Source organism: Anguilla rostrata, chromosome 15 (genome assembly GCF_018555375.3).
Source record: "Anguilla rostrata isolate EN2019 chromosome 15, ASM1855537v3, whole genome shotgun sequence".
Taxonomy (NCBI): domain Eukaryota; kingdom Metazoa; phylum Chordata; class Actinopteri; order Anguilliformes; family Anguillidae; genus Anguilla; species Anguilla rostrata.
Window position 1 is genome coordinate 13,077,659 of NC_057947.1, and position 572,886 is coordinate 13,650,544.

At 43.3% G+C, this 572,886-nt stretch overlaps 26 protein-coding genes, 1 long non-coding RNA gene and 2 other non-coding genes across 73 annotated transcripts in view; 20 read left to right on the plus strand and 9 right to left on the minus strand.

The window, feature by feature from the left end:
• The window catches only part of LOC135241435 (interleukin-10 receptor subunit beta-like), an 11,139-nt gene extending 1,238 nt beyond the window's left edge, over positions 1-9,901 (plus strand). Inside the window, exons 2-8 of one of the 4 annotated variants that reach the window (XM_064311875.1) lie at positions 364-438; positions 1,311-1,431; positions 5,152-5,327; positions 5,697-5,884; positions 6,328-6,487; positions 6,851-6,942; positions 8,388-9,901. In XM_064311875.1, the coding sequence (XP_064167945.1) occupies positions 390-438; positions 1,311-1,431; positions 5,152-5,327; positions 5,697-5,884; positions 6,328-6,487; positions 6,851-6,942; positions 8,388-9,194 (1,593 nt within the window). In that variant the 5' untranslated portion in view covers positions 364-389 and the 3' untranslated portion in view covers positions 9,195-9,901. Of the gene's footprint in view, positions 1-363; positions 439-1,310; positions 1,432-5,151; positions 5,328-5,696; positions 5,885-6,327; positions 6,488-6,823; positions 6,943-8,387 lie in introns of all 4 variants that reach the window. The other 3 variants (XM_064311874.1, XM_064311876.1, XM_064311877.1) reach the window with 3 other exon arrangements.
• Positions 9,902-20,647: 10,746 nt separating this feature from the next.
• Positions 20,648-26,523, plus strand: LOC135241284 (interferon alpha/beta receptor 1a-like). Its single transcript, XM_064311540.1, has 7 exons — positions 20,648-20,824; positions 23,117-23,246; positions 23,598-23,770; positions 24,739-24,890; positions 25,236-25,395; positions 25,632-25,762; positions 26,275-26,523. The coding sequence occupies exons 1-7, from the start codon at positions 20,764-20,766 to the stop codon at positions 26,521-26,523; spliced, it is 1,056 nt and encodes a 351-aa protein (XP_064167610.1). The 5' UTR covers positions 20,648-20,763.
• Positions 26,524-33,867: 7,344 nt separating this feature from the next.
• On the plus strand, positions 33,868-40,623 carry LOC135240680 (interleukin-20 receptor subunit beta-like). The gene is made up of 7 exons (XM_064310506.1): positions 33,868-34,035; positions 34,608-34,731; positions 35,378-35,553; positions 36,187-36,335; positions 36,560-36,701; positions 37,568-37,722; positions 38,793-40,623. The coding sequence occupies exons 1-7, from the start codon at positions 33,981-33,983 to the stop codon at positions 39,018-39,020; spliced, it is 1,029 nt and encodes a 342-aa protein (XP_064166576.1). The 5' UTR covers positions 33,868-33,980; the 3' UTR covers positions 39,021-40,623.
• A 7,269-nt stretch (positions 40,624-47,892) lies between these two features.
• Positions 47,893-61,726, plus strand: LOC135241049 (high affinity cGMP-specific 3',5'-cyclic phosphodiesterase 9A-like). The gene is made up of 19 exons (XM_064311158.1): positions 47,893-48,500; positions 51,653-51,723; positions 52,499-52,576; positions 53,055-53,098; positions 54,398-54,452; positions 54,570-54,640; positions 54,904-54,988; positions 55,379-55,439; positions 55,710-55,784; positions 56,117-56,203; positions 56,331-56,435; positions 58,409-58,491; positions 58,850-59,006; positions 59,284-59,397; positions 59,747-59,851; positions 60,241-60,369; positions 60,939-61,034; positions 61,122-61,182; positions 61,505-61,726. The coding sequence occupies exons 1-18, from the start codon at positions 48,438-48,440 to the stop codon at positions 61,170-61,172; spliced, it is 1,530 nt and encodes a 509-aa protein (XP_064167228.1). The 5' UTR covers positions 47,893-48,437; the 3' UTR covers positions 61,173-61,182; positions 61,505-61,726.
• A 2,395-nt stretch (positions 61,727-64,121) lies between these two features.
• LOC135240980 (nematocyst expressed protein 3-like) lies at positions 64,122-71,341 on the plus strand. 3 transcript variants are annotated; one of them, XR_010325839.1, is made up of 7 exons: positions 64,122-64,260; positions 64,994-65,060; positions 65,795-65,897; positions 67,438-68,478; positions 69,237-69,365; positions 69,932-69,995; positions 70,306-70,380. XR_010325839.1 is itself a non-coding variant. In XM_064311065.1 (7 exons), the coding sequence occupies exons 2-7, from the start codon at positions 65,016-65,018 to the stop codon at positions 70,586-70,588; spliced, it is 1,410 nt and encodes a 469-aa protein (XP_064167135.1). In that variant the 5' UTR covers positions 64,122-64,260; positions 64,994-65,015; the 3' UTR covers positions 70,589-71,341. The 3 variants fall into 3 exon arrangements, 2 of the variants coding, with proteins under 2 accessions (XP_064167135.1, XP_064167137.1); XM_064311065.1 differs by lacking the exon at positions 69,237-69,365 and adding an exon at positions 70,557-71,341 and having other exon boundaries at positions 70,306-70,430; XM_064311067.1 differs by lacking the exon at positions 69,237-69,365 and adding an exon at positions 70,557-71,341 and having other exon boundaries at positions 64,142-64,260; positions 64,931-65,060; positions 70,306-70,430.
• Positions 71,342-73,797: 2,456 nt separating this feature from the next.
• LOC135240723 (homeobox protein PKNOX1-like) lies at positions 73,798-83,498 on the plus strand. 3 transcript variants are annotated; one of them, XM_064310608.1, is made up of 12 exons: positions 73,798-73,927; positions 76,159-76,261; positions 77,061-77,191; positions 77,516-77,687; positions 78,266-78,436; positions 79,633-79,777; positions 79,967-80,064; positions 80,283-80,411; positions 80,856-80,932; positions 81,125-81,288; positions 81,566-81,801; positions 81,838-83,498. In XM_064310608.1, exons 2-11 carry the CDS (start codon positions 76,214-76,216, stop codon positions 81,763-81,765), a joined length of 1,335 nt encoding a protein of 444 aa, XP_064166678.1. In that variant the 5' UTR covers positions 73,798-73,927; positions 76,159-76,213; the 3' UTR covers positions 81,766-81,801; positions 81,838-83,498. The 3 variants fall into 3 exon arrangements, with proteins under 3 accessions (XP_064166678.1, XP_064166677.1, XP_064166679.1); XM_064310607.1 differs by having other exon boundaries at positions 81,566-83,498; XM_064310609.1 differs by having other exon boundaries at positions 79,633-79,747; positions 81,566-83,498.
• Positions 83,499-85,696: 2,198 nt separating this feature from the next.
• Positions 85,697-91,827, minus strand: fgf9 (fibroblast growth factor 9). 2 transcript variants are annotated; one of them, XM_064311276.1, is made up of 4 exons: positions 91,397-91,827; positions 90,307-90,438; positions 88,752-88,855; positions 85,697-87,623 (listed from the first exon to the last, which is right to left on the minus strand). In XM_064311276.1, the coding sequence occupies exons 1-4, from the start codon at positions 91,563-91,565 to the stop codon at positions 87,441-87,443; spliced, it is 588 nt and encodes a 195-aa protein (XP_064167346.1). In that variant the 5' UTR covers positions 91,566-91,827; the 3' UTR covers positions 85,697-87,440. The 2 variants fall into 2 exon arrangements, with proteins under 2 accessions (XP_064167346.1, XP_064167347.1); XM_064311277.1 differs by lacking the exon at positions 90,307-90,438 and having other exon boundaries at positions 91,397-91,825.
• A 2,141-nt stretch (positions 91,828-93,968) lies between these two features.
• LOC135241129 (pyridoxal kinase-like) lies at positions 93,969-109,434 on the plus strand. Its single transcript, XM_064311275.1, has 11 exons — positions 93,969-94,300; positions 95,324-95,378; positions 99,544-99,648; positions 102,015-102,098; positions 103,343-103,377; positions 103,570-103,655; positions 104,121-104,166; positions 106,089-106,200; positions 107,432-107,568; positions 107,942-108,008; positions 108,177-109,434. The coding sequence occupies exons 1-11, from the start codon at positions 94,220-94,222 to the stop codon at positions 108,287-108,289; spliced, it is 921 nt and encodes a 306-aa protein (XP_064167345.1). The 5' UTR covers positions 93,969-94,219; the 3' UTR covers positions 108,290-109,434.
• Positions 109,435-110,628: 1,194 nt separating this feature from the next.
• On the plus strand, positions 110,629-130,937 carry agpat3 (1-acylglycerol-3-phosphate O-acyltransferase 3). Of its 4 annotated transcripts, none has more exons than XM_064311270.1 (10): positions 110,629-110,861; positions 121,613-121,670; positions 122,527-122,729; positions 123,152-123,321; positions 123,818-123,979; positions 125,483-125,636; positions 125,932-126,034; positions 126,547-126,622; positions 127,248-127,446; positions 127,543-130,937. In XM_064311270.1, exons 3-10 carry the CDS (start codon positions 122,552-122,554, stop codon positions 127,632-127,634), a joined length of 1,134 nt encoding a protein of 377 aa, XP_064167340.1. In that variant the 5' UTR covers positions 110,629-110,861; positions 121,613-121,670; positions 122,527-122,551; the 3' UTR covers positions 127,635-130,937. The 4 variants fall into 4 exon arrangements, with proteins under 4 accessions (XP_064167340.1, XP_064167341.1, XP_064167344.1 ...); XM_064311271.1 differs by lacking the exon at positions 110,629-110,861 and adding an exon at positions 114,844-115,351; XM_064311274.1 differs by lacking the exon at positions 110,629-110,861 and adding an exon at positions 116,998-117,084.
• A 566-nt stretch (positions 130,938-131,503) lies between these two features.
• On the plus strand, positions 131,504-149,241 carry LOC135240799 (trafficking protein particle complex subunit 10-like). Of its 6 annotated transcripts, none has more exons than XR_010325792.1 (24): positions 131,505-131,692; positions 133,779-133,860; positions 134,312-134,447; positions 135,882-136,078; positions 136,603-136,798; positions 137,235-137,346; positions 137,661-137,908; positions 138,021-138,167; positions 138,258-138,372; positions 138,763-138,839; positions 139,710-139,801; positions 139,902-140,042; positions 140,287-140,399; positions 141,057-141,631; positions 141,798-141,936; positions 142,261-142,422; positions 142,919-143,148; positions 143,366-143,466; positions 143,873-143,999; positions 145,012-145,176; positions 145,287-145,467; positions 145,714-145,908; positions 146,367-148,311; positions 148,342-149,241. XR_010325792.1 is itself a non-coding variant. In XM_064310730.1 (23 exons), the coding sequence occupies exons 1-23, from the start codon at positions 131,623-131,625 to the stop codon at positions 146,597-146,599; spliced, it is 3,834 nt and encodes a 1,277-aa protein (XP_064166800.1). In that variant the 5' UTR covers positions 131,505-131,622; the 3' UTR covers positions 146,600-149,241. The 6 variants fall into 6 exon arrangements, 4 of the variants coding, with proteins under 4 accessions (XP_064166803.1, XP_064166802.1, XP_064166800.1 ...); XR_010325793.1 differs by having other exon boundaries at positions 146,367-148,301; XM_064310730.1 differs by having other exon boundaries at positions 146,367-149,241.
• A 242-nt stretch (positions 149,242-149,483) lies between these two features.
• Positions 149,484-166,206, minus strand: LOC135240801 (glycerol kinase-like). Of its 4 annotated transcripts, none has more exons than XM_064310736.1 (21): positions 165,977-166,206; positions 163,535-163,608; positions 163,276-163,382; positions 162,911-162,988; positions 162,482-162,561; positions 160,822-160,959; positions 160,590-160,699; positions 159,882-159,948; positions 158,759-158,776; positions 157,086-157,121; positions 156,789-156,856; positions 156,490-156,532; positions 156,070-156,150; positions 155,735-155,813; positions 155,455-155,551; positions 155,177-155,261; positions 154,699-154,819; positions 154,251-154,394; positions 153,822-153,908; positions 153,006-153,074; positions 149,484-151,096 (listed from the first exon to the last, which is right to left on the minus strand). In XM_064310736.1, exons 1-20 carry the CDS (start codon positions 166,067-166,069, stop codon positions 153,007-153,009), a joined length of 1,674 nt encoding a protein of 557 aa, XP_064166806.1. In that variant the 5' UTR covers positions 166,070-166,206; the 3' UTR covers positions 149,484-151,096; position 153,006. The 4 variants fall into 4 exon arrangements, with proteins under 4 accessions (XP_064166806.1, XP_064166804.1, XP_064166805.1 ...); XM_064310734.1 differs by lacking the exon at positions 153,006-153,074 and adding an exon at positions 152,111-152,197 and having other exon boundaries at positions 165,977-166,205; XM_064310735.1 differs by lacking the exons at positions 153,006-153,074; positions 158,759-158,776 and adding an exon at positions 152,111-152,197 and having other exon boundaries at positions 165,977-166,205.
• A 1,363-nt stretch (positions 166,207-167,569) lies between these two features.
• LOC135240802 (protein FAM124A) lies at positions 167,570-186,962 on the plus strand. 2 transcript variants are annotated; one of them, XM_064310739.1, is made up of 4 exons: positions 167,573-167,898; positions 177,272-177,303; positions 183,235-183,989; positions 185,309-186,962. In XM_064310739.1, exons 1-4 carry the CDS (start codon positions 167,825-167,827, stop codon positions 186,077-186,079), a joined length of 1,632 nt encoding a protein of 543 aa, XP_064166809.1. In that variant the 5' UTR covers positions 167,573-167,824; the 3' UTR covers positions 186,080-186,962. The 2 variants fall into 2 exon arrangements, with proteins under 2 accessions (XP_064166810.1, XP_064166809.1); XM_064310740.1 differs by lacking the exon at positions 177,272-177,303 and having other exon boundaries at positions 167,570-167,898.
• Positions 186,963-187,207: 245 nt separating this feature from the next.
• Positions 187,208-197,912, plus strand: serpine3 (serpin peptidase inhibitor, clade E (nexin, plasminogen activator inhibitor type 1), member 3). 3 transcript variants are annotated; one of them, XM_064310742.1, is made up of 10 exons: positions 187,208-189,342; positions 191,227-191,488; positions 192,547-192,881; positions 194,508-194,741; positions 194,924-195,154; positions 195,864-196,062; positions 196,285-196,385; positions 196,735-196,821; positions 196,985-197,068; positions 197,677-197,912. In XM_064310742.1, exons 3-10 carry the CDS (start codon positions 192,623-192,625, stop codon positions 197,724-197,726), a joined length of 1,245 nt encoding a protein of 414 aa, XP_064166812.1. In that variant the 5' UTR covers positions 187,208-189,342; positions 191,227-191,488; positions 192,547-192,622; the 3' UTR covers positions 197,727-197,912. The 3 variants fall into 3 exon arrangements, with proteins under 3 accessions (XP_064166812.1, XP_064166811.1, XP_064166813.1); XM_064310741.1 differs by having other exon boundaries at positions 187,208-191,488; XM_064310743.1 differs by having other exon boundaries at positions 187,208-191,488; positions 196,738-196,821.
• Positions 191,930-192,042, plus strand: trnal-caa (transfer RNA leucine (anticodon CAA)). Its single transcript has 2 exons — positions 191,930-191,967; positions 191,997-192,042. It is a non-coding gene; the product is annotated as a tRNA-Leu (tRNA).
• A 1,657-nt stretch (positions 197,913-199,569) lies between the features above and the next one.
• ints6 (integrator complex subunit 6) lies at positions 199,570-212,755 on the minus strand. 2 transcript variants are annotated; one of them, XM_064310449.1, is made up of 18 exons: positions 212,321-212,755; positions 212,104-212,181; positions 211,426-211,575; positions 207,390-207,479; positions 206,833-207,016; positions 206,579-206,704; positions 206,097-206,245; positions 205,538-205,690; positions 205,165-205,297; positions 204,960-205,054; positions 204,558-204,668; positions 204,224-204,442; positions 204,004-204,130; positions 203,574-203,716; positions 202,867-203,122; positions 201,951-202,325; positions 201,167-201,260; positions 199,570-200,738 (listed from the first exon to the last, which is right to left on the minus strand). In XM_064310449.1, exons 1-18 carry the CDS (start codon positions 212,429-212,431, stop codon positions 200,651-200,653), a joined length of 2,682 nt encoding a protein of 893 aa, XP_064166519.1. In that variant the 5' UTR covers positions 212,432-212,755; the 3' UTR covers positions 199,570-200,650. The 2 variants fall into 2 exon arrangements, with proteins under 2 accessions (XP_064166519.1, XP_064166521.1); XM_064310451.1 differs by lacking the exons at positions 199,570-200,738; positions 201,167-201,260; positions 201,951-202,325; positions 202,867-203,122 and adding an exon at positions 203,414-203,439 and having other exon boundaries at positions 203,522-203,716.
• Positions 212,756-216,375: 3,620 nt separating this feature from the next.
• Positions 216,376-230,843, plus strand: wdfy2 (WD repeat and FYVE domain containing 2). The gene is made up of 12 exons (XM_064310078.1): positions 216,376-216,679; positions 218,585-218,652; positions 219,716-219,789; positions 221,011-221,065; positions 221,710-221,860; positions 222,964-223,076; positions 223,815-223,941; positions 224,893-224,998; positions 225,359-225,460; positions 226,114-226,244; positions 227,609-227,717; positions 228,005-230,843. The coding sequence occupies exons 1-12, from the start codon at positions 216,543-216,545 to the stop codon at positions 228,032-228,034; spliced, it is 1,203 nt and encodes a 400-aa protein (XP_064166148.1). The 5' UTR covers positions 216,376-216,542; the 3' UTR covers positions 228,035-230,843.
• LOC135240524 (uncharacterized) lies at positions 230,346-232,189 on the minus strand. The gene is made up of 3 exons (XR_010325710.1): positions 232,061-232,189; positions 231,354-231,490; positions 230,346-231,261 (listed from the first exon to the last, which is right to left on the minus strand). It is a non-coding gene; the product is annotated as an uncharacterized LOC135240524 (long non-coding RNA).
• trnal-caa (transfer RNA leucine (anticodon CAA)) lies at positions 232,073-232,183 on the plus strand. Its single transcript has 2 exons — positions 232,073-232,110; positions 232,138-232,183. It is a non-coding gene; the product is annotated as a tRNA-Leu (tRNA).
• A 1,205-nt stretch (positions 232,190-233,394) lies between the features above and the next one.
• Positions 233,395-293,010, plus strand: LOC135240400 (leucine-rich repeat and calponin homology domain-containing protein 1-like). Of its 6 annotated transcripts, none has more exons than XM_064309815.1 (22): positions 233,395-233,795; positions 259,272-259,416; positions 263,674-263,800; positions 264,381-264,486; positions 266,780-266,916; positions 267,293-267,423; positions 267,975-268,062; positions 269,076-269,181; positions 270,895-271,010; positions 272,084-272,148; positions 273,036-273,122; positions 273,792-273,869; positions 274,116-274,152; positions 275,051-275,167; positions 276,495-276,542; positions 277,001-277,070; positions 278,939-279,052; positions 280,822-280,881; positions 282,258-282,367; positions 282,548-282,685; positions 282,795-282,872; positions 286,470-289,395. In XM_064309815.1, exons 1-22 carry the CDS (start codon positions 233,567-233,569, stop codon positions 286,797-286,799), a joined length of 2,517 nt encoding a protein of 838 aa, XP_064165885.1. In that variant the 5' UTR covers positions 233,395-233,566; the 3' UTR covers positions 286,800-289,395. The 6 variants fall into 6 exon arrangements, with proteins under 6 accessions (XP_064165885.1, XP_064165887.1, XP_064165886.1 ...); XM_064309819.1 differs by lacking the exon at positions 286,470-289,395 and adding an exon at positions 290,072-293,010 and having other exon boundaries at positions 233,401-233,795; XM_064309817.1 differs by lacking the exon at positions 278,939-279,052.
• A 1,708-nt stretch (positions 293,011-294,718) lies between these two features.
• On the minus strand, positions 294,719-306,475 carry LOC135241062 (5-hydroxytryptamine receptor 2A-like). The gene is made up of 3 exons (XM_064311168.1): positions 305,053-306,475; positions 300,592-300,792; positions 294,719-298,873 (listed from the first exon to the last, which is right to left on the minus strand). The coding sequence occupies exons 1-3, from the start codon at positions 305,519-305,521 to the stop codon at positions 298,059-298,061; spliced, it is 1,485 nt and encodes a 494-aa protein (XP_064167238.1). The 5' UTR covers positions 305,522-306,475; the 3' UTR covers positions 294,719-298,058.
• Positions 306,476-319,600: 13,125 nt separating this feature from the next.
• LOC135240627 (succinate--CoA ligase [ADP-forming] subunit beta, mitochondrial) lies at positions 319,601-329,543 on the minus strand. The gene is made up of 11 exons (XM_064310350.1): positions 329,403-329,543; positions 327,271-327,460; positions 325,372-325,471; positions 324,553-324,715; positions 323,902-324,030; positions 323,616-323,754; positions 323,149-323,310; positions 322,669-322,811; positions 322,274-322,394; positions 321,612-321,700; positions 319,601-321,326 (listed from the first exon to the last, which is right to left on the minus strand). The coding sequence occupies exons 1-11, from the start codon at positions 329,517-329,519 to the stop codon at positions 321,252-321,254; spliced, it is 1,428 nt and encodes a 475-aa protein (XP_064166420.1). The 5' UTR covers positions 329,520-329,543; the 3' UTR covers positions 319,601-321,251.
• An 845-nt stretch (positions 329,544-330,388) lies between these two features.
• Positions 330,389-334,165, minus strand: med4 (mediator complex subunit 4). The gene is made up of 7 exons (XM_064310795.1): positions 334,011-334,165; positions 333,677-333,743; positions 333,356-333,526; positions 332,935-332,992; positions 332,738-332,824; positions 332,068-332,199; positions 330,389-331,650 (listed from the first exon to the last, which is right to left on the minus strand). Exons 1-7 carry the CDS (start codon positions 334,118-334,120, stop codon positions 331,478-331,480), a joined length of 798 nt encoding a protein of 265 aa, XP_064166865.1. The 5' UTR covers positions 334,121-334,165; the 3' UTR covers positions 330,389-331,477.
• A 2,079-nt stretch (positions 334,166-336,244) lies between these two features.
• Positions 336,245-348,514, plus strand: LOC135240349 (integral membrane protein 2B-like). 2 transcript variants are annotated; one of them, XM_064309716.1, is made up of 6 exons: positions 336,245-336,503; positions 344,935-345,066; positions 345,283-345,492; positions 345,795-345,905; positions 346,821-346,971; positions 347,390-348,514. In XM_064309716.1, the coding sequence occupies exons 1-6, from the start codon at positions 336,417-336,419 to the stop codon at positions 347,476-347,478; spliced, it is 780 nt and encodes a 259-aa protein (XP_064165786.1). In that variant the 5' UTR covers positions 336,245-336,416; the 3' UTR covers positions 347,479-348,514. The 2 variants fall into 2 exon arrangements, with proteins under 2 accessions (XP_064165786.1, XP_064165787.1); XM_064309717.1 differs by having other exon boundaries at positions 345,286-345,492.
• A 1,780-nt stretch (positions 348,515-350,294) lies between these two features.
• Positions 350,295-368,247, plus strand: LOC135240938 (serine/threonine-protein kinase Nek5-like). Of its 4 annotated transcripts, none has more exons than XM_064310997.1 (22): positions 350,296-350,544; positions 351,204-351,336; positions 351,598-351,694; positions 351,942-352,039; positions 352,201-352,284; positions 353,298-353,368; positions 353,998-354,084; positions 356,495-356,549; positions 357,136-357,336; positions 358,349-358,418; positions 359,564-359,691; positions 360,110-360,414; positions 360,607-360,685; positions 361,152-361,253; positions 361,345-361,425; positions 361,684-361,794; positions 362,819-362,899; positions 363,006-363,119; positions 363,469-363,673; positions 364,053-364,178; positions 364,903-365,020; positions 365,239-368,247. In XM_064310997.1, the coding sequence occupies exons 2-22, from the start codon at positions 351,217-351,219 to the stop codon at positions 365,603-365,605; spliced, it is 2,700 nt and encodes an 899-aa protein (XP_064167067.1). In that variant the 5' UTR covers positions 350,296-350,544; positions 351,204-351,216; the 3' UTR covers positions 365,606-368,247. The 4 variants fall into 4 exon arrangements, with proteins under 4 accessions (XP_064167068.1, XP_064167067.1, XP_064167065.1 ...); XM_064310995.1 differs by having other exon boundaries at positions 350,297-350,544; positions 359,561-359,691; XM_064310998.1 differs by lacking the exon at positions 353,998-354,084 and having other exon boundaries at positions 350,295-350,544; positions 359,561-359,691.
• Positions 368,248-368,388: 141 nt separating this feature from the next.
• Positions 368,389-386,232, plus strand: LOC135240939 (ETS-related transcription factor Elf-1-like). Of its 9 annotated transcripts, none has more exons than XM_064310999.1 (9): positions 368,389-368,688; positions 374,513-374,852; positions 377,692-377,860; positions 380,397-380,495; positions 382,090-382,239; positions 382,588-382,665; positions 383,242-383,434; positions 383,687-384,199; positions 384,875-386,232. In XM_064310999.1, the coding sequence occupies exons 2-9, from the start codon at positions 374,781-374,783 to the stop codon at positions 385,380-385,382; spliced, it is 1,782 nt and encodes a 593-aa protein (XP_064167069.1). In that variant the 5' UTR covers positions 368,389-368,688; positions 374,513-374,780; the 3' UTR covers positions 385,383-386,232. The 9 variants fall into 9 exon arrangements, with proteins under 9 accessions (XP_064167069.1, XP_064167071.1, XP_064167072.1 ...); XM_064311001.1 differs by having other exon boundaries at positions 382,594-382,665; XM_064311002.1 differs by having other exon boundaries at positions 382,111-382,239.
• Positions 386,233-387,988: 1,756 nt separating this feature from the next.
• On the plus strand, positions 387,989-413,860 carry sugt1 (SGT1 homolog, MIS12 kinetochore complex assembly cochaperone). 2 transcript variants are annotated; one of them, XM_064311012.1, is made up of 13 exons: positions 387,989-388,157; positions 388,273-388,321; positions 389,201-389,291; positions 390,361-390,430; positions 392,709-392,779; positions 392,865-392,918; positions 399,639-399,667; positions 402,406-402,428; positions 402,739-402,835; positions 404,859-404,966; positions 410,105-410,195; positions 411,503-411,675; positions 413,309-413,860. In XM_064311012.1, the coding sequence occupies exons 1-13, from the start codon at positions 388,144-388,146 to the stop codon at positions 413,408-413,410; spliced, it is 972 nt and encodes a 323-aa protein (XP_064167082.1). In that variant the 5' UTR covers positions 387,989-388,143; the 3' UTR covers positions 413,411-413,860. The 2 variants fall into 2 exon arrangements, with proteins under 2 accessions (XP_064167082.1, XP_064167083.1); XM_064311013.1 differs by having other exon boundaries at positions 402,409-402,428.
• Positions 413,861-414,502: 642 nt separating this feature from the next.
• Positions 414,503-425,414, minus strand: LOC135240940 (leukocyte cell-derived chemotaxin 1-like). 3 transcript variants are annotated; one of them, XM_064311009.1, is made up of 7 exons: positions 425,257-425,414; positions 424,708-424,848; positions 421,480-421,620; positions 420,828-420,941; positions 419,526-419,679; positions 418,315-419,027; positions 414,503-415,435 (listed from the first exon to the last, which is right to left on the minus strand). In XM_064311009.1, the coding sequence occupies exons 1-7, from the start codon at positions 425,368-425,370 to the stop codon at positions 415,208-415,210; spliced, it is 1,605 nt and encodes a 534-aa protein (XP_064167079.1). In that variant the 5' UTR covers positions 425,371-425,414; the 3' UTR covers positions 414,503-415,207. The 3 variants fall into 3 exon arrangements, with proteins under 3 accessions (XP_064167079.1, XP_064167080.1, XP_064167081.1); XM_064311010.1 differs by lacking the exons at positions 424,708-424,848; positions 425,257-425,414 and adding an exon at positions 422,409-422,564; XM_064311011.1 differs by lacking the exons at positions 424,708-424,848; positions 425,257-425,414 and adding an exon at positions 422,409-422,564 and having other exon boundaries at positions 421,480-421,623.
• Positions 423,338-472,229, plus strand: LOC135240937 (protocadherin-8-like). 2 transcript variants are annotated; one of them, XM_064310993.1, is made up of 6 exons: positions 423,338-423,429; positions 441,269-441,414; positions 467,841-470,140; positions 470,257-470,333; positions 470,878-471,005; positions 471,441-472,229. In XM_064310993.1, the coding sequence occupies exons 3-6, from the start codon at positions 467,963-467,965 to the stop codon at positions 471,806-471,808; spliced, it is 2,751 nt and encodes a 916-aa protein (XP_064167063.1). In that variant the 5' UTR covers positions 423,338-423,429; positions 441,269-441,414; positions 467,841-467,962; the 3' UTR covers positions 471,809-472,229. The 2 variants fall into 2 exon arrangements, with proteins under 2 accessions (XP_064167063.1, XP_064167062.1); XM_064310992.1 differs by lacking the exon at positions 423,338-423,429 and adding an exon at positions 441,614-441,694 and having other exon boundaries at positions 441,373-441,486.
• Positions 430,350-434,380, minus strand: LOC135241069 (protocadherin-8-like). Its single transcript, XM_064311175.1, has 3 exons — positions 431,753-434,380; positions 431,422-431,629; positions 430,350-431,162 (listed from the first exon to the last, which is right to left on the minus strand). The coding sequence occupies exons 1-3, from the start codon at positions 434,192-434,194 to the stop codon at positions 430,822-430,824; spliced, it is 2,991 nt and encodes a 996-aa protein (XP_064167245.1). The 5' UTR covers positions 434,195-434,380; the 3' UTR covers positions 430,350-430,821.
• Positions 472,230-572,886: the final 100,657 nt, after the last annotated feature.

Here is a 572,886-nt window from a genome sequence, read left to right on the forward strand (position 1 = left end):
CTGAATAAGAAATGCCTGTAATGTAGTATTATTATTATTATTATTATTATGTAGAGTCATGACATGTTGCTCAAGTATTTTTCATATCACAGGTAGAATTTTGCCATTTATGAATCCCACCATTTTCCTATATTTGTATTATTATTTTTTTATTAATATGAATAAATATTATGGCAGCAAATTAATTACTTCAGATGGACAACGTTTTGCTCCTATTCATCATTTTCCCATTAACATTAATGAAATGGGGAGAATGTAAACTGTCATTGAAACAAACTCAGTATTTGATCTTTTCTGTGGCATTCCCGTGTCTTTTTGAAATAGATCAGCCATAAAGAGTAACAGATTCTTTTTTTATTCCAGGACATTGGGAGAGAACAATTTAAGTTATGAAATATATTTTATTTACTATAAATTTCATACATCACTGTTATCTTGGTAAGTGTCTTTTGGCTTTTCGCTTATTTAACTAAGCCAACAACAACATTACTTTTCAAAGTACTGTTTTTGTCAATGATTTACAAAACAAGTCAGACCTCTTTCAAGACTTTTGAAATTGGCTCCCAGTATTTATCACGCACACACACACACACACACACATACCCATGCACGCATGCACACACCCACACCCACACACACACACCCACACTTATTAGTAAATAAATGCCACCTGCACTGAGCTCATGACACTTAGGAAAAGGTCAGCTTGACCAGAAAAATGATGTGTTGTTGTGCAATTAAACAATGGAAAGATGGTAGTAAATTGTGGGTGATTCTGAGAAATGGGTGATTCTACAAGTGGTAGTTGTGTATTTGTGGTCCTTTGTGAGTTATTTCTTCCTTCCCTCAAGCTCAAATCTTCTCAGTATTCCTGTTCACTGTGTTTTGGAACTTTACACATGCACAGATGGCATGCTGTTTCCTGTGTTAATTTGGCCTTTCACTTGGGTATACACTTGGGTATACATGAGTGGGGTTTTTTCTCTGAAATTCAGTATGGGCAGTTCATCAAGATTCACCAAAATTCAATTCAATTCAATTTTATTTGTATAGCGCTTTTTACAGAGAACTAACCGAAATGAACTCAAACTGTCTTCATGAAGAAAAAGCAAATGCTTTTACAAATCAAATAAACATGTTCAATCATAAGATAAAGTTAGAGATGAATCACAACTGAATCCAGGTCAAATTAAGAACAAATTTTGATTAACTGCTGCCCTGTGCTTTGGATGATCGTTAATTGAACAGTATGTGTTTAGCTGTTTGTGTTTGTCTAGTTCATATCACTGTGTCTCTCTGCGTTCCCACAGCTCTGGGTGCTCTTCCTGCTCCGGTCAACGTGACAGTCGAGTCTGTGAACTTTGAGCACATCCTGCGATGGACACCGGGCCAGGGGACACCCCCTGGGACAGCTTACCGAGTCAAGTACACGTGAGTGGCTGTGTAGTGTTCTTCTCTAGGAGAGCTAGCATCAGTCGAGCTGTAGAATATTAACAGACATGAGGAAATTTTTTGTGCAAGCAATTCAAGAAAATGTCCCAAATCATGGGGTTCTCAGGTGATGTATTTAAAGCGCTGGTTTTCAGTTCAGCGATGCCCCCTATGACCTGTGGCCAGGAGTCCCATTGGTGACACAATTGGTCAACACATCTGCCAGTGAGGCAGTGTTGGCAGGGTGTTCCCCGGTTTGTTGCCTCCTCTGTTCAATTGGTCTTCGGCTGCAGTGTGCACAGTCATGGCGCAATGGCTGTGCAGCTCCGCTGGTAGGCCTGCAAAGTGGAGGAGGAGATGTGTCTGCCTGCTAATGCTTTAAGTGGAAACAATGTGACACCTACTACCTCCTGAACTTACCCAGGAAGTTGGAATAGGGGGAATCCCAACTGGGAAAAAAAGAAGAACTAGTGCTCATGGGAAACAAAGTATTATAAACATTAATAATTATAGATTGTAATGTTCTGTGCAAGGACCCAAACGCAGACGAGGGAAATCCAAAAAAACGTTGTCTAAAGTTCAAAGCCAGGTAATCAGAGATAGGACGGTACAAAAATCGAGTTTCCAAAAGAATAGTGGTAAAAAAATCAAAAACCAGGAGATCAGATAGGCAAAGGTACAAAGGAACAGGCAAAAGAAGTCAAAACAAAGCGAAGGTCAAACCAGAAAGCAATCAAACAAAATGGGCAGGCAAACTCGAAGTCGTACGGAAAAGGAGTCTCAGAAATCTCGATAAACAAAGGCTTACAAAACATCGGCACAGTGAATACGATCAACGTTCTGACAGGGAGCTGGTGGAAAAGATGGACATTTATACACTGGGGAAGGTAACAATCAAGGAGGGGTTACGTGAGTGAGGGCGGAGTAACAAACAACATCCAGGTGAAGAACATTAGGATAACTAATTAAATGACAGGGGACTGACAAAACGCGGACTGGAATCACATAGACAACAATGATAACAGACGGCCTGGGTTTAGCAGGTAAAACACGTGCAGAGAGGGAGAGGTGCAGTTAGAGCAAGAGACAGGTGCAGGCAATTGCAGAACTCGTTAGCGTTAGGGCAGACTAGAAAGAAAAGGGGCGGAGCTACAGCTAATGTACAGTTAATGTATTAGTATAGTGATTTAAACTATCAAAAACCCAAAACTAGTGTTTGTTAATCCATTAGTAATATTAACATGTTAGTATATTAATGAGGTTAGTACTTTACAATCTATAAGTTAGTAAGGATTAGTAGAAATTAGTAAAACTAGATATAAGCAGGAAGTAAGTAAAACGAGAACCACCCGAATAGTGAAATCACGCAAATACAGGGGAGTGAAGCAGCTCAGGGAACACAGACGCAGAGACGGCACTGGGGAGACAAGTGACCGGGAGAATGAAAATACTGGGACGGAGGATGTGAAAAATAATAAACTTACAGAAACATAAAATAAACACTAACAGCAAACAGATACTAATACAGACTACAACAATTATAGATTGTTGAGTTAACCTAATTACATTCCCAAATCTAGTTCCATAAAACACAGAATAAATTTTGTGCTTAAAGCCTAATGTAAAGGTCGACGTGAGTTTTAGAAAAGCGCATGAGTAGTTGAGAGATGTTCCACAGGAACGCAAGTGAAACTGGCATTTAACTGCCATTGGTTAAAGTGAGTACACTGGGTTTGTGTGTATGAAAGGGTTAAATGACATTTATATGTGGTCTGACAGTTTCAGGGTTTTGTGACACTGAGATGTGGTTGAAAGAAGGTGAGGCATATTCAGATGAGCAGCTTGATTCATGCTTTCTTATTGGTTCTGGGTTGAGATATAGGAGTATATGTGTAAAGGTTGGGGGACGGAGACCAAGCGCAACCGAACAGGGATCTTAATAAAGCGTCTCACTAAAAGCTGAGCACGCCACAAAATCTCTTCCGAGACCGAGGAAGGGTAAAGAAAAACGAACAGGAACGACTACTACACCACGGGAATATCCCAACTAAGTAAGGGAACCTCAAAAGGAGGACTCCGAACCAAGGGGGAGGAGTAGATAGGTTCTCAAACTCAGAACTAAAATAAAATAAACAATAGCCCAACGGAGCGAGCTGATGCATACCCAACGTCTGGGCACTGCACTCAAAAACCTCCGTAGCTCAGAGAGAGAGAGGACTAACTGCACAACTCGCAGAACTGGTCTCCTCCTAACTCTACCCCGTGACAGTCCTGACTAAAGGAGTCACGGATGTGCTAAACCAGATACCTCCCTTATATAAGTTCACGCAAGAGATTATTAACGCCTATGGGCATAATTCTTGGACGTGAGCTTATATAAAGTACGAAGCACTGAAAATCACTGTTTGGTTACCAGTACCGGCTCTCATGTGTAGATGACACTAAAGCGTCGTCTTTCTGTGAACCAACACCTTAAGTAACATTAGACAGGCGTCCAGCGAACGCAATCAACGCGTCTGCCGAGCTCTGAACCAATAAGCGCAGAAGGGGTCTGTAGGCAGAGTGAATTCTGCACGCGTACGGACCATTAAACCAAAAGACGTAACAAACTCTAATTAGAGAAGCAGGGGTGGAAAGGAATAGAGCAGAATGCTCAAGCCACCCACAACCATGACAGTATGTAAATCAAGAATACACTGTTCTTATTTTCAGAATTCATTACCCCTGTTCCACAGATTCAGTACAGAGAGTGATCCATTCCTTGGAGTGATCCATTGCTATATCACCATAAAAGAGGATTTTCTGGGAACATAAACACCATTATTATCATAATCTGTATGTTCAGTGCTACACTGCCAACAGCAAATAAACCAGCCCAATGCAATTGAATTGCATTTAATTCTGGTTTCACAAAGAAAGATTTTCTCATTTTTGTCCTCTTTGTCAGTCATAAAACAGGGAACGTATCAGTCACCCTGCTCAACTGGTCTGTTGAAGTTATGTCTTTTTTATGCTTGTTTTTCTAGATTCTCACATTGAGTCTGTGGGTTTTCTGTGGGTGGTTCTCTGAATGGCAGTCAAATGCTTATTTTCCGAGAGCTAACCACATCCTGTCAGGGCCAGCTATATGAGACGAAGGCCTATTTCAGAATTCACATTTCACAGAATCTTATTATGGTGTACAGATTTATTCATAGAAACATAAAGCAGTAATCTTTCCAATTAGAAGGACACCACTGACATAAATCGTTTACAGGATCTCTTTGTTTTAGCATTCATAGAAACTCTGAGCCAGCTGTAAAGGTTGAATGCTTTATGAAAGTCATTTTGATCTCTACCAAAGTGATTACTATACCTCTCGTGAGCCCCAAGCCTGTAGAAATCAAAGGTGTTCTAACATTTTCTGGAGAAGAGTTAATATATTCAGATAAAATTTTGAAATGGTCCTCTTTCAAAGTGATAGTGAAGTTAATTGAGTAACTTTTCAGCTGATTGCAATTGCATTATGGGTTGTCACACTGCAATTTTTCTTTGAGAATATATGAGGAATTTCAAAATGTATCTCATAGCTGCATCCCCCCCCCCCCCCCCCCCACAATCACATCACCACTAAGGTATAAGCTTTCAGCTTTCTTTTAGAATTTTGGTTGTTTTATTTGACTTGATTGCATGTCATTAAATGGCAGTCATCTGCTCTGGTGTTTGTGTTTTATGTTTCAGTTGCCATGGGAAACAATTGGGGCTGCAGCCTAGCTTTTTGAATTCCTCTGTCACCATGCTAAACCTGACGGGCACCTTCAAGAACCTGAAATATCCTTACGGCGTCCACGTGCAGGCCCTGAACGGCGGTGTGGAGTCCAACTGGAGCGGCCAAGTCTTCTGCCCCTACACAGACAGTGAGTCCACCTGCCACGTTTCATGCTTGCCTTATGGGACAGAACTGGTTTTGTTGTAGCAAGCTGGAAAGAACTTTAGGGCTACGCAGGAGTCTGTGTGCAGTCCATTTTTAGGAAATTTACATTTTAGTGCACTTCTCAACTTCAAATGTTCTAGTTCACATGTTTACTAGCATAACGCTATATTTAAATGTGTGTGTCTGTGTGTGTGTGTGTGCGGTTGTGTAAATATATGGCCCTATGCATTATTATTATTATTATTATTATTATTACTAATACTATTATGGAATGTGTTGTTTCATAATGTCTGACTCCATGCAATGTCTCTGTGCATGTGGTATGCATGTGTGTGTTTGTACATGTGTCTAGATGAGCATAAATTGATCATATTCCAATATCTAGCTAAGCTGGGCCCTCCTCAGGTGTCTGTGACAGGCCATGGAGACCGTCTGCTGCTCAACATTACGCTTCCCAGGGGCAAAGCAAAGAAATCCATAGAAAAAATCTATCGTGAATTTCACTTTTCCATCTTTTGGAAGAAAGCTGGTGAGAGCCGGGTAAGAACAAAGGCCAGGGTTTTTTTGTTTGGTACAAACTGGGGCACTATCATAACATCATCTTTACATAGGTCTATTGTGTTTTATTGTAAAATCTATTTTGGGGGGATGGGGGGTTCTATAATTCAAAACTCCCCACTCTAGGATTCTGCACAGTACATTGCTAGTTTCGGATTTCTAAGTGAGGGATATTCAGGTGATAGGAGTCCAGGTTCATAAGAGCAACATCACTGAAGTAATTGGTTAAAGCCAGGGTTAGGCAGGTAGAATTAAAACCGGTTGCTACTGGGACAAACTTGGTCTGACAGTGCCTGTGGGTTACCTGTTCTGTTACAGGATTAATGGCAGCTTATGCTCTTAATTATTTAGTTAGCCCAAACTGGAGTTCAATCTGACTTTTTAATCACATCCTTCTACTACATTCATGTTCTAATCTTTCACAGGTGCAAAAGGACACCACAGCACTGAAAGAGCCTGCCATCAAACATCTCCACCAAGGGGTACAGTACTGTGTGCGGGTGCAGCCTGAAATAATTGAAAATCAGAATTTACTGTCCTCTGACTGGACCTGCCATTTCACCAGCCCTTTGCCACTGAACCCAGGTGAGTCCCTTTCCACTGCGCCCCACCCCCAAAACGCCCCCCCCCCCCCCCCAGATCAGCACCCCAGCAGGGGCTGGATGGAGGAAGTTGTATCTAGTAATGCTCCTGCACCAATTTCACATTTCTCAAATAGATTTGTGTCTGTGGTTTCACAGTGAATCCCTTACAGACAGCCATCCGATATCTCTGGGGCAGGCCCAAAGTTGTACTGAATGGTATTTTTTATTTACTCTCTGTCCATGGCACACGGGCAGTGTTGAATTGTGGGTTGTGTAGTCCCGGTCTTTCTGGCCAGTTTTTGCTGAATGCCTGGTTGTGTGTGGTTTCTCTGACTAGTCCCCACTGTCCTGGCATGTGTGTCAGTCATTCTGTTCCTGGGATCCTGTGCAGTTCTGCTAGGCCTCATCTACACTGGTTTCCTCTACAACTGGAACCCCAAGCCACCAAATGCCCTGGTAAGAGCCTGTGTCAACTGTGAATTCCGTGCTACTGAAGTATGTTGGGCCAACAGTTTTTCATTTATTGACAATTAAGATTAGGCATTTACTGTATATTGTACAACAAATCAAAGCTTAAGTCAATCTTAAAACAACACACTCTCTGAACGTACTGACGCATTGTGTAGGCAACACGTAAAGCTGTATGTGGACTAAAGAAGGGCCTTTTGCCTTTGCAGATGGGACAGAGGGATTTTAAATGTTAAAAATGATATGAAAGCAGAAATGGCCAATGTCCAGAAGAGCCATAAAAAAGATTATGAGACAATCCTGTTGTTGATTCTCTCTCTGGAGTATTGTTGCACCTTGATCAGATGTATCACACTGACTCATGTGGAGGAGGGCCAGAGCCAATTTAATACGCAACTATTAAACCTACATTTTCATTCAAGCAAGCGAGCGCCTCCTTTTTAGCTTTCACTTTTGTTTTCAACATAATGAGTTCCTGGCTGTTCACTGTTCACATTACATCACTGTTTCTCACAATGGGGTGCGAAATTGTGTTGTAATGCAGTCTGCACTATGGCTAGGACATGTTATTTTATCTACTCCCGCATTGTACCAAGCATTTGGGCATGGAGCGTTCACTTTGTGTAAGCCATACATGCACTCATACACTTGTTGAGAATATGGTCAAGGATGACTCATCTGAGCATATCACTTTTTTCCACATCTCTGTAGTGCCTATGTTTTTTGCGCCACTGGACTTTCAAATGTGCATTCATCTTTCTAACGAGGGGTTTGTGCACGGCAACCCTACTGTAATATCCCTTTCTGTGTAGTTGTCGACGGACTGTTCTTGCTGACACAGTCTGCATTGATCACGTCCTGCACTGACATTCTCAGTCACCTGAGGAAGAGTTGTTCTTCTGTCTTTCTTTACATATCACATTAATGCACGAGCATCACAGACATCAATTCTATGCTTTCAACCACAATTTCCAACCCTTTTTACCCTCTTTCCCATAAATCTAAATGCAGATGTCTTTGTGAATGAAGCTCCTGCAGTCTGTGCCCCAATAATGAACCCTCTTTCAAGATCACTTAGATCTTTTCCTCTTGCCATCTTGATCCAAAATCGAGGTCAACTGGGCCTGCTCAACATTTTTATACATTCCACATAGCATGATAGGATGTTAATGGCTTAATTGTATTATGTAGTACATCTGTATGGAAGCATCTGCATTTGTTATGAGTCTCTACTCATTTATAGAGGTTTTTCCTATAGTTTGTCACTCATCTGTATGTTTTATGAAGGCTATTGATGTGCTGAGTGGCTAAAATAAAGGAGTATCAAATGTCAGTGTCTGTCTCTCTCTCTCTCTCTCTCTCTCTCTCTCTCGCTCACACACAAACTATTGCTCTCTCTCTCTCTCTCTCTCTCTCCCTTCCTGTCTGTGCAGATGTCTCTGGTGCAGTCATACTTCCTAAATGTGGCCGTCATTGTGCCAGACCAAGTCTCGGTGATCTCTGAGCCCAAAGGCATAGGGGGTGCCACTGGGGGTGGAGCCCAGGACAACAATGAGGAGGAAGAAGAGGACGGGGGGAATGGTGGTTACGAGAACCGAGCAGCAGGATCCTCGGGGGCCACAAGCTCCAGCAGCGGTGGCACAGTCACGACCCTCACCACTGACACCTCTGTCTCCGAGGATTCTGGGAATTCCAGGACACTCTGCACTATGAGAGTGGAATGCGGGGTCCCTTGTGCCGTGGGGGTGCTGTGTCTGAGCGAGAGAGCAGCAATAACAGGACCCAGCCTCTCCAAGCAGAAACAGAAGGAGGAGGAGGAGGAGAAGGGGGGTGATGCAGAGGGAGAAGAGGGGCACTGTGCAGACATTAACCTGTTCTCTGTGGCCCTGGGAGAGCAGGAACAGGAGGAAGAGGAAGTAGGGGATGAGGAGGGGTGGGCAGCAGAGCTGCAGCCAATGGACAGCGAAGGTGAGCACCAGCCCCTGATCTCCGTGGAAACGGATGCAGGGAGTAGGCTCATTGAGCTTGGCAGCTCACAGACAGACGACACAGTACTGTCATACTTGCCCCACTCATCTAACCAATCAGAACAAGGGAAAACTCACTCTTCCTATTTACAGATGCACTTTGAAGGCTCCATACAGATAGATACTCAGAGTGCACTGAAGGAGAGGCAAGAGGAGGAAGATGAGGATGAGGAAGGGGGCGATGAGGAGTATTCAGGCTACATGAGACGTTAGCCATTGCACAACTCCACATCTTCACATTGTCTCTCTCTATGGGCCCACATGCTTCAGTTTCCCCATGTGTGTCTATGTACAGATGCTGATGAACAGACCAGTGCAGAGGATAAGCAGAGGGGAGAAGGGTGTGTCATTATTTGTGTGTGTGTGCGCGCTCGCAGGCATGAGTGTGTGTGTGTGTGTGTGTACATTGCACATTGCTGTAGAAGAATGAAGAAAGAGCACCAGGAAGCAGATCTACAGTGACAGGCTGAAACCTCTTATTCACGATTATATAAAATCCTGTCAGCAACCATGCACTTTAAACCCGTGCAATAATCTGGCTTCAGTTTTTCATTTGCTCTGCTTTATTTAAACAACGCTGTGGTAATGAGACAAGATACAAATATTCTACTGTTCTGTCACGGCTCTGGCTCCAGACCGCTGATTCCGTTTTGCATTCACTCTGTGTTTTGTGTCTCCTGTCTGCATTGTACTGTTCATTTGGTTATTGGTTTCCCGCATTCCGCACTTGTCTGCTTGTTTCCTGTGATTGTGTTCCCCTGTTCCACTGTATTTTAGTTCCTGGTTTTCCTCAGTTCATTGCTTGGTCTTTGTGTTTCATGCATGTTGTTCCTAGCTGCTATTCTTTAATGTCTAGTCTATACTTTTATATGTTTTGTACTGCAGAATTGAAGTCTCAGTAAAGGCTTATTTTTTATCTATCTCTGCCTCCTTGTTGATCTCTGTGCCTGGGTCTAAATTCATCTTGTGAACCATGACACTGAAGGTCTTTAAATTGTATTTTGTCTCATGAAGGTTGATGCAGGTCTGTTTTCCACAAGGAAAAAAACATGTTATTCATACAGGGGAAAGTCCACATGCTCCTGTTTTATTAAGATAAAATTGGTTTATTTTCAGTAAGTTGTGTAAAACATTGCTGTAAGCTTTTCATTTAATTCTGTCACTTCCTTTAAAATATAGGCTAATTTCTGCTCCAAATGTACACTAGATTTGTAAGCGACACATTTTTTAAAGTGCTAGTACTGGTTCGCCCACAACTGGTTCAGTGGTCTGTGGGTTCTATCACCACTCTTTTGTATCAGAAAAAAAGTGGTGATAGTTTTCCTGCCGATACACAGGTGTTGATATTTTCTGCACACTGAGAAGTACGGTGATGGATAAGGCAGCAACGCCCTGTGCCTACCTTACCTATCCTGACTACAAGATGGGCTCACTCCCTTCACTTTGGAAAGCTGGAATCAGCTGTCAGTCTACTTCTGAAAGACAGTATAGGGAGGACAGAGGTTAAAATCATGGACAGGTTCACAGGAACCTGGATCAGTGAAATGGACTGTCTGTTGAGTTCTGTGATGTGAATGTCCTCCACCCTGACTCCAGCCTCGATTGAAGAATAGGCAGTTCAAGTTTAGTGTTAGCTAATGTGTTCAATTATTCAATTATGTGGCCAATAAGAATCAAACATACTCTAAACGAGTTGATTGAAACTGAACATTTTACTGCGTAGCATGGCCCTGTGTGATGGGTGTAATTTCCTCAGTATTATTCTGTTTTAGTGTTCATAAGTAATATAATGAGAGTATTCTCCTTTTCACATTTTTAACGTAATACTAACCAATTAAATATGAAATTATCAATATAATACATTACATAATTATTGCGTTAAAAATATGTTTCCTAATAGTCTTATAATCTGACCTTCGTCAGTACCTTGATTCCCTGGAAATGGGACCGCGGGAGGGAGCGCATTAGTACAAGTTTACTCGGGGAAACGGCTTGACAAGCGCTTATGTTTTGTTTGGTGCCTTATTTAGTTTCGTTTTCCAGAATTGGTGAAGGAGGAACCCTCTCTCAACACCGCCTACTGAGAATGTAGTCGTCGAGACGTCTGTTGTTTAGTTCGCTGTTACGGCGTGGTGAGCTGCAACGGTCCGTACACGTTATGCAGTTTCTACCTCCTGGATGGCGTATACATTTCTTCCAGAAACCTGTTTTCTCGTCATCCTTTCTGTTTCAGGTTGGTATTGCTTATAATTTATTGTCTGTAGGACGTGAATTCCGTTTGTCCGCTTAGTTGAGTTAATCATATAGCTACTCTATTGCTTAGTGAATTGTTACTGGGGGGGCAGGATAAGTACGTGAGAAAATGCTCTCGGAATTGAATATTGATTGTAACACAAGTTCAATATTTTCAACAATTTACAGTGCGTCTGCTGTTTTTTTTCTTTCTTTTTCTTTTTTTTTGAGCAGCTGAAAAAAGAAACGGCTCTATTAGCTCGTTCAAGACGCTCGAGGCATGTTTGGAAACTGCTTCTGTTCATTTATTGCCAAGCATAAACATAATACTTGAAGACCGTTGCATGTTACAATGCATTTTGAAACCCAGTCTAATGATATTAACTGCTGATGAAGGACACACAGTAATAACTTATGTAGGCTAATAACAGAAGATGTGTATGCATGAACTTATTAGGCATAGCGGTACGAACAGGGAATCTCAATGGGACCAGTGTTTCACATCTAATACACCGCGCTGTAAAGTCACCTGAAAAGAAAACAGGAACCAAGAAGTTCTCTATTTCTTTGTTCGTTGATAGATTGCTTGGTCTGTAACAATACTTCTCTTATCAACTGGCCATTTTATGTGAACTGAAAGATATTAAGTGGTTAGCCCTTTAGACACCTGTAAAATTCTGGCAGATTACCAACATTAGGGCTGTCAAAAAAATATTCGAAGTTCGAAAACTATTCGAAAATCTTTTTTTTTTTTAAGTTCTAAATTTGAGCATTCGAATATTAGTTTTGTATCCCGCGTCACACGGTTTATCTAAAATACGTTTTATAAATGAGGCCCCAGATGTATTAAACGAGTATGAAAGTTCACCGATGTCCTCTATTCTACTGCCCGCTGTAAAATAACGTGGCAATTTAGAAGGAGATGATATTGCGCGGTCAACTGTCGACAATCAGCTTAAAATAGGAATGTATCAAATATTCGAACTAAATATTACAAGTATATGAACTCAAGTTCATGGCACTTTTGACAGCCTTAACCAACACCGGTATAAAACAATTGCTATATCTATTTTGACCAGTATATGGAACAGAATACTTATTTCATGCGATTGTATGTTTAGGTCAGAGATGGAAAGTCCAGGGGTCAGAAAGTAAAAGTTCTGCCATGTATTTCTTCCGCCCATTAATTCAGTCAGCTGATTCTACTAACTAGCTTTAACTCTTGGCTGAATAATTGCGCTAATTAGCGAATCCAGGTGGAACCATAGACCGTATAAAAATAGGTTGGAACAAAATACTGGGGAGGACTTTTACTTTCTGAACCTGGATTTTCCACCTCTGGTTTAGGTTAGTAAAATGTTCCATTGAAAAGTCTCGGGGATGTTGGAAGTCTTTTCAAAATTTTGCCAACATCTAAATAGTTGTAGAATGTGTATTTGAACCAGGTTAGAATGTTGTTGCTTTGATCTCAATGTCTCAGTACTTTGGTTTTGCAATGGTGCTGGCCAACTTGCCTGTCCCCAAAAATGTGAGGGTGATATCCATCAACATGGGAGTGATCTTGGAGTGGGACAGGCCAAACACTTCCCTAGGTAACCTCACCTATACTGCAGAATACAGGTGAGTGGAGTGCCTCATGCAAACACACCACAGAATTGACAAATGCATATGCTAACAAAACATTTTCACCACATTTTCATAATTTTGCCCAGACGTTAACATGTCAATTTAATGATGTTAAATATATGTTAAGTTATCGTTGTTATTTGGAGCTCATAAGGTTATTTTTTGCAGCCTATATGGACTGGATTATACCAAAACTTTGACCTATATGCCTGTCAAAAAACTAAAAGAAAAACACAGGCCGCATGAAAAAAAAACACAGGACACAGTATGACAGACATTGTGTGGCATATGTTTATATTTAAATTGTATCAGGCTTGAGATTACTGGCACTTTCAGTTTTGAACTTTGGAGTTTAAATTGTTTTTATGTGTCACAACTTGAGTCATATTGTGGATTTCTTTATTATTTCTGTTTCTCGCCAGTCCTGAGTCAAATACATATGCTCAGGGGCCACTTTATTAGGTTCACCTATCTAGTACCAGGTTGGACCCCTTTTGCCTCCAGAACAGACTGAATTCTTTGGCATGGATTCAACAAGGTGCTGGAAACATTGCTTTATGATTTTGGTCCATGCTGACTTGAGAGCATGACTCAGTTCCTGTAGATTTTTCAACTGCACCTTCATGTTGCAACACTCCTGTTCCACCTCATCCCTAAGGTGCTCTGTTGGATTGAGATCTGGGGACTGTGCAGGTTATTGGAGTAAACTGAAGTCACTGATATTTGTGGAACCATCTTGAGATGATGCATGCTTTGTTCCATGGCACATTATCCTGCTGGAAGTATCCATTTCAAAAAGGCTACATTGTAGCTGTAAAGGAATGCACATAGTCTGAAACAAATAGTTAGGTACGCTGAGGTGTTCACATGTTCAGTTGGTATTAAGGGGCCTAAGGTGTGTCAAGAAGACATTCCCCAGACCATAACACTACCACCTGTCTGCACAATTAACACAAGGCAGGATGGATCCATGGATTCATTCTGTTTATCCCAAATTCTGACCTATCATCTTTATGTTGATTGTAAAAAGATGTGAAAATTCTTTAGATTCTGTAAAAAATTTCTCCTGCAGAATCCCTGAAAATCTACAGCAATATTAGTTACTAAGGAAATGTGCCATCATTCAAAATCCTAATTTTGTTCTCGATATGTGTGAAAGCACATTTTTTTGAATGGTTGATAACGTGCAGGGACTTGTGTGTGAAGGCTATTTAAAAAATACATAATCCAGCCCAAGGGGGAGTGGAAGAGTGAGGAGAGGAGATTAGCCATGAATAACATTGCCAGAGACAGGAGAAGTTCACAGAATACTTCCTCTTCTGGGCTCTACAGTGTCCTATTCCACTGTTCCACATTCAGCCATTGCACTGCTGCTCCAACACTGCTGTTCCCATAAATGACCAGAACTGGTGAAGTTTGTGTCTATGGCACTATTTTCAATCTAATAAACAGAATGAAATTCTCCTTCATTTACAAAACGAGGTACTGAACTCAGTTTTGTTGTTGTTGCTATTCAGAGGTTGCAAGGTTCTGAGGGAGAGAATCTGGTGTGGCAGATAGTCAGACATTAAAATGGGCCATTTTGTGCTCACCTCTGGTTGGGGCAGGCAGGGGAGGTGTCCTGTCTGTGTGTGTAGTGCTCTCTCCGGAGGGTGCTGAATAGTCCCGTCTCTGGTTTCTAGAGGGGGCTGTTACTCTTGGATTCTCTGGTTTCCAGAGGGTGCTGTTACTCTTGGATTCTCTGGTTTCCAGAGGGGGCTGTTACTCTTGGAATCTCTGTTCAGGGTGTTACTCTGGATTCTCTGGTTTCCAGAGGGTGCTGTTACTCTTGGATTCTCTGGTTTCCAGAGGGGGCTGTTACTCTTGGAATCTCTGGTTTCCAGCGGGGGCTGTTACTCTTGGATTCTCTGGTTTCCAGAGGGTGCTGTTACTCTTGGATTCTCTGGTTTCCAGAGGGTGCTGTTACTCTTGGATTCTCTAGTTCCAGAGGGGGCTGTTACTCTTGGATTCTCTGGTTTTCCAGAGGGGGCTGTTACTCTTGGATTCTCTGGTTTCCAGAGGGGGCTGTTACTCTTGGAATCTCTGGTTTCCAGCGGGGGCTGTTACTCTTGGATTCTCTGGTTTCCAGAGGGGGCTGTTACTCTTGGATTCTCTCCCACGCAGGTCCTCCGATGACGCCGGTTTCAGTACTGTCTGCCGTAATCAAACAGAGCGCAGGTGTGACTTCACCCAGGGGATCCATCCTTTCGGCATTTACGTGTTCCAAGTGAGGGCGGAGCGGCGGGGAGAGACGTCCAGGTGGGCAAAGACTAAAGAATTCCTCCCGGACCAAGAGAGTAAGCCCACAGCTTTATAATCCTACGTATTTTGCTTTCAAATTAACTCAGAATAAACATTATAGAAGACTTGAATTTAACTAGCTGAGCTTGACTTCAAGAAAGTAATCCTGTCACGTACGGGAGGGGAGGACCCAGACGTGGAGTGGAAAAAACACAGGAACTCAAAAGGAAAGTTTAAACAAAGACATTTACTTCACAAAAAATCAAAAACAGAAGAAAATCCAAAAACATGTAGAACAGAACAGGCAGGGCAGACACAGACAGGCAGAAAAGCACGGGCAGCAAGACAGGCAGAAACAAAGTTAGAAACACAAGCAGATCAAACCGCAGGCAGAAACACACATGAAACGCAAGGAACCAGCACCTGAGTCAGGAAACAAAGAACTTAAATTACATTACAGGCATTTAGCAAATGCTCTTATCCAGAGCGACTTACACAACTTTTACATAGCATTTTACATTGTATCCATTTATACAGCTGGATATATACTGAAGCAATTTCGGTTAAGTACCTTGCTCAAGGGTACAACGGCAGTGTCCTACCCGGGAATCGAACCTGCGACCTTTCGGTTACAAGCCCAGTTTCTTACCCACTGTGCTACACTCCGTCCATAAATGGACAAGGGTAACAAGACACAGGTGAACTCAAAGAACAATCAAACCAGAAAAAGGAGGGGATAACAAGACACAGGTGGGAACAATGATAGAATAATTATAACCAATAATACAATTAACACAGGGAGGGAGAACGAACTGAAAAACAAAACAAACAAACAAAACTGAAGTGCCGCCATCTGGCGGCCCAACAAGGAAAAACAGAGACAGAAACACAGAACCATGACAAATCCTGAAGGGGGGAGAAAACCCACAAGCAATGTCCAATCAGCTTATTATTCAGATTTTTCAGTTGTGTGTATTCTCCACTCCTTAGTTTGTTAGTTTGTTATTTTGTTTGTGAGCTCTTGGGTTTAACTGCTTCCCTCCTTTTGTCTGCTCTAATTCTTATGATTCTATGCACTTATTGTACATGGCTTTGGATAAAACCATCTGCCAAAGAAATGTAATGTAATGTTGTTAATTTTTTTGTGTTTATGATTAATTCAATTAAAAAAGAAATGTTCATGAAAATAAAACAAAAGGCAATGGTCAGGTTTTGATGATTTTTTAGTTTCGAAGCCTTTTAACCGATAACAGGACATGCCTGTACACAGGAGGTTGCGTACCAAAATTACTTACTTCCATTCTACCAAGGTTGTAAAAAAGCACAAGCATGAAATTTTGAGGTTGACTTATCAAAAACTGTGCCTAAAATCAAGTATGAGTGAAAAAATATGCACAGACATTCCACTCATGTATTTTGGCATTAATCATGCATTGAAGCTTGCTTTAGCCATATTTGTTATTCCCAGAGGTTGTTGCTATGTGGCTCCTCTTAGACACATTTCAATAAAAACATTAGAAGAGATTGGGAAATGTAGTAAGATTCTTATTAATTCTATTACAAAATTTTATTAAAATTTTGTTTTATAGTGCAGTATGGTGGCAATGGATATTCTATATTGTACTGTAACGCTGGAAACTGCTGTTACCAGCCAGAGCCTTGTGACGGTAAGAAGCAAATACTGTAGAAGTATCTTGTAAGCATAGAGTATCTGTAGTGGTAGGCAAGCATACATTCTAGAACACAGTGTTGGGGTGCATCACAGAACTGTACACCTCCTCTTCTCGGCGTCCATCTGATCATTTCCTGTGGATCTCACTGCAGCTGTCATTGGAGGTCCAGCTGAAACCTGGAGATGGATATTCAAGACCCTGTTATGAAGGTTAAAGATTTAAAAGAGATCTACAGCACAGTGGGGTACAACATCAGATACTGGAAAGAGGGGGAGGAGGATAAGGTAGGATTTCCTCTTGTTTGTGTGATTACAGATAAATTTGCCTGTAAATTTGGTGCTTTCTTAAGCTCATCTTCTGTGCTTGCCCCCTGCAGGCCACTGTAATGAATGACAGGCAGCAGAATAGCCTCGTGCTGAGCCAGCTGGAGGCCTTGAGCAGGTACTGTGTGCAGGTCCAGGTCTTCATTGGGGAGTTAGAGAAGACTGGAGAGTTCAGCCAGGCAACGTGCGAGACCACCACCACAGACGGTGTGCTTCTTCTTGATCCCCCTCTTCCTCTATCTCATTAAATTGTCCACTCTGTTTTGCATAGTTACTTCCCTTTTCATAGATGTGCTTGAATCTTTTTTTTCAGTTAAGGAAATGTTGTCATGTTGGCCAGGGTGGGATAGATTCAGGTAACCCTCCCCCCCACTTACCTAATCACTCAAAAGCAGCTCCCCTGGCCAATAAGGATCTACTTGCCCCCGGTGTGCAGTCTTCCCCAGTAACTGCAGCAGCTCAGCTGGGTAATTGAAGAGTTAACACAATGAACAATGGTGTCTCACTGCACATGCTTTGAATGATATTCATGCTACCCTTCAAAAATGACAGAGGGTATAGAAATGGGAAAGGAAAGCAGTTAGTTGGCCATTATGAATTGGGAGGAAAAAACAATGGCATCACACCTGTCCAGAGGTTGGAGCTCAGGTCTCAAATGCCCCGCCTCTGTCCTGCCCTGTCCTGTCAGGCCCGCCGTGTCCTGCCCCTCCCAGCCCTCCTCTTTAGTTGCCTTCTCGATCTGGGCATGGTGATGACTACCTTGTAATACCTGCACCCCTGATGTATGCCTGATGTATGTGTGTTCTCCAGGGAGGGTGCAGGCTTGGTTGATCGCTCTCATCTTGGTGGTCAGCTTTGTGGTTGTGTCTGTGACTTTGCCATTGCTGTTCCTGGTCGTCTGGTACTTCTACAAAGGCCTGAAAATCCTCTATCCCACTGCCACCCTGCCCAATCACTTAAAAAGGGTCAGTTTGTGTGTGAGTGTGTGTGTGTGTGTGTGTGCATGTTTACACATAAGTGGGTGTGAATCAATGTGTATGTCAATATTATTGAGTTAAATAATTGGCTGGTTGGTTGATTGAGCCCATAGACTGATTTTCCTTCCATCCCCCAGTACTTGATGGAGCCACCCCACCAATATATCTTCATGGCCATGCAGAACAGCTCCCAGCAGGAAGAACAGTACCAGGAGGTCAGCATAATATCAGAGAGCCCCCTTGTGGAGGAAGGACCACTCTGCAGCCACTCAGACAACGGCATGACAGAGGATGGGGAAGTACTTCCACAAAATGAAAAAGAGTAAAAGCAGCAATGGGCTCACATATTTATTGATTTTGAAGATCATGCAATCTTCCTCACTGGAAGAAAGAACATTTCAGGCTTTCAAAAAAACCTAATTATTCCAGTTTGTAGGTTTTCATCAGTTTACATGCAATGGCTTCCTTAAAACTTGTGTCAGTGAGAGACTTTTTGTCCAAAGCACTTTAATGATTTTTTTTTTTTTGTGACTTATTTCTGACATGTAATCAATAACATGTGACAACGTGCCATGCAAATAATCACTCCTTCCACCACCTTTGTGTTCCCCATTTTTTCAAAACTTCCTGTATTTATTTTAACCTCACATTCCCTTGACTAAAATTGTTACATTTTTGCCGGGTTTATGCTTCCTTATAACTTTGTGGCAACACACAGCAGAGCCATGGTTGATGGCAGTATTTGAAGGGTACTGTCAAAACCTATGAAACGTGAGGATGTATTCATGCTACAAACATAATATAGATAAAAATGTAAAGAATTGAATAAAATAACAAACATGAAGCACCCTATACTTTACTTTCATGGCTGTTTATTTACCAAATACACATTATCCAGTGGCAAAATTATGGTGCACATTTCATCTCCAACATGTTTGTCACTGCTGGCGGAAAAACATTGTGCATATATCTAAAAGCTGTCAAATTCAACAAGGGTTTCCAAGAAAGACTACTTTTCGCATTGAAAATGCCCTTTTGTCCATTTCTTCAATAACTTGGCTGCAGTGAAAAACAACAAGAAGAAAGAGCCCCACCTGCCCTTTTGAAAACAAAGTCCCTTTGTCATGCCAAATACGGTAACTAAAATGACAATAATGGCACATGTTCAATGAAAGTAGTTTTTAACTGCAGCCAAGTTACTGAAAAAGTGAATTTTCAATATGAAAATGAGTCTTTCCTTGGACACCCTTGTTGAATTTTCCAGCTTTTAAATACATTTAAAATTAAAATAAACATTTTTTCAGTGGTGTCAAACATGTTGGAGATAAACTGTGTACCATAATTTAACATTACACATCACTGAAGACAAGTGAGTCAGTACCTATGGTAGCCATACATGCCCAAACCATGTTTCACAGATGAGGGTGCTTTGGATCTTGGGCAGTTCATTTTGGCCTCCACACTTTGCTCATACCATCACTCTGTCCATCTCATCTGTCCACAAGACCTTTTTCCAGAACTCTGCAGGCTCTTTTAGGTACTTCTTAGTTAACTGTGAACCAGAGCTCTCATAAGAGAGCTCTGGAAGAGGAAAACAAAAAAACAAAAACAACACCTGAAATCGCATGTACTGTAAAACCCACTGATGCTGAGTGGGTGGAAAGTATCACAAAATGAGCCAGTGTTCAATAGTTCAAAGAACAGAAACAAAAAGAAATGTATGCAAATGAGCAGCATCTAATTTTATTTTTTTTAATTTGCTTTTAGTGAGGAGGACATGATGTCACTCACCCTCGTATCAATGCATTAAATACCTCTACCTCAGGGATTGGGAAAGGGACTCACCCTGTGCTGTGTGCTGATGCACCCCACTGGCTGCTGACTTTAAATTCTAGCTGCTGAAATGAGTAAGTCTTCCTGTCACATGACCTGTATGGGTAAATATTAGTGGCCCTGACTGAAAGCAGCATGAAATGTGTCATTGTTAATTTGCAGTTAGATGACTGAGTTATGGTATAATATGCCAAACTACTACAGCCAGTAGTAGTACAGTTTGATGGTGTTGGAGAGAGGCCTTTAAAATGAAGGCATATGTGCCTTCTTGCAAAGCTTGTTTTTGCAACCAACTAGTGGTCTGCATCTTGCGTTGCAGACTCTATAGTTATGTTCGTGAAGTATTGTGTGATCTGTCCTCAGTGAAGTACAGCATACAGGATTCAGGTGTTGGTACGATAATTCCACTGCAGCATGACGTACTGTAGGACCTGCCTACATTCATTGACACAGCAAGACCCAGCCAAAGACCACAATACAAAAAGCAATTGCCTACATAACCACAAACTGAAACCAGAGGGCAATAATTTGAAATGGTTTTGATAACCTTGTACTGATAAGATATAATGTATTGAATAACGCCAATAATTCAATTATATGTTATAGATATGAATTAGCCAAATAGTTTGCCATGATTCCAGAAATTTTGGTTCAGTTACGAATTCATCCACGTGATTTTTGAAAAAGAACCAATTCCGGCTTTTATTTTGAATCGTCCCACCCCTTTCTTCACTAGAAGTTGCCTGTGTGCGCACTTGCTTGTTTGATGTTGCTGTTTAGGGAGCTTTGCATCAAACAGAAATGGCGTGGTATGTAGTACTTACTGGATTTACAAAGTATGAACATGGTCGCCGAATTCGTTCTGGTCGTTCTTTCTTTTTTGCAAAGTGCGTCTGAAGGTAGGCTGTATTTGTGTAATAAATCGATAGTATTAGCAAGCTAAATTAACGCTTATTAGCTAATACTTAGACGCTGGCTTGGTAATTAACGTTACATAGCAACTAGGTCACTTAATTAGCTAGCTGGGAAGATTATAGCTACCTAAATGTGTAATGGCATGTAAGAACAGGACCTAGTATAAGATTTTAGGCGAACTGCATAAAATCCCAAAGACGTGTTAGCTTGCTACCATAGGTATGGCTATAATTAACAGATTCTGATTTGCCGAATAAGTTGTTGGTTCATTTTTAGTTTTTGTTTTCGACTTTATTTTTGTTTACTTTTTTACTTCTATTGCTGTGTACCATTTGTTCTCGCTAGTAGCTATTTTACAAGATGATTTGGGTGATGGTTAGCGTTAGCCATCTCAGTTCCGTGGTAGAAAGAAAGAACATCACTTCCGAAACGGTAACGTAGAGAGTGGTGGGCACGGTGAGAGTGAAGTGAATTGTATGCGTATGCAACACAACCCGTGTGTATGGTTACACAAAGACAGAAACTGTTTAACACGTCAAATCAGTGTAACACAAAGATAGCGTGCAATGCACAAAAATCACCGACTGAGAAACACTTACAAAACATTAAACCCGTCCAGATATTCAATGAGGCAGTGTACACAAACTGCACTAACACAGATACAAGACTAGACTCTAGATGTTAGCTCTTTGATAGTCTGTGAGCCTGTCACGACTGACAAGTCATATGTACAGCAGTGTGTGCTCAATCCTGGCCACTCACTCGCACAAAACACTGTTTGGGGAACTATTTCTGTCGGGAAAGTAAGCAATTTCTGCGGTTGAATTTCCTGTTATTGTACTGACCTCCTTTGACAAAGGCTGAACTGAAATACGGGGGTTGGGTTGGAATTTTTGAAGGACAAATTATAAAAATGATAATTTTATAATAAATAATGCTGATGTGTGCCTTGTCTTTGTTGCTTGTTACACTCCTCCTTTGATGGCTGATCGGATCAGTAGCACTGCGCCTTAAGTATCCCTGTTGATCTGTGCTTGCTGCAAGGGCATCTTGTTCTTATATTGTGCAGACAAAAGCATTTCTGTGCCTGGGAGACCAAGTAAAAGATCATCACTTTTATTTGTATAGAGTTTTCTTACATTTTTACTCCTCTTATTGATTCCAGTGTGATTACTCTTTATTTCAGTTTTACACATTGCTGGTGTTTGATGTCCCCGGTTACTGTTCGGACTGTTAACTCTTAGGGCATTTCACCCTAGAAACTATCCAAGTGCACAGTCACCAGTAAGACTGAGAACATACAGTTGTCGTGGAAATCTCACGAAGTCTCTCACAAAGAATCAGACTGTCCACGAGGCAGCTATGTAGTCAATCAGAGTTGCTTAATTCAGCTGAAGAGAGTACACCCATGAATCACTCAAAGTGGTGCTATAGGATGACTCTACCCTAACATGGGGAAAGTTGGGTCTTTATACACTAGCTCAGCAATCTTATCCTACATTTTACCTTATAAGGATGAGACAAACAACTTGTTCTTATGATATAGCAAAAGAGACACGGGGGGGGGGACAGGCGGGAAACCAACAGACAAAGAAGAGGGGTAATGTAATTAGCACAAACAACACATTTTGCAAAAAATCTTAAGCTTCTCTAAATCAGAAGTTTCACTCTGTTTTCTCGTGCCCTGGATATGGCAGGTTTCCCTTAAATTTTTGTTACTGCTCAAGCACATTCTGACACACAGCCTCTTTTTTAATTTATGTTTTCCTTTATCGCTCAAGCACATACAGAAATGGACCTTTTGTTCCACATACAGAAACTGCCCTTTTTGTTCCAAGCACTCATTATGAAACATTTTGGCACTAAGTATAAGCAAAATGTATATAAAACAGATTTTTAGTTAGGTAGTTTATCAAATTATGTATTTCATGTACATTGTATGCTTATGAGTCCATGTAGTTTGACTAATTTGCTAATAAACGTGTATTAAATAATTTTCCCACTTACAATGTATTTAACCATGTAGTGTTACTGAAGGAATTCTTTTGGCTAATGCTTGTTCTCTTTTAGTGATGTGTAGTTGGATAAAATCATTTATGTTAATAGTATCATTAATTAATATGCTTAATCTTGTTACTAATTTGGACAGTACCTGGTGTGTTCTTAATCAGTGTCATTAGCCCTGCTTATGCATTCTGTAAAGATGCTCTTAATCAGTGTCATTAGCCCTGCTTATGCATTCTGTAAAGATATTCTGTTCCCCTGCTATGCTTCAGTGTCTGCCATCTTGCCCAGCCCTCACAACCTGAGTCTACAGACCCTAAATACTCAATACATTCTGAAGTGGGAATGGGAACAGCAGACTCCAGCCAATCAGAGCGTCACCTTCACTGCCCAGTATCTACCGTAAGTAACCTCCAGTCAATCATTGTCTCTCTCATTGACAAGTACCTATAGTAAGATATCACTACTGCTGAATGACATGATCATCCACAAGTCAGTATGGTATTAAGACTGAAGATGATTTGATCATTTTTCTAACTGCTAGACAACAGGTCCCTGTAGCTGCAATTATGATACTCTTTGCCCCATGTCAGTCAAATGTGATGGTAGGTATTGTCGGAGAATAACAATTCTGTACACATTTATTTTACCTTTATTTAGCCTGATAGATCAGAGAACTTTGCTTCAGCTTGACATCATTTCTCACTGACCAGGATTGCTATTTTCTCCCTCCTGCTGTGCATTCAAAATCAGGAGGAATATACAGGACTGGACCCTGGTGTGCAACGCCACATTGGACATGCAGTGTGATTTCTCCCACTCCCAGATGCACTACAATGGGATCTATGTGCTCCGGGTCAGGGCTGACAGCGCAGGGGAGAGCTCAGAGTGGGTCCAGACTACTGAGTTCTGGCCTGACCGGGATGGTGAGAGATGCATCTCATGGCTTTCAGGCAAACTCCTCCCACTTCCCTCCCTCAGATTTAACTCTCAAAAGCTTAAGCTCCTCTTTCTTTCCTCTGCCACTGATGTCACAAAGCTTGAGCTCCTCTTCCTTTCTTATGTCACTTGATGCACAACTTGATTCTCAAAGCTTAGGCAAGCTTGAGATCCTCCTATCGTTTCCTTCTGCCACAATTGCCATCCCAAATTTAAAAGCGTTCATTCTAATGATGTTTTCCTTTCAAATTAGTGTTGCATGTTTAGAGATTATTTACCCTCTGAAGCCACATTATGCTATGCATCTCATGAAGAATAATGCCCTTTCATGTTTGCATTTAAACATTACTTAGTATGTTTTATCAAAAGATGTTAACTTAGGATTCTAATGGTGTTGAACATTATTTCTAAATAATTTTCCTATCTAGCACAGTGCAGGTGGTTTTACCATTTCTTATCTATTCTTCATTATCTTCCAGTTGGTTAGTTTTAGTGGCCAGGTGTCCACACTTTCACCTCGGTCTTTAATTTGATCAGTTAAAAATGATTTGCCTCTTTTTATGAAGTTGTTTGCAATGTAGCACAGTAAGCACAATATGAACATATGAATTGTATTCTTCATGGCATGCATGGATTTTTGTCTCATAATGTGGCTTTAGATGGTAAATAATCCTTCTAAAAATGAAAAGCACCTAATGAAGAATTAACAGCTTGTAAAGTTCTGGGATTGCGATTGTGGTCAGAATTAAAACCAGAACACACCAGGGGCCCCCAGGACCATGTTTGGGAACCCCTGCTATATTGCATCTTCTACAGTCCATGGACCAGCTTACCTGTGGGAAGCAAAGTACCTGGTGAACACACCCAAGTTTATTCTACAGCTCCAGTTTGTCCTTATTCAGGAGGTTTTTAGTCCTGCTGCTGACAGCTGGCGTTTACTGTCTGTTTACCCCAGGAGACCTGGGCCCACCCTCTAAAGTGGAGGTGGTCCCTGGCAACGGATTGCTAAGGGTATGGATTTCTGACCCCTTAACCAGTAACAACAAGTCCATGAGAGAGCTGTCGCCCAGCCTATATTTCTTCATCCAGTACTGGAAGCAGACCAAGGTGAGTTCTGCCTTCAGCAGTCCAGTAAAAATTCTCATGATTCCCCTGACCCAGCACAGTCACAGAAGATATTGGTCTCTGAGCTCTACTGTTCAGCCTCAGCTGTGTTTATCCTGTGAGCTCTGCTGGTCGACCTCAGCTGTGTTTAGCGTCTGAGCTCTACTGGTCGACCTCAGCTGTGTTTAGCGTCTGAGCTCTACTGGTCGACCTCAGCTGTGTTTAGCCTCTGAGCTCTGCTGGTCGGTCTCAACTGTGTTTAGCCTCTGAGCTTGGCCAACTGCATAGCAGGCTACAGGATGACAGTAGGTGTGTCTTTACCTTTCTGTGTTTCTGTGTTCCTGACAGAATGTGGTGGAAGGTAGCAGAGTTTTAAGAACAAGTAAAAATGAGGTGACGCTGTTGAACCTGCAGAGCTGGACCACTTACTGCGTGAGAGTGCGCTCTCATTTTGACTACTACAATAAGACCAGCCATTTCAGCCCTGCTCTTTGCATGAAAACCACAGGTAGAGACTTCATGCTCATGCACTTGTACATAGACATTCCCGTGTACACACACCCATACAAAGACACGCACTTCTTTATATACACATGAGTCTGTACTTCCACATGTATTTGCGCATAAACGCAACACCTGCACACACCTGTGCAACTGCACATAGGCACGCAGCCTTGCATTACGTTTGCTAAAAGCACATTCTTATAGACCGGACTGTTGATGCTGTGCGTGTGCGTGTATCAGGGCAGGTACCCGCCTGGCTGGTCATCCTGGCACTGTGCCTTGTGTTGGCAGCGCTGTTCTTCGGCCTCTACAGATCACTGCCCCTGATCAAATCCACCTTCTTCCCCTCTGCCCAGCTTCCAGTCAGCATGGTGCGTATTCCCTGTGGGGTCAGAGGTCACAGCTGCAGGTGTCAAAGGAGTGCTGATCCATGATGCTGACTGCCTGCTTTAGTCTTCGGACCTGCATATATGTATTTATTGTATATATATATATTGCTTAGAGCAGGGCTGCCCAGCTGCCCATCTTTCATCCTATAGGTTTTCATTTGAACCCTAATTTTGCACTCATTCTATAGCCTTCACGGACCTCTAGCTGTGACAGGTCCGCTTGTTTGTTGGGTGAATACCTCGGATCAGTCTCATGCAGTGACCCTGGTAGTCTGCAGACGATGCTCTTATAAGGGCTAGCACTTGGTTTGCTTCACTCCTCCCAGTCTCAAGATCTTCTGCCCGTCCTCTGCCTTTTCGTTCATTTTTATACCTCTCAGTTGCTTCCCCCTATCTCCATTCCTCTTATTCCTCAATTTCCTCCCTCCCGATCGCTCTCTGTCTCCTTCCCTCTCCTGTCTCCCATGCCTTTGCCTCCCTCGTGTCTCTTGCAGTACCCGTGCGACTCCTCTGGGCCAGACTGGGCTCACCTCCTGGCTGCAGAGACGCCGGTGGAGGTGTTCTGTGAGAAGCTGGAAGTGTGCCCCAAGGAGATGCCACCCGAAACGCAGGCCCTGCCTGACCCCCCCAGGCACAGCCACCAGGGCAGCCACGTCAGGGTATACCTCATCGAGGGTCAGCCAGCAGAGGGCATCTGGCAGATGGACAGGCACGGACAGATGGGCGTAAGCCACAGGCAGTGACAGCAGCGGGCGACTGGACGAGAACATGCCCGGGTGACAGTGCGTCTTGAGCTCTGAAGGAACAAAAACACTGAAATCGCATACAAACCAGTGTGAGGGTGGAATATCCAATGACAGTGTTCATAGTCAAGAACAGAAACAAAAAGAAATGTATGCAAATGAGCAGCATCTAATTTTATTTTTTTTAATTTGCTTTTAGTGAGGAGGACATGATGTCGTAAGAGTGACACTGCCACTCACCCTCGTATCAATGCATTAAATCCCTCTACCTCAGGGATTGGGAAAGGGACTCACCCTGTGCTGTGTGCTGATGCACCCCACTGGCTGCTGACTTTAAATTCTAGCTGCTGAAATGAGTAAAAGTCTTCCTGTCACATGACCTGTATGGGTGAATATTAGTGGCCCTGACTGAAAGCAGCATGAAATGTGTCATTGTTAATTTGCAGTTAGACGATTGAGTTATGGTATAATATGCCAAACTACTACAGCCAGTAGTAGTACAGTTTGATGGTGTTGGAGAGAGGCCTTTAAAATGAAGGCATATGTGCCTTCTTGCAAAGCTGTGGGGGTTTCCGTGGAGACGAGAAGGCCGAAAAGGTCCTAGCTCAGGGGTGGGGCGCGGGATCCCTGTTCTACCTGCTAAAAGCTACAGAGGGAAGGACATGCTGAATGTGCTTTCAGTGGGACCCTCCCAGCAGCCGTCCCACAGGCCTCGTGGTTCCAGCAGTCCCGTGAGGGGCGTGGCCAGCCCTGGTCCCAGAGGACTGCAGGGTCTGGCTCCCGCTTGTTATTACCGCCCAGGAACGCAGGCGAGGTGAGAATCGTGAGGTCAGCTCCATCAGCGATGGAGTCCGAGTGTCCAGGTGCTGACTGAAAGCCAGAGTGCTGTGGCTCTCCAGAACCCGGTTTGGGGATCCCGGCTCAAATCCAGGGGCAGCCCTGGTCCAGAGAAGCGATTCTGACCTCGCAGGAATAGGTGCGCGGTGTTGTCCCACCCATCAGAGCAGCTGGTGTGTTGTCTGCCAGTTGATTCTAGCAGAAACGCTCGCAGTCCTGATTCTGCTTTTGTTAGCGAGCCGACACCTGCCGTGCTGCTGCAGGTGTGCTTGTTAATGGAAGGAAATCTTGAGCCTTAAAGAAGTGAATCTTTTGTTTTTAACCCACTTCTTATTATAACCCTCCCACTTCCCCTTTTTAAAACGTCTTCCCCCGGTGGGATGTGAATGTGTGTCTGATTTACCAGTTCAACGGCTGAAGTTAAAACCCTCCACTGTCCACAACATGCGTTTGACCTTTGAATTGCAGGGTTTTCCTCAAACTGTCTGACAGTGATGCTGCACCACCTTGTGAACTTGTGGCACCACCTTGTAAAGTTTCCTTTTAGCCCAACTGATAACATCAGTTATGGTATTATCTGATATCATGACAAGACACCTCAATGCCATGCTGTCATAACCCTAACCCTGAACTCGGTAGCACAGGGAAGCGTGTGTAGGCTGAACTCGGTAGCACAGGGAAGCGTGTGTAGGCTGAACTCGGTAGCACAGGGAAGCGTGTGTAGGCTGAACTCGGTAGCACAGGGAAGCGTGTGTAGGCTGAACTCGGTAGCACAGGGAAGCGTGTGTAGGCTGAATCGTAGCACAGGGAAGCGTGTGTAGGCTGAACTCGTGCCGACGCTGTGGATGAGCGTGTAGCCCATTCTGTAGTGGTGCACAGTCGATGCTTGCTGAATTAAAACAGAAGTGTGTAAAATGTATTTCAAATTCCTTATGGTGACCTCCAGGTAACAAAGCAGTTTAAAGGAAACTGATTGTAAGTCAATGAATTTTTATGTATGTGGTGGTGGAATTCTGTTATATCTCCATCTCACATGAATGTTTTGTATATTTAACCTTATTCCAGGGAGGTTCGTGAGCAGTGAGCACGGATGTCTTTGCAGTCGAAGCCTCACACAGGGTTGGCTCTGCCCATGGTGTAGAAGTTTCATCTGGTTGGGAGGGGCAGAGATGTCTTTTCCCATCACTCATACACATTCATACCTGGGAGCTGCCCAGTACAACCACAATCCTCTATTTTTGGCCACTGAGCAGCTCCACTGGAGGGAGAGAACATTTTTAGCCAATTAAATCCGGGGATGATTAGGTGGCAAGTTTTTTGCGAGAGCCAGATCTGGGATTTTAGCCAGGACACCGGGGAACCCCCTACTCTTTGCGAATAGTGTCATGGGATCTTTAATGACCACAGTGAGTCAGGACCTCAGTTTAACATCTCATCCGAAAGACGGCATCTCCTATAGCACAGTATCCCCGTCACTGCACTTTGACTAGAGGGAAGATTGCCCCATGCTGGCCCACCAACACCACTACCAGCAGCAACTCTGGTGGTCTCCCGTCCGAGTACTAACCAAGCCCACACTTGCTTAGCTTCAGCCAGTCGGCAGGAGCAGAGTACGTGGTGATATGGCTGCTGGCATGTACATGATCCTCTATGATCAAGTACATTTTAACTGAGTATTCAGCATAAACTGCATGTGGAATATTCCATTCCCATGCTACATACCGCTACATTGCACTGCATCTTGTGTATTCATGAATAAACGGCACCTTTTGTACTATACGCTTGCAGTTTCATACCTGACCTGTGTAGACGGAAAACACACAGCTGTGGAGTCTTCTATAGTTCTTGCGGGTAACAATGGTGTAAGGCAGAGGCAATGGATGTTTCTGTGTCCGTGCGCAAGTGGGTGAGTGAGCAAGTGCGCCCCAGCACAGAGGAAGTGGAACTGAATGTTGTGGATTGTTTTTGCTTTTACAGTGTTCCATTGTTAATTCTCCATTTCTCAGCCCTGCATGTTTTTTTTTGTTGTTTTATTATTATTATTATTATTATTATTATTATTATTATTATTATTATTATGCTTCGGTGAACCAGAACAGGAAGGCAAAATGGAAAACAAGTGAACTTGTTTGAAATGTTAAATCTCTATGTATGCTTTGGCGATTTTTAAATAGTGTCTGTTTTACTTGCTTATACAATGCAGGGCCCTAACTTAAATGAAATGTGCTGTGTCCCTATAGACCTTCTAGCTGAACAAAAATTTATGAAATTAGCTGTGATTATGCAATCCAGCAAGTTCAGACAAGGGAAGAAGCATCAGCACCTACAGTAGTCCTTGGAAGAAACATATGAGGTAATGTCCAGTTTTTTTATTTAACCTTTATTTTACAAGGTTAGCCCAGGCTGCTGAGTATTGCATAATGATGAAAACAAATTGGTTTTGCAAGTTTTTGCAGAAATATAATAATGTTGCAAAATCCCTTACGATTTCAAAAATCCAAGAAATTCATTTATATTTTGCTGCCCTGTCTGATTCTAACTTCCCCTTCTTTCACAGATCCTTGAGAATGCTGCTCTACAGCTTTATTTTCAGCAGGCTACTAATGTGCATGAAATGTTTCATCCTGGGTTTAGGAAGTACCACAGTACTAGTGACCACTTCTACCACCCTCATCTTGGCAATAAATGATTTGGCTCTCCTTGGATCTCCGTGCTCGTTGTACCTGAATTAAGTGCTGATTTTGATACAATAGACACGCGTATTCTCCTTCACAGGCTAGAAAATGTGGTCTCACTGGGCAAGCTCGTGGTTTAGTGACATCACAAGACTGGCCTTTTTTCACCTTAGCAAAGTATCTAACTTGAGGAAGATGTTACACCTGCTGAAAAAATGGTTCATGTTTTTATAACCTCTTGGATGGGCTAATGAAATGCTTTACTGTCTGGTTTTCAAGTCAATCTTGAAAGTCTGTTGCTGGTACAGAAGAGTACCTGGCCAGTACCTGAGTTGCCTGGCCAGTTTCACAATCTCAAGACAAAATGATGTCAGCCAGAAAGTCTGACCCAGAAATCATATTGCCAAAAATGAGACGCTGCTGTAACACTTAATTCTCCAAAAGGCCAAAACTATCTCCTTAGAATACATACATCAGTAAAGAAACACAAATATGTCAGTGTCAACTCATGTCCATCTGGCTGTGACTAGAACTGTCTTTTTTTTAAATTATTTTTAGTATATATTTTAGTATTTCAGGGGGGAAAGCCAAAATGTCCCACATGTCAGTGTGAAATCTGTTTTTCTTCATCACTTGCACACATTTCCTGAAACTAAAACTATTCCTTTACTACTTCCAAATCATACATACAGTTCCAGTGTGTAAACAATTGAGAAAAATTATGGCAGCCAGTTCATCTGAAAAAGCCAAATTGGGCAACACTGCCCTCTCATGGTCATGCAGGAGCACTGCTGAACAGCAGAGCAGTGAGATCTGAGCACCACCCTGCAGGCCAACCCTTTCCCCTACAAGCAGATCCCTGCTCTAGTCTCACAGGACTTCAAAATGAACAACTCTGTCTCAGCTGACTGTAATAACAATCTATCATATTTATAAAGCAGGTGTTATTGCAGTTATTTAAAGAGAAGCTATTTACAGTGAAAAGGGGGAATCTCACCTCAACCACCTCCAATGTGTAGCCCCTACTAAGATGCACAGCAGCCATTTTACAGCAGAATGCATCCTTCAGCTAAGGTGGAGCATTTGGCTGTATTTAGCCAATTACATTAGGGCACATTTGGTTGCCTGGTTAGGAATTTTGCCGGGAAACAGAGGAACCCCGTGATCAACGCAATGAGTTCCACAAGATCTTTCATTTTGTTTTTTATTGTGAACAGTAACTGGCTAGTATCCAGTAAACACTTTTCCTAATTTTGACTTACAAGTAAAAACATTACACTTTATCTTCACACTCTATATTTATAAGTTTTAATGGTTGCTCTAATAAACTCTATGTGTTTGCTAAACACTATACATTTGCTTTAAATTACATTAATTTGAAATGCTGATTGAAACCCAGCCATTGTGTCTATTACTATCTACATCAAAATCTCACGGTTTTCGCGTTGTTGCACCTTCATCTCATAGTACAAACATAGCATAATAAGCATAAATGGCTTATTAATGTTTCAAATTCAGCCTGAAAAAGTATCCTTCTGTGTTAATACAGTATACAATGTAATAAATGATCAATGGGCAAAAATAAAATTTACAATATAAAATGTTCTAGATCATCTGTCCCATATCCCACTCTGATTGACGTGTTTTGCATTGCCAGGAATGTCACACCCACTCTTAATGTAACAGTGATGCATAGCTGAGTCAAAAATGTCATTTCACATGAAATGTCATTTCATTTCTTATGTCATTTCATCCTTCCAACAGCTGGGTCAATAACATTTAAGAAAAAGATGTAAGGTTCAACATCAAAATGACTGCAATATGAAGGAATGTGAGAAGAGCTTGTTGCTCTGGATGCTGTTCATTGTTCATACAAAAGAATGTGCATACTTTTAAGGATATCATATGAATGTTTCCTGTGTTAATTGTTCTGTCTGTCCTAGCTGTGAACATGTTAAATGTTAAATCATTTCAAAACTGCTTTCTGATTTATGTTGATTTTATCTCATGTTCACATTGCATGTTTTTCCATTTGCAGTAGGGCAGTGAGTAATCTTGTAGTTCTTCAGCTTTTATAGATAACTATTCTCATGAAAAAATCTAAAATATGCTATCAGTTGGAGTTTACCACATAGGAACAGGATGTGTGTGTGTGCACAAGTTTCCTGACAGCGAGAAGATTGGGTTTGTGTCTCAGCCTGGCCCTCTCTGTGTGTTCTCCCCATGTCCGCCCAGGTTTCCTCTGCGTACTCTGTGTGTGGAGAATATTTCAGTTTTTGTTCTCAGGCAATTGTTGATGTCATTGAACATATTTGCCGTGAATTTCAATTGCAATATGTGAATACTTGGCTAGTCAAACTATGCACCAACCTTGTAAATTTTTGTCCGGACCCCCTAAAGAAGAAAATTAAGATTTTTAATTACATGGAGTACACCTTTTACATTTTTGAGAGAAATAGATGGAGTGATAATATGATCAAGTATCATGCATTAGCCATTTCATATGAAACAAATTGTATTACATAGAATTTTAATTGATGAGGTCAGGAAGTTACAAGTTAAAGTCCTTTTGGCATATGTTACGTTCCCTTGTGTTGCAGAGTCTCTACCTGCTTGTGTGTGGGTCTGTGAAGCTGACTGAGGGCCTGATCGCTGATGATGTGCACCTGTGTTCACCAGATGGCCCAAGTGTCTAAAGTTTGAAGGCTCTGTAGTTTTGGAGAGTATGGAGCACCTGGGCTGTTTTATCACCGATCACATTTGAGTGTATTTTGAGAGTTAACATTCAGAAGATTTATTTCAAGACCAGGTATATGTGTTAGTACTGTCTATGAACTATATATTGAATTTCAACAAATACTTTTTCAAGGTAAAAAAATGGCAAGTTACTCATGCATACAAAGCACTGTATATAAGTCTACAAGAGGGAAATCAGTTGTGGATCTGGTGCTTTATAATGATCCTGACAAAATTTGTAGCATAGAGGTAATTGAGCCACTTGGGACTAGCAATCATTCTTGATGTTCAAATTAACAGGACCTCCTCTACAGCCAGAATTTTTATTTTAGACTAGTTAATTTTAACAAGATGTGAGAAAATGTCAATAATATTGGTTGGGTACAACTTAACTGTAAGTCTGTGAATGAAAAGTGGGATATTGGGTGCATCACGAATGAAGAAGGAGCATTGCTTTAGAATAAAGATATTTCTGATGGCTTAAATAGTTATTTTGTTGAGTTTTCTCTAGAGAAGAGGATACTAATATATGTTCAGTACTCAGAAAGTCTGCATTGATTATTTAAACTATAGACAAATAAGGCAGCAGGGCCTGTACTGATCCAGGAAACTATAGGCCTGTCAGTTTAGCTTGCATCACATGTAAAATACTGGAATCTATCATTAGAGACAATTTGGAAGTGTTTCTTAAAATAGTGACATCTAAGGGATCATGCCTGACAAACCTTCTGGTATTCTTTGAAGAAGCTACCACGTGTTTTGATTATAACAAGACTTACGATAGTATATAGCCTAGGCTACTCGGATTTCCAAAAAGCATTTGATGAGGTAGCCTACCACATAAGAGACTTGTTAGTAAAATGTACATAGTGTTAAATGTATCTAGTCGTCTCTATAAAAAATTTAAAAGTGCTGTCATGACATGACATGACATGCACTCAGTCACAGAATACCACGTTTGAATCATCACAGTGCAATATTCCATAAAACGTGCGTCTCGGTTTTCAGTGCGGTTTTCTATGGTTGTCTTCCGGAATGGACTGAACCAAGTTACGCCTCCGCTTGCCCAAAGAGTTAACCGGGCGCGTTCGAGATTGCGCCTGACTCCTGCTTGTGGGAATTGACGGAAAAGGAGGAGCAGCCATTGGCAAGCTACGGAAAGAACGTTGAGAATTTAGCAAACAGGAAGGACAATGGTCCGCAGAAAATATGTATTTTAAAGAAACTATAAACATTTTGATTGTTCTTCAAGTAATCTCTAAAGGTAAATCGATCTCGTTGATGTAAGCTACATATGAAAAATACAGTAGGCCAGGTGAAATGCGCTGTTTAGCTGATTGCGCTACAGAAGCTAGCTAACTGGCTAAATAAAATGCATTGCCTTTGACTTAACAGCTAACAATCCTCCCTCAATAGCCAATGTCAGATCGCTAAGATGTTTCGTCGTCGTGTTTTGGGCTATTGTTGTACGTTTCACGGAATTACGATAATTTGCTAAACATTTTAAACCGCATTTCTAGTTGCTAGTTAGGTATGTGTAGAGTTGGCTTCATCTATGCATTATATTTATATAAGAAAGAGCTGTATGGATCTTGTTGCCAGCAGTATTATCTCGGGTTGATCTATCTTATTTCAGTGTAGTTTCCTACAACGTTTCTCTCGTAACGTAGTTATTAGTAGTCACTAGTTAGCTGGATTTCGATGTGACATTTTGTTAAAACCAAGTTAAAACCAGTACAAAAGGTTCGAATAAAGTATCTATGTCTGTGAATGGAAAAGCTAAAAAAGTGTTTCGATTTTTCTACGACCCTATGTTATTTCTGTCACTGTGTCCAGTGGGACTGTCGCAATTGCCATCGCCCCAATATGTCCGAGTTGCGTCGGAGAACCTGCGCAATGTGCTCCTCTGGAGCTCCGTGCCAGAGAATTCAGCTGTGGAGTATGCAGTGCAGTATTGCTTGTGAGTACACCATTTCCATTCCACGTTGTGCAGTGGCCAGCAGCTAGGACCTGACTGTTGTGGGTTTAACATGGAACTTTATTCTTGAGCGGAAGGGTGCCTAATGGAAGACTTGCAGCCTGTAAATCGGTTTTATTATCAAGATAAATGTTACTGGAACCAGCAGCAGGATGAGCAAACATTGCAAACAGTATTATAAACTAAATCAGTCCTCATGTCTGGCTGCAGGGCTCTCTTACTCTGGCTGCTAATGCTGGCAGTATACTCAGTAAGAAGAAAGAATTTGCTAATTGTGAAGTTTGGGGCTATACAAGTGGTGACCTGTGTACCTAGTAGACATACATAAAATGTGATTATGTCCAGGTGTACATCTGCACAGTTTCAGGATTCCCCTGCACTAGTGACAGACTGATAAATAACAGCCATATTTTAATTGTTACCTTTTTTTTTACTGTGGACATGTATGAATATTTCCCATATGGAAATTGTGCATGACAGTTATTTTGTTATAGTTTTTTTCCTCCAGTTGTGCTTTATTTTGATTGTGGCACCGTTCATTTCTGATCTGTACGGTTGGCCTATTGTTACATGTGTTTGGTCTGTTGCGTGTGTGTTTGTGTTTAACTTTTACCTCTGTCACATTCAGCGATGCTTTGCTCGGCTGGAAGAATGTTTCGTCATGCACGCCGACCAATGTCACGCACTGTGACATCACCTCTGTCGCCGGACCCCCCGTACGGTTAACTCTGAGGGTCCGAGCAGAGAGTGCGAACCAGACCTCCGCTTGGAGCACGTCCAAACCATTCTGCGCCACAGAAGAGAGTAAGGATCCCTTTGGCTTTGATTTGTGCTCCTCCTTTGTGTTAGCTGCTGGAGTTCTGGAGATTATTTAGCAAGCCTTATTCAGTTTGTTCAGCCGTCGGTCTGAGGCAATCTGCTTTCCGATCTCTTTCCACTGTTTACAGAGCCTGTAAGCTGTGTGATTTATAAGTTGTGTACTTCCTCAGACTGTTGTAACTTTGTTGATTTCTCCCTTCTTCCGATTGATCTTTTATCTGTATGTAATTCCTCTGCCTTGGTTGTTCTTTCCTCTCATGGGGGCCATTTTGGAATGCTGGGGAGCTTCATAACGCAAACTGCAGAATGGCATTTAAAACCAAAGTTCTGTAGTTAAAAATGAATTCTGCTGCCTTGATGTTCAAATGCTCTGCGATTGTGAGACAGCACATGCAGTCTTCATTAGAGGGGTGTGTCTGAGGGAACTGCACAGTCACAAGCCCTTAGCACTGCCTGTAGCCACTGATTGGTGGTGGAGTGTGCTGAGTTTTGTACTTGTCAGCAGTTAATCTGCATCCCCCCCTCACTCCCACTTCCATAATTGCGCATTTAGTGGCAGAAGCTGAGGAGGCCGTTGCAGTAGAATTCAGGAATTTCTCCCTGTCTCCCCATGCACAGCTCGCTTGGGGCCCCCGGGGGTCACACTGTTTCCCATTTCCAGCGGCTTGCTGGTGCAGATCACAGACCCGTCTCCCCAGCTCAGGGCCGAATTTGAGGACGAACTCCAATACGTGGTGGTCTTCTGGGAGCAAGCTGCCGGCCGGAAGGTCAGTTACTCACAAGGTGGTTGTCTCGCAGCCAGTTCTGGAGTGTTCTGGGTTAGGTGTGTGTCTGTGTCTGTGTGTGTCTGTGTGTGTGTGCACTGCTGGAAAATAATTTTTAAAAATGTTAAAGCAAACCAGTGGCTCCTTGCAGACTGCACACTCGGAACCAAATAGTCTGATCTTATTGCGCAAATGTCTCAATTTAATGACGTCTGCATTATTCACAGGAGAGTCGCAAGGGGTTGAGCTCCAGTGTGCGACTGGAATCCCTGAAGGCTGGAGGAAACTACTGTGTGCAAGTGCAGTATGCCTTAATTCGAAGAAAGGGCAATCTGAGTGTGCCCGTTTGTATGGCTGTTCCAGAGTCCGGTAAGAGCCGCTACTGCTGCATGCTTTTGGTTACGGCTGTATCAGAGGAGCTGTGTTACATTCATACACAACTTCATCTTAAGACTCAAACTTTGAAACATATCAAGCCATTAGCCTATACCTGCATATCCTTGAACCCGTGGGGGAACCAGAGTAGCCGAAGTGAAACCACACGACACGGGGCACCACAGAACCAGGCCTCTTGGTGAAATTTAGCAGTGTCCATGAGCCTTACCTCTGTCCTCTACAAAACGTACCCAACAAACCTAACGAATAAGAAGCATATAAATACCCCGGTTTTGTAGTAGACTACAGTGCTTACCCATGTCTGTTACCATGCCTCTTCTCTAAATCTGTATAGACCAAAGTTAATAGATAAATAACCAGCTATTTTAGTATTCACATTAAGGCTGCTTATAACAAGCAGTTGCAGTTATTTCTTACTTGAGGACCAAAGTGTGTGTGATGCACCAGCATCAAGTATTTAACATATGTCCTTATGACAGTGCCAGTTAATTTTAATTACAGGACTCAAAGTCACGGAACCATTGCATTGTCAATCACTGTGTCTTGGTCATTGAAACTTTCTTGATTGCTAGCCCCCCCACTTCAAAACTGGTACCGGTGCCAACACATCCTATCCCGCACAGTTTTGTCTTCCACAATCCAAATAGGAAAACCACCTTTAACTGGAAGCTGGCTTACTTCATACCACATCTTTCAGTTTTGTGCCAAATGCAGTTTCTTTTTTTAAAATAAGTTTTTATTATTATCTTATTGTATTTTTGTACTTATTTAGTGTGGACTAAATTGGTTTCCCCTACACTTACTCTCTTCCTCCCTCTCTCTTTCCCTCCCTCCCGAAGAGGACAGTTATAGTAGGACCATGTGGATCGTGGTGGTGGTGATGGTCCTTCTGGCAGTGCTGATATGTGCGTGCCTGATTGGCATCTACAAAAACTACAACATTCTGAAGAAGGCCCTGCAGCCTACCATAGGGCTGCCTGACCACATTCTCAGGGTACGTCAGTGCTTACCACTGACTCTACACAAGAACCGCCATTGCATGCTCTTCTCCCAGATTATTTCTGTGTCGTCTCCATCCTAACAACAAGGGGTCCCAGTTGGTAATGGGGATTTTCTGGTGCTAGATTACAAGTTATGAGTATTCACAAAGAGGCATTCCCAAGGACAGAACATCATTTGCCATAATCTGGTACTGTCCTTGGTCAGGCCCCCTTAGTGATTGCTGATAAGATGGTTGGACAGTAGACAGACCTTTCTGTGTTAAGAATTCAGACTGGGTCTCTGGTTAGCCTTTCGAGTCACCACACAGTATCGCCACAGTGTGCATTAAAGGGTAGTCTAGATGTCTCTCCCTCCCTACAACAGCAGTTCTGTGTTAGTCTCAGTCCCTCTCACCAGATTTATACTATAATCTTCCATAGTCTCACACTGACCATCTCTCCTTTGTTGCTGCTGGTCTGTTAAAGCTATCACTTTTCAAACCAGATAAACTTTTAAATCTTTCCTCTACACCAGCTGTACAGTGCATAGTCTCAGTCACTCTCATGCAATAGCTGTACAGTGCATAGTCTCAGTCACTCTCATGCAATAGCTGTACAGTGCATAGTCTTAGTCACTCTCATGCAATAGCTGTACAGTGCATAGTCTCAGTCACCTCTCATGCAATAGCTGTACAGTGCATAGTCTCAGTCACTCTCTTGTGCATTAGCTGTACAGTGCATAGTCTCAGTCTCTCTCTCATCCATTAGCTGTACTGTGCATAGTCTCAGTCACTCTCTCATGCAATAGCTGTACAGTGCATAGTCTCAGTCACTCTCTTGTGCATTAGCTGTACAGTGCATAGTCTCAGTCTCTCTCTCATCCATTAGCTGTACTGTGCATAGTCTCAGTCACTCTCTCGTGCATTAGCTGTACTGTGCATAGTCTCAGTCACTCTCTTGTGCATTAGCTGTACAGTGCATAGTCTCAGTCTCTCTCTCATCCATTAGCTGTACAGTGCATAGTCTCACCCTCTCTCTCATCCATTAGCTGTACTGTGCATAGTCTCGGTCTGTCTTCCTGCAGTTCTTCGAGGGAGAGGAATTTGGTCAGCAGCTCCAGACGAACGCCAGCAGTCCTGATTCGGAGGAATCGATGGTCTGTGTCATTGAAGATGACATGGGTGAAGAGGAGTCCTCTCATCCTATTTATGACTCATCGTCTTTGAAGAGCGCGGCCGTGAACCACTTCCCAGCCTGCACTTCCCGTGACCTTGCAAACAGCCCATCAGCCCCTCGTGACCAGCGCTTCTGAGGTGGACGCGGCTGACTGGGCGCCGGCTGTAGGATTGCATGCGCCCTCAGAGGTCAGACTGGGGCCGTGATCACATGACCCAGCGTAACACGCTTTAGCCACGTCACGCATTTAAAATGAAATGTGGGCAACCGCTTCAGATGGCGCCTAAAACCATGAACGGGCAGTGGCAGGAGCCATCTCTGGAGAAAGAGGCCAAATTAACCTGAAAACAGAGCGCATGCCCACGCCCTCGTGCCACTCTAGAGACATGTACCTGTGCCACAACCCCACAGCCTGGCTAGCTTGTGTATTTCAAAATCCCATTTGTGTGGGTGCAGGTTAAGGGGAAAATGTGCAGGACTGATTTCCTACCGATTTAGGGTGCTTCCTGCAAGCTGAAAGGTGAAAAGATTGGCCCACCGGGGCCTGGCGGATGAGTAGCCTGCAGCGAGCAGAGCAGGGACACTCGCTGCTCATCTCCATTGTGGCCTGCTACCAGCTGTTCTCTGTGGACTCTCTCTGACTCCTGGTTTTTTTAACACTATGGTTAGATGGTCTGTTCTTCTTTTGCTGTTTTTTTTCCATGATCCTGAGCATTTCTACCCAGTTTAAGCACTTTTTTGCAGATGTGTTGAAATGTCAGAGTTTCTAATGGTTCCGTTGTATTTTGTAGACCTTATGAAAGTACTCTAACTGTATTCTTTCTGCCTCGAGCCAGGCTTGAGTATCCTTTTGAGACCTGGGTTTAGGGGCACCCCTACATTTCTTCTGTGACTCTGAACTACAGCATTAGAAACACTAATGGACGGAGTGTAGCACAGTGGGTAAGGAACTGGGCTTGTAACCGAAAGGTCGCAGGTTCGATTCCCGGGTAGGACACTGCCGTTGTACCCTTGAGCAAGGTACTTAACCGAAATTGCTTCAGTATATATCCAGCTGTATAAATGGATACAATGTAAAAATGATATGTAAAAGTTGTGTAAGTCGCTCTGGATAAGAGCGTCTGCTAAATGCCTGTAATGTAATACACTAGATTTATTGTAAGGTGTGAAGTATGTGGATGAGTATGTCTATTAGTGATTTTTATGATGTTATGATGAAAGACCTTGTGATTATGCTGAAAACCGATTTCCCCACGGGGACAAGTAAAAGTATCAATCTATCTATCTAGCATTGGTGAGGCACTACCCATCATATAATTCCCCAGGGTATGGAGGAGAGTTTGAGCAGCTCTAAAAATTAAGCTTTTAATATAACAGAGACCGCTATGGAATGTGGGAAAAACAACAATAATACTTGTAATAAAAATACATTGCTATAATGTAGCAGGTTCTCTTGCCTAGAAAGACTTACTGTCAGTAAAGGAGGAATTATAATTGTACATTATAATTTTCAAATATGACTACTTTAAAACAATTCCAGGGGATAAGAGGCTATGCACCATACATATTCATAAGGCTGTTGTCAATGTGTTCTGTCAAGTTTTTTGTGTTTGTTTTTAAAGAAACATTTGTTTTGTCCTGTTCAATTGTGTCTTACAGCACCGTGTGTGAACAGATGCATTTCAGCTTTTTTCAGACTCTTCTGGAAATTGTGAAATAAAGACTACACTTCATGGAAAGGTTGCCTAACTTCCTCATCTGGTGTCCTGGCAATGTTTCACTCGAAAGTAGTCATCTTGTCAGTCACAAGAACTCTTAGCGCCAGTGCAGCCATAATAATGACAAACAAGGGTGTGGGCTAACGTTTCTTCGCTGTATCAAAGAAAGGGAAGTTAAAACATTGCTGTCCTTTATTACCCGCTTCCCAAAGTTATGCATACCTTTTCTTGGCTGATTGTCAGCTGCAGAACTGGTATTTCTGTGGAAAATTATTGACGGAAGTACAGAGTCGGCCTGTGTGCAGCATGGCATAACTGTGATGTCACAATGAGTCTTTAGACTGCCCTCTGGCACGGAAACAAGACCCTCCTGCCGAAGCATTTGACCTGTGTTTGTTATATCTTACATCTGCTTTGGTTGTCTTCTACTATCATGGGAGCCATTTTGGGATGCTGGGAAGCTTCATAACTCAAACTGCGGAATACCATTTGAAACTGAAGTGCTGTCATTGAAACACTGATGCTGCCTGAAGCGCACTGAGATCATAAGATGAAAAGCACTACAGACATGCAGCCTTATTGCAGGGTTTCATTAGAGGGGTGTGTCTGAGGGAACTGCACAAATACTGTACTGCATTGTGATTTCACATTTAAATTCTCGCCACGGTTAAAAGGAAAACCACAATGCAGTACAGTTAGCATTTCTTTGTACCTGTAAATCTATAAAGCAAAATGCAATTGAATGAAGAGAGGCATTTCCTTTTGGAATTATTAATGTACATTTACTAGATGCATTTACTGGAGGATAATATGGTGATGATGTAGAATGATGGTTAGGGAACAAGATTTAAGTAAATATCAAGTGGAATAATTTTAGTGTATCTGAACTGGTCATTAAATGAAAATAAAATAACATAACGTAAGAGAACAGGCTCAGCCCAACACTGCTCGTCTATTCCTACCACTAAACTGTACTTAATGCTTAGTTTACCTAAAAGCTAAATAGTATCTAACACTGTATCAAGCCAGGCCTTGAATACCCCCAATGTTTCTGCCTCCACTACATGTCCAAGCAAGCTATTCCACACATTGACCACTCTCTGTATGAAAAAATATTTCCTAAAGTCTGTGTGAAATTTACCCTTTGCCAGTTTCCATTTATGCCCCCTCGTTTTGCTAACCGAACTCAATTTGAATAATTTCCTGTATTTCACTTTGAGGCTTTTAAATTTATTGAAGGGATTAACAATCAAATCTCCCCTAAGTCTCATTTTACTAAGCTTGAAAAGTCCAAGCATCTCAAGCCTTTCCTCATAACACTTATCTTTTATACCTGGAATCAATCTGGTTGCCTGTCTTTGGACCTTTTCCAGCGCCTCTATATCTTTCTTGTAGTACGTCCCCAGAACTGCACACAATACTCTAAGTGTGGTCTGACAAGGGTATTGTATAGGGTGAGCATGATCTCCTTCGATTTATACTCAACACTCCTGGCTATGTATCCCAGCATCCTGTTGGCTTCTTTTTTTTACTGCTACAGCACATTGACCAGACCCTGATGGGCTGTGATGAACTATTACTCCCAAGTCTTTTTCTACATGTGCACATTCTAATGTTGTACCACCCATAAAGTAATCCTGCCCTATGTTTTTATTCCCCACATGTAGAACTTTACATTTAGTCATATTGAATTTCATTTGCCAGGTTTCTGCCCACTTCTGGATTCTGTTTAAATCTTCTTGGACTACTTTAGTAGATTCCAAACTGTTGGCTAAACCTCCTGGTTTTGTATCTGCAAATGTAACTAGTGTACTTTCAATGTCAAGGTCATTTATGTAAATGAGGAAGAGCAGTGGACCCAGCACTGATCCCTGTGGAACTCTACTTCCAACAATACCCTGCTCAGATAAGATCCCTCCTACTACTACCCTTCGTGTTCTATCCCATAACCAGTTCCGAACCCACTCTGAAATGCCTCCTGTAATTCCTACTGTCCTCATTTTGATAATGAGTTTGTCATGTGGTACCTTATCAAATGCTTTTTGGAAATCTAAGTATATAATATAAGCCCTGCTCCCTGCAAGTTAAACTGACAGGCCTGTAGTTTCCTGGATCAGTACGGTCCCCTTTCTTATATATTGGTATTACAATACCCTCTTTCCAGTCATTCTGTATTTCTCCTGTTTCTAAAGACTGTCTGAAAATACTTGCTAGTGGTTTAAAAATTATCTCACTTAACTCCTTTGGTACCCTTGGGTATATGCCATCAGGGCCTGCTGCTTTATTTGTCTTTAGTTTATGTAATTTATCTAATACTTCTATATCCCCTATCTCAATATCTGCCAAGACATTCTGAGTATTGAATGTGCCTTCTGCCCTATTGGTAACCTCTTCTCTGGTAAAACTCTCAACAAAGTAGCCATTTAGGGCATCAGCAATATCCTTATTCTTACAAAGCAGTGCTCCGTCATTATTTTTAATGCCCTTAACCTCCTCTTTAACTTTCCTTTTCCTACTACAGTATTGAAAGAAACGCTTAGAATGACTTTCAGCATCTTCTGCAATTTGCCTTTCATAGAGCCTTTTGGCTACCCTTAGTTCTTTTTTAACCTTAGCATGCATACTACAATATTCAGACCAGCTGCTGTACGCTGCTTGGTCATCTGAATCCGTGGTTACCAGGCCTGTATGAGACCTGATCTAGGATCCCTTCTGTGTTTAGCTCATAATCGTTGAGGTTTGGATGGGAACTGAGAGAAAATCATGAGCATGCCTGTAACCTTTTGTAAGAGAAAAAAGGATATATATAAAAAGTATATACGTCCTATTCTGATCAGATGTTCAGACTCTAAACTGTGTACATACTGTACAGAGCGCGCTGCCTGCTCATGTGAAGTGGTAAACGGTGATGTGTTGAAGTGGCAAATGGAAGTGGGCGGCTAGCCGGTCATGGGTATTTGCCACGATGGTAATGTGCACTGTGAGTGGGGGAACCGCCTGCGGGTGCTGTTTTTACATACAAAGCTATCTAATGGGTGGGCATTGTTTCATTTGTGGGCTGATGAGAGCTGCATTTGTGGCAGAGTGGAGGGACTGAAGCAGGGACAGACCGCAAGCTGCTGGACTCCAGGACCGCAAGCTTTACTTCAGTAGTTTTAAATGTGGGTTTTAATGTATTGTATCAATGAATTGGCCAATATTACAATTTTGTTATTGTATATTAATACATTTAATACTGAAGCAATCAAAATGTTTTTTTTCATATTGTGGTTATGTTCTTAGAGGTGGAATGTCCACGGGTCACATGGTAAAAGTTCTGCCATGTGTTTCTTCCACCTATGAATGCCACCTGATTTCACTAATTAGTTCTCCCTCTGTCACTGTCTTTGGTAGTGCCTGAGGCTCTTCCTCATTTCACACAGCCATTGTTTGCATGTGAAAATTGGAGGAGCTATTTACAGCTGATTCCCCCTCCTTCCCCTTCTCCTGACAGTTGAGCACAAGTAGGTCAGAGGGCACAGGAAGGTAAAACCAGGTGGTTTGATTGTTTCTAAGTGAATTTTGTGTGCATGATAAGTGAACATTATGAATAGGTTATGTGTACAGAAGGACACCTTTTGACTGAAATACTGGGGCTTAGCCAAATAGAGACTGGGTAAATAAGGAATGTCATATGTAGGGTTTCAGTGGGTACCACACTTTATAAATCATTTCTGGAAGTGATATATGGTTGGGGGGGTGGGGGGGGGGGGAAGCACAACATTCCAGTTTGGAGAAATTTGTAGAGGTTTTGGGGACACGTGGATTCATCTTTGTGGAAATGCATATCAAATTGTATTGCTTTGTTCAATCCACTCCAATTATTTTTCCTGGTGTTATAGACATCCTGGGATACTGGAAAAAGAAATCAGATTTCATCCAATGTCAGAAGTACATGTAATCACTACTGTATAAAAAAATATTTTGAAATATGCCCTGTATGCTTACTGAGTGTGACTCCCATAGGATCAGGTTTTTTAGTCATTTTACAGGGGTGCTCTTTATTCCAAGCTTTCAACCATGTCTGTACTGTATGTAGATTTGAACATAGAACTATATATCAGACTATAGAAAAATTCTTACAAAAACCTTTTTCTGTCTCCTGTTGCATTACAGACTCTGTATGTGTACGTGCATGCATATGTGTGTGTGTGAGTGACACAGTGATTACTGTAAGTTCACACTCACTCACACATACTTCCCCTCTAAAATGTGGAAATGAAGTGCCAAACCGCAGGCTGACCTTGTGTGGGCAGATTAACCACCAGAGAAGAATCTGCTAACAGGATGAAGGCGGGGATTCTTGTGAAGGGAGCGGCACATACACCTGGACTTTGACAGAACAGAGTGAATATTAGAAAGCTAACAGAATGTTCTGCAATGACTCAAGTGTGGGACACTTCCTGCCTGCAACACCCTCAGTATGACACCCCTCCCCTTCACAGCATCTCCACTCTGATTGGACCACTAGGTTTTGGAGCACTTGCGAGATATTTCAGAGAGCGTGTCATGGGGCAGAAACACTGACTCCCCTAGGATTGTGGTTGGATGAGGTACTGCAATGAGTTCAGGGTACTTACATAGGCCACAGAATATAGGCTGTGAGCAGTTTCACTGTATGTTCAGTTCAAATGGACTGCATTTATATGGACTGCATTTATATAGCGCTTTTATCCAAAGCGCTTTACAATTGATGCCTCTCATTCACCAGAGCAGTTAGGGGTTAGGTGTCTTGCTCAGGGACACTTCGACATGCCCAGGGCGGGGATCGAACCGGCAACCCTCCGACTGCCAGACAACCGCTTTTACCTCCTGAGCTATGTCGCCCCTTAGTTCAGTCCCTAGTTCTATTTTAAAGCATTCAGTTAACATTCTGTGGTCTGTATCAAAGCAGGATTACTGAGTTAGCTGGATAACTACACTGAGTAAATCCTGGAACCCTCCAAAATCTGGAACATGGCCTGAAGTAAAATATAAAAATAAAAAAAGCTGTTCTAGGTCTTACTCCTTGCATTTATCCTGCTAACTCAGTAATCCTGTTTAGTGATACAGACCCCAGGACACCCCCCTGGGAACAAGTAGATGAAGAACATAGTGAGAGTGTTTGGTTTGAGTGATACCAATTTGGTGATTTTGTTTTCACCATCTTTTTGAACTTCTCTTTTCACCAGTGGGGTATTTAACAACGCAGGATTGCTGAGTTAGCTGGACATGATTCCGGATTACTTGGCAAAAGACATCAATGACCATAAAACCAAGAAAGTTATCTGTTGCAATATAATTTCTTTCAGGATCATGTCAGGGGGAGAAACCTCTCAAAAGATATCAGTTGGTGTGAAATATAGACATAAAGACCCTGGAGCTATTAGAGAATTCCATCATTTTTAGGTCTTGACCTCTGGGCTGGGATCAAGGGTTCCTTCTTGAAAAAACTCACCAGCCATCAGGTAATTTTACACACAGACAGTTACAGTTACAGTTGAACAAGTCTTGAATGGTAATGTGTTGTTCTGTTCACTGTTTGAGGTACATTGAACACATTTTTGGATTGTGGCTACTCTCTGCAGGGGTTTGTGGTCATGTGGTTACATGTCTAATCACTTCAGACTTCTTAATGAGAGAAGAAGAAAAAGCATTTGGCTTGTTCTTCTTAACAGGCACCAAGGATACATTTTCTAGAGCCAAGGCAGTGATGGCAGGGCAGGCCAGAGAGAGAATTATGGAAACATAGCTAACCAAAAAAAAAAACAATTCACTTTTCTTTTTCCATTTGCTCAGTACTGACATGAGGATTACAAATCATGTTCCCCTGCATTTATCTTGTTTATTTTAATTCTTTCTTTTTTTGTAAATTGGACTATTATGGCTATGGTGTTAACAGCTCATTTCATAATAAATGGAAGACTTGTGTATTAATTATGTATTTCCCTCTCTCGGGGAACTGGACAGATGCAGTACAATGAGGAGCTTCTGAACTTAATTACATGGAGAGACACAGCACAACACCGCTGTCATCCTTATTGCTTTAGTTCAGCAGGTCAGCAGATGTGGCAGATGTTTTTCTTTACTGTTGATCTCTTTCAGGCTTGATTTTGCTTAGGTAGAAATGAAGGGAATTGAGATGTCAGCAGCAGGACTTTAAGTCAACTAGCACTAATTTCCCCCTTGTGGACTTGTATGGACAGCCACCATCCTTGTGTAGAATTGAGAGGAGTGTGTGTGCATCTGGCACATGTGTGTCTGCACATAGTATATTTGCTTCCTCCAAAAAATGTAACATTTACCTTCTGCCCTATGCAATAATTTCTATCAAACAAAAAATTTAATGGCACAAAATAAAGCACAAAGAAAGCGTTAATATGTAAACAGAATATGTTCTAGTTCTTGCCTGGGTGACGGTGACACGGTGACGATCAAAAAGTCAGTAAAGAACTATTTCTCTTCTACTTCTCTTCTTTTCTTTCATCTGCTAATCACTTCAGCTTGCTCAGTTTTTAAAAAAACATTGAGAGTGTGTATTCGGAAACACAGCATTCATAATCACAACCTACAATATGTGTACATACATATTGTTTTTCCTCGTTTGGTATTTAGCTATTCTACGCCCTCTTTTGCGAAGCAACATTACTGAGTTAGCTGGGTAAGTACATAGAACATAGAACCCTCCCAATCTGAAACATGGACTGAAGTAAAACGAGCAGTTCTGCGTAGTTATCTAGCTAACTCAGAAATCCTGCTTCAGGAAATACCCCCCTGTACATTTAATTAGAATTGGAATGTAAACACGGAATCAGGAGTGGAATACAGTCCCGAATACATTTTAGAAGAAGAAATACAGGCTAGGAGTAAGGATTCGGAAAATATGCATATCTACAATACCACTGCATAATAGATATGACTGAACATGGTTATTTTACAATATTTTCAAGGTAAAAATACTGCATAGTATGCCCTGAGCTATACGATGGTAAAGCCTAGCTTATGCTGCTTTCTTTTGCGTTTTTTTTTTTTTTTTTTTTGAGGTCTAATATTACTACACTGGACAAATTGCCCTAACCTAGCGACTAGAAATGGTTTACATATGAGGTGTCTTACTGAAAAGAATATTAATAAGCGGAGGACACGCCCACCATGTCCTTATCTGCAGAACAGCCCACGATAATCCAACAATGTTTATTACAGTGTAATGCTTATAATTGGGTTAAAAGCTTGTCAATTGTTACTTCTGGGGAATATAACCACAATTTGAATCCAGTTTGCTGGGCCTTTAAACATTTGAGGAGCCCCTGCGTGTCTCCAATAGAGCTTTAGTTCCGACTACGCTGGAGTCTTACGGTCAGGTGCAGTTGACAGGAGAACCATGGACAGCTCCTGCCTACCAGCGAAAATAAACACGCGTTTAGTTTCAAGAGGATCAGTACAATCTAAATGTGTATAGAAAGGTATGAGACCTTGCTACAGCCACTCATAAGAGGGGTGAGACCGTGTATGCAACCATGGCTACGTCCGCTGTCCTGTCCTTGGAGAGCCAGGTAACTATGGCAATGAGTGCACTTAGGATTTCGGCTTTCTTTTCTCAGACTTGTGACAGTAGAGCAGGCTAATCTAGCTCTGTCCGATACAGATGGAGAGAGGGAGGGAGAGAGAGAGAGAGCGAGAGAGAGAGAGTGAGAGAGAGATTCTTGAATTGAGAGAAGAGTGATAGTGTAAAAAAAGATGCTAGCTAAACGCTAACTTAAACCCGGTGCCGAGTCAACGCTCAAACCGACACCGGAGGACAGAACGCCACAGGAGAGATGGGATCGGCTTCGTCGGCGTACAGAGTGATTTATCTTGACGTTGATGACAGAATTCAGAAGGTAAATCACAAAAATCAGTGTGTTTCTGTCAAGAGTTTTTTTTTTTTTTTTGGCTGCATGTAAATTATATGTGTTGATCAAACATATTCGGATAGGCTATAAAACACATATAAATAAAATGTTAATAAATTGTTAATATTTCAAATTGCTCGGCAAACATGCCAGGCTGAACAAAATCTAAACGCTTATGTAACACTAAATTCAGGTGTTGACTTAGAATTTATTCATCCATATTAATCGCCACTGAGTCAGTGCTTTTGAATGTGATGTCGAGTGCGCGCTCTCCTGCGTGTACGTATGTGTGCATTATACATAATTCATGAAATCTTAAAGTCACATACCAAAAAGTGCCGTACTAAAATTGCAATTACTGATCGCAGTTTAATTTAGTAAATACCTGCCTAATTACAACATGCGCGTGTCTGGAATCACTGCACAGGTTTGTTTTGTAAAAATATTGTGTCCCTCGTAAAATGCATAAATTGGTGTCCATTAAAGTAGATTTTTGGTAAATCATAAATTATCATAAAGTACACAATCCTTTAAACTGTAGAATGGCAGTTATTCCTGCCTGTAATTTGCACAATGAAAGCTAGTGGGAAGGAGTGATGTATATGCTCAGCCAGAGCTTCTCATCCCTGGTCTGCTTGTTTTCGATGTTACTCTGAGCTTAATTTATTAAATAAAGCAGTTTATTACACAGTTGACTTGCCCGACCTAATTTCTTGGGTCTGAACTGCTTTCTGATTATAAGATGAATACAAAAGACTGCACGATTTTCCAAGATCAGGATAGAGAAACCCAGTGTTGAACCATAATTAAATAACTGGAGAGGTGGTGGCAATGGTAATTGGCAATGGTTATTGAAAGCATTTGGTTTCTGGAGGACAAATGGTGGTCATTGATTACCTTCTCCCAAACTTGCCAATGTAGAGCACAGAATACTGTCGGCACAACATTGAACAGCAACAGTCTGGGGCCTATTTGGGCCATCTGTTTGTTCATTTTCTTTGTTGTCATAATTGCTGATGATTTGCATACTATGCACCATAGCATGAATCTATTGTGAGATGATGCTGTTCCAACCATGTTGATTTAGTCAGTCACAAGTACACCAACAAGACCAGTAGACAGAAGCGCACAAATAAGTCACATGCATGTGTGCATTGACTTACATGTGTACGCGTATATGCGCAAGCACTCACTCAAAAGACTAAACAGATTTTGAACAAATATTAATCCATGGACAAGCTGTTTGCAGGCTCTGGGGCGCTCTGAGGGTATACTGAATCCTGGTTTGGTCACAAGCTCAAACATGATTGGTTGTACATCTCAGAAAAGATGCTGACTCATCAGATATGTGTTGTACCTGAGTTGTGTGCTGCATTTTGAGATATAAAACTAGTTGTTGTATATGTCCTGGATGCTGATTGGCTGAGACTGCATTCTACAGTGATTGTAAATCCGATTAACAGTCATTCAAACAGCCTGTTTGTAAGCAGTATCACTCTATGCACATGACAAATGACAAAACAAATAATATTGTGTAATTGTGTTTCCGTATGTTGTAAGCATTTTATAAAAGCAATACAGCACTCAAAGCTGTGCTGTATTGTGAATATAGTCACAGCTACAGGTGATTGTCAGCACTCCATTACATGTTGTGCCTAACAACTCCCCTGTAACGATGACTGTATTCACAATTCAGCACTGCCTCTCATGTCCTATTGCTTAAATATGATTGAATATGTTAATATGAGGTATGTTGTGTAATATAAGTGCTTTTTTGTAATACACAGGGTGTGCTGTATTATAAAAAGCCCTCGCAAAGGTTCAACTGGTGAGGTTGACAGATGCCATTACCCAGGATATTTAGTTGGACTATAAAACCTGTGATACATAATAATAAATACATACATAGTAATAATAACGCAACGGTGTAAACGTGTTTATTCTTTACTTAAGTAGGTGTCACAGCTACTGAAATACATAATTGTAAATATGAAGCTTAAATAATGTATATGTATTTTATGTGTGTGCGCTCATATATATCAGTGGCCCTCAATCCTGGCACTGGAGAGCCACAGGGACTGCTGGCTTTTGTTGTTACTCAGCACTTCAGTAGTGTAATTGATCTTTTAAAGCAGTTGATTATAAGGTTAACTCGGGCTTCCTGGTTTCTCGGGTCTGAATTGGTTGCTGATCTTATGGTGAAAACAAAAACCAGCAGGCTGTGGCTCTCCAGGAGCAGGACTGAGGATCACTGATATATATCCTCATAGTCAGGACTGTCGTTTCTGTGTATCACGTTTGAAAGTTTGTTTTTCTTTTTCACAGATGAGTTGTTCCTTTTGTTCTCAATTCTTCTTTCTTCCCCCTCTGCATATTTAACTATTCCTTCATCTTCATTTTTTCTTCCTTTTGTCTCTCTCTCTCTCTCTCTCTCTCTCGTAGTGTTGAACCCTCATCTTGATTGATTCTATTTTCAACTGTCTTCATCCGATTTGCAGTTTCTCTACAGTCTGGAGTGGAGCTAAATAAATACCTGTCCCACACATATGTGTGGAGCCGTCACTTCCAGGCATTCGAGAGCTCTCAGTCCTTATCTCCCTCCCTCCCTCCCTCCCTCCCTCTCGTCCTCTCTCTTCTCATGCATCTCCATCACTCTCTCTTTGTTTTCACATCTTTTCATGGTTTTCTTCTGCTTGGTATTTTATTTTACCATGTGAATCCTGAGAAAAGATGTAAAACCTGAGAAAAAAATACTTGGCCTCTTTTTGGTTTGTTTGAAGAGTTTATTAGAAGAGTGCATTTGCTCTCTTTTCAGTCTCTGTCTGTGGGCACGTGCTGAACTTTGTACCTGCGGTCTGCATGATGATAGTTTGTAAAAGTTTACAATCAAAAAAGGATACAATTTAACTTACACATGCACTTCGGACTTCTGACATCCTGTTATTTCCTCGAAAGTTATTTTTGTGCATAGTGTAGTCATACTTTATATGTTTTTTGGACTGCTGAAAAAGCCACAGCTGCAGGGTGTTTGTCACGCATTCAGACCTGAATCTACAGACAAGGGCACAGATCTCTGCTAGGCTAAACAACGTCTCATACCTTTCTCGTCTTATTCTCGTCCTTCTCTTGGCTCTGTCCAGGTTGTGTTCAGTCGCTTCTGCAGCCCGTGTGACATAAAGGAATTGTTCTGTTTGGCTCTGGGACTTCCCAGGTAGGAGAGACAAGCTTCAATTCTCACATGTGGCAATGCTGAAATTGCTGGACATTTTGTTCTGTGTTGAAATTATTTAAAGCTTTGCGTTATTATGAAAGCTTACAATGTTCTGGCGTAAATCTGTGACCGGCAATAATGCTAATCTGTCAAGTCTCTAGTGGTGCTGATTATATGCGTTATAATATCAGAGCAATCTCAATTAGTGGTTCCAAAACTGTGTGGCAGGACCCACTGGTGGCTCATCAGAGAGTTTGAGGTGGATAATCGACGACACATGGAAAAAAACAAGACATTTGGATTTGGTATATTTTATCCTGCAGTGATATTTACACCAGTCAAATGAAATGCTGCAGCTGTTCCATATTGCTGTTGTTTTAGTATACATATACAATTTTATACTTATACAATTTTTTATATAAAATAATGTTAAAAAGAAATGATTCAGCATCTTAGCACGTGTCTGGCTACATTTTAACAAAGGCTGGGTCACAGAGTATATGTAACTGGGCAGAGAGTAGATGATGGGCTCAGAAAGTTTGTGAATCCCTGGTTCAGCAGATTGATTTGGTCCTGTGTGAAGACAGTGCAGTATAATGGTTAGGGAGAGAACTCAGAGGTTACAGGTTTGATTCCCATGTGGGGCACTGCTGTTGTACCCTTGAACGAGGTACCTAACCGGATTTGTGTCAGTAAATATATGCTGTGGACGTCTCTCTGAAATGGCGAAATGTAGATGAGATTGGAACGGGGCTCTGATGTCTGTGTGTGACAGGAACACCGCCATCTCCGTACTGGATGTTACAGGAGCCATGGTATCCATTGACCCCACCATGCCACACAACTCGGAGAGGTAACACCCATAACCACAAAAAAAAGAATCAATAAATGCCATTTATAGTCTGTGGCTCATTTAATGTATGTGCATTTCAGGTAAAAACAGATATATCTTTGTTATGATTTGTTTTATATTTTATTGATTTTTCAGTTTGTTCTTCCTTGTCTGTTATTGATTATTATGGCAGCATATGCTTAGACAGTGTTATGAAGCCAGTTGGAGTGGGCTGAATGTTTTCATTGTTCTCGTGCCGAGTTGGTGGCCCCCTGCGCTTGGCATTTCCATCTAAACACAGTTCCAAGATTTAAATTTAAATTTAACAAAAAAATACCCACATGCACGTACAGACACGTACATATGCATGCATATACGCACACACATGCAGGCATATACACACACACACTCACTGGAAATAGCTTGCTTGTGTGAGTCTGTCAGCGGTAACCTGTCTTCAGTAAGCTTGCGTGCATGTGCTCTCTTTCTCGCTTTGAAGGGCACCGTACCGAGTCATGCCACTGACAGGGGGACAACTGGCCGGTGAGTCTCCGTGAAGCGTGCCGACAGCTCTGCTACATTCCCACCAGCCATGTAGGAGGGGTTAGGGTCTCATTCACTGATCCCCTCCAATCATACCCTGTTCCCGGAGGGCCCTGTCTGCTTCTGGTTTTCCACCAATAACCCAGGGCTCCGCTAGCTAATTATCGCCAAATGCAACAGCAGCGTACCCGTAGATTAGACTCACACAATAAAATGTATTCATTTGGGACAAAAGAACAGTTTTTAAGTTCTCATTAGTGAGTGGATGGATAAATGTAGCTGATAAATCAGATCACACAAATGATTGGGCTAATTTAATAATTAAAAGTAGAACTTGAAATGAAATCAGGAAACAGAATGCAGCCTTCCAGAAATGGGGTTACCTATCCTTGCTGTAAAGCCAAAAAGTCTTGGTGTATCATGTCTTGATGTATATTCAGTTAGCCTGAATATAATTCAAGACAAGAGCCATTTTGTTGGATTTTTCATTTTTATTGCTTTGTTTTTTTATATGTTTTTTATGAGCCAAAACTGTAGTTCTTTATGGCTGAAGCCAAACAGGGTTGAGCTTGGTTTGTGCTGAAGCTAAGAAGACCGGGCTTGGTTATCACTGAAGCTAAGCAGGGCTGGATTTGGTTACTGCTGAAACTAAACTGGGCTGGGTTTGGTTACTGCTGAAGCTAAGCTGGGCTGGGTTTGGTTACTGCTGAAACTAAACTGAGCTGGGTTTGGTTACTGCTGAAACTAAACTGAGCTGGGTTTGGTTACTGCTGAAACTAAACTGAGCTGGGTTTGGTTACTGCTGAAGCTAAGCTGGGCTGGGTTTGGTTACTGCTGAAACTAAGCAGGGCTGGGTTTGGTTACTGCTGAAACTAAGCAGGGCTGGGTTTGGTTACTGCTGAAGCTAAGCTGGGCTGGGTTTGGTTACTGCTGAAACTAAGCACAGCTGGGTTTGGTTACTGCTGAAACTAAGCTGGGCTGGGTTTGGTTACTGCTGAAACTAAGCACAGCTGGGTTTGGTTACTGCTGAAACTAAGCAGGGCTGGGTTTGGTTACTGCTGAAACTAAGCGGGGCTGGGTTTGGCTACTGCTGAAGCTAAACTGAGCTGGGTTTGGTTACTGCTGAAACTAAGCAGGGCTGGGTTTGGTTACTGCTGAAGCTAAACTGAGCTGGGTTTGGTTACTGCTGAAACTAAGCAGGGCTTGGTTTCATTAGTACTGTTGCTGATCAGTGCCTCACAGGAATAGTGCACTTCTGCACTCATGTACCACTTTTAACTGTGTGGTCTTTCATTGCAGATAAAGAGGAGCTATTTCAGAACGTACTGTCTCAGGTGGCAGAGCAGTTCTCCAGGTATGCAGTGACTCTGGCCTCTGTGTCTGTCCACACCGCACACTAGGACCCCTTGTTGCCTGTGCTGGGATTTGTGTGTGATTAATCAATTGCCTCTTCCCCTTATGAATTTTGAAGGGCCTTCAAAATAAACGAGCTGAAAACTGAGGTGACAAACCGCCTGGCCATGCTGGAGAAGCGAGTGGAGCGTAAGTCAACCACCCTGTCTTTGTCTCTGCTTGTGAATTCGTGCTCACATTTATGTTTAACCGTAGCCATTTAGCAGATGTTCTTTTGCAGTGAGATTTCTCTGTCTGTTGATGATATGTGACTAGGTTCATTTAATTTTTCCTTCATGATGTTGTTTTTGATTTGATACCATGTGTAATGAATTGACTATGTTGTTCTAATAAAGGGGCATTAAAGTCAAGTCTCTCTCTCTTTCTCTCTCTCTCTCTCTTTCTGTCTCCAGTGGAGGGCCTAAAGGTTGTAGAGATTGAGAAATGTCGTAGTGATATTAAAAATCTCCACAAAGAAATGGCCTCCAGGAACAACAGGTCAGTGAGCTTTGATGCCTGAGCTTTGACCTGTTTCTGATCTTTTTGCCCTCTGTGACTCAAGGGCTGCTGGACCTGCTGATACGTCACACTGCTTTATACCTTATTGCTGAACTAACTTCTGTTTTTAAGTGTCTTTGGAATTGTAAAATCTTTGAGACTTTGAAAGCAGACAGAAACTGGTCCCGTTCTATGTGATATGCTCAGATATTCCCACCACTGGCTAAACTTTACTGAACAGGGAATAATGTACAGTTTGTAATTAGCTTCCCTTTAAGGGAAGAAAATTATAGACAATTGAATTCTTTAATGATGTAAAATGGGTGTCTTACTGTCATGAAAAGTTTGTGTGAACATTGGAAGAAACTTGTGACTTCTTGATCTCTGCAGCAGTTTCATGGACGAGGGCAGGAAATTAATCCCACGCAGAGATGTGCCTTCCTATCCCAAGGTGAGTCTGCAGACCCTCTCTCCTATAATGCATGATGTGCTATCTGGCAGAGGGGAGGTAGACCATGAGCTCTGCCCCCTGCATTGCATCCTCTCCCAGTTGGCTACAGATTCACTCTGAAAACCAGCCATTATTTTTCTATTTCGAGTTCTGAATACAATGTCACTGATTTTCACGCACTGTTTTTCCCCTCTTTCTCTGTCTCTCTCTGGTGTCTGCCTGCACTTTGTGCATGCTCTCCTGTGTGTGCGTATTTGTATGTGTATGTAGTACCACCTGTCCCAGGAAACAGTGGAGGCCCTGAGAAAGCCTGTCTTTGACGTTTGGCAGTGGGAGCACAATGAGGTGAGAACAGGAACCGGTGTAGTGCAGGGACCCCCAGGGGTCTGCAATGCAGCTTCACTTGATCGTTAGCCATTTTGCAGAAATATTTACATATTTCAAAAATGACATAGGACTATATTAAACTTTAAGAAAAAATAGAATATGAAATGAGTTTTGAAACAAAGAGGTCTGGTTTACAGGTCCTCCTTGGTGATATTGTGATCATTGTTACTTATTACATCACAGCTTTGAGACCTAAGACATGAGACTGTGTTAGCACTGAGGAAGGTGATAGAGACCCAGCCAATGGGTGCCATTACAGGAAGTGACCTCACAATGCCACGTTGTCTCAGATGCTGAGCTGCCTGGAGCACATGTACCATGACCTGGGACTGGTTAAAGACTTCAACATCAACCCCATCACCCTGAAGAGGTGGCTGGTGAGGGCTACCCAGATGTTTGAAAGATTCCTCCAGAGTCATTTGACTCCTCTGCCAGACAACGTCAGATGACCATCCTGTCTCTCTCTCTGTCTCTCTCTCTCTCTCTCTCTCTCTTTCAATGCAGCTCTGTATCCATGACAACTACAGGAACAACCCCTTCCACAACTTCCGTCATTGTTTCTGCGTTACACAGATGATGTACAGCATGATTTACCTCTGCAGCCTGCAGGTAACCTTAAACACAAATCTCTCTCCATCTCTGTCTACAGTATATGCTGGTAACATTTAACCCCATCTCCCATCTCATCCAACTTAGAGACATCCAGGACAAATTTAGCTATTGGGAAGATACAGTATCTTAAGGCAGTGTCTCATCTTTCTACATAAAACAAAGGTGAAGATATAAAAATTCAAAAATAACTGAATTTCACTGCTGGGATTTTGGGCTACAAATATTTCATTTTACACGTGGATGCCCTACTGCACTGCATAGGAGAGAGATGTGAAGTGAGATAGCAGGAGGGATGAAAGCTACGATAGGAGAACATTCTGTTGTCTTGGACACGCATGCAAATCAGATTTTTTAAGAGCCATCAGTGAGTCACTGAACCCAGGTGTGTGTGCTATTACTCCTGCCTGAGCACTTGCCAGCTGGAGATTTTCTATCTCACACAGACATATGCATACGCGTGCACACACACACACACACACACACACATACATGAGCGCACATACACATACACACACACACACACACATACATGAGCGCACATACACATACACACACAGAAGGAAATGGACATATATGGTCAACTGCACACAGAACATCAGATTCATAGCAGCAACCAGACCAGACACAAGCTGCCAACCAAACACACTTGGCAACCAGACACAAACTGGCAACCAGGCATACGCTGGCCACTTGATACATCAGCAATCAGAGGAATGCTGACAGCATGAAACTCTCCATAATTGCACTCTGTCACCATCGCCGGAAATCGAACACACTTCATCTGCCAAAGATGGGAAAAGAACGTATCACACTGCGCGGGAAATGTCCCATCTGCTCATGCTGAGGGGTCACCAAATTACAGGGCTGAATGAAACAGATTAGGAGCTGCAGCTGGAACAAGTGGCTTTCTATTCTCCGCCTCCAGATGATAAGAGAAACAGCATGTGCAGGCATTGTGCCCAAGCTGCTTTCCGTGTCCCAGGAGAGCTGCCGGTCTGAAATTCTCATTCTCTACAAGGCCAGATTTCCTCACCTGCCCTTGGACCATATTTAAGGCAGCTCTCGTTTCTCCTAAGTGTTTTTTACAAGGTTTACAAGGACAAGTAAACCTCATAAACCGTGGGCTGGGGCAATCAGGTGTTTGCTGTCTATTCTCAGTCATTAACCCCACACTCTTATGGCAGAAGGCTGAAAATGAGCCGTTCACAGTGATCACCAGATCAGAGTTTCATCTGCTGAAAAGATTTTTTAAGAAGAATTCTCCTTTACAGCACATACCAGGAAAACAACACCTGCATGTCCACACACTACAATCCCACCATGCCTACATTTACTACCTACACACATATAGGTGTAAAAAAAATAAATTAATGAATTATCATAAGTTAAATAAAGAAATTAAAAATAAGAAATCAACATGAGGGAAACTTTGTCACCCTTTAATTACCTCCCTGAGAATACTTACAGGGCCCAACGGACCCATGCCTTAAACCTTTCGGCGTTGAGTGGGCAAAATAGCTACCTTGGTCTTTTCTGACAAAAGGTTTAGCAATCCCGCTTCCTGCTATGACAAGGCACTGTATTTCTAGACCATCGATGGAATGTGTCTGAGGCTAACCACCACCCAAAACAGTATACCACTCCCTAACTGGCCGAACGGCTTCCTTCCAGACATATCCTACAAAAGGACCATTGCTCTCCTACTGCACAAGTTGCAGTGAAATTATCAGAGCTGTGACAGTTGATTAATGGTCAGAGGTTGAATTCATATCATGTTTTAGACGTCTCATTCCTGGTTCTGGTGAGCCACAAGGTCTATTAACCAATTTAGAGCCAAGAATCCTGCTGAGATTAGCTAACTGCGTAATCGACTTCTACAAATTAAGTGGTAAATAACAGTGAAAACCGGAGTTAAATCATGTTGTATGAGAGAGAGTGATCCTCCCTGTGCTCACCTGTTCCCCCTACAGGAGAAGTTCACCCAGGTGGACATCCTGATCCTGATGACAGCTGCTGTGTGCCATGACCTTGACCACCCCGGTTACAACAACACGTAAGAGACGTCACTGCAGCCCATGGGAAGTGCATGCTTACTGAACATGCGGACTGACACACTGAACTGAGAAGAGACAGCCTCCTACCGCCTTCTCTCCTCTTTCCTTTCCTGTTCTCACTCCCTTCCATTCTTCCATGTAACTTCTCCCCCCATTCCTGCTGTTTTCCTTCATCTCTCTGTCCATTCTTTTTCTTCTCCTCACTCCCCCTCACTCCCATTTCCTCCCTTTCTCTCTTACCCTCCTTCAGCCTCTTTTTCTCTTCTTCCCATCTCATCAACTTTCTCCTGCTCTCTTCTTTCTCTCTCATCCCTTCTCCTCACTCACCCTTTCTGCTCTCTCTCTCGTCATCCTCAGGTACCAGATAAACGCGCGGACGGAGTTGGCGGTGCGCTATAATGACATCTCTCCACTGGAGAATCACCACTGTGCCGTGGCCTTCCAGATCTTCTCTCAGCCTGACTGCAACATCTTCTCCAACACTGACACAGAGACCTTCAAGCAGATACGCCAGGTAGCTTTCAGCAGTGCTCTGAGCATGTATCTGTGTGGAAGAGAGACAGGGAAAGACAGGGCATACTGTATGTACCCAGTATCCATCATTTTTGGCCTGAGCTATTGTGTTGTCACAATGATTGCTGCAACAGTACATTACTATACTCAAGTTTGAACTGGTGTCCATTGTAGGTAAAGGTATTTCCATTCTATTTGCTGGATGACTCCAATCAGATGTGTTTACATGCAGTACTTGGTACCCTGGTGAACACATTTCCCCCTGTTTTTGGTCGCAGGGAACAATAACACTAATCTTAGCCACAGACATGGCCCGACACGGGGAAATCCTGGACTCCTTCAAGCTGAAAGCGGACAGCTTCGACTTTACCAACGAGGAGCACGTTGCCTGTGTGAGAACCCACTTCCCTTGATCACCTTTGTAGATTGGTGCTATCAGTACAGGTAGCAGTTGAACAGCATGACTGCGTTTTTCTGTGCGTTTCTGCCTTGTGTATGTAAGAGTGACTGTGTTAGTATATGTAAATTACCATGACTGTGTTGACATGTATATTACCCCTTCTGTGTTAGCCTGCATTATCTTATCCTGACTGTGCTAGCATGCACATCATGGTGACTGTGACACAGTGTGACTCTGTATGTGGCTCTGTCAGTGTTCGTCTGTGTATGTGTCTCTGTCAGGGTTAGCCTGTTGACGTGGTTGTGGCTGTGTTGGCCTGACTGTGTGTTTGGTTCTCTCAGCTGAAGATGGTGCTGATAAAGTGCTGTGACATCTCCAATGAGGTGCGGCCCATGGAAGTGGCTGAGCCCTGGGTGGACTGCCTGCTGGAGGAGTACTTTATGCAGGTAAACACAACCTTGGTTGGAGCTGTTAATTTTACAAAGGCATTTAACTAGGCCACCTTACAAGTAGGGTATATGTTAATGGGTTGTTACATGCAATCTTCAACCTGAATGTCCTTCAAAACTGTCCATGTGCGTGTATACAAATAAAAAATTATGACAAAAGAGCAAAGTTTATCATTCCTGTTTTTTGTTGTGGCACCTGCTGCTCAGGAGGCACATGTGACTGGGTTGTGTATTACATGCGAGCAGTTCAGAGGGAGGACCCCTAACACGTGCCTCTCTGGGACTGCAGTAGAGCTCAATCTCCTGATACCCCTCGCGGTACGCAGTAGCTCTGTGAGTATTTGTGTGGGTTTTGAGTGCTGACCGCCCCTGAACTGTGTGTCCAGAGCGACAGGGAGAAATCAGAGGGGCTCCCCGTTGCACCCTTCATGGACAGAGAGAAAGTGACCAAACCCACGGCCCAGATTGGCTTCATCAAGTTCGTCCTCATTCCCATGTTTGAGACCGTAATGAAGGTAAGAGCGCCATTGCACTGGGAGAGAGAATGATGAAGTGCTTATTTGATAGAGGGTGCGCAACAAAGATCAATCCAATTTCAGGCCAACATCTGCCCTCAATGAGTTAATAAACCCATTCTGAATGTCTTCTTAAAACCATACACTACAGCTACAGACTGCAAATTGGTTTATTCTGATACATGTTGTGCCTGCAGATTAAAGGAATGTTTTTTCTGGCTAATTTCTGACTTTGGAGCTCCCTGTAACTAACGCATGCAACTCCCTTAAACATTAGCAGCCCCCCCTCCAACCTCCCCTCCGTAATCCCTTTACTTCAGGGGTGTCAAACTCAGGTCTCGGTGCACCACAGTGTCACCTGTGTGGCCCTTTGTGGTTTCATTTCAATTAGTGGCCAATTAATGCCTTGATGACAGGGTGTGTGGATCCTTTAGCCAACCAGGCACTAAAAAATCACCCCCCCCCCCTCCACACACACAGCTTTCCCTTCCCTCAGTTGAGGACATGATGGTGCATGACGACACACGTTTTAGCTCTGACCTCTCTGTGCACCCCCTCCCCCCCAACAGCTGTTTCCCCAGATTGAGGAGGTGATGGTCATGCCCCTCAGAGAATCTCGGGATCGGTACGAGGAACTCAAGCAGATTGATGATGCCATGAATGAGGTGAGGGGACTCTGTGTACCTGTATGACAAGTTATAGGGTGTGAGCGGTGAGCCTGAATGTTCTTACTTTTCTGTTGCATATGTCAGGTGCAGAAAAAGAAAAGTGAAAATTTAACCATGGGCGGGAAGAAGAAATGAGAGATCAGAGGTTTGTGTCTGTTTTGGTATTTAGTACTAGCTCTCTGTTACTGTAGTTATTAATCATTCCTATGATGTAATGTATCATACAGTCAGCTCAGCCGTAATTACTCATCATGTGCAATTAACTGGCAGACGCAACACAATTACAGAGTCCAAGAGCTAGAACGAGACGAACACAAAACACGGTCCAGAAATCTTTGTCTCACTGCCAGTAGCAGTTAAACCAGTAATGTTTTTTTACCTTTTTGTAACATTGTAGCAAATGTTGTGTCCTGTATTGGAGCTCTATTTGGGTACAGTAGAGCTGATGGTGTATTTCTGTGGAACAGGACCATACATTGGACAGGAAGCCGCTCAGGGGGGTGGAGGCATCAGACAGATGGACAGACAAACTGTCATTCCAGAGCCTTCATCTGACAGCACAGAACCATCACCAAACAGCATTCAGCTTTTATTTTGTATTTTTTAAGAGATTGTTTAATGTGTACAGATTTATAGTATACTTGTTATTTTTCTTTCCTACAATAAAAGTTGTACTTTGTACTTTTGAATTGTGGTCAAAAATTGACATTTGTATCCTGTTCGCTCCTGTTGCTGACCGTGGCCAGAAGCTGTGTGGTGTGGCACATATTTGACCATGGAATTGGGTTTCAGAAAGAGGGTTTCAGTTTGCCCTGTCTGCCCGAGCTACATCTGGCACCGGTAGCCCTTCCACTGGATTAAATGTCTACAGTCTTCCTACAACAGCTGCACACAGAGCGTAGACCTCAGGTGCAATAACAGCACATCTCAGCTGGTGGACTACAGTGTAAAAAAATAATTATCAGCTGGAAGAACAAATAAAATTTTATTACAAATACCATTTTATATTCCAACCTAAGAAAAAAACATTAATATATATCTACAAAGGTGTAGGCTGGTATACAGCTTTAAAAAAAGACTACTGATTTCAAGTATTATTATAGAAAATACACTGATGCGTTTAGATGTCAGTGAGCCAGATGTCATCAGTGTATCTTTGAAAGCATCTTGTTAACAGCCCAGTGAATGACACGATTTAGCATTGTTCCCATACAACAAATCATATATCTGTGGCTGTGCATCACGATTGTATGGCATTTCCAATTATTCAAGTGATGGTAGAGTTGTGTTTCTGCAGGGAAATACATATTGTGCCACGACAGTGTTCTGAGCAACACTGGCACACATACTGTGGTTCTCCTCCATGCTGTCTGGAAACATCAATGATAGCAGGCACATTGCCCAGTATTCCTCTGACTGTTGCATTGATGCCTTGCAAAAGTGAATTCAGCTTCATCAGTGTATGTGGGTAATTATGTCCGTCGACACTTGCATCCAAGCATTCATGGAAAGACAAAATAGTTCTGTTCACTTTTAGCTTTTACATAACTATTATCACCCTAAATCAGTGAAGAACTCATTTCACAAGCTTACAGCAGGATGTTATTAAGTTCATACACTTGCAAAAATAGAATGATTAGCATGTAAATGAAATTGAATCTACACAAGTATGACATCTTTGCCTATTTCTCTCTGCACAGGCACCAAATAAAGTTTCTCCATTAATATTTGTTGCTTTAAGAGTGCTGTCTGAATCAGTGCTTCAGAACATGCTATTCATATTCCTCTGGACTACTTTCAAACAAATATTTCCTTGCTTTGCCCATTTAAAATAGAGCCACTTCTTGCTTTTAATTTAGTAAAGGACCACACAAACCACTGGCTTAATCTTCTTATTTTTTCTTTTTTTGAGCCGAGCAATGCACAGTACAGATAGTGACAAGTTTTGTTGTTTTAGCTCTGTACTCCAGTACATTGGATTTGAAACGAAATATTGGATATGAGTGCAGTCTCCCAACTTTAATTTGAGCATATTTGCATCCATATTGAGTGATGTGTGTAGGAAATACAGCCCTTTTTATACAGCCCCCCATTTTATAGGCTGCATTGTATATGGAGTATAGAGCTATCTAAAAGCTCCCAGGATATCCCACCGGAAGCATGTTATCCTGGCATTTAGTGTAAATTCTGTAATCTCTGGCAATGTGTATACTGTGTGATCCAATAATGAACGAAGAATTATCAGTACTCATTTTGAGACACACAAATTATTGAGGCTACAGCTAATCTACTGAGGTGAGGTAATTGACAGTGACCAGCTAGTCCATCTTTTGTCAGTGATGCTCTTCTCTTTAACATGTGGCTGAGCAGCTTCTCTCATTTCATCAGAGGCAATGGAACGTTTCAGACCTTCACATGCCCACACACCCACATGACCACGGCACATTGGTGACCAGGAAGCCTCAATCCTAGTTCTCTATGGGGTTATTATTGTCTCTTTAGATCATTAAATGAATAATGTGAACCTTACACAAATAAAATGAAATGTTTGTACATTTGTTTGTAAGATATGGAAAATATTTGTGAATCGCATTTGATATGTGTCAGGTTCATATGATTTATTTAATGATTTATGAGACATTTTCCCAATATTTCCTCGACTACTCATTCATATAACCATAGGTCATAAGCCTGACAATTACAGAAGCTCATAGCTGACAAGTTATTGTCCGAGAAAAGCAAATCTTCTTGCCTGTTCCACTTTACCACGAACTTTCTTTTTCATCGGGCTCTAGTTCAGTGCATGTTCTCCATTGCTTTTCTTTAAAGTCCCAGCACAATGACAAGTCAATTTGCAGCAGTTACTAAGTATTACTACTATAGATACGCATGATTTTTTTTTTTTTTTTTTTTTTTTTTTGATGTTTTAGGAACAACGTAGTAATGCTATAATGATTCACTGCAATAAATAAATAAACAAATAAATATGGCTGGTGCGTTTTCCCCATCGGTTATCTCACGGATTCGTAGGTGTACACCGGACGGTGCAGCCCTGCTCATGCGCACATAACATATGTGCTATATGGCTCTGTGCGTTATTTGCTTCCAATCACGAATGACTGCTGGTTGGGCGGGTCTTTGCTGCAGCCGCGTGTGCGCGTTATTATTATACAACCAACACAGTTTGGAATCGACTCCAAGGCAGCGTGTGCTTCCAACTTTGGTGACTTTCTACTATTTTAAACATACATTTTCTGTATTGCGAAGTAGCTGTATTTATTAACATTGTCATGCATTTCTGCGGATATGTTAAGAACTAACGCACGTTCTCTTTGTGAATATTTTATTTCACACTGAGCCACTGAGGGAGACATTCCCTTCGAGGTATTTTTGGCAATGTCAAATGGTAGTTCGAACTCTCTTCGAGTGCGAGATTGGAAAATGGACAATAAGTCTAGCTGCCATTGGATTGTTTCAGATATTTAGTCTAGTTATATTGAACCGATGGCCCGATGACATGAGCGTGCATTTACTAATTTAAGATAATTGCCCAATGGTGATATTGTTGAACCTGATGCATAAAGTACAATTTTACGTGAATCATGGAAACACTTTGGAAGGTCAACTAAATGGAACTACATTGGAATTACATTGCTTATGTTTGATAGCTCAGGAATTATTATTTAATCTGCCTCTATTACTATAACTGAATAAATGTTACATATTTAAAAAGCATAATGGGAGGAAATGCTGACATTTTTTATTGGTTTGTTCTTAGAGCACGCTAGATGAACTTTCTGTGTCATGTGTAGAATTTGTTACACTCAATCGTGTGTTTTTTCACAAGCGTGGACGTGCATTCATGTGTATTATTTAATTATTTATGAGCGCAGTGGGGAACCTTCGTAGAGAGGAATATAGCCCAGTTTAAGAATATGCTGTGACCCCTTCTGCAGTGATCATTCTTTGAGCGCAAAGATGGCCGCTTCCCTTCTACGGATTGGACGACTTGGCTCTCTCAAGGTAACAGAGAATGTCAAATTCACCCTGCTGTCAAATTCAGACAGTAGTCAATTAGTAGTTTGCTTTACATGAGTATCCAGTATATGCATTGACCATAACCGACTTCAAGCAACTTTACCTGAACGCATTCTAGCGACCTGACGTTTTAAGGCATTCATGGTACCAAAAGTATGAGAGGTGGGCTGGCTAGCTAGCTAGCCATGCTTCTAATTGCGTACTCATCTCAAATAATACCTTCAAGGTAGATAAATATTATGTTACCACATTTAAGAAAAAACACGTTTAGCTTTTAGGTATGCATTTAGGTATTTCAAGGTAACTCATGACTCATTCATGTATGTTTGAAATTAATGATGGATGGGGGTGGGGGGTGGTTGTCCACACTCTGTAGATTTATTGGGTCATTTTAGCCAGACAGCTGTCAGTGTGAAGGTGTAATTGCATTATAGGGCATGTACACTGTCTGTATGTTGTAAGGAAACAGAAGGTGTGCTGCCCATGTAACAGCAATATGGAACTGAGGTACTGCAGGAGGCCATGTTTATGGCTAGGTCATTGGTTCTTAACCTGCAGTATGTGGGGCATTGTTGTTTTTCTTAACCTGATTTGGGTTAGTACAAGACCAGGGGAGGAAACAGGAAAGATGTAAGCAATTGCAGTCACACCATTTTCAATACTATATAATCATTGATAAGACTTGGATTTTCAAATGCTTGAATTTTTTTGTGGTTAAGTGTCTGCAGCAGGAGAGCTGGAGTTCTTTGAGAGGGACATCTGCTGCTTCTCTCAGCACAAAATTGGGAGAGCTCAACCAACCAGACAAAAAGACACGATTCCGTAAGTTGCAGTATAAGCAACTTGTATAGTTTTTCATTTCAGTAAGTTTGTTGTGTATTACATCTCTTTTAATTTTTACCAATGAATCAACCAAGTAGTGATACCCCCAGTCCCAGTTCACCTCGTTATCACCAGTCCTGATTCATCTCCCAATCACTCCCCCTCTGTTCCAAGTTACACTTACAGTTAAGTGTATCTCGCTTACGTAAGGGCCACTCACAAGCAAGAGCAGGTATCACGGCGATGGGTAGCAATAAAAAGCATTTGTGTGGGACGCACTTTTGATCTGCTCCGACGAATCAGAATTTACAGATCGGAATTTACAAAGAAAGAATTATTATCAGTAATGAATCATCACCACTTAAAAGAATATCACTTAACAGTTGGGCACAGTGAGCTACTTTGAAACCGTCACATTTGCCATACAAATAATGATTCGCTCAAATTTAGATTGATGTTATCAGTACACTTCAACAAAATTTAGTTCATTTGACAAAATTTACTTCATTTGACGAGACACTTGTATGCAAACAAGACAATACTGTGATGACCATGAAAATGCATGGCATGGTTGTCAAATTGCATTTAAATATGGTTAGCTTTCCATGCTTTAATGACTCCGGCAAAAGTATTAAGCAAGTAAACTTTCTTTGAAGCCAGCACTTCAATTTCCTCATTATTGAGGGAGCATTGTTAGGCCACACAGCGACTGTCCCTCGCTGAAATTTGGCTCACTCTGTTCTGCGACAACCCTTGTACAAGATGATGACTCTCGTGAACATGCAAAATGAGTGTTAGTGTTAGTGCAGAGTGATTAGGAGGCAAATAGGGACCGGGTATAGGAGAAGCCTGGAGAAAAATGAACAGTGGTGTACAATGGTGACCCCTGGTGGCAAGGGGTAACAGTAAGAATGTACAGTATACTGGACCACAAAGATGAAGTGAAGTCTCCTCTGGTAGAACAGAAAACTGGCAAATTAGGTCACAATTGTCCAAAGGTCGGAACTGAACTCTTTAGTGTGGAAATATATTTTCCGTAGTATGTTATAGTACATAGTAAAATAGATTGTGATTGATAACTGCTGGTCTTTTTGTAAAATGGCAGCAGTTTGGAACTTTTAAATAGTTGTTTTTTCCAAAAATGGCTGTAACACAGTAATAACAGCATGTTGCATTTGCTAGATGCTGATTCACATGCTCATATTGCATTTCAATCAGTCTTAATTACTGTGATTTGTGGGTGGTATGCCTTATTTAGTTTTATGGGCATCATACATAACAAGTCTACAGTAAACAGTATTTTAGTGTTTCTAGGAGATTTTTACTTTATTGTGAAATGACTGTCTGAATATTTATTGTATTCCGGTTGCACTTAAAGAGCATAGATTTTTGTCCATTTCCAGAGGAGTCTGCTATCCTATGACTTAGGTGTTTGCCATGGAGAAAAACTGTATTTATATATAAATTGAGTGCAAGGTGACACCATGACTAAATTAATAAATCTTGTCTTTCTTCTTCCACCCCCCTCCTTCCAATATAGAAAAGGCCAAGGGCAAAACCTCCCTTGACACGGCACAGCTCCTGCAGTACCGATCATACACAGATTTACCCAAGAACGATGCCAAGCCCGCTGTGGCTGCCGTAGCAGAAGCTGGCACTGCCGCGCCCATCTCTGGGCCGGTCACCTCTGCCACAGCTGCCCCGGAAGTTTCCGCAGCCGCCCCGGAAGTAGCCATGGCTGTGCCAGAAGGTGCTCCAGAAGTTTCGGCTGCAGCCCCTGAAGTTGCAGCAGTGGCTCCAGAAGTTGCAGAAGCCATCCCAGAAGTTGTGGCTGCTGCCCCAGAGGTTGCTACAGCCCCTCCTGTAGCTGAAATTGCCCCTGAAACTGGGGCCAAAGATGCAGCTGCTGATGCGGCACCAGCTAAAGAAGCTGCTCCAGAAGCTATCGCCCCAGAAGCACCTGCCACAGACGTTGCTCCTGAAACCTTAGCGCCTGCTCCAGAGGCTGTGCCTGCAGCTGAAGCTACTGCAGAACCTGCACCTGAAGCTGCAGCTGCTGCTGCAGAACCTGCACCTGAAGCTGCTGCTGCTGCTGCAGAACCTGCACCTGAAGCCGTAGCTGCAAAACCTGTGCCTGACGCTGCAGCTGCAGAACCTGCACCTGAAGTTGCAACTGCTTCTGCAGAACCTGCGCCTGAAGCAGCAGAACCTGCACCTGAAGTTGTAGCTGCAGTTGCAGAACCTGCACCTGAAGTTGCAGCTGCAGCTGCAGAACCTGCGCCTGAAGTTGCAGCTGCAGCTGCAGAACCCGCGCCTGAAGTTGCAGCTGCAGCTGCAGAACCTGCGCCTGAAGTTGCAGCTACAGAACCTGTGCCTGAAGCTGCAGATGTAGAACCTGCACTTGAAGCTGCACTTGCAGAACCTGCACCTGAAGTTGCAGCTGCAGAACCTGTGCCTGAAGCTGCAGTTGTAGAACCTGCACTTGAAGCTGCACCTGCAGAACCTGTGCCTGAAGCTGCAGCAGAGCCTGCTGTTGTAGAACCTGCAACAGAGTCCGCAGCTGAAGCCATGGTGCCTGAGGGTATATGCCACACCCCTTTATATTCTCTCTCTGTTATGGACCCTGTAGCATGCAGATACACATTTTATCCCATGTGGATATATACATATCATTTATCACAGATCTCTTGATTAGCGTTAAGGCTAAAGTGAGACAAGCTACCTTCTTCTGTGTTTTAAAATCTTCCAAACTCATAGCTTAATGGATTAACGCATTTTCCAGAGAAAATACTCCTGCAGACGTGGATACTCAAGCTAAACAGAGATATCCCAGAATTCACTGGGAGCCTGCTGTCGCATGTGCAGTTTGACTCATGCTGCTGCATCACTTGCCTGCATGTAAGGCATGCTGTTGCTGCATTCTGTCACGTCGTCATTCTCCTTCCTGTGCTAATGCTACAGGCTACACTTGCCTATGTGTCTGTCTGCTTGCCGCCCATACAGTGACTCCACTCTGCAAAGATCTCACTTCTTCCACTCTGATCAGTATGGGGTTTAGGCTTCTTTCATTGCTTTTTCTTCCTTCCCCTCTCTCACTTCCTTCACCCTCACATGGCCAGCACACCTTATTTTTAAATGCTTTAAAATAAGGGCCTATTTAAATGAAATCCATGATCCCCAAAGGCCACAATAAATAGAGCATTCAAAAACGTTTACGTTCAAAACTCAGCACTATATTCCAAATCTCCGCCTACAGTAATAGGTTATTTGGCTTTTATGATCAAAATGAAATGAAATGTAAATGCTCCTTATGGTTATGATTCTTTATCTGTGTTAAAGCTAATGGTAATGTTGCTCAGAAGATAACGCTAAGGTTAACATGAAGACTGGAGCTCCAGAAGATAATGACAGAGCTGGAGTTTGAGGAGCCGATGCTGGGAGAGGCTGAAATCTTTTGAGGGTTTTTTGGTTTGTAACAAGTCTCTCTCTCTCTCTCTCTCTCTCTCTCTCTCTCTCTCTCTCGGTGTCCTCAGTGTGTAAAATAAAGGAGTATGAAAGGTCTCTCTCGCTTTCTCTCTCTCCTTCTTTCCCTCTCTCTATGTGTCTGTGTGTACATAGGTATGTATGTACGTATTTGTCTCTATAGTTGTAGGAGTTGGTTACTAACAGTTTAGTGTGTGAATGGAGTTGCCATGTGTAACTGGTGGTGTGATTTTTGAGAGCAGGACTGTACCCTTCAGACCTGGGTAACATACATTTTTGATATTTTAAAAACAAATGGTTAAACCTTGTTTGTAACATATGGATGCTCACCACTGTGTGATATTTTCCACCTTGTGTGTATTTGTACTTCCTGTGAAATGGCCTGCTGTGCCTGTCTTTTACTGCATGAGGATGTAGTTGTGACTGAAGTCATTTTCATTTTGTTTACTCTTTCATCCACATGGTGGGGGAAAGTCATATGCACTTTGTGGATGGGTGATGTTGAAACCCAGCAGGTGAATGAGGATTAATTTTTCTCCTCTGGCTCTCAGCTGATCTGGACCCGATACAGAAACTCTTTCTGGACAAGATCCGAGAGTACGCCACCAAGAGCAAGTGAGCTTACCTCATCCCCCTCTCTTCTCTCCCTCCCTCTTTCTCTCTGATTCTCCTCTGCTCATACACCACTGCCCCTTTGTTGAGAGTATTGTCCCGAGCTGTTATAATTTGCTGTTGCGCTACAGTATCTGAAGGTCATTAGTTCCCCTTGTTCTGTTGTTCACACATGCTGGTTCCTTTCCCAACCAGGGGTTCCCAAACTTTTTGGCTTTTGGATAGCACCCTCAATGAGCCATCCCTTCCTCCTGTAGAGCTTTCTCTTGTGGACATGTTCCTGTTCCCACCCTCCTCCTCCTCTTGTTCCCAGAACCACAGGTGGTCTGGTAGACGCAGGTCCGGAGTACCAGAAGAACCTGTCTGAGGAGATGACCAAACTGCAGAGGCTCTACGGTGGTGGTGACCTCACCAAATTTCCTGACTTCAAGTTCTCAGGTGAGTAGTATTGACTGTACAATTAAAATACACTGTTATTACATGTGAATGAAGTACTTAAAAGGGTTCAAGGGTAGGGTGAATTTACGTGATGGTAATGGAGCACACTTTGACTTCTCTTTGCAGAGCCCAAGTTAGATGAAGTGGCCCCAAAGTGAGCATCGTCAATCAGTCTCCGCCATCTATTATGCAGTCTGCACTGTTCAATTAAATCACATCTACTAAATTAAATGGCGTACAGTACCCCTAAAACCATATCATTAATGGGCACAATTATTTAAAAATCACAATTGCGATGAGAAATTCTGAACAGCAAAGTCCCACATACTTGGTCATGAACATTTTTAATGTAATGGTGTGAAGAGTCAACAGAAAATGCCCAATATCCAAAAATGGTAAGTTATGGCATTTAAATAAACTGGTGCTGGACTGGACCCATAAGTGCCTTCAGTTTAGCATTCTGTAGAAACCTGCCTACACACAGTGCAATACTTCCTGTTTCCCCTCAAGGATCACTCTACAAGTTTGGGTAATATAATAGTGCCAGGTTATTAATTTTATTTGCACTTTCATTGTAAAGGTGTTGCTTAGTGATACTAACGTAATGGAAAGACAACATTGAGTATGAGAGGGTTACTGTGGAGTCTGGAAGAGAATGTATCCTGATATGTTCCCTGCAATCAGTAATAAGTGGCTAAAGGCTTTCGCAGTATGCTCAAACCTCTTGAGAAGTGTCCAGAGATACCTTTCTTCCTTTATGGGATGGCTGTATTGTCCAGTCTGGAAATCTGAAGACACGTTTTAGCTCTGAGCTGTAACCAGATTCAAATGTGTTTTTTCTGTCCTAACATGTGGGAGTATGACTTTGCCTGAAATGCCCTGGAAAAATAAACTGGATATGAATCATTTGATACCCTGGTGCCTGCCTCATCTGCAATTACAATTTACATTTCAGTTACTTAACATGCACTCTTATCCAGAGCCACTTAATCGCCTTCAGCTAAAATGGGCGGACAACAACATATTATAATTCCAAGTGAAAACTTTCATGAAAATTTGCTGCTAGTAGTAACTAGAGTGCTAGTAAGATTCTAAATGATTTGAGATTTGAGTATAGTTTTCTTTCAGGGAGGGAGCAAGTGATCTATGTTGGGCAGTTTGAGGGTTAAGGATAGGAGTGGGGTCCAGCACGATACAGTCTGAAGTGGTGGGTTTTCACTCATCTCTGATACCAGCTCTGCTACACTACATGGTATAAAGTAGACCAGAACCTCCAGCACACAAATTAAGTACTTGTTTTCCTTTCATATAATTTCTAATTTTAAATTTAGGTTTTTGTTCTGCTGCAATTCCACTACAAAATCTGGTTTACCAAGGAGAAATGTACATTAGCCCACCAGTATGACTACTTCTTTCAATGGAGCCAGTAATTTTTATTTATTTTTTTAGTACGTGTCTTGCTGACTGTTTTGGTTATCTATTACAGTTTAAGGGAAAATAATTATTAGATTATTATGAGTAATATTATACTAAATGTATATGTTTTCTAAATTTAATTCTGTAAATGTGTATGCTATTGCTCTATTGTCTACAGTATTGGCACAAATTATGGAAAGATAACTTTCAAAATTTAGAAGCATTTATAAGCAGTGTTTAATGATTAATGTAATATTTTGCAACACTTTCTCTAGTTGGTATAGATGCAATATATAATAGATGTAATATCAACATAAAACAAAAAATAACATTAATTTTCATTTGAGTTAAACAATAATCATTATACCTTCCTGGACGGAGTGTAGAACAGTGGGTAAGGAATTGGGCTTGTAACCGAAAGGTCGCAGGTTCGATTCCCGGGTAAGGACACTGCCGTTGTACCCTTGAGCAAGGTACTTAACCGGAATTGCTTCAGTATATATCCAGCTGTATAAATGGATACAATGTAAAATGCTATGTAAAAAGTTGTGTAAGTCGCTCTGGATAAGAGCGTCTGCTAAATGCCTGTAATGTAATGCATGTATTAGTTCATACCTACATAACTGATCAGTCTAATGTATCTTACTGTTGGAAATTTTATAATCAGCTTGAACATGTATTTTTCTACAAAAATTTGCATTCATGCAAAGGATACTTTTTGGCCTGTATACTTTATTTCAGATTATTGATAGTCACATAATGTCATTAGCACTTGTGGTCAAGAAGATAAGTGCTTTGAATACATTTTTACAAATGAAAATGGCTCCAGGAAACAACAGAATAAAGGGTACAGATAAAATTTTAAGAGTACTACTTCTTTAAGAACAATGTTTCCAAACTTTGAGCAAGTACTGTATGAGCTGTTGAACAATAAGTTCCCTTTGCCTCTCGAGGCTGTTACACTGGAAATAGTACACATTCGCACACTGTACGTAAGTGGTAAGAATGACTATGAGCCTATGGGATGAATACAAACAGTTGTAAAGTGAAATAACTTCACTACAATGGTGTGCATGTGTTTAGTATTATTTCTAAAATGTAGGGATAAACCTGATGGCTACACCCAACACCAGATACGATCCTGCTTAGTAATGGAATTAAGATATATTGTCAATACTAATTTACTGCTATTTAGTCACATTCCTTTGTGGTGTAATGCCTTTTAGTACATTTATATGAATAGCTAAGGTCCATCATAACTGTGCTGAGAAAATAATCCGAAATGCTCTTGGAGGTGACTGTTGAAGATTACCTCCTCATTTTGAAAATTAGGAGGGGAAAGCAAACAAAAACTGAGAAACTCAAATGGGAAATTGCTCCTCCCTTGGGCATAGCTAATTAACTCAAATGTATCTCTTATATTGCCCATTTGTATTTTCTGAGTAGCATAAAACGCTCAGTAAAACAAATTGTCCATTAATCTTTTTGAAATTGACATTATTAATAATAATAATAATAATAATAATAATAATAATAATAATAACTGAAGGTGGGCAGTCCAGTGACTCAGTCTTTAAAAGCACTCACCATGAGTGCAGGCTGAGCCCTACAGCCTAGACATTATTAGCTGTATGTCATAAGCCAACTAATACCATGGGTCAGATAGATGAGTAGATCAGTCAGAATGCACCATTCTCCCCTGATCTCTGTAATAGGCAGTGTTTGACTTTACTACAGTTAAATCACTGTGTCCAGCTGGAGCCTCGTGAAACAGATGTAGCTTGAGCATATATTGCATTTCAAAAAAAGAACAGAGGCATTACAAAAACAGCTCGGGAAATAGCAGGTGGTGTGGGGCCAGCTGCAAGAGTTCAAGCTCCACCCTCAAGCAAGATGCGCTTCGCCACAATCTCCAGTCTCAGGGGGCGTCAGAACTAGGAATTCTAGACGTCATGTCACCTCCCACTTATGAATATTCAAGAGTCTGTCACACTGCGTGTTCTTACGCGATGACGCAACGCGACAACTGCGGGTCCCGATTGCTGCAGCCGCTTGTCAGTGTGACGAAGATTGGCACTCAGGTAAGCTGTCACTCAAAATCTTCTTTTTCCGTTCCCTATCAATCAAACAATCTGAGCAGTACAAAAATGCTGTGAGCCAAGCGAGGGAGTAGGTTGGGGCAGTAGTGTAGGTAATATCGAGGCAGTACGCTTAGCGGAGGTCCGAAACGTTGCTATCAATGAGGAAAAAATATGTCGGCTCGTTTGGGGGAGAGGAAATTTCTGGAAAACCAAGGACTAGAAGTGGAAGCAAGGCCCAGTTTCTCTTTTTTCAACCGTGTCTACAGCTGAAGCGCGAATGGCACTAGGGGAGGGATGGGCACCTGTCCCAAGCTTGATTGATAGATTCAAGTGGGCAGGTTTTTTCTATTACAATTAAAGGGACAGGGTGAAAAATAAACGGCGATTCTAACGCTAGCTAGCTAGCTGCTGAGAGGTTAGCATACTGGCGCATGACATTAGTTGAGTGGAGTTAGCGATTTAAGTGAAGTAGGTAGCTTACTGCTAACCAACCCACTGCTAGAAACGGGTAAACGCTAGCTAACTAGCTAAAGTCAAATGGCTAGCTAGCGAGTTCGACAATAATATAATTCATGATAAGGTGCACGTAGCTTGCGTGTTAACGCTAGCGTCACCGTTGGTTTTGTTTCTATCACTATCTTTTAAGAGAAAAAAACATGGCGACGAGCAAGCAGTCTGCTTGCCTGTGTGCTGTTAGCAAACGTTAGTTTAACGTTACAAGTAAAATGACGTAGCTAGCTAATAATACAACACGTTAGCTAGCTAAATTGATTCTCTGCATATGTAACATTGCTGCTGCTAACTTCCCCATCTAACGTTAGTTAGACTAATTTGCTTTCTATCGAGCCGACGACGTTAGGTTTGATATAAATTATTTCCTCTGACGGTTAAATCCAGTGAGCTGGAGAGGTATCGTTAAGCAGCATGGTTATCTAGCTTAGTCTACTTAGAATAGACTAGCTAATTTATAAGGTTAGTTCAATTTCTGTTGGGCCGACTAATACATTTTAAACAGCTTGTATAATTGAATTTTAAATAAATAAAATAATCTAGCTCGCCATAACTATTGTAAGTGCCATGCTTTTTTCTTATAGACCTAGACTAACTTAGCCACGACATGACCAAGCAGTAGTGTGTTTGAATGTGCAAACAAGACCAACGTTATCTTTCGTAACGTAACTATTAGCTTACATGGCAATATAGTTTACGTTCTGTAATTTAGACAGCTCACTAACGTTATCCATCTGTTCTCATGCAAACTCGAACTTCAATTTGTTTGCTAAATTAAACGCGATCTCCAACTGATCTATGTGGCTTCCCGTCTGTATGTGGCCCCTTAACATTATGTAATTTCATTTATTACTTAACTAACTTGCATACTGCAGCCAACGTTAGCTTAATGATTGTCTTTACTGTTTATTTCTTGCAAATTTAATGTTACTAGTTAACGCAATACTGCCTGTTCTGACTTCATTTTCCAAACGAATGCAATAAATATTAAAATGTGTTTTGGATCAAGGCAACATTGTCTTTTATTTGTAACTGAAAACCAACCGCCATACAGACTGAGTAAGCCAGTTGTACGAGTGTGTGTTGTTAAATATGTTATATAATCAATTGGCCTGGGATAATTTGAACGCTTGTCTGGTTCGTATGATGAATCTGTAGCTTTGGTTACATCTAATGACAATTCAGATTGTAATCCACATTTTAGTCTTTCACACTTCACTCACTTTCTGCCTCCATGAAATATTCTGGTAACACTTTGCTTGTTGCCATTCAACATAGTCTAAGGCTGACATAACACTGTCATACACATGCCATAACAGTTGTCACAAGATGGCATAACAGATGTTGTCAGTTTATGTCAAATGGTATAAAACTAAAAACGTATTTAGGAAATGTTATGGTTTTAACATCAATTTTTATACAGCCTTGTGTGTGTGTGTGAGAGAGAGAGAGAGAGGGGGGGGGGGGGGCTTTACTCTATCCAGAGGATCTATTCCATTTTAGGTCAGTATTGATTGGAATTCACTCTATTGATTGACCCCAACCCACATACATACATCCCTTATTGCTGTGACTATTCTGTGACTGTTCTGTACCAAATTAAGCACAAGTATCTCATGGCATGTACTCAGAATGTTTGAAATCTGAGATTGTGCATTGCAAGTTGATGTTTGGATTTGGATCAGCAGGCCGTGTGTGAATGCGCGTATGTTTCTTCACAGGTCCGCTGTTGTTACACGTGCCTATAATGTGTCAGCACTCACAGCAGTAACCACAATGGCAGCTCCGTCGGTGTCCGTAGATGAGTATCAGGAGGGGAACCAGGTGGGTGGTGTGGAAACTCCGTCTGAGGCTGCTGGCCAGTGTTTTCTGGCAGACTTCAGGAATCAAAATGACATCATCTGCCAAAATGACATCATCTGTTTGCCCAAGAAGCCAAAGCCATGACATTGCACGACCAAATAAAATATCAGCTAAGGTCTGCAACACTTTAGTTAAAAATTTCAATAAAAAGTTAGGGTGAAATGGGTAATGTCCCACAGCATTATGGAGCCATCAGAATCCTTCAGTGCTGGAACACTGATCACTACCTTTAGCTGTGCAGAAATAATAAAATAGGGATTGGATAGATGTCCCACCTCTAGAAACCAGAGAGGAGCTCCACCGATCCTGGAGTCCATGTTAAACAGTAATCCTGTCCTGGGGTTTAGCCCCTCTCTGTTCTCTATATGACAACACCTCTGTCCGATCCCTATTTCATTATCCCTGTAGCTGTACTCGTAGTGTAACATGCAGGGAGTTGCAGTTTGCATGCTGTGCAGTAGAACCTTCAGTGCCCATTGGCTGTACCCACAATCGAGCAAAGAGTCAAAACTGAGGCCCGCCTCCTTCCGCTGTTCTTTGATGGATTCATCCTCCTCTGTGCGGGCGGAAAGTGAAGGGGGTGGTGTTTCTCCTGCAGGCCAGGGCAGATAATAGCTGTTCTGGCCCGGTTCTGTGCATCACACAGACAGGGAGGAGGTTTCATTTTTTTCCTTCCCACCCTTACTCCCTGTCCCGCTCTTTCTCTTGCTGCCTCCCTGTCTCGTTCCCCCTCTCACTCACTCCTCCCTTGCTCGTGCAGATGGCAGTAGCTGCACAGTCGGACACAGACCCAGACCAGGGCTTCCCTGAGGGCAGTGTGGCGGTGGCCCCCAGCCCCCCTCCCACCGAGACACAGACGCCCATGGATGCAGACAAAGAGTCCATATACAGGTGCTCCCCTCCCTCTCTCTGCCTACCTCTCTTTTACCCTCCTGCTCTTGTCCTCTCCGTCTATCCTCCCCTCTCTCCCTGTTTCTACCTGTCTGTACCTCTCTCCCCTTCCTCACTCTCTCCCTCCGATCTTTCTCTTCCCTCCCACTCAACCCCCCCCCCCCCCGTTCCCAATGGAGTGAAGTTAAGTCTGATTAATATATAATCATTTACAAATTTGCAGTCCCGTGGAGTAATAATTACCTGCGTATGTGTGTGTGTGTGTGTGTGTGTGCACGCACGTGCTTGTGTCTGTGCTTGTATGCGCGTGTCTGTTGTCCCCAGGCACCCCCTGTTCCCTCTCCTGGCGCTGCTCTTTGAGAAGTGCGAGCAGTCCACGCAGGGCTCAGACTGTGTCACCTCCGCCAGCTTCGACGTCGATATTGAGAACTTTGTGCGTAGCCAGGAGAAAGAAGGCAAGGCCTTCTTCAGCGATGACCCCGACGTGGACAGCCTGGTGAGCTGTCTGTTTCAGCCTCATTCACCCTGCTGCTCCACAGCAGTAACCACCACTGCTGCGTCCACTTTTACTGCTTTACCATTACAACTGCCACTGCTGCGTCCACTTTTACTGCTTTACCATTGCAACTGCCACTGCTGCGTCCACTTTTACTGCTTTACCATTACAACTGCCACTGCTGCGTCCACTTTTACTGCTTTACCATTACAACTGCCACTGCTGCGTCCACTTTTACTGCTTTACCATTACAACTGCCACTGCTGTCGTTTGCACTGTGACTGAGATTACCGTTGATGGCGATGATAATGATGGGTTGCGTTTATATAGCGCCTTTCACAGTCTTTTACTGCTGCATGATGGTGGGGAGAAACTAGTTTCAGCCATCACAAATGCTGCCATTTTGCACCAGAACTCACCACACTTCAGCTGCGCTGGAGGAGGAGGGAATTATTGAGCCAATTACACTGGAGGATTACTTCCATCACTCTCTTACCACTGCTGACCTCACTAAGCTGCCTCACATAAGATCATCGTCTTCCTTTCCTCCTCTCCTGTTCCGCTCCCTCTGGTTCCAGATGGTGAAGGCCATCCAGGTGCTTCGGATCCACCTGCTGGAGCTGGAGAAGGTGAGCGACCTGTGCAAAGATTTCTGCAGCCGCTACATCGCCTGTCTGAAGACCAAGATGAACAGTGAGACCCTGCTTAGTGGAGAACCTGGCAGTCCCTACTCACCTACACAGACACAGGTATGCATCCAACACCTACTCACCTACACAAACACAGGTATGCATCCAACACCTACTCACCTACACAAACACAGGTATGCATCCAACACCTACTCACCTACACAGACACAGGTATGCATCCAACACCTACTCACCTACACAAACACAGGTATGCATCCAACACCTACTCACCTACACAAACACAGGTATGCATCCAACACCTACTCACCTACACAGACACAGGTATGCATCCAACACCTACTCACCTACACAAACACAGGTATGCATCCAACACCTACTCACCTACACAGACACAGGTATGCATCCAACACCTACTCACCTACACAAACACAGGTATGCATCCAACACCTACTCACCTACACAGACACAGGTATGCATCCAACACCTACTCACCTACACAAACACAGGTATGCATCCAACACCTACTCACCTACACAGACACAGGTATGCATCCAACACCTACTCACCTACACAGACACAGGTATGCATCCAACACCTACTCACCTACACAACACAGGTATGCATCCAACACCTACTCACCTACACAGACACAGGTATGCATTCAACACCTACTCACCTACACAAACACAGGTATGCATCCAACACCTACTCACCTACACAGACACAGGTATGCATCCAACACACTACTCACCTACACAAACACAGGTATGCATCCAACACCTACTCACCTACACAAACACAGGTATGCATCCAACACTACTCACCTACACAGACACAGGTATGCATCCAACACCTACTCACCTACACAAACACAGGTATGCATCCAACACCTACTCACCTACACAGACACAGGTATGCATCCAACACCTACTCACCTACACAGACACAGGTATGCATCCAACACCTACTCACCTACACAAACACAGGTATGCATCCAACACCTACTCACCTACACAGACACAGGTATGCATTCAACACCTACTCGTCTGCATGGACACAGACTGGTATGCAAAAACAGGTGCACAAATCTTTCTCACCTGTTCAGTTCAGACACAGGTACACATTGCCTGTTCATCTGAATAGAAACACATTCTTGGCTGTACTCACAGGTGTTTGACAGGTACTTGGCTCATTGCTTGTGTAGAAATGCTCATGTGTCACTCACCTGTGTACAGAAAGTAATGTGCTGCTCACCTGTATACAGGTACTCATGTGCTACTCACTTGTCCTCCCAGACTTCCAGCTCCTTTACAGGGACTCTGAGCCCCCAGGGCATCATGGTTCCTGCATCAGCCCTCCAGCAAGGCAACGTCACCGTGACAACCGTCAACCCCACACAGGTGGTGGCAGGTATGTCTCCATGGCATACGACTCACGCAGGTACCGTCTCCGCCCCCTTCTGCACTGCAATACTGTGTGCATGACTGACCTCACACTCAATGCACAGCCTGCTCTTCCATTGATGGTTCCTTCTATTTGTGTGCCAAACGCAAACCTTCTGAGGTTTTAAATGTATAGGCTTTTAATCCTGTGTGTGTGTGTGCGTGTGTGCGTGTGTGTGTGGTACAGGTGGTACAGTGTACCAGCCTGTCACAGTTGTGACACCACAAGGACAGGTAGTGACACAGGCCATCTCGCCTGGGACAATACGCATCCAGAACACACAGGTGAGTCATCTGGAAGAGCACACACAAACACACACTCACTCACACACACACACAGTCACACGTATGCACACAGGCACATATGATATGCACCCATGGCCAAACAGACATGCACACAAGCAAACTCATACAGGCCCACACGCATACGACTGCGCATGCGCGCACACACACTCATGCATACAATTGTGCACCGTTTGATGGACCACTGTGTTCCTCCACAGCTTCAGCTGCAGCTGAATCAGGATCTGAGCTTCTTTAACCATGATGACAGCTCGTCCAAGAACAAGCGGGGAGTCCTGCCCAAACAGGCCACCAACGTCATGCGCTCCTGGCTCTTCCAGCACATTGGGGTGAGGGGGCTCATACACTGACAGGTGAAAGGGTGTTATAAGGACTCACACATTGACAGGTGAAAGAGTGTTATAGGGACTTACACACTGACAGGTGAAAGGGTGTTTTAGGGACTTACACACTGACAGGTGAAAGGGTGTTATTGGAACTTACACACTGACAGGTGAAAGGGTGTTATAAGGACTCACACACTGACAGGTGAAAGGGTGTTATAGGGACTCACACACTGACAGGTGAAAGGATGTTATAGGGACTTACACACTGACAGGTGAAAGGGTGTTATTGGAACTTACACACTGACAGGTGAGTGTTATAAGGGCTTACACACTGACTGGTGAAAGGGTGTGATAAGGACTCACTCACTGACATGTGAGGGTGTTATAGGGACTTACACACAGGTGAGGGTGTTATAGGGGCTCACTGCTCACCTTCTGTTCCTGCAGCACCCGTACCCCACTGAAGATGAAAAGAAACAAATCGCTACCCAGACCAACCTGACTCTGCTGCAGGTCAACAACTGGTAAGTCTGTCCCTGTGATGTGCACACACACAGGCGCAGATGCATGCACACGCCTAAAACGTGTGCACACACACACACATATTTACATACAGATACGTACATATTTACACACATACAGACTTATGCACAAACACACATACAGGCACACATTTGCCTTTCTGTCTCTCAGTTGTGTGGCTCTCTCTCTCTCAGGTTCATTAATGCTCGGAGGCGGATCCTGCAGCCCATGCTGGACGCCAGCTCCTCGGAGACACCCAAAACCAAGAAGAAGACCCCCCAGAACCGGCCGCTGCAGCGCTTCTGGCCGGACTCCCTCGCGTCGGGCGTATCCCAGCAGCAGGTTGCCATGGCCGACGGTATGCTCCTGCCCCGGTGGCAGTGTGGGGCAGTCGTTAAGGGACTGGGCTCCTGTGTGAAAGCAGTGTAGTAACTCAGGGGTTGTGCAACAAATGTTTAACACAGTGCAATTTGGCAATGAGTTTAATGCAGTGTGTTTTAACAGTAAAGAGTAGTTTAGCACAGTGCATTTTGACTGGGAGTGGTAGTTGAACGCAGTCTGTTTTGTCTGGGAATGTTAGTCCAATACAGTGAATTTTGCCGGTGAATGGTAGTGTAACGTACGTGTTCCTGCAGGTACCATGGTAACGGTGGATGTGAGCGTTGACGGGCTGCAGACACTGACGTCGGATGGAGCGACACTGGCAGTGCAGCAGGTGATGATGGGGGGGCAGAGTGAGGACGAATCAGGTGACAGCATTGATGATGACGAGGCGGAGCTGTCCAACACAAACATGACCGGGCTGGGCCTGGACACCAGCGACTCACTGCAGTAGGACTGTATACTCAGTTACTCACACACACACACACATGTACAAGCACACACACACACACACATACACGCACAGGCACTCATACACACGCACGCACACACACACACAAACCATTCTACAGACACACAGCACACGCAGTCATACACAATGCCGAGAGCACAAAGGTAGGACAAACAGGAGAAACATGTTATTGGTGCACACACACGCAAGCATGCACGCGCACACACACACACACACCGAGCGCTTTGTGTGTCAGGAGTTTCATTTCAGAAACTGTTTTATATGTAGTTGTAGAAGAGTGCACTTTTTGTATTATATGTTAAGATACAAAAGATGAAAAAAAAACAAAATCAAGGTGTTAAAAAAAACCCTTAAATAAGTTTTTAAGGTGCGTAAATAATCGTTGGACAACCCTCCCTCCCCCCCCCCCCCTTTGGGATGCCAATACCTGTACTGATGTTCTACAGTTAGCATGCCTGTGTTCGACTAGCTGTGCTCACGTGAATGATGGACTTCAGGGCTTAAAACTTCCCAGCCCAGGAGACAAACACAAAAAAAGAAAGTTATTTTTATATATGAACATAAAAAAAATTGTCCCTTTTTTTTTGTTTCTGTTTGTTTTGTGATGTTTTTGTAAGGAATATTTATGTATAGATTCATTATTAAAGAGCTGCCCTTTTCAGGGTTTGGTGGCTTTTTCTAAAAATGGGGATAAAGAAAAGGAAGACTAAAAAACATATTAGCCCAGAAATCGGTTTTAGCACGAGCAAGCAACAAAAAAAGCCTTATAACTTTTATTTTGTTTTGTAAGTAAAACTTTAGGCAAGCACAGGAATCTTGAATTGTAACCAGATTAGATATTAGGATGTTTGAAAATGAACATTGTGATGGAAATGAAATGGCAGTCCTTAGCTACCTTCTGTATCTTAGCAATGCGTTGGTTCTTGCTTCCTGGTCATTGTCATGGAAACAGTTGTGGGCTCCATGAAGTTAAAACCTTTCCTGGATGCAGTTGGGAGAGGACTGCAGGGTGTGGTTTAATTGTAGGAGTGTGAACAGTAGCACACTTGTACTGATAATCCCTGTGTGCTCTACCTTCCCATGTTTCTGTAATTTACACAGTAAAAAATAGAAGCCAAAATTGTGTTGTGTGAACAGAGCATCTAGTAGGAAAAAGAAGGTCACATAACAGAGTACTGGTATATTTTGCACGTGGTATTCTTTATTTATATACATAGGTATTATTAAATTCATTTGTTTAAAAACTAGAATGAAATGAGGTTGTGCCACATTTTTTTAAACCGATGTTTCATAAAAATCACAAACTGGACTGTCTCTTGTGATTTTTAGAGCTTCATGATCTAGCCAAACCATAGTGCAGCTGGTCACTTTAAACCTCAGTTTTATGTGCTGTATAGATAAATTAAAAAACGTTCCATGTTATTAACTGTCCTAAAGAACTACTCGAATGAAGGCCATAGTTTTTTGTTTTTTTCCTTTGACTTGATGAAGTGTGCTTTTTTTCTGTCTGGGCTGCTGTTTGTTCTCCTGTTCTGGAGAGGAGTGCGGAGCGGCTGGGTGCTACGGGCGGGGATCCGCACGGCTTTTTCACAGCGTCCTTACCTCTCTACTTCTGCCTCTTCTCTTTCTTTTTCCTCTTTCTTTTCTCTCTCACCCATCACTTGCTTTTTGTTTGCCTTTGAACTTCCTATTTTGGAATAAAAGCCTAACCCTCATACGCTTTCAGTGCTTCTTTTGTTTCTGAGTGTAGACCAGGGCAGCGCTTTATTTTCTCTTTTTTTTTGAGCTCGTAACTGTAATGGCTCCGTTAGCTCGGCGGTCATTTCACTGAATCACCTTGGTGCGCAATTTTAAAGCCAAACAAATGGTTGCACTTCGGGTAGTAATGACGGTGGGAATGGGCTGTGCATGATAACTTTCTCTGTTGGTTTTATGGTGCTGTTGATTCAGCACGATGGCCTGGGGGGCTTGGCCAGTCTCTTGCCTCTCTTCAGAGGGTGATGAGACATTCTCTTTATTGAACCGCTAGCTACATAAATGTAAATGATTTAGGCAGCTACCATATCAGTTTTAGCTGTACGTTGGATGATTATGAGTGTCAGCAGCAATTTTAATGACCTCTAACCAGGTACATGGTGAACCTCAAGTGCAGTGTTAATCCCCGAACCCTCGTTAACTGCAGTGTTAATCCCAGAGGCCTCGTTACTGCAGCGTTAATCCCAGAGGTTAATTGCAGTATTAATCCCAGAGGTTAACTGCAGTGTTAATCCCAGAGGCCTCATTACTGCAGTGTTAATCCCAGAGGTTAATTGCAGCGTTAATCCCAGAGGTTAACTGCAGTGTTAATCCCAGAGGCCTCGTTACTGTAGTGTTAATCCCAGAGGTTAATTGCAGCATTAATCCCAGAGGCCTTGTTAATTGCAGTGTTAATCTCGGAGGCCTTGTTAACTGCAGTGTTAATCCCAGAGGTTAATTGCAGTGTTAATCCCAGAGGCCTCGTTACTGCAGTGTTAATCCCAGAGGTTAATTGCAGTGTTAATCCCAGAGGTTAACTGCAGTGTTAATCCCAGAGGTTAATTGCGGCGTTAATCCCAGAGGTTAATTGCAGCGTTAATCCCAGAGGCCTCATCACTGTAGTGTTAATCCCAGAGACCTTGTTAACTGCAGTGTTAATCCCAGAGATTAATTGCAGTATTAATCCCAGAGGTTAACTGCAGTGTTAATCCCAGACGCCTCGTTACTGTAGTGTTAATCCCAGAGGTTTATTGCAGTGTTAATTCCAGAGGTTAACTGCAGTGTTAATCCCAGAGGCCTCGTTAACTGCAGTGTTAATCCCAGAGGCCTTGTTACTGCAGTGTTAATCCTAGAGGTTAATTGCAGTATTAATCCCAGAGGTTACTCGTGTTACCAGGCCTCGTTACTGTAGTGTTAATCCCAGAGGTTAATTGCAGTGTTAATCCCAGAGGTACTGCAGTTATCAGGCCTGTTACGTGTGTTAATCCCAGAGGTTAATTGCAGCGTTAATCCCAGAGGCCTCGTTAACTGCAGTGTTAATCCCAGAGGTTAATTGCAGTATTAATCCCAGAGGTTAACTGCAGTGTTAATCCCAGAGGCCTCGTTACTGTAGTGTTAATCCCAGAGGTTAATTGCAGTGTTAATCCCAGAGGCCTCGTTACTGTAGTGTTAATCCCAGAGGTTAACTGCAGTGTTAATCCCAGAGGCCTTGTTACTGTAGTGTTAATCCCAGAGGTTAATTGCAGTGTTAATTCCAGAGGCCTCTGTAACTGTAGTGTTAATCCTCGAGGCCTCGTTACTGCAGTGTTGATTCCTGAGTCCTCGTTAAATTGCTTTAATCCCTGATGCCTCAATAACCGCAGTGTTAATTCCTAAGGCAGTATGAGCAAGCTTCATCTCAGGCTCAGGGCTACAGGTTAGAACTCGCTGTGAAAACTGACAATGCCCATGAGGGATTCACTTGTCCAGTGTCAGCCAGTTTAGCATTCAGAGAACACTATCACTGACCCGATACTGAGTGAGTACTCTGCGTATTCTACTCTTCTCAAGGCCGGTGTGAAAGGTTGAAGGGTGTGTGTAAGAACTGCTGTGCGTGCCGCTGCCTACAGACAACATGTATTACTAATGTTTCCTTTCTCTTCAACATCTAGTCTACCATCTACAGTGTGTTTCCGTGTGTGTGTGTGTGTGTGTGTGTGTATGCGTGTCCAGATATGTGAGTAAGTAAAAATGTCAAACATTACTGGATCCTCCAACCCTGTTGAGAGAGCTGCGCTGTAATGGTTCTGTTCAGGCAGTAGGTGGCAGGATCAGATTACTGTCATTTGTTAATGTGACTGGTAATTCTTGTTCATTATTAGAGCTTGGCTAGTTGCAGACGTCAAAAGACTTTATTCACCCTTAAACACTTTGACATTAATTGCAAATGAATTCATAAATGAATCATCTCACAGGCTAACAACCAGCGTACACCATTCTTACAGAAGTAGATGACCTCACTATAAATCTAGTACATATATATATATATAGTAGATGTGCATAAGAATGTTAAAATAATGTTAAATAGTTCACATTTCTTGAAGACATCTAAATCCAACCAGTGCAGGACTCCTCAAGGAGAGTTGATAGATAAGACCTTTGAGTAATACACATTTATGACATTTCCTAATGTTGATACATTGTTACATTTACACTTTGTGTTAAAGCCATACTATGCAGGATTTTTCATTGTGTTTTACAATAAAAGAAGTGTCCTCCTCCATCTTCAACCCTGCCCCTGCTGACTCACCCAGAGTACCTGACCGAATCACAGACATGCACATTCATTAGAAACTACAGGTAAATTCCTCCTCAATTACTCGGACCGAACATTAGGTTACATTGTCCGGTCAGGACCATGAACTGGACATGTACAAATAATTAAAAAACCGGATGTCTGCGAAACCTGCATAGCTAGAGGTTCTTGAACGGGCCCCATCTTTTTGCTGCACTGTATCTGGGCCATTACAGTGGGTGGCTAGCTATAGCAACAAACATTCTGATCCCAAACCACAGGCTCTGTAGCCAAACCCACTCCTCCCCACACAGAAAAGAGTGTCACGCCCAGAAGTGTCCCAAACACATTTTATATTACCAAATAGAGGTAAAGGTGCACAAATTCAGTGAACTTGCATAAAGATAGACATTGCCAGTGCATGATAGATATGTATTAGCATGGTAATTTTTATAATATTTTCTACTTAAAAATCAGAGAGGGGAGAGAATAGGGGTGGGACACAATCAGGGAGAATAAAATGTTTTACTCTCTGAAAATTTTGGTCTACACACCACCTGTAGTGTGTGTGTGTGTGTGTGTGTGTGTGTCCCATCTGAGCTGGGACAGGAGTGATACCAAAGATTCTACAGACCCACAACATATCCTGCTCCAGATTCCAAACATTGAACATTTAGGGCTGACTGCTAAAGGTGAAAAAATTCATTTCTGTATACCCTATAAATATTTATGAAGACGCATGGTAATGGACATCCTTTACTGTAATGTACTACCAGAAAATCCTGTTACCAACCAGAACCTCCTATCAGGACGTTGAAAGCACAGAAGGTGCTGTGAGCACAAGCTGATCATTTGGTTAGTCTGTGGATTCTGCTGCCACTGACATCACTGCTACAGTGTAGTGGAATGCCATAATACTGTTAGAACATGAAAAGCATGCTGGGAACATGATATGGCTGTGCAGCTAGGGCCTGCTGCTTATATCACTCGATGAGTATTTACCCCCCTCCCCCTGAAGTCCCACTCCCCCAAAATAGCACACAAGAGGCCATAGACACGGTAAGTGACTGACAAATCAGCAAAAATGTAAAATTTCATCCACATACAGTATAATCTGATGCCTAGTTTTACTTTATTAGTTTATTATGTCAGGCCTAAGGACCTGGGCAGGGTTATCAGAACAGTTTCTGTGGGAGAAGAGATCAGAAGAGTTTCTGCTGGAGTTGACAAGATTCCTCCACCCCTCTGTTAAGACAGGATGTTTTCAATGGAGGCACAGATATTACCCCGGAAGCAGGAGCTGGGATCCACTGTTAAGTTAGTGGGGGCTGTTCATTGTTTGTGGGTTGTGGTGGGGGGGGGGGGTTCTTCACTGGACCCTCCGGGGCAGGAAGTGGGTACCGGGCTGCTGTTTGCTCACACTGCCACCCCTCCTTGCCCCGCCTCGGGGGGAGAGAGCCAGGTAGAAGCCCGGGTATGAGATGGAGGAGTAGGTGCTGTAATGATTCTCCTCCAGACTCTCCCGGAAGAGACAGTCTGCTGTGAACCGACTCTGGGAGGGAGAGGAGGTAGCGAAGGGACAGTCAGAGAGAAGAATGTACTTTCACAGCCTGTCCTCTAGTTTAATACATTAGGCTATGATCTGCCCAGCCACTACTCAGATGGATCCCCCATTATCTCTTTCTCACCATTTAACTTTATTGACAACAGGCCAGGCAGGCTGTCTATGTTCAGGTTCCCACTGAGATTTTCAATGGAGTTTTTTGCATTGAGTGTTTTGTCTTCTCACTGTGGATTTTTTTCCTCACTTACTGAAATTTTGGAGGATTATAATCAGTCATGCCAAATTTTTTGTATTTACTTTTTTTTCTGCATAGCATCTTTATGACAGCGTATCTGTAGAAAGTGCTATAGAAATAAAATTAAATTGACTGCCCCCTGCCGTGTGATGGGTTGGTGACCTGTCCCGGGTGTATTACTGCCTCTCGCCCAATGCCTGCATGGATAGGCCCCCCCACCCCACGATCCTGACCAGGAATAAGCGAGTTAGAGGATAGATGGATGGGTAGATGGATGGATGGGTGACTACCCTCTCCCCCAGCTGGACTCTGGAGGGAGACAGCCCCCCCTCTCATCCACTCTTCTTTCCCTCTCTTCTCCTCCCCTCTCCCGCCTGTCTGCTCTGCTTTCACAGGTTCTGAATTCATGTACCAGAAAATGACTGAACTCAGTTCCTTTTTATGGGAGCTCTAAAACTGACAGTTTGGCATTTGAGACAGTGATGACCGATGAGGACTTGAGCACTAGAATGTTTCAGAGCACCTATGCTGGAAGTAAATTCATTTAAAAAGCCTGTTAAATATATTTATTTTTTTAGGGCGGACCTATCACATGGCTCTTTGATATATGGATATATGTTGCATGCACTGCCTGTGTTCTATGTTCAATGGTTTCTATCAACATTTGAATGAGTAGATTCTGACTATAGAGGGGCAATACCTGAATTCACAATAAAAACACATTTTTTCCCCATTACATTCTTGATTCACACAATTCCACTGGAATGATAAAGATTTTTACAAAGGGGCTGTGGTAATTTACCGACTGATTGGTTGCATCATAATCTTGTAATCATATGATCATGCATATCACATCACGGGACTGTATGGCACACACTTACCAATCCATGTGAGATCCCATCTTTGTTCATACACAGGTATAGCCCACTCTTCAGACCCTGCACTCCCACAACCCCCTGCTCCATCGCAAACATCTTCAGCCAGCCTGACAGACACACAGACAGATAAAATTATTCTGACAGACATGCATACAGTAACAGACTATAATATTATAATATAAACAGACAATGGGGTATTTACAGACATAGATGGCGAGACAGTAATATTCTAACTGATACACAGAAAGTCAGAATGTGACAGACACACAAAGGTGGAGGGGGTGCTGAGAAGGAATTCACGCACCGTTAATATTGACGACATCATAAACTTCCCATCTGTTCATATAATAGAATTTTCTGGTTTATTATGAAAGCAATAAAGTAACAGCAACGCCATTCTTAATTATATAAATTGAAAGTAAACTGAAAATGGCACCGATGTGATTAAAGGTGTGTGTGTGTTCACAGTTGATACTGTCACATGACTGCATCACATGACAGCTTTGCTGGTTTCCTTAGAGATCCTGATTTGTGCTTATGGTGCCTTTGGCTTGTTCTCATGAACCTGTAGGGTCATTTGCAGTGTTCTTAGCTGGAGTTTAAACCTGAGGTTTAAAACTCTAGACCACAGAACTACATAACAACTGGAGCAACGATCCAAAGCTGTGGAATAAGGTTTAACTGTTCCAGTTGAAATGCAGTTCTGTGGTCTAGAGGTTTAAAACCGAAGTTGTAACTCTAACTAAGCACACTACAATTCACCTGTGAAGTCATACATTTTTGTGTTTACCTCCATAAAGCTGCATTCAAATGGGTGACAAAGTGGCAAATACCAGTGGTAAACTCTGGCAAGTTCCAAAATACCCAAGTTAACCAGTTGTGACGTTTCACTGCTAACAGTTGCTGGACAATGGCAACAATGTACTGGGTTAATGGTAAATCTATCCATACAACTTTCATTAATCTATCATAATTAAGGCTGGGGGGTTGTCACGGAAGTCATCAGTCACGGATTCTGTGATTTTTGCAGTTTTGAATGATAACTGTCAACCTTAATGTAGCCTACCATGTTGTTTGTATAGGCATACACATGTTAACAATATTGGCAAATACTGGAGAAACGTGCAACAATGTATACAGATTCTGGAATGTGCTGGGATCAAGATTCCCATCCTTCTCTATATCCTTCTCCTATATTGTCTGTAAAAATACCCAGCCTTAATCATTATGTGTTTAAGCAGAGTTGCCAAGTATGGTGAGAGCATGAGGTTTATTCCATTTTCAGGTGGTGTGGGCAATTCAGATTGTGCACAGGGTCTGTTTGGCTGGTGTACTTGTAAGCTGCTAATGTCAGGACACTGTGCAGAATTCATGCCTGGTTCCCATTATTTACTTTACAAGTTGACAAGACCGACTGAATGCAAAATTTGGCTGGTGAATGCCAGTGCTGAAGTTTGATTGGTTGATTTATTTATTGTGAAACTCAGTTACTGACATCACTGTGCTGATGTGACTAGTGCTCTTATTATCAGTGAAATAAAAGGTCAGTTGAACATACTGTATTCAGTGTGTTCATGCACCCCTCCTACAGTCCCATTGGGCAGGATCTGTAAGTGGTAGCCAATCCCGATGCGGCAATAAAGCAGCTGCTTGGTGCTCCCAGCTGTAATTGGCCGAGGAGGTGAGACACCTGTTGTGGGGAAGGACAGTGATTGGGGGGCGGGTGAAAAAACTGTTCTTGTCTGTTTCACCTGTCCAGCAATTCAGGACTTATCAATCTCATAACAAACCAGTCTGCACATGACATAAATAGCACATTATTAAGAAGACCACCATTAGAACTCCAGTAAGTTTCCATGGGAAGATAAAAAGAAATTAAGAGCGAGAGACATTAAGACACTGTACTGTACTGTACTCCCTCCTCATGCACACACACTTGCTTCTGTGTGTGGGAGGTTGCTGACACACAGTATGTCCTTCCCCAAGCTCCTGACCCTCTCCTACCCACTGGCCTTGTACTGCTGATTAGTGACAGAGCTCTGCAGTAGCATTATGGGGCAAGCCATAAAGTGGCTGGTGAAGCAATCACACACTAAAATCCCCAAACCTGTAGCACCTGCTTTTTATCTCTCTACCGCCATCCTTCCACATCTCCTCACTCTAGAATCTCCTTAATCCCATGACGGAGCAATTATCTACCCTTCAAAGTACAAGGGGGAGTCAAGTAATTGATGACTTGTACATAGTTAGACTGCTATTGGTTTTAGGTTTGATTCTGTTGTTAAATGCATTTCACCCACTTTTTAACTTTAAACACATAAAAAGGAAAGGGAAATGCATCTTACATCTTGCCTTCAACTTTGAGTAATAATTTAATTGTCTTCAATTCTCGAGTTTAAATACAGCAGGAAAATAATCCTCAAAGAGGTCACCTCTCCTCCAACCAGAGATTTTCATTTAGACATTGAACAGATGCTCTCATCCAGAGTGACTTAAACAGCATACTATCTAGTTACACAGCTGGATATTTACTGAAGCAGTTCGAGTTACGTAGCTTACTCAGGCAAAGAATCCTTTCTGGGTTTGGAACCTGCATCCTCAGTTAAAACCTCAGTTCCCTAACAGTTATACCATCCTGCTGCCCTTACCTTTGTTGCTGTTGCTCAGCCCGGCCTCTCGTATAGAAGCCTGCCACTTTGTGCGCAGCTGGCTGCCCTGGTCCCCAGAGAATGCAGTACCTGCATCTGCGCAGAGGTGACTCGCCCAAGCAGCCAGAAACACCAGCCGTAGGAGCAGCATGAGACGGCAGGTGGCCATGGGGGGTCACCACCCTGCCATGATGCTCTTGACCCAAAACGTTCAGACCAACGCAGAGACCCCTCCTGGCGCGGAACAGAATGGAATGGCGTGGGACTGTCCTCCGCTCTGCTCCTTCTGTGGCCTGTGCCGTCGAACGCCGTGTTCTCCGCTCAGTGTAAACAGCTCTGTTCTGCAGGGTCAGCCTGCCATCGTTTCCCTCTTTATCCTACTTATATCTCTTCTTCCTCCTCCGCAACACCCCTTTCATCATCATTGTCATCTTTCTCTCACCTACAGTACGCCTCCAAGCCATGGCACACATCTGGACTTTGCAGTTATTGCTGTTTTCTTATTTATTCCACTCTCTCGATTCTATTTCAGTTTTAAATGATTTTTACACATGACAGGTTTTGCAACATGCAGCAAATTTTAATAATAAAACAATCAACCAGGAGAGTTATAAGAAAATGACAGCGTGACAATAATACAAAATAATTAAAAGCCGTAACATGCAATAGTGAGAAAAAACCATAAAAGAAAAATCTCTGTCTTTTTCCCCTTTCCATATAGACTCTGATCAGATCTCCTTGTACACCTGGTGAGATGTTGGTTTACTGTGTCTCCCTAGATTTGCACCTGGTGACCAGGAGTCAGAATCACAGTGGGAAATATTGTAGTGTTCAGGCATTTGGGGGCTGCCCACTGGACCAGCTCTGAAAGACTAGGATCTCAAGTCTTCATCATTCTTGGCCCAGGGGAAACCGGGCGGTACAATAATAATAATAATAATAATAATAATAATAATAATGGGTTGCCTTTATATAGGGCCTTTAATCATATGGCATACTCACCTTATGAACTGCTAATGTGTATCATCCAGTTGTATAGCCTTTAGCTGCTCAAATAATTACATTACAATTGTTGTGTGATGTTAGGGTGGGGATAGGGGTTTTGTTGTTATAAATTACTTCTAAAGTTTGCTTGTTCAGGGTATATATGTTAATATGGTTACTGATATGTTGTTCCCAAAAGGATGTATGGTTATAACCTAATCTTGTAATACCAACAACCCAGTTTGCGTTGGAAAAAAAACTTATCGGTAAGCACGGGGAACAATCACACAGATAGACGTAATGACGTTATTGTTTGGGTTGTGCGTGCGTTCAGTAACCTCTGCAATGGAACAGCAATATTCACATGGGATGCTAGGTTTGCTAGGTATGATAGGGTTCTCATCATCAAGCCTTTCATTTAATATTCTTGCAATGCTTCGGAACCATTGCAGTGATATAAGAATAACAACATGGAACAGCAACAATACACGTGCTAGCTCCTCGATCAATTAGGTGCCAGATGCCCTTAAAGCAATGTGCAGCACATACGGTACGATTACTCTACCGGTGTAGAAAATGCACAGCTAACAAAGCGGTTGACAGACATTAATTAAAAATTCAGCACGATATGCTTATTCTTACTCTAGGTAAAAGATTAGGCTTTAAAACCTTTGATTTGAAAAAAAAAAAAAAAACTGGTTCTGCGCGTGCGATCACGTGATGTCAGGTTTGACGTCCAAGCACAGATGTATGAAATACCGCCAGAGTTTGAATGCGTCAGTTTTCACATAAAGATAAGCAAACACACATTTGACCCATTTTTACTCATTTTGTCGTGGATCCCGTTAACTATGTTACATGTGTTGTTCCTCTTGTAACAGTTGTAACTTGTTTTGCCATAATCCTAATCCACCCATGACAGGAAATCCCGACCGGGTCAATGAGTAAAAAGAAAGCGTTAGAAGTCTTGTATAAGGGTCTGCTTACCCGGACAGACAATGAATACAATTATGATGTTTATAATCATTGTCGTCATCAAATGATAACCTTGCAGTAGAAGCAAGTTATTATAGAAACTGGATGGAGATTATAAACTTCGGCCATATGTTGCACAGGCACGTCCTCCCGGCTGGCTAACATCTGGCCATTGAGAAAACCGAGTAAAACGAGGGAATAGAGGTATTTCACAACGCGACAAGTCCACGGAAGGACCCCACTTACGCGCCTCCTCCCGTGTTGAATTTGAATAATTTAAGGAACTGAGAACTTTTAGACCGCATATGTTCATTTTAAAACGTAGTCCATCAGTGAAGTAATATAGAATGGGGAAATGCATACAGTTAAAATCAGTAACGATGGCCGAGAAGATTTTCGAGAAAACATTTCTGCGTTTTGCTATAACTTCTCTATAACTTCTTACTTACATCAAATTGACAGCTTATTTCATACAGACATAAATTATCTCTCCAAGAATACGTAATATTTTTGTTTTAAAAAATAGTGGACAATGCAAATCGATCTAAAAGAGTGATATAACATGCTGTCACATCCTAACCAGTCAAATACTTCGCCCACGTGATGTAACGGCACTTAGGTGTCCGTCTAAAATGCCTGTAGAATTTCAGTCAATTCCTCAATGTGTAGTATTTCTGTGTGTTCAATGTCCTTCAGGTCTGTCACTCGTGTTTGTCTTCATCGTTGTTGAACTGACCGATTGCAAGGTTCAGGTTTACTGATTGCTGTACAGCTAGCGAACTACTCTTTGCCAACGTAACGTTAGCCTACACTCTTCACTCGCGAACCTTGGTTTGGAGTTGATAAAAACTAGCTACGCACGAAATGGAATGCAGAGTGTTGTCAATACAAAGTCATGTTGTCAGAGGATACGTCGGGAATAAATCGGCAACATTCCCTTTGCAGGTAATATACGCAGTTATTTGATCAGCTGAATTAGAGGAAGCGTGTAGTTTCCTCAGACAAATGACTACGATTTATCGCGTTGTGAAGTGACCACTTCAAATGTCCCCTTTGACTTGCCGGTGCTATCTACATTACAAGAAAGTCATTAATTACAGTTGCTTTTACTCAGTAGACAACTGCTAAAGGTAACATGGTAAAATGTCCTCCATCGTGGTTATGAAGTGAATGTACGGATTTAAACAGTCTAACGTTCATTAAACGTCATTGCGACGATTATTGCCCGAATGTCAATTGGGATAATTTTTTTCTTAGCTTGCATTTAGTAGTGCACCTTCAAATATGCGGGTAGGTACAGTACGACTACTGTAAGTTGGCAGTCGGTGCGATTCCTGTGGATAGCTACTTCAGTTAAAATCGCCAGTAGGTATTGCTAGCTATACGTTAGTTAGCTAACTGCTTAAAAGTTACGCGTGTTATTGCCAGGACCATTTAGTGACGCTTATCCAACATATTATTTCTGTAGTCATGAAAGCTGCTGCACATACTTGTCACTTTGTTAGTTGCACACGGTAGCTACATATATGAGTTGGTTAAATTGCATGCTAACGCCCCCTAGTAACACCTCGAAGATGGGTCCTGTAGAAATCTAAATGGACGATTTTCATTCATATTGAGAAAAGTGGAGTTTAGTCAGCTTGACTCGCTTAAATCTAACATTTTACTATCTGCAGAAACAGATATAGAAACACTCTGTATTTAACTTCTATTTTCAATACGCGCGCGTGTGTTTGTGTTGAAGAGTGGCTTTTGTGTTGAGTACATATTATAAGGATCCATTTGGCCAGTCTGAAGCCACAATAAAGCTTCATACAGATAAACTGCAGGGCATGCTGGGTAAGAATCACCACTGCTCATGATTTTGTCATCATACCATGCACACGCATTAGCAACCAAGTCTGTAAATGATTAATTTCCTGGTGTCTAAGTATTACCTGTCTGTCTGATTTTCTGCCTGTTACACAGGTGCTGGGGTTTGAGGTGGACTCAATCAACTCAGTACAGTTCTCCAATCATACAGGTGAGCAGGTCAGATGTAATGACAAGGATCACCATTTTTCCATAGAAGGTTTCTTATCTGCATTTCAGTCTTCCAAACGTAGTGGAGCCTTCTTTGTTTGCATGTGTTACGCAATGATTACATTGCACCCCCCAGTCACTCAAGTTGATAAGTGAAACGCCATATATATTGTGGTTAATGGAACTACATACATAGAGTTGTAGAATATATTTTTTATTGTGTCACACACACACACACACACTCACACATACATATGTTTATATCTCTGCGGGAAGTAGCATACACTGTTGATGTGCAGTGCATGAAAATGTTAAATATAAGGGTATTCATAAAAATGCAATGGCTGCATCTGGGTTGGTCAATAAAATGTGAAATGGATTAAAATGGAAATTACATAAAAAATGTTAGGTTTTCATTTAGTGATTTAATTTAATCATGGTCCGTTTTTAACAGTAGCCTCTATCATTGCTTGACAACATCTGGTATAACATGATGGATCTGATGGTAATAGCAAACTTTCATTTTGCTGTGCAGTATTTGGAAAGCTTTTCTCACCTTTGTCCCTGAAGTCCCTCAGTGCTGCTTTCTTTTGCTAATAGTTTGTAATTGGTGAGTTTTGAAGAACAGTTCTTTTCAAATCCTGGAATCAAGTCCAGAGGGAGTTTTGTCAAGTCAAATGTGCAGATTTGCTGGGGATTACGTTCTTTGAATAATTTGATGCATTGGCTATTTATCTTTTTGACTGTGCTGTGCATCTGCTGAGCTCATGCTCGGTATTCATTTCTTCAATCTTATGTGTTCTAAATGGTAAATGGACTGCATTTATATAGCGCTTTTATCCAAAACGCTTTACAATTGATGCCTCTCATTCGCCAGAGCAGTTAGGGGTTAGGAGTTAGGTGTCTTGCTCAAGGACACTTCGACATGCCCAGGGCGGGGTTTGAACCGGTAACCCTCCGACTGCCAGACAATCGGTCTTACCTCCTGAGCTATGTCGCGTTCTGATTTCTGTACTCTCAAATCAGTGGTCATTTCAACAAGGCTTATGCCATGCTCTGCGAATAATGTCAGCTGCGCCTCTAAACTCTTGTCGTACAGCAACCCTTCGAACTGTGCCCACACAGCAGTATTTTGCGAGGTGCCCGTCTCCAGGTCCACAAATCTGGGGTAGAAATTGCAGTAGTGGGAATGGTACGACACAGCAGAATATAAACTGCCTCATCTCCTTTTTCATGGCTAATGTGGGAGTTTTATTGGTAGGTCTAAACCTTGCTCTGTTATTGCATTTCTTAAAAGCACTTTGTAGTGAAACTTTCTGCTTGGACAATGCTTAAAAACCTTTTTAACAGCTCCCACAAGGATGTCATACTTTGAGGGAAATTGCCTTGCCAAATTCTACTCGCTAGTGCCACAATGTGGGCACTGCAAGTTAAACAGACAGCATTTGGCATCGAGCCTTTGAGAGTTTGCTGGTATGGTTTCAGTGTGCAACTTGCATTATCCAAGACAAATGCGGCCACTTTGCTGAAATACCAGGCTCTTGGTGATGTCTCAGCTCACAGTGCTCTCTTTTTTTAATGATGTTCCAAACAGTTGATTTTGGTAAGCCTAAGGTTTCGCCTATGACTCTGACTGTTTGTGTCTCAGTCTCATTATGGCTTCCTTAACTTTCACTGACACACCTCTGGTCCTCATGTTGACAAATGGCAATAACAGACTCCAAAGGCAAAAGGCTAGAATAAAAATTAGATACTGAAAGTTCACTTAAACCTGCACTAAGGAAACAATTGAACACACCTCACTGATCAGAAACACCTGCGATGCCGTATGTCCCAAATGTTGTGAAATCCGTGAACTGGTTTAAACTGGTGAGGAAACTGGCCACAAATGCACTGATGATGGTTATGATTACCCTATTCAGTCTGCCTTGAAGACAGGATTTTAGGTCAACAGGAGAGCTTTGTGTGACAAAGGTTTAATGAGTAAAAATGAGTGAATTGTAAAAACTGGTTGGGTATGTTCAATAATTTGACAGGTTCAGACAGGGTGACACAGAAGGGCGGAAAATACAGTCTTATTGTTAATGTTTAATCCAAGAATTGCTTGTGGTTTATCTTGTTATCTTTTGATAGGTTACCCCGAGAGCTACAGGTTAATCTGTCATATTTGTGGGAGTGTTTCATAAGCATTGTAAAACTGAGCACTCATCCTGATACTCTGCAATTAAGGACAGCATTAAGGTAGCACTGCCCGAATAAAGACAGAGTACAGTGTGATGAAGTGAGAGCTACTGGTGCCTCTCTGTGTGTTTCTTAGTGAATGATGGAATGGAATGGTTCTGCACTGTTCGGTCCTCAGCACATTATCCGGCCCCCGGTTTCCCCAGGACACTCTTGTTCATTCCCATTGCTCTTCCACCCATAGGCTGTTCTCACTGGGTAGGGGACTGGGCAGTTGCTTTTATGTAATTTCCCAGCACAATGATGCTCTGTCTACCGTGGTTTCATTCATTCACTCCTCTCCTCTCCCTCACTCCTCTCTTCTCCCTCTCTGCTCTCCTCTCCCTCCTGTCCTCCTCTCTGTCTCTCAGGGCTTTCTCACACTTACCAGGAGGCGTTTGGGGAGTGTGGGGGGGAAGGGGGTGGGTCGGAGACGGAGATGCATTCCTCTTAGCCACGGCAACCCCGTTCCAGCTTCCCAGATTGTTCTCTCTCTCTCTCTCTCTCTCTCTCTCCCTCCCTCCCTTTCTCCCTCTCCCCCTCTCCCCCTCTCCCTCTTCTTCTCCATTCACCCATAGCCCACAGGGTTAATCAGTCTCTCTGCCAGAGTCTCAGGACATTGAGTTCTGTGCCTGCTATGCAGTGAAAAGGAAGGGAGATGAGGAGGAAGAATTTTAAATGAATGAAAAAAGAATGGGGGAAATGAAAGGAGGATGGAGTATTTGAGTATTCTGGAGCTGTTAAATGTTGATATTCACCACTGGTCTCATCTGTTTCTGTATGCTAGTTTAGCAGTAACTCTTCCTGGCATGTTCACCTAATGATTTATGCATTTCCCCTCTAAAATGCCTCCTTTTATTTCCCTAGATGAAAAAAACACATTCTGCAGATTCTTTTTTCTCCAAGCTAAACTGATTTTCTTGCTGCCCCTCATGGTATGAATGAAAAACCTATTAATTTGCAACAACAGTGATGTTGTAGTTCTGCCTGTATGGCATGAGCAATCTCTTTTGCTGTGTGAGAAAATCTGGGCTCATTTCCACCAACGATGCTAGGCTGTTTCCGCTAATAAATGCAGCACATTTTCCCGCTTATGTAATACTGATCTTTTACAGTTTGGACTGAAATGGCAGTGGTGGCTTTAACACCTGAAACGAGATTGCAGATGTGTGTGTGTGTGTGTGCGCGCATGCGCCATTGACTTACGTACACGCAGTCAAGTGCATGCACAAACAAACACAATGCACATACACATGCACGCACAAACTCTATGCACAGATCTCCAATGCAAAACTTCTGGTCCTCTTATGTCCCACTGGTCCCTTGGGTTATCTTCGGCCCCCTGCTGGTGGAAGGCAGAATTGTGCACTGCTGTGAAATTAAGGCTGGAGGGTTTTATAATCCTCTTGAAACACTCAGCTCCAGACATTCCATCCCTCCCAGCCAATCCTGGTACACCTCACAGCAAGAACACATTCCAGCTCTGTGGGATATTATAGTAACAACGGCCCTTTCCAGCCACAGATAAGCATGAGCTTAGGCGTAATATAAACCCAGTTTGAATTTTCAATAAAGTGTTGTGTGCTTGAGTTGAAAAGTGCTCACTACCACTATGACAAAAAACTTTCCACTATTTTTTACATTATTTCAAGTTCTTCTGTTGCTTCTGACTTTCAGGTACATCCCATCTTAGAACTATGATTTATGTGAAAACACTGAAGTTCTGCCAGTACTCTTTACTGTATGTCAAGTGTGAATCATGTATTTCAGTTTAAATGGGCTTGGTACATTGTCCCTGTATTATGTATTTGTAATGTCTGGAGGCTGCACTGGTTGAGAAAGAGCTGTTGGTAGGCCTCTAAAAGAAGTTTAACTTGTGTGTGTTTCATGTGTCTAGATAAAAGTTGGGTTTGGCTGACCTTTGACCTACCATATCTCATGTTCAGGCTACCCTCACTGGAAAGGCCAAGTTCTGACTGCCGATGAGCTACACGTTCTGTATGAGGGCATCAAACTCAACAACGTCAACCACTATGACTATGTGCTAACAGGTAAGACTGTTAGCTTGTGTCTCATGAAAATAATTCTATTTTTTTGACTGGTCTATGAAAAGCAGGGTATTGTATATTTTTGATATGTTGACGTACATGCGGAATACTGAAATTTTACCTATCTGTTAGGAGGACACAGCTGTAACTTGTTTGTTGATTGGAAAGAGCATTGCCTTAGCATGGTAGTTGGGTGCACAAAAGAAAGAGTGAACAAATGCTGATAGGTTTGATATACGTAGTGGAGGATGCTTTCCTGTAATTTTCTGTTAAATGTTTCCTGCATTATTGTCTGGCTCTGAAAAAAAGAATATTGCAATGAATGGCTGATTTGACTGGAAATGGAATCAATGACAGGGTGATCTCTGACACAGTGGAACATTCGTGTGTACCTATGAGCTGCAAGGTTAGAAATACAGAACCGTTTCTACCACAGGCCCACGTATGCCACAATCCACAGCCCCATTAACCTAGCAGAGTCTACACTTCTAACATATTCCATTAGATGGGACTTTGACAGGAGCCACGTGGAGCAGACTTCTTGTAAGGGGAGTGTGCAGACCTGAAGCAAAAGTGTCTCTTTCCTGTAGAATACTTCTCCATTACCTTTAAAACACAAAGAAAAAGAGGGCATCTGACTGCAGAGACAGACAGAGAGATGGAAAGATTGAGGAAAGATAATGAAACAGGCTGAACAAGATGTTTAGAGAAAAGGGGGAAGTAATGGGAAAGATGATATGGCGAGCGATGGAGCGATAGGGAAAGAGACAGAGAAGCTGGCTGAGTGAGTGGGTGAGAGTGTGAAGGATAGAGGATAGAATAATACTCCATTCACACTACGGGGCTGTGTAAACAGGGTTTGATTGGTGAAATCTGAGGCTTATAGCCTCAATGAGAAGGCTCAGCTGGATCTATGTATTAGAGCCAGAATGTGCACAGCCAGTTCTGCAAAATCAGTGTTTCCAAGGTTCACAAAATGGCACCCCAGCCCTCCTGGCCTCAGATTGACCCAGATTCATGGAGAGGATGGACAGGGAGTGTAAACCAAACACATCTACTGAACATGAAATTGGTCTCATATGTGCCATAGGGAGATGTGGTTAAAGAGTCAGATCAGCCCACGCAAAACCTGACTCTGCTTTTACCACTACTGCATTAGCTGCAGTAGGGCATTTATCATTATAATGTCTTCTTCAGTAATTAAGTCCAATTAAATTCTATTTCATTTTATTACCCTCAGGGGAAAAGGTAATTGGGTAATAATATCTCTGTGACCACTTTTACCTGCTAATAATGGTTTTGATACTCCTATATAACAGGCCTGTTGTTTAAGCGAATTTAACAAATCCATCAGTTACAACGTTCATTTCCTTCTAGCTGAAGGACAGGACAGGAGTGTGTGTTTAACCATATGTCATTGCAATGAGTTTCAATCATATCTGGGGTGTCCCTAAACCCCTCAAATTCTCATTTATTGCCCCCAGCCCACACAGAGGCAGACAGACAGACCTCTTGTAGAAGGATCAGAATTCTGGAGGCAGGAATTGCCCCTATGTGCAGGTTTAGGACCGGCTAACCCACACAAAACCCTAACCTTTACCGTGACAAAGAAAGACACAAAAACCGACTTCAGTTCCCCCATGTGGACAGGTTGTGAAAGCCGTCAGCCAGGAAAGAAACTGGAAAATATGCAGGAATCAGGAGTTTCCTTTGCACAGCATTCTTTACTAAACGGATTGGTAGCCTTGACAAGTAACAAGCTTATGCAAGTCATTAGCTACACGGGTTATTGAATTAGTCAGTATGTGGCATTTCAGCATCTGAATTACACAGTAACACTGATTTCTGTCATCAGTTCCACAGTAAAATACATGGTTATATTACATTATAGTATATTAACTTAAATTGAGCATCTGGTGAATGAGTTCACTATTTAAAAGCAGTGTAGACAGAATTAGATTTGCAAGCCTGTGTGGAATACCTAATTTGTTAAATCAACAGTTTATTGAAATGTCAAAATGTCAGTGTATCTTAAGATGTTCCTCTGTTGTGATAATCTTGTTAATGTGTTATTAAAGAGTCCTGAATTTCTGTTGAACGGTGGCAGCTCTATAGAAGGCAGTCCTTCACAGATGTATGCCAATGTCATCACCCGGGTGTGAAGTAATTTAGAGTTGTGTGACAGTTTCATGCTGTTCAATGGTTATGCTGAAGTTTTCCACATGTGCATGACTGCACGCACACACGCGCGCACGCACACACACACAAACACATGCACACGTGTTCCCAAAAACAAATGGCTAGCCATTGAGCATAACTTTGGGTGAGGTCCAGTTGCCTAACCCGGAATCCTCCTCCACCTCCGGCAGGGTACACCAGAGACAAGTCCTTCCTGGAGATGGTGGTGGACATTGTGCAGGAGCTGAAGAGGGCGAACCCAAACCTGGTGTACGGTGCGTCCCTGTCATTATGCAGTCCAGTTATTGTGCCATCAAGTAATTAAGCCATAAAGTTTATTTCAGACTGTTCTTTCTTTTTATCAGTGAAGTCATTGCACTTGCACCCGCAACATATTTATAAGACTGTGCTGGATTTAAAATATTTGAACCCTTTGACACCAGTAAAGCCCCCCCCCAATTCCTCTCCTAGGCTCCTCCCCCAGGCCTCTCAGCCCTACTATATCTGTCTTGTTGGAGCAGAAGCCCTTCTGCCCTGTCTCTTTCTCCTTCTCTCCCTCCAGTCTTTATTCATCTTTTTTCTCCTCTTTCTTGCTCCCTTGTTCCCTGCCTTTTTCAGCTTCATTTCGCTGTCACATTCATCCTCTCTGCTTCACTATATCTTTGTATCCACTCTCTCTCTCTCTCCCTCTCTCTCCCTTTCCCTCTCTCTCTCTCTCTCTCTCTCTCTCTCTCTCGCCTCCCGTGATGGTTTCTCAGCTGGGACCACTGCAGGGCATGCTGGGATATTCTGGGTTGCATAGAGACCTGGAAACAGAGCCCTCAGAGAGATGCGACTTTCTGTCTGTTGTCCCGGTGCACACGCCCCCACACTGCAGCTCCCAGCATTCCCAGCCTCCCCACTTTGGCTCAAGACACCGAGTCCTGCCAGCCAACCGTGAAACAGGGTTACAGAGCACTGCGTTATGAATAGATGGAGTGTTCCTTCCGCTGGCAGTGTAAAACCCTTTTAAATGGCATCCGAACAAATCATACAATCAGCCTCTTCAGGGTCTTTACTGACAGGGTTTTTAATGGGCTGGTCTGCGTCAAAGCATGAATGCTCAGTGTGTGTGTGTGTGTGTGTGTGTGTGTGTGTGTGCCTGTGCCTGCGTGTGTCTGTGCATGTGGGTGTGCACGCGTGCACGTCCGTGCATGCATTTGTGGGTGTTTGTGAATACATATGTGTATATATGTGTGTGTGTGTCTGGTGGGGGGGGTGTTTTTGTGGCAGTATATTTCTTGCATTGATCGATTAAGTTCAGCTATCTTGTATCTTTAGCTATCTTTTTGTCTGTTATGTGATTTGCACTCTTGTTACATGGTGTGTGAACAATTTTTTTTTATTTAAATAAAGTTTATTTTCTCTATATTTATATTTGTTTGAGAATATGTTAGTTCAGACTGTGGCTGCTTGTTTATGCTCTCTATATGCAGATTATATATGTGTGACTGACTCTACGAGTTCTTTGTTCATACAGTGTGTGACCCTGTACTGGGAGACCAAGGATCAATGGTGAGTGCCAGTGTTCATATGTCTAAAGGGTTGCTTCACACAAAAATCTATTGTTGAACATAAATTTATCTGCCTACTTGAACCTGAGTTAGAACATACCAAATGATAATTATTTGGCTGTCCCTCCTCTCTCTGCATCACTTTCATTTTCCGTATTCATTTCCCACTATCTTGCCACCCCTCTTTCTTTAGTATGTTCCAGAGAACCTGCTGCCTGTTTACAAGAACCAAGTGCTCCCCGTGGCCGAAATCCTGACACCCAACCAGTTTGAGGCGGAGTGAGTGTCAGCAGAGACATGGGTAGCTGTAGCTGACTATAAGTGCGCTTGAAACTGTAATCATGTGTGTGTCTGTGAATGAGTTTCATGTCTTACTGAATGTGCCTAATGTGAACAACCCATAAAACAAATTCTGCTCCCTGAAAATCATCAGTGAAACAATCCTCAACAAATGTTACAATCATATGAAAGAATCATTTTGTTTGAATGTTGGTGAAAATAGACGTTCTTTTAAAAAATCGGTATGCAGTATGAATTTTACTGGTGGCTAAAGGGTTAAAGTATTTGAAATGAAGTGTTTGAATCAGGTTTGGTGAGTGAAGATGCCTCTGGGGTATGTAGTTGTTCTAGTTCCGCAATGTCAGTGTGTAATGTCATGAGCCTGTTGGAGTGGTGATATGTGTAAGGTCATGCAGTAGCCTTTAATTGAGCGTGTAACATCCTGAGTGTGTGTGTGTGTTTCAGGCTGCTCACAGGGAAAACCATCAGCACGGAGAAGGATGCTGTAGAGGTGAGGCTGCACCTACACTACACTCGCAGCACAACACTACACCTGTAACACTACACTGCGCCTGTAACATTAACCTGTGATGCAACACTACACCTGTAAAACTAATCTTTAACACTGCATACTTCTGTAACACTAGCCTATAATGCTAGTAATGCTACACTACACCTGTACACTATACTGCCATTGTAACACTAACCTGTTACACTGCACCACTCTTGTGTAATGCCAGCAGGAACATTTGTATTCTGTGTAAAGGGTCTGAGTGTCTGAATCAGCATTCTGTTAACTGACTGATGCCTACGTGTAGCATTAATTCAGTGACTAAGGTGTGACCCTCACCTCTGACCTCTGACCTGCTCTCTGCTGCATGAGGCCGGATGCTCAGCTGACCTCAGCTGACCTCTGATCTCTCTGCTGTATGTGGCCGGATGCTAAGCTGACCTCAGCTGACCTCTGATCTCTCTGCTGTATGAGGCCGGATGTTCAGCTCTGAGCTCTGGCCTGCTCTCTGCTGTATGAGGCTGGATGCTCAGCTGACCTCAGCTGACCTCTGATCTCTCTGCTGTATGAGGCCGGATGCTCAGCTCTGACCTCTGGCCTGCTCTCTGCTGTATGAGGCTGGATGCTCAGCTGACCTCCCGACCTCTACTCTGCTGTATGAGGCCGGATGCTCAGCTCTGACCTGCCTCTCTGCTGTATGAGGCCGGATGCTCAGCTCTGCCTGCTCTCTGCTGTATGAGGCCGGATGCTCAGCTCTGGCCTGCTCTCTGCTGTATGAGGCCGGATGCTCAGCTCTGACCTCTGACCTGCTCTCTGCTGTATGAGGCCGGATGCTCAGCTCTGGCCTGCTCTCTGCTGTATGAGGCCGGATGCTCAGCTCTGACCCTGCTCTCTGCTGTATGAGGCCGGATGCTCAGCTCTGACACTGCTCTCTGCTGTATGAGGCCGGATGCTCAGCTCTGACCTGCTCTCTGCTGTATGAGGCCGGATGCTCAGCTCTGACCTGCTCTCTGCTGTATGAGGCCGGATGCTCAGCTCTGACCTGCTCTCTGCTGTATGAGGCTGGATGCTCAGCTCTGACCTCTGACCTGCTCTCTGCTGTATGAGGCCGGATGCTCAGCTCTGACCTCTGACCTGCTCTCTGCTGTATGAGGCCGGATGCTCAGCTCTGACCTGCTCTCTGCTGTATGAGGCCGGATGCTCAGCTCTGACCTCTGACCTGCTCTCTGCTGTATGAGGCCGGATGCTCAGCTCTGACCTCTGACCTGCTCTCTGCTGTATGAGGCCGGATGCTCAGCTCTGACCTGCTCTCTGCTGTATGAGGCCGGATGCTCAGCTCTGACCTGCTCTCTGCTGTATGAGGCGGATCGCTAGCTCTGACCTGCTCTCTGCTGTATGAGGCCGGATGCTCAGCTCTGACCTGCTCTCTGCTGTATGAGGCCGGATGCTCAGCTCTGACCTCTGACCTGCTCTCTGCTGTATGAGGCCGGATGCTCAGCTGACCTCTGACCTGCTCTCTGCTGTATGAGGCCGGATGCTCAGCTCTGACTCTGGCCTGCTCTCTGCTGTATGAGGCCGGATGCTCAGCTCTGACCTCTGACCTGCTCTCTGCTGTATGAGGCCGGATGCTCAGCTCTGACCTGCTCTCTGCTGTATGAGGCCGGATGCTCAGCTCTGACCTGCTCTCTGCTGTATGAGGCTGGATGCTCAGCTCTGACCTCTGACCTGCTCTCTGCTGTATGAGGCCGGATGCTCAGCTCTGACCTGCTCTCTGCTGTATGAGGCTGGATGCTCAGCTCTGACCTCTGACCTGCTCTCTGCTGTATGAGGCCGGATGCTCAGCTCTGACCTCTGACCTGCTCTCTGCTGCATGAGGCCGGATGCTCAGCTCTGACCTCTGACCTGCTCTCTGCTGTCTCCAGGTGATGGACCTGCTCCACAGCATGGGCCCTGATACTGTGGTCATCACCAGTTCTGACCTCCCATCCCAAATGGGGGAGCAGTTCCTGGTGGCCCTGGGGAGCCAGAGAACAGGTGCGTTACCTGGAATCTAGAGTACCTTTCTGGGACAAACTCCATTCCATTCACATTTTGGCAATTAGCAGATGTTCTTATCCAACGTGACTTTTAAAGATTCTATTTCTGCGTATATAGATTTATACTGCTGGATATTTCACAGACGCACTTCAGTTTATGTACCTTTGCTCTAGGGCTGTGTCCCGACTGGGAATCAAACATGCAGTCTTTCAGTTACAAGCACAGTTCCCTAACTAGTACACTACACTGCCACTCATACTCCAACATCCATTATAGTGTCTGCTTCCATTTATAAATGCAGTGTGCTGCAAGCCAATATATATATATATTTGTAGCACCAGGGGGCAGTGCTGACCCTACTGATTTGTTGTTTTGTTTTGCAACAAGCTAATTATCCTTTTTAGTCAATCTTTGTCTGTTCTCCGCGTGAAACACAGGCCATGCATCACTCTATATAAAAGATTTTATTTATATTGTGCTTTTTCCCAACACAGAGACCTTTATTGCTATATACATACTGTATATATAATATAATAAACAATATACAGACACATACATACACTTTGTTCACAGGTCCATACAATAGCAGTGCCCCACCTGACGATCAAGCCAGCAACTTCTGGAGATAAATGTCCAGTTCCCTACTACTGCAGTACACTACTGTGCCACTTTACCAGCACGTTGCTCCCAGGCCACACTGATGATCGCCGTGATAACTGAAGAGAGCTCTGTGGTGTCTGCTTTCCATCTTAAAGGGCTTTGCAGTGGTCCTCAATTTTCCCGGTCTGGCGATTCCTGTTTTCCTGGTCCTGTTGGGTTCTGATTATTTTTTGGCCCTGTACATGTGCATGTATGTGTATGTGTGTGTCTGTGCGTGCGTGCGTGCTTGTGTGTGTGTGTGTCTCGGTGTGTGTGTCTATGCGTGCGTGCGTGCGTGCTTGTGCGTGTGTGTGTCTGTGTGTGCGTGCGTGCGTGCGTGCTTGTGTGTGTGTGTGTGTGTGTCTGGGTGTGTGTGTCTATGCGTGCGTGCGTGCTTGTGTGTGTCTGTGTCTGTGTGTGCATGCGTGCTTGTGTGTGTGTGTGTATCTGGGTGTGTGTGTCTATGCGTGCGTGCGTGCTTGTGTGTGTCTGTGTGTCTGTGCGAGCGTGCTTGTGCGTGTGTGTGTCTGGGTGTGTGTGTCTATGCGTGCGTGCGTGCTTGTGCGTGTGTGTGTCTGTGTGTGTCCAGTGAAGCCGGATGGTACCATGGCCACCCAGCGGATCAGGATGGAGATCCCGAAGGTAGATGCAGTGTTTGTGGGGACGGGTGATCTGTTTGCTGCAATGCTACTAGCTTGGACTCACCATCACCCTAAAGACCTGAAGGTCAGCTACTACCCCCCTCCTGCACCTCCATGTACAGTCCAAACAACTCTCCTCACTCCCCCAGCCCCAACCCCACCTCCAACAGCTCCTGAGGGAGTGAGACAGTCTGCTCATAACCACCGGCATCACAAGCTGGAGTTTAAAATGGAAAAGCCTGCAGCTGATTTCCTGCCTTGGTTTAACAGCTAAATAGTCCCATAATAATTTATTAATAATGTGTTGGCAGTGCAGTGTCTTCTACTGCAAAAATAAATGCTGTGCTCAACCCTTTGGCGTGACTGATTAATGCGTTGTGTATGAAGGTTAACCATCTTACTTTTGCCTCTTTCTCACTTTTATTTCCACTCCCTCCCTCCCTCCTTCCATCCCTCAGACAGCTTGTGACAAGACGGTCTCTGTCATGCACCATGTGATTAAGAGGACCATAAAGTTTGCACACGGTAAGACGCTATGCTAAGCATATGAGTTATGCCTAAATTATGTAATACTGTCTACTGGAGAATGTGTGAGTGTGTACACGTGTGTGTACGTGTTGATTATATGATTTCTCTCTCTTGCTCTCTCTTTCTCCCTCTCTTCTCTCTTTTCCCTCTCTCCCTGTCCCCCAGAGATGGCAGGACCGGGTCGAAAGCCGAGCTCGGCGCAGTTGGAGCTGCGGATGGTGCAGAGCAAAGCAGACATAGAGGACCCAGACATTGTTATAGAGGCCACCGTGCTATAGAAGAACCATCTCCCTATCCGGCTGACACAACCGCACAATATTTAGATGCTGTACATGACCTGTAATGTAACATTGCCTTAGAATCTCTTCCAGAGCAGATTTCCATGAGCCAGGAGCTGAATAGGGTTGGTGGGGTGGGTGAGGCTCATGGAGACTGAACAGAGTCGAACCGTAGATATTTCACTTCCTGTCTCTCACTTACTGTTTGACTACTTGTCTCAGCTATTGTAGCATCTCTGTATGTCCTGCACACACAGTGCAGCAGGCCAGCCACACGGTTATACGGTGTCTGTGTTGACCGTAACTGGACAGTGCATGTGAGAGTACCCCCATACTCCCTCCTCCTCCTCTCCTGGGTTCACAGGGCCACAATTTTGTGGTTCATGTGCTTCTGGGTTCATTTTTGTGCCGTTAGTGAAACTAAACTGCAGGCTTTTAAACACATTCCTTGGCTGCTGATTGGACCTCATGAAGGTGGTCCGATTTTGGTCCTATTGCAGTCGTGAGGTAGAAATGTAATCTGTCACCAAGTGCTCCATTATCCTTGTGGAGATTAAAGCTGTAACTCTCAGAAGAGGATGAAAATGACACAATTAAACAGTATTTGCATTTTATTTAATCATTCAGGAGATAAACTTGATCTGAAGATCAAATCTTTATCATTAACAGTAGCTTTTATCCAAATGATTGAAGAACTGTAGCCTAAGTAACATGGGTGTCTTACACAATTTTAAACCTTGCACATTTCCACACACTTAATGTTGCTTTTTTGTTTCTTTTAAAAAATGAAATATCAAACATTTCAAAAATTCAAATGCATTGTTCATGTTTATGTATTTTAACATAGTTTTTGTTCAGTGATTTCAAGATCGTGACATGCAATGGGATTTACTCCCTTTTATCTGAAGGACTTGCAATGATAATCATACACTGTAAAATCACACTTAAAACGCGTGTTTCATAAAAGCGTCTCTGTAGTGTAGTCAGAAGCAATCGTGTAAAAGGGTTTCTTGAATTTGTACCAGCAAAAAGAACTGGAAGTTAGTAATTCTTTATTATGTTAGAAAGTACCAAATTTCCAGGTGCTGTGTTGTGGTAGACTGATAACTTTCAAATAAAACCATACATCTTCTTATTAAAATTGATTTGTGTCCATTATGGCTCCCATTATTTTTGGAGAAACGTCCTGTAGAATCTTCTCCCAGCCCCTATACTCTGTAAATTTCCAAGATTATTTTTTCTTTGCAGTAGATGGCAGCAAAGTATATAGTTGTTGCTTAAACACTTTAAATAAAAATGAGATTTCTTTAGCCATTTATTCCGTTTCACAGGAAGAAATCAAATGTGACAAAAGTTTGCTTATATAGGTATTATGTTCAACTAAAAGCAGAATTCAAGGACAAGTTTAAAAATGTAGGGTTCGATTCCCAGCTAATACGCAAACACAAAAAGGCCGTTGTGTTAGGACGGCATGTTGTACCACCTCTCGTATTTGGGCTATTTATCAAACAGGCAAGATAAATTCCTGAAAATATTTGATGAGTCGAAATTAGCGTTTATTCGGCGAATAATAATATTGTGTGTTGGAGTTTTAATTCTGAGTGCGAGTCTTCTGGGCGACGTAAATCACCATTTATTTATTTGTTTTTATACAAAGGTCATTCAAATGGATCATTGAAAATGTATCAGCCTACGAAATCGAAGACAATCTATATAGTAAATTCGATATAGGCTAATGCGGATTAACCATTAAAATACCATAGCCTATGCAACATGCTCACCACACGTTTATTGCAGCATGATGTATTATCTGTGATATAATTACATGTTGCCTCACTTCAATGTTGTATTCCTCAACCAGATGTGTCGGGCAATCTACATTTATATTGCATGCATTTTATCATTTCACCTCACTCCTATTCATATGAATATTCAATGTGAAACATTAGGTTGCATGAATTTCATCCAGCTTGTCTGTAGTTTGATATGCCACGCTGGCACGCATATTGCATTCGCACAAAAGTCTTGAACTTGTGAGCTTTGCAACTGCGGAATATTCAACCATGAATATGAGTCCTTTGGTCTGCTATACCAAAAGATCTAGGTCTAAACAGGCTCATAAAACTCCCTGGGGTCTCCCGAAGGTAACCTTCACTAAAATTAACATACAGAAGATCTGTAATTGCTTGTTGTCATATTGCATATGGGACGCATGCATTATTATTATTATTATTGTTGTTGTTATCAGCCCGAGTAATTGTAGTGGTTGTGGTAGTAAACGTAGAAATTCTCAACATGTACAAATAGGAACGGTTCAGTGTTGTTTCTGAAGAAAAGTGTGAGAAGTCGGACCGGACCGGAAGCATTTGTTCATCTATGATCTATCTAGGAGAGCTAGGATGGTCCCGTAACGGACCGCAATACCCACCATCCAGATAACAGTACTAGTCATATTGAACAGTCCTCTTCACATCAGCTCTTCTTCACTGAAAATTACGCGATTGAAATACCAAGTGTGCAACATCTAGTGTGGACCAATCCGTAGACTGCACAATCCAGCACCAGAGAACAGGTACCTAGCTGTTTTGTTAGCTTGCTAGTTCGATAGCAAGCTAGTTACACTATTTGTTAGCGTATTAGCATGATAGCTTGCTGGTTTTGTGAATGCTGGGTTTAGGTCGTTTTTTGATGTAGCTATAATGCAATTGTTATCTAGCGACATTGAGGCTGTCATAATTGTAGCAAGTGATTTCTTCTATTTGTGTGCCGTTGGGTAGCTACGTAGTTAAGTTTGTTAGTTTGCTTGGGCACAGTAACGTTACTTTGGGGGTAGCCAGTGTGGCATTGTACTTAGGGCTGCTGTTCATTGCATTAATAGTGTGCCTTTTTCATTGGAGCGTAGCCTGGCGTGTTCGTATGATGTGTTCGTCGTAACGTGATACCCGCTGATTTTATTTTGGGACAGAAAACATTTAGTATTCCTGCGCACTGGAAAGCCGCTGCATGCTCTGTCAAGCCGTCTTCTACATCATCCGGTTGCGGGGTTACTATAGTTCAACTTCTTTGTTGTAAGGTGCTTGTACCAATGTGTACGTGGTTTTGCGTTCACGATGCGAAAATCTTTTTATTTGCCGATCTGTGCACTTTAACGCGTGAGCAGCTAGGTGACATTTTGCTTGAAATGCTTCCTGTGTGCGGGTAACCCCACATGGACGGACACTAGCCTATCTCTTTCAGTTTCCCCCTGTGGTATTTCTTGTAACTCTGGTAATACTTGTTTTATAATCAATATGGACAGACTGACTGCAGACGTTATATATATATTTAATCTGTTGTATTCTGAGCGTTAATGAGTTTGGTTCTGACAACTAATTAGTTTTGGACTTCGGTTAAAAGTTCTCATTATTCTCCTGCCTCAGGGATGTTCACTGGATTTATAACATGATTAAACAAACCCTTTCTTAAATTGAAACATTATCTTTGATTTTGTATATTCTGTGACTTTTTTGTGCATTTTTGTAATGGTGGCACTCTGGTCTGCTGAACAGACATGGCAGTGTCAGAGTTAAATTTGACTAAATTGAGTTCATTTATATTCTACAGAAGACTACGGTTTGTTTTCTCTGTCTTACACACTTACATACACATGAATCGATCATCATCATCATCACACGCACACACAGACCTGCATGCAGATGTTTGATATGCACTTGCTGGTCTGGGAGTGCTGTTGGCCACTGTTCCTATTGTTAATCAGGTGGATGCACTTATGTCCTCTTGCTTCGTAAGTCACTCTGGATCAAAATATGGTGATGTAATTATTATCATCAGCAGTAGGGTGCAGCAGCAGCAGTCTGGTACAGCAGCAACAGTAGCAGTAGGCTACAGCAGCCGTAGCAGAACAGACCTCCTTTTTCTTCATCTTGCTGAACATGGCTGTAGTCTGGCCTGAGGTTTATGCGCTTCTGTTTTTGGTAGATTACTGCTTTAACAGATTCTTTGTAAAAATGTTTTTATTTCCTTAGTTTACATACATTACTATTATGCATTAGACAGTGATGTTTCTATGTTTCTAACCATGGCAAAATCCTAGCACTTAAACGTGACTGTCGTTGGTGAGAGGACGGGTCTTGTGAGCGCTGAAAGTATGGAATCCATGACAGTGCTGTCATAGATTATCTGAGGTGGAGCCAGGTTCAGTAAGCATGCAGCTCAATTGGAAACAGGAAGAGTGGGCTGACTGTGGATTCAATTTACACTAACTCTCACACACACACACACGCACGCACACTGATTACTTGCACATCTGTCATTCCTACACACGTCACACTCACACATGCATGCTTACACTCATGCACACACACACATACACACACACACACACACCTGCACATACCTACACACTCACCCAATCATTCTTGCAATACTTTCAAGGCTGGACTATGACATAAATTTTAAATAATTTGGCAGCACTTAAGGCACACGTGAGAGTAACTGGTAAGTGTTCCACGGCTTTTCAGGAAAGATTAGCAGGATCTTCCACTTGTGTATCCCTCAGCTTCCTGACTGTGAGCAGAGATCACAGGGGCTGTAAGCCCCACTGAAGCAAGTTCAGCAGTGCGGAGAAAGCACCACGTGGCTGCTCTCTTTGGTCAGCGGGTGCATTGTGGGCATGCTCAGTGCGGCTGCAGGGTCCTCGGGAAGTGAGGGAGAGGGCAGGCTGCCGGCTCGTTTCCTTCTGCTGAAGGATCATAAAACGCAAGTACAGTGGATGGATCAGCACTTAGGAGCACCTGATTCTTTCTGCAGTATGCAGGCTTGCGCACATGGAAACTCATACGCTCAAAGCAAAGACGCAGACACGCATGCACACATCTCACACAAGCACTAAACATTCATATACTAACAGACACACATACATTCACATATAAACAGACTAATGCTCACATAGGAGTACATGTATTCTCAAATGTGGATTGAAAAATGAAAACCTTCCAAATGACATTGCTCAGTTTTGAGAAGGAGAAATATTTGTATTCAACACATTTTCTTTGGATTTCTATATAAGGTATTTTGATTGATAACCGTCTGTAACACAACGCATATGCTTGCATGCATGTACGCACACATTAAACATGATAAGCACCTGGTGACAGAGACAAAGGTTGTGTCATGTGATTTCTAGTTTCTCTTTCTCTTTTCTCCTCACAGCCACATAAACACACACACACACTTCTTCTTTCAACTAAACACATACACAGAAAGACACATGCATACATATGTGTACACACATACACACACGTGCGCTCTTCTCTCAGCTAGCTGGGGTTAGATGAAGTGGGAGGCTTTTGGGTGGTATAATGAATGTCTCAAAGATGAGTGTCCTGCTGGAGGCCATAGGTGCAGTACTCAGGAGTAAGAGGGTTATCACTACCTTTAGACAGTATGGATTCAGGAGTTATTGACCTCGGTTCAGAAGGACATTTTAGAACGGTGTGTATTTAGAGTTTTCTGCAACATTCACAAGGCACTTAAGAATGTTGCACAAGGGTCCTTTGTTGTGAGTTGCCTGGGCTGGCAAAATGGCCTTGATCCAGTTTATGATTGGTTTACTAGACTGTGCTAATGAAGAGCTGTCCTAAAGTGTATGACGGAATTTGGACTGTTTTTGATCCCATTGATTGTTATTGTGATTGTTGGAGGAGACTTTGGAGCCTGTCTGTCATCACTGAATGTGTGCACAGGGAAAGCTACTTCTTCCCAAGGAGCCTTTTGATTGGCTGAAATAAGTCAGTGATTGACAACTACTTTTTGATACAGCTGTTTTTGTGTCATCGTACTTAATTCTTCCACCACTACAGGAAGGATGCTGAAAAGCGCTTAAGAGCTGATTGTGTATGTAGGCCTAAGTGTTGGTGTCCTGAACACCATTCTACAGCAGCAGGCCTGATCACTGTGATTATAACAGAGGTGAAGGGAGAGGATGGGGACAGTTATTACGCCAGTGGCACCGCTCCTGAATTTTGGGCCCTAGAGTTCCCTTCCCTGAAGGTCATGTGATGGTTTAGTAAACACAAATCTATGTTTTCAGTAGATGCTGTCACAAAAAAACGAGGACATAGCTGCGCGTAAATTTATTTTATTTCCTCACACTATATACTGCTCCCCTCTCTCTATCACACTTTAATCTCCTCCTCTAGACTTTCTTGGGCCTTTTGTTCAATTTCATTAAAAAATGAAATTTAAGAAATTGGGTCCAGCTGTAAAAAAATGACTATTCCAGAGGAATAAGAAAAAATAAAGACAATTCCTTGTGTGGCCTGATGTGAGAGTGGCCTACCTGTTGGTGATTGACACCAGTTTGAGCCAATGCAGAGTGGCGCTCCCACTCACCAGGGTGCTGGCCTTTAACCCCGCCCCCAACCCCCTCTCCTGCTGCTGATGGAAATTGGAGGTGACTTATCCAGGGTGCCAGAGGCTAGCTAATCAGCGCTAATCTGATTTGAGGGGATTACAGGGGAAGATGGTGAGGTGCCTCCTCCTCTTTCCTCTTCACCCGCGTCTGGTTCCGCTGTGCCGAGCTTCGCCCAGCGCTGTCTTGACCCACAGGGCCACGCTGAGGTGTGCGTTTCTCTGCGTTTGGCCTGTGCCCGCGCCCGTGCCCAGGGATCTCCTCCGGGCCACTTCGCCGCTCCTCCAGGAGCCGCCTTTCTCCGCCGGGCTCCCGCGTCTTACGGCCCACAATCCCCTCTTCTGCTGAGGAGACGGTTTTGGTGGTGCTGTCCTCCTCCTCCTCCTGCTCTCTCTGGGGTCTTTCTGCTCGTGCTGCTGTCCTCATAATCGCCGTGGAGATTTACACGGCTATACACGGACTCCGCTTTACCCCTTCCTCTTTCCGTCCGGCTGCTGGGGCACCCCCCCCCCCCCATTCTCTATTAATTTTTCTTGAGAGGAGGGGGGGACAGAGAAGTGGAGAAAGATGCTGAACCAGGGAGGAGTGATGATCTTCACTGGGATCTGTGGGGCCGTGCTGGTCATGGCCTTGGGGTACTATGTCTACTGGTGAGTCCCTGTCACAGGGCTGCCTCAGGGGAGAGGGTGTGGAGGCTTGGCTGGGTGTATGTTGAATACAGTTTGGGTGTGTGTGTGTGTGTGCGCGCATGTGTGTTGTGTGAACAATGCAGTCCTGTTGTGAACAGGTTTAGCTCCTCCTCTAATATCCATAAGATGCTGAGGTGCCATGGATCAGCTGTTCCACAAGTTCCTAGAGTGTGTTAGGAATGGTGTACCCAGTTTTATGTGTGTGCGTGTGTGTGTGTTGGTGTTGCTGTTCTGCTTCGCATGTGTTTGTTTTTGGTGTTTGGCTTCCCTCAGTTGGGCTAATATGGGCTATATTTACTGTGGCATAGTCTACTAGCACAGTGAATTCTGTTAGAGTACCACCTGCTCTTCCATTGGAAAAAGTCAGTCAGTTGATGCTTAGTTGATGGAAATGGAAGACACTGCTGGGGACCTCTGACTTAGTCTTACCATTTACAGGAAAACCTATATCTGGGGGGTTCTTGTGTGGAGTGTCTGGGTAAAATGGCATTTTGTGGTGCAGTAATGTTTGATTCAGTTCCTGACAATGATGGGAAACAGGTCTCTTGTTCACTGGTGAATAAAGGAAAATTGGCAGTTAAAAAGGTTTTCTGAAATTAAACTTGATAAATAAAAGCCCCAGAGGTTTTACTTTCTGTTTTAGTTTTTGTCACTGCTATTCTTTCTCTTTTCTGTGTTAGAAACTTCTAGAACCTTGTAGACTGAAATGGCAGCTTTGGCCTTGTTACAGGCATGGGTGGCAGTGTGCACCTAGGTGCTCACCAGAGTCTGGTGGTGTGTTCCCAGGATAGTCTCACTTGATCGAGCTCATAGACGTCAGGTTAATTGAGTCTGACCAGGGTGGGTGGCTCTCTGATGTGAGGTAAGACTGCCCAAATTCCGGAAATGGGTTTTGCTAGTAAACCAATGGTGAGTTACTTCAGATTAATCATGGTCTCAAGTAGGATGGAGCGCCAGCTGTGGGCAGGGATTCAAATCCAACTCAGCCATTGACCTATAACCTAGTGCTAGAATGAATCAGACTTCACATACTAATTTCTCATCATGGGGCTTCCCTTTGCTCCAGAGAGCATGTGGGGTGAATAATGTGGGCCGGAGGCTGATGAATAAGGAAACTGTGAGCTTCGTTCCTGTTCGCAGTCTTAGATGCTTACGTCAGTCAGTTAACCTCTTCCCTCTTCATCTGTTTTCCTCTCCTTGTTTCCTCATCGGTTCCAGAATTAAAATTAGGGCTTGCTCTCTATTCAGGGACCAGTATTTTGTGGAGCTTTAAAGCTTAACGGTGTGTGTGTGTTTCTCTTTCTCACTCTCTCACTGATATGCTCTCTCTCACTCTCTCTCTCTTATCCCAATATGCTTCTTCTTTACCTCTTTCCATATTGCTTTCTTTCTCAAATCAATTCAAATAGAGCTCTTTTGGCATGATAAACAAATGATTTTGCCAGCACATAGTAGCCTCTCTCCCCTACCCCTGTGGACCTTCTTTCGCAGTGAGATGCCACACAAGCTATGCAGAACAAAGTTCAGAGAGGAGCAGCTTACTGATGGCAGGCACTGTGCTGGGTGACTATTGGGCCAGATTTAAGGCTGTCTCCCCCTCTCCCCTCCCCCTTTCTCCTCTCTCTCTCTCTATTTGACTGTCTCTCAGAGCAGGGCAGGCACAACCACATTCAGGATCTTATTGGTGACACCAGGTGTGTAGGATTCGTGTTCTGTTCCTCTTGGGGTGAAGGGTCTGTGTGTATAGCATGTCCTCTCCTGCTCTCCTGTAGAAATGGTTCTCTCCCATTGATTGTGCTCAGATGGGTGAGTTTGGAACTGTGCTGCTCTGGTGGACCTAAAGTTATGTGCTGTGCAGGTGAACAGTGTGTGTTTTGTATACATTACATTGGCTGTACATGTTGATAGTGCTTTGTGGGTACAGTGTTCAATATGTTGACAGTGCATTATGGGTACAGGAGATGAACAGGTTGGCAGTTTGTTATTTGCACAGCAGTTATAGCTACAGGTAGTGTACACTGGTTTTAAAACTGGGTAGTGCATTGTGAGTATAGCAGTTAAACAGATGGGAAGTGCATTGTGTGTATACCTTTTTTTGTTGTTGTAAAATTTAACAGGACATTACCGGTGAATTGTAGGCAGTGTAGTTGTGTGTGACAGGAAGGAAATGCATTGATTGTGTGAACAGGCCTGCCTTAATACATCACTGTATAGTTTTTCTTGTGCTATTCTGGAAGGTTAAGGTTCAGGGTTTATCATAATATTATTTATTCCACAGCTATTGTAAAACAGTATGGGGTGATCAGACTGCCCTCCCACTCCTCTCCTCTGCTGATTGCAGCTTCATTCTTGATTTGTCACATTCAACCGTGTAGCAGATGACAGTGGAGATGGGTGGAGTTCACCCGGAGTCATTCTCACTGGAGTTTGTACAATGCAAAGTTGATCCGCTGGCCTTGGGGGGAGGAGTATCCGCTCGTGATTTCTCCTGTCTACACCTGCCGAGTCTGCATTCTCCTCTCTTTGCCTGCAGACAAGGGCTACATTTTCAGAATTTTCTCTGGAAAAAAAAAAGTTATCTTTGTAGGTCCTCACAAGGGATGTTTGTGTGTTCTTCACACGCCAACTGAATTCACCACTGATCTCGTTCTTATACAGCAAAGTTGAATCACAGGCACACGGGTATTGTGCTTTTTACAGTCAGCGAGACCAAAATAAAGTGATTATGGCTGTTTTTAATTGAAAGCTTTATGAGGCAGCACTCATAATTTCTCCACACATCATTGAAACTGTGTATGTAGGTAATCACATAAAAGTGCATAGCGTGGACAGATAATGAAATTGTTGTGTTTATTGCTATAGTTTTTTTAAATAAAGTGTTCGTATGAAATTATTGAGGGAATCAATGTTAAAGTTCATCCCTTCAGTGTGTTTTTGCAGGAAAACAAAGTTCTGGAATGCGGTCAAAGTCACACACAAATAGCTGGGTGAACTGCGTGCCAAGTACAAATAGTGAATGTGCATTTATCCATGTGCTAGTCTGTTCTTGTGAAATGTGTACCTGGGAATGAGAGGTGCAGAAATTAATCAATCAGAATACTCATGTGGCAGTTTTTAAAAAAATTTTCTTTAATTAAATGACTATTCAGTCAACTCATTCAGTCTTTTGATCTCAGGTTAATGGAATGATTTTGCCTGGTTATGTTTTGACATATGGTCTTTTTTTGCCTTTTGTCATATGTTTATGTCAATTTTTTTATTTATTCAAAACTGTTGATTTGCCCCATTTTTAGTGCTGATGTATGGCAGAGAGGAAGAGAGTCAGAAGAATGAGAGAATAAAGAGATTTACCTGCGCTCAGATATAATAGACAGGTGAGAGTCTAAACAGCCACGCCTCTGGAGGACATTTTGGGTCGGAGTGCTGAAGGTCACTCCAGGGTCCCAGTGGAGGATGGTGTAGAGTTTGGGTGGTGTCAGAGAGGGGGAGTGGGGTAGAGGTCACAGAATTGAGCCCCAGAGGCGGAGCCTAGCTCCCTGCTGCTATGGATGAGTGGGGAGCAGGGCCCTGTTCCAAACGGGGGAGGGGTGTGTGTGTGTGTGTGTGTGTGTGTGTGTGTGTGTGTGCGTGTGTGTGTGTGTGTGTGGTGTGTGTGGTGTGTGGTGTGTGGTGTGTGTGTGTGTGTGTGTGTGTGTGTGTGTGTGTGTGTGTGCGTGCGTGTGTGTGACTGGGTGATAGTGCTATTCTATTTATAAAGTGAATGGTAGCTGTCTAAAAGGTGAATGGTGTGGTTTATAGAGTGAATGGTGCTGTTTACGAGGTAAATAGTGTTTTTTATTGGGTGAATGGTGTTGTTTATAGGGTGAATGGCAGAGTTAAATAGTATCTGTTTATAAGGTGAACGTTGCTGGGCTCGTCTGCGCTGACATACTCTGGGCCTACATCCTGCTGACACTCTTATCTGTCACACTGAGGCACAGACAGTCTGGTATGTGAAGTCAGTAGTTTATTGTGTTGCGAAGGAACTAGACCATAGGGAGATTAAAGGAAAGTCAGCAATGTCTCTGCCCTGCTTCCCACCCTCTCTCACAGTCACTCCTCGCTCACAGTCAGTCTTCTGTGAACTCCTTTCCATCCTGACCTCAGCCAGTTCAATTCTGTCCAGTTCATTTCAGTTAAATTCAATTCAAGTGCTTTGTTGACGTGACATAAAAATACTACTAGAAATAAATGGCATAAAGACTGCGACATTTACCACAATAGCACTTGTAGTGATTTTAATTACAAGTAGCATTAGAAGGTGAGAGAAAAGTTTCCAGCTTAGTTACTTCCTGGAGGACCACAATTACTGTGAACAGACTAAAATGCAGTGGTGATAATGACAGGCACTGCCCTGTCTGTTAGTGATCTCTGTTCCACTCTCTCCATCACAGGCACAGTGAGCTTTCACAGCGATGCGTCGTAGAGCGCAGCATGTCGCATTGGCTGTGTGTGTCTGTCGTGCCCTTGAGGAACAGCACATAGATGTGTGTCCAGAACAGCTGCACTAAAAACGCGCTGCACCCGGGGACCTTGAGATAAGACCGTAAACAGAGGTCCTGACTCAGTGTGGTCATTAATGATCCCGCCGCACTTTCCCAAAGAGCAGGGGTGTTAACCACCATGTCCCGATCAAAGTCCCACCAAAGCCGGCTCTCTGCATTTGGCCTCCGAATTATCCCTTGCATCTGATTGGCTGCGCAATCCCTTGCATTCCAAACTCACATTTATCACTGTGAGAGAATTGCTTTGTCAGTTCCTCTCTGGGAGATGTGAAGATTTCCAGCCCTGTATCGGTTCGGTCCCATCTGCGGCCAGTGTGGGGGGTTGGGGTCGTTTCCCCTCTTTTTTTAACTGTAACACCACGGTACAGAATAACAGAAATATAGATCACACTCACACACATGCACATGCAGACATACGCCTCACTACCTGCTTCCTGTTTTTTTATGATCGTATATCTGCTGCAGGGTAGTGAAGGTTGGCTCAATGGAGCGTGTTTCCTGTGTTGCTGTCAGTGTTTTCTGCTTGTTTACTACCATATCAAGTATGATAAGAGAAATAAGAGAGGAAACCACCCCATGGCGGTGGTTATTCTAATTATGCTTAAAAACATGATTGGATATGGTGCAGCATTCTGCGCTAACTTACCTTCTGAGCACAAACTGCATTCAAGCATGACATGCTGAAGCACTGAATTGCATTGAGCATAACATTACTGCCTTCTCAATTACTGCTTCTGAGTCTGACTTCTGTTCTGAGCATATTCTGCCTTCTGACGCGCTTAACATTACTGCCTTCTGAAGTACTGAACATTACTGTCTTCTGAAGCACTAAACATTACTGCCTTCTGACACGCTTAACATTACTGCCTTCTGAAGTACTGAACATTACTGCATTCTGAAGCACTGAACATTACTGCATTCTGAAGCACTGAACATTACTGCATTCTGAAGCACTGAACATTACTGCATTCTGAAGCACTGAACATTACTGCATTCTGAAGCACTAAACATTACTGCATTCTGAAGCACTGAACATTACTGCATTCTGAAGCACTGAACATTACTGCATTCTGAAGCACTGAACATTACTGCCTTCTGAAGCACTGAACATTACTGCCTCCTGAAGCACTGAACATTACTGCCTTCTGAAGCACTGAACATTACTGCATTCTGATGCACTAAACATTACTGCCTTCTGAAGCACTAAACATTACTGCCTTCTGATGCACTAAACATTACTGCATTCTGAAGCACTGAATATTACTGCCTTCTGAAGCACTGAACATTACGGCCTCCTGAAGCACTGAACATTACTGCGTTCTGATGCACTGAACATTACTGCCTTCTGATGCACTAAACATTACTGCCTTCTTTCCCCTCCCTCTCAGACTGCTTTGATCTATGCTGTGGAGTATGTTCTCACACAGCAGATTCTCTCTCCTCAGTATGTGAGTTATACCTCTCTCTCCTCCCCCACCCCCTCATTCTCACAGGCACAGTCAAGCACTTCTGTACCAGGAGCAGTATTTCTCTCTCTTCCTTCCTCTCTTTTTCTTTTTCTCCTCCAGGTCATCAATAATCTCTGTCTCATCTATATTATTTCCATTGTGCTGGGTTAACAGGATACAACGGTTTTTTTCTTACTTATGCCTAAGACCTCTCTCCTCTCCAACTTCAGGTCCATCATACTGAGTGAAGGACCGTGTAAACGAGGCCTTTAAAGGGACAGCGCCGAGGTGAGACGCACACACAGGTGCGCGCGCACACACACATACACACAGACACTGCCAAACACACAGACACTGCTGAATACACAAAAACTGCCTTTTATATGGACACTGCCTAACACGTAGACACTGTGAGACACACAAGGTAAACAGGCCATTCAGCCCATAAAGGCTTATCATATTAGAACAGTCTGAAGCCTACACTGATTTTATATGTATTTAGTTTTTAAAAAGGATAGGAGACAGTCCGGCCTTTTCCCAATTTAATTAGACAGGGGAAGAACAGGGATGGTCACAGATAGAGATGGGATCACAGCACAGGAAGCGGCATGGCGGAAAGTTGAATCTACAGTACGCCCGCACGGGGTTTGTTCATGGCTTCAGAGTCGTCCTCCTTATGTACCGCACCACCTGGCGTCCATCTTAGAGTGTGTTTGACAGACGGGTGATCACTCGAGAGGGCCTCCCAACAAATTCCCATTTGCATCCTTTCCCTTGTTGTTCTTATCCTTTTTTTCTAAACTGAAGTATTTGTCGATTTCATAACTTCCAACTGCATAATGCTTGAGTCTCTAGTTACAGTTATCTCCAGCTAGGCCGTTACTGGATAGACCGCAGGCAGGGGAAGGCTCTGTGTTTCCCAGAGAACAGTATTATTAAGAAGTAGGCCTGAGGCTATGGGGTCACTGCATTGGGATTCCATGCACACGGATGAACACATTTACACGCCCATGGGAGATGTCATCACCATCACCGGTTCAGTGAAGAAACAGAGAGTCTGCCAGTGAGGAGTGAAGGGTCCGTTTGCCGACCGAGCCTCTCTGGGGTGGGCGGGGTCTTAACGGAGGTGCCTCCCTCTCGGCAGGTCGTACGGAGACAGGGGCTCTATCATGGGTCTCTTGACGTACCTCAAGTCCCTCTTCATACTGCAGCTGCTCGTCGGCTTCGTCTTCGTCGTCAGTGGCCTCATCATCAACTTCATCCAGCTGTGCACCTGCGTCATCTGGCCCTTCAACAAGCAGCTCTACCGCAGAATCAACTGCAGGCTGTCCTACTCCCTATGGAGCCGTGAGTGTGTGTGTGTGTGTGTGTGTGTGTGTGAGAGTGTGTGTGTGTGTGTGTGTGAGAGTGTGTGTGTGTGTGTGTGTGTGAGTGTGAGTGTGTGTGTGTGTGTGTGTGTGTGTGTGTGTGTGGAGAGGTGTGTGGTGTGTGTGTGAGTGTGTGTGTGTGTGTGTGTGTGTGAGAGAGAGTGTGTGTGTGTGTGGTGTGTGGTGTGAGAGAGTGTGTTGTGGTGGTTGTTGTGTGTGTTGTGAGTAGGATTTTATTGTGTGTGTGTGTGATGTGAAGTCAACTGTTCTGTGTTTGTTGTCAGTTTTCACAGTCTGTTGTGGTAGAGCGGATGTCATATTGTGACTGTGTGTACGCTGCATTGAAGTCATATCGTGACGGTGTGTGTGCAGCTCTCGTGTTGATGTCGTCCTCTCCTGCAGAGCTGGTGATGCTGTTAGAATGGTGGTCGTGTACAGACTGCACGCTCTACACTGACCAGGCCACAGTGGACAAGTTCGGCACGGAGCACGTCATCATCATCCTCAACCACAACTATGAGATCGACTTCCTCTGCGGCTGGACCATGTGTGAGCGCTACGGCGTGCTGGGGGTGAGTGCCTGCGGGCTGCATGTGTGTGGCATGCGTGTGTGACTGTGTGTGTGTGTGTGTGAATTTGTGAGTGGTAAGCGAACCAGCACTAGAGCTAGAATAATAATAATAAATAAATGGCATCGTCAAGATGCCTCAAGACCTATAAAATATTTATGTGATCCCCTGAATGCCATTTCCTCTACTTCTCAGTCTGTTCTCTTTGAGTGAGCATATTAAGCTACACTACAGAATGTGACAAAACAGGAGCGCTAAGAGAGTGATTAGTTCCCTTCGATGTGACCCTGGTCTTTAGCCCAGGGGGTCAGTCTTATCACAGGTTGTGGGTAGTAGCCAAGGAGAGCTGAGGTACCAAACCTGCAGCAGATGTACTACAACGTCCCACCCATCCCCAACTTGGCACAAACACACATCGCCTTCTGTATGTCCTCCTGTGAGCATCCATCTTCTCACCTGCCATGTGACCTGTGACCTGTGCTCTCTGCCCCACCCTCAGAGCTCCAAAGTCCTGGCGAAACATGAGTTGCTGAAGGTTCCTCTGATTGGCTGGACCTGGTATTTCCTGGAGATTGTTTTCTGTAAGAGGAAGTGGGAAGAGGACAGAGAAACCGTCTTCAAGGGGCTGGAGAGGCTCAAAGATTACCCAGAGTACATGTGGGTGAGTGTGCAGTCTATGTATAGTGGATGAGCAAAAGCAAGAGCCTTGCTTTTCCTGTTCAGAGAAGGTCTCTGTACGCACGATGGAGGTGTTTACTTACTGCCGTGCAGGGATCTCGGAAGTCTCCACCAATCATTGTCGGAGTTGTATTTGTTGTTATGAGCATACTTCATGATTGATGGGGCTGCTCTCTGGTTTCAGTGTCATAGGTAATGGCCGCAGTGTTCATTATGCAACAGAAACGTCCTAATCCTGCTGTATTATCCCTGGGTAACCCCCACACGGTTGGGCAACAGCGCCTCCTCAGGTTAATTTGGTAGCTGCTTTCTGTCTGCGCCAGCTCTCTGGCAGAGGGAATAGAAGCAGTCCACTGACTCATGCATTTCGGAGGCCATGCATTCCAGCGTGTCTTCCTGAATTTACAGAGGTTGTCACAGTAGCAGGACAGGCACGCCAGCTGCGATTGGGCGATGTAAATTTGGGGGTAACATGCAAGGATGCGTTGTTATTTCTGGTGACTGATTGAGCCTAGGGTGATTCATTTTATCTTTTTAATCAAGGTTACATTTTTCAGTCGCCTGTATATCAGTGCGAAATGGGGGAACTTGGCCGAGCGTGGTTGGCCTGTGTGTGTGTGCGTGCATGTGCGTGTGTATGTGTGTATGTGTGCGTGTGCGCGCGCGTGCGTGCGTGCGTGCGTGCGCATGTGCGTGTGTGTGTGTGCGTGTGTGTGTGCGTGCGTGCGTGTGCGTGTGTGTGCGTGCGTGTGTGTGTGTGTGTGTGTGTGTGTGTGTGTGCGTGCAGGGCAGGCATTCCGGTGTGTGGGCGCGCTGCAGATTCAGGATGGCATTCTTCTGGCCCGTCTCCAGATGGGTCACTCCCCCTGGCTCATGGCTGACCCCTCTGCAGCTGTGTGCTCTGACGGGTTCAGGCTTCTAGTGATGGCTGCCATCAATGAGATCACAAAGCTTTTTAAAAATATTTCAATAATTACTTACATTATTCTTACTTTTGTTCTTTAAAATGTTCCTATGAAAAACCAATATGGGATGCATGACACATGTGCAGCCCTTTGTTGTTGTGCATATCCCAGGTGTATGAGATGATGAATGCTGACTGTTTGTAAGTTTTATGCACAACCCTGTTCATGTGATTTGCATAAGGAAACAGCCATGAATAAGTACAGAAACAAATAATGAATGCCAAAACGTTCTTGGAAACATTCTTACATGCAGTTTACAGTCAAATGTGATCGTATGCATGTTTCGTGAAGGAGGACCAATGACTCTTATGAAGGGAGAGCGCTGGAACTTCTGAAATGCCCATTAAAACTGTGTAAAGACTACCATCCACACACTGTATGTGGCATATATATATATGTGTGTGTGCGTGTGCGTGTGCGTGTGCGTGTGCGTGTGCGTGCGCGTGCGTGTGTGTGTGTGCTGTATGCACGTGTGTGTGTGTGTGTGTGTGAATGTATAATACTGCCTCTCTGTGCTCCAGTTCCTGCTCTACTGTGAAGGCACGCGGTTCACAGAGAAGAAGCACCAGATCAGCATGCAGGTAGCAGAGAGCAAAGGCCTCCCCAAACTCAAATACCACCTACTGCCCCGAACCAAGGGCTTCACCACCACTCTGCAGTGCCTGAAGGGAACGGGTGAGACACATACAGCACACACACTCTGTCTTATACACTTCACACGCATGCACACACACACTCATTCTTATGCACGATGCACACACGCAAACACACACTCATACACACATACACGCGCACACTCATACACACACACACATGCACACACACTCTCATTCTTATGCACTACGCACACACACACACTCATACACACTTTCACACACGCAGACACACACACACGCACTCTCTCTGCTAATTTTCCCTTCTGGTTTGGTGTGAGCGTGGTTATATGGTCTGGTTTGCTGTTGAATTGCAGTAACGGCAGTGTATGACGTGACGCTGAATTTTAAAGATAAGAAGATCCCCACACTGCTGGGGATTGTCAGTGGGAAGAAGTACAAGGCGGACATGAGTGTCAGGTGGGGTGCCCTCCTCTCAGAGAAATACTCATTTCTCAGTGCTGAAACTTATTTAGAAAAGGAAAACACTCTCCAGTTTCCAATTTTGTGTCTTAAAATGTGTTGTTATTATATGTGGTTACATTAATAACCACATAAGCTCAAGGTTACCCCCTGTTCAACCTTCACAGTCTAAATTTGTTAGACTGCCCCCTGGTGGACTCACAGTGAAATTACTTGCTGTGGGCCGTTGGGAGGGGCGGTGGCTTTCCTGGAATAACACACATACATTCTTATGGCCAGAGCACATCTGCCCCACCTCACGCAATAGAAGAATGATAGAATAATATCACGTGACAGAATAATAAGGGAGGAACAGCTGATAACAATTAACTGTAGTAAGAAATGATTCATACTTTTTAAAATAAGAAAAGACTCAAGAGAGTCTCTGGCTGTTTCTTCTCCCCCCCCTCCCTCTCTCGCTCTATCTCCCCTTCTCTCCCTTCTCCTTTCCCTCCCTCTCTCTTTCACAGGAGGTTCTCTGTAGCGGATATTCCAGATGATGAGAAGGAGTGTGCTGCCTGGCTTCACAAGCTCTATCAGGAAAAAGTATGCGTCCTTGCTGTTGATTCTCATTTCTCTAATATAATTTGGCAAGTTCATTTTGAATGGCTGCCAAACTCACAAAAATGTATCTGAAGTAAAAAAAAAAAAAATTTTTAAAAACCAAGTATTTGCCTTTGATAGTGAGTCCAAGTTCAGTGAAATGTTTGTAATTCTGTGGTTTGTTCAGCGTTTCCCATCTTCCCTCAATCCCTCTGTACCTCTATCTCTCCCCCTCTCACACTTACTCTTCTTTTCCTTATCTTTCTGTTCCCTCTTTTCGCTCCATCCCTATTTATTTCTTATTCCCTTCCTTTCTATCTCCTTCCCTTTCTCTTCCTCCCTACCCCTCCTCTCTCTCTCTCCCTCTCCCCCTCCCCTCTCTTGCTCTCTCACTATCTCCACTCCCCTCTCTCTCTCACTCTCTCTCTCTTTCTCCCTCCCTCTCCCTTTCTCCACCTCTCTCTCTCTCCCTTCCCCTCCCCTGTCCCTCTCTCCTCCCCATTCCCTCGCTCCCCCCTCTCTCTCTCTCCCTCTCTCCCCCTCTCTCTCCCCCTCTCTCTCTCCCTCTCTCCCCCTCTCTCTCTCTCTCCCTCTCTCGCCCTCCCCCTCCCCCCCTCCCCCCTCTCAGGATGCTCTGCAGGAGCACTATGAGAAGGAGGGCTGTTACCCTGGGCCCACTATCATCCCTCCACGCCGGCCGTGGACGCTGCTCAACTTCCTGTTCTGGGCCACCCTGCTGCTCTCCCCCCTCGTCAGCTTCGCCTGGGGGGTCTTCATCAGCGGCTCCCCTCTCCTGATCATCGGCTTCCTCCTCTTCGCCATCGGAGGTCAGTGCCGCACGCAGCCGGTCGTGTTTCTTTGTGTGGATACGGTAGTCAAGCTGTCCGCCCTGAAGCATCGGTCTGTCTGCTCTGTCTCCTCAGCGTCCGTGGCGGTGCGCCGTCTGATCGGTGTTACGGAGGTGAAGAAGACAGGCTCCAGCTACGGCGACCCCGAGACCAAGAAGCAGAAATAGACGCCTCGCGGCGCTACCGTGCGCCGCGGTCGCCGTACGGTAACCGTACAGTAACCGTACAGTCACCACGTCCGGTCACGGCCCTGTTTTTATTCTTAGAACACAAGGAAGAACGCTGACATGGGGAGCTAACAATAATATTTAATGACCAGATTAATAATTAATTACAGTGATTGCGTCTGACTTCAAAATTGGAAAAAAAAGAAAAAAACAACAACTAATGAATGAGAAAAATAAAACAAAAGGGACTGTGAATCGTTTCTCCATCATGACGTCCAAACGGGAGGCTGCTCCTGGACCTACCGACCAACCGACCTACGCTGGGGGGGGGGCTGGCGTTCCCTTCGCCCCCAAGCTCAGGGTTACCTGCGGTCCCTGGACACCGACGCACAGTCCCCCCCCTTGAATTTCAGCACTGCACTTCCTGTTCATGTCCCATTCCCAGGCCCAGCCCAGTGAGAAACCCCGCTGTATCTCTCTCCTCTCTAGAGCGGACCCAACTCCAACTCTATCCCCCCTTTCTCTCTTTCTCTCTTGGGGAGTGTCTACATGAGGTATAGGAGGGTGTGGAGGTTTTTTAGGTACTGAATGAAACCAGTATCCAGGCCCCAATCTGGTTTACTTTAGTTCTTTGAACCCCAGTAGACCCAGTGTAATAAGACCCACTACTCTACATGCTAATCTTGCCCCGCTAAAGAGTTCCAGCGCTACACAGCTCCACGCTCATCAGTATTCATGAGCTGGCAGGCTCGTGATGCATTGGGACAGAGTGATTTCCAGTTATAGTGAGTCTAAACACACAATGATTTGGCTCACAGCTGAAAACAGAGTGGAGGAGTTGCTGCTGCGCTGTTATCCCACTGTACCTGCCTCTGCTAGACTTCTTTAAGGGGAAATGCACACACACACATTGAAGTTTAAATGTAGAGTGTCAGTTACATCTGTTACAAGTGAAGGGTCTCTGCTAAGGATCTGCTGGTGCTGTGTATCTTTATTGCACAGTTCTCGCAACTTCACTTCCTGTGTCCTGTTCTGCGCGTATGTTACTGTATTGTTCTTATTTTTAATTTTATTTTGTATTTTGTTTGTTTTTTTGTGGTGAGGGCGAATGAGTGTGTCTGTAATTGGATGTCCAGTAAGGGAAGAAAACAGCTGTGAGCCCACCCTCAGTACTACGGCCCTGTCAATCACGTGGCTGTCTGCTGCTTTCAGTTGATTTATTCAGTGGCAGCTTGATCTCTGATGATCACTTTAAGGCAGATCAGCTCAAACCCTGAAGCTCAGGCTGGCCAATTCCATTAATGCAAAGTACAAACGTGTGCTAAACCAATTTTTCCCCTGCCCATTGCACAGAGCGAGGCCCATCCCAATCCCCTCTATTTGCCCCATGAAATACGTGCTGTTGAGGAAGGCTGAGTGTGCTCTGTGCTGTTGGAGAGCGTCCAGAGGGAACAGAGGTCACGGTGGAGCAGCGTGGTCATTGTCCATGTGACTGTCCACTCGGCCAAGAAAGCAAGGCAAGAGAGAGGAAATCCACTCCTCTCTTATGTGCATGAGGACGCCACGGCCTGCCGCATCTGCCGGGGGGGCGGGGTTGGGGTTGGGGGGTTCATTAACATGTGGCACACACTCGTTTGTTCTCCTGGGTCAGATGTACATATACAGTTAGTGTGCTGAGGAGTAGATACATTTTAATGCATGGCTTATGCACTACTTGCCACAGTTAATGTTTTGCTGACTGGAGGCACATCACATGACAAACTGCTGATTTCTCTGCCATGGGTAGAGGGGGTGGGGCGATGAGATGATTGCCCCTCCCTCTACCTGTGTGTTTTTTTTGCTGCAAGCGTAGAAGACAGTGCCACCTAGCTGCAGGCACTGGGAGCCCACTCCTGCTTTCTCTTGTTTTTAATCATTTTTACTCTCATTGAATTAATATGAATTTCAATTCCCCAACAGCTGAGATGTGACTGGCGCTGTTTTTCTGGCCTTCTCAGTGTTAAGAACACCTGCAGTGTGCAGAAATTTATCACGTATAGAAAACTCTGCATCAGGAGGCAGAGTACTGTGTCAAGTCCTACATACCCCCTGCCCCAGTGCATGCTGGGTATGACACTCCACCCTCCTAATCCGATGCCACGCTACACTCTAGGGGGGGTGTGCCTCTTGGCTTGTGTTCTGTTTTCTGATTGTGTGCATCACCAGTCACGGGGAGGCTGGTAGATAATGGACTAATTTGGGCCACCCCTTGATAAATAAAAAGCTGCTGCAGAATGAACTGCAAGCAGAGCAGTTCATGTGCGATTTACACCCCTGCTCCCTTATCTCCCACCAACAACAATTTTATGACTGAGCAGTATGTGAATGATGTTTGTTTTAATCAAAATCCAGATGTGAAATTGGGTTCTCCCCTCTCTCTGTGTGCTGTGAATTCTCATGTGATTCTCTTGTAATGTTTCATAATGTTTAATTGTGTTCTCACCATAGCAGCAGTAAGAGAATGTTGTATGCTTGTTAGGGTGTGTGAAACAGGTGTTAAACTGTCACTCACGGATACTGTTGGGCATTATTGTTGTATGTTGGGACAACGGCATTCATATTATCCTGATATGATTAGGCACTGACTTTTGTTTTTGTTTGAAGTATAAATGTTTTTCAGGGGGTTGCAAGCCTGAAGGAGGAGTGCAGTTTTGGTGTTTTGTTAGCGAACGTGTGAACACTTCATTAGTGGTTGGCATGTGAGCAGGAATTAACATAATGTGCTGGGAACAAAGGCTTGCATCCTTCTGTTTACAAAGAAGTACTACAGAGAGGGAGTCCACTCACTCATTTTTTAAAAACGTTGCTATGTGAAGAATGAAGTTTAAAGGTTAACGGAAACTGTGGAAGAGTGGAGTGTCTTGAGTCAATCCCTAGACTTAAGTGACTCCCAGCACCTGCTGCATCTCGTGGCTGCTCTGATCCATTTTATGCATTTCAATTACCACTAGATTACAGATTACCAAATTCAGAGATGCAGTATTTTGTTAGAACAAAAAGGATTTAATTTTGGCTGATATTTTGTACATTTCCCATCAAGAACTTCAGCAGTCCACCACTCAAACTCCCTCAGGTGTCTGTACAGTCTTTAGTTAACAAAGTTACAGAACCAAGGCAGAGTAAAAGCAAAAGAATAGAGCTTGCATAACTTTAATCTTTCTTACACTGGAAGTTTTTATTGAAAGTTCACAATTATGTAGATTTTTTGTTCATATTTTCTTTTTGAATTAAAAAATAAATAAATGAAAGCTTTATTGAAATTAACACATGGTCACTTGTCTTCTCTTGTGTTTTGACACCCCCCCCCCCCCCCAAATCTGTATTAAAGGATTGTATCACCGTATGACAAGATTATTAATTATCTGGATTGATCGGCATGCTATTTTTTTGTGACAATCTGTGGTTTATACATTAATTTCAAAATGCTGCTTGCATAAAAATGTAACTCATTAATCGTACATAGTCCAAGCCAGCCACAGCATTTGAAGTTTTCTCTTTACAGTGATGCCTATTTGTAGTAGTTTGTTACCATTTTAGGACCTGCAAACACCCATTATTAATAAGAGGCAGAGTTTGACACATCTGACTCTATTTGTGTCACTATTGACAACGTCTAAGACGTCATTATGAATTGGTTTTCTGTCCAGGTGCTTTGATGGATCCCATTTATAAATTATATCGTGACTGAACAATGCAAATCATTCCCTAGGGAGAACGCAGATACTTACAGTCACAAAAACACCAACCAACAGTACTGTGCAGCTCTCATTAAGTTTTTATACATTCATGTGAACTATCCCTTTAAAGGGAAACCGGAAGTCGTCACTGTGAGGGACATACAGGAAGTGGAAAAGGAAAGGGCCCTGGCGATACATTACTGCATACATTAGGGCTCAGTAATAACAACAGTGATTTGGTTAACGTTTACATGGAGCGCTTTTGCTGACACATGGAGTCAATGGAGCCCCAGGAGGAGAAGCCAATAATCTACACAATGGAAAACAAGCCGATCGTGACATGTGAGTGTTTTATGGCAAGATTTGGCAATATGTTTCAGTTGTTTCAGCGCGTCAGCTAGCTAGCTTGATAGCTATCGTTTGCGCGACTGACACTTGGCTCTGCTACCAGCAATGCGGTGACCGCTGCACTACCTCAATTCCTGACACCAAAGGAATGCGTTAGAGTTTGGGGTTTACGGGGCACAGCGTAACCGCACCGGCGTTAATAGAACTAAACGTATGTTATGCTACAGATGTACGCAATAACATAACCTAAGTAATGTCCGGACTGGTGATCTGATGCTGCGAGGGTCCTCGGGTAGCAAATTTTCAAACCTGCTGTTAAGGCAGGAATGTCAATCGCCCGATGAACGAACGTTAGCAACACAGACGACTCCAGGCCCTGGTGTTGTTAACACCACAGCGAGTTTAACGTTTGTCTGTTTGTTACCTAAAAGGAAAACATTAGTACGTAGAAAACCCAATCAGTTTACAGAAGTCTGGGGGGCATCGAAAACCGATAGCTAGGTTTCGATTATCTTAACTATCCATTTTAGTTGTTACCTAGCAAGTCAGTATGCTTCATGCCGACTCGTTTTTCACACCTTACACTCTCGGTAGTGAGTTTTGAATAAAGTGAGCGCATATTTAATGGTACGCAAAGGACAGAATGTTGTGCTAACAGGTGCGTGTTGAATATCCACCGATGCTCCAGGTCGTGGTTTAATTTGATCGGTAAAAGGGTGTCCGACTAGCTAGGAGCGTTAGCAGCAAGCTAGGTGATTCCGTGAGATGATAACGTTAGTCACAGCAAGGAAACTGCATTTCCTTTTTTGCAATGAGCTCGCGTCACTTTTTACGTGTCGACGTTTGTCTGGCGTGGATAACAACATGATTCGGCGTTACATGGCTTTTCAATATTCGTGCTGTAACATCTTCTCGATATGGAATGAACTTTAGTTTTGTGCTGTAGCTTACATGTTAAAATTGTTATTGTTGTTTGTGAATGTTGTTGTGTAAGAAAAAAGGGACACTATAAAAATACTCAAGAAAATGAGCTGGTGATTTAGGAGTGCGTTTATTTTTGCACCATAACGTAAAGGTGTGTCACTGATCTAAGGAGCTTCTTAGTCGCGATAGCACTTTCTGCACCTCTCATGTGGTGTAACTATGCGTGTACGTCTGTTCTATGTCACAAATGAGTTCTCAATACTTCCAAATGTAATTCCAGTACCTTTTTTTAAACAGCCCGGACAGTCTCTTTTGTGCCATCCATACACTTCAACACAAAAGTTCGATCTGTCCTGTAGTTTATTTTCCCCATTTTGTTACACGTGATGCATTTTTTATTGACAGTAGTCCAGATGTGACCTAATTATCCAGCTGCAGGTTTTCTGCCCACACTCAGAAACCAAGCTTGTTAATGATTGGCTGTTTGTTTGATGAAGAAAGGCACCTGTGTCACAGTGAGAGAAGGTGTTTAGCGTTCCATCAGCTCCTGCATCTCCGGCCTTCCACCTCATACTCTTACACCAGTTTCCCCCGGTTGGGAGCTGGAGTTAGGCCTGCGAGCCGGTGCATGGCTGGAAGCATTGTCATTTTTTGGAGCAGGACTTGTTCTGTGCCTCTTGTGTGCCCTTGCTCTGACTTTGTGTTGTACTGGGGAGCTGTGGTTCCCAGGATATTTTTGTATGCATTCATTAGATAATACAAGCCTGATTGGATAAGAAACTTAAGGAGGTGAGCGTGTGAGAAACGGGTGGGGTGGAATGATTAATATATCCCCTCGCGGTGTGACACTTCTGCACAACAGTATGCCTGCTACTGGCTTGTTTTACAGCGAACCTCTGTTTACACTGTGTTTCTGTCCGTTTTAGTTTCTGTGCTTGTGCTCTTCTAACGTTACTGTATACACTGTGTGTGTTTCTGGTGGGATGGGGGTGATCATAGACAGCTAAATCCTGAAGCTCTCAGCCTTGCTATCACAAGGCTCATTGGGGCAGACTCACTATGTGTAGAGGGAGGTGACAGGAGGATGGCAGGTCACCATGAGTGCATTTAGAGTGAAAGAGGGTGGTTTTCCCCATAACTGTGTGCCTCTCCCCAGGTGCTGGGGACCAGACATTGTTCAGCTCCCTGTACAACTTACTGGCACAGCAGCTTCCCAGGGAGCCAATGGAGTGGAGGAGGTGAGTCACTGCCGCAGAGCATGCTGGGAAGTGAAACACACTTACACTCAGAAGTTTAGAATTAAGATGAAATAGCCTTGATTCCCAAGGCTGAACTACTACTTCGATGATACAGACAAGTAGTGCATTTTCTCCTTGAGCAATTTATATCAACAAAAAAGTTGATAGAAATTGTGTTTTTTCTGAACATGGTTTTTCCCTGAGAAATTCAGTTCAGCCTTTAGCACTCCTATGGGAAATTTGAGCAGACAGCTACATATAGAAACAGTTTAGATGCACAGAATAAGTTGCAATGACGTACAAACTTCCAAGCGCACATCTAGTCTTAGATTACTTTGATAAGTTAAAAACTCATTCCAGTCTTTGTCATTGAAACCATCAAAATGTTAACCTGCATAATACTATGACTGGTGCTAATGTCTCCTTCTGGTGCTGACGCCTGTTTTACAAGGTCTTATGGGCGTGCACCAAAGATGATTCACCTGGAGGCCAACTTTGTCCAGTTCAAAGAAGAACTGCTTCCCAAAGAGGGAAACAGAGCCCTCCTCACATTCCCGTTCCTGCACATGTACTGGACCGACTGCTGTGTGAGTACTGAATCAGTCTGCTCTATAAGCACTGAATCTCTGCTGTGTGAGTACTGAATCAGTCTGCTCTATAAGCACTGAATCTCTGCTGTGTGAGTACTGAATCAGTCTGCTCTATAAGCACTGAATCTCTGCTGTGTTACTACTGAATCAGTCTGCTAATTAGTGCTGAATCTCTCTGGTGTGAGTACTGAATCAGGTCTGCACTATTACTGGAGACTTTGTCAGTTGAGACTACTAGAACAGCCTCCTCTATTAGTGCTGAATCTCTGCTGTGTGAGTACTGAATCAGTCTGCTCTATAAGCACTGAATCTCTGCTGTGTGACTACTGAATCAGTCTGCTCTATAAGCACTGAATCTCTGCTGTGTGAGTACTGAATCAGTCTGCTCTATAAGCACTGAATCTCTGCTGTGTTACTACTGAATCAGTCTGCTCTATTAGTGCTGAATCTCTGCTGTGTGAGTACTGAATCAGTCTGCTCTATTAGTGCTGAATCTCTGCTGTGTGACTACTGAATCAGTCTGCTCTATTAGCGCTGAATCTCTGCTGTGTGACTACTGAATCAGTCTGCTCTATTAGCGCTGAATCTCTGCTGTGTGAATACTGAATCAGTCTGCTCTATAAGCACTGAATCTCTGCTGTGTGACTACTGAATCAGTCTGCTCTATAAGCACTGAATCTCTGCTGTGTGAGTACTGAATCAGTCTGCTCTATTAGCGCTGAATCCCTCTGTGGTGTGAATACTGAATCAGTCTGCTCTCTAATCATTGAATCCCTGTGCTGTTTGAGTACTGAATCAGTCTGCTGTGTAAGTACTGAATCAATCTGAATCCGTCTGCTGTTTGAACATTGACTGTATGCTGTATGGCCACTGAATTGCTCTGCTGCACTGTGAGTGTGGAAACAATCTGCTGTTGTGGCGGTGCATTATTCTGGCAGTCTGCTGCTTTCCTGTTCCAATGCACAGGCTGGACTGACTGTTGTCACTTACCTTTAATCAATGTTAGAAGGTGGAACTGAGTATCTGGTGATTGTGTAGACTCTGTAAGACGTGGTATCCTTGGCCTAGAAATAGACTGGACGGAGTACAGCATGTGTATGTGTGCTGTGGTTCGCTGTGGTTTGTGTGAGAGTGGGGAGAGTCCCCTATTTAAATGTTGTTGTGCAGATGGTGACTGACACAGTATGGAGGCAGTGCAGTCATTGACTTGTGACCAGTTTCAAGAAAATTTCATAAAATGTGCAAGTTTATTTTAGAATTAGTTGCCATTTTTGTAGTAGGAATTGTAAATAGTGTTGAGGGTGGTGCTGTGGCTGACCCAGATCAGTCATGTCTGACGTTGTGGCCTCTGTGTTATAGAGTGAGGATATTGTGTTGTGTAAGTGTTTAGCAGCAGTGCTATAGTGTGCCGGTTGTCTGGCCTGTTCCCAGGACACTGAAGTGTACAAGTCCTCGGTGAAGGAGGACATGGTGCGCTGGCAGGGCCTGCTGCGACTGCACGGCTCGGCCGACTGGCTCATCGTCGTGGTGGAGAACGACGGCAAGAAGAAGAACAAGACCAACATCCTGCCCCGCACCTCCATCATGGACAAGATCCGCAACGACTTCTGCAACAAACAGAGTGACAGGTACGCTAGCATTGAGACGGAGACGCTAGCGTAGCGACAGGGAAGCTCACGCAGCGATGGAGATGCTAGAACTGTGACTGAGACGCTAATGCAGCGACTGAGACGCTAGCTTGGCACCAGCGAGGGAGGCACTAGCACAGCAACGGAGACGCCAGCACGGGGACTGAGACGCTAGCACAGCAATGGAGACATTAGCCAGGCAACAGGTACTTTAGCGCAGCAACAGGGCAGGGACGCTAGCATAGCAGCAGGTATACTTACAGGGAGACAGGAAGGCCTACAGACCAGTATGCTAGCAGAGATACAGGTATGGAAGCAGTGAGACTGGTACACATTCAGATTGACAGTATGCTAGCAGAGAGGCTGATACGTTAGCAGAGGTATGCTGCAGGTGTAGGTGTAGCTACAGGTACGCTAGCCTGCTGGTCTGAATCTGCGGGTACAGTGCAGTGATTCTGGGCCGCTGCGTCTCCCCCCCCCCCGTGGTGCGCGGCAGCGGTTCTGACCCAGACGCGTCTCTCCAGGTGCGTGGTTCTGTCAGACCCGCTGAAGGACTCGTCCCGGGCGCAGGAGTCCTGGAGCGCGTTCCTGACCAAGCTGCGCACGCTGCTGCTCATGTCCTTCACCAAGAACCTGGGCAAGTTCGAGGACGACATGCGCACGCTGCGGGAGAAGCGCACCGAGCCCGGCTGGAGCTTCTGCGACTACTTCATGGTGCAGGTGAGGGAGCGCCGCACCCTGCCGGCCACGCCCGTACCGCGCCCGCATCACGCCCACACCGAGCAAATACCGTGCCTTCACCACACCTGTGCTTATTTCTGTGACTGCCCGTGTCTCATGGGCTGTGGAGCCTTCAGTTCTCTTGGTGCCCACATCTCTCCTCTTGAAAATGGAGGGAATTTAATATACTGCAATATATAAGAAATATGTTAACTTTTATATCAACGTATTTGAACAATATTCTTTTTGCTAAATCTGAAAACAAATAATTTGTATATTTGTGTATGCGCACCTTTTGTATGTATATGTGCAGACTCTGAGTGTGGTGTTTTTCTGTTCAGGTATTGTGTGTGTGTGAAGTAATTTGTATGTGTGATTTATTTTTTATATGTCTGTGTGTGTGTATGTATGTAATATTTCTCTGTTCCCTCTGCAGGAGGAGCTGGCGTTCGTGTTTGAGATGCTGCAGCAGTTTGAAGACGCTCTGGTTCAGTACGATGAGCTGGACGCTCTCTTCACTCAGTATGTACTCAACTTTGGGGTCGGAGGTAAGGCGCTCTGAATGAATCCTTTTCTAGACCTGGAACTGTTCTTAAGGATTTACCGTTCTTCTAGTCACTCTGAATAAGCACTGAAGTGATAAATTATTGATTGACAGTATTTCCTGACAGCATTGAATGTAGACGTGTGATGGAGCAACAAATTGCAGAATGTTGCTGAGCGGTCGTATTGCTTCAGTGATGATGTCACAATGCTGCCAGATGGAAGCTGAGCGCAGTGTTCAAGATTGCAGCACCTGCAGGGTAACTGAGGATTGTAGTCTGATTGGCCCATGTCCCCGGTTGGGTTTGTGTCTGCGCAGACGGGGCTAACTGGCTGGGCTCGTTCTGCGCGCCGGTGTGCGGCTGGAACGGGCTGGTGCTGCGCAGGCCCATAGACATGGAGAAGAGGGAGCAGATCCAGAGGGGGCAGGCCAGCCTGCTGGATCTGCGCAGCTACCTGTTCTCCCGCCAGTGCACGCTGCTCATCTTCCTGCAGAGGCCCTGGGAGGTGACGCAGCGCGCCCTGGAGCTGCTGCACAACTGCGTGCAGGAGCTGCGCCTGCTGGAGGTGCGGACCCCGCCACGCCACGCCCACACACGCTCCTGACACCCGCACTCCCCGCTTTCCTCTCTGAGCCCTGTCTGAGTCAGGTTAAATCGTGAGCACTGTGTTGTTTCAGGTGTCTGTGCTGCAGGGGGCGCTAGACTGCTGGGTTTTCCTCAGCTGCCTGGAGGTGCTGCAGAGAATCGAGGGGTGCTGCGAACAAGCACAGCTGGAAGCCAACTGCACACACACCGTGGGCCTGTGGGCCTACGCCACAGAGAAGGTACTGTACTGCAACTCTACTACCGCACTGTAGCATTACTCTCATAGTCAGTGTTTATGAGTGCGCACATCTCTCCTCTCCCCCTCACAGCTGAAGTCTCTGGGCTCCTTGTGTGGTCTGGTGTCGACAAACGGGCCGAACTCTGAGGACCTCAACAGAACTGTGGACCTGCTGGCTGGACTGGGCACAGAAAGGCCCGAAACAGGTAGAGCAGGAGCGAGAGACCTGTCATAGAACAACAGGAGAGAGAGACCTGTCATAAGCGAGACCTGTCATAGAACAACAGGAGAGGAAGACCTGTCATAGAACAACAGGAGAGGGAGAGACCTGTCATAAGAGAGACCTGTCATAGAACAACAGGAGAGAGAGACCTGTCATAGAACCACAGGAGAGAGACCTGTCATAAGCGAGACCTGTCATAGAACAACAGGAGAGAGAGACCTGTCATCGAACCACAAGAGAGAGACCTGTCATAGAACAACAGGAGAGGGAGACCTGTCATAGAACCACAGGAGAGAGAGAGACCTGTCATAGAACCACAGGAGAGAGAGACCCTTGGGTACAGTCCCACCTCTGTTTCTTTGTTGTTTTGCAGCCAGCAGTCTGCAGAGCCCCTACAAAAAATTGAAAGAAGCCTTATCTTCTGTGGAAGCTTTTGAAAAGCACTATCTGGTGAGTGCTAAGTGTCTGCCATACTAAGGTGATGGGTTATACTATACTCACACTGTATGCAACTGATTAAGTATTTAACAACAGCCGTGAACTCTTCACAATGCCCCCTGTTAGCAGGACATTCACTAGCCGTGTACCACATCATTATCTCCTTTAAGCTTGTTTACCACATCATCATCACCTTTAAACATGTGTACCACATCATCATCATCTTTAAGTGTGTGCATATTTTACTGACCTGGGTAAACTCAATTTAAGTATTTCAAAGACTTACCCAGGTCTGGCACATCACCATACCCCTTAAACACGTATACTAATTTTAGCGCCTTGTGTGTGCGCTGGCCACTTTAGAACTAGAAGCTTTTAGAGTGGTCCTGGAATGGCTGTAGAGCCAGACTCTAAGATAAAAATGCTTTGATCTGCATTGCTGAAGAGCTTCTCAGAAGGGCAGTTGAGTTAGATGGAAACTTAGCTAACCGGCGCTGAAGTCTTTATAGGACTAGATGTGATATTTACTTGGGTTGTTGAAGTCACTTCTCATTCATGGACATGAGGATTCTTAAGTGAAACGCAGTTTTGTTCTCGTTTTGGGCCTGGCACCCACAGGCCTGTCTGACCTGCCCTGCCATCACTAGAGGGGCGCAAACCTCCCTTTTCAATTGGTCAGGCATTTTAACTGTGGTTTGGTTAGGTTTCCTTTTTGCTTTTATGAGGATTATGTCCACCTTTTGGTTTAAAAAAAAAATTCTGAATATTGTATGGCTGCTGACTTCCCATTGACCCTTTCAGCTGCCAGTTAGTGATAATGCTCTGACCCTGCCTGACTTCGAAGCTAATGTTCTCTGTCCCTCTCCCTTCCCTGTTCATCAGGAGCTCTCCCATTCAGCGATGGAGATGTACAGAGCCATAGGCCGGATGCGGTCGGCGCGTCTGCTGGGCAAGAGCCTGGCAGAGTTCTACATGTAAGAGTTCCAGTGAAGCGGCAGCCATAGACCCCCCCCCCCATGACTATGTGTGTATGTTTGTTTGTGCTCTGTATATGATTTCTGTGTGTGTGTGCAGGAGAAAGGGAGATCCCCAGCGTGCTGAGGCCTTCCTGCAGGACTCCCTGTTCTCCTATGTATCAGAGGGCTGGGCCCTGCCTGTCACTCACACCCGGAAGCAGATCGCAGAGTGCCAGAAGCAGCTCAGCCGCACCGAGGAGTATCCTTCACTAACTGTCACAGCAGAAACACCTTGCCTTTGACTGTCACTGTGGAAACTCCTCATCTTCCCCTGTCACTGTGGAAACACCTCATATTTCACTAACTAATTCTTATGTAAGAAACAGAGCATCCAGACACGCTCCAGATTGAAGTGCATAATGGAATGATGCGGGTGCACGTGCGTAGGTTAGGTGTGTGCTCGTGAGGGGTGGTGCAGTCTGTTCCCTTGACGACCGTGTCAGGTACCTGCAGACGAGCGCCCTGCTGGCGGGTGACGAGCACCTGCCGGACGAGGAGAGGAAACACTTCTGCCAAGAGATCCTCACCTTCGCCAGCCACGCCCCCGACAACCAGGGTGAGGCACGGCGTCGGGCCGCTGGGAAACAGGGTCACTTGGGCTGTAGGAAAGGAGATACTGGTTGTAGGAGGTGAACCTGGGGTCAATGATTGTAGGGAGAGTGTCATTGGCTGTGGGACTGGGGTTTAATGACTTCTGAAGAAGTTTTAGGAAAGGTCTGTCCTGGTAGTATACGCGGTTGCCTCCCTGTGCTGTTTTAATAAGGTGAGAATATAAGAATGTTTGATCAGGAGAACAGGCCAAGGTTTGTGGATTCCATGGCCGCCTGTCTATGAATAAGCACTGAAGTTCTGAAACTCACTGAAAACCCTCCAAGACTGCAGTTTGAGATGCCTGTCTTGAGATGGGTATTTATGCAGGCTTTTAGGCAATAAAGTCACGGATCACAGGGCTATAGGAAACCAGGGAACCTTATATTGCAGAGAGTATGTGCACTGTGCTTTTCTGTAGCCATGTATGAGTGAGGTTTCATTCACCCAATAATGAATAAACTGTCATGAGCTTTATTTGAATCAATCAAAAAAGTCAGCACTACCGAAAAATGTAATCACTGGTTCACACACGTGAACATGTAATGGCTCCTCACATTTGGGGGTTTTGTGCAGCTGTGCTGTGCCCTCTGACTCTGTCCTGTGCCCCCTGTGCCCCCTGCAGTGCAGAAGGTGGTCCTGACCATGAGCGCGTTCGCGCAGCTGCAGCAGCTGCAGTTCCGGCCAGCTGCGGCGGTGGTTCATGTGGGCGCGGCCCTGCAGCTGGAGCTGCGTCTGCGCAGCCTGATGCCCGTCGCCGTGCGGCTGGAGCAGCTGGCCGCCAGCGTGCACTTCAGCCTGGAGAAGGGCGGAGCCCGGGGGCGGGCCTCCGGGGCGGGGGGCGGGGCTGGCAGGCCGCGGGCCGGCCCGGGGGCGGGGGCGGGGCAGGACGGCCCCAGCGGGACGGTGTTGTTCCCCAGGGGAGGGGAGAGCTGGTGTGGGGCCCTTCCTCGGCCCTCGGCCCAGCCCCTGGAGCTGCACGAGATGCAGGACCGCAGCCCCTCCGACGGCGCCCTCAACTCGACGGGCGTGGTCTGCAAGAACGTGCACCTGCTGCTGCGCAGGCAGGACAGCTCCGCCTCCCTGGACACGCCCAACTCCAGCTCCGGCCCTGTCTCCATGGAGGAAGGCGCCCAGCTTCTGAAGACTGACGATGTCACGCTGTTGCCCGGCAACAACAGCATCCTTTTTACTGCGCCCGTAAGGAATTTTGGAATGCTTAAGGATCTTTATATTACTTATATGCACTCTTTTCTGAATGTAAATTATGATTCCAATACACCGTGGGCACCTGTAATTTTATTATTACTATGATTTATTTCTTTATAAAAACATTTTTTTGGTTTCTGTCTGTCTGTTCCTGCAGAGTGGAGAGCCGGGTACCTACACTTTGAGGCAGCTGTGTGCCACAGTGGGACGGGTGCAGTTCGTCCTGCCCCATATCTACCCCATTGTGCAGTACGAGGTGTACTCTCAGGAGCCCCAGCTCACCATCCAGCCCCTCGCAGTGCCTGTTGCCTCTGCGCGCTCTCCTGTCCTCTGCCTCTCGCCTCTCGTCTTGTCTCTCTCTCTGCCTCTTGCCTCTCGCTCTCTGCCTCTCTGCCTCTCTGTTCTGCTCTGCCTCTCTGTCTTCTGCTCTCTGCTCTCTGTCTCCTGCTCTGCCTCTTGCCTCTCGTTCCTGCTGCTCCTCTGTGGTCTGTGTCTGCTCTGTGCGTTTCCCCTGCTGGTTGTGAATCAGAGATTGAGCAGCAGATACAGGTAGCTGCTGCTGTGATGTGGGTAGGCCAGCCTACAAATGTAACCTAAACCCCACCTCTTTTTTGTTTTCTCAGATAACCTGTTGGCAGGTCTCCCACAGAAGGTGAAGTTCACCATCGTTACGGGTCACTACAGCATCAAGAAGGGCGACGCCCTGCAGCTGAGCAACACGGACACCATGCCCATCCTGCACTCCTCTTCCTGCCCCGCCCACATCTTCTCCAGCTCTGGAGGTCAGTTCCACGGGTCACTCTGAGGTCACCCCGAGGCCATTTGGAGGTCACTGACTTCAGTTCAGAGGGCACGCTAAGGTCACAATGATGTCATGGTAAGGTCACTGAAGTCATTTGATGGTCACTCTGACTCCAGCGCTAGAGGTCAGCCTAGCACCTGAGGAATCGTTCAGGGGTCAAGCCCTGGAAGTGCAGACCTTCTCAGTGCACTGGTACATAGAACCACTGACTCCTGTAGTTTCCCTCAGAAATGTACTTGGCACTGTAGCCTGAAATTCAGGAGATTGTTCTTCTCCTGGGATCTCTTCCACTCAAAATCCAGCTCTGCACTCCTGCAAGTCCCCTCTGGACTGCAGTTTTTGCTGTAAGTCATCAGCAATTCATCCTTAAGTGGTGAAGTTTTACTTGTGTCTTCTGTCTGCCTTTTGCCAGGAATCTAATGCTCTCATTCTCTTATGCCATTCTCTCTCTCTCTCTCTCTCTCTGTCTGCTGTAGACCCTGTGGGTGAGAGTGTTCTGTCGATCCAGTCCTCTGAGAAGGTGACCAGCATGTCCCTGCCCCCCACCCCTCCATACCACACCCTGGAGTTCCAGCTGGAGGTTCTGTGCCACATCCCCTCGGCCCCGCCCCGGCCAGAGAACGAGAGGCTCACCAATGGCCAACTCCACCTCCGAACCAAGAGTGGTAACCACACCAGCGCTGGCATGGCAACCATTGATCAGAAGGTTTGCTCTCAGACGACGTGAACATGCTATACTAATCACAACCCACACACACACACACTACCGCACTTCACACGCATACATACATCTGTAGTCATTGGCAACTGTTGCATTGTAACTGACTTATTTGTTATGTCTGGTTGTAGTTTGAATTTTGGAAGTGTATGTGTTATTTGTACTTCATTTTTGTATGTACATTGATTTTTCTTTCCTCCTGCAGATTTCCATCGACTGTCCCTGGTCAATTTACTCCACACTGGTAGCACTGACGTTCCACATCCCCTTTAAAGCCAAACACTCACTGCTGTCAGCTGGAAAGAGGTGACGTCCACTCTCCTATACCTTACCAACGGCAAAGCAGAATATACCACAGGCTGCAAAGCAGAATATACCACAGGCTGAAACCCTTCCCTTAATCCAGTCATCACTCTCAAACCGATTATTTTTCTTTATTAAAAACCAAGCTGTTAACGTAGCTAAATAACCCATACTAACTGGTAGCCTCAAGAATGTAGACCAGTTAAGTGCCTCTCATAGCAGTATAAAATAGCTATAAAATAACATACTGTAATAGTGGAGTAATGACTAGCAAATATTTTACTACACAGATTAGTGTTGGCTTTTTACATTTACATTTAGGTATTTGGTAAATGCAATTAGCCACACTATTTTTTGTCTCAAGGTAGTTCTGTGACCTTTGAGCTGTGTTCCCTGACCCCTTTCACAGGAAGTACATCCAGGTGTGTGTGCAGAATGTTTCTGAGATGAACTTCCACTTGCTGGAGGAGAAACTGGAAGAGCGCCACCAAGTGGCCAAACTTGAACTCCGGTCTCTGAACAGTAAAACAAAGAAGGTAAAGACACACCTTACGCACCCTTGCACACCCTTCATGCACCCAATCTGGACATTTGCACGCCTGCGTGTATTTTCTTTTTTTGTTTGTTAAATTTTTTTTTCATTTTAATTACATATAATGAATTATTCCCTCACACAAACCTCTGGGAGAGGTTCGTGGAGGGCTGTTCACTTTGGATAGGGGAAGAAAGTGAAAAATGAACACACCAAAAAACAAACCAAAAGGTAGAGTGTCGGATAGTAGAGGTTCTACTGTAATTACATTAGGATTCTTTCAGCAGGGTGTGATGTGTGATATGATATTTGTGTCTGTAGGTGCTGTCCAGCGGGCAGTCCCTGTACTGTCTGTGTGAGATGTGTAATATGATGTGTGTGATGTGTGTGTGTGTCTGTAGCTGCTGTACAGTGGGCAGTCTCTGTACTGTCTGTGTGAGATGTGTAATATGATGTGTGTGTGTGTGTGTGTGTGTCTGTAGCTGCTGTACAGTGGGCAGTCTCTGTACTGTCTGTGGAAGATGTGTAATATGTGTGTGTGTGTGTGTGTGTGTGTGTGTCTGTAGCTGCTGTACAGCGGGCAGTCTCTGTACTGTCTGTGTGAGATGTGTAATATGTGTGTGTGTGTGTGTCTGTAGGTGCTGTACAGCGGGCAGTCTCTGTACTGTCTGTGTGAGATGTGTAATATGTGTGTGTGTGTGTGTGTGTCTGTAGCTGCTGTACAGTGGGCAGTCTCTGTACTGTCTGTGGAAGATGTGTAATATGTGTGTGTGTGTGTGTCTGTAGGTGCTGTACAGCGGGCAGTCTCTGTACTGTCTGTGGAAGATGTGTAATATGTGTGTGTGTGTGTGTCTGTAGGTGCTGTACAGCGGGCAGTCTCTGTACTGTCTGTGTGAGATGTGTAATATGATGTGTGTGTGTGTAATGTGTGTGTGTCTGTAGGTGCTGTACAGTGGGCAGTCTCTGTACTGTCTGTGGAAGATGTGTAATATGTGTGTGTGTGTGTGTGTCTGTAGGTGCTGTACAGCGGGCAGTCTCTGTACTGTCTGTGGGAGATGGTTTGGGCCAGCGAGCCACCGCCCTGCCTGCAGTGCGCGTTCTCCGTCAGCTTCTCCCCAGATGTGGAGGGAGACTCCACCCCCACGCCGTACCGCTACGATTTCCAGCTGGAGAGCATTTCAGTGAGTACTGCTGTCTGTAGTCAAGGAGCAGAATACAGAGGGAACGCAGGAGCTGTGTGTCGCTGAGTCTAAGGCTCTGGTTATAGTGTCTGGCCTTCCCTCTCACTCAGACGCTGTACAGTGTAAGAGCAGAGATCACGCCCTCGCCTGGAGAGGAGCAGTGCCACACTGGCGCCCTCTGTAGGCTGGAGGTGTGTATTACCAGGCTGGCAGAACTGAGTGAGGCCGAGCGGGAGGATGGGACTCTGACAGAGAGCGACGGGCTCTGCACCACCAAGCTCATGTATGAAGGTGAGACGTGTGTGTGTGTGTGTGTGTGTGTGTGCGCATATGTCTGTGTGTGCATATGTCTGTGTGTGTGTGTGCATATGTCTGTGCGTCTGTGTGTGTGTGCATATGTCTGTGTGTGTGTGCATGTGTGTTGGTGTGTGTGCATGCGCATGCATGTGTGCATATGTCCGCGCGCGCGTGTGTGTGTGTGTGCATGCGTGTGGGCATGTGTGTGTGTGTGTGTGTAACCATGTGTTCTCTCTGCAGTTGTAGATAACAGCAGTAACTGGGCGGTGTGTGGTAAGAGTTCTGGCCTGGTCTCCATGCCCGTGGCTGCGAGCGCCACACACAAGGTGCAGATGGAGGTGATGCCTCTGTTCGCTGGGAACCTGCCCTCCCCCAAAATCAAGCTCTTTAAATACCTGCCCCACTACGCTGTACCCGCTATCCAAACTGAGACCGGTGAGACCCTCACCTGCTTGTCTGCTCCAACCCACCTCTCTCTCTTTCAACACCCTTTCAGTCTCTGCACACACTCTTCCTGGCCATGTTGTCGTCAAACAAACATGAATGTGCAACTCTGTTAAGTCAATTTCACATGCAGCCATACACTACATGTTTTAGCAACCTTACTGTCTTTGTTATGGTCTTACTATTTCTGTTTCTATTACAGTCCTATTACTGTTTCTGTCAGTGTTATTGTAATCATATGTCCCTATTTTAGTCTCTGTTATAATTTTATTACAATATTGCTATGACTGTATCTTATGGTCATATTGCTGTCTATTACAGTCATTATTGTGTATTAGAGCTGTATTATTGTCTCTGAGTTTTGTTACTGTCTTTATTAGTGTCTCTATTATAGACACATTACATCACCAAACGTCCTGTGTCCTGTCTCTCTCCTCCCAAACTCACAGACGGCTGCATAGAGAATGATAACATCTCTCTGCTGGATGAGCAGGCAGAGACGGGCAGTATTCGGAGCAGGGGCAGCGTGCAGTCCCTAGGGGGCGCTGAGCCGCAGCGGGGCCTCCCCATGCCCCGCCTGGAGCCTTTTGGAGCGGGACAGGTGTTCTGCTGCAGCCAGGGACAGCAGGTGCTGGTGCTGCCCAGCACGGACCATCACGTGCTAGAGGTCAACGTCACATGACCCCGCCTCCCGGCCCGTTCGCCTGGCCCCGCCTGGCCCTGACCCGCCCCCGGACCACAGGGGCGTGGCCCAGAACCGGGTGCGAGGGTCTTATGCTCTCCCCCCCCTCCCCCCGGACTTGCGGGAGGGGGGCCGGTGGTTCGGCTAGCCCGGGTGTGATACAGGCGTGGGCGTGACATGAACATGAGGTCACATCCTCCTTTTGTCCTCATGTGACGAGATTTCTATTCTCCTCTTCATCTTTCACCAGACTGCAACATTTCTCTCTTTCTCTCTCCACCTCCTTTACTCCCTCTCTCTCTCTCCCCCTCTTTCGAGTTGCAGCTCTGCTTGTCTCCCCTGGACACTGTCCCAGGATGCACTGCTTTCACTCAACTGCTGTCTGCGGTGCACGTGTGTGCATGTGCACTTGTGTGTGTGTGTGTGCGAGGGAGATGGAGAGAGAGAGAGGCGTGCGCGTATGTCGCAGGAGGGAGGTGTGTCTGTCTGTCCTGCTGTAACGTGTCTGTCTGACTGTACAGAGGTGAGCTGCTGCCCGCCTGCCCTCTCCCCCCATATTACAGCCCTGTACATACTGTTATATACATAGATACTATTTAAAGAGTTTAAAAATGAGAAAACAATCACTGGACTGTCTGTGGGTTTCTCCAGTGGAGGCCCTTTTAAATGGGGGGGGGGGATTAAACCGACCAATCAGATTCTGGGTCTTAATTCTGCTGAAGTGAGTCACTCTATGGAACCTCCTGAGGGAAGCATTCTTTTCCAGCCAATCAACTTTCTTTCCTGTTATTTTTTTTAATTGTATACTTTTCTCCCCATTCATATTCCTTTCTGTTCGTTGTGGATGTGGAGTGTTTAGCTCTTTGGATGGCCCTGGTTAGATTTAACCCTCACAGTCCCTCAAAAACAAAATGGAATATATTGTAAATGCGCACAAAACTTAAATATGTTTCACAGCAGTGTATTTTAAATATTATATATACTGCGGTATCTGATGGCGGCAATATTTTTGTATATTTGCCCTTATATTATGCAGTGTTGCAATATGTTAATGTTTTATTTCAGTATATTTTCACTATATTCCATTTCCCTTAGGGGTGGGACTTGAGTGTGTGAGACTGTGTTTATAGTGCAATGGCACTGGACTGCGTGTGTGCGTGTGCATGTGTTTGAGTTCAGAGGGAAGGTAATGAAATGACTCCTAGATTAGGGACATCATGGTGGGAAGTGTGTTGTCATTTAATGACAGACAAGAGTTAAAATCCTGCAGATTACTGTGCTTTAAATTAATCATCTATTGGCAGTAATTTTCAGAACAGTATTCTTTCATACACATTATTGTATGTTATGGTTTAGTGACATTCATTGAACATTGTTTGGGACTTGGCTGCATTACAAGGAATGTTTCCTATTTTCTGCCAGCATGTATACTGTTAAAGTATTTCTGGGGAGAGACAGCAATGAGGGGGCGTGAATGATTTGGGCGTGTATGCCACTGTATGTGTGTACGCTGAAGCTGGAGTTTAGTCATGAGTGTCCTCCAGGGCCAAGGGCAGCCAGTGAAACTGTGCCCGTGTCCAGCGTAGTCTGCAGAAACTGTCAAGACCCAGATGTGTGTGTGTGCGTGTGTGAGAGAGAGAGGTTGTATAGGAGCCTGTGAAGGCCTCAGAGCCTGAGGCTGTGTGTGTGTGTGTGTGTGCGCGTGTGCGCGTGTGCGTGTGTGCGTGTGTGTGCGTTACGAGCACACCCTGATGACACCGCTCGCTCTGCTGGTGATGACTCTTCCTCCTTGTGTAGTGTGTTCACTGGAGGGAGGCCCCCCTTAATGTGCTTCACGGTCGATCTCGGTCCTCCTCGCTCTGCAGACGTGCTTTAGGGCGGGTGTGTTCTCTTACTGTGAAGTCTTACTTCCTGTGCTCAGGGGACCGGCTCCGGTCTGTTTCACAGCCTGCAGGGGGCTTTTCGCACTGTAGCGGTCGTGTGGACCGGTCTGCAGGGGGGCCTGTCACACTATCGGTGGTGTGGACCGGTCTGCAGGGGGCTTGTTGCACTGTATTGGTGGTGTGGACCGGTCTGTATCGGTTGTGTGGACCGGTCTGCAGGGGGCTTGTTGCACTGTATCGGTTTTGTGGACTGGTCTGTATCGGTTGTGTGGACCGGTCTGTATCGGTGGTGTGGACCGGTCTGTATCGGTTGTGTGGACCGGTCTGTATCGGTGGTGTGGACCGGTCTGTATCGGTGGTGTGGACCGGTCTGTATCGGTGGTGTGGACCGGTCTGTATCGGTTGTGTGGACCGGTCTGTATCGGTTGTGTGGACCGGTCTGCAGCAGGTCCTTTGTAAATGGGCTCTGAAGGCTTTTACACGTCGTGTGCAATCAGTTCTTTTTGTTCCTGTGTGTGACCATCTTTTCTTTCTTTTTTATGTAAACATCACTTCACTGTTTAGAAGCTGGGAGGGATGGAGCCTTTTGTGACGAGCTTAAAAGATAACTTGAGTTTTCACAGTTTAAGGGGTGGACAAACCGTATTTTCACAGTTTTGTAAATTATTCTAGTAGATTACAGCACCTCAGATTGTGTAATTATTTAAACAAAGAATACTGTACGCATTATACAGTGGAATATATACCTATGTTTTAAAATGTTTGTGTGTGTGGTTTTATTACTGTTAATACCTGTAGTAAGAATGCTGCAGGTACACCAGTAGCGCTTCCTTGTTTAGGCATTACATTTAAAGTGACCAGCTGGGCTAGCTGGCAAGACAGACACACAATCTAATAGGCAATTATGCACATGCAATCAATATTTAAGACCATATACTGGATTAAACTGGGGATATTTGAGCAAAAAACATCCACAATACAAAACCATTTCAGAGAAAACATGATTTTCAAAATGTATGCAAGTGTGTTTATTTATTAAAACTGCATATGGTTTACAAGGACGTGTTGAAATCAATAGTTACACAATGCATCCGATTTGGGCGTTTATAACAGTAATACTTTCTGCAATGTGCAGTAAAGAAGGATCTGTTTCCATGCCAGGTATGGACCACTGGGGATATTTTATGATGCAGAACACAAATGCCTACCCTCCCTCCAGAAGAGAACAGAATCAGACTAAAATAATTTCACATCACTGGATTCTCACACACAAAGCAAAAATCAGGCCCCACATAATGATAATTGTATTTACAAGAGATTCAAGTGTCTGAGGGAAAATACTCTGCTACCTGTATATGAGAGAAAAGAATGAGAGGCCTATATCTACAGCAATGGAAAATGATTTACTTTAATCAGTCTGCAAAGTTTGAGTAGTCCTTCACACACAGAAAGCCTGCTTTAACAAGTCTTTGTTGTTTTTTGCTCAGACAACAAATATGACCCTCTGACTGATTGTCCTATGGTTTCATAGCCTGAAAGGACTTGGTTACACGACACCAGCAACACACAGCTGCCACATATGGAAGCTTTGAAGATGTTCTCTCGGCTATAAAAAGATTCACACATGAACGTATACTCACAGTATTGCACCAGACTGGTTCCATTCACGAGAGCACATCTGCGAATACGTTTCACAAACGCAACCACTGAAGACCTGGTTAAGCCGGGTCCAGACTTTTAAGTCACAAAGGACTGAACAATAAAAAGACAAAAATAAATATATTCCTACAAAAAGGACATTTCACCATTCCATGAAGCTACAGTTTTCTTTTGAGTGCAGTACCATTTTTATATATATAATTCATATTTCTAAAAAAGAAAAACACTTTAAAGCATGTTTGCACATGATTTTTTCTTTTTCTTTTAAAAAGCTAATGTACCATATAGCTTCTGTCTGATGCCTATGCAAATACACCAGTTTATAAAGTGCCACAACGTCCTGCAATTTCACTTCACTCGAGGTATACTGACACATTTAATTACCGTTTTTCAGACCCTCAAAGTGTGTAGGAAGACTCCTCCAAACCAATAATTCTGACAGTAGAAGCAAGAGACTTGCCTTCTGTCAAAAAAAAAACGATATCAGTGAAAAAGTAGATTTGACGGGTATAATACTATGAATAGGATATAATATAAACTTCAGTGTTATTGTACATCAGCTGAAAAAACAAAGAAAACGAAGTACATCAGCATATGCATTCCACTAAAATTTCCAGGAACAGCCAATGTTGGAAAACTGTTGCTGAATGAAAGCGAACTACCCCCCTCATCACGCTTGGTCTCCTTCATTTCAGTTCCCATTGGTTCAGTCCCAGGCTGGCTCCGCCCCCATAGGTTTTCATGGCTTCCAGGCTATTGCAGCCTGCATAATGCGTAGGGGCCTATGGGGTTCACAGAGGAAGCTGGGGAGCAGAGCAGCAGATGGAATGCTTTTGGGGCGGAGCGATGCACCCCGCTGAAGCTGGACCTAATGGGGGTGGAGCGTGAAAAACCTCACCCTCCATCCGCTCACTCCACAGCAAAGCATCATGGGGCAGGACTTAGACATGGCATCCTGTTTTGAAGAAAAGGGGACAGAGTTAAAGCCAGATCACAGAATCACAAAGTCAGGCAATAAATAAGCCAGCAGACAGTAAGACTGATTTGAAATGCCAATTCCAGCTCACTAGCCAGGTTAGTGCTCAAGAGGCAAAGCAGAGCAATGAAAGACATGCTAATCCAATGTGTGATAGAGACCATATTAATCAGTGCTTTACACAATTCAGTGAATTAATGAAAGTGTGCCTTCGTTTTTTTTTAACTATCAAAACTTCACCTCCAGTTATTTTATATTTCACTGCTACTTCGAAGTGGAAATGAATATTAATGACCAGCAAACAGAACTGTGGCACACTACCTTATTCTCACACAGACACACACGCTCACACACATACAGTGAGCTGCATAATGTTTCGGACAAAGACTTTTTTTTTTTTGGCTCTGTACAGATTTATAATCAAACAACATTCACACGTGGCTAAAGTGCACATTCTCAGCTTCTATTGAAGTATTTTAATACACTTTGGTTTCATAATGCAGAAATTACAGCAAGGATCATAGTCTTGCTGGAGGATATTGTCCAATGCTCACCAGAGCTCTCTTTCTTCTTAACGATGTTCCAAAGCCTAGGGTTTGCCATATGTCTGTCTGTTTTTGTCTTATTTCTCAGCCCTATAATTCCTTGACATTCAATGACAACTGTGGTCCTCGTGTTGACCAAACCCAGTAACAGACTTCCTAAGGCAAACAAAACCCTAGCTCTCTTATACCTGCACTAAGGAAGCAACTGAAGCCATCTGCCCCAAACATTACTATGCCCTCTAATCGGGGGGGCTGTATAAAAAGTGCTGTCATTTCTACATGGCGAAACCAAAATAGTAATCCAAGCCAAATCAAAAAAAAGAAAAAGTCTTTGTCCTAAACATGGAGCTCACTGTATATACAGGCGCACGTGCACACATACGGCCACACGTACGCGCGCGCACGCACACACACACACACACACACACACACACACACAGGAACTGACCTGCGATGTACTTTGCTCCAATTAACATAAACATGCTGCCCAGAATGTAAAAACCCAAAGGAGCACTACTGAAGATGCTCGTTTCACCTGCAGGTCATCCAGAACAGAGGTCCGATTCACACAGCAGAGGAGAGAGAGACAGTGGGACAAATAAATACAGGATCGGGGTGCCACACACTGGCCTGGAGACTACCAACACTCATCCTTAACTCCAACTCACAGCTACACGCCAGAGTTCCTTTCTTTCTTCAGAATCACACAGTCTGGTGAGTTTAGTGATCAAAAATCTACTCACCAAAACGTGTTGGTGAAAGAAGGAAAGAAACACTAGCGTCCGCATGTAAGTCAATGTTATGTTAAGGACAAATTCTGACGGAATCAAGGCCATCAACATAACAGCTGTTGTCATGTGATAAGTGACAAAGAGGGCGAGCTCATATTCCACAGGTGAAATGCACCCTGGGCATTTCCATTTCTTGGGCCGGTAATAGTTTTCCAGGGTCCTATGAATGTGTTCATAATTTTGAGCACAATTGTGAATTAAATCATTCTAATAAATCCCTGAAATGTAGAACAATTCGAAGCCAGAAATTCTCTCATATTCACACGTGTAAAACAGATAAATAATTTTTCAGTTTAATTAGACAAATCTGTGGAAAACCCTGAGCAAAAACCTGAATGCGAGTTAAATGTTAAATAATGCTTGATTGTGCTAAAGTAATTAATTTAAAAATCAGCCAAAAAACAAACAGCAAGTAGCTATTAATGAGAAATGCTGCGTTTGGATGCATTTATGCTTGTGGTTTTTAGAAAGGAAAGATTAAATGAAGGAATATTAAAGAACAGTAGCTCACACACACATGCACAAACGCAGACAAAGAGACACATGCGCGACCTTAGAATAGGTCAGCTCTGCTTTGCTGCAGGAAGTGATGCAGGCATGTGCCCATTCTCCAATCAGCAGCTGAACAGTGACACATGGAACAGATGAAAAGAAAGGAAGTATGTTGGAAAATTCAAGAAAAAAGGTTATCCTAAAGTAATAGAATGTTTCCTGGCATTAGCCTGCAGTTAAGATTTCAAGGATGGTCAAAAATTCCTTTGTAGGTTTTTTATTTGAGACTCACATGCCATTGAACATGACATGCAGATAATCAGACGCATTGTATTGCACGTTTTTAGACAAATGTAGTTCAAGGGTACAGTGTGTCCTTCTTGTGTTTCTGAAAAACGTGTTGCTGGTAATGTTTTGTGCATCACTTAATAATATCTGGTGCTGAAAACACAAAGTTAAAATAATTTGCCTCCCTAAAATGATTTTTAAACGTGATTTTTTGCATCTAGAGCAGATTGAGGTATCATTCTGAAGACCCGCGCTCTGTGTCACTTACAAATGTACAACATTCAACAAACAGATTTCTCAAGACAGCTGCCCTGTAATTACGCATAAGGCTCAATCAATCAATCAATCAATCAATCATTGTCTACAAGCATATTTCAGATGAATTAATGACTGACATGTTGCCCCATGCTCCCATTTCACGCATCTATATCTCTTAATGTTATGAGGTCTGTGGCCTTGACATGTTGCATCTTTTTAGCAAAATACTGAGGTTAATCAAGCACCTCAGACGCAGTGCTGAGAGTACATAATGAATCACACAACGCAGGAAAGAAGAAACCAAGAGCGTGTGTTTGGGGGGAAGCGTACCGTTGCCGTTGGAGATGGGTTCGGTGGTCTCCCAGTTCATGGCCTTCTGCACGGCCTTCTTCCAGCGCGCGTAGCGGAATTCACTCTCTGTGACGCACAAACGGTGGCGGGGTAAGGACGAGAAAACATGAAGTCTAATCTCCCAGCTAGGACTGAACACCCTATCAAGCACAGACTCTATAGATTCACCAGACAGCTCTGCATTTTTAACCCTGTAAGCAGCACCTCCATGCCATTGCAGCTGAAACATTCTAAGCTGAGGGGTCTACTGAAACGTACAACACTCTGACAGTGGTTCTGCACTGTAACGCAGAACCCGAAGCTCTTCTACCCAGCCCACACCTGCTGCAGGTGAGGAGCAAAGTGACCAGAAGGGCTGCAGGACCCGAGCGTCTGTACATGCGAGAGAGACGGCGGCCTGTCCTTTACCTTCAGGGTTGATCTGGGGTTCGAATTTCTCGGAGGTGACGGCACTCAGGTCCTCTGGCTTCAGACTCCAGACGCTGACCCCCTCCGCAGACCCGGCCGCCATGGCTGCTCCGAGGGCCGTGGTCTCGGGCATGGAGGGCTTCACTGGAACAACCAGGCAGAGGAGCACGTCTTTTTAATATTCCTCTAAAACACGCCGGAAAGGCCACCTGGAGAATTCTATCTTGCATAAACAAGGTTAAGCCTGTCTAATGTTCAGGTATGTCAATTACACATGACTGCAAATGTCAATAATAATAATAATAGTAATAGTAATAATAACAGTAACAACAGGAACAACTATTTTCATTATTATTATTGAAACCCGAACCTTCAGGACCTGGACCTGTTCATGTGCATGACCTGGAAGGGTTTAAACAGGAAAAAGGAAATGGAGAGTGGCTCTTACCCACAGGGATGCAGAGGATGTCAGCCTGCAGCTGCATCAGCAGTCTATTTGAGGTCATGCCCCCGTCCACCTGCAGCTGCGTCAGAGGGATCCCACTGTCCTGGTTCATCGCATCCAGGATCTGAGTGCAAAAAAGGAGAAAAATCCATTAATCGATTAATTCATTCATTTCCTAAATAACTAGCAATGGAATGGGAAAGAAACTAATTTCACTGGTCAGATACACAATCCAGTTGCATTAAAGCTAACAGGGGTAACCTACAGTACAGTGGTCATTTTAATAGTGAGCAATCTTACACAGCCAAAATGTATTAGCACGCACTACTTTCACCCAAATTTGCAGTGCAAACAAGAGTAGGATGCATCTATGAGTTAGAGACATTTGCACAGGTGACAACATTTCCTCCAATCTGCCACTCAACACCCTGCACAGTCCTCAGATAGCTACACACTGCTCAAATGAAATTCTGCTGCTTGCCTCTCGGGTCTGAAAGCACACTGCTTCCAGCGCGGCGAAGGCCAGGTGACTCCTGTTGGTGAACTGAGTCAGACCACATATGATCCTGCAGGAGAGAGAGAGGAGGGACAGAGAGGGGGGTGTGATGTCAATACCGAGGCCAGCCAATGAAATGACGGCCGTTCCCAAATAAAACTGAATCTTTCGTGTACTCCAAACTGTATTAGAGCTGCAGTGGAAGCGGACAACAGCCGTATAAAAGCTTCCTCTGCCCAGCTGCACCGCCCCGCATTACTCACCCTCTAGCACTCGGCTCCCAGTAGGGGGCGTACAAGCCAGAAAAGGCCGGAACGAAATAGCACCCGTATGACGTGCCCACCGTGGCGGCCAGTTTCTCTGTGGGGGAGGGAGGAAAGAAGAGAGAGAGAGAGAGAGAGAGATGGTGAGAGGTGTCAAGAGCAGTTTCATTTCAGCATCATGACCAAAGGGCCTGTTTACATTGAGGTCAAATGGAGGCACAAGCAAATGTGTTGTTACATGCGAACCGCTAAATGCAAAAGAGTAAAATGCGTTCCTCACCAATCTCAGTGGAGCATTGGACAATTCCAAGATTATCCTTCAACCACCTGACGACTGCACCAGCTATAGCCACAGAGCCCTGAAGATGGACCAATCACAGATCAGCACAGGCAAAATGACACCAGTCACAACAGATCAAGATTCAAAAAGTGACTAATCATACAGTAGGACCAAAACAGGCAAATCATAATTAAGAATTAACACGGAAAGATCAATCACAGATCAACAGTAATGGAGGTAATATCCCAGTGGAGACTCCTATTTTAATATCAATTGTATATTCGGTAATAACAGGCAGTGGAATGAGTGCAGGCTACAGTGGGGAGTGAGTGTACCTCCAAAGCGTAGCAGGCAGGCTGGTCCCGGCCCAGTTTGTAGGCCACTGTGGTCAGAAGGCCATGGTCCGACATCACTGGCTGCAGGGATGGACAGCACAGAAAGGGTTAACCTGAAAGCGCTTTTCTAAGTGTGCAAAACATTCATGATTTCTAATAGCTAAAGAATATATTGCCCGATTCCATTCACACTCCTTACGTTCCATTCAAATACTTTATTAGCATTATTATTATTTCAAACTCCAAGAAATCAGATACAAAACGTAGCTGAATTATCCCAAAAGATGATAGTCATCTTTTGATGACAAAGCCTAAAGTCTGAAGTCTAGAAACCCTTTACAGTATCTAATTAGAAGTTATAAGTAAATAAGCTTTAACTGCATATTAGTTTCGAGATCAATTAATTATTACTGTACATACCTTCAAACCCGTGTTTCTGAGCAGGAAGCAACCTGTTCCATATCTAAAAAGAAAATCACAAGCGCACACAGGTGCACTGTTGTTATTGTTCTATCACAGGTTCCACCACAGGCCTATTGCCCTGCTCTTTCTCTAAGAGTTACCATGACAATCCCCACACCACAGCTCCCAGTACAGTACTTCAGTATACACTGTGATTCAGCACTTACAGGTTGGGGTGTAGGAGTTTAATTCCAGGTTAGGGTGTAACCGTGGAGATAACAGAAACAGAGAGATGAGAACAGGAGTGTTTCTCTTACGTGTTTTTCGCTTGCCCATCCTGGAAGCACATCTGCCCGACGAGAGCTGCAGACTGGTCTCCCAAACACTGTAACATATAAGCACAGTACTATTCATTACTGTAATACAAATACAACCCCATCCCTTATCCACAGTACAGTTACAGTACCATAACACACTACATGGCTCTTTCTCACCAGCAGAGAGGTCAAAAATTATTTGAAATGCTTTCACCCTTTCAAATGCTTTCACAACAAAAAGAAACCTCCATTTTCACATAATTAGAACAAAATTATGGAAAAATAAAAAATGATTACCCCAGATATGGGAATCCCAGTAAGCGCACCAGATTTCTGCAAGACAAAAAAAATTGTTATTAACTGGCAAATAACAATATTCATTATTTCATTGCCATAGCTCATACAAGAAAAAACCAGAGGCTGAGCAAAAAATTTTATTTCACACATTTCATTATGATAGTATTCAATATGCAACACTAAAAGGTCTAGCTGCAGTTTTTTTAGATAAACGGGTCACTGTTTGACAAAGGCACTCAATTTAAATGAAAGCCTTCTATGCATCTGCATGTACCCATGTACCCATTAATGCTTCTGTAAATACATACGGGACAAAACTGATGTTATCAGTCAATTATTAATGAATGCACTCTTCTACCTCACTTCTCTTAATGAATAATAATTATTATTAAATCATGTTCCAATGACTTATCGCTGACCAAAGACCTGGGCAGCCAACCAACCAGGCACTGACAAGGGCAGCCAAGCAGAGGGCTGACAGGAGTCAGGCACTGACAAGGGCAGCCAAGCAGAGGGCTGACAGGAGTCAGGCACTGACAAGGGCAGCCAAGCAGAGGGCTGACAGGAGCCAGCCACTGACAAGGGCAGCCAATCAGGGATCTTACAGGTAGCACAGTGGCAGATGAAGGGGGTGACAGAAGCATGAGGAAGGTTATTGACCCATATTCACCAAACCTATTCACTCCCACAGATTCAAATCTGTCCTAGCCTCACCTCCCACTGATGGACCAAATTATGCTACGCCCACCATTACTAGAACAAATTTGTATTTCTAGGCACACTGTGCTTTGAACTTTGAGCTAAGAGAGTGAAGAGGTTTTGAGTAGATGTGCGCTGCAGCATGTTGCAATGTGTCACAGGGAAGAGTTGCCCGGGAACCAGACCTTCGGACCCCTGAACAAGGTGCACAGCATGTGGCCAACAGTGAAGCACGATATGAGACAAACAGGAGATATACTTACAACCAGTACATTTCCAACTGCTGAGACAAACAGTGCTACTAACCCGCATGAGCGTGTATGTGAGTCTGTGTGTGTGTGTGTGTGTGTGTGTGCACAAGTGTTTGTGTGTATCTGTATGTACATACTGTATGTACATGACGTGTATTTGTCTATGTGTGCGTGTGTGGGTGTGTGTATTTAGTGTTACCTATCTGAGAAATGAAAGCATGCTGGCCAGGCTGACATACAGTTGTAGGTCTAAAGTTGACTTGTATTAAATATTCCTGCAACTACTAATGGAATATTTCAGTATAAAAATCGACTCCCTCTGAGGTGGAGTCTTCAGTTTAACTTACTCTGTGAATATTCTGCATGCACATAAATTCTGTTACTCACCTCAGTGGTAATAATGTTAATAAATTTCAGTGTAAATAGGTCCGTATGCATCCCAACCAAAATGTCCTTAATTTTATATCAAAATGTACACTAGATTTTTTTTATTTTTTTTATTTAACAATAAACCATATGTGAGGCAGAGAATATAGACTAAAATAAAGTTGTACATTTAACCCATGAAATGTTTTAATGTGATAGATGCATGCATATGCATGCTCTGCCCTGGTGGTAGGAATTGGAAATGCACCGTTTGACAGTTTACAGCAGGTGAAGTGCTGCAGAACCAAGAAGGGCAGTGCTCTCCATGACAACGATGAGGAAAATAGTAATACTCACCAGACTAGAACATATTTTCTACCAGTTTGCAAAGAGAGACAGAATACAAGTGAAGGTTCAGAACAGTTGAAACACTATTCTGCAGCACAGGCCTGACCAAACCTGACTCTTTAAATGAACACGCGCAGCCTAATAAGCGAACGTGGAAGCGCCCGATCAACCTGCAGGTGCCGCGGATCCGTCTGACTGAATCCTCCCAAACCCCAGGGGGCGCTACCTCAAATTACACATCGCTCCGCGGGCCTAAGCACTGCTATCAAACAGACACCAAAATAAAAGTAAGCTCATGCTCTATATTTAAAGTGTTCAGTGCTGGTTTTCCTTCAGGACTCACCCTCAAATTTAATTTACTGACAGACAAACCCGTCACGCGACCATAATCACCATCACATCCGCACACAGAAAACAAAATATTGATGTCACATGTTACCTTTATGTAGTTTGCATTTGAATGTTTTTACTTATTTATTTAGCCTTTATTTTACCCACTGAAAAATAAGCTCCCGTCTAGACGTGTGACAGAAAATAGACTCTACACCTCCACGTATCTGTTCCTGATAAATCAACCTGAATGATAAGAATTTACAACACTACACAAACAACATGTCAATCATCCCCCTCCCACTGACCTCCCTATCATAAACTCTGCCTTCTCTGTCCAAGCATCCTCACATAACATAAAACTGCTCAATTCTGCCAACTTAAACCTAAAATCCAAATCTGAAAGTGCTTTACTCCATCACAAATGTGGATGTGAATAACACCAAGGGTCATTCAAAATTATTATTGGTTTACCTGTACAAGCATTTTCTTAATATACAAAATGTAATATAATAGCTGAAATGATGGTGCCTCCAAGCAATTGAGTGCACATTAAACCAGGAGACTGAAGTCCATTTCCTTAGAGTTTTACTGCACTGAGTAATCATCACATGAATTTAAACTACTTCACCTTCAGTAGTAAAACCCACTTCTCTTGAAGTGGTAATGACACAGATAAGTAATGCAGGCTCGAAGTTTAGTTTTTTAAAGGAAACTTGCGCAAACATACATTTTCTCACTCTCGCATGTGCACGCACACGTACACGTGCACACTGATCAAAAAAGGCTAACTGAAACTTACCATTAGACCATATATTTCTGAAGAGCTTCTCACTTTTGGCAGGATCTCCATTGGAATATCAAAATACCTACAACAATCACAATGCAATGTGCACAACAGTTAAACTGCAGTCCAAACATAAGTTAAAGACGTACAATAGAATATCTTTTTTTTTTTTTTACAATTATAACAGGTAGTCCTGTCGGATATCAGATTTTTGATCATCAGAATTTGAGAAACAGACAATATAACTGATCTGGCAAACTCTCTCTGTGTAACCACAGGAATGTGTCAGTCCTCTAGCCCCGATTCCCCCTCCACAAACATCAAAGGAAACGTCCTTGTGGCAATTAGAGTCACACTGAGGGGTGTTTCTCCCCCTCCCCGCAAAACAAGCATAAAAAGGTGTCCTGGAATTGTCTCTCTGAAAGTTTTATCACTCGAAGACAGCATACCATAATTACAGGGGGGCAGAGACGCTGCGTGGCTACTTATGCCCAAAGATCATGTTCCTTTTCCTTTTAAGTTGAATGCAATCTGTGACATTTAATTGAAATCACTGATTGAACATCTTAGTTCTTATAAAAATAATGGTTGTTAAGGCCTGATAATCAAAATCTCATTTAAAAAACCAGTTCAAGCGTACTGAAGCCTGGATACTGCATTTTGGGTTGTACTTCTCCCACCCTCTACCCCATTCTCATGGGGCGGTAAGAGAGAGAGACATACTTGCAGAGCTCTGGGTCCCAGTCCATGGTGTGGATGTTGAAGAGCATGGTGCGGCTGGCGTTGGTCACGTCTGTGCAGTGGACCCCCCCACTCTTTCCCCCCGTCAGACACTGCAGGAGAACACACACGGCCTTATTAGTCCTGGCCTTACAGGTGAGTGCACACTTACTGATAAGACTGGGCATTTAAAATGAATTTAAAAAGCCAAATGTGAAGAGAGAGAGAGACTCACCCATATGAGCCAGGAGTCCACGGTGCCAAACATGGCCCGGTGGGACAGAATCGCCTCATGGACCTCCACTACGTTGTCCATTAGCCAGCGCAGCTTCACCGCACTGAAGTAGGTGCTGATGGGAAGGCCCGTCTTGTGCTGGGGGAAGGGGGAAGGGACGTGGTCACATTTACACAAAGAGTAAAGCGTCATATGATCATTGGCTCAGACTCAGTCAACACTTGCCTTCAACTTTCATTTACCATTATTATCATGATTATTATGTTACAGCAGCCGCCCTAACCCGGAGCAAATTACACACTATCTGTTTAAACAGCTGGAGACCTCCTTCAGGTTAGGTACCTCACTCAAGGGCGTGACCGCAGAGCTCCACCTGGTATTTTAACCTGTGCCCAAAGTTACAAACCCAGTTCCCTCATTGCCATTCCACACTGCTGACTTAATGTAAAAAAAATGTGTGTAGGTGTTCACGGGTTTTTTTTTTTAATACACAATTTAGCAAGTGCTGACTGTCAAACTTCACAAACTGTGAAGAAGAAAAAAGAACACTTATTATTTTTTAAGCGACAATTAAGGAAAAGAGTTGACTGAATCCAGAATATTGCCTGAGTGTGTTAGCACGTAAAGTTAATCTGAAAAAATGGAGCAGCTCCTCCATTCACTTTGCACTACTTTTGTGTTACTCATTTTTCGTGAACATGTCTGTGAATAAATATCTGACTGCATTCCCACTCCTATCCTGTAGGCGAAATGCTAAAATGTGCAGCTGTGTAAAACGCACCAGAGGAGGGTCAGGAATGCAGGATGCAGGGAAATGAGCTGTTTCCCGTAATGAGACGCATGTGTATGTACTCCACCCCAGGCCAGGGCTGTTCATCCCACAGCTTTAACAAGCCACAAACCAGCCCTTTCCCCCCACATTCTTCTCTAACCACACACTGACGAGAGGAGATAAACTGGTTTACTGGAACAATGACTGACTAGATTGTTTGGTATTGTTGAAATTACAGAGGATAGTCATCTACACTACGCTTTTTCAATGCAGTTGCACAGCAAAAAGTAAAAATCTTTGACCATCTCCCAACTCAAAAACGTAATTATCCAACAGACTTCAGAATCACACTGACAATTGATCTGTAGATATGATCAAGATTTTTATGTTCAGTCGCAATGTTCTGATATCCACAGTTTTGTGTGAAGGATTCTGATCTGTGAAGGATGTAATTTGTATGGAGAGCACTGGATGAGGCCTGGGTGTTGGACGAGACATGGCGGGTTAGGAAGTCTGTGAACTGCACCTTTACCGTTCAGGACAGGATTAGCCATTTCTGGTGTGGTTGGCTGGCAAAAGGATAAGCAACAGAAGGTGCACTGCAGGAGGGGTGGATTAGGGGTACAAAGACTTGAGTGACACTGTGAATCTCCAAATCCAGTGCAGATTAGCTGCACTGAAACAGTGGGAATGAAACAGTAAGCCAGGTGTACAGGCAGTGCTGTACTGGGAAAGTTTGAGACAGAAAGCCAGGTGTACAGGCTGTGCCGTACTCATAGAGTTTGAGACAATAAGCCAAGAGTACAGGCAGTGCCGTACTGGCAGAGTTTGAGACAGTAAGCCAGGTGTACAGGCTGTGCCGTACTGGCGGAATTTGGCACCTCTTACTTTCAGGTGGTTCTTGTTTCTGCCGGGGGTCTTGTTGATCAGCCGCTCCACAGTGGACTGAGTTCGCAGGTCCAGCCAAACTGTAGAGGAGATATGAGACAAACAGAGATAAGCAAAACACACCCAGCCTCTGTCACTGCAAAATCTCCCAAACAGAAATAACCAAAACTCGCCCAAACAAACTGCATGCAAAATCTGACAGGCAAATGGAGACAAAATTCATGAAATACTACTTGGACATTTAAGGTTGTGTGTGTGTGTGTGTGTGTGTGTGTGTATGTGTGGTGTGTGTGTGTGTGTGGATAGGCATGCATTTCTCTAACCAGGATCTATGGCTCCTCCATTTCTGTATAGGTGTACAACACACCACAGCATTGCACCAGTAAGTTTTTTTGTAGATGTATGCCATGCACATTCTCCAGTACATACCAATGGCATTGTAAAGAGGCTCTCCAGTCTCTTTGTCCCAGACCAGCGTGGTCTCTCTCTGATTGGTCACTCCAATGGCTAGGAAAGAAAAGCCCCATAAAATATGTTTAACTGCTACTGAATTCTTAGTCAAATGTAATCAATCAACTTAAAAATGTAATTACATCAATTAATGAATACAAAAATGTGGGGGTCACAATGAGAAAGGTGAACTCTCTGATTCTCAGAAGAATCCCATCTAAATATGAAACATCCCCAAGTAAAATAATACGATGGTAAAGTTAAAATTAGAGTAAATCATTTGTCTGGGATTGCAAATTGGAGTGAAGTCATATATTTCAGATATTACTGGCATTATAAAGAACCTTTGATGTTGGAGATGTCGATGTTGAGCTGGGTCAGTTTCTCGCATGTTCTCTCCATGCACTCGTAAACAGACTGCAGGATCTCCTTGGGATCCTCCTCCACCCAGCTGAACGAGGACAAACAGGAAGTCAGACATCTCAGCTTTTACCGCAGCTCTCAAGAATATTTGCCCATGCTTGTATTTACTTTAGTTGTGTTGCATATAAACGGTCTGGTCTGGGAATTAAGAAAAGCAGAAATGCATGCTGGGACGCTCACCCTTCTTTAGGGAAGCTTTGTTGAATTTCCACCTGGTGATGACTCAGGAGCTCTGCAGTTTTTGCATTAAAAACCTGAAGGGGAGACAGAAAAGAGAGAGAGAGAGAGACCACACACCTGTTAACAGAAGAGTTGTAAAACCAGACGTGCATGGACACATTTTTGCCAGACGTTTAGGTCCGAGTTACAGAGCCAGCCACTGTGACTGCACATATGATACAGGGCACCGTGTATATTAACAAGCAGTTCTCTTTTCAAATTCAAATTCAAACCCTGAAAGCTGCTTAATCTGCTGGGGTAACCAGATCAGTTTGATCTATAAAAACATGTCAAGCCAAAGTAAACAGACATTTTACCTGAGTCAGTCTAATCTTACTGTCAATAAAACAATTGAACAAACATTCCAGGAAAAATAGGTTATTTTATTCCATGTACGTATATATGAAAATTAATGAAGCCTACATATGTTTGGCTAGTGCTGTAATTATACTTATAATACTACCAAGCAGTGATAGGGTAGGGCAACAATGTACATTAATTCACAGGGGAAAAAACTGTTGGTATACAAGTGCTGAGTGAAATATACCCCACATTAAAATGTGCTGTACATACAAAGTTGCCATATGACAGCAACAGTCATTCAAGAAGCCAGCCTGTGCCAAGACTGCCTCTTAGTCCGCACAGCTGGCCGAGCACATGGAACATCAAGAGCTTCTAAAACAAGCTCAGCACGTGGAAAGCAGAGGGTAACGGAAGGCTAGCTCTGACGTCTGGAGGCACGGGACCAGGGGAACGCTGGACAGCGGTGCCAGTGAGTGCATGAAAAGGTGCATGGAACACTGCCACCCACTGGGTAACCAGCATGCCTTTCACTTTATCGCCATGACCATCGTTATCTGATTGTTCCACAGGGCATAGTCTATGTATCTTTCAAAATCTTCTCCTGTTCTGTGGCCATATTTTTCCTAGAAGAACTGAGGCACCTTCGCCAGCTGATATGATAAATGATATGATATATATGATATGATATTATATATGAATCCACAACCAAGAAATTCACCATCACACCCAGGACTGCATTCTGCCATGGACATGAAGCTGCCATCCATTCCAGCTCTAATATCTCTACTCCTGTGACCTTGCTAGAAAACTGTTTCGTTTGTCACCAATACCCTAAGTTTCCCCACTACAGAGGAAGTCATTAAGGGGAATTATACCCCTACACCTCACCCCTGTGCCAAAGGATCAGGACAGCAGCTTCCCCTGAGCTGGAGAAGCTGTGGACATTTCTAACACCCTCTCTAAAAGCATAGAGCGAGAGGGGAAAACAAAGATAACCCACCACTGCCAACATAAACCATCAAACATGGTTTCAAATGATGTGCTGCCATTGCAATAAATTGTCTACATCAGCACTGGTGTAGTCTAGGCATTAAAACAAACAACACTGCAAACACCCCATGACTGCATTTTCACAATTTCTAGGCACTATTTCGTCAGTACAGACAAAGTTTGGATTGTGTGGAAAGCATCTCAGATATAGATTTATTTATTTATGCATGTATTTATGTTTGCGTTTGTGCTATGCAAAAGGTTGTTTTTCCATGCAAATGGGCGCAGCCAAGGGATGAGAGTCATCTAGGCCTAGTCGGCTGCGTGGTGTAATAGTTAGAGAACTAACGTTACGCTTGTAACCAAAGCACGCAGGGGTTAAATTCCCAGTGGTGCTATTCCATTGTATCCTTGCGTAAATTGCTAAATCTGAATTGATTCCTTATGTTTGACACTAAATTGATATTTTGGTTAAAAAACGTAAAACTGTCTGAGCCACTTTGGACAAGAATCAGCTGAACACTAGCAATGTAATGTGCTCGACAGCAAGAGTCGGGATGCGTCCGAATCCACCAGGAGTCTGGCAATCTTATTATGGGCTGTCAAATCCATTGCGAGTGTTGCCAACGTCACCATATCGTTACATTTAAAATAAACCTCAGCTACAGTTTGTAAATTCATAAATCAACGAATACATTCTTGTATATACAAAATAATGACAACGCGAACACGAACGAATCAAAACCAGTACTAGCTAACGTCACAGGACGCGTTCTATGGAAATGTATGAAAGATGGCCGGCATCCCGTACGTGGACGTAGGAACATGCTTGCATCAAGCTAGGCGTGTAGTTAGAATGCAGCTATCCCTAACTGGATCGCTCTACCATGAACGGATTCAAAACTATTGTTCGTATCAGCAGACAAGGTTGAAAAAAAATGTCTCAGTTTATCGAACATACAAGCTACCTAGAAAACTACGAAGGCAGAGTAACCTTTTTTGTCAATGTCTGTCGAGGGTTATTTTAAAGGACACCTCGCTCGGTACTACTAGAATGAATAACTACAGGCGGGTTACGGAAGAACCCTGCCTGTACGGGAAGTAGCTCACCAAGAATCTCGTAGAGCTTGTGCCTTGATCTATGGCAGCAACAAGAGGACCAAGCATTATCCTATCTGATGAAGCCGCCATTCCTTCGTTCATCTAAGCTTTGTCCTTGGAGGGTTGAAATTGGACAGCCGCTGGCTTTATATATCCGCTGTCTGGCTCCTTGTCAGGGAGTCCTCACACACCGGCGGTAACCATGCTCGACTCCTTCTGGTGACGTCAACCACCGATGGGAGGGGCCTCTTTGCACTTGACAGCTGGCCAGAAGGTGTTGGCTTCCAGTCTACCAATCATATTTTGGGGGCACGTCAAAATAAAAGTGGGTCAATGAGTTATCTACAGAAGAAATTCACTTACTATATTATTTTTATCTTGTGAAACCGTGCCGTTTTTTCTCAGGACCTTTCTAATTACTCTTCGCTTTCTTACCGTTTTGTAAACATTGTCTAGTCCTACCTTGGACAAAATAATCTTACCTGCTGTTCTTACCTTTTTAAGAGTGACGTTGAGGAAAAAACCCAAGCATGACACTTTATTTTCACGCACACACCTATTTTTTACAGTCTCTGGCACACACACACACACACACAGAAATAAAGGAAACTATGCTATAACTGAGTGGGTGCTGACATGCCTCTGGGCCCAGTTCACATGTTGTCATTGGCATGAACTGGATCACTCTAACAGCTGCTCAGTCAACGGTGGTAGGTTGCAATGACCTGCCATTACCTGCTGAAAAGTGGTATGGCAGAAGACTGGAGACCCACTAAGCAGGATGTTGCCTGTGAGGTGCAATTAACAATTTGATGTATTATTGATTACTGAAGATTTAAAAAAAAAAGCTGCGCTAAACAACAGTTTTTCTATTATGAATGAAGACATAATGATTAAACGCATCTATACTGAGCGTAATTAACGCATGTTCCGTGGCATACAGAAGCAGCCCTCCTCACACACTACCTGTACAAATGGAGCCCGTCTGGATGGAGGATTGAAGCCACAAAAAAAGCAGGTCTGTCAAAAAAACAGTGAGCAAAAATAGCATATATCGCTCTGCCAAACGCCTAAAATGGAGATGTTTCTGTTCTCCAAAATTACTCCAACATTTTTTTTAATAGAGACGCTTCTTACATGTATTCCAATGCTGAACTTGAAATTGGGTGCTAAAGTCAGATGCAACCACAACAGGGTGGCCTTTAGATGGCAGCAGAGTCCAAAATCTGTGATTATTCACCCGTTCTGCAGACTGCCTTCGCAAAGTTGTGGAATCATTTGTATTAATTATAATGTGTGTTTCCCATGACTAGCCTGCAACCAAAACACACACGTGTACATGCAACAAAAGTTCAACGTTCTTTCTTCAATCCCAATGAATGCTTTCAATAGACATATTTTTCCCAGATTATGTTTGTGTTTAGCAGAATCCCGAATAACGGGTCAATTAATTACTTTAAAAACCTTTGCACCTTTTCACCATTTCCTTTCTATGGTTAGATCTTCGTACAGACACTACAGATTAATCATAGCAGCTATGCAGCACATAGTCTGTCAATAATAGCGCTACAGTTTAATTAAAATCTGTGCATGTGAGAAAATGTCTCCCACAGCAGTTTGACAAGAGGCGTAGCTTCGCCTCGTGGGCATGACGCAGTCAAACAAAGTAGAATTGCAGTGAAGCCTGTTGAGCGAACAATTGGGCTGCTGTGGCTGCGGGAATAGCGGTTTGTGTTGCTTATGCATACTCTCTTGTTCGCCGTCTTCTGCGCGTGAAGTCGTTTAAAAGTTTGCGTGACAAAATTTAAATCAGCGTGCAACATCTGATTCGCCGAAATGTAAAAATGTAAGATAAACATGTCTTTATCATCTGAAATGGAGAAGAATTCCACCGAAGATGATTGTGTGGACTCAGGAGCGGAGACAGGAGGGTGAGTGCGAGAGTTTGAGTGGAGGCTGCGGATGAATCGAAATGTGTTTAAATTATCTTCGTTTCTGCTACACATTCATAATGTGTTATTCACGCGCCTCTCCAACTTATATGGAATATGTAACGAGAAGAAGGTATTGGGGGATTGCATTCGAAATGGGAACAAAGCATGTTCATTATGTTGAAATTTTACATAGATTGGCTACATAATGACGTAATGTCACAGAATATGTGGTTTGTACCAGATACCCAAATTGTATTAACTTTGGAAACACTGAAGCGCGTTTGATGGGGGATAATTTTATCCATATGTTGCACGCCAATAGGACGACCGCTGATTTCTTTAGCGTTTCAGGAAAGAAAAATAAGCGAGCAAAGCGAGAGGACAGTGCATACTGAAGTACTTCTTTTTTCAGAGCTCAGTTACAATGCAGAAATTGTATCTGTAGTTCTGCTTATGTATGTTCACGTTTATCAGACGCTTTTTTATCATATTGTCTGACGTGTGCATATGTGGAAAAAGAAAGTACACTCAATTCTGTGGTTTTACATGCAAGGACATAACTAACCACCATCTAGTCCTTACCAAGTCCTAACAGAAGGTAAATCTAACCTCATGACGCACAAATTTTACTTTGCCATTATTACAGAATCCATGTGTGAAAAAGTGTACCCTTACTGCTTCCATGTCATTTAAGAAGGTAATTAGAACCAGGTGCCCAGGATTAGTGTGTCGTTGTGAAGTGCCAGTACATACAAGCTGTAAAGTTGACAGTTTGGTCTGCAGCATTCAGGTTTGTGTTGACACAACATGCCAAGGGCAGTTTGTGATGATCTCAGAGAACCAATTACATACATTTAATTTATTTGCAACATGGATATATTTTGTTTTGTTTTTATTGATGTGTATCCTGTCTGTTTTCAGTATTATGACTAATAAGCAAATATGCTTCCTGATTCGGCTTTAGACATATGGTTCATGAGGTCGGTGTTCACATGAGGGTGTTGTTTGATGGAATCACCCTTATGTAAAGGGGTGATTCCATCTAATCACAAAACAGTTTGTGTTTAGCTCTCAGCAACACATTTTAGGCAATTTGGTTGTTTGGAGATCTTGCACATTGCTGCCTTCATTACTGAAAAGACTGTGTTTGTATTCTTGGTTGAAAGTTTAAACTTAAAAGGTAAAGTGCTTTGTGCTTGGAATCACCCCCAGAGTAGGCTAACTGTCATTAGGGGTATATGTCGAGGTCATATCTGTGTGCTGTGTAATTATAGGTAACCAACATAAATTCAGCCTGGTGAAATCATCGCCCTTTCACCCTGTCCTTAGGAGGAGTTACATTAAAAGTCAGTAGGAAGGTCTGATAGACATGAGAAAAAAATAGATTCTTTGAGGTATAGCCTGCATGACACTGCAGCATTAAAGAGGAACACATCTATTCAAATAGTATGCAAATGAGCCCCGTGATTTGTAATATGTCCCTAAAAGAATTGCACTGCTGAGGAGTCAGGGGGATTTAATTTACTGAATGTCAGTGAGATTGGTTTAAATGAACTTTGAGTTTGTTTATTTTCCTTGGCCAGGGATGAAATGAACAGACCTTGTTTTTCCCTGTCAGAGACAGAGAGCTCTGTTAACTGAGCCTTTAGTGGGTCTGCCAAACCCTCTGAGTACACTCAGAACTGGCACAGAACCGCACGTTGGTGCGCTCTTCAGTGCCGTAAACCTTTACTGTTTCCATTCTCTACGCGTCCCATTTCAATTTCAGCCATTTATAAGGAAGTGTTATCCTTTATTTATTTATTTTACCTAAAATACCTGTAAACAACTGAATGTGTACTGAAGTAATTCAGGTTAAGTGCCATTGCAAGAGGTTCAATAGCAGTGCCCCTTCTGGGAATTGAACCCCTAATTGAGTTCAAGGCTACGCAGGATGGGGACATGTGCCTTCAGGAAATGGCTTTTAGAAAACTCTTGTTATCTAAAGGTATTCTGGTTATTTTTTGGACAGCAATACTCAGGCTACAGCGGCACTGTTGGTTGGCAGATACATTCACCTGACCATTACACAGGTAGATACTGCTCCTGAGAAATGGTCTCCAGAGGTGTGCATTCTGTGATTGGCCAAATAACATGACAAACATAACAGCAAGTCACAACATGTTACATCTAGCTCTTTTCCTGTTTTTTGATTGGTTAATATCCATGTGAGTTAATTAATTAACTAAAAAGTTAATGTGTTAACTTTTAATGCTCAACTGTGATCCAACTGACCAACTGTGCTCATGACAATTGCACCCCAAGATGTTCCCTAAGGATGTGTTTTAGTTTTTTGATTGATTAATTTTTTACCTATTTTTGGCATTTGACTTATGGCTAATATTAGCTTTTCAGGCTAAACATTTGAAATCAATAACAAGAATATATGATGTTTGGAACAGATCATTCAGCCTATCTAGGCTCACTATTTATTGTGAACGTCATAGCGTCCAGCACTGTGTGGTAAGTCTGGCCTTGTATACCACAAGGGTCTCTGCCTGTAGTAAGTGACCAGGAAAATGTGTTTAACCCCCAGGTGTAACTCATTCAGCCAGTGGGCCATGTTTCTATGTGCGCCTCACCTCTTTCAGCTTCCTAAGGTGTTTTCTCAATGGAGGAATTCATTTTTACCACTTTATACAGAAAAACAGAAAAACACATTAAATATTGAAGAGGAACACATTTAAGTGCAATTGGCTGGTCTTACAGCAGTGGTCACTTCTGTTTTTTTAACCCTCTTAAGTTGCTCCTAGTTTTCAGAATCATTTTGACTTGTTTTCCACTGTAAAACAGACACACAGATCACCAGAAAACACATGGAGCATGCACACACACACACACACACGCACACAGACGGACACGCACACACACACACAGACACACACACCCACCCACACATGCACACATTCCTCCCCACTTATTTCCCGTTCTTACTGTTGTTACCTTGACAACAATACAGGGCCTTCATTCAGCTCAGCAGGAGGGTTCATTTTATGTGAGAGCCCCCAAAGTTCTCAGCTTATGACATGAGACAGGGGTGACAGAGACCTGCAGAGGGTCCATTAAGCTAATTTTTTTAAAGCTGCAGGCTAAAGTGTAACAAGAAATAGGTATTTTGCCTAAATTTTACATTCAAACATGTTATAAAGACACCACATGCACATTAAACCTCCTGCACAAACTGACCATTTAAATTTCACCTACTGTATCCTCCCCCTGTCCAAATGAAATCATTAAAGTAGAAAGATAATAATGCAGAAGTTACAGGAGCATTGTGGGAATGTAATTTGCTAGCAGAAAGGGAAAAGGCTGAGGTGTGTGTGTGTGTGTGTGTGTGCGCCCATGGAAAGTATCTCTTTCTTCACACACATGCTGCCATTTCTGTGTTATTAGCAGGAAGTTACTCTGAGAGGAGCCAGATAATCCAGATTAGGTCAGCAGATGGATTTTCTCTCTTTCACACTTGCTACATGTACTGTGGCATTCTCAGATGTGGCACTTTCTGAGGTCCATAATCTCTCTTTGAATTGGTTTATATACACTCTTCCAGGCTGACATCCGTGGAGATTTCTGAAAAATAAGCCAAAGGTTGATAAACGTAACTGTGAAAGGTGAACGCCCGAGAATGTCCAGTACGTTTGGCCCTCAGCATGTTGTGACTGTACCATCCCATGACCTCTATGGGGACAGGCTCCTATTGTAGTGTTCTGTGTGAGAAGAAAAGCCAACAAAACAGAGCTGGCCCAAGGGGGTGAGAGAACAGTCTGACTAACAAGCCTCTCTTTTTTTTGGGGGGGGGGGGGGCTGATTCCAGTAATTCAATCAGAGGCCAGAGGGCAGCCCCCTGTATAAACACAGACTGGTGATGGACCTGTGGCTGGCTTTCATTACACTACATTAATGGCATTCATCAGATGCACTTTTAAAGTGGAAAATAGCAGTGTTTCCATCAGGAATACAACAGTACAGTGTTAGTACCACATTTCATGACCTGTAAATGTGCGAAGCAGCTGATCAAACCAACGATGAGCATAATCATGAAAATAATACTATAATAATAATACTGTGACAACAGCAAACTTTGAATAATGGAATATCTCACCCTCACGTTCAGCCAATCTGCTCAGGGTGAAATACGGTCTCTTTAACAAAACATACCGTCACCAGGTGTTTCCATGGCGATTAAGTCCTCAACACCCCATTTGGGTAAATGACAGCACCACACAGGAGGGATGTTAATGACAGTCGAATTAGTCGTTGATTTAACAAGCCATAAACGGCTCTGGAGCAGCAAGTTTCGTGTTTCATTCAAGCTTCATCACAGGGAGGACATAATTGATGTAATCAGTAAGCGCACTGTTCATGTTTTACACGCCCAAGAACATGTAGCTATGAAAGATTACTGCTGGATTAATCCTGGCCCTGACTGTGACACCATGTTTTGGTGAGAATGATAGAATGGGCAGACACACCATGGGGCATTTACCTGGCCAGGTTGACTGCAGAACAATGCATTGGACAACAGTGTTTCTTTGGTGGAATCAGGTGAACTAAATTGTACCCTACCTGTTCCCAACAAATTAGACAAGTTAGATAATACCTTCAAACCGCAAGTGCACACAGCAGGCAGTCTGACTCTGTCGCAAAGTGCTCTTTTTGCACCGGGCAGCCTCAAGATCTGACAGGGACTTATAAAAGAGGAACAGGTATAGCCTACCCCTCCCCACCCCAAAAAAAGGCAAAAACGGACACTTAAATGAGAAACACAGATCCCTCTTTCTCTCTTACTCTTTCTTTCTCTGTCTATCTCTCTCTCCCCTGACAGTCACCCAGGAGAGAAACAGAACCCCCCCCAATGGCACTGTGAGGGCTGAAATTCAGCGTAACAGAGGCGGGGTTCTGGATGAGGGGAGAGAGTGAGACCACCATGCTTGTGCACTGAGGGAAGCCTGACCCTGTTTTTTGGAGGCGGGGGGTCTGTTTGGGGAAGGCTTGGTGTGGGCAGAGACAGCCCACCCCCACTGTGTACCCCAGGCATCTTTCTGAAAACAGGCCGAGAGCAAAGGAAGCAGGGAGAGAGATGAAATATGATAGATGATTGTTATCATGCTTTGGCAGTATGTGTTTTTAAATATGTCATGCCAATAAAGCATTTGAATTGAGCTGAAATTGAAATTGCCAGAGGGTGAGGTTGAGGAATACAGAGAGGGAGAATGAGAAAGAGAAAGATAGGGGTTGGAGAGAGAGAGAAAGATGGGGGAGAAGGAAGAAAGAGGGATGATAGAGAAAGGGGGAGAGTAGGAAGATGATAAAGGGGAGAGAGAAGAAGAGAGAAACTGAAAGAGAGAGGGGATTCACTGGGGAAGCCACACAGCAATGGGTCACACACTGGCCAAGAAAAACAGAGAGGTGCCTGAGCCTGGAGCTATCATCTCCTGAATTCCACGCTCTGTTTTTAAACACGTCTTTATTTCCCACGCACTGTCTGATTTAACATGGCGGTTAGTGAAGGGCCAGATCTGCTCCTCCAGTTCAGTGTTAGCAGTACAGGGGTACAGTAGGAAGGAGAGGTGACTCAGTTATGGTTTAGCACATACAGGCACTATATGCAGCAGAGTTCAGAGGTGCTAGTTGCTAGCCTGTGAACAGTCGACAGACATCCCAGGAAGAGCAATATGTGGTTGTGGCAAACACGCCTGCCACAGGCCACCGAAGTGGCTTTTCTTTGGGGCCCTCCAGCACAGAGACACAGGGAGAAGATGTTCAAACAGTCCACATTTATTCCACGAGGGTTTGGCAAGATGTTACAGCCAAGTGAGCAGATCTCAAACACTGTCATGACAGAGAAGCTCCTGATGTGGGTGGGGATGGCAGATTTAACCTGTGCGCAGTGATTACCTCACTACGCACAGGTGCAGCCACTCCTGTTCCTGGGTCCAATTAGCCTGGCCAATTATCTAATTATTAACCAATTATCCAACTGGCCAGGTCTAATTAGCTTGACCCAGGGCAGGTGTGGCTGCTTAAACCAGCCATCCCCACACCACATACCCCCAACGCCAAACTGAGGCCAGGGAGAATCCCTGGCCGAAGCCTACTCCCCCACCCCCCACCCCCCACTCCCAACAAAGCCAAAGACAAACAAAAAACACTCCAAACACGCTAAAAAATTTAAAAAAAGTCAGGGTGGGTGGCCCCGGAACAGTCCAGTACATGCGGTGACCCTCCTTCGTACGACAAGGCAGCCCTTCCTCCTCCCTCCTGGAGCACGGGAAGTCCTGGGCTGCTCTGCTGGCTGGTGGGGGCGTCACCGGCTTGGGCTGTTCCAGGGGCTGTGGTGGGGTGGCTGGGCTGGTGGGCTGGTGGACTGGCCTTGTGGTGCTGGGGCCCAGGAACCCTCGTGGCTGTGGTGGCCGCCAGTCGGCTCTGCTGGCAGGCGGCTGCAGGCTTATCCCTCATGGGCTCCGGGCAAACCAACCAGGCCAAAACAAAGAACGAAAAACAACCAAACGGACGAGAAAGGAAGCAAAACGGCGCGGCCACCGCTCGTGCGCCGCCCGTGGCTGACCCGCCTTCCCGGCCAAGTCCAGCTCACGGCGCGACCACCTCTCGTGCACCGCCCGTCGCTGACCTGCCTCCTCGGCCAGGTGCAGCTCCTCAGCGTCCCAGCTGAGGATTGCCTCCTTCCCCTCCCTGGTCATCCTCCGCTCCCCATTCTTGGCCCGGAGGATCCGCCCGAAGCCCTGTCGGGAACACCTCAGCCGCCCCTCGTCCAGTGTGCTTCCTGGCTGGCCCTCCTGTGCCTCTTTGCTGTGCCGGAGGAGCCCCACGTTGGGCGCCACTGTGGCAAACACGCCTGCCACAGGCCACCGAAGTGGCTTTTCTTTGGGGCCCTCCAGCACAGAGACACAGGGAGAAGATGTTCAAACAGTCCACATTTATTCCACGAGGGTTTGGCAAGATGGTATAGCCAAATGAGCAGATGTTAAAACAGTCATGACCGAAGCTCCTGGTGTGGGTGGGGATGGCAGATTTAACCTGTGCGCAGTGATTACCTCACTACGCACAGGTGCAGCCACTCCTGTTCCTGGGTCCAATTAGCCTGGCCAATTATCTAATTCTTCACCAATTATCCAATTGGCCAGGTCTAATTAGCTTGACCCAGGGCAGGTGTGGCTGCTTAAACCAGCCATCCCCACACCACATACCCCCAACGCCAAACTGAGGCCAGGGAGAATCACTGGCCGAAGCCTACCCCTCCCCCCACCCCTGCACTCCCAACAAAGCAAAAGACAAATAAAATAAAAACTCTAAACACGCAAAAAAAAAAAAAAATCAGGGTGGGTGGCCCCGGAACAGTCCAGTACATGCGGTGCCCCTCCTGACAAGGCAGCCCTTCTTCCTCCTCCCTCCCGGAGCACGGGAAGTCCTGGGCTGCTCCGCTGGCTGGTGGGGGCGTCACCGGCTTGGGCTGTTCCAGGGGCTGTGGTGGGGTGGCTGGGCTGGTGGGCTGGTGGGCTGGCCTTCTTGTGGCGCTGGGGACCAGGAACCCTCGTGGCTGTGGTGGCCGCCAGTCGGCTCTGCTGGCAGGCGGCTGCAGGCTTATCCCCTCATGGGCTCCGGGCAAACCAACCAGGCCAAAACAAAGAACTAAAAACCAACCAAAACGGACGAGAAAGGAAGCAAAACGGCGCGGCCACCGCTCGTGCGCCGCCCGTGGCTGACCCGCCTTCCCGGCCAAGTCCAGCTCACGGCGCGACCACCTCTCGTGCACCGCCCGTCGCTGACCTGCCTTCTCGGCCAGGTGCAGCTCCTCAGCGTCCCAGCTGAGGATTGCCTCCTTCCCCTCCCTGGTCATCTTCAGCTCCCCATTTTTGGCCCGGAGGATCCGCCCGAAGCCCTGTCGGGAACACCTCAGCCGCCCCTCCTCCAGTGTGCTTCCTGGCTGGCCCTCCTGTGCCTCTTTGCTGTGCCGGAGGAGCCCCACGTTGGGCGCCACTGTGGCAAACACGCCTGCCACAGGCCACCGAAGTGGCTTTTCTTTGGGGCCCTCCAGCACAGAGACACAGGGAGAAGATGTTCAAACAGTCCACATTTATTCCACGAGGGTTTGGCAAGATGTTACAGCCAAGTGAGCAGATCTCAAACACTGTCATGACAGAGAAGCTCCTGATGTGGGTGGGGATGGCAGATTTAACCTGTGCGCAGTGATTACCTCACTACGCACAGGTGCAGCCACTCCTGTTCCTGGGTCCAATTAGCCTGGCCAATTATCTAATTATTAACCAATTATCCAACTGGCCAGGTCTAATTAGCTTGACCCAGGGCAGGTGTGGCTGCTTAAACCAGCCATCCCCACACCACAGTGGTCATGACTCTTCTCTGCTGCCCCATCAGTGGTGGAGTTATTAATGAATAATTGTTGTTTTTCATAGGATGGGATGCTTTGGTAAAATAAAATCCTGCAAAGAAACTTCAAACACTGGTGGAAGAAATGAAATATTTCAGATACTAGGTATTTGACCCAGTCCTGCTCATCCAAGTTGTAGATTTAGCTTGATCAGGGCTGTTATTTTTACCAGTGCATTTTTACTGCACATATGTTAAGGAGTTAAGATCAGTTTCATGTCTGAAGGTCTGGTCACTGCACCTTATGTTAACCCTGCCTGTTATAGAAACTGCTGAGCAAGGAGCATGAAGATGGCCTCATGTAGAGTCTATGTAGAGGCTTTAATGTGGGATAATGACCGATTACCCTCCTTATTTGGAATCAGCAGTCGTCTGTCTGTCAAGTCACTGCATGACGCACATATACATACGCACATACACACACACTCACACACACAATTTACATATTATGTTGGGCACCTGCCACAGTGTGATCACCCAGCATACAGACTCTCACCTTTGAAAGGGATGAAGATGTGACATCTTCTGGAGGGGTTTTGGAGAGAATTCTACAGAGCAGCACCTGAATGATGTGACATAGTTGGGGGTTTGCTGAAGGTGTCTTGTGTTGTTTGGTTGTCTGATACACAAACATACTGTGTCTTACTGCGTAGTTGTAAAGGTGGGAAGTTGTAACGGCTATTTTTTCATGTGACCACTCCCCGAACTACTACATATTTCCCAGTGAACACAAGTACAGGAGTCTCCATGTTTTGGTTAATCGACATATGTCTGTTGTTCTGATCCCTGCACACAATAAGTGGGCTCATTATTTATCCAGATGCCTGCTTTCTCTCATTTGAAATTTGAGTGGTAACCACTAAATTGTTTTACATGTGACACAGCAAGCTGAAATCCATCTTTCTCCTTTCCTCCGTTACAGGTCTGACAACAGCCCCATGTCTTCAACTAGCAGTGAGTACACAGGCCATTTTTCATACTAAAACAATCTCTTTCTGACATTTACGGATAGCGGTTAATGGCGTCTAAGGAGAAGTGAACTTAAAGGGTTTAGAGTCTTAAAGGGATAAACATCTAATCAGAAACAATCTTCTCCAACTGAACTCCAACTGCTCCTTTAATTACCTCAGATTTTTTTATATGACCTGTGCCTCAGAAATGCTCCTAAATTGTGTGTTAGCTGTAGATGGAGGCGCTGTCAAGCTGTGAAACGTGGCCGTGGGGGAGGAGGAGGGACTGAAGAGGCTGCTGGGATCTGAGGGGTTTTTGTTAAAGTGAGAGCGGTTGTGGGGTGATGGTAGTCGTTGGGGCCTGTTTTGGGGGGTGAATGAGGAAAGTCGTAGGGAGAATCGGGATTTGGGAGCGTTAGGGGTTGAGGGGTCTTGCAGGAGTAAAACAGGGAAGGGGTAAGATTGCCAGGTCCTCATCCTTTTGTGGGTTTGAGCATTTGAATAGTTCCACCAACATTCGGAAGACAAAATTTTGTAAGCACAGACACAAATTAAGCCTAGTCCTTGACTAAATTAAATTTTGAATGGTCTCCATACAAAATTCAGTCCTGGACTTAACTGAATTTGTGTCCGTGAATTCCTCCTTGTATGTATTTGTAGTGACATGTTTTATCAGAAAATTCTCAGATCTGCATGAGTGCTCAAATTTTAGCTGCTACTGAAGAGTTTGCATATTCTGAACAGGTATTTGACCCAGGCTGGGTCAGTGGTCGTGAGTGGGGGTGAGGGTGAGTTGGGGGTGAGTGGGGGTCAGTGTGGGAGAGGTGAGGTGTGAGGGTGCAGGTGGGGGATCTGACCTTCCGCAGTGCTAATCTCTCCCCCCATCCTGCAGCACAATGTTGGGATTAGGGCCAGTATCAGCCCCATTAATCTTCTCCAGGAAACGGCTTTATCCCCGTCCCAGTGCAGGAAGTGACAGGGCTGTGGCGGGCTGGGCCGTTAGCCTCTTTCCCATGTTTTTCCTGTTAAACCCTGGCTGGCTCCAGCTGCCATTGTTTCTCAGGACCTGTGTGGGGCCTGGGTGAAATAACACAGCCTCCAGAAGCCATATCTGTCTGTTCTTCTCTCCTCCTCTCTCCTCTCTGTGATTTCAAAAATGCTGCTTTCTCTTCCTGTCTCCCCTCTCTGTTCTCTCATTTCTTTTCTGTCTTCTTCCCCTCTTTCTCTCCTGTCTCCTCCTCTCTCTCATCTCTCGCTTCAGAAATGCTGTCAGTCTGTCTGCACTCCTTCTCCCCTCTCTCTGGTGCTTGTTGAAAGCAGTGCGTATTGCAACAATAACAGACAGAGTGATGAAGGCCATCTGGTCTGAAGAGACTGTTTAAGACAAAAAAACTTTTTTATAGCTGTAGCTTTCTGTAGGACGGAAAGAGACTGAATTCTGCCACAGTCAATGCTAAGGACCCGATGTTCTCCACTGGCTGATGTGGGCCAGGGCTGTACTAAGGTTTGAACCAGAACCAGGTGGTACTTGTATAAAAAAGATTAGGTTACAGTTTGTGTGGAGCTATATGGTTCCATGAATGACATTTTTCCTGGATGTGGAAATGAACAAGTTGATTAGTTCCAGAAGCAAGGATATTAAAATAAGGAAAGGAATAACGTTTTACCACTTATTTCATATGTGAAACAGGCAGAAATTATCCACAATGATTAGGGTATACTTTCTGGCTGTACAGACTTCAGCAGTAACAGGATTCTGGAATTATAGTCAGAAAGTATTAACCAATTACTGTTGGGGTTGTTCTGTTTCTAATTACCAATGTACTTAGTGATTGGTGGAGCTCTTTTCTGTGTTTCTATGTGAAAAGTGATGGTAGATATTTGGTAGATAATGGTTATGAAAGAACAACATCATTAATGGTGCAAGACATCAGCTTTAACAAAAGCCAGCATACACAGGGGTCCCCCAGGACTGAGTTTGAGAACCGCTGCGGTAGAGTACAACTTCACAATATGCCATGCCAGTAAATCTACTTAATTGTCCTAATCAGGTAATAACAATGACAATGAACATGAAAACTTACAATGGCTGTTTCCATTCGGCACGTCAGAAAAAGAATTGAAAATAGGCCTAGTCACATGATTATTAAACATGGCTTTGGCTGCCTCTCAGGTGTTGTCACATGTAGGTAACTGTCAGTCATTGTCACATGTGGGTGCCTGTCAGTCATTGTCACATGGTTATCCACTGAAAAACAGTTGCTGCCTACCCCCAGCTCTCCCTGCCCAGAGGCTGTTCCCTCTCACTCAGAGGGGGGGGGGGGGTCCCCCTCACCCACCATTCCCGGACAGCCTGGGACCTGGGGAAGCTACACCCAGCGCAGGGTCAGTCTGCACAAACACAGAGACGACTCTCTGGCCTCTGTGCTGCCTGCACCCTGGGGTGGGGGAAACGCTTACACTCAACCCAGAGACAATCGCTCAGTGGGGCAAACGGGTCGAGAGGAGAATCCATCCTGACTACAGGAGAGAGTGGAGCGAGGGAGGGGGAGAGAATAGAGAGAAAACAAAGAGGAACAAGAAAGAGTGAGCAAGTGCTAAATCATTTTATAGTACACTGGTCACTATTTCAAAAATATCTGCTCTGAGAACATTGTAGAAATCATCCGGAAAGGATTATCACTGAGCCTTCCTGAGGCAGTGTGGTGGGCGTGTTGCGGTGGAAAGGCTTGGCCTTGAGCGCTTTGTCTGCTGATTGATTGGCAGGTCAAACGCAGGGTCTAGGATTTATGCCCACAGCCGAGGAGACAGTCTGGTCCTGGCGAACATGAAACCCGATAGCCATGCCCCCCGCCTGCCTCAAACCACCAATCAAACGAGAGCATGGTTTCTCTGGATGAGCTCACAGTTTCCTTACTAAAACAGCAGGCCCTGGCGGGATGGGGGGTATTTTTGGTAGGGGGAGGGGGGGCGCGAGGTGCAGGCCCTGGTTCCTGTGTGAGCTGGCTGTGAGAGCATTAATCAGTCAGAGCCGCTGCGTGCTCCTCTCTCTCCAGCACTGTTCTAACGTTCTGCTGTCTAGTCTTTCCTTACAGCACAACCTTCACTGTTTTTTTTATTCCTCTCTTTTTTTAAAGCTTTATTTGTATTCCAGATGGGCTGGGGAACATTTTCCGTCCTGTTACACACATTTGGGCTCATGCCACATGGTCACACAGACGTACAGGCAAGCTGAGGATCACACTGATTCACAGCCACAGCATCCAACACATAAGGAGGATAATACTCTTGTTTTGCATTGTGAGGTTTAATTGGTACAGAGGGTAACTCTCTGAATGCTTCTTTAGAACTGCAATGCAGTGTGGTCTTGAGAGCCCAGAGTGTGCTGTAGCTCCTGTCATAAATCATATTGAGGACACATCCAATTGAACCAGGTCAAGAGCAGTCCAGAAATCCTGCCCCCTGCCCTTGCATTTTATTGGAGGACAGAATACACCCTCCTACAAGTTACTGAATTGCAGCACTGAGAGATAAAATGGCCGCCTTCTGTCCTACCCCATAAATGGAATACCAGTAACTCTCTTATGCATGATGAATACCCTTTGTGTACCAATAATAAAGGTTTTATTTGCTGAATCTTTGTATTTATAATTACTTTTCCTCCTATAATTAAAAACAAATTCTCAATCCAGCATACATGATTGTATGGAGAATTTAAAAAAGAAGTCAAAATAGTTATGTCTGAGGTCTCCTGTATGTTTCGCACAGTGGTGTGTTTGTGTGTTTATTTGTGCACCGCATCATATTTGTGTGTATTTTTTGGGGTTTAAGTGTCATATGCTTGTGTTTAATGACACACAGTGTCATATGCCTGTATGTGTGTGTGTGTTTGTTTGTGTGCGTGTGCATGTGCATTTGCGTGTGTGTGTGTGTGTCTGCATGCGTGTGTGTGTTTGTGTGTGTGTACTCTTTAAGGGCGTAGTGTCAGGTGCATTTGACTGGTTTTGTCTGTGCTGTCACAGAAACAGAACTGAAGGCCAGGGTGCCAGGTGAGGTGGTGCAGAGAAGCGACGGGAGAGACAGAGACAGACAAACAGACAGACAGGGAGACAGACAAACAGACAGACAGACAGACAGACAGTGAGACAGACAAACAGACAGACAGACAGGGAGCCTTAGACAGAAGCGAGAGAGAGGGTGGAAGGTAGAGATGCAGTGTTCTTACAAGGTGCTTAAAGTGCTTGGAATTAAAGCTCAGAAATTTACGTACTGGAATACCAGTTTTTCATGAAGTGCTTGAAAAGGTCCTCAAAACTAAAATGATATAGTCTCTAAAATTAAACACAAAACTTATTTTTATAATGATTATTTCATTTATCTTATGAAAAAAGTGAATAAAACTCGCATATCATCCATGTGCAAAAGTAATTGCCCCCTTGAAGGTAATAGCTAGTTGTACCACCTTTAGCAGCAACCAAACGCTTCCTGTGATTATATTTCAGTCTTTTGCATCGCTGTGGGGCAATTTAAGCCACTCTTTAATTCAGAACTGCTTTGATTCAGGCAAATTTTAGGTTTTTGAGCATGCTCCTTGCAGGTTCTGCCACAGCATCTCCTATACTTATATTTTTGCTTATTTTCTGCCATTCAGATGTGGACTTGCTTTTGTGTTTTGAATCAAAAATGTGCTTACTCAGTTTACATTTGTATAATATTACATTTTGTTTAAAAATCCGAAACCATTCAGTGTGAAAAATGCAATAATAGAGGAAATAAGGAAGGGGGCAGTATACTGCTTTCCTTTTAGAGAACCAACACACATTTCAGTTGCTTGTTTTTTTGCTCGGTCATTGAAAATGGAGAAAGTGCTTGAATAAGTACTTTAAAGTCTTTGAATTTAATTACATAATGTATGTGTGAACCCTGGGGATGTGTGTAGGAACAGAGAGAACAGAGCGAGGTACATCTATCCATCCATCCATCCATTATCTATACCCACTTATCCTGGTCAGGGTGAGAGAGGTACATGCAGGACCGAAAAAACTAAATAACTTACCAGCCAAAGGAGGAGTTAATTACATGTTTTTGCTCCCCTGATCACACACACACACAGACGCAGACGATGTTTCAGTCCCAAAGACTGAAGATTAGTGTGAGCCCGCAAATAAATCATGTGATAGGGGAGTGTAAATGTGGCGTAGCACGGTGACTTTATTCCCGTGATTGGCCATGTTCTCCCCGGGGGAGGCTGTCCCATAGTCTTTCTGTTTCTTCGCTCAGAGAAGAGACAGTAACAGAGCATCCTGTCATTGCTCTGGTTTCTCTCTGACCTTTTCGTGGGCTTCCAGAACCTGTCCGGGCTGATGCTCAGTCCTCTCATGTCTTATCAGAGAGATTAATGACAAGCATCACAGAAGGAAAGTGCATTTCCGGATTCCTCCTGTTTCTCTGGCCTTTCCGCGAATGCTAAACACCCTCACAACGTTCCATGAACGTTGAGGGGACCTTTCTCTCACGCTGAAAAACGCTACTCCTGTTTCTCTCAGACAACAGAAGCTCTCTTCTCCGTTCAGTTTGTTTTTTGCTTTGTGTGATTACGGGAACAGTGAAAATGCCACATCCCTCGCCCCCTCTGTAGGACAGGACAAAGGAATGAGGTCAGGAAGAGAGAGAGCGAGACAGACAGAGAGAGAGAGAACCAGGGGAAATAAAATGCTAGCCACTTGTTTCCTGAGAACTGGGAGAATTATGTTGTCTCGAGCAACAGAGAATGGGAGCGCATACTATATTTAAGTATTTAAGGTCTATATATTATGTGTATATAATGTATGCGTGTTTAAGGTGTAAAATGGTTGTTCTTTCTTGAGATATAGACATGCTGTAGACATGTCCCTCCCACCCTCACCTGTCTGTCCCGTCTTCTTCCCGCCCTCAGGTGAGCTTTCGGCAGGTGAGCAGCAGGACCCCTTCCTGGTCAGTGTGCACATCATCACGGACCCGGGCCAGGCCACGCCCCTTCAGCACGCTGCTGACGCCCTGCTCTCCTGGATCCATCCTGAGCTGCAGCTGTTCCGTGTCTCCGAGCGTGCCGCCTGGCAACAGAGGCCCAGGCGCTCCCGCACTCTCGCTGCTGGCCAGCAGAGGGCGCTGGCCGTCATCCTGTTCCTGCAGGAGGAGGAGTCTTACGGCTGTGAGGACCAGGTGCCCCGCCCTCTCCGCGGCCTCCAGCACCTGCCCTGGCGCTACCACCACACCGAGCGCGTTAACGGCAGGCTCCTCCCCCTGGCGCCCAGCAGCCAGGACTTCTTCACCCTGGCGCCTGGGACGCCGCTGTGGGCCGTGCGCCAGGTGCATTATGGGAAGGAGATCATACGCTTCACTGTGTACTGCCGGCACCACAGCTTCAGGGACATGGTGAGGATGTACCGGCTGCTGCTGCAGCGCCCCCTAGCTCAGCGGAGGGAGGACTTCTGCTTCTTTGTGGTGTACTCGAACCAGGACACCGAGATACAGCTGTCCTTTAAGAGGCTTCCGCGTGGCCAGAACCCCGCCCCCACCGATTCGGCCGTCATGGAGATCCGCGTGCGGGACGTTGGGGGGCTGGTGCCCCTTTTACCCCGGCCGTGCACCCCCATCAGTCAGGTGCGCTGGCAGACTGAGGACTACGACGGCAACAAGATCCTGCTACAGGTACCAAAATCAGGCTTCACACATAAGGGCGTTTCTCACAGGGTTCTGCACACAGGGCTTCTGCACACAGGGCTACTTCACACAGGGCTTCTGTACACTAGGATTGTGGGTTTTTATCTGTGTGCAGGGTTTCCCAAAGATAAAAAAAAACTCCTCTCTCTGGAAGTCCTAAGAAATTTATTTAAAAATCCTGTTGGATACATTTCTGCTGACTGAGTCAGCCAGTATCTCCTGACTCATCGTAGTGTTTAAAGCATCGCAGGAAAGTGAAATGTGCTCCCTTAGGGAACTCAAGTTATTCTGCAGAGCTCCCGTTTTCTCTCAGTCCCTCTCACTCTCTATCCACTTGAAAGAGATAAGAGATAGGCAGGCGTGAAAGAATCAGGAGAAAATGAGAGAGAGGGGATTGACTGAGGGCGAGAGTGAGTGAGTGAGTGAGTGAGTGTGTTTTGACTGTGTTTGGTGGTGTGTGACAGTGATTTGTATGCTGGGAGGGGTATACAGGGCTATTGTCACTCTATTCTTGAGAGCGCAGATTTCAGGCAGTGCCAGGAGAGGGGGGGCGCGGGGGGGGGGGCGGTTCAGGGGACTGGCCATAGCTAGTCGTGCAATGAGGCAGAAATAGAACGCTACAGTAATGCGCCTGAGACCAAACACCACGGTAACAAGACAGAGATGGATGCCATAGTAACCAAGTGGAGACCAAACAAAATGCAACCAACGAAAACACTAAATCAGACTTCAGTTAAACTTGCAATTAAAATTGCTGTTCACTCCCTTCATTAACTCATCACACATTATTATTCTTGATTCTTGATGTTGATTTCTGCCATTCAGGCACTGGTACCCAGAGGGCTGCACATGAAAGTGAATCCCCTGTGAATGACTGAGTAACTGTGAAGACTTGTGTGTGAAAGTGAATCCCTGGGGAATTAATCAGTAGTTGCAGAGAGTTGTGTGTGATTAATCAGTACTTGTGGCTTGTGGACACACAACAGTGTGAGAGAGTGCGAAGATAGAGATTGTTTTTTGCTGATGGTTTCTCCAGCTGTCACTGTGCATCATAAATCAGCAGGCGTGTGCACGGGGGTCAGATCAGACCAGTCTAAAGGCTCCAAATCCCCCTGACCTGCTGCTGTACTTTTTAGTAATGGAGTGCCCCTCTCACCCTCCCAGCACCATGGGGGACATGGTGGGTGTGTGTATGTGTGGGGGGGGGAGTAATACCAAAATATGTGCCTTGCTTACCCTGAATTGCTTCAGTAACAATATTCAACTTTTTATATGCATAACATGCTTTTTTTCATTTTTGGTTGCAGGTTCGAGGGTCCACCTTATTCCGACGGCGACACACCATTGCCAAGTTTACCTGCTTGCCAGGAGACCCCTCCCCCATACCCTTACCCACACTCTCTGAGCCCTCCCCCGGCCCCGCCCACTCATTCAGGAAAGGCCCTACTTCTTACCGGAACCACCGCTACAGTCAAACGTCGCCCCGCCCCCGGAACCACACCCTCACCTGCTTGTCCAATCAAGACCTGTGCCAGGCCAGTAAGGAGGAAGAGGGGGCAGGTCCAAACCGGGTCCGGTGGGCGGGACATCGGAGTCGCTCGCTGTTCTGCCTGCCCACAGCAGATGGGACGTTTTTGGGCAGCTCCACCCCCTCCCCCTCCCATTCCCACTCCTCATCGCTGGCCCCGCCCATTCGACTAAAGGTGGAGGCGCTGGTGGGTGCAGAGGAGACTGATGTGGACACAGGACGCAAGGTAGACAGTGGTGGGGTGGACCTGACTGTGGTGTCAGCCTATTCCCGGCCCCACCCCCAGCCCCGCCCACTCTCCGCGCCTCCTCAGGACCCCATCCCCTCCTTTTCGGCTCTGTCTTGCAGCTCCATGCCCCTTTTGGTTAACCACGCCCCCCTGTGTGATAACCGCTCCACCTCAGCGACACCCTCTATCCTTCACAAGCCCCACCCACAGAAGACCTGCCTCCCATTGGGTGCACAGGAGGAAGGGCTGGGCAGGGAGGAGGAGCAGAGTGGCCGGTCTTGGGACACACCTGCTGAGCAGGAGCAGGAATTTTACATCTGAGTCACAGCCAGGACAGGGACCTGATCGCACTGCACTTCAGTGCATTTCTACAGCTCACTGTATTTTTACAGCTCACTGCATTTGTACAGCTCACTGCATTATTGCAGCTCACTGCATTTTTACAGCTCTCTGCATTATTACAGCTCACCGCATTATTACAGCTCACTGCATTATTGCAGCTCACTGCATCTTTACAGCTCACTGCATCTTTACAGCTCACTGCATTATTACAGCTCACTGCATTATTGCGGCTCACTGCATCTTTACAGCTCACTGTATTTTTACAGCTCACTGCATTATTGCAGCTCACTGCATTTTTACAGCTCTCTGCATTATTACAGCTCACTGCATTATTGCAGCTCACTGCATTTTTACAGCTCACTGTTTTTACAGCTCAGCATTCTTACTGCTCACTGCATTGCTGCAGCTCTGTGCAATTTTACAGCTCACTTTTTTCTTTCTTTTTTTTTTACAGATAACTGCATTATTACAGCTCCATTTTTACACCTCACTGCAATATTACTGATTACTGCAGCTCACTGCATTATTACAGCTCACTGCATTTTTACAGTTCACTGCATTATTACAGCTCTCTGCATTATTACAGCTCACTGTATTTTTACAGTTCACTGCATTATTACAACTTACTGCACTCACCACTGCAGAGAGGATCAAGGTCACTGCGGCTTTGCTCCTTATGATCTGTCTCCTGCTGCTGTCCAGCTCTCTCTCAGATTCCGCCTGTGCAAATGTGAACACACACCCATGCACACACAAAGGCAAACATTTTCACATACACACATACCCATGCTCACTTGCACATACACACAGACACGCACACACACGCATGCACACAAACACACACACACTGTAGCGTTTCATAAATTACATTACATTACATTACAAGCATTTAGCAGACGCTCTTATCCAGAGCGACTTACACAACTTTTTTACATAGCATTTTTACATTGTATCCATTTATACAGCTGGATATATACTGAAGCGATGTAGGTTAAGTACCTTGCTCAAGGGTACAACGGCAGGGTCCTTACCCGGGAATCGAACCTGCGACCTTTTGGTTACAAGGCCAGTTCCTTACCCACTGTGCTACACTCCGTCCTTTCACTACATTCAAATTGATCAAGACTGCAGTGACAGATATAGAGCCGGAGAACTGTACAGCATCCTGTCAGATACATTATCCTGTTATTTTCATTACTGTCACAGTATATTTTTAAAAAGAAAATTACATTTTTCCATATGAAAGAGGTTCATTCTTGGTGTAAATAATGAAGGAGAAACTGCTCTGAAATATTTATTTACTATAAGAAGTGATCAGAGAAGCCTGCACACCAGAATCCAGTTTGGAATTGAAACCACTGCAGTGAACAAAAGAATAATTTGTACGATAACTTGTGAAAGAATAGCCACGGAACTGATTCACTGTGATCCATCCACTCCCTCTGGTGGGGAAACAGGGAGAGTTGTTCCCTGAAATTGACATGTAGCCAATGTCTATGGAAGGTGTGCAATGCTACTTCCTATTGGTTTTAGATGATAAGCAGGCCTCAGCACAGCAATGTATGTTTTTTAAACATTAAATCTTAAATGTTGTATTTCTCAGATGGTGTAATAAAGCCTTTTTCCTATGAACGACTGCACAGTGCAGCAGGTTTAAAAAAAAAAAATTAAATTAGAACTGAAAATATTTTAGTGTATTTTATTTTTGTTTGTAATTTTTATTATTCGTTAGATTTAGGCATTCATCACATGCTCTTATCCAGAACGACTTGCATAAGCGCATATATACAGGTCTGGCCAATGAAATGTCCTAAGCTCAGTCACCACCAGTAGTAATGCTCAGTCTTATAACACAAGGTCAGTTTTCGTGGCAGGTGCAAGACAGAGATTGAAAATGTTGGGTTTTAAGAATCAAACAGTCCAAGTGGACGGAATCTTTTTATTTATTTATTTATTTATTCATTCATTCATTGTTTTTAGGCACACTTCTGTGCTACTGAAAGGCAGGGACTCTCCATTAAATATTTTAGTACATCGATGGGCACGACACCAGTTCTCTCACACTTTTTGGTTTTGGGAATGTTGCTGTAACTCAGCAGCAGATGGCGCTAAAACTCACATCCTTAGCCTGCCTGCTTTACCCTCACAACCTTTTCTTTACACTGCATTAGCCTACTATGAAACAGAGCTTTATGCTTGGTAACACATTCATAAGTGTTTTGGATTCTCTTTATTATGTTATTTTATGCACATATCACAGTCAGTTTCATGTGTACTACTTTGGAACCAAGTTGCATATCTGGTTAAAATGTAGGATAAAGATGGAGAACAGGATATAAAACTCAAATTAGGGTTTATGTGAGAAATTGGGAATCGTTAAACAGCTGGGCTTGTAACTCTTGTAAGTCTGTAGGTTCTGATCTGAGGGGCAGCACTACCATTCTGCCCTAGAGCAAGATTGTAGCCTGCTTTTCTGCATATATACAGCCACATAAACGGGTGCATGAAATAAAAAAATGCATTCTGTGTAAGTCACTCTGGAAACGGGCTTCTGATCGCCACGTAAATAATGTCACGTAATGTGAGCGGGACTTCTTCACATTCTCCTGTTCTTGAGCGGGAGCACCGCCCCTCCCCCCGCGGCGAGGGGGACGCGCATACCCGGGTTCCCGTGTGGCGTGACTGCGCTGACGGCGCCAGCGTCGCTGGGCTCTAATCCCGCCGCGTACCTGGCAGATCGCTGCAGCGCCGCCGGCTCACGTCGCTGCTGCGCTCTGCGTTCGGGGATCCGGGCTCGCGCTAATCCCGGCCCGCGGGGCCTCCCCTCTGGGGAAGTAGGGCACGGGAGGTCAGACGCAATAAACTACTCCCGATTTTATAAATATGAAATCAATGCACTGCCTCTGTGCTGCTTAAGCATTACTCCAATGCCTCTGTGCCTACTGTTTAATAATAGGAATTGCCTGGCAGATATCACGGCTTGGGTATGTTCATAAAATGGAATTATTTTATTTTTGGGAAGTATTCTATGTCCAGGTCTACAATTTCAAAATGTCTGCACATGCGTCACTAGTGACAGAATAACAATATTTTAAGGCATCTACTTTGCTGATAGATATGTACAACACTTTTCTTTGTCATTGTTTTATAGTGTGTTCCTCAGGCTCCTGTCTGTGCAGGCTTGGCCTGTGGGCTGTGGTGTGGAAAGAAGCAGCTGGTGACATCATATGCTTCAGAAGAGCGTGAGCTTGTCTGCACTCTCCTGCATTGACTGCATGCATGCCTGGAGTATGAGTGTATAAAAATATACAGCTTTGCATTCGACACTGAAGAGAAAATGGGGAGAAAAACATAAAAAATCTATCTATCGGTCAATTTATTAATCAATCTATCAATATTAAGTTACGACAAACAATATGCACAGTGACATGCAAATATTACATTTTCTTATTGTTAAATGAGCATAGCCAGCCTGCTTAGAAAGTATGTGATGACAAATTGGCAGAAACTAAGTTGGCTGAAGAAAAATATTTAAATAAAGGGGTTTGCAATCTGAATAGCAATGAGGACTAACATAACACTTCTGATTTACCTCTACAAGGGACTAAACAAATAAAGTAAAAAGGTTGAAGCCCAAGATTAAAGCTATGCAGGACTCAATATTTCACTCTAACTCATTTTAGAGGAAATCTCTGGGAAACCCCATCAAGCCAACAAGATTTTTAATTGGTTGGAATGATGGAGAAAGGGTCAGACTCTCTAAGCCTGGGTTCTCATTGGACAACTGCAGATTTCCACAGAGCAGTGCCCTGATTGGATGAAAGGTAGCACACATACTGTGACACCAAGGCTCAGGTCCATAAACATCTGGTGGTCTCCTCCTTGAGCCCTGGGAGACTTGTACGATTGAGACCAAATATGCTGCCTTCCTGAAATTAAAAAATCATATGGAGGTGTAGGAAAATTATATGAAATATGTTTAATAATCCTCACCTTGCTGACATAAATTGAGGTTCCAACTGAGAAACTACATCAAATGTATAATCTCTTTACTGAGGGTTAAACTGTACTCTTATTTTGATTTTCTAAAAGAATTTCAGAATCAAGTCTTCTGACTTTTCTTTTTTTTCTGTGGTAACCCTCTAACAAATGAAAACAGTCGCTTACTTAGCCAGAAATTCTGACTATTGTTTATGTTCAATTACTGTGACATTTCTCCCACTTAAGTCCTGAAATATTGCATGCCTTTTGATGGAACATTGGTGTAGAAGAATGTGCAGTCTATTGATGTGTCAAAAGAATGCGCTGCCAATTAGCATGACCTATTAATGCAGAGAATCCAATGGGACAATGCAGGCAAATACCTTTATCCTGCCAGTCATGCTCTCTTCAAAGTTTATCATGGGAAAATAACACATTTTCTCTTTTTAGAATTTATTGACATGGCAACTCCAATTAAGAGCATTGGGCTTGCTTGCTTTGAAGATGCACATCAAAGGCATGCCAAATGTTTTTTGACAGCCGAAATATCTGTGCACATTTTAACTAGACACACAGAAATTGCATTGTGTTATTAAAATAATTGACATGTAGTTATTTTCTTATAGTTTAGGACTAATCAATTGTGTGTGCACCTTTCAAGCATGTTCAAAAATAATGGCAACAGACCTAGTTATTCTACCACTACTCTACTACTACTACTACCACTACCTATACTACCACCAGCAATTTAGTGGTGATGCAAATTTAAAAAGAAACATTTGGATAGAAACCACTAATTAAAATTTAAGTTTAACAGCAAGAAATGAATGCTAATCTAAGATATAATTGATTTCAAAATGTGGACTGCTTTGTCAAACTGTTGAAGCATTTATCCATAAAGGTTTTATAATGATTGTCTGGAGGCCTATACTTTAGGTGTCTCAGATGACTTTGGACTCTTGACAACAAAAGGGCGAGTGTATTGTGAACTAATGAATGTGTCTCCCTGTCTCTGTCTGTCCAAATCTGTGCGGCTCGTTTCATGCGCCAGACATGTGTGTGTGCGCGCGCGCGTGTGGCTTTTCCCACCCCGGTCCCGGATTTGCTGGTCAGTGACATGCCTCTCTCCGCCTGGCGCTTTATAGCTCCAGCCGGCAGGAATTCTGATCAAGTGGTACGGACATCGCCGACAGAGAGTGCAAACACGTATCGTCCCCTTTAAACACAGTCTTATGACTGAACAGACCGCAATCAGCCAGAAGTTGGGGACAGCATACGGTGCAACTACTTGGCCAAGGAGGATACTATAGCAAGCAAGCGCTCCGTGACGGGCCAGACAGCGACCAAGAGCGAACTGAGCTGCCCTCTCACTACTTCGGTGGGTGAGATAACCCGCTATTTCAATTGGTGAGTAGCTGATCAGAACTGCGGACTTTCGACTTAAGCGGCAGTAATAATTGACGTGTAGGCTGCACATCTTCTACGCGTTGTAGAAAATAAAATATTGCAGTTATAAATTAACTACCCATTTATAAAAATAGTGGATGCATGCAAAGATGACAATTGTCGTGATGTTAAATTGTGACATTGCTTTCTTTGTTCAGAACATTAAATGTTTTTAAAAAATATATATAGCGTTTTTACTGTAATAAAATCAAAGCAAGTGAACGATGTATCATTTTCACAGCTGATTCAATTAGAACAATTCGATATCATATATGTAATTAATACTGCTACATTCACTTTCACTTGAATATAGTTTTAGCAAACCAATTTATTTATGAACGTTAATAGGTACATTCGAATGTTGGTTCCGGCTATATATTAACAAAATTTTAGATGAGGCATGTCAGGATGGCCGAGTGGTCTAAGGCGCCAGACTCAAGGTTAATGACCTTACCCCGTCAGTGGAGTATTCTGGTCTCCGAATGGAGGCGTGGGTTCGAATCCCACTTCTGACATGGCTTTTGGGTGCATAATGGACAGGGGATTTGGCTTTCTTTAGCTGCCTTTGTACCCTTTGAGCAAGGTACTTAAATCAGAATTAAGTAAACATCAATCAGTATAAAGGGTTGAAAGCTGTGCCATTCACTCTATATAAACGTGGAAAAAAAAAAAGACCCTAACTGCACACCTTTACTCACAAGTCAAAGTTCATTCTCCCAACGGATGTATCAGTTACTGCAGGTAGAGTGCGGAAAATAGGGAACATCAGAATTATGCGCATACCGTGATGTGCATCGTACACACACTGAAAACACAATTCGTTTTGCAATCGTTGACACATTTTAGCTGGCAATAAATGCCAGTTTTGGGCATTTGGCTCCACTTTGCTTTCTACTGCCCAGAGAATGCAACAGATTACCTTTTTCTAGATTAAACTAGAACCAGTGGTTTCCAGGTGCAGAGACTAGCACTGAGCGATGGTGCTGTTATTAATGTCCCAATTCCCCTTTGCGTTGCAGTGAGCCCCAGTTCTGCGGTCACTGCTACACCCGTCCATTCTCCCAGGCAGGTCTGCCCCCGGTCCCCCATGCTGTCATGTGTCGCTTGTTGATGACCTCACTCTTCCTCTGCCTCTGGTTGGTGGAGAATGGGCAGGGGAGTCTGGGGGAAACTCTGGAGGAGCTGCACACAGAGTTCGCTGTCGGCCTCTTCCAAACCCTCACAGAGACTGAGAACAACTCCAACCTGATCGTATCTCCAGCCAGTGTATCCATGTCACTGGGGCTGCTGCAGTTCGGGGCACGGGGCAATACCCTGTCCCAGCTGGAGGGGGCACTGAGGTACAACTCCAATGGTAAGGCTACTACAATCATGCACACTGTTAGTACTAGTACCACCACCAGGACTACTACATCACATTCTATTAGTACTAGTTCTTTTACTGCTACTGCTTTTTCCAATTATATTATTACTTCTATTATTAGTACTGACAGTGTTGTTTCAGTCCTTGGTTTTTAAGGAAGGCGGCAGGTAGTATTTTGTGATGTAATCACACCTGGCTCTGTGCACCCTAAGACCTTTAGTTTGCACTTGTGCTAAGGAGGAGGCGGTGGGTGATTTGGAAAGCAGTGTGCCGGCCTGGTACTGCAGAGTCGTGCCAGGCCCCTCGAACCCGGGGAGCAGAGTGGTGTCTGGAGCCCTAATGCCTCCCCCCGTAATCTCATTATTCCACTGGTAATGCTGAGAAACTCCGTGGTCAAGAGGCCAAACGTAACGCAGCACAAACACTCAGCCAAGCTGCTGGCAGTGGGCCTCTTCCCCCACCCTTCTGCAGATGATGAGCTTTGGAGCTTGTGGGGTTTAAATGTTACAGGAAACCCCAGAGAATGAATTTGGGATCACTACTCTCTCTCTTTTGGGAGAGAGAGAGGGGGGGGGGAGAGAGAGAGAAAGATATGCTTCCATCTACAGATAGCGTAGAGTTAGAGATAGAGATAGTCTCAGACAGACAGACAGTGCCAAGGTAAGGAACTGAAGCCCTGTCTACACGGGGTGATTTGTATATAGGTTGAAAGAGTTCTTTTAGGTGTTCAGTTTTTTGTATTAAACAAATAGACACCAGAAGATAATTCCTGCGCTGATAACACATAAATTCTACAATCTGTTGTGTCATTCTGCCAAACAAGACCTTACTAAAAATCACTAAATCACTTGGGCCACTTAATGAGGGAGGAGTGAGCTATTTTTGTGAAGACCCCTGAGAGGGTCTCTCAGTCTGTTACCTGATCTCAGGATGCCACAGAGAGAGAGAGAGAGAGAGAAGAAGGGAGAGGAAGAGATTGAGAGGCAGAGGGAGAGGAGGGCTAGATGAGTGAGAATGAAGTCATCCACTGATTAGAGCCCTAACCGGTTTTGAGGGCTGTGCAATTACAGTCTGAATGAGAGCTCCGGGTTTAGAATAAGGTGAGTGATGCCCTTGAGATTTGGACTGGCTTTCCACGGGCACCTCAAATGAAGACATGCAGTAATCAAGGAGACCTACTGCTGGTGCAATTTATAAAGACTGAGTTCAATTAAACACAGGAGTCTGAAAGTAAAGAGGAAATTAAGGACTGTACCTGGCCTTGAGGCCTTTGCATGGCTCAGTGTTCAACCATAGCTACTCTAATGTGACATTTATGAGTGTGTGTTTTGAGCATGCCCTGTTAAATGAGTTGGAATGATGCAGTTTTCACACTTTTGCAACCTTTCATTTAACACCTGTCCCTTGTAATCCAAATCTATATCCTGAGTTATGTTCTAAAAATGTTTTACAATTGTGAAAAATTGTTTGTTAATTGTGCTATACAATAGCAAGGATTGCTTGACTGATTAATTTATTTATGTAACTGACTGAGCGGACTACGTTCCAGCTTTCAAATAAGAATTTGTGTTGTTTCCATTGTGCTCTCTCTGACCAATCACTGCTCTGTTGTCCTAGAGATGCGGATGCAAGACTTCCTGCAGCAGGTCGAGGGGGACTCCAGGAACTCTACTCAGGCTTTGAGGGTGCAGCTGGCCTGCGCCCTCTTTGTTCAGAGTGGCATGCAGCTCTCCCAGGAGTTTACCCAGCATGCATCAGCCTGGGCCAACAGCAGTGTGGTGCACACCAACTTCAGCCAGCCCAACCACACTCGAGGACAGGTGGAACAGTGGGTCCGCAGCCGTGGTAACGGTGAGGAGCACTAGTGAATAATACCCGCCCCCCCCCCAATAAAAAACACCCATCCATCTGACACACTGATCACTCTGACACACACACACACACACACACACACACCCCACCTACTTATCTACCTACCTGCCTACTGTACCTACTTCCTGACTGTAACTCCCCGCTGGTCCTTCCTCCTGCAGGCGACGCCCACGCGCTCCTGGCCGGGGAGGAGCTGGCGGGATTGGTGGAGGCGCAGGGTGGCCCCTCCCTGTGGGGTCAGACGCAGATGGCTCTAGTCAGCAGTGTGGCTTTCAGGGGAACCTGGCAGAGGCAGTTCCTTTTCGCCGAGACTCGAACCCTTCCGTTCACCCTCTCCGACGGCACCACCATCAAAGTGCCCATGATGTACCAGGCCTCAGAGGTCAAATTTGGTAAATAAACTGTACAGTATATTCTTAATTTCCCACTGCACAGGAGCCTTTCAGCATCTGTGTCAGTGTGATTCAGTGTCACTGAGCTTACTGGTTTAATCGGGTGATTAGAAACAAGTATATGTCAGGTTTATAAAAGAAACATAAAGAACTACTTAAGTTCTGGAATCATTTGTCCTTAAACTTCCCTTTTATTCACAAACAGTTTGGTTTAGAGTCACTTTTTTGACAATCACATAGCTTCCCAAACGGCATTTGTGAAGAGAAAATGGAAACTTAATATTATACAGTTTGAGATCTGAAATATACCCGTTTAAGCACATCTAGTCCCTGCAGACATAACTTTGTTACTGGGCACAGTGTGACTCATTCACCGTCTGTGCGTTGCAGGCAGCAGATAGTGCCATTGTGCTGTAACCCTGCACACTTCAACAGCTCAGAATTATATCAATCTATCTGCAGATGCATAACAGTTTTGAGATGTCAGACTTGATCATTTTAAAGTCTAAGATCGCAGCATTATGTCATTGCATCTCAGAATAAATGTTTTGTTTGAAATAGAAATTTCGGGCATGAAATGCTTTTGTATAGAATGCGAATAGGCAACAGAGGACATGTTAAGAACTCATTTTTTATGAGTGAGTCAGAACCCTGTAACTGTAAATGCTGGACCTGCTCCTCTGACTGTGTTCATGTGTGACCTCCGCAGGTCAGTTCCGCACGCTCACAGATCACAGGTACACAGTGGTGGAGCTGTCCTACCTGGGCGACTCCCTCAGCCTGATGGTGGCGCTGCCGAGCGAGCGAAAGGTGCCCCTGGCTCACCTGGAGACGCAGCTCACCCCCCGCGCCATGGCGCTCTGGGCCGGCGGCCTGCGCAGGACCAAGATGGACGTCTTTCTGCCTCGGTGAGAAGCGCTCAGGAGAAACCCAGGAAATCACACAGACAGAATTATTTGATATTATTTACTGAAGCAACTCAGTGTATTTCTGTTTATTAGTACCCCAATTGAGATTTTAACCTGCAAGCTCTGAGTTACACGGCAGCCCCTCAGCAACAAAACGATAGACAAAGGTTTCTTATCTGCATGGAACAATGCGCTAGATGCTAAGTACATGATTTCTTGCAGGTTCAAGATCCAGAACAGATTCAACCTGAAGTCCATGCTGCTCTCTCTGGGCATCTCTGACATATTTGATCCTATGGCTGCAGACTTTGGTGGAATCTCAGGTAAACACTGCTGTCTTTTTTTTTACCTGATTAACAGGGATGTGATGCATCCCTAATGACAAGCATTCTGATCCTTTCGGTTTCACCCTAGCACAACACACAGTCTAAGACCCAGAAAGGTGAAAGCCTCCACTCAATCATTAAGGAGAGATAAAGCTTATCTGCGAACATGTCCCAAACCTGCTGTCAGTTCCCGTGCCACTCTGCTCCACTTTGGTCAGAGCCTGTACCCCTGGGAGTTCCCCACTGGCCTGCCTGTGCACCAGGCATGATGGCTAAAGGGGTCTCAGTGAATTTGGGGGACAGTATGAAAGAAGTGTGACTCTATGTACCCTTACCTGTCTCCCAGCAGAAGATGGCCTGTATGTGTCTGAAGCCATTCACGAAGCCAAAATAGAGGTGACTGAAGAGGGAACCAAGGCAGCAGCCGCTACAGGTAAACCCTGCAGACAGGTAGCCTGTATGAAGCAGCTGTTAGCCTCCTGCACCAGACCCTCCCCTCACACCCTCACCCCCCAAAACCGGTAATTCTGTCACTGTATCGTTTATCAACCCTGAGGTTCACTCTGTTCCGGATGATTCCTTTCCCCCCTTGGCAGCGATGGTGTTACTGAAAAGGTCACGCGCTCCTGTGTTCAAGGCAGACCGGCCATTCCTCTTCCTCCTGCGAGAGGCCAGCACAGGTATGGAGGGAGCCATGTTACCGTCATACAGCAGGTGCTCTTCTACGGCCACAAAGGGCAAGAGCATATTCAAATCAGACCTGGGTCTAGGCATTTAGAACATAGAAGCTGGCAAAATTGGGAAATGCTGAGTGAAAAAAGGATGAAAAAATGAGTTTTTACCTCACTTACTTTTAGTTTCTCTGTAAAGCGTTTTTGTGACAGTTCTCGGTAAAAAAAAAAACCCTTTATTATACATTGAATTGAATTAATTGTAAAGCATATTCACGTGATTTAAAATTGCAGTTCATTAGAGATTTTGTTAATATATCACAGGTGCGTATATGACACAGATACGCCACTTTAAAACAATATTTTTCCCCATCTGTTATTTTTTTTCATGAATCAAGCGTTAAGCACAACTTGGGAAATTATGTTACGATAACGTTTCAGTTTAAATCCAAGAACATTTCTTTTATAAACGAGGCTCCCAGTCTTGGTTGTGACCATAGCAGATCACTCAGAAGGGCCTTTGGCTGTGAGAGTTTATGCCTGCTGGCAGATGCAAATACAGGATTAATCTGTTTAAAATTCAGAATGTTAAAGGTCCTTCCCCATCTGCCCCGCAGGTTCAGTGCTATTCATGGGGCGAGTGATGAACCCAGCGGTGCTAGTATGAGCCTGGTGATCCTCCCCACCCCCCGTCACCCCAAGCCCCATCCCAGCACCTCCCCCCCCCAACAGGGAGCTGCCCGCTGATGATATTTATTGGGGGCGGTCTGGAGACTCCGCGGCTCCTGCTTCAACAAGAGGGACAATATTATTGTACATATCTGTAAATAAAATTTGAATACATTCTTTTTCATTTGAAGCGTGGCATATTTTTTGTTGCAGGTTTTGCTTTGCCTTCGTCGGTGAATCACACTGTGGGGGTGGCAGCAGGGGTGTGGCTAGCACAACTGCTCTAGAGCTTCAGGTACTAGTAGCTGTGGAGCAGAAGGTGGCTTATGTAGTGATGTAGAAGGCTTAAAAGCTACTTAAATGCATCAACTCCTGTCCATAAGGTCTAAAGGGCAATCTTACATTTACACATTAGGGAATGCCTTCAGGATTTGGCAGGGTCATTAATGTCCCCCACTGCTTTAATGCCAAATGATTCTTAATATACCTGCTTGTGGCATTCGGTCCGCCTGAGAGGTGGATTGGTCTCAGCTGCGCCGGCTGGTGGAGAGAGCACACACACCTGGGTTGCGTTAGCTAATCAGCCCAGGTGCATAAAGGTGTGCTGCTCTCCACAGTTTGGGGCAGAGACTGGGAGCTAACACTGAGAGCGAGTGGCTTTATTTGAGTTTCGATTAATTTCAGTTTTGTTTCTTTTAAAAACACGGAGAAAAGTAACTGCCACTGAAAAGTAGGAGGAGCTGGTCTGCTGGAAAGCAGTCCAGCTACAGAGCGGGGAACTAAAAAGTTGCTGCTCTGTTTTACTTTTGTCTTTATTTTAGTTAATTGTTTTTGCCTAGAACCCGTGAGGGGGAAGGGTGAAGGGTGAAGGCGGCACTTATTTTATTTCATGTTTGTGTGAGTGCGTGCTCTCTCTCTCTCTCTCCATGCAACAGGCAATGGTGTTCACTGGCACTGCCAAATATCCCTCCCAGGGGTGTCACACTGGCATGTGAGTTTTGTGCCAGAACCTGGGAGGGAGCGGTCTCCGCCTAAGCCAAATTAGCCTGAATTCTCGGGTTGGAGGTGTGGCATTCGGTCCGCCGGAGAGGCGGATTGGTCTCCGCTGCCCCAGCTGGTGGAGAGAGCAAACGCACCTGGGCTGCGTTAGCTAATCAGCTCAGGTGCTTAAAGGTGCACTGCTCTCCACAGTTCAGGGCTGAGACTGGGAGCTAACACAGAGTGCAGTTATGATTGGTTTCATTTTTGTTTGAGCACAAAAGAAAAGCGGGTTGGCGGTGCGCGGGGAAGTGGTCGTGTGGTTTTACTTTCTTTTAGCTTGTTTTAGTTTGTTTTTTCCCGGAACTCCTGAGGGGGAAGGGTGGAGAGGGTCGTTTATTTGATTTCATGTTTGTGTGGGCGCTTGCGCTCTCTCTCTCTGCAACAGACAACTGTGTTCCTCGGCATTGCCGCATCTCCCTCCCAGGGGTGTCTCGCTTGGCGTGTGACACTACTGTACCAAATTAACTTTACATTTGAATACTTAGGTTTTTTTTTTTTTTTTACAACTGATGGCACGCAGTATTCCATGAACTGAAATCACACATTCAGTCATCTGTATTACGGACAAAAGCAAAAAACAGATTTCAGGGTTTGCACTTCCTGCAGGTTTAGAATTACTTCACCAGCAGCACTTTAAGCAAACTGTGCCATAACAACGAACACTACAACAGAACAAGAAGCCATAGCATCCACATCCACTGATCCAGAGGTGAAACTGGTTTCTCTCTTATGTATGTATCCAGAAACAATCAAATTTGTTAAGTGATCCCTCCCTTTCCAGAAAAGAGACACTGAAAAGGTTAAACAGAAAATGAGAGGCTACTCATCTTTTATTTCCATCAGCCATTCACAGTGTAAAATAGAAACTTTGTTCAATGAAACTTTTACAAAAAGGAATTTTTATTTACTCATAAATAGTTCTCAAATTTGACTATTTACATCATATACACATCATATTCAAAATACTTTCTTTTTGTAGTACATTTCTGAAAGTTCCTAAATAAGGACAAGTATGGCAAAATATTTGGTCCTCATGAGAAGGGGGGGGGGGGCAGGTTAGAGGGAGAAGGGAGTTCTCAAATATTTGGCAAAGACAATGTAAGAAACCAAGGCAGACCAGCCATGGAATCAAAAGCATGTAAACCGCCTGTTATTGTACTGCCAGCTTAATGTGGCACAGCTGCAAGCCTGGATGTCACTCAGCCCCCCCCACCCCTTATTTTTTTGCACACAGACCTACATACAGTTTTAACATTGTACTGTTCAAATGGTAGTTTTCCGCAGGGGAGGTGAGAGGAGTGTTAAGGTCATTGACTCTCATGCTTTTTCGCCCAAACAACTCACATGAAATGCCAGTTTCCTGAGAAATTCACAGGAACAAATTAAGATTCACTTTAGACATAAAAAAAACTAGACTAAACAAAACAAAACAAAAGAAAAACAGTAAATGCCTAAAGCACCTCCATCTTAAATCAGTTACAGAAGGATTTCTGTTCGGTCAAGTATGAACTGAACAAATGAACACTTAAAATAAATCAAACTGAAGTAGGAGTTTCGAATGGATAGTAAACAGCTAGCTCCTCCCACACTCTGAGTGAAGGATGGCTTCCTGTCTGCTGTTTGTCCTCCCTCTCAGTCCAACCCCCCAAAAGAGAGAGATTACAGCAGTGAGGATTCTCCTCCTGTCAGTCACCATCTTTATCCAGGTGGTACGCCCCTGAACACAGAGCCAATCACAGGGCGAGGCCCACTGTGCACCCCTCCGCCCCAAGACTGCTCCAGACACATAAACAAGTGCCGCATAAACAAATGCGCGCACACACACAGTGCGTCAGTCCAGATGCTTCCTGAATGGCCTGCAGACCAGGACAGGGGACTGGGTCAGTCCAACTGGTTAAAGTGATTGGTCCGCATGTGGAGCTCCTCCAGGAAGTTCTCCAGTTGCTCGATCAGGACCCGCCTCTTAAACCTGCAGATGGGGGGGGAGAGAAGAGGGGCATTTCAATTCCTTTTTAAAGGCTGAAGAGCTACACCTGCAGCTTCCAGCCACACCTTCACAAGCCAGGGACAGGAAACCAGCCAGCAAGCCCATCAAACCAAAGCTAGTAGGTAGATCTAGCAGATAGAGGTGGATGTTTTTAAAACTAAATACCCAGCTTTATAAATGAGTGATAAAATTAAAAGCGCATGAATCTGGAAAAGCCAAAAGGCAACAGGATAAACAGCTGTCTGCATATAAAACAAACTGTACAACTGTACAGAATTAACGTAGATCAGCATAAGATGGGGAGCGTTGCACAGTGCAGTAAGGAACGGGAGATTTTGGCAAGGTGGCGATTAGGACCGTTCAGCCACGAGAGCCCGTTTCCTCATCAGCCCGGAGTTCTCAGGCCCTACCTGGCAGCCTCCCTGATGATGTTCTGCAGGAATATGAGCCGCGTATCCAGGCTTCCCTGGACTTGGTTCAGGAAATGGAAGATGCTTTCAAAGCCTGCAAAATGGAGGCAGTTTAAAGAAAACATCATTTTCCCCTGTGGAACAGTCTTAATCGGGCACGAACATAGTGAACTGAAATAAATAACAGGCACAGGAGCCAGGAGAGCAAACCCCACTTTCAGAGGGCTGCGTGTGATTGGCCGGCTCAGCCACTGCTGCGGATGGCAGTTTTTCAGCTTTACTGGCCTTTTAAAAAGCAATGCCTGTGTGGCCATGTGTGTCTCGCCTTGCAATACATATGGCTGTGGCAGCCCTGTGGAGGAGCGTTCTCCTATGCAGCTTCACACAGCAGGATCCCAGCATCCGCTGAGTGGCTGTAATGCAACGTAATGATCATGATTGCATCAATGGGATAAGTGCTTCCACAATGTGCTTTTTGGCCTTGATGCCCTCAAATCTAATTTTGGCCGTACTGTCTTCCGAATTAGCCTTGGTCCTCTATGACATTTTTGCTTTGCCAAGGCCAACGTACCCTTGACTTAAAAAATGAAATTGTAGACCTGTGATCTGATGAGTAGGTAGTGTAAGTCATCTTGCTCACTTAAAGGCATCGAACAGATTCACCTTTCAAAACATGGCTGAATGTTAGGACTGCCCCTCTCTCAAACACGGCCCAACATTAGGACTGCCTCTAAAACATGGCCGAATGTTGGGATTGGCGGGTGGACTGGCCCTTGGTACGTACGTCGGCCGGGCTTCCTGATCTCCTTGGTGATGAGCACCCTGAGCTCAGTGTTGCGCTGCTGGCTCTCCAAGTCCCGCAGTTTCTTCAGCTGACCAGCAGAGGGCCGGAGGAGCGCGTCCTCAGGCCCAAACTTCCTGTCCTCGCTGTCCCCAGGCAGACCCACTCTGCCGTGCAGCCGGCCCCAACTCCCCTCCTCCTCTTCCTCCTCCTCCTCCTCCTCCTGGTTCAAGCGGCTCATGTGCTCTCCTGGGGCCCTGCACGGCGAGCCCTCGTCCCCCAGGTAAGCTCCAGGCTCGGAGGCCCTCTCAGGGTTGTAGTGGTTCCCCATGTGGTTCCCAAAAACGCCATCCAGCTCATTATGGTTGCCTTCAGAAGCTAAAGGAGGGACAATCACAAACATGGTGTTCACCCTGTATTCCTGTAAAGGGTCTTTATGTCTGTGTCTCCGTAAACTAAAGCAGTATTCCATCAAAAATGAACTGAATCCAGCGTAACCCGAACACACCAGTACAGAGCAACGATACGTCAGTGGTTAGGGTACAGGTGTCTTGTAACTCAAGTTGCAGGTTTGATTCCCTGGAGGAACACTGTCATTGTACCCTTAACCTTATTTACTTCAGCAAAGAGTCACCCAAGCATTGAACTTTATAATTGGAAAGAATGTAAAAACCTAAATGGTGTGTCAGCCTGGATAAGTGAGTCAGCTATGCACTAATGTACTGTGAAAATAATGTCATATGCTTGCCTGACATTTTTAGAGTAGAGTATGCAAACAGAACCGCGACATTTGACAACCGGGTGCTATACGATTAGTATATATGTTTGTGGAAGACTGACCAAACGGAGACAAACCCGTGGTATCTATGGTGAACAGAGGACCTCCTGTTCTGACACTATGGTAAATCAGACGACCCACCTGCGAGGGCGGTCGTTGGGCTGGAGCCGTTGGCCGGAGCGGGGTAAGGGGGCGTGGCCGGGAGCAGGGGCCCGTTGGGGCCGTTGGGGGCGTGGCTGTTCAGGACCGGGGGCGTGTAAGAGCGCCCAGGGCGCAGCAGGGGGGACATGCAGCGCCGCCTCTTGGGGGCGCCGCCGTGCAGGCTGGGGTCCCCCGGACGCTTGCTCTTGTTCTGGGGGCCGGACACAAACTCGTCCGCCTCGTCGATCATCATGCCCTGAGGACAGAGCAGACCAATCAGGAGACATCTCTCAACAAAGGGTGTCACACAACTTCATTCATAAAATAACTACCCTCTGCCTCAGCCCCAGGTCTATAAAATGGTCAATATTCCACAGCTTTATCCACCGCCCCCCACAGGCTGAGTACAGCGGCTATTAGACATTACAGTGCTCATCTATACTAGACCATGTTACCATTCAGTACAACATACATATTTAACAATTACAGGGTCACAATATTACCAGCAATGTGTAAGCCAGAAATGGTTAATTTTATCCAGTTTGTATTATATTTTTATTATTTACATTAAAACTAAAATATATATTTTTTTAAATATCATACTGTAAACATTTTTCAGACCCCTGGTGTCTGCTGACCATACCTGCCCTGACACACCACTGACCAATCAGAGCAGCTCTTAAAAGCAAACTTAAGAGAAGGGGAACCTTCTTGTCCAGTTTGAAGGGGTTTCCAAAAGTGTGCAGGCGTTTGGGCTGGTCGGCTTCGGCCTCTCTCAGCGGCTGCGGGCTGTGTTTCAGGAAGTCCTGGTAGTTTCCCATCTGAGCGATGGGGACGCTGTGCAGCTGGTCTGCAGACGAGAGCGCAGAGACTGAAAACCACGCCACACAGGCAAACGGCCGAAATGTGTAACATATAACGCATGTGTGTAGTGCTTCAGCTACTTCCACAGCAGAGGACTGGAGACCTGGGGGAGGAGGGAAGGGAGGGGAGAAGGGAAAGGGGGAGCGAGAGAGGAGGGGAGAAGGGAAGGGAGGGGAGAGAGGAGGGGAGAAGGGAAAGGGGGAGGGGAGAAGGGAAGGGGAGAAGGGAAGGGAGGGGAGAGAGAGCGTAGCGGGCGTTTCCCGTGCGGAGCACCTTCGTCCTGGGCTCGCAGGAAGCTCCCCGCTGCTCTCAGCAGGTTCCTCCTCATGCGGCTCAGCTGCTCCATCAGGTGCCTTCTGGGAATGTCGTAGGCGTTCCGGAAACTCTGCGGCTTCAGGCTCTGCGGGGGGGGAGAGACGGCACCACAGCCCGATGACTCACCGACCGACCGAACGACTGACCGACACACGCATGCAGAGGCGTGCCCGCTCACCTTGTTGAGCGAGGCAAGGTGAAATCCAGCGAACTCCTTGGGGTTGAGCTCTAGCGGGCAGACGACGGGTCCATCTCCCATGATGCTTTGCAGCAGCTGCGTGAAGTCCTTGCGCTGGGCGAGGGAGACGCCACCGGAGCGGGAGCGGACCTTAATCCCCGCCTCCGGGACCAGCGCCTTCCCCACCGACGCCAGAACCCGCTCCGCCTCCAGCTTAGTCTGCAAGCACACAGCAAGCAAGACTGAAACAGGACCAGGGACGCAAGCACAACCTCAACCAGGCCTAACTGCAGGGCTGTCTCACAGGTGTGAGTGTGAGTGACAGGCGCTGTACCTGCTGGCTGAGCTTCTTCAGGTAGGACACCACGGTGTAGCTCATGCCGTACTCCATGTTATCGGCCAGCAGGTTGGGGGCTCCCATCGACCTCAGCGCCTTCCGCAGGGGCTGCGGACAGGAAACAGCCCTGACTCACTTCTGGAACTTTCTCTCATGCAAACAAACACTTTCTCTCACAAAGCATTTCCAAGGATGTGATTTTTCCCTCATTAGTGAGGAAATACTGGCTTGCTTAAAGAGGCATTTGCTGTGCCCCAGTCTGAGAATTCACTTGCTGGATAACCTCATTCAGGGCTGCGATTTGTCCCAAACCACCAGGGATCTGGAGTCTTCACACTCGAGGAGAATGTGAAGACGCTCAGCCTAAACATGCTCTACCGCCCGGCCCTGCCAGCTCACCCCAATGTAGTATGGGGGCATCGTCTTCAGGTAGTTCTCAAAGGACTGCCGCCATTTTACAGTGGGCTTGAACTTGTGAACTCTGAGCAAGTCGTCTGAAATGGTAAAAAAAAAACAAAAAACAACAACAACAAATAAGCCACACCAATGAGAAAGAGCTCAATCCTGGCCTCTGCAGAGGGCCGTGGGGAGGGGGGGCACTCACCCAGGAGGGGCAGCAGGACTGGGTAGTTGTAAGGCATGACAAACAGGTTGACACAGGTGAGGGCGGTGCTGGCTTTCAGATAGCCGAAGGGCTGGCCCAGGTCACTGTACTTCGCACTGTTACACACAAACACCTGGAGGCAGGAACAAAGAGGGAGTTACACACAAACACACCTGGAGACAGGTAGAGAGTTACACACAAACACACCTGGAGACAGGTAGAGAGAGTGTTACACACAAACACACCTGGTACAGGTAGAGGGAGACTTGCACACAAACACACCTGGATACAGGCAGAGAGAAAGGGGTTGGGTCAGTGGGGCGGAGCAGGGTATGGGGAGGGGCGAGACAGGGCAGGGCAGGGCAGGGCGTACCTGCCAGCAGGTGTGAGGAGACTTCCTCTCCAGGATGTACTGGGTGAGAGGCGAGGGCTCCAGCTCGTACTTGTCAAAGGGAAGCTTGTCTATGACCATGGGCTCCGCGTCCACACAGGAGAAACACACCTGGGGGTGGGCCGAGCGGGGGGGCTGCAGAGAGGAGCGAGAGCTCATCAACGGAGAGGAGAGGAGACGCACCCGCGCACACACACCGATAAGCAGATACCTACCCGCACACACACACACTGATACGCAGATACGTACCCACACACACACACTGATACGCAGATACGTACCCACACACACACACTGATACGCAGATACGTACCCACACACACACACTGATACGCAGATACGTACCCGCACACACACACTGATACGCAGATATGTACCCACACACACACACTGATACGCAGATACGTACCCGCACACACACACTGATACGAACGCACACACACACACAATGTCTACACCCCACCACACACCCCACACCATTTGTAACAAATGTACAAATGAACAGCTCCCCCGCACCCTCAACTCCCTTGTGGGACCTCACCAGCGTGGGAGAATTCTGGTCGGGCCAAAAGGCCTCCGGGATTGGCCAGTGCCCAAGGGGGACCCCGGTCTTGGGATTGGGGCGCACATAGATGAGCTTGTGGCTGTTGTGCCAGGGCTGGGAACCTGCCTTCACTTCTGGGGGGCCATCTGGAATGAGGGAGGGGGGCTGGTCTCTCAAAATGAGCATTTCAGCGTGTATTCGGGTTGCAGTCTGTAAAGTGGGCCGTCACCTACACCCGACTGACTGAACAGCAAAACTGTGACAGAATCCCGTAGGTTGATGGCTACTGAAATCCAATATCTGCTGTGGGAATAGAAAGCTTTTACAAAATAAATAAACAAAACCATAACTGCAGCCTACACGGGGTCTCCAGGATTTTGGTGCCCTGTTGCATGTGCAGTCCTGAATGGGCACAGGAGACCCTTAAGCCTCCAGTCGGCTGTACCTCCAGTGACGAGAAGGCCAGATGCAGCATTTACCTTCCACAGGTGCGGGGTCGGGCCCAGTCTTCTCAAAATGAATCACCACCCCGCTCTGGATCTTCTGCACCAGAGACTCCAAACACTGATTGAGCATTCGCTGGGAGAAAACACTGTAGGACCGGCCTGGGGAGGAGAGGGAGAGAGAGAGAGAGAGAGAGGGAGGGAGTGAGGGAGAGACAGAGGGAGAGAGGGAGAAAGTGCGCACAGACACCTCAAAGCCCCATTCTGCTCACGGCGCTGGCGAAACGCACCTCCAGTGACCTCACACATGGGAGTGATGGCGGAGTAGTCTGGCGGGACGCCCCCCAGGGGTTCAGGGCCCGGCAGGGCGTGGCCCGGGACGCGCAGCACCAGGGCGAACAGGCGCTGGTCCCAGCGGAACGGCTCCTTGGTCAGCTCACTGCCTGGGAGGGGCGTGGTCAATGGCAGGTGCAGCTGGGGGGAGGGGGCAGAGTCAAAACCTTTACAGAACCACCCTCTTCCCTCACATTCACATTTATGCAGTGGTCCTCAATCCTGGTCCTAGAAAGCCACAGGGCTGAATTTTGTTGTTACTTGGTACTTGAGTACCATAGCAACTGATAAATTAAAACAGTTGATTACGCAGCTAGCTCAGGTTACCTGGTTTCCTAGGTCTGAATCAGGAATCTTAATGAAGTATTTCACTAGTCATTAGTCATTGACAACTGTAACACTTTAGCCAATTAGAACCAATGTTTAAGGCAACCATTTTATTGTGCAGTGAGCCCAGAGTCCTCACACAGGCTGCTACAGGAAGTGAACTACATCTCCCAAGATCTCCTCTGACCTCATCCTGCACCCCACTGGTGCTGGTCAGCTTGCTTCCATCAGTGATGGTTATGATAATGGAGGGATCCAGGAAGAATGGATTTCTGCCCTGCAGGGGAAGAGAGAGAACAGTCACACACACAGACACACAGAGACACACACACACAGAGCAGGAGACATACATGCTGGAAATGCACCTCAGTCTTTAATTACAGCCCCTGTAGGCACTGGAGATGAAACCCCAAATGAGTCACAGGGAAGTAATGAGCTTCTTTTCATTCCGATTTACATACACGTACACTTACACACATCTGAATGTCTTCAGCGCAATTTGTCACAAGGTTAATGAGTTAATTTCCCTCAACACTGAGGATCCTCTCTCACAAATCCGTTAAAGGGAGGGTGAAACACAGCTAATGGGATTACTGACAGGACAGGCAGAATCAGGCCCAGGAATTACACTGTAAAAATGCAACTCAATCATTAAGAGGAGATCTGCCAGCGGGGTAAGATTTCTTAATAATGACACATTAGCAAAAATCCTGCTACTTTCTGGATCTTAAAAGCAGAATCACAAGAGTAACTCTTTAACATTCATGTGTATTTTTACAGTGGGGAGAGAAACACAGACTGACAGAGAGAGCCTTTAAGCAGACACAGCCTCACCAGAACGAGCAGAACAACCCCGCTCTGCATTTCCCATGTTCCGAGCAGCACTCACACAGAGCAGCAGAGGTCCCTGTGGGACCCCCCCGCCCATCTACCATGCACAGCTCACATCCCAGCACAAACCGCTCGAAGCACGAGCAGCTGAACCACAGGAGAGGAGCAGCACGTAGGAACACACACCAGGCCAAGGACACCGTTTCCCACAATGCAGCACCGGCACTAACCGTATCAAATTCATATCAGTATCTCAGATAAAGGCACATAGAATGTGGGCCTTACAGTAAAAGCAAATTGGGAAATAAATTATTTAGCCAAGAGCCAGTTATGTCAAGATATGCTGGCAAGTATCCATGGCAACCCTAACTTCATATTTTAAAATGAAACTTGCATTCAGGTCAATAGCTGAGGCAACAAAAAAAAACAGCCATCCTAAAGTTAAGAGTAATAAGGAAACATTTAAAGCAAGCATGAAAACTTGCAACTCCCAGTGGTTTAATTTTAAAGGTATCCACAGTTCCATGAAAAGGATAACATGTTATCAGGTCCATGCATTCACTGAAGTCACTGTCAGTTTTAGAAAGTCGGGAACAAGATTAGGTAGAGATCTGGATGATACTTTTCTGTCTGGGACAAGGCACACCACATGGTCTGAAAGAGGTGCCCTTCCATTTGAGGCAGGTGCTTAACTAGGCCACACAGCAAAAATATGCATTAATGGTGGCACAGGTTCACACTCAACAGCTTGTGCTAAAAACATTAGCCCCAGGGTTAAAAAAAAAGCGCTCTTAGATGCAGTAGAGTTGTGGCATACAGCCCCCCCCCCCCCCAAATTAAGCTCATTTCTATTAACAACAACAGTAAATATGACAATATCAGGGTTGCCAATGAAAATAATCTGTTTCTGTGGAAAAGCCAACAATCCAATCAATATTTTTGACATATAGACAAAAACACTCCAGAAGTGATCAGTCATGTGCCACTCAATGTCAGAGTTCTTATATTTTAGTCCCTTCATCAAAACACTGCACACAAAAAACAACGAATCATGTAAAAAGCTTGAGAATGACACCCTATGGCACCCTGCCCTCTACTAGCCATACAGGGTGGCTGTATGACAGAACAGCAGCCAGGGAAAGCTGGATGTTGGATGTGCAGTTCACCGGTTCATAAATCCGTTTTGACAGGGCCATTTCACAGCTTTGTCCTTGGCATGTCAAATACACTTGCTCTCTCCGATTCCTTTTTGAATACCAATAGACTTTCTTCATGAAAATGGACAAATTATTGTATAAAATACAGTGCATTACCCCATTGTAGAGAACCACCCTTGACGGCTTCCACAGCACAAAAGGGACAATTTAACTCCCTCGACAAGTTCAGTTTTACCACTGCAACCTCCAGCAGCATTTCCCTCTGTGTGTCCCCAACAAGCCAGGGCCCACACCTGGCAACACGGAGAGAGGGAGGCCACGCCACAATACCCACCACTGGGGCAGGAGCAGAAACGCCCCCCCTCTCTGCCACCATCCCCTGGGCCTGTGACAGCTCTGCCAGGCTCCGCCGGTCCCCGCAGTGAGAAACCACGCCCTGCCACAGCCATGGCGGCTGCAATAATGAGACTGCAGAGGGAGTAGTACGGGGGCAGGTTCAGCTCCAGGCTCTGACTGCAGGGTACACAGCCTGGCCCACAAGTGCAGGTAATACCACCTGCGCTCCAGTGCTTATGCCTCAAGTGCTGTGTCTTTGTTTGTGTACAAGCGTAGGTTTGTGTGCGCTGTGAGCAAGCTGCGTTTCTTGTGCGAGTTTTAGGGGTGTGTGGTTTAATACACATTTAGCCTGGGTTTTGAGTGCATTTGTGCATGTATTATTAGTGTTTCTGGGTTTCTGCACATTTTGTTAACACTTTTGTGGCTTTATTTGCGTGTGTTTTTTGGATCAGAGAAATCTGTAGACAAAGAATAGGAAATAGAAATGATTCCTGAACGACCAGAAGAGCATGGCCGTACCACCTCATCCCCCATACTGTCCACAATCATGCCTTTACAACAGCCATGTCATTCCACTGAGGTTTCACAATTTCACAACCTGAATAGGATAAACTGAATGTGAACGGACACCAACGCGGTTGTGCCAATTGACCTCAGAAGATTATTTTAGCGATCAGGACCTGCTACTGTTCAGTGATGGAGCTGCAGGTGGTGCTGCAGCACACGCAGGAAACCGCTCAAAGCCCCGTCCGCTCTCACCCACAACGCTGTCCACAGAGAGGCCAGCATCGACAAACCATTACTGGCACAACACTCTGCCAGCAAATGCAAAGAGTAAAGCAGGAAAAAAAAACACCAAAACAAAAAAAATCTATGACCACGCTCTCCCCTGTCCACTTCCAGAATACAACAGACAAAACAACCAGACAAAGCTTCAGTTTGTGCCACCATTTCCTCAGGGATTGTAACCACTACCAACACACCTTTTAAATACAGCCAATATAAGCGCACCCACTGCCTCCTAGCCTCTCTCTGGCTTTTGGACCGGCAGGGTGTCAAGGAGAACTACGGGTACGCAAGTAAAATACGGAGGAGGCAGAAGGGCTCTGCTTCGCCACCCACGCCTTCCTCATCTTAAACGTCACCATTTTACCCTCCATCTCCACAGGAAACATCCGGCAGGACAACATAAATAAATCCCCCCACACATCCTCCACTCCCTTACTGTACTTCAGGATGTGCAGTTCTATGAGTTTCTCACAGTGGGAATGGAACTACACAATTACACCTCCGTGCGTAAGAAACCGCCAACACCTCTGTCAGTCTTGAATGTGCTTTTTTATGTGAGGGTTTTTTTATAGAAGGCTGGTGAACAGTCTGCAGTGCAAGAGTCACTCAGGGACCTCATCATCTCAAATTAAAGACCAAAAGAAGCCTAACAGGAACAAACCTTTTTCAGTTATGGATTTTCAAGATGGTGATACACAAGGAAGGAGCAGTCTCTCAGGTCAAACAGACATAACAAAATGCAAAAAAAATAAAAATAAAAATAAATAAATAAATATATATATATACGTGTGTATGTGTGTGTGTGTGTGTGTGTATATATATATATATATATATGTGTGTGTGTGTGTGTTCTACGTAGTGCCAAATACTTTGTAAGAAGTGTGTGCGAGTGTGCAAGATTGCAACGGGGCTACAAAAATACAGGAAACACACATTTGCATCCTGAAATGTGTGTACAGTTATATCAGTGGGGGGAGGGGGTTGTCCATAGATTCCAAGTGTTTTTGACAAGGTGCAAGTGTGTGATGCTTGAAAGACTGATTTTAAGGGGATATTGGATGGGAAGGGTGTGTCCTTAGAAGTTTAACTTCAACTCTATATACAACATACCTGTCCATAGTTGTCTATCCCAGAAACTAATCTATTGAGATTGAGCAAATCAAAAGCTGTCCTTAAGGACTGGCCAACACTTGTGAGTCCAACTGCTTGAAGGTTCTTCAGTTCTGTCATGAATGTGGCATGATTTTCCTTCCAGCCAGCCTAAAGAAAGCGGCAGGCAAGTTATTACGGTCGTCATTGATTACAATGAAGTGGCATTGTCATTTAAATGGACATTACTCTAACACGCATTGGCAAAACATATGTGGTTACTACTTTTTAAAAGATTGCAGTGAAACAAACTTCAGTAACTCTTTTATATAATCTGGCATGGCTATAGCTTAGTTGATTAAATTCACTCTTACGTTTGGCTCAAACTGTTATAGAGTAGCTTGGAAATGACACGCGAGCCACTAGACAGTTAGGCGAACTGTCAAAATTCTGTCAAATGTCAAACTGTGCTCTCAATTGCGCCTCTTAGCTTCTCTAACTTGACACTATTTGTTAAATATATATATATCACCCATAGTTCATTGCTGCGCATTGGAACAAAATGTCGGCCATGTTTCAGAAGAGATACGAGCTCCTGTAACGATTTCATATAAATCTCATCAATGGGACCTGCGAACTACATGGGAACGCTAGCGGTCTAGCAAAAAGATGATTTGGATTTGGAAAAAAACAAGTTACCTTGATTCCGTGGGGAGCGTCCTCGAAAGAAACCAACATGTACCTGTCCCCGCGGCTCGCTGGATCTCTAGCTCTGAGCTGTGAAAAAATGCAAAAATAAGAAGTGATCGTGGTGCTAATTTATAGCAGGAATATAACGGCGAGACACACCAAAACGGCCCAATCTCTTGTGAGGCTCAGATCGTTTTGTGCGAAGTCTCTCCCGGGGTTACAGTACCTTCATAAAAGTCTCAACAGCGCCTTTTGCAATGTCCAGATAGGTAGTGCCCAGATGGGTGCGCTGGTTCATTGAAGCGGACGTGTCTATCAGAAAAAGTAACACGGGCATTGTGTTGGTGGTGACACGTTCAGCATGGGCTTAGTGTCAGTACAACCTGCCAAAGTAAAAAAAATCTTTTGTTCCCTTCCTGCCGATAAAATAATAATGTGGCTAGCGAGATAGCTTAGCTGTCTTACACATTTTGTAAAAAGTGTAAGAATAGTGAATATAGATGTCTTTCTTTCTTAATTATCTAAAATAAACCTTACACCTTGGGGAAGGTTACTAGTTTACGAGGGATATTTGATGTTTTGTTATTCTATAAGTTCAATAAAAAACAAAGTGTTACAACCCCTCCGTACTTTCTCCCCTGCCCTCCCTCTACTAACGCTTCTGTCAGTCCACTCACTGGTTTTAAGCCCAGCTCGAGAGTTGGTACCGCCTCCCAAGCGGCTTTTGAGAACCACGTGTCTACAGATTCTTTCACCGATTGGCCGATCAACGCTACGCGATTGGCATATCCAAGTAAGTTGGGAACTGTGAAATGGTAGTACGCATGCTTCAGTTAAATTCGGTAGGAATGTAAAAGAAAAAACGCCGACAAGCGCATGCGGTGTACGTCCAGTGCAAATCACAATAGAAGAATGTCTTGCTTCTGTTAGTATTGTGCAATCACAAATAACGTATGTATTATGTTTTTACATGCTGGAACATAGGTGAAGCTGTGGCTAACTACCTAACCACATAAATCGACGGTCTGACTCCCACCTCGATCTGGCAATTATTAAATGTAATGTTATGTTAGATAGCTTGGCAGCAATGAAGTGCTGGATAGTCATCCGATTATCTCTTCCTGGTATCAAATACGTCCGTTTACATATCTGTAATATGTCGGGGTTATTAACTAGGTCAGTTAGCAGGCAAAGTCGTCTGAACTTGCTGTTTAAGTGTTCTTGAATGATGTGCATCCTTTGTGTCGAAAGAAAGCAGCTAGCTGCAGCAGATATCAAGCATTATGAATCTTCAGGACTGTACGTCAATTAGCAGCAACGCGAAATCGTCGGCCTAATAATTGAAAAATATATATATCAGGACATTCGATTTGATTGCCGTTTTGATTTGTTTTTAAATATAGCTGCTACACCAAGCTGCCTTCAGAATTTGAAACGCAGCCCTATTGTATTACAAAAATGTAGGCTACATGTAAAATTCGGTATCCCAACAGATACCGGTAAAGATTAAAATTAGAAGATTATTGTCCATAGTAAAATCAGATTATCATAAATTATGTTAAAATCTAAGCAACATTAGCCGGTCCTTGTTCATTCAAAACATAACTGCTTTACAGTTATCAAATAGAAAACAAATAAACCCGTGGCCCATTGATGCAATCTAATCTAGTGTTAGAACAGCAGGCATGCGTTAGGCTATAGCTGAAGGCCAGTGGTCCAGAGAAGAGCTACTCTCAAGTGCTGTATTTTCATGACATTAAATGTTGCCACAAAAAAATCATTTTGTGGTAAGTTGAATTTCTCATTGATCTTCACACAGCCTGCTGATACAGCAGTTGCTATCACTCTGATCCACGTGAATCTTGCTCTTGTCTGTCCAAAGGGCCCTTTGACATAATTCTGCAGGTTCTTTTACGTACTTCTTAGCAAACTGTAACCTGGCCATCCTGTTTTTACTGCTAGCTACTGGTTTGCATCTTGCAGTGTAGCCTCTTTAGTTTTGTTTGTGAAGTCTTCTTTGGACAGGAGTAACTGGCACATCAATGCTTGCCTGCTGAAGAGTATTTCTGATTTGTCAGACAGGTGTTAGGGGGTTTACATTAATAGTGAGAATTGTTCTGTCATCAACTGTCTTCCTTGGCCTACCAGGCCCATTGAGATTACAGAGCTCACCTGCGCTCTTTTTCTTCTTATTGATGTTCCGTTTATTTTAGTAAGCCTAAGGCTTGGCCTATGCCTCTGACTGTTTTTTCTTATTTCTCAGCCTCATAATAGCCTCCTTGACTTTCATTGGCACAAATCTTGTTGACAAATACCAATAAGAGATGTCAAAGGCAACCAAAAACACAGAATCAAGACTAAATACTGAATTCTGTCTTATACATGCACTATGGAAGCAATTGAACTCAGCTGACTAATCAGAAACTCCTGTGAAGCCATTTACCCCAAATGTACTGGTGTCCTGAAATTACACTTTAACCACATGTGAATTGATTACAAATAGAACATTGTGCAGTACAGAGACAAATCAAGAAAAAAAATGTCTTTGTCCCATATGTTATGTAGAGCACTGTATATCCAAACAGGAAAACCTTACTATTCCTCATAACTTCATATTTAACTTGTTTGGTCCATTACTGTGAGCGTGTCTTTTGTTTTTCCTCCAAGAAATTTTGCGCAAAGATTCTTATCTGGTCATTTGGTATGATGCCCAACTGTAAGTCATGCATTATCGCAAATGTCAACATTTAAAGTTTCTTTGATTGTGTTGTTATTTCATTTTTGAGTTGGAGGAAAGCCCATTCTTGTATCATTTATACAAGGTTCTTGGTAAAACATTTCTCATTTGTAGTTTACAGATCAGCCACCAATGCACACAATGCACAGAAACTATAAACAGGGTTGCACTGGAGAATATTGTATCAATGCAAGCGTCACCGTCTAGACAGAAAATCTCTTTCATAATGTGGTTTCGATATGGCATTCACCTCACTGTTAACAGTGTCAATATACCATACATAATTTGTATTGATCTTCTGACAAAAAGGTCAAATATTGTGTTGCATTTGATCAACCTGCTTGAAAATAGCATCAATATTCTTCTGTCAACTTGACTCAAATTCTTGTCATAAATAAATAGTACTAATTCAAGGCTGAATGAGAAAGCCTGTTAAAGCTCTCTTATCTCTTTGAATGTATGAAATAATGGATATCATTGCCGGATTTTGGAATCAGCATTGGCAGGAGATGGTTGTTGTTATTATCATTATTATTATTATCAACCTAATAATAAAATAATACCTGCATAACAATAAATCAGGTAAAGTATAATAAAACAGAACACAACACAGTCAATTTGAATCACTCAACTCCAATAAGACTGGGGTGTATTTGGACCACATTCTTTTAAGAGATGTGACAGCTATTGTATAGTTAATTACAGCAACATTGATGTAATCTCTGAATCTCCCACCCCAGCTTCAAAGAATACATTTCTGTCCTGGCAGGCAAAACATGTTTACAAAAAAGGATGTCCTATAGACTACGTATTAGATATATCGGACTTCCTTAAAAAAAAAAAAAAAAAAAAATGAACAATGCGTTACAATGTTTCTGAATTTGTGTCATTTTTGTCATTCTTGTCCAGGTGAATTTTGGTTTCATAATGTCGGTTCAGTTAATCATTGCTTGTGGCTGATGTGTTGTAAAAATGCAGTTGGGGGTGTGTAATGCTGCCAAATGGCAAAATGCCTAACTGAGAGTGATGTCTCCACTACAGTATATTTTTATATGGTTTACTATTAAAAAGTTAGGTCTTCCCTCTTCAAATCCACGGACAAGCTGCTCATTACAAAAAAGTAGTTGAGATCATGTATAATGTTTCTGACACAAAGATGTTGTTTTCAGTGACCCCTTGCATTCTGTACTGGCTTTTAAAATACAATATTGATTCATTTTCTACATATTGCATATGTTGTAGCAATTATTGATATTGTACACTATTATTTAATAATACACAATATCAACATACAACTAACTCTGAGCAGCTCTCAGAGTTGTCTTGTGACTATTCACATAGGCCTACATATCATCTTTGATTTTATTCATCCTGTGATGTAAAACATTTATATTTTATATTTATGTTATGCCATGTAAGATGATACATAATTGAAATTCGGAAAGTTAAGTTGGCAGGCAGTTATAAACGTTTCTAAAATTATGCAAATATTCTTTGGAGGTCAGTCATTTTCAGCGGGGTATTTGAATGCGCAGGCGCACTTGGCTTTGTGAGTATGGGCGCTGTAAATTTTCAGGCGTCAGCTGATTCCTCACATCACTGACGGTCACGCACGGGTTGCTGCGTAATTTAAAACCCCAGACACATAAACAGATCGATGTGGATGTTATGCGACTAAGACAAAAATCTGTCTTGGGGGTAGTGAATCTATATGGCGGCAGAAATACACCCCAAACCTCAGGCTCGGATACCCGTCCTACTCGGTAAAATTGAGGCTTTCCAAGATGTGGTTAGCACTGCGGTCATCATTCCCAAAGAAGACGGGGTAATCACTGTGTCGGAGGACAGGTTGGTAAAGCATTTTAATGGTAAAGAACAGTATGTGAAAACACTATAGATTTCACTATCTATAGTATCCTGCACACGATTTAGCTTGTTAACTAGGCTATACATCAATGAAACTGTTGGTTCCCATCTGATATGCGTCAGTTGAACTTGCTAACTTGGCTCCGGTTGTCGCTCTTCTGTTTGAGTATTATAGCGAAAATATAGCTAGGTGTTCTAGTTCAGCCGTTCAGTCGTAATTTGTAGCTTGCTAACGTTAGCTAGCCACATCTACGTTCATAATGATAGTTGCCTTGCTGACAAAAGCATTCATGTACGGAAGCGCATTCGATCGTCCAGGCTTGTATTTCTTGGAAGCCTGTAGCTGAAATGCTGATAGCTGCATTGACGAGAGCTGTTACTATCGTGGAAAAAAATGGAGTTTTGCTAAATGATTCAGCAGCAAACTTGCTTGCAGCAAACAGCAAACAGCAGCAAACACCACTTCCCTAGCTAGTACGCTGCTGTATCGTTGTAGAGTTCATAACCGTTCACATTACGCACAGATAATGCACGCGCAAGTTAAGTATTTTTTTGTTGTTGTTTTTAACACCGAAAGGCATTCGTGTCACAACACGTTGAACTTTATCAGCTAGTCTGGTAATCAATCATTATTCAATGAAAAACTTTAATTAGACTTTTGGTTTATTGGAATATTTTTAAATTATAAGTTCTGTTTTTTTGGGAGGATGTCAATTTGAACTTCGCATGGAGTAGTTATTTTCCTGCGCTCATGGTGACTGGTGGTGCATAATTCAACGAAGTCTAGGCGCAGGGACTGCAGCGTTTTTTTCATTAGAGTAGTCATTAGAGTAACCCACCTCCTATCTGATCTGTAGTGTCTACCCCAGGTGCGCAATGTTTCAAATACATTTTTGTCATATTTGTCATAAAACCGAAATGTGCAATCTAGTGTACTATAGTGACTGCGAATTTTTTGTTCTGCCTGCTCACAACTAGCCTATCTTGTTTGCTTATAAGTGAATAAGCGAGATCTTTCTCGAATTAGTTTGGTTGCTTGGTAGCTAGATAAGGAAGACATTTAACACTTTTCAGCACTCGACAACAAAATTTCATGGCAAGTGATGCTGATTGTTTGTTGATGGACAGTACAGTACAGGATGTAAAAATGCTTATTTTGTAATGTAAACTCTCGCAGACGTGTGAAGAAACCTGTGACAGTTTGCTAAACCTGGAAGCAGTAGAACACATTTTCTGGCAATGCTGTGTTAGAAATGAAAAAAAAATTTCTTCTTGACTGGTTTCAGCTTATTATATTTTTAGCTTACAACCCATTTATACTGTTAAATATTTACTGAACAAATCCGGTTAAGTAACTTGCTCAAGAGTACACCGGCAGTACTCCACCTGGGAATCAAACCTGCACCCTCAAGGGCAGTTTCCTAGCCATTATTGCACTGCCAGCTCTGCCACGCTGCAGCTGATGTCCTACTGTGTCTGTGTTTGGCAAAACATGCTGTTAGCTGAGGTCAGGTTGCTGTGGAATTGTCCCTGCTCCACCCCAAGGTGTAGCCGAGCCACTGGAGATGGCATTATATGAAAGGTGCCAGTGCAGCTGACATGGTAGTTTATCTGGGTTATGGGTCTCCTGTGGTGAAACACCTTCAGCACTGCAGTTGCATGTCACAGCTGCTGGGATATGGGAAACTGGCCTTTTGCAGAGAACCTTGCGCCAGTCCAGGTTTTACGAGAAGCGGGTCGGTGAATGATGTGTGAACCACCTGCTTGTTGATGGTTGGCTATAACCTCTTTATAGTAAAAACCTGTGCTGGCTCAAGGGGCTGTTCTTCTGGAGGGCTGTTTGCATATATACATATTTTATAAATGAATATTGGCTCTCCCTCCCAGGACAGTTCGGGTATGGCTGAAGAGAGACAGTGGGCAGTACTGGCCAAGCATCTACCACACTTTGCCAGGTAAGATATCACTCCATGGAGTCTGTCTGCAAAGAACTGTGCATGAGCATATCTGAGCCACTCCATTTCTGATATACTTGTATGAAGTCTTTGCTTAAAAACTACTTTTTCCAGTCTCGCTTTTTATTTTGTTATTTATTTACTCATTCTTTTTATTGAGTACCTTAAACTTCATTTGATAGTTTATTTGTCATACTTATGTTTTTCCTTTTCTCTCTGTAAATTACCTGATGTGTTTTTTTAATGCTTTTGTGTCAATTGCACTTTGTAAAGGGCTTTGCACTATATTGATGAAGTTCATTGTAATAATGCTTATTCATCTTCTCTTTTTTCTTCTTATTTTTATTATTATACTTTCGTCAACTCTGCTGTGGCTCTCTTACCAGCCTTGCTGCTGGAATCATTTTTTAAAAATGTAAACGGGTTTGTAATGATGCACGCTCTAATTTCTCTGTGGCTGTTTGCCAGAAGGGTTGGGAGCTCGAAGCCTGCGGAGGGGTTGGCGGGTGGGTGCGGGATCAGGAGCCATCGTGTGATTCAGCGACACGTCACGCAAGCCACACCAACTGTGCTCATTTATTCAGAGCTACTCCCACATACCATTTTTCATGAGTTCTGATCACAGACAATGTGTTTCTTGTTGTACTCGTGCCTGTATTACACAGTGCCTCAGTCGGGGTGTGATTAACCTTTTAAAGACGGCTGTACTTTGCTGGGGGGGTTTCCACTGTGCAGCACTGAGATGGGGATTCTGTCAAAGTGCAGTGCTGGCTGGGCCTGGCACTCAAAACATGTGTGATCTGGATTCAGTCGACATTTTGCCCTCAACTTTGACTGGCAAATGAAAATGTAAATGTTATCCTACTTTTTTTCCTTCTGAAACACAGTTTGTGTTTTCATTTTAGTTATTGCCACGCTTACACTGTACCAAACTATAACGGTGAAGAAATCAAATCAAATTTAATTGTGAGTTAGAGTTAAGGATATGCAATATATAGATTGAATCTAGTCTGTGGTGTAATAATCTGGATTTAACCCCCTGATTCCGCCCCCCTTTCTTCAGCTCCCTGCAGCTGCATGTCCTTCAACCCAGAGACCCGCCGCCTCTCCCTCGGCATGGACACCGGAACAGTGTCGGTAAGCCATGATAACAGATCTGGCTTATGTAGCGCCTTTCATCTCAAAACACACAGCAGCGAAGGGGAGAAACTCACCTGCATGATGCACAGCAGCCATTTTAGGCAATAACACCCATCATACGTCAGCTGTGGTGTAGGTAGGGAATTATCAAGCCAGTTAAACTTGGGGATGATTATCTACCAATCAATCAATCAATCAGTCAATCAAATTTTATCTATATAGCAATTTCAGATCAATAAAATAAGATAAAAAAGGAAAGAAATGGGAGCATAAATGAAGAAATACAAACTAAAAGCAATACAAAAACAATTATTCAGTGTCCAGAAACTTTAAAATTACTATATCAATTAAAATCAAGAGGTTCGTTTTAAAACGTGACCAGGCAAATCCTCAGTTTGTCAACAAAAAATCTGCAATTTGCTAGCGATACGTATTGCATTTATCTTTCCACGAAGGATCAGTTCAAGTGCTGTTCAGGACGCTGCGTGAGTTACGATGTGATTATACAAGTATGATTAGGTGGCCAAATTAAGAGAGCTAGGCTGAATTTAGTGTAAAGATGGTTAAATGACCACAAGTCCAGACTTTGGATTAACATCTCATCAGAAAGAGGGCATCTCCTACAGCACAGTGTCCCTATCCCTGCACCGGGACATTGGGAATATTTAGTTCAGAGGGACGAACGTCCCCTGCTGCCCTACTAACACCATTTTCAGCAGACACATCCACATTTTCACATCCTTGATATGCTCTTGACTCTTGTAAATGTCTCCCTGTTGCTTACAACTGGTATAGTGATTCTTTTTCTATAATATTGACCTCTAACCTGTTATTTTTTTAGACCAATCAGTTAAATCCAGGTCTGGCTTTTTCGCGCACTCAGCCAGCCAAGTGCTGGTGTAGCTGGTCTCGACAACAGCATTTAATCTTCAACTTGGATTTGTGCACTGTGCCAAATACATGATCACAGCCATTAATAATATTCCCTGTCAGATTGCATGTAGCTTTATGTTCTTTTTGCAGCACTAACAGTAATTTTGCAAGTATAATTCATGGGTTTTCTATTTGAATGGTGAATAGATGCTGTCAGAATTACATTCATAACGAAAGCCATAAAGGATTCATTTATTCAGAAGCATTTTTGTGTGTTTTGTTCTGTTTGTTTGTTCTTTCTAAACATGTTCGTTTGGCTGACTCAGACTGTTTCTCCCCTTTCAGGAATTCATATTGGCTGAAGACTACAACAAGATGACCCCCTCAAAGAATTACCAGGGTAAGGCAGGATGTTTGTGTTTACTGATAAGTCCAGCTATGACTGTTACTGGGACATTTCTGTGTGGTTGTACCATCATAATTTGCCTGGAGGCAGCAAGCTGAATCAGAAAATTCTATTTTTGATGGTAGCAGCTTGCTTGTTTTCCCACAACAGAGTACTTGTATGCTGTGGACACAGACATCGCTTGCAGCTGAGGTTTAAATAGCATGTGATAGCTGTTCCCCATTTTGTATCCTCACTGACCCACTGCGTTTTTACACCTGACCTCTCCATCTTGGCTCTTCTGTTTTGGTTCCTCTGTGGTACATTGCATTGGATTTTACAGTCTGTGACAATGTTTAACCGGGTTTAGTACTACTGGTAAGAGAAGCAGTTTAGAGGAAAGCAGAGAAAGCATATAAGACTCTACACCAGAGCAGATTATGGGTTTGGATACTGAATTGGCCGCTATACCTTTAAACAACTTATTAATGTGAGTGTGTATAGGTTTGTTTGTGTTCTTTCATCGAAATGCTGCAATATTATGGTCCCCACTTGGCAAGTGTAGGGTCAAAATCCTCACTTGCTAAAGCTGAGGTATGCGTGTGGTGTGTGTGTGTGTCTATCTGTGTGTGTTTGCATGCACGGGCATGGTTGTCCAGCTCACCAGGGTCGCGTGACAGTGGTACTGTTTGTCCTGGAGATGGAGTGGGTCCTCAGCACTGGCCAGGACAAGAACTTCACCTGGCACTGCTCAGAGAGCGGGCAGCGGCTGGGCGTGTACCGGACTCCGGCCTGGGTCTCCGGGCTGCAGTATCCTTCCAGGGGGGAGCCTAGCCTGGTCCAAGTTCATGTTGACTAACTGGTGTCCAGTCTAGGGAATATATTCATTTGCTGACCTGTGGGATTCACGCCCTGTCTGTGAAGTCAACAGAGCCATTATATTTATGGGCTGTCCAAATGCCATTTCTGTGGTTTTGTCACTAAAGGTGTTTTCTATGATGTCATGGAATTTTCACAAATGGTATGCTCACTGTTCTCCAACAGCCTGTCGGTTTTTGGGTCATAAGGTGAAAGGTCATTGTTTAGAAACAAAGTGCAGTTTCCAGTCTGACTCAGCTGCTGTGCAAAGGTTTTAATGTTAGTACTCACAAGGTTCTCCTTTCTCTTCCCGAGAGCCATTTTGAAAATGCAAAGTAAGCACATGTTGGGGAAAAAAAAAAGGTTGTGTGTAATACAGTTCATCAAAACATGACTGTAACCGAACGGCGCACAGTTCTGTGTGCTGCTTTAACTGTGTCGGAGCGGTTTTCTCTGCAGCTCTCTGGCACGGCTCCTGTCTGTTTGTTTCATGTGGGCGGTTAGACACCCACTCACTGAGGCCTACGCTGTACCACATATTTCCTGCCTGACAGGGCCTGGAGGCTCGCGCAGCGACGTGTTTGTTGAGCTTCTGAACGTGCCGTCCTGTGCCTGCATGCTCTACGGGTCTCCGTGTGTGCAGCCATTGATCGCCGACTAATCTACATCTCATAAATCACCGATGGCACAGCAGAGACAATGCCTGATGTGTATGTGGTTGTGTGTCACGGATGAGGGATGGTGAGGTAGGCAGCTAGGAGCACACTGCTGCTAAAACTGGTTATGTAATTAAGTTCATGTTTTTTCTGGTTATTATCATGGGGGGGGGGGAGTTTTATTGACAGTGAAGAACCTATAATCATTGCTGTTTTTTGTTAATTAGTTTATATTTGCTCACTTTATTGTTATTTTTCTTACTATTGATTGAGATTGTCGTTATTTATTTGCTTTTTCTGTAAAGCATGAAATATTTGTCATGCCAGTGAAGTTAATTTGAATTTGAGTTTGAATTGGGATTGGAATTAGCGTTTGAATACTTAACCAGGGCTGTGCAGGTTCGACGTGGAGACGAGGCACGCTTTCGTGGGTGAGCACTCGGGACAGGTGACCATTCTGAAACTGGAGCAGGACCGGTGCAGCCTAGTCACTACATTTAAAGGACACGCAGGTAAAGCAGGGTGCACTGGAAAATCGAGTCTCTCCACCCCTGAGGAAGCAGAGAGGAGAGGACTGAAGGAAGACGGGCGCTGACTGAGTAACGAGTAACTCTACAGACAGATTTTACAGGCTAACCACATGGCCAGCTCCTGCATTCCTTCTGTCCTCTGTGTTTGTTAAACTACAGGAGGTTCAGATTGGTAATAGCACAGCTATGTTATGAATATTCATGTTAAGGGGTGCTTGAAGCGAGAACATCTATTCTGGTTTTGTCCTTTACCGTGCCCCCTTCTCTAATATTCAGACCCTGCAGCACTGATTGGAAGTTTGCAGAGCAGAGAGGCAGAAACTTAAATGTTCAGAATGCACAGCTGTATATGTGCTGCTATTGGATGAAATGAGATGCCTTTCTGTAGTTTTCTTTCTGCCCAGCACCAGTGCTTTTTTGTAAACATGCATTTGCATAGCCTGATGAGAAGAGCTCATAGCATTTGGTTGTACTGTACAGTCTGGACTGTGGCAAAGATGTTCTGTGCTCTTCAGCTGTGTGTGTGTGTGTCTGTCTGTCTGTCTGTCTGTCTGTCTGTGTGTGTGTGTGTGTATGTGTTCTGTCTCTGTCTGTGTGTGTGTATGTGTGTATATATATGTGTGTGTGTCTGTCTGTCTGTCTGGGTGTGTGTGTGTGTGTGTCTGTGTGCATGCGTGCATGCGTGCGTGCACGTGTGTGTGTACTCTGTCCCATCTCCAGGCAGTGTGACGGCTCTGTGCTGGGATCCTGTCCAGCGGGTGCTCTTTTCCGGAAGCTCAGATCACTCCATCATCATGTGGGACATCGGGGGATGCAAGGGGACCGCCATCGAGCTGCAGGGGCACAAGTACGGGGGGGGGACAGGACATCAGGGGGCAAATAATTTTTAATGCTTTTTCATAAATATTGAAAATCGTTTAACTATTTAAATACAAGTAAAATTCCTGAAGATTACTGAACCCATGTTAATATTCAGTATATGGAATGATAATTCTTTGCCAGCATCGATTATTAAGGTATTTCAGAATCTGTATCTGACCCAGGTCTGGTGGGCAGGGGCAAGGACGCACACGGCTGTGGGGTAGGGTGGGGCAGACGGGTTGAAACAGAGCTTTCTGTCAGAAGACCGAAATGGTTGGACAAACTGTTCAGTTATTAGAATCTTTGCTGTATGAGCAACATTGGCATTTCCGTGCTATGTCATTACCTTTGAGTTTTCCTGTGAAGCTAGTACGTTTTTATCCATCCATGCATGTTTCACAGCTCTGTGTCACAAAGCCTCTTGTGAAAGAACAGTGAGTCTTTAAATTGCTTTACAGTAATTGTTCAGCATGTGTAGAGATAAGCTCTGGAAGGAAATTAGCTGCAGCTGGGCCTTGCTGAGATGGTCCATTGTATTCACTGCTGAACAGCCACAGACAGGGCTATAAACCTAAGAGATTTGCAGGGGCTGAACTGTGTGTAACTGTGTGTATTGGTAGTGTGCGTGTGTGTGTTCGTAACGTGTGTGTTTCTCACAGTGAGAAGGTACAGGGGCTTAGCTGTTTGTGCTTGTGTTGGTAACGTGTGTGTGTGTGTGTGTGTGTGTTGGTAACGTGTGTGTTTCTCACAGTGAGAAGGTACAGGGGCTTAGCTGTTTGTGCTTGTGTTGGTAACGTGTGTGTGTGTGTGTGTGTGTGTGTGTGTTGGTAACGTGTGTGTTTCTCACAGTGAGAAGGTACAGGGGCTTAGCTGCTTGTGCTTGTGTTGGTAACGTGTGTGTGTGTGTGTGTGTGTTGGTAACGTGTGTTTCTCACAGTGAGAAGGTACAGGGGCTTAGCTGTGCTCCTCACACTCGGCAGCTGATCTCCTGCAGCTCTGATGGAGGCATCGTCATCTGGAACATGGACGTCACCCGGCAGGAGGTGAGAGAGAGGAGGAGTCAGGGTTTCACCCCCCACTCCCATTCCCTGTGTACTCACACACACACACACACACACACACACAGAGCAGCAGCATCCTGTTCGTACCCTCGCAGTTCAGCCTGAGGTTCACCCTCTCTGGGGTCACATTTGGGAAGTCAGCCGGTGATTTCTTTCTGCACCAGTTGTAAAGTCAGCATTTCATTACATCATTTCATAACCCAGTCACTTGTGGTTAATTTTTCATGTTAAAAACTTTTTGAAAAATAATAATAATAAACTTTCTTTTTTGTGAACTCCTGCAGTGGCCTGGTTTTGGGCCTGAATGTGCCCCTCTGAATGTGGCCATCTTCTCTCCTGCAGACCCCTGAATGGCAGGACAGTGACTCATGCCAGAAGTGTGAGCAGCCATTCTTCTGGAACTTTAAACAGATGTGGGACAGTAAGAAGATTGGGCTGCGGCAGGTAAGCCCCGCCCCCTCCTGGCACATTGGCCCCTCCCTCCTGGTCCTCTGCTACTTACAGTCAGTCTAGTGTGACTAATGCCCTCGCCCACATGGCAGTGTACAAAATAGTGAAAGTAAAATGTAAATATTCCTCCGAACAACATGAATTCTCAAATGACAAATGCATAAACAAAATATACTGTAGGCAACGAAGCATGAATGTTTACATAGCTGGCTGTCTCTCGCTTTGATCTTGTCTGTACTTGGGAACAAGTATTAGTGGGTAAATGATTACTTGAAAGCAGCTTCCAAACTGTCACTTTTCAGGAAGGGCTGCCCAGCCCTGTTCCTAGAGATCTACTGTCCTGTTGGTGTTTCTTTCAAGCCTAATCTTTCAGACCTGATGCTAGTAATTAGCAGCTCAATGAGCTCTCCAGGAACAGGGTTGTGCAGCCCTGCTTTACGGCATTGTTAACTGTCGAAGTGTAATTTACATGTTATCCACAAGGGGGCAGTTTTCAGCTTGTTTTCAGGCATCTGGACACAAACAAGTGATGATGTAATTTTTAAGTTGTCAGAGATCTCCATCATGATCCATCCATGTTATTGTCGATTGATGAGTTCCATGAGGTAGGCTGCAGCCTCAGAGTTGCCTGTGTCCTTCTCCCCCAGCACCACTGCAGGAAATGTGGGCAGGCTGTGTGCGGAAAGTGCTCTTCCAAACGCTCCACCATCCCGCTCATGGGGTTTGAGTTTGAGGTGCGAGTGTGTGACCCTTGCCACGAATCCATCACTGATGAAGAGTGAGTAACCCCTCGCTCCACAAACATTGGTGACAGGCACTATTGTGGCTGCCATTTCAATTCAAATCAGCTCTAAATAAATTTTAATTTAACAGAAGAACTGAACTGGCTGAAATAGTGGTATTTGCCCTGACTCTTGTGGTCCACATGATTCCACATGATTTTCACAAGCTAGCTAGCTTAGTAGTATATCAAGTATCGATAGATAGCTAAGGTAAGGACGTTGACTTGTATCCAGTTACAATTTTTGCTATCTAGCTAGCCAAGTTAAGATAAAAGCACAACTATAACGTCCTCATAAAAGCGAACTAGCAAGCTAACGTTATCGATAACATTGCCTTATGAAAGCAAACCTCCTAGCTAGCTAACGTTAGCTAGCTAGCTAAATGAATATAACCAGAAATAATCTAAAGGAACTCTAATTTAAGTGAACCTAACGTTAGTCAAATATTTGCATTGTCTGAACAGCAGGATTTCTTTACGGGGCGTGGAAATAGGAGTGGTTACTGTATTCGTGACGTAGAAAAATGACAACTTTCTCAACCGGTTGAAAATGGGACGATGAATTTAAAACGCATATTTCTCCAAAAATACAGAACGGACATATTTAATACTTTGCTCATTGTGTTTCTTCAATGCCTCTTGTGCAAATAGCACATAAAACAGAGAAAGTGTGAAAATCACCATGGTACTCCTTTAAATATACATATGAGCGCTTCAAATATATAGACATTACTGTTTCAGAATTTGGCGATTGGTGACTCAGGCCACAACCAACTCAATGTGTGCAATTATGCTAGCTAAGGCTTGTTAGAACAAGCCAGATTGTGGGAAATGAACTTCACAAACTGGCTTCCCTTTATTGAAGCTCTGGAGCAAAGAGTGGCTGGGCTTGAGGCTAACTGGAGGAGAAACATGCATGTCTGCATATCTGCTACCTCAGACTCCCCTGCTTGCAGGAACCAGCCCAGACCCCGTGCTCCCAGTGTCCCACTGCTGCTGCCACAGTGTCAGCTGCAATACAGCTTACTCCTGATTACAAGTTGCAATGGCAGCATTTGTGAGGTTATAACAGGAAAACCCTCTAGCACACCATATGAATTTGAACAAAGTTTTTGTTAGGCTTTAGATATTAAGGAGAAAGGGGGAAATTAAGGAGTTGAAAGCCTAACGCAATAAATATGATATTTGTTTACAAGTAATTTTTTTAGTTTTTTTTTCTTTCATTGCATGAAATTCTCACACACTGATTTACGTGATTCGCTATGCAAAGGGCTCACCTTTTCAAGCATTTCTTGCTGCAGCCTTTGTGGCGTTGCCATGGCAGTGTGTGGGTTGACCCTGTGCTATTCTCTGTATTACAGCCGTGCTCCCACGGCAACCATCCACGACAGCAAGCATGGCATCCTGTACATGCACTTTGAGCCCACCAGAGGCTGGCTGCTGACCTCTGGGACTGACAAGGTCATCAAGGTGAGAATCCCTGTTCATATTTACCTAGAGAACACCTGTAGTACACAGCACAATTGGGGGTAAATTGCAAATACAATTCGGTCAATTTTAGGAAGTGAAACGCAATTTAGTTGTATGACAAAATGTTAAAATACCCATTTTCAATTAAGGTTTTTCGGAATATTTGAATTGAATATCAGTTCATTTCCTTGACCAACAGAATTGTAGAAACCAATGGAGAGTATCTGCTGTAGAGAAATGGCTGCTTGTTCCTTGGTCTTTGAGTGGCCTCCCCTCTGTCTCTTCAGCTATGGGACATGACCCCAGTGGTGTCCTGACAACTCCTGTTGCCACAGGCAACACCGAGCAAGCCTCACACATTGGGGGCGGAGCTCCAGTGACCACGGCATTGCTTACTGCCATCCTGGGAGGAGAGAAGACACAGGCTTCAAGAACTCCTGATCCATCCTGTCCAACAAACGCAGCACTGATGCCTTTCTGAGCTGCACCTTTGGTCAGGGTGGGTTTCCTCTCCTCCTCCTCTTCCTCCCTGACCCCCTCCAGACAATTTGTGGAACTTTTAAAACTCTTTTTACCATTATCATTTCTAAATGAAATGATTCCAACTCTATGGTTACTGATTGGTCAAGTGAAGGGGAGAGATGGGAGTGAATGGAATCTTTTTACCCTCTTGTTCTCTCTTTGTGATCTCTCTCTTTCCCCTACCCCTCCTCTCTTTCTCTCTCATCCCTCTGTCTCTGGTATTCCTCTGTGTGTCATATTTCTCTCTTTATCTCTAGCATCATCTCAGTGTTCTTTGGTAGATTTTTCCAGAAGGGATGCCCAGTAAGACCGGTATTTGGCTCTTTCTATAAGTATGTAGCTGAAGGAAACGGTTTGTTAAGTGATTTAGTTTTGATTCGATATTGGTTGGATTTTGAGGTGGGTTTGTTTTAGAGTGGTAATCTAGTTTACTAAAAAAGATGTACCCTCTTTTCTTTGATTCTCTAATCCATACTTGGTCTTGCTCTTCAAATTCTCCTAGATATTGTGATTTGATGATAGAACACATATCGGCACTAGTTTGCACAACCACCACAACCTAACTTCAATTGAAATGGACTCAAAGTGGCATTTGAAAATGTGTTTCAAGTGCTTTATTTGCAGAAATGTACATATCTTCATAGCGAGGCTTTTTTGATTTTTCTATTATTGTGGCCATGATATGGCTATCAGTAATGGAGTGGAAGATGACAAAATGCCTCCTTAATCAAAGCAAAGGAAGGGGAAAAATTTAGAAATGCACAAATAATAACAAAACCAAGTATTAATATATACTGTATATCACTGTAGGGCCCAGATTACACACCTCATGGGGGTGGTTGTACAAACGGCTAGTTTTTTTAGACTCTTTTTCACACACAGTTGTCTTAGCTGTTTGGTTTAGAATTGCCGACATGGCTAAAACGCAAATAATATTTTTGCATTCCTCTAAATTGTACGGTGATATCAATAACTTTCCTAATGTGGTGAAGCTAAAACCAGTGACATATTACTTTGAGAAATCCAAGTCTTGTTCCAATTGGGGTTTTTTTCTCTGTGTGCTTCACTAAAGACACTTGGACATGTGAAAGGAAGTATGCTTTCTTGCTGTATGTTGTGTTGCTCAGCTGTATTGGCAGCTTGCTGTGTATCCTCTTTGTTTTTGCCCTACTGTTTGATCCCACAATCAACCAGCCTGGGCTGGCATGGATTTAATCAAGTACAATGTGATAATACACGTAAATCCCTTTTGAATAAGGTGGGAAAGGAGAATAATGAAAAGCACACATTCCTCAGACCAACCCCTCCCTTTGCTCACCTGTGCAGATAGAGTTCTTGTGGTTGCTTAGCACAGAGGGGCATGTTCTCTGTGCATAGTTCCCTGAAAGTCCCCAGTGGAGCTCCAAGTCTGGTCACAGTCTGCCAAAGCCAGTCAGATACAGCAGGTGGGTGTTTCCTCACAGAAACTCACCAATGGGCTGCCTCGATCTTGTGACTGACAGACTTGGCATATGTTGGATTTCATGTGCAGTCTCTCCCACTCTCTTCTACAAATGCGTAACTGGAACCATCTGAGTGTTGTGAGAGTCCCAAGCATTACTTATTCATGCTCCTCCCTCAGTCAGACTCTTCTGAGAGGGGTGTCAGTCCCACAAAGGAGGGATCAAGTGAAAATACTCTCTGTTAAGTGACACTGTCTCCTCTCCTGCTCATGCTGTCCCTGACATCCCTGAATTAATGGTGTGTGTGTGTGTGTGTGCGCGTGAAAGATCAGTTAGTGCTGGAATATATATCGATCCAAATGTTCCAAAACTGATTGTCTCAGCATTCCATTTTCCAAGTAAACCACAATTCCCATTCCTGTAGTTGTGTACACACACTGGTGGATGTTAAGCAGAGCAGAATGTTCTATTAACAGTATTCATTTACCATACAAATTGTGGTACATACTTTGTGAGGAGGTGGTAACCGGGGCCAGTGGACAGTGCGTCACCAACTTTTGTCTTGTGGTGTCATTGCACATTTTTGTCTTCTGTGACCGTTGGTACAGTCTTTTGGAATATTGTGCACAAACTGCTTGGAACATTCTGATTTTTGTCAGGGACCAGTTTTATTAAAGTGAATTTGTGCTGCTAGTGTGCTTGAGATGATTAGTGTTCTACAGTTAGCATTTGGTGGGAAGAGACAGAAATTCTGTTGTGTACATATTTACAGAACTATGGGACAAACAAGACCATATGTGGTTTTAATTTTTAGTTGCCTTAAATCCAGTTTTTTGTTATTTTGGAGCCAAGTGACATTTGATCATTCTTATAGAATTGGTTTATTTTTTATATTATGTATGTTTCCCAGGGATCTTAAATAAAAAGTAATTGTGCCCATGAGAGGTTTCTTGAATCACAGAGGTTTTCCCAGAACTGTGTGTTTATCTGCACTAATTTCACTGTTCAACATAACTGGTTGGTCAGGCACAATTTGGAACTTTCTTCAGCAGATTTTTGTATTTTAGATCAGGACAACAGATTCATGGAGGCAATTTCATGTTGGTGGCTAACTCAGTAACTACTTTGTATAAAGAAGGCAAATAAAGTGTTCTTTCAGTCACAGTGTGTATTTTTTAAAGTAGCATCACGATTATTTAAGATCAATTTAATAGAAAGTATATCTTATATCTTCGTAGTGCACACAAAAAATGATGGGAAAGAATAATACTAGTGCAAAATAGTGGATAATTAAGTTAGTGTACATATAGTGGTTTGGAAACTGGGTTTTTAACTCAGGTTGTAAGTTTAAATCTAAGGTAGGGCATTGCAGTTCTGCGCCTGAGAAAAGTATTTATCCAAATATTCGGTTGAAGAGCTTTTTGATGCTCTGTGGTGGTTTGTGTAACATCCCAGGAAGCTACTTGGATACAGATGGTTAATTAGAGCACAAAAGCAGCACTTCACGCTCTCTCCTGCCCTGTCCTGCAACAACATTCCAAAGGTGGTCTCTTTCTGGGAATATTCATGACCTGGCAGGCCTGGAACACATATGGGGTGGGAAAAACAATGATTTTCATCGCCATAATGATTACAGTCAGAATAAAAAATGAATGTCTGCATGAATATTTACCAACAATTAAGGAAGCGTCAAAGCCCCCTTCTTTTGACCGGGAGAGGTTGAGGTCGTGAAGGATTTGATTCTGAGTCGTACGCTCTGTGGTTTGACTAGCGATTGGTCCTCACGATCCCATGGGATCATGTCCGAGTCTGGAGAGATCACATATGGTTTGGTTAGCTAGCTTTGTGTTGCCGAAAATATTTAGGTAGCTAGCAAGCTAGTTATACATTGTACGTTTACATCAGTTTAGCCAGACAGCAAGCACTGCTAGCATGTGAATTTACGATGATAGAATGGCTGTGTTGCTGCTACAGCGTGTTTCAGTTAATTTAGAAGCATTGGAAAAAACAAGTGTGTTCAAGTTTTTTAGTTATTCTCAGCTAGTTTTTCCTAGTTAACTAGCGCTATCTAAAAAGCGTTTCTGCCACACTACCTACCTACACCTTTTTAACTATAATCTAGGTAATTTGGCTATAGCCGGTTAGCTAACCTGTGAAACACAAGCTAGCTACGCAGTTGGCCAACTTGCTAATCGTACAAAATAGTCAGCCTGTGGCGTAGCATGCTAGCAAGCCTGTTAATGTAACAACATAACTGTTCAAAGATTTAAAACATAATACTAAGTTAAACGAACGACTGAACAAAGCTACTACCGACCAAGTTATATACTCACTTATCTAACTTACTGACACGATTGGGATAACATTACGATAACTTACAGCTATCAACATGTCAGGATGGCCGAGTGGTCTAAGGCGCCAGACTCAAGGGTAATAACCTTCCTGTCAAAGGAGTATTCTGGTCTCCGAATGGAGGCGTGGGTTCGAATCCCACTTCTGACAAGACTTTTACACTTCCACCATGGGAAATGAATAGGCATGCAAGCATTCTCTCACTTTTACGAACAAGAGTGTCCTGAAAGCTGTTTGTTGCTAAATAGCTTAAGTCACACGTGTTCAGAGCAATCTGATGGTCATGTGTTGCCCATGCTATGTTGCAATATAGCTACACATTGAAAATGGCTTTACATGATTCTTACAGGCTACTGCAATTTTTTGTTTAAAAGAAAGTTTAAAGGGAAGCAATAAAATTGAAAATGATTAACCAGACGGAGGCACTACATCTCCATTTACTGTCAGGGAGTAATACTTCTTTGCATTTACAGAATGTCTATGTGTGTGTGATCCACAAGATTACATGACTCAGCTGCAGACTCATGATGGTTTATAAGACATACTATCTGTACACCACGGTAGGAACGCAGGTCCTTCATCTGGCCCCAAAATAGGTTTGCAAATATGATAATACAAAAAATATAATCTCCCTTCCAGATTTCCTCTATTATTGCATATTTGTCTCAGATATTTTGGCAAAATGTAATATTAGACAAAGGAAACCTGAGTAAACACAAACCCCATTTAAAAAAATGATTATTCAGTGTGACGAATATGCAATAGCAGAAGAAATCGGGAAATGGGCAAATACTTTTTTATGGCACTATCTCTATTCTGTCTATATTTATCCAACAAAAAATAAAATAAATGCAAAAAAATGAAATAAATAGAGAGCCAGCACAGGGGTACAACCAGGAGGCTGAGACTACACAGCACCTGCTAGATACACTCAGCCAACACACTGATGTGCCTTTAAATGCTAACACTATCAGATTTCATTAATAGTGATTCATGATGATTCAATGCGGTAAGAATGGGAAAGGTATTGGCCAAGTACTTGAGAGTAGCAGATTCACATTCTGGGCAAAGGCAGTCCAGGAGCCAACATCTAATGATGTAAAATCAATTAAGCAAAAACTGGATTACAGTTCTGAAAGTTTGAAAGCAATTATTGATAAGAAAAATATCCACTTAACGGAAATGCACATCAGTTTGGAACACAGACTATGTCACTTTGCGACTATGGTTGTGATTGCATTAAGCTGTTTTGAAAAATCGTGTGCTTTGTTCATTGACGCGGTTTTTCTCGTGTCAAAAAGCAGATGATTTTCTATGCAGTTCCGATCGCAACCAGCAGACGGCGCAAATCGCTCACATTTGGGCTCCTTGTCGCGTTGGCCTGAGTTCAAAATTGTACAGTAAATAACGCAGCCGCAGTGGTGGGAAGGACGCTGGAGGAGAAGAAATTAGCACACTGTAGAAGTCTCCGTCGTAGTTGTGAGTGGATACAAAATTACAGCGCAATTGATTTACCTTTTACCAGGGGCGAGAATGGCGACGCTGGGACTGGACTCCCGTCTCCATTCCCAACTCCCCTCCGGATCTGTTCAAAGTAACATCAGCAGTTTGGGGTCCCAGAATACTGTCCCTCTGAATCGTGCGCTTGAACGGGCTCTGGAAGAGGCTGCGAACTCAGGTTTTTTAAACCTCAGCGCCAGAAAATTGAAAGATTTTCCAAGAACTGCCTTAACCCACGATTTGACGGACACGGTGGAAGCAGGTAAAGGTTTGTTGTAATTTGGTGATTTACTGGAGCCTACCTGTCATCTCACTCATGTGCATTAGGCAGCCTACTGTGTGCGGGTGTTGGAAACTGCATTATATTCTTGGTTTATGTTTGAACGCGTTTGCTCATGTGCTGCTAATTTATTATATTGCTGTCTGTGGTAATTCGTTTAAGTCATAGCCTAAACTTGAACAGACGCAGCATTTTGTGTCTAACTCGTATTGGAACTTAGGAGGTACACTACTGTGCAAAGACGTGCACGGCTGAACTCGTTTCTCACGTTGGTGGAAGTATTTTGACCAGATGTTTAGTTTTCTATTTAGATACTGAAATCTGGGGCATGATCATCAGACATTTAATGGGGACTTGGCTTTACCATGAACAGGAACTGAGCACAGTCCACTTTTTTATTCTAATTTGGTTTACTATTGGGTAATGTCAACAGGATGTCCAGGAAATCCCCACTTATTCCTAGAATGACGGTCAGGAAATTTTCTTTTTCACATCTAAATAACAAAAGAAAACACGCGCGTTGTGACCGCCACAGCTGCGAATCATTTGAGTGCCGTAGGTTACCGTCACTCAAGTGAAAGTCGCATATTTGCTTGCCAGGGAAACTGTCGTTGGCCCTTTATCGATGCTTGCTGAACATTTAATCTGTTTCGATCTAATTACGTTGGCTACAAGGCCTAATCATTAAAAAGGGTAAGACGCCCTGCACGAGTGCGTTTACAAAGCGAATTAATAATTAACATGCCATAAAGGTTATTTTAATCAGATGTAGCTTTAGGTCTAATCGCTAAACCTCAACTGCAGCGTTGGGTAGACTAGGCTACTCGCACAAGTTAAACGCCGACCTGGTGTTAGAGGAAGGCAGTAGACCCTCGTTTTTTGCGAGTCTAGCGGCGGTTTCTGCTCTGGACATTGTTGAGCTATTTTAATATGAAGTTCGTTACCGGTCATATCGGAAGAAAGCGAGCTGCTCTGCAACCTGCAGCTGTACGTCTCACTCGCGCTACGGCAGGAGGAGGCGACTCACCTGAGCAGGCAACAAAGAAAAACTGGAAACAAAGGCAGCTGTGCAGTTGTTTAATGTTGTTGCTTTAGGTTAATGTTTGGAATGATAATATGCGACAGGCTTTTGGGAACACCGATATAACCCATTGCTGTTGTAAACCGAAGTTTGTTGGCTATTGTCTTTCAAAATATTCTGAACATACATCATCCAGATGCTGGAAACAGTCAATTGCATCGAACCCAACCTTTGCTTGAGAAGCAAATCATTTGGAGGGAGTCAGTGGTTGTGTTCTTAAACAATACACCAGTGTTTTGTACACAACTGTACACCCTAATTAGTATGACTGAAATCATTGTGTTTTTTCTGAAGGTGGTTTGTATTACCTCTGTATTTTTAAAGGCGTATCAAGCTTACTTGCACCCGTATTGGCTGAACAGGGTGTAGTTGGGCTCTGTGTGAAATATAATATTGTGGCAATCATGGGGTATACAATGATGTTCTCTTGTGTGATTTTTCTGCCGCAAGTATGAGGACATTGTGGCAATGCATGTTTAAAATGTAGAACTGGCCCTATGTTCTGATGGCCCCAACCAAGAATGTTGTTGTGGCCCCAAAGTTCCCCGACATAAATCAGACAATTGAATTGTGTGGCCCAGGCAGTGTTAGGGAAAAATCCGTGTATCATACATTCTTTTCATATTCAATTGAGAATCCAAAATTGGAAAATGAAAAAATCATTAGTTATTTCGTTATTCGTTTATGAATCGTACTGGAAAGCTACCCTAAAGAGAAATATAGTGTGCAAAACTACAGTTACTCAAAAAATGCAGTTAAACTGCTTTGTAAAAAAAATATCGTTATCATGTTATCCAGGCATGATGCACATGTGAGCAGGCCTTCTTTTTGGCGGGACTGCAACAGCGGGGCCAGCCCTACTAATGCGAATGTCTGTGACTGACTGACTGAGTGAGTGATAAAGTTACAGCGTGCATGTCTGCGATGGACTATAGTGGTGGAATGGAGTGTTTTTCACCAATTAGGATAAGAGGGGAGAGAGAGGGGAGGTGATTTAGTGTAAGTGGTTTGGAAAAAAATATATTTTAGGGCTAAAATTAGTTGGTAGTTCCTGTTGCTAGCTACACCTCCAAAATGACAAAAAAGGTAATTAACTACTACAACCGCTACACAAATTGGAATGTAATTGAGCTACCGGCAAACTGCTTAAAATGTAATTAAACTACTAGTTTAACTATATGTAAGTAAATCTATTCCCAGCACTGGGTCCAGGGATGGTGGTGGCCCTAAACAAGTATAAAAATGAACTTTTCAGTGTAAATTCAACTTTGGTTTTAACTGTAGTAGAGCACATGCTGTCCCCTTTGGACTCTTAATAAATATTTTAGTTTATTTTGCACTGTTAGTGTTGATTTTACACTAGTTTAATTTTTCTATGCAGCTTGATATGTAAAATGGGGGTTTTGGTGCCAATTATGACAGGCTACCTGCATTGGAGACATTTACTCCGAGCTGCACTGCTGATGACGCTCATTTACAGGACAAAGGGACTGGCTTTGTATACTGTAATATGTTGATGACCCCCCTGCCCTGTGGAGTGAGTGAATGGCTGAGCTATGTGAAACACTGAGCTGACAGACCTGCTTGTTTTGGTCTCTGGGTTGGTTGCACTGGTGGCAATATTGGGTGTTTTCTTGGCTCAGTTAATGCAGGCTATTAGGTGAGAATTAGGTTTGTGTGTGTGATGTGGTTTATGACTGAGCGTGGGTGGATATTTTCGGGCTTTGGAGCACACCTCTCTCCCCTGAGAGGGTCCTGGCAGTAACACTGCACTCTCACGCGTGCCCTGGCCTTGGCTGCGTCCTGCGTCCCGGGATAGAGACTGCAGATGCTGCTCCATTGAGCTGACCGGTCACTGATTCATTTGTATTGCGTGCGTTGTGTGTGTGTGTGTGTGTGTGTGTTTGTGTTTATATAGGTGGTTGCACACATACGTGTTTGTGTGTATTGTGTGTGTGTGTTTGTATTTATGTAGGTGCTTGCACACATAAGTGTTTGCCTGTATTGTGTGTGTGTTTGCGTGTATTGTTTCTGCCTGTGTGTGTCTGTGTTTGTGCTTGTGTGTTTTTCCCACTGGTGCATAGCCAATCAGATTTTGAATTTTAAAAATTACCATTGCTGATTAGGCTAATTTTCTGCAGCAAGAGATAATGATGTATGCAAACCAAGTGCCACTACCGGTTGACTAGAATCCCCTCATGGGGTGGTGGAAAACCATTGCACAACTAGTGCAGAAATGCCCAAGCATTCCAGACACTTCTGTTCAAGGAGAGCATGTTTTTCCTCAGCAGGGAACGTTGTAAATAATTGCACAGTACTCACATCTAGCCGAGTGGTTCTTCTAGTGTTTCTGACAAATAATCTCTGAAACTGTCAGAGAAATGCTAAAACAAGGTAGCTACACAGAACTGGTTTCTCATGGCTTTTTCATCACAATGTAGCCTATTGTATTCCCCAGGTTGTTCTTACTGAAGGATAATGTTGTGGTCAATATAAAATGGGTATTTAATTGTTAGGTTAAAATACATAATCTAGACTCTTGATTCAATTTGTGGCAATGCAGTTCTGTTATTTTTGGAATACTATATTCAAATTGTAATTTATAGTTGACAGTCCTAGTGTGTGTGTGTGTGTGTGTGAGTACTCAGTGAAACAGGAAGCAGCTGGGTTTCCTCCTTGTTTCTCTGAAGGTATCTACACAGCAGAAAAGGGGCACTTCTGCACTCAATGCCACCCTTAGGAATCTGACCCCCCGCCCAGCGGTGCTTGTGTGCGTGTGTGTGCGTGTGTGTGTTTGTGCGTGCATGTTCTGGGTTTGCTGGTGGGATGAGGGGTGTGTTGAGGGGTATTTTTCTCAAAAGACTTTGACGGGTATTTTTCTCATCCTATCCCACTCACTCTCCCTAACCCCCCTCACATGCAAGCAGGTATATGACACACACATGTAAGTACACATACATGCTTATGTGTGCATGCTCACACACAAGTGCACAGCCACACACACACATGGAAACATGCACCCTTTCATGCATACAAATATATGCATATGCATGCACTCATGCATGGACACAGATACCTGCGATTATGTCCTGGTCTCCTCCAGTCTGAGAGAGAGGTGACTTGAGGGGACCGCAGAACACACCTGACTGACAGCTGGATGATAAACCATACTATCCCCTGCACAGAGGGAAATTGAAGCATATTTTACTTCAGTTGGACTGCTCCAGTAAAGCTCAGCTGTTCTAATGTGGAACAGTGTGCGTGTGAGGTGTTAAAACCGAACCCTGTGTAAATCAGTCTGACCTGAGTTCGTCTGCAGAGCCAGACACGCGCTGCAGTAAAAAAGCACAGTACAAAGTCCAACTCTGCCCACTCAGCCGGAGTGGCAATAACTCAGTAACACTGATCCCGCTCTCTCACCATCTATGGCTATGGCTGGGCCGCGGTTACCCTAGCAATCAGGTAAACATTCTATGGCACCATACAACTACGATTGGTGGGTGATGACCTCATCCATTGTTAATGGTTCCTTCGAAGGAGGCGTTGCTTGAGAGAACCAGCTAAGGCAAGGCAAAATGAGATGTGATGTAATGATGTCAGTGTCGATCAGGATCTGCCCAGTACTGTGGGGCCCAAGAGCCCAGGGGAACAGGGCCTTTGAGAGGAAGGAGTAAAACAGTGGATGGACCCCAGGTCTCATGTCCATAAAGCATCTGAGAGTAGGAGTGCTGATCTAGGATGAGGTTTCCCCTGTCCTTGTGTTATCCTGACCTTATCAATTATGACCCAAGATCAGGGCCCATATTCATAATGACTCAGTGGAGGAGTGCTGATGTAGGACTAGGTTTCATCTGGCTATATCCTAAGACAAGCTGATTTTAGATCAACACCCCTTCTCTGAGATGCTCTATTAAATACAGGCCCTAGCCTTGCAGATTCCCTGCTTGGCTGCATGTTTCTGTGTTATTAGTAGGGATATGGGATCTAAACACCTCAGGCTCTTTGTGTCTCTGTGTGTTAAAATATCTATGGATGTGACCTCATTCTCTTGGTCTCTCTGTCATCGTTACGACCCAATCACTTTGACCCCAATACAGCGCAGTCACTGTCCTTGCGTGTCATGCTCTCCCCTAATGGGATGATGTTTTCCTTCTTTCCCTGCAGTAATATGCCCTGGGTCATTGGTTCTGATTTGTTTCCAAAGGAGACCAAAGCTAAGCTCAAATTGTTTAACCAAGGACAAAAAGCAAATGTTCTTGGGATTCATTTTTAATTCATTTAGAATGCATAATAGATAGAATTGAAATCATTTGGCAGACAGGTCACCTCAGTTTTAATTTGTTTTCTGCAATCTCATCTAGCAAACATACCCAGTTCACTAGCGACCTGTTGTCGGCACAGCTGTCAGTGAACACAACGTTTTGCAAATTGGCACTACAGCACTATACTAGCAGGCAGTAGAGGTGGGGCAGTTGAGAATCAGCTGTTATAATGGTCCTGCTCTTGCTTGTAGTGATTTGTAAAATGCTGGCATTCCAATTGCTGTAGCTAACGGTGGTCCAGTAGTTACTTACCTGCTGACAGGAGGATGCAGTTATTCCAGGATGTGCAGTTCAGTTTTGCTTTGCTTCTGATTGTATTGTGTGATCCTGCAGGAATGCTTCTGAGACTTTGAAGGGCAATGCTATTAGATGACTGTATTTTGAGAGGCAGTTACACAGGCTGAAAAGAGCGGACCAGAGCCGGTGAGGTGAACAGGAAATGTGTCATTGTGCTGGGGGAGGCAGGCTTGTGAGCAGTTCCTGGCAAATCATTGTGGTAGCTCTTGTTTGGGAGAGTAATTCTATCATTTGTGGATCAGATGTAATGTAAATGGTATGCAAATCCCAGAGAATGCCTGACAGCCCCCAAGAGTATGTTTTTACCCCGGCTATTCAACTAAATATATCCGTGAATCTGAACCATTTAGTGTCAGGCAGCAGTTGCCAGTGTACTGTTCTGGTGAATTTAAACGAATTCCAGTCTGAGTGTTTGTGTGCCTATTTGCTTGCCAGCAGGACAGCCAGATTCCAGGCTGTGTCTCCAGTCAATGTCTGACAATGTCGGTGAACATTCACACACCCCTCCCCCTTCCACACACACACACAAACACACACACTTACTTACTTATATACAGGCTCTCTTTCTCTCGCACACATAGTCCCCTGGTGTTTGCTTGTGATGCAGTGACAGTATGGTTAGATGTGTGCTGTTCAGTATGCCTGGTACACTTCAACGGCCCTGCCCCCATGTAGAGTCACATTACCACAGGAATCCCTCCCACACATCTTTACCGCTCTTCTCTATCCCCACTTTCATAAAAACATTTTTTCCCAATTACACATGATGGGGCAATGGGTTACTGAAATGGCTAAAGGCTTGAAATGACTCCCTGCCCCTCTCTCCTCCTCTTTCTCTTCCCGTGCTTCTTTCCTTTTCTTTTCTTCCATGCTGTCTTTTTCCTCTCTTGGGCTCTCTCCACCAGCTCTCTTCCCCATCTCAGTCCCTTTCATCCCTCTCTTCCACTTCCACTTTCTCCATTCTACCCTCCCCTTTTCTGTCTCTCTCTTTTTCCCCATCTCATTTCCTCTGTCTCCACCTCTCCCCACCCTTCCTTCTATCTCTGAATAACAAGACCATGAATATTGTGTTGAGTCTCAGCTGTTATGCAGACAGTACAGGATTAGGCAGATGGGAATTGTGGGTATGATTACATGTGGGTAGCCCTGTCTGATCCCGTACAGACCCCACTCAGGGAGACAATTTAAGGGGGTGTGTGACTGGTGCCATGCTTCGCATCAGAACAGAGACCACAGGCATGCTCCAGAGGGGTGTGGTCCGGCACGATAGGCAGCTCCTCTTAAGAATACAACTAAAATACAATTATTCTACTGTCTGTGAATATTCCGTAATCTTTATATTCACAACACATTTCTGCATACTGTAAACTTTTTTGGTCACAGCAATAGCAGTAACATGCGGTAAGTTATGTGGTTTAGTGCCGGTTAGAATTCAGCTCTGAAGGTAGAGCAGGGCCGTGTCTGTCCACAAGCACAAAGGACAAAGACAAGATCCGTTGGCTCATCACTACATAATTACATCACATTATACAAGACAACAGTGTAAGAGAAAGTTTGTCATATAAGTTGCTAACCAAAAAACTAAAATATTAGTCCTGAATAATGCACCCCTCAAAGCTCTTGGCAATATTTGCAAAGGTATTTCCTGGCAATAAAAGCATCTCGAATGTGAATTTGCTTTTGAAAGGCACGCGCTGACCAATGTGGACTGCGCTGCCCGTGTTTGGAGCTCAAAGGGAAACGCCCCCTTTCTCCGCGTCTGAGCCAGGATGTGAAACCTGATACCTTCTCAGAATGGCTATTTTCTGCATCCTTTCATTACAATCATCTCATCTGGGTCCTTCAGCACCGCTGTGTTTATTTTTGGGAGTGCAGCCCGCCCATTCCGATAAGGAGCGCAGTCATTACTGCACTGGATGTTTTAATTCCCTGCGTGTCAACTGGTTTCAGGCATTCTGCCTCCGTTACAGATATCAGTCTTCTTCTCTCCTGCATCTGTCTGTCACATGCAGAAGAGAGCGGGTTCAGTCAGGGAAGTTTTCTGTTTGACCCCTGTTTTGCTCTGCATGTCTTATGTTTTTGGAGTTTCTTGGTATCTTGAATTTTTGGGTGTCCAAGTTTCTTGGCGTCCTGTTTTGTTCAGCTGTCTGAATTTTTCCAAATACCAAATGGTGTACTCACCACTGTTTGTTATATCAAATGGTAGGAAGGCCATCCCGGGGAAGCGTCCTCACTGTCTTTGTAGCGTACTTTGCTTTGCCTGTAGTAGCTGCTAAACAAGCTCCACTAGGTGGCTAATTCTCTAAATACCCAGAGCACTTTCTGAATTGGGAAAGGCTGCCTTTTCTCACATTGTACTTTTGGCATGGAATGGGCTACAAGACTTTATCCATTTATATACTCTGATTTTGCCTGATTAATTTAAATCTGTTACAGAACTCTCTACAGAGCAGGAAGAGAGCTGTTGTTTTCTGTAGACTGGGTTCCCATTGAAAATGTGCTGTATTAGTTCCATTCAAGCACTTTTTATCATGTACTGTATGTTCTTATGTGTTTTTATGTGTGTTCTTCTGTAGATTGTACTGTAGCTTCTCTTGTCTTGACCAGGTCTCCATTGTGAAAGAGATCTCATATCTCAATGGGACTTCCTGGTTAAGTTAAGGAGAAATTAAAAAATAAAAAATGGGAAAAGGCATTCAGGGGAAGTTGGGCTGGTGAAAAAGAGATACGAGGAGGGAGTGGAGTGAGAGTAGTATATGAGAGAGAAAGGAGGAGAGGGGGAATGAGGAGAAAAAGAGAGCGTATGAGAGAGGGGGAGAGGCAGGGAAATAGCAGCTGGGGCAGGAAGTGGAGGGTGGAAATTGGGGTCGTGTCTCAGAGAGGAAGTGACTTGTGCTGCTGCTGCACTTCCACACATTGAGGGGACAGGAGGGTACACTTCCTGTCTACGTCTGAGAAAGAGCCTGCTGTGATCAGGAGGATTCTGGGAACTGTACTTCTTCTATATCTGTTTGTTTTGCAACAAAACACACCGGCACTTATTGGTATCAATGAACAAAGCCAAGATTACCAAACTAACAGTAACAATCAGTAACTGCAAGCTTGCTAGGTTTCCTTCTTGTTTAGTGTTTCCAACAGATTTACAGTTTCTGAAGATTATTTGTACTGTTTATGAAATTGTATTATGACCAGTGTTTCCCATACAGTGGATTTATTTTGGCAGCCTGCCCAACAAGATTTACCCTCACCAAAAATTTAATACCTTTTAAGGTATTTAGTTGCTTATTTATAAAAGCAACTTTAGCATTTTTAAAAAAAAATGTATTTATTTCTTTTACTTTGACCGTGTCTCCAGATGAAAATTAAATCTGGACAGCAGTTTTTTCGTCAAGTTGTGCTGGCGACACAGAGAATGAACAGAATGAAAAAGCAACCCATAGACTGGAACAATTTTTCCAGTAATGATCTCAGTTTCAGAAAAACCTTTACGCTATCAGAATGATTTGGAGGGTAATATAATCACAAACAAATTATCAGCATAAGGTAATGACTTTACCTCCTTAAGTCATGCTGGCCGGAGTGGGTTTATTTGCATCTCTTGCTCTCGCTTCTCCTCAGTGGGAGAAATCAGAAATCAAATGCTCAAACACGGCGTGTGTGAACCTTTTCTCATTGTGGCTTCCAGGTGTTTGTTTAGTGACACTCTACGACAGGGGAGAGCAGATTCAGACTCTCCCGTTCTGATCATAGAGCAGCAGTGACAATGATTGCTGCTCCAAACACATAAAACAACAATGGTTTAGTAAAGTATCATGAACTTAGTAAAAAAAAAAAAAAAAAAATATATATATATATATATGACTGCTTATATATATATATATATAAGTGCATCAGCAGAGCTTCAACATTGACATTATTAAATGAATATTAGAACATTATATTCACATAAATCTCAATATCATCAGGTATAGCCAGTTCTCCTCAGCTGCCTGTGGGCAAGTAATAAAATAATTTTATCTGCAATGCAAAACTGAGTATTTTTTATCAACATTATGTAAAATTATAGATACATGTCTCTTCTTTCTTTACACTGACACTTGGGGAATATTCATGGCAAAAATAACACACATGCAGTTTACTCAGGTTGTATAGCTATAATGGCTTCTGTTGAAATAAAATGATTGATAATTGATATCTTTGGTAATAATGACCAAATTTAATTAAATACGTGTATTTTACATGTCGGATAAGTGAGGTGTTTTAACTGTTAATGTGTATGGCATTCAGAGTGCTGGACATTAAACGAGGGGGTTAGCAGTCAAGACTGCTGGATTCAGAAAATTAGACATATTTTACTTCATGCTCACTCAGCTGACAGAAATAAGCAACTAAATACCAAATAAACATTTTGGGCTGGCCGCCTTAATAAAGTGATTGTATGGGAAACCCTGATGTTCCTCCAGGACAGTTCACAGTGGCCTCACAGTGACCTCACAGTTGCCCCAGGTCTCTGTAGGAAACAGATCGCTGTGACCTTGGCTTGTCTGTGGGTAAAGACATGGGCTTTTGAAAAACACATTGAGGAGTGTGTCAGAACAGCTGTCTGAATGCAGTCAATGCTGAGGCCTTTGTTTATGTACATCCTGTTGTCTAATTTAGGCTTGTGGCATGAATCCAAGTAATGCAAATGTTTGTAATGTGATAATTTGTAATCTCATGCTGCTTACATGTGTTGTGGGCTAAGTTTGATCAACTGTGCACAAAGTAACTAGTGTCGCTGTGTACATTATTACGATGCTTGTAATTATCCTTATTATTTGAACTTGGCGTTGTTGGATGTGACTTTGGATGAGGGCATGATAATAAATGCAAACAAAAACGTAGGTGAATATAAAAGGACCATTTAAAAAAGTGGTCAGGCTTTAGTGCTGTAAGTACCGGGCCCTTCATCTATTGGTTTCCGCCCTCTCACACACCCAGCCCTTCTGAGTTTACTTTCCCAGGAGGCTGAACCGCGTGGTGCAACACTCCAACTTCCTCTGAGATCTCCACAGGGAATTCTCAGAACAGAGGGGATTCTGGGAATCCACAAGGAAGCCCTCAGAGGTGTATGCGTGTGTGTGTGTGTGTGTGTATGTGTGTGTGTGTTTGAGACCGTGCATGTGCAGTGTTTCCCACAGGTCTGAAATTTATTTGTGGTGGTAGTCTCTTGGGGGGGGGGAGGGGGAAGCGGCCTGTGACCCATCGGCAGGAAAATGGTCCATTAATATGTTAAAATGAATTCATTTAAATATATATATATATATAATATTTTACATATATTAAACAGATGACAAATAACAAATGTGTCCTAAATTTAACATTACTTTTTGGGTGACCCCAACCTCCCCTCTATCATATCTGCTGAGTAAATGCAAGAAAAATTGGCAGTCTAACCTTAGCTAAAGTTAGCGACAGTCCGAAGAGAAAGTGAATTTTAATCTTTCTGACAAGTCGCCACGCCAACTTCACTGTGTGTTAGCATTGGTAATGTTATAAGTGTGCTGCATCGCTACCAATGTAGCACAGCTTCTGATTTCATTCATTCAATTCCAAAGTCAGAAAATAATTCCGCAGAAAGCATAAAAGGAGAAAGTTTTAAACTGTCTGTGCTTGTGATTGTGTGCCAGTGTGCCAGGGGGTGGGGGTGGAATAGGTAAATTAATAGGCTTGCTAGTGTCATTGAACAGTGATTACCAGGTTGTAAAAATGGGTCTCCAAGTGTATTTGGGCGGTCATTAATTTATTTGGGCGGCCCGCTCAAGTCTGTGTGTGGGAAACAGTGGTATGTGTGACACTGTGTGTGTGCGTGTGTGCATGCATATGTATGCTCGTGTGTGCATGTGTGTGTGTGTGTGTGCATGTGCTTGTGTGAATTTGTGTGTATGTGTGCATTTGTGTATATACGTGCATATGTGTGTGTGGGCAGGTGTTGAGACATTAGCACTGTGTTGTGCTGAATCTGTCACAGTCCCACACAGCTCAGGAACACTGTAACATCAGTAACAACTGATCCTCACGAACACAACAGGGAAAACGCTCTCTGTTCTATGCGCTCTTGGCTTCTTTTACTTCTATTTTTAGTCCTGTACTTTAGAATATTAGAATCAGTTGCTGCACCAGACATAGGAATCACATTCTGTCTTTTTCTGTGGTCTGGAAAAACATGACACTCTGAGAAACTCACTCACACATACACACGTTCACACACACACACACACACACACAAATAATTGCACATGTAAACAGACAGACAGACACACGCACATACACGTACACATACACATATACATACATACTCACAATGCATGCATGCAGGTCTTTGCTCTCTCTCCTCCCTCTATACCTGTCTCTTTGCCATTATGTCTGCCTCTCCTTACCTGTGTTTCTTCCTTTGGGTCATTCCTGGGTCAGGGGTATGTGCTCTCTGTCTGTAGTGGAAAACACAGTGCTGCTAGTGCTTAAGGAAACTGCCAACAGATGGACTGTAGCTGAGAATTAGTTCAGTTAAAATTCCCCTGGAGTCACAAGTAATTCCTAGTCCTTTCTATGCGGATGTTTCCCTCGAGAGAGTTGCACTTGTAATTGACTGCACCAGCCATAAAACGCACGCACACTGACACACACACACACACACACACACACCATTTCTGTGCACAGACCTGCCGTTATGCCTCCAGAAAGCTGGGTGGCTGGAGAACAGTGCGACTCACAGTGCAGCGCAAAGCCCAGTTCAGAGAGTCCCGCCTCCCAGCTTTGCTATGTGCTGTCTGCTTAGACATGTTAGACAGGAGCCGGGACCTGCTCTGCCCAGAGAGGGCTGCCGCCTCTGCTGGTTTGTGATTTCCTTTCAATCAGCAGGCCTTGGAAATGGCCAATCAATTACTTAAATTAAGCACTTAAGTGCAATAATGCTTCAAAAACCAGCAGACACAGCAGCCTTCCAGGATTTGAGTTTCAGATCCCCAGTCTAGACTACTTCATTCCCTCTGTCCTCTCTGCTTTGTACCTACAAGAGGTTCTGGTTGGTAACAGGATTTCGCAGTGCTGTATTACAGCACAGACCCTCCACTGCGTGCCGTCCGCAGCATTGGTCATGCCCCTTCAGGATTATTCAAAGACACGTCAGTGGAAATGTTTCAGCCTCACAGGGGCAAGGGGACGGATCGTGCGGTGCGAGGAACAAGGAGCTGAGTATCTGCTGAGTCTAAAGATTCTGTGCCAACGGCAATCAGCTCCCAGCATGCAGCTGTGATGGGGATCAGATCGTTTACCCCTCCAGTTAATTCCCTGGAGCCTGCATCTGTGTCCAATTCCTCCCAAACACTAGTGAATGAGGTTAAACCACACTTAGAGTGTTCAGCCTTTTTTTCATTGCCCGCCTGCTGCTTTGAAGTGCGACTCCAGAAAGCACAAAAATGCAAAACAAATGTTCCTAAAGAAAGCAGAAAGAGAAACGATATTCCTTATTCATTCTGTGGCTTCGGCCACCCGCTGCAAATGGGCAAATGGAACACAGAAGATGTAGCTGCGTCTGAGATATTGGCGGAGATGTTTTCTCCCTCTCTCTGAAGTCCCTCTGTGCGTTCGGGCTGCTTTTTTAAAATGCAGTTGTGCTGTAACATCCATTCTTGTTCTCTTAATACTCCGTGCTCAGATGTGGGGGCTTGCGTCTTGCTGCAGTCGCTCGTTTCCCTGGGAAACCATTGTCCTTTTTAACTGGGTAGCCCTGGAGGCTGTCATGCGGCGCACTTCCTGTAAACCAGCGCTGCCTCTCTAATTAAAGATAGGGATGCTGCATGGCAGCTGAAGTGCTTTAACAGCCCGTGGGTTGGAAAGTCACCGAATGTAGACTGCCAGTGCAGACACACATAGCGCCTCTGTTACTTTTTGAGTGGGTCTTATTTATTTATTCACCCTGACTACACCGTGAGGTACAGAATATGCGCTGTGAGCAGCGCTGGTTGAGGGAATAGGTAAAGCAATGCGGTCTCACCTTAAAACAGCAGCTGGAGTATTTTGCCGTTCGGGAGGCCGATTGTGTCCTCCAAGCCGGCGAAAGCTGCTCGTTGGTCCTCATCGCTGGCTTTTTTTAGTAACGCTGTGTGTGTGTGTGTGTGTGTGTGTGTTTAATACCAACCCTGTCATTAGGAGTAACCATGGGGAGGCCTCTTCCTGTTGCTCCTGGACTCGTGGCGCGAGCAGCAGTGGGGGGGAAATAGAGAGGAATGCGACGCCCCGTCTCGGGCCAGTGTGTTCCCGTGGTTACGTAACAGACGCGAGACACAGTGGGTTTGGAACCCGGGGCGCAGGTGAGCTCCTGCACTCATGCTTCCTTGTTCTCGTCCCCTGTCCCAAAGTGTACCCTTGTGCCCTCACACGCTTCACCGCATGCTGTCATGTGTGTGAGTGCTCAAGGGTACATGGAATACACAAACGAAGGCCTAGACTTCAGGTGTTGAGGACTCAAGGGTAGATGCAAGGACGCAGGGCGCGCGTCTTGTTTCATTGCCCTCTTGCTGGCCGGCTGCACACAGGGCAGGCTGGCACACCGTGTGCTCTACTCCTGTAAATACGCTGTAGAGTGGCAGGGAGAGGTGCGGAGGAGTCAGGTGTGGAAATGCTTGCTAAGTCACTTACTGAACACATTTCGGAGGTCATTAGGGATGTTCTGTGATGTACATCTCATTTTAAGTTGTTGATCAACTCTCATCTAAGTGTGTTTGCTATAAATGGTGTAAATATGCCCCTTACATCTCGCAAAACATTTTACCTGGGCGAGGCTATTTCAGAGAGCAGGTCTTTCAGCAAGCAAACTCTGACCAGGCTGCCATCTGTGCCAGCTGTTGGTCTGCTAGTCCTTTCAGATTGGCAGCGCAGTTGATCCTCATCTCCAGTTTAGCCTATCCTGGGTACTGGCGTAGGTTTGCAGAACGAGCGACGGCTGTGCCAACGATGGGCCTCTAACGGGTCACTGGTTGGGCTGCCAATGTAAATCTGTTGCCAAACTGTTCTGCCAATAAGCTGGTACTAAGCATGTCTGGAGGGGTTCCGTACACTGTCCTGCTTAGGCTGTAGAGATTGCAGCATGAGCGCGAGTGTACAGGATTGGGCATTCCATATTAGTAGAGAAAATGGGGGAAAGCAGCTCTTTGGAATCTGGCCGAAAAGGGAGAGAAAGGGTGGGGAAGAGAGGGAAAGTGAGGCGGCGTGAGATAATGGGAGAGGGAACAAGGCACAGAGGGCAATCGAGTGCCAGATATGGAGTATAGCCAACCATTTATCTCCGAGCAGGAGGCCGAGTGGGGACCAGGGTCATCACCGCCCTGCATCACTAAGTCTCATAGTGCTTTAATACGGGCCCGGGGCTGGCCTTAGAGTTCAGTACAGCCTGTAAATGATAGTGACAGTAGAGGCCTTCTGCCCTGTCCCTGCTTCTCCAGCCGGGTGGAAGATCTGATCCTCACTGTAACTCTTCTGTGTCATTGCTTAATTGTTTCCTGGAACCCCTTATCTGGTCCCTGGAGTGGTACAGTAAATACAGCCGTTTTGGTCCTTTTCATTCACCAAATACTCTCTCTAGACCATCCACGTGTCTGCAGTGGATGCCCAAAGTAAAAACTGCACAAGAACTTTTTTCACTTTTCCTTGATTCTTCTTTATTTTGTACATGGGATTAACTGTTTGGTCTCTCCTTGCAACTTGGTTTCGTTCGATTATTTCCTGTTTCTGAAGAGCACCAGTGGGACATCTGTTTGTGTAGGTGGGGTGGTAATACCAGTTGTCAAACAAACAAAAATATGAAATTTTAAGCATAATTGCAAAATTCTCATAATTTTGATTGATGTGAATTTTCTGTTGCCTGTTGGAGTTTGAGACATTTACCAATAAAGTAGGATTTCAGGGAAATGTGTACCCAGTGCAAACATACTTTCCGTTGTAACTCGGGTGTTTTGAGTGGCTCAGAGTTTTGGAAAGTATATTTAAAGCAGTGCTTGTCTCTCCCGGAGTGAGATTTGGTGCACTTAAGGAAGGTGTGTGTGATGTGACCTTTCCTGACCCACATGGAGTTCAGTCACGATGAATGACTCCAGTATCTTACCTCAGGTTCTCCAGAAAAGTCCAATGAAAACATATTTCCAGTTTCTCCAAGCTGCTCTTTATATTAAAAAAGCCCAGTATTTGGCAGGTCTCACTGTGTTTATATCACGGGTTGATTGCATCGGTGCAATATTACTTATTTAAAATTGGCACTGGAACGTGTGCGTTGTGGCTGCATGTACGCATCTCTTTTAAAAAGCGCACCTCCAATCTTTACTTTTTTCCATTCCTGTTTTTCTGGTATCCGGTTTAAGCACAGCTGAGTCATTGTGACAATTATGTCTTAAGAAGCCGCTTAAGATTCAGTCAAGTGGAACCACAAATGTGTTTCACTTTGGTCCACAGAACACAGGATACATGAGATAATGGAACGTGGAAAATAGCTGTACTTTATTCTTGTATATTTTGTACAATTTAATAATAACATTTGTTAATGAAAAAACAGCACTGAAATGTGGTATGTTATGCTGGTAGGTTATGATCATTTGTACTTGTAGGAGGGCTGGGCCCTGCTGGCTTTCTCTCACCCTTGCACTTTGTCTTTACAGGCGCCCTCACTCTGAGTGTGACACACAGTGCCTTCAGGCATTTGTACTTGTAAAAATAAATCCATGGAATGACACATTTTAGGCAGCATATGACCGGGGGAACTTGTTTTAATGGAATATTTTGTTACTACATCTGTAGCCTCTATGGCAGTAGGGTGCAGTAGACTCTGTGGCAGTAGGGTGCAGTAGACTCTGTGGCAGTAGGGTGCAGTAGACTCTGTGGCAGTAGGGTGCAGTAGACTCTGTGGCAGTAGGGTGCAGTAGACTCTGTGGCAGTAGAGTACAGTAGACTCTGTGGTAGTAGGGTGCAGTAGACTCTGTGGCAGTAGGGTGCAGTAGACTCTGTGGCAGTAGGGTGCAGTAGACTCTGTGGCAGTAGAGTGCAGTAGACTCTGTGGCAGTAGAGTGCAGTGGACTCTGTAGCAGTAGGGTGCAGTAGACTCTGTGGCAGTAGAGTGCAGTAGACTCTGTGGCAGTAGAGTGCAGTGGACTCTGTAGCAGTAGGGTGCAGTAAACTCTGTGGCAGTAGAGTGCAGTAGACTCTGTGGCAGTAGAGTGCAGTAGACTCTGTGGCAGTAGAGTGCAGTAGACTCTGTGGCAGTAGGGTGCAGTAGACTCTGTGGCAGTAGAGTGCAGTAGACTCTGTGGCAGTAGGGTGCAGTAGACTCTGTGGCAGTAGGGTGCAGTAGACTCTGTGGCAGTAGAGTGCAGTAGACTCTGTGGCAGTAGAGTGCAGTAGACTCTGTGGCAGTAGGGTGCAGTAGACTCTGTGGCAGTAGAGTACAGTAGACTCTGTGGCAGTAGGGTGCAGTAGACTCTGTGGCAGTAGGGTGCAGTAGACTCTGTGGCAGTAGGGTTCAGTAGACTCTGTGGCAGTAGGTGCAGTAGACTCTGTGGCAGTAGAGTACAGTAGACTCTGTGGCAGTAGGGTGCAGTAGACTCTGTGGCAGTAGGGTGCAGTAGACTCTGTGGCAGTAGGGTGCAGTAGACTCTGTGGCAGTAGGGTGCAGTAGACTCTGTGGCAGTAGAGTGCAGTAGACTCTGTGGCAGTAGGGTGCAGTAGACTCTGTGGCAGTAGAGTGCAGTAGACTCTGTGGCAGTAGGGTGCAGTAGACTCTGTGGCAGTAGGGTGCAGTAGACTGTGGCAGTAGGTGCAGTAGACTCTGTGGCAGTAGGGTGCAGTAGACTCTGTGGCAGTAGAGTGCAGTAGACTCTGTGGCAGTAGAGTGCAGTGGACTCTGTGGCAGTAGGGTGCAGTAGACTCTGTGGCAGTAGAGTGCAGTAGACTCTGTGGCAGTAGAGTGCAGTAGACTCTGTGGCAGTAGAGTGCAGTAGACTCTGTGGCAGTAGGGTGCAGTAGACTCTGTGGCAGTAGAGTGCAGTAGACTCTGTGGCAGTAGAGTGCAGTGGACTCTGTGGCAGTAGGGTGCAGTAGACTCTGTGGCAGTAGAGTGCAGTAGACTCTGTGGCAGTAGGGTGCAGTAGACTCTGTGGCAGTAGGGTGCAGTAGACTCTGTGGCAGTAGGGTGCAGTAGACTCTGTGGCAGTAGAGTGCAGTGGACTCTGTGGCAGTAGGGTGCAGTAGACTCTGTGGCAGTAGAGTGCAGTAGACTCTGTGGCAGTAGAGTGCAGTAGACTCTGTGGCAGTAGGGTGCAGTAGACTCTGTGGCAGTAGGGTGCAGTAGACTCTGTGGCAGTAGGGTGCAGTAGACTCTGTGGCAGTAGAGTGCAGTAGACTCTGTGGCAGTAGGTGCATGTAGACTCTGTGGCAGTAGAGTACAGTAGACTCTGTGGCAGTAGGGTGCAGTAGACTCTGTGGCAGTAGGGTGCAGTAGACTCTGTGGCAGTAGGTTCAGTAGACTCTGTGGCAGTAGAGTGCAGTAGACTCTGTGGCAGTAGAGTACAGTAGACTCTGTGGCAGTAGGGTGCAGTAGACTCTGTGGCAGTAGGGTGCAGTAGACTCTGTGGCAGTAGGGTGCAGTAGACTCTGTGGCAGTAGGGTGCAGTAGACTCTGTGGCAGTAGAGTGCAGTAGACTCTGTGGCAGTAGGGTGCAGTAGACTCTGTGGCAGTAGAGTGCAGTAGACTCTGTGGCAGTAGGGTGCAGTAGACTCTGTGGCAGTAGGTGCAGTAGACTGTGGCAGTAGGGTGCAGTAGGACTCTGTGGCAGTAGGGTGCAGTAGACTCTGTGGCAGTAGAGTGCAGTAGACTCTGTGGCAGTAGAGTGCAGTGGACTCTGTGGCAGTAGGGTGCAGTAGACTCTGTGGCAGTAGAGTGCAGTAGACTCTGTGGCAGTAGGGGTGCAGTAGACTCTGTGGAGTAGAGGTGCAGTGGACTCTGTGGCAGTAGGGTGCAGTAGACTCTGTGGCAGTAGAGTGCAGTAGACTCTGTGGCAGTAGGGTTGCAGTGGACTCTGTGTGGCAGTAGGGTGCAGTAGACTCTGTGGCAGTAGGGTGCAGTAGACTCTGTGGCAGTAGAGTACAGTAGACTCTGTGGCAGTAGGGTGCAGTAGACTCTGTGGCAGTAGGGTGCAGTAGACTCTGTGGCAGTAGGGTTCAGTAGACTCTGTGGCAGTAGAGTGCAGTAGACTCTGTGGCAGTAGAGTGCAGTAGACTCTGTGGCAGTAGGGTGCAGTAGACTCTGTGGCAGTAGGGTGCAGTAGACTCTGTGGCAGTAGGGTGCAGTAGACTCTGTGGCAATAGGGTGCAGTAGACTCTGTGGCAGTAGAGTGCAGTAGACTCTGTGGCAGTAGGGTGCAGTAGACTCTGTGGCAGTAGAGTGCAGTAGACTCTGTGGCAGTAGGGTGCAGTAGACTCTGTGGCAGTAGGGTGCAGTAGACTGTGGCAGTAGGGTGCAGTAGACTCTGTGGCAGTAGGGTGCAGTAGACTCTGTGGCAGTAGAGTGCAGTAGACTCTGTGGCAGTAGAGTGCAGTGGACTCTGTGGCAGTAGGGTGCAGTAGACTCTGTGGCAGTAGAGTGCAGTAGACTCTGTGGCAGTAGAGTGCAGTAGACTCTGTGGAAGTAGAGTGCAGTGGACTCTGTGGCAGTAGGGTGCAGTAGACTCTGTGGCAGTAGAGTGCAGTAGACTCTGTGGCAGTAGAGTGCAGTGGACTCTGTGGCAGTAGGGTGCAGTAGACTCTGTGGCAGTAGAGTGCAGTAGACTCTGTGGCAGTAGGGTGCAGTAGACTCTGTGGCAGTAGGGTGCAGTAGACTCTGTGGCAGTAGGGTGCAGTAGACTCTGTGGCAGTAGAGTGCAGTGGACTCTGTGGCAGTAGGGTGCAGTAGACTCTGTGGCAGTAGAGTGCAGTAGACTCTGTGGCAGTAGAGTGCAGTGGACTCTGTGGCAGTAGGGTGCAGTAGACTCTGTGGCAGTAGGGTGCAGTAGACTCTGTGGCAGTAGGGTGCAGTAGACTCTGTGGCAGTAGGGTGCAGTAGACTCTGTGGCAGTAGAGTGCAGTGGACTCTGTGGCAGTAGGGTGCAGTAGACTCTGTGGCAGTAGAGTGCAGTAGACTCTGTGGCAGTAGAGTGCAGTAGACTCTGTGGCAGTAGGGTGCAGTAGCCTCTGTGGCAGTAGGGTGCAGTAGACTCTGTGGCAGTAGGGTGCAGTAGACTCTGTGGCAGTAGAGTGCAGTAGACTCTGTGGCAGTAGGGTGCAGTAGACTCTGTGGCAGTAGGGTGCAGTAGACTCTGTGGCAGTGGAGTGCAGTAGACTCTGTGGCAGTAGGGTGCAGTAGACTCTGTGGCAGTAGAGTGCAGTAGACTCTGTGGCAGTAGGGTGCAGTAGACTCTGTAGCAGTAGAGTGCAGTAGACTCTGTGGCAGTAGAGTGCAGTAGACTCTGTGGCAGTAGAGTGCAGTAGACTCTGTGGCAGTAGAGTACAGTAGACTCTGTGGCAGTAGGGTGCAGTAGACTCTGTGGCAGTAGAGTGCAGTAGACTCTGTGGCAGTAGAGTGCAGTAGACTCTGTGGCAGTAGAGTACAGTAGACTCTGTGGCAGTAGGGTGCAGTAGACTCTGTGGCAGTAGAGTGCAGTAGACTCTGTGGCAGTAGAGTACAGTAGACTCTGTGGCAGTAGAGTGCAGTAGACTCTGTGGCAGTAGAGTGCAGTAGACTCTGTGGCAGTAGAGTACAGTAGACTCTGTGGCAGTAGGGTGCAGTAGACTCTGTGGCAGTAGAGTGCAGTAGACTCTGTGGCAGTAGAGTACAGTAGACTCTGTGGCAGTAGAGTGCAGTAGACTCTGTGGCAGTAGAGTACAGTAGACTCTGTGGCAGTAGAGTGCAGTAGACTCTGTGGCAGTAGGGTGCAGTAGACTCTGTGGCAGTAGAGTACAGTAGACTCTGTGGCAGTAGGGTGCAGTAGACTCTGTGGCAGTAGAGTGCAGTAGACTCTGTGGCAGTAGAGTACAGTAGACTCTGTGGCAGTAGAGTGCAGTAGACTCTGTGGCAGTAGAGTACAGTAGACTCTGTGGCAGTAGGGTGCAGTAGACTCTGTGGCAGTAGAGTGCAGTAGACTCTGTGGCAGTAGAGTACAGTAGACTGTGGCAGTAGGGTGCAGTAGACTCTGTGGCAGTAGGGTGCTGTAGACTCTGTGGCAGTAGAGTACAGTAGACTCTGTGGCAGTAGAGTGCAGTAGACTCTGTGGCAGTAGAGTACAGTAGACTCTGTGGCAGTAGAGTACAGTAGACTCTGTGGCAGTAGAGTGCAGTAGACTCTGTGGCAGTAGAGTGCAGTAGACTCTGTGGCAGTAGAGTGCAGTAGACTCTGTGGCAGTAGAGTACAGTAGACTCTGTGGCAGTAGAGTGCAGTAGACTCTGTGGCAGTAGAGTGCAGTAGACTCTGTGGCAGTAGAGTGCAGTAGACTCTGTGGCAGTAGGGTGCAGTAGACTCTGTGGCAGTAGGGTGCAGTAGACTCTGTGGCAGTAGGGTGCAGTAGAGTCTGTGGCAGTAGAGTACAGTAGACTCTGTGGCAGTAGGGTGCAATAGTCTGTGACTCATCATTGAAACAGATGTCTTCTTTCACTGTCATTTTTACTGGTTATGTCCTACTTATCAGAACCAGGAGGTCTGTTTTCCCTTCAGGTTCAGAGAGCATACTGATGTCTCAACATTCAAGCCTGCAACCCCTTTCACCCCCACTCCCTGCCATAATAGTGTGGTAGACATTCTTTGCCATGAGTGTTTTTATGATATGCAGTCACCCGCACACAGGATGGGGGAGTTATTACTGCTGTTTTATTTATTTTACCTTATCTAGAGTGACTTTCATATAGGGCCATCCAAGGCATGATGCATAAAGTGCATGTCAGATAAATAAGAACAAGAGACTAGATACTAAAACGAGACAACAGTGACAAAACACCAACCCGAGTGAGAGACAAAGTGCCAAGAAATAGGCAAAATGTGCGACAGTAGCTGTTTTCAGTGTACACTTAGCGTTTAACAGCACAATTGCCTCATCACAGTGTACAGATGGCAGTATGATCCATGAAAGCGGCTTCACAGAAACATCCTGCTAACGGATTACAGGGTGTTTAACAGTGGTCGGTAGGTTTGCCGTTACAGAGCACAGTGGAGAATACGGCTGCTCCTGTGTTTAGTGAATTAATCAGCACGGACTGGTTGAGACTGACTCATTTAAGAGCAGTGAACGTCTGGGCACATTCAGAAGTAACAGAATGTCATGTGAATATTTCCCAGCAGAAACAGGACCGAACAGAACGTTGCAGGGATGGTGACTGAGGGGGCGAATGTCTGAAGCCTTTATACTGAGGCCGATCGCATACTTTACATACTCTGCGATACGTTACACCACCACAAACCTAGTTGCCAACTGACACGCCCTCCCACTGAAACGCATTGCAAAATGTAGCAGCTCTATCAGGGTGAACTTCCTGTTCAATAGATGGCACGTTTAATGGAATGTTTTGCCTGTTAAATAAGCTCCCTGTGTCCTCCTGAGAATAGGGGAATGGTGCTGGGACTGGGGTACAGGCAGTGGGGACCCACTGGACACTGAATGTACACACATTGTGTGGCCTTGTACAACTCAGGGAGCAGGGGAAGAGGTCAGGTCCCCAAGTTGATGGCATGGTCCATCATTACAGTTGGAACATATATATGTAAAGTGGGTATACGCCATCATAGAGTTTCTGTGTTTGCCAACCGTTGCTTATGCTGCTTGGACACTGCTTGCAGCTATATTAATATAGGTGATACTGTAATCCTCTTAATTTAGCTTCTCTGCCATTTCAGTCCCCTTTATTTTATATTATCATTGAGATCAAAGGAAAGCAAATGATGACAAACTGAAGATATATATAATGTGATGTGCTGTGCAGGATGTGAGGCTGTGCATTTGGTTTTGTTAGCCTGTATTAGGCTGTCTGAGACAGTGGAGGTAGTGGAATATGTGAGTTCACTTGCTGCTGAGTGGTGGTCTGCCTTGCTTTGTGAAAGTTCAGCTGGCGTACTGAACTATGAGAGGCTGGAAATCCTGCCCTTTCTGGGAAATGCTGCATGCGCACACCACCAAGTCTGCACAGGCTGAGCTGTCAGCTTCTTAAACTAACCCACACATTCACTGTCAGTCACAAAAAAATGTGAAAACTGCCAGAAAGAAAAGAAGCGCTTGTTTTTATAGAATACTACATCTATCTGATTATTATCAGTAGGCTATCACAGTTCTAAATTACTCAGCAGGCTATTTAGAACTGTGCATGCGTGTGTGTGGGGGCGGGGGAATCGCCATGCCATAGACCTCACACTCTCCAGAGTCTGTAGTACCTCAGCTTACAGGAGTCTGGCAGGGGTCTGTAGTACCTCAGCACACAGGGGTCTGTAGTACCTCAGCACACAGGGGTCTGTAGTACCTCAGTATGTACAGGAGTCTGGCAGGGGTCTGTAGTACCTCAGCACACAGGGGTCTGTAGTACCTCAGTATGTACAGGAGTCTGGCAGGGGTCTGTAGTACCTCAGCTTACAGGAGTCTGGCAGGGGTCTGTAGTACCTCAGCATGTACAGGAGTCTGGCAGGGGTCTGTAGTACCTCTGTATGTACAGGAGTCTGGCAGGGGCCCGTTGCATCTGCACATGCCTGTGTGGGATCCCTGTGTCCCTGGGGGGTGGGGACGCAGAGATGACCCCACATGAAAAGAGGCTGTTTGTGTGATTACTGGCATTGTGGTTTCTATGCTGTGGACCTCTCCTCCCCCAGAAATAGTGCTCTGTCTTCCCAACATTCATCTCCTGTCATTAGACATCCATGCAGCCCAGATGTGCTGGGGGGTGGGGTGGGGTGAGGGTAGCCACAACAGTCTGCAGTGATGTGGGAGGGACATGTGAGATTGCTGCACACACACGCACACAAGCACACACACAAGCACCTGCACACACAAACACAAACAAACACACACACGCACATACAAACACGTTTTCTTGATCTGAACATTACCATCCCGGGCAGCCACACCCACTCCATTAACGGGGCAACACAATGACAGTAGAGCTATGTTCAGATGTTGAGCAGCATTCAGTACTGCAGTGTGGATATTAGCCATATATTAGCCTGGCATTTCACTGTCGGAGCCAGTCTGTGGGATCAAAGTGATCTGAGTCTGTGTGACTCAGTAGGCTGTGGTTTGACGCCCCTTGTCCACATCAGTGGAATGTTTTATGGCAGAAATGTTGATGCTAATTTGTCGACATTGGTTCAGTTAGAAATTCAAAGACGTTGTGAAAGTTTTGTTTTGTGCTACCAGTTCTGGATGTTATTTTGAGCAAAAACCAAGAACAGCTTTGTGGAAATGATGAAAGACAAACATTCTTTTTGTGTTATGTTTTTTTTTCGTTTTACAATTTCCCCCACTGTAGCTATGATGTAGTACAGACTTCCTTATTGACATTTTTACCTCAGAAGAAAATTGCAGCTGAGTGCACTAAATCACCATGGTAGAACAATGGCAGGGTGTTTTGCTGTGTGAGTGTTTTGGTCTGTTCTTGGACTGATATCCAAGGTTGTTGTTTTGTGTGGTTCCACAGTCCAGGAAGTTTTTTCCTGAGACCTTGTTTGAGTCTGTGGAGAGGCTCCTGGTTGCTGTTTCTGAGACTGTTTCTGAGACGTCTGGTGGTGAATGTGGCTAACTGCAGGTGCTCAGTGCTCTTTACTGAAATAATTGAATGTGTATCTAATGTGACTGTAGTACATAACTGGTGTGTTTCCACAATCACAGGTTATTACTAAAAAATTTTTAAGTTGGGTTTTGGAAATTGCAGTTAGTGACAAAGCTGAATTAGATTATATGCTTTGCAGTGCTTCTTGGTGTTTCGTGTAGGCTGGCATTCTGTCATTTGCCTGTCTCAGAAAATAACCACATTCTGATTGCAGCACGAAGAGTATTTTTTTCAGCCGATTAACTTCTGAAACGGGAGAGAATTGATTAATCAGCCAGTCACAGCTGTGCTGTCAATTACAATCTCAGTTGTATCTGTGTGACTTTGTGTGGATTTGTGGCCCAGCTGTTGCTATACCTAGTGATTATTGGCTGAACTAATGTTTTGTAATCATGTATCAAGCATTGAATTTGGAACGTGCTCTGCTGATTTTTGAATGAGGTGACTCGGGAGGTGGGTATGACCTGCAGTGTCCTCCTAAGCACTCACTCTCCAGGACTATGGACTTTAGTTCCAGAATCTGGAACTAAAGAGCCTGTCTGTGTTCATTTCCTCAACTTAAAACCTCCTAAATGAGATTTTATGCTTACTGCATAAGTTTATTTGAATTTTCTTTTTCTCATAGTGTAAGGATTCAACAAGAGATTCATGGCGTCTCTCACTTTCTCTCTCTCTCTCTCTCTCTGAGTTTGGATTGAGTTTTGGGTGTTGATGTGAGGGATTTTCTCATGTTCTCTTTGATATTTATTTTCAGAGCTTGCATAAGGACTGGGTCTGGGAGGGGATATGACGGGTTTGAGGTTGGGACTGTGTTAGGGTGTTTTTACTAATGTTTTGTGTTTGACTGCCTAGTTTGGAAATAAAGTTTCCCTCTCTTACTGTCTCTCTTTCTCTGTTTGACAGACTTGTCCAAGAACCGCTTGACAGATGTTCCCTCTGAAGTGTGTCACCTTGTCTCCTTGGAAACGCTGAACCTCTATCATAATTGTATTAGAAGTATTCCTGACTCTATCATCAGCCTGCAGACTCTCACCTCTTTAAACCTAAGGTAAGAACCGAGAGCTTACTGCAAGCACTGAGCCCGAGAAGGTAAGCGAAGAAGAGAAACATTCACAACATGCCTCATTAGACCTGAGAGCTTAAGGTAAGAACTGAAGCATACCTCCTTGAATCCTGAGATTCCTCCTGTCATGTTTACAAAGCTCCCAGCTTCTCCTGTGGTGCGCAGGGATTTGAGCAGAAATGTGAAACGCCTCCTTTTTTATCACACGCCGCCTTTTTGCTTTTCATCTTCCGAGTTTGGATTTGCAGTAAACTTTAGTAAAAAGCATTTCTCCTCTCTGCAGTAACCGTTTCAAGCTGTTCCAAAGTGTCAGGGCCCAGGTGGGGATTGAAGTGTTTTACAGAGGTAAAAGGGTCATGCTAACACGTTAATGCTTTAAACATCTGTAGGTAAAGGAGCAGGGTCAGAGAGAGGTGTGGAATGGGGAGGGGATTGTGGTGGCAGTGATATAGGGGTGTGGTGGGGGGAGGGGCTTGTGGTGCCAGTGATATGGTGGTGTGGTAAGGGGAGGGGCATGTCATGCTAGTGGAAGTTCTGTGAGCTGGCAGTAGCAATCATGTGATTTGTACCAGCCACTGACCTGTGGTGCCAGCCCTACCGGCTGCTTTACTGCTCTCCCTTGTCTGCCATGCTTTGTAGCACATGATGATTATTGCCTTTTCGAGCCATCTTTGCCTAGAGCTCAGATTGGCAGTGCCGTTTTTAAATGGACTGGAAACCACAGCCATTCGGCACAAACTCAGCATGTGCCAGACTGAGTAACGTGGGGGTGTGGCAGAGAAGGGGCATGTAAAAGGATTAAGGACTTCAAGAGGCTTCTGGTGCGTGGTGCATTGGAACAGGGTTTGAGTGGGTGAACATTTGATCAGTGCAGGTTTAACAGACTCTTAGGGGCGTATGCTGTGAGTATGGAATTGACAAGCTGAAGGAGTCACTTACCGAGCGTTGTGTTATTCTCTGTATTGCCTACATCTTTATTGTTTGCAGTGTCATTTCGCAGTAGTTACAGCTCCTGAATGTGCAGTAATTTTGTGTTGGGTGCTTACGTATCAGTTCCCGTTGGTTTTGTGTATGAGCTGAGAGCTTAAGGTGATGTGTTAGTACAAACTACTGCTGTTTGTTTGCAGACTCCTGGACCATTAGTGAGGGGTGTATTTTGGAGTGTATGGGGAGTGTATGTATCAGTCAGTAGTGGTTTAAAGGGCTTGGTGGAGAAGGTTCTGGCGCAGAAAGGGTCTGAGCCTCAGGTGTTTCAGTACAAACAACCCTGCCAGCTGTCACGCTCGTTAGGCCCATGCGTGACGGGTAATACGCTGTGACATGATGTCATGGCTTTTGCATGTCTCTGAGTGGCTTCAGGTATCAGGCTACTGACGAGTGAGTGTGTGTGTGTGTGTGTTTGAGGGAGAGAGAGAGAGAGAGAGAGATATATAAGAATGCTCATGTGATCCCCTCCTCATGCCCATTACATAAGCTGACTGCGACTGAGGCTGTTTGTGTGCAGAAGTAGTGTGATGGGGCCAAAGAGAACAGTAACATAAGCTCAGGCCTTCTGGCCCAGGAGCACCAGCACTGAGATCCACAACAAGAGGGGGGAGTTTACAGACCCTCCCACAACCACACAGGGGGAGTTTACAGGGGTTTCGATGCATTAGTGGGCCCCCTCTCGGGTATTGTCACCTTAGCTAACTCTCCTGCGGGTGATGTGGGGGGAGGGGGGAGGTGTCCCAGCACTGCCTGAGGCAAGGCAGGAGGACAGGAGGAGGTTGGTGGGGGTAAGTAGCTCACCCCCCCTCAGTTCCTGTTTTGCCCTCATGGGTACGTACATGTATGGGTCAGGATGTCCTCTCCTAAAATTCAGAGCCATGGGTTCAGCTGCACTAGGGCCTGACAGACCGGACAACACTGGAGCATTTCACTGCTTTCATGAGAAACTGTGTGAGAAACATATTTACTTTATTATTATTCATATTGATAATGCAGACATGCACGCATGCACACACACACACACACACACACACACACGTACGCACGAGCACACACACACACACGCGCGCACACGCGTATGCACGAGCACACACACACACACACACGCACACACACGTATGCACGAGCACACACACACACACGCACACACACACGTACGCACGAGCACACACACACACACACACGTAAGCAAGAGCACACACAAACACACACGCGCACACACACGCACACGCACACACACGTGCACACACACACACACACACACGCACGAGCACACACAAACACACACGCGCACACATACACACACGTACGCACGAGCACACACACACGCACACACACACACACGCACTCACACACACATACACACACACACACACACACACACACACACACACACACACACACACACACACACACACACACACACACACACACACACACACGTACGCACGAGCACACACACGCACACACATGCGCACTCACATACATACTCAGTGCCCTGGCAGCAGGTCTTTGGGATCACAGCTGCACTAATTGCTCTGTTACTGCAGGACAGAAGGAAATGCTTTGTGTCTATTAATGAGACGCACCCTGGGACCAGGAATAAATGGCGCAGGGAGACAGATTTCCCTGGTGGTGAGGTGAAATATGCTGCTGGAGAAAGAAATCTAACCAGGTGATCTGCTTCCTTTTAATATCCCTGTCGAGAGACACAAACTAGGGAGCATGATTTCTTGGCTGTAACAGCGTGATCAAGGTTAATGTCATTAGCCTCTTATAGGAGGTGTGAGCATTTTGTTGTCTCCGTTTGACAAAGAAGCACTGGGTTTAATCCCGGATGCTTCCAGAATGTCCCACACACTGGGGACACAGTGAAAGCTGTTAGATGTGTTACCTCACAAGGTCCCCCCTGAGCAGGACCTTGCAAGACAGGGAGTGCGGCATTATGTCAGAAAGCATACTTGCCTTTAGGGTTACATCACCAACTTACACATTCACACACGTACACTTCCATGCACACATATACATGCATGCTTACATACACACTCACACACTTACACATACATACGCACATACACACATACACTTATACACATGCACTCATGTCCACATACGCAAATACACACACACTCGCCCGCATGCACACGCGCACGCACAAATATATTTTTGATGCAGCTCCTTTGGTCTTTTGATCTGTGTAACATAATGTGTCCAAAGCGAGTGTATCAGACGTTCTGGAATTCACCTGAGAGCCGTGAAAGCACCAGGTGTTCTGGAATGTTCTGTGTTCCGGAGCCAGACCTGCTGGCGTCCATGTTTACGAGCTACATGTGTTCTCCGTCACAGATTTGGCCAGAACCTTCGCAGTGCGCTTCTCTTGTTTATTTCACAAAATAAGAGCCCTGTCTCTCTTATCATAATGAGCAGTGATGTGAGGGATACGAAATGTGCTTTGATTTTCCAAGGACTGGAAAATGTTCAGTTCTTATTTAGTGCTGGCGAAAGTTTTTTTTTTGCTTGATTTCCAGACAGTTACGTAACGTTGCATGAGGCAATAAATCCTGTAATTCCCCTACTCGGCCACACTGTGCTGCGCTCTTCAAAAGTCAGTCCCTTTCCAGGGTTACACGGCTGGCAGTCGCCTCTTTCAGAGCTGCCCCACACCTCTGACCGCTGCTGCCACACATTCTGCACACCCACCTGATGCTCAGCTCTGTGTTCTTTAAATGTGAAATAATGCCATTGAAGAGTTCCGGTTAGATGTGTCATATTAATATTCAGAAGGGGTGTGGTCAAGAACAGTAGTGGATGTGTCTGTTCTCAGTCTCAAAATGATTGTGTTTGTTTCAGAATGTTTATTTTGGCATGAGAATCACAGGAATTGATTTTGTAAACAGAAATGTCATCATTTTTGTAAATGATATTCATAATTTCTAGGACACATTTCTACCATTTATTTACAGCAGAGTATTTATTATTGATCTTTGCTGTTTCCCTGTGGTGTATTTGTCTGTCTGTCTGCTTATCACCTGATCTGATGGTGTGTGCGTGTGTGTGCATGTGTGTCTGTATGCATGTGTGCCTGTGTGTGTGTGTGTGTGTGTGTGCGCGTGTGCCTTGTGTGTGTGTGTGTGTGCATGCGTGTGCGTGTGCGCGTGTGTGTGTGTGTGCCTGTGTGTGTGTGTGTTTGTGTGTGTGCATGTGCTTGTGTGTGTATTTATGTGCCTGTGTGTGTGTGCATCTCTCTCTCTACAGTCGTAACCAGCTCTCTGTTCTGCCCGCCTGTCTCTGTGGGCTGCCCCTGCGTGTGCTCAACGCCAGCAACAACAAACTGCTCTGCCTTCCAGAGGCCATCGGCCAGCTCACGAGCCTGATGGAGCTGGTATGTGTGTGTGTGTGTGTGTGTGTATGCATGTGTATATGTGCTGAATTACAGTGTATGTGCTGTATACATAATCAGGTGTCTGTCTCTGTTTATGTGGGGCATTGTCAGGCTTAGCACTCGGCATGAGGTGAGGTTTGAGGAAGCTGACCTCACACCGCACATGAATATGGCACAGAAAGTGCCTCAGGTGCAGGTGAGGCGCAGGGCCTGATCACACAGGCTGCAGTGCTGCCGCCTTGCTCCGCTGTAGGGGAGAGCAGTATGTCATTACTCAGCACTTTGTGTCCAGTCAGTTTGCAGCTGAGTAAATATGAATGGAGCTCAGTGATGTTTTATTATATATATCCTTTTCTAGGACAGTTGACTCTGTGCGTGCGTGTGCGAGGATGTTTGCGCGCATGTCTGTGTGTATGTGTGTGTGTTTGTTTGCATGGTGTATTAGATGTATAGATTAAGACTGCACTGTAGTGAGGTTACAGCTACAGTGATGGTAACAGGGTGGCTATACCAGGCGGTGTTGTGTGGTCATGATGCGGTTTTGGAGTGGGGCTTGTTCTCTGCTCTTCTATCCCTGCAGGACATTAGCTGCAATGAGATCACCGCTCTGCCTCAGCACATCGGTCACCTGAAGGCCCTGAGGGAGCTCAATGTTAGGAGGAACTTCCTGTGTGTGCTTCCGGAAGGTGAGACCTGTAGGGGCACCACTGATATCACAGTATCTCTATGGTTGGTGGTGAAATTACTGTCATAAGAGCAGGTCTCTTCATGAGAAAAAATGGTTAAATGGTAACACAAAATGAGTTGAAACGCAGAGCATGGTTAAAGTGTTCCTGGAGCTGGGAGGCACAGCTTCTACCAGTGAGCTAAGCTTTATATATTTGAAAGGATATTGGAAAGGATATATCCCCCCTTCTCTTCCTCACATCTTTCGAAAGTTCACAGCCTTGTGTTTTATGTCTTTGTGTGACTCATGTGACCCTGGTTTCACCCTCACTGGGAGGTGAGGAGACAGTCCAAACCCTGTATTACAGCGATGTCATAGCAACTGGGTAACGTGGCTGCAACATTAAGGAAATGCCATGAGCTTGTTACATCTGCTGGATCCAGTTCTACCCCACAAGTATAGTACATTTGTAAAAGCCTTGTGAAGTGGTTTTAGGGATTGACCTTGAAAGTACATTTGCCGATTTAAGTTTTTTTTTCATCTAATTAAAAAAAGTGTGCTTCCTGGATTTAAAAATAATATCTAGATCTTGCTCTCTCTAATGGCCTTTCCCTAGATATGTATCACTGGGGTATTTTTGGTGTGATACTAATGAAGGAGTTGTCTGTGAGATAAAGTGCTAATTGTTTGGCTTTAATTTATTCTCTCTCAGGAAATGACTTTGTAGAAAGTGCCTTGCTCTCGTTCTCTCTCGTTTTGTATCTCAGCTCTCTCTCTTTTCCTGTCTCCAACCCTCAAGCCCAAATTGCACTGATATGACTTGCATTCATTGCCAACACCCCTAATACAGAAAGTAAAAACAAGCTGAATTGATTTAAATTGAAACTGCAATCTCAAAGAATAAACTAAAAGTCATAGCGTTGTTTAAAAAAAACGTCTTCATGTAACTGGCAGTTAAATGAACCCCAGAGAGAGAAGCCCTGTATTGAAGTAAAAAGCATTCTTCCAAATGCTGTTGTATGTATGCTTTAATTCTGGGAATAATGCTCTTTTATGTTTGGCTGGCTGTCTTTGGCTGTTTACTCTGGCTCATGTGAGTGCGCTTAATGCTTTTCGATGATTTTCCCTGTTTATTTTTAACTCTGGCCGGCCGTTCCTTCACAGTTTTGGCGGCTTTAGCTGTTTAACCTCTGGATGTCTCTGAGATGTTCCTGCTGTCAGACATTTTGAACCCCCCAGCACCTCCTCTTCACTTTGTTCAGAGTGAGAGGGGGGATGGTGGGAGGGGAGAGCCAGACGCCCTGAGGATCACAGACCTCATTGAACGTGTCTTACTGGTTTAATCGGCTCTCTGTTAAAGACATGTTTGTGTGAATCGAGAGCGTGCATCATCAGTGGCCAGCTGCAGGGAGTCCGGCTGTTTACAGTGCAAACGAGCCAATGGGAATGCAGCTGAAACGTCTGCGACAGCATCTGGTAGCGTTCAAACTGTTTGTCTCAAACAGTGGGCTGCCAGCTCAGACCCGACCTCAGGAAGTCCTTCCGTCTGCACCTCCGGAGTTTTTCACAATGAATTTTGCCAGAACTTTTGGGTCACATTCCAGGATTCATCCAAAACTGTTCATTTGTTCCAGCGAGCGAACAAGCCCACTTTTGCACCCTCTGTGGAGAGCTATGATTGGTGCGTGTAAGACAGGATGCTTAAGCTTGTGTCCTGGAGGGTCGTAGCATCTGCAGCCTTGTTTTGGCCCGGAGTTTGAGATCTCTTCTTTAATAGCAGAGAAAGTGTCTGTGTCAGTGGGCTGTTGGCTGCCTTAATTTCTGTCCCTGCCCCCCCGCTCCCTCTCTCTGCTGGGGAGGAAGAGTGCATCTTCACTGGAGAGCAGCCAGTGCTGGAACAGGGCCTGTTTCCAGTGGCAGCCACAGGCTGTTTATGCTGTTTCTGCTGCGGGTATCATTGCTGTTAATGTCACCGTCTAACTTTCTGCTGATTTTTGCTCTTGTTGTAGTCACTGGTTTTGTTACTGAATTCTATGGGGACTGAGATGGCATAGATCTTTTACAGCTTAGCTACTGTAGTAGAATGCCATTGCATTCTGGGAATATTTTGAACCAGCTCAGTGACAGTCACAAGCCCCATCTTCTTCTGTTAAAGATGTTTAGTCTCCTTCAACTGAAGTATATATTAGCAAACTTGAATTGGATTGATTGGATTAACCGCTTGATGCTGTTTGCATGCTGGTGTTAGCGCAGCGTTTCAGTAACACTGTGGTGGCATTTTGAGCCTGTAAGCCCCTCTCTCCACCTCTCAGGCCTGGCAGAGCTGCCCCTGGTGAAGCTGGACGTGTCCTGTAACAAGGTGTCCACCGTGCCCACCTGCTTCAGGAAGATGGTTCACCTGCAGTCTCTGCGGCTGGAGAACAACCCCCTGCAGAGCCCACCTGCACAGGTGAGGCCTACCTTAGAGGGCTTAGGGGTTAGACTCTCTTATCTTAGCACAGGGGTTATTGATAGCAGGCTGTCATACCACTGGATGTGCATATACACACACACGCAGGCACACGCACACACAAACACACACACGTGCACATGCACACACACATGCACATACAAACATATTCATACGCTCACAACCACAGGCACAGACACATGCTTGCATGCACATGCACATGCACACATGCACTATGCACTCAGACACATACACATGCTCATATATACACAGCCACACACATACATGCAAATACACACGGTCTTTATTAACAGCCTCAGAGTGTTGTGTTATGTAAATCCATCACTATCTGTGGTCTGTCTCTGTGGCTCTGCAGATCTGCATGAAGGGCAGGGTGCACATATTTAAATACCTGACTATGGAGGAGTGCCGCAGTGACAAGATGGCCGACACCCTCTACCTTCCCGTGATAGACAGACTCAGCCTGTCGCATCCGGCCACTGGCAGGTGAGTTCCTGCACACCTGGAAACACCCAGAAGCCATGTGAACTCTGCCATTCAGAACCTCAGCCAGTGGTCAGAGCAGGAAAACAAGACAGGGAGTTCAGAGCCAGGAATCGGTGTGTAACAAGACTCTCCGGTGCTATATTAAAGCAGAGCATCCATTGCCACAGTATTGCACTTGGTCACGCTCTTAAATGAATTTTCCGTAACTGCATCAGGTTGGAAGGTTTTAGCTTCAGGGAGGCTGAGCGCTGAGCTGAGTATCTGGTGCGCGTAAAGGATCTGTGGCTGTAGTGAATGAGGGCTCACTTTTGGATTGTTCCACATAGCAGTTAATGAGCGCGTGGTGCTGACCCCCTTTTCTGAGCGTGAGCAGCGTGCGTGCGGAGGCCTCTGGAGACCCTCCTCAGTTAGAGTGCCGCGCCGCTCTCTGGACTCTGCGCTCAGACGGAGACTGACTGCTGCTCGCGATCCTTCTCCCTGCCCCGCTCTCCTGCTCTGTCCCGCCATGCCCCGCCCAAACTGACCCGCAGCTCTGCTCTCCGCCTCTCCAGCACCGAGGACATCGACCAGAATAAGAAACAGGAAACTGACTCGGGCGTCGGCAGCGACAATGGGGACAAGAGGCTATCGGCCACAGAGGTAGGCTGGATGTGTGCCTGTGTTTGTGGTCAAAATCAGGACTTAATGTAGTGAAGCTGAAGGAAGTGGTTGTGTCAGCTGCCGTCTTTGTCTTCTTTATTTTATTGAATAAGGAACTGGGTTTGCAACTTCAAGGTTTTCGATTTGATTGTCAGGTGAGACACTGTTGTACTCGTGAGCTAGGTACCTAGCCTGAATTGCTTCAGTTAACATCCAGCTTTATAAATTGATTGTAGGTAAATGCAAGCAGTGTGTGCTACTCTGGAGAAGACCACCTGCTAAATACTTAAAAAACGTCATACAATTTTTTTGTAGCTAGCATTTATAAAGTTATATCTCAGTTGGATGAGCTGTGAAAATCAACCGGGTTGCTTAACAGGCTCTCTTACATCCTTTTGTAAGTGATTCAAGGAAATGAACCCTAATTTGCCTGAGCTAATGATGATTAAATATATAAACATATTTGAGCTGAAGTGTACTCAATAAGGAGATTGTCTGCAGCTAACTATATTCCAGTTACTGTTACAGTAATAGGATTACTGCTGAACACTTTCAAATAGAAGGTTCTATTTAGTTCACCAATCGTGTTGATTTAATAAAAATTGTCAATGACAATGAGAGAAGTTTTCACCAAAGATTTAAAATTTTTTTTTCATTTTTTTAAAATCAAGTCCCAGATAATTTGTAATTAATCACTTTAGGTTACTAACCATAGCATGCAATCATACAAAAGAAGAAGTTTGTTCTGAATATCGGTGAAAATATATATTTTCAAATTGCCAGTAATGTGCAGGAATGCTGATATGTTAAGAGGAGTTTAATGTACTTGCGTACTTGCGACCCAGATCTGCAGTGTGCTGTGAAGATTTGAGTTCAGACGCTCCACATACTATTACTGTGGTTTAAAATCTCTGTGTTTATGAAGACGGTGCTGCACGGTGAGGGTGGAGCTCACGTTTCCGTTGGCAACAGCGGGAACCGGAGTGCTCACGGGACGTCCCGTCTCTTTTTAGCCCTCAGATGAGGACAGTCTGAGTCTGAATGTCCCCATGTCCCACATCACCGAGGAGGAGGGCCTGATCAAGGACGATTCCAGCGAGCACATCTCTGCCCTGACAGGTAGTTACATGAAAAGGGGTTATGAAAAGGTTGACCACATGTGAGAGGTACTGTTACATGCATCACACTAGGCCCCGTCACCAGCACTACAAACTCTAAAACTGAGCCCATCTGCGGGATTCTGCGCACCTCTTAACCTCCCTACACACTCACGCTGGCCATGTCTGCACACTGACAAGTAGAGATATACGCCCTCCATGTGCACTCCACTCTTATCACACTGATCCCCATATCATATCAAAGGCTCAGTAACCTTATTGTGTAATGGCTGTATCCATCCCTGCTGGTGTACATGTCTGTATAATAGTGCAGAATAAAAGCCAGCAGCTGGGATGTTTACATGGAAAGCTTGGCAGGATGAGTTGTTTTCAGTTGTAAGAGTGGCGTTAGTAGCACAGGGGATCGGCCTGAGGCCTACTGTACTGAGGTGGAAGTGTAGCAGCATGCAAACAGTATCAAGCTGGTTAGCATTGTGTGGCTTATCTGCTCTGATAAGAAACGGACATGATGACAGAGGAAACAAGGCCCTTCCTGTTTGAAATAAGAGGTGGCAGAGCAGCACATTCACCTGGGCGTCTCCCACTTGACTTTTGGCGTTTGAGCTCCATCCCCCCTCTTAACAGAATCTGGACCCATTGGTCGCTCAGACGATTGGGGGCGGGGACATGACTGGGGAGGCCCTGCCAAGAGGCGAGAAGGAACAGGAGGTGGAGACATGGACAGGAAGGCCTTGTTGACACAAGGAGGGGATTGTGGGTGTTGGCATTGATACTGCTGGCATTTTTAACAGGCTGAAGGCACACGCTGTGTGTTCCGGACAGCAAAAATCTTCTGAAATTTACTGGAAACTAGAGGCAATACAGACTACAGGGCTAATGTTTAAATCTGAGGATTTCTATTTTTGGTACATGTTAAGATATGCATGTAATTAGCTATGAGTTTAAAAGATTTTAGATTTCATATGCTGCTGACCACAGCTTATGCAACACAACTCCACCCTGCATCTCACACTGTTTACTATCAGTGTTCTTACCAAATCCCTGTCAATCACCCCCAACAGCCAATCAGTGATGAGAGACTTTTAGAGAGTCCTTCCCTCAGTGTCTCTAAATGGGTCAGAGCCAGAGGAACCCTTTTCTATGATTGGAACTCGTTCGCATGCATTTCCACTGGCCCACTTTAGCATAGCTCTTGTGCTGTGTCTGACCAATCAGGACACATGGGTGGGGCCAAGCCAGGTCAGACCACGGCCCATATTCATAAAGCTCCTCGTAGTAGAATTGCTTCAGTAAATATTCAGCTGTATAACTGGATTAAATGCTAAATCTCTGTGTGGTTAATCTGTGTAAGTCACTTTGGATAAAAAGGCCTGCTAAATGCCTTCATGTTAATGTATTTCTATTACTATTCATTTAGTAGTGTTTTTAATCGGTGCTGTCCAAATGGATTTGCAAAGCCAACAACACAAATTACTTTGTGCTAATTACATAGAGCTGTGCAAAACTGCAAGCACTAGAGCAACACTGTGGATATTTAGTGCTAAGCTGATCGGATGTAGCCACTACACAAGTGAATGAAACGAGATATTAAGTGCATGAGAACTTTCCCCGACAGGCAGTATCAATGATGGCGTCCACCATCTTCAGCCATCGGTTCATTTCTGGTTCTCTTGTCCGCGCAGCCTTTATTAATCCCTTGTTCCTTCTCTCCCAGCTGATTCCCCTCAGGGCTCTGTGAAGCCGATAGGCAGCAATATCTCAGAGCCTCTGGAGGATCAATTTGGGTCCAGAGATTCAGGGCTGAGCACACAGTTCCTCGGCTACATCAAGGCAAGTCCCCCTCTGCCTGTACTGAAATGGCCTTCTGCTTTTTTGTAACACTTCCACACTTTCCAATAAAAACTTTAGCAGGGTTCCCTCACATTTTGAAAATCCCCTAAAATGAAATAATAATAAAATTGTAATTGAATAATAAAATAAGGTATCTGGCAGTTCTTGAAAAGAATATTACTGTAATTGCCAGTGCTTGAATGTTTTTGCTGAAAGTGTATATGAAGTTTGTGTCCACATATTTATATAAATTTACATAAACCATGCCCTGAGAAACTTGCTGGATCAGAATATACATTCTATGGGAGTGGCTTGAAGTTGAAAGAGCTGATCTTGGAATAGCATTCATTTTCAGGGTTAAGCAGCCTACTTCAGTTTTTTTTTGTGGATCCTTGAATGTGTGAAAATGGGACCTTGGCAGGGCTGTGTTTTATGGAATAGTGAGGTGTGTGAGCACTCTTTGCCAGTGTGGCCACTTCCTGTTCTTTCAGTGACTTGGTTTCAGGGCCTCAGGATTTTTGTAGGTCTGCAAGCTCAACGGGGAAAACACGGTCCTCTAAATAATGCATAACTATGAATTTTAACTAGCAGTGCTTTGGCAGTATTTTTAAGTCTGGGTGAAAGGTTGGTCCGTGGAGAGTCCCCAGTGTCTGTAAATTGCCAGTTGCTCAAGACTGTGTAAGCTTTATTTTCATTTGCACTGATAATGAACACCAGTTTCCCCTTTTCTCTTTTCTCAGTGTGTCTTAAAGGCGGCTGTTTTTGTGGTTATTGAATGTGTTACAAGGATTTGCAGCAAAATGTTCTTTGATGTGGAGTTTTCTCAGTGTTGCTATGATGTTACAGCTGTGTAATATTCTTGTCTTAATGTGAGTATAGGCACTGTTTGCTGCATGTATGTTATGGTATTGTGCGTTTAGGTTATGTTATGCTGGTAGCTGTACGAATATCATGTGCTGCATGCATGTCATTATAAGTTTGTGTGCAAGGTTTAACTGGCTGCACTGGCATTTAGTCAGTCTCTCAGCTGTTGCTGCCATGGTAACAAAGGTGATGTTTTCCCGCTCCTGCAGGGCCGAGCCACAGACTTTGACGAGCCCCTTAGGATAGAGGAGGACGTCAGCTGGTCAGTTCAACCGTGAGTCTCTCTCTCTCTCTCTCTCTCTCTTCCCCTCACTCTCTCCTTCTCATCTCCATTTCTGCCTCTCTCCATCTTTATCTCTCCCTCGGTCACTCCCACTCTGTCCCCATTTCTCCTTCTCACTCAAATTCAAGCTTAAAATAGCTTTAATGCCATGACAAGTACGCACTTGAGTTGACAAATAGCATATAAATTTGCACTAGATTAGCTGCAGAATGTAGAATATCCAGGCCTTGAGCTATTTATTATTATTTAAATAATTTTGAATCAATCACTGTCCTTCAGACTGTTGCAAGTACCATCATGCTGTGCTGTCAGTGTCATACGCTCTCTGCCTCCCTGTCTCTGTGGCGTGTTTGTCTCCACTGCAGAGTTATTTATGTTTTATTTGTGAGCTCCTTTAGTGCTTCTTTTGATGTTCCTTTTCATTTTTTCCTGCTTGTTCTCAGCATTTTATTGACAGCTGCTAAACAAAGAGCTTTTAAGGAATAAAAATAGCCTCCCGCACGCTGCTCACGCTCTGCCTTCTTTTTGTTCTCTGTTTCCCACTGCTTGTCTGCATTTCCCCCCTTTCTCTCTCTTTCTTTCTCAAGTGCTTGCTGTTCTGAAGGATTAAACTGCTGATAAACTCCTGTTAATGTCCTCTCACTCAAAAACCCCACACTGTTTTTTATTAAATACGTCAAACTTTGAAGTTCCATAGCACTGGGGATGTTGTCCAGGCTCATCTGGAGTACATTTCTGAACACTTGATAAGTAGTCCAGGTCAAACATTGATGGAAATGAATGGCAGTCTCCTTGGAATGACCTTTGCTAATTGAGCATGACCCACCCCTTTGTGTCAGGGTATTACTGTACCACAACACCTTATTTCCTGTCTGCAGGTCAAAGGTCAGTGAGGGCACAGAGATCCACATAGACATGATCAACCAACTCAAAGAGACAGTGGAGCTGCTGCAGGACCCAGAAAGGTGAGTGGACGTGTCTAAATTATAGAAGCTGCTGGGTGGCTCATCCTGTAATGACATTGCTACTTCATGTGGATGGGGCCCATGGTCTGGGTGCAAATCCAGACTGTGTCAGTCTTCGATGTGTCTGGCAGCTCCACGAGGTGTCACATAATTGGCTGTGGTGTCGCCATGGAAGAGAGGGGTTCATATGGTGAGGTGAAAATGTCACAGTCCCTTTTTTATCATTCCAGATTGAGAAAAGAGAAAAAAATGGGGTGTGAAAATTCAGGTGTGAGGGTGGATCAGATGCTGCTGTTACCTGCTTTGGCTAAATGCGGTGCGGTAGCAGCATTAATGCTTCCGCTTTCCCTCCTCGCCTTCTAGAGGAATCTCCAGGCTCTAGAGCTGCTCTTAAATCATTTCCTAATTAAATGAGCTGTTCCTTCTTTCAGAAAAATAAGTTAAGTCATTGGCTGAAATCAAAGATCTGTGTAGAATTTGGCTGAGTGAAATTAACACGATGGAGAGAGAGACAAAAGGGTACTCTGCTGGCTAAGGAGGTAGACGGTTGAGAGCTGCATTGTTCTCTAAGTGTGATTATGGGTGATGTAGCTGTTGACTGGTTTCAGGATGAGGGTGCTGTTAATCTGGGTGCTTCTGACGCTCCCCCCTCCTCTGCTCCTCCTGCAGAGTGAAAACGGACCCTACGGATCTTTCCGGAGTGAAGTTGTACCCGGTGGAGATGGTTATGGTGGAGGAGTCCTTCAAGTAAGCCTCTCCCCTACTCTGTCATTGCACTGTGGATATTTTTACAGGTTCTGTACTTGCCAGGGGGTTACTGGTGGTATGTTTTCTTCTGGCTCTCATAAAATGTGAAATATGGAACTGTCACATGATGTTTATCATGCAAGCATGCTTAGGTGAACATGAAGTAATTGTAATAATATTATTACATAACAAGCTTTACATGACTGGTGTGCCTCTCTTTCTCTCTCTCTCTCTGTCTCTCTGCAGTGGCCAGGACTGTGAGGGTGAACAGACCACACCGAAGGTAAACTGCTTGTGTTTTCTGTCCAAGAATGAAGATACTAGCAGAGGTGTGAGGTCATTGAGAAAGATATTCGCTCTTCATTACATCAGATCAGAACCTCTGTTTGTCAGTCACACTGTTGTCATCACTGAAATGCAATGGGGTCATATTGTGTGCTGTGCAGGGGTCCACCAGAGAAGTCTGTCTATCCCTTCTTTGGCTGTAGAGAAGAAGAGGAGGTTTCCAGGGTTTTTGTTACTTCAACTAGTGGGCACTAGGAGGTGTACTTTGGAAAAAAAGAAGCATTAGAACACTGTAGCTTTAACAGGTTTGGGCCTGCCGGTGGGTGCAGTACATCTCCCTGAGTGCATGTGCCCTTGCTTCCCTGATCCCCTTCGGCCTGATAACCTGTGTCTCTCTGCTCCCTGCCCTGGCTTCTCCCGCTGCTGCTCTGGATCCAAACCACTGATGGCTGCTGTGCTGCAGTGCTGAAGTATTAGCGTTTGCTCTTTCGTACAGTGCACACATTCACAGTGACAGTGCAGACTGAAAGCTTTGGTGGTTTGGTGGTTGCAATAGTTACTCGGTCTTTTATATTCAAGGCTTTAATCATCGCTGTGTTGTAGAGTGAACAATTTTTGGTTGATTTATTGTGGAGTGAACAGTTGCAATGGCTGCTATGTTGTAGAGTGAAAATGCTGAGCGTTGTTGTGTTGAGTGAGCATTTCAGTGCTTGCTGCGTTGTTGAGTGGACGTTCTAATGGAGGCTTCTTTGCGGTGGAAATTATGTTGCAGACTGAAAATTTTGATGGTTGTTATGTTGCATTTTAAATGTTCTGGTGGTTGTTATGTTGAATAGTGAAAGTTCTGATGGTTGCTATATTGCAGATTTAAAGAGGTATTGGCTGCTCTGTTGCAGAGTGAAACTTCTGATGGAAGCCTTGAGTTCCAGAAGAAGAGGGAGCTGATTCTAGAGAGGGCCAGGCTTGAGGCCCAGCTTGCTTGCCTGCAGTTTGACAGAGAAGTACCACCCCAGGTAACTGACAGCCTCCCACTCTGTATCCATGATACATACTGTTACAGTTCCTCCACCCCCTCAGTGAGTGTCTCATCATGACATCCCACCACAAACAGGACCCATTTGACCTACCCAGCAATCTGCAGCATAGATTCTATGGACACACTAGATTGGCAGCTCCGGTGTTCCTTCCAACCGCTCTGCTTCCTGATGACAGGACGTGCAAGCTGGTTAGAGGAGTCACCAGTATTATATTATTATTATCATATATGTCTAGAGCATCCATTACCAAATTACCGTCCCCAACCACACTTGCTTAATGAATGCTCGTAAGGTACAGACATGGTAGGGAGTTTTAAAGAATGGCCAGAATGCAGAGCTTTGAATCTGGTGGGTTTATAGAATCTCTGTCTCCAGCCCTGGCTGTGAAGTCCGGTAGAGAGAGAGGAGTGGCACAGTGGCCTCTTTACTCACATCCTTGTTTCCCTCCCTGGGTCCTCCCGCAGAACCGATCAGGAGGCAGTAGCCAAGGCTTCTGCAGTGCACTCACATGGCTGAATGGCAGCGTGGTCACATGACACCACAAAAACGTTTCCTGCTCTGTTTCCCTTGAGCAATAGCAGATTCACTCAGAGCCAGTCACTGCATCACATACTGCATCTCTGCTAAAAGTAAATTGTAGGTTTAAATGAACCTTGAGCAGTGAGAGTAACTATTTTCAATCTGAAGTGTAATAGATTATGTGTAATGTCAGCTTGTTCTGTGGCTGTCTGGAACATGGGTTGCAGGATGATGTTGAAACCTGTTTGTGTCTGTAAGGTGGGACCCACAGGAGAGCGCTATCGGGCCTTTTCCAGTCCTGCTGACCTGGAGGGTAATCGCAGGGTATTTAAATCACCTGGCTCAAGGTCATCAATTGGCTGGGGGGTCATTGAGCACCATTTTAATGCAGTTAGTTTAAACCCTGTGGCTACAGAGGATTGTGACTGGCTCGCTACCACATACTATGTGGGACTTGAGGGCTGTGATTGGTTCCCTGCAAACCTGTAACTTCTTGAGTTCGGCCCTTCACTTGGCACAGTTTAGATCTGAAAGACAACAGGACCACAGAAGGAGAACAAGGACTGGATTGTGTCTCTAGGCTTTCATTTCACATCTAAGAATAAACTGAACCAGAGTATCAAAATGCATTTGTATACTTATTTAACCATTCTTTATTTTTTTTACTGAGGATTTATCTGGAACTGTAGACAGTGAGATCAGCAGCAGTAGATGCACAATGCTTGGAAATAAATGCAGAGAACACCTCTGCTTGACCCTCTGACGATCTGTCTCTCCCCTACAGAGTGACGTGATTGGCCAGGGAGCCCAGTCTGAGGACCAAGATGATGGGGTAAGAGAGTGAGAGAGATAGAGAAAGAGAGAGAGACAGAAAGAGATAGAGTGTCGTACCTTGTATGTCTTTAGATTTTTCCCACACACATTGACAGCTCATCTAGCTCTCTACGATAAATGTCTCCGACAGTAACTCAACAAATAATTAAACTGGTATTGTACTCTAATGTGTTGATAAATGCAAAATAAAAACTTCTTTATTGTTTCTGAGTATTCCACGTTTTTGAGACCCAAGTTTGACACCGATACTTTGCAGCACTGAGGGGTAAGAGCTGTATGGCTGACTGAAATAACTCCCTCATAGAGCCGTTCTTTGCACACCCGAGAAAGAAAGAATAGAAAGGGGGAGAATGCTTTATGTCCTTGCATTTGGATTCCAGCTAGCTTTAATGGGGGGCACGGGCTGCTGTGCAGGTGCTTCCCTGAAGATGGCGCTGTGTTTCTCTTTGGGTGCAGGGGGAAGATGAGGGTTCCACCGTGTCATCCACTCTGAGCTCCCCTCCCTTTGGCTTGAAACCACGGTCAGGTGAGTGGAGCCCTGGCCTCTGAACAGGTGTACTGGGAGTGTGTGTGTGCGCGTGTGTGCGCGTGTGTGCATGTGTGTGTATGTGCGCGTGTGTGTGCATGTATGTGTATGTGCGCATGTGTGCGTGTGCATGTGCGTATGTGTGTATGGGTGTGTGTGTGTGTGTGCATGTGTGTGTATGTGCGTGTGTGTGCATGTGTGCGTGTGCGTATGTGTGTATGGGTGCGTGTGTGTGTGTGCATGTGTGTTTGTGGGTGCATGCATGTGTGTACGCATTTGTGTATGTGTGGAGTTGTGGGTGTGTGGGGAGCCCCCAAATGTCACACCCAAGAACCTCAGAGAACTAAATGGAAGTTTTCTGGAGGAATTTATGTTCCTGTAGATTTACCTTCTCATTCAGAGAAGACTGTGGCCTTGTGTCTGAGCCTTTGGAGTAATGTTGCACTGGTGTTACCATCCAGTGTCTCCTCGCCTTGTCATGCCCAGCGTTCCTCTGCACAGATGCCCCCAAGGAGTCACAAAACTGCCCTCCCAGGGGCTCCATGGGGCTCCTGCAGTCACCCTCTTCATCTCTCAGCAGCATCATCTTGTCTGATGGTCATTCCTGCAACAGTTCCATAACACTGTGTTTCACCAGGGAACGTTTGCCTGGGAAACTGCTAACGTTGGAAAACTGGACCCTGAGCCTTAGCATCTGCAGGGTTTGGGAGAGGGGCAGGAGTGGGACATGGTATCTGCAGGGTGAGGGGCAGGAGTGGGACATGTATCTGCTGGGATTGAGAGAGGGGCAGGAGTCGGACATGCAGCATAGTGCTGCTCTGTCTGTGTAAGGCAGAGAGGTGGACCGTTTCCACTGGTGCACTTTGGCACAATCCCATAGCTCCCAGTGTTAATGTAGACCCACGGCAGGACTGCCAGTCATCACCTGCAAGGCATCCAATCCAACCCTGGTGCTGGAGATGCATAGTGCCTGCTAGTCATCATTGCTGCATAATTGGTGAATTAAAGCAGTCGATTTCACGGTTAACTCACATCGCCCTGCGGCTTTCCAACACCAGGCATGGGAAGCCATGCTGTAAATCCTGAAGTGCCTGGAAGTGCTTTTCATTTTTGGAATGTTAATATACCCCAACCCTGAGTGTTCCGTTTCCTGGGGCAACCACTGATAAGCAAACGCTCCCCCACAAAATAATAAAATAAAATGTGAGAATCCTGATCTGGGTAAACACTCCTCGATTGACCCCCCCAAAGCGATGATTAAAACTGCAGCAGACATTAAAAGCTGCCGCGTTGACGATTAGGCCTTATTGCTTTGTGCCTGTAATGGGTGGTCTGCTCCCCCTCACCTCTCCCCCCGTGTGTGGTACGAGGGCGTTGGGTCCAGTTTCAGCTGATAACCTCAGCATCCATCACACCTGCGCTTAGTAGAGTTGGAGTTAGCTTCAGCAGTTTTTAATGCTAACAGCACGTGATGTAAGAGAACTGTGAAACAACACTAACATGCTTTTATCCTCCCATTTTTCTTTGTTGTGTTTGTGTTTGGTTTACATCTTTCTCTATCTTTTGTGTGTTCTCTTCATCTCATTCTTTGCCCACATTTCGATTATTTCCGATCGCTCTGGATCTCGTTCTTTTCCCAACCCTGTGAATGTGCCGCACATTTTGAATCTCTGTAAACCTGTGCATGCGGTAAATGGAATCTCCTGGAATCACGCCTTCATTATATGCCTGTCTGGTGCTTGTTTTTCCCCCTTTATTTCCCTTTGGCTCTTTGCTCAATTAATTTCCCCCACTTATTTTCTGGGGTTGGACCCTCCCCACTTGTTTTACTCCCCCCTCCCTCCCTGCTTCCTCCTCTTTCCCTCTAGCCCCCACCTCGCTGGCTTGCTCGCCCCCACCTTGTCTCCGCCCCCTCACACAGGCCACTCCTGCTGATAGAGACTCCCTCAGTAGCCCAGATGAAGGAGGCATGCAGAGCAGTGGTAGGTCCACCCTCTCTCCACTGTCCTGTCCAATCAGAGAACAGACCCGAAGTGCATGGGGATTTCCTGTGCATAATACTGTATATGTATTGTACTGTATGTTTGAGTATTTCTTTGGGTGTGTGTTTGTGGGTACGTTTGTGTACGTGCATGCATGTTTATGTGTGTTTCTGTGTTCGGTTGTTGTGTTCCTGTGCTTGTGTGTGTGTGTGTGTACATGTGTTTATGTGTGTATGTGTGTTTGGTTGTGTGTGTATGTGCGTGGGTGTTTGTGTGTGTGTGTTTGGGCTTTGAACTTTCTTGGGTCATGTGGGAAGACTTTTATGACTCCAGACGGGGGAGAATAACCGGCTTTTTATTCACAGAAATTTTAAATGAGAACACTGTAAAATGAAGGTGATATTGCTGCCAGAGACTGATTATTGTCTATTGAGGGCTGCTCCAAAGTGTTTTCCAGCTATTTATAGATTTATATTTTGAGCATTAGGTAATGGTCCCGAGGGGAGTGTCATCCCTCTAATGGAATGGAAATAGCTTAAGGGGAAGTCTGAGCTGCCAGCCCTGAAGCTCAGCAAGCGCCTCCTATTCCACTTCAGGTTAAGGATGGCCGCAGTGCTCTTTCTCTGGAACATTTCAAGAATGTAGTTCCGGAGCCATTGTATTTCACAGTTGTGACTTTGTTTTAGAGCATTTTCTGAGATGGATTTTTTTGCTCACCGTTTTTGTTTTTTATTTGCATTTTTAAATTGGGATCAGATGCGGTGACTGAGAAGGCTGAGACATATAGATAATGTCGCTGCCGTGCTCCTTGAACCGTTGGGTGACTATTCATAGTCTGCGGATGGAGATATTGTCATCCTGAAAGAAGTCCACATCGTTCTGTATATGCACTATCGCTGGGATGCTGTAAAAATAAAGCTTTCCTTATTTCGGAAAGAGCTGACAGATTGCGTCTGCATCAGTGGCCCATGGCAGTCGACAGAACATGCTCATGACTTTATGCACACTGTCATTATACCGCATCACTGATCTCCTGATCGATTAGGACAGGGGTGTCAAACTTCTGCTGCTGGTTTTTGGTGTAGTTCAGCGCAAGTGATTCATTTGAGTCACTGATTGGCTAAAGAGTCCACACACATTGCTCTCAAGCCCTTTATTGGCTGCTGATTTAAAGGAAACCATAAATACCTGCAGACACTGGAGTTTGACACCCCTGATCTAGGAAATAGAAGTCCCCACCTCCTGTTTCAGACTGAACTGCAAGTGAGTGCTGCATCACAATGTTATCAGAGTGCTCCCTACAGGCAGCACCATGAATTACACACTAATTTACCCAGCCTGGTTGCATTCAAACAGAAATGTTCATTTTGATAATTGAAGCTTTATGAAATAAAACAAAGTTAATTTAATTCTGGGTGCACAGGGGCAGTCCATTTTTTACTTTTGAGATGCACCTGCTGTCTTACGGCTTAGCCGTATTTTGAGTCATCACCAACCAAGATTTGTGTGTGTGTGTGTGTGCGAGAAAGAATACGTAACTCTGTTTCAGTTCAGACACTCAGACTGCAGTGTAGAATTCCTCATATCCTTCTCAGCCAGTTGACTGCCCTGCCCTGACATGTCTGCAGAACATTTCTTCTCTGATAGATTTCTGACCTGGGCCATCTTTTGAAATGTTTTAAAAATTTAAAAAGATCAGAGACAGTAAAAGAGAGGCCCTTTCTGTAACCTGTACCCTGAGACTACAGATGCATTTCTTTTGCCCACAGGAGGTACTCCTCTGCATCCCTCTCATCTGCATCCCAGATTCACTGAGAGAGAGAGTGCGGGTGAGAGGCACACAGAGAAAGATAGACTGGGAGGAAGAGAGAAAGAGATGTTATGTTACACAATTATGTTACAGAAATGTCAAGATAATCACTTTCATTTTTATCGTACTCATTTAATTTAAGTCTCCTAGCCTTCTCAAAAACTGTACTATTAATAGAAGGCTCCTTCATTTCATGATGTCCAGTAACTCACACAGAGCAATACTGAATCAGGCCTTTACTGGACACAGGTTCTTACAGATTTTATAAATATTTAATTTAATTTTCATAGAAGTTATGTGTTTTGGTAAAATGTGAAAACACTTGTGCGGATCCCTGAGACCTTTGGCCCAGGTATGGCCTGCAGTACTTTCTGAGCCCTGCTAACAGTGTCAGTAGCGTTACACTAGCACTGAGAGAGTGCTTTTCAGTTTAGAACCACACTGGGCCCTATTAATCTCTGAGACCATTTCTCGGCATTACTGCTTCTCCCCTCATCATTTTTTCGTGACAACACGCATGCACGATTTCAGCCTGTCACGCTGACATCATCTCTCTTTCTGTTGTTTGACGGGTTTGTGCTCATTTTATTTAAATCTCTGATACTCTCCAGTGTAACCGTCCCCCAAAGAGCAACTACATGTTAAGATGGTATCTGTCTTGTGAAGTTTAAAATGCCAGAACAGCATGGCTGTTCTTTAGTGTTGGTGAGTTGGCTTTGCTTATGTATGGCTATAATGAGTATTACAGGGCTGAAAAACTAGCCTTTGTGATCTACATGATGTAGACTGGTTCACAGAACATCCTTTGTAGGTGGTATCAGCTGACTATCTGGTACACATATATTAAAAGATATGAATTGTCATTGTAGCCCTGTAGCTGCTGGTGTTCTGTTCAGGGGTTGGTTGTTCCAAAGACATCACTACAGCTTTACCTTTAAGGGGAAAAATGTATCAGTGTGCACAGACAGCAGTTAGAAAACGTGTGCCCTGGAGAGCCACAGTGTCTGCGGGTTTTCTGTGGTTTCCTTTAAGTCAGCAGCCAAGACCTCGGAAACAAGCTGTGTGGAATGTTTGGCCAATCCGTTACTTAAAATAAGCACTTAAGAGCAAATACACAGAAAATCTCCGGTGTCTAAAGGGTTAAAGTATTTTAAATGATCATTTGACCCAGGTATGATGCACCACACCACAGCCTTGTGTGGTTCTGTCACTGAGAGTGGTTGTGCAGCCTCCCCACCCCACCCCTGCCCAGTCTATCTCTCTCTTTGGGTGTGACTGTAAGGGAGTGGTGCTTCTCTCCTTTTTTCTCTCTCTCTCTTTCTCCCTTTTTCTGTGGGTGTGGCTGCTTCTCACTCTGGCTGTTGCTTCTCTTACCCTCCTGGTTTTGGGGTGCAGTCTTTCTGCGGACCTCCAAGAGCCTGGAGTCCATGGACCCCCAGTTTACCATGCGCCGCAAGATGGAGCAACTGAGGGAGGAGCTGGAGCTGATGGAGCAGCTGAGAGAGGTGAGCTTTTCCATTACCAGCTCCTTCCTTCCTCTGCTTATCTCTCTCCTTCACTGCCTCACTCTGTCCATCTGCTCCCCTCTCTTTCACGTTCTCTCTCTGCGCTGTGTGTGAGTGTGTTAACCTGTGTGTGTGTGTTTACCTGTGTGTATGTGTGTGTGCGTGTGTGTTTACCTGTAGAACATTGAAAGCAGGCTGAAGGTGCCATTACCTGAGGACCTGGGCTCCTCTCTGATGGACGGGGTGGTGCTCTGCCACCTGGTGAACCACATCCGCCCTCGGTCTGTCAATAGCATCCACGTGCCCTCGCCTGCTGTGGTAAGTACAGGGATGTACATTACCCTGGGTAAGGGTTCAGCTGTGGGGTGTAGGGGTTACTCACTGACAAAACTCCTTGTGTGTGTATATGTGTGTGTGTGCACTTCAGCCCAAGCTGAGTATGGCCAAGTGTCGGAGGAACGTGGAGAACTTCCTGGACGCCTGCAGGAAGTTGGGCGTCTCAGAGGTGAGTGACACGCTTTCTGTAGCCGCATAGAGCCCCCAAGTGCACTGACCCAGGATCAGTTACAATGTGTGATTATTAATTAGAATATTGACTGTAATTCAGGTAAGGACAATTATTAGAATGACAGAATCATGGAAACTTCATTGGAATGTTTGTTAGGGTCAGATGATCCTTGATCAGTGACACACCTGCATACATCTCACACCAGTGATGGGGGTGGAAGGGGTGTCAGTTCCTGAGATGACCTCTGTGATGCATCTTGGTGTGGGTGCAACCAAATTCGGCTCCAATATAAAATTCTCCAATAACGCTTCACCAGCCCTGTGCCTGTAGAATCAAAGGATCTGCTGGCTTTGGTGTTCCAGAACTGACTAGTTTCACAGCTGATTCAGAGCCAAGATGCCAGTTGAGGAGATTCAACTGTGCTGTCATTTAAGGAAAACGTTGTCATATTTTTGTTGTTACCCCAGTAAAAGACCTGATAGAAGCTGATAGAAGTTTGGGTGATACCTTTATTTGATCCCAGAACTACCTTCCACCCCCCCACCCCCGTGAGAGATACAGGGGTAATAGGACAGTCATATCTCTGACTGAGTCTGCTGTCATCACACGGCTTTGGCTTCTGAAACATCACCTCATTAATGACCTACCCTCAGACTCACATCCTATCGGGGAAAGCTCCCCCCCACCACCACCACCGTTCCAGCTGACTCATAATATCCAGAGAACATTGCTAGAACAGTCTCATGGTGATACAGCATCAAGGGAAAGTTGTGGAAACATCTTAAATTAGCTGGGATACATGCAGTTTTATGGTGCAACAGAGCTTTTCATCATGGTTGTCCTTTGGGCAGTCTGGCTATTAGCAAAACAGAATCACAGTGAAAACTAGTATTTTAAAGTGAAATCCTCCTCGTTTTGCTAGAAGCGGGTATAAGTCATGCACTCAACATCCAAATCAGTATGACTTGTTTTATGCTTGTTAATATTTAGAAGAAATACTTTATTTATTTTTTATTAATAATACTGCCTGACACCTTCTCTAGCTCACCCATGTGTGTGCAGTTATGAAGCCAAATGTTTGTTTATCCACTGTTCCTGTAGCCTGAATGTGATTTTAAAGTCCTTCAGGAGGAAATAGCTTGATAGTTATATATGATGCTATAGTTATGACTGGCTCTAAAGGGTCTTTGGAATGTATTAAATAAACTAAATTGAATGGCAGTTTGTAATTATATTACACATTTGATTACATAACATAATTAATGGGGTCTACAAGTGTGAAAACACTACTTGATGGATGGCATTGCTGAAAGGATTGAAAGCAGAAAGCAAGTTAATGCTCAGGGATCAAGTGTGCTCAGGGGGTTTCACATTATGAACACAGGAACAGTTGAGGATGACTGATATTCTGATGTGACGTGTCATTTTTCTCAGAGTACCTTCATTTAGGAGGTTGCAGGGTTGGGGTCAATAAAATTTATATTCCATTTCTATAATCCAGGAAATTAATTGAAATTCTATTGATTAGTTGAAAAATAATTGCAAGATAATTATGGCTCTTTTTTCATGAGCTGAATTTCAATCAGTTTCCTGATTTGAAAGTGACCCCAGCCCTGAAAGCCTGTTCATTTTCTAAATTTTTCTGGTATGTTTTTTTTTTTTTTGCTTGTACATGTTGCCAAATACAATGTATGGATAATAAGGAACATTTTGTAATGCAGATCTTTAACAGGAGGGAGATCCTGGCAAAAGGTTTCAAATTGTAGACCTGTTTCTATCCACGTGCGAGGTGGGATGTTTGTTCTCCTGATCCTCTTTGCTCCTGCAGCACGTTTCTATTTTGATTACATTGTTACAGAATGACTTATGCAGCTTACATGTTTTCATACACAAGCCATTTATATAGCTGGATAAGCAGCAAACCAAGTTTGGTACATGCACTATCAGCTGGAAGTATTGTGCTCAAGGGCAATGCCTCACCAGGAAATCAAACCTGCAACCTCTCAGTTACAAGACCAGTTGCCTACCCATTGCTCTGCAGGTGTCAGACTAGGAAACCAGGCCAGAAGGGCCTCAGTGTCAGTCGCGTTTTTAGTGTGTTTCTGCACCAGTCCCTGATTGGCTAAAGAATCTACACACCTTGTTCTCAAGGCCTTAATTGGCTGCTCATTGAAGGGAAATCACAAATACCAGCTCACACTTTGACATCCCTGTTCTACTTGAGGTCTAATAAGGTGTGTTAGTATCACATGGGATATTGTTCAGTATTTTAGGTACAGGCCTAGGCTTTACGGAGAGAGCAGTTTGGATTGAAAGCAGTTGCTGATTGATTGCTTCTGCCTTGTCTGACATGCTCAGTTCCTTGTTTGAGAGGAATGGAGGATAGCATTGCTGAGTTAAATGCGTAAAACAAACCTGAGACTGCTCAGTAATTTACAGTAAAGTAGTTAAAGGAAAGTGGGGAGCTGTCAGTGTAGCTGATGTTTCTGTGATTGGCCCCCACTGTAACAGTGTTAATGTGGTGGGCCAATAGGATATCCTCACTGGAGTGAAACTGATGGGAACTTGTCTATCACAGTATTACTGTAGCCTTACTCTTACCGCCACTGTAAGTTGTGCTGTAGCTCCTTCTTACTGATATTTACTTATTTTCTTTTTTTGGGGGGGAGGGGGTTGAACTGCTTTTTTGTTTTTAGGTGGAAGCAAAAATCCACAAACTTTACTGTCACCGTCTAGCTAGTCCTGTAGCGCACAGCCTATTATAGGCTCCTGTAGCCTCCCTGTTCCCTGTGCATCCTGTAGCGTCCTTGTAGACTGTTTTGTAATCTCCCAGCCATTGAACACTATACTTTGGTTTTGATGTACTGCACCTTCCTCATGCTGTATATTAATGTGCCTTAGCTTCTTTACTACCATAAACTGCCCCGTAGCTTCACTGGTGCTTTGCAATGATCTCTTTGCTGTTCACTGATGGGTAGTTTGCTGGGGTTCATGCTGAATGGGGTTCATTCTGTAAATCACTAAGCTCTCCTCACCTGCTGCTTGCCTCTGTTCGGCTTCTGTGCAGTGTGCAGTGTGCCGGTGCCTGTCTGAACACTGCGACACGCAACTGCGCAGCTGCACCGCAGCGACTGCTTGGCCTCGCATCGCAGCACCAGCTGAACCCATCTGCACCTCTGACACTCGTGTTTAACCACACTCACTGCTCCTGCTCTCTGAAAGAGGATGTGTGCGTGTGCTCTTCAGAACTAATAAAACACAGGGTGGGTTAATCAATAGGCTTGGGCATTCAAGTTAGGAATAAGACAAATAAGGAATTGAAGGGAAAAGACTTACTCCCTCCTTTATGAACACGAGCGTGCTGAGCCTTGTGTCTCTCTCAGAAAGCAGGGGCGTGTATCACTCTGTAGCACACGCACACACACACACGTGCAGACACACACTCACTCACACACACACACACAGTCTGCACTCCTTATCTCCAGCCTGTTTTAATCTCCTGCTTTATTTCTCTCTGTCCTCTGATGGCTACCCCCTCCTCTTCTTCCTCTGCCTTCTTCTTCTCTTCCTTCTCCTCTTCCCTGTGGCCTGCAGTCCTTGCTCTGCTCTGCGTATGACATTCTGCAGTCGGACCTGCGGCCCGTGCGGAACACCGTCCTCGCCCTGGTGGCGCTCGAGCCCGACAAAGAGGGCGTGGCCAAAAGTGTGGGTGGGGCCGAGGGCCAGGCTGCGGGTGTGGTGGCTGAGGGTGAAGTTGTGGGTCTGGCTGAGGGCGTGGCTAAGGCAGAGGTTGTCAGCGATAAGCCCGCCTCCCGGGCCCCGTCCCCTTCCTGGTGCTTCTGGGAGCTGATTGGCTCAAGCATCGTGCACCTTTTCTGTCTGGCTCTGCTGTTCGCTGCGTACAGCTGGAGTGAGCTGACATAATGCAGTTGCCCCACCCCAAACCCCGCCTCAGTCCCGCCTCTCCTGGTCTTCCTCTCCACTGCCTCCTACTGAGCACCCTGCCACTGACCCCTTTCACCTGTTCCAGCCCCCTCTCAGAGGCAGAGGCCCACCCCTGACAAGCATATAACATCCCCACAACGATGCTGCTGTGAATGTACAGCAACGTTGCATGGATGTTGTGAGTTAGCTGGGGAGAGATGGTACTGTACAACACACAGTCACACACTCATATGCGTAGCTGCCCAGTTCATACACGGTGATTCCATGGGTCATGCTGCAGTATATTCCTGTGGATGATTCACACTATGCAGGTACTCTTTGAGTCCTTTTGCTATTTGTAACATCTGTAATGGTCAGCCCTCACTGTGTACAGGTAAGAAACAAACCTAAGCGCCCAGGTCAGCACTGTATAAAATTTAAAAGAAAACACAACCCAAATTATGTTATATTATGACAGTTCTGACAAAAAAAGCAATAGCACTACACTGAATAGGACTTTGTTTTCAATACGTATGAATGTGATGCTCTGGGCAGATTAGTCCTTCAGTCACAAGGCACGGAGCAATAGCGTGTCTGCTGTCTGAACAAGCACAGTGCGCATTGGGCACCGTCAGCCTTGCAGATTATAACAATCAGAACGTAATCATGACCGTAATTTACAATCAGAACATAATCATGAACATAATCAACAGCAATCAGAACATAATCTCGAACACAATCAACAACAATCGGAACATAGTCATGGACAGAATCAGCAACAATCAGAACATAGTCATACAGAATCAACAACAATCAGAATATAGTCATGAACATAATCAATAGCAGTTGGAACATAAGTGGTCATGGCAGGTCATTTTCTTTAAAATTTGAGTATCTAGCACTGCATCAAGCATGCACTTGAACACCCCTAGGATCTCTGCCTCTGTTACATGACATGGCAAGCTATTCCACACATTGACAACTATCTGTATAAAGAAATAATTCCTGATATTCATTGATTATCTGATATTCGCACATTCAATGTCCTCCTCATATCTCTTTGACATTACTGATGAAGTTCATTGACAGGCTACCCAGCTCTGCAGCAGTAGTTTGGTATCTTTTCTTAGCCTGTTGCAAGGATATTTCACAGACGCTTTTTCACTGATTCAGTTGTAGATCTGTAGAGCTGGACTAATGCTGATGTCTTATTTTTTCATTTACTGTGTGTGTAAGCACATTGGTGTGGTTCAGGAAAACACTTTTTGATGTTCATGAATGCACAGTAAGACTCATGCGGTGATCTTGGAGTTGTTCCACTCCCAGTCCACCTTATAAAATACAGTTGGACAAAGCTGATGATACATTTAAAAAGTAGCCCACTCCCTGTCAGATGGAGTCTCTTATTAGTGGGGTTCCGGAACACTGATGTCCATGAGATTCTGTGAATACTAGATGGTCAGTTCCATATTCTGAGTGATTTTTGTCTCTACGTACTGAAGATGAAATGTTCCAATTTGGTACATCTTATGAATATTAATCAAGGGAGAATGCTAATTAATATTTATAAGCTGTATAAAAGCATAAAAAATGTGTTATCCGCTGGATCCTCCAAGACTAAGCAGGTAAAGAAGACAGATGGAACACAAGATCTGACAATGTGGATAGAATAGAGAATCCTCTGTTCTGCTGTAGCCCCAAAGCCCTACACACAGGTCTCCATGCCTTGTTCATAATAAATGTTTCTATATTATATAACCTACATTTTTAATCTCTAGGAAATAGTTGAGTGAACTTGCTTTAATTGTATTAATGTTCTGTAAATATGTTTTTTTTTTTTGTTCTTTGTACATAATTGTTTTGAAAAATAATAAATAAGAAAACCTTACAGACTTTTGAGACTCAATTGAAGGCCTTAAATATTCTGACCGTACAGTATGCACTCCTCTGCAGCACAGTGACATTTAGGTTATTCTGGCGCTGTAATGATGGTCAAATGGACTCAGAAAACATCCTCTAGTAGCCCACCAACAAAGCCGCCAGTCGGTCTCCAGTGTTAAGCAGATGGCCACTGCAGTGGTCCATTGGCACAGCTGAGATGAGGCAGTGGGCATGAGGACCAGCTGTTAAAAGAAGGCAGAATAGTTGTAAAATGTTCCTGTAGCTAGCGATTTTGCAGAACGCTGGTGGTTCGACAGCTGGCTCTGATGCCTTTCCAACAGAGAAATGACTTCCCCTGCCATGCAATGCCCAATTAATTCATCAGTAACTAATTCATTTAAAGAATGTATTCCTTGTTTTGTGGGAAATATGAAGACGTCTAGCTGCTGATAACTCCTCATGCAATAAGATTCTTAAGCATTGTACCATAATTGGTTGTTGGATTCCTCTCTTAATTTGTACAGTAGTTAGATGTTCCACTGTTGCCATGACTACCTGAAAGTTGTACTGCTATTGTTATTGGTTCTCTTTCCTTATGAGTGATTTCACCTGTATGATATTGATTCCAATGTTTTTTTTGTGGCGCTGGTCATTTTTATGAATTGTATAGCTGGCATTGTATATTGCACAGCGAATAAATGTATGATTTGGGTTATTTTATCAACTTTGGTTTATTATTCTGAGTGGTTCACTTCTGTCAGTGTTAGGGAGATCACTCAGTTATTGGTTTATAGAGGGAATGAGGATTTCACACAGTTTAGACATCTGTCACATTCCCTCTGTATTGATCAAGTGTTCACCGTGTGATGTGTTTAAGCATTACTTAAAATATTGTGTTTTGTGTTTAAGATCCAGACTTAATGCAATCAAAAGATTAAAAGGGCACCTAGGACATCCAATTCATGCAATTAAATCATTAAAAACTTGTTTATGCATTATGATATGAGATCATATTATAGGAGATCACTGAAGCAGGATGTATTAAACAGTGTGTTTCATTGGCAAACGAATGCAAAGCTGTTTAGGTGATCTGTCCTTGGCATATTATCATGGCATGGTGCCTGGAAATATTGTCAGCCACATGCATGACACAAATTAATTACATTAAAAATAGGTAATACAGTTATAAAATTTTTATAAAATTGTACTTTCACAAAAAATACTATTATGTGTCATTTAATATGAAATCACATTCAAAGCCAGAGCTCACCAACTGTGCTGCAGTACTGATTATTTAATGAAATATGTAAGTAAACTATAAAAATATTGAAACTTTTTTGTGCTACCCTCTGTCTTTTCCTTTCTGGCTCTCTTCTCTCTCTTCGTTGCAGGATAAGCTGTGCCTGCCGCATCATATACTTGAAGAGAAAGGTCTGGTGAAGGTCAGCATCACAGTGCAAGCCCTGGTGGATGAGACCTGCATCAAACAGGCCCTGTTCACCTGAGAGGGGAGAACTGTGGGCCATCCTTGCACAGAGCTTTACCTGGGGGCGTGGCTTCAGACAGGTTACCTGGGGGCGTGGCTTCAGACAGGTTACCTGGGGGCGTGGCTTCAGACAGGTTACCTGGGAGTGGGGTTTTACTAAATTTATCCTGTGGGGAAGGATTTCGGAGAACTTTACCTGGGGAGCAGGGGTTTGTAGGTGGGGGTAAGGCTTCAGAAACTTTACCTGGGGGGGAGGGGTTTCAGAGAGCTTCACCTGGCAGAGAAGTTTATAGGTGGAAGTGTGGCTTGACAGACAAGATACATTTTTTTCTATTGATTTGTATAAATGACTTGCTACCATACCTCCAGAAATATTACTGTTTTTATGGGAATATATTTTCTGCTCTTCAACTACCGTGAAAACTGAAACTAATTTTCACTCTACCAGCAAAAGGGTCTGACCCACCATTCAACACTAGGTGGTGCTGGCTTGATAAATACAATACACTATTGCCAGTGAGGTTTTGCGGTTGACATTTCGTATATAAAGTCAATTTATAATATTCATGTGAAAGCATTCTGGGCAGTGACCAATCCTAACAATCACTTAAAGTTTTCTTATTTATTTTTATTTATTAAAACTCCATTCAGTTGGGTGAAGGATTTAAGCTGTGCTTTGGATCTAATGTAAATTGAAAAGTAAACTTTTTTAAAATACAGGTAATATATTTTGTATTTTGTAAAAGGTTTTGTGATTACTTTTATTTGTATGTTTCTATTTTTTGTCTGTACAATCTTCTTTCAGTATTGGCAAGATGTCACAGCCTTGGAATAACAGTACTACAACATTTGAAGAACATCTGAAAACTTAACCCCCTTTTATTGCTGGGGGTGGGGGGCTGTTTTTTGTATTTGCCTTAGAGAATGAAAGAAAGAAGGGGGGTCTGAATTTGGACATTCCAATTGTGTATTAATATGAGTCACCCCAAAATCCTTTTTGAAAATATAATTATAGTACATCCAAGTATAGAAAAACACTAAGAAAATGCAGGTACACAAATAAACACACTGTTAGACTGTTGATGTCATAAGACATCACTTGTTATGCTATGGAACTGTTTTCATTTCTTTCATCTGGGCACAGACAGTGCACGCACATGCAATACATACAATATGTTTACCAGAGTTGGGGGTGTTAATTCAGACCCTGATATTCACAGTCTGAAACTGGTCCACAGTGGGTGATCAGCCAGGTTTTATTAGTCTGTTCGTATCCTTTTAGCTTGACTATGACTATGAAAGTGCTTTCGAACAAGGACCTATTTGCACTAACCAGTCAGGACATTAGCTTTAGCCCAAGGGTCTTCCATTACCATTAGCCAGAGGATCTTCCATTAATGTTAGCACAAGGTTTTATAATCTGTATGCAGGAGAGTTTGCACTTTTGTGAAGAATGGATGCGTAGAATGTATTTGTGTTTTTACCGCAGGCTTCGCAGTATACTGGATAACTAGAAGTTTGTGTATAGCATGTGTCCAGGGCTGATGGTAGCAGAGTTTTTCTGTTTGGGTGTAATGAAGGTCAGTATTCGAAACATGTAAGTTAATAAGACCCAAATTGTAAATTGTAATTTTGCTGGATGGATTTGCCAGTTGCCAAAAATCGTTTTTTTTTTTTTTTTTTTTTTAATGGACCAAAACTTGGTAACAAATGTTTTTAAAAGATTTAAAAAAAAGAACTTGAGTTTTGTTCACAAGTTACATAGAACAAAATGTAAGAGTATACTGAGCATATAAGGAATCCGATTAACTTGGTTTTCCACAAATTGTTTATACTCTATGGAATAGCTTAAGCATGTCGATGATGTGGACTACAGTAAAATGATGTTGTGATGTGATAATCGTTTGTGCAGTTAGATATATATTTTGAGTGCACTGCATTGGTGTATCTTTTTATATTGATATGATGTACATATCCTCATGTTCATTATCCTCTGGCAGTATGAGACCATGCCAGGGTTTTAAAAATACAATATTTATATGCATAGAGCAAATGCAGTAGGAATTATGTTATCAGTGTGCTTTTCTACTGCATTTTTATAATATTGTTGTGAATCTTCCAAAAATATCAGTTTATGATAAATAAAACAAAAGCAGGAGCTGACCTCAGTTAAATAATTGAACATTTCACATCTGTTTGAGATGGAGAAAAGAGTTGTGTGGGAAAGAGGAAGGGAAGTCTTATTTTGAGGCAGGTCAATGTGCATGCAGCGAGTGTGTTCTCAGATATTGCCTCTCTCTGGGTGTCTGTCCACACAGACTGGATCAGCTTGTGGCTCCCATTAGTTCATTTCATTCAGAAAAAAACAATGCAGGAGATTTTTATCCTGATCTGTGTTTAGAAGTGTATTGCTGTTTAGCATTGTAATGTCTATATGAAATTACAAATCTTCCTTTTCTTTTTTAAATTTCTTTGTGGTGAGTTGAATATATTTGTATAAAAAAATGTTCAATATTTTTTACTACAATGTTTTAGTCAAGTTTAATCTGCTGGATCGTGACAAGTGTGTTTTTTTCAACCTTTCTGTATATAAAATATGAAACTTTGTGGTAAGGATGAATATAATTTTTTTATTTTAATGGGGTTTTGTTATATATCACCTATGATGTAACATAGTCAAACACGTTTTTATACTTCTTTTTATGTTGGTTATGGATAAAACTTTGTTGTACAACATTTTTTGATTAGGATGCATGACCTTGTCCAAACCATTGCCTTAATGACTGTAGATACTGTACAGGTTATTACAAGTATACTGTGCCAGTAAAGCCCTGTTTGTAAAAAGCTGAGATATCTCTTTATTTCACAGCATATAGCTGAGCTGATAACCTTACGGTGTGTAACGTGAGTCTGAACAGGTTGACATTTTGATGCTAATTCCCAGCAATCAAGCACCCGTCATACTGCCATCAGTGCCAGATAAATAAATAAGAAATTGCCCAAAATGTAAAAAATTAAGACATCCCTTCTTTCAACCACCAGGGGGAAGCATTTATCTTCTACTTTCACAACACCACAGACAGGGGTCTGCTACCCTTATCCTGGAGAACTACAGGGTGTGGTGGTTTCTGTTACAACTCAGCACTTAATTGATCAATTGCAGTGGACAATTACGGCTTACTGGCCTAATTTGATTTGTTAGATCTGAACTGTTTGTGGATTTGAAGGTAAAAAAAGAATATATAATCTTGCAGAGCCCGTGGATGTCCAGGACCAGGGTAGAGGGCCTTAGCAAATCCTACAGATCTCCAGGGCCAGTGTTGCAGACCCCCGACCAGACTTCTCAGTGCAGGACAGTTCTTTGAACTCACCAGATACTCACCTGTGTTTTCTTAACATCAAAAGCCAAATTTTCTCTCCAATGGTGAAGCTAAGATGGACAGATTAGCTGGTGGGAATCAATTATTATTTACAAATTTACTGAATCTGAATATTTACCTTCACCTCCATGAAAGGTTTTTCAAATAAGATAAAATAAGATAAAAAGCGAATGTTTGTCTTCATTGCATCATGTCAACTGGCAACAGTAAAGCTATGAAGCCACAGAAAATTTGTGTTTAACACCCAATTCAGGTTTAGCGTATTCCTCTCCACTAGTATGAGTGACAGCTTGAACACCGAAAAGACCTTTTTGTGCAGTCAAGACCTGAAGGATAGTAAAAGTACAAACCGCAGTCTCTGTTTATGGTGATAGGCCTGTATGATACTCACCAGCCCTTCTGTGGGCAGCTGTTAAATCATGATGCAATAACATTGACCCTATGTGTGTGAATGAACTATGCAGAGCTCACTGTAAAATGAGCTGTGCACAGGGTATAGCCCTTTTTTACTGTATGATATTGAGTGAGTTGAGTCACTTCAGGACACAGCAGCAGATGAATTAATTTTATGCAATGTAAAAATAGTTTTCTCTTTGTTACAGTTATTTGCCTCACCGTGAAATATTCAGGAGACAGAGACAAGATGAGCCACTTGTCATTTTACATTTACACTTTTATTTGGAGCAATTCACACTGCTTACATTTTTATATAATCCATTTAGACCAGTGTTTTTCAACCCTGGTCCTGGGGACCCATTGCCCTGCATGTTTTAGATGTCTCCCTGCTCCAACACACCTGATTCAAATGAATGGGTAGTTATCAGGCTTGATGACGACCCATTCATTTGAAGTTGGAGCAGGGAAACATCTAAAACATGCGTGTCAAACCAGGTGACATGAAGGGCCTGTGTTATGCAGGATTCAGGTCCTCCTCAGGCATGGCAGTATCTTGATTATATAATTGTTAATTACTTCTGAAATATGGGATGCAGGATTTGTGCACAACTGGGACCCGCAGTTTTAAGTAAAAATGTTTTGAATTAATTACTCAACTGCAGCTAAACAGCACATGCTGAATTAATTGGACTCAATTAAGGCAGCATTAATTGGTTGGAATGAAAACCTGCATACACACGGCCCTCCATGGCACGAGTTTGACACCACTGATCTAAAACAATGCAGGGCAATGGGTCCCCAGGACCAGGGTTGAAAAACACTGATTTAGACAACTGAATAGTTACTGGAGCAATTCAGGTAAAGCACCTCCCTCAAGGGTACAATGGCAGTATCCTACCTGGGAATTAAACCTGCAGTCAGAGCTTGTGCTCATTGCTTCTGTAAAGATAAATGGCATCAGTCTGCCGTACTCTTTAGCCCAAGCTTTTGGGCAACAAATCCCACAGTTATTAAGTTAAAGGGTTGAATGATAGTTTGACTTAATTAACACAAGGCCTTGCAGCCCTGATCACTACCAGCCACCAATTCTGCTGGTTTTTATTTAACCTAAAAGTCAGCAACCATGTCAAGCCTAGGCAAGCAGGTGCATCTGTGTAATCAACTATCTCAATTGCTCAGATAGGCTCTCATTAGCAGGTAAACATCAAGTGCGAAGGCCAAAAGGGTGCCAATGTATCAGAAAAGGACTGGTGTGAGAGCAGGGATCTCTTCCAGCCCAGCGCTGAAACACCTGATTCAACTCATCAAGTCCTTGATAGAACCTCATGATTAATTCATTAGTGGAATCAGGTGCTGTAGTGCTGTGAGAGAATAAAAGCTCCACACACGGGCCCTGCTTAGATCAGATGCCACACCTGTGGTCTACAGAGGCAGAGGATTGAGTTGTTGTAGGGCGGCAATCTCATTGAGCTGCATACAGAATCCAAACGTATTGAGTATATGAGGAAATGTTCAGTGCAACTGAGCTAAGTTAGCTAGTTGATACAGCAGTAAGATGTGCCGTTCTGTTGCACATTACCCTCTTCTCAGCTTTTGTTTTTAGGTTGAGTCCAGATATTTGTTACAAGCCTCAAATTATGTTCATTGCCAAGAATTTAAAATGGAACTAATTTCAGTCGAGTTGGCAAAAAATGGGAAATGATGAAAACAAAACATTTCATCCTGAAAATGTCTATCTTGCTTGCTATTTTATTTTGTTGCCTGAATAGCCAGAACATAAATGTGGAAATGATGAAAGCCAAACAGATAATAGAGGAATTAAATTGAGGATTTAAGTGTGACGGGAGAGCAGAACCACCTGTTCTGTAATTACCCTCTCCCTGTGTACGTCAGGACTCTGCTACTGATGTACAAACCCGCTTTTGTTTCATCTGCAGCTCCTCATAAGATAGTGACTATGCCTGGCCAAAACATTTGAACACTAGATAACCATAATTCAATATTCTGCGGTCATGTTCCCACAGCATATCTGGAACTATACACTACAAAGACATATTTACAAGCTGTGAACACTGCTGCAGAAGAAAGATCCTCGAGTTGTAGAGCCAGGTTTTTAGATGTGGTATCCGTTAATATTCACATTGCTGCTGCTCACTGCTAATAGTCTGATTATTCTAATTCTTGGGAAGTCAGAGCTTGGATCAGGATGAGAAAAACATTGCTTCTTATGAACTGAAGCAGTGCTGGACTGAGCGTCCGGTTGCTGTTGCTACAACTGCTGATTGGGGATGGTGTGAAGTGTGAAACCAGTTCTAAAATATAACACTTCTGACTACCCCTGTGTCTCGTCTGTCCATGTATTTCAAGTACTGTTGAAAAAAGCTGAAAATCCTTGAGAAGGACGGTAGTGTTCAAAGCCAAATAGTTTTCGTATGAACGTGCCCCAAACCTTTGGAGATGTTTGCAAGTGGGATTTAAGAAGGAGAATATCCTTTCTTTAGGGGAAAAGCAGGCCTCTTCAGGTCTGCCTCACACCCTAAATTAAACTGACCTCAGTCTGATCTGTAAGGTGGATGGAAAAAGCTTTCAATACAGTGGTCCAACATGAAATTACTTGACAATATGTCAATAATATTTTACTTGACAATGTGCAAAACGTTCTTTTTCCTAAAAGGCTTTCTCATTGCAGCAACTCAATAAGTTAAACTTTGATTGGTTTTTCTATTTAAAAAAGACACATGACTCATTTTAAATATTCACAATTTCAGAAATAAACGTTGTAGCTTAGTGTAGGACCTGTGCTGACATTTGGTGCAGTTATCCGGTTACCACTTCCTGTTCTAATGTGCAATTAATGTCTAAAAATACTGTGGATAATGACAGTGAATAAATTATTAATGTTGAAGACTGTGGCATATAAAATATTTATGGATTAAAAAAGAGGGGGGGCTTAATTGAAATAGCAGGTAAAAGATGAAAGGCTATTGCAGGCGAGTGTAAGACTGATGATCCTGAGAGGTCAGAGGATAGGGAACACCCCCCCCACCCCCCCACCCTACTCACGCCACCCTCACCTCCCTATAATGAGTCACTTCCCCTTGTGATTACCCGAGTCGCCCGTCGCCCCGGCCAGCAGCTGGTGTCCCTGGCATTTCGCTCGGACAATTTCAAAGCTCTCTGCTAAAGGTTGCGATGCTGAGACGCTTTCACGCTGGTTTTACAAACACACGTGATTAGACCTCAGCCCGTGGCTCACTGTCCACCCACCTGGCTCCTCTAGGTTTCCTCAGGTAAGAGACTTTATCCACCTGCTCAAACACCCCCACATCGCTCAGCTTCCTAGCCTCCCTCTGCTGCCCTAGGCCTGTCCGCTTGGCCTCAGAGATCTCAGGATTCTCGCTAACTCCTGGGAGCAGCGAGTGACTGGAACACCAGGGACTCGCCAGCTTAGACACGGGTCATGATTGGGCAGAAGGTTGTTTCAGGAAGTGTGAAATGTTTGACTGACCACATTATTTCCCTATTTACCCGGCTTATAGTGGATAGTTGTAGGCCAGCTATGTGAAGCTACTGTCCACCCTACAGATCTGCTGCTCTATCACAGTACTGCTCTAGCGCCCAGTATTTCAGAGTATAACTGTTTGAAGGAGCCTAAAATGTGAAAAATAAGACTGGTGTGTCTCTTTCATATGTACGTTTTGAAAGAAAATGATATAAAGGCACATGGAATACGTAGATATGCACAATACAATATAAATTAATTAAATAGAACAAAATAAACACATACATAGATATGTGCAGTACAAATATATAAAAACAACGGCCCCCGACCAAGCAATTGTCAGAAAATAACCAACACATATGAAAGTTTAATAAAAACAAGAATTTTGTTCTGAATATTGTGGAAAAATGGATGCTTCTATTCTGTAGTCTACAGGAATTTTACTGGTGTCCAAATGGTTAAAGGATTTCAGTCTGTAACCCAGATCTGATTGATGAAAGTGACCTCTTTAGTTGCATGTGACACTACAGTAAATAAATCTGAAACACTGATAGTTGTGCATTGCCCCTGTAAAACACAGTAAATAAACGTTAAAAAAAAAACCAAACACACGTTCACACATGACTGATATTCTCCTCACCGCTCCATCTTCCTCTGGACTCTGGCGCATTTGTCCTCAGAGTCACCATGGATCTGGCGTGTCCCTCCGCCCCGCAGCCTCCGTTCCTGAGGGGGGCGCTGAGACCCAGAGGCAGCTGGGTGGAGCTGTAGGCCAGCGGGGGGATGGTGTTGACCAGGATGAGCTGCAGGGGCTTTTTCTCCTCCCTGTAGCGGCAGCGTACGTAGCGGGAGAAGGCCGAGCGGTAGGTCTTGTTGAAGAGGGTGTAGACCAGCGGGTTGATGGCGGAGGACAGGTACCCCACCCAAACGAAGACGTTGAGCAGGCCCTCCATGACGTCCGCGTCGCAGGTGCTCTTGCACACCACCGCCAGCACGTTAGTGACGAAGAACGGGCACCACATGACCACAAACAGGAAGAAGACCACGCCCAGGACCTTGGAGGCCTTCTGCTCGTTGCTGATTGACTGCATGGCCCTGCGGCCGAAGGGATGCCCCGCCTCCTGCTCGCGGCCCCGCCCGCTCACCAATCGTCCGACAAGCTTCTCGGAGGACAGCGAGCTCGGGGGCAGGATGCTGAGAGGTGTGGCCCAGCGGGGCCTGGGTACGAGCTGGTCCAGGCACAGCGTGGCCTCTGTCTGCAGGGCGCTGATGGTCAGGAAGTACGTCACCACCATGATGGTGAGGGGAATGAAGAAGGCCACGAAGGAACCAATCAGAACGAAGCTGTCATCTGTCAGCAGGCAGCTGCTCTCCTTAAACACCTTGGATGTGTCCTTGAGGCCGAAGACCGGAATCGGCATGGAAACGCCTGCAGGGATGAAAAGGGACAGTGTGGAGAGATGGAGGGGTTTCGGGGAGAGAGATTAATTTAATGTCTTAATTAATTAATCAGTTAATTAATTTAAGACATTTAAATTTATAAATTGTTATAAATTATTGAATAAATCATCTATAATTATGAAGAGCTTCTCTTCCTTGACAAAGGACGAAAAACTGCAAATCCTATTCGGAGAAGGACCAACAGCTCCAATTGCAGCACAGTACATATTAATATTCTGTCACTATCTGAGGAATACTGACTGACTACCAAAAACTTTAATGCAGTAATTATTATTATGTGTAAATATGCATGGTTCTATGTTAAATAAAACAGTTAGATTCAAATTAATGTTATAATTCATATTGTTTATGACTATTATGGACTATTATTTCTCTTAATCTCATTAAAGCACCATTTATTGAAATTTCCTTACATTATTGGGAGGGACAGATAGAGAGTGAATAAGAGAATAAGCGTGAGAGAGAGAGGGTGAGTGCTAGAGAAAGCATGTGGGTGAGTGAGAGAGAGAAAGAGAGACAGGGGGAAAGAAAGACTTTAAAATGCTCTTTATTTAACTTTTGCTAAACAATTGAGGGGGTCATCTAGCTTACCTCAAAAGGAATAACCAAATAAGTGCAGAAGAACACATGAAACATACAAAAACAAACATAAAACATTTACACACAGTGAGCTCACACCACTCACGTTTTTATAGCGCAAACACACAAGATCCCTTCTTTCACATCCTTCCAATAGCCCCATCTATAACCCACTTGCACTTAAACTCATGCAGATTGCACATTACAATGCTGTCCATCAGAAACTAAATCTGTTGTCCAGTTCTAATCCTTATAATACCCTCCTAATACAGCACAAGCAAAGGAAACCCAAAGGGACAGTTAGAAAAATATAGCGGCATCTGTGCAGCTTGAAGAGAGAGAGTAAGGGAACGAGAGAGAAAGAAATTAGTCAGAGGGAGAGAGATCAAGAAATTAGTCAGAGGGAGAGAGATCAAAGGTTGGATGCATCAATGAAATGCGTGAAACCAAGGGACCCACAATGCTTGGTTCCGTCACAAATCAATCCACAGAGGCGTAATTGTCCTGCTTCAGTAATTCAATATGCCTTATATATCCAGCTCTCTGTTGCCTCCCCCTTACGCAAGGAAAGATCTGGAAGGTTTTCACGACACCAGTCCGAGCAGCCAGACCCATCATTATGAGAAAATGACTGTAATTGTGATGCGGTAAGAACAGCAGATGCAACTGCAATTATGAGCACTGCAATTTCTCATGCCACTCACTCACCAGCCTGGTGCCCATTTTGCAGGGTCTTGGGAGATGTTAAGTTTATACCCCCATCTTGGCATTAAAATAAAGGGGTCCCTTTTCTATGAATGATGACAGCCATACTTAGAAATTGGCTTGCTTCTCTGAAATAAGTGGAAGTGATGGCTTGCTTCCATGCCTTAAGGGATGGTTGACTTTATGAAGTTTAAAAAAAATATTATTGCAGTTTTATTATTTCAGGCCCAGACATGGGCCAATGGGAAATTGACATGATCCAATTCTCTGGGTGCCATATTGGTTTCTGAAACTTTAGCGAAGCAAGCGGCTACGTTGACTCCAAATCCCAGAGTTCTACTGCTCATTCCCAAGGATATGGTCTCACACTGATGATGTCAAAATAGCCGGCTCCGCCCTCACCTGCAGAGATGGTCCAGACCGCCATGATCTTGAGGAAGGCCTTGGTTTGGGAGTTGAAGCGGCTGTGCTGAATGGGGTTGCGGATGGCGATGTAGCGGTCCAGGGAGATGGCGCACAGGTGCATGATGGACGCCGTGGAGAACAGCACGTCCAGATAGATCCAGATGGGGCAGAGTGTGGCGGGCAGGGGCCAGGTATATCCTGCAGGACAGGAAGTCACATCACACTCGTTACCAGGAGAGACCAGTCAAGGAAATCACTAGGACTTCCATTTCAACCCTGGGCTGTTTGGCTTTCATACATCACAGACACACAGTGAAAGTAATTTTAGGCTGAGAGAGCACAACAGACTCATATTAACTCAGTTGTGGATCACATAGCTTATTTCAAATGAAAGTATAAAGAAAGTACAAAGAAAGTATTCACTTTCTTTCATGAAAACTGAAAAATTAAGTGTTGTATCTTAATTTTTAAGTGGGGGGAAAGAAACTGAACGAATTATAATCATATTGACCAGTATAAAGCCATATAAATATTTAAATGAGTTGACTAGAGTTTTATTTTTATATTATTATCTTAAATAAATTCCTGTCATGTAATATAATATTTTGATAATATCATCCCTGAGAAGTGCTGCTAAAACAAGCTTCTAATCGCCACATCCACTGCAGAGTCTAAATCCCTGCAGGTCACATGGTGGAGACAAACTGGTGGTCCTACCAGTGACACAGCTGAGGTTCAAAGTGACACAGCTGAGGCTCGAAGCTGCAGCCAGAGGGGGCTCAGCTTGCATCTGGCAGCGAGAGCCTTATTTATCTCACATGACATTGAAGTGTTTTCATTTCCTCCCTTGCTGCAGAGCTCTTATCTTGCACTGCTGACAAACTACTATATAAATATTGTTTATGACTCTTAATTCCATGTGCTAATTCCGGAGGGCTTATCTAGGCGTAAGCAGCGCCTCCAAAAGCAACTGCATCATCTGAGAGAAACCGCTCCGCTTTTCAACTTGCAGAAATTAGTCACCGCCTACATCAAACAGGTATTAACGGAACAACTCTGCAAGCTGTTCCTGAAAGAGAGAGAGAGAGAGAGAGAAAGAGAGAGAGATGAAAAGGAAGAGAATGTGTGAGACAAACAGACTGTGTGTGAGAGACAGTGATGGAGAAGACAAAGCAATAAATACACAATCCTACCACCCCTCCCCAAACAAGGGTTCAGGAGATATGATAGCAGCAAACTATGCTTTATCTAAGAGAACAGTGCTGCTCTACTTCATCAAATAAGACCACCATAAATGATTCCGTATCAGATGGTGATACTGATGAGAGAGTGGTTTTATAGCTTTCAAAAATTGAAGACACTGTGCAGCAAATGAACCATATTTCAGGTGAGTAGAGTGTAACAATTGCGCACATAAGATTTCAGTTAATCCTACTTGTACAAAGGGATTTGAAAAAGATGAGAGATCACCTAATATCAGAAATATCTGACAGTGGTAGTGTTCGAGTACCAGGCTGCAGTTCGTCTGCTGGAAGAAGTTGTGGATATGAAAATACACAGTTAAATAATACAGTTAGAAAGAGAAATGTAGACATTGTAAAGCAATGCTTATGGCTTTTTCACTGTGGAGCACAGAACTTTGTGCTGCTCTGTGAACTTTATGTCTAGATATGATACCGAGATGAGATACAAAATGTGTTCTGTTTTTCTGTATTGAAGTATTGTTAAAAGATTTATGGGGACCACAGGAAGAGTAGCTACTGTTACAATACAGTAGCTAATGGGGATCTAAATAAACAAACAAACAAACAAACAAACAAACCATTTAGATGAGAAATGGCCTTTCCGTATGCGTGAAAGAGCGTATATTGACTGGTCCAGAGGCCAGATTTACCCTCAACAAAATATTCATCTCTCATTCAGAATATTAATCACAATATCATTTCTGTGATGGCAACATTAAAATGGGATCAAATGGCAATTGAGCTGGATTAGATTTCCTGAAGAACGCCCTCATCTCAATTAATTTTTCAGGGTACAGTTTATCCCGTGTGATGGAATATTTATCTGAGCAGCAACTGTAAAATGTTTATAGATATATTACAGTAGTATGAGTTTTTGAGTGTGATTTAAATATTCATGTGCTTGGTAACGTGAATGGGAGGACTGTTGGAGTGACACTGAGGAGTCTTCCGTTGTGATCATAGTAAAGGCTTTTTATCCGCATGTTGTTCAATGGACTTAAGTGGACTTGATCCTGAGTTTGGTTACACTGTTGTAAGTCGCTCTGGATAAGAGCGTCAGCTAAATGCCTATAATGTAATGTAATGTAATGTAATGTGATGCACACTAACGTGTGAGTAAAATTTGGTGATGGTGCTGCCCCCTGCTGGTTACCCTGTGCTTATCCCTGCCTCAGACCCTACATGAGCTGCTGCTCCTGCTGAATGACTGGCTGCTCCCAGTGTGCTTGGAGAGCAGCCTGGTTGTTTGCACTTTGGTGTTGGGTAAATATGTGGGAATGTCTATTCTTGGCATGAAAACATTTCAGAAATAATGTAGTCCCAACAGGTATGTTCTTCAATAGGCATAAAAAGGGTCTAAGAAGAAGCTTATTACTATTCAGAGGTTGCACCTATTTTCAGAATGACACCAACTGTTTGCTGGAGGACCCTGGAATGAGTTTGAAAACCACCTGGTTTTAAAAATAAGCATCGTATTGACGCATCCATGCCTGCGTCAGGAACCCCTGGTTTGTTCTGAGCACCAAGAAGTATCGCTGCTCATTTGAGAAGAAAAGATTTGTGGTGTCATACATTCTGGCATAGAATGAAATCAGTATGTATATGGAATATGCACAAGTGCTTCTACCATTATCTGTTTGTGAAGAGATGTGTGAATAATGTGTAAAAAGAATGCAACAGGCCACACACATACACACATGCGCGCACGCTCACACAGGCACACACACACACACACAGACCTCCCTGCTGTGGTTTCTGTTTACACTAATCGGAACCGCAGAGACAGATGTCCACATTTCTCAGTTTTATCGTGCGGATCTGTCAGACAGCTCAGAGAAAATAAGGTGTTTTTACATTCTCCAGCAGGTTTGCATTTCACCGCAGAAAAATCATAGTAAATGATGCACAGAGAATCTGAGTCACCCCATCGCCCTTAAAAGAACTGCCAATTTTTCGGCAAATGTTTCAGTGTTTAATGAGCTATTCTGTATATTCTGCTGTACTCCAGGAGTTCAGCTTGGCTGCCTTTTAAGGAGTAGGGGATTTCATTTTGTTTTTCTCATACATTTTTTTTGTAATATTCCCTCTGGCAAATACCCACTGTGAATCATTGCGTGGCAACCTGATTTTAAATGGTGCAATGCAAAATGAAATCTTTGATTGACCGAAAATAGAGATTAAATTCCATGCAAGCATTTTGAATTCTTTCAATGCAATTTTTTTCTTTCATTTTGGTAGCTGATAGACTGGCCAACTGAGTATGTGCAGGGAAAGGTTCTGGTGTAGAACCAGGCATAGAGATGAGACTTAAGGACAACTGAAGGATGAATCTAAGCAGCTGTCTCTGTGCACACAAGTACCTCCAGGAATTTAGTTAATGGATAATAATACACCATTTTACAATGGTGGATTAAAACTTAAATGTTTTTCAATATTTTCATCAATGACAATGCTGCGCGTCCACCAATGATTGTGTACATAAATATTATGTCATTAAAATGTGTGCTGACTGTTTAAGACAGCCACTAACCGCAACCTTTCAGTTCACATTCCAACATCCCAAGGCCATTTCTAACACAACCTGTTTATTTTAATGCAAATTTTGCCAATGTACATGGCTCACCAATCAGCAATGAAAAAGAGAGAAAACACAGAGAGAGGGTTGATGTCTGCTCCTGAACAGAGGATGTAACTTGTCACTGGGAAACACAATCAGTCAGCATCACAAAAAAGGAGACAAAGCTCAGCTCTCTTTTTCTCTCCACTGTGTGTGCATGTGTGATGCCTGCCAGTGTACCAGTCTTGACTTGATGGATAACTAACTGATGCTTAATGGGAATTGTACCTTGTCGTACCTGTGTTCTGTAGTTGTTTCAATGGCCTTCAGTATACACTTATTGTATGCCAAATAAAATGTGATGTGTACATGTGTGTGTACAAGTAATTGTACCTGGCAAACCTGTATTAAGATAAAACTCAGGATTGGTCACACATGTAATACGGGTTCACAAAAATGACACACAGCCCCCCCCTCCCTTCCCAGGAGAGTTGGTGTAGTTACATTATATCTTTAAATACCTTTCATTCTGAACATCTCAAGTCATCCCTCTCACGGAACACATGCTGCCAAAAGCTAACCCTTACCTCAGCTCCCCTTCAACAACACTCTGACAGTACTGCACCCCAGACCATCCTGTAAAATGGCGACACTCACCATAAAGGATGGTCACCATGGAGACAGGCATGACGAGCAGGCCCAGCAGCATGTCTGTCACGGCCAGCGACATCAGGAAGTAGTTGGTGGCGTTCTGCAGCTTCTTCTCCAGCGACACGGCCAGGATGACCAGGATGTTTCCCGCAACGGTCAGCGCGATCACCGCCAGGATGAGCAGCGCCCACCAGTGCTTCTCGTCGCCGTCGGCAGCCGTGTCCGTCTCCAGGGCGGGGCCACACCATGCCCCCAGGAGGCCCGCCCCCTCATCGTACCCAGCCCCATGTGACAGGTTCCCCTGTGGCCCACCCAAAGCGCTGTTACACCCCAGGGAAACATTCTCCCCTCCCCCTCTTCCTCCTCCCCTACCCAGAATTCCCTGGGGTGACCACCGGTCCAGGGTTAGGGGGAGCGGGGTAGCAGTTGCAGGGGATGAGGAGATCAGGTCCGAAGCGTTCACGCGGAGGTTCATTATTGACACCTGCCCCCGGAGCAGGTTACCTGGGGAGGAGAGCACCTGTGCCGCAGGGCTGGCTCATTCCCGCAGGCTCTTCTGCAGCCCCGCAGCAGGGGCTGCCATCCCCACGCAGGGAACGGGCACCTCACACGGCTGATTATCTCCTCTTTGAGCCTCGCTGAATCGTACTGCAGCTGCGACGATCTGTGGAAAATAACTTTAAAGCACAGCTCTCTGGATTTTTCCTGCCTTATTCCTGGTGGGCAGAAAGGAAATCCATCATCATTCACAGACCGGTATCTTGACACTGTCAGCTGCAAAAATGTTGATTCTGTTGAACAAAGATGAAAAATAATAAAGAAAAGAAAGTTTGATCCCTTGGTTTCTTAGACAGCACTTGGCAGCAGTCAGGCAGGAGATCCTTGTGAGCAGAAGGCAGGAGGTTTTCTTCTTGAAAGCAGAGACGTTACGTGCAGATCAGTCAGGTGTCCTTCTCACACAGACACACACTGTGCTGGGCTCCCATGCAGACGGGAATGGATGAATCAGACAAACACGCAAGCAGACACACACACACCCTTTCTCTCTTCCTCTCTATCTCACAAAATACACACGTACACACTCCTAGGGAGACATATAGTAACACACACACACACACACACGCACACACACTCTTTCTCTCTCTTTACTCTTCCTCTCTGTCTTTCACACACAGTGGTGGATCTGATTTTTCTGTTACGCTTCACAACTTGCTCCTGCAGTGGAGCATTACTATATCACAGCAAAATCCTTGCCCCTGTCTTACCCTTATGCATCAATCACACCACATCTCCTCCCGCAACAAAAAGAAAGAGCCGTGGTTTCTTTATTTTCTTCTCCTTCAAGTCAGGGACTCTGAGAACAGTGAGAAATCTCCACAATTTACCATTCTCCTTCCACTCCTCAGCCAAACAGACAAGCATGGACAAACAGGACTCCAGACCCACACAAGGACGCATGGTTAATGTGCTCTCTCTCTCTCTCTCTCTCTCTCTCTCTCCCACCCTCCCTCTCCCTTAAACCTCTCACTCTCTTCATAACAGAACAGCCAACAGCCAAGTTGCCAGCAGTCTCATATAAGTTGGGAAATCACGTATTTTAGCCAAAAATAGCTCTTCCTGTACAGGATACCCTCGGACACATATTTTCCACACATTCTACAGATTTGATTTGCCATTGATAAATTACTGTGTGACACACTGTAAAAACAAACAAGGGGACTGCAAAACCAATGTTGGCATTTGCTGCGTCATATTCAGGGAACTGAATATAGGCAACTCTAAATTCTTTCCCCTACACCTGTGAACAATCTGATAAAGATCATAACAGCACAGTACACAATACACCAAGAAATACATTGTTCTGTCATCCAGAAAGCCGGCATGTCTCTAAAATTACAGTCTCGGGATCAGCATACAATCTTTTTCTGGTGCCAAGTTGTCATTATGTGAATAGTTCAGGGGATTTTAATGAACTTCTTTAGATTTTTCCTGTGAGAGAGGAAAGCCTCCAGTAGCTCTATGTTTTAGGAAAGCTTGTCCACACTCCTATCCTGAGCTAATGGGGATAAAGCAAAGCTAACTTAACTGTGTGTGCACACACACTCTCTCACACATGTACACACACACTCACACACACACACACACACACAGAAAAGGGAATTGGTACAGCAGGGAATTGAAAAGACAAGGGAATTGGTACATATCTGTCTTTCTCTTGTCTACCCCTCCCTCTTTCTACCCCTCCATGGTCTGCAGACCATCTAGTACTTGCTGTTCTTTCACTAAACTATTAATTTCTGAAGAGAGCAGGACACAAAGAATACTGTACAAAGGTTGTGCAGCGGGGGAGTGCGGAGACACCGTTCCTGTTTCTTCTATGATGTCACCATTGTTCTGCAGCAGTGGGAAAGAGGTGACACTGGTTATTTTTCTTCTATGACATCATTATGGTTCTGCAGCAGGAGGAAGAGATGATGCAGGTCCGGTTTCTTCTGTGACATCACTGTACATCTATACAAGGGGGTCCTTCCTCTTTGGTGTCCTCAATCATCAATATGCTCCCTGTTTAATTCTCCTTCCACCTCCTTCTGCATATCCTGTTTTATCTCTAATCTAAATGGCAAATACAGAAATGCTGAATAAATGTATCATGAAAGTGTCTGTACTGAAATGTTATTTTTAACACAAATACAAAATCTTTAGTGGCAGTTTTTGTTTATATTGAAAAAACAATGTGCATAAAAAAGATTATCTATCTCCCAAATGGGAGAACTAGTAATAAAAAGGGCTGTAATGTCTACAGGTAATTCATAATTCCTATACTATATGGCATATAAAATTGCACTGCTGTCTAGTCATCTAAAGTATATACAGGGCCAAAGCTGACAGCCCCGTGTTTCTAAGTTTAGGATGCTATCCTGGCAAGCACGTGGAGGGTTCGGGTCGGTTGGGGTGATATTGGCTATTTGGTAAAGTGGAGGCGACATAGCAAACCGATAATTATGATAATTATGATTGTGACATTTTTCATTTCCTGCAAGATGCCAGCGAAGATAACTGCTCTCGTCTCTGACAGGACCATCTATCCATGCCCCATAAGTGCATGTAAATTAGTGGCTGTCAGCACCTCTTCTGTGTTGACTCAATGGGTGAATTTGTAAAAGTGCAAATAAACAGGCTGAGTAAATTAAATTGTCACCTCTCACAGAAAAAAAATGTTACAATTTAATATGCTGTTCCTGCACTTAAAAATTAGAGAATATAGACAGTGCAAAGGGCAGAGCCAATTTTCACACAGGGAAAATTTTCAGACGTTGACATGTGACCTCATCTGTTTTTCCAATGCATGAGGATGGAACAGGAGGTTTACTCATAGTTCCCAGGAATATCTATATCCTTATGAATGCATCTCCGAACCCCAAAGTATACCCCTCATTCCAACATCTGGAATTCCTGGCAGTGTGAAGATCCTACTTTCTGAATCCACAGCCCACTTACAGAGTGAACACATTTGCTGTGACCCTAGCCGTTGTGAAATATAAGATATCCTCACACATTTTCAGGCATGGAATTAAATCTTTAGGTGCCACAACCTAAAATTGTAAATTGTATATTTAGGTGCGGCTGCAGTGATTAATATGTCTTATATGTATATGTATTATATGATGCATTATGATGGAAAGCAAATATTCGCTGCATGTAATTTTCTCTTGAGACCCACCCCAGTCACTCTCATGACCCGCTGGTGGGGTCCGAACCAAAATTTGGGAACTTTTTATGTAAGGCACCACATGATTTGAACACATTTTCCACAAAAAGGAGGGTATGTTTTTAATTGTATCCATGTTTCCCAGCTAACGGTTGTTGCCCTAAACCAAACATGAGAGAGATCGAGAAAATATCGTTGCATTTTTAAAAATGGCCAGGGAGGAAGCCTTAATCGTTCACAGAATTCTGTGTGAAAGGCTGTGAGTGTGTTTATCGGACATCCCTGTGTGGCTATATAAGTGCTAGGCCTCTGGCTGAATGTTAATAAAGGCTATTTGGGCTGAGGCATAAGAGTGCACAGGGGCAGAGCAGAAAGAGGGGGATCATTCAAAGAGCAGCCTTATTTTTTGAACCATTAAAGCTAGACCCACTCGCAGGTATGGCAATGGTCTTGAAGGCTGGCTCAGATTCTCATTAGTTGCCCTGGGTCAGCTGCCACATATTCAAAACCACAGGAACACCTCACTCAAGGACCCGCGTAGACGGGCGGCCTGACCAAGCGCCTGAAGAGCATTTCAGGAAATGATTTAGGATGGAGAAGGAGATTAATGCCGTTGGGCCGGAGTCAGGCTCGCTCCTGTGTTACTTGCTGGTGTCCTGCTGTGTTTGCATCAGGCCCTGACATCGCTCTGGGGAAAACGGGATATAATCTCTCCCACCTTTCATTACGGCTTGAAATCTCCTGGAGTATTGCTGCCCTCGGGAACCATTCGCTGCAGAAATTGGGGGATCGAAAACCTGTGTCTCTTTCATGACACTCCAAAATGCATCTACGACTAACTGTACTCACCTGGAGTTTATTTGCACTCATCTCCTGGTTTTTAATGGAATACAAACAAGTTTTGAGCCTATGAGTTTAAAAAATGCAATACATATTTCCATCAATACCATTTTATAAAGTAATACAGATCTACTGTATATTTTGTGTTTATTTTATAAGTCAAACACTTTTTAAAAACATTTAGCCATTGGGCATTATTCAGTTAATATGTTGCTGTTCTGGTAATCTCTGTATAGATTACTGTACAATCCACTCTAAAACATCATCAGGTGTTTAGATGAATTGAAGTGAAGAGATCACATGTCATGGCAACAAATTCAAAAAGTGATTTCATTTAATTATGATTATTCATGAATTCATGATGGTCAAAAATAATTGTATAAAAGTAGCTCAGGAACAAAAATGAATTTTAAAATATTAATGTTTCCATGTCTTCCTGTTTCTCACTTAAATCTGTGTGACTGAACCCCTTGGGACATGACCTGATGAGTCTGCCTATGGTAATATTTGGGCAGGGTTCAAAGGTGTTGTGTGAGGCAACATGAGGATATAAGAAACCAAAATTCCATATGCAAACCGCAAACCCTACTGAGAAACCCAGTTCCTTCTTTCACATATATATATGTAATATATATGTCTGTGTAAAGACTATACATGTCATATCTGTACTGTGAGCCCTGAGGATAGTTGGAAGATAGCCCTCTGCAGCAGCTCTTATCGCCATGGCAATCAGATTAATTCCTGCTACAAAATATGAACTGTCTTGGATTTGGAACATTTATCTGATGTTCTTTTCTGAGCCAAAAAGCAATGTGCCTGACAGCATTAGAAGAATGCATTACCGTGTAAGAAAGTGTTGAGTTCAATGATGACCCGTCATAAGGTGAATAAAATGACAATATAAAATGAAATATTGAAACGAAATACAAAATCAGATTACAGTTGAAAACACAATTACATTGTGTTGTGTTGATGGCCCAAATGTGAATTAAACAGCCTTAATAAAATTAGATTAGGTAGATCCAGTTAAGGTTGGAACTGTGCCGTTAAATTCCAGGTGGTTAGTTCAGACTCCGTTAGATCAAGCTGAAGTACAGTGAGACAGACAGTTACTCTATCCTTTCAGTGAAGGAGAAAGAATGAACTATCATTAATTCCTCCCTTTTCATGACAACTGTGCTCTTAATGTAATTACCATAAATTAACATAATTAACAGTTAGGTCATTTAAAATGCTGTGTTATCAGTGTTTAACAGGAGCTGCTTTGCCCTTATGCCCTTTGGTTGTGTAAGAAGGGTTGCAGCTAGTTGGAATATAGTCCTATACTTCTCATACGTAAATAGAAAATTAAAAGGAATGGACAAGGAAAAACAGAGCCCTGTTTAGGCAAACAAATCTGGGTGAAATAATTATTCAAAGTACTATAGAGAGAAAGCACAGTAGCTTCAGATTAGTGACAATTTTTTTTTTTTAAGTAGCAATTTTCCCCAATCTTCATAGTGAAGCATTCTTTCATATGTGTTTATACATTTTGGTAAGTAACATGATTCATTGAACATTTTCAGGGATTTGCAGTAGTTTTTTTATTTTTATTTCACTGTCATCTGAAGAGTTTAAGCATTTTCAATAATTAGTTGACCCAGGTCTGTTTGCAATCAAAAGGCAGCCTTGGAACGCAAGGCCCAATCAACAAGGCTGAAGGAGTAAAAAGGAACAATTTTTCATGCTTCATATTTCATCATCCTCCCCTAGATAATTTGAAGAAATGTGTGTGGGGAACAATCATTCCCACTGTGATTGGATGCAATGGTGCTCCAAGGACACGTAAGCCACACCTATTTAGAGAATCAGGCAAGTGTGAAAGCAGCAATATTGGAGGAAAAGCTGCTGTTGTGCCCTCTAACATGGTACTAAACCTGAAACTGCTTCAGTAAGGAAAAATCCAGCTGTTTAATTGAATGGTGTGTAAAATATAACCTACTCTACTATAAGTCACACTGGATAAGAAAGCCTGCTAAGCAAATAAGCAATATAATTCTAATTATGTTCTCTTCTAACTAATAATGTGGAAAAAAGAGATTAGTCTGACAATGGGAGCTCTAATTCAATTCACACAGAGACTAACCAGATTCCACTGACTCTAATTCACTGGTTGTGTAGTTAGATGGCTTATCAGTGTGTACAGGATGCAGACAGGCAGGGTTGATGGGTCCCTGTTGTTTCTTTCTCAGGTAGGTGCATTTTGGAAGCTCTAAAACATCACCGGAGGCTAAGCATCTACCTCTATCGGTACCTCTACTCAGCATGTACAATTTGCCTCTGAACCTTTGACTGCGATATCTGTAGTGGTATTACAAGGTGTATACGAACCGGTAATAAATGTTCTATTTTCTATAGTTTGCACATAATTAATGATTTTATGGTAAGATTTTATTTTTCTCATTTGAAAATGAATTCAGTTTTACTACAGTGTGATATATTATACTAAATGGATTTATTCATCAAAATTACATAATTAGTAATTATCTGGAATAGAACAGAACAAAATAGATGTTTAATTTTAATTGGCATCAGCCATGTTTAACCATTGTGGCTTTTGTCAATCACATACATTTGTAAATGTGGACACGCTCCAAAGATTATTTTTCTGTTTATTATTTTTACATTATTACTCTTTTTTCTTACTACGTTTACTAGCCTAGATTGTTTTTTTCACCCTGTGCAGTTGGCTTCTCCTGATGTAAAGCGCACACCTGAAATAGCCGTGGTGTGCACAGTAATTTTACATTTGTTTCAGTTGATTATGCACACCATCTGGAGGGGGTTCAGCGTACACAGACACACATAAATGCATGCATGCACATGTACACACACACACACACACAGGGACCTTTTTTCTGCACACAAAAATGTTTCCGGAGAGTGCACTCAGTATGACAGTAGGAGCAGGCCTGTATTAGTCTATTTCTCTATTTTTGCATTGGCATGCAGTCATTCACGTTGTACTGCACGTACACTGAGGCAAACATGGTCAGTACCGTAGTACTGTAGCTTTCAGACCTGAGATTCTGAGAAAATTCATATGCAGTGTCACATATATGCCGTTTGGTAGAATACAATGCTACAATGAAAATACATTGTGAGATTAAATTGATAGTTGCTAGATAATTAAGCCGATGCACTCTTTTTGGCTTTCAGAAAGGTGACATATACACGGTGGTTTCCCTGTGGATAGGAAACTACAAGCACCAGATGCTATCATTCTCTTACTCACGCCTCACGGTTTTGCTGTCACTAAATACAGGAGCCATTGTAAGCATATAACTGTCTGAGGTTTCAACTTCCTTCCAATCATCTAATGTTTGTGATAACAGCACAGACATTAGACGCTTGTCATCTATCAGCATGGGAGGGGCATTCAGAGCGGCCTGCCTCCAGAGGCCTCCTGCCTACCTGCTTTCATCACAACGCACAAGGCAGAATCCCGCAGCCCTTAAAATGCCAGTGGCCAATGGTACAAGCAAAAACATGCTTTGATGGAGGAAGAGGGGGGCCTGTCAGATTCTAGAGCTAGAAGTTTCACAGGTGGAAAGAGAGGAAGAGAAAGAGCCCTTGTCCTTGATTTAATGATAAAAATAAGAGAATATCAGGTATTCCTGGAATATTTCCTTCTTTGTTCCTCCTGAAGTAAAACTTACATGGTATATTAAGGAGGGGTTAAGTAAGGCTGATGCATAAAAAACAAAATGACTCCTCTCTGCGTTTTCATTCCCCGATAAGATAACATTCCTCCCATCACCCTTTTCATTATTTCTCTGCTTAACATAGCTTTTTTAGAAGTTACAACTCAGGAATAAATTAGACAAAACACTTCTAAATGTGAAACATGGCACAAAGATAGTTTACTGGAAACTACATAACCATTTGTAATATGATTCCTTACCCACCTCAGAACACAGTGGTCCTATTTACTTTGAGTCTGTGAGAAATATCCTGGCATCCCTGTGTACCAGGAATTGAGTGGCAACCTGCCTAACTGGCACACTGTCGAGATCATACCCAGGCTTAAAGAGAAGATTTAGGCCCGGGGACAACTATATGGAAATCGCATCACACCAGCTTCCAGCAGAGATGGGATATTATTGGAATCCCCAGCAGAGAGACTAATTTAGCCCGACCGGAGATGCTTCTTCCCTATAGTGGGGTATAATATGAGGAAGTCAGAAAAGGCCTGACTACTGAAAACAGATAATCCAGGAATGTGAATAACAGTGGGTGAATAATTTCAAATGTGAAGGTTATAGTAGCTGCTATCCTGCTAAAATGCAATATATTATATTCACATTTTAACCATTATTTTGGAATGTAGCCTATGTGTTTCTTTTCAGTTGCTATTAGAGTTTTTTCCAGATCTTTCCAGGCTTTAGTGGAGCTGACTGTCAGATATGGAACTTCAGAAATCAAGGAGGGTAGTGTTAGAGAAGCAATTCAATCTTCATATATTAGCCTGCTTGATCAGCAGGCCAGGATTTAAATTATTATGGAAATCATGGTCTGGAGATTAAGATCTGTTAAGATGTTGGGGCTAAATGATCATGGAAATTAATATGTGTTTTGAAATGTCCAGTTGCTCAAAATGTCAATGACGATTAATCAAAAATGATCTTTGACTGCTGATATTTTCAGTTGGATAGCCTCCCTACTGGTGCAACTTAAAATATTGCCGAGATGTTTGCCTTTCCCCTCCAAAAAGGTGGTCATGCCTTGTTTCCCCTTGGCTTGTTTCACTGGCTTCTGATCCACCTCTGGCACCAAATTCAACAGCCTGGTGTTAGCTTAACCTCAGCCGCCCAGAGCACAACATCAAACTGCGCACCCCTGAACAATTGTGCATATCAGCAGCCTCTGAACCTTCGGCTGTGTCTCTCTTCCACGCTTGGACATTTCAAAAGTGTTTACGCTCTAGGTGGAAATGAGCCACCTGCCGCCAACAGAATCTCTGTAGACAATGCCCCCATGATCAATCTTCCCATTAAAAACCAATCTATCCAGAAATTCCCTTGGCTCACAATGTCTCTAATTCTTGGGCCAAATCTAATATACCTGTAGAGTAATGTACATTATTCACTGTGTTCCATGCTGTGTACCAATATTATAGTCAGTTCAGTGAGGTGTATTTAATTTATTGCCACAATTGCATAATATGTCTCTCTGGAAAATAGAATCTGCCAAATAATTCAATAAATATTTTACAATCTTCAAGAAATCTGGGAAGCTACAGTCCTTATGCAATATTTTTGGAGTAATAATTAACGTAATTCCTAGAGATCCAATAAGAATGGTGTTATAATTCTATGTATGCCACATTTTCATCATTCCACTCACTGAGGATGCTACCCATGGCCTTATATGCAGAACGTGTATTTATATATCACCTTCAGAAGCACATAAGGCATATTATGCATGGTAATTTCAATCTTTGAACCACTGCTACATCTTCACGCCCGAAGACTCCAAATTTCAATCAAGAGGAAATTACAGCCAGGGACCCACTACTGTGCTTGCTATGTCTGTGCCAGAATCTGCATCCCACAGATGCTGCCTTTCCAACACATAAATGATAAACAATTTTAGTGATCAAAGCCCCTTTAGTGATTGCATCCCTTGAAATGATGCAACAAACTATCAGTGTTTTCATTTTGGAATGCATCATGGTGTCTGGAAGCCTTCAGGACCGAGGACAGCAGCCTGCTGAGGATGACTGGTAATCATCCCAGCTGTTACTCACTGTTTTCCGTCGGCTGACTTAACCCTCCAGTTGGCCAAGACTCCTGGAGGAACAAGTTAGCCCGGTCATGACACGTTTTCAGTTTGGTCTGCTGCATTGCTTTCATTTACTGTTTTATCACCAACGGTAAAGTAACTACTATTTATGTCCATAGAAAGGACACCTTTTGTTTGTGTTCATCTTTGTTCTCCTTCCTATACAGTGGATGCTCCAGACATCTCGTGACATCAGACATACAAGCATCCTTACATCCTGAACAAAATTTCAGGTCTGTGGAAGCAACTGCTTCTTTACAGACAAACATTTAAATTCTTCTGCATTTGAAAACTGGTCCATGCTGTCAGTTCTTCTGGGGCCTTTTTAAAAAGTTTCTGTTGGTGAAGTATGAAGCGTGGGTTGAAAGTCTGGCTGTTTACCAGCGTGAGTCCTTTTCTCCCCTGGCTAGTAGTGGGTAAAATGCCGGCCAATCCCTTTTCAGAATACAGCATTTCATTCTGTTTGTTCTTGTTAAATATATACTTTTGGAGAACAGGTTTCAAAATATGTTTTGGTACCTTTCTTTCTGTGATAACCGAGGATACACTCTCACAGAGAGTGGAAACATTTTGGTTCATGTGGGTGAGATTACCTCTACCCTTGGTAGTTCTGGGTTAAATACGTATTTGAAATGCCCAAACTCTTTAATAGTTTAGAACATTCCTCCAAAATCGTTGCAAACATTTTAATGAAACCTATAACTGACCAAAAGAATCATTTCAGAATATTGGTGAAAATGGATTCTCAGCACTGTCAAGGATCTTCCATAAATTTACCAGTATCTGGAGTGTTAAAGTATTTCAAATAACTACTTGACCAAGGTCTGCTGTGACTGTACACTTGTTGTACAAGCTTGCACTCTGTAAAAGGCCATCTGAGCTTTCAGCATCAATGGGGTGAGCCTGCTATGGACTGTTAATGAGGGGAAAAACTGCCCGTCTGCCTCATTGCAAACTATTCTAATTGGCAAATTAAGCACAGGGATAGACAGGATGTGCTTCCTGAGAGATTCATTTGGATATTTTCAAACTCAGGAAGAGAAGGCACCTGCTGTGGGGACATCTCTGTGATTCAATTATCTTGGAGAGGTGATGTGATTAGTGAGTTTCTGTGATTACACAATCGAAGCCTGAATCAGCTTATGGAGGTTTATGTAAATCCAATTATTCTGAAATGCTTCTTCAAATGTATCTCTGGTCTGTGTAATCTAGTGATAACTGCCACTGTCTGGTCTAATCACAGAATATTTTATAATCTCCATTAAGGTATGCACTAAATCCTTTATCAGACAATGAACCTGTTTGATGGTTGGTTCTGATTTATGCAAATTAATCATAATTGTGTAAATTTGTTTATAGAGGAATTCCTCTTTGTGTGGGCTGATGCAATTGCTGAGCATGAAAATACAGTCCCAGAGTTCTGGAATCCACATTACCTGGGCAACAAAGGGCCAATGAACATGTTTGTCAGAAACAAACGATCCAAGACCCTGAAACCAAACCAAAGCTTTTCCATCCCTCTGAAAAATTAGCATAATGTAGATTGACACCCACTGAGGCCAATGTGCAGATTTCATTTGAGATGGGGAATTAAATTACTGTCTTAGTAAACACTGAAACACTGAGAATTTTAAGTTTCCAGGCTTCCCCGTTTCTTGCCCCATTACACTGTAGTGACGTACCCGCCCTGGTACTGAATACTGACGGTGCCAGTGCCAACTGCGCCTGGCAGCCACGCAGGGTGGTGTGGTGCATGATGGGACGGCAGATGAGCATTCAAATTCTGGGAGACTATAAAATAGTTTAAAAATAGATAAAAAATAATCGAAGTTATTACAAAAATTCAATCCATCATTAACATCAGCAATTACATCTGTTTACTAAATCATCATTACCATCATCCAGGTGATCTCCAGCATATTCAGTCGGCAAAATCTTGCGTGACAGGTGGGCAGCAGTTAAAGAAGATAAACACAGTCATTTGCGCTGAAGATTGAGTCACCAATTTCCTTTAGTTTCACAGTGCTCCATAGCAGTTAGTAGCTCGACAGGCATGAATTAAAAATGTAATGCATTTGGCTCAGCGCAGAGAAAAACAACCTCCCTCTGTTAGTCTGGGGGAGTCTGTGCACAGCGTATGTAATGGAAAAAACATTGATGGAAAATTCTGGTTACAGTTTCCATTTCTTAAGGAAGCATTGCAATGAAACTGCCCCCAGACAGTTAATGTATTTGTTGCCTGTTGTCATTGGGTTGCACCCTGGGATTGTAGTTCAGATTAAATGGCTGCGGAGCACTAGCAGCTCTGTCCATTGCAGGATGAAGTGTCTGTCTGTGGAGTGATTAATCACCGTTTATGGATATTATCAGCATGGTCACTTAATTAGCGGTCCAAGCCTGGGGCATCCTGGTCTTATGAGTTCACCGTCTCACCCAGCCGGTGCAACAACGGCCACTGAAATCTTTATCTTTGATTACTGAGGTCATGGTCTCTATCTACTGCTGTTATGGTCACTGTATCCATGGTCTCTCTTTGCAGGGTTACTGAGTTCGTGTTGTATTTGATGGAAGAATATAGAATGGCGAAGATAATACATCACTGAAGATGTGAACTGTCAAATTTCTGAGAAAGAATTCTGTAGAAATCTGTGGAATTTTGTTGACAATGCCTGAAACACAATATTGATTTGACCTAATAATTCAAGTTTTGCTTTAATGTTGAATCAAAGAATCAAAGCACTTGTCAAGTATTATTCTATTTATGTAGAAAACCCTTTTCATCAGTACATTTCAGAACGCAATTTCAAACAACAATAAAGAGACAGAGACAGCACTGACAGACACTCCCATCTATAAAAGCACAAAGTACACCATGCAAACAGCACTCTGGATACAAGACAGAAATGTCATATTTGCCATGTTTACATAGACATGTCTCCACGGGCTTATTGGCAAACACAGATAAATATTGTATAAGCTTTGTTTTGTATTAAAGGGGAAAAACTATTGTTTAACTCCAGAAGCCTGAAGCAAGATCAGCTATTCATGTTTCAAAGATGATGCCAGCTCTTATCCTAAATAAAGAGCTTCAAAAGTTCTTTTGTATTTATTGTGGCTACAGGCACTTGGGAGTCTGCAGAACGTACACACACAGTTCAAATAAGTTTAAAACGTACCAGGTCTGTTAATCTAAATCAGGGTAACAATATGATCCAGAGAAGAGATTCAAAGCTTGTCACTTGGTTAACAAAGATTCTCCAAAAAAGAATGCAGAAGTATATTGTTCCAAAGTATACCACAATTCTTCACTAGGTTCAAATGTGGTGACCGAGTAGACCACAACAAATGGATAACACCAGTGTCAGTGGGCAACGACTCGTGGATGGGTGTATTTTCTCTCTCAGAAAAAACACCTGTCTGCAGGAAAGAATTGTGCAAATCTTGGGTAAAGATGATCACTCAGTACCATTAAGGACTGATTGACATCATCTTTGAATTCAAAGGGAATGAGTGCAGCCAAACCATGTTGGGATTATATATGTATTATATTATTACAGGACCATCAGAACTATTTAGTCTTGAGTGAAAAAGGTGGGCTCAAGTGTGTAACCGTAATCTGTCACTTTGCTGTCTGGCCCCAGTTTGTGTCTTCATGCCTGCATCTTGAACAAATAATTATTCTACTTTCCATACCACTTTAGCACGGAAAACAGAGCGAATTTTTGTCGTCTTTAAAGAATAAAGTTGAAATTTAAAGAATAAAAACCAGTTCCTACATCTGAACAGATGCAATTTTCGGCAGTCTCTTCATAGCCTGTACACATTATAATTCTGTGCACATGGACTAAGATAAAGAATTTTCTGGTTATTGAAGTAAAGCAAAATTTCACTAGCCCCTCGACAGAAGGCGTGCCTACAGTGCTAGTGCTAGGCTACTCTAGGCTCAAAAATTTTGAATTTAATCTCAATATTTCAGCTTTATTCCCAAAATTTTCACTTTATTCTCCAAACGGAATTCAATTTTAAGAGATTATTCAAGAAATAAATCACCCTATTTCTGCTCATGGCTCTATTACTCTTCTGGACTCATTCTGTGGATTCAGCTCCACAAGGACAGAGGAAAGTCTGTGCGCTCTGTGTACGGCGCGTGTGGTTGCTCTTCTGAATAAAAGCAGCAGGCCATTTTTGGTGTTCTATGCATTTAATATTTTCTTTGATCCCCACCCCCCTGAGCCTTTTAAATATCATACAGAAGACAGAAGTGGTCTTGTTATTTACAAAACAAATAAAAAAAATTTAGTGAAGTGTTTGGTCTGGAGGGCCACAGAATGTGAGGACCAGACCAGAATGTGTGCGCTCTTCGTCCTGGTTACAGCAGCTAATGTGGGAGGTAAGGGGGTTTGGTTGACACGGTGGCGAGACCAGCACATAACAGGCTTTCACTATGAGGGGGTGTGGAGGGGGGGCAGCACTGCCAGGAAACCACTGCCTGACAGTTCCTACCGGTTACACCTCTCTTAAGAAAGACATTATTTTGGCTATTGGAGTCTCCACAGGGTCCGCTTGCTGCTCAGAAACCCTGCCAATTCAAACGAATTTTGAAAAGCATTCACCGTATTTTTCCGTTTTAACAGTGTCCTTACGCTTACGCTTAACGTGCATGCAATGTAATGTGAGCAAAAATGGCTGCTTTAAACTGTAATTGGGGCCAATTAGTTTAATAATAATTTGAAGGGTAATTTCAGATCATCAGGAGACTGAGTGAAGGGGCTTGATACCCTTTAAGTTAACAGAACCGCATTAAAAGAGGTCATCTTTAATACTGCATTAGTACAGCAGCAGTACTCCTCTTCACCCGAACGCAAACGGCACGCCCACGTTTCCATGGTGAAAGCTGTGAGTGAAGCTCGCCGTCCCTCACAGCCTCGGTGTGGCTGCTGGGTGCGTCTCCTTTACCATCAGCTGTCCTGGCTGGTCTCGTGGGCCGATGCTGCCACCTGAGCAGCTGGGACTGGACCGAAAGGCCTCCCACCCCCACCCCTCATCTTATTCCTCTCTTTCAATACCAACCATCAAAGGCACGCCAGAATGGGGCGGGGGGAGGGGGAGGGGGAACAGTAACGCAGCCTTCATGGCTGTGTGCTGCCACCTCTGAGAAAGGTTAAAATGATCATAACCCACCGGGGTTCGCTGGAGTCTAACTGCCACGCTCCCAACAAGAGCATGCAGTCTGTGGAGTGGATATTTGTGTGTGCGCCCGTGAGTACTACATAGGACTACTCTAGAAAGGAACAGTGTGGCCAGTGGAGAGGACACACTTCCCAATGACACAGATGAAAATATATCACAAATATATCCCTGTCATACGGAGAACCAGCAATAACAACATACTGTTTGGGTTTGACGCCTCTATGGCAATAATTTAAGCCAGTATAAATATTCCCGGTTCGTTTTTTTTTCAGTCTTATTTTTGAATAAAGGAAAGAACTAGAAGGAATGAGTAACAGTTGCAGAGCGACACGTGAGCAGGAGATTTAAATGTGAACGGAATGCGGCGGGGCGGGTGATGGAAGCTGCAATCTTGGAAGCACCGACTCAAACAGCCACGGGCGGATAGGGCTGCAGAGTTAGCTGGGCAGTCTGGGTTTTGCTGAGATGAAGCCTGTCGCACATAGCCGACGTAACAGAGGTTTGAGACCATACCACCGAAACAGACTGAAAAGAAAAAGCAAAAGAAATTTAAAAATAAAACTGAAGGGTGGGATTGGAGGATGCTTGGAAGGATGATTCTCTACAGCGAGGTCTTTCGGCTGCTCGAGGAGGGGGGCGGGTCCTAGATCGGGAGCTGAAACTTCACGTCCACCTGGGCCTCCTTCGCTAGCGAGACGATCTCAGAAAGCTTTACAACCTGCAGACACAGAAATATAGTCCTTTACAGACTGCAAACACAGAGATACAGAGTCCTTTATAGACTGCAAACACAGAGATACAGAGTCCCTTACAGACTGTAAACAAGAGATACAGTCATTTCAGTCTCCAAACACAGAGATACAGAGTCTTTTATAGACTGCAAACACAAGGATACAGTCTTTACACACTGCAAACACAGAAACAGAGTGGGCGTGGCTATAATGGGCGTGGCTCTGGGCAGAATGCACCTGCTCATTGGCCCAACAGCGGTGCGGTGACGTACCATCTTTGCCGCTTCATCCAGGTCGTCGCAGGCCAGGATCTTCAGGGGGCTGGCAGCAATGAGAGCCTTCGCATCATCCACCCGTGTCCCTGAAACACAGCGCAGTGGGCGGGGTTACAACTACCATAGTAACATGCACGCTGCAAGGACTAAACCACGATGCAGTTTTAATGTGATGGACGCATAGGTGTGTGTGTTTCTGCCCATCACGGAGCATAGCATATGAAAGCAGGGGTGTGGAGGGTGTGTGTGTGTGTGTGTGTGTCTGTGTGTGAGTGTGAGAGCATGCGTGTGTGTTTGAATGACAGCAGTCCACTCTCCTGCAATCACAGTGATCACCCTGCTAAGGTACACACACAAGCACAGAAAGACAGAACACAATCAGCCAGGAGAGAAGCTGACAATGAGGTCATCAGTAACACCCTCCCCCCCGATCTTATCATTACCCTCATTATCATCATCATCATCACAGCAGACCCGCAAACCCTCTCTTCTTTTGCACAACAACCAAAACATAATTATGGCCTTTCCTTTAAAATGTTTAATTTGCCCTAAAACAAAAGTGTTTAGTGATGTGGGTAAGCATGTGAAGACAATTCCCATGAAATATTCAGTCATTCAGTCTGTCCTACAGAGAGTAAAAGATGGAAAAAGATTCTCACCTTGCAACCTAACAACGATGGGGATTCTAAGTTCCAGATCTGTCACAGCCATGATGATACCTTGGGCGATGACATCACATCTCATAATACCTCCGAAAATATTTACCAGGATGGCCTGCACCTGTACAGGTAAAGGGAAGACGGCACTGAGACACACCCCACCCCTCTCACCTGTACAGGTAAAACACACGCCTGTGGAACACTGTGAACCTCATTAAGCTCCTGAAGCTGAGCAGAGAGCAGGCTAACGCACACATTAAAATGATGATGAGTCTTTGCTACAATTCATACCTGTGGAGCATAAATACATCACAGCTGCTCTACAGCTTAAAGTGGCTAATCCTGTTCAGGGGAAATACCTCCAGGACCGTGACCACCGATCCACACCGCCTTACCTTTTTGTCGGAGGTGATGAGTTTGAACGCTTCCGTCACCTGGTGGGCAGTGGCTCCGCCCCCAACATCCAGGAAGTTGGCAGGAGTGCCGCCGTGGAGCTTGATGATGTCCATTGTGGCCATGGCCAACCCTGCCCCATTAACTGCAGACACACACACACACGCACACAAAAAAATTCTAAATATGCGGACAAAATAACACATTAGAATAAAAATTCCCTTTCTCTCTCTCTCAGTAATCCACCCCACAGTAATTGTCCCACACCCCCATATAAGAGTTTCCACTGCATGTTTCCACAAGGCTGTGCCAGCTAAACTGTGCAGGTCAAATACAGGTCTGCCCATGTGTGTGAAACCTACTGATCTGGGGCAAGCCTTCAATACTCAATACTTCTAGTTACAGAGGCAGACATGCAACACTCTCTCAGCATTGCAGCAGTGTTGAGAGAGCCAGACATGCGACAGGGAGGCCGGGCTGACCCAGGCAGCCGATGGTTCCGTCCAGTCCAATGTAGTTGAGGTCGGCTTTGGCCGCCTGCCGGTCTCGAATGTCCTCCTGGGTCCAGTCCTGCATGTCAAACACTTTCTTCTGCCGGTACGCCGCGTTGGAGTCAAAGTTTATCTTGGCGTCCATGCACATCACTGCCCAGAACCAAACACAAGCACACACAGGCAGTGTATGAGCTCAAAGGTATATGAAGAGCTCACAAAATAACATACATTTTCATATTATTATTCTTCTTCAAATTGCATAGTATTTTCACAGTATGACAAACACTACTTCCTCATCCTGACACTATGCTCATTATGGACAAACCAGCAAAAACCGTGCTGCTGAAGAGACTCGCAGACATCATTAAATAACAGGGAATCCCAGAATAGGACAGAGATCAGAGAAGAGCTCTAACACTGACACTGCTGTGTGTGTGAGAGTGTGTGTAACGCACCGATGCCAGATGAATCCTCCACCATGGGGTTGATCTCCACCATGGAGGCGTCATACTTGATGAAGAGGTTGTAGAGCTTGATCATGTTCTCAGCTGCCTCGTTGATCAAACCGGGGGGGAAACCCATTTTCTCTGCCACCTGCAGAGGAAGAGAGAGGGAGGAGAAAGGAAGACAGGGGGAGAGAGAGAAAGAGAGAGAGAGAGGAGTGCATCAGTTCAGATCACAGCCGGTTCTCCTGAGACAGCACCCTTGGTCTAACAGAATCTCTCTCATTCTGTACTGCACCTTGACGGCCTGCTCCATTTTGATGCCCTCCACAATGTCGATGGGCTCCTTTACAATGGCGTCAGGGTTCTCCGCTGCGACGTCCTCAATGTTCACGCCTCCCTGCGAGCTGCCGATCAACACTGGGCCCTTTCCAGGAAGAGGGAGAAACACATTACTGCCTAAAACTCAACCAGTCAAAACCAATCTCCGTCAGGAGAGCCAGATTCTCAGCTAAGCATAAATAGGCCTTATTGGGCTGGACAAAAGCAGGGCCCAATCAAAACTGCACCCTGATAAAAAGGAACGACAGAAACATATCACTACCCACAGGAGATAAAACTGTGGATGTAGAACTCATTGCGTACTTTGGAGCACAGCAAATCAACAGCTGTATAATTCTGAAAGCACAGCCAATTAGTCGCTTCATAATCTGGAGGCTACAAGCCAATCATCTGCCTCAAAATCCTGACAGTACGTCCAATCAGCTACTCTGTAATACACAGAACACTAAATCTACTAGCGTGTGCAGGCAGCCCTTTCATCACACAGACAATTCTGCCATCTGTTGGTGAAAGTCTGCCATGTCAGCAAACCTTATATTTCTCAATCTACCTGCGCACATGAACAGAAATCAGAATTCCAGTGATCATGTGATTAAGTAGAGCTCACCTGATAGGACCTCTCCATGGTGATGGCAAAGTAGTACTCCCTGCGGGGGTACCTGCGCTCGCAGATGAACACCTGGTTGCAGATGCGGCCCTTCTCTCCCGTCTGCTTAGTGTACAGCTTCTGGCCAATCATCTGAGAGGAAATATCCCGGGCCTCCTCTGGTCTGAGATCACAGCACGCACACGCACGCACGCACACACACACACACATATACACACACACACACACACACACACACACACACACACAAAAGCACACACACACACACACACACACACACACACACACACACACACACACACACACACACACACACACAAAAAGCACACACACACACACACACACACACGCACACACACACACACACACACACACACACACGCACACACACACACACACACACAAAAGCACACACAAATGCACATGTCAACCATTTCTCTGTTGGCCCATTCTTGACCTCAAACACTCCACAGGCTTTTTATTTCTGTGCTATGAAGAATATCACAGGAATGTAAATAAGTGAAATAGGTGACAGCATATAGGATGTTTATGTGTATGTATGCAAGCATGTGTGCTTGTGTGTGTACTGTGTATGTCAAACAGTGTATAGGAATGTTTTTCAAAGAAGTACTCAAACACAGGAAGGAACATGTATCTGGAAGCACAGAACTTCTGCCTGGAAGCACTGAGATAAAAAAAGTCATGATATGTTAAAGTAGGCCTGCAGCAGCACATGCTTTGAGGAGAAGCCTCTGTGTGTGTGTGTGTGTGTGTGTGTGCTAGAGTGTGTGCGTGAATGTGTGTGTACAGAACACTCACGAGTAGACAATCTTGACTCCTCCCTTCAGGCCTCCCTCAAAGGTTCCCTTCCCCCTGCCTCCTGCCAGCACCTGAGCCTTCACCACCAGGTCCTTAGAGCCTGAGACAGAAAACAGTGCCCTCAGTACAACACACACGCACTGCACACACATACACACACACACACACTACATACATGCACTACACAGACACAAGTACATACACACAGTACCAGTGGTCAGGCTAGCCCATGGATTGCAGCATCATTAGAATGCAGGACATTTCAAAATCTGCATTTTACACTGATTCACTTGTGTTCTGAGTAAAATAACTATTTTTGCCATAATATGCCAACTCACAATAATAACACAATAAATGTATGTTCTGGTGTCCTGATCAAAACAAATTTCTGCCTCACTTATTAATAATATTAAAAAATCTCTTTGAATCTCACAATGCTACTGATGGCTGTGTAAATATTATGATCAATAAACAACACAAATGTCAGACATCAAAAGACAAATGGCTTAAAGAAACAGAAGTAATTATTTCATTGTGGTTCAAGTCTGGGTCTTTCAGTCCCATTGTAATCTTACACAAAGGACCTCAGAATATCTGTTTTTATAGAATGCAGTATTTTTCCCCCCTGATTTTTGGCTCCTTTTTATGTGAAAAAAAACACAGAATCCTGCATTAATGCAACTATCTAGTATATAAACAGACACACACACACACACACGGAGTACATACAGGCACACACAGCTCTGTCATCACTCTGAATCAACGTTATCAGCAGGGCACGCTACCTCCAGATCACTAAATACTGCTGACCACATCATCACACCCGACCATCACATAGCCTACATTACAACACAACACTTCCACATCATCACAAACATTATCATCAAACAAGTTTAAACCTGTCTATTCTGTAATCCTATCATGGTGAGGAAATGTTTTTCCTCTCACTGGAAAGTTTCTACACAAACCAAAGGGACAATATTTCTCAAAAATGTATTGTCTGCTTGTCTCCGAATGGTTACCAAATGAATTAATATTGCTGCAGTAAGAACCATTAAGCAAAATAAATAATGATATCTCCACAAAGAGAAAACAAATCCTTAGGAGAGTAAAAATAACCACTGTGCTCTATCATGTTGAAACACACAGATAACCATGGTTGCACTTGTCAGAGTGCTCAAAGACTGGAGCCATCAGAGTGGTGACAAGCATGTATCAGTGTGATTGTGCAACCAGGACAGTAACCCCGACTCACTAGCATAGAGAACACTACCAGAACACATTGGAGTGTATGACTGTCTGTACAAACAGGAAAATCTGGCTAACTCTGTGCTTCTACACACATCCCAACCACTCAAATAACAGTAATAACATGGTGAAAATGTAACAGCATATTAAAGGCATTCACTTGTGTTGCCAGCTGGTTCCACCTTTAACCAATACGTGTCCCACCTTTCTGTTTATCTTACACATTATGAAAATGAGTCAATTCAATTTCAATAATAAAGAGCAAGATAAAACAAGTCTCTGGGTTTGGTTTGAAGTCAAACCACCCACTATGCCAGGTACAAAACCATTTCTCCAAAGGAACATACACAATCTCTGGTTTATGACTGCATATAATCCTCCAACACCCAGTTTAATATCAAGAGACATTATTTCGCAACTACAACTTCGCCATAAAAGTCCAAACTAGTCAAAGGCCAGGCAAACTGGAGAAACTGAGAACACAGAACGTAGCTGCGACACAGTTAGCACTAAACTTTTCCATATTGCTTACACAACACTGAGGCATAGTGGATATACAATGACAGTGTGAGGTTAACCATGCTGAACATTTCTCTCCACTATCAGCAATCTTCTCTGCAGCAATGCCAGCCCCCCTGGGGGGCGCCTTACCAATCTGCTTGGCGACGGAATAGGCCTCCTCGGGCGTGCTAGCCACCATGCCCGCGGGCACGGAGATGCCCGCCTCCTTCAGCAGGCCGATGCTCAGGTATTCGTGCAAGGAGAGGTTCCTCTGCTGTTGCTGCAGGGGCAACTGCTGCGCCCCATGGTTCCCAAACAGGCCGGACGTCCCTCCCAGTACCTGGGGCATAGAGGGGACACACAAACACCATTTAGCAAGAAGTCAGAACTGGATGCAAACCTATTAGGACCAGACAGCAGTCTGTTTGTTATCTCTGCAAACACAAAAGGAATCTACGGTGAAGGCAATCTCAGGTAAAGATTACATGCTTCACAACTCTGGTATGTGTGGCTTAAGGTAGAGTGGCAAGCGTGGAAGGGAAATCCAGGGAAAACGGCAAGTAAAGATTATAGTTGCATTTTGAAAAATTGGTGTCCTAGAAGTACCTATTTTAATACTATAACATATGTTTTTTTTTATTTGGAGTTGGAGTCCTATATGGGACTTTTGCATAAATAGCTTTAAGAAGACTTGGCTGTGTTAGAGCATGTGTGCAAGTATAGCACTTTGAGTGCCATTCCTGTCTGCTGGTTCATGTGAAATCACAAGGAAATGAATGCTTTGGACAACTTCATATATTTAGATATATGTTTGAGCCTTGACAGATTTACAAATATCAGTTTCCCATTTCTTCGGTGATACAATTATGCAATGCATTATTAGGCATGATAGCAATGTACAGTTAGAGAATAAATAAATTACGTTTTTTTACATGCTATTTCTGCATCTGTCTGAAACCCAGAAGAGCCAGTCAGCATTTGCCCCTTGACCTGCCTTGAAACCTGACCCACACTTTCAGAATATAAACAACGGGGTCCTCTAACACAGAGGGCCTTAAATGGGCCCTACCCTGTGTAAAGGCCACTACAGCACTCATACAGGAGTCAGAGACACAACACACGTGTGCATTTACAAATAGTCACACGGCACAGAAAAATAACATTCTTGGGAGAACACCCATGCACCCCCACCCCTGCTTTTAGTTTTAGCCTTTCACCTAAATACCTGCAGAATTACTAGCTGCTCTTATAAATACATTATTCACCTAATTCTTTGGAGAGTTCCATTTATTGTTTTTTAAATATAAATATGATGCCTGGGTATGACTAAAAGATTAGTTCATAATCTGTTCAGATTTTAAAAAATATGGCACACAAATGTTGAGATAACCAACAAAACAATACATCATAAGAAAACGCAAAAACCATTCATACTTTGGGTCGAGCAAAGCATACTGTTCGACTGTGACGATCAGTGGTTGAAGTCTTAGAGGGAACATGGTTAATCAAGAAAATATATATGTATTTTTAATTCATATTTCAAAATCAATTGTGACTGTACGTTAACTGTCCCGAATAAGCAGGTTCCCTTGGCCATTAACATTTGAAAAGAGCATGCAAAAATGGATACTCCGAGGATAGCAAGGCCTGGGATTCACAGAATTGCCAAATATATTACAAGTCCCTCAGATTGCACAGCATATTGAGAAACCTTAACAGAACAGTTGGCGAACAATAACGTCAACTAACTAGTGGCCTTTCAGATTCCGCTACAACTTTAACTGAACTCTCCGGGTCGAAACAGATTGCCAAACGTTGGTGTCTGTCTCAACTACAAACGAAGAGGCTAATGAATTCGACAACTCTCGATTTAGAAAAGCTGTCAGTGGCTAACGTTAGCAAGCTACATTCCTGGACAGTACAGCTGGAGGTCAACCCATAGGATTCTGAGCAACGAATTATTTACAATGATAGCTCACAATTAACTAACTAAGGCTATTTATAACAAACGTGCTAAGAGAGAAGCTTATGTTTAAATATGATCGCAGAAGCACAGTAACATACGTTCGCTGAATAGCTAACAAGATAGCCAAGTTTGCTATATTGTCTACTGTACCTAACGACATCTAGCTAGCTAGCTGGCTAGCTAGCTGTATGGGTTAATGTCAAATGTGACCCTGTCACTTACAATACATTTTCAGTTGCTCCGATTGATTAAAGGCTATTACCATGAGCCCGATCGACAGTCAGGAATGCTCCAGTTAAGACTGATATAAAATCACCTTAGATGCATTACTGAGGGCCGTCCTACACCCGGAATTCCTCAGTCCAGCCGACAACCGGCCGTAGATCAGGGACGTCGCCATGTTCCACTCCGATCCCACTTTAGAAAAAAACATAATAAAATCACAGGGTGCGCATGGGCAACGACTCAAGAAACTCGGTGTGCGCATGCGCACGAAGTATCCTCAAACACCTATGCGGTAATGTTATCTGAGCGCACACGTCCTGAATTTTTCTGCGAATGTTTCACGTTTTAAAAGCGCATGCTTGCTCATTGTTTTATCGTAAATTATAACTTAATTAGCTACACGCACATATATAAACATATATAAATTACTCATAGCTTTGACTGTTTTTAGAGTTTTTTTTTAGTAAAATACCAAGTGTAGATTGTGTGCAGTTATAATGCATTTTACAGATGTCTGTCCTGAATTATGACAATGTCCTTAATTATGCATTGTCTTGAATGTATGATACCAATTTTTACAGAAGTGGATAATAAAATCTAATGTAATATAAGGGATATTGACATACAACGATATCACCATATCAAGACATGTTCTTCACCTGCCAAGTTAATCATAATAGTCATAAATAATTGTTATAGCTATGAACTGTGTATAAAGTGCTGTAATTCCAACACAGATCATTGACATTGATGTAAATATCTTCAATTTAAATTTATTTCAAATCCAATGTGTCACTGTCCCAATACTTTTGCATTTGATATTTGACTGACAGGCATTCAATTTGTCCTTGTAGCATAGTGGTTTTTCCTTCTTTGGATGACAGCTGAAGTCACACTGGAAATTGGATTTTGACTTGAAAATCTGTATGTTTCATAGGCATATTTGTTGCAAACGGTCATTTTACCATTCACTGTGAAGGCTTAAAATCACTGACGCAGCTCAAAATTACAGCTCTCACTGCAAACCTGACAATCAAGTAGTTTACAACGACAACCAGAAGTTGACAGAAGGAAAGCTTAGTCAAGATTATTCTTTATTTACAAGGTAGGAAAACATATACAGAAGTATTTACATTTCAGACAATCAAACAGAATACCTGCACTGATGCACATAATTTATGTATATATTCCTGATGGTTCTTTGGATTAAATAAATTAATAAACCAAAGTATTAAAGTAATTTGCATTTCATTTTTTGTTTTGAGAAACAAGCAGTCTTTCTTTGTCAGTGTCCCTAATGCCAGATCGCTCATAGCTGATAGCTGGGTGCACTTTCGCACAGTGACTGAGACAGGAGCAGGCTGGATGAGATGCATAAGGAGCCTGAGAATGCCATCCAACCTCCATACCACACCTCTGCATCCGTTTTTTTGCTTGTATCACCTCTACCATATTCATAATCCATATTCACCATCCACCCCCGTTCCAAAGATCATAGGAACGAAACCTGAAGTTCCCCATTCCATTTAACAGAAAAATATAACATACAGCTTCACCAAATTTCATTTTCCGAAGGAGCAACATGAGAACATGTGCATTATAGTTACTAGGAACTGTGGGGGTAATTCCTATAACTATCCAAGTTGCTGTGGCAGAATATAGAGTAAACTCCATATTTAAAAAGAAGATTGAAAGTTCAAGCAGACACAAGACAGCTGCATTGTGTTGCTGGTCTTATTACCCAAGATATGTCACTGAAGATTAAGCCAGTTAACAGGAGAGCGCATTGGGGGAACCAACATTCTGGATGTGTACGGACTACCCCCAAGACTGACTTTGGATCAGCAGTTTCCACAGAACATCTTGAGTTACATATCAGCTGGGGTGGGGGGGGGGTGCTGTCTGTGTAGGCAGCACTGGTACAAGGCTGTGCCTGTGTGTGTGTGTGTGTACGTACAGAGGACTGATACAGGGCTGTGTGTGTGCGTGTACAGAAGACTAATACAGGGTTATCCCAGTGTGTGTGTGCGTGTGTGCTGAGAACTGATACAGCCTGATACCGACTGATAACTGATACTGATACAGTGTGTGTGTGTGTGTGTGTATGTGTGCGCAGAGGACTGATACAGGGCTGTGCCAGTGTGTGCGTGTGGATCCAGGCATGCCTCAGTCTGAGTCACTGCTGCTACTGGACGAGTCAGTAGACATGGCTTCCACGTCGTCCTCATTCTCCTTGTTGTGGCCGGGGGGCTCCAGCGTGAAGTCATTGCTGTGGTGGGGGGGCAGCATTCCCACGGACACGTCACTGGACTGCCAGGGGTACTGTGGCGTCAGAACATCTGGGGTGGGGGGGTGGGGGAATATTTCAACCAGGGTGTAAGTCTGGGAAGCAGGCAGGTCAGGTGCAAATGAAATGCAACTCAAAGGAACAAACTCACCCTCTGAAAGCCCTGCCTCAATTCTACCAGCAATGGCAGCTTGCGCTTGTGTCTTTATACAAGACATTTGGTCTGATTCAGTGAACTGGTGTGGATGCATACAGCGAACTTGAAAAATGACCCAGCGGTCTGTAAACAGACTGGCCCCCTGGGAATGGAACTGCCCTCTAGTTGTCTAACCCTTCAGCTTCCTGGTGTCTAGTTTAACTAAATAACCACCAACTGATCATTTACCAGGGCACAATAGCGACACAATTTTGCCAGACTGTCGGCAGTGGGATGCACAGTCTGAAGCAATAAAACAACAGCAACAGTCACCTGGAAGTCGTCCAGCAGCCAGTGCATCGCCTGGCAGGTGTCCGTTCACCCCGTTGGTGGGCAGGTTGCTCATGTGACCCAGCATTCCGCTGCGCATTTCCAGGTCAGTGGGATAGGGTCTGCGTGGATCACCTGCCAACAGCATATTCATATACACATGGAGGTGATTAGGTGCTGGCAGGACTTCCCTAAAACCTGCTTTGTAACAACACGTTTACCGCGTTCGCTGTCTCCTCAAAACCCGGACGGAGTGTAGCACAGTGGGTAGGGAACTAGACTTGTAACCGAAAGGTCGCAGGTTCGATTCCCGGGTAGGACACTGCCGTTGTACCCTTGAGCAAGGTACTTAACCGAAATTGCTTCAGTATATATATCCAGCTGTATAAATGGATACAATGTAAAATGCTATGTAAAAAGTTGTGTAAGTCGCTCTGGATAAGAGCGTCTGCTAAATGCCTGTAATGTAATGTAATGTAAAAAAACCAAATGAAGAGAGGAAATGGTTGAAAGTAACAGTGGAAAGGGATGCAAATGGATGGAGGGAGAGAGACCGGGGATAGATTGCCTCTGGCCAGGGGCAACGATGCCAGATGGAAAAGCAAAATATACAGACCAGCCAGTTTACAAGTAAGGCCAAAGACTGTAATTAAGGGGGTGGGGGGGCTCATACCTGGGACCCAGTTAAGGGGGGCACACACTGCGTTGCTGGCGCTGATCCTGTGAGCGTATTTGATTATCTCCTCAGAAGAGATACTCCCTGAGACAAAGACATTGTAAACACATTTAAACCCAATGCTGACACTCAAATTCAAAATAATGGGCTGTCTGGTACTGCACAGATAATAACATTTTATGTATATTACAGACCTTTGCGTGCCTTTTCAATTGACTTCAATTTTTCTTTTGCTTGATACACAGCAGTTGCCTGAGTACGAAGGACAAATGTATACAGCAACATTTAGAAAACTGCATGACAACAAACATTACCAGTGTCAAACACATCTTATATCCCAATCTAAGAATAGAGAAAATTACCAGTGCATTAATTTGACCATCCACATGAGGTGAAGCTGCATTTTACAAGCGTGCCAAAGAAAAATAATACAGTAGATTTACACACAGTTACAGACCTCTGTGCTTCAAGAAATTCAAAGCATGGCTTATAAACAAAGACTCCCGAATTCACAGTAAACAAATACAACTGCAACAAAGCCACTGGTGTAAAGCATCGTCATCATTGCCTCTACTTGGAAAGGTGAGAAACTATGTTGGAACAATGCATTCTCACCAGTATGTGCTCGGCCTCCTTCAGCTGTTTTTGCAGCTGCTGGATGTCGCTGTCCCTTTTTTCTACCTCCTTCTCCAAAACCTGCATCTCCTGGTGAACTTTCCCCTGCTCCAGAGCCACCTTCATCAGTTCCTGGAACTCCCCGTCCCGTTGCACAAGGAGTTCAAGAATCTGTGGACACATCCGCGAGTATGATAGACTGCAGGTGAGGTTTGACTACAAAGACAGATACCCCTAACCAATTAAACTAGCAAGCTCGATCGTTTGCCAGCCATCAACATATTCAGAGGTACTTAATCCAGCTAGCTAATGTGAATTTACCTGAGTGTCTTCGCCGGGCTGAGGAAGTTTTTGCGTCCTCGACAAAGCAAGCATCTCAATCAGTTCCCTGTGAGAAATACCCGATTTGATAAGTAAGGTGGACAAGGATCAGGAAATGAAAAGCAAAACGATTTGCTTGCTGCTGACGATGCTTGCTAAAGTTAGCATTACAATTTAATATAGCCTGTCATAACTACAAGCTAGCTAGCAAGCTACAATGCATGTACGTACGTCGTTGTAATTCGTTGTAACACTTTTCTACTAACTTAAACTATTCCGATCATAGCCTGGTGCACACTCGGCCTGTAAAACTTCCTTCTAGCGGGATACCAACCTCGACAGCACCTCCAGATCGTCTAAAACGGATAATAAACGCTGTTTTGTCGATTTCTCAGAAACCGCCATCCTAAGCTTTGTATGTAGCTCGCTGCTTTTACTGCGCATGAGTAGTAAGGTCCAGAAAAATGATCTAAACAAAGCGCAACCGTGCTATAAATAATATTCCATAAAAACTGCTAGCGACGCCTAGTGAATGGGAGTGTATTCCTTTTTGAAAGTTATTACATGATCGAAATTTGAGAATGCAAAATAAATCAATACAAAATAAATAAATAAAAAAGAGAAATAGATATCAGAGAGAATGAAGTATTTCTCATGGATTCCAGCACTTGGGAGTTGAAGCAATAAATATGTGCAATAAATATGCTAAAAAATCAACAAAACATGATAATGCAGATTTGATTTAAAATTTTAGTAAGGCAGAAGAGTTTAATTATAACTGAAATGCAAAAAAGATGGCAAAACCAATGGAACAATGAAAGAACAGGACAAGACCTTTTTTTAAGATTCATGAAAGCGTGGGAATGATGAGGAAGGCAGGAAGGAGTAGAGGAGAGGAGACGGTCATATCCAGAATGAGATTTGGGCATACAGGCTTAAAAAGTACACTTCATCTACTGAAAACACAACAGTGGCAATTGTGATTACTGTTCTCAAGAAGAAACTTTTGAGCATGTTATTTTATCTTGGCCAAAATATAATTTAGAGAAAGAAATTGTGGTTAAGAATCTGAGAGGTAAGGAGATAAATTATGATTTGAGAAAAGTGTTTCATGGAAATTCAGGAAACAAATGTTATTATTTTATATTTCAGTACTTACAGGTATGCAATGCTGCATTTTTTTGCCTGTGTTAACAATCAAAGAGGTCTCCTCCTCCATCTTAAACCCGGCCCACTCACCACCGCTTACCAGACCAAGTCACAGACATACAAATTCATTAGACACTATTGATAAACCAATTACTCTGACCGGACATTACTCTACACTGTGTGATCAGGACCACAAACCAGACATGTACAAACAATTTAAAAACTGGACATGGCTAGAGGTAAGGTTACTTACAGGTCCAACAGAAAACAAGCCATCTCAGAGTCGCTTTTCATTCCCTTGGTGAACATTAGTTGACACCACCGAGGAAAAGCAATTCCAAGGTTACAGTAACTCTAGGTCTTGACTGAGCCCTGTTGCCTTTTTTTTCTTTTTTTTTTTTTTTGCTGTATCTGGGCCATAGCATTCTAAATAGGGCAAATTTGCTGTGCATTGCTTTCACATACACCTCTTACATGCTTAGTGTTTACAGGAGCAATAACAAATTTGTAATCTTGTGTAAGGCACGACAGCAGTGTCCCTCCCTGGAATTGGATACTGTACATGACTTTCACATCCAATGTCCAATAGTTCAACCATTCTGTCACCATGCCGCCAAACTGGGGCTGTCAGTGTGTGAAATACAAAAGCAGATGTTTGTTTGAGCGATGTCTGGCTGGCTGGTCAATGTCCAGCACGTTCACAAACAGAGCAAACATGGGACGGACATCTTTCAGTGTGACTGCTCAAAGGACCTACCACAAATTCTATGGACTCAACAGGAACTCATTACATTACATTACAGGCATTTAGCAGACACTCTTATCCAGAGCGACTTACACAACTTTTACATAGCATTTTACATTGTATCCATTTATTTACAGCTGGATATATACTGAAGCAATTTCGGTTAAGTACCTTGCTCAAGGGTACAACGGCAGTGTCCTATCCGGGAATCGAACCTGCAACCTTTCGGTTACAAGCCCAGTTCCTTACCCACTGTGAAAGTAGGCCTACTTTCTCCCTACCATTGAATGTTTTCTCTATATGTTATAAACTGTTACATCTAATAAGTTACATCTAATTTGATTTAGTTTCATAAATGAAACTGAGAAAGAAAGAAAGAACATTCTAAGAGAATTTTTTTTGCAGGGTGTTAACCAAGCTAATGCCCCCTTATGCTTAAAAGTATTTAATTGGCTGAGGCCTTTAGGACATATGAACAGGCAATTTAATCAATAAACCATAAAAACGAATTAATAAAATAAAGAAATACATGCTTATATTTATTTTGAAGTGTAATAAAAGATAGTCATGTAAGCTACCGATAAATTTAGGGAAAAAGTGGGAAAGCACGCCCCTGCTGGTGACGATTTTGACGCTGTGTACATTTTCAGTTTTGCTTGCGAGCAGCTATATTCATCTGCGTCACCGCTTGGCAACAGGAGTCTGTCAGGAGAAGGGAGAAGCTGCGGGACGAGAAATCCGAGGCTTCCTTGTTGGTCGTTACCTGTGAGAACAAAGAGTCCGCTTCAAACGTCTTTCAGTTAGTTTTACTTTTGTAACTAGGCAAAATACGCGCGCATTTTCACAATGGTGAAGGTTTCTTTTAATTCAGCTTTGGGACAGAAAGATGTGAAAAAGGAAGACAATAATGAGGCTCTCATTCCTGAATACAAGGTGAGTTGAGATTGGCGTGCTGAAGTGGGGTGCGAAAAATGAACATTAGCTGTTTAGATAACATTATCTTGCTGACGAATTACAATAGAAAAATAGTCCTTACTTTAACGTGGTAATTATTGTATATTGTTAACCAAAAATATTTCAGGAAAAGATTGTGTGTCTGTGTGGATAATTTTTTTACCCCGATTAACATCGAAAAAAAAGCGAGGCCGCTCAGGGGTGTAACTAGTCGGCTAAACAGCATTCGCCTTTATCTGCGGATTAGAAACTGAACACTGACTGAAATTATATTAGAGGAATTGGAAAGTGGCAGATGCACCGAAATTGGTTGACTTCGCCTTTACGATGGTTGTCAAAGTCGGACGAGTTTGCGGAGTGATTGTTTTGGACATTGGACACGTCGTTCACTAACACTGTCACTGGTTAGCTATCTTTACTAGATTATGCCATGAAGCCAACCAGCGAACGTTAGCTTGTAAAATGGCTGACTACGCAAAATGTATCTAGTTATACTCCCTGTAGCTGGCGCTAGTAAAATTGGCTAGCTTCATGGCACTGTTGCTGACTATACGCGGAAACAGATACGCGAGGTTTGCTAGGTAAATTGGTTGTCTAATTTACGTTTAGACTGTTAAAAAAAGAATTGGAGGAAGCTTGTCTTTAGTTGTCTTATGCTGTCCCGACTCCTGACTTGGCTTGTTGACAACCAGGAAATGTTTTGTTCCCTTTCCCCCCTCTTTTTTTCCCTGACAGGAATTTCTAGAGGGTAACGATAGAGTGTAAAGTTAATGTTATACTAGCTAGCTTCCCCCTCGCCATTATTATTATGACGGTTTTACAGGTAGCTAACGTTAGAATGCAACAGCTGGTTTTAGCCGGTTTATTGTGTCTGACGTTGTAAATAATAACGTAAAAAAACCAGATGCATGAAACAATCCAACTGTACCTTGGCTAATGTAAAGTTGCACGCTTAATTGTTGAGCGGCTAGCTAGATAAGGCTTTATTTTCTGGATTGACAAACATGCTTAAAAGTCCAAATCCTGTACCATTTGCGTGGGAAAAGATAAACCCGTTAGTATTTTATTTAAATTTAGGCATGCACCTTCATACTATCACTGTAAATATTCGCTGGCTCGCAATGTGGAGGCGTTACGTGGTGTGATTCCTGAAGTGAAATGGCTGCATGGAATGTTTTGATCTTTTGCTAATTAATCTGACGTGTCAGACGGTCCCTGGCGCTGAAATGTGTCCCATCTGTTTCCTAGTATCGGCTCGTCAGCTGCCTTAGAAAAACGCCGCATTTGAAAAGGAATTGAACATTGGCACGATGTCAGCTGCATTTCATTCAGTTCAGATATGACTCGATATCTGTGATCTGGCACTGTCTAACCTTTTTTTAGACTCTGAGTAGTCTCTTTAGGCTTGTCTACCTGTTGTCGAATGGATGTGTATACCGACAACACATGGTGCCGTTTTTATTCTTGTAGTGTAGTACATGTTTATTTACATGCAGTGTGTTGAGTTACCTGTCTTTCCACACTGTCGCTCGCATTCTCAAATATTCAATAAACATATTGAGGCACCATGAAGTCCCTTTCCTTTTCTCACCAAGTATCTATTTCAGTTTTGTTTCTGACTAGATGCGATCGCTTGTGATTCTATAGCCACAAACTGTGAAGGAAGTCTAGACTATTGTTTGAAAATAGAACTCGTCATAATTTTACTCTCCTGGGTTTTAAATTTGTTAAAAAAGACAGATTGTGCGCGAGTACAATTTTAAACTTTTAAAAACCAATTAATTTCTTTATTTTTAAACTTTTTTTATAAAAAAGTTTTTTTTTTGGTAAAATCTGTTTACATTAATTTTCCACCCCATGATCATAATGTACTCCGTGTGGGTTTATGAATTCTGGACTTAGTTAAATGGACTGACTGATTTATCTCTGCAAATGTAGTTGGAGGTCCTAAACACTGAGCTATGATTGGCAAAATGACACATTATTCTGACCATCATTTTCCTTAATCTGTTATAAAGGTGGAGGAAGTTTCCATTCTATTTCTGTCAAATAGGGAATTAACTTTAACACTAGTGGTCAAAATATCAGCAAAAAACGAAGTCACTAGTGTTTTGGAGACACAAATTAAGGTGTGCACAACACAAAGTTCTATGCATCTATTCGGTTTCTATGTACTACATAAATAATTCCACTTTTCAGTTAATTCTAGAGGTTAGCAGAACCTAAAGCTCATGGTCTGTACAGGTGAGAATATCTTTTGTTTGAGTGTAAAGGTGACATTCCAGTACGGTTAACATTGTCAGGTTCAGGTAAAGTCGGGTCATCATTTTTTGACAGCAGCTGCATTTTAAGCACTTTTTTGGTTCAGATTTATAATGCTGAAAAACTGAAGCAGGAGGGAGATGTATGCCCCTGTCAGGAAAATTATCAGGGGACCCAGTGATGTGCCAAGTTAAAAAAAATTTTTTTTTTAAACGTGCTGCACTCTATGAAAATGTTATGCAAAGACAGGCCCTGTACTCTTTGTTGTCTTATTTTGCTCATCATGGGATCCATGGCTGTGGTCAGGATGTGCAGGTCTGAGGAAGTAGGTGGGGTTTTTTTTTTTTGCACTAATTCAAACTGAAAATATTTGGACTTTTTTATTTAGAGAGTGCAAAACACAAGTTCAAATTCATGCCTACCAAGCTTCAGCATTTCCAAACCTCTTTCAAAACTAGGTTTTAAAATGCAGAAACTTGAAAAATGAAATGTTTGTGTACAAAATGAACTTTGTATAATACTAAAATTGTAATTTTTTGGTGACATTGTTAACACTGTTTTCAGTCTTGCTGACTGTGTAAAATGTCTCTTCCTGTTTTTGATGCTATTTCAGTTTTTGTTTCCGATCAGCCCAAGCATTTTCAATCTGCTTTGGAGTTGCCTGAAGTGTATTTTCTTGCTTTACACCAAAAATCATTTAGTGCCTCTGTATTGTCATCAGAAATTTTCGGGGACAATTAAAAACATGGACAAAAAATGAAAAAATATTATTCAAAAACTCCAGAAAGTGAATTGTCTCTTTAACCTGTTGCAAATAAGCTGCAGAAGAGAGTAGTAGACCAGTTTGAGGCCTTATACAGATGGTTTCTGAAGAGAGACATGCTGCCAAGTCTTTAATCTTTTTAGCCTTTGTTGGAAGAGGCTTAGAGCTGATTTTACCAAAGTATTTAATATTTCAAGCAATTAATTGAGTGGATGAAAAAAGATATTTCACCTCTTTTCCTGCAACTGGTGGACTTTAACTTTGGCAGTCTCACATGAGACAGCTTTAAGTTTGTTAAAGGTGAACTTTGTACTGCTGCTGCAAGTGCAGCAGATCTTCATGCAGCATTGCACAGGCATGCAGTAACTTGTTTCTATTATTAGGGGACTGACAGGCGGGGGTCCTTCAAGCTCAAACCCTATTTGAGATTACAAGCAAATGAATTGTGCTGAATGACCTTCTGTATTCGTTGCTTTCTTACAATATATAGTCAAAAGTTTGTATCCCATTTATTTTATTTAACATAACAAAAAAAAACCCCAGTCACAATTGTAAGCCTGATTCATCACTACAGCATCACCAGTCAGCTTGTAGGTACCCAGACATGCTCTCTCACACACATCTGCACCTGTAAAGTAGCCAGCACAGGCACACTCCCAGTCTAGCAGATGGGTCGCTAGTGTGTGATGGGTACCCTGCTGACCAAAACCCTCCTCCTGGTCACTACTGGTCTCCCAGCAACAGCTGACACTGCGATGGCGATGGTTCGGTTATGCAGTGTGAAGTGTCACCGTGGCAAGGAGTCATGGTTTAGCAGGATGAGCTGCCCAGGAGGCTGTCTCAGTGTGTTCTGTGTTCTTACTGCTTACTGCTGGGTTTAGGAGGCCAGGCCTCACCCTGATATGCTGTTATCACTGTATTACCCATGCTTGTACTCATTTTTTTATCTTCTAAAAAATATTCCAAATGCATAGCATTTACGGTTTCCACGCTAATACAGTTCTGCTTGTATATATTGTTAGAGTAAAATTGGACTCTGGCATTTCACAGTAATTTTAATGGTGTGGTTTCTTCATTGCTACCCTTTAGGGGGTGAGAATGGTAATGCAGATCTTGGCTGGTGTGGCAGTTGCTGCATTCAGATAGGCTGTAGGAAAGGCATACCAACTGCGGGTGTTAAACTGCTCTTCCCCATTTCATGTTCATGTTTCATGTTCGTGTTTTTTTGAATCATCAGACAACGGTCTCTCTTATGCTTAAAATAGCTGGGAACTATTGCTGTTTGACTCGGCGAATGAGAACAGTGCATTTCTAAAGCTGACTTTTGTATGAGTCAAACGAGCAAGAGCCCAGTGGCAGGGTCTCCATTGCTCGTTTTAACGTGTGCAAAAGCTGACACGTGTGCAAGTGCTGCTATCCTCTGTGGGCAGAGTTAATTTTCCCTAAAGAATTTGCCCTTGCTAAAGCACAGGATAAACAGATTTACACATGTAAATTAAATGAGCCAAACCCTGCTGCAGCAGCAGGCAGCCACCGGGTCTGTGTGTGTGCGCGTTTGGGGTGTAATACAACGTAACTCTTGAAAGACAGCATAATGGTCAAAGGGCAAACAGCCAGGGCTCTGTTTATATACAGCAGTTAATGAAACATGGAGACTGACAAGCAGCTGGTTAATGATATACAAGGTGGCTAATGAAACATGGAGATTGACAGGCTTCTGGTTTATGTACGAGGCGGCTAATGAAACAGAGACTGACAGGCAAGCACACACGGGCGACTGTGTATCCCGGGTAGAGCAAGGACATGAGTAACCTCAGCCGCCTCCACCTCCCCATCAGTCAGTCAGGAGGAGCGCAGCTGGTCTTTCACCCCCATCCTCATTTCCACCTTCCAAAAAAAATATGCCCCCACTGCTCGCAGCATGTGATATAAGAAACATTACCGTAACTTCATACCAATACAATAACTGTAGGCTTCTGCTGCAGCTGTGATATTGGGCGATACTCCCGTTAATGCAGGATTCTGCATGTCTAAAGCGGGTATAAAGAACCAAAATGCAGGGCAAAAAATACACTGCGTTCTATAACTGCAGCTATTGCGAGGTCCCTTTTTTTGGTGACCCAGACTTGAACCACATTGTTTGACATTTGTGTTGTTTTTTGATCACCATTTTTATGCAGCCATTGGTAAGATTGTGAGATTCTAAGAGAAAAGTGCTTAATTTGAACGAAAAGTCTAAAGCGAGATGGCACGCTCTAGCTAGCTTGCTCAAGATGAGTGAATTAAAACAGAAATTGCTCCTAGGATTTTAAAAATATTATTAGAGTGTGTGGCAAAATTTGTTTTGAGAACGGCAAAAAATTATTGCATCTCATTTCATCCGGCTAATCCCGCTATTTCTTCCCACTTCTGTGTCATCATAAAATTATGAATGACATATATTTCTGTAATTGAGTTGGCATATTATGGCAAAAGTGGTTATTTTAATTAGAAGGCAAGTGAACTGGTGTAAAACAGATTTTGAAATGTCCTGTGTTCCAAAGACGGAGCATTTCATAGGCTAGCGCGACCACTGTTGGGATAGCACGTATACCATGTAGGGTTATGGGATTGTAGGGCCCACTTGCAGACAACAAAGGGTTCTGCCTTTTTCAGGGTTTTCCACAGTTTGGGGTCGCTTACATCTGTTCTAAGTAATGAAATGGATTTGAGTTCCTTCCCTTAATGGACCGAATGGAAAGTGAAATCTGCCCAACCCTGTTACTCAGCCACCCCACGAGAAGGGCGGGCATGGAAACGCACCCAAGTCCCCCGCATCAGGTGGCTAATTTGCCATTTCCTGCCTGACGGGTCATGTGTGGGTAGCTGCTGCTGTAATAGTTCACTCAGAATCCTGACCGTCTCATAAGGTTTGATCCCTTTGGAAGTCTCTGGTAGATACGTTTGGCAATGTAAGCTTCTTATTAGGCTGTTTTTGAGCAGCAAGAGGCTGTGCTTTGGGGAGGGAGTGCTTTGAAGTCCACTCCTAAAAAGGTTTGGCCTTTGACAAGGCTGTCATAGGGGACTTTGGCAAGGAATTCAATTGGTGTGGTTCAGTGTATTTTTTGGGATGAGATGGAGGATCAGATTTTACAGGACAAGGATGGTAATGGTCGAGGGGGAGCGTGGGGTATTGGTTTGGGAGCTGGGTTTGTAACTCATCATTTGCAAGTTCAACGTCCAAAATTATCCGTAGTAAAAATATCCAACTGTACAGGTTGGGTAAGTGTTGCATAAGGGCATCTGATAAAGTAAATGACCATGTAAGATGAGTATGATCAGTGAGGGCTTCATGGGCTGTGGGGCAGGAGGAGGTGTGAGGGAGGAGTCGTATTACAGTTCTGGTGCACTTCAGCTGATGAGGTGTGTGGCCGTGTTTAGCTGAAGGGTTGTCCCAACCTCCTCCTCACCCTTTACCCACACTGAGAGGATGTAAATAGAGCATTCCGATTGGCTGCCCGTTCACGTGGGCATGTTGAGAGGCCATTTCACGCACAGCAGAGCTCTGAGGTTTTCAGATGGCTCAACTGTGGGGTATTAGCCCTTAATCGCAGGGATATGGTTGCGCTGGAAGGCTTCAGCTGTGCCACCAGCAGCCATCTTCGCCTGAACACAGCGAGATTAACGGGCTGGGGCAGGAGCAACCTTTACCTCGCTGTGGGAAAACCCACCTTTCCATTTTGGTATTATGTCCCCAAGTAATAAATATTATGATAATATCAATGGATTGCCTTTATATAGGGCCTTTCATCCCAATATCTCAATGTATTTTACTGTGAAGGGCAGAAGAAATTCACTTCAATCCCCACAAACGTGTAGCACCCACCTGGGAGAGGCGCGGCGGCCATTTTACGCTCCATGCGATGCAAAAGATAAGTGCAGAAAGCCTGTGAGCTGCTCTCGCGTTCTCAGAGGGCCGTTTCCCGCAGGCGCCAGCGCTGGAAGCCGCCTCGCTCCTCCCCGCGCTGACACACCTGGCAGGGTAACGGCGTGGGCGGGGCCTGCCGCACCTGGCTGATGTAACGCAGACAGGGGAGCGGCTGATGTAAGGGCCTCCCTGAGCCTGAGGGGAGCGGAGAAACAGAAACAAAGCACTGTGGAATAAGAGTCTCCACGGAAACTCACCAACTATGACTTCAGACTGTAGCAGTCAGTCACCTGACACTACATCTCATTTTATTGGGGAAATGTGTATTAGGAACAGGGTGATCTCTGTGAAATTTATAAGCTCTTTGCTTTGTAATGGAAAAAGATGGTGACAATGAAGTATTCAGTCGTGGACTGCCTTTGTGTGTGTGTGCATGGGTGTGTGTTTTTCAAAAGTCAACATTATCTTCTGATCAATAAACATGACCAAAGTTCCTATACATTGTTCAACTCCCTTCAGTGCACTACAGGTCTACTAGATACTGCACAACCTGTTTGATGGGTTGAAATAAAAGAATTTAGCAAAAGGGTATTGCCATAAATCATAAAAGGTATAGTTAATCTATGAATGTTTTTTTTTTCTTGGAAATCTTAATTTTTTTAAGCATTGAATTCTGAAACTGCTCATCCGTAGTGCTGAGATGTAGTTCCTTTTTTGTCTGTAACATTGCCCCTGAGAATTGTGAGTAGTCAGACAGCCCTTCATTTTTTTACTTTCTGTTTCTCTCACTCTCTCTTTCTCTTTCTGAAAAATGTCTTGCACTTGTTTTTGTTTCTTGTTTCATGCATACTCCGTCCATACACATCGTTTTTGCTTCCTGATCCAAAGTGCACATAACTTTGCACGTAAGGGAAGTTTTGTAGTAAAGGGCATTAAGCCAGTATAAATTTCTGAAGATAGTGGTGACATTGCACTTTAGTATTTCCTCAGGGGTTACTGTATAACTAACTCCCTCCCCCACCCAATATATAGTGTGGTTGCTGATGGTTAGCCAAAAGGGAAGCTGATTGAGGAAGTGTTATTTTGCAGCACTCAGGCCTGCAGAAGTTGTGTTTAAAAAAGGAACTGCAGCAGAGCAGTGGGGCTCACATCCTCAACACACAGACCTATCTGAGGCTGCTCTGAAGCCCGGTTTGAGGCTGCTCTTGAGCTTGGTCTGAGGCTGCTCTGAAACCCGGTCTGAGGCTGCTCTGAAGCTCAGTTTGAGACTGCTCTGGAGCCACTTGGGCTTCCATATGTTTCTATTCCAGCTTTGCACTGAGGCACTCTGTGAATGGAATGCACTTTTTATTGATAAACTTTGTTCCAATGCTATGTGTAGGTGTAGTATTGTGCAAGTTCATTATTCTGCATAGTACTGAATCTGCCATATTTCATAATGTGACACGTTGTGTGTGTGTGTGTGTGTGTGTGAGTAGGACCCGGAGGATGACATGCGAGTTCGGCAGCAGTCTAAGGCCTGGTGCTGGTGCATGTGCCTGGGCCTGGCACTCATGCTGTCTGGCGTAGTTGTGGGAGGAGCCTACCTGTACAGGTACTACGTGTTGCAGGTGAGGCAGTATCATAATTATGTGATATTGCAGTTTGAATTATCAAGTCAAATGTGCTCTGAGTTAAACAGTATACATTTTAAGAAAAACAATCTCCCTTGGTTTTCTGATTTTTACATGTCTAGTAAGATTCTGTTCAGGGAGAGAAGCATGCACCTCTGTGGGTGGAGCTTAGTGTGGTGGGGGGCAGGGCTAACCTCGCAATGTCATTTCCAGGAGGGTCAGGTGTTTGTGTGCGGGGTGGACTACATGGAGGAGAACTTCATGGTGCCAGAGGAGGAGGTGGACGTGGACCTGCCCTCTCCGGTCCGGAGGATCCAGGAGAGGTTCCGCGTTTTGGAGGGTGACGGGGTCGCGGTCATCAACGTCCCTGTCCCGGAGTTCGCTGACAGTGACCCCGCTGACATCGTCCACGACTTTCCCAGGGTTAGATTCCGCCCCTCCCCACCATGTGTATACACCTCATTGGCTCCTTCATACATGGTGTATCTCTGCAGAAGCACATTAATGCACTGAGTCAAAGGCCTTCCCACTGAAAGCAAACCGTAAAATGCAGAGGGTGATTCTTGCGTCTAAAGTTCTGCATTTCAGCATCATAGAGCCATATAGAAATGCAATATACAAGGCTTAAATGTCTTTGAGTGCTGCATTTGCTTCACATCAGCTAGTGGACTAGCATTGAGGTTTCCAAAGCTAAGCATACTGCTGTTGCTATGCGTCTTCTCCAGAAACTGACGGCATACCTGGACCTCAGCCTGAACAAATGCTACGTCATCCCCCTCAACACCTCCGTCGTCATGCCCCCCAAGGACTTACTGGAGCTGTTGGTCAACATCAAGGTTTGGCAACATTTATCTCTTTACTGCAGTTATTCCCCAGGCTTTTAGCACTGAAACACCTTCATTATTCTTTTTAGTCCGTGGAGTTGAGCACATCAAACAAGCAACTCAACATCAAGGTTACCATCCCCTAGAGCTCTAAGCAGGGTTTTAAATATCACTCAATGCATAGCAGAGTGTGCAACTTTAGGGGCTAGGGTTGCTGACAACAGTTGACAGCAAAGGGCAACAAGGTGAAATGCAGGGCTGCTACTACTGGCGGTGGGCAACTGGGAAACAGGCAGCTGTTTCACAAAAAAAAAAGTCCTTAAAGGCAATGTTCTCCTTATCTCACAAGCCAGGCATGGAAAATGGTACATTTACATCAGCCATTTCAAAACAGACTTAAAATGTAATTTGGAGACATCTGGCATACAGAAACTGTGGATTTGTTGCTAGCCTTAGCTCTGTTCACATACAATGGGGTAGCTAGCTAGCTAGCAGAAATTTCTTAACGTAGCCCAAGCCAACAGTCTAAGAATTTGAAAATGTCAACTTGGGTACAGATGATGTTTGTTGATGTAGGGCTGTGTGACAACAAGTGCAGCCTATGTGATAAGTTCACTCTTCTAGGAGATGATTATATTTTTCCCGTTTCACAGCAGCCATGTTCTCCAGAAATTTCAGCAAAGCAGTGTCACATGACCCAGTGTCATGATTGCGATGAGGATTGGGGGATTACGAAAGTTACCCACTAGGGGCTGCCGCTGATCAAATGTTTTTGGGTAAAAGCAAGTTGCCGACCCATAAATGTTAATCAATACAGGACATGAAGAGGGCTTAAAAGCTGTTCTTGACACGTCATGTGTAGGAAGTGTATGTTACTGCTTTAGTGTAAGTGTGTGCTTGTGTGCATGTGTCTGCGTGTTTCCTCAGGCTGGGACGTACCTGCCACAGTCCTACCTGATCCATGAGCAGATGGTCGTGACAGAGCGGATAGACGATGTGGACCAGCTGGGATACTTCATCTACAACCTCTGCCGTGGCAAGGACACATACAGACTGGAGCGCAAAGACACCATACTGGGTGAGTTAAACTCGCGCGCGTGCACACACACACCTCTTCAGACTACACACACACACACACACACACACACCCCTCTTCAGACTACACACACACACACACACACACACACACCCCTCTTCAGACTACACACACACACACCTCTTCAGACTACACACACACCCCTCTTCAGGCTGCACACACACACACACACACATACCCATACACCTAATACATGGCTGTTTCCTACATGACTCTCTTCTTCCACACACCCGTCTTGCAAAAGAATTTCAAAACTACCCGAGTTGCCCTCTTTAGAACCCACTAACAAAAGACATCATTTGGCACAATAGAATACTGTACTGTACTTATGCACATGTTTAAATATGGCCACTGAGCTGGAGTTTAAAGCATTGCATTCTCTCCTCCACGCCCACCACAGGCATGCAGAAACGCGAGGCCCTCAAATGCAGCAGGATCCGCCACTTTGAGAACAAGTTTGTGGTGGAGACCACCATCTGCGAGCCATAGAGCATCTCCCCGGCTCACAGTCCACCACTTTCTGTTCACAAGGTCAAGTGTGGACATTTAAAACATATTTTTAATTAAATTTTGTTTTCTAAAAGTGTTTTCTTTTGAATGTGCTGAATGTTAATGATTGTTCTTGTTTTTTTAATGTACTACAGGTAGCTTGTGTGGGGGGTAGTCTATTCATCTATAAGCAATATAATGCATCAGAAGACTACTGAAGTATTGTCACTTAAGTGTTTTTTGATATGCATTCATAAGGACAATACTCCTCAGGAGAGAAAGAGGGGCCTGGTGGCCCTCTGTGTCTGTTTATAGGGAGTTGCCTATATTCTTCTTGCTCTTTCCAGAACCTAACTGCTAGTTTGATTAAAAAGTCAACTTTTAAGGAAACCAGGTGAAATAAATTCTATATATTAAGATTATTTAAATGAACAGCAGCCAGTGGCAGACAGCTCAGAAAAATGACTGTAGCTGAGTAATTAATCGACTGGAATATTCATGTATAATCTGTATTTGTATTTTGACAATGCACATAAATTAAAAATGTTACACGTGATATGAAATTTCAGTTTTCTAAAATAAAACCTGGCTATATGGCTGGATTAGTCCAGGGTGTGTCTTTAGTTTTTTATATATCAATTGTCTGCTGTATCTAATAAAATAGACTGCCGAAATATTTTCCTAACAAAGATTGACCATCTTGAAATAATAATGTATATGATTAATTTTCTTAATATGTGTAGCGTAATGAAAGAAAAACTAAGAAAGCATTATTCCACCTTTGACACTTTTTTATAGTACAAAGAAGAAATTGATTCATTCACTAATACTTTGGGTAAAAATGTTTAGAAGTAGGATTATGTTTCTTGTAATAAAAACTTTGAAATTTAAAATACAATTTTCCTTTAAGAATCTTTTCATTAAAAATGATTTCTGTGATTTTTTAAATATCACAGATCCCTGTTATGTACTAATTTGTGCTGTACAATAACACCTGTGAAAATGACCAATTCTGCAATAAATCCTCTGTAGGTCATTCGTTCCTTATTCTTTTCCAAGTTATTTCTCAGAAACATTCAAACCGTTTTTTTTTATATTGGTCTTTTATATTGGCATTGTTCTCATGTCAGCGGCAGGTCTGGATAAAATATTTAACCATACAATGCAGCTTAAAGGAAAAGGTTTCCACAGTCATACACAGAAAAACCAAGTACCAGGTTTGTCAAGACTATATGATTATTCATATATATATATATATATATATATATAAATTTTTTAAAATATACATATACAGTATATATATATGCATTTCATCTTTTGCAGTGTTTTGCCTCTGGGTGTGAAATCCAAGAAGGGATCGCCCTACATACAGATACTGTTATAGGATGATCAGGGACCCTTTGAAGTAGAAATCTCTCTGATTAGTAGTTTGAAATGGCCCCGCAGTTGCCAAGGGACATTTGGAGGGCACTTGGAAAATGCTTGATCTTTGAAGTGAAAAGCCAGGGGGGTCTTTGACTGTTTGGCTCTGTGTTTTGCATTAGTCACCTGGCCCAGTTCCCATGTGCGAGAGAGAGAGAGACAGAGGGAGAGACATTTAAATCATATCCCTTATAAACAAGCTAATCTGCACAAGACACAAATAACCCCCTTCACACTGACCACCCCCCCACACACACGCACACTCACAGCCAACACACATCTGCAGAGAAACGTATAGAGACAGAGGGAGAGAGATGGTGACTGTGTGTGCATCCTTTCCTGTTTGTCAAGGTGAACACATCCAACGTGATAACCAGGGTAGTTCAGCTCGGCCTGCTGTTGGAGACGTTACTGACGAGAAAGGGCACAGGCATGCAGAGCTCACAGTGCTGCAGTCTGCATGGATTATTACACGTGTTTCATAGGTCTGATCCCACATACCTGGATAATACTTTACAGTTAAACAAGCAAGGCCAACTGACTGTTACATATATTTAACAAGATTAAAAGGATTGGGTTATTGGTTGGCATATTTAGCCGAAGCCACTAGCGTGTGCAGTTTTCCATTGTTACTCAGTAAATAACTGACTAAATAAAGTAGCTGATTACACAGTTCACTCAGCTCACCTGGTTTATTGGGTCTGAAATTGATTTTAAGGATATTTACAAACCCTGTGTTTTTTCAGGGGCAAAGGTGATTAGCATCAAAGTTATTTACCATCTTATGCGCTGGTAAATTCCATGTTCTGGAATGGAATTATGATTGTGCTAGTCCAGGCTGGACACCAGTGCACATGTACGATGGACTGGTTGCCTTGTTCACTCCATTCGCACAACAGGGCACCTCTGACACTCTTGACCTGCTCTGCTTCAACTGAACCCAAGATCATACAGATGTGAGTGACAGGTGGCTGAATGGATGATGAGTTCTCTGTGAAAAATTATTGCTTTCGAATTTTGATGTCAAGATATACAAAATGCTGAACTAATTTGTTGAAATGAATAAATTAACCACTTGGTATTTCCCCTCTAGTTTGATAATGAAGTGGCCCAGTGTTATGTGCAGTCAATTTATTTTCTGCCTAATAAATAAATATCAGTATTCTTATTTTGTCAATCTGCTGACAATTCAGTTGACTTTATTGGAGCTAGAACCTACAGTGCAATACAGATGGAAAATATTCGTCAAAGTATAACACATTCTATGTTGTGATACTTTTAGAGAATTCCCACACTATTTACATTTTCACACTTAGTTTACAGCTTTCGCACAAATAATCTGCTGAGAAGTACATGGTTTTAAAAAGACTTCGTGTGTGTGTGATCGTGTTGCTTTTTTCTGGTCGAATGACTGCTGTTCTTATACAGCACTGAGGCTGCGACCCTATCTTTCTTTGGGCAGTGTACAGAAATACAAGTCCCAGAGTACACTGCATGTGAGTTCCCCTTCTACCACGCTACCTTCTGCCGGGTTTGTTTTCGTGCAGTTAATGTTAGCTTGCTACCGAAGCAAATTTGTTTGACAGAGGGACTTAGTATTTTGTACATCACAGTATTGCTGAAGTATACGAGACTCTTTTCTCAGTAAGTAGCTACTGCTATGTATCGTGTTTTATTTGGGTAGAAATGAAATTCGGGCAAACTAGCTGTCAAGTTCTGTTCAGTTTACCCGTCGCCATGGTAACCGAGCTGCCACTAAGATCTCAGTTGAGTTGATTTGCTAGCATGACAATTGCTAGGTAGCTACGCTCCATTTAACTTGATTTCATATGTTCGCTAAGTATTGGAAATAATCACACGATCGCTGCTAAAGTTAATTTCATTTCAATGTCTTGTCATTTTAGTTTTTGTGCAAGCTAGATAGATGCACTAGACTATAATTAGCTAGGTCCTGCCTTAGCAGGCAACATGGCTTGTCATTCTGATTGCATTATCTGCTGACCTGCTAGTCTACTTCATGTATCAACGGTAGCACCGCCCGCATTATTTCACGGCTTGCTAGTATTGACCGTGGCTGGGCGTCAGTTTGTTGCTAATTTGCTAGCCAATCTCGTGAACCAAACCAAATCCAGCGCAATATGATTTTGCGTTGCTCCGCTGGCAGTGCTGGCTAGCCAGAGTTTCTATTCTGAAACGTAGCAAAAACTCTGTGATCCGTTTGTTTGTAGACTACTTGGTTAGCAACCACACCAATAATGTGTTTGTGTTCTTGAGAGCGCCGCTTTACCATTTTTACTCCACAGACCTGCTGACGTCATGGACAATTATGCGATTGTGCGAAAAATTGGAGAGGGGTCTTTTGGGAAAGCATTTTTAGTCACGGCTAAAGACGACAGCAGCAAGCAATGCGTGATAAAGGAGGTCACTTTAAGAAAGGTAACGTAGCTCCAGACCAGTCAAGAAGCCTCTCTCTCCTTCTACTGTCAAGATGAATAATCACAACTTCAGTCATATTTAATAATGTATGTAACTTCACAAATTAATTATGCCCACATTAAAAAAAAAAAAACAAAAACATAATTTCACGTGATTTGGAAAAGATTAGTTCTGCCATTGTCAGACTTATATAGTCCTATGATCCAGCAAAATGGCCAACTTGTTGCTGTAATAATTTTTGATCATGTCCTTTTTCCCCAGATGTCTGCTAAGGAAAGAGATATGTCTCGAAAAGAAGCAGCTCTTCTCTCCAAGATGAAACATCCAAATATTGTTGCGTTTCTAAAATCATTTGAGGGTCTGTATTATAAAAATTAACATTCACTTATCACTTTAAATTTACTTGGGCATCTTTCATCTTTTCCAAACCGACACAGTGCTTCTCGCTGTTTTCTGACATGTGTGCATGTATGTGTGTGTGTGTGTGCACGTATGTGTGTGTGCATCTGTTTGTGCATGTGCGTCACGTGTGTCTGCGTGTGCACATGCTTGTGTGTAATAGGAGGATAAACCTGATTCACTGTGATTGTGTTTATGTTTTTCAGAGAGGTTAAATCTGTATATTGTGATGGAATATTGTGATGGAGGGGATTTGATGAAGAGGATAAACATGCAGAGGGGTGTCCTGTTTATGGAGAATCAGGTACAGACACACAGATACACGTATCCACACGGCCAGTTCCATGTGTGTAAACACACATGGCCACATACCCACACGTATAAACACATACAAGTGTGAATGACAGCAGGATGAACATAGAGATGAATGACATTGATCTCTCCCTTTTGCCTGTGTTCTTTCAGGTAGTGGACTGGTTTGTACAGATCTGTCTGGGGCTGAAACACATCCATGACAGGAAGATCCTGCACAGAGACATAAAATCCCAGGTGAGTCCACACTTATTAAATTGGCTCCTGATTCCTGGACCTGGGGAGCAGCAGGAAGATTTAGTTCAGACCAGGGACAGATGTGACTCTACCTTATCCTGCATCTCAACTCTCTCAAAACCACTCACACACAGGTTATGTAATATTAATGCTGTGTAACATTATCCCATGGTGTAAAACGAGCTACCAACCAAAGGATAGGGTGGTGCGGGCTTGGGATGGAACAGAATTGTGGGAAGAAGGAAGGAACCTCCAATACGAATTTGTTCAGTTTCCTTTTATTATGTACACTTCCTACACTGTTCACCCAATATGGATGTGAATACCCACAAATTAGGGCTGACAGTCTGCACTTTAACCTCATATTCACTGTTTCATTTTAAATCCAACATGCTGGAGTATAGAGCCGAAATGACAAATTTTGTGTCACTGTTCAAATACTTATGGACTGCATTATATATATGGCATAGCATGCTAATTGTTCTGCATAATCAATATTGCACATTCTACTGTGTAGCAGTAGTACTATTTTGTTCTCTTACTAACTGTTTATTCCTGTTGTGTGCGTACTCTTGTTCAGCGCATATTGTTGCATAAGGTTCCAAGCATGCACAGTTATCAGGAATGGAATGCACTATTAAAAATAAACCAAGATTAGTGTACAAAAGAATAAAAAAATGGATGATTGAGATTTACGTCAGTCTAACAGTGTGCAAGAGCCATTGTTGTACTTGAAGCCAGAAACCCAGGTCACATGTATATTGGGTTGAATATGCCTCTCGGTGTGTACTCCGTGTGATAGCAGACTGTCAGCTCAAACCACACTTCAATGAAATTTTACCTATTCGAGTTTACCACTGAAAAGTGGCACAATGGCTACTTTTCAAACCCCGGTCACGCTGTTAATTCGAAGAAGATAAAAAAAGTTGCTTGCTTTCATATTTTCTTTCATTATCACATATTTCCTTGTCATAACTCATTTGTAAAATGTTCCAATGGGTTCTCCCCTCCAGAACATATTCCTTACCAATAATGGGATGAAAGTAAAGCTGGGTGACTTTGGAACTGCAAGAATGTTAAACAAGTGAGTGCCTGTTATCCTCCATCTGACAAGTATTTATGTTACAGTGTGACTAGGCTGAAACTGAGAAAGCCCCATAGCACTTCCTCAGTGTCAATGAGATACAGCCAATGATCACATTGGCAGGTTTGCAGTATGACATTAGCTAACTATTAGTTTCCTGTGCATAGCATTGCAAATTCTGCAAGTTTGAGTGCTTCAAACTAATGTTTTAATTGAAAGCAGCAGTGTGAATGTAGCATTTGAGATGGTGTTCTTGAGGCTTTATTTTATGGTTTGTTAATGTCTGTAATTACAGATATTTAAGAAATAAAAGGAAGCACTCCATGCAGTGCAAGCTGCAGGAGAGATATGGTGCTCTTACTGTACATTGAACTACAGGAATCTTGTATTGGAGAACTTGCAACTGCTCAATTTAAACCTCTATTTAAACCCAGGGGTATCGATACTCAGATCTGGGACTGTGGCGTATATGCCTTATGTTGTCCGGTGTTTTAGACTTCTCTGCATAAGAGCATCTGCTAAATGAGTGTAATGTATTCTATTCCCTGCTTTAAAGCTGTGCTCGCTGTTTGAAACCTGCGTCTAAATGTTTTCGCTGGCGTGATTAATTCTTTCATGTGATTGGCTAGCACCATGGAGCTGGCCAGGACATGTATAGGAACTCCCTACTATTTGTCCCCGGAGATCTGCGAAAACAGGCCGTACAACAATAAGACGTGCGTACCCCTCCGATTCTCCACCGAGCTTCCTGAGCAGGGCTGACCTCTCTCTCTTTTAAACCTCTTTCACTCTGCCCTCTCACCCCTCCGATTCGCCACTGAGCTTCCTGAGCAGGGCAGACCTCTCTCTCTTTTAAACCTCTTTCACTCTGCCCTCTCACCCCCTCCCTTTTCCTCTCACTCTTCCTCTTCTGATTGGACAGCGCGGACCTGGCTAAGAGGCTAGTCAGGGGAGCACAAGATAATCGGCCGATTGAGAAATAGCTTCCTGTTTATAGCGCTTTTGCTTGACTTGTGTGGGAAACACATTTTTGTCCTTTTGTTTTTATGTTCTCATGAGTGTTGAAAGAAAAGGCCTCGCTGAGGTTACAGCTGCAGCCAATGGGAAAGTACCAAAGCACTTTTGGTTTTTACAAAGAATGCTTATTCATTCTTCTTTAAAATAATAAACGCATGATGATCATGTGTTGCCTTTTACCAGAAATTCTATTTTGTTTGCAGCCAATAAGCAGTTTTACTAGGATGTTGTCTTTATTGTGTTGTCTTTCCTTTTAACAAAGAAAGCATACTTATCCAAGTAATGAATGCAAAGCTAATATAAACCTTTCCTTTCCTTTAATTTTTGCTTTAAGATGATTGATTTGCATTTTTAAAATTTTTCTGTTGTATTGGAAACCTCATGATGTAGTCCAGGTTGTGTTCAGTCCTACCAGTGACTGACACAGATCAATTTTGAAGTCTAAATAGAACATTTTGCCATTGCTTTATTCATTGTTTGGTAGTCTGTTATGATTAAACCGGGAGAGAGCATGCATTGAAAATCCCCTCAGTGCCGTGCTGATATTCCCTTGATGATGAATGTCTAATCTTTCAAACACAGCCATTACCTGTTGTCATTCTGTACCAATGTTTACACCAGTGGGAGCCTGCCAAGCTTTGGTTAGTGTTATTGTTAAGCACACAGGTCCTGACAGGGATATCCTGTTGTTCTTTTACGACTCATAACATAAACACATGCATCTGTGGGGAATATCTCACATTCCTTGCTTACGATATTGACAAAGCCCTGGTGAAGCATTTTCCTTTTGAAATGTAAAGATAAAAAAACCAGGCTTTCAGACATCTGGCCAATCAGTGAGGGTTGTGGGTGGGGCTAGGACCAGTAGTCTCAGTTTAGGGTGTTAGGGAATAGTGGGTAGGGGGTTGGGCTTAAGGACTGGGGTGTAAGGGGTCAGAGGAAGGGGTTAAGGTGTAGGTTAGTAAGGAGTGGGCAGAAAGGAGTAAGGGTTACTAGGTTAAAGGCAGAGGGTATGGTATAGGCATAAGGGGTAGGCTGTAAGGAGTAAGGGTTAGTGGATCAGAGGTAGGGGGTATGTTGTAGTGTATAGGGGATCGGGTGTAGGAGGTAGGGTGTTGGGGTAGGGATAAGGGATAGGCGGTAAGGAATAACGGTTAACTGGTCAGAGGTAGGGAGTAGGGGATAGTGGGTAGGGTGTAGGGGTAAGGGATAGGTGGTAAGGAATAAGGGTTAGTGGGTCAGAGGTAGAGGGAAGGAGGTAAAGGATAATCTGCTTTGCAGGCAGTGAGGCTGGCGTTACTGCAGGCTGTGAGCGCGGCTGTTTCTGCTGCTGCTCTCATAATACAGCGGAGACTTGAGGTGACAGCCATAGAGCTGCACAGATTCTGCCTCCTCAGCGAAGCACAGATAACAAGCCTTCCTTTTTGTCATTTATCTTCACCCCCCCACTGTGACTGTGCCATTGTTCCACAGTCCAAGAAGGAAGTGTGAACACGTCAGGTCAGAGTGCACTGACCATCAGAGCAGACCGAGAGTTTATCATTCCCACCCTGACTGGGGCCTCTGCCCCCACCACCCTGCCCCAGCAACACACAAGGGGTTCAGGAGTAAACAATCACTCCTATTCCTAAAGCTGTTTCTGTAGCTAACAGCAGTCTACGCATATATGGTATCATATATGCCATGCATCATGATGTTTTACAACGCATTTTTTGGTTGGTGGGGTGAGAATATTCGTGTGTTACAGGAACTTTCATTGCATTTCAAAAAAATACACTGCCCCTGCTGTGTCAGTCCCACTCTTACCCTCATTGTGTGTGCACCCATTGTGCCTCTGATGTCCAATCAGACCCCTGTATTCAGCGAAAGTGGCTTTTTGAGAGAGGGCTCCAAACTTTGGTCCTGGAGAGCCATGGAATTTTTTTTATTTTAAATTTGGCCACAAGTTCAGACCCAATAAACTAGGTGAGGTTAAGTGTGTAAATGACTGCTTCATTTGATTAAATCTGTGCCTCTTCAGGGTTGGCAACCTCTGCTGCATTAAGAAGGCTTGAGTGTCTTTATGTCATGTGATCTGCCCTCCATGACTGTTTTCCTTTGAATTGTCAGGGATATCTGGTCTCTGGGCTGCGTTCTGTATGAGCTGTGCACTCTGAAACACCCTGTAAGTACAGCCGTTTGACTTCAGATCCGTTGTGATAGTGACATAGTTGCTCATGTTTGTTTGTTTTAAATGTTTTCTCTGTGAAGCACTTTGCAACTTTTGTTTTGAAAAGTGCTGTATAAGTAAAGATTTATTATTATTATTATTATTATTATTATTATTATTATTATTTTAATGTGATGCTGCACATCTGTTATGATAGTGATATAGTTGCTCATGTTATGCTGCAGAGAGAGGCAGCACACATTTCATGTTTCAAAACCCCAGGAAACAAACAAAATAAAAAACAACCTGGATTTGATTTAACCTGTAGGCTTGTAAGCATTCTTAGAAAACCCTAAAAAAGCATGGTTATGTCTTTGTCTGTGCATTCATTTTTCTATGATCTGCCCACTTGAATTTTGATCTGTGTGTTTGTATGAAATTCATTCCATGCACACAAATGTCCCAGGACTGACACACATTTAAAGGTTGGACCCTGGAGATGGGCTTTTTTGAACACTGAATGGAAATGTGTGTTTGCTCTTGAAGGGAAACGTTGTGATCAGTATGGGACTATGTTTGGGGTTTGTATTTGTGTGTGTAGTTTGAGGGCAGCAGCCTCCGGCAGCTGGTTGTGAAGATCTGCAGGGGGCGCTGTAACCCTGTTGCTCCCCACTACTCCTCCGACCTCCGCAGCCTGATCACCCAGCTTTTCAAGGTCACCCCGCGTGACAGGCCTTCCATCAGCTCCATCCTTCACAAGCCCTTCCTGGAGCAGCGCATCACAAAACACCTGGACCCCCAGGTGAACGGCTGACTCAGCACACTTCCTGTTTTGTCCGATCCCGCCTCCTTCCTGCATCCACCAACTGACGGCACACCCACCCCATCCTGTCCCAGTCACCAAATTACTGAGATGCCCCATTCTCTTTTCCTCTTCTCTCCCACTCTTTTTCCCTCTCTTCCTCTCTGTTTCCCGATCTCTCTTCTAGTCTTTCTACCCGTCTCTCCCTCTAGTCATTCAGGGTGCTTAGGAAAGAAGGGTTTTAAGAAAGAAGCCATGCTACGTCTTTCTTCTTGGCCCCTGTCAGAATCCATACCGCCCCTATCCTCTAGGGATTTACTTCAGAGACATTTGTTATTGTGTAAACAATCAGAGACATATGAGATCTCATAAGGGTGAATCACTCAGGTTTCCAAGGACACCTTCATGTCAGACTTGTTGTTTGGCTTTTGAGGAAATGACTAATCTTTTTTTTTTTTTTTTTTGGTTTCAAAAAGCCATTTTGAGTGGAGCAGGTCTCCAGATTAGATTCTGTGGGCGTTATCTGCAATGTGTGTGGTCTGTGGGTTCTGGCTGCGGTTGGTAGTTCTGCAGGAGCCCCAGCTCAGCCTCAGAGGTGAAGAGGGAGGGGAGATCTGTAAGGCTGCTGCAGTGAAAAAGTATTTGCCCCTCCCTGACTACCTCTATTATCGCGTACTGGTCGCACTGAATGGTTTCAGATCTTTAGACAAAATGTAATATTAGACCAAGGGAACTTGAGTAAACATAAAATGCATTTTAAAGATTATTATGGTGACTACTTCACTCTGTTGGTAAGGTTCAATATGAGTGAGGTTTAGCTTCAATATGGCTGGCTACGATACGCCTTGTATGCATGCATGTGTGTGTGTGTGTATGTATGTACGTACGTACGTGTGAGTGTGTGTATGCATGTGTGCGTGTGTGTGTATCTGTGTGTGTCTACAGAGAAGCAACAGTACTGGCTGTGTAGTGTGTGCTGTGCTCTCTATCTAATTCTGGTTTCCTGTGACAGATGATTAAAGACGAGTTTAGTCACACCGTGCTCCACAGAGAGAGAGTCTCAAGACCCCAGTCTCGCCCTGGTATGAACCCCTACACCCCAAAATCCCCACACACCTAAAACAGGGTTATATGCTCCTACACTCTAAAATCCCCACACACCTAAAACAGATTTATATGCTCCTACACTCTAAAATCCCCACGCACCTAAAACAGGGTTATATGCTCCTACACTCTAAAATCCCCACACACCTAAAACAGGGTTATATGCTGCTACACTCTAAAATCCCCACACACCTAAAACAGGGTTATATGCTGCTACACTCTAAAATCCCCACACACCTAAAACAGGGTTATATGCTGCTACACTCTAAAATCCCCACACACCTAAAACAGGGTTATATGCTGCTACACTCTAAAATCCCCACACACCTAAAACAGGGTTATATGCTGCTACACTCTAAAATCCCCACACACCTAAAACAGGGTTATATGCTGCTACACTCTGAAATCCCCACACATCTTCAGATGTTACATCACGTCTTGCAGAGGTTCTGAGGGAGATGGAGTCAAATCCTCCTCCACAAATCTCAGTGTTGGACTGGTACGTGCCACTTACTGCTTTGTGTAGAGTTTCACTGCCAATTCCAGTATCCAGTGTTCTGCAGCCCAAATACCCTCATGCATTAAGAAGGGATCTGTGTTAATTCTTCTCCGCTTGTGTCATCAATGTGTGACTCCCAAACTCAAATTGGGAAACAGGTCTGACAAACCTGAGAAGTCATCAGAGCTGTTATAAAGGCACTGGGAGGATTTATTTGGTAGTTTATTACATTTACAGTCATTTCCAATATTTTGTTCCCTATGGCTTCCCTGTGGCTGCACAAAGTGAACTCAACTGGGCCCTCTGGTGGATGTTCAAAGAAAAAACACACAGTAATGTTATTTGGGTTAATGCGAAAGGGTTTAATGGGTTGATGTGCCTTGTCATCAGCTTTATAATAAGTGTAGTTGTTTCTCGATTGCAGACCATCACATTTCAAGGGAAAAGGGGGAAAAAAAGCTCTTGAGTCAGGCTCACATGTATGCCTAATGAAAAAGAAAGCATTCTCTCAGTTTCTTGCAGTGAGCCGGTGTGTGTTAGCAGTGTGAAGCCATGCGTGAGTGTATATGTTCTTAAGTCACATGATGTTTTTTTTCCTTTGTTAAAATCTCTGGTGGACAGCAGACAGCGACGTGAAGCTCCGGGTTCGTGAGAGGCCCGCTCCGGGCCTGAAGCCGGGGGCCGCAGGGAGGAAGCTGCCCCCGAGGCCGGCGTGGAAAAGCCCCTCCAATGTCCTCGCTCCGCAGCGCCGGGTCAGTCTCCCAAATCCCGCCTCATCTGTCCCATTCCAGAGCCGGTGGGAGGAAGCCTCATGTAGACAAATGCCTGCACTAGACCATGCACAGGGGTGTGTTCTGTAAAGTACACACCTCAATAAAGTACACACCTCAAAAAAGGCGCTCAATAGCTAGATTCACATAAGATCTGGATTCAACTATTTTTTGTCAAGATGAGGCTAAAAGATTCAAATGTTTTGGCATGTTGTCTTTGTCAGTTAAATGCTGCTATATGCTGATGGCAGTTTTAGATATTGTACTTAACTAAAGCATTGCCATAGTTGTACAAGCTAATTAGAGAGGACCTACCTGCAATTTATGCAGACATGGTGGGTGTGAATGTGTTTATGAATGTGGTGTCAGTGTTTCCCTCACTCTCTGTCTTTTTCTCCAGCCAGTTACCCAGAGAGCAGCAGCGATGGAGACCCCAGCGGTCAGGCACCACGGTCAGTATGTCTACCGTCGCTGGAACGGGCCTCCGGCCAATCAGGGCAACCTGCCGTACGATCACTACCAACACTACCACGCCCAGCTGGATGCCCGTCAGCGGAAACACCAGGAGGAGGCGCCTGCTCCTAGTCCTCCTCCTGCTCCTCCTGTACCTCCTGCTCCTCCCTTTCCTCCGCACCAGCCGCTAAATCACCAGATGCCCAAGAATTGCCACGATGACAGAGAAAGTGTTCTGGAACCCTACCAGATGTGAGTCTCAATCCTCAACTTTTCCTACTTTTCATCTTAATTTAGGATTAATGACACAGCATGTTTCTGTATGGAAGAGGGTCCTCTGTCATTGGTTAGTCTGGGTTGAGTCTCCAGGTGAGATAGAGGCTGTGTTAGTGTGGTCCTATCGTTGAGCCTCAGTGTGCCTGTGGGTCTGTGCTGCCTCCCCAGGGTAGCGGCAGCCTGGGACGAGTATCTGCAGAGGAAACAGGAGGCCAACCAGTACAAACTGAGGGCTGAGAAACAGCTGGTAGGTCTCTCTCACTGCTGGCCTCCTGACATAAGAGAAACAACTGGTAGGTCTCTCCCTCTGCAGACCTGACATGAGAAACAGCTGGTGGGTCTCTCTCAAGCTTCGCAAAAAGCTGAGTAGCTGCTGCCAAGTCTCTCTCATATTGTAGCTGGACTGAGAACAGAGAAGCTGATGGGTTTCCTTCTAATTGCACTGAAGCTGAGAAACTGCTGGTTGGTATCTATCTTGCTGTACTGAGAGCTGGTCTCTCATTGAGTGACATCACTGAGGGAGCACCAACCATTGGTGGACTTGGCCTGTACTCTAGCTCCGGTTCAGACCCTGCAGCTAAGTTTATATTGAAAGGTGACAGCGAAGTGCAGGTTAGCCGCTCAATCTGCAAGCTTGTAAACAGTCCTGTGATTACCATGTGCACTTTCCACACCTGCTGTTTGACCCCTGGAACCTGACCCCTTACCTTCAGGGCCTCCGTCCCTCCACTGCGGAGCGCTACAGACTGCCTGAGCGGGAGCGGGAAGAGGACGGTCATCATGGCGCCCCTGGTGGGAGGCAGGGAGACCAGCAGGTGAGGGAGGCAGGAGGGGTACAGTCACTCTGGCTCTGACTCAGGCCTGAAATGGGAGGAGTCACTGCACAGTGTCATTATGTCACTGCAGGAATACCTGCGGCAGCTGCAGCTAATCCGTCAGCAGTATCACCACGAGCTCAAGGACATGAAGATGAAGGCAGCAGCAGAGGTGAGAAGAATTAATCACCACAGGCCATCGGCCGATTAAACACCAGAGGTGCAGGCCAGCACCCAATTTACCAGGAGGTGGAGGCCATCAGCCAGAGAAATAACAACTTGAGACCATCAGCCCGCCAAACTATAGAGGTGGAGGCCATTGGCCAATTAAACACTGGAGATGGAGACCGTTGGCCAATTAAACAAGAAAGGTGGAGGCTAATGGCTCCTTTTCAGGGATGAATGTTCTGTTTATTTCCTTTCTCTTTAGCCTCACATTCAGGACAAAGCCAAGACTTTCGTGGTGGATGAGCCCTCAAACCCCAAGGAGAGCGCAGCACAGCACAGCTACGACAACCGTGAGAGGAACACACCTGCACAGGTACGAGAACTGTGAGAGGAACACACCTGCACAGGTACGAGAACCGTGAGAGGAACACACCTGCACAGGTACGAGAACCGTGAGAGGAACACACCTGCACAGGTACGGCGAGTGGGGGAAACACTGTCACCGTGTCTCACACAGAGAGGGGATCCCAGCTGTCTGCTCTGGCAACCTCCCCATCCCGTGCTATTTCCTTATAGCGAGGCTAACTTCCCATTATGTTGCCAGGGTTGGGGTTACATCTTTTTCAATTCAGCAAATGAATTTAATTCAGTTAAATATTTCACTTAATTTGCTGTAATGATTTAATTGAAGTGGAATTAACCAAAACCCTTGTATTGTCTTTCACACACAGATCAATGGAATAAAATAAAAATGTACAGGGTAATTTTATGTATGTTAGATATACTTGAAGTGAACAGTATTCAAATAGTTTGCGTTGAGAATGGACATAAACTAATTATATTTTTGAAGAATCTCAAAGATGGTGGACACCATCCTAACACTTCATTTCACAAAAATGAAATTAAGGTATGTTTCCACCTACCCAGAGTGCTATCTGTTTATCCAGCTAGTTTTGCTGAGATTTGATGAGTTTTCTAGATATCTGCTGAAGCTCACCCTCACAACTATTTTCTACGAAGTACACCAATTGTGTATATCCACGCAAGGTCTCAACCAAAGCACACCAGTATTCTGGGGCACAGCATTTTTTAAACAAGAATACTGGCATGCTTTGGTAGAGACTTTATGAAGATATAGGTAGAGGATTGGGTAAAATTCTATTTGGAAAGATGCCAAAGATGCACACTAGATGCAGCCTGCATTTCATAGGCAATAGGAATGCATGCAACACCTGAAAATGCTCGGATTATATGTCCCGGAATGGAATTATTTTTTTCCAGGACAGATGACCAAAATTCAAAATGATCCTGGAAAATCCTGGATGGGTGGCAACCCTACCACTGAGTATGGTGAAAGTGTTTCTTTTTACATGGGTACCTTTGAACTCTCTTAACAGGATGTGGACAGAGACCTCAGGAAAATCCGAGAACAGAACAGAAAAGAGAGGAAGGCCCTGGAGAAGAAGTTTAAAGACAAGGTAAGGGAACAACGACTCGCCGTTTTGCAAAGAGAGACTCAAAGCCTGGCTCAGAGCAGTGACGCCCTGCTCAGAACCATACAGGTCTTTCTTTCTCTTTTCCCAGAAAGGAGTGATGTTTGAGGTTCTGCTCAATGATGAAGGGACACGGGACCAAGGAGAGAAAGGAGAGGAAGATGAGGAAGATGTGGTGAAAGAGCCAGCTGAAAAAGAAGACGAGGTACTGCAAAGCAGGGGCAGAGACACAGACACCCTAAACCTGTGTACATCGCACCCATTCGCTTTCAGTAGCCAAAGGCTCCACACGCTCTGAAACACGCCAGTCTGTATCCTGATGCCTGGATAGAGCAAAGCGCATAGATGACCCTGTCACCATTACAGTCTAAGGAACGGGTGTGGGGTGGGAGTGGCCGAGTGGTAAAGTGACAGGAGAACCAGCAGCATGTTCTTATGCTCTGGTCTGTCTGCTGTGAGTGGCCGAGTGGTAAAGTGACAGGAGAACAGGCAGCACGTTGTTATGCTCTGGTCTCTCTGCTGTGATGCTCCATTATGCCTGTGTCTGTTGGCAGGAGGACGACCCGTTGAACAGAACCCTGACCTTTCAGGCTGGAGAGGAGCTGAGACAGAGGCACCGGGCTGGGGCAGGGGACAGGGTGACAGAAGGGGAGGGGGCCAGGAAAGGCTGGGGTCAGGGCGCGCCCCAAACGCTACTCAACGTCCTTGCCGAAATGGAGGTGTCCTCTGTCTGCCCCACCATGCTTGGGGTTGATCTTGGTGAGTCTCTCACAGTCAGTCTGACCCCAGCTCTCTCGCCTGCTCTCTCTCGCTCTCTCTCTCTCTTTCTCTTATTTTACATGTTCCGCTCACAGCTGAAGGTGCAAAAAATGTGTACAAACAAGTTTTCTTGAATGATGCATTTCCACTCTTGTGGAAGAGTCTTGTGATAGCTATTGTCTGGCATCCATCTGGAAAAATGTCTTGCTAGGCTGTGAAATTGCTAGGTTGTTACATGACTGCAACAGTGCGTAGTGTACAAGTGTACTTGCTGTGATAAAACCATAGGCCGTAGAAAGGATATAATACATAGCTGTAATACTGTATAGACAGTGTATGAGTGTTCCGTACAGTGCTGTGGGTTTGCTCTGGCCTACAGGAGCAGGGCAAGAGGACGGGGAGGTGGGGGGAGTGAGGAGACATTGGGGTAACGGTCCTCCAAACACCCTGCTAAAGGCCCTGGGACAGCTGGACCTCACCTCCACCCTGGACCCTGAGCCCGCAGGTATGACTGCACCCCCTCACTGGCCTTACATGCGTATACACAACCCCATACTGCAGCACACACATGCACCCCCCAAACTGCCCTACATATACACACATCCCCAGACTTCCCTACATCTGCACAAACCCCTATACTGCCCTACATCTACACATACCCCCCATACTGCCCTACATCTACACATACCCCCCATACTGCCATACATCTACACACACACCCAAACTGCCCTGCATCTACACACACCCTCAAACTGCCCTACATATACAGATACAACAACACCCTCCTTGCACCCCAAAACTGAACTACACCCAGACACACCCCTGGATGCACCCCCAGACTGACCCACAACCAATACACTCTTCCTGCTGAAGTACACCCTTGAACAGTCTGAACTCTGGTCCCCAGATAGAACAGTATTCCCCAGAACCAGCACACGGTCCCAAGTGATCACACACACACTACACACACTACACACACACACTGTCTCTACCCATGAGTCTGGGGCCTGGCTGCATACACTTTCAGATGAACAATTACTGGCTGAATTACATCATTAATTATGGACATGGCCCCTCCCCCCACAGATGACATCATACCCACTCACTCATACTACAGGCTGTCATGGTGTTATGTGCCAACAAGTGGAGGAGAAAAGTATTCTACAAATACTCAAAATAAGAAACATTTACTGAATTCTGAGCAGATAATCTCTCACCCCCTCTCTTAGAGGTTCTGACCCCCCAGCTTGCAGAGGGCGAGCCTCAGGATGAGGAGGATGAGGAAGATGACCTTGATATAGACCTGGATGAAAAGCGGTTGGAGCCCAGATCAGATGACGATGACACGTAAGTTTTGCCTGGAGGTTAGTCTGTCTTTAGGGTACTGTTTACCCCCCCATACCCCTATTCCATCACCACAGTGCTCTTCTCTGGAGTTACTTACTAAGCAAAGTACATACATGTATGCAAATAGGTTAGTAAGACCAGCAATGTGGTACAGTCTAGCCCCCAGAAACTTAGTCTAATCCTAAAGATTCATTTTCTATTATTTCCTTTTTTTACAGAAACTTTGAGGATTCTGAAGATGAGCTGAGAGAAGAAGTAGCAGAATCCATGATTAACCTCTTCTGCTGGGAGGAGGAGGGAGAGAAGGATGGAGAAGGAGAGATGGATGAAAGAAAAATAGGAGAGGGGGAGAAAGGGGATAAGGTGGATGGGGAGGAGGATCCGGGCGCACAGCGAGGGTGCGCAGCAGCCGAGGCCGAGGAAGACAGCACCTCGGACACCTCCACTCAGGGACCCCAGACTGAAAGCCGCACACAGGCCGCGGAGTGTGAGGCTGGGGAGACACAGGCAGGCGAGGCCCAGGCTGCAGGGGAAGACCAGGCCGAGGCTGGGAAACCCCCTGAAGAGAAGCAGGACACAGAGTAGATCAGATATTCAATGTCTCCATGAAATAGTAGCTGTCTGAGTTCTGTCAGCAGAGGCATCAGTGGAAATGAGTTAAAGGTCAATTCTGGACTCATATAAGGAAGTATTTTTGCACAGAGTTGTCAATGTGTGGAACAGCTTGCCAGGCCATGTAGTAGAGGCAGAGTAGAACAGTAGAGTAGAGACAGAGACTCTTGGGCTGTTCAAGTCCAGGCTTGATGCAGTGTTGGATGCCCTGTAGTCTGTAGGTAAATGAGGAGCCTAGGTGGGCTGAATGGCCTGCTTCTGTTACGTATTATGTACTTATATGAAGGTGAGGTTTTGTAGGTACCTAAATGAGAGCTCAGGAATAGGACAAACTTAAGGACCAACTTTCTCCTTTTTCAAAGCCATATAATAAGGTAATATTTAAATAACTTTTTAGGTGACGCCGAGCATTCTAAATATGCCATTTTAATCATACTCTGAAATACTGTTAATTTAGGGTCATGTACCTATCTTACTCTCGTAGAGAACGTTTATTTATTTTCGCCACAATGTGGTCCCTAAGCACACACACACGCTGAATGAAATATATCTGTTGTGAAAAATGTAGTGTCCTTTTCCTTGACTTTTAAACACTCATCAAGCGTGTCATATTGATATTTCATCAATATGATTTATTCATTCATGCAAGATAAATTCGCACAAATTCACATGGTAATCAGAAGCCTATCATTCAGTCATCAGGACCATATTATGATCTGTGTTAAGGCTTCTTGGTACGTATGGTCCACTGGCTTTATATGGTTACATTTCCAGTTGTGACACATTTTTACATCTGCTTTCAGTTTCTAAGAATCAGACCAGACAAAGACAGCAAACCCAGTGAACATTTTTGTGGTGAAAAGTCGGTGAAATACCGTCTAGAAATTCAGGTGAAAACCCGGCTACATTTTGATGAAAAGTGAAAGTTTTCTAGCCAACTAGGATGTAGCCAGGCTATGTCCAGGGAAAACCGGAGCTGTTTTTGGGCTAAACTAGTCTGTTTATGTCAGTCTCTCCGAGATTTCCTCTCTCGACGTCTAGATTACGGCTTTTGCTCACTGGGAAGACAAATGCCTGGATTCAATCATCTTGTGCCCTTAAAGGGTAAGCACCACATAACAGCATCCCCCAAAGATGTTTTAGTCTGGAGGTTTTTCATTAAATTGATCATTCCTAAGATTGTTGAAAAAAGGAGTCGGGGCAAAAACAGTAAGCCATTTTATCTTTTAGGGCTTATTTCCTGCCTTTATGTCAATAAAATTATTTTTTGAACATTGTGAATCATAAAATAGAACAGCTTCATCCATTTGGCTGGTGTATTTAAAAAATAATATCTGGTGCTTACCCTTAAACTTTGACTCACAAATGCAACAAATATAAGTGGCTGTTCTGGTGATTCAGTCAGGAGATACAATTATGGATTCCGAATTTGGGAAGAAAAAGGGAAGATGTTTTAAAAAAAAATAAAACAAGACACTTTATATGTACAAGTGTGATTCATAGTAACATAAAACATTGTTTCATATGTGCACATAGAAAAAAGTAATTTACATTAATTTACAAATTTACATTTTGAATGTGTGAAACTTCATAATGGTGTGCATATTTTGCCTTCCCCTGTAAAGGGAAATAGTACCCCAGTTTTAAAATATTGGTAGCTTTTGTTTTTCTCTTGTATCAGGGATCTCACCTTCATTGCATTATCAGAGTCTCTAGCTTAGCCAGTTAGCCACCAGATCCAGAGGCAGTTAGAGTCCCTGGGTAGTAAACATTATGCGGAGGGTCCTGATTGCTAGTTTATCCATTTATTCCTAAAAGAGGGGTTTGTGTGATAATTATACCATGAATTTGGAACATATGGAAAATGTAATCTGTGTAAATTCTCACCAGATTGCAGATAATATTTAGCCCTTCTTAGATCAGAGGAAAGTTGAGTCAAACACACGAATGGAGAATGGAGAGCTACTGTTAATTCAGTTTTATACAGAAATTTGATTCCCACTTTCCATTTCCTAATCTCTAATTATCAACACCCTTTGAGGATTTATCACATGCTGAAAATGCTCAGATTTCACTGATAAAAACGATAACCTAAGCTAAATGTGTTTAATGTCCGTACAGTGTGAAAAATATGCTTTGTGTTTATGTATTTATATTTTGCTGAATGTCCAGAATGTCGTTGTCATTATGCATGTTTTATCCTGTAAGGGAACTTAATGAACAAGGGATGATGCTTTGATGCTCTTTTGTATGTAGTTAAAAACACATCAGCTCTGAAGTTATCAGGGCTGGACTATTGCTGGAAAAGAAACTTTCAAGTGTAATGCCTTGCACAAGTAATAGTTCAGGCCTGTTTTGCATTTCTCAAGAATAGTGCAATTCTGAGACGTGGCCACAAGGTTGTGCTAAAGATTTGAATTTGTTACGTGGATTCTTGTTTATTAGAAAAATATATTTAGTAATGGTTGTGGGTAACTTTATAAATTGTATTTATTTCTTTATTTTTGTGGACAATGATCACATTCATTCAAATGCTTGTCCAGGAACCACTTGAATTGTTAACAAGTCTGCTGTGACTCAATAACTAGGAAGACTAAAATGTCTAAATTCATGTAGTTGTCGTTTCCTGCGCCTTTATTTATAAATAGAAGATTAACCTGGCATGACAGATTAGAACATGTTTATCAGAGGAAATGTAAGCAGGAACTGAAAAAAGATCAGGCGAATGGACAAGCAGTTTTAGGACAATTGTGTGCATGAGTCTGAGATAAAGTGTACAGGTGATCGCAGTTCTGTGACGTGTGCTGCTGTGTCTGCGTGTTTGCCTTCCTCCCTGCGTAGATAAAAGCCCTACCTTTGTCCCTTATTGAAAGACCAGTTCCCAGGTGTGCGGCGCAGAGCGCTAACAGGCTGATTTACACACATCCACAGCAGATATGGGTGTGGCTTTGCAGAATGCACCCCATGACTCATAAAGACTTCCCCAAAGAGCCGTGGCCATTTTACCCAGCTTCACTGGCATTTCCAGAGCTCCGCCAACCGCAGACAAGCCGAAGGTACCGTATGTTTTTTGCTCAGTATCAACAGATGCGGATGAAATGTCTTAAGTATATGTTGAAAAAATATATCAGAAGCTACACTTTGGGGCGTGTTGTGAACACCGTCAGTCACAGTCAGCTGAGAGTGAAAGTAGTTTGAGTTACTTGTCGTTTGACAATGACTGGTTTTCAGGTGAGGGAGTTGCTTTACAACAAATGTTACGAAGCTGGTGCTTTGTGAACCTTGTGTTGGGTGGTGCTACTCTCTCTGTACTACAGACATGAGCAAAACTGTGGAGGTAGGGTCTGTGTGAGGTAGCTCCTGGTCACAAAGGTCAAAGTGCTTCCCCGTTACTCCAGTGACACTCCAGTTGTAGAGATGAGGGGCATATATGGAGGAACAAGTGTAGCACTTCTAACAGTATTCTTTGTGTGTTGGATTTGTATCATTTGCTGTGTCTAAGTGTCTTGACCTATTTATTCAGTTTTAATGATTGCTATTGTTATCACCGATGTTTTAAGTGACTGCCTCACCACTGTAAAATGTTAACTCTAATCTGCATAGTAAACTAGATTAGTACAACCGTTTTCTGGACAGCAAAATATAAAAAATGTAAATATAGACCATAACTGATATTTCAGGAATATACAGTGTAATTGAATATGATTTAGTGGAATATTGAAGCAATCAACAGTGCGTGACTGGATTCTTGCTTACTCTTACCGAGGTAAAAAGCGTGCCAAGCTGAAATGAGCTGCTTTATGGCTCTTTTGTTGTGCAGATTTGGTCATTTGCATGCAACCAGCGGATTTTTACATAAATGTATTCATTTTTTCAGGCCAGCTAATCAATAGGAGCCATTATCTCAAAAATACATGTGCTGTTTGCATTTTCATAGACAGATAGACAAACACACAACAGTCACACACAGTGAAAACGTATTCATGTGCACACATTGTTTCAGACTGGGTAGTGGAGATGCTTCGTGGTTTTGAAACAGAGTAAAATGCAGACCATTCAGGGCAGTGTGTCTGACCACTTATGGCTCTATTATAAAAAGGCTCAGTACAATAGCCCAAAATCATGAGATGAATGGAAAATCACACACTTTGCTGAAATGGCTGTTGGCCACTTGTGTTTGTACATGATGGATATTATCGGAGGAGGCAGTGTTACATGTAAACCAATCCTATGTACCGTTGTGTGTGTAGTTTCCTGACATTTCTACCTGAAATACTGTGCAAATGGCCGACTGCTGGGGAAAACATGAGGATGCCGATATGCAAACGCACACACAAGTTACGTTTGAAGGCTCTGAATGTCGCTAAATACTACACTAATAAGGGGGGAGGAGAAGGAGAAGTTATCTTCCACTTCCTTGCAGCCCACGCAAAAGCAAGCCTTTTGTCATGAACAACTTACTGTAAGTGAATGGCACCTTGCTAATGTGGCTAGGCTACGTCGTCACACTGTTAAACATTCTGGCTCCTGTTTAATTTGGTGACTCCTGGTAACTAATTAAACAACTTTACAACTAATACCAACATATCTAATGATTGTAGTAATAGTTAGTTGTATATTGGTTGATTGTAGAGAAGTAAAATATGTAAATGTCGGTATTGATACCCAGTTCTTTCTGAAGAAATCTGAATATTTGTAAAACTTTCTTCACATGAAAAAATCAATGCAGGAATAATACACACCCAGTATTAATATTGATATTACAAGTTATGGCAATAATATGGTAAAATAAACAAACGTGGTTATTAGTATAAAAGAGAGGAAGAAGGCTAATCTTGTTCAGACAGTACCACTAAGGAATGGTGTTACTGTGAAGTTTTTTTTTAAAGAAAAATTCATCACAGATAGTAGCCTGCACATCTTTGACAGATGGGTTTTCCGTGAATTTGGCTCTGCTTCCTGTCTGATTTTTTAAAAAGCATTTACTTGTCAGGGCAAAGCTCGACTCCCTCAAAAAATGCTTTCAAGAATTATCATGCCTGATAATATTAACAGAAAGAGTCCATAGATTACTACAGGAAGTCAGATGAATGTCAAAACATTTAAAGAGACTTTCCTGCTTAATATCAGGTTTGAGGTGTTCTGCAATACATGTTCTGTTTTTCAAATTTTGGGGGTGCTGTTCAAAACAAGAAATTTTAATAGATAAATGATTAGCCTAGCCTGACTTTCGGCCATACTGCACTATAGTTGGGTTAACTTTGCCTTGAAAATTCCAGGCTATCTCACCCACTCAGAATCTGCCTAGCTGTTAAGTACCAACTGTTAAGTGTCGCCAAATCTGATCAAATGGAATGTGGTTTGAATTTATTGAATGGAATGAATGTATTTTCATCTCGATTTGAAGGGAGTAGTCATTTGCAGCAGTGACATTACTGTGCAAAACAAAGTAAAATTTAAGAAAGTGGAGACATCAGACCATTCAGCCTGGTTTGGGGCAGTTCAAGATGTGTGTTGAAACTGCATTATTTTAGTAAGACCGTTCATATTCTGAAAGAATGAATGGAGTTGTGGAACATGCTGTTGATACATGGCACAGTTATAGGCCGTATTGTTTTTCAGAATGCTAATGTGCTAAAGCTAGCATGATGCTCACATGTGCCTTCCGGTTTCTGTTGCAAAACAGACACGAGGCCGGGAAATGCAGAAGCTTGAAATGTGTATGTGCTGGTTTATGAAACGGCAGGAAGCCTTGGGCAAAAACGTTGGCACTGTGGGTACAATCTAATTTCCTAAATAAATAAATCTATAAGTAAACTATCGATCTGTCTTTCTACAAGCTGGAAAGACCTCAGATAACTTTCTTCTCCACATTTCTAAATTGTTGATGGGAAACCCATAAATTAAGAAAAACTAAAATTCCGCACAATTGAGTTGTAAATAGGCTGTAAACAATGCAGAAGGAAAACCTAAATTTATTTGTTAGGTTTAATCATGTTTGCTGTCTGGGAAGTCAGGATAAAATATGTTTAATTTCTGAATCAAGCAGTTTTAGCAGCTAACACCGTCATTTAATGTTCAGCACTCTGAATACCGAACACAAATGTATCAACAGTTAAAACCCTCACTTATCCTACATGTGAAATAAATTTTATTTCATTATCAAAGTTTCCATAACAAACCGGTGCCTGCCCACGGCAGATGGGTTCCCCCTCTGAGTACGGTTCTGCTCAAGGTTTCTTCCTGCTATCAGTCAGGAAGTTTTTCCTTGCCACTGTTGCCCTAGGCTTACTCTTTGGGGGCTGGTTCTCTGTAAAGCTGCTTTGTGACAAAGCTCCTTTGTTAAAAGCGCTATACAAATAAAATTTAATTGAATTGAATATCAATTATCAGAGAGATTGATATTAATTACAACAATGCAATGTATGCAATGTCTAATCTGAAGACAAATGTTGACTACCTTAAAAAAAACTATGTTACAGACATAGACACACTGCAGTCACAAAAGAAATGAAAAGAAGATGCCAAACCACAGCTTGTCTCTCCAAAAGGTAATCCCAGGAATGTGCAAAGACTAAAATTAAAAAACCAACAGACAGCAGAATATTCTAAAAAAGACCAGGGGTGATGTCCTGAGTGAGTTCGGAAGTCCAGACTATTCACACAACATCATGGACAGGGAGGGTTGACTGTAGGGACAGACAGTAGGGATCACTGGCACCAAAATCAGCAGTGAGCTCATATTTACATTACATTACAGGTATTTAGCAGACGCTCTTATCCAGAGCGACTTGCATTTAATCCAGTTATACAGCTGGATATATACTGGAGCGATGCAGGTTAAGTACCTTGCTCAAGGGTACAAGGGCAGTGTCCAACCGGGGAATCGAACCTGTGACCTTTAGGTTACAAGACCACTGATGTCTGGGAACATCACTAACACAGTAGCAGCGATCGAGGAATAGTCTATAAGTCTACAACCAGGTCATTAGTGGAATCCAGGAGTTCATTGAACTTGGTAGTCTAAACTCATGTTTTAAAGCCCTGATGAGATTGCTGAAGTTGCCCTCAGGCGCACCTCTGTTTGCCTTCCCAGCATGCACGCATGCAAGCCCCCCCCCACCACTACTTCCAGAAGATCGGTCACCAAGAAAAAAAAGGTTGTTTTTCTCCTAGTGCACAATGCAGCACTTGTTTATTATTGGTTCAGTTGCAACATGTAGGGGATCTACTCCATCCAATGGAGAGTGCATGTTGCATGTGTGGCAAAAAAACAAACATGTTCTGGCTTGTTTACAGCCAATGAGGAGAGAAATCAGATGGCAGGGGTGGGGGTTGTGCATGATGCGGGTAAAAGGTGTGCACAGGAGTCTCAGGTATGCCGTTGACTGTCAGGTTGGTTGGCAACCTGCGGTTGCTGTGTGAATGCGGTGTAATTGGACACCGGGGCGGGAATGGTGAGGTAAGGGAGAGGGGGCGGGGGGAAGGGGGAGGGATGCAAAGACAGTATGCGTAACAGGATTTTCTAGTTCTAACCAAAGCAGCTGCCTCTCTCCTGCCCAAATGCTGCCTGCTTGGAGAGTGAGAATGGGCGATAAATGAGCGAGGGACTGAAGAAGGAGCCAGGTACGGGGGTGCTTCCCACCGCAAACACCGCTGTTCCAAAGGGCAAACCGAGGAGATAATCTAACCTGTTTACCTACGCCAGAGCCTGTGAACAGACCGCCTACTTTCACGCATCTGTGCTCGCTTTGAGGAAGTGCGTGGAAGTGGTTCAGATCTGCAGTCGAATGTCAGGATGCCTTTTTATGACAGAGAATTTATCACCAGGATGTCTTGAACTGGCTTTCTTACTTGCTGGATGTAATCAAGGAACAATATCAGTAAAACAGAACACGAAACCTTTATCATTTACATTAAACTGACAGTACTCTTGCTTATGCATTTTAGGCAGAGAGTCACAGAAAGCCATGGAAATGTGTTTTTATTTGAGTCCTGATGACATTGCATGAGCACAGAGCTGTTTTTTGAGGAAGTGAATGTAATGCACTGTAAACTCTGATTCACTACTTGTTTGTGTGGTTTCTGGGCAGGAGCATTTATCAGGCATGTAGAAGCAAGCTTTAAGATTGACATTTTAGTATTTTTATTATTTTAGTATTTGCTCTACAGTATATAACAGGATAAAAATCAGTTTATCAAAATTATGAAGTTCTGTAACTTTCCCAACAATGTTGTCAAGTCCTCGTTCAGACAGTGAGGTGGAATCATGGAGCGCAGAAACTGAAAAGGCAGCTATAGGAGCGGCAGGCGCTGGTCTCGCTGTGCGGCGTTTCCGTTGTGAAAGCAGCCGTTTGTTTCTGGCTGCGCGGCGCGGCGCTGCTGCCGGGTTTCTGAGCCGCAGCTGCGTGTTCAGCGCGCTCTTGTTTGCCCGCGACGCGGTCGGGCCAGCTTCCTTCCTCCCCAGTGTTCAGCTGCGAGCTGGAGATAAGGAGGCGGGCGGGCCAGAGCGCACGCGGCCTGGGGGGGTTTGGTGGGGGGGGGGGATGCTCGTACACAGAGCCCCTCAGACCCCCACAGCAGCTCAGGAACACCCACAGAAGAGTTGGGGGGAGGGGGGAGAGTCTTCTTCCCAAACAGGCGCACCATTAAACAGGCTTTCTCTCTCCAAGAAGCTGGGCTCGCCCATACGGCTGTTTGGAACATCGTCCTCAGCTGCAGATCTCATGTGATCTGGGCTAAGCGACAGCCTGTTGCTTTGCTCTTGGGGAGGGCTTCTCCTGGCAGAATGCCGCTGTTGTTCACAGGATAGTGAGTTCTAAGTGAGAGAGAGAAAGAAAGTGAAACATTTTTCTTTTTCTTCCCTTTCTACATTTTCAGGTCTGGAATAGTTCTTCGTCCATCCTCTTCCTCAACTCACCACGCGTTCTGGGCCCAGTCTGGCGAAGATGGCACACAACTGTTCAAACTCACTGTCTTGAAGGATTTATTTTTGGATTTTTTTTTTGCCCGCGCTTTTCAGTGAGACCTGGAACGCAGAGGGATTGGACACAGGGGTCCCTGTGTGGGCGAACAGAAACTGAAAATAGTGAAACAGAGACAAGTGTCCTGACATGAAACGCTAATCCCCCAGCGGGACAGCATCAGCATGGCCACTGCAGTCGGGCAGGGGGAGATCGTCTTCGAGTTTGCCAGCACGTGCATGGACAGCGAGCAACAGGTAGGTTACTGACCCACGCTCAAACACCATCATTATACAGGCAACAGGTTCTCACAGCCATCAGTCCACAGCAGGAGCAGGACTTCACTAAAAGACAAGAAGCTGGGAAAATAAAGTTAGTTGGGTCCAGGAAATTTGTTTTTTTTCCTCACATGAACAAAGGGGCATGGGTGGAAATTGGCTAAAGATAAATTCCGCACAAATGGCAAGGCTTATGTTTGACACAGTTTCTGATGTGTGGAGCAGCTTCACAAGCTGTGTAGTATAGAGGCAGAGACCTTAGGGGCAGAGTCCCAGTGCAGGGCTGGATACTCTCTATTTTGTTGGAAAATGGCAAGCTTAGATTGGCTGAATGGCCTGTTGATGTTATTTTGTAGTCCTGTGTTCTTGGTAACAAGCAGTTATAATCAAATACAGCGCAGTAGCGCCAGTGCGTGCGCGCACGGTTACTGATATTCACAGTCTGCTCGGTGCCATGGAGACGAACCCAGGGGGATATCCTGGGTTTTCCAGTGTCATTCCCCGTATTATCAGCCAGGAGCGTGGCTTGTTATTGCACTCTGCCTGTTTTCATACTCACTCACCAGAGGGAGAAAGGCTTCAGGGTATCCAATGGTCTCTGCCCTGAGAATGACATCACAGATTCATACAGTAGCCAACTGTACCTCACTCCAATACAGCAGAGGTCTCTGCTACTGTGCATTGACACCTGGCAGGAGGGAAAGGCTCTAAAAGTTCTCTTTCCCTCCAAAAGTAAGCATAGCCCCTTGGACTAACCTTGGGATGATCTGTGTTACACTTCAGGGGCATATTTCAGAGTTCTGTGAGTGCCATTGTCAGTTGTCATTTGCTGTTTAGTTTTTTATTTTCATTTATTAATTTAAAAAAAAATATTTCTGTAACACACACCAGATCCAAAGCAAAGCAGAGTGACTTGAAAGTAGATTTGAAAGTGAGCAGCATCACTGCTCATGCTACACTGTGGTTCTGTAAAGGTTGCTGTCTGCCAGGGGCAGTGTTACAGGTGAAAAGTACTTTCACACATGGTGTATATAGCAGATTTAATGTCTGCTCTGGATTGCTTCATGGTGTGATACGTTAAGTTCATCAAAGTACCTCTGAAGCAAATATAAGGCCTTTTGGGGCGATGCACCATCAAATGACTCTTTTTACCGTGCAGGAATAGTTTTATAGTGTTTTTGCAGCACATGAAAACTAAAAATGCATGCCCTACATACTGAAGCTCAACAGCCATGTATCAGGCATTCACTATAAAGCATTCAATACAGGAAGCCGAAATGTGCTTGTATCAGACCGTATTTAATAATATATTAAAATATACTGTATGTGTAATACCATCAGTAATACTTTGAGGCAACATCGGGGATATTGTTAACAAGCTCAAGGAATAAAAAACTAATTAGATTTCTATTTTTAACTTCTCATGTGAGAGGAGAGTGAATTTCCATCAATATGGAACCTCCAACCTCAAAATGACCTGGCAAACTATCAAACTGAAGTGAGTGCCTGCCTGCATTCTCAATCAAGTGATTGTAAACATGCCCTTTCGTAATCACAGGAAACAAAGCAAGACCAGCAGACTAAGGCCAGGGTGCCTGAAGTCACGCTGTTCAAACAGAAGCATGCACACCCATTAGTGTGCGAGGGTGTCACCTTATCTGGCAGACTTGTCTTCCATTGCAAGTGTGCATGTGTTCACGTATGCACGCACACACCAAAATGTAAGTTTTTTCTCTGCAAGACAAAAATGAAAAAGTACACTAAATTAAATTTAGAGAGACATATAAAATATATATATTTATATATGTATATAAAATGTATAAAATGTGAAACATGTCAGTAGTAATTGTGAGTGCTAAGCATACACGTGGCTTTGAGTGCATCAATAGTGTAGGTACAAGATCAAAGTATGTACATCTACATTTGTGTGAAGATCTGTAAAGTATACATATATATTGGTGTTTCAGCAGTGGATGTCTGAGCTTGCAGCATTGTATGTACGTGAACATGTACTGTATATATGTGCCTGCTGGAACTTCAAAAATGCCAAACATTTGCTGTCAACCCATTTAGACTACACACCAGTCTTGGGCTAAACCACCACAAAGAATGAATGTAGAGAAACAGTGAGGATATTGAGCTGTACACAAGCAAGCAAAAAGACAGGGACAGGAAGTATAAAGCCTGCTCTTCCACATTCTGTCAGCTAAAACAGCCACAGTCTATTTGCTGATTGTATAACTCTTTTTTCCATTGCCTTGAGTGTAAGGATTGTTCTAAGGTTACCTTGTTTCAAGGTTGCATTTTACATCACTTCCTCTTTTGCTAATACCCTGTACAGTGCTGATCTGAGATCAGTGTTCTGGTAGTCAGTGCCTGAGGTCATGTGGGCTCTTTCAGAGTACTAATGGGAGGTCAGTTTTGTGTGCTTCAGGGGAGGGAAAGAGATTGACACAAAATATGAAGTCAATCTGAACTCCTGACTGATTTTTTATTTATTTAAATGTTTTTATTATTAAAACATTCTAAATATTTTAAATGTATTAAAATCATACAAAAATACTAATTAATAAAATGTTGGGAGGGAATAAAATTGACAAAAACAAAAAAAAAATTGGCATGGTAATGCAGCGTTCTCAGTTTTTAAAAACTAAAATGGTCGTACTTATTCTCGAAGCACGATCGCCCTTTGTTACATCAAAACACGAACACTCACGTCAAAGGTCAGAAATGAAGCCATCACTGCCACTTCAATCTGTTCTCTTCGCACATAAATGCATAAATGAATAAATAAATGATATCCCTGTCCCTCTTGTAGCTGGATGACTCCCTGGCCTTCCCTGCCGTGATTGTGGAGCAGGTGCCGGGGGCCCATGTTCTGGACTATTCTGGTCTTTCATGTGAGCGGACAGCCGCAGAGGTTCTCCACCCTGCCTCCATGGAGATGGCAAGGGAGCTGGTGGTGGGAGAGGATGTCAGCATCACAGGTAACTCCTCCTAATAGAACACAATATTCCCCACCCTCACATTTTTCTCTGGATTTTAGATGTGCTGATTCATCAGGTCTCTCTGATGAGTTTTTATTTGCCATTTTTATTTTCTATTGCCATAGTTAGCCTCAGCCCCAGTCTATTATTGGCATATATTACAAGGAATAATAACCAATAGAATGCATTCTACAAACCAACAATATGCAGAAATCCAGGAAGTGAAAGTATTAAAAATCGAAATTTCACCTGCTTGAAAGTATTTCATATGTTGGCATGGTGTATAATAACTATTTAATATTTTTTGGTACTTTCCACCTACTTAAGAGCCTCAGAAAAATTATCTGGAAATTTCTGTGAATTTCTGAAAGTTCAGTTTGTCAGCACTATCTGCAATAATATCAGCAGTAACTGATACTCCATCATACACCGTGATCTAAACCACACAGGCACATGCTTAGAGAAAGGAGGTTCAATGGTTTTGGTCATTATATGAAGAAAGGTTATTTTTGTCATCAACATTTGTCATATCTCATGTCACATTTTAAAATCCTGAAATAACATATCTCATGATTTCAACATAAGAATAATTTTTACCCTCAAAATATCAGTGTGTTCGTAACCATTAGATAAACCTTTAGTCTTGTTAAAATCCTAAAGTACTACCTCAAATCTGAGGTAGCCACAAAAATATCATCTTTACAAAGCCAGTGACACAGACCACGTCTTTACTCAAATAAAGATTAATATGAGTAAAATGTAAAGAGAAATTATCTGTGTGCCATGTTCATCCGCGTGTGAATGGCATACTTTGTGTTCATCTAAATGCATAATACCTGACGTATTTCTGCGTGTCTTCAGCCTAATATTGTTACATATTAGCTGCCACCAGTTTATCTAATAACCAATACATAAACTAGCCTAAATATTCATCCTTTAGATCAATCAATCAATCAATCAATCAATCAATCAAACTTTATTTATAAAGCACATTTCCGACAGCGGGCGCAACTCAATGTGCTGTACATAAAAAGACAGAAAAAACAGGGTGATTGAAGGATATAAAAAAAACATATAAGACCTAAGGACAAAACTAAAATCAAGATAAAAATTAGGGTAAACGGCAGCAGTAGAGAAAGTGGTGCAACAACAAACACAGCAGACAAACAAGGTCGGATAAATAAGAAAGCAAATAGTTTTAAATAAATAAAAACATTTTTTTTAAATACAGTATGCAGTATATATTATACATGTTGCGTAATTGAATGCGTTTTTATAATGTCGTCGTTTTAATTTAAAAAGTGAAATCTAAGAGATCCTCTACTGTACAAGTGGATCTCTACAAATCATAACTGCGGTCAACAACAGAATTTGAAATGGTTTTCATGACATCCAATCAAATGCCCCATAACGTGACCACAACTTAACCACACCCATGGAAACCACCTCCTCAATTTCCCTGACTGGCTGCTGAGTTGGTTGGAAATAGCTGGAGTATTGTGTCGGTTTTCCGGACTCCGCCTCTTCTGCTTCAGTACTTGGGCCGACTATACCGGAAATGAAGGCGAACATACGAATCCATCACTTTTAACTGTACTGTGAACTTTCAATGTAAACCTTACGTGAACTGAAATTAATTAGCTAGCTAGGTTAATAGACTGCTAGATATCGTTCGGTGCAATGTTGCCAGTACGCAGCGAGTGCATGAGTAGGCTACTCTGTTTGCAAAATTATTTTTAAGCGAACAACCATGTTATCTTACGCCAAGTCAGAACGTGAAAGCTTTATCTCGGAGAAGTGTCTTTCGTTTTTTATCAATCTAAATACATTTAGGTAACTACATAAGTGTTTTAGAAACTTGCAACATCAGTTAACCAAGGGATTTGAAATGGATCTACTAATTAAAGCAGGTAACTACTACTTAACGGTGTATCTTTTCCTTGTTTAATTCAGCGTTTACCAACTCAAAACAGCATTATTGGCGTTTGTCACAGTGGTAAATTAGCTACCTATCGAACATGTAGTAGGCAATCATGTTGCTTGCAATGGAAGTTACATAAGTTACAAAGTCAAAGTTGCATGAAAGTTAAAACAAAAATATCTGTAGTTCGGACACCAAATCTGTGGGCTGCTGACGTTTAAGTTAAGCGTCCCAAAATATAGCGTCCACAGACGTTAATTATTGTGTGAAAATGGCTGTTTGGCGGGTGCCCCTTCGGCTCTTGCAAAAAAAATAATAAATCGATTTCGCCTGCTGTCAGTTCTTATTAGGTGGGAGTGTAAGTGCCCGTCAGTTTTGCGCGTATGCTACAAAAGTTCCACCGCAGTGCTGCTGCTGACATGTGCAGCAAATCAGATTTTACACTGCACGAGAGCAATGTTTTCCTTCGCAAAAAGTGGTTTTGGGTGGCAGGTAGCATATTTATTTACTGTTAGCACTGTATGTTCTTATTCAAAACACAAATTTCTTTGTCCCAGTTGTTGCTGTTCTCGGTTGTACTTGTACCTTTCAATAACGCACTGTTCTTCATTCTAGTGGAGGCTTCGTATAAGGATGACAACGAGGACGCCATAGAAGTTGCGGAGGCGCTGTTGCACATGGACTCGCCTGACCATTCTGATGAAAGACGCCTTCGTGAGTGTTTGGAGTAAAAAAATGATGACGTGCAATTGATTTGCACTCTCATTGTCTTGTGTCATTACATTACATTTATTAATTTTGCTGAAACTTTCTCATGACGGCGTTACCATTATTCACGTCAAATAATGAAAATGACTAGAGTCTGCTTTTGAAAAATCAGTGCAATCATAAAGGTGAACAATTTATACTTTAGATATAAATCGCCCAATATCATCCCATGTATTGAACAGCAAGTGCAATAGTGGTAAGGATTTCATCAGCAATCATAATCTGCTGTTTTAGTGCTGTGAACATAATCTTTTGGTGTCCTAAAACCCTTGTTGCAAACACTGAGCTGGGAGCATCAGTTTAAAGTTTTGATTCAGCTTCCTATATTTGCATCTCACCAGCGGTAATTGCTCTTCTCCCCTTCACATCTAGGCCTTTATTTGATCAGCATTCTGATGTGCATTTTCAAAGTCACCCTGTCCTCCACAAAATCACATAGAAACTCACTGCCTTTTTTTCCTGGAAATGTAATTTCTTTTCTGCCAGGGCAGTATTGAAATTAAAAGACTTGTTCTTCGGTATATTAGTTATGTATTAAAACACTGTATGTGCTGTTCTACACCATTATTGGTGGGAGCAAGGATACACGAAATACATCAAAGCGGTGATACATCCAAGCAGTTCATGTCAGACCATATACTTCCAGCATTTTAGAGCAAGTGTACTGTATATGTACAAACACTTCACTGTTTTGTGTAGCAAGCCCAAAATATAGAATATAGATAAATTGCGAAGCGATGCTGCGGCAGGTTTTTAGTTTAGTTTCGTTTATTTGACAATTATTAAAATACATGTTACAGCAAGTCATGCATCCTAAAATTATCAAGGATAGCACAAAAAGTCACAGACTTATTTCCATTGTGGTCCTTGGTCTCAGCAAATGTATCCAGTCCACACCAGATCCATGCCACGTTGGCTTCTGATGCAGACAACCTCATCCACAGTCATTGCTTTGTGTAAGCTTCACTTGTATGTATAGATATGAACAAGTACAAAGTTCAAAGCAGATTGAGGTAGGTGATTGAAATTTGAGAGTAAGTGAACACATACTCTCAAATTTTAATCACGTACCTCAGTCAGCTATTTTAACATGCTCTACTGCTTAGCACGTTAAACTAAAACAGAGGGCGATTAAAGAAAATAGATAGGCAAAGAACATTGTAATTGTTAACTTGACCTCCAAGTGTTCGTAAGTCGGAGTTGTCGAAGATCCAAGGGGCTAGAACCTGCCTGGACAGGTGGTAGATTGTCTCGTCTCCAGACAGTGTCAGCTGGAACTGTGGTTCTATGGCCTTCCTAATATTTTTATCAGCAAAAAAATACACATCATTGAGACAAATGAATATTGTTCATGACAAATGAACTGTTATCATGGTGGGTGGTACACATTTATGTATTTTGCTAATTGAACATTAGCAATGAGAAGACAAAGTCCTGGTTTATAGTTTATTCTTCCATTGAGGATTTTAATACAGTTTTAAGGAAGTCTGCTTGCGTTCTCGCACTCATTCCTGTGTTTATTTGCCCCCGTAACCCACAGTATTGGTCTGTTCACCTGCAGCTGATGTGTTTGTGCGGACTGCGAGCTCCCCGGTCACCTCCATGTCACACTCTGCAAGTGAATTTCTCCACGACCATATCCAGACCGATTCTGGGGCTGAGGGAGTGACCCACATATCAAAGAAGAAAGGTAGTGCGCGCAGAGAAGTGGCATAAATAAAGGAGGAGAAATATTGAGGAAATGCTGGCATGTTTATTACCCACCATGTGCTGTATGTTTAAGCTTAGTATCTGTATCATCAAACTGTAAACTGATAACTAAGCACACTTACTTTTAAATATTAGATTACCTTACTCTGAAAGAAGATTAATATTTGAGATAGTCTTTTTATTGTACTGCTATGTAAAATCATATCTGCTGTGTGAAAGTCATACGTTTTACACGTAAACTCTGAAAGCCATGGTAGCAGTTTGTTGGGTTATAATTTCTTTTGTATATTCTATGCGCTGTTGTTAAATATGTGTTCTTCTGTGAAAGTCGCAGTGAGGAAGCGGCCTGAATCCCAGTCCCCAGCTCCTGACTTCATTATGAAAAAGAGAAACAGGCTGGGAAAAGGTACAATGTGACTGCTCACTGTGTGAAAGAGTTGGAAGCAAAACTGGTTATGTCTTATGTGGATAGAACAAAACGTTTGCGTGAACTTACATGAATTGCATCTGCATTATTTAGGTAATGCCGTCTTCCTGTGTGACTTGTAATAAGGTTAAATAAACATCCGAATTGACCAACAAAATCCAAATTTGCTGCAATACACATATTTTCATGTAATTTTAAATGGCATGAAGGGAAAGCATTAATGCATGTACACAATTGAATAGCTATAAAATAATTTACTGAGCTCGTCAAAAGGAACGAGGTGGCTGAAGATCAGTCTTCTCAGTTTTGACCACATCCCCTTAATAAATATCCATAACAAGACAAATCAGGTCCCATCAGGACACTTGTAGCTTGTAATCTCAGCAACTGGTAAAGTAATTGTAATGTACATTTTAAATCTTTCAATGACAGCTGTTAGCAGTGAACATAGTTCACTGAACACACGCCTTGTTAAACACAGCTCAACTGTACCTGTTGGATATCTGTCTATTACATAAGGTAACTGATTCTTTCTGCCTGGTCCCCTGCAAACAGGACACCAGATGTACCTATGGGAGTTCCTGATGGCTCTGTTGCAGGACAAGGCCACCTGTCCGAAGTACATCAAATGGACCCATCAGGAGAAGGGCATCTTCAAGCTGGTGGACTCCAAGGCCGTGTCACGCCTGTGGGGCAAACACAAAAACAAGCCAGACATGAACTATGAGACCATGGGCCGAGCACTGAGGTGAGTCGCTAACCTCATATTCGACAGCATCATCATCCTCATCTTCTGAAAAAAAGAATGATTAATCCCAAATTGTGCCTCCCCAATTTTACAAGCCCACTTGCAATTATGAGCCACTCCCTTGAGTTTTACAGGAGTTGATGTTAAAGTTTTATGAAGTAAGACTTGCATGTGAATAAGACTGTATCATGTTGCAAACAGGAATCAGTCTTGTTGAATCTGTTTATTAATTGATTTATTTTGCCATGGCAGGTACTACTACCAGCGTGGGATCCTGGCCAAAGTAGAAGGCCAGAGGTTGGTGTACCAGTTCACAGAGATGGCCAAAAGTCTGGTGGGGATCGACACAGACGATCTGTTGGTTGAACATGATCACTTGTTTGAGGAGAAAACATTGTCAGAGAACCCCTCCCCGCCCCACCCTGCCCCGAAACCTTCGAATCGAGGAGGAGGGAAGCAGAGGGCCAAACGAACTGAAGGAAACCCTGGCTCAACTGTGGCTCAGCCCGGCACAGTCCTCCGGCCACCGGAGGGCGACGGTGGCAGCACCACCAGAGCAGTGAGACCCCTGGGCCTGATCCAGCAGCAGCACCTGCCCATCGTCTCGGCTGAGATGCTGCGGACGCTGCAGAACATCCAGTCGCTGCAGCCGGGTCAGACCGGATCCGTGTTCAGAACTGTGCAGCTGCTGGAGAACCTGCAGAGTGTGCAGGAGAGAGAGGCAACAGGGGCCAGCCAGCAGGGGGTGCCAGTTGACCCTTTTAGGTACAGTAATAGCGAATGGTGAATGGTGATTATAGAATGAGGGTGCTATGATATACAGGTATTCATGTTATTAGTACAGAATTATTAAATGTGTTTTGATATAATACTTGAATTTCCACATGTATGAGATTTGACGATAGAGTAGCAATGGTATCTTTGTTTTCAGACAGCCAGTGTGTCTTAAAGGCAAATGTTGGTGATGTGAGTAAATGTTGAAATTCTTATAGCCAGATACACACAATCCAAGTAGAGGAACTTGGAAACTGCACAGATTCAGTTTCATATTATAGACTGGGGAAATAAGGAAACAAGCCCTGTTCTATTGTTTCAGGACCTCTGGGAAACTATTGAGTCACTATGAAACCAGACCTAAAAAAAGAGTTCAAAAACATGCATTAAGTGTATTAACTCTTTAGACGGTGGTAAAATGGGAAAATCTGAAAACACTACTGCAGATCCTTAAGAATTGTCTTACTTGTTTTAGCCAAAATGTGCAATAGTATGAAATAATTTTGTTCATAATTTTGGCAATGGATAGTTATTAGTCAGTAATTTGTAGGATATTTCCTTTTATCTAAGGGTCACCTGTTTCATAATCTTTGACTCAGATCATAATTCAGGGCCAGAGAAGTTTATTTTCCTGACCTTTCTTTCACTTCCTGTTCTCCTTTTCAGAGTTTCAGCTGCAGAACCCACCACCCTGACTCTGGCTGAAGACCAGTCCATACAGTCCCTCATGCTCCAGGCCGTTCCTCTGACCACCACCGTAGACGGCCAGAATGTTTCCATGACTACAGTCCATCCCAAGTACTTCCTACAAACGATTCCGTCCTCCCAGACGGTTACCTTATTGATGGAGACTGTCCCCTGCAATGAGGTTGCAGGCCAACAAGTGGTGTGCACGGACACGCAGCTCCTGTCTACGCTCCCTTCCCCATTGGTGGGTGGGGCTACCTCCGTGGTGACGCTTCCAGGGGGCGGGCAGCAGCTGGTGACCCAGCCCCCTGGTACAGTTATAGCGTCGGTCGTCACAGCGCCAGAGAGCAAGCAGGTGGTGATGGAGGACGTGGAGGAAATGGATCTGGAGAGCCATCCGGATATGAAGCTGGAACACTTCAGCGTGGTCGTCCTCAATGACTCCTGGGTGGGCTTCGACCCCAACCACAAGGAGCTTGAGTCCTGAGCCCAACCGGGGACATGGGTTTGCAACCAACTCTCCCCTTCCCCCCTGCACTGCCCTTTCCAGTTCTACCCAATGGGTGCTCATCTCTGATCCTGGCAGAGATTTGCTACATGGCTGATTCTGTGTTGTTGCAGTTTGTACCACCCTCACGCTAAAGATGGCTCAGCTTATGCAGTGAACAGTCATTTAAATAATCTCATCCTCTGGCCCTCCAACAGCCAAATCGCTGAGCTAGTCTCTCGCGGGGGTGTTGTCTGCAGCCTTATGACTGTATATTGGCAAATCTCATTCAAAATCACATTGCGTGCACACACTCACACACAGCACCGCACACACAAATGCTTTCTTGTCAATTTTATGGCTATTCAAGACAAAATTTTTCTTGAATCAACACATACCCAACTGTATGGGGGAACCATTTCCCTGTGGTCAAATAATGGAACAGCAGGTCATGAGCAACATGTCAGGATGTGAATCTCTGGTTCCATCAAGCTATTGAGGATTTTTTACAGATGGCCACATTTTACGTATGGTTCATTTCCTTATGTGTTAGAGGATAACTGCATATTACCAAACATTACAAACACACTGTGACAATATGTGTAATACCCGTAAAAATACATATTTTTGATAATAATTTGTATGGATTATGTTCCAGTCCACTCAAGAGCAGTGGAAATGGAAGAAATGTCCTGTGGTATGTTGCCTGATGCACAGTTTGCTCTCTACCCTCTATCTTGTGTACAGTTTTCAGTTTCTTGTGGCTGACTTAAGATCAAAGCATTTGTGTTACCATTTGTTTGCTTGACAATCTGATTAAATAAAAGCACATGATGTTTTTCTACCAAAACATTTGTTCTCTTGCTTGTCATATTACTTAAAATGAAGCATTTTTTATGGTTTGTACCTCAGATGTTGGCACTGCCATGTTGTACTCAACAAAATTCATTTTCTTATCTATGTTGTTTGTTGGGAGGATCGTATTTCACTTGAGATAACGTAAATCCATTGCTATTTGGAGGTGTTTCATCAAATTAATTTAATGTTAGTCATGTAAGAGGGTGTAAAGTTTCAGGACAGCTGGCATTCATCAATTATAATGCTGAAATGTGCAAATACAACTTGGATATGTCACTTTTGTGAAGAATGTTCACAATCTGCCGAAAGTCAAATACAGAGCTGGTTCTGTTCATGTTTTGTTGCATGAGGCTGCAGGTTTGTGAATTTACATGAACTTCTATGTGTATCTAATTATTGCATTCACTATCAGCCATAAATACAGGGTTTAGGTGTAAATTGGACAATAATTTAAGTATAAGCCCCTTGTATCTTTGTGTGTTTGTGTATGTACGTGATTTTGAATTCAAGTGTTTTAAATAAACCTTTATAGCTCAGAATGCAAGGCCACAAATTAAATATTTTGTCTACTGGTTGATGAGATGAATCATTTTAGCATTCATTTTCCAATGTATTTTTCTAATGTTTGTTTTTCCTTCCAGATTTGCTTTTGAGATGTGTGGATTATTTTGATATAGCTGAAACATAAATACTTGATGTGCCCTTTGAGATGTGTATGTTGAAGCAATGTAAATACTGTACAGTAAATTTTTAATGGATATAGTTTGCTACAAATTGTGTTTTTGTTTTATACAGTTTTTACAACAATTATAAATGGAGAAAATCTGAAATTCATTTGTATTTATGAAATAAAAGGTTAACTTGATAAAATAATTGTCACATTTTTCTCTACATATAGTGTTAGTGTAGTGATTATTGATTTTAGGAGCAATTTTGTAGCTCCTTTGGAACTCAAAATATTTTTTATAAAAATTACAAACCAATACAACCATTTAAACCATAAATAAACCTGATCCCCTCAAGCTATGTGGAAAGAACTCCACTGGGAACTTTTACAAGACTTTAAATCGCAAAAATGTATAATTTAGAAAAACAAATATCTTACTGATATCTGATTTCTTCAGACGTTTCACCTCACAACACTACAGATATGTAAGTGGAAAGGTGTTATATGTGATATGGTGTAATATGTTATATTGAATATGGTGTGAAATTATCTGCCAAATGTAGGAGTAAATGGTCAGCGAACAGGTGGATTCTAGTGAAATACTACGTGTATTAAAAAAATGTTTTACACTGTTTTAACTACTTTCAGTAGTCTACAACATCTTTGAAGAATATATCATATATTAAAATATTTAGTAAAATCAATATGTACAATTGAATAATAATTACATGTTACTCATTTATTTGGTAGATGTAGGCCTTATTATAATACCTTCATGTCTGTGTATAGTGATGGACAAGAATATAAAAGAAATAGGTAACGACAATCACTATACATGTCATTATTGAAAGTTAAACAATGTGCTTAATAATTATGCCGAAACGCGACATACAGTCAAAACGGCAGAGTATCAGAGTACTTGTTCTGTTCAGAACAAAAAAGTAGTGTTAGTGGGTTTTAATTTTTCTCACTTTACGGCTCCGTAACACAAGGTGGCAATATAGTTTTACCACTGCCAGAAATAAAATTGACTCTGCAACAAATTATAATCTATGGCATTCGTGGTTCTACTCACTATACTCATGCGCTCTATGGTGCTGCTGTATTCAACACAGGCCTGCTAAACGTGGTACAGTGTAGCTGACAGCAGGCGACGAGAAATTTCTTTCCAAAGCGTAGGCGCCATAGCAGTTATTTTCGTCCAGAACTTTCTGAACGAGTCTGAGGAAATTGCTCATGGCAAGCGAAAGGTATCTGGTCAAGGACTAACTAAACACTATTCAATACAGTAACTGTTAACATTCAGTTTTACTGAACAGCCTCACCTTCATCGCTCATTTATGTTCATGTTTTCTTTTCTTTTAGGAGTTTCCCTGACAGCTTCATAGATGAAGACCCTGAGAAAGCTCTTGAGGTAAACAACTGTCAACGTGAAGTTTGCTGACTGATACAAATGTTAACTGCCTAAGTGGTAGCTATCTTCGCTAACAGTTAGCTATCTAGTTTTAGTAAATTAGCTTGCTATGTGAACTAGCTAGCGCTAACTAGCTATCGATAGCTAGTTTCGTGATTGTTTCATTTTCATTTTCATTTCATTGCTGCAAGCTAGTTTAGTATTAGCTAGTCTTGGTCTCAGTCATGGGAACTGAGTACTGCTAGCTTGGTAACTTAACTATCTAGCTAGATTAGCTAACTATTGCATCTTTCTATAAGTTGATGTTTGCTAAATAGCCACGCACTAGTTAGCTTTCAGCTTAGGTTCATAGCTAGTCTGTTGGCGTAGCTACCTCGCTACCCAGCCAACAAAAACATACGAACCGTTAGCTCTGTTGTGTTTTGTAGTTATCCATTTAGTAATCGGAACGATTTAAAAGTTAACAAGCTAGCAACTAACTAACAGTGTAAATGTGTAATAGATAATCCCATACTGGCTTTGTGAAAAAGGTGTGTCATTGAAGCTGTGTTTTTAGTTTTGAAAAAAAGGTCAGTGCCTAGTCGCACGTTACTTTGTAGGTTGGTTGCATTATAGTTGTACATTCGGTGTTACCTTTCTCGAAGTCCAGTGTTCTATGACGAGCATTAATGTTAGATGAGTGGCTTGGCCCAACTTACTGTTTTTGTTGTCACGACGGCTTTCTCAAATTTGTCACATGTGATGGCAAACCCGTGTTCTCTTTATTGGACTATGCCGCTGCATTTTGTACGGTTTCATTATTGTATTAGTTTACGTTGCAATTCATTATAGTTTTTTTTAAACACAACAATACCAACTAGGTTTTGCTTTATATCCTAGGAGCTGAACGGGGCACTGGGGCAGACATCGGACAATGCGGAGTGGCTCTGCCAGCGTGCATACGCTCACATTCTACTCAAAAACTACAGCAGTAAGTGCATTTCATAGAGCTCTTACATTTAGCTTGTGATTAATTGCTAAAACATTGCTAAACATTTCCTTTTGTCATCCATGCTTTTTGAGCCCAGCACAAATCATTATCGTCTATGTGATTTTGTTCTTACTCAGTAATAAAGATAATTTTGTCCCAGTATTTCCATGCAAGTATGTAAAAGTACAGATCACTCGGTTTCATTACAATTAATTAACTGATCTTCATAACCTAGTCTGATTCTGGGCAGGGTGATGATGAGAAAGAAGAGGAGAAGTCACAAGTATGCCATGGTCTGGACTGTCAATGTCACTCAGCTTAGAGTGTTCTTTTATGCCGTTTATGGACTGTAGTACAGTACATTCAGAAGGGTTTGACTCATACACAAAAACCTTCTGGGAAATCAGTGGACTGCACCCCCATGTGAGGTTGTTTTATTATATAGGAGATTGTGGCATCCCCAGATTGATATCCCCCCTGAGTCCTGAACTGTAGAGACCCTGGTGGGATGTATGAACTGGTCCTTAAGACTCTGTTAAGATTGAGCAGGTTGTTGGCACTATTTAAATAGAAAATTGTTCTCTCATTTGACTATGTTTTGGTTTCTAGTGAGGACTTTTTTTGGTAAAGCGTCTAAACGGAAAATGTGCTGGTCTGGGCTAAACTGGCTCCTCAATAGTAAAGCCAGCACTCCAGCATTGCATCGTCCGCACTTAGTTTGGGCAATGAATGGCCAGCATAGTGGAGTTCATCATGCCTGTGCACGCGGAATTCGTTTACACACTGGGCAGGTGCACATAGCATTGATTTTTAGCGATGCGTTACTTGTTGATGGGGATGTTTTCTCCTGGTTCTGAAACACTTGTGTGTACATCGTATCTAGTTTGGTGTTTTTTTATGTACAATGCAGTGAGATGTCTTAATTCCCCATACATACATTTACACCTTTCACCTTGTTTAACTGCTTGACTGAAGTTTACAAAACAGCTTTACCCTGTGTCTTGTTTTATTGCATCTGTGTGACTGTGTCTATGCCAGTCTGACGTCTGTATGGCTGTTTTTTGTGCAGGTGCCGTTGAGGATGCTCAGAAAGCCCTGGCCCTCCATCCCAGTTTTGCTCTGGCCTTCATGAGGACAGGGTGAGTACTGAAGCAGCTGTGGGCCCTGCTGTGACCAGTGTTAACATCTGTGTGAGGATTGCAGCTGTGTGCGTGTGTGTGCGCGTGCATGTGTGCGTGTGCGTGCGTGCGTGCATGTGTGTGTATGTGTGCGTGCGTGTGTGTGTGTGTTTGCGTTTGTGCATGTGCGTGTCTGTGTGTGAGTGCGTGTATATGTGTGTGTGAGTGCGTGCGCGTTTATGCGTGCGTGCATGCATGTGTGTTGGGTGTGGGTACACGAGTCTTAAATTTCTCACTTTTGAAACCAATTTCTGCACTTCCAAGCAAGTCATTTGTTCCCTTATTCTTGTATCAGGTTGCCTTGGGCAACTGCAGTGTGGGAGTCCAGAGCTTTTGTGTCTGTAATCAGCTGCTGTCCTTTTGTCAAGCTGACGCATAGCAACCGTTCACTGGGACGTAGTGTGACTGCTCTGGAGTCTGACTGGTGAAGGGGGCTTTGGTGTCGTGTGTTGCTTGCTGTATTATTGTAGCAATATTTTACATTATGGCTGTCTCTGTTATACCGCATTCAAAAATAATAGTTTATTGTAGCTAGTAAAATTTTTTTAAAAAAGTTTCAGGTATGTGCACACAACCGTTCAGATGTGTGAAAAGCTTCTGACTCTTGAGTGCTGGTACCCTTGGTGTCCAAGAACATGTCCTAGAGCTACCTTCTGTCTGCTGATTTTTGTCCCAGTGACTTTCTTAATTGATTTAAGCTTTTTGAAAGCAGGCATTTAAGTGCCTCTACAAAATTGCCTTGAAGTGGATTTGAACAAAACTCACCAGGGGACTTAAACACTGTAGGTACATAGGCACACTAGTGTAATTGCATGAGTTTTTATGATTATTTTCGTTTTTTTCTGTCTATGGAAATCCACAGGGATTATTGAACAGTCGCTGGTTGGCATGCTTTTATAGGACCCTTGTAAGTGCAAGCTTTGCAAAAGAAAGTTGATGGGCAGGAAGGAGGCTGACCGCAGTAATCGGGTCAATTTGCAGTGTCTTGTGCTTAATGTGTGAAAAGGCGATCAGCATTGGGAGTGTGGGCATGCAGCCTGATAGATGCCTTCTGCACAGCGCGGTGTCTGTGATATGTGAGGATGAGGAATGGATCGCCCCGCTCTCTCTCTCTCTCTCTCCCCACAGCGAGCGCTCGGGCTCTGCGTGCGGGTGTGCTAACCGCCAGCATCGGTCGGGCGGGAACCCCTCCCGCCTGTCAGTACCGTCCCATTTAAAGCCCATTTTAAGAGCCTTTTCACACTGCGCATTATAGGAAACTGAACGCACCGGTGGTCCTGATTGAGCCGATCGATCGGCGGGCCGGTAAACGAGCGTTTGATACCGCCGCCCTCCTCTGCTCTGTGTGCGGCCGAGGCGGGGCAGGGGTCACGTATGAGCTCGGTACGGTAAAGCAAGTACCGCACGCTCAGTGACAGGCCCACCACACACACACGCACCCCACCCAGCCTGGGACGCTCTGACCTAACAGCAAGGCGTGCTTCTCATTGATGCTTCTGCACCCTTTCCCCTGCGAGGGCTCAGGAGGCTGCTCTAACAGCGGTCTCTCTCTGACTGTGTGCTGCAGTTTGCTGGTGCCAATCAGATGCAGCAGCAGCTCTGATTATGCCATGGGCCAGTGAATGAGTTGGTTGGGTTTATATGAGATTGCTTTGGTAAGCGAGCTCAATAGGATCTTAGAGCTGAAGTGTGTTATAGGATAGCAGGACTGGGGATTTAGCACTGACTGTGTGTGTGTGTGTGTGTGTGTGTGTGTGTGTGTGTGTGTGTGTGTGTGTGTGTGTGTTTGTTTGTTTTGTTTGTTTGGTAAGGGTCTTTCTCTGCTGGTGTATGTACACTTTCACCAAATAATTGCTTGTCAGCTGATAACTTACGGTTTCATATTTGCAAGGAATCGCCTGCAGCCCACCAGCCATGTTTTGAGTGCAGGTGTTCAGTCTTTATTTCCCTCCAGATCATAGGTGTGCGTGTGTAACAGTGATAGGATTTCAGCCTTTTGTTGTGGAGCCCATATAATTCTGCGCTTCATTTGGATGCCTGCTCTAAAGGATGGTTGTGTATCGATTGTGTCTATTAACTGTGTCCTTGGCTCAAGTCTCCGTTTGAGTGAGGAAAATGAGAATCACGGACAGCGGCTGCTTTTGGGGAGGGTTTGAGTGCACATTGCGGTGTCTCAGCTTCAGGTCTCTCCCTCTCTATTTGTCTTTTAATATGTATGTATTTGCATCTTTTCTTGCAGAATTGCCGAGTACCATTTGAACAACTTCCCTTCGTCGCGGGAGGCCTTTGTGAAAGGGCAGGCTTTAGACGGTGAGAGACCCGGGCCACAGGGAGCCTGCTCTGTGCAGCTCTGCTGAACTGGCTGCGTAACTCCTCCCTGTGCTGTGTCTCGCAGGTTCGGACGGCGCGTTCGCGGTGTGGATTAAGCGCTGCGAGGAGAGCATGGCGTGTGAGTACGGCTCTTCATCCCGCTGCCTTTACCCCCCGATGCGTGCGCTACAGCCCTTACCCATCAGCACTGAGCACTGTCCCCTGCTCTCGTACACATGGAGTACGCCCTAGTGCAGGGCCGGGCTGTTCCATCCCTGGAGCAGCTGTGTGTGTGTGGGTTTGTGCATCCGCCAGTTATCCTGGCTCAATTAGCTAATTAACTACACACCAACACTGGTTTCCTTCTACATCAGACCTCAGTGCAGTGTTTTCTTAAGCAACGTAAGAACAGCTATCAGTGCTGATTAATGGGCTTGTCAAGACATTTAGCTAAAAGGTCAGAACACAAAAATTATTGGTCTAATTAAACAATTAAGTGCATAGGTTGGAGTGAAATCCAGAAATAGCATCGCCCAAAAAAATCACTGCTGTGTTTAAAAATATTTTGCAAATATCTGGAAGCAGCAATAATTTATTTGCCAATTTATTGCACGGAGTTACAATATCTTTTCTGATCTTGATATATTTCACTACTGCAGTGCAAGAGAGAGTTGACTCTTTAGGTGAGTGAGTGAGTGAGTGAGTGAGAGAGAGAATACAGGCAGCCCTTGGTCCCAAGTGAAATCTTTCACACAAAGTAGAAAAACAATTCCGTAGTTACGTCAACTGGAAAAAAACAAGAATAAAATGCATTTAGGTCATTGTAGCAAACAATTTTGTATCTTTCTTTTAAATTCTTTACCTTTTTCTTTTTTTTCCCCGTTTTTCTCATTTAAATACATTAAATGTGTTTTAAAGCCGTGGCAGTTGAAAATGCTGACGGAGATGGGGGTCGGAGCTGCGCATGGAACTTTCCAGATTACAGCGCATTCAGTAAATGTGTTCACGGCATAATACCCACACAGATGGCTTTATAAGTGCAGTCCAACTGTATTTCAGTGATAAAGAAACAGTTTTATGAACTGCATTCTTCGACCGCCTCTTCCTGGGGAACAGATTCTCGTAAAACACGGTGTGGAAGGGGCGGCCGTTTCCCACTCGCTGTTTATCAAACCTGCTGTGAATAAGATGCATTCTGAACGCGTGTGACGTTGCCTTAAAACCTGCACTGCTTCTACTTACTGTTCTGCCACTAGTGGGAGTTCTGCTGACAATATGCAAATACAGATACAGACACAGTCACAGCTTTTTGAATAATGATTTTTCTTCTCAATAATCTGAGGGCCGGTAGCCTCACTGTGAATGCATTTGGCCCTCGGGCTGCCTGATGTAAATAACGTACTTCAAATAATACCTACATTATTAATTCATACGTGTACCCACTGTTATTTTCTCAATATATTCTTGGAGTGCTGTCCATGTTTTATTTCCGCAGGCTAATGTCTGATCGTATTATTCACCACGGCCCCCTCTTTGTTTTTCACGCCACCTTGTGATGCCGGTCCTGATTTAAGGGCTTTCATACGCACAAAGCACAAAGAGAAGTGCAATTCAAAAACATACGCCCGGAATAAAAACGCCCCCAAAACACCGTTATTAAATAAACATGGCGCGCATGTTTCATTCATAAGACACTGTTGTGTGGATACATTTACACGGGCTGCTGAGGCTCCAAAGTGAAGGTGAAAACATTAGTCAGTGAACAGTTCGGCTGAGCGTCAAACCGATGTGAGAACCCGCTGACGATGAAGCATGTGTGCTAGCGTCGGTGCATATAGCATGTTTGTTCATGGATGTTTGTGGGAGTGAATTTTGAAGAGGGCATATGAGAAATGGAAGTGGGGGAAGCAGAAAATCTTAGGTTAAAACAATGCGGGGAATACAGAAAGGAGTCACTCAGCCCTGCCTGGCTGTGGCAGAAGGAGCTGTGGACTCCTGGAAGGAGGCGGGCGTTAGACACGACAGTGACGAGCACGGAGACGCAGGTACGGTCCGCCGTCGTCTGCGCGTCTCCCCTTAGCCGTGACGCGCGCTCCGTCAGACAGACCCGCTATACCGCCATCGTCTGCGCGTCTCCTCTTAGCCGTGACGTGCGCTCCGTTAGACAGACCCGCTATACCGCCGTCGTCTGCGCGTCTCCCCTTAGCCGTGGCGCGCGCTGCGTTAGACAGACCCGCTTTGCCGCCGGCAGCCTGCAGACGTCCCGCGCCTCGGGACTGTGGCCCGGCGGTACGAGCCGCACGCCAGGAGATGACAGGAGCTGGCACGGCAGCCTCAGAGACACGCACGCACGCGCGCCGAGGGAAGGGTGGGCCGGGACGTTCCCCCAGACAGCTCCCAAACTGCCCCACCCAACGCACGTAATGAATTCAACATTGTTTTGTGGCTGTCCCTTTCTTAAAAATGAAGCATAGCATGTGTTCAGTTAGGCAATTCAGATGTTTTAGTAAATGTAACTAGTGCAGTCTTTAACCTCACTGGAGTGAATGTCTACGGCAGGGCTGTCCAACTCAAATCCTGGAGGCCCACAGTGTCTGCAGGTATTTGTGGGTTTCTTTCAAGCCTTGAGTGTGTTTCAGCCAGTCAGCAGCTTGAATGCACTGTAAGCCAGCAGATACTGCTGCCGTCCAGGACTGGATTCTGACCCCTGTGGTTTACAGAATGTGTCTTAAATACTGAAAGTTGTTTTTGGAATGTATCTCCTGACTTACTGCCACTGGAAGCTGTTTGGGATTCAGGGCTCTAACACACAGCTAAGGTGCTCTCTTGGCTCCGCCTGATATTGCCAACAGTTCCATTATTGCTGGGACGTCATGCATTTGAGCTGAAAGTGCCCCCTTGTCCCTTATTACCTTAAGTCCTGTCCTTATTTTACTTGCTGTTGATGAATTACTACAACACAGTGAAGGACACGACAGGTGACTGGAAAATCTCATCGCCAGGTGGCGCTCTTCTGAATAACCTAGCCAGTATGTAATGAATGCGCTAACCCCGCCCTGCGTCCTGTGTTGGCACTAGCGTATACCCACAGCTCCAGCTGCTCTGGTTAACTGGCAGCGAGCGCAGCACCCCCCGGGCAAAAACAGGCACCCACATGTAGAACGTGCTGCCTGCTCACAGCATTTGCATCCCTTTGATGCAGTTAAAAATATTAGCGTCTGCTCGGGAAATCCGATTGGCTGTTACTCGGCCCCCATCAGGGGTTTCCCAACGCTAGGTGACACCGCAGCGTGGATCAAAACTGGTTATGCATAAATTTACGTATGTATTAATATTTTTGTGCGTGTATATAATTAATTTTTTTCCTCCTGCTTTATACTTGGTAAATGTTTTGGTCTCATGCTGGCCATGTTCCTGTTTTGAAAATATTTAATAATGTATGAGACCTAACAGCTAGCTGCTAAAAATCATTGATGTCTTTAACATGCTACATTATTTATGTTTTCCTGCAGACTCGGGCTGTTTAGATTTACCCAGGCTGGCAGGCAGGCAGGCGTAGGAATGCACTCCCCTGATTCACGCTCTGTCTCTTGTCCAGAGGGACTTTGGTGGAAAAGTTGCTCCTGTACAGTTAGCCTTTTAATGTAGTTTAACTGAATTCACACACGAAGAGAATTTCATTTTGCACGCTTGGTAAATCCATCATCCATTAACCCTTTTAAACACCAGTCTAAAGAAATGAATCGTACTGTTCAATAATCTTTTTTTTTTTTAAGTGTTTTCTGGAGTATTTGCAGGAAATTTCTTCTATGTGGTTGTTATTTTTGGGAAAGGAAAGTTTTGTTAAATTCTCATTAACCTGCAGGATTGTTTTCAGATTTTACTGGAATTTAAAGAGTTGAATTATTTGAAGTGTGTGTTTGGCCCAGGTCTGGCTGTGATGCTGATTAGTTGTTTTATTCTGTGGGCTGGCATGTTGGTAATTAGTAGTGTGGGGCAGCATTTTAAGCAGTCAGAAGTCCCTCATTTCCTCAGTGGCCAGGTTATATCTCATTTAGATCTTGAATTTTGAGTTTTAGAAAAGGGGTTCCCATTCATCAACCCACTTGTGAATGAGACACAGAAAATTCATGTTGTATGTCCCCAGTTTCGCCTGTATTATCCTTAATATTTTTAAGTATTTACATTTTTTGGCATTATACATAAAAGTCTCAGATGACAAAAACATGTTTCTGTGAAAATACTTTTGGAAATATGTTTTATCTTTATTGATTGTTCCTTGTAGTGTAGGTTTCAGCTCAGTGCAGTTTACGGTTCTTGACGTTAAGACCAGAGACTCATGTCCCCAACGGGACAGAAATGAGTTCCCGGGAGGACATGCTCAAATATGGAATTTAATAATGATGATGCAGTACTGCCGCATGTGCACTGTAGCTAGTGGGGTGATGCATCTCATCCCTCCCACCATCACTCCCGCTGGGCTCAGACCCGCTATTGGGGAGCTCCTGTCCAAATGCATATTCATCACTCCGTTCACACTCCTAGATTTACATAAAAATGAAGTTCACAGATCCTTTTGTTTTGTTTTCCCTGTTTGGATCTTTATGAAATATTGGGGTGTGTAATTGGTAGCTGCTTGGGGTTTTGTGCCTGGTCCTGAAGCGTTTTCTGTCACACATGCAAAGTGTCTCCACTCTGTTAGTGAAATAAATGGTGCTACTGGTGCACGGCCAGCAGGGGGCAGCTCTGTCAGAGAAATAGCTGGGTTCAGAATGCTTGGCTTCTGGAAAATGTATGATGGAGAACAAGGTTATTCAGTCCTTGTCTGTGTGGCTTTCAGGCAGGTAAGCAACAGATATGGAAATGGTTTATTAGCTTCAGATATGAGGGCCCAACATGGTGCTTGCTTGTTTGAATAAATGTGACCCTATAACTGTTTCAAAACCGATTGGTTTTTTGGGTCAGAGCTGTGAGTATGCGGTGAGCCAGTGATTTTTAGCATGTTCAGGATTATTCGGTTCTTTTTTTACACGGAAAAAGAGCCCAAAATGCATTGCATTCAATAAATGCAGATATTCCAAGGTCTTTTTTTCCATTTAAATATTTTTTTTTTTTAAAGATTACAACGGCCAATGACCTCAGGCTTGCACCACCCTATGAGCCAATCATCTTTCGGTATCTGACATTTGTGTTGCTTATTGATCATAACATTTACACAGCTGTTGATAGCATTGCGAGATTCAGGGAAAGCACTTCATTTGAATGTAAAGTCGAAAACTAAATGTCACGCTCTGGCTATATTACTCATGATTTAATTAGAACAGTAATCGCTCCTTGGGTTTTTTAAATATTATTAGCCAGTGTCGCAAAAAATTTGTTTTGATCAGAATGCCAAAACATTATTTCTATCATTTCTTCCCCCTAATCCAGCTGTTAGTGGTGTCAGCGTTAAATTACGGACCACATACAGATGGGTGACAAATTAAAGGAAAAACAAACACACACCACTGAACACCATTCTTCCATAAGATATTCCCTCATTTGGTGTTTTGATGATGGTGGCAAAGAGTGCTGCCTAACATGTCAGTCCAAAATGTCCCGTAGGTGTTCAGTTGGGTTGACATGTTAGGCAGCATTCTTTGCCATCCTGGAAGAGACCACTCCCATCTGGATAGAAATATTTAATCATAGGATAGAGGTGGTCACTCGAAATAACTTTGTATTGCTTTGCGGTGACCCTTCCCTCTAAGGGGACAAGTTGACCCAACCCATGACAGGAAAATTCCCCCCACAGGATAATAGAGCCACTGTCCCCCTCACTGTAGGGGTTCAACGTTGAGGCCTGTACCATTCTCTCAGTGTACACCACACATGCACTCGCCCACTGGCCGAGAATATGGTGAAGTATAACTCATCTGAACATATCACTTTTTTCCACATGTCTGTTGACCAGTGCCTATGTTTTTTCACCTCTGAATTCTCAAATGTGCGTTCGTCTTTGTAATGAGGGGTTTATGCACTGCAACCGTACTATAATATCCCTATCCATTGGGATATTGACAGACTGTTCTTGCTGACAGTCTGATCACGTCCTTCATTGACCTTCTCAGTCACCTGAAGAGTTGCTCTTCTGTTTTTCTTTACATATCACACTAATGCACGAGCATCACAGTTATCGAATGTTCACTTTTGACCACAATTTTCGATGCTATTTACTGATGTTTTTCCCCAAGATCTAAATGCAGATGTCACTTTAATCACTGTCCCTATTGACACACAAGCCAGTTGAGCAGTCTTTGTGACTGAAGCTCCTGCCATCCGTGCCCCAATAATTAACCGTTTTTCAGAATCACTTGTATATTTTCCTCTTGCTATTTTGATCCAAAATCAAGGTCGTCTGGGCTTGCTCAGAGTTTTTATAGATGTCACAGAGCATGATAGGACGTTAATCGCTTAATTGTGTCATGCAGTACACCTGTTTTGAAGAATCTTTTCAAGGCAGCTTTTCAAATTCTCTGCATTCCAAAGACACAGCATTCCATGGGATAGTGTGACCCCTGTGTACCCCTGTAAAAGCCTGTTCTCTTATTGGCTGCTGCCTTCATGTAGAGCCATTGAGCATTCAGTAGTCACATTCAACATGATATTCTCTGTTCACATTCAATACGGTCCTCAATAGCCTCTTTTATAGACTAATTTGTGAAGACTTAGTTGTGTTCGGTGGGCCAAAGCATTTTATTTTTTAATGTAGAATGTGGTAACTTGCTTGTGCTATAAATGCTGCAGCGATGCCCTTAGCTCAGTGTTGAGATGATTTTGTGTCCATGCCCTTATGTTGTTAATCGTTTTGTTTCCACAGTGGGGAGCCACAATGGAACATCGCACATGGTGAGCATGCTTGCTCTTTTATTATGATTTTCTGTTTCATTCATATTTCTAAATTTCTTTTGTGTTTGGGGTGTTGTGTAAGGGACAGGGCATGACTTTCATGTCTTATCAAAGTCAGCCAAAAGCAGTTTTATATCGGGGTCCTGGCTGTGTAGATGCTGACTGATTTGGCCTTCATCAGTCCTGTCAACATCTGGACCAGGGCAGTCTCCGTTCTCACAGTCCTCGAAACGTCAAAGAAAATATTTTCAGTGTAGGAATTCAGGGTGAAGCCATGGCACGCGGTGGTCAAATATTCCTCTGTGCTTGGATGGAGTAAATGAAATTCAAATTTAAGTGAGCGAAATGCATCCGTTCCTTGCTTACTCTTGAGCTATATCTGTAGGCTATTAGTGCTAATTGGACAGCTCACTGTTCAGTACATTACTCTGAGTCACCGGGCACTTGAGAGTGAAATGTGTGCCTTGTTAGATGCAAACCATTTGGAAAGCAATGTGCGTCAGTGCGCCTTTACCTCACAAAAAAACATTCCTATAGCTCAAAGTAGCCCTGACAATCACATCAGAATTGAAGATGAGGCGTTTATCCATAAAAATGGATGGAGAAGTCAGGGTGAGTAAATCAGCGTTGAGTGGCAGCCCTCGCGTGCGTGACCTGGGCCCGTCACTCCGCCCGGCGGCGAGGCGGCCTTCTGCCTGCGTCACGGAGCCTAGCAGCGGTTAGCGGCTGCCTGCGCGTAAGCGCATTAAAGCTACGCGCCACTGAGGAGAGACGCGGCAGGAAGCGGGCCGCTGCCAGCGTGTCCTCATGCCACCGAAAAGCAGCGCGGTCATGGTGGCCGCAGTGCATTCTGGAAATCTAAATGATGACGGGCTTGTCCTGGGAGGGCTGCTGGGATCCTCATGGCATTCGAGGGTCTGTCTTGTTTATTGACTGATTTAAGGTGAATCCATGACCCCTTAGTCCCGATGTTAGTTTCCCCTGTTTGTGTAGAAACAGAAACCCTGCTTTTATACTTGTGATCAGATTGTCACTGTCACAAACAAAAAACAAAGCAAAACAGAAAAACTGGGACTTTACAGTGGAGAAAATAGTGTTTTAACATGAACCTGGAACATGTACGAGGTTTGAACAAAAAAAATGTTTTTTCCCTCAAATTTTTGGTATTCTCCTTTGAATGAAGTTGTACCAGAGTGTAAGTGACAATGTTGCGCCACATGGTGGTGCTGTTTTACTGCTGAACATTGCTATGAGAGCCTCTGAAAGCAGCAGACAAACTTGCACCCCCCAAATTAAAGGGACAGTTCACTTTCTACAGTGTTATATTATATTATTTCAGATGTGATGCATGTTTTCAATTGGCTTAGACAATTTTTGTGTGTGATGACGGCCATTTTAGATGCTGAATTTTCCAACAACCTGTCTGCTTTAGAATGGCTAGGATAGGGGCATTGACAGGTTCATGGTTTTATAACAGAAAATAAGCTGCAGGTATCTCCAGAGCAGTTTGTACAGTGATGTTAGGTTTACAGAGGCTATGCCTATGAGCACCTTAATTTCTTCACATTTGTTCATACTTATATACATAGAATTGACCTTTTATTTCTTGCTGGTACTTCAGTTCATAAGTGGAGCACACTCTTCCCTCCCAGGGTTAAGAGCCAGAGGCGTGGTTTAGATACAGGGGCCTATTCTGCCACTCCTACCATTAGCCTAGCTACATACAAACTGAAATTAAAGCTATGATTATGTTTGACTAGTCGCAACTTGATAACCTAATGTAATTTATCGGAGCCTGAATTTATGGATTAGGATTTGCAACAGATGGAAGATGAGAGGTCGAAGATGGAAGGTCAGCTGACATCTTTTTAAGGAACAGCAAGCCTCGCTTTAAATATATCTGGGTTGTCTAAACGTAGCCGGTGGAGGTGAAGTGTTTTTCCCCGCCGGTTGGAATTGGACGAGCAGGAACCATTGTGCCAGTCCTGTGTGTATCAGTTGCTGCTTGGAGGTGCTTCTGTCTGGTGTAGTGCTGTTGATGCAGGACGCAGTGGCACTTCTTTCCACAGGCACAGCGGGGTCCGGCTGCGCGTGTCATAAGAGATGCTTTCAACCGGAGATGAGATTAAATGGCATTTGATTTGCAACCCCCCCCTTTTTCTCTGGGTTTGGAATGCCCAATTGTATAGCAGTATATCAGAAAGGGACAGTGGGCTATTGATTTGGCAGGGGGGGGGTGGGGGGTACAGGCGAGAATGCTCGTCACACCGCTGCTCGTCACACCACAGCTGGAGAGTCAGGCTCGCACAGACGCGAGCCGCAGGAACACCGTACCGGGTGCAACCGCAGGCACCCCATTAAATGAAGTGGGAATGTAAAAAATAAAAATCAGGTAATATACACACGTACAGCCTCTGGAGACACAACGCCACTGTACGAGCTGCTTCTGAGTTACTTGAAAGTGTACTTCCTTGCTTTAAACACAAACTCGTAGATGCGCCCATACCAGGCATTGTGAAGCTGGCAAGTCGTGAGAATCTTCTGTTTGAAAAAGATCCTTCATTTCGCACAAAAACTGTCTGGGCCAATGTAAAAAAAACATACTAAAACTGAATTTGATCTGTCCCTTTGCATCCCAGAAGTTCTTAATAGATTATTCTAGATTTTTTATAGTAGGTTAAATATATTTAAAAAATTTTTAAATCTCCTGATGTCTAATTTGTTCCCAATTCTTTCAGCAGGAGACAGCGCCACAAGTAAAGTAAGTACCACCTAATGGTGGATAATGGTCCAGTATGCGTTGCATTTGTGTGTGTGTGTGTGTGTGTGTGTGTGTGTGTGTGTGTGTAGATGTATAAACACAGATGCACAGTATGCACAGAAACCATTATATTTTTTGTCTTTTTGTTTGAGATGTAGTCTCTCGGTGTAGCTTGTGCTCCTCAGTCTGCTGCTGCTTATTGCACTCAGGGGACATGGCTGACAAACGGTTCGATCTCTAAAATGTTGATTTGCGGTTTTCACCCAGACTGACACCAGGAGGCCTAAGTGCTCTGATTCCTTGGTTTCAGGCACGACTGGTACCAAACAGAATCCCATGTCATCGTCACGGTGATGGTGAAGAACGTGAAGAAGGAGGAAGTCAGTGTCAAGTTTGAAGAAAAAGAGGTTTGTCGTGCCAGACCTTCTCTCCCCTCTCTTCCTCTCTCTCCCCCTCACTCCCCCTCTCTCCCTCTCTCCCCTGTCTCCCCTGTCTCCCCCCCTCTCTCTCTGTATAATCTCTGATCAAACGCAGCCCCACAGATGCGCTGTCTCTGGGTGCTCAGTCCCCAGGCAGGCTGGCAGTAATTAAACGGTGTGAGAGGGATTTAGCAGCGGGGCACCAGGTAAAAGTCCGCCTTTTAAACCGTCACGCTCCTCATGCACCCTGACGGGCACTAATTTCTCCCCGGTCTTGTGAAGGGCCGCGATAACCCGCGCGCGGTAACACGGCGAGAGATAAAAGACCCGCGCGCACCAGGACCACAGAATCTGGCACATTACAGGGAGGAAAAACTCCCCAAAAAAATCAAAGTGTGCGAAACGGTGTTTGATCTGTTTTGTAAATTAATTAAAATTTTCAGTTCTGTATAATAAGTTGGTGCAAATTAGATGGAAATGAGATAAAATATTAATTGAACTATCTGGGGAATCTGCCTGGAGGGGTTTTCAGTCTTGAGTCTGGCTCAAATCGCTGTCCACATGCCAGTTATGTGCTGTGGTGGTGCCGCTGGGCGGGGCTGATGCCCGTTGGCAAGAAGCAGAGACTCCCTGAGACTCGGTGGTGCTGCTGGAGGGAGGGGGGAGACTTCCTGTCCCCCCCCGGGAGCTCCTGCCCTCGCTAAAGTGCTCTTAGTCTGCTGTTTCCTGTCTGTCTGCTCATTCTGTCACATCACTAGTTTTACAGGCCTCCAGCTCACAGTGCTGTGAGAAAGTGTTTGCTCCCTTTCTGATTTCCTCTATTATTGCATATTTGTCACTCGTAATATTAGACAAAGGGAACCTGAGTAAACATCAAATGCATGTAAAAATTAATGAAAAAATTTATCAAGCATCAGAGTTTTCAAAAGTTATTGTCCCCTTAAACTTTTGCAGTTTGGTTTGGTTGCAACCAAACGCTCCCTATAATATCAGTCTTTCATATTGCTGTGGGGGAATTTTAGCCCACTCTTCTTTGCGGAACTGCTTTAATTCAGACAAATCGGTCAGTTTCCAAACATGAACTGAGTTTAGGGTCCTGCCACAGCATCTCTTTTGGGTTCAAGTGAGGACTTTGGCTAAGCCACTGTGGTTTGCTTCTGTATTTTGGATCATTGTCTTGCTGCGTAACCCAATTATGCTCCAGCTTCAGCTCACAGGCAGATGGCCGGACATTCAAGGTGACAAAAATGCAGTAATAGAGGAATTCAGGAAGGGGGAAAATAGTTTTTCATGACACAGTATATGACTTTAGTGTGAAAATGGGATCCCTGTACCAGGATCAGTTAGTGCTGTTGTGATCCCACTCAGACCCCTTCACTGTGAGAGCATTAGGGCTGTTCCAGGATCAGTCTGAGAGCATTAGGGCTGTTCCAGGATCAGTCTGAGAGCATTAGGGCTGTTCCAGCATCACACTGAGAGCATTAGGGCTGTTCCAGGATCAGTCTGAGAGCATTAGAGCTGTTCCAGCATCACACTGAGAGCATTAGGGCTGTTCCAGGATCAGTCTGAGAGCATTAGGGCTGTTCCAGCATCACACTGAGAGCATTAGGGCTGTTCCAGGATCAGTCTGAGAGCATTAGGGCTGTTCCAGGATCACTGTGAGAGCATTAGGGCTGTTCCAGGATCAGTCTGAGAGCATTAGGGCTGATCCAGGATCACTGTGAGAGCATTAGGGCTGTTCCAGGATCAGTCTGAGAGCATCAGGGCTGTTCCAGGATCAGTCTGAGAGCATTAGGGCTGATCCAGGATCACTGTGAGAGCATTAGGGCTGTTCCAGGATCAGTCTGAGAGCATCAGGGCTGTTCCAGCATCAGTCTGGTTCCTCTCAGACCTCTTCACTGTGAGGGCATTTGGGCTGATCCAGGATCAGTCTGAGAGCATCAGGGCTGGTCCAGCATCGCTGTGAGAGCATTAGGGCTGTTCCAGGATCAGTCTGGTTTCCTCTCCTCAGCTGACAGCCGTGCTGAAGCTGCCGTCGGGAGAAGACTGGCGTCTGAAGATCCCCCTCCTGCACCCTGTGGCTCCCCAGCAGAGCACTTTCAAAGTCCTTTCCACCAAGGTGAGTGCACACCCTGACCTCACTGCTCATCACAAAGCCCTTAAACCCCTGCAGCCCCGCCCCTACCCCCGTGCTTAGCCCCTCCCCCAGATTGTGGTGCTTGTCTGTACTGCCCCCTAATGCTGGAAGCATCTTCCCAAAGGGGTGAGGACAGCAGACATATTGGCCATTTTCCAGCGGACTGAAGACCTACCTTTTCAGACTCTCGTTATTTACTCTCCCGTGCACTCCCACCTTATGTACTCATTGAGCAGGGCTCTACGCTCACGTTTTTTGTTTAAAAAATTCAGCAGCGCTCTAATGCATCCCAATTAGTAGATGTGCTCCTAAATCATTTTCCAGTTAGCACTCGCACACTTCTGTTTTCAGGGGCAAGTGCTCCTAAAATGGGAGCACTGTAGAGCCCTGTTAAGGTTATGGTGACTTTATGGTTTTAGGTCACATTTTGTGATTTTATGTTTTTTCATCTTTGGGCTTGTCATGGATGTAGTCTGTATGAGTTCAGAATGAGCACTGTGCTGCATAGTGACCTTGCACTAGTGCTTTAGTGATGTAGCATTTTTACCCTCTAGTCTGGGAAGGCTCTGTTGCTCATAGTAATCGGGTGAATGCGCCTATGTTACTTCTGTGTTGTAAGAATAAGAATTCTGAATAAGAATGTCTGCCAAACCAATGTGATGTACCCAGAATCCTGCAAACCAAGCTGAGCACGCACGCCTTTACTTCAATACTTCACTCCTCACTCTGATTAGACGTCACAGAGCGCTGGGGTCCCAGCTCCTACCCCGTCGCAGGGGTTGAATTCCAGCTGGCGAGTCTGACCGGAATGAGGCGGCGTGTGACTGTACACAAAAGAGCGTCGCCCGCCACTCGGAAAAACAAATGTATTTATCGTTAAGCGGAGTTAGACGCGGCAGAATGTTTACTAGCAATTTGCAGTGTAAGTGATTGGGAATGACGAGGGCAGGCCCAGGCAGTGGAACTAGCGAGCGGCTAATTAGCCGGGCGTTTGGGTCCTGCATGTTGAGCAGGAGGGAGGGAGGGAGAGAGAAGGAGGGAGAGGGGGGGAGAGGGGAGCTCGCTCGCTCACTGCCTGGGGCTGCTCACATCAGAGGGAGAGAGAGAGAGAGAGGGAGAGGGGGGAGGCTGCTGAGCTGAGCAGCGAGGGGGTCACTCAAGCATGGTATTAAAAAGCATTTAATCTGTGTGGCGTAACCCCGCGCGCTGCTGGGGAGGGGGCGCTTCCGCTGGGATGGAGTTGTGTTGGAGGCGGAGGCGGCGGGGAAGGAGTTTGTGTGCTCTCTTGCAGAAAAGAAAGCTAATGAGCGCTTTTTAAAGGTTCCCCCCGTTAGTTCTCCGGGCGTTTGGAGGTTGAAGGGTAGACCGCGGCAGATACCATCATGCTGTCTGGGGGGGGGTTGCTTGGTGGAGCAGTCTTCTTTGGGGGGGCCACATAAACTGAACCAGGGCTGCTTCACTCCAGTCCTCAAGGACTGGTGTGTGTCATCGATTTTGGTCCAGGCAGTTATTCTAGATTCATAATCTGAAGTGCTGGTTCACTCCCCTGTGGGACCACGGTAAAACATTTCCACCAAGGATGTGTGTACAGTCAGCAGCTGTAGATGAAGATTGTATCAGAAGACCTCACATCAGATAAGTGATTGATCTGAAGAGCAGCAGCAGTGCTACAGCAGGGGAAGGGCAGTGTCCCATCCCCACCTGAGCAGCACAGTTTGGGCTCCAGTCCTGGTGTTTACCTGCCCCCAGTCCAGTGCAGTTTCTCCTGTGCTTAGTCCTGCCAGTGCATACCTGTGCAGATCAGCCAGACGCACACACAAACACACACACGCACACACACACACTCACACATGCATTTGTCTGTGTGCTTGTGCAGTGCTGCCGTGATTGGCTGAGAGAAAGAGGAAGTGATCTGTGTCTAAAGGGCAATGCAGCTCAACACAAACGCACAGGACCAATCATCATAGTGTAACTACTGCCACTCCCTGCAGCACGCGGTACTGCACCTGGCAGTCTGGAGGGTGTGCTGCTGAGAGCTTGCTGATGTGCATGGGAGAGGCATTGGTATTCGTTGGTGTTTAGGTCTTAAGTGTGGTGTGTTGAGGCAGTGTACCAGCATGTGGTATAGAGGGAGAGGGTGTGTCAGTATGTGTGTGTGTGTGTTGGGGGGGTGTACCAGGTAGTGTGTAAAGGCGTGTGTGGGACACGCCCTCCCCCGCACCTCCCTGCCTCCTGCCGGCCCCCCAGCCCCGGCCGGGCCAGCGGGGGTCGCTCCTCACAAAGCCCTGCTTGTTCTGTGGGCCGCCGGGCTCCCAGGGTAGAGCTGGCCCTGGAGGAGAGGCCCACACAAAGCCCGTTCAGTCTCCCAGGCTGAGGCCTCGCCTCCCTGCGCCTCCCCCTCGGCTCCATCCAGCCCCCAACCCCCCCCCCCTCCGCTCCATCCAGCCCCCCGCTCCTTCCAGCGCCCCTTCAGGGGAGCCTTCAACAGGGATGCGTTTCACTTGGAGGAGGGGGGGGGGGGGAATAAAAGTTGTTTTTAGCACAGTGCCCTGCGGGTCCCCAGAGCAGCACTTGGAGTGGCTGGGGCTGGGCTCATTCGGCTCTAATGCACTTCTGTACAGGAGGCAAAGCCTCCCACTCTTCTGAGAGACGCAACCTTACTTCTCGCCTCGCATTTAAAAAAAAAAAAAAAGATTTCACACCTTTATTTCTTGTTCTTTTCTGCCCATCTTCTTGTTCATATAATTGAGGGTGAGGGTGGGGGTGGGGGGTTTCAACCAACAGACAGCTCCAAATGTCAAAATGCCACATCACTCAGTGTGAAAGACGGAATCTGGAGAAGTAGCATGCCATGACTTCTTTTTAGAGTGTCAGTCCTGACAAACGCAGACCTTTGAAATGCTGCTGTTGACGTGTGTGAGTGTGTGTGTGAGGGTGTGTGTGAGAGGAGTGAGGATAGCATCTGGTCTGCTGTGAGCTGTGTCCTGTCCTCTAATATTGGTCATTTTCCCTATTTTGCCGTAATGTAAGGTACAGTGGCATCAAGGGTATTAGGCTTGTTGGTATTTATCATGTTTTAGGGTCTAAAAAGACCTTTGTTTAGATATATTTTGATTTTAATCTTTGGGTACTTTCTGAACGATGTTACAACCCGGTCCTAACAAATGACAACCTGAAAAGGACGGTCAACCAAGGAAACACAGCTTTTTTAATGTCTTAATAAAAAGGTGTAATAATTCCTTCACTTGATTCAATGAAAAAAATGTAAAAAGGATCAGCCTGGTGTTGACTTGTTCTTATGCGGTCCTGCCGTTAATGTAATGACACGTCTACTGCTGCTGGATAATTGGATTGTAACCTTGGAGCCTGCAGTAACGTCCTTACCCAAGAGTTCTGCCAGCCGCCAGTCACTGAAGGTTCCTCCCACCTTCAGCCCCTCCCACTGCGTCCCTCTGCTCGGCCCCTCCTGGCCCGCTGGCTGTCCCGTCTCTGTATGTAACCCGCACCCAGGAGTGGTACCCGCCCACCCCCCCCGACACCTTCCCCACTCGCTCAGGCTGGGACAGATGACCTAACCTAAACGCACATCTCTACAGTGGGAACAACTATGTGATTACTTTACCGATCTCATGCTCCAGTAGTGGGTTTCTGGCCATGTATGTTAAATGCAATGACTGAAACTCCTTTGGTTTAAAGCACCTGCTGATGGCTTAATAGTAAATGGACCTGGGGCAGGGGCAGGCCATGTTTGTCCCTGAATGCTCTCCCCCAGCACCCATCCGAGCCACACCCAGAGCATGGGCAGCAGTGGGAGGACCGGCTGTACGTGCCTGCCTTACATCCTGCTTCCTGGCTCAAGATGGCCACCAGTGTTGGGGAGACAGGTTCCAGGCATCATTTTGTCATGATTAGTGCAGTAAATGTGTGTGCAGTATTTTTTAATTGATCGGAATTTTCAAAGCCCGATGAATTCTCTCAAGTGTAGGATGAAGTGTAATCCGGACAGAGCGGTCTTGGGGATTAGGACAGAGGCTGGTGTGTTGGCGCAGGGCGGTGTTGGAGGCCGGGCCGTACCGTGCCGTAGCGGCGCGTAGCGCACGGCTGTCCCCGCAGAGGCCTTTTAAACGAACGCAGCGCCCGCGCGCCTGACAGGCCCCCACGCCTCAGATGGGTCTCCCCCCCCCCCCCCCCTCAAACCCAGCGCTTCGGGGCGCCTGGGTCCCCTCAGCCGTCACCGGGTCCTGGATATGTCACGCCTGTCAGCTCCCTTTAAGTGCATGTGCCTGCGCGGGAGGCAGATTAATATTGGATAGCCTGCGGAGGCTCAGGGACGTCTCATCAGCCCGCCGGTGCAGCGCACGCAGCTGCCCACCCCCCAAACAACATGTGTGTTTATAAAATAAACAACAGTCACGCGGCCCGGAGACCAGGCAACTGGAGTGATATCATTTTTTCAAATTTATATTCTTGTTGTAACATACCTCCAAGTAAGGTTTCGAGAGACCGACAAATCATCTGTGTAATTTAACCCAGGGACTGCGCTGGTGAACGGGCACACATTCCACCCAGACTTACAATTTCATATCTTTTTCATAGTTTTTTTTTTGGAGTTTGACCAGCTCTCCTGTAGAAATTTACTCCCAGTCCCACTTCTGCCCCCCCCTCCCCTGCAAACCCTCCGGCCCCTCCCCAAAAACATAAAACACAATGACTTCTGCACTACACTGGGAGCAGGTTTGGAGCCTCTGAGATGGTATAAATGAAGTATTCCTGCTGGAGATGGGGGGGTTGGGGGGGGCATGTTTTTATTATCTTCTGAACCGCCACAGTGTTGGTACCCTGTGATTTCTGATCTGCACATTACCGTGGCAACCGCGTCTCCCTCCCACCCCATTTCTGAAAAACGCACGCGTGTCACTGGGGGGTGACACAGGCCCAGTGCGTCCCACTGCTGCAGTCACAGCTTTCAGAGGGAGTATGTGAGGTAGGGAGGGACAGACTGAAAGGGTGAGCGAGAGAGAGAGAGAAACCTGCAATGTGAGCCGTCTGAGAAAGAGAGCTGCCTCTCTGTGACCTTTTGACCTCTGCTTTGTGCATTGTCCCGTTCTGCCCGCCTGCAGGTGGAGATTAAGATGAAGAAGACTGAGGCTCTACGGTGGGAGAAGCTGGAAGGGGAGGGGACTCTGCCCAACGTCAAGCACTTCACTCCAAGTCAGTACCCCCCCCCTCCCCTTAGCACAAAAGCCCTCACTCTCTGAAAGGCTTACAGCACAGGAGCCCTCACTGTCAGACTTAGACTTGCACAGCACAGGAGTCCTCACTCTCTCAGACTTAGACTTACACACAGCATAGGAGTCCTCACTCTCAGACTTAGACTTACACACAGCACAGGAGTCCTCACTCTCTCAGACTTAGACTTGCACACAGCACAGGAGCCCTCACTCTCAGACTTAGCCTTACACACAGCACAGGAGCTCTCACTCTCAGACTTAGACTTACACACAGCACAGGAGCCCTCACTCTCTCAGACTTAGCCTTACACACAGCACAGGAGCCCTCACTCTCTCAGACTTAGCCTTACACAGCACAGGAGCTCTCACTCTCAGACTTAGACTTACACACAGCACAGGAGTCCTCACTCTCTCAGACTTAGACTTGCACACAGCACAGGAGCTCTCACTCTCAGACTTAGACTTGCACAGCACAGGAGCTCTCACTCTCAGACTTCGACTTACACACTGTACAGGAGCCATCACTCTCAGACTTAGCCTTACACACAGCACAGGAGCCCTCACTCTCTCAGACTTAGACTTGCAGAGCACAGGAGCCCTCACTGTCAGACTTAGACTTGCACAGCACAGGAGCCCTCACTCTCTCAGACTTAGCCTTACACACAGCATAGGAGCCCTCACTCTCTCAGACTTAGCCTTACACACAGCACAGGAGCCCTCACTCTCTCAGACTTAGCCTTACACACAGCACAGGAGCCCTCACTCTCTCAGACTTAGCCTTACACACAGCATAGGAGCCCTCACTCTCAGACTTAGCCTTACACACAGCACAGGAGGTCTCACTCTCAGACTTAGCCTTACACACAGCACAGGAGGTCTCACTCTCAGACTTAGACTTACACACAGCACAGGAGCTCTCACTCTCAGACTTAGACTTGTACAGCACAAAAAATAGTAATAAAATAATTTGCATTGTAGTGGATGAATGCTGTGTTCAAGGCCGTTGGCTGCATGGTATTTCTTCAGGCCAGATTCCGGGGGGGAAGAGAAAGAAATAATTGGATTCAGCGAGTGTGTAGCAACATCTCCAAAACTCATTATCAGTTCTTTTGAATAGTTTTGATTAATATTTAATCTGCTTGTGTTCAAAATGTTCCAAATGCAAAATGTCATTATCAGTCATACGAATGCGCAGGACGGAGAGAGAGAGAGAGAGAGACAAGGTGGGGGCAGTAACGAGACTGTTTTGTGTTTTTTTTTTTTTTTTTTGTTTCTTTTTGCCTCCAGACCAGTACCCCTCATCCTCCCATTACACGCGGAACTGGGACAAGGTTGTGGGCGACATCAAGGAGGAGGAGAAGAGCGAGAAGCTGGAGGGGGACGCGGCGCTCAACAAGCTGTTCCAGCAGATCTACTCGGATGGCTCGGACGAAGTCAAGCGCGCCATGAACAAGTCCTTTGTAAGTGGGGGGAGACGGGCAGTGGGGGGGGGGTGTTGTGATAGCGCCCCGCGGTTCGTTTCCCCTGCTTCCTGCAGCTTGGACGCTGACTTGCAGCCAGTCTGCTACACACAGGCCGCTGCTGCTGTGTTCATTTTTTTATCTTTCCTCCTCCGGAGTTTGAAATGCACGCTACGAGAGAGATGGCTGCTGGGGGGTCCAGTCTTATTCAGAAAGGGCCAGTGTGTGTGCAGCTTTTGTTCTAGCCAAGCTCTACGACAGCTGATTATGCTGAACGAATCACAGTCCTCAATCAGGATCTTGATTTGAATGTGCAGAGCTGCTTTAATTTTGAGCTAGTACCAAAAAAAAACCTGCATCCACACTGGGCTTTTTTTGGGTATTAGAGCTGTCTGAAAAAGATGTTTACATTCTGAGTAGGCTCTGTAGACGCCAGTGGGGTAAGGGGAGTCTGAGACTTAGTCGCAGGTGACTCCCTGCTGTGGGCCCAAACAGGCCATGCTGTACGTGCGCAGTAGTGGCCCCTGCTTGCCAGCCTTTGTTGTTGCAGCTCTCTTTGGTTACAAAGTATTTATATTCTGATCTAATGCAGAGCGAAAAGGCACCATTCTTAATGCTAAACATTGAGTGCTCCATGCAACGCATGGTGAAAACCGACCGCTTGCTGACAGAACAAGCCCTGCTACGGCCTACCAAACTAGCACACAGAACGAGCCCTGCTATGGCCTACCAAACTAGCTCACAGAACGAGCCCTGCTATGGCCTACCAAACTAGCACACAGAACGAGCCCTGCTATGGCCTACCAAACTAGCTCACAGAACGAGCTCTGCTATGGCCTACCAAACTAGCTCACAGAACGAGCCCTGCTATGGCCTACCAAACTAGCTCACAGGACGAGCCCTGCTATGGCCTACCAAACTAGCACACAGAACGAGCCCTGCTATGGCCTACCAAACTAGCACACAGAACGAGCCCTGCTATGGCCTACCAAACTAGCTCACAGAACGAGCCCTGCTATGGCCTACCAAACTAGCTCACAGAACGAGCCCTGCTATGGCCTACCAAACTAGCTCACAGAACGAGCCCTGCTATGGCCTACCAAACTAGCTCACAGAACGAGCCCTGCTATGGCCTACCAAACTAGCTCACAGAACGAGCCCTGCTATGGCCTACCAAACTAGCTCACAGAACGAGCCCTGCTATGGCCTACCAAACTAGCTCCCAGAACGAGCCCTGCAATGGCCTACCAAACTAGCTCACAGAACGAGCCCTGCAATGGCCTACCAAACTAGCTCACAGAACGAGCCCTGCTATGGCCTACCAAACTAGCTCACAGGACGAGCCCTGCTATGGCCTACCAAACTAGCTCACAGGACAAGTGAGTCCTCAGGGATTATCTGAAAATTACAAGTGAGCAGATTTGGGACATGATGCTGCAACTAAGGGCGTTCTGGGTCTCTCACGTCCGTGTGCTAACTGGATGGTGGACTGATGGCTGGTGGTTGACAGACGTCAGCAGTCAGATGGCGGGTGCTTGACGGACGGCCGACAGACGGCGGGGTGGAGCGGGTGATGGGCTGTTGGCAAAAGGTTTGGCGGCTGCTCGATGGCTGGTTGTCTGTGCCCTTGCAGATGGAGTCGGGCGGGACGGTGCTGAGCACAAACTGGATGGACGTGGGCAAGAGGAAAGTGGACGTGAGCCCTCCGGACGACGGCGAGTGGAAGAAGTTCTGAGCCGGCGGGTCGCGGCGCGACCCCGGAGGCCTTAGCGTGCCCCTCCGTATCCATCCGCATCCTCCCACAGCCTGTTTGCTTTAGAACGCATACCACATACCCCTCAGCATGATTCTGCCGCAGCCTGCGTGTGGATGTCTGCACAAGCAAGAAAGGGCGGAATACCACTCCGGGCCAATTTCTAAATGAATTTATTTGTAAATTTAAACAGATGTATAACCGTGAAGAAAGTTAACCTTCTTTTATTTGCACACCTTTTGTAAAAAAATCCCAACAGGAACACGTCAAAACATTTGAAAAATATTTTTCTCACTTTATTTTTTGGTCAGAAATGACATGCGCTAACGGGGCATTTTCAGTCATCTGTGTTGTGTGTGTGTGCGCAAAGGGTTAAGTCTTTCTTAAAAATCTATTAAAACAAAATGTAAATTAAAATTTCCTTGGACTGAATGTCTGGGCTACCTTGAGCTTCTTTGTTTCGTTTCTCGGAGGCCTGGGAGAGCGTTCATATTAGCGCTCGTATTAGCGCTCGTATTAGAGCTCGTATTAGCGCACGTATTAGCGCTCGTATTAGCGCTCGTATTAGCGCTCGTATTAGCGCTCGTATTAGCGTTCGTATTAGCGCTCGTATTAGCGCTCGTATTAGCGCTCGTATTAGCGCTCGTAGCTCGTATTAGCCTATTAGCGTCGTATAGCGTCGATTAGCGTCGATAGCGCCGATAGCACACTCGCGAAGGTGTCAGAACACACAGTAATTGCCCTCGCCTTCGTAAACATACAGCTGTCTGCAGAGCCGTTTTAACTGCAGCGCGGGGACAGAGCATACATTTACATTTGCCACAAACCGCTTGAGTTGTGTGATGGTGTGAAATGTTTAATTCATACAACACGTTCGTCTCCCTCGTTGATTTAGCAGGCGTGTGGCCCCCGGTTAAGATGGACCCGTTCCCCTTCCTCCCTCTTCTCTGCAGCCTCTTTTCTGACATTCAAAAAAGCGCTGAGAAGATTAACGTTGCGGGCAGTTAACGTTCTCCTGGTCTGGCCGTTAAAACAATAAATCACATTTATTAACCAGTTCATGAGCTTGTAAAATACCTTTGGGATGCCTTAATTTATTGCTCTATGTTCTCAAACTTACAGTGCGTCAAAGCGTAGGTACATAAATACAAAAATTGTAGTTAACAGAAAACCATCATGCACGATTCGTTATAAACGTAATGCTATATAGAGTCTTTAGTTTTTTTTTTCCTCCAGAGTCATTTTTATTTAAAAAATGGTGTCAGGTAAAAAATAAAGTACTATAATCCATGATTTGAGAGATCAGTAATAGTGATGGGATGTATTAGTATATTAAAAAAGCTACATAGATATATATTTATATATATATACAGTTTTTTCAGTGAAGTCTCAGCAGAGGATTGCATCTACTGATGTTCCTGCTAGCACTGTGTAACAAAAACTTTGCTGATTTACTTCACCTAGCTGATTTGTGCAAAAAAAAAAAACATAAAAACTTGCTGCTTAAATCCATCAAAGCGGGAAATTGTGATAAGTGAGAGATTTGGTACAAACATAGCTAGCACCTTCTGTTTATTTACACCCAGAAAGAATGGAGCCCAAAACAAAAAAATCTAACCTAAACAAGACGGCAAAAAACCGAAAGACTGGTATGTGGGAATGACTTGCTTATGGAGTGAAAGGGGCCGGATTAAGTGGGGGGGAAGGGGGGGGGGCTTTTTTGGCCTGGCCTTGTTTGCTGTGTTGCCGTGAGGTTACCGGGAGGGAGGACGGGAGGCCTTAAAGGATGCCCAAAATGCGGCCGACCCACCAGCGGCAGGGCATGATGACCCTGCAGGCCACGCGGCAGCCCCGGTAGTGATAGGGCCAGGGGTGGTACCCCCCCAGTGGCTCACATATCCTCTGGCAGTGGGTGTGGCCACGTGTGCACTCCGTACAACAGATTCCTTGGTGGTCCAGCATGGGGTCAAAGGTCATGGTGCCCTCCTCTCCTTCCAGATTGCGCTGCTGTGGAGGGGAAGAAGATATTGAAGTCTGAATATATACTGTGTGTACACACACATATATATAAGCATATATACATACATACATGCAGACATACTGTCTTCAATCCCTTTGGCTTCCCTCAGAAGGTGCTGCTATGCACAAAAAGCCTCTCATTCTCCATCTCATAATTTTTAAAGCTTGATTCATTCTGTGGATTCTTAAGTCTTTGGAGCGGATTGTCTGTCTTTCAGTTTTATGTATCTTTGAAGAAGGATTTAATCTGTTTTTTCAGCGTATAACTTTCACAGTAGGAATTGGGGGTCTTGTGTTTCCTGTACTGTATGCTCTGAAAGAGCAATTCAAGGCTTTGCATTCATTTAGGGTGAAAGAGCTTAAGGCTCCTATTCGTTTTTAGAGCATACATTTCCAGGGAGGAAGTAAATGCATGCCTTCCTGTAGTGTGTATTTCATTGGTGGAAACACTCCTGAGAGTGTTTCTTTTTAGGCAAGTTCTCAGGGCAGAAAGTGGGGGATGGGTAGGAGGTGTAGCACTTGAAGGTTGTCCCACACCCCCCAAAACTTAGCAGCCCACCATGCGAGCCCTGGGTCTCTCGCACGGTCCTGCCCTGTCTCGTGGGGGTAGGGGGGGGTAGCACAATGGGTGCTCGTCTCCCTGGCTGAAAAGCCTGGCTGGGGGGAAACAGAGCAGGGGTGACAACCATCGCTTCTGTCCCAGTGACCCCAGCAGCTGTCCCCTGCTCCCCACAGCTGCTCTGTTATGGGGGGCTTGTTGGAGCAGGGTTTGGGGGGGTGGGTGGGTGGTGGTGTTGGGGCAGCCCCTAATCTGTGCCCATAACTCGCACAGCTCACGCGGTTTTATAGAAATATAGTGTGTTGCACTCGACCGTACTGGAGTAAACCGGTGCTGTCACTGCTGCTCTAGGCTGGATCCTCTGCCTGCTCTTTAGCTGATCGGAAAGGACAGGAGTAACTAGTTGACAACCACCCCCCTCTCCCCCCCCCCCACCTTTGCCTGCTTTCTCCCTGATGGAAAAGGACAGGAATAACCAGCTGGCGACCACCTACCCCCCAGCCCCCCGGCTTCATTTCCTTGCTCTGCCAGACTTAAGCAGAGAGCTAGTCTCTGAGTCTGGCGTGTTTGTATTGCTTTGCGTGGAGTGGGGTGGCCGCCGCATCACCGTCACCACTTTGGTGAGGCTGTGATTGGACTAGGGCCCGTATCCGCAAAGTGTCTCAGTGCAGGTATGCCGATCTGCCCATATCCTAACCTTACCAATCATGAGCCGACAGGCACAACCGTGTTCGAGGTATAATTTACCTGGGGATGGCTGAGGAACATCTGCCATCAGCTGGCTGTCATTACCCTGATTACAGTTCATGTCAACTGCTAGTTGCTTAACCAGCCTTAGTTATTATAGTCTCTTGACCTTTTAGTTTCATTTTTTTTTCTTTTTGATTTGCCACTGTACTACACAATTTTAAAATTTAAATCGTACCATTCGCAAGTCAAACCACTCATGGTTAAAGTGCAAATTCTCAGATTTACTAAAGGTTATTTTTATACAGTTTGGTTTTATCCTGTATACATAGTCCCCCCATTTATGGGTGCCATAATGTTTGAGATGAATAGCTTCTCAGGTGTGTTCAATTACTTCCTTAGTATAGGCATAAGAGAGCTTTCTGAATCTAGTCTTGATTCTAGGCTTTTGGGTGCTTTTGGAGACTATTATTGATGTTTGTCAACATGTGGACCAGAGGTGGGCCAGTGAAAGTCAAGGAAGCCATTATGAGACTGAGAAATAAGAAAAAAAAGTCAGAGACACACGAAGAGCGCTATATAAGAGCTTATTGTATTGTATTGTATAGAGATATAGGCCAAACTAAGATCAACTCTTTGAAATATTAAGAAGAAAGAGAACACAAATGAAGACCTCTACAGTTGATTTGATGATCAAATAATTCTCACCATAATGAAGAATAATGAATAAAAACCCCCCAACTGTCCAACAGAGGAGAAACACTATTCAGGGGGCAGGCATGAATGTATCAGTGACTACTGTCCACAGTAGACCTCATAAACAGAGGCAAATTGATGGAACCCACATATTGTTACAATACATCTTTGAGATATAAATAATTATTGTGGAGGATAGGTGAACCCAAAAAAAGCAAGAACATTTCTGCAATGTGGGGTTTATTTCTTGAGGAACTGTATTTTGAGTTACCATGGTTCAGAGTAATTAAATAAATAAAACACAAATGACTGTTAAAATTAAAATTGATTTCATAAACCATAAACAGACTTGACTAAATAAATATTCATCCATCTGTCCAAAAATCCATCCATTACAAATTAAAATGCCCTGCAGGCATATTGGCCTACGTCATATAATTGACAGAATCCTTTATTTGCCCTCAAAGGGAGTTTGGCTTGCGCTTGCCAGCAGAAATATGCACATGGATTAGTCTTTTAAAATATTGTAAGGTTTGAACTTCCCAGTGAGCAAAAGTAATGAAGAATAGTGGGATTGCAAAAGTGTGCATTAATTATTTAAATGATTCTCCTCCAAAATATTGAATGATTTACAAGCAGTTTTAGTTATTTAATAAAGTCAATGTATAAAATGAAGGGTGAAAACAGGAAAGCCTAGCAATTGTAATAATAATGCACAGGATCTCACACATACTGCTGAGTACCTGTGCTCATAAAATCTACAGTGCAAAATGAGTTTTATCAAAATTTGTCTGTGGCAGCCCATGTGGCACAACAAAAAAGACATTTTTAATGACACAGCCAGGCCATTCACCCTGCCTAGGGGTTGGCTCAGACAATACTCACCTAATAGGGGTTTTCTGGGTTACACAGGAGCAGTACTCACCTGATAGGGGTTTTCTGGGTTGTATGGTGGCTCCTCCTCCTTTTCTTCCTCCTCCACAGTGGCTTTCTTGGTAGTGGCTTCAGTTTTGTGTTCCACCACAGTTGGCTCTGGGATTGGCATCTCTGTAGCCTCGATCTCCTCACGGGCCACCTCTGCTGGAGTCACTGCCACGGTAGCCGCTTCCCCCGAGGTCATCTCCATGGTCGGCAGATCCCCAGAGGTCAACTCCACGGTGACCACGTCACCGGACGCCATCTCCACGGTGACCGAGTCTGCGGATGCTATCTCCATGGTGACCAAGTCCGCGGATGTCATCTCCACAGTGATCAAGTCTCCTGAGGATATCCCCGCAGTGACCAGGTCCGCTGAGGCAATTTCAGCAGTAACTAGGTCTGCAGATGATATCTCGGTGGCAGCCGTGGGGTCGTAGGTTGTATCGACCGTGGCCGTCTCACCTGTGACCGTGTCGGCAAGGGTCATCTCCACGGTAATCGCATCCCCCACAGTGATATCCTCAGTGATGGTCTCTTTAGTGCCCGTCTCTTCAGTGGGGCTGATCTCCGAGGAGACCGTCCCTGCCATGCCAGTTGTCTCCTCAGTGACCATCTCCTTGGTGACTGGCTGCTCAGTGGGAGTTATTTCCATGGCAGCCATTGCCTCGGTGACGGCTTGACGCTTTCCCCGCTGGACATCCCTCCTCCTCCGCCGTCCACCTGTGTGCACAGCGGTGTTGAGTGTGACCACAGATTCTCTAAACTCATCAGAGTCAACTCTGTATGCTCAGGTCCTGTCTCCCTATTGTACAAACGTAAACTGATTTCATCTATCTTCTCATTTTTAATTTTGGGATGTGTACTAGTGCAGTACTATGCCCAAGGCAATTCTGTATTGTTAGAGGGCATCAAAATGGCAATAAAAATCTCCTGTAGTTAAGAAGTGGAGAGGATGGAAGGAGCTGAGTATCTGGTCTTCTCTTTAAAGAATCTGTGATATTACAAAAAACTCTGGTCCCCTTCCTGACTGGCCACCTAACCAAAGCCATTTCAGACCATTTAGGGAGAGCCATTAGGACAGCTTATGAAGTGTGAGATTTTGGTTAGGTAGGTCAGGGCCATGGGGCAGCCTATGAAGTGTGAGATTTTTGTAGGACTGCATGGTGTGACCATTCTGGTAGGTCAGGTGGAGCCCAGAGGCAGGCTATTGGGAATTACCTTTTGGGTAGGTGGGGCGGAGCCAGAAAATAGGAAGGTCTCCACAGAGCTCTAGGATTTTGGCGCTGAGGAAGCTGTTGTCCTTCAAGGGCTGGTCTGCAGCCACCCAGATCAGAGACTCCTCATCAAACTTTGCCGGCATGATCTCATCTTCCTGACGGGCAGAAACATGCTTCGGAGGTGACTCATTTCAGAGACCATAAAACACCGGCCTTGATGCGAGTCAATAACCCTCACTTCCCATCAATACTTCTGAGATCCATATTTCTACTTTATGTTTAATGAAACCGTTAAACCCAGCCTCCCTAAGCTGTGTGGACTTATGATTTTGTCAGCCAAGGCTCCTAGTACAGCCTGCTCATGCAAACATTTATTTAAATGCACATTCCCATTAACGAATCGCACACAAAGATATAACTGCGCTTTCCGAGTGCCGCCGCAAATCATGTTGCATCTCTGTAAACAGTCGACACATCAGACCTAACATTCTGCTTCATATTTTCCCTGCGCACAAAGCCTCAAATGCTGAAAGCAGCTTTTTTAAATAAAAAAGAATAAGAAATGGTTATCTGCATGGACCAGCCAGCTTTAAAGAAAGAAGAAGAAAAAATGTTTAGTAGCACAGGAATTGACATGCAAAATAACATTCACAAAAAAAACTGTGGAAAGTAAATTATTCAAAAGAGCAATGCTAAAAGAAATTTGCTTCAGAATGACTTACAGTTATAACCATAATACAATTACATTTTTAAAAAGCGTTATGCAAAATGAATGCAGCAGCTGTTGGTGCTGCTGGAGTAATTTGGGCGTTTTTGGCAGCAGCCTTTGCAGGAGTGGTGGCTCTTTGTGAGGATGTTTGGACTGGTTATCACTGCTGAGACTAGACCCGTTGCCTCAGGCTGAAATGTTTTCAATGCTGCCACTGAGCTTTTTGTTAGTAAACCTCTTATGTTGGGCTACTGTAGAGCATCAAGGTGGAGACAAAGGGGAAAAAAAAGAAAAAAGAAAAAAGCCACAGCAACACCTCAAAAACAGTGATGCAGCTGTTTAAATGTTTATTTCATGAATGTTTGATTTAAGCTGTATGTTTGCCCTGTAGCGTTGTTTCAATGTGTCATGTTATTGCAACAGTATTGGTAACTATAGGCAGTCACAACATATGTTCTAGCTAGAAACTGAGGTAGCCTGGAGGATACAAAAAATATTTCTCACAATGTAACCTGTCCTGAAATGACTACATTAATGTATATATTCAAGGAAGGAAGGAAGGAAGAAAAAATGGACCATTTACTTTTGACCTACCAAATCAAACATCAATGACTCTTTGTTCAGTGTTTCCACTTCAGGAAGGTGAGCTTTGACCTGTGTCTTAATGAAGCATTTCTCGCCTCCAGAGAACCGAATCCCTGTTATTCCCTGTCAAAAAAGCCATCGACATTACACACACAAGCAACAACAACAACACCAACAACAATTTCATTAGCAAGGCACTTTCACAGCACTAGCAGTTGAAAGCAGCATCATCCACATACACCACACCCACCACATCTGTGTCAAATAATTCTTTGAAATACTTCAACCCTTTTGACACCATAATGTTTCTGCATGTTACTTCCCGTTTTCTAAGAAAAAAATTTTTTTCACCAATATTCCCATGCTCAGAATGTTACTAATGATACTTGATGGTTGTCACTTCTAATAACCATTTAATTATTTAAGTGACTTTGAAGTGAAGAAAGATTATACAGTCACACTTTCATCTATGTATTCATTCTGTGCAGTTACACAGTGTCAGGCTGTTCAAAATGTAAGACAATTCAACATCTGGAATTGATTGCTGTCATGCAAATACAACCAAAAAGGAATTTGAAATATTTGAAAAATTCTTGTTTTTTCAAAATTATATAGTACATTGTGACCTGTATGGGAACATGGAAAAAAATGTATAACTCACAATGTGAAAGTCGTGAACTTCCACGGCTTCATCAGGTCCACTTCCTGTTCGGAACATCTCCATGTTATTTTCTGAATCAATTTCCATGGAGCCTTCCTCTATTTTCCCATTGATGCTCATGCTGTAGTGGATATTGTACACCTGCTGACAAAGAGCCTCAGTGTTACTGAGGCAAACCTAGGTGCTATACTGTCCACAAAGTAGTAGGGACATCTTGCAAGAACAGGAGTGGGTAATTCTCTTTACGGAGGGCTGATGTGTATGTAGGTTTTTGTTTCTATTCCATTTTGTTTCCATGGCTCCATTAACTTAGTAGCTCTGTACGCTAAAGCCAGTTAAATTGTAGATTAGACCATAGTTACATTTTTAATATAAGGCTACTATACGTTATCAGCTGTCACTCATGTGGTTCTCAATGAATTTGGCTAAAAGTGCCTTGCATATGATTAGGCTAATTGATAACCATGAGCAGAAGTTGGCATGAAATCCATAACATATATTCATGCTCACACCTGTGCTAGAACACTTCTATGAAACATTTTCAAATATGCTGTGGATTTCTTTTTATGCTAGTCAACTATTAATTGAAGAGTTACATGGACGCTTGTAAGAGCACACCACTGAACCAGCTGACAATTTCCTACATTTAGCATAGCACTTGTGGATTGGTAATGCGGTTTAAAAATAGCTTTGGTCTCATGCACAGCACATTAGAGTGTGCACACAGCATGGTTTTGCTGCAATATCTTTGCGTATTGCCAGTTGACAGAATTCCCTGTTCCCATATTTCAAGAACGCCATGTTTCAATGTCATTTGTGCGTTGAATGACTGTCAATAAAAAAGATGCATTCGTTGTTTGAAGAGGTCAGGCCTGCTTTCATTTCTGTCAAGCCCATATTATGTTTACCCAGAGAGAAATACTGCTTACCCGTTCAGAAAGATCATTTGTTTATTTTCCCACAGTTACGTCTGCCCTCAGATTCCTTACCATAGGGTCAGGGGTTAACTGCCTCTCCCTTTGCCACTACAGTGCAATACAAATGTTCTTGGGAATTTTAAGAAAATGTTGAGAGTGCGTGTTATTTACGGCTGCGCACTTGCAAGCCAGGAAACGAAGTGATTATGCTAGTTAAACTGCGTAGGCCGTCGTCATTTTCGCATGGACGTCTGTTGCATCGTACATGTATGTTTTTATTGTTACCTTCCTTAAATTCTCCTGCGGTAGATATTAATATTATTGTAAGAAATTAACAGTTGGATGTAATTGTATACCAATAGGTCATTTGAAATGAAATAATAATAATAATCTGTTCATTTGAATGATCAATGGCTGCATGTTAGCTAATATGCTAGGCGACATTGGCACTTAAATTAACTCTCCTTGGCTCCATGAACACGTATGCTGTCCCTGAGCATTCCATTCTCAAGCTCAGGCCTCTTATTTAGGACCTTAAGCAGCTCAGGCATAGAATTGAGTTTGACGCTAAACTACGAATTCAGCTATGGTGAGCCGCCCATTCGGCCCAGGAAACATTTTTTTAAGGGATGACTGCATAAATAAAATAGATATGTCTGGTTAACGGAGATTGTTACGTTGTTTTTTCCTCTTTAATCTCAACAATGTAACGTTAATGTAAATATTTTCAGACGGTATTATTCCTTGGGTGAGTAAACAGCTACGCCCACATAGACGCGCCCCCTCTGGCTCAGAAGTTTCTGACCAAGTGATTGTAGGCCCGGTTTAGGTTGAGGTGGACGTGGAGGTAGCCTAATGAAAAACTGAGGTCGGCTGTAGCTCAGTTCTGGGCCAGGGTGAATGTTATCATTTGTCATGCGCGTGCAGCACCCCGTGATATAGAACTTCAGTTTTATATCGCAGCCGTTTTTCTCCCCAGAATGATGATTTCCTGTAGCTGTAGCCTACTTTTGAAAGGGGAGCATACAAGCAGGTATTTATCTTTTTGCTTAAAATTATGTATTTGCTAAACAGCTATATGAAAATATGTTGGCCTGGCGTGTTCATATTCGCCATTTATGAATATTTATCGCGAGTTTAGAATTTTTCTCCAGGGTACAATGGCAGTTCCCCATCGGTGAATTGAGTCGACAGCCTTTCAATTACAAACTTTTCTCCCTATCAACACTATGCACCAGGGGCGTCGGCTAGGGAATGCATCGGACCATTAGACAGTGCAGCTAAACGACAACGGGCTCTTCACAAAAGCTGCGAGGTGTCTGGCTCAATCTCTTCTCTCCCAGGTCCACTCGCTAGTGTAAGCGCGTATAACACACTGCCCCCGGTGGCTCTTGCACGCTCCAGGTCTATTCTTGCAAGGCCAATCCCATTTGACACAACAATGCAATATACCGAAGTCGAACGGTTGCCATTTGCTCTAGGTAAAATACCAGCACATCCCAAATCTGCGCTCACTGCCGCGTAGTCAGAACTGCTACACCCACACATACAGGCGGCCAGTAAGCCACAAGCAACGGCGCGCACGAAGCTGAGCGCGTAGCAATATTAGAAACCAACTACATGAGTAGAAATGTCGAAGTCAGTACGTGTTGAACGCAATTGGCACCCTTCTGTAAGCTGACTTTCTCGGTTTTCATAATAGTCGACAGAACGCTGTAAAAACTGTCTTCTGCACGAAGTATTACCCTGTACGTTCTAGGTGTACCGAACGATTTTCTCCAACTCGTCAGTTTATATCACCCCAGAGAACTGCATAGATGTGCAACAAGTTTACACATTGTGAATGCGTATTATTCCACATCAATTTATTATTCACGCTCTGCCACTGGTTACTGGGATTTGGCACAGGGCATCAGTTATTTAAAAACAGTAGGCTATAATAAAAAATACAGATAGCGCTAGTTTAGAAATCCATTCAATTTCAGTGTTAACGGAATCTAACACAAATGTGTCTACTAAAACTAAAACCTTATGAGATCGATGATTGGATATGGCAGTCTAACTGTATTTTGGTGATACATAAATCCTGTGTGGTCACGTGGCTTCAAATTACACAAGTTATTAAGCTTCGCGTTTATACAGTGGGCCAATTTGATGAGGCAGCAAGAGTGCACACCTCTCGATCCTAGGGTTACAGGTAGACCATCCGGACCACTCAATGGCTGCACAAACCACCCGACGAATAGCTTGCGCCAACATACAAAAAAAAATGTGTAAACCAATGAATAAATGATTAAAGAAAAAGTCTTACATGCTTGTCCTCGACTTTCCAAAAGTAAAAAGCACCAATAGCTCCGAAAAGCAGGAGAGCTGCTCCCGCGATAAGAACCACAGCTCCAATTTTCAGAAGACGGCTACTACTGGAGGGCTTCATGGTCTCGGCCGTGTATGCCTTTGGAAAGGAAAATGCAGAGCAGTAAAACAAATTATCAAGGGTATAAATGAAAGGGGAAAACACGCAGGCTGTGAAGATAAGAAAAACATTTTAATTACTTTTCCAATCATACCTATGCTACATTGATTTTAATATCTGCATAAGCGTTGCATTCATTTGCGCGAATTGGAAAAAAACATATGTGACCTACATTTATAATTGTATCTGCATATTCTGGAACCATAAATGCATTCCGGCGCTCTTCTCGGGTTTTAGTGGCTGGGAATATGTAAACCACGGATATTCCACACTTAATACATTGCCCGCTTTAGTTTGTTACTGTTCGCTTGTGCTTCAAAAGCAGATATTTTGCGTGAAGGTGATGTCCAGTTGTGTTAAAAAAATACAAAGGTTTCTGATACTCACAGGTGGTAAACATGGTTCTAGCTCCTCTGGACCAGCCATAGCGATAGGTATTTTCTCCGAAGTCTCTGCCATGGCTGCCTGTGGACTTCTGAGCCCAGGAGTGCACCAGTTCATTTTCTGGACCTCCCCAAAACTGAACGTGACGCGCTGGTCATGGAACGTGTTATATTACCTGCCTGACAGAACATACTGCCGTTAAAAAATCATAAACTTGTTTGCAGATAGTAGGTTGGCATTTCTGCTGTCATTCGTTTGGTGCCCCCTTTCTCCCGTCTATTTTATGTCTTATTTGGAGCCTATATGAAGAACAGGCACGTAAGTGTTAATGGTACTTAGATTAACGGGAATTAACTTTTTGATGAATGTTCATACGTTTATCCAGCAGTTGGTTAGATGGTTCCTGTCGGTTGCCACTCGAACTAATGGTCATTTCTATACATTTACATGAGAAACACCCGATGTGTAGAATTTGAAAGGCAATTCAGGTCCAATTAGTTTCTGTGGCCAAGCCACAAGACATAGGAGGCCTGAATAAGTAGTCTGGTGCTTTTTTTTATTTCTCTGATGTAGGCTACAGTGCAACTTGAAGCAGCATGCACTCAACTTTAAAACCCTTGAAATAACCATCATTATTAGCTTACTGATTGTGGCATCACTCGGAATATTTTGTTAAACACTTAAAATGTCAAGCCTCGACGAACAGTTCAGAATATTGATACAAGATATGGGATGTGTCATCCTTGTGTCAAGTTCCATATAAATTCCTTAAATGATTGCTGAATTGTTTGAATACAGCTTGGCTAGTGTGGGTCAGTGAAATTGCATCAGCAATTCTCCCTGAATTATTTTTACTGTGCTCTCTTTTGTCAAGTCTTGACTGTTGGTTGCTTTTTTGAGCCATAGCCCTTGGCTATAACTGTCGTTGTAACTGTCATGATCTTTACTATTAATAGTAGTAGCAAGCACTGTAGCACTACTCATTGTAGGATTTACATTATTGGTAGCCTAGTTCTGCCCAGTTCTCTAAATGTACAATGTACAAATGTGAGGTGTAAAAGGCTTCAAAGTGTACAGTTAGCTAACAAATTATGTTCAAAGGACTGTTTTGGCATGAAACAGAATTTTAGTGTTTTCAAGAGGGGTGTGTTCCCACACACAAGTTCTGAAGCAGGGCAGAATGTGGTACCACATCCCCTATGAGAGCTAGAGCTGAGCATGGCACATCTTCTCAAACACAAGGCACAGTGGCTATAAGCAGATCTACGTTGTGGGAAAGGCCTACCTCTCTTCATTACTGATAAATACATTGCAAATGTTCTTATCCAGAGTGACTTGCTGGGCAAAGACCAGGATCACAGATCCACCCAGTAAAATGTCCAGTATTAATTCAACCATTAACAGGTTGCATTTAGCCCCAAATTTTAGATTGGGACCAAATGTTATCTGTTAAGAGTTAAATTGACACTTTTAGAGTTGAATTCACACTGGACATTTTACTGTGCAGGTGCACCAATGTTTACACCCTCACCCTTTTTATTCCATTTTTACCTCCTTGATTATGGGGTTGACACGGAATTCTCGGGGGGAACTCTTTGTGTGTGTGTGTGTGTGTGTGTGTGTGTGTGTGTGTGCGTGCAAGCGTGCGTGCCTTCGTGTGTGTGTGTGTGTGTGTGCGTGCATGCATGTGTGTGTGCGCGTGTGGTTTTAGTGGAAACTAGGTACTAGTATAATAATAGCTTTAGGCTTTTAGCAAATGGTGTGGCTCTAACTTATACAAGAGTACATTTTTGTGTTTGTGCGGCTAATTGCCTGCAAAATGTTTGACCCATTAAAAAATATTGCAAGAAGCCAGTAAACTGTAAAACGTGAAGCGTTTTTGAAGTGGCTGCCATGGGTCAGATAATTGGATGTGAAATTTGTTTCTAATTGGGACACAACTTGCAGTTCCATCACCAGATGGTTGATTTGTTTGATTTTCCTGGTGGGGTGCATTTATTGTAGGCAGTTCTTTCTCCAATAACATTTTCCCCATTATTGTAAAATTTTTGGTAAAATTGCAACTCTGCAGGGGGTAGACATTGAAACAGATACATTAAATTTATATTTGTCTTCCTTCTGTTTATTCATACAGTAAATATATAAATTTTTTGCTGTTATTTTAAAAGAGCCAGTGGTGTGATGGACATTTCAAATGGGCGTACTACAGCATTTGTTTGAAGCTACAGACATGAACTCTGTGTGTACCTAGGGTCCCATCACATATGTAATTCAGATTCCTACGTTGCCTTCAGATGTATCGCTTGAGTGTGAAATGAGGTGCAGGAAGTGTGTTTGCTTTCGCACTGGTCAAACATTATCTGTTTGTTGGTCCAGACGCTTGACATAGTTTTCCTATTGGACTGCAGCTCCTAAACAGAAAGATTGGTCAGAACTGTGTGCTGTCCCGTACTTGTTTGCGTTTCCCTCACTGACGACAAATCAGTGGTTTTGCTCAAAAAGTGGGTCTGGCAAAACTCCAAAAAAACGTGGAATCGCGGCCAAAAATCCTGCCTATTGCATGAGCTGCACCATGTATCTCAGCCCCCATGACACCGGTAGCCAAAATCACACCTCCCTAATCCCATACTGATGATGTCCAATGACTGCTGCAAATGTGCTATTACAAAAAATTCAATTTCAAAGAATTTTCCTTTTTTCCTTTTATATTATATTGTAATATTTACAAAATTACAGAAGGGTAGAGGGTGGTATGGTTCATTAACTTCAGCAGTATTACATGAGAAGTGTACAGGGTGATATGGCTGCTTGGCTTCAGCCTTTTTACAGGAGAAGGGTGCAGGGTGGGATGCTTCTTTACTTCAACATTTCTTTGTGAGAAGGGTACAGGGTGATTTGGCTGACTAGCTTCAGCAGTTTGATATGATAAGGTTATAGAGGGGTACAGCTGCTGGTGATTGTATTTGAATTGTAGTACAGTTGGTGTTGGGAAAGTGGAGAAAGAGATATCCACCAAAGTGCTTTCTCCAAGCAGCTACGGCTTCTCACATATATGATTCTGCAGGGGGATCACATATAACCAGTCACCTACAATGCCTCACATTCTCCCCACAATGCATCTGCTGCAGAATTACTGTGCAAATCCATCTCTCCAGGAGAGAGCTGGTGGAACAAAGGCCTCTGATTAGCTTTGTTTTCCATGTTAGCCCTACTGCCTGCATTTTGAGGAGCTTGACTGAGCATTCCAGGGCATTTATGTATTTATACCTGAAAGGGGCTCTTAACATTGTCTCAGTAGGACATGGCCCGAGGGGCTGTGTTTCTCGCAGTGTGAGGCACTTGATTGCCACTGCTCAGAGTGAGGAGATGCTTTGTGTACGTTCAGGCACCGTGCTAAGGTGTATTTAAAGGGAAAGACTGAGCATTGACTTCGTTTTTTCGTTCTTTATTTCTGATTGTCTTACACTTTGGATAATGAGAGCTTAGCTTGGTCCATAAAAATGTCTGTCTCTGTTCTCCTTACTGTCATGCTGGCTAGCAGTTTGCGTCCTGGTTCAACCTGTTTTTCACCTGCTACGTTTCAGTTTTTTCTGGTTAGCGCATGGGGACTTGTAGCTGCAGCACCAGTGATTTTCCCCGACCCTGCATCGGTCCATTTGAGAAACAAGAAAAATCCTATCTTCCTTTTTGCTCCCTCGGTATGGCTCAGGGCGTTAACACTCAGAAACGACACTCAGCAGAATTAACACTTGGAAATTTCACTCAGCAGAAATTATGCACCCCCTTTCTGTTCCTACCGGCTGAGTGCCCTGTGGTTATGATGCACCAGATGTCCAGCCAGCTGCTTGCGGTGCTTATAGTGGTTGTTTGCTCTAGTGTATTAATGGCAGGCATGTCACCCAACCCCCAGTGTGTGTTTTAGTTATGATCTGACTGTGCCCTGTTCTCTCAGCCCGTGATGTGTGTGGAGTCACTGCTGGTGTCCCTTCTTTCTGTTCCTTTGAGTGGTTGGGAAGCTGGTTCATGGTAGCCATGCTAGCTGCCCCCACAGCTCAGGGCTACTGTGTGTTTAAGGGTGATTCTCTCCTTGGCATTGCTGTCTCCTTAATTGTTTTTATCTGTTCCTCCATAGCTCTAGTCTGCTGTGCAAGTTTTAACCACTCTGTTGGAGTCCCCTGGGGCAGACTTTGATAAGTTCTGCCCTTGCCTGATGTGATCACTGCCCTGTGACAACTGTTGCTCATGTTGTTTTGCAGTGGGGGATTCTCCAACTGCCAACACCATGCCACTCTCTAGCAAGGTCTGTCACAGTGTGTGGCCTTCTGCAACTGGAAACACTACTCCAGGCTTTAACATCTCTGGGTCATGCTGACAATTACAACCAATCAGTTATGCAGATTTGAACCTAGCATTCTCTGTAAAACAATCTGTTATGTGGAGTCATTTTTTTATTGATTTGCCTCTCATAATTGCATAAGTCAACCAATTCTACCAATATTTTTTCTTTTGAAAGTAATATATCTATTTTTTTGTGTAGCAGTAATCCTTAAAAGGGCAACTTTGTGAAAAACCTTGAAGAAAACAAGTTCACACACAAACCAGACACTCTGGGGATGGAGATGTCAGGAACACTCAGTAGCTTGCGTGAAGCACTCTTGTCAGATTTAGAGATACATTTTCCTGGGTCCAGACTGTATCGTCTGTCTCGCATTAAGCTCTCACCCAAAAGACCTGAAGTGGACAGCTGTCCCACAGTTTGAAATACTGCCCCTCTGCCACTGTCTTCCCCTCAAAGAAGACAAGGTTACTCTGGAAACTGATGGCTCGTATTATTTTGTGATGACCCTTCAGCTTCCTCTCAGCGTTGCAGAAGCGGATACACTTAACGTCAACCGGGCAGTTTGCTATTGGATAAAATTAAACATACGTTTATTTGAGCTAATTGTACTGTGACCTTTGTCGAATCCGTCTATGTATTCTTTCTCATCAGTGCTCCATTAGCAGTCATATAGGTGTCTGTTGTTTGTGCAGGAAAGTGGGTTCACTGGCAAATGAGATTAAGAGCCACAGGGCTAGTCAACAAATGTAAGACAATAAAAGATCATCTCAATATTTATTTGCACAACATGATAAAAATCTAAAACAAATACAGGCCTGCATTGCATTCAGTTAAATTCATACACTTTTATCAGTTTGATATGGATCTTTTACCAGCTTCAGTGATCTGGTATAATAATCATTTCAGGCCTTTTTTTAAAATAATAAGCATGCCTTTCCAAAATCAATAACAACAGCTAATTTTACATTATTTTGTTTTGAATCATTATAAAAATATAATCTGTATATACAAAAAATTGCATAATATACATAGTATGTTTAACAAACTTGATACAATCAAATGATGACTTACACAAACGTTTCAAAATGTGAATACACAAATATTTAATAAATGTATATATTCTCTTATTTAAAGCCAAAAATTAAATAACTTTAAGCCCCTACAGTCACGAGGCTTTATTTTGATTTCTCACGGAAAATTATAAATTAATATGACGAGTTTGTAAAGCTTTAGGCGTCATTCGTTGGGCACCGCGTCGTGGTAGGCGCATACACGGGTACAGTAATCTCGTCAATTTCCTGTACCCTGACAGGTCGTGGCGGGGAAACCAGTACGTAATCGAATTCCCTGTGCAGAACTTTTTCATATACGCTCTGCAAGCCGACAGTTTTGGGTATGTGCGCCTGGTAATAGTTGTCTCGACGCAAGGTGTCACGCGGCAGGGAGGCTGTCTTGGCGAAGGTGGACAAGTGGCTCTGGGAGGGCGTGGCGTTGGACCTTACGGCCGACGGGCTCCAGCACCGGTCGGAGTGACCGAGGATCTTACACTCGCTCGTGCACGCCCACAAACCTGAAAAGACCAAGAAGAAAAGTTGTGTTAGAAAACTACACTGCTAGCACATAATCCGCACACGATTGCTGCACATCGATTTCAAATAAATTAACCGGCGAGGTTCTTTAACAACCCCGCTTCGTGTTGGCACAGCTTATTTTTAATTCACTGAGCTACTGGCCTATTGAATATCAGTACGGTACAATTTCATTGCACTTTCATTTGGAAAAATGGGTCGGTTTCATTTGCTCTTTTACCATGAATATTCAGAACTCACCACTTTGGACGTTGAGCGGTGGACAGTCTTTTTTGATGCCGTCTCCGCTTATGTCAGAGTCGCTGTCGTTGAAGTCACTATCTCCTTTCCCACTGTCCTTTCCGCTGAACTGGGGATCTCTGGCTGAGATGGTTGTATAGGAATTACCCTTCCATATTGTAATTGGTCTGACTGCTTCTTTTCCGTAGCCAGGTAACGTAGAATAACCCTATTGAAAAGAACAAACCATACATTATGAATACACCAGCAGCAACAGTAGCTGGAGAACCCTATACTATACAAGGACAAAGACAAACACAAGTTAGCAAAATACAATGTCACAATAACTGACCTCAAATTTGCCTGCACGGATTTTGTTTTCGGGTTCGTAGACGCACGTAGTTTCGCTGCCATCTTCTGGGTCAGTCTCCGCAGTGTTGGAATTGGCGAACGGGGATTTATTGGAAAACGCGCGAGACTCGAACACGTTGCTGCCACTGTGGCCGGACACGAGCGAGTGGCCATTGTTTTTCGCCTTCTCCAAGTGGGGCATGTCCACCGTGTCCTGGAAGCCACCACTTTTCTTCTGACGTTTGCGCCGATTGCAAGTAGTGGCGATTAGTATGATTGCCAGCAGGAGTAGTGAGCAACTCCCAGCAAGAACCACAATGATAACAATTGACGTGTCCCAGTGAATTGGCCCTTCCTCGGCATTTTGTCTAACCACGGTGCGGTCGCTGGGGGGAGCCCCAGCAACGAGAGTGAAACGGATAGTTGCTGTGGAAGTCAGTGAAGGTCTCCCGTTGTCATTGACAGTGATGTAGATTTTCAGGCTTTCGTTAACGTCGTAGTTCAGTTCACGATTCAGGCGGATCTCCCCTGTGGCTCTGTTGATGGAGAACACCGAAGCCTCCCCTTTGATAATTTTGTAGGACATCTCCGCATTTACACCGTCGTCAGCATCTATTGCCTTTATCTGGGTTATAATATAACCTGAAGGCGAATCTTTTGGTAGAAGGATTTCAGCAGATCCATTATTGAGCAGGGGTTGCGTGATGGAAGGTGCGTTGTCATTCTGATCAACTATTTTTAGATTGATGGCTGCACTACTGTGGAGCTGCGGCGACCCCCCGTCGCTCGCCTGGATTCTGAGCTCCAGGTGTTTCATGACTTCGTAATTGAAACTTCTCAGGGCATATATCGAACCTGTAGCCGGATCTAGAGACACAAAAGTCGATACAGGAGAACCCATAATGTAAGAGTCTAAAAGCCTGTAGCTGACTTTACCATTGTGCCCCAAATCAAGGTCCCGTGCCACTACGGTGGTGATATACGCGCCTGGCGCATTGTTTTCCACCACGGAAACTTCATACACTGGCTTGCTGAACAGAGGGGCGTTGTCGTTCTCGTCGCTCAGCCTAATGGTGTATTGGGTGATGGTTCTGAACGGAGGGGAGCCCAAATCTTCGGCAACCACTGTCAAGTTATATTCGGCTATCTTTTCTCTGTCCAGTGATGCCGTGGTGACAATCATGTAACTGTCCTCGTAAGCCTGCTGAAGTTTGAAATGGTCGTGCCCGTACAGGGTGCAATGAACCTGCCCATTCTCTCCGGAGTCTCTGTCCGAGGTGCTGATCAGCGCCACAAAACTGTCTTTTGCCGCTGCTTCTGTAATGTATGCAATCCCCGCCGTGATGGAAGTCATGGGCGTAATACTGATTTCTGGGGCATTGTCGTTCACGTCTTGGACGTGAATAACTATTTTACACATTGAGGGTGTCGGATTGGGACCCAAATCGTACGCTTGTACGTCTAATTCGTAGGTTTTCTTGTTCTCGAAATCGATTGGGCTCTGGAGCGTTAAGCGCCCGGATTTTCGGTCGACTTTAAAAAGTTGCCTGATTTCAACAGATACCTGATTTCCGAACCCGTACACAACTTCACCGTTTAAACCCTCATCAGGATCGACGGCATTTAAGTCCAACAGCAGGAATCCAACAGGCGCGTCTTCGAGTATGTCTACCGAAAAATTGTTCTGATCAAAAACTGGACTGTTGTCATTGAAGTCTTTCACCTTCACATTTATCCTGGTGGTGCCAGACCTGGACGGATTCCCGCCGTCGGTAGCAGCAAGCTCCAACACATAAGACGACTGTGTCTCTCTGTCCAGCTGTTTCATTAGCACCAGCTCCGCAGATTTAACCCCATCCGCACTGATTAGCACATCAATGGTAAAATGGCTATTGACTGAAATTTGGTAGCTTTGGATGTAGTTTGCGCCAACGTCCTCGTCCACAGCAACGTCCAAGGGAATTCTGGAACCCACCGCGGCATTTTCTGAAATCTCCAGTGTCGATTCCTTGTTAGGGAACTCCGGAGAGTTGTCATTGATGTCCTTGACCTCCACTTCGACGTGGATCAATTTGAACTGTTCTTTGGAAAAGCTGACAACGTCGAAGGCGATGAGACACTGAGGAGTGTGCTTGCAGATCCGCTCCCTGTCGATTCTTTCACCGATGGTGAGCTGCCCGTCGCTCTCTCTCAGTCTGATAAAGGAAGCGTTTGACTGTTTCATCATCCGAAAATTGGTCTTGGTGCCCATGGAAGGATTTAAGGACATGTCCTTGGCAAGGATTCCGATAACAGTGTCAAGAGCATCTTCTTCGTAGGTCTGGTATTTCACCGTCTTACCCTCAGAGAAAGTGGGTAAAACAGCCAAAGTGTGCAACAAAGTGAAAACGAGCATCCACCTATGCCAGACAGTTAAAAAACCTCGCATTCTTTTGGAGCCCATAATAGTTGGTTAACTAATTTAAACCACTTCACTTCGCTGAACTGTTTATTAAAACAAAGAACTTGTCAAGATTAATTTGTCTCTACTCGGCACGTCAGGTTGTCTGAAGCTGGTATGAATGTTGCTGTGTAAGGCGCGCGCATGCACTACTGGTTTTCTGAAGCCTTTCACGCGACTCCAGAAACTGCAGTGGCGGGGAGGTTTATAGAGAGCCGCATGCAAATGAGATGAAGTGTGACCAATCCCCTGCTTTGAAATTAAAAATGGGACTTTTAAAAGACCTCTAAGCCTATTTGGAAATTCCTTGAATGTGCAAAGAACTTGGCACCGAAATTAAAATGCAGTGCCTGTTTTCAGATTGTATTTTGCTTGCTTTTGCCTCTCCTACTATGCCGTAGGGTACCGCAAATATGACCGAATAAATATTTGTGATGTCCTAGCCCGTTGAAGAATCATAATGATGACTTTTATGACGATAATTATACGTATTATTAATAGTAGTAGGCTATAATAGATGATGATAATGAATACTACTAGCCTACTACTTTACTACTACTACTACTCGTAATAATAATAATAATAATAATGACGGTTATTATGATAATAATGAGATCCTTAGCCTACCCTTTACCAATTTTAGAAGTAGTAGAATATATACGTGTTTATTTGCGTGTGTGTTTCCTTGTTTCTTGTAATTAATCTCCTAAAACTGTACTGATATTTTATTTTCCCTGGTGTCTTGTAATCCAATAAAGGCTTACGTTTTGAAAATTATTTTATCAGTTTAAAATTGATTTATTCAAATCATGCTTGAATGTTTTACTCACGCGATAGCATGATGAGATCTATAATTTGCTTTAGAGATTTTTGTTGTTGGATCGTTTTAACATGCATGTCACTGATTATGCGGCTTCTCTCTAACCTTCCCCGCTAGCAGGTGAAGAACCCCCGTTTCAAATAGGATTTGGTTTAAGCGCCGGGAGATTTAGACGGATTTCTATAGTCAGATTATATCAAAGGCTTATGAACCCCTCGTTAGCAGTAAAGATATAATAGCATAGTGGGGTATCCCATTGGAACCATCAACGTCTGTATTATTCCAGCATGGCAGTCTATAGGGAAAGGAACTTTCAACTGTTTCTACGGAGGCCTGCGCCTAAGTTGAATATAATGAGCGCGCGCCACATGCAGCCATTGTGCCGCCTCATTCAGCACCAATCACTGCCATAACTCTTTCTCTAAACGACGATGAGTGCTGAATTGCACGGGACTGTGGAACCCATATTAAAATACATTTAGGGATCGAGCAAGCCCGTCACGGCTATTTAAAGGATTTTCTCTTTTTGTTTCCTTGAGACCTTTCTGAGAAGCTACACTTGCCGCCCCAACAGAAGGGCCGGGGCTTAAGCTGGCATGAACCAATGGCAAAGGAACCATCTGCCCCCCAGACCAAGGCGAGACAGTGGATGTGTTAAAACAATCCGAGAGTGAAAGGACAAGGTACCGCGATCAAGGCGCACTGTGCAGCTTGGAATCTGAAAATAGATATTTGATGTTTGTATTGTCAAACACCAGAGACTCCAGACTGCCCTTGGCTATTGTCTGTAATGACATAGCCACCGAGTCTCGATGAGGAAAAATGCTTCGGGTGCATTTAAGGGGAATGGGGGTTGTGGCTATCCACATTTTGCATAGACCTGTACACATACATCCAATAAAATGCATTGTGTTTTCGGAGAAGTCTATACATTTTTTATTCACTAATTTCTCTCCTCCATAGCGCGGCTCGAGAAATACGATGGTAATCTACATTTGTGGTGCGTATTGAGATCCAGATTCTTTGAAAAAGATTGCTATCAGAATCGTATTACCGAGTGTTGAATCTCCACTGGACGGATTATGTTACTTGTGGGAGATCTCGTGCTTTTAAGATCTCTTTAGAATGCCAGACAGACTTTCTCCAACTGAGCTGCCTTTTGTGAACAGTCTTTAGAACTTCAACATGCATCTATTCTCTCACGTGATTGTTGTGTCAATCTTGCCGTCTGCACGCGAGTTCTACAATGATGGAATTAGACCAGGCCACGAAATCCATCTTTTATTCCCAAAGAATATTTGCATTTTCTTAAAAAAAACGAAAGGAAAAACGGAGTTCGGGGAGCCGGACATTGTGTCCGCATTTGTTCACGAGATTGCCGGGCTGTTGTTGTCTAAGTTGCTCGTATGAGTCGTTCTTTTGAAGGGGCTTATTGCTTTTTGTATGGTAACGAAGTGATTTACCCCTTTGTTACTCAAATAAACGGTGAGAGGGAGAGAGTGAGGGGGGGGGGGGGGGGGCTTAAACCCCCCGATTCCTGAGTTGATGCGGGCGGCATCTATATGAGATCCCCACGACTTCCTAAGAATCTTGTGAAACCCAGGCAACCTTTTCATACTTTACTCGCGTGCCATTACACTATCAGCTAATTGCCCCTTAACACAATTTATGGCTCTAAGTTGGGGCACCTTTAGTGATTACGCTTCTTGGCACACTTTAAAGAAGAACTCATATCATGCCCATGTGAGTTGCTAAATACTAAGTGTGAATCAATAAAGACCCCGCAATTACCCGGTACTAGCCTAATGGTTTATTTTTTTAAGTTAATATTTTGCAAAATAATAATAATGGGCCTACTAATCTTTTTTAAATCTGTTGAAATAATAAATAATATTAAGGAGGTTAAGGTATTACACACATGCGCATTGGCGAGACAGGGATTTAACATAAAGTAGAACCATCAAATAACGCATCATAATGGCCGTACTGAGCCATTATGATTCGTTATTTGATGGTCCTCTCCTTATTAATCTTTGAAGGTGCCGCACAAATCAGTCAGAACGTCATGCTTCATTACGTTTGCAGCATATCGCAACATATATATACATGTTTGTGTGTGTGTGTGTGTGTGTGCGCGCGTGTGTATGCTTATATGGTCTAGTCCTTGGAAGAATCAAAAAATGTGCCAGGACTAAAGTTGGTAAAAGGGAGGAGAGTAACTTCTGACTTGCTATAACCCTATTGCATTTAGCAAGCTAACTTTTTTATTAGGCTGCAGATTCTTCTGCTCCTGCCATCTGCCACCGAAAAGTGAAACGAAGCGTGGAATATCTGGATAGACCCAATTAGAAAACAAAATGGTTAACAACTCATGAATACAACTTTTAAACGGCAAGTAAAGGGGGTAGAACCACGAGCTTGGAATATCCTAAGAAATCTGTCCCGAACCACGCCCTCTTTTCTTCCAGTTCATTTCCAGCATTATCCAAAGAGACGGGAGCTTTGTGCCCTTACCGCAGCAATCTGTGCTGCCCACCCCGCCAGATTTCTAATGATTTTCCAATGATGATTTAAGAGTCTTTGTCGTCCTCAATTCTTTCATTTCTTCGCGGCCTTTTGAATATTATCGCCTTTTGTCTGATGCTCGCCTCATCGACTTCATTGCTATACGGCGTTTGTGTGAAAAATCCAACCAGGTCACGAGAAAACACATTAAGGCTCACAAGTTAAACAGAATAAAAGAATGATAATGCGTCAGAGGGATCAGGGTCAGGACTGCAGCCCTTGGCAATAAATTAAAGGCTGGCAGTATAGCACGGTGTAATAGCCTGATTATGCCACTGGCTGTCAAAATGCACCCTATCTCCTCAGAGTTTTTTCTTCAACATTTAAAGGCAAAGTCTATTTGCAACAGTAAATTGTGAACCTCGTGTAGTAATAGAGAATATTTGTCTACATTAACCGAATTGGTTGCACTTTTATATGCGGTTCTTAAGTCGAATCTGAAGTCTCAGTTGGTACTAGGCCTACACCATATTAGCTTAGATTGTGTTACATTGTGTCGAGTTTGTTCGGCCTTTGCTTGAGTGCGTAGGTGGTTGTGGTGGTGGTGGTGGGGCGAGGTGGCACAATATCTCAGTTTAAAGGGTTAAGAGAAGCAATGGTCTTTGTTTGGTGTTAGGGGTTCTTAACTCTTACTAGTGTTAACAAAGGCAGGCTCTGTGGGTATTCAGATGACGTCGCGTGCCTTTGCGTCAATCACACTAGGCTCGCGTGTCTTTCTGTGCTCTGATGAGTGTCTCATCGGTTCTTCACAGTAAATCTCCCAGCGCCCCACTGGGGCCCAAAAAGAGGATAGCGACAACGAACATCGTTCAAACGCTGCGCCCTGAACACGGCGAACACACGTAACAGAGATTAATAGCAACATATTGTGCTTCAGAAATCCGAATGCCGAACACGTAATGCGTAGGCCTACATGTCGCTATGTTTCTTTAGTTACGGCTGTATAGGTAATGTCTGGTCCGAATATCATCAAAACACCCCCCTCGCACACACTTGTATAATAGTATATGTTTTGCAAATTAATGAAGCACGAACTGTGTGTGCATGAAAATGTGTTCGCGCAAGATAACGAGGCTGCGCATTTGCGGATTGCATCATCTCCTCTTGGTTTATATTATTATAAAGGGCTTTAGGATTCCAGACATCTATGTAAAAACATTTTTGATTATGCACATTATCTAGGCATTTCCATGATATTTCAAGAAACTCAAGAAACTCTTCAGATATAGGCATTTAGGAATTGCAGTGTGTGTTCAGATTCACGTGTTAAACATTTAATATATCATTCCCTCAGAACGTCAGAAAACATATCCTGTGATACAAGAAACATATCTGTGATATCAAAACATAACGCGGGATCATTGTGCACTCTGACATTCTTCTGTGCTGGTTTGTGCAGTCAATAAGTCTCCCTGGGATGAAAGTAAATACAGTGAAATAATTAACAAAATGAAACTCTTAGAAGATACAAAGTAAATTTACTGATTTTCATAATCAATATTTAAAGACTTGGCCCTGATTGTTTATTTGCGTATGTGAGATTATATAGGGAAGCTATTCAGACACACTTATGAAAATATGTTTTTAAAATACTTGCTATGAAATCCCAAAAGAGACTTGAGCCCAGAGGCAGTGTGTGCTATTTTTGGTGAGAGAAGAGCTCTCAGATGATTAATTTACTGTTAACTCAAAAGTAATGTGAAACAGTACCTGTGTGCTCACATTAACACAGCATGTTGGCACATTGTGTGTGTGTGTGTGTGTGTGTGTGTGTTTGGGTGTGTGTGTGTGTGTGTTTGTGTCCATCTTGGGGTTTAAGTCTATTGGAAAAGTTAAATTCAGAAGAAGGACATACCACGTGTATGAATATTATATTTTATTGATTCTACCACTATGAGACAGTAAACAGGCTGAATGTTTATCATCTTGGATGAGAGCCATTTCCCAGTGTTGAGTGCAACTCTTTGAGAGCCCCCCTATTCTCACAATAAAAAGTACACAAATAATGTCAGACAAGAGAAGAAAAATTAAAAATACAGAAAGGAAGAGAGGATCAGTATCTACTATTCCTCAAAGAGTTGAGACAAAGGAAGCTGCTGATGGAAAATCCAGCTATTTGAGCCTTGGCAGAAGCCCCCAAGGAACTGTTGTTGTGTTAATCCTCGTGCAATCGGCCTATTTCTTCGAATGGATTCTGCTTTTGTTTTAAAACTGTCACACATGGCAACATTATGACTACCAGCAGCGAGTCTGCTCCATGTAAAAGGGATTTGAAGGCACGTTTCATCTCAAGCCTGTGCATCAGATAGGAACAGAAACTTTTCCTTCTTTGTTCCTGAAGAAAGAGGGAAAAAAGTTTTTTTTGCAGGGCAGGAAGCTGGATGTCGGAGCTGAGAGGATCTGATGAACAATCAGTGCAGAAATGCAAGTTTGTTTTTGTACGAAGTAGTATGGGAGCTGATTAGTAGCAAAAACAAATGGAAAAACAACACAAATGCACAAAGGCAAAAGGTAAATCTGAAAAATGGATGCCACCTTGTGCTGTGTCTCTGTTGTGTGCGGATCTGGAGTGCTTTGCACTGTGTCTGGATTTTGTGCCAATATTCAAAACCTGCTCCAAAAAAAGAGAAATCATTCCAGTGTCTGTGATGTTCCCACTGGTTTTGCCATATGCTCTGTTCATGAAATCTGAGTTGTTTTAGTCAGCGCAGCTTTTTAGTTTTGCTGGATCTGCACCATTCTACTTGTTTCTATTTACCGGTCGGTCATTCATTTTGCGGGGAAAGGTGACATGCTGAATCCTCCCGAAAACAGGATTTTTGTCACTCCCAGAAAATAAGGCGTCTAGCAATCAGGCTAATCTTGCAAAATCCATTTCATTCCAAATGAATGAATGAATGGCTACATTATGGGACAATTCTGTATACTGTGATTAACTGACTGGTTAATGGATTTCATGTATTGGGTTGAGAGAACAAAGACATGAAGGCTTTTACTAATGAACAAAGATTCCATGGAGTATAGTGTCTGCTATGGAGCCTGTATTTGGCCACAGGTTCATCCCGGATTTGAAACACGAGATGAAACATCAGCCGTGATATTCGGAGTATCCATTAATACATTCGGATCATGTGCCCTCAGTCACACCTTCAAGCGGAGAAATCAATTTCAGTATTGTTCTAATGATTAACATGGATCAATGCCTTAAGCTCAGAGTACAAACCACAGAAGCAGTGTGAAAGCCTGCTTCTTTAATTTCCAAACTCTTATTTAAATGATCAATTGCCAGCTGGTTAACCAGTTAAGTTCTCAAGAAAGCTCTGTTGCTCTTTCATATGAGGGAATCATAACTCTTTTGGAAATTATACCAAGTGACAGTATATACTTTGTAGACAGCAAGTATTTTGAATACTTGTAGTTAGTAATGGATTATGTTAATAGTGATAAAGAGTAGCTGTCCAACAATCACCATGAAAAGCTAAAATGATTTGCAAACTACTGCAATGTATTATTACAGTGCAAACACAAGTGCAAAAATGAGGGATTATAGTGTACTAATTCCCAAGAGGGGAAAATATAATCCCCAAACAGCCTTCAAGTAATTGAGCTGTAGTCTGTAAAGAGGGCTGTATTATGCATACTGGATTGATTATGTGATTGACTGAGTAATTGATTCGTTGATTGATTGACAGGAAGATTCCCATTGGAGTAAAACATTGAGTGCGGACACCTGGTTACTGAAACCCAACATCTGCCTGTGTGAAACAAGATCTTGAAGAACCAAAATGGCAACTAGCTGAACCTCAATCTAACAATGAAAGTGTGGAAGCAGGCAAGTGTATGTATTGATTTCTTTACCTGGCTTCATTGAAAAGACAAGCATTCATGAATTTGAGGAACCATAATTTAGGTGAAGTACAGATAAAGCCTACATATATTACCGTAATACAAATAGACATGATTACACGATACAGCCATGCCCATTCTCTGCAACTTTTCTACTTTTTGCTTTTTTTTCTCTTTATGGCTCAAATCAGTCTGTATAAGTCAGGACTTGTTCTCTGCTGCCACAGGAGGGTTAATAAGGAAGCTGCTGCTGTGCTGGATGAGCTCAATAGGTAAATATAAATGTGTTTTTTTTTTTTTCATTGACTCATTTCAGTGTTCTTCTCCAGAGTGACTCGGAAGACATAATTATTGAGGTTCAGTGCAGATAGCTCAAAACTAAAAGTGTCATTGAGTAAAACAAGGATTTAAAGAATTATGATGAGGTTGAATGGGGTGATTGGGGTAAAGCATTGATGGGGTTAACAGCAGCCACAAGAAGTAGCCAGTATACAAGTAGCATGTAGGCTGCACAAACCCCAGACCATGCAAGGAGTGACCTGTTCAGTGCTGCTAGGGTGACAGTTGGAATCAGTGTGAGATGCAAAGCAGGTGACCAGTTCAGACCAAGGCTTTCAGTCTGCATGTAAAAATGGCAAACAATTCTTGATGTTATGATGCTGAGAGGTATCACTTGAGATAAAGCAACTGCTCTGTATGAGTGAACTTTTTCTAATGTGAACCATAACACAATTTAAAATACGACAAAAAACCAATAAGCTATATACAACCATAATAACTATAGAACCTGCAACACAAACGTCTTAAAACAAAATATATTTATAATGCAAAACTGGATAGCTAATATCTTATTTACTGGGATAACGAATTGGGCTCGGTCTCCATAGAAATGACTGCTAGCTAAATAATGGAAATGTAATCAAAGAATAGACTGTACGGAGAAAGGCCATTTTATGGCAGATGGCTTCACATCTCGCGCACACGTTAAACATCTCATAACCTCCTGCAGATGTTTGAATCCATTTGAAGAGGGAGCAGGAAATCAGTAATATGCCGTAACCGAATTGTCAAAAGGGAGGACAATTAACCTCTTTTTATTGCCGCCGCTTATGGCGTCGTGTCACTCTTTGCCACTTAAATTGTCAGTAATTGTGAACTGAGATGAAAGGCCGCACGCGGTGTTATTATAATGGGAGGCTTAAACACTTAAAGAATAAGGCCACATTATGCAGCAAAGTGGACAGTGATATATGATGTCCTTTCACATCAACTTCATACCGCACGGTTGAACTATTCCACAACTTATTTTATTCGAAACGGCTCATGAAGGTGACATTGAAATAGACAGAAAATGTGTGTCCCGTGCACATCATCCAAGTAGCCTATATCAATACGTTTTAATGTGAAATGTGTCGCGTTACACTGAGGCATTTAACGGAACACAACATAACATTTGGCAATTTTGATAGTTAAGAGGGTAGCCTACGGTTTGTCCCAAAACACTTGAGCATTCAAGCCCGCAGAAACAGATATCAGATCAAATTAACCCCTTCATAAGAAAAGCAGGTTGCATTTCCATCAGTGGTAGCTTGACCAAGATGCTGCTCAGCCTAAACTTTAATTGAGCTGGAACTTTTACATTTTAGCTTCGACTACTCCTAGGGCAGATGCAAGCCTGCGGGGTGGAATTAAAGTTCGCTACAAGAGACAGGTGAAAATTTAGGTTGATAATGAGCCAAGACTAAATCGATAAAGACACAGTTATATATGACTCTAGTTTGTTTTATACAAAGGGTATCATGGTGTGTTCGCAGTGCCAGAGGCTGGATAGTAGGTGGACACAGCACGGGGTTCATTGTTCCTAAATCACCCGTAGCCGGTGCATGTGACTAAGAAAGTGACTCGAAAACTCATTAGCAACTCTGGCGCTGAAAGTTATTTATGCCGTCAGAAATAAGGAGATGAAATGTATAGAACACTGTTTAGGAAAGCATTTAGTTTGAAAGGCTACAAACAAAACATTTACAGCTAGATTGTCCCCTGTGATTAAGCACCGTTTAGCGCTGAATAGAATATTAATTGAATTATTGGCTATTGCAGACCTTCGTCCCTGTATTCAACGAGCAAATGAACTGCGTGACAATTTAATGTTACTTTCAGTCTAAAACACAGAGTACCATCTCCCCACACTCTATTTATTAAACCTCGGTGGAATTTTCCGAGGTCGTGTAATTCACCTTGATACCCGGATAAGAGTAAACAACAATAGCAGTGTGCATTGGGTAAGTAGAAAGAGACATTTATTGGTTTAATGTCGGAAATGGGCTCGCATATTTCTTTAGCTCGAAATTCCAGTCAGACATAATTAAAATGTTGGAAAGAACATAAAATAAAGAAAGTATCTACAAAGTTCACAGTGTGGCATTACTCATAAAAGTATCAAATGAGCTAGAGACAGAAAAAAAATCCCTGCAAATTAAGCTATTGCTTCTCTGAAATATAACAGATGGGACAAGTAAACACCGTCATCATTTGGTGCTCCTCGCTACAGGGGTTAAAGATGTGATAATTGCGCGCATTCTTCTGCTAAGGGAAATATGGCATCCAAGGCACGCGAGTTAGCGAGGAGTGGGTTGTTAAAAGGATGGCGCATTTTACAAAGAGGCAGAAGATTATGCAAATTGACCCTGAAAGACATCGCGGTAATACCTCATGCGGAGTAAATTTGCCACCTACGTGCTCACAGCCACAAAAGTGCAATCTGTTCATCAAACATGAGAGCATTATTTATTTTTCAGAGCCGGGCACATAGTAACAGTGTTTATTCGTCAAACATAAATAATTTGACATTTTTACACTCTGAACAGAAGGCCGACCATGTCGCTTATTTATGCATTTAATTCATTCTGATTTTATTTTTTTGCTTTATGTTGAGTAGCAAACTGTTTTGCCTTCGACTAAGACATTGTTGAAGAAATGAAGTCCATATTACTTGACCACAAAGAGTGGCCTACTTTATGTTTGCAGAAAGAATATAAATTACCCGAAAATGATATTCTCAACGCCTGTCAGATTTTAATTAGGAAAGGCTGGTTTGCGATTTAAAAGAGTCTGTATCTTAGAAGACATTATTAGTATACCCCTAAGTGAAGAAATATTGCTCTTTATGTTAAAAATACATGAAATATATAATTTAGGAAAATGCCCATGAGCTTTCCAGTGTACTGTGATAGCCGGCTTCGCATTTGACGCCATTTCTTCGTAGGCCTATTTGGTAGTTTCAGGCTAGCCTGTATCTCTGCATGTTTTTTAACTAAATTTTAAAGGCTAGACTGATGTCTGCAGCTGCTTTATTAAAAAAAGTCCAGTCATCTTGTATATGGAAAAGCTGTACCCCTGATAGCACTCTTGGTTCTACAGAGAGTATTCATATTTCATAGTAATAATGTGTCTACCTCAGGTAGAATCCAAACTTAAAAATAAAAAATAAAAAAAACAGACAGCATAACTTTAGGCAAACAGTTTTTTTTTTTTTTGCTTTTGGTGACAGTTGCTTGAAGCCTAAATCTATCTAGTGAAGTATTCTATTGAATATTTCTTTTGCTTTCTCCACCTCTAATCTCTCCTCAAAGAAGTTGCAATACAGAACCAAGTGATGGTTTACTGTTGCCATTGTGTACTGGTTTCCAGTATAGTGTTTTCATTGGCTATACAGCTTTACTGATGCTGTTATGGGGTGGTGCTTCTAAGTTCCATCATTGCTGTGAACAAATCAAAAGACTTTGCTGTCCGCAGCAAAAGTCTTCTGTCTGGTTCAAATCAGTGAGTCATTGAACAGACCATTGCAGCTCCCCCCATTTAGGGGTCAGGATGCCTCACTTTTTCATCCCAAGTTTTAATACATGGACACATGAATTTGTCATCCCAGGGCTTCAAGCAACCAGGCAGTGACATTTTCAGAAGAAAAGTACAGTACTGCCCTGTATTCACAATAGTGCAGTGTTTATTTGTAATTCTGACATTTCCTCCTGATGAATGCAGCTGTGTGAATCTGCACCCAGCAAGCTGTGCTGAATTTAGCACTTAATTGCTTTTTCCACCATTGTGGTGGAATCAGGCCTACGACTTTGGGCATAGGCCTGCCCATGTTTTCTTTATAGCCAAGTGCAAACCAAACATTGGCACCACAACCTATCTGGTCCTGGCATGCTTACAAGTAGCCATTGGAGGAGATTGCAAACAGTATGATGGAATCATGCCATCCAACACCAAAGCCTTTGGCCGGGAGTATACATAGCCTCAGTTGTCAGGCTTACAACCTTATGGTACTGTGAGCCTGAACAGGTTGGCATTCTGATGCAAGTTTGGCTAAATTCCACGGCTATGCATTGCTAATAAACCCAAGGTCTTGTTTTGACAAGTCATGATTTTGTGTAGGTGGAGCTCCATTTGGAGGATGTGATTTAAGCCAACTCAACCATTGAACTTTAATGTAATACTGGCTAAAACTTGGTAGAGCCAAACAGATTGCTAGAAACTAATCACGCAAAAATGTAATTTCCCTTTCCAGAACTTTGAGAGAGAGGAGTCAGGGGAAGTTTTTGGTCTGTGTTTTTTCATCTTTTGTTCACATTGGTGCCATTTCTGACTAGGGTCTATGCCATCTAGTACTGTTCTTCTGTTATATGTACCAGCGCTTGTAAGTTGCTCTAGTAAGAGTGTCTGGTTAGTGCCTAAATGTAAATATAAATGTAATTCTGTAATATCCACTGATTTGGTCGATTTGGTCTGATTTAGGTAGCAACTATGTAAATTGCAGCTTTCCAGTGCAGCAGCTGTGTAGCTCAGCTGGCGAATGGCAGAGCAGAAAGAATCATGCATGCATCAGAGCACACTTGTGCACCTCTGATTGGCTGAGAATGTTGCAGTGATGCGACAGGGCATACAGCTCTGGATGTACAGACCAAATTTGTGAAGAATAGAAGAAAAATGAATTACAAGTTGTTTTTCAGAAGTAGAAAAACAGCAGCTACCCCAGAGAGCCATGTCAACAAGTTTGTCCAGCAACAGTCTAGCATCGCTCAGCTCAGCATGGTCCCTGGACAAGGGGTCAGAAAATGGCTGCCCAGCACTGCATTCAACAGAAAGTTGCCATCTCCAGTGGATCGGGTGAGTGGGAGTCTGAGATTATTAGCGTTCCCTTGCTCTGTTTTTCCTCTGAGGGAGAAGCCAGCAGGTTCCGGCAGCTGCCTGCGATTCTTTGTTCATTTCTGTGACAGAACACCTGTTGGGTGTGTAGCAGAGAGGCATGTGGATGATTTTGAGGCGGCAGGCGCTATTTTTGCTATCGGCTCAATGAGAGCTACGGTGCATTCCTCAGTCTAATTGAGAGTCTACGCTACGCCGTCCTCCAAATAAGAATGATGCAGAACCGTCCCTGATAAGCTCTGGAAACAAGCCCATCTCTGAGGCATATTGATTCTTGTCAGATAGCAAGAAGCAAGCATTTGCATATCAATACAAGTAAACAAGAAGGATGCCATGAATTTTGTGGTTTTATAAGATATTCTAGTTCTGTTCCTCTTACTGTTATAAAAAAAAAAATTACCAAAAATAATCGTCTTCATTTAGTAAAATTTGGGGGCAGATGTTTGACTTGAATAAGTCACAGCTTCTCCCTCCATCCTGTGGAACATACTGGATTTCTGCCTCCAAGTAAGCTCAGGCCCTGATTCTGTTTGACTTTTTCAAACTTCATTTCAACTGAGGGATGCATTAATCTGCCATTTCCACTGCTTGTTTAGTCGGCTCTGGATGAGGCATTTTTTCCATTTTTGGAAAGACTCAGGTATGTGACATTGCTATAGCGAGCAAACATATTGGGAAAGGTCGATCGATTTACTCCCAAGGGTCACTGCAAAAGACACAGGTGGATAAGATTGAGAGACTGACCTGATAAAGCATGGTATAATTTGGCAGGGTTTGCAGTGGGGTCCGGGACACAGATCCTGTAACACCAAACTTGACTCAGTGACATACAGTGGCCCACAACAGACTGCCGTTAGTCAGCCAGAATATCACAGGGTGACACTCCAGTTTTCTGCCAGCAAACAATTGTGACAAGGTGAAGATCCGCCATAAAAAGAATGTAAAATAGTTGGTGAATGGTTCTATGGAAACATCTGTAGTGCCAAAACCATGGCAAATTGACCACTGGCAGCCTGATAATTGCTTGCTTGCATGGTAGCTGGATGGTCAATATAATTATTCTTCCACTTTCTCATGTTCCTCCAGATGTTTTTCTGTGCTGTCAATGATGAGTCCATCATGCATCCTGTTAGTGGAGATGCTGTGTGGCGGCGCTTCAGTGGCCTTTCTTATACTCGGATTTGATGGTTGCTGTGAATTCATCACTTTTCTTGCTGACACAGATCTGAATACCTTTGCGCATTAACATTAATATTTAAATGCAGACCAGGTTTAGTGCCATGCAGATTTCTAGGCCAGCAACCTGCCTTCAGCTGAATGCACACATTTTACATCAATACTTAATGGCAAAGAGCGCCGATCTCTCATACCCGCCCCGTCAAACCACATATGTTCAACAGCTACAGTTAATATCACAGACTATCTGTCCCATTTTACTTTGAAATGGTAGTGGCAAATTCATAATAAATTAATGCAAGGGGAAAAGCTTTGAAACAACAACGTTTTTCTGCATTTATGCAATGGTTGGTACTCACTGAGTTTTATATTTTTGATACAGAGTAGGTGTGAAGATGTGGTACTTCATCTGCATTCAATTTACAAAGGCATTAGTCTGTGCCTGATTATAGAGGTGTCAGCAAGAATGTGCAGACACAATTTCATTACCATTCCAAATAGCCATGTTTTATATAATACACACTACATGGCCAAAAGTATGTGGACACGACATCCAACATCTCGTCCAAAATTATGGGCATTAATGTGGAGATGGTGTGCCCTTTTCTGCTATAACAGCCTCCACTCTTCTGGGAAGGCTTTATACTCGATGTTGGGGCATTGCTGAAAGGATTTGCTTCCATTCAGCCAGAAGAGCATTAGTGAGGTCAGGCACTGATTGGGCATGTCGCAGTTGGCTTTCCAATTGATCCCAAAGGTGTTGGATAGGGTTAAAGTCAGGGCTCTGTGCAGGCCAGTCAAGTTCTTCCACACTGTTCTTGACAAAACCATTTTTATATAGACCTTGCTGTGTCCCCGGCTCATTGTCCTGCTGAAAAAGGAAAGGGCCTTCCCCAAACTTCCCCCTCAGAATCGTCTTGTTTGCTGCAGCATTAAGGTTTGCCTTCACTGGAACTAAGGGGCCAAGCCCAAACCATGAAAAACAGCTACTTTTAGTCATGTAGTCCATATACTTTTAGTCCTATGGTGTTTACGAGCTGGACTATGTGAAGGATGTATTTCCCTGTTTGATGTTAATGGGAGACGTCACTGATAGTTGTGAATGGAAATGAGCTGCCGTGCCCAGCCTGTTTGAAAACCCTGTCGCACTGCCGTTGGGTTTCCCCAGAGCGGGCGGCTACATGCGCTCCTGCTGGGTCACACGCAGGCCCATCTGTGCTTCTTATTCCAGTTAGTTTGGAAAAAAAAGAACTAACTCAATATCAGGGCCAGACCTGTGTTCAAATATGGGTCAGAATTATTCTGACTCTTTTTCATGCTTGTTACATTTGAAAAATGCTCAGACAGATCCCCTGAGAAATGATTTTGGAAATCTGCTGGAATTTTCCTGGTGTCTACGGGGTAACTGATGACTGTTTATTGAAGTATTTCTCATAAAGTGACTGACCCAGGTCTGGCCAGTTCTCCTTCTGCAGTGGGCTGTCAGTCAGACCCTGAGCCCCAGTTCCCTTCTCACTTTGAGCGGGAAAGGGGAAGCAGGCCTTTCTTTTCCTCTTTATTCAGTATGGGTTTGGGCACGTGAGGGAGGGGGGAGGAGAGCACACAAAGAGGAAGGGGATTGGGAAGGGGGTGGGGGGATATAGAAAGCTGACAGAAGAGAGCTGGGAGAGCACTCCAGCCCAGAAGAAAGCTGGAGCCCTAAAGTTTCTCCCCATATTTGCCCCGGATGAATGGGCTTTTCAGGGCAAAGGACTGGGAGAGAGGCTCATTCATCAGGTCTGAATACTGAGAGAAAACCTTGTGACTGTGAAGAGGTGTGTGTGTGCATGTGTGTTTGCGTCTGTGTGTACGTGAGTGTATGCGTGTGTTCATGTGTGTGTATGTAGAGATGTGTGTGTGTGCATTTGTGTGTGTGTATGTGAAAGAGAGAGAGTGTGTGTCTGTGTTTCCATGTGTGTGTGTGTGAAAGAGTGTGTGTCTGTGTTTGCGTGTGTATGTATGTGTGCGTCTGTGTGTACGTGAGTGTATGCGTGTTTTCACGTGTGTGTATGTAGAGGTGTGTGTCTGCATTTGTTTGTGTGTGTGAGAGAGAGAGAGTGTGCGTGTGTTTGCGCGTGTGTCCACTTGTGTGAGTGTGTGTGTGTAGAGGTGTGTGTGTGTGAGACAGAGTGTGTGTGAGAGTGAGAGCGAGGGAGAAAAGGAGGTATGGGGGTGGGGTGTCTGATTAGACCCTTGGCCAGTTCTGTTCAGGGTTTCTGCCGCACAAACATCAATCCTGCTCTTTTTTCTCTCTCCAAAGCCTTTGAACTACAGGAGACAATTTCTTCACCATAAGCTCCGTTTTAGAAATTCTCTCAGAAATGCATGAACAAATGTGCTATTCAACATTTGAATTCAGCCCTCTTTTTTTCTTCAAAGGCTGATTTTTTGATCAGATAAAAAAATAGTGGATTAGTGAAAAATAGATTTCAGTCTTCTCTGACAGCATTACAAGTCTATTTCTGTATAAATTGACTGGCAACAGCTCATTCGCTTAAAATTTCAGCATGAATCAAAACAAACCCAAACAAACAAAATAAAAAAAATAATAGCAAATGGCCGAAAACAAAACTCTTGGAGAGGCAGAAAAACAGCCCCTCGTGCGTGGCTACATAAAAACGGTGAATTTCTTTTATGCTCAGTCCTCCGTCAGCTTCCTCTACCCTGGAGAGAAAACAGGCCCAATTAGGCACGGATAAACAGCATTTTGGAATAAAGCTTTTATAATGCTTAAGTGGTACAAGTGGTGCTCCTTAATTTTTTATGCCTCTTTGAGTATACCTAAGTATTGATGTTAGGCCTCCCCTGGTGGTAGAAGAAAAACACCTGAACAATGAAACGCCATAAATGGCTGGGAGAAAGCAAATGGACTCTGACATCATTCTCGGAGCGTGCAACACGCTTGTGTAAAATTTAAATTCGGTTATTTAGCGAAGGCAAAATGTGCAAAGCGCTCTGGAGTGGGGGCAGATAAACAAAGCATTGGGTATGCATAAGTGCCCACGTTTACCTGCTAAAAGCTTTAGCCCAAGAGAGGGTCCTGGAACGCCGCGGCTAACATCCACCCCCCCAGGGACTCTCTGACTGAGTGGTGGAATGAATGGAGGCGCAGCGCTGTGTTATACTTCATTTATTTATTCCAGCGTATCTGGGTGCTGTGGGGAGACCTGTTCTTTTACTTTATGGTGCATGTCTGACTGAGGCGCACTTAAAGGATAATTAATGAATGAATGAGTAAACATGCTAGAGAGGAGGGGGAGTGGGAGGGAGAGAGTGTAATGAGAGAAAAGTTAAGGGACAGAGAGGGGGAGAGAGCGAAACGGAGAAGAAGAATGAAGCTGAGCCATAGATAATGAAAAAAGAGAGTTAGTATGAGAATGTGAGAGGGAGAGAGAGTAAGTATTTGTTGTGTGTGCAGGTGTAATTCTGTAGGTGTGGTGAAGCTAAGCAGGATGACGCTCCCAGCCTTGCTGAAAAAGCGTGCACCCTGAGGACACTAACGTAGCATGTGATGGAGTGGCAAATGTGGCACTAAATCTGCTGGTCTGTCATACACATTTAAGCACACTCATGGGTGGTGGGGAGATGGGGCCTGTTTGTCATTCCCTTCCAATGAGAGTACGAATGGTGAGATTGTAGGAAATTGTGTTTTTGCAGTTATATGTTGATATTGAACAAATCCACACTACGGTACAGAAGTGTCCTGACTGAGATGTGATCATATTAACCCTCTGATAATGATGTCATAGTAACAGACATAATATATGTGATATGTCATCACAATTGTTGAGGATTAAGACTAAGATGAGTGCCTAGTGGTACATAAAGCCTAGATCACAGCAAATTATAACAGCAGATGAGGCGAAACTGGCGAGTGTAAAGAAATCTTTGAATGGTACTGGGTAAACGCTACATAGTCCATATAAAATGACAGCTGGCATATTAGATCAAGAGGGTTCTCCCACGATCACTGGGGACAGATTACTCATGAATCTCAAGCAGGGGTGTTAAAGTGTTAAGTTAAGCACATGTCTTTGGCCAGGGTGATGGGACCTGGGACCTGGGATTTTTGGAGGGGGCGGGGTGGGGAGGGGTGTCCGGTCTGTTCTGTTGGGCAGAATGCAAAGATGTAGGGCATTGAAAGCAGCTGCATTCTCAAGAAGCTGGACACACACAAAACCAACAAAAATGTCATAACTGAGAGAGAGGAAGAAAGCAGTGTGCTCCTAAATCATCATTGGAAAGTCATTAGAAACCTGGCAGAGAGAGGGGCACAGATTGCGAGTAGACAACACAAGAAAAGGCCCTTTTCTCCCCTCTGCACAATGACAGTAATGAACTGGAAGGGAAGGGGCGGGGCCATCCAGCACATTTCCATCATATTGTCCCTGGAGCTCCGCCCCCCTCCCCTGCCCCACCCCCTCTCTCCCGCCCCTCGACATTTATTCGTTACTGTGTTGCGATGTGTTAGAATTTTATTCACGTGTAGTTAACCATTGTCAGAGCGCTGCAACATTTTATCTGTCTGACCCTTACCCCTGGCCATATGTTGATGGAGAGCCTGTTTCTGGAGCCAGTGGGAGTGGGGCATCTGGGCCCAGGCTGTTTCTGTGTACTGTACTGCACAGCTGAACGGTGTTAATTGCTGTCTCGCTTTTAATGTACTTTCTGTTCTCGCTACCCACACCACCCACCCCCGACGGCCTATTTTGAACTTCTGCGCTCTGCGCCCCTGTTCTCCCACCCCTAATCATATCTTTATCCAAATTCAAGGCATGTCCAGCTCAGACAAAGCAAACTGCAACCCTTCAGAATACAGAGAGAGAGAGCAAAATAAAGACAGAAAAGGGAATGAGAGGGATTGCAAATAGAGATAGAGAGAGGGGAGAGAGAACCAGTTTGCATTCATATAGACCCCTTACTGACAGAGGTGGGGGTTATCTGACCCCAGTATAACAGTGTTTTGGAGGATTGTAGGGATTGAGGGTGAGCTCAGGGTTTTGAGAGCAGGACAGACCTAGCCCTTTGGAATTTGCTTTGGATGAAAATTCACAAGCCCCCACCCCCCTCCCCCAACTTGAGGCGCGTTTGAAAACTTGTCATGCAACAGAGTGCGTCTGAAGCCCTCACGGTCCGGTGCGTTTGGATAGGGGATTGAGGTGGGGGTTTGGTTGTCAGTGCCAGATTCTCAGATGAGATCCCCTCTTGGTCAAGGAGAGGTGGGATATCTGAGTGTGTCGGCCCATTTTCACTGGATAAATTGAAAAGTGTTGGCAGAAAGATGGGGAGAAATAGCATTCCTTCCTACTCTTTGTTTTTGGGAGTCAATTGCTGTGAGACGGAAATCTCAAATTGCACTCCTGGAGGGGCACAGGGTATGTGGGTTTAGCTCTGGTCCTTAGAGAGCCACAGTAACTGCAGGTTTAACTCCAGTCCTGTAGACCTGTAGTGTCTACATGTTTATCTCTGGTTCTGGCTGGCCATAATGAATGCAGGTTTAACTCTGCCACAGCATATACAAGTTTAACTGCAGTTCTTAAGGGCCACAGTGTCTGCAAGTTTAATGTTGGTCCTGGAGGGCCAAAGTGTCTGCAGGTTTAACTCTGGTCCTGAAGGGCCACAGTGCCCGAAAGAAGATTTTCTTTCAATTGGCTGCCAATTTGGGCCTTGGAAACTCTTTAGCCAATCAGTGAATTAAATAAGTTGGAATGTTCAAACCACACATTTCATAACATAGCAGGGCTAGTCACAACATGTGACTGAGGAAGCAGAATCTTCAGCCATCTAAACGTACAAAAACTGTCCAATTAACCACAAAGAACAATCCCCGGAACATACAATAATTGTGGCAGTGAAAGCCAAGCAGCCTTTCTGTCTTTGTGATGACTGGGAGAGTAAAAAAGACAACAGAAATAAATAAATAAAAGATGAAAAAGTTCTACTTCTCCAGCTCAGCTTGTAGAGAAATGATCTTTGACAACAAGGCAGAGATTTTCTTGTAGTGGAAGGAAGCAGGAAGGGAGAAGCCTGAGGATATGATGTGCGGTGAGAGGCGGCGTGTGGCTGGAGGTGTTGGGCCTGAGGAGGGGAGGGGAGGGGGGGGTGGTGGGGGTGGCGCAAGCGGGTGTAATTCATGGAGCTGCAGGAAATAAACAGGAAGCAAAGGAAGTTATGAGGTCTGACAGAACCCCCCCCAAATCAGTATGCAAGTCAGATCCGTTTCCAAACTAGCACCAATCTGCTATAATACCTGCTCCAAACTCCTCTGACCACAACACCATTTTTAATCATACCCCGCACACGGCCCCACACTGTTTAACCACACCCACACCATCTCTAACTGCAGCCACACACCATGTCCACATATACAGCCACACCTGTGTCCTCATATCACACTCATCTCTAATTACAGCTGATGCCATCTCTGATCGCACACACACAACATCTCTAACCACACCCCACCTACACCCTCTGTAACTAAAACCCATTCCGACCCCACGGCCATCATCTCTAATCACATCCGCACAGTCTCAGAGCTACGCTGCAGGAAATTCAGGAGGAATAAAGCACTCTCTGCCGGGCTCCATGTGCGGCCGTCCAGGGGAAAGCTCTTGGAAAAAAGCACGTTACCCGCAGGAAACTATATTAGTGAGCGCTAAGCAGGCAGGCTCCTTCCTTTGTGCTGGAAATCTGAGCAGATTTAAAATAAGAAGTGTAATATTTACTCTGCCCCAAAAATAGCTTGGACAGCTTTTGTGAAGTGCTTGCAGTGTAGCCTCTGCCTGAGCCTTTTGGATCAGAGCAGAAGACTTACAAGGAAAACACTAGAGGGGGGAAACCATGGTCTTTCTGTACAAATACACCAAAGCAGGAGTGTGCTAATGAGAGAACCAGCCAGCGCTGGAAGGGAAGGAGATTTTTCTTACGGTTTTAGAAGGGAGGAAAAAAAGGAAAAGAATGCGCGGCCAAGGGTGGTCAATCAATATCCTTCCTCATCTCTCCTATGTCCGTCACATTGATTATGTGATTTCCACTGCAAGCCCACTGACTGCAGGACAGCCGGGCCTCTTTGCATTGTGGGTAGGGGTTGAAAGGTGCCTCTTGGAAAAAAAGTAGGATCCTCTCAGGTGTTAGGAATTGTAGAAAGCAGGTTGAAATATTAAACCGCAATTTCTTCAGCGCAAACGACTTAAAACAGAAGTCCCACTGCTCTACAACCTCTGAGTTGCTGAATGCATTCATAAGGCACAGCAAGTGCTACTAGCAGGAGCACAGAAAGATATCTGTTTATAAATGATGGATTGCAGTAAGGCAGTACACAATTTCCCTGTTGTAGAAAATAATAGAATCAGTCTTTATGGTGATAACTTTTGTCCTTTTTTGCACAGGCGTTTGAAAGGACGGCACATGTAGCCAAGGACACGGCACACAGGAAGAACCTTATTTTTCAGCTGAAATTAAATATTCATTGTATTTGTGAGAGGAGGTTCATTTCAATTTTATGGTTCCAGATTTTTCTAGTCATTGTGTAACATGGCTCACGGAGAGAAGGCCTGCAAAGCAAAAAAAAGTCATTATTTCTTTGAACAGCCGAGTGTGAGTTTTAACATCCAAAACCCATCTCTTTATCATTTGTCTAGACAGTGTTTCTGTTGCTTGTCTGGAGAGACTTTCAATAGAAACTGTTGTTTCATATCAATGTCAGCTGTGCATATTAATTTATTCCTAGTTTTCCGCATCGTAATTAGATAAAGCATTCATCTATGAATTCTATCACTTCTGTGCCCATTTTTCATGTACCTGGTATGTGAAAGATTTGTTTGATCCTTACCTTTAACCCATCTAGGGAATTTGGGGCAAGAACATGCTGGGAAACATCCAGAGAATTATGGGAGGTTCTGTGTAGTCTGGCTTTGTAACACTGGTCACGGTGTTGTGGTCTTCATACTAAAGTCACAGACACACATGTTGATTATTTATTTACTTTAATTAAGCCAAAATCAGACATCTAACAAGTCCGTAGGAGATGACCCCTTTCCCATTACACACACACACACACGTGCACACGCACACATACACACACACACACACACACACATGCACACACACCCACGCACACATGCACACACACACACACACACACACACACACACACACACACAGTTGGCCTGTGTATAATGTGTTCACAGCCTGCTCCTGTGAGGCCTGAGGGGGAAAAGGCAAGACTGGTCTTATAGGCGTACCCAGCGTGGAGCGGCCCCGGTCGCCATGACAGCCCTACCTCACCAACCCCGTCTGTTCTCTCCCCTCCTCACATGGAAATGAGACTTTCCCATCTCATCTCTGCTGATCTCTGGCATAAATACCTGCATTGTCTTGTCTGTTAACAAATTCTGCTCTTGACAACTGTTCAGTGATTAAATCTGGGGCAGAGAATAAAGCCTTTGTTAATTTGGCAAATAGACGATAAAACTTTGGGGGGAAAAAATGGAATTACAGTTCTACGCTAAGAATATTATCCGATTAATCATTTTTGCAAGCCCCAAAATGTCATAATCCTTGTACCCAATTATGGTGGAAAAGCAAACAGTTAATCCATAATTACTGGTGCTCATGAATTGACCATCATCTTTCGTTTATTGTGCTGCGTAACTGTTCACATCGGACATGAGAGATCTGAACTGAAACTGGTCTGATTGTCTGTCTTTACAGTAAACAATCATATTATTTCCTAAGGCATACGTATGTTTGACAGTGTGAGAACTCACCCCACCTCACATATGCAGCTGAAAGAAAGAAGCCTTTAAAATGAATCTGATTTAATCTAATTCCACCTCTTAAAATGCTACTAATATCGGGATGTGAAATTAACTCCATACTTTAAAAAAATCAATTAAGCTTGGCTGCACACCATGGAACACGGAGAGGGCACCAGGGAGATTACAGCAGAGCTGAAGTGGAAATTTCTTAGACTGAGACAATTAATTACTGAAGTCTCCAAGAAAGCACCCTCCAAAGAACTCGAGAGGACAGACGAGCTCTTAAGATGTTCACAAAAGGGTTCGTTTTATCTGCTCTTGTTCCAAGAAAGCATAGAGATGTGCCTCGCTTTTCGGGAGAGTTCATTTACTTTAAGAGAGCCCCCTTTGAAATAACTGCCTTTCAAAGAAATGGGAGTGATTAACCCCGTCTACCCAACACAAACGCTTTCTGCCCCTACCGTGGCACCGTATGGGGGGGTGTGGGTGGGGGTGATGGGGGAGGGGAGGACGATTCCAAGGGCCCTGATTGACAGGGGCCCTCAAAAAATATATGAAAAGTTATTAATCTGATGTTCTAATAAGAGAGCTGCACGCCTGCAAATGTTGTTATTTGAAGTGTTGAATGGGTCAATTTATTAGGTTCTGGAAGTGCCTGTGGTGGTAGGGCCCAATTTGAGATCATTTCATGGGGCCCAGAACCCCTGGCAGCACCCCTGGGTCCCTATGCACACCAGGGGGGAAAAAGGCTGTTTCACTGACCACACTGGAACACTGACCACACTGGAACAGTGACCACACTGGAACACTGACCACACTGGAACAGCGTGATTCTACCTGCGGCCCTCAAAACAGTCCGCAGTAATGATACTCAGGGCACCAAAACGCCTTCAGAACCAGTACTCCTCATTGTTAATCTCTGCCTTTCTCTGGACTTTGGGTTCAATTAAATCTTTCCTGTTGTTAAAATTCTAGCACGGTGTATCCAAAAATGGGTTACCTGTGCACTGCCCTCAATAGATTAAGCTGCATGACTATGTATTGTACCTGAGCATTCTCTCTCTTAAATTTAACAATGTAACAATGTACTCTTTCAAAGAAAAAAATATATTTAGAGTCATCATGTTTATGTTGTTGTGGATAGCTATTGTAAACAGTCTTGTAATAGGTCTATCTTGTTTTAATTCCTGCAAAACTGGAAAGCTTGTAATGATTTTTTCCCACTTATAGGGGTGGATGATTTTGATTTGATGCAAATACTTTGTGCTGATAGGCTACAGTGTACTCATTGCCTATTCCCCTGATTTTTCTCTTGACTTATGGGGGCTAAGGATGTGGGATGTACTGGGAGATTTAGTTTTCCGCTGACCACTTTTTGACCCCAACCACCTCCAATTCATAAACCTAATTGCTGTTTTTCTGTGGGCCTGGGGCATTAGACGTGAAATAAACAACTGTAATCCCCTTTTAGTTAATACTATTTCATTCTAATTGCTGTTGTTATAAACCCCTTTGTTTCAATTGCATTAGCGAGTAACCCTCAATCAATTAATTAGATGGGTCCCAACAGATTTTCATTAAAACCTTAAAGGGATGAGTGTATTGTGGTATGTTAGGGGTCTTAACGCAGGGCGAATTGACGGATGCGATTAGTGTATAGTGATTATTGGGTCCACTGCTACAGTTAAGAGATTGTTCAAAATAGCCTATTTGGCCGGTTTCTGATGATGCCTGTTTACTTAGCCTAAATATAGTAGCCTACATTAAAATGTCAGCAGGTGATTTCATTGACAGTCCAGTGTAGACTGCTTGTTTGAGGTCTCATAAGAGACGGACCGTGTCTTCCATTTAATCATAGGCTGATTCATTGAACAAGTAAGGAATTCAGTCGACCGAAGACAGACCTCAAACAGCAACTAGTAACCTTGTGTTCATTCAGGGAGACGCACATTTCAGAAAGACGCTGCTTTTGTAACGCTACTTGTTCGGGACAACAATGGCAATGTACCCCTGCAGTTTATTGTAAAGACTCGCGTTTTTCTTTTTCGTGAAATGAAGATGGTTTTATTACAACCGGCTCGACCATTGTTGCTGCATAAAACGTGTTGTGTAATTTCTTTCTCTCTGTCGCCATCATGCGTTGGAGTGTTACGTGACTCACTGGAATTACAAATGGAAATAGAATGTTTTACTTGTTCGATACTAATCAAAAACCGATTTCATACAACTCTAGTCTACAGTGCATCTAGAAGTCTTACGGCGTTTACCAGGAATATTCTGGGAACGTATTTTCGTTTTAGTTATAAAATATAAAGTAGCCTAAGCTATTGTTGCGTTTGTCAGTGGAGGCTAAGGCGGTAAGATGGAGTACATCTTAGGGATTCTGTGCAAATAAAGTGCATTGCAGTAATTCATTTCTCTCTAGTCTCCCAGGTTTGAATCGCATTGATTAAAACGCTCAACGAACACAATACAAAGAAGACAAGACTTACGCCTGGTAATAACCGACTAGGCTACGTGAAACCGCGCGTTGTTCGCAATTACAACTTCACGCTAAATGTCTGCTTTTACAAATGGCAATGTGACGACATCGCAATAAAATTTAACGGGAGAGGTTTGCTTAAAGTCTTACACCTCCACAGTAGCCTGTTGGCTTAAGTCATAAAACGTGGTAGCAGGTGGGGATTGGGCTGGAGCTCTGGGCATGAAGCAGGGCGCAGATCAAACAGGTATTCCACTGGCACGGTTCGACCTGCATTCCGGGGGTGGGGCGTTCCATACCGTCAGACAATGATCTGGAGGATACGCGTCTCTGAAAGCGAAGATGAAAAATGAAATTAACCGAAAAAACGAAAGGTGGAATGTGCAGGGTAGCATACATTTCACACGCGATTAGAAAGCAAATAAATAAATAAATAAATAAATAAAACTTGTGGTGGAATGATTGCGTGTCTAAAGCGCACAAAAAAGCCAACAGCAAGAGCACAATGTCGAATCAAAGCTGACAGCACCTTTCCGGCTTCCCATCAGGGCTGTTTACAGCTGCTATTGTTGACTACCTTCCACATTGTGCACAATAGTTTTTATCAGCTGAGCGCATTCACAGCGTTGCACTTGGAAATTAGACAGCTTGCAAGGACAGTAAGAATAAAAATATACTCCAGCCTTTAAGTAGTATTCAGAATTATGCAGAAATGGGAGTTATCAGAATTAGGGTAAAGTAGGCCTATTCATTTTTATGTTTAAGTAGACAATTACGGATGTGTTATTTTGGGGTAACGACGAATACAAATGGTTCTTTTTGACGGTTTTATTCCTTTCACCTTCAGGTTGAGAAATGTATAGCGTTAACTATAATTAACTGGAATTAAAGCACTCAACAGAATGTTGTACAGATTGTAAGTAGGCTACAAAATAAGCTGTGCGAAATATTTACATATTTATGAAGTTATGATTAAGTAAAAAAAATGACATCGCTTCTGTGTCAGGTTTAGCACGCTTTTTGGAAGATTAAGAGGTGGTCAAGTTGTAGGCCTAATATCCCTTCTATTTGGAATTACATCAATGGAGAAATATTTCACTGTCAAAAAATGAAAATAGCGCTTCTGCCCTGATTTGACTATTCAGACTTTGAAAAGGGTGTGAATCCAATCAACACATAATCGTGCTTTAAATGTGAACATTGAAAATATTGTTTACCTGACTGCTCTCGCCACAGAAGATAAATTGCGCTGGAATCCTGCAGATGTCGCTCCGTCCCCGAAATAGCCTAGTTGACGGTTGCTTACGGTGAACCAAGGAAAGCGTATTTTCACCATACTACATGCGAAACAGACAGTGGATATAAATTTGGTACTGGATTAAAGTAATATTCGCAGAACAATCGACAGACCCGATCTTTCATGTAGGCTACGAAAGCCCCCTGGAGCTCTCTGCGAATACAAATCACACACTGAGGAAATAAATGAAAAATACATCTACGAGCTAAAAAAAGAAAAAAATCAGAACCATGTGAAGATTATATACGTTTCATTTAATAAATTATGATTATGCGTCTTTATTACGTATGGGTATACAACTAGTTGAAAGCCAACTTTACATTTGTAATCTAAAAGTAATGCATTTATTGTTTGTGACTCAACATGAAAAGATTTCTGTAGTCTCTATGGGGGGAGTTGGCAAGTGGGTTGATGGAGGAGGGTTGCACAATGGGTTGATGGAAGGGGAATGCAGGGGTCTCCATGGAGTTGGCAGAGCGTGATATATTTCAGAATGCTAATGTGTCTTTTGATCTTCTTCTGCTTAAAAAAGTTCATATTAACATTTGATAAATTCTTTGATCGTCAATTTCAGTTCGTTGTTAGTTTCAGCCATTTGAGATCTACCTCAAAACACCTTAATAAATAAAATAAATAAAATTAAGCCTTTCTACATATATATACATCAAGTTGTGCTGAATTTACTTCTCACCACAATATATCCATTGAGAACAAATAATGGAGATTCTTGGAATTTTTTGCAAATGCATTCTAAAAGCCATTCATTTTTCATGTAAAAAGAATTGATATACAATGAATTGGTATGTTACCAAATTTCTCATGCATTTCTTTAGAAATGATTTATCTTGCTTAGTGATTCTGTGTCAAGCTTACTTAAATTGCTGATCAGGTATTTTTGAAGAATAATTGACAAAGGGAAGAATTATGCATTAGTAAGCAAAACGGGTTATTTGCAACAACTTTGATATGTTTTGGGGCGACATGGCTCAGGAGGTAAGAGCGATTGTCTGGCAGTTGGAGGGTTGCTGGTTCAAACCCCAGTCTGGGCATGTCAAAGTGTCCTTGAGCAAGACACCTAACTCCTAACTGCTCTGGCGAATGAGAGGCATCAATTGTAAAGCGCTTTGGATAAAAGCGCTATATAAATGCAGTCCATTTACCATGTTGTTATGTTGAAGAATTTATATTTCAATTGCCATTTGGTAGCTTTTTTGCAATCATGTGGCTGTAGACCAAAAAAGTCCTGTACAATTAAAATGTGAGTTTATTGAGGTCATACAACTACTGTAGAACTACAACTACATTTAAGTGCTTATGTGATATTTATGACATTACTGCATATCTGCGTTGCCGGGTTGGTCTTTAAATGCAAAAGAAAACAAACAAAAAACAGAGTACTGTGCTGTGCTCTTTTTCTATGATTGTCAGTGGTACATTTAGCCTTTTCGAGTCTCCCTCAACAATTTTACTTTGTGCAGTTTTGGAGTTTATTGTTTTGTACGTTTTTGTTCCTTCTTTTGTCATTATGGTTGCGGTGTGTTCTTTTAATGAAGTAGATGTATCAAAAGTATAGTTAAAAATAATGTGCGATTTTTCACACACAAAGTGTAAGCTACTCCAGCAGTGCAGAATGAAGGGCAGCGGTGGCAGCCATGATCCATCATGGCGGGGTGATGCGTTCCCTGGGAGTGGCTGTGCACACAGCAGCTTAGCCTGATTACAAAGCCTCTTCTGTGCCTCGGCACTGGAGGTGCTGGCTCCTGCGGGACCCTGGGTCATCTCAGCATCTGCCGCACACACCATTTGTCAGGGCTCGAGCTAAGCCTTCTCCGGCTTTCAGACAGCCCAAATGGCTTAAATTAAACGTCACCCTTGCATTTTGCAACTGGCCTCATGTCCCCTCAGGGGTGAAACAGACACCTCTGTGGAGTTTCAAGGGAGCAATTTGGCGGGGGAAGGGGGGGGGGGGGGTTATTGGCTGCGTGTTAGGGCTCAGGCTGGGGGTGTGTGTGTGTGTGTGTGTGGGGCGGGGGGGCCTTTGTAGGGAGGTGATAGAGAACTGAGGCAGGGCCTAAAAACAAGTGGACAGAGTTGCCATGGTTATGCTTCATTTTTTTTTATGAAGTCCCAGGGAATAATATAACCTTTCTAATCAGGCTGGCCAGCATTCCCTTGCCTCGAGGCATTTACTGTTTATTGTAATTTGCCACAGCACACTGCTGCACACACAGAGGAAGTACTGATATCAGAGAGCAGAGCACTCTTCTCGGCCCCAATATAGCTGGGGAAATTCACTGGCTTTGTCCCTACAGTAATACAAACACTGAAATAAATGTAAGATACTTGTCTGTAGTAATATTTCTTACGGGGGTAATATTTTTTGCGGAAATATTTTCAAGGAACAGCTCCCAGGGTTGGGGCGGCACTATGGTGCGGTACAGTGGTTAGAACTGTTGCCTCACAGTAAGAAGGTCCCAGGTTCATATCATAACCAAGGCCTTTCTGTGTGGAGTTAGCATGCTCTCTCCGTGTTTGCATGGGTTTCCTCCTCATACTCCAGTTTCCTCCCACAGTCCAAAGGCATGCAGGTTAGGCTCTAAATAGCGAGTGAATGGATTGACGACCCGTCTGTGTTGTATTCTTGCCCAATGCACGCTGGGATTAGATAATGGACTTCCATTAGATAATGGATGGATAGATCTCTCGCGGTTTAAAAACGCTCACTATTGGTTTGGACAGAATACCACCGTAGTTTCGAGTAGACTGCACATTTCAAGTCTCAGGCAACGAAGAATGAATGCACCCGCCACAGGTCCGAAAAGCTCACACATTTCCTGGATAATCACCGTGCTCGGCGTCAGCCTTTACAATTCATCACCGTTGTAAAGCTTAAGTAGGCGATTTTTAAAAAAACAAGATGTGTTATGTGTAACGGAAATTCGCTAAAATCGAACTCCATGGCCTGTGTTTATAAACTGGCACCAGACAAAGATACTTGAAGAAACAGTGTTTAATTGGAGTCTAGAGTTCGCTGTGATCTCCGTGGTTGGGGGTTCCCGGCATACTCCGCTTTAATTAAATACATTTACCACCAGGGCAGATGGTCCATCCTTAATGCCTTAAATGTGACCACACGCGTCTTTGAGCTGTGATCTCCAGCGATCAACGGCCCTAAGTGGCAAACAAACTATCAATCCGAGGCAACAAGAGCCCAGTTAATGACTTAGAAATACTCCCCGCTGTCTAGCTTCATAATTACATAAAGGCCAATTTGATGAAAATATCCCCGGGTAATCTGATCTGTCAGCCAACCAAAAACGGGAAATGGTAGCGTATTTGCCTGCAAAACTAGCCTATAGCCCACTCTAAAACCACTCGGCGCATTTAGGGTTTTATTAATTGTCATTTAAAAGTATTTGACGTGATGTTTTGAAGTGTGTGTGTAGCCTATGACGTTGGCTTTTGCCGTTGTTTTTGCATATTAGTCTTAACCTTTTAAGCACGACCGAATACAAGAATTTTGCATCTGCAATATACTTTAGACTGTGTAATTAATACTAAAATAGCTCTGATGTTATCTTGCGCAGCCTACACACAAGATGAGACAGAACCCTTACGAGCTTCTTAGATGCAAGCAACAAATTCAGTCAAATTGTTTGGCATTAGCCTAATTATCCGCCAATGGATCCGCCAGTGGACCTGGTATTTAACGCAGTACATGGATCCACGCCCTTTGTCTGCATAAACATGTCTTCGTGAATCGGATTATTAACGTGGCACCTTTACCTGTCATGTCTGATCCCGCTGTAAACTCACGTGTAACTACTGCAGTAGGCGTACTCTTCCCAATCCAAAAAGAGCATAGCACATGGTTCAGGTCTTCGGGAACACAATTCTGATTTAATATCGGCTTTTAAAACATTTTTCACTAAATGTTTACGACTATAATACAAATACAAAAATGGATATATTGGTAATTGTAGGCCTAGAAAAGTCCACCAAGTGAGAGTTATGCAAAAACAAGTTGCTATCGCTTACATTTCTCACTTTATATGCAAAATGCCACTTTTTCTGACTATCCTTAATGTTTCCATACGTCATAGGCAGTCATACATTAATTAACATTGCCTGTAGACGCGGTTTAAAACAGCGTTTATTCATGAATAATTTTTGACATCCCATGGGCATGGATTTACATTTTGATATAGCCCACGGTTAGCGTGACACATTTGTTAACCTTTGTTTTATGAATACTTACGTAAAATCTCCATTTGGACCGCTGATCAAGAACCAGATTGAATTGATCCCTGAGGCTGTTATCTTCCTCTGAGATTAAAGCGACATCGCAAAAGGATTGGTAGCGTATACACACTTCATAGGCCTACTATAAAGTTCCACTATAGCGAACAATCACTAGCCATTAGATTTAGCATAAGTGGAAAGCAGGGGATCAGCAAATAACGGATCAGAGATTCCTTTGTCTTTGTTAAAGGGATTTTGGACGTTTATTTCAATGGTACTTTATTTGACGCTGCGTGAGGCAACAATCTAACAGCGGATTTAGGTTTCAGTCGGGTACCATATGTTAACCGAACAGGTTGGAGTCGGCAGCACTAGAACAATCCATGCGAAACAAGGTCCTTTCTACAATTTAAAATCAAGTACTAGATAATCAAACCCCAGGGGGAGTTTGAAACGGACAAGATCAAACGCGGCCCAGAGTAGTCCAACAGAACACAGTGAAGCATGCAAAATCCCAATACAGACCGTATCTGTGACCGAGTGTAGGCTACACTTTATGCCTGCTCCTGTGCTCTGAAAAATAAACAGTTGCTACCGGAACTAGAAACCAATAATGGGCTGGTATATTTATTTAATTAGCGTGCAGCATAATATAGACGGGAGGGTCGTGAAAGTCGAATTATCTTTTGCAATGTACGACTGTGGTCTAAAAGTAAAATAAGCAACCAGCAAGGGATAGTTGTAATTGGTATTCAATTCTAGACCAGACCTCTCCATTATGATGAGAGGGGACTCAATATTGTCATTTCACAGACACGCGCTGTCATAAATAAGAAACTAGTGTAATTGACTTGTATATAGTAAGCCACAATCTTTGTTTTTCACTCTGCAGGATGTTATTTATATCAGCCCCTTATCTTAAGCTGTTTGCCCTCCTGGTCAAAAAGGACCTGCTGGTTTCTCTGCAGTGAGAATTCTCTGGATTTCGAGAAGTTGGTATAAATGAGATCTAATCATGATGACTCACAATCATAGGCCTAATAGTCAATGTGATGCAATGCCCTCGTAGGCCTACGCTGCCTACACTGCGAACGCATTTTTTGTATGTTGGCTATAGCGTCTGTCTAATTTTTCATTTCAAAACATGTTAAGATATGACAGTCTCTTACGTAAAGAAAGTTCAGCTTGGTTTATTTTCAGCGTCGGATCACTATCCTACTTCCACCTATTTTAAAATACATTTCCCATAAGACGCTGTACTGTGCGCACTCACCTGAGTTTCTGTTGCATTTAGCTTTCACCCTTTATGATATAGCAGGCTAAATTTAATTTAGACCCCCATAACAATCCATAATCCGGAAACTAGATTTTAGGGTCTATGTTGTGGAACGTGTGGTCTTGGAGACTGCAGTTGTAATGTCTGGAACCTTGAATAATTTCCATTATCATCATTATGATGCCATCGTTCAACGATGTTATTTTAGCGAGTGTGTTGCCTATGGCAGCAATTGTTTCAGTATCAAGCTCCCTTAAAAAAAAAATCGAAATACCATTAAGGCAGAGTTATACATGAATACAGAGGCAATACAATGCCCTTAATTTCTACTCAGAACTTGCTGGCACCTATTAAACGTTTCCCCGTGTGTGATTGTGTCACTAGTTGCAATAAGGAACTTTCACATGCGTGTGCCCTCCCACGTGGCTCGGCTACAAAACAGGCTTAGGACAAACCTGTTAAAGAGGTAACACCTCGACCCTCTGTCAGAAAACTTCACACCCATTTGCGGTTATAAACAAGAAACCATATGTCATATCTCGCTTACTGGGTAACCTGTCAAACAGCTGCAAAGGGCAGATAATATGCTTTCAAATGGTTAAATGAAACTGTATTGGACCAACAGTTTCGCAGTTTATTAGTTCTATTTTTGGATATGAAAAACGAATAGGCTAAAAGTCGAAGTGACATCATAAATCCAGGTCGGTCACATTGGATGCAAAGTGTATCAGCACTTCCACGGCAATTAAGCATTTAGTCCACGTATTTAGAGCAGTTTAACACCTGAGCGTGCTTGAGCTACGTTGTGATTTCCCCTTGCTTGGATATCTGGCAAATGGCTGATTTCAGTCCCACCCATTTGCAACCCACGGATCCAGGAATCTTTTTCGAATCCTTACAAACTTTGCCACTGTTTGCAGATTATTTTAAATCCAGGTTACCATTACCATTAGCAGTGATATAGTGATATATCTCGATTGATGTGTATCCCTTGTAAAATGATAGATAATTTCTCCACAATTCTTCGGTTCACGGTATTTGTAAGGTCCTCAGATCAATAAATTCGAAAATGGTGTGCACTTAAATGCATAGGTCTACTCGGTATATACATTTTATTGTATGGCTTAAATTCACACTTCCATTTATCCTGTTGCTGTTGTAATCACTGTGCAATTTTACGTGCTAATTTAACTATAGCTCTTTAGGGATCCTATGCATGAATGAGCCTATTAATGCAGAATAAGACATGTACTATTTAAATCTGTTTATACGCACTCACAAAACAAATTAAAGGCACTGAATTAGAGATCACTTGTAGCCCATCTACCATCAAAGGACATTGATCAATTAAGATTAAGTGTACCTCATGGAAATAACGTTAAAAAGCTTCTAATGCATTGAAGGTAGGTATTCTTGTGGATTTATAAGATTGTATGTGCTGCATTGACTGCAGCTTTTTCATGAACTGGGATTCAATTCAGAAAGATTACTTTGCGAAAGTTAACATTGTAGAAACAATGCAATGTTAAAATGACTGTCTACCAAATATATATATATATATAGTATATATCAATATATAGTGTGTGTGTGTGTGTGAGTTCGACCTATTAACGTGACAATTTACAGCCTACAACAAATTGAAAACCTTTTGCCAATTGCAGAGAAAGACTAATCTCTACTCGACAACTGGGTACCGTTTGGCAAATCAACAGATTATCATTGGTCAACAGACGAACTGATTTGCATAGAGCACGTGTTAAATCCGGCTGCAGTTCTACAAACAGATCTGTGGAGGTCAGACTGAAGTTTGGGACTGCGAGACACTGCTAGAAAGACGTGACTTCAGATTCATTCCAATTTTATATATTAAACGCATTTAACATGTTTGAACAGATAATACGGAGTGCATGCGCCATATTATTTATTTTAATCTGCACAGCGGAAAGTACAACTACGAAATACTATACTTATGAAGAGGATTCGCCTGGCACCGAGATAGGACATCTGTCACTGGATTTGAGGATCGACCCGGCCGAAGACCCGCAGACAAGTTTTCGCTTTATGCAGAAGCCAAACTCCTCTCTCGTTCATATGCGTCAGAATGATGGACTTTTAACAGTCGGGGAGATCATTGACCGGGAGCAGTTGTGCCCTCGCTCACCCCGGTGCCTGATTACGTTTGACATTGTCGCGTTTGCCAAGGAAAAGTTCCAGCTGATTCACGTGGAGATCGAGGTGAAAGACATCAATGACAACTCCCCAAAGTTCCCACTGAATGAGACTTATTTGGAGATTTCAGAAAATATGGCTGTGGGCTCGCGGTTTCCTTTGGACGTCGCTGTCGACGAGGATGTGGGGGGTAACTATATCCAAAGTTACCAGATTTCTTTCAACAGTTACTTTGGCATCGAGGCGCGGGAAGGGGGCGACGGGAATAAACACGCTGAATTGGTATTAGTGAAACAATTGGACAGGGAAGCTGAGAATTTGTACACAATTCAGGTGACGGCTATGGATGGGGGGAGTCCCCATAGGGCAGGGTCCATGACAGTTCATATCAGAGTGCTAGATTTCAACGACAATAGCCCGACTTTCGAGAACAATTCCATAAAGGTGGAGCTTTTTGAGGACGCACCAGTTGGTTTTCTTATTCTTAATGTACACGCCTTCGACCCGGACGATGGTATTAATGGTGAGGTGATGTATGCATTTGTAGAAGAGTCACTGGACGAGGTAAAGCAGGTGTTTCAAGTAGATCCGTTTTCTGGCGCCGTGACTCTGAAGGCTTTGGTCGATTATGAGGCAAAGAGGTCATATGAATTGAACATCCAGGCTTACGATTTAGGCTTAAACTCAATCCCGTCCACTTGTAAAGTTGTTATAGAAATTGTAGATGTAAACGACAACTTGCCGGAGATCAGCATCAAACCGATGACTTCGACGAGTAACAGTGTCGCCTACATTACGGAATCCGCCGCTGAGGAGAGTTTCGTGGCTCTAATCAGTACCTCGGACAGAGACTCCGGATCAAACGGGTATGTGCGTTGCAGTTTACACGGGCACAAGCATTTCAAACTGCAAGAAGCTTACGGTGACAGCGTCATGATAGTGACGACCACAACTCTGGACAGGGAACGAATTCCAGAGTACAACCTTACTGTTGTGGCCGAAGACCTGGGATCTCCCCCATTCAAAACCGTTAAACACTACACAATCAAAGTGACTGACGATAACGACAACGCTCCGCTCTTCAGCAAGGCGGTTTACGAAGTTTCCGTCCTTGAAAACAATATCCCGGGTTCCTATGTTATCACCGTGGTTGCCCGTGATCTTGATGAGGGTGAAAACGGCAAGGTCACGTACCAACTCATAGACGGAGACGTCGGTGGTGCGCCTTTGTCAACCTTTGTTTCCGTCGACCCGGTCTCAGGGTCTTTATATACTGTGAGGTCATTGAATTACGAATCAGTGGGTCAAATCGAAGTTAACATTCAAGCTACGGACAGAGGTTCCCCTCCATTGTCGAGTACTACATCAATAAGAATTAAAGTAATTGACCAAAACGACAATTATCCGTATATAACGCATCCAGTTTTGCATAACGACTCTGCTGAAGTGCCCGTACCTTTCAACGCGCCCCCTGGTTACATAGTACTCCGGATCAGGGCACGAGATGCAGACGACGGTGTGAACAGCCAGCTAATCTTCCAAATTTTGGAAGACGAGCAAAAGCTTTTTTCCATCAACAAGGACAGTGGTGAAATTATTTTGAGATACGGACTGACGTCCAATTGTGGAGACGTGCTGCGGGTCAATATTGCCGTCAGCGACAACGGGAGGTCGCCACTGTCCTGCAGCGCTACTATACGTTTCGTGGTAACAGAAATGCAACCATTGGAAGGTCAGATTGTTGCCATTCTGCAGTCAATCGACAAAGAGAAGTCCGAACTGGACGTTTCGCTCATTATTATCGTGATGCTGGGCGGGGGTTGTGCACTGTTGCTCATAGCGATTGTGACTGTTACGCTGTCATGCAAGTTAAACTGCAATGGAAGGAACTGCAATTCCAAGAAAAACTCGGCACGTGGCCCCCTCGGAAGAAGCCCTCTTCCCGTGCACAAATCACAGGATTCAAATGTGTTCGCCGGACCCAGAGTCCTGGTCAACGAGCAGATTGCGTCATCAAGACATGAATACAGCAAACTTTATCAGGAGAGAACTACGGACTCTCAGACTAAGGTAAGGCCTTCACACTGAATGAATGACAACTTTGACACAACATTTTCTGCTGTTGAATTTAACTTGGAAAAAAAAAAAACACCATGGTACAAATAACCTGCTTTTTTATTTTCCAGGTGTTTCTCTCCTCATTCAGCAAGGCCTTTGAACCTGTGTCACTGTGGCAGTGTGAGGAATACAGCTTACAGTTGAGGTAAGGCCAATTATCTGCCTGTTGAACAATTGAAATGGTTGTACCATTGGCTGTATTATTTAACCAGGAAAAAAAAGAACCTGTTCAGAGCATATTTGCTCACATTTACAGCCCATGCTATGATATAGGGTCAGTTCAAATGCATGCAGCTGTAGGCATATCATTAGAGACGCCATAATGTATCTAATGATAATAACACTCATGTCACATATTGAAATAAATAGCACAATCAGATGTACCCATTTCATCAAATATATTTAAAGAATATATGTTTGTAGCATGTTAAATCCTTCTCATTGAATGTGTATTCTCTCCTGTATTATTTTTCTATAGTTAATGTATCCATTTTCATAACAAACTCAAATCCTGGTTGGCTAATATTAATCCACAGGAGGGATGCTCCTGTCTATAAGTGGGCCAGAGGACTTTTTGCGTTATTTTTGTGATTTGGCCAGATGTATTATTTGTGACAGGGCACATGCACAGTCAGACGGCTTGTCTGACAGAGTTGCGAGGTCCCTAATGCCCTTCCCTTTCCTCACAGTGGGACCACGGATCAGCTGAGCGTGAAGGACAGCGGCAAAGGAGACAGCGACTTCAATGACAGCGATTCTGACATCAGCGGAGATGGGTGCAGGAAAAACAGCAGCGTGCTTCTTCCCCGGGCAAACAGTGAGTTTTTCACCTCCACCTTTGATCAGCCAATACTGCAAAAAACGCTTTCCTCTAGAGTCATTGACAAGAACTAGGTTTGCATACGTGTGCAAGACTGTACAGTCCTACATATTTATCAATGGACCAGGGTCCTGGAGAGCCTCAGGCTCTGCCAGCTTCTGTTTTTACTTTAAAATCAACAACCAGTTCAGATCCCAATAGGCTGATAAAGAGTGAGTATTTGGCTCTTGGAATGCTTACCAAAAGATGAAACCATACCAAGAGCTGCACAGTATCTGTTGGGGGAGCCCAATGTGTTGAAACTATATGTTCTGGCACATGCTCACAGGTCTTTGCAGACTGCAATGGCATCCGCTGTTAGCATAGACTCTGCCAATGGTGTTTATATATGGATCTTATGTTCAATTAAAATACTCTTGTGTTCTGTTTCAGGCACATTCCATCCAGCCAGCAGCGTTGATGTAAATCTTCAGAACCGCCACTGTGCAATCCCAACTCGTACCACAGTCGCCTGCGGCAATGGCTACACGATAGCTTTTTCCCAGGTGTCAGTCAACAGTCCCCATGCTAATCTCGTACCTTGGAGAGACTTGGGCTGTAGGACAAGTGTCTCCAGAGGTTGGACCCCACTGCAGACGTCTCCACAGGACGGGAATGCTCTCCATTCCCACTGCCAGCTGGAGCAACACTCAGGCATGAGCCCCGATGTTCAGGGTCAGCAGGGCCAGGATGCCCCAGCAGCAGCTCTGGCAACGGTCAACTTTCTTTTAACGGCAGGAAATTGCAGTGTATTTTTGTGACCTGTAGGGGGCACTCAAAACAACAAAAGGGACAGTGACTGATAAAGTGCTTGAAATGCACTAAATATATATGTTGCTGTATTTGCGGAAATCTGTTGAGCACCTTCTCTGTAAAGACCTTCTACAACGAAGCGGTTCCCTCCCACTGTTAAACTAAGTGGCATATGAGAACTTAAACAGGGTTTTAGTGGGGATGACTGCTGCATGCAAACACATGTCCATGATCAAAACTGCATTACCTTGAAACGCCTGTGATAAATGTTTGTCCTGAAACACACGTTATGTTGCCCATGTGTTAACATGTAAATTAATTATATGTATATATATGATCTATGTAAATACTTTAAAAAATATATATTTTAAATAATTTGTATTGCTATGGTCAGAAATTTTCTTGGTAAATAAAAACCTGAAACAAAAACTATGAATCAGAATTTATATTTAGAGGAATGAACTCGATTATCGATACATTTAAAATTTTTGTACTTTTTGGTGGCTCAGTAGACTATAAGAGGCATATTGAGTGCATTTTTTGTGATTAAGCCTCAGTTTCAGGATTCAGGAATATATTTTCTATAGCACCTAAAGTCAAAAAAGATATTGGCCTTTAAAACCAGAAATGTGTTCCCCGTTTTATTGCCCTTTAAACTTTGCTACAAGGACGGTTAGTCTGCGAATTTTACAGTGAACTTTGGAGATGAGACTCAAACTTGTGCAACCCAAGTGGGGTGTTTTAGTCACAAAAGTGCCCCTAACTATTACACAAACATTTATATACATATACAAAACAAAGGAATCAGCACATCACTTACACCCATTCAATTACACCCACCTACTGCCACCCACCCTACTGACAGCAAATGACCTGCTTATATACTCTACAATCCTGACTGTAACATTTGCATACAATATTCACAGAAGAAACGACAATATGTATTTACACATAATATATGTATAATTATTTTTATCAGTTGCGACTTTATATCTAATAATCACACATCTAATTGGGTACGATGAAATATTACAGACTACACTTAACGGTCTCCTCCCGTCTAAAATAGCCAATTCTTCTTGTCCAGCGCTTCCAATAAAATTGCAAAGAATCGTGACATTCGGATTACGTCATTCCAGTTTGAACATAAAACAAACGGGACAAGCAACGGTTAGTAGCAACTCCTAACATTGGGTTTATTGAACATGGTATACTAAAATAAATCAATTTATTGTTTGAAACCGGATGTGTATGTTTAAGTTATCTGCAGTACATTATGGTGGTGAGAAGATTTTCAGTAGCGAATGCGTTTGAGTTGAACCAGCAGACAAATGGTGCGCACTACATTTATCAAAGCAGCATAGGCCTACTCGCGCCAAACAACCGCTACCATAAGCAGATACACGGTAGCAGGAACGGAGAGTTCGCTCCGTTACAAACTTTTATGTGCATGCTATTGGAAATGCAGCTGTTTTGCACCCTGGTGGAGTTTTCTCCAGACTGTGAATAAAACGTATAGACTGAAATTGAATAGGTCGGTTAGTAAACCAATACAACGCGAATAGGGGCATGTACACAACACAAAAGGAAATTCTCTCTGAAGCACCATGTGAGAAAAGGCAGAACCAAACTTCTGAAATTAAAATGCTTCAATCATTTATCAAGTTATGTTTCGCATATGAAAATAAATAAACAAAATCAGAGGTTCTGTTTGTAAACTGTATTCGCATGTATGAGTGGTTGTCAAGGCAGATTTTTGCATTGCTGTCATCATTCCACAGAAGGCTTGATTCTGCTGGAGTAGAGGCCCTCGTGATCATTGCTTTAGTAATCTGAGGCCCTCTCTGCACAAAATGATTACATTTACATGTGAGCCCTGTGTCCCAAAAAGACCCTGCATCAGGAGCCCATTGTGGTCAGAGGTACTTGTACCCTGGTTGCTCAGCTGTGCGAGCATGAATGCAATCTTTTCCAAATAATTTGTACTGCTGCTTTTCAATTCAGTTTGCATCAGCCCGACTTAACCTTTAAAACAGTGTGGTTTGGGTGATTTTGCACTGTTTTTAACCTTTTGCATCCACAACCATACCATATGTGTTGTACTGTTTACAACTAGACAATAGAATATTTTCAGGACCTGCCTGTAAAAATGCATCTTGAACACGAGTGTTCATATTTTGCAGAAACAAAACGATCTTCAGACAAAACTGAAAACTTGATTTTATTGTTGAAATTCTATAACTTTGTGGTCTGTTTCTTTGGGTGTTCATGCGCAGTAAAATTTCAGTGTTAAATCGACTCTTACAGAGTACGTATGGTCCCTATTGGAATTGTATTAGTACTGGACATTTTACTGTGTTAAAAAAATTATGATGTCTGCTTATCTACCTTATAAACAAGTATAATCCTGAAACAACTGCACTATGAATCTGATTGCTAGTTTGAGCTTGCTGTGGTGTGAAAAAGAGGAAGGAGTTTTGTTGGAAGATGATGATGTTGTGGCATGAGGAAGAGGAAGGAGTTTTGTTAGAGGAAGAGGATGCTGTAGTTTGATAAAGGAACATGCACAGAAAGAGAAGGTCCCACTCAGGGCAGAGGAGAAGACAGAGCTGTGCTGTAGGAAGAGGAGGAGTGAGGGTTTGGGGGCAGGGCTAGGGGTTCCATGATCAAGTCCATGACTAAGGAAGAGATTATCCTGCTGTAGTTTAGATGGGAGCCAAGTGCAAGGATTAACAGTTACTTCTTAGAGGAGTAAATATTTAGTGTGAAAACACTCACTCCCAGCCCTGAGGATTTTTTGACTCAGGACACTGTGTGGGTTTACAGCACAGATTCTATAGACCAGATTCTATATTACAGTGCAGAGCACCATTCCCACAGTATTGTACTTGGTCATGACACTTAATGATTTGCAGTTGAGTATCTGATGGGTTATATAAAATCTGTGGCTATGGTACACTAATCTCCCTCAAATCCATCAAGTGAGTAATACCTTGAGTTATCTCGCCAGGGTGCTGACAAGGTTTGGCTGAAAACGCTATGACTCATCATTAGCAGAGTTGGCAAAGCCAGCAGAGAGAGCCTACTTCCATCTCCAAATGTATACTTCAAAGAGGATCATCAGATCTTTAGTGGGATGAGATGGTTCGTTTGATCTAAAAAATAAATAAATAAATACATAAAAAATAGCGGAGAGCTCTTCTGTCACTCGGGGGGAACCGCGGTGTTCACCAGGCGCCCAGCTGCGCGTTTCTGAGGCTGGCTGCAGTGACGTGGCTGTCCGCTGCTTCTTCACCCCTGGGAATCGCATGCAGCAAACCTTTGGTTTTATGGATGTTGGTGCGAAACGGGGACTTTCTCCTTGCGGTGGATATGCGCGCAATGTCGGTAGGGAGCTCATTTGGCTGCGGTTGCTGCAATTGCTTCTTTTTCTCCGTTTGATACGAACTGCCAGGGCTGTCAAAGAGAAGCATGCTGGGAGCTGGCCTGGGGGAACTCCTATCCCACTGGGGACTGCTGACAAAGGGGCCTGAAACGCGAACGCCACACAAAAAGACCAAATTAGGCATTTTAATGAAAAGAATGTAAATATAGATGACTGCCTGCTGATCCTGTTTTCTAGAAAAGGTTTTACTGTACTTATACCGCAAGTTATTTTGCATCATTGTCATTTGCCATCCATGCTGCTAATTTCCTTCAACGACATACAAATTTGAATTTTAATCCTCAAATTTTAATCCTCCAAAAGTTCAATTAGGTGAATAAAATTTCCAGTCAACCATCAAACACGGGGATTAAGAATGGAAACTGCCCATCGGATTGCTTTATTTTACAGACAGAATAACTATAATATAAGCATTTAAAATCCAGTTATCAAGAGCAGTGAGGGCAGCCTCTAGTCCTCAAGGCTGAGTGCTTGCCAATTTTTCTTTTGATTCAGCTGAGGATTTGAACTTGTAATATTTTAAATGTGAAGCGCATTTTAAATATGGTCCCCGTGTTGAAGTGAAGGGAAGATTTCAAGCGGCAGTTTTTCCCTGTCTCATCATACAAGAGTGACTGTCATCGGCACTCTGGTTAGGCTGGCAGGGGACTGCGGAGTTAAAGTAAGCTGGCAGCACTGGCTTTGCAGGAAATGTGCACCAGTCCACCTTCTCCAGAATTAACTGAGATAACTGCCCATGGACCCAGTTACCTCACTTGAGGAGTTTCCCCAAGACAGTTGTCGTGTTGGAGAAACCTCTTTTCCTGACTTTATAGTACAACCCAATCGTAATGCTGACGGCTAAAATCAAAATGGGGCAGTTTATCCGATGTTTACTTCAATTTGTAGTGCTTACATCGATTTTTAGGGTGTTTCTATGCAACAAGTCGTCGGATTGTTTGTTGAGGGAGGGTGTATTTTGTTTATCGTCTTATATTAGTTAGTTCGGTATTCTCTCCCTTGTTCGCGTCTCGTGTTGTAAACTTAAGTACCTGGACTGAGGCACCACGAGGCAGGAGAGATTAAATATTTGGATATATGGCCTGAGGGGCGGTACTATTCTTGTCTATTGATTTTATACTAATTGATGCCGTTTTTAGAAACTTGGAGATCCACAAACACTCGGCAGTTGGTCAGCTTACATTTTGATTTATTTGGTCAGTTAGTAATTGAATGACCTTGAAGAATGATAGGGACCCGAGACAGGATCAACCGACAGTAAGGTTGACAGAAGTTTTCCATTGTCCATCGATGAATTTGGTTATGTCAGCGTTTTGACCCGACCGTGCGTTTGCACATAGGCTATGCACTGGCGACATAGTTCTGTTCTCATGAAACTTCATGGATCGATTTACAGAAAGCGGGCAGGTTGCTGGTCACACGCACGGTGCAATGCTTGGTTGTTCTGGGCTCGGGGCACCCCTTGACTCCTGCTGCTACAGTGAAGTTATATTCTCTCTCGATCTAAAGCTGCGGTGGTCGGGGACATGAAACCAGTGTCGTGCGCTTGGTGCTTGGTGCAGCTTGAAATGTTCGTGTTCGTAAAAACCATTTTGCCCATTCCTGTCAGGATTCCAGGAGTCTCTGTCCGAGGTCCTGATCAGAGCCCTGAAACTCTCTTCGGCTCAGGGATAAATTCGACCCGATTATGCTCAAATTTTGTGACGTAGGCCTGTATATCAGGCGCATTTTCGTTCATGCATTTTCGATTTTATAGATTCCCTTTGTCTCTGCAGACACTTGTTCCATAACCTCTCTAAACAATGTAAACATTAGTGAATTCGTCTGGGTCAAAGGCGTGTAGCGACCCCATATAGTTACATTTTGAGGAAGCTGTGCTCGTTGACTTCCTGGATATTGGCATGAATGACCACAGTCCCGAACTTCGGATAGTCGACCTTCATCAGATTCCATCAATGGAAAGGTGTACGATTCTTTCGCTTCTCTGTCCAGCTCTTTGACCAATCAAAGTTCGACATACTGTCCTCCTGGACTCGCATTTCGATGCCATAATAGTCGTTAGACAATATATGATTACTTTGCAGGTGGTTTCTGTCTAGATCTATGTAAAAACAAAAAATATTTTTGCTATGGTCTACTTAAGGGATTTGGATTTGAGATCAAAAGTATAGACAAACAGCTTTTATTTCATGGTATCAACAGGTGTAGGCTATATGTTACACCATTTTACAGAAACAGCTATTTTTGTGTTGAGTAGGCCTACACATGTAGCAAATTAGACCTATAAAGACCCAGTGCATAAACATTTAGGCAACATATGTAAGTATAGTAGGCCTAGACCACAATAAAGTAAACATAGGCGACGTATCACATGCACTAGAAGGAACAAGCTTGGGCAAGCTTGATTAGGCTATGCACAGTAGGCCTACGTGGGCCTCGTCATGGCCATTCACTTTGAGGAGCACATAGCCTACATAGTCAGTTTACCTACAAAATCTTGTCCCGGTTACATTGAGAAAGGAGCCACTTTGAATTAAACACCATTCTTTTTCTCATCGAAATATTTGTATTGTCGTCAGACTTAACGAGGAGTAAGACCAACCGAACAAGACAGTGCACCCCCGTTCCCCCGAAGTGGTAGATCCCTGCTTACGGCTGTTCTTGCACTAGCGCTTTGGTCGGAGTGAGGCACGCAGTAAGGTGCAAACTCACACACATAAGTAAGTCTAAGTGGGAATACTGATTTTGAACGTAACTGTGTTAAAGTAGATGATATTTAGCTAGCCGGAGCTCATTAATGTGATATGCGCAATTGCCGGGTTGTTTTTAAAAAAATTGTTTACGGCCATTCAGCACAGAAGTAGGTTAGTTCATAGTTCAAGCAGTTAGCTATGTGACCTGTTCCAACAGGTGCAAGGGAAACGCGCAATCAGTTTCAATGCAGCTAGATAAATTGTGGCCTATGTCTGTACACAAGGCAAAAGAGTGGGTCTACGCTCATATTAGTTGGCCCATTATTGTGTTAATTTCCCTACATTAACAGAATGAGATCGTGCAGCAAGGAAGCAACACTGGGAGCTGGGCCATCGCCGAAGACCCTCCGACAGAAATGACGGCAGCAGATTATCCGAGAGAGAAGCCAGCTCAATGGGTAGGCATTTATACTTGTAAATAAAAGCAATACATGATTCCTGGCCGTGTGATAGCAAACTGAAACTGCTCTTAGTGACTTTGTGGAAATGGGAGTTCATACAAAGCATATTAATATTTTCAAGTCTGACTCACTAGGGAAAATGATTTAGGGAAATGTCCCGACCAGACACATTTAACAGCCTACTTAATCTTAATCTTCTGCTTAATAGGATCATAATGGAAAGATTCAAACGGTCAACAGTAACATTTAAATGGAACTGCCAAGTGCTACAATTTGCCTTCCATGCAGTTGTTTGAGCAGTATGACTGCACATTCAGGGATGCGTCCAGGGACTGGGAACTGGGACATGGTTTTGGAAACAATCTTGCATGCATGCATGCATGCACGCACGATGCATGCACGCACGCACACACACACAAGCATTTTCACTTTGTATGCATAAATGATATTGAATGTGTTGCATGAAAACTATGTGGAATGTCCAGCTGGAATATGAGTATAATTTAAGTACCCCTTCAAACGCATTTGGTGCCTGTGGCCCCTAGCTAACCTTGTGTGCGTTAAGTTTAAACGCTTTATTCATTGGACTGTGCATGGTGACCTGTGCGTTCTGGTTTGCCTCACTTTTGTCTTGGCACCTGTGGTCTTGGAGTCCAAGTGATGTCTCTTGTTTTTGTTGAATCTGAGCTTGAACACAAGTGTTTGATGGATGATTAAAAGTCTCAGCCTGAATATTCTGAATTGTGAAACAGGGAGTGCTTCCAGCACATGGTCGCCTACATTCATTGAACATGATTAATTGGAATGAATTGAGTTCTATAGTTATATAAATATTGATGGAGCAAAAACAGGACCATCTCTGGGAGTCCAGGACAAGGGTTGCCTGCCTGTGGTTTGGGCTAATTTAAAGGCTACTCATTGGACAACATTTTATCCACCAAGGTTGTCATTGCAGAGTCGATGTTTTGAGGCTTTGCATCACAGTTAATGCACCACCTATTATTTCCCTGAGATACTATTCCCGATTTTTCAGCATGTGTGTATCACTCAGATGAGAGTGCGTAGGAAGTCAACAGAAAGCCATTACCTCATATAGTGGAATATCGGTTGATGTAATTGTGGTTTATTTGTGTGTTTGGTTACCTGCTTGATCATTATTGGTTTTGGCACTTAAATTTTGTATTGGGTACAGATTACCTGCTTTCACTTAGCTGAAGTAGAATATCAGAAATAATATTTGAAACAATTTTAATGGAAACACTTAAGACCTTGGAAATTTGACCAAAGGTCATTCCTCAGTTAATTTTATTCTAAAACATCTCAACGCTTTATGTGCTGTCATAACACGTGACTATGCTGCCACCTTGTGGATACTGCCAAACGTATGCCTGCTTATTCGCTCGGAATTGCAATGCATGTATACTACGGATGCGAACAATCACTATAAACATAAAAAAATCTCGGTGTCATTGACGATTCCTACTATATGAAAAGTCTTATGGTGTTCTCAATTTGCCCATCGGTGCCTTTGTGTCGAAGACATACCCCTCTTCAAACATGTATTGGCTTTCTCAACAAAATGGTAAGTTCCGATATTCATGCTGCGACCCCAAGCGGCATGACTTATTGAAATCAAAAGCCAATGGAGCAAATATTTTACTTATTACATATTTACTTTGTGGAGGCTTCTCTTGATAACCTGCCAGATGCTGGAAATGTAAATGTTTACATTTTTAATAGTAGGCATCCATTTACGTAAAATATCTACAAAGATAGTGTACTGTTTTTATTTCCATGACTTAAGCAGGCGAGAAAAATCGGGGCTGTCCTGCCTCCTGCAGGCTGATAGATCTGGTGTTCACGTGAACTTCATTCGTAGTTTCCAAGCAGAGTAACCACAAAATGACATCAAAGAACACGAATCACGCTTTTTTCTTTACGGGAACAGCGTAGGCTGCCTACTATGTGCGTAGTCTCCGATCTACCACACACTACTGAGAGCGCCAAGTGTACTGAAGTGAGATGTCGACTTCTCAACCAAACCGTTGTGTGCCAGATGTGCACATTTTAACACAAATATTGGTTAACCTCTTGGAAGGTTAAGGCTTAGGTGTACTCGCTGGGCTGCTGCGCCTGTGTCAAGGGCAAGGGAAGCCGATTTTCGAAGAGACAATCTCGTCCTGCCCGTCGGAGGGAGGTGACTGGTAACATTTATTTTAAAAGAAATAGATGGGTTCATTGCCGTCGCCCATTAAATATTTGGTCGAATTCCAATAAGAAATCCGTTCTAAAGCGAAGCGTCTGTACTCGACTGATTGCATTGCGGTAAAGGAGCTCAACTTAATGCAGTGTGTGTTTCTTAATGGAAGAAGACACGGGGAAGTCATTTTAATTGAAAGGTGGATTGCATTGTAGCGCGCATTCCGCAGGTCTGATCGTTTCCAATTTTCTTTGAAGACACTGACGAAGCCGAAGAATGAACTTACAATCAAGCCGAACAGAGGACATCCACAATTGTTGGAAGATAATACCTAAAAATATCATATGTATAATGCACAAGCTCTCAAATAAAACAGTTTTATTAATTTCACAGATTCTGTTGAGTTCCAGATACTGAAGTACTATCTCACATCTGTCATTTCTGCCTCTGGACAGGAAGGTATGGTTGATAAAATAAGTTCCCAGTGCTGCTTTACAGTACAGGCACATCTATTACAACAACACCGTACTTAACCATGCCTTTATGAATTTTCAGGAGATACATTAAATTGGAATATTTCAGATTCTATGTCAAGCTTCTAAGGGCTTTTAATATTTAGAACATGGACCTGAGTATTTAGTGTTTGTAAAGAATTTGTTGTAATCTCTTCCTATCGTGGATAGTAGCATGTTTGTTGAAAAGCTGTATGTATAATCATAGTGTGGCAGGTTTAGATCCTATAAGAACCACTTTTACCCTTCAGTGAGGAACTTCAGTTGAATTGTCTCGCTAAACATCCAGCATAAATGCATTAATTGAAATAAAATATGTATGATGAATAAATTACCCTGCTTGAGGATGTTTGTTCGTCAGATGATTCATGTAAAAAGATAAATTGCGCACCTCATCGATTTCAGCCAATACAAATATGAAGAGTTAACAGAGACAGGAATGTATTTTAAAGGGTCCATTGCTTATGCCAAAATGAGCTGTCAGTTCAGTGTTTCCAAATTAACTCTACCAGTGATTGCATTGATTTCCCCATTGTAATTATTGCTTGCAGTAATTGCAGTAGAGATACTAGTGTCGTTGGCTGAATTGTGAATTTTGAAAGACTGAAATATTTAAAAAAGAACTTCAGTGAGCCTAAGAAAGTCAATCTATCTATTCTCGTAGTTGTTGCTGCCCTTGTTATATTTGGAAATAATGAGTTTCAGTTAAAAGTGTCTGTCAAATGACTATATATAAATATGTATTTTAAGACTGCCAAACAGAGGAAAGGGTGTTGGCATGTGATCCGAAAACAATCGATAATTCTAATATGTTTATTTTGAATGTCAGTGTTCACAGTACCCCTGGAATACAGTAGTCCTTTACTCCCAAGACTAGATTCTGCTTTAACACAACCAAACCCTGGCATACTTAATGTAAATATTGCAGCCATTTTGTACCAGAACAGTTATCACCCCTTGTCCGTGATTCATAAGAATGGATTTATTTCACTGATTAAACTGAGGCTTTAAAGGAAACAGTGATATCAAATCTGTCATCATGGCCGACTTGCTACCCAATTTGCTTACTTTAAAGGGATAACGCTTCCACAATCCTGGATACAAATTACAAGACTATCTATTCTGGCAGAGATTAAGCTGAGTACAACCCCCCCCCCCAATCCATCACACACACACACACACACACACACACACACACACGCGCACGCACACACACACACACACACACACACACACACACACGCACCGCCACTCACAGCACACACTCTATAGCATTCCTTCTGGTCAAGTCACCTTGGAGTCCTCTTCTGATGTCATTGGAACAATTAAGTGCACAATTTCCTTTCTAGTTCAACATGTCACAGTTTACACTTTGGGAATCCAAAGGAAAAAAAGGAGCAAAACAAATTAAGCACCTTTTCCTCTCAGCTCTGGAGTACAACTTTAATTAGTTTTCCTCTGATTAAGATCATTCATAGCACCCAACCTTCAAACAATGGCTTCTCCATTTTCTGCTAGCACCAGATTGTTCTGGTTTTTAATTAACAACAAGATTACCAAGGTGATAAAGCAGGAAGCAGTAAAAGAGAGTAAATGAAATGTTGCATAAATTAGAAAAAAAGACTTGTTCAGTCTCACAGGTTTTTCGCCTTTACTTCTTGATTATTGGGGTACTTGGCGATCAATAGAAGTTAATTAATGTCATTTCTACAGACCTCCCACATCCAACCTGTTTATTTCTCAAACCTCAATAAAGAATTAGGTGCAATTATGCCAAGCTCAGAATTGATTTGAGATAAAAATTATACAGCAGCTTGGATGCATTTTCTTGCCATAATTAAAAGCAATTAAGTTTACACACCAAACAAAATCGGTACATTAAGAGAATCCATTTGGCAGCAAAATGCAACTTGCAAGTGTAGGATTTGACAATACAGAACTTATATGGTGGTAAAGACTGCTTAACGTGGTATAGACAATGTTTCATTGGGGGAAAAAAGAAGTGCAACCAAACTAAGGCCTTAAGCGAAATCACACTATTGGTTTTAAATAGTAATGCTTCAAGTTTGAAGGGAATGGTAGTATTATAGTGTTCTGAGTGTTACTAATGTAACATGCTGGAATTTCCCCGGTGATATCTGTTCTCTCAACATGCTGTTTGCTATGGTATGGCCATAACAAGACTCATATACTCATGAGGCCCTCATAATGTTGAAAACTATCAGCACCAGCAACAAACCATGGAGCACTCTCCATGGGTCAATTTTTCATAGGTTTCATTTTTGTGCTACTTTTAAGGCACATTGAGATAAAATGGAAAGGTACAAAATTGGTTGTACATGGGAGATTTTAGTAGGCATTGCCAAATCTTTCAGCTGGTGACCTTTGGACAAAATGCAACCTGCTGGAGATGTACTGTTGGTACATTGATAATTGACAAATGAAAAGTATTTTTTCTTTTTTTACATCAAAAAAATTGTGACAAGTAACGGTTTGCATCTGCACTGTATCAGTGTCAGCACACCTTTTCAAAGGAGACCGATAAATAAATTACAACATTTCCTGTTTACACACAGTACATTATTTTCATAAACCATTCTATAAATAGTACGCTATAAATTTAACATAATAAATTTAAAGTTTAACCTGTAAAAAACAAACAAAAAAAGCAATCCTTCAGTGGCCTCTGTAATGGGTTTGTTTTGTTGCCATTATTATACACTTCAGAACCACTGACTGGAGATGAGGAATCCCAGGGATCTGCCATCAGAAAAGTGTGCATTTAATTGGTCTTAATTGCCTCTGAAAACATGCAGAGGCCATTAAGAGTCTGTAGCCCCAGTGCTTGGAAAAAAAAACTCTGGAGTTAATATTTTCTCAGGGGATACCCATAACAGGCCTTTATAAGATTATGTACATGACGATATCCACTAATTGGTAAGATGTCTGCATTGATCTATGAAGTCATTGAATGATAAAAACATTTTGCTTGAGGGGTGAACTTGTTTTCCAGCCTGAAAGCATGGTCATGCCACGCACTAAAATGTTGTAATAAAAGCATTCCCAGTTTCATCCGTTTGACCACACTTCTCAGTAATTTGATTGCCCTTCAACTATTACTGTGATGTCACCTTTCAACACTAGGGGGAGGTAGAGCACTTCAGAGCTCAAGCGTGAACTTCTTTATATTAAATCTGCTCAAAGGAGATGCATAATGTAAGCAGTGTAAAGCCTTCACATACCGTATGTGGTCACATGAGAAGCCCAGAAATAAACTGGCATGCAATTAACAAGTATTTTTTTTTTTTTTTTTTTTAAATACAATGGTTGATGCTTATTGGTGGATGATGATAGTTTAATGATAGGGTAGAATGAACTACATAAGAAGGGCCTCCAGTGTGTGAGCCAATGGCTTTGTGACACATTTGGCATGATGTACTCTGTTTTTAACCGTGCATGTTGTATTCTGATACATGGAATCGCAATGGTGTATTTCTGTAGAGCCTGGGGGTAGATGATTACAGGTGAGTACAAATGTGATTCACCTGTGTATCGCTCATGAGTAGGCCAGTCTGCCTAACTCTGACCTGAACAGGATTTGCTCATGGTAGCTGATATTTAGTTGCCTGGCAACTGCTCGGCTTATTCTGCATGTCCTTCTGCTTTAAAGCACGTTGGGTAAATCCCCTGCAGGTCGCTGGGCACCTGAGAGTCTCGTTTCATGGGCCAGTGCATGGCTAACAGAACACAGGCTTCACCTGCATGGACTTTCAACCTCATCTTCCCTTTCTCTCTATTTTTCACTCTGCCCCACTTTCTCTCTTCCCCCACTCTCTGTTTTTCCTCTCTCTCTCTCACTCTCTCTCTCATTAATGCATGTGACCAATTCAGTCTTATTTGCCTAAAGGAACTAAGCATTGAGCACATAAAAATGAAAGTTAGCCGACTTCGGAAAAGCGGTAGACCTGAACATTTTAACCATTAAGTTGTCAATTTGGGAAAATGTGAAATGACTGGTTTAATTGTGCATGAAGGCAAGTGGAAACACTTGTGTAATTTGCAGAAAACATTACCAGCAGATCTTGGTTGCATCAAGAAAAATGAAATATTTTGGCGTGTAAATGACTAATTAAATCATTACTGCTGGCATTGTTTGAGTGTTTGCTGCAATCACGTTTGATGGCATGTTTTAGATAAAAGCGGCTCAGGTAAAACATTGTTTTTCGTATACTAATGGCATATTCACCGTGACAGAGTAAGGCCTGATGGCTGACTGTGACAGTCTGGCGCTCTCACACAATTGTCAGGTCCCTAATCATCATGTAGTGTGCCAAATATCTGTGGTACTCATGGACCAATTTCTAGTATTTCTGGACCAATCTGTGGTACTTATGGACCAAACAATGGTGCTCGTGGTTTGATCTATGGTACTCTTGGACCAACCAGTGGTTCTCATTGTTGAATCTATGGCTTTCACAGACCAGTCTATCGTGGTCATGGTTTGATCTATGGTACTTGTGGACAACTGTATTGTTCTTCATTGTGTGATGTTAGCTATTCATGGCCCAATTAAGTGGCAGCCAGGGACCACTGTAGAAGCAATGAGATGAAAATAAAGACGGTGAATGTGAAATGTGCGCAAGCTGTGGTGTGGAAAACAGCATCCACTGCAATGGAGCCCAGCTCCGCTCTTCCTTATTTTTATTAAAGAGCTCAGCACAGTGTGCCCTTTGGCACGGGAGGCATTTGGGTGTGCTTTAATGCGGTCAGGTGAGGATAGTGAAGCTGATATAATGGGCTCATATCAGAGAGTTCTGCCCTGGTTGCTGCAGGTAAATTCAGTCTAAAAGACGGCTTTAGCCTGGACTGGTCCAGGATTGATCAAAACCAGATGGAAACCCAGAGCAGGTAGACTGGGTCTGTCATTTGTATTCTATAGGGCTGAGTGTTGCCATTTCTAAAGGCCGTGATAATGACCACCCTGCGGTTAAGGGACTGAGGGCCCCTTACTCCATCTGGAGTCACACCTTTGTCCAACACTCACTATGGATTCCAGCAAATATTTTATGCACTAGTATGTAAAAATGTGTCAAAATTGTGATTCCATTATATCATAGATCTGTAAAAGAAGTACTACTAAATATATAGTACATAATATGACTAACTGTACAACATAATATGTATTTAATAATCGCAAGGATCACTGCATTACAAAGCATGTGCAATCCAGACCAGTTTTATTTGGTCTTTATGTGCATTTTGAAATATGGAAATGGACGATATAGAAATACACACAAATGTTGTTCGGAGGGCATACCCGCTTGTAGCCGTGTCTGTGTGCATGGCCAGCCCTGGGCTCAGGTGTAGCGGGAGCGGGGCTGTTAGATGGGTCCCCCGGGTCAGAGCGACTGATTGGCGGTGGCCGAGGTTAGTGTCTCCCACTCCTTTGCTGCAGTGGCGATGGATGAAAGGCATATAAATCCGGTTAATAATTAATGTCCTCAGGCCTCTTGTGCTCTGTTATCATTGCCTTTAATGCTGCTTGTAAGCCTCCTTTGAGAATGGCGGCTTTTTTTTTGTCTCTTGTCCGTTTCTGGCTCGCTGCGAGCGCGGTCTGCTTTGTGCTGGAAATGCAGGATTTGCGCGTTTCCTAAGGGGAGATTCGGGCCTGGCTGTATTGCGGATGTGAAGGACCTCGTTGTGCGCGGAGTTTATTTTTTGCTTTTCTTCTCCGGCTCCTCTGTTCCTGAGAGTGACCCCGACTCAGGTGGTCATACCCCACCATCTGCTGAGAGGGGAGGAGGGGAGGAGGAAAAGGCAGCGATCTTTCCTGCGGACAGGTGTGCGGGTGAGGGAGCAGGAAGAGCCCACAGCTCTGCAGCCCTTTAGCCTGGCCTGTAGGCCACACCCATGCTGGTGTACCTACCTGCCTGCTTTAAGGTGGGGAGGCAGTAGCTCAGAGCAGAATTTAGCTGTGCCTGTGAGGGAGAATGCAGAGATCTGTGTGCTCAAGGTTTCTGAGAGGGAGAGAAGAAAAGAGGCATTTTCTCTACGTGAACAACTTTATTCAGCACCAGGGGGACCCAGGCCGTGGGGCTACTGACCTGTGTGTGTGCGCACGATCAGCCCTGGTGCATGCTGGGATACGCATTGAGAAACTGGAGAGGACCTTGCAGCTTTCATTAAAGATGATCATCAATTGTGTTAAGAGGTCTTGTAAGTGATTTGTAATTCAAAAGGTTTTAGAGATTCATCTTTTTTTTTTTAATATAAAAAGGACTCAACCAATCATGATAGAAAGGTCATCCAATGGTTTTCTGTGCCTGTGTGGTAACCTGTGTGTGCTTCTCATGTGCTTACTATCCCTCATCCATCCGGGCGTTTCCATTTTGCGTTCACCACGTGTTGCCCCTTGAGCTCAGGAATGTGCAGTCTGCCATGTCCTGCACTGCGTGGCTGTTGCCAGTTCCTCGGGTTGGCCAAATCCTCCAGTTGATCTTATAATTGGATGGGTTTAAATTGATTCAATGAAACGTCATTTCGCACGGATTATTCCACAAAGAGCATTGATGATGGGTGAATGAGCCAGCACAGCTCTGGTTGTACTCTGGGCAGCTGTCGCTGCCCTGCCAGGTTTAGGCGTTGACTGTAGGCAGATCACTTCCTTTGTCTCTGGATGTGTGTTGGAGGGCGTGTCAGTGGGCGGCGGCTTCACTTATGGACGTGTCAGTAACAGCGTCCCACTGAGATCAACCGTCACAGAGTGGACCCAGCCATGGCCCTGCTGGCAGTCTCTGGAAGATGAGTCAAGCCTTCAGCAGTGACTCCCCCTGTGAGCCCCCTGGTGCTCATTGGCTGATGACACACACATCCGTGATGTCATCAGTGAGAGCTGGCACTGACTCCCTAGTACCTCACCCATCAGTAGTGTTGGGAATTTTGATTCTTTAAAATGAATTGGCACGTTCAAGGCAGTTCAGCAAAATGAATCAAACTTTCGAGTGTTTAAGTTGTTCTAGTTACTTTCTCAGACTTTTTGAATCATAACCATGAATGGGAACATTCATTGTATTGTCCAATGATGGAAGCAAAAGGGAGATGTGCAACCTTGGTTAGATAGTGAATGACTGAAAAAGCAGTCTGTTTGCTGGACTCTACATCTGCCATTATTTTCGTACAATAAACACAAACGCACACAACAAATATCATTGATCCACAGTTTTTAGTGCTTAGACCCAATAGATGGAGTAAAATGGGTCACTTTCTACTATGCACAAAAACAAAATTATTGATTTTATCATAGAAAAACTTTAGTTAGTTTTTTATTATTAATGACATGAACAGTTTGTCATATTTAATTTCAGATCGCAGTATCTGCAGAAATGTAACCCTTACATGTAACACAGATGATGTCATCACTCTGTCATCTGTCATGGCACCATCCAGATATAGTATTTGTGAATGGCATAATAAACATGTTCCTTATTGCAGGTCATATTTTTTTTATATGGGTGAAAGCAATGGTTTTTGTCCCATATCAATTGCCCATAATTGCACAATTTGTAGTATTGTGTAATCATAATTAGAGTAATTATATTGTTGGGTTTCAGTGGGGATTGAACTTCTGTATTAAGGTTTTTTTTTTTTTTTGCACAGTTTGAAAACCTGTTTCCTAGGCTGCAAAATGCATTTGTTTGTTATGGTGTTATTGTTTATCTTGGACACAGTTAAGCCTGTTTTAGTCTCAAAGAAAGGTTTTCCCCCTTGATTTTTAAATTTGAGAAATCTCCAAGTTCTCAAATACTTCGCAATATTTTCACTAAGTTATCAAAGAAAATAAACGCCCTTGTTTCCCCCAAATATAGTGGGTTAGGGGCATTGTTTCAACCTAAACTTCAATGTGAACATTCATGTGTACATAATTGAGAGGAATCTGTCTTATCAACATTTTTACTAAAATCATATATATCTGAGACAAAGGCATGATTGATAAATCTGAACACTTATGTGCATATGAAATTTCAGAACTCTGTATGAATGCACATATTTTATTTTTGAAAGAATTGCAGCCCCATTTATCTACGTTTGTGGAACTTGTTCAGAAGTTGTTAAATCTGTACACAGCTTGATTAAAATAGATTTAGACACTCTGTGACAGAAGGAGTGGTGGCATTGTTGGCTGGGTGTGAAAGCAAACACAGATATATAGCTATAGACTGTGAAAGTACTCAACGTGCACCCTGTTGTGTGGAAGTTATTTGTCGATATTGAGCAGATCAGTGCACCAGTACCATTTTTATTCTCATTCTGACTTCTGTAGAACTGTTTAAATGGAGTCGCACACTTACTTGCTCATGCAAATGAGCGCACGCACCCGCAGACTTGTAATAAAATCTGTTTTTGGAGAAAAGCTATCAAAATTTGCCATCTTCCCCCACAAGTATAAATTGTTCTAAAGATCAGGCTGAAATCGAATGGCGATCTGCCAGTGTCTCACAGACTGGGGAAGTCTTCTCTTCGGTAATAGGTTTTTTGATCTGAGCATTAAAAAGGGCGAACCTGAGGAATAGCACATTAAATCAGTTCTCATGCACTCTACCGCAGTTTGGCCAAGTTTAAAATACCACTGTGTTTTGTATTTCAGTAGCGTTTCTACCGTGTCATAATGATGCATGGAAATTCATCCCAATTTCCTGTTCCACATAATTTTCCCATTGTGCGTAATAGATGGAAAGGGGAAGGCAGATTTTAATTTCAGAAGATTCACAGTAACAAGTCAGAGATTTGATGTTCATTTCAGAGGTGTAAAATGATGGTGTTAGGGATTGGCAGTGAGACCACAAGTTGGCTCCAATCCAAGAATGCAGTGCAGAATAATTACATGAATGAATAAGACATGCATGCACACATATGCATGCACGCACGCGCACACACGTGTGCACACACACACGCACATACACAAATCATTTATAAAGGCAACAAACACAATTACCAGGCAGATTTCATAGTATATTTCAACTTGGACTCAAATCGCAAATAACATCCTCTCCGGGTGTCACATTTAGAGCAGAATCGAGCCGCCATTACATTCATTTCAGAGATGTGCTTTCGTAGAGCAGCTTAAAATGTAAGGGAGCATAAGTGCTTGCTCCTTATATGAGCACCAGGGCCAAGCCAGGCTAGCAACATTCCCCGCCCAGTGAGTGTAAATGTTACATGGCTAGAGCTCTAAATGTCCGTTACCTACCCTAACCCAGATGGGAAATTCAAATCAGGAACGCATATAGATTTCATGCATTAATCCAAATTAATTGCATAATAGATGAGTGATGACGGTAGGGATGGGATGGTAGCCAAGATGAATGGGACAGAAATGGTGAGATTGACAAACAAGCATCTGCAGTAAAAAAAATGTATATGAGGACTTAAAAAATGAGGACATTTTGTATTAATTAAAACAGGTATTATGTTACATTTGTGCTTCAAGCACAACAGTGGTTGGACTGAATAATCCCTCGTTTGCATCTCTTATATGTCTGCATGTCCTTGGCTGATGATGCCGGTTTTTGCAAATAATCCCTGAGAACCTCACTGCCTATCTGAATAATGTGCGGGGGAACCTAACCCGACGACTGCATCGAACCGACGGGAGTCAAGGTTGGGAGAGGGAGAAAGGGAGGGGGAGAGAGAGAGAGAGGGGGAACAGACAAGGAGGGATAAACACAATGAGCGGATTTGCAGAAGCACTTATTGATCTTTGCTGGAGTGCATGAGCCAAGGGTTGATACGCAAACAGCAGCGCGGAGAGGCAGTCCGCGCCAGGACTCGGCAGCCATGTTATTTATGTATCTGTTCATGTCATCATTTATTTATTCTGCGGGCTGGAAATGGACGTCTCGTGCCCGTTGGCACTCCAGGGGTGCTGCGCACATGAAAGGCTCGATCTCATGTCTGGCTGTTCTGCTTTCATTGATACTCATTTTAATGCCAGTGATCATTCAAAAAGCAATTGGACATGCTGATTAGTCATCACAAGTTTGTGTGTGTGTGTGTGTGTGTGTGTAGGGAGGGGGGAATTGAGATCTCTCTAACGTTAAATATGATTGGTGTCTTGGTTTTGCAAGAAGAAAAGAGGGCTATGATTTGCTCAATGGGGAAACTCCAACCGCCTCATTATTGGTGCAAGGCCCCAGCAGGGTCAGAACACCAATTTTGAACCCTAAGGTTCTGTTCACAAGGTTACTTCAGCAGTGGCAGTGGGTCTAACACATTAACTGAATTTTGAGTGTGGACCACTTTGCAGAAAATGAGTTGATAAATTGACGTCTACATTATCCAGCAAAAAAAAAATCTAAACTAAAGCAAGTACAGACACAGAGGCGACTGGGATAGCTTAGAAGCTGGTATATAGTTTATAAAAACAACATAGGAGTATCGTCTACTTGGTGTGTTGTCGAAGATACTTTATTATAGGCTCCATCATACTTCTGGGTTCTGTGAATTTTTAGCAGTTTCCAGAAAATCCATCATTCTCTGTGGATTGTTGTTGATCACGCAGACTATACCTTGTGCTATTTTATAAACAGCTTATAAGCTAATTGGTGCTCACCCTACTTATTCCAGGCATCACAGTTCTAATGTCAGAACTTGCAGCACCTGTCAGAACTGACGTGCTGTGGTCTCATTGTTGTTCGCAGAAATGCAACTGGTCATGTTCTTTTACACAAATCATGAAGTGGATTCTGATGTGGTGTGTTGTAGCTTCTTCAGTTCACTGTTAATCAATATGAATATCATTGCTTATGTTTGTTATTGTTTGCATATAAATAGATACATTTTGGGCTTTATGCTCATTTTAATATGATTTAGGTATGTTTCTCTTGTGGATAACTGTATGGAAATACTGGAAAAGGAGTTCATTTCACTATTTTTGTCTTAATACAGAACAGCCAAATGACATTAACAAGTATCTGCCTCCACGTCTATGGCAGTATTTAACATGCAGTGCCATGCCACATTAGTCATAAAGTGGATAAGGCCATCAACAGCACAAATTAGGTACCTCAATACATTCAGCAGTAATAAAAATGATATATGTACTGCGCCCTCCAAAATTATTGAACTGTTAACTATTAACTTATTAAAAGACTATGCAATAAATAATACAAGTACTGAGCTATACTGTAATTAGCAGTCATGTTGGAATGCCTACTTTAACAACGACTCAGTGAAAACAATCAAAATAATACTCTTTTCAAAAGATACACATATTTTCCAAATATTTGCACCCCTTTTTACCTCTTTTTATTTTTGGGCACCTTCCCTTCACAAGGATAACATTTCTGAATAGTCCCTATAATGTTTTATCAGACTGATGAATATATTGGGGGCCAGGGGGGTCTTTGACCATTCCTACATACAGAATCTTTAATTCCGTCTCCATTTGTGGATAGCCACCTTCAAATGAAAATGGTGTCCAGTTTTGGAGACTGAAATGACTATTGCTGAACAGTAACTTTGTGGCCACTTCAGCATTTCTTTGTTGATTTTGATGTATGCTTGCGATTATAGTCTTGCAATATGGCACACCGTGGTGCAGGAAAAGTAGTACGGTGATGAATTTATTTCAGCTTTAAGGGAACTATTAGACGCGTGAATAATTGGGACACGCATCACCTTGGAAATAAACATTAAAACGTGTCAAAGCTTTTTCTCTGAGAAGGTGTATTAGCATAAAGACATTTTTAGAGCAGACAATATAGCTCATGTCCTTGTTAATTTTACGCAGCCTTCTTTGTTCATCTTTCTCAAGGGCATGGATTGCATTAGAGGGCTCTGCACGTACATGTAGATGTACATACAACAAGAAGGATATACATACATAAATACATACATGCACACGCATGGCTACCACTCCTCAATGCAGTAATAATGATGGTGATGAAGATTTAATGTGGGTACTTTGCTGGGAATCATGATTCCATGATATATATATATATATATATGTATATATATATATATATATATGTATGTGTATATATGTATATATATATATATATATATATATATGTATGTGTATATGTGTATATATATATATATAATAATTTTTTCTTTTTGCAAAATCCCAGTTAATCTCAGCATATGGAGTATTCATATTGCCACACTGGGAAAGGTGTTTGCACTGCTGCAACGGGTGGTAGTGCAATATCACGCTTTCTCTCTCTCTACCCTTCCCCCCATCCCTTTATTTGAAAAACGGGTGAAGATTTATTTAAAGTGAGCTGCATAATACAATGATCCCTCCTGCCAGTTGTGAGAGAGGTTTCGGATAATCCATTCTCACAGGATGAGATTTTTACCATAAGCCAATGCTGTGGAATCACAGATCCTCAAATCTTTTTTGCCAGTCTCCTTCACAAATTACACAGCCACATGTGCTACTTCAACAAAACAAAAAACAAAACAAAACTGGGAACTGCACCTCGCCGACCACAATTGATATTCCGTAATTTTCCGTTTTTAATTCCAATGATTCATTTCTTGGGAGAGAGCCTATTACTCCCTCTCTGCTGTGCAGTCCCATAGCCAATTCTCCAGAACATATGTGAACCAGAGGCCATATTGCGAATGCAGGCATGGGCTCTGGAGATTGGGTACAACACGCCGTTCTGTAATGATAGAATCAATATGTTGTTAAGGGTGGGATATCTGAGATTTCTGGATATGTTCAAGTTCTGAAAATGCACGTTATCACATTCTGTGATAGGGTTTTTTTTTCCTGAGCTACACTACCAGAGGATAATCAATTTCAAGCACTGTGTGGAATTGATCATAAATCAAAGTTCAGCTCAGCTGAAGGTATACATTGGCTATAAAATGCTGCCAATGCAGTATTATCATTGGACGGAGTTTAGTGTAAGATGACCCCACCCATAATGAGGGTGCCCCAAGGTTAAAAATGTGCCATTTTCCATTAGGCTGTTGTACACGTAGGGACATATTGCCCGGGCTCCACACCCCATATCCTCTGTGTGAAGGTGTGATTCTGAAACCTCAAAGTAGATAAAATCTCCTGTTATGCAAATGCAAGGACTGCATATTGAATTGTATTTGTAGAAAAGAGGCCATGTTTTTATTTACTGCAGGTACTATTGATAATGTATGATTGAGTCACAAAAACATGAAATTACATTTCTTTATTCTAAAGCGGGTGTTTTCAAGCAGGTTTGATCCTGGGACCTCCACCCAGGCTCAAAGGCATCCCATCGTCAGTTAAAAATGGTTATATTTAGAGAAGGTTTTGAATATTTTGAAATATCTTCCCAAATCTATATGTAGTCATTGCATATTGACCCCCTGTTGAAAACCCAAAGCATAGGCCTGCAGCTGCACCCCTCTGTTAGTGCTGCGTTTGTGTGAGAAAAGGGAATATGTGCACGTGGGACACTGGGAGTCCTAAAGTGTTTCTGTTACCGATGCCGGAATTGTGCATGCTGTCTGTTGCTATCCTCTTTTCAGATGTCCTTCCGGGACAGTAATAATACAGCTACCGCTGTTACAAGATCGGTTAACTGTGTAGTGGTTGTTTTCTTTTGTTTACAATACCAGTTGTTTGTTTGTACAGCTAACTTTAGGCTAGTTTTATTGATTATAAATGGGTCTTCTGTTCCTTCTAAGTGTTATTGCACTTTTGTATTCCTGAGACTTACGGTCTTTGCTTTCGTACGTTAGTCGAGATAAAAGTGTCCGCTGAGTGATTGTAATGTAATTTAATGCATGCTCGCTCTGGATCGCCTGACCGGGAGAGGAGCCGAACCAGAGCAGCGGACTGTTAATCCATCCAAAAGTAAAGACGGCGAGAGCGGGCCGGTCTCTGGAGGAGGAAGGCCTGCCGGCAGGCTTTAATGTATTCTCCAGCACAGCCGGTGCAAAAATAACGTCCCTGGCCTGGATTCTTTTCACTGTGGTTAACGAAGAACGTGACGACCGTGAACGTGACTTCCCTCTCGCTGCTGTGGTTCAGGCTGCTGCCCTGCCTCCTTCCCCCCGGCAGAGATCGAGCTCTGCAATGAAAGTGTTTTTTTTTTTGGGGGGGAGGATGGTTTTACTTTACTCTTTCTTGACGCTGAAGTGAGCCTCCTGTAGCTTTCTCCAAAAAACCTCAATCCCTCCCTCCATTTCCCTCTCCTTTCCTCCCAAACCACTTCTCCTTCTCTTGCCCTCTTTTTTTTTTTTTCTCCCTCCCTCTTTTTTGTCTCCACAGCAGCACAGTTGGGAGCGAGAAAACAAATTAATCGGATTGTCTGGGCTGTCTAATTAGCAGGTCGTGTGGTGTGCCTCATGCTAGCACTCAGGCTGTTAGCAGCTTTCAATGGAAATGTATGCATTCTTTCAGAAAATAAGTTTTTTTCATTTAAATTTTTTGTGAGAAAATATTTTTATTTTCTCACACTTGACACAGGAAATCAGAGCAGGGTAACACCGTGAAAGGGCCTACGTCATGATGACAGCTGGAGACACAAATACTTCAGCTGTCACCATGGTTTCTTACCTTTTCCCACACTACACTACAGATTTCCAGCTAGAAAAGTTGCGAGCTGGATTACATGTTAATGTAATTTATCCAATTGGCTGCTAACATTATACTAACGTTAGCTCAGCTAATGGGGTGAGTCAGTAAAGTGAAAAATGGTAATTAACTTATGTGGAAAAAGAAGTGGAATTAAAAGCATTAATGTAGCTGTATGTGAGTCTACCATGCTTTATTAGCCAGAGAGTGCTTATTTTCTCTCCAAAATCCATCGGTGGCACACTGATTTCTTCCAATGGGAGCACTTCTCATATGCAGCTGGTACAGGCAGAATACACTAAAAACCCCAGGCGCCATGTGAACTGATGGGGAGGCACCATCATATTTGGACTGCGTGCTGCCAGCCGATTGTTGCTATGTACCTTACTATGTTGTTGACGCTGCACTTCAATTGTGTATTCATTAGGGATGGTGCTGAATACAAAATACTATATTCGGCAACACTCAAATAATGCCTCCTCCTCCTGAATTTGGCCAATATTATTCGGATTTGTACCTTTTTGATGCTTAGAAGTCAGCACCAAGTTTCACAATTAGACATACACACACACACCTGCAGAGAGACAGTGAGAGAGAGTTTCCCTTAACACTAGATAGGCCAGAGTGACATCATGGGGCTTTAGGAACTTTAAAATTAAAAATTCATCTAAGAATGCTATTTCCTCTACAACTTTACTTAATATTTGGTCTTAAAATAACTGCGTTTTAGAAATTTGCCAGACAATAGACAAGTGCTTTTACCCAGGTGCGAACGTGTCTACTCCAGTAAGCTATATCAGCGCTTTGATACAAATTTCCCAATCAAGCGCTATTTAAAATTAATTTCACACACATGATTACATCAGATTAATTAACTGCAATCATGTGATGAAGTTGATAAAGCCTTTAGAGTGGGCATGAGTACTTGTGAACACTGTAGTTATAGAACTGATGGGCTAAGAACTCCGCAGAGATAACGCCACAGACATATTTTCAGGTTTTCTCAAACTGAGGAAGCTTTTCAATTTTTTCTTTAATTTATCCGAGCTAATGCAAAACAAACATACAGGTAAATTGGGGCTTCAACACAGAGGGGAGAAGAAAAGTATTAAACAAAAAACAACAAAACATGTTAGCCTCACATACTGTAGTTTTGTTTTTTAATTTTAATTTAAGAGTTCATAGCATACAGTAGTTCATAATGAAAATGAGGAACAATTATTGAAAATTAAAAAAAAAAAAAATTCAGTTTATGATTGACTTCAGTGTCCCTCAGGTAGGGGTGGTGGAGTTCATGCCGTTCATACTATGCAGTTCAGAGTAAGGATGAGTAACATGTTTTGAGTTATAAAAACGTTTAGCCTATGTTTGAAACTTGGCTGTTTACATTAGTGTTATTAAAGCCTGTTATGGCTATATAACCTATCGGTCATTGTTTGTTTAATACAGCTTTAAAAAGCAAATTACCTGTTAAACCGCATTACGATTGATGTTATTGTAAAACTATCAGTATCAGGGATTATAATGGTAAAAATTTCATACTGTTTCCTTGTTAAACCCCACCCACTTGCGATTTACACCATGCCCACTTCTGGTTTATCCAAATGCAAATACAAATAATTTTGTTGGTTCAACAAATACAGATACAAATGCAAATTGTGGCGGCATCTTTCACCCCTAGTATTCATATTATGCGCTTGCAGGTAGTCCACTATGCGCTTATAGGTAGTCCACTCTTGCGCTTACAGGTAAATGTGCTTGCAGGTAGTCCACTATGTGCTTACAGGTAGTCCACTCTGCGTACAAGTTCAGGATTAGAGCCACCACAGAATATCCCCAGGAAGTCTTATTCACCTGCTCTCCATCAGACCAGGAACCAGACGATGCCAGACATGCCATCCTGCTCGATTTTATTTCAATAATGTGACATTTTAAGGCTGGATTATCCCTCTCCTTCGTGTGGGCAGGGCCCTATAATCTTCTGTAACAATACAAAGCAAATGGAGGAGGCTGGAAAGGCTGTATGAGAGAGAGATACTAATGGTGGGGAAGAAATAGAGGAGAATGGGCAGAAAGAGCTTTCTCTCACACGAGTAAAGCTAAAACAGAAACTACAGTTATCAGGAGCCATATGAGAAATGTTCAAAAAGAAGAGAGGTTCTGATTCCTACTGCATGTTTTTTTTGTTCAGTTTCATGAGTGGAATACAGCAGATGTAGAAATGGTGTGTGATTAAAAAAACTGAATATTTTGAGCACTTACCACGTTTGTAAATGGCAGGTGGTGTCATGCCGTGAAGAGGGAGACAAAACAAATTACAATGCATTTAGGAGGCACAGAGTGTGGGAGAAGTGGAGGTGGACTGGTGTGTGTGTGTGTGTGTGTATGTGTGTGTGTGCATGTGAGAGAGAGTGCCTGTATATGTGTGTGTGTGCACATATGAGTAAATTTGTGCGTGTCTGTGTGAGTGCATGTATGTGCATGCGTATGAATGTGTATATGAGTGTGTGTGAAAGACATGAGTAAATTTGTGTGCGTGTGCGTGTGTGTGCTCACGTGTGTCTGCACATGTACCAGGGAGCAGGTGGGTAGATGGGGAAAGGAAGAAAGGAAATGGTAGATGGTGGGTAAATGGCAGTGCAGCAATCAGGCAAGGCTTGACATTTGTCCTGCACATCAATTTTGGAAAGTACACAGTCCTAAATGAGCATGAGCCCAGAACGAGGAACAAAATGACTGCAGCCGAATCCGCGAGACCAGGGGAGTGTTCTCAGACCACACACAGCCAAATTAATCAGATTGCTTTTCACAAAGAAAAGATGATGAAAGAACCGAAGCCCAGTGCAATAATTGCAAGGTGGGCTATTTCCACCAGGTCCACTGCGGTATCCTAATGCTTCCCCACAGTAGCAGGAGCAGAGTTACTGAAAGCAGTGTGGCTCTCTAATACACAAAATCAACAAAAGGTTTGCTTATGCGACTTGTCTTTGAAATTAAATTAGGACTAACCCCCCTCCCTCCTCCGACTTCTGTCCCCCTCTTCCTCCCCCTCCGTTCCTCCCCCCCCCCCCCCCAAAGGAATGAGTTAGCGTATGTGTACTTTCAGATGAGACTGAAATGGAGTGTAACCTCTCCTTGGCAGGTGCTTTGAAAGCTGAACGATTGTCTGTCCCAAAGCACCGCCATAAAGTCTCTTAACTTGCCCAGGGCCATTATCTGTCAAGGTTGAATGTTGCGCCAGACAGATGTGCAGTTCGTGATGAGCAGAGAACAGCTACCAGAGCAGGTACACCTTTTGGATCTGCAGTTCTTATCCCCCTTCCCCCCAAGTGAATTAATTAAGGAGCAGAGCCTTGTTGGGAGGAAAACAGAGGTTAAGAGGCTGTCAGGTGGCATGTCCTGGTAAAGCACTGACATCACTGAAGTTCAGTGGTGTGCCCTCCTTTCTGGTATTGTATACTGACTGTGACAGAGATGATTGTGACTGAGCAGAATGTGGCAGGCGGGCCCAGAAGGAGAGGGAACATTTGGCTGTAGCTTTGCCCAAGGAGGGAGGGGTTTTGGTTGGCTAGGTAACCTCCATCTCATTATGCAAGGGCACTTAAATGGTGTACAAGTTCCCACCAATGTATAAGGACCGTTAAAATGTCCCCACCAGATGGCTCTATGCATGGCGTCTATACTACGATTTGTGGAGAGTTTATTCTAGAGACAACTGATCATTTTTGATGTGGTCTTTGACTTCTAGTCATCAGATGCAGTAAGATTTTCATGGGTTCAACCAGCACTGTTACTCATTGCTGTAAGGCTTTGCTTTCAAATTCATCAAAGGCGACTAGTTACACAAACCCAATGAGTTTTGTGTGATTGATAGCACATGAAACATGTGGGACATATTTATGCTCATAATTTACACAGAAAGGATTGAGTCTAATGAATTGTTTCAGATGGCTTATTAAAGCACTGTTGCAGGACCAGCATATCAAAATCTTTGTAAAGCTGTAAACTCTTCACTTTGGGTTGTAGCATCATTAAAGCGTTTACATTCTTAATTTGTCATTTCCCCTAAAACACCACCCTGCCGGTAAGGCTGTTTTCTCACTTAAAATGGCTGCATATCTGAAGTGATTAAGGCTTTGCACAGAGGTGTTAGGCTCAGAGTGGGCATAGAGATTGTCAGCCACAGCGACGCTACTTTTTAAGCCCAAAGCATTTGAAAGCCGTTTGAGCTGTTAAATTCTCCCACGTCATCATCTGTTAATGTGCGGGTCCCAGACGTTTAAGATTCTCTCTGTACATAAATAATATATCGGTTTCAAATGTGCTGTAAAATTCATATTCAGTTAATTTGATGATGTTAACTTTTCAGTTTCACTGCACTTTGGTGTTTCTAAGAAAGTCAGATTGGGAATTTACCCAGGATCCTTCAACTTTTCTCATCAACTGACATGGCATCAATAAAGAAAGAAAGTCAGGACCTTGGTTCAGGTATCTTCTTTAGAAAGTCTCCAGCGACACAGAGTCCCCATTGCTGCACTTGAGTGCTGGTTTGTACAGGAATACTGACTCAGTGGCTCAGCAACATCACCTTCTGCAGTAGTCTCAATTTTCCTCGAGTGGTTTTGCCTCCAAGCGCTAACCAAGCCCTAACCTGCTTATCTTCAGCCATCAGGCATAACATTATGGGGTGGCATAGCTGTGGCCAAACAACACTACCAACAGTAGCAATATTGACATCAACATCAACAGCAATGACCCAAAACATCAACATTAATCACAAAAACAACCACAGCACTAATAGCAATGACAACATCAGCATTAACAGCAAAAACGAGAAAAACAAAAACATTATTGCATGTTAGCCACCTAAAATGAAAGCAGTTTTCTTTTTCAACATCTGTAGCTGTAGTTTCTGAATACTTACACAGCACCTACTATATCCTGGGAAAACTGCTTTTGAAAGTAATTTCTTTTGTTATTGCTTCTTTTACATAATTAACAAAAATAAATGTCAGAAGAAAATGAGTGCCGTACCCACCACAAACCAGAGTGCTGGATTTCTGTGACAGCTGCCTAATTTAACTGAAAGTGCTTGCCAGATGTGTTGTCATCATTATCCGAACACAGGCAAAGTTTTTCTGTTAGTAATGTGCTTAGGAAGACATGGTGTCTTTTAAACACAGGCAGTTAAGGAGCCCGGTATGCAGCCGTTTGATGGGAGCTGAAGTGATCAGTTAATGTCAGCAGAACATCTCTGCTCAAATTGGACCTGTCCGGTTAGATTAAAGTAGTGGCTCCCAGAATTTTCTGGAGATATGAGCCACCAGTAACCAGAAGCATAGCAAGCCAACTGGCTGTGAACGGGTGGCAAAAAATTAAGTGAATACTACGACAAAAGCAGAACAGTTAAATTCATCACGGTTGCTAAAACCATTCTTCCTGTTTGGCAGTGTAATACAATTCCCATTAACCTTTTCACCAGCATAGACATTACAGGCAGTGGCTTTGGGAGCTTAAGGCAAGGGGAACACGGAAATGGCTGCAAACACTGGCCTTCAAGATGAAGTTAAAAAGACAGGAGCATCTCATTGACATGCTAAATTGCCCAGTTTACAGGGGACTAGTGCCCGCACATGTATAGGTGATTAATTTGAAATCAGTGACACTTAGTCAAGAGCATGAATACAGATGAACACATACTCCCCGTATTAAACAGGACTGGAATTCTTCCCATCATTGTCTTCACAGGCAATCTGTCTTTTTATCAAGCGAGGGAATTAAATGTACTGTGTTGTACATGTGTCTGAGCATTTGCGTTATTGGGTGCAGATGAAAGCTATTAACACAATGCTGTTCTTTTCTGAGCTTCTTTTTCTTTTTTGTACAGTGTGATGCAAATTATACGATATCCATCCAACACCTAATGCAGTGACTTACTCCCCACCATCCATGTGTGAACATGACGCTTCTCCTTTGCACTTTTGTTAAGAATTATGATGAAGTGACATTTTTATCTGAACAACGCAGAACAGTACTTCATGTCGAGATGACTGAAAAGTGCTGGCCTTTTATTTTTGGTCATGCAGTGCTGCAGTTTTGGGCATTTTGAAAATTCTCCTGACAAGTTAGTTAAAGGACAACTTCACCCAAATAACAAACGTTTATGTCACACCACCTACATGCAAACATTTATGAACATGTCCTTTCCCAGTGGTTGCAGGAAACGGCCAATTGTGCGCCTGAATAGCGAGTCGTCATGGTGATGCTCGGCCGATGACAGGAGGGTTGAAGGTGGTGTTTTCTGTAAGAGCCTCATCGAGCACGGATCCACTGACCAGATGGAATCTGGTGTCACGCCTTGTAATCGGTTAACTCCCTGCCTTCAGTAACATGGCAGAAGGAAGGAAGGAAGAGGCTTTCACCTTTAATGACCACTGGTGGGCTAGGCTTGGATGGAAGCCTCACTCAGCCTACCGCCCTTACAGCTATGTTAGTACGTATCTAAGGGCTGTGTCACAAACTTTCACCAGAAAGCCACTTTTGCCCAAGTCAATCATTAAAAGAGCCACACAGGCAGCAAATTCCTGAAATGTTTTTTCCTCTATCCCAAAGTCGAACAAATGATAGGTAAACTCCAAATGGCGTACATATCACAAATGGTTTAGTGCCAGAGTGCTCTAGCGTTGGATATGCTCTGTCGCCTTTGACACTGCTCATTTGAAATTTTTTGTCTGCCTTTTTACTTTAAAAAACAAAAAGAAGACATTGATCAATCGTTGATCCAACCGATATGTAGATGGCAATTAGTTGGGTGTGCGGAAGTGTCTCGCTCGGTCCTAATTAAAAATTCAAATGAAAAATTTCACCGTTCGCAGTTTCACTTTTCCTTTAGACGCCAACTGGGTCCATCATCAGAACTGATACCTAAACGCAGGGTTGATACCGGCATCCTGCTGCCATGGCTACTGCCGCCATTAAGCACTGTTTGCAGTCTTATTTCTGTCTTATTTCTTGTCACTTTGACTCAGTGATGTGTGTTTTATTGCCATCTATTGGACCGGGGAATTATTGCTCGGCCAGTGTACTGTCCAACCTGTTGGTAGATATTGACAGCTTGTGATTGCACTGTACTGGGTAGACTACATGCAAGTAGGATTATTATGGTGAGCCTCAAATTTAGGGTTTGTGAGCTGCATGTCGCCCAGGGGCCCTGTAATGAATATAGACGTCTCTGGAGGAGAACAGCAGTAGATGCACATTCCAAACTTCTTTTCCTGAAAAAATGAACAGGAAAAAACATCTCAAGAATCTTATTGAGAATCCAGAATGACATATTTTGATATATAGTGCAATGCATAATGCTTTATAATCAGTAATCAGCCTGAGGTTTGTGCTGTAGAAATGATCTGACAGTGCTCATAACACCTTTTATGATAATTATGCAGCAAGCCAAGTCATTTTATGAAAATGGCATGAATTAATTTGTTTGCTTTGAAACTATTGTTTAAAATGATTCAAGGTTTCCAAAATGTGTTCAGTTGCCGACCAATTTATCAGCTTGCATGTATTATCATGTCCATCTTGAACTGGTAATATTCTTCTTGATGCCAATGCACTGCATCACAAGCAGAACTAATTGTCATGCTGGCATGATTAATGGCCTGTTTTGTAATCTATTATTGAATCATTATTTGTTTGACACAGACATTACAAAGTACCTAGATGGGCAATTAAAAATGGAACTGAAAAATGAATGCTTAGAAATATCACAGAAATTACATTTAATCTATTTGAGATGTCATGATAAAAACAGGACTGGACTGTACTTAATATCTCTTTGAACAAAGCATTTAATTCTTCTGAGGAAAAATATAAACACATTAACAAAACACTAACTAATTATTGCACATTCCAGATGACATATTTTCAGCAAATAATATATTTGCATGTTTGCATGTGTTGGGACTAATTGAAAAAAATCAGACGTTTGACTTGACATTTTTTAACTTTTTAAACTCTTTTTGGTTAGGTAATTGTTGTTGTAAGATGTTGTAATTTGACCTCAAACACCATTGATATGTAGGACCTTGAAAATATTAGAATTCTATTTGAGCCTCATTTACATTGAGATAAAAGAAGAGAAGTTTTCTTCTTTTCATTTATTTCCAATGCTATGAGTGCAAAAATGGAACTGAATGAATTAAAGAAAGCAAAAGATGCTTCACAGAAGCGTCTGTATGGTTCTACCATGCTGATGAACCCATTTGATCTTCAGTGGGGCACTGATGCAGATCCTTTGTAAAGGGCCAAATCCTGCACTGTTCTGAACTCCAGACTCTACTGTAGAAGGGGGAAGAGGGAAGAGACTCTCACACCTATGTGTTACTGCTAGACAGCTGGAGCACAACTATTGTTAAAAAGACACTCCCTGGATAAGTAGAGAGCTCTGTCCCAAGGTACGGGACTTGTGTATTTCTTCTTTATTTTCTTTTGGGAAAAAAGAGCATCTTTGATTTGGGAAGGGTGTGTGCTTCCTGAGTTACCTGCATGCCACCTGCATGCAAAGATCAACACAGCTGCACTGTATATGCCCCCCAATGCAACCAGCAGTGACCTCTGTCCATACTGTGCACAAATCTGTCTCACAGAGGAGCTCTTTATCTGTTTACTTATTCATCCTTTGTTTGTACTGGTGAGTCCCGTCAAGGTATGAAGAGGTTGCAGCATAAACAATCAGTATAAAGTGCTGTACAGCACAGTGCAATACTAAACAGCAGCCATAGAAACCCTTAATGATCTTACTGGTCAGCAGCACTGTATCTATGAGCTCTGATTAACTAGTGCTGGGTGAAGGTACGGAGGTATCAGACGCAAACTGAAGACCCTCCTCTTCAAACTGCATCTTGGTTCCTCTCTTTCTCACTCTCTAACTGCACGAGTTCAGATTATGGTATTCTTATGGATTTAGATTTTTCTTCTCAGGTCTTGTTATGCATGTTGTCTGTTTGTATTCAGGATTTGCATATCGGTTCTTGCTTGGCTTAGTTAATTTGCAATAGTGCTTTAATAATGCTTTTAGCATTGTATCATGCATACTCAATGTTCTGGGATTATGGTTATCAAATCTGTTTCTCTTACTCATGTAAATTGGGTGAATGCGCTTATGTCCTCTCTCATAGCGAGTCACTCTGAGTATGAGTGTTAAATTAACGTAATGCAATGCATCATGGCGTCAATAATGGGTGTAGCAGCAATTCACTGCTGACAATCACTGTTTTGATTGAACCAATCCAAAAGGTCAAGAACATTCACAACAAAATACTATTATTCAAAGAAGCGAGTTACTTGTAGCATATGGAAGCTCCACCCATTTTTAGTGTCATGACACCTCAGAATTCCATCAGTAGATCAAGAAGTGTTATCACTCAGTGATGACCAGCTGTTAACTTGTCTTCCTTGTGAAATCCCCCACATAAAAGCACACTCTCTTACTTGCAGGCATGCAGTCCTATGGCCTGTTGCCATAATGCTTGAGTGGTTATGCTTGACATCAGAGGCAAGTCACACTGCACCAGAACACTTCAGATGGGGCACCTGTTCGGTGGTAGTAAAACTGGGAGAGGTTCTGAGCCTGACACAAGCTCAGGGCTGAATATGCCCGCAGCACCGGGGTGTCGGGTTCATGTGGAGAAGCATTCCCTACTGGCTCAACGGCTGAGTGATCTTTTTTTGTTTTTCAGTTAGATTTGTTTGGAATTTCAACCTGCCAGTGAATCAATTCCACAACCTCTGTCTCTGACTCTGTTCCCTTCTTAGTGGTTGCTTGTAGTTTAAAAAGAATCCAAAGGAATGCCTTGTGAAAAAAGCCGTTCACAGCTATTTGAATTCCCAACAGTGCGGCTTCTGAGGGAGAAATTGCTGCTGCTCTCTCTAGCTCCTCTGGATAAACAGTCGTCTAAAATATCAGCACTGTGAGCGGGCGTCTCTGAATTCAGTGCCCTTTTTCTTTTCGATATTTTTAATAAGGAGAAGCGCGAATGCTGAGAATAGACGGCATTGTTTTCTGAGAGTTGATGCACACGCTCATTTTATGCGTTTGCACATTCATTTCAGCAGCCCGCTGAACGTAGGATGTGATTCAATCTGTTCCTTCTTTCACCAGTAATGGGCATTTATGTTTGGAGTCTCCCTGCTGAGAAACAAAAACATGAGATACAAAAAAAAATAAAAATGTTTTTAAGAAAATATCTGAGAGTGTTTTGAAGGCAAGAACACATCACATGTCACATGATCGGTGCAGCCTCTGTTGACACTCAGATGACCGTACACAAGGAGGTATTGCCCATTACAGCCCATCTTCACTTCTGCTCTGAGGCTAGTTATGTGTTGCCCTGCCAGGCAGTTGGTTCTGACACCAGATTTGATACACAGACCTTACTGCATAAAGAAACACAGCTTTAACAGAATGTAACACAGGATGACGGCAACGTTTTCTGTAGATTTTAATCTTGTTGGTATACAGTGCTTTAATCAAAACACAGACACGGGGCATAGCCTTTAACACTAATATTGAGATCATATTAGTATCGAGTGATAATAGCTTAAAATGAACCATGAATGATATGCATCAGCCTGGAGGCAAGATTATGGCAGATATGGTGGGCCGATATGATGACCGCCAGAGAGAGCGCACATTTGATAAAACGTAAATGTAATTCTCAGAAAGTTTACTCCTGATCATCTGAACTTGTTTTTCAGTGATCGTGCTTACCAGCCAAACTGGCACGCAAACCTATACTGACTGGCTCTCTAGACCCATGCTGTGTGCTTAATCTGCTTGAAGCTGTTTTGTTATACAAATAAAATGTTGCAATGTGTTTGCATCTGTCATGAATGTGGAAACTGCTGCACTTATAATGTATATTATAATAATGTAAAACATGGAGGAGCATTGGCTTTGCCCAGTATGACCCATCAAATATCAGCCTTATTGAATCTTCTGAAAGACAGTCATGTCAGTTGTCATAGTTGTGAAGAGTACTTGAACAAGGCCAAAGGGGGGGAGGGGGGAATACATTCTTGTGAGTGGGAATGAGGAAAAAACATGGTTCTGCTGTAATGGATATGTTTGAAAAGCAAATGGTTGGAGCTCTCAGTAAATGCACCCTTCCACATGCTTCCTGTACATGAGAAAGGATGTGGCATTGGGAAAGATGCAAGCATGAGTCATGACTCTGCTCGGAACTGTTAGTTATGCTTTATCAATGGAATGGATGCAGTGCAGTTTGCAATGGTAGTCGGCATGAGGAGGGAATGACATGTGTAAAAGGTACTCATTTGTGTAAAAGACACACTTGTGTAAAAGACGCACGCTAGTGTAAAAGACACACACTTGTGTAAAAGACACATACTTGTGTAAAAGACGCATGCTTGTGTAAAAGACGCATGCTTGTGTAAAAGACACACGCTTGTGTAAAAGACACACGCTTGTGTAAAAGACACGCTTGTGTAAAAGACACACACTTGTGTAAAAGACGCATGCTTGTGTAAAAGACGCATGCTTGTGTAAAAGACACACGCTTGTGTAAAAGACACACGCTTGTGTAAAAGACACGCTTGTGTAAAAGACACACGTTTGTGTAAAAGACGCACGCTAGTGTAAAAGACACACACTTGTGTAAAAGACGCACGCTAATGTAAAAGACACATACTTGGGTGAAACACATGGTCACATTTGGCAAACCACTGGCTGCTGTGAGCCACTGAAGGAAGTGGCAGTATTGGCTGTAATAATAGCTCTGCGTGAGTGCTAACAGGCAACAGTCGCCAGTCTGGTGAAATTGCTGCTGATTGCAAGTTCCTGCACATTTCAACCAGAACATACTTTTAGCAACAGGGGCTTTTGAAGCCTTGGTCGCATGAGAACATTTATCGGAAAAGGCAATCTCTGCCTAGTGTGATGTAATGCTTGGTATTTGTTCTTGTCATCAATCATCTGTGTTTGTTGGGTGGAAGAAATTTGGAGGGGGAGGGGGGAGGGTTTAATTCCAGTTGGTCCCCTGAGAAAAATGTTACCTGCTTCGTGATGGGATTGAGGTCATTTCCCTTTCAGTCAATTCAGGCAATGAATTGAAATTCAATACATGAATAGAAAAATGGCCAACGAATATTATAGGAATTTTTTTTTCCAACTCATGTTTGTTTTGTTTCAATCAGTTGTCTGAATTGAAATGGAAATGACTCCAACCTTGCTGTGTGAGATGAGGTCAGAGGTCACCTGGCTGATCAATATCCTGCTGGATTGGTCTCTGTGACGAGGCTGGGGCATGTCTGTGCGAGGCTGAGTCGCTGTGGTTCTGCGGGCTGTGCCGTCGTCCGCGCTGCCGGCAGTGGTGTTGGGGAGGGGGGGCAGGTGCGCGGGGTCCCCCAGGCACTTAAACCTGCTACTTTAATGGGTGGGAAAGGGGAGACGTGACCCACTTTATTGATCGGCATATGGAACCAGACTTAGTCTATTTCAAAGAGGAGGTGCTGAAGGAACTGTGCAGGTTTGTTTGATTGACATATCTGGCTCATCTGTACAAAACAAGAACATTTTAATGAGGAGGAAAATTGAGGAGGGGGGGTGGTATGCATAACCCTCTTATTTTACAAGCATTTTTTACCCCCCCCCCCCCCCCCATCTAGCCAAGTGTTGTGAATGGCATCATTACCTGACAAATGAGGCGCTCACTACAAAATGTGATGATAAATCTGTCTAATGAGAATAATTGAAGTAGCTGAAACAAGAGTTGTGTCACAGTCATGTCAGGGGGAAAAACTCCAGATCCCAGAGTGCCCTTGAAGGATGCACTGCATCTTACGTTGGGGTAATATGGTAGTGAGAGACTGTAGGCTGCAACATGCATGTGATGCTTAATGGTTCTTTTGTGTATTCTACTGATGCAGACAATAGTAAAACCCATCAATTATTTTTTTTAATGCTTTGCCCCCTGTCTTCTCTCCAATATGGCATGCCCAGCTGTGTGCAGTCTACAGATGATACTGTGAGAGGGTAGAGAAGCTGACACTCTCCCCTGGAACATGTAATGGCGCTAGCTGCTTCTTTTCCACACCACAGTAGGGCTGGGCGATATACCACAGTGCTAATTATCGAATGCAATAACAGTCATCACCACCATGTGGAATATTCATCACCTCCATGTGGAGTATTACCTTTCTTTTGTTCGTATTCTCTTTATTAAATACCAAATGCGGTTGTAAACGACTTCAGAGGCTGTGTGAAATGCTTCCGAAGAAAAAAACATCACCACTGTTCTCTGTTGGGTATTGATGAGACTGTTGATCAGCAGCAAGGTTGTACAGCTTCCATATGATCATGTGATGTGTTTTTATCAATCGCATGGAAGCTGCCTTGCTGCTGATTGGTAGCCTTATGATCACCCAATAGATAAGAGGTGATGTTTTCTCCTGGAAGCATTTTGCGTCACCTTTGAAGTTTGGTTGTTTACTACTGCATTGGGTATAATTAAAGAGAAAGAGAGGAAAAGAAAGGCAATTCACTACACGGTGGCGATAACCGTTACTGCATTCAATAATTATCGTTGCGGTATATCGCCCCGCCCAAGGAGGAAGGTGCTTCATGTGCAGCTTTAGGAGGCCACGGGCATCCAGTTGACCAGCTGAGGTCGCTAGAGAGCAGTGAGCCCTGGTTCCTGGTCGACTGAACCCTCCCCAACCCTGGGCAACACTACCACTAAGTATGTGCTGCCCTGCATTTGCACTGTCTCAGTCCACATTCAGTCCGGGATTGTGAGGCCCATTCATGTGCTACAACAATGCCTTATCAGCATGAGCCACAATCTTATTTTAATGCAAAGGTATGCTCATGAAAACAGCCAAGATGCCAGAAAATTATTGTGCCCTAGTATGGCTGGTCTAGCTTATAATCTTGGGGTGCTATGAGCCTGACCAGGCTGCCCTTAACCTTTTGATGCTATGAGTATGACCAGGTACACACTCTGTGAAGATGACTGGTAAGCCTTAGGCGATGTGCTAATAAATCAATAGGGACTACTTTGAATGAATCATGATCTTGTATTAGTGGTGCTCTATTTGGAGATTGCAGTTCGAGCCAACTCCATCACTTGACTATAAAATAAGAATATAACTGCTTTAGAGATGTGAGTGCATGAGGTCAAGGCAAGTAGTTTTCCTGGTCAGAGTGAGGCTGTAGCCACACTTCTCTATCAGGAGTTAAATAATCAGTTTTATATGGAAACCTAAATGCAGGACAATTGAATTTTGTTCAATTATGGGAAAGTTTTGTGAAAATAATACAGATATGGTTCTGGCGGGGGCTGTTTGTGTCTAAGCTATACCCCACAAAGGCCAACATATTGTGGAATCTGAATTTTAAAACAAATTTGTTTTAATAGACACTTATTGCTAACAATGAGTTAGGCAAGGATAAACTAGGGTATGCAGATTGTGTACTACAGGTGCCTTAACCCTAAATTTGAATTCAGAATGGCTTTTATACACCTTGGCAACAAAAGAACCCTGAGTTGTCTACTCGGAACCTGAGAGGACAGCCTTATCTAGTCAGCACACACAAACTGTACAGGAATAACAGCTTATATTCTCACATGCTCAGAAGCACTTTTTTCCATACAAATAGTGTCATATTGTTTGACTGCACAAAAAATGAACAGAATTTGACAGTTTCTGAACTTGCGCATCACAGAATAGCAAGGCTACTTGATCCTCAATCTGTTTGTTATTTTTGGTAACATCACAGTGAATAATGTCCTGTGTGCTGTGAATGAATGAATATATCTAACCCTGTTTTTATGAGGGAAAGCTTCATTGGCTGTCCTTTTATCTTCAAACGCAGTCGGTATGGTGTCCTGGGGGCAAGGTTTTAGGGCTAGGTAGCATGACTTCAAAAGAATAGGAGAAACCTACAAAGACTGGTCATGGCTTCAGAAGTCTGTGCTCCAATGTCCATTAGATCACAATGAGTTTGGGATGATAAAGAAAAAAACAGCGTGATGGTGATATAAATAACTCCTTTGTTGCTTTTTAAAAAAAAAAAAAAAAAACATTGAGAAGGCTGATCAAACAGAATGTAAAATTATTGGAATTGTGCATTATATTTAAAACATAAATCAAATAGTACATGCAGAAGGGGGAAAGCATATTTGGGGGATTATCTCTAGGCGGTCCATCTGCGGATTCTGATTGTTCTGTAATATCAAAGGGCTGGATGAAGATCAGTCTTTTCATCTTGATTCAGTCAAATCTGTAAATCAGATCAAAACTACGTCAGATCAATAACGTACAGTAGCCAATTAATCAGTGCAACCTCAGTACTGACCTCTCCAAAACTGCAATGTTAAGGACACAAGCTAACAGACTTAAAATAATGGAAAACTTGTTTAAAATTAACGACGGTCTCCATGCAGTCCTTCAGGACTGATTTTGTTGATGTAAAATCTGCCAATAAAAGAAGGGCCTTGTATTATTTTCAGTGATTTGGCTGTCATCAGAATTTCACTGTTGAAAGTTCAGTTATGCTGTGTAGCCTGAGTGCCGAAGTCAAAGATGTCTTTGGCTGTCTCTGCATCCATGTTTCCCAGGCAGTGCTGCAGTGTTTTAGTTTCAGCTGACTTCACATTCAAAGGACTGTTCTTTCACTTTGAGTAACTTTAAACAAATGTTACGTCTTCTCTAAGTGTACTGGAAGACTTAAGTACCCTTAAGAAGAATGCGTTCTTAAATCTGTTACTGAAAATCAAGACGGAACAGCGTTCACGCCCCCAGTCTAGCTGGCAGTCTGCCCACTGCTGGAGGATTTAAGATGAGTAAAATTAAATAAATTATTTAATTTGTCGTAATTTATTTTTGCTTCATTTCTTTTAATATATTTATTTGATGAGAATATTGATTCTGAAATAACTTTGAAATGTTACTTTCCAGTGGGAAAATAAATATGGAATTAGCAGGCAGGCATGCATGCGCACGCACACACACACACACACACAGAGACACACACACAGTTTTGAGTACATTGTACATTGTCTAGTGTATATGAGGAGCCTTCCCATAAATGCTGGTTATTGTTTGTATTTATTGGTACACTCTCTCTCCATGGACTATACATCTGTGACAGGTCTGAGAGGAACGGGCTGGGAGACATGCTTTATGACGGCACTAAAAAGCTCCATGGTCCATCTGTTCAGGAATCCAAGGTCAGGATATTTACAGCTGGGAGACATAATGAACCTTCCTTTTTTTTTTGGTCTGTTTGCGTTCAGCTGCTTCCTCTGAAAGGGAGCCCTGAGCTACGTGGGGACGTTAACACCGTTCTTTAATTCACTGTGGAATGAAAACTCATTGAATTAATCAAGCGCTGCCCATTTATGGGGTTTTTTTTTTTTGCTTCAGCGTCCAATAGAATTCCCCTTTCTTTCTGAGTGCCTCCGCATTCGATCGCCTCCGCTTCAAGGGGACGCTCAGCCCTGGAATCCCCTGCTTTGTCCTTCAGATTTGACTGACAGGTGTTTCAGACAGTCTGCCCTGTTCTGTTTATTTTGCTTTATACAGACAGGTAGACAGCAGAGAAGGGAGCGCAGTTCAGAAGGAGCTGTGGTGGGGATCAAACCCAAGATCGTGTAGGGGAACTCATACATGGCTTGAGCACTAGCTTCCCAAAAGACCACACCGAGTATCTCGCCTTGTGCCTCGCCCATTTTTATTTCCATATTTGCACAGGCTGAGAGAAGCTGAGGAGTGACCTCTGACCAGTCAAGATGCCGGGTCTTATTAGTCCCCATTAAAACCAAGCAGTCTAACATAACATTTGACCCCCTAGCATCAACAAATGCTGTGGAGCAGAATATGCACCACTTTTGCCTTTTGTATTTATTATTAAGCAAGTGGTATATTTTCCTATGTAGCTACACGCTGAAATGAAGAAGTGAAACCATAAATGCATAAATTGTTTCCCTGCAATTGCACAAGCTAGCCTTTTGTTCATCCCACTATTTCCAAAGTTCAGATTTATTACCTTTAACAGGTCAGGTATCGCCAGTTTTGCCATATTTGCTCTAATATGTGATAAAAGTTTATTTACTTTGTAATTCCCTCTATAAAAGTACACCGAAGTGCTGTGAGGCATTCTAGTTGCATGTAAAATGATGCAAAATGAAGATTGACTATTTGAAGGATCCATCAATTGATTAACTTTCCTTTTTCCCAGCTTGGGTATTCTGTTCAGCCTCTTTAGAAACACTGGTTATAAAACACTGTTATTGGTTTTAAGGCCAAGTAACTTTTCATTGTCATGTTGTATATTGCTTTACATCACTAAAAGCTGATTCTGGAACGGGGAAAATGAAAAGCAGTCAAAATTGCTTGTTTGCATTTTTGAGTGTAAGTACTGCCCACGCAGATTTATTTGCAGTGACAGTCATTCGTTCCAAACTGCGGACAACAAAAGACGCCTAAAAAAAGCGAGTACATTAGTGCGTATGAACTCTATGGCGGAAGCCCGGAACGGAGGAGGAGGAGGCGGAGCCGAGAGCCCTCTCGATCTGAGCGCTCGCCAGGGAGGCGGCTAAAGCACAGCGATTCACACGCCCTCCCTCTCTCGCCGCGGCGATCCCAGCTGGACCGGAGAATATTCCGGGCTCAGTCTGCAGGAAAAATGAAAAACCTCTGCGATCTGAAACCCAGAGGGGACCGGCAGGTCAGACCTGGGATATTTTTACTGCCTTCCCATATCCCAGTGGCCCTTGCACACTTTTTACATTTTGACGTGCACCAGAGAAGCCCTGTCTGCTGTGCTGAACATGGCGGTTTGTCAGCCGTGCAGATTGCTCCTGTACGCCATCCAGAGAGTCCGCCCTTTCCTCACCTCCGCCTCAGCCCAGCTCTTAGGCCAGGTGCTGATTATCTCCTGTCAGGCCTACTGCAATTACCTCCTGTCTAATCTTCCCTGCCTCCGCCACCAGACCTCTGCAGCTCATCCAGAACGCTGCTGCTCCTCCTCTGATCTACAGCCTCCCCAGACTCCCCAGCCATGTCCCCCCCCCTTCTCATCTCCCCGCACTGGCTACCTATATCAGCTGGCATCAAACTCAAAAACCTCTGCGCTAGCCTGTCGGGCAGCGAAAGGGACCGCTCTGTTATATCTTCAAAAGGCCATCGGGGCCTACATCTGAAGCTGTCTTCATAAAAAACGATAATAAGAAATTGTGGTGCAGCCGTGATGCACATGTTGAAAATGTGCAGATATGTGTGAAAATCATTTGCACTCATATGTGACCTGTGTAATCCTCAAGTAATGAAAGTAGGCTCTTGCTGTGATAAGCCCTGAGCAGGTAATTTACTGTTGCTTGCATGGTTGTATGGTTGCATATATTGTACATGAACACACGTGATTGTAGAGTCACAAGGTTGTAAAGATTTATTTATGTATTTATTTTTATTTTTTTACTATGCCTAGTATTGAATTGAATTTTTGACACATATGAGGGGATGTCTGTGCCTTGAAATCATGTTTGTATTAATTTACCTCATAAACACTGAGTATGAATTTAGTTTGTTAGGATATGTCAGGAGTGACTGAGTCATTTTTGTCAAGGAAAGGGGATTGTAAACAGACTTCCAACAAGATGGGATATATTATATGAACCATAAAAATAACATTTATAAATCTTCTATCTAGTTTATTATTATAGCTGATTAATTGCCATATTGCGAACTGAACTGACTATTTACCAAAAAATATATATTTTATTGGGCAATTTGAAATATTTAAAAATAAATAAAATAAATTTTAGATGTGAGTCAGCTATTGCACTTTAAACAGTGCACTTCCTTACAGAACCAATATGGTGGCTGAGAGGGCATACATTCTGCATTTGGACCGTAACAAGTCTGTGCAAAACATTATCCTACACAGAACATGGTGAAATTTATGAGTGTCTTCATCCTACGTTGTATTTTATTTGTCCGTGTTCATGTGTGTGCGTGTTTTTACGCGCATGTATATATATATTTTTTTACAAAGCTCCTATCATAATATACATAATTTATTGGTGTAATTGCTTAATTCCGCTTCTATTACCCAGGCATTGAAAAGCACCTCCTTCTGCAGACTTGCTAACCTTCCTCACCACAGAACAGTCTGGAGCCGTAATTCTGTCAGCCCCAAATAGTCTCTCCTGTGATTGATTGCTCCTTCTCCAACTCTCTGCTTCTACTAGAACAAACATTTAACAAAATGTTATTGCTTTGCTTGCCAGGAAGTACATTCAGGTGTGTTAGCAGTGGATGCTGTGGGTTATTGATGGAATTACTGCAAGAGTAGAGTGGTAAACAACTTCCAGTGCTCCTCTGTGTTTGATAAGAACAACAGCAACAACAGCAGAAGAAAAGAAGAAAAAAAGTAGTTTGAATAAGCAACCTTCAGGGATGCCGTTAACATTTCTTTAACAGGCGATATAAATAATTCAGAATTGGATGTGAGGACCCCCTGGCCCTTGTGTTGCTTATAGAGTGGAATTGGATGGTTAAATTCCATGTGAATAGGGTCAGGTCAGTGAGCTGTCCGTACACATGCCCTTTTTACCCACTATACACACTTGACTTTGACTGTGGGCAGTGGCAGTATCTCTTCTCTTCCTATTTGTGACCAGCCCATTGAAGTTCTTCTCTTTCTTTAGGCCCTCTTACCCCACTTACTATTTGCTTTTAGACTCCAGGTCCTGAGGTGATGATGGGTGACCAGTACGCCCACATTTTCTGTGAGTTTATGAAGGGTTCTTTGTTGCCTTTTCCCACAGAGGTCACTGTTACTAGCTTTTACTCAAACATTTAAATTCATTCAGTCCGTTGAATTTATTTGTTTGGTTTGTAGATTTCTGTACTGATTTCTGTCCTTGGCTTGCAATACTGTCTTTGAGAGAACTGTAGAGGGGAGAGGAGAACTTCATTGCTGCAACATTGTAAATGGAGAGGAGTAATTTGATTTACATTGCACAGTGATATGATTTATATGAAGAATCTGACGAATTAGAGTAGCAGCAATGTGGATAACCATCCAAACTTGTTTTTGCTAACACATTTCCATAATAAACAAACTTTCACACGTCTCTCACTCATTACTCAGATCGGTAATGTAATTAATCAGCTTATCTGAATGTGTGTTTAAACACATCTCACTGATCGGCCCCTGTAGTAGAACACAAGACAAAAAAGGCAGTCTTGACAGCTGTGTCCATACAGCAGAGTTCAGTTTGCTGCCATATGAAAGTCTGAACTCTGCTATACAGACCCAGCTGTACATAACAGCTGTATACAGACACGGAAAGGACACAGTAGTTCCCTTGGGTGAGGATTTTTGTCTTTAGCAAAAACAGCCCAGAGCACATGCAGTCACACACTGCCTTTGCTTTAAGCATCAGTTTTCCTTTAAAAAAAAAAATAAATAATAAAATTTCCACTTATCTGACTGGCTAATGCTGTCTCTTTTGGTGGTGGGGAGCAGCCCCCACTGTCTGTGGTTTGACACCCACAGCAGACCTTCCCGTCTTACCCCTGTTGGGTAAATTTGTGTCATTACGGGTAAGAGAAAGAGCAGGGTCTTATGTAAAAGTTGTGTTGGTCAGGTGATGTCTGTTTTAGTACATTCTATGTTGCCATGGTGTTGTGTTCCAACTCACAATTACAATTATTTGTTCTACAGTTTGGCCTCTTTGCCCGCAGTAAGAACTGTTACATTTAGTTAAAGTTTTCCTAGCCGTTTGTTCAATGCTTAAAAATGTCTTCCAGTCCATCATCTGCATTCAAGTTAAATAAAATAATTTTCAAAAATGAAAGAAGGGCCTCAAAAAAATTAGCCTGGGCTTGTCGCTTGTCACCTCTCTCTGTCTCACTCTGCTTCTCTCTCTCTCTCCCTGGCTTTATGTTATAAAAATGCTAATGACCAATATGTGCATGCCGCACTGGCCAGAGTGCGGCAGAGTTTGGGGAAGAGTTTTCCGCCTCCGCAGTACGGAGCCTGGAGGTTTTATTCTCTCCCTCTTCATTTCCATATCGCTTTATTTTCGGTCCGTTCCACTCGGCTGATTGGTCGTGTGTGACGGGCTTGGTAAAGCTGAACGGATGGAGCTGGACAGGGGCCCTTCGATCTGCCCCCGTATCAGCGAGGCCCAGGGACTCGCACCGCTCCTGCGTCTGTGAGACGCGTCATTCATACTTCAGTGCCAATAACGCGCCAATAACCTTTATTATTTATTTTTTTCGTGGGGGGGGGGGAGGGGGGCGATATCTGGAATAGGATTTACGGTTTCGAACAAATCTCCAATTATGAGACGGCGAAGGGAAGCCCGATGCGGTTAGCGGCGGCGGAAGGACGAGCTAACACTGGTAAACCGCGTTATTTATGTGGCCATGCGCTTTCTGCTTTGGTGAGCGTACAAAACGCGGATTATCTTTCCCTCCGCAAAGTGTTCTCCATATTAACCTGCATTAATGGGATCTCCATCAAAGCCCGTTCATTCGGCACAATGGAACGGCGCAGAATTGCCAGTTGTCATCGCTCAGATGACTGCTCGGCGTCTCGGCCCAGATTTATGAAACGTCCTATTTGAGCGTAATTGATGTAGTCTCGTTCTCCCGCACGCAACACTAAAATGCATTTTTATTCTTTGTTCAGCACATTTCTGCTTAAATAAATCAAAGTTTTATTTCCGTCGCGCATTATCATGACTGGCCGCCTTCTGTTCAGCTTCCCAAAGCTCCGTTTCTGCATTGGGATGGGTAAGATCCAACAAAACATGGATAATAACTCATCTGTATGTAGCTGCCATCACATATATTAAACTGTGTCGCCTGGAATAAAAAAAGAAGGAAAAAAAAGGGATTTGCATTTGCTAGGACTGAGTGACAATTCTGGCATGCTTCCATTTCCTCATCTGGCACTGCAGTCAGACCTACAGGGTGAGCTGCACCAGCAAGCCTTGTTCTATAGAAAGAACCAACATGGAAGTATACTGCAATAAAAATACGTTCCCTAAATGAAAAGTGTTCTCATTATCCCTATTAGACCATCATCATTTTACCAAGATGGCAACATTGCGAATAATTCTGTTACACAATAATTTAGGTATGTGTAAACATGGTATGTGCATAACTCTATGTAATTGAGCTGTAATAGCATATAAATAAGATGATACTGAGGGGTTTTTTTGTTCAGGTAAGATGAGATGATTGCATGCACTGCATGCACTGTAATATAATGGAAGTTTTGTAGAACCCACCTCTTATTGCTTTTGTGACCGCACTGCCGAGAGCAGAGCAACTCATCAATAACTAAGAATGAGCCTTTTTTAAAATTTAAGATTTTTCTCCCATAACTCCCGTTTCCTCCACAAGAGAGTTTCTTACACCAAAACATCTTACCTTTTCAGTCAATACTGTTTTGGAGAGGGAAATAATCTCCTGATTTCTCTCAATACGAGCCTGTTCCTTATGTCTTTTTGCCCTGGCCTACTGCATTCCACATTGACAGCATGGCTCAGCAACATAGCAGATATTTTAATTGCAATTTTGATAGGTCGTGAAATACATTGTCACTGTGACATTGTCACAATGGTAACAGTATGCTGTCAGCGTACAGCACAGTCTACTTAACCCTTGGCCTAGATTCAGTTAACAATACAAAAGTGTTTTCTTTTGCACAAAAAAATTGTTGGGCAAGTTAACTGTGCTGATTCCTGAGCTTGACTGCTTATGATGTGAAGGGAGAAATAACACTTGAAATTGTGACTCATCACATCACATTGTATTTCAGAATTTAGCTCTTATCTGAAGCAATTTGCATAGATTCTTTGCGAACAATCCGTTTCTACGGCTGGATGTTTTACTGAAGCCTTTCAGGTCCAGTACCTTGCTCAAGTGTACAACCGCAGCGATCCAGCAGAATCCACTTTGGCTGCTTGCTATCTCACTCTGGCCTGTAGGTGGCGCCTGCTCTGTGAGTCCTCAGTGAGAAATTCACTCAGAACTTTCTGTGTCCTGCTGCCACTCGGGCTGATGTGAAGGATATGTGACGCATCTATATTCATGTCACAGCCTCCATTTGGTTCACCCTGTTCTCCACAGTCCTGGCGCGAGGACTCTCTCTGTGCCAATGAGTTCAGCTGCTCAGAGAGGGGAGGGGGAGGAGGGTCAGGAATGTGGTTCAACTCACGTCACACATCCATTAGGCGTCTGTCACGTTTCCATGGTAATGTTCCATTGCACCTCGAGGCTATGTCTTTGGAAAGATCTAACTTTTTCCTCTCTTTATTTACTTTCCCCACATGAATGATATTGGCTTAAAATATCACCCTCCAACCCCCCCCCCCCCTCGCCAAATGAAGCTACTTGCGATATGCACAAATATGACATTTGTTGAGTTCATGCATGGCAAAGTCATTTATTTCCATGACAATAGGCGGTAAGAAATTGGCGTGGAGTGGGGGGGGGGGGGGCATTGCTGGTGATGGGTAAAAAACAAGGGAAAAAAAGTGGGACATCTGTGCAGGGATGGGGGTTAGCAGGATTAGTGGGAAGTAAAAAAGAAAAAAGATGGAAAACAGATTGTAATGATGCTTGCAGCAAAGGCAACCTGTGACTGCCTGTTCACTGAGCTGTTTTTGCTATGACTCTATAGACAAAATTAGGACACAACACCCGGCCAGGAGAATGGCGTATCAAATCCGTCTCAGCGCAGTGCTTGTCTGGTTACTGAGAACAACCCCGGGGCATCGCGGAGCATTTGTCACAAAGCTTACAGTCCAAACCGAGCAAAGCGCCGTGCCTTTGAATGTTGAGCGATTTGTCATATTCCATTTCCCTCGTCCCTGGTCTTCTCCCGCCCTCACGCTGAGAGACTCTGAAGGCAGCCAGGAGGAAAAAAGAAGACTGGGCCATCTAAAGCGGGCGTGGCCGGCCTGCGGATCTTGGTGGGCCCAAGCCGAATCTCCGCATTAAACTGTGCGCCAAGATATTGAACTTATCTTGGATAGCTAAAGATAGAGGCGCAGGTTTGGGTAGAGGTGGAGGTTTAGGTAGAGGTGGAGGTTTCTCTACATCACATCTAACCCGCTCCGATAACGAGTAACACGTCAAACCATAGTGTTTTAATACTTTAGTAATTCGTGCAATACAATGTAATAAGTATATAAATGTTTATTGTTGCAGGAGTCTACATTACTGATGCAGGAAGTCATCAGTAATATAGCGGGTTTGTGGTCTCCTCAGGCTCATTCCCCTCCCTGTACCTCTGGAATTGCAGGGCATGGGGATATAATGGGGCACTGTACGAGTTGGGTACTTAACAGAGTGAAAAATTTCAAGGGGTTTTCTGAGCACTTCTGTGAATAGTTACGGATGTACTGTGCCGATGCTATATTGGCAGCAAATGATGGTTGAAATGAATTATGATTAAATGCATTTTTATGTTGTAGTGTGAAATTAAATTAAAATGAAAAATTAATCCTTCGCCAGCGTTGTAATGCATGGTAAAGGCGGATTTAAATACAGTGGGAGACCAGATGGTTTCACTTTCCTGTTAGTCTGCGAAACCTTTGTGCTGTTTTATAATAGCAATCAATACTGTGACTGTGTGCATATTTCATTTACAAATAGGATCTGTGATTCTGTTGAAAACTAGGCGACTGCTCAGTCTCCTTGTGTTGAAGAACCTGGCTTTCATTTTAACAAAGCCTTGCTATCTCTGTCTTATCCATGTAATCTCAGTCTGTAGGAGTAAAAAAAATAATATTCAAACACCCTTTCTGTGCCTATGATGTGTACAGTACATGTTTGAGGGGGCTATCAAAATGTAATCTCTAGATGAAAGGACATGGTATCATATTCATTCATTTTGATTAGAAATTATTGACAGAATAGCCCACTCAGTAACAGTTGCAACCTTTCCACGATTTGCTGGAGTTCTTAAAAGAAAACAAAAACAGTCAATGTAATAGAAAAGATAGTAAATTCAATATAAAGTTAGAAACACAACATGTACGCATGATCAAACTCATCAGGAAACACAGGAGCAGCTGTGTCTGCCAGCCTCTTTTATCTTGGCCAAACTTGTTGGGTATAGAGCGGATAGGTCCGGTTAGTTTGGCCGAAGGTGTCCAGAAAACCGCTGACTACCTCGGAATACTGTCTCCTCTGCGGAGGGTTGTGCTGGCGGGCGTTGGTTGCTCTAGTGTGCACCTGGAGGATGGGTGAAGACTCTCACCTGAACAGGACGAACATACAGACAGCACAAAGTCGTTTAATTCTACCAGTGCTTCAATTACAACAACCAAATACAATGGCAGCAGTGCTGTGGTCATATAATACGTGGCACATGTGTAATGGCTGGTTTTGGTGTAAAGGGTAAGCATGACTATCATCACAGATGACTCATTTGAAATAGCACAGCTTTGAGAAGCAGAGCTGAGCCCCAGTGTTCCTTCCATCCTTCTGCTTCTTTGCCTGGGTATTGAGTAGGGATGGGTATTGTTTAGGTTTCGTTGATACCGGTGCCTTAAGTGATACCTTCTTTAATATAAAGAGTAAACGGCAACATTAAAGAACATATTTTTTTTATTGCAGATTGAACAATTTATTTTATTTTTTTAAATTATACTTTATAATTATAATTTATACTGTTTTGTTTATGGCATTTTGACCATGTTTAATGTTAGCTTGCTTGCTGACAATACCTGCTGTCACTGACTGAGTGAAGAGTTCAAATGCAACAAACAATGCTTTCCTTGCCTGTAACTTCCATTTCGGCACACCGGAGGGTGGTGGAAAACAGTGGATATTTCAGTCGGCATCTTGGGCATTGTATTTTAAATTGGCACTGAAATGAGGCACCAAAATCTGTGTTGTGATTCAGTCTGGTAAGTACTGGTCCTATGGGAACCGATGCAATAGTGATGCCAGGCTTTGGTACCCAACCCTAGTCTTGTGCCTTCAGTACTAAGACTCCGGAGCTGAGTATCTGCCAGGCCTGTAGACTCTCTGCTAAGCTGCTTCTCCACATGCAGAATCTACTCTGACATTCTGAGTTCATGCTACCATGTGTGTGTCTCCGGAGCTGAGGATGTGTGTCAGCTATTAATACAATGAATGTTGATGGCCAGTTTCTGTGGAGCATTTTACACAACCGCCATTGTATTATTATTATTATTATTATTTGGATGTATATTTTTTACATGTCTCCAGTTTCCCTGAAGGCATTGTGAATTAGTTATATGGGAGGGCTGCCCAGTCAGAGAGGGCGGGGTCAGGGGTCAGGGGTCGTTCCCGTGCCGACTGCTCTCTCTATCCCTGCGGCGCGTTCACCCCCAAGGCCCCGGCTCTACGAGCTGAATGCACACGGCAAAGTTTAACTTCACATTTTCTCTCCGCAAAGGGATGGACGGAACTTGCAGCCAGGTGTAATTGGAAAATGGCCCCTACAGTCAGAATACATTTAAATGTCAGCACTACCACTGGGCCCCTGCCTCCTCTATATTTAAACTGCTCTTATTAACTCCAAGTACTTGGGAAGTGACTCATTTTCCCAAATACTATTCAAACTCGGTTGTCTTTGTACCTAGTCATCTGAGTTCCATGTGCTGTGTTTGTAGCTGGAGAGCCGCAAGGTATGCTGGGTTTTAATTTTCACCTGATAGCCACCAACCAGCTCAGAGCCAAGAAAGGCCACTTAACTCAGTAATCAGCTACTTTAATGGATCAATTAAGCGCTAAGCAAAAATGGAAAACACACACTGTGCCTTTCCGGGACCAGGGTTGAGAGAGAGCATGGCTGTGTGTGTGTGTGCGCTCAGTCTTATGTCAGTATTTATTGATCATATGTTACCAGAGATAAAGGATAGACCTAATGCATTTCTACTGAACTGTGATTCAAAGGAAAACAATGCGTATTTTTCAATCTGCCATCACCCCAACTAATAAAGATCTCTATAAAAAAGGTATTTTAATTGTGATAAAGCAAAGTCAGCCTGTGCCAATTATAATACATTTTCACATAAAAACAACCAGTATTGTTAAAGTCTTAGAGCCATGGAAAGTTAGCCATCTCTCATCTTATGGGAAAATCACTCTAAGCATTTCATTGGTATCGTCTCAACATGTATACGTTTAATGTTTCTTCCATCTCCAGCTAAGTTTTTTTTAAGATTATGAAGAAAATGTATTTAAGTCTCTATGGAATAATAAGCTTGAGAAAATAGAGGTAATATATTTCCTCATATGAATTTGGGGGATTGGAGGCTAATAAATTTAAGGGCACTGAATGTTTCATTGAAACATCTTGGATAAAAATATACTTCAATTCAAATTGGTTCTCTTGCCAGAAATTTAAGTAGGTAGACCTAAAAATTGATTGGGATCTTTTCCAGTTCCTTCAACTAAATAAACACTGCCCTTAGAATCCCTGCAGACCTTCTTTATGAATGCCTAACGTACTTCTTCAAAGAGGCCATAAAGTCCGGCCAGTGCTTATAATTCTATCCCCAGAAACATTGAAGAAAGTCGCTCAGCAATGGATTTTGGTTAAATACATACATTGAAATTAATGACAAACCTCATCACTTGCAAACATTTTTTTTTACAAACACATATATTTCATAAATAACATTGTTGGTATGGATGGAAGTTAGTTTTTAACCTGTGGAATTTTCTGTAAGTATTGGCGAATCTGTGTGACATATGCTCAATTGCTGTCTGCCATACCATTATCATGGGGGAAAAAAGAAAGGATAGCACTATTTCAGTATATGCACAAATATATTAAACTCAATTATCATTAAATATTATTCCATATCATCAAATATATTCGGAAGATATTTAATACACCCCTACCTGGAAACAGGTTTTCCATAGAATACAGCACTGCAATTGATAAATACTTGAATGCCTTTTTAATAAAACTTTGGTATCTAAGAAAATACTTTTCTCCTGAGGCATTGAGAAAAATCCCAAGTGCTGCAACTGCCAACATGAAGAAGGGAGATGCATTTATATTAGTTCTGCCCTACAATTGCTTCCTTTTGGGTAAACTGGCTTTCCTAATATTCAATTCACCTACAGTACATGTCAACCCAAAAAACATAGTTTTCATTATTTTTAGTGTTTGAGTCTTTAATGTGCAACATGCTTTAATTAGTGATGGGATAATACTCCCAGGCAAGACGCCTATTTAAAAATAGAGAAGTGTCCCTTTTGTTGAATAAGATTAAACTGAATATTGAGCACCGTTTTATTCTTGAACGAGTGTTTACCCAAAAATGGGTAGGCTACCATAGAAAGCATATGTTAATTAACAATGAGCATCTTGGTAAATTCAATAAAAAATACTGATTTGAGCGATGCTTATGATTAAGTGACAGAATGAAATGGTTTAATGATAGACACATGTACTACATTTACTTTTGGCTTAACTGATAAAAAGGATTCTTTTTGATCGTGGGGTGCTAGTCTTGAGAAAATTTCTTTCTCTAGTCCCCTTTTCCCCCCAGGTTTCTTTAGGCTAAGGTCATCCTTGTTTTTATACATTTGTCTCTTAATTCACCAGTTGTGCTTTTATTTGTCTGTGGCTGTGGAATTGCTATATATATATATATATAATGTAAAAGTCAGATGATGCCATGGCTAATTTGAAGTGGTTCTGATTTGCTTACTGCCTGCCCCCACTTGCATCTGACAGCTTCGCGGGCCTTTGTTCGCTGGTGTAAGCTGCGGGGGACGGCTGAGCCACCTGTGATCTTAATTTGCCGTGCTGGTAACTTTCCACCGGCTCCCGCTGCCCCACTTCTGCTCACGTTGGGCTGCAGGGCCCTGAACCTCCCGCACAGGTACTGCTCAGGCGGGAGCGGCCGTGTGGAGATCCCACTGCTGCCACCATCCTGTCACCTTGAACCAAGGGGGGATGGGGGGATGAGGGGTCAGAAAAAGGGGAAGAGTGGGAGAGGAAGGAAGGGAGGGCAGAGGTGTGAAGGGAAGGGGAAAAGGGAGGGAGGTGGGATGACCTGAGATTTCTCTCCCTTACCAGAGACACAGTAACCAAAAATGTTTTTTCTGTAAATCAATATAAATATTGTGATTACAATATTAGGTTGATATTAAATTAATTTTCTATGGGGAAAATCAAAAGCTGTTTTTTAAATGAACATTTCTTTCAACTTTCCATCAATAATAACCACGGGACCTGGATGGCTCTGAAAACCAAACTGCAGCTGCATTTTCCATTATTTAGACCTATTTGGACAGGGGCTCTGGAACATTGATCCATGAGCCTTTTTTATATGATTTTATGTGCTTTTGGAAAATGTTGGTTCATTTTCAAACTGTCAGAATTTAGATTTATTTTTATGGAAGATTTGGCTTGCCTTATAAATTTTAAAGTCCCAAATTATTGGACAATGGTTTAAACAGTTTTTTTTTTTTTAAGTTTGACATTTCAGGCTCCAAGCATGTATAGGCTGATCCATGCCTGATGCTTAGTCCAGTCAATATAAAACAATACCAAACAATGACAATTTGTGGTAATAGGCTTTAAAGAAAGCCATATGCAACTCCCTGACAGATCACAGAACGCATTTCATGAAAATTTGTCACGGACAATTTGCAAAAGAAATATCTTACAACAGCCGGGTTACCACAACCATAGACACACACTCTATGATTACAACATGCCTTGCCTTCACAAATAAGTTATGAAGTTACTATAGAGAATTGGGCATTTTGGACAAGAGAGAATCTTTCCTGATTGAGCTCACCTGCGTATTTCCTTTTCAAGTACTGAATTGATTAAGGAATACAGATGACTGCGAGCTGAAATCATTCTGTTGTGTGACATGTTTGATGCCAAACTCATTGAGATTTATTTGAGAATTATTGATAGAACATCGCAAGAACCTGTGCTGGGCATTGCTCTGTTTCTTTCTTTGCATTTATAGCTCATCTTTTGTAATTGTGTGCACAGCTTTGTGCATTATGGGGCAGTAGCCTAAGAAAATTAGTACTTTTGGTTTTTTTTTTGCTGCCAAGCTGGGCTTGTCAACATTTATCACCTAATAGTATGCATCAATTTCTGCGATCAGAGAACACAATTGCTTACTTGTTTTTATAATTGTGATCGTCGTCTTTAGATTTTAAAGATCTAGTTCAATTCTGTTATGGGACTTCTGCCATTTATAAAGGGTGAGTCATAAAACTTCAGTGCCACTGGCTATAATGGGTTTCACTTTGAAAAATCTCTAGGTAGTAATCTTATAAAGATCTCTTTCTGTTGGCCAGTGCAGTTTGCTTGTGGTAGCTGAGGATACTGCCTCATGGATTGCTGTCAATAAAGGGTAGCATCAAGCTAGCACTCAGTAGTTGGACTTTGACCTCCAGTGAAGCGAAGTAAAAAAAAAAGAAAAGTGTCCCGTTGTCTATTATTTTAAAGCTCCATTCCACTTTTCCTACTTTGAGGCCTGTTTCTATCCTGCTGCTGGAGATTTCTATCCATGCAGGGTCACTGCTTTTTCTGTGCACCCCCCCGCCCCACCCCCCATACTTTTGCCTCCATGAATATCTCAGCTGAATAATAGTGTTCACAGATATGGAGGTGACGCAATGCACAGTTTCCTGAATGAAATCTGTGAAATGAAACACATTTTTCATAACCTTCTGGGTCACAGGCATGTCTGGACTTTGCAAGACACCACTGGCTTCTTCACTGCTGCTATCTCCAAGCAAGGCCTGTCGATCTGCAATGCTATCTCCCAGCAGGTCCTGTACAGTGTATCTGTACTGCCTGAAAGGACTTGCCAGTTCCTTGATAATCCTGTTCTGCTTTTCATTTTTGCATTTAAATGGGCCTTTGTGTACTGATGTTGGTGATGTTTACATTAAATGTGTATCTGCTCTAATATCTTTGGATTCTCATTACCCAAGTTGCCTTTTTTGCAGACATTGAAGAAATATGTGCCATTTAAAAATCCTCACACAAGTAATTCATCTCACATCTTGTTTATGGAACTGCTTATAAAAACAGAAGGAAAGTGTCACATACACTGAAGTGATGTGAGCCTAGCAATGAGGTACATTTTCTCTTCTGCACAGGAAATTTCTCTCCAACAGGGATTGACAGCCACAGTTAACGGCCTGAGGTTACAATCCCATGCTCTTGAGGTGTGTACGTGCATGTGTGTATTTGTGCGTGTGTACATGTGCATGTGTGTGTGTGTACATGTATGTGTGTACATGTGCGTGTGTTTGTGTGAGAGTGCGTTGTGTTCATTTGCAAGTGTTATGCAGTAAAGTGTTTTCACCTGTATTATTAGCTCTAAGAGCTGCAACCACCATTTCAAGGAAACACCTGGAGGGAAGAACTTTTTATTTTCTTTTTTTCTTGGGCAGATTTTACTCGGCTTTGAACAGTTGAGCGTGATTGTCTTCAGCAGAGTTGGCTTTAAATACAGCCTGTGAAATGAGTCCCATTGCCCAATCACTATTTAGGGCTTATTGAAAAGGCAGAAAGTTCTGTTCTGTTTGAACGCTCCGTCTGTTGAACAGGAAGTTCACTCTCAGCGGTTTGCTACATTCCGCAGCAATCCTCGGTAGATGCTCCGTGGGCGTCGAGGGGGTGGGAACGTTCAGGCTGCCAATTTGGCAGTGGAGTAACGCATCACAACCAGTTAAAGTATGTAAATGGCCACAGCGCAAACACTGTCACGCAGTCACCATATGCGCAGTGTTCTGCATCTGGATGCTCTGTTCAGCATCGTTTATCTTTTTTGAATGCTCATGTTGTGGTGCTCCTGAAAATGGCGTTAATCTAAACATAAAGGAAAGACAACTTAATTTCCTTTTTTTTAAAATTTAAAAATTTTTTTTTTTTTTTTAATTCCAACTAATATTTGGTTCTTTTAAGCCATTTGGTTCTCTAAGCCATTTCTATTCTGTGACAGTAAGACGAATGTCCATTTGCATTGCATGTGTACATTTGCATTGCATGACACGATCAATCCCTTTTTTGCGCCTTAGTCTTAATTCTAACTCATTATCCCAAGCCACTGGAAGTAATGTGCATGCGGTCTTATTTTTTAAGGCAGTCACTAGGTGGCAGTGCACCTCCAAACATCGGCATCATTTATCACATTAGCACCTGATCAAACACATTGCCTTTCAGATTTTGTCCTTGCACAGATAGCATTTCCCAAAAAGCCAAGATAGCGTGCTAATTAGGGGCTTCTTATTAGATCGGCATTACAAATGCAAACATACTGGAATTACAAACATATTTTAATTGCTGTTACGGTGGTGGTTTAAAATTAGATCCTTAGCAGACAGACAAAGGAATGTAAATGAATCTGTGGGGCCCTCTGTGTACCTATCTGCTCATTTGAGTCTGCTGCCATTAATCTTCATCCGCATATGCTCTCACCATATCATGGCTTCAGCACTTTTCTCAAAGTTAGCATTTACATTCTCGCAACATGAGTGCTCAACTGTTGGCTAATTGTGCACCGTTTCATTTTGCATAATGATTATATGCATTTAGCCTGTGGGTATTTTGTCCAATCAGGAAAAAAGGGACTGGACAAAAATGTATTGTAGAGTAGAGAGAGAAACGAGGCGAAGACCAGCATCAACCAAAAACCCCAAAATGAAACCGCCCCCTCTCCTCCTGTGTTTCTTTTATGATGTCACAGTACCATCAAGAACAAATTGCTTTGTCTCTGGAAATGGTTTAACAATCATTGCCAGCCTCAAACATGAATGGAAACCATGGAGATGACAGCACTACAAAGCAGATTCAAGAGAGCACTGCAACCTGGGCGGATTGTGGGTAATTTATTCTCTGATATGATGGAAATAAAAAACAAAATGATGGTGTGTTTGTATCTGTGTGCGATTGTGCGGGTGGTATTAAGGATGTCCGAACTTGATCACATTGCTTTTTCGGTTCTCAGGTAAATGACCTTTGACCTGTAATGATTCAAAGGGCAAATCGCTGATTTTGAGGCCGATTGGTTCAGCTGGAATTAATCTGGGAGCTGGGGAAACTTTGACCCTTTTTAACCTCTGTCAGCATGCGCTGAAATTACAGCACATTTCGCAAGGGTTGTGCTTTGAAGTTTAATTTGAGGGAGAAGCTGGGAGTGGAAAATGAGCAGAGAGCCTGGACGATCCTGGGCTGATTTCAGAAGAGTAAATCCTAATTTGTGTTTGGTCATGTGAAATTGTATTGAAAGTTAAATTTGAAATCAGAGAAACAGAGCAGATGCTAATGTTGGCTTTAAAATCTTGCTAGTTTTTCTGCACATGAAAGTGGGACAGATGCCATTAAACACACCTGCGAGCTGTTTCAGATGATTCTGTAGTTCCAGCACAGATCATTGGGAGTGTCCTGCGGAGGGGTCTGAGTGTTTGGTGTAGTGGCTAAGGACCTGGACTTGTAACTCAGAGTTTACACATTCACTTCTCCAGTGGGATACTGTTTTTATTTAGTAGTATCCCGCTTCACAAATTAATATGTTAAAAAGTATGCTGTGTACATTGCTCTGGGAAGCATGAAAAAATAACAAATAAATCCCTAGTGTTTAATGATTTTGATGTAATATGAAATAAAAATGAAATAAATGTTTCCTTCTTTGTTGTAGACTGGGATACACAGTCCCTAGTGTGAGGCATCTAGTGGTAGTGTAGTGACACACCCTACCATCCGGATTAGAGCCCTGATCATAGCCATGCGCACATGTGCCTGCTAAACAGTTTTGCTATTTTGATGTTGCTATTTGTGGAATTGATATTGTGGTTGCATTATGGAATGGATGTCTCATTAGTAGTCTTTGGCTGGGCTAGGTTTAGCTAAAATGGTTGGCTATGGTTTTAAATTAGTCCAGTTGCTAGTTGGTAAGCAATGGTAACTTTGTTTTTAGGCTGGTACTGTAGTAACGAACCAGTGAATCTGAGGTCAGCAGCAGAAACGGTTCTCTCTAACGTCACTTTTCATTCAGCTGTTTGAAGAGAAGTTTTAGTGAATGCGCGCCTGTTTATGATCAAATACGGATGTCTGTGAGCCATGCCATTATAGCAAAGCATGTAACTTCTAAACGTTAATGAGAATTGTGTGTGTATATATATATATATATATATATATATATATATATATACACCAAAGAGAAGGAAGGAAAGCCCAATTAAAATAGTAAAAATAAGTCACATAGTGTTTATAAACACAGGATGCATTCAAAACTGGTTTAAAATCAAGGCTTTTTTCTCCTCAAATTGACTTTGTGGTCGAGTTTGCATTTATGTTGATGGAACTCTTGCACCTCCACTTACAATCTTGTCGCCAAGCCTTTCTGCGGAATTGCTCTATTGGTTTCTCCTCACTAAGATCTATGGGCCAGAACAGGCGAGGCTTCGAGCCCATTGGAAATTCTAATCAAGTCAGATACACTCAGCACCTTCAAAGACACATTCTGCTGATGTTGGGCTGGTGTTTAAGGGCAGTCGACGGCAGTCAAAGTGCGAAGCCTGCCTCCCGCACATCCGTGGGCCCCATTTATGGTGATTTGTTGCCTGTGCTGCAATTAGGCATGTACTGAATTGGCAGTTTGACTTACACACACTTAACTGGGACTCTGGTGCTTTATTGTATCCTTCGGGCCCTTGAGATCTGTCAGGGGGGAACCATCAGTGTCAGAGGAGCTAAGAGATGGCCGCTGGTTAGGGGGGTTTGGCCACCGTTTTAACGCTTGGTCATCAATATCCCTCTGGCATTAGCCGTTCCCCCTGGTCCCCGCTGCCAGCACTTTTTGATTTGTTTAGGGAAAAGTGAAAGTGTGTTGGAGCTACAAGGCTGAGATTTTGAAAATCTATTCTGTCTGAGTTCAAACTGCTGTTCTCTGTCACAAGGGCTGGCTAATCTGCATATGGAGCTGGACTGCAGGGCATTCATGTGCGGGCTGTCGGACTCATGAGATCCGATGGTTTTTGAAGTCTCCCATTTGTAAAAGTCCCGAATGCCATTTCAACTGGTGTGAAAACTTGCTCATCAATCCATCCACAGAAAAACCTACTGTAGTCCACCTATCATGTAATTATTGTGCTTTGTGTAGGTGACTGTCGCTCGAGAGTGGGGCAGAGGAAATGGGAGTTAGGAGGGATGTTTAGAGAAGAACTCTAGCTAGAGTGAGTGAGTGAGTGACAGAAGTGTGGGAAAAAGGAAAAGTAAGAGCGATGGAGAGGGAAGGAAAGAGGCTCTTTGCTGTTTTAATATACCTGGTGACACTGTAGATGGAATGCATCTCAGTAAAAGATGCTGTTGTGATGGGAGGTTGCAGGTTTAAACCTCAGGCATCACACTGCAGTTCCATTCTTCAACATGGTAATTAACCTGGCTTCAGGACAACATCCAGCAGAGTAAACTGAAATGTAAAAAGTCACATTCAGCAGTATATACTGGTAAAATGTAAAAACATATAAATTGATAGTCATCCAGAGTAAAATGATGTGAAAATAAAGCAAACAATCTATTCTGAAATGAGACATTTTCAGATTTCTTTCAGTTGTGTGAGCTAGCAATGCACATGCACACACATATTCGCACATACAGAGAGAGAGAGAGAGCGAGAGAGAGAATCAAGATGCCCATCCTGTATGCTCTCGTCTTCAAGCAATGCTAATACTCTATTTTCAGCTACACTCATATTCATTTCAGTGTGTTTCATGGCAAACAACGAAGAATGAATCATCAAGCTCGCTCCCGCTCTTTCATCAGCACTGTCAAACAGAGCACGGCTAGCAGGCAGGGGAGGAGGCATGTAGAGGATGGACAGCAAAGCTTTTACTGATTTATATGGCTAAGATTTGTGTGTGTGTGTGTGTGTGGTAATGGTGGAGGTGGTGGGTGCGTGCCTACCTGCTTGCCTGCCAGGGTGTGCTTGCCATGGTGCATTCTAGTCTTTGATCTTTTCATATATAAAGATTATTAAGCACATATAAGGTGCATTGTAATTCTACTTGTGCTGGTTTTGATGTTAAGTGTTTCTAGTCTGCTGGCCTTGCTGGGGTTTTTCAGGGACACCGTGAAGGAGGAAACGCGTCTTCCCTGCTTTTCTTTTTGTTTAATCTGCCAATGAGTCTTGGCAAGTAAAATGTTCACTTTGCAAACATGCATTTTAAAAATGATACATCAACAGATTTTCCTGTTGCTCTGTGTAAGAGGGCCTGCCAAATAAATAAGCAATAATGAGAGTAATTTCTCACAACTTAAGGTTTTTCAGCAAGAATATGACTGGACATAATGTTCCTATTACCGTGTAATGCAAACTCAGTGTTGAATGTCCTGACACTGAACATGCTGAAGCTAGCAATTAGTGACTGCATGACCTGCATTTTTTAAAACGAAGATGTGTCATACGCATTTTCCTATCGTTAACATTAATAACAAACTTGTCATTGCAGGGTTTAATTAGTACATCATGGTCCTGTTTATTTCTTTACTAGAAAGTTTTTGCAAGTCTTTTCAGTGTAATACTTTGAAATGTATTCATAGTTGCCATTTTAGGGTGTATGCAGATGCATGCTTCTCTCAAGGGTCTGAGCCCGGGTCCCACCATGCCCTCGTATTGTATTATCTTTTGTGACTCGGTTGCGACCTCGATAGCGAATATGGCTAAGCCACTCAGTCGCTAATTCCAAGTAGCAGAATTGTGCAGTCAGTCAGACTCTCTTTGACCAAAGAGGCAACCTTACAACTGGTGTTTTTACACCAGAGTTATCATGCGTCTCGGGACACTACTCGCATGAGAAATGAAATGAGCGGGTCGGTGTGGCTGAACACAGTTCATTTGCACCCAGCCTGAAGCCACCTTGTACAAACTCTGGTGCAATTTATGTGTGAATGTCTGTTTAAAAGCCTTTGCATCTCTCAGATGAAGCAAATTTACAGGGCAAATACTCAGCTTCAAAAAATAGAGATGATAAAAGCCTCCGAATGAACCAGGTGCACAAACCATGTTTGTTAAAGCACCTGGAGAAAGGAGTCGAGTGGAATGCAATCACATAGAAAACAAATTCTGTGCGAGTAATATAATTATTAACAGGATGCAAAGGAAAGATTAAATAATTTCTCAGAAGGTACCTTATGCCTCACGTTTATTACAACCAGACACAGCTCATTTTCTGATGAGGCTGTTTAGAAAATGTCCTGTTCTTACACTCTTTATGCTGGAAAAAGGACCAAATTCAGCATTTCAGCCACACCGATCTAACCTTCCCCTTAGTTTAATACGGAGTAAGAAGATGGAAGAGTGAGCCATTTCACATTCTAAATTACAGTTGAAGAAAGTTGTAGAAAGGGTTGTATTTTTAAATCCAGGATATTGTAATTTTGGTTTCTATCCACATCAATTTCACACCGGTTTTACAGATGGTAAAAAGGGGCACTTTTGAAATAATAAAAAGAAAACAGAGGTGAAAGAAGTTGGAAAAGGGTACATACACATTATTTTGAAAATATCACACTGGGCAATTTATGGGCACAGTGGGACCCTGTTGTGTTGCCCTTTTGGCAAACTGCATGGGTAAATGTGCTGACATGTGCGTGGACAATGGGCCGTGTTCTGGACACAAAATAAAGGCACTGTCTGTCTGCCTGGCATTAAGACGACATGCTAATAGCCAGAGTAGAATATGCCACAAAAATCCCATATAAAGCCAGTAGTGACAAAGCTATTAATGCCGGCTTGTAGCCCCTTTAAAATTTGCTACTGTATTGTACTTTTATTCTTCTGTGTTGTGACAGCTAAAGCAATTAAATCCTGCAGGCAGATATGAAGCCAAAAATGATATTGTAAACAGACTAATTTAGAACCAAGTCACTGGTGGAAATAGAAATGAGCCTTCTGTGAATGGAGGTGTTTGGCATGCGGTTGTTAATGTAATAATATTGATGGGTTTTTTTCCCTCTGTGCTCTGTGTGTCATATGGAATCTAGTTTGAAATATAAATGAAATGTATAAATGTTGGCATCTCTATGTGCATTTTGGCATCCAATGTCCCCAGCGCTGCTAGATGTATAATAATTATTGCATATGTGCAATAATATTCTGGCTCCGTACAGTGCATGATTGGTAGTGTGAAACAATGTCTTTTCTTGAACAATTGACATGATGTATGAACATGAATTGTGAGGCTGAAATAAACGTAAGCTCTATGCAACATGATTGGCGTACCCAATCGAAGCAATCACATGATGACCTCAAACATGTGCTTTAAAACTTTGGCAGAAAGTGACGGAAGCAAGCTGTAGGTGGAGTAAGATCATTTTGTATACATATGAGGGTGTAAGGGATCAGTTATATTTGTGGGTTGGCAAGTACTAATTATCTCCTGTTATGGTTAAAAGGTTCCATGTGCTGATGCTGGACATCCCTGTCAGGTAAAAGTGTGGAGTGGATGCTGTTGCCAGGGATACAGATACTTCTGTGCGGAGAAGAATCTGCTTTGGGACTGGAACATGGGTACCGAATAGCCACAGATTTGGGTATGTTCATTCTAGCTGCAAAACAGTATATCCAACAGCAGTAACATCAATGTGAATTTTACAACTAATCGCTATGGTTTCTCATAGCTTTTCTTTCATTGCAACTTATCATATGCTGTTATGATTTATTGCTAAGTGACTGACATTTTCAAATCATTGGATGCTTTGTATTCTGTATGTTAAAGTGGATAAAGCAAACTCTACTAATATCATAACGTGTGCATTACAGGGAAAAAAATATTAGCACTAAAATAACTTTCGCTCTGAAAGAATAAATTCCTGGTCACATCTGTCACTCAATAATGAAAGACTGTACACAACAGCCCTTCAGCTTTGCCGGTGGTGAATTGACACTAATAAGGTGGCAAAGAAGTACTTAAATATGACTTTGGCTTGCATTATTCAGTTTGCGCTTTGTGCTAATGGAGGAATAGCACCAGTGCTTTAATAATGACAGAGCTCCCTCTGTGACTATTCCCTCCGATGTGAGGCAGATGTGAATGTTCCAAACAATACTGTAAGTCCCAGTGCATCACACAAAATCAATTATTTCACTGTAATTAAATATTGAGTTTGAGCAAATTGAAGGGAAATATAATTCAGCATTTATCAACACACACACACACACACACACATCCCCCTGGCTTTTAGGAAATTCCATTAGATTAGATTACCATGGTCTCTCAGAACTTGGGAATTGACTTCTGGACTCATGCTAAGTGAACATGGTCCAACCGGCAGACAGATAATAAACCTTTGGTAATGCAATAACTGAAAGATTACAGCACCGTGCCACGTATCGAGATAAACAGTTTCCAGTGATTTTCACAACAATTACACCTTAACTTAATCTAACAGGCAACATATTCATGAGGGCTTTATCCATAGAGAAATATGGTGCCCTCGTCTTTTCTTGCATTAATTGACCAGTAACACTGGCATTTATTCTCTCTGAATGGTGCACACACACACACGCACACACACACACGCACGCATGTGCCCGCGCACACGTGATCGCACACACACAGATACACACAGACAGAAACACATACACAAACAATAACACACACAGACAGATGCAAATACACACAGAAACACATAAACAGTAAGACTAGGGTATTTTAGATTTTATCCTATGTCATATCCCATTGTGTTATGTCCTTTTCAAGTTAAAAATAAGCTTGCCCTTACACACAGGAGCTACATTCTGGTCAAATTTGACAAAAAAGTTAACTAACATAAGTAGAGTAAAGTAGCCATTTTTGTTGTTGATTCTAGTGGTACCAAAGATGGCAATAATCAAAAGATGTAAGCCACACAAGTTAAAGAATTAAGAAGATTTTTCATTACTTAAACTTCTCCTTAACATAAATAATAAGGCTTTCTGATACCTCCTTGTAAGTATTTTTTGTAGGTCTTTATAAATAGAGTAAGTTAAATACCTGCAGTTTTAAAAATGTGTACAGCAATCATATGTATGAAAACGCTTTGTTTCAATGCTATCACCCCATAGCAGCATTCACCAAGCATGAATATCTCAGAAAAAACCCCAAATGTAGAGTTTTAAAAGTTTTTGCGGATGGACCCATCCTGTTCAGTTATAGAGCCGAGGTTTTCTAAGGGAGTTGGGTGTCATTAAAAAAGGCCATTATTAGCAACAGACTTAGTTGGGTAGTAGGCTCAGCACCTAAAGACATCATTCTGACTGCTGGTGCTTCTGTTCTGTGGAGATGTCTTGTTGGGTGTGAGATTATGAGTAGGATGGTAGGAGGAAGTAGTAATTAATTGCTGAAGTTTTTTTTGTTGTTGTTGCTTTTATTCACTGGTGATCATTCAGCTTTAAATTCAATCTCATATTTGGTCATTCCGGGCTTCTCAAGTCCTCTCTTTGAAAAAAGAGAATCTTTTTCTCAATTACACAAAAATGTGATACAATCACTTCTCTTAATTACGCTTATTTGTGGTTTGTGAGGCTAATAGGGGCTAACTACATTGTTTTCCAACATAATTTCAAGCGGAGCTGCATTGCTTTGACAATTACCAGAATAATGGAGGAATGTAATCACCACTACATCTTCAGGATTTGAGTGCAGTCGGTTCTCTCTGCCTTGTAAAACCTGAATGTTACTGCTCTATAAATGGATCACATATCCCTAATTTTCATCCCATTCTCAGAGAAAGACAAGCGGTTTCATCTTTCTAATGATATAATGCGCATTGTTCAATGATCGCATTTATCTTGTTTTTCCTTATTTGTGTCTTAGAATAAAAATCCCAATTGTGTTATATAACAATGTCAAGCTTGTGATGATAACTGTCAATAATTTATCCCTGTGTAAGATATTCCATGTTACTCAGAGTTTTAAAGTGTCTATAATCTGAACGACAGGTCCAGAAACCCAGTCATATAATTATTGTACAATAAAATGGATGGGATTTATTCAGAGTGATAGAGGCAACAATTTAAATCTAATGGGCTTAATACATAGTCATTTGTTTGGCATATACAAAGTAGCTGTTCTTGAAATAGCTCTTGAAATAGCTCTGTCTTTCGCCATGCAGACAGCACATACAGAAACACACAGACCAATTTGACCATGAAATGCTGGACAGAACTGGATTGATTTATTGAGTCATTGCAAGATTAGTATTTTAATCAAAAGTTATGTTTCCCCTTTTCATAATTTTTCTCTTTACATGGTTGAATATGTCCTTTTTAAAAAATATTTCACTCAGCAGCCTCCATTTTTGCTGTTTTTTCTTGCATTGTGAATCTCGCAGGAGGGTTAAGGAGGCAAGATGGGGACATAGTGATTTTACATGAATGCACTGCTGTGCTGCCCTTTTGCTGTTGCGGCAGGATAAAGTACTTTTTTAAGTTATTTGAGAGTACTTTTGTGCCAAACCGTAACCACAAGCTGGGATTCTGCAAAGCTCTAAAGACTAGTAGCACAGGACTCCAACCTGATGGGTTAAATTATAAATCCTGTTGCTACTTTGAAAAAACAAGAAAACATCAGAATAAAATTCAGTTCTAGTTCTCTTGATTCTATTGCACCCAAACACGCACACTAGAACAGTGCCTTCCTGTGATGAGCAGCCCCAAATAACACTGTTATTGATATCTCCTCAAAGGTGTGCCACTGTAATCCACAATGTAATTTATCTAATTAATTTGTGATTTGTGCTGATATTAAGTATCCTGCAGTGAAACCTGTATACTGTAATCTTGACAGTGTAGATATTTGTTGTACATTCTTTTCACGACACAATATTCACAGCATAATGTTAAATTTAGCATACTGTATGTGCTGTTCAGCAGGCTAAAGGTTCAAATATTTTAACAAAGTTAATGCTATGGATATTTTATTCTATATGCTATATGCAGGTGTATAAAGGGTCATGAAAGTCTGGAGTCTAATGCCTTGTTATTCAATATTTTTTGGAAGTTGGCTGTCTTTTAGGTGGGCGAGTGCCATCTTGACATTTATCACGTACAGCTTTATGTTGATCCTGTGGTGCTAATATTTCCATTAAAGATCTGCTGTGTGCTACTTCATTTATTTTTCCATGACAACCAGTAACCAGAAACTTAAAGTATTACAGATCAATACAATACGTTTTCCGATCCTCAGTCGATGATGGTCTGAATTTTCATCAACATCATCATCTGCTTCTGAGGATAAGCTGACATGTTCAATATTGAGTTGAAAATATTTAAGAAATGCTTGTGTCATTGACTATAAGGTTGTGAAACCATGGGGGAATATGTGATATAATAATCTTGTTCGTCTTTTCTTTTGGTCTGGAGAGGCTGAAATTTCCTCCATGAAAGCAGTTAATCACAAAGAGCCTGAAAACATGGAAAACATGTCTGCGGTAATGGACCTCGTCCGAGCTGGGGGGACAGACCACACAGGTGTGCAGTGGCATGCACTGTAACTCACAGATGATGCACAGATGCACTCAAACGCGCACAGCTCACACACAGCTCGCACACAGCTCACACACAGCTCACACACAGCTCGGACGCAGCTCACACACAGCTCGGACACATCTCACACACAGCTCACACACAGCTCGGACACAGGTCACACACAGCTCACACACAGCTCACACACAGCTCACACACAGCTCACACACAGCTCACACACAGCTCACACACAGCTCGGACACTCGGAAGCCAAAGTGCTGAACTCTTTGGGATGATTATCCAGTTCACCGTGTATTGGGTTACAATCTCATTCATTGAACTCACTCAAGAGGAAGCCTACTGTTGTGCACAAGACAGGGGTTAGAAATTGACCCCAAAGGTTAGGTACGCTATAAGAGCTTAGTAGACAGCATGCAGCAAGATCACAATGGATACTGTTGTATGTATGGGTCTGGTCCTTTGTGAACCTCTTTGGTTTTTTACTGACATTGCCATGTTGTGGAAAAGGTATATTTAGCTGTGTGGAACAGGAACGCACATACACACACACACACACACATACAGAGGCACGCATACACACATGCACAATGTGGACATCGTCTTTTAAAGAGCGTTGAGAAAAAACTCACTGGAATATTAGCTCAGTGTGAAGTGGTCTGGAAAGAGGGTTACAATAATGAAGTTGTGATAAATCGTTTCATAAAACACCAGAAGTCATTCAAAAGCCATCAAGACCAGAAAGATTATAATCAGTGTATAGGCATATAGAGAGAGGTATGGAGAGTGAGAGGATTTGAGAAAAGCTCATATCTGTGTCTCCGTCAGCAGTTTGAAATGTCACAACCATGGATCTTCTCCTCCAATATTCCAGAGAGGTCAGTGCTCCACCCTGGGGAGCATAAAGATTACTGTTTTCACAGGGGCAAGGGTCACAATAGCAGATGAAGCTGGGAATGGAAACATATTTGAATGTGGAAGAGCTTGCTTTAGTGTACCTGTGTGACCGGTGGACCTAATGATAAACGCCACACTCGGAGTGTAATTTAGAATAATTCATCTCAAGAGTGTACTGGTGGGGAGAGCCGCAATTCTGCATGATGCAACCATGTAGAGCACTACTGAAATAAGCTAGGAGGAGCAGGGCTGGGGGTGTGTGTGTGTACGTACGTACATGCATGTGCGTGTTTGTATGTGCTACGTCTGATTTGGAGCTGTGCGTGTGTGTGCTGGGGCTGTGTGCGTGTGTGTGTATGTGTGTGTACATGCATGTGCGTGTATGTGATGTGTGTTATGTCTATGCTTTGGAGCTTTGTGTGTGTGTGTATGTTGGAACCGTGTGTGTGTGTGTGTCGGGGCTGTGCTCTGTTGTTGTACAGGCTGCGTAGCATCATGCTGAGACTCTCAGTGCTGTGCCATTCTTCTCTCTCACCGGGGGAAACTGCTGTGTGTTCGGGTTCATAGAGCACCTCCTGTGAGTTCCACTTCGCTTTTTCTTCCTATTTCCCGTCTCAAATTGCTGATACCCGATGTCTCCCAATTTCTATCCCTGCATGACCCACGTACATTTTTAGAAACTCATTCAAAGGGACAAAGCGGCCTTTTTATTTTGAACTAGCTGTATATGGTTGTGTTGTGTAAGGATTGTATTGGATTCGGTTATGAAAGGGCATGAGTGAAGTATCCCACTGCCTAATATATATCCAATATAGACACAATTAAATTTGCCTTGTGTTGTGTTTTAAGTGTTTAAATTAATGTCAGGGTCTTTCCTATTAACATTTCTATCCATTTCTGAACTAGCAGTCAAAGTGGAGCTAACCGATCATTTCAGCTTTTCGTTTTTTTTTATGAATCAGCTTTTCATAATTTTTTGTTTTTTAATGCTTGTTATGGATTTTATCTATGTTTTCAGGATTTGTATTTTGGTTCTCAGCTAACTTAGTTAAGCTGCATTAGTGCGCCACTGACATTGCGCATGCAGTCATTGGTCTGGGAATGTTCTTAGCCCGGACAGCCACTATTGGTCATGAAACTGAGCTAGACACACTTCAGTTCTCTTGAATTGTGTCCATCTGGATAAGGCAGTCTACAAAATGAAGTGATGCAACGAACCTAAAATGCTTATGCCTAAGTAGCAGGGGGGTGGGTGTGATGTTGGTTTCATGTCGTGGCCCTTACTGGCTGCTCCTCACTACAAGAGATGCAATTAGCCTGCTGAGCTAAACACCACAGTCCCCAGCCAAGGGAGCTGATTGCACCCCGTTTGCTTCTCCTCTGTCTTTACTGTCTGCAGTACGCTTTCTCATACTAGCATGTCTCTGAGCTCTGCTACATTTTGATGCTTGGACAGAGAAACTGGCTGCTTATTATAACTGTGGTAGTCAATTTATGGTTTATGCAACTCTTTTCTCACATTAAGTGCATTTAGTTAAATGTTTTATTTTTTGAAAACTCCATAAAAGCTCCAGGTTGCAGAGTTCACATTACCCTTAGATTTTATATTGCAGTGACTCATGCACAGCTGGACATTTTGAAAATAGCCATAAGAAGAGTTATGATTATGTATTGTAGACTTGTAACTAGTAGGTTGCTTGTTCAATACCACCTTGGGAATTTGCTGTGTGACTTTGCTGATTATGTATTGTGGACTTGTAACCAGTTGGATGCCTGTTCAATGCTCCTGTGGGACTATTGAGTAAAGCACTAAAACCAAATTGTTTTAATAAATGTCCTGCTGTTCAAGTGGATATGTAAAAATATCAGTTACACTTGGAAAGGGTGTCGATATAACAGTGCCAGCAACTATATCTCCCCATGTAGGATTCTGCTGCCAGGTCTGAAGCTAAGTGAGCCTGGACTTGGCTAGCCTTGCATGCTAGGCTTATAAAATATCTCTGCTATAAGTCTGGCAAAAGCAGCACAGGTCAAATCCGTGAACCCTTCCACTTCTGGAATGGAACCAATATTTTACAACCGATCCCATCAACTTGGCAAATGCAAGTCTAAAGTGATTCAACCATAAATGATGAGACACAGGGAAGTGGTCATATAGTGAGAGGAGATATACTCTGTGTCAAATATATCATACTTCTGTGAACTGCCCTCTGAGAATCTGACCAGTGTATAAGTTGGCACCTTGCTATTACAGTAAGTGCTGTACCCAGACAGTGAGGTGGGTTTCTTGAGATCTCTTGAGATCTGGCACACTGTGTTCCAATATTTGCCTGGCACTAGAACATGTGTCCTGTTTGGGGAAAGCAGTCTAAACAATATTGCCAAAAAAGCAATATGGCAGCATTGTTCTGAGGGGGGAAAAAAATCATTAAAAATGTTCAAAATAGTGTGGAATAGTACAATTGCACTAAATCACTTTGGCTGAAAGCATCTGCCAAATGACAAAATTGTAAATAGTGTTGCTGTCAGCTCACATACAGATACAGATGTCTCAAATCGATGTGATGGTTCAGAATGGGAAAGGCTGGAGCACGCTTTCATTAAACAATTACCTGACAAAAAATCATTTGAAATAACCAACAGATCAGTCAAATGAGAAACACTGTCATCATTTGTCTCCTTGGCCATTTGTCTACAATCTGTCTCAGCAGCTGGCAAACTGTTGTACAGATTTGGACTGACAGGTGACAGAGATGAAATGAGAACATCTGATTATTAAACACTTTCTTGTGAGCAACTGAAGCCCAACAAGCATGACCACATATACTGTAATGGATCCAGATCCCCCCCGACTGATCAATTTGAGCATATTTGCGCTGTGTCCATACCATGTTCAGTGGCGAGTTTAGTACAGGACAACCTAAAAGCGAAAGTACAGTATGCAATGTATTTCTGACCAAACAAACTGCGTAGCCCCCAAACCCCTGCCCTTCCCCCCAGTAAACAGTCCATGTATTTAATAACAAAAATAGCAGAAATCCACGCTTTAACATGCCATGACATTTTGAGCATTCTGAAAAAGAATGCTTGAAAAAAAAGTCCCCACAGCAATAGTCAGTATTATTCTTGCCAATACTAATGACACAGTTTGCGTGAACTTGGACAGACCTGACACAATTTGACAATCGTTGCCTGTTGAATAGATAAAATGGGTCCAGCACTAAAGTTAGCCCTAACGAAACATACCACACATACGCTTACCTGAGCCATTCGCAAAGCAAAGAACTTTGAAGCTGGTTTGTTTCAGCAGCTAGTAGGTACATGAGTAACTTTTGTGGCTACAGCTGAAACAAGAGGCACACGGGGAGGGGAAAAGGAAGGAATGCTGAGGGTGTGCAGAATTGGCGAGCGAAAAGCCCAGGCCATATTATTTTTTAAGCCCTCCAAGTTTTCCATTTTTGAAAATTATTAGATTTTGTTGCTTCGTGGCAAATGATGGATTGAATACATTTTTAAACTTTCAACAGTCCCCTAAGAAAATGAGAGAGACCACGGGAGAGAAGTACACCTAGAGCGGGTTGCACAGATGTGTGAAGAGATTGGAAGAGCGTCAATTATTCATGGCAGTGTTATGAGCTGCTGTCAGTTGGCGGGAGAGCCTTTGTACACACAGGCTATTGGAGTCGCATCTCGCGAAAATGGCTCAAAATGAAAGTCCGTCGCAGGACCTGCATGACAATGGTGTGCGCTGAGCTCTAGCTGGGAGCCTTCGGGCACAGACTAATACTGAGCACAGTGCAGAGCACCAGAGCGTTAGCGCGAGGGCCCAGCACGCGTCTCCCATCTCCCCCAGTACCGCACGCTGCCTCTGTTCTCAAATTCCCCACTCTGCGCCATGCCAGGCCAAACACAGCTAGCACAAAGGAACGGGCTCTATTGAAGCAAGGCATGCGTTTACAGGAAATTACTATTCTCAAACGCTGCTCCTCCCTTCACCCTGAGCTCTCGCATTCTACTGCTCCCACCCCCCACCCCCAGGCCCGAGGGCATATGCATCCTGTCACTAGATAGAAGACACAGGGGGTACCTTTCATGAATAGAATGTCATCACAAACACATCACCTGCTAAGTCTGTGGCACAAGAACAAACAAAAAGTGCTTAGATTCAAATTCAAACATTTTTGTTCATGAATTGAGCTTCCCTTATCTTACAGTTAGCTGGCAATTCCCTGCATGTCATTTCTCACAAAAGACTAAATGGTCTTCTCTCACCTCAGCAGGCTGTGTGAACACCAATTAAGGCTCTTAGAGGACATGTATTTATTGCAAGTTATTCTCTGAACATTTTTCAACAGAAGAATATAAATGTGTATGGCTTTTAAATGGCACAAGGAACAAAATGGACGCTTTGAAAAAGTGCGGGGGTCGCGTCGCGTCCCCAGTGTCCCCGGTCATGCGTCTACTGGTGTGTACATGCTTGAGTCTGCATGTTTGTTTACGCAAGTCTTTCTCCCCTGTAAATAAATGAATAAAGTGCAGTAATTCCTCTTGACTGGCAGTACGCACGGAACAGTAGGATATGTACTTTTGGATAAAGGATTATGTACTTTCGACCTCTTTGCACAGTATGTGTCTGGTTCCATCCATAGCCCGAGCTGGCTGCTGTCCACAGCCTGCCCGCTGTGCTCGGTCCCCAGCCAAGGAAATGAATCACTCATTTCCTCTCTAGGGGTGGCACCGCAGTCTGCGTAAGATGCTTACAAATGAACTCGCATCTCTGAACTCAACAAGTGCAACTTTAAATCCCTGCTTGACCCCTCCAATACGTGGGCTCTGGTGGCTCATCGGTCCCCTCCCAGTGAGAGATGCACGACTCCATGTTCTTTCCTGGTTCACAATGGCAGGCGTAATGGGTTAACAGCCGATATCAGCACTGCTGAGTCATTCTGCTGTTGACATTGCATCCAGTGTCTCTGTAAACATGATATGCTGCAAAGCATAACCACTAGCTTGACTGACAGCAGTTTACAGCCAGATCCTCAGAGCAGCAATATCAGATATTGTACTCAGTACGGTGGTTAAGTGTATTATACCAGTAAAGAGATTCTGAATACCATGAACCCTCAGAGAAATGCAATACTAAGGAACGTATTTTAAATATATTTGTCAAGATATTTCAACAACATACAATATATGGGCAAATATACAAATTATTGCCACTTATAATAAATATATTTTAAAATATTTTTTTAACCTAAATGTATCATTTAAATTCCCAAGAAGGCCACATAATTACAACAAAGAGAATATTCTATTTCCATATAAGGGCAGTAGTGACGAGCAGTACTGATGATGAGAAAACAATGTTGACAGAAAATGTTGACCGTCTTTTTTTTTGTATTTGCCATTTTCAGGTAAAACACAGCCTCAGCCATTTTTCCACATGATTATTGTTTTTAAATCTGGCTGCAGTACGCAGATCAATTAGAGCTGCGCAGGTCACAGCCGTGATGCAGATGTCGTGTTATTTCCTTATGAAATTCACTTTCCAGCAGGGCAGCCACTTGAGCAACACTTCAGTCGTGAGACAAAAGACTTAACTGTGGAGCAATGGCACAGATTTTGAACAGCTATTCACTGAGTGAACACTGCAGCAGGGAACATGCAGCATTAAAAATGGCAGTGCTTAGCATGTAAGTGGTCAGCTGGAAATTTCATGGTGATTGAAAGCGCACAGGTGTCAGCTACAAAGAGATGTATGAGCAGGTATGGCACACTTCTCCCATAATTGTAATACTGTGTTTTAAAAAAAAATATTTTAACTATTGTATCTGTGAACCTCTGAACACACACCAGGTGGAATTGTTGCCCACGTTCAGTCTTGGCAGAATTAAATACTGAACGTGAATGATATGTCAAAAACAAAGAGAAAAAAAAAAACCTACACTGGAAGGTAATTTGATTGAAATGGGGAGAAACTAAAAGAAAAGAATGCAACTTTTCCATTCTCGAGCCTATTCCCAAACCTCTATCGCCACCAGCCAACAAAAGGCCAAAGAAAGCCACATTAATGCAGGGGACCTGCGGAGCCACAGGGGCTGCTGCTAGCTGTTTTTTACTTCGCACCAAATATATAAGCTGCTGATTATAGTTAACTCACTTCACCTGGTTTCTTTCATCTGAACTGGCTGCTGATTTAAAAAAAAAAATAAAAAAATAAATAAAAATAAATAAAAATCTGACAGAACACTGTTGACCAGGAGCATTGATCTAGAATCAGGTTTTCCTCATGAGTTGCTTTATAAATCCATGCCCAGAACTGTGCTTGTTGACATGGAGAAAGGATTGGTTATCTCCAAGCATGTGTGCTGTGGATTGGTTATCCCCAGCCCTACAGTGTGTGCTGTGAATGTTGATGGGGATCTCTATCCCTCTACAGTATGATTGTGAATCTCTAGTCCTGTGAAATGTAGATGGTCTATCCCCAGGCCTCCAGGGGAAACAAGACTTTCTGCCTTTTGATCTGCCTCATTTCCTTATGGAAGTGACAATCGGCACATACGTTTACTTCACCTGGTGTGCTGTGTGTGTCCGTTTCAGACTGAAAGCTATGTGAGACTCTCACACGGGTGCCATACCTGTGTTTTCCGTTTGATGGGTGCTGATGCGTCAGAAGACCGGGCTGTATCTGTGCTAATACTGAAGTATAGCAGTTGGTCATAATTCTTCATTGATAGAATGGTCCATAGGCAACTCGTTTGTTTAACCCTGAGCTGGGAAACATTGTCATAAATTTCTAGGAAAAGTGAGACAAATTAAGGTGCGTCGATACGAGCTGAAACGAGATATATCGATTCAAGTCCGTTGGAGTATTGCTGACATGTAATCATGAAATGGTCAGAAAGTACTGAGAGCAGAAGAATGCAAACACATTAGATGAACGTTCCCGCATCCATCATTGTCAAAATCCAGGAGACTACACCGGCAAAGCTGATAAATGTGTGAAAATAGTGTGTGTGTGTGTGTGTGAGAGAGAGAGCGAGTGTGTGTACTGTAGGTTTACTGTATGTGCAGGGCTCACTGTTTATGTTGAAAAGTATTTGCCCAATTGGTAGTCTCAAAACTTGCAGGTCAGTTTGAGTATGTATTAAAAAAAATAATTAAAAAAAAACAGACTTGATGAACAATTTTGGTTAAACAATCAGTTAAACTGTCCACTGAAAATATTTAGTCTTATACTGGCAGTACGCCAGTGTGTATTGATGTAGCCTAATTGAACCAAACATTGTAGAAATTAAATGTGAACTGATTAATAACTTAATTGAACACATTTCATTTTTAACTGATAGCGGTTTAAATAGATTTTTCAGATGGAAATATATTTCTCTTTACTCCACTAAAAAGGCAGTCAAGCAGGTCATGTGTATCTCCCTGTTGATGTGTCCTGTAGAACAGCAACAAAAAAAAAGAAATAGAAATTCCTTTGATGTGTCTTTTAACAGTAAAAACACAAGAAAACACACTAGAGAAATAATTGAAATTTTCTTTGGTTTTGTTAACCCACAGATGTACGCACAGAACATCTTGATCGATTCTCATTTGCAGTGTCCTTGCTAGCATTGTCCACGGCTTAGGCTGCATTCAGACCAGGTCAGTCAATGTGGGAAAAACGGCAGCCCTCCCATTCATCTGAATGGGGGTAGTGCGTTTAGGCTGCGGGAGCGGGGACCGCATGGGGTGCAGAAAAACACCGCAGTGGCCGTGCGGGAAGAAGTAGAACCAGAATCAACTTTTGCCGTAACGCAACCCGACGTCACGCTGCGGTGGCCAATCACGTAAGCCAGCGATCAGGGCGGAAGACACCCACTGGAAGAAGAGCCTTGTTTAAATTACCATGTAGCATTCCACTGTTTACCGAGCAACTGTGAAGATATGGAAGAGAGACAGAAATATAGCTGAAACCGGGCACTATCCAGGCAGAGTTCATGGACCAAACGATGATACTCTCCCAGTTGTGTTCTCGCTTGGTTTATTTCATGTACCCAGCTTCGACGTCTGGCTTGCAGTCTACGCTGCAAAATAACGATAGCAAGAAGCTTCCTTCGGTTTGTGTCCATTTGTTTGAGTTAACGGACAGGAAGTGGAGTGGGGGGGTTAAAGTTCACAACATGACGTCACACAAATGGGCCATGTAGTGGCACGCCCACACCTCCGCACAACCCTGCGGGAAGGTGGCGCATTGCCTGATCTGAACTGAATGCAGCCTTCACCATGGCCAGGTTACACTGACAGCCAATGTGTTAGAATTTGAACAAGGGTGATTAGTACTGACAGAAATGATCCATGCTGACCTTTTATCTCCATGTGTGGCTGTTGTATCAGATGGCTGGAGGACATAACTAACTAGCTAGCTAGATAACATTAGTTAATCTCTTTACTGATCGCAGACATGCAGTGCAATGTGATATCCCTAATTTTAATCTTCAATTCCTTTCTTATTGTGTGTGTGTGTGCGTGTGTGACTTAATGTGTGTTACTTAGTATGTGTGTGTATATATGCCCACTGTTCCTATAGCATAATTTTCCTTCACATCTTCTGTATCCTTATAAGAAATGCCAAAAATGGGAAAGTAACAAGCTGACTTCCTGCTTCATGACACCTTCCTGTTCCCATCGTACCCAAAGGCCTGTCCCCATTAACAGTGAGAACACACCCCAGCGTTTCATCGAAACAGGGTTTCGTAACAAAACGCTAATGCCCATGTTATATTAATGGTCTGATGAGGTTTGTACCAAAGGGAGAGAGAAATTACAATTTAAAAAGATATGCAAGTCCATTTTCATGCGTTAAAGCTCTGTCTAAGCTGAACACAAGTACAGTACTTTAAAAGGCAATGTGCATAAGCGAAGAAAGCTTATGGTGTGTTAAATTTAAACATAAAATGCATACACTTCTCACACGCAAGTTTTGAGCATTTGTCTCATTATAATACTTCATCTGGCTACAGGTCAAAAGCTGATTGAAGAAACCTGCAGTCCAGCACTAAATAAAGTCTGTTACAGATGTGCTCTCTTTCTCTTCACATTTTTATGAAAATTTGAAGTAAGACATTTGGTGGAAAAAACGCATGACTGTAGGTCTCTGGCCAGATATTCATTTTCAAAAGTAAAGCTACACAGAAAGGAGTCAAAGGAATTGATGCCTTGCAGCTGCTGAGTTCAAATCATTCACGAAAACAAGCAAAAAGAGTCAAATAATTATACAGTATCATAAAAACCTCCTGCACAAATTAGTTCAAGACCCTAATAATATATTCCCAGCTTTGGTAGTCTTTTTTTATTTGTACAATTACTACTTTGATTTCCTGTAGGAAGCAAGAACCAATAGTAAAAGAAAATTGCGTTCACTTGACACTGAAGGTGCTTAATTATTATAACTATTTTTAAGTCAAACTTTCCTTTGAATAACATGATTTTTTTTAGAGATAAGATGCAATTTCTAAGTGTTTCGTTCTCCTTGATGTCCTGAAGCAACCAGCACCTGAAGTCTTCTTGTATCCTCCTGAAAAGCGGCAGCTGTTCTCTTTTGATTTTAATATGCACGCCTCTTTTTAAGTGCTTGTAGGGCTTTGCATCAATTGATTCACATCCCTGATGTTCTCCTGAGATCACATTACACTGGAGATTTCATTCTGTGAGCTTGTTTTAATAAAATGCAAAAAAGACCATTAACTGAACTATATTTCTGCTTTTTCATTTCCTCCCAATAAGACATTACCTGCAAGTGATTGAAATGTTGGCAGCTTTTCCTCAAGTTGGCCAGTGAAAGTATGGGGGGACCATTGGCATTCAAAATTGTGAAGACTACTTAATCTTCTCCATCCCTTCAAAGTTAAAAAAAAAAAAAAAAATGGAATGAATTAACGTGCTATGATTCTCACCCTTGTCAGTTCCACATTGTGTCCACTAGGGCCACTCATGTGCTCCTTCTCCTTGCAGGTCTCCCTGCACTGAACACAAGCCGAGGAATGAGTATCCCCAACAAATTGGGCCCTGAAGGGTTTGGCTTAGGATCAAAGCCCTTTTTAAGGAAGAGTTATCATGACAACATGAGCTGTTAAATGTGTTTAGGGCTCAGAATTACAAGCACTTAGATGCAGGCAAAGTTTATACCTTTAGCCTTTATTGGTCACATCTTTTGCAGAAAACATGCACAGATTAGAGAAATCAGGCAATATCTGGTCATTATAACATAAGGACACTGTAAAGAGACTAAATGAAGCAACAAAAGGGCTAAATGCCAGCGCTGCTGTGAGGTGTGAGTCAGCATTCACAGAGGATGTTTATATTCACATGTTACTGCTTTTATAAAATGTGGTGGTTCACCATTGGATGGTGTGGGAGGTCATGTATTCTCAGTATTGGATGATGTAAATGCTCACATGTCATGACTCCAGGATGCTCTTGTGCTTCATACTCCATCACTATTGGATGAAATGTGGCTTCACAGAGCATTGATATTGGATGATGCAGGCATCCATATCGGTCTTGGATGCTGTGGTGTTATTTTCACCAGGTTTCAATGTGCCCAATCTACCCATTTCCCACAATATTAATAATACAGGGCTTTTATGTGCTCTTGCCAAGTACAGTGATAATTTCAACTAATGCAGTTAAAACCACTAGCCAGCTGTGGTGTCTGGCATTGTAGTTAGATACATTTCACAGTTTAGTGTCTTATGTGTGATCTAGGCTGCTGGCCAATAGGCATTGTTCAAGGACAGTGCATGAGTTGAAGGGAGACATTTCATGTGCAGTTGAATGGACAAACTGAAACCCTGGGTGACACAAGAGCCAATGGTCTGTTGCCTTGTGGGGCTACTGGCCACAGTTGATATGGACACAATCCTGTTTCAGAAAACAGGCCATGGGGCCCACCTATGCACCAGAGCAGTGCCTTGACATGATGAGCCACCCAGCAGTCCCAACTGATTCTGGTTGGGTTTGGAGTAGGTCTTGATGTATGTAAAAACAGTCTTTTCTGTTGGTTATGCTCTTCATGCCAGAAAAATTAAATACTGCAGTTTTTACTGGTACAGCATGGGTTACAGTGAATGTGCAGTTTATTTGGCTTAAGAAAATTTAAATTCAATAATTGAGCATATGTTAGTCTATGTTTTAATAGGGGTGAATCACGGAAGACGTCTTTTTTCATTGAGTTGTCTGGGGAGTTGGGAAGCTTTGGAATTGCCACAGAACCTGAATGAACAATCAGAATATTTCCACTATGTTTATTCTCATTAGACCAAAAGTAGGAATGACAGCTGCCTGGTGGTTTATTACATATCAACTAAGAAGCTCGGAGCTGCCTCAAGGTATGCTTGTTTGTGGGGACCTTTTGTAGAACTGTGTGGGATTCTGCAGTGCCAGCCAGCTCAGAATTTTATTTTTCTATATTGAAGTTCATAGTTTACAAAGGTTTAAAGCCTAAAGTCAACCCAGGATGAAATACATTACGGCCGAAAGCAACAGTAAGACAAATTGTTCATTTTTTCACAAAATTGCCCGTGGTGCCCTTCAAGACAAGCAATTACTTTTTGCTTTGTTTTTGTTTTTTGAGGGTGGGGGGGGAGTTCCATAGTGGAAGTCGGAGGAAACAGGCCCAGCTCATCACACAGTGATGCGTGGCTATGCCCTGAGAGTTGCACACTGGAATATACTCTGTCAGCCACCATTCAGCCTCCGATGTCAATAACTTTGGTTTAATAAAAAATGGTGAGGGACTGTATTGGATTCTATTTCAATAAGAGGGGAAAGCGAGAAAGATGGAGAGCTGGATTTAGCTTCCACTTTGGATTCGAAACCTTCAACTTTTTCCGTTTCTTTGTCATTGCTACTCCAAAAGTTTTTAATAATGCCATTTTGAAGAGGATTAGATAAATTTTTAAAAAATTGTTCATGTTCATCACCTTTGCAAATTAATAAGCAGTTTAATTTAGGCTTAAAACTTCCGGGTGGTTGTTAGACCCATGCTGCCTCCTCTGTTCAAATGAATGACTGTGGTCTGACTGTGGTCTGACTGCACCAGCTGAACCTGAAGCACAGTTCTCGAATGTGATGCAGTTCAGATGGTCAAATGGTGGACTGTGCAGTGAAACGAAATGGTAGTCATTGTTGCTAATCGGTGATAGTTCTAGTGATTTTATTTCACCCACTTTATTCAGTGAGTGAGGCAGTAATACAATTCTGTTTGGAATCTTTTACTTAAATACTGCTTTAAAAAAGCCAGGTATCATTTCTTCAAGTAAAGGAGTTTGCTGGGGAAATAAAAGTTCTTAACTGACAGTGCCCAAGCTGCTGAGACACTGTGGTGAGCAGCGGGTGGAGTTAATGGCGTGTCTCTGTGCACACCCTGGCCAGTGAACTGTGCATGAACTGCCCTGTCATATAATTCCAAGGACGGGCTGCAAGGTCACAGTGATGGATTACGCACTACGGCCTTTCCCTCAGCACTCTGGCTCCGCCGGTGGCGTAATGTGGAGTAATTATCTACGATGGCGGTAATGGGTCATTGAAACCGATGCCTTTCTGAATATCAAGCAGATCTTTAAGGAATGCATTGGTTTCCTCTTCATAATTGTGTCACCGTCAATAGTAAACACATTGCTGGGATAATATGTATAATTTTTTGGGGTATGTGTGTGATGGTGGGGGTGAGGTGGGTAGGGGGCTGGGCGGGCGGGTGGATGGATCCTTAGCATGAGATTAATGGTCCTTTAATGAGGCACTTCAAAGGAATAGGTCAGTTTAAAAAATCTATCACACAGATTAGTCAGCCTGATTGATTTGTACAAGTGCATAGTGACTGCAGGAAAATGTAAAAGGCGATTGGAAGCTTACCTCCCCCCGACACGAATGTCGTCTTAGTTTTGGCTGAACAAAGAAAAAGCTTTATGAAATTAAAAACCCTCTGTTACCTGACAAGACTTACAAGACGCATGTTGGTTTTTCAGTTTCTCAGATCCGCTTTTAAAAAGGAAATGTGTTAAACTGTTAAATTAGTGACAGCTAAGTGATTTGAAAACCCAGGTTGAAAGCATTTTTGGAAACTCTGAAATGTCTTATTTTTTAAAATAATTTTTGAATAAAAATCTCATTCATACAAAATGAAATATTTGCTGTTAGCTGAAGACGGGCACTTGTAAATTGTCTACACTACATGAATATTTCACACTTTCATGAATGTGAAATTGTAATGCTTGAGATTGTATAAATAACTGAAATGTGATGAGGTTCTCACACAGTCAGAGCGCATGGAGAACTCCGAGTGCTTCCCTGCCCACACAAAGGCGCAAAAATTAGAATGTAATATTACGGCGTTTCTGCTCTTCAGGTTTCTTTCAAACGTTCGCACTTCAGAGCGTTCATAGTTTGTTAGAAAAACAAAGGCTGGTTTCTCTTTATTTTCGCTCCCATATAGCGAGTCGCCATTTGAAAAATGATACTTAAGTGTGCTTTGGTTTAAGACACGTGGGTTTATTATCCACCTCTTTAGTATGTAAGTAACTCCATGGGAGCTCATAATGGGTTATTCATTTATTTATATCTCAAATGCTTTGTCTCGGGTTTTCAAACAGGTCTATATTATCTGTGACCAGCGGGGTGTTCATTAATGTTGCATGCTCCAGGTGTTTCTTTTTTCCCTTGAAAGCCAAGAAAAGGCGGCTGATCAAGAGGTCAATCCTTCTCTTGAGGAAAATATCAGTGTTAAGATGCAAACAATGGAAATTTTGTTGCAAACAGCTTTTATACTTTTAAAAAATTTCTTCCCACATCAACTCACCCCTCCATTCTATCCACGTATTTGTTGAGTTGCAGTCTTAAGTTTACTCAGTCAGGACGGAGTGTAGCACAGTGGGTAAGGAACTAGACTTGTAACCGAAAGGTCGCAGGTTCGATTCCCGGGTAAGGACACTGCCGTTGTACCCTTGAGCAAGGTACTTAACCTGCATTGCTTCAGCATATATCCAGCTGTATAAATGGATGCAATGTAAAAATGCTTTGTAAAAAGTTGTGTAAGTCGCTCTGGATAAGAGCGTCTGCTAAATGCCTATAATGTAATGTAATGTAATGTACTCAGAGTGCAAAGGAGATTAAAAATTTTATGTACAGGGCTACTTGACCCAGTGTGGAATGTAAGCCAAGTAGTGATAAATAGTGATTTAGGTTCTTTCCAGTCAGTTTTTAGTCAGTTCTGTTTCAATTCAGTCTATGCAGGAAAAGAAATTCAGTTAATTGATTAATGGATAAATCGTATTAGAGAATTACAGGATTTTGTTTGGTTCAGGAATTGAATTTCAATTCATTTTCTAAATTTAATTAATTGGAATGGAATTGTTCCCAACCGTGTCCGCATGTAGAGAAATGACAATCGTCCCAGTGTATAAGTGCTTCTCTGTGTGGCATGTAGCCTGTATAACCTCTGCAGAGCTTTGTGTAACACACACACACACACACATCCTTTCACAGTTAGACACTTGCACAGATGCACTTGCCACTGAGTGCATCAAGCACATGCCAAAAATTCAGTTACATTACTATGCAGGCAATTTAACTTAGTGTACCAAGAACAAGCAGCCAATGGACATTATCTATATTATTGATTGACAAAAAAAATAAGGAAGATTAGGAGGCAAAGTAAATTTATGGAATTAGATGATGTTTGAATGACAGAAAAATTGAACCAGTGCACAGGTCATGTTTCGACGGCAGTATCTTTGAGAAGGTAATAAAGCCAGGACTAGATCCAGCACTGACAGGAAATTCATCCTGCAATTTTTGAACAAGCAGAGCTGACAGGAAGTCATTACAGAAGAACAATTTGGGTATGTAATGATAACAAGGATACGATGAGAGTGCAATACAATTTTAATGAGGAGTTAAAGTTCTTTTTTCAGTTCTGCTAAAATTATGGATATATCATTCACATCACATTTTTGTTTTGCCTTCATGACAATGAATTCCCACACAGAGCTGACATGGATTTCTAGAATGTCATAACATGCAAGACAACAAGGTAAAATGATCAGAAGAGTTAATCCTATCAAATATATGGGGATTCACAGACTGAACAGACCACATGTTCCAGGAGGATGTATTAAAGTTGGGTTGTTTTTCCCAGCAGCATCTACAATGCATTCTTTGCTCAAGTGCTTGTGGCTTTGTTTCTCCAGTTTTTTTTTTTGGGAGGGAGGGATAATAGTTTGATATATAACTAACCCAGGTCTGATTAGATTCTCGAACATGATTGCTCCTAGATCAGAGATATAACAGTCAAAGGGAAAGTTCACTTTCCAGAATATTTTAAATATTATTTCGGTTTTAGTGTTTGTTATTGAATTATTTTGTGCCATGACGGATAATTATTTTTTACCCCCTGCTGGCTTTACAATGGCAATTGCCTGGTTTGGTACAGAAACTAGAAGTTTTCCTTGGCTTGTGTTAAAGGGGCTAGTGAAATCATTGTGGTGAGTCAGGTCCAGCTTTCTGATATTTATGACATGCAGTTCTTGAGAAAGGTCTATCTATGCCACACTAGACTGCCATGCACAGGGAATTTGAGCTCCTACCCTCAGGCCATAGATATAGTCTCGTCTAAATGATTCAAACTCTCTCTTCTTCATAGAGCAATTAGCACATGATCTTTTGCACATAGGTGCCTTTGGTACTCGACAATTTGCTCATTTTGTAGTCTTCATTTTGTGTGATCTTACCGTTACGTTATATAATTTATCCTTGTGATCTGTACAACATGTGGGCTTAACTGATGTGTTTTTATGCATTTGTGGTTTTGTCTTCTATGGTTTTAGAGCAGTGTGTTGGAATATTGTTGTAATACTGTGTGTGTTGTGTTGTGGTGCCGGGCTGCTGCTGAATTCCCCTTTGTGGGACAGTAAATATTTGATTTGATTTGGCTTGTTATAGGGGCATTCACAGGCCCTGGGTTTCAAGCAAGAAAATCACTTATTGTAACTCCGGAGCAACTTGTAGAGCAACGTTATGCCCCCAGAGGTTGTAGGTGTGTATATTCCCTGATTGTTTTTAAAAAAAAAAAAACAATGTTTAATCTTATTTTCTGCTGGAACCATTTCCTTTGACACATGTAGCCTGAGCCTGCTGTGCTCGACGAAAGAAGCGGCACTGCGTCCTGTATCAAGAACAGCGCTACATGCGGAGAGAAGCAAATTACTGCGTGAAAGAGACCTCACCTCAGAGCAACAATAAATTGACACGACAAAGTAATTTGCAGTTCCAAGTTGCTCGGAAAAAAGGACCAAATGTCACATTCATCTTTGGACAAGCCAGATCAATTGAAAATGTGGCTAGTTGTCTACAATTGGGATGTCAACGTGCCAATTTACATTGCCTCTTCAACCCCTCAGCCTCTGTCTGTTGCAAGTCCTCATCCATAAATGCAGGAGCACAGGTAGGTGTGGAAGGCTAGCCCTTGGCCAGGCCAGCTGCAATTGAACCATACCTCTCAGGACGAGGGAGTGAAAAGCTTGTGCTGCTTTTGAACCAAGAAGGAAATAAGTGCTGTCACGGTTTAGAAGCGGGTTTTTATCTTTATAATTGCAAATAAGTGCTTTAAAATGAATCTGCTCATGTGTATAGCCTCTGGAGAAATAATGTTACTGTACAAGCTGCTTTAGAGATGCATGAAATTACAAAGCTGCAATTGGCCCTGTAAAGCCAGCAGGTCATCAGAAACTTCTGAACATATTGAAAATATCCTTTTTTCCCCACACACAAAAACTGTCTGGACTAATCACTGATACACTAACACTAAAATATCAAAACTCCATCCCAAAGTAAGACAAGAGGTGCATTAGACAAGGGCTAACTCTGTGGACACCAGTAACATTCTTGTAGATTAATGAACACCTAAAAACTATTTTCATTTATTCTCATCAATATTTAAAAGAAAATTATTCTGACAAATCTGAAACCGCAGTATAGTTACAACCCAGAAAGAAGTGCAGATTGCCAGCTTTTATTTAAGGGTATTTTTATACACCATGTAGAAATGACCTTTTATGCATAGTCCCTTCTTTTTTAGAACACCATAATGTTTGGGACCAAAATGGCTTCACAGGTGTTTCTGATGAGTCAGGTGTGTTCAGTTGCTTGAACCCAGTTGTAAGAGAACAAAATGTATAAAAATACCTTTTAATAAAAGTTGAGAACCTGCACTTTAACCCCATTGTAGAGTACGAAGCCAAATAAAGAAGAAAAAAAATATGTCTTTGTCCCAAACATTATGGAGCACACTGTGTGTATGTGTGCGTTTCTGTTTATACATTTTCTGCTTCCTGTCACTTTTCCCAGTTTATGCTGCAATAGTGATTAAGCACCCATTACTATGTTCCACTTTCGTGCCAGCTTTTTGAGTGTTGCCATAGAGATTACCATTAACGCTCGTCCAAGCTCTAATGGTTTACAGCATATAACAACCATAAGGCTCTTTTCATTTATGTGCAGTTGTCTAATCCAGGTGTCCTTGGCAGGGTTTAGAGGGGTCAGCCACTGCAAGCTCTCACTAATTTAAGTTTTCTTTGAGGTGGAATGGCTTCTCTTTTACTCATCGTTTTTATCCAGTTGCTTTCTGACCAGGTTGTACGCCGCACTTTCTTGTACTTTACCTCCAGTTATGATAACAGAGATATTTCTATACTTCATTCGCCTTGCCACTGTAAATTATTCACAAACGGTTCACCCTGAAGTCATTTGAAAGTCTAAAGGGAAAGTAAAACTCAAGGGAAGGAATGATGGGGTTGAGACAGGGCCTTAAGATCTGGGCGCGGTTGCCCTGATACGGTTCAGTGGTTACTGGAAAAGGTGTGAGATCATGCAGCACATATAGCACATCAGGGTGGGCTGTGTTTGTTTGCAATTGGTGGAAATGTGCTGCCCTGTTTTCAATGGAGAATCTCACTGATTTGCAGCATTCCAAAAAATTTGTGTTTCGTATTTCAGAAATGCAACCTTGGGAAATGAATTGGTTAGGAAGAAAAATCCAATGGAAGCACCTATGGCTGATATCGTGAAGGTCATCAGATGGTCAAATTGTACAGGTGTGTCTGGGGCACAGACTTGCTCTTTGCTTTTTTTTTTAACTGGAATGCAAATCACTGTCAGCTTTTGTCAGTTAGCCTTGTCTACATGTTGCCATCGTTTAACCAAGAATCAAATTACTAGAACATCTGTCGTATACATTGAAAAATAATAATTTCAGAGTAAAAGATTCAATCTTTGGGTAACTATTTTTGTCCAGGCGAAAAAGAGGATATTAATGAGGATAAATAAATGAAAGGAGCCTGAGTCTCTTTAGAGCAATGCACCTGGTGCGTTCCCCCCCCCTTCCCCCTCAACCACATGACGGGTGATTTGGAGGATTGGTATGAGTGTATTGCTATAGTGTACACGTATTGCCATGTTCCTCAGTTTGCAAGTCATATCTGCCTTGCATGATATTGGCGATATGCCCACGTGTAAAAGATTTATTGCTACACTGAACTAGGTGAGAGATGTCAATACATTATTTAAAAGGCTTACATTTTGATTCATTATTTGATATGGCTTGTGACATGCTCCTCTAAAAATGTACAATAAATTCCTAATTTGCTCTGGTAACCAGACAGGGGTCTGTAAGACTATACCTCTGGAAAAATTAAACAGCTTGTATTTATTTCAACTCATTTGTGTGATTGAGTGAATGTGTGTGCGTATGTGTGTATTCAAATACCATTTTGGTACATTAGATTTCAGTTAAGCTATACATATGATAGTAGAGCAAATGACAATGTGCAAATCTATACCGGGAGGAAATTATCCCATTTAATTGAGTTTGAACTATATTGTGTAATCCAAGGCTCCACAGCTTGCATACATAGTGGGGAAATCTATAATTATAGCAGCTGATATTAATTGATTTCTGAGCTTAGTTCACAGTGTGCAGTCCGCTTGTTTTCTTCATATGATCGATGAGTAATTATTTCTGCACTGACATAGGTTTGATTTTCTGTTTCACTGGTAGTTTAGGAACATCTTGTTTCTAAAGTAGGCAGTCTTTTAAACTTATGTATGCAACAATATGGTCATTTTGAATGGGCTTATGCATATGAATATGTACACACACATACTGTCGATATATGGTGGCTACCACACACACACACACACACACACGCACAGTCTCAGGGTCTCAGTCATTATATTGCTGCTATCTAGGGAATTACTTTTAACATATGGTCAATGCAAAGAAATTTTAGTGCGAACCTGTTCTCATGTGTTACTGTAACTGTGTGCTTGCTTGATGAGTGGCTTGATAACAACCACAAAACTAAGTAGGCTAACTCACTTGTGTAAAAGAGGTAGCTCTGTCAGGCTGTTGTGATCTCAAAACACAGCTAACAATTACATGTTGGCTCATCTCTCTTTGACAAGTTTGTTGGCAGACCATTTCAAAACGTGCTACGCAGGTAAGCAGAATCCATGGGAAACACCACATGAGTACGGATGGTAAAACGGATTGTATCGATTGGAAATGGCTGAATTGTCTGGGGGAAAAAAACACACCGAAAAAACCTTTACGGGCCAAAAAACTGCTCCTCCATAATGGACACAAGCGGGCTGATAAATAACCAGCACGATGGCATCTTCTGGTCAGTGGCACTCGGGGAAGTCCTTAGCTAATAGCGAGTGAAAGATCAAACTTTTTCTGTGATCTTTCGGCAGACAGGTGAACATGCCTTGCTTTTCCAGTAAATATCTCAAGGGTGGGAGCATGCTCAAAGTCTTAGATCCATGCCGTAATTGTGACTGCCCACTCAAGGTTGTGCCTCCCTCCCTGTGTTCCTGGATATGTAAAGCAAAGAACCCTACTGCTTGCTGCATGGAACCTATAGGAAGTTTTTCCTGATGTACCATACATTACTGCGGCCAGTATTAGTTTCAGACAGATGACATGCTTAACTTGAATCCAAATGTATCCACCTTTACGAAGAGTGTTAATAAATTTCATCATTTTTTCCCACCTGGTGTGATGTGGGGGGATATTGGTGTGGGGTGATGTATTTCTATTTCATAAACCCATTTTCATTAATATTGTGCTTTTAATTGTCGAGTGTACTTTCTGTTGATGGAAAAAATACAAGTTGAAACTAACTTTGTGTCTTTGCAAAGACGTTTGTCTACCGTTATAAATTTGTCAGCTAGCTAGCTTGACAGCAAGGGTAACTTTAGTGGTTCTGCAGTAAGGAGTCATTGAACCTGCAGTCAGCAGCTGAAGTGGTTCTCTTTCAATTCACTTTCAGCTGTTTTCATTCAAGAGAGCTCCTTACTTGTGCTAGTGTTATTTAATGTGCACCTCTATGATCAAATAATGCTTTCTGTGACCCCTGTGCACTTATCGAGAAGTACGTAACTATAAAAAATGATTTGTCATTCCAAACATAAAACAATATTTGTACCCCAAATGTTGATGCCAAGTCAGTACCTACACACACACACACACACACACACACACACACACACCAAAACAAAACAAAACAACTCTTATGCCCTTGCGGTGGTAGAAAGTTACAAGAACTGTCTGTTGCTTATCTCTTAGAACTTGGGGAGGTTTGCCAGTAGGTTAGGTTTGATTCATTTTCTAAATGAAGGTTGAAATCTTCAGATGAGAACATTGGTGCATTTTAATTTAAAATAAGGCCTGATAAAAAATGTGACCTGATAGCTTCATTTCAATATTTGGCACCATGTTATAAAAATTATGAAAAATTAAAAGATGTGGCAAACCCTGCAGGTGAATCTTGCTGGTGTTCAGCAGCTTTTTCTTAATAGGTATTAATGAACCTGTAACCCCATACAGTAGGTCATCTGAGTAATCTGTTTTCAAATTATGAAGAAATGTAATAAGAGCATCATTGCTGATTAACGAAGTAATAAAATTGTTAAAGGATGTTTTGCTTCCTTAGTGATCTTTGATAATTGAAGTCCATATACTATATGTATAAATATAACTGTAAGGTAATATGTATCAACCTCTTTTTAGATTTTGATAAAATACAGAACTTATAGTGTGTAATATACTGCAGTATCTGAAAGCAGCATTAATTTATAAATTTGCGAAATATATTTTGGTGATGCAGTATCTTGATGATAACATTTGTATTTTCAGTATGTTCATTCTTGAACTGCATACGTTTTGAACAAACAATATTTTAGTAATGTAAATAATGTTTATGATTTATAAATGTACTCATGTTATTGAAGAGAGAATATAACTTTACAACACTGCAACAGTAAAGATGTGTGCAAAAATCCTGAATTCTTTGTAGAGCTTTTTTCAACATTCATTATGCAGGTGCACCAGCCTCGCTGTCACATGGACGCATTTTGGCTTGATGCAGCTCTCGGTCCGCGTGTCTGTTCAGCCAAATTGCCATGGTTTCCGCCAGTTTCTGACGCATGGAAATACTCTCATATTTCGATGCTGTTATATTCCATTATGTTTTACAATACCTTTCCTTGTGGTAAACAGTAAACAAGCCTCAGTGAAAGCTTGAGAGTGATAGCGGTTATGCAACGGCAGCAGATTATGCTGCTCCTGATTGACTGTGCTCATGGCCCCACATATAACACAACAGCTCGCGGCACCCTGTAATCTCCAAATGCCAAAGTTTTTAATACTTTTTAGTGTGCAGGAGGCCTCATCACCCCTTATTTGCTAATTACAGAAACTGAATTACAGAAAGGTGTGTCCTTCCACAATATGAGAGCTTGAAGGCATTATTTTGCCTGTGGCCAAATGCCAAGTCATTTTAAAATGTATAATTCAGGCACGCTGACATTTTATGTATTCCCCGTGTCTCTTTGCACGGTCGTAAACATGACGTGGAAGTGGTTCAATTAAAGTGGTACAAGATTTGAATCTGCTTAATGGCTAAAGGAACAGCAGGTGTGTTCCCCAGGCAGAGAAGGTTACAGCATGGTGACAGGGGGTAGTGGGTGAGAAAATGGGGGAACCTGGAGGTTGAAAGCTTGAAAACCATGTAAGGGACTGGCATTGCAAGGTTAATAACCACATTAAATAAAATGTACAACAGTATAGACTGTTTGTGTGACATAAGTGTCATATGGGCCGCCTTGGGTCAAATAATTGTTTTGAATACGTTCACCTTTTATACACTGCTCAAATCCCTGCAGATTAGCAACATGTAAAAGAAGCCTGCAGTATCACAAACCTTTCATTCATATTATTGAAAATGTTGGCTATGAATATATTTTTCTAAACATTTCCTGAGGTTGTTGGAAGTGTTTTAAAATTTTATGAAGAACTGTGGTGATGGTGAGCCTCTAGTGGGCAGCTAGTGATTACTTTGTTTGCTGGCTAACTTAACCAAAAAGTCAAATGTCTATGCTATGTAATATGAAAGCATATACAGTGTAAAATATCAGACTGTTCTTATGCGCTTTGTGTCATTATTAGCAGATGTCAACCTCTTGACATGCCGAGCTTGAAACCAGGTTACTTTATTCAATTTATAGATTTTTCACATAAAATAATATATCACATTCCACTTTGAGGAAAGTTTGACTGCAAAGGTCAGTTTTGACAAAGAACTGTCACATTTGAAGGTTAATTTTCAGCCATAGTATGAACCCTCTTTCATGCCTGATCGGCTGATGTCTAACCAGCCTGAAAGAAAAAATCTAAAGGCAAGGGACTCACCCAAGACAGATTAATCTACATGAGTTGTCATTACATACTTTCAGCCAATTCTAAAGTATAACAAAAAGATGACAATGGTACCCCTTCCACTTTATTTATTTCAATGATGCCCCTGCCAAAAATCCAAGAACATTTTAAAATTTTATTTTAACCTGTAGCTATGTAACTTTACAGTATTTGAGGGTGAAATTTGCCTTTTTCATTTCCAAATTTAAATTTTCTATATAAGTCATGGTAACACTTTACAATAAGGTCACATGAATTGGCATTAACTAATGTAGTTGTTAACATGAATTAATGATGTGCAAATACATTAAGCATGAAATCTAGTTAGTAGTTAACAAATACATTAATGTATTACTTACATGGTTATTTATACATTATCAAAACATAGGATAAACTAGTGAACCATTAACAAATACATGAACTGTTTTTTTAATCCCAACATGAGCTGACATTAATTCAGTTGTTAATGTTAATTAATGAACAGAATTCAGATAAAAGAAACACAGGGTTCAATAACAGGGAAACATAGCATACTAGTAGACACAAAAGAAACAGAAAGAAAATTTGACAATGCTGGCGGCAAAAAACCACTCAAGACAAACGCTTTTGGTGGCATCTCATAAGGCTAAGCAGGCGGGGGTAAGGAACAGCCATGTGAACCAATAAATAATGACCATTTCCTATTGACTTATCGGTTTGGCTTTATCTGTGGCATGCAACTTATTGCAGAGGATTATTATTGTTTTCTTATATTTTATGTTGGGTCTGTGAGAAGCCCTATAAATACATATTTGTAGTTCTCTAATTATGTTCATTTATGAATGATAAAAGTATTAGGATCACGCCTCTGATATCCTGGAGGCTGCATATGAAGTACATAAGGGCAGAGTTGAAGCTGGCATGAAAAGGGCTTTGGTTACAGCCAATAACATTCTCCTGAACAAAACTAATATGCTCTAGGAAAGAATAAATCTGTATTTCTGTATTACATGTTGCTGTGTCCACTTTGACAACAAGTAATTATTTCCTGAGTGATGAGAATAAAGCACAAGCACGAGTGTTAGATTGATTTGCTAATATCGGTCAGCAAATCATTCAGTCACTTTCATATTTATGTGACTATAAATGACTATCAGTCAGAAATAAATATCATTAATTTAATCCTGACATCAGTTTCAGTAAGACTGTGCTTTCAATGCGTATTTATACACTGTTTTTTTAGAATTCCATCTAATAATAATACTAAAATAAATTTAAAAAACTTAAAAGCTTTGACATGGCAAATTATTTCCATCAATAATCAATTTTGCGCCGATATATTACAGTACAGTAAGAACTTGGTTTAATTGTGTATTCAAGGGGTTTTGTTCCCAGTGAATTAATTCAAACAGCTTTAGTCTGAATACAAATGAGTGCATTCCACTTCCCTCCCAAGGCTCATGTTTGTGTAAAATCAAAAACAACACAACAGTAAATATAGCCGCTTCTCCAAACTCCGGGGAGAACAGCGCAACAAAGCGGAAGACCTGCTCTGCGCCATGTTTTATTCATTTATATTTAAAAAAAATAAAAAAAATTCCCAGAAAGCAAAACAAAGCACATCCTACCATAGAGGAACCTACCAGATGCTATGAAGGGACTGTACACATAAGAGAGAGAAAAAAAAAAAGAAAATAGTTTCTGGAGTTTGTTCGATCTTCAAAAAAAAAAAAAAAAAAATCTCCCTTAAACCATTTTGAATTCACCTGGTTGCTGAAACAGCAGTGAAGCGGTTCATTGAAGGCGAGCGTGGCTCCAGGTAAACACAGCGCCCTGGGCGAGGCCTTCGCCACTGCCCTTTGTTCAGAGCCACATCCTTCTGCAAATGTAAATACGACGCCTCTCTGACTCTCCACAGGGGTTATTTGGACAGAATAAGAATTCTCTTCAAGGTACATTTTCCACAATGTGCATCCCCTAAAACAAATATCTTCATCTCTCTCACCAAATTCGCTGTCTCTTTTTTTTTCTCTCTCTCTCTTTTACTCACAGACTGATAATTCTGAGTTATTTAACCTGGTTTGGCCACATTAATTTGAGGTCATTTTGCCTTACAAGCAAAGGTAAGCACAAACAAAAACAACTGTACCAAAGCCTTATCTAAGGAGAATTTTGGCCACAATGTGCTGATACCATGCCGTTTTTGGCCCTGAGACATATTGCCGGAGACGGAAACAGAGATGCTAGTCATGTTATCACTGTGAGCGCACGCTGTGTTTCCTACCGCAAGTGTGATGGTTGGTTACCATGTAATTGTTGCTAGGCAACATTGCTGTCAGCCCAGGTCTTCTAATGCTTGCTGGCCGTGATGGAGGCACGTGTTGTAAATAATAAAACCTGTTTCTTTAGAAGTCACAGTGCTGTTTCCTATTCCACTAATTCCAGTTTTGTGGTTCAGTCTACTGCCTCACTGATTCCATAGGGACAGGTATGTGATGGCACAGAAAAAAGGGGAAAAAATGCATTTCCTAAACTGCTGTACTTACTTGCTTAAATGAGGCAGTCTGCCCTATTGTATTTCTCTGTTAATTTGCCTCTCTGGAATATAGGATGTATAGATTGGATATACAGTATACACTGATACATTATATATAGATACATTAAAATCGAATTTATATTTCGATACGAACGATATCCTGTTGCATGTAACACAAATCCAGAGAGTAATGACAGTACGGAGTCGTATTTTAAAAGCGCTGTATGTGTGTATGTACTTCTTGTACGAGCAGGAGCTTCCTATTGTGGAATGCTCAGCTCTCATGATTGTAATGTTTATCTCTGAAATGAAAGTGGAAGGGGGTGGTGGCACGTGGTCGAGGTTGGAGGTAACAAATCTGGCTGATAACATCATTACTAGCTGTTCCATTGGTTCCCGGAAGCTGAAAACACACTTCTGCTGAAGTCCCTTTTCATCTTTTCACAGGACACTTGAACCACGGTTTCTGTGAGGTGACAACACAGGAGCATAGGGTGTGTTTGTTTATTCATTTTTAAAAATGTATTATCATGACACTGCCAAGGTTACAATTAAAAAAATGAACTGAAATTTTGGAGTAGCTGCATTTGCAAGATTTGAGTTCCCTTGAGGTGATGTTAGTGTTTTTTTTTTTTTTTTCTTGCATCCCATTCTAAAAATACAGTCCCTTCACATCAAGCACGAATACTTTGTGCTAACTGAGAGATGCTTAGACAAGCTGGAAATTAAGCAGCCCAGGTGAGAGAGATCAGCAGATCTAAATTAAAGGCTTGTACTTGCATATGGTCTGTTGAGCAGTTATTTCCATATCTCGTTAACAGCTGTATTGGACACTGAGGTGACTGACTCGCTGAAGAAATTAAAGCTGTAAATCAGACTTGCCCCCTTTTTCCCCCCACCCCCCTGAACGCATCAGACTACTTCTGCATGGTAACCTTGGTAACAGAGCCATTATAATTTTGGTCATAAACATATTTCCCAATTTCGTACTTTGTTTTGGGTACATTGTCTACCTGCCTTCGTGTTTTTTATATTACAAAAGAACTCTTCCTGGAAGCTTTGTTAGAGGTTGGTAATAGGAACTTAAGAGCTTTCAAAATCAGGAGTATACAGGCTGTGGCTAAGGCTGAACAAGTAGTCATTGGAAAACCCAGCTCTGTCACCCAAAACCAGGCAGCTAATCAGTGACAAGGACACTATCAATGACCCCTTAACAGCTCCCACTGTAGAATGTTAACAAAGAACTGTGATTTAATTTCGACTCTATTTCTTCAGTCTGCTGTACACACATTTCCTTTGCTCCTCCATTTGGAAGATACATATTAAAATTGAAATACAACAATGAGAAGACACATACAGTAGATAAAACAAAAACAAGATCTGCGGTCTATGTGTGCAAAAAATACAAGAAGAGAAATATCCTACTGAGCAAAATGTCACAGGTCCCGTATTTTTAACAAAGTGGAATCATCTATTTTGATGATTCAATTCAATTTCAGTTAAGCCTTCAAATGAAACTCAGGAAAAATAGCAATAAATGACATATATCACTGCTGCTGCTATAGCATAGGAAGACCGAGCAGGCAGGCTGCTGGCCAGCTAGACAGGGCCAGGTACGAGGTGCTTACACAGAGCAACACAGTGCTTATGCGGTGCTCAGTGGTAACTAAAGGAGTGGGGCTATTGAAAGACAGATGACTCATAATAATGTTTTTATCGAACCACTGTGAACACCAACAGTCACTGTCTTTTTTCAGGAATGGTCTTGCCCCCCCCCCCCCAACGCTGAAACCTCTGGAGTTAACCCCCGCCTACTGCCAGTCCACTTCGCCGGGTAACTGATGAGGTGAGTGCAGAGCATATACATAAGTGGAAAATTAACAATTGGATGATAAGATGCAACAGCAGCTAATGAGGCTTTATCACAGCAGGCAGGTATTGGGGCGACCACCGATGTAAAGCCCCCCCTTACATTTTGATGGCAACACAACCAAGTCACTTGTTTGTTTCAACAAGATCAGGTTAAAACCTAGTATATGGCTGGACCTAACCCACGTGACTTGGCCGACCAATGGTGTAACTTCATCAGTCAGTCAGTCAGTCACTCAGTCACAGACATTTGCGTTTGTAGGGCTGGCCCTGCTGTTGCGGTCCAGCCAGAAAATAATAATAATTTTGTTCTGTTCTTGTTCTGCCTTAAAAGCCATAGTCCCTGAGTTTTTGAGCAATTAAAATGGTTGTCATTTCCAACTGACGAAAGAAAACGGTTTTTAATTAAAAAGGTTTTTTTTTGGCTGTAATTTTATTCAATGGATTGATGGTTTTTGAAGGATTGAAGGTGAGTTGAATAATGAAAGACAGATCTTGATCACTCGAGGCATTTTTTTGTGTTTCTAAAAACACGACTAAGAAAGTTCTGGAAACTAGAATTGCCTCATTTTGAGCGACATTGAGCGAGGTGTAGCCTTCAGAAAAAAATAGATTTTATTGTGCTGTACATTGCAGTTCAGTTAAATTTAAGGGCCTTTGGGCAGCTCATTCGGCTTATTCAGTTAAGGCATGAATGAGCCCCAGGGCCTTGGATCCAGTCCGGACTGAACCAGTGCTGACTGTGGATGGTAGCTCCACAGGTTGACACGCAACCGTTGATTGCATGGCCCAGGTTATGGAAGGGTTCATTTGATTATGGGTCTAAATTTCATCATTCCCTAGTGATCTCTGCTGGTCAATCAGGTGCCCTTGGACTACATGCCAATGCTGCACATGAGAGATTGTGTTCTGATTGTGTTCTGTGTTCTCCATGTGAGCTTGGCAATGGGCTGCAGTGTGAAAAGATGCAGGTTGGCAACAACACGTGTTTCGTAGGAGACCTACACCCACCTGATTCGGTAGTAGGATGCGCTCAAGAACGCGGCTGCAATTGCAACAGCTAATTGGACATTCAAAATTTTGATCGTGAATTTATGGAATTTATGTTCACTTTGGAAACCGAATAATTTTTATAAATGACATAATCATGACTGAAATTAAAGTGATACATTTTTTTCAAATAATATTTTGAAAAAACAAGGTTCTGGATAAAATAAAATATAAACATATGAGTATAATGCAGGCCCTACATTGCCAGGTTTACAGACATGTTTTCCCTTTCTGTGAAAGGGACCCAGTAATGAGGGCCTTGTGGATTTCAATATCATACAGGACTGAGGGCATTAGACATTTACTGTAAAAATGACAGATGACGCAGAGCTGGCAGGTATCGGGAGTCGTGCCTACCATTACCATGAGACAATGGCTGCTAGCTGTGGGGTCCAGGAGCCATTGTGAGAAAGGGCGATAGAATTGGAGCACTGCATGGGCTGTATTCATACTGTTGCCCGTCTTTTCATTTCAGGGTTAAATTCGGTTCGCAATCCCTGTCATAAAATTTACTGTCGACAATATTGACTCGGTGATGTTTGTCATTTTGTTGTCATTTTTCTTTTTTTTAATATATTTTTCATCACGATGTCAGAGTGTGGCACTGACCTTCATGAGTGCGAGACACGACAATTGCTTTGTTGCTGTTTAACTGTGAGACGTTTATTCACAGACTCAAATAATGCTGCCTATGTACTATAATACTATAGTGAGGGCGTTTTATTAAACAGTCTCAGCGGTAAAATCCCTGATCGCATTTTAAACAACGTGCATTTGTATAGAAACAGACATTTCTAGCATGTCCACTTTATTTTCACACAAACCTGGTCTTCACTTTTCAACATCGCTTACCTCCTTGAAGTGAACCGCAGCATTTCATCTCATTTTGTGTCATGCACCTGTCAAGTCAGCACTGTTGTATAAAATTCATACATCATATAAAATCAAAGCAACGGTTGACAAACCCACAGGTGCTGAGTGACGAACACTTTCAGTTTGTTCATGCTTAACCTCCCCAGCTTCAGCTGAACATTTCATGCCATTACTTGGATATAAATTTATTTTCACTTGTGTGTTAATTGAAATCTATAAATAATCAGATCTGTCTGTCAATGGCAGTGGTAACCAACCCTGTTCCTGGAGATCTACCGTCCTGTAGGTTTTCATTATAACCCTAACAAAGCACACCTCATTCACAGCTACTGTAGATCTCTTGTTGAGCTGCTAATTAGTAGAGTCAGGTGTGCCAAATTAGGGTTGAAATGAAAACCTACAGGGTGGTAGATCTCCAGGAACAGAGTTGGTTACCACTGGTCTATGGAATATTGAGACATTGAATAAAACAATGTTAATTACTTTTGATTAGATTATCTGGGAATGACTTTTTCGCACTTTTAATTAAGTCTGTTGGTGAAGACTTTGAAAGGAGGATTACTCCTTACTAAGTATTTAAAATTGTTTTTATTCCTCCATATTTTTCAACCAATCTCTTTGCAACTAACTTGCTGTACAACCTGTACAGCAGTATAGTATAGTATAGCAATATTTCTATAGTATTAGTACTTGGCCATGCTTTGTAGCTGCTGCAGGAGGAAAAGGAGGTTTGTTTATGGAGGAAAATAAAGCTCTTGCCACACTTGAACAGAATTGTATTTCAACCACAAACCTGAGTTTTATGCAGAGGCAGTTGACCTTGAGCAAATACATGAAAGTGTGTGGTAGTGTTCAGGGCTGTGATTCATGGAAAGTGTCAGAGACGGTAAAGACTCTTGAGGTCACCCTGCCTTATGACCACTCCGGGGATGGTGCCCTTCCTTTGTGCTGTCTCATCCCCCCAAGACAAGGCCATCACACTAGCCGACCTGAAAGAGCTTTTCAGAACAATCGGAGCGGCCACGTTAGCCCTGCCTAGTGTGTGAGGCGTAAAGGCCAACTTTAAAATTAGCTTAAAAATAAGCTGGGAGCCCAAATGGAGTGAGGGGAAAATGCACACAAAGAATGTTAAAATGAGCTCAAATAAGTCTTTGTAATCCAAGAAAACAGAGCATTAGGATAGGGAACATTGCATTGTATGTTATCAGAGGTGCAATAAAAACATTCACCATCAGCTTCAACTTTTGTGTCCCTCCCCTGAACTGTTCCACAGTTCAGTGAGTGTTTTTCAGTGCTTCACAAATGTACACTTTAACACCAGAGTGTCTGGCACAGACCATATTTTTCAGATGTGAGCTAAAGTGTAGAGCGCAAGTTTTATTTTTAATCAAAGTTAAGGGCAAATTTAAATTTGGTCCAGGTATTTTGGGAATAACGTTTTGGGCACAGCCTTGAGTAAATGAGCATGTGACAGAGCACTGTGAGGGAGTTGGGGTTTCTCTCTGATATAAATGCCCATAAGCACTCTAAGTGGTCTCAAGTAACCCAGACAGCCAGAATGAAAGGCCGGGCACACACGTCCAGCTTGTCAGCATTGTAGAGCACCAATCAAAGGAAAGTAAAACAGGAGCAGTCATTTTCCTTATATAAAAGAAGTCAAGGGGAGCCAGTGAAATATCAGAACACCATGTTAAAAAGAGATTTTTTTTCTCTAGATACACTTGTACCTTCTTTAAAATGCCCTTGTCCTAGGGCTTTGCAGACTGTATGTACAGATTTTTCAAAACACATTGATGGAGGTCTACCTTCTTTGAAAGGTACAAGGCCTGCTTTCTCGTTGTAATTAACCTCTTGCAGACACTTTGCATTAACCCATTGCATGTACGGCAATATATAGTGATTATTATATAGCGATGTATATAGCAAACATATTACAATACCTTCAAGTGACAATTTGTATTTATTAAGTGTTGCAATATTGTGGTCAAATATTTTAATATATTTTATCTCCTTGTGGGGCTATAGAATTTCAAGGTACAGGTAGGTTCAATGTCAAATGCAAGTCTGAGATGGTTATATGTATTTTACAAGTCTACAGAAAGAAATTAGTAAAGCCACATTTTAATTTAGGTTATTTAAGGAGGTGGCTGTTTTTTAAGGTTTGGATGTGTGCAAAGGGTTCAGTGCACCTTTGTTTGCTGTCAATGGTTCATGACCCTGTAATAAGGTTTATTGAAAACACCATGTAGCAAAATGGTGTAATGTACTGCAGTAAGGAAACCGTTTACTGAAAAGTTACCTTTTTGGAGATACAAATGTTTAGTTTTTTCCCCAACTCTGGCAGTTTGTGGAAACAAAATTGTTTCATTCTTTCATGCCTTTAGAGAGTGTGATATTGTATATGTTCAGGGTACGTGTAACAATGAAAACGACAAATATACTAATATTTGCCAAAGAAAACATGTTTGATGTGTTAATGCAACGTTCTCCTGAGACGCAATTATGTAGAAATGAATCTGGGAATGTGCACATTGGCCTAAAGGAAGGGATTTAATTCAGACGGGAAGCACTGCTTCAAAGGAAAATGACCCCACTCCCACAGAAATGCTACATGATACGACACATTATTGGTCTAATTTTTGGTGTTTTAATGTAGACATTAAGGTCATGTTCTGTTTTAATCCAGAAGCCTCAACAAACAACCCAAGAGCTTGCATGTTTATTATCTAACGGCTTTCTAATCAACTAACAGACAAAATAGCAACACAGTGCTGAAAATGTACAGTATGAAAGACAAAGGATGATGCTTTAAAACTGCATTTTCAATACAGTGACTGATAATCATTGTAGAGCTCGTTGTAATGCATTGTTTTATATAATTATTTCATAATCTGGAATGAAGTATACTGAGCATCAGTATACTTCAAATATAAATGCATCAAAAAGAGTTTAATTTGTCAGTAGTCAAAATTATGAAAAAATACAAGTGGCAAACAGGTAGGGATCCAAGGCACTCTTGATAGTAAAGTTAAAAGCCTTTATTGAAACATGGCACGGAAAATTTGAGCGTGCTGGACCTATGCATTGCAGCCCTTGCATGCCCTTCATCATCGTTAATGATGAAGGGGAAGATTCCTGTTACAAGTGTTCTCCGTTTGTAGATATTGCCTCTCACTATGGTTTGGTGGAGTTCCGGAGCCTTAGAAATGGCTTTGTAACCCTTTCCAGACAGATATATTTCAACGTTTTTTCTCATCTCTTCTGGAACTTCCTTTGAACGTAGCATAGTGTGCTTGCAGAAAATTTGTGGTGACTAATTCACTTTGATGGTAAGGTTCAATATGAACCAACATGGCTGGCTGCAATCAAGCCTGTGTTCAATCAGCTGAATGTAATTATCAATTAAATTTGGTTAATTGGTTGATTGATAATTGTTTAATTAAATAATGATATTTCGATAAATAATAAAATACTTCTTCACAGCACTGTATCTATGTACTGTGTGTCATACGTACTTTCAATTATATATTAAAGATACTTCATATTTACGAAATAACTATGCAGCATTTGAAAATATGAAATGTAATTACCTTTCTTAAGTTATAAGTATATAAGCTGATATATTTGGATTATAATTATATTGTGTTTGGAAATAAATTAAATTGGTTTGAACCTGTAACATTTTGTTACAGGCAAGCGAACTTTACCGTATGGGTGTTTTGCTCCTTTTTTGTGTTTTCCTTCCATTTCTTGATTAAGTCCAACAAGTTAAATCACCTCCTCACCTGTGTCCAATAGCCCTCTGGCTAATGAGACAATGCAGGGAATATGAAACAGTTGAAGGTAACTGCTGTGCATCTCAGTCAGTCATGAATGACCAATTAAATTAATTGACAGTGGAAACACTGAATGTATATCAAATATTTATGTATTCATAATGCATTCATTAACATACATCCATAAACATAATCAGACTTATTCCTTTGATATTCAGTATGTATCCCTACATTGATTTATAATGTTAGCTATTTCTCCCAGCTAGTTGGAGAAAGAGGAAGAGGGACAGGGAGAGGGAGTTGCCCTGCAGTCAGGAGGTTAATTCAGTTTCTTTACAATGTTAAAGCCATGCCTGTTTAACATTTATTTTTTTAAATACCTATTTTAAAAGCCAAAAGAGTGTAAGAGCGGCAATGAATCTTCAGCAAAGCTTTGGCCACTCTGGGATTTCAGTAAGTTTAGGATTTAAAAAAAAAATCACTAAAAATAAAAGTTGCGTCCTTGTCTGGCCAAAGACATGAAAGGTCACACTCACCATAATATTTAGTGATATTTATTAGACAGTTCATTCAAAGGCAGACTGTGGTGTGTACGTCCATCAGTTAAATATTTCACATTTATTAACTAGTTATTGTATAGACAAACTAACCAACAGCAACCAGACAAATTATTGCAATTTTGTGAGAATTAAAATATAATATTGATAATAATGAATGCGCTATGCACCTGAAGGACTGTCTTTGTCAGTCTCAAACTCAAACATCAATTGCAGGTGGTGTTAGTGGTTTTTGTAGTAGTTGTTTTGACAGTAGTGGTTGTATTTGTTATTCTGGTGATAGTCATATTCTACAGTCCTACTAGCTGTGCTGATGGTTGGAG

Bases quoted from the DNA above. Each gene is read 5' to 3' on its own strand.
- LOC135241284 (XM_064311540.1), top strand. From the start codon at position 20,764: ATGAACATGGTCGCCGAATTCGTTCTGGTCGTTCTTTCTTTTTTGCAA. The intron at 24,891-25,235 runs GTGAGTTCTGCC...TGTTCCTGACAG, and splicing joins AGTACTGGAAGCAGACCAAG to AATGTGGTGGAAGGTAGCAG. The intron at 25,763-26,274 runs GTGCGTATTCCC...TGTCTCTTGCAG, and splicing joins CCCAGCTTCCAGTCAGCATG to TACCCGTGCGACTCCTCTGG.
- LOC135240680 (XM_064310506.1), top strand. From the start codon at position 33,981: ATGTATTTTAAAGAAACTATAAACATTTTGATTGTTCTTCAAGTAATC. The intron at 35,554-36,186 runs GTAAGGATCCCT...CCCCATGCACAG, and splicing joins ATTCTGCGCCACAGAAGAGA to CTCGCTTGGGGCCCCCGGGG. The intron at 36,702-37,567 runs GTAAGAGCCGCT...TCCCTCCCGAAG, and splicing joins TATGGCTGTTCCAGAGTCCG to AGGACAGTTATAGTAGGACC.
- LOC135241049 (XM_064311158.1), top strand. From the start codon at position 48,438: ATGGGATCGGCTTCGTCGGCGTACAGAGTGATTTATCTTGACGTTGAT. The intron at 52,577-53,054 runs GTAACACCCATA...CTCGCTTTGAAG, and splicing joins ATGCCACACAACTCGGAGAG to GGCACCGTACCGAGTCATGC. The intron at 58,492-58,849 runs GTAAGAGACGTC...CGTCATCCTCAG, and splicing joins CACCCCGGTTACAACAACAC to GTACCAGATAAACGCGCGGA.
- LOC135240980 (XM_064311065.1), top strand. From the start codon at position 65,016: ATGGCCGCTTCCCTTCTACGGATTGGACGACTTGGCTCTCTCAAG. The intron at 68,479-69,931 runs GTATATGCCACA...TCTGGCTCTCAG, and splicing joins TGAAGCCATGGTGCCTGAGG to CTGATCTGGACCCGATACAG. The intron at 70,431-70,556 runs GTGAGTAGTATT...TTCTCTTTGCAG, and splicing joins TCCTGACTTCAAGTTCTCAG to AGCCCAAGTTAGATGAAGTG.
- LOC135240723 (XM_064310607.1), top strand. From the start codon at position 76,214: ATGGCAGCTCCGTCGGTGTCCGTAGATGAGTATCAGGAGGGGAACCAG. The intron at 78,437-79,632 runs GTATGCATCCAA...TTGTCCTCCCAG, and splicing joins ACTCACCTACACAGACACAG to ACTTCCAGCTCCTTTACAGG. The intron at 80,065-80,282 runs GTGAGTCATCTG...GTTCCTCCACAG, and splicing joins TACGCATCCAGAACACACAG to CTTCAGCTGCAGCTGAATCA.
- fgf9 (XM_064311276.1), bottom strand. From the start codon at position 91,565: ATGGCCACCTGCCGTCTCATGCTGCTCCTACGGCTGGTGTTTCTGGCT. The intron at 90,439-91,396 runs GTAAGGGCAGCA...TCCCCACAACAG, and splicing joins GCTGAGCAACAGCAACAAAG to GTGTCTCACCTCCTCGGCCA. The intron at 87,624-88,751 runs GTAAGTGTGTGC...TCTCCCTCCCAG, and splicing joins ATGGGATCTCACATGGATTG to AGTCGGTTCACAGCAGACTG.
- LOC135241129 (XM_064311275.1), top strand. From the start codon at position 94,220: ATGGAATGCAGAGTGTTGTCAATACAAAGTCATGTTGTCAGAGGATAC. The intron at 106,201-107,431 runs GTGCGTTACCTG...GTGTGTGTCCAG, and splicing joins CCTGGGGAGCCAGAGAACAG to TGAAGCCGGATGGTACCATG. The intron at 108,009-108,176 runs GTAAGACGCTAT...CCTGTCCCCCAG, and splicing joins GACCATAAAGTTTGCACACG to AGATGGCAGGACCGGGTCGA.
- agpat3 (XM_064311270.1), top strand. From the start codon at position 122,552: ATGGGTCTCTTGACGTACCTCAAGTCCCTCTTCATACTGCAGCTGCTC. The intron at 126,035-126,546 runs GTGGGGTGCCCT...TCTCTTTCACAG, and splicing joins AAGGCGGACATGAGTGTCAG to GAGGTTCTCTGTAGCGGATA. The intron at 126,623-127,247 runs GTATGCGTCCTT...CCCCCCTCTCAG, and splicing joins ACAAGCTCTATCAGGAAAAA to GATGCTCTGCAGGAGCACTA.
- LOC135240799 (XM_064310730.1), top strand. From the start codon at position 131,623: ATGGAGTCAATGGAGCCCCAGGAGGAGAAGCCAATAATCTACACAATG. The intron at 144,000-145,011 runs GTAAAGACACAC...GTGTGTCTGTAG, and splicing joins TGAACAGTAAAACAAAGAAG to GTGCTGTACAGCGGGCAGTC. The intron at 145,468-145,713 runs GTGAGACGTGTG...TTCTCTCTGCAG, and splicing joins CACCAAGCTCATGTATGAAG to TTGTAGATAACAGCAGTAAC.
- LOC135240801 (XM_064310734.1), bottom strand. From the start codon at position 166,069: ATGAACGAAGGAATGGCGGCTTCATCAGATAGGATAATGCTTGGTCCT. The intron at 155,814-156,069 runs GTACACTCACTC...GTCCATCTTCAG, and splicing joins CTGCCTGCTACGCTTTGGAG to GGCTCTGTGGCTATAGCTGG. The intron at 153,909-154,250 runs GTAAAGGACAGG...TGTGCGTCACAG, and splicing joins ACCCCAGATCAACCCTGAAG to AGAGTGAATTCCGCTACGCG.
- LOC135240802 (XM_064310739.1), top strand. From the start codon at position 167,825: ATGTCTTTATCATCTGAAATGGAGAAGAATTCCACCGAAGATGATTGT. The intron at 177,304-183,234 runs GTGAGTACACAG...TCCCGCCCTCAG, and splicing joins CCCCATGTCTTCAACTAGCA to GTGAGCTTTCGGCAGGTGAG. The intron at 183,990-185,308 runs GTACCAAAATCA...TTTTGGTTGCAG, and splicing joins GCAACAAGATCCTGCTACAG to GTTCGAGGGTCCACCTTATT.
- serpine3 (XM_064310741.1), top strand. From the start codon at position 192,623: ATGTGTCGCTTGTTGATGACCTCACTCTTCCTCTGCCTCTGGTTGGTG. The intron at 195,155-195,863 runs GTAAATAAACTG...TGACCTCCGCAG, and splicing joins GGCCTCAGAGGTCAAATTTG to GTCAGTTCCGCACGCTCACA. The intron at 197,069-197,676 runs GTATGGAGGGAG...TCTGCCCCGCAG, and splicing joins CCTGCGAGAGGCCAGCACAG to GTTCAGTGCTATTCATGGGG.
- ints6 (XM_064310449.1), bottom strand. From the start codon at position 212,431: ATGCCCGTGTTACTTTTTCTGATAGACACGTCCGCTTCAATGAACCAG. The intron at 206,246-206,578 runs GTAAATGCTGCA...CCCTCATTCCAG, and splicing joins CGACCCCGCACCTGTGGAAG to ATGGCCCCCCAGAAGTGAAG. The intron at 205,055-205,164 runs GTGAGTGCCCCC...TTACCATTTCAG, and splicing joins AGTCCTGCTGCCCCTCCTGG to ACGACTTGCTCAGAGTTCAC.
- wdfy2 (XM_064310078.1), top strand. From the start codon at position 216,543: ATGGCGGCAGAAATACACCCCAAACCTCAGGCTCGGATACCCGTCCTA. The intron at 218,653-219,715 runs GTAAGATATCAC...CCCTTTCTTCAG, and splicing joins CATCTACCACACTTTGCCAG to CTCCCTGCAGCTGCATGTCC. The intron at 221,066-221,709 runs GTAAGGCAGGAT...ATGGTTGTCCAG, and splicing joins CCCCTCAAAGAATTACCAGG to CTCACCAGGGTCGCGTGACA.
- LOC135240400 (XM_064309815.1), top strand. From the start codon at position 233,567: ATGGCGACGCTGGGACTGGACTCCCGTCTCCATTCCCAACTCCCCTCC. The intron at 259,417-263,673 runs GTAAGAACCGAG...CTCTCTCTACAG, and splicing joins CTCACCTCTTTAAACCTAAG to TCGTAACCAGCTCTCTGTTC. The intron at 282,368-282,547 runs GTGAGCTTTTCC...GTTTACCTGTAG, and splicing joins TGATGGAGCAGCTGAGAGAG to AACATTGAAAGCAGGCTGAA.
- LOC135241062 (XM_064311168.1), bottom strand. From the start codon at position 305,521: ATGAACCTCCGCGTGAACGCTTCGGACCTGATCTCCTCATCCCCTGCA. The intron at 300,793-305,052 runs GTGAGTGTCGCC...CCTGTCCTGCAG, and splicing joins CATGGTGACCATCCTTTATG to GATATACCTGGCCCCTGCCC. The intron at 298,874-300,591 runs GTGAGGGCGGAG...TCATCCCTGCAG, and splicing joins GGTCTGGACCATCTCTGCAG to GCGTTTCCATGCCGATTCCG.
- LOC135240627 (XM_064310350.1), bottom strand. From the start codon at position 329,519: ATGTTTTTTTCTAAAGTGGGATCGGAGTGGAACATGGCGACGTCCCTG. The intron at 322,812-323,148 runs GTCAGCCCGGCC...GTGTGTCTGCAG, and splicing joins CGGAACCATCGGCTGCCTGG to TTAATGGGGCAGGGTTGGCC. The intron at 321,701-322,273 runs GTGAGAATCTTT...GCTGTGTTTCAG, and splicing joins CATCGTTGTTAGGTTGCAAG to GGACACGGGTGGATGATGCG.
- med4 (XM_064310795.1), bottom strand. From the start codon at position 334,120: ATGCGCAGTAAAAGCAGCGAGCTACATACAAAGCTTAGGATGGCGGTT. The intron at 333,744-334,010 runs GTTGGTATCCCG...TATTTCTCACAG, and splicing joins GATCTGGAGGTGCTGTCGAG to GGAACTGATTGAGATGCTTG. The intron at 333,527-333,676 runs GTAAATTCACAT...ATGTGTCCACAG, and splicing joins AGCCCGGCGAAGACACTCAG to ATTCTTGAACTCCTTGTGCA.
- LOC135240349 (XM_064309716.1), top strand. From the start codon at position 336,417: ATGGTGAAGGTTTCTTTTAATTCAGCTTTGGGACAGAAAGATGTGAAA. The intron at 345,906-346,820 runs GTTTGGCAACAT...GTGTTTCCTCAG, and splicing joins AGCTGTTGGTCAACATCAAG to GCTGGGACGTACCTGCCACA. The intron at 346,972-347,389 runs GTGAGTTAAACT...CGCCCACCACAG, and splicing joins GCGCAAAGACACCATACTGG to GCATGCAGAAACGCGAGGCC.
- LOC135240938 (XM_064310995.1), top strand. From the start codon at position 351,217: ATGGACAATTATGCGATTGTGCGAAAAATTGGAGAGGGGTCTTTTGGG. The intron at 356,550-357,135 runs GTAAGTACAGCC...TTGTGTGTGTAG, and splicing joins TGTGCACTCTGAAACACCCT to TTTGAGGGCAGCAGCCTCCG. The intron at 363,120-363,468 runs GTACTGCAAAGC...GTCTGTTGGCAG, and splicing joins CAGCTGAAAAAGAAGACGAG to GAGGACGACCCGTTGAACAG.
- LOC135240939 (XM_064310999.1), top strand. From the start codon at position 374,781: ATGGCCACTGCAGTCGGGCAGGGGGAGATCGTCTTCGAGTTTGCCAGC. The intron at 383,435-383,686 runs GTGAGTCGCTAA...TTGCCATGGCAG, and splicing joins ACCATGGGCCGAGCACTGAG to GTACTACTACCAGCGTGGGA. The intron at 384,200-384,874 runs GTACAGTAATAG...TCTCCTTTTCAG, and splicing joins GTGCCAGTTGACCCTTTTAG to AGTTTCAGCTGCAGAACCCA.
- sugt1 (XM_064311012.1), top strand. The intron at 388,322-389,200 runs GTAAACAACTGT...TTTATATCCTAG, and splicing joins ACCCTGAGAAAGCTCTTGAG to GAGCTGAACGGGGCACTGGG. The intron at 399,668-402,405 runs GTGAGCATGCTT...CAATTCTTTCAG, and splicing joins ACAATGGAACATCGCACATG to CAGGAGACAGCGCCACAAGT.
- LOC135240940 (XM_064311009.1), bottom strand. From the start codon at position 425,370: ATGAACTGGTGCACTCCTGGGCTCAGAAGTCCACAGGCAGCCATGGCA. The intron at 424,849-425,256 runs GTGAGTATCAGA...TCCTTTCCAAAG, and splicing joins TAGAACCATGTTTACCACCT to GCATACACGGCCGAGACCAT. The intron at 415,436-418,314 runs GTGAGTACTGCT...TCCCCTCCACAG, and splicing joins ACCCAGAAAACCCCTATCAG to CAGCGCAATCTGGAAGGAGA.
- LOC135241069 (XM_064311175.1), bottom strand. From the start codon at position 434,194: ATGGGCTCCAAAAGAATGCGAGGTTTTTTAACTGTCTGGCATAGGTGG. The intron at 431,630-431,752 runs GTCAGTTATTGT...TCTTTTCAATAG, and splicing joins TCCGTGCAGGCAAATTTGAG to GGTTATTCTACGTTACCTGG. The intron at 431,163-431,421 runs GTGAGTTCTGAA...TGGTCTTTTCAG, and splicing joins ACCGCTCAACGTCCAAAGTG to GTTTGTGGGCGTGCACGAGC.
- LOC135240937 (XM_064310992.1), top strand. From the start codon at position 441,462: ATGAATTTGAGGAACCATAATTTAG. The intron at 470,141-470,256 runs GTAAGGCCTTCA...TTTATTTTCCAG, and splicing joins CTACGGACTCTCAGACTAAG to GTGTTTCTCTCCTCATTCAG. The intron at 470,334-470,877 runs GTAAGGCCAATT...CTTTCCTCACAG, and splicing joins GAATACAGCTTACAGTTGAG to TGGGACCACGGATCAGCTGA.